The sequence below is a fragment of the Schistocerca gregaria genome, chromosome 1, assembly GCF_023897955.1.
Source record: "Schistocerca gregaria isolate iqSchGreg1 chromosome 1, iqSchGreg1.2, whole genome shotgun sequence".
NCBI lineage: Eukaryota > Metazoa > Arthropoda > Insecta > Orthoptera > Acrididae > Schistocerca > Schistocerca gregaria.
The window spans coordinates 203,843,033-204,419,748 of record NC_064920.1 but is presented as its reverse complement, the minus strand read 5'-3'; the positions used below and the strand labels follow the sequence as shown (position 1 = coordinate 204,419,748).

The window sequence follows — 576,716 nt, the reverse complement described above, 5'->3', positions numbered from 1 at the left end:
ATGTGGATTTCCCTGAACGATTCTTCTAAATATTCGAAATTTCTGTTGCAATATACCGAATGCATTTTCGGATATTCTTCTTGCCCAACTCAAACGATAATTAAATATAGCCTTGTCATTTGTTAAGTTCCTGCCAGGATATGGTCGCATCAAGTATGTTTTGAGGGGAAAAGCTCCATCACCTACAATTAACATTGGAAGTTCAACATCAGTTCCTGATAAAATTTTACTCTTTGGGACGATAAGCGTATTGTTTTCCGATGACTTTTCAAGGTTTGAATTTACTAGAATGCCTCCATCAGAGTTTTTCCGTACACTCCCACGTCTATTGCAATAAAATTATAACATGGGTCAACCAGAGCAAAAAGCACAATGGAATATGTTTTTTTTTTTAATTCATATAGAGACTTCCTGAGTGGTTTGGAGCCTGTATTGTTACATGCTTTCCATCTAAAGATCCAATGCAGTTTGGAAACTGCCATTTTGTCCAAAACTCCTCAGCTATAGCATTCCATTTTTATTCATTCAGCACAGGCATCACCTCTTCTAACAATAAATCGATAACTGCTCTAGAGGTGTCATTTACGATAGCTTCAATTGTGGATTTTCCCAACCTGTAGCTGAAGGAAATAGTTTTAAAGGAACCTCCTATAGCAAGGAACCTGAAAAAAATTGAACTGTATAAGATGAGAAATACTGTATACTCTATAAAATATTTGCAGCATTTTAAACCTGGTAATATAAATCCGCGATTTACGAGGTGCATTCAAGTTCTAAGGCCTCCGATTTTTTTTCCTAATTAACTACTCACCCGAAATCGATGAAACTGGCGTTATTTCTCGACGTAATCGCCCTGCAGACGTACACATTTTTCACAACTCTGACGCCATGATTCCATGGCAGCAGCGAAGGCTTCTTTAGGCGTCTGTTTTGACCACTGGAAAATTGCTGAGGCAATAGCAGCACGGCTGGTGAGTGTGCAGCCACAGGTAAGGATTACGCCCTCGCTGTCCCATAACATGGACACCATCATTTTTTTACCACTGGCGGTTACCCGAAATTTTTTTGGTGGCGGTGAATCTGTGTGCTTCCATTGAGCTGACTGGCGCTTTGTTTCTGGATTGAAACATGGCATCCACGTCTCATCCATTGTCACAACCGACGAAAAGAAAGTCCCATTCATGCTGTCGTTGCGTGTCAACATTGCTTGGCAACATGCCACAAGGGCAGCCATGTGGTCGTCCGTCAGCATTCGTGGCACCCACCTGGATGACACTTTTCGCATTTACAGGTCGTCATGCAGGAATGTGTGCACAGAACCCACAGAAATGCCAACTCTGGAGGCCATCTGTTCAACAGTCATTCGGTGATCCCCCAGAACAATTCTCTCCACTTTCTCGATCATGTCGTCAGACCAGCTTGTGCAAGCCCGAGGTTGTTTCGGTTTGTTGTCACTCGATGTGCTGCCTTCATTAAACTGTCGCACCCAAGAACGCACTTTCGACACATCCATAACTCCATCACCACATGTCTCCTTCAACTGTCGATGAATTTCAATTGGTTTCACACCACGCAAATTCAGACAACGAATGATTGCACGCTGTTCAAGTAAGGAAAACGTCGCCATTTTAAGTATTTAAAACAGTTCTCATTCTCGCCGCTGGCGGTAAAATTCCATCTGCATTCAGTGCTGCCATCTCTGGAACGTATTGACAATGAACGCGACCTCATTTTAAAACAATGCGCATGTTTCTATCTCTTTCCAGTCAGGAGAAAAAAAATCGGAGGCCTTAGAACTTGAATGCACCTCGTAAATTATTTTTGCTTCAGGTGGAATAGAGGAATGCAGAAAATGGGCATTTGTTCGTGACCAACTAAGGAAGACACTGCAGAAAAGGAAAACTGTTTCAGGACAAGCTGCAGTTCCTCAACATAAATATAAGTATGAAGATCTCTTAAAGTTACTGCTATCTTACATGTAGAACGAAAAGCAGTTTCCAATGTTCTATACACGCAAGACAATAATGAGCATAAACAAGAATCAAATACAAATTGCCAAGAGGAGCAGTCTCTTGTTGAAAACGGAAGGATTCTACACAAGAAGACATTGCAGATGAAGAATGGACCATTCAAACCCAGTGTAGTGAAACAGAATTTCATGGAGCGTTCTCGTCATTCCCAGACGTCCTCATTTCATTCGTCCGTCACCTCAAATAAGAACAGGTTTATGAAACCACCACTGAAACCAAAATTTCAGCATGAGGTTAAACCACAAGAATCTGCTTCAAGCCAGCTCATGGCTTACATTTTGGCAGAAAAAATCTGAAAAACAGAGAGGAATACAAAACCCAGTTGATGGTATAACACCAGCCCTAAAATCGTTGCATCCATTACTTTTTCATCAAGCTAAAAGTAGGATTTTTACACTTGTACAAGACTTTGAACTGAAGCAACTCATGAATGATGTATCAGTCCATCAATTCACTCCATCATCCTCCAATTCCTATCTGTTTCAACACCATATCCTTCACCTGTGGAAAACGAGTCAACAGAACCTATGCAGCAGCTTTTGGATCTGAAAAGGGATTCCCACAATTCGTGTATAAATAACCAAAACCATCATCCTCCAAGTTCCCCTGCATCCTCATCAGCTTCAGAAATTAATTCACTGAATAGTCCTCATTTGTTTTTCTTATGGCAGTAGAAATTTAACTGTATTGTTTACTAACTTATGTATTTATCTTTCAATTACTAAAGTAATAAAATAAAAATGCTGTCCTTAAAACTTCTTATTTTTTTGTGTTCCGTGTACTTTGCTTTAACCTACCTTAAAAAAACAGCCAGTCGTTCTTTGGGTGAAACTGATACTCTCGAGAAAGTGTCGTTTTTTCTCAGTCGTGGTTCTAGTTTCTTTAAAAGTTCACAGAATGTGTACTGCGGCATACTAAATTATTCATAAAACTTAGTCTCATCATCTATGAGATGCGAAAATAATGTTCGAAACTCTCCCTGTACTGGTCTTGTTTTCCAGGCACTGTGGATCCATAATTTTCTTTTTCTTGTTTGCCTTCGTTCTTTCTCCTCTTCGTCTAAAGCAAGTGCTATAAGTCCTAATTCACTATTACGAAAATTAGTGAACATGTTTTACAGCTTTCACTAACAGAAACACAGATCACCGTGTCCGTGTCACTACAAGCAACAACAAAGCACGGACATGCTCCAGTTATGTGTGGCCCCTGCAGGAACGTCCGGAGCACGGCCGTCACTCGTTCGACGCTCGGCCCTGACATGGCCCTGATGCGTGTGTGCCGACCTTAACAGTCACACTTAAAGTAGGCAGAAGCAGTAGAAGGTACTGCTCATACTCGAGTCAACAGCGCACTCGCAAGAGCCTGCTAGCAACTCTTCAAACAGCCTTTGACACATTTCGCTGTTGGCAGACGCTTGTGTGTGCTCTGTGTTTCGTTGCTGTAAAGGGCGCATTTCCTTTGCAAGTTGAGTTTTATTTTAATTTTTTTTGTCTCGTTTATGTTTTATGGCAGTAGTATTGTTCTGCATTGGCGAGATACAGCAAAATTCTTTGTCAGAGAATCAGTTCTTACCAGCCAAAATTACAAAAATTTAACTGAAAACTAAAACAATGAAAAATTCGCGGATTTCTAACAAATTCCCAGGTTTTCTCCGGTTTTTTCCCTGATGAAAAAATTCCCGGGTGTTTCCTGGTTGTCCCGTGGCGTACACACCCTGATTCGATAAATTCAAAATAGTACAAATTTGCCTTACACAAAACCAAACCAATTAATATTAAGTGATTCCCTTAGGAAAAACATACAAAACCACATTATCATTTAATAAATTAAACCTGCAAAACCACTTAAAGAAAAGGAACATTAAATTTCGGTAATCTAAATGTAAAACTTGTCATTGCGTTGTCACAATCATTGGTTAAGAACAGTAATATTGTTCTAGCAGGGACACCATCATTTAATTAGGGAACATTTCTCATAGCAGATGATTCATAGAGGATGTTATTCTTCCTGTAGCATTGCAAATACTAATATTACCATTTCTGGTGCTTTCCTGCACAAGGAACATATGCTTTTGACATCACAGTAATTATTACCAAAAAGCAGATACTTCCCTGTAATTACGAAATAAAAATTATTCCCTAGCACAGATGATGAAGGGTATGAAGACCACTATAAATACTGGTAGTCTCTCCATGAGTACCCACCTCTTCACATTATTTCACTATGCCCCACAAAGATGCCCATCCCTTAAAGGGTAAAAGAAAATGGTTCGACAGCTACCATATTAATTAATGTTACAACTCTTCATGAGTCTTCGCATTATATAATCTATTATAATACATTAGAATTGGTTCCATCCCCTAGCAACAACACAAAGGCTGCTTAGACCAGAACATACTTATATTCATACATTGCAGTATACATATATAAAAAGATGAGAAAAAAAGCCAACTTCCATTTCCCTTTCTGCTAGTTAGCCTTCAGATTATGATTAGAAATTTTGTGATGCTTTTCTTTCCTCTAGCAGTCCCCTCTATTAATGGATAAAATAAATGTGGTTGTCCTAGAAACTCTCTAATATCTTTTTAACCATAACTTCGCCAAATGTTTATTCTCCCCAAATGATCAACCTTAGTTTGACCATTGAAATATTTCAATACCTAAAATTTTGAAATTGAGCACATAGTTCACTTGGAAAACATTTCATAATAATCATCACATTCTGTAATATCAGGGTGTATACAGGGACAAGGAAAAAAATAAACAGTGCATCAGAGGATACTCCAAAGAGCATCGGAATTTCGTAAACCATACTAAAATGCATAATTCGGCTTGTAGTGCAAATTGGCTTTTTCCAGATTCACAATGAAGTAGGTCCCATCTGATATTAAGATTTTCAGTATGGTTTTTGGGATGTTGATTTTCTTGGAGTACCAGTACTCAAATATCTCATTTTTGCTTTTTTATTATGGCATAATGCCATATATGGCAGAAGACAATAACATGCACTTGAAATTCAGCGAACAGTTGGAACTAGCCAATACTGTAGAATGAAACACTTCTTTTCAAATAAAATGATTGCCTCGGTGGGAACATTAATAAAACCAAATTTCTTTAGCAAACTTGCAAAAATAACTTCACTGTTCTGCAAGGCGATTAATACTTGACTGCTACTAACTTGGAAATAAAATAAAATCAGAAAACTGAAATTGATAATATATTTTTGCCCTCCATAATTATGTGAATGTATTTTAATTCACTTGATAGCTCCCGGCCACAGAAATCTGTTTTGTTTTCATTTGACGTGGGAGCTGTACACGAAGAGAAGCAGCGAAATCACTTAACGTGAACAGGGGTCATGTAGAGGTTAACCCCCTCCCCACTACAACTTAGACAACTCTGTGCAAGAGTGAATCTGGCAGCTAGTGCACGTGAGAAAAGTTTTTCTCGTTTGCATCTGGCTGCTTGATCATACTATCGATACAGCTAACAGCCAAACTTCAAGTAGCGGTAGAAGGTACTGCTTATACGCGAGTCAAATGCGCATGCGCAACAGACCACTGGCAATTGGTCAAACAAACCTAATGTGAACTGTTGTGGCGTCATGCTCATAGCAAGCAGATTATTGTTACGAAGAATTACAATCTGCACCCTACGGCCTTTGACATATTTTTGCTATTTGCAGACGCTTGTGTGTGAACGGTTTTTTGTTGTTGTAAATTGCACATTTCCTTTGCCACTAAAGTTTTATATTTTTCTCTCTCGTTTGTATTTTACTACTGCAGTATCATTCTCCAGTAGCAGGATACAATAACATTCTTTGCTAGAGAATCAATTCTGCAGACAAAATTACAAAAACTTAACTGAAAGCTAAAACAATGAAAAATTCCCGGAATTCCGAAAAATTCCCGTGTTTTTCCCGGTTTTCTCCCGGATGAAAAGTTCCCGGTTTTCTCCTGGCTGAAAAAGTTCCTGGGTTTTTCCCGGATTTCCCGGTTGTCCCAGGTCGTATACACCCTGAATATGTATTATTAATTTTTTTCACATTCATTAATATTTGTTGTCTGTATGTCTGTGTCACACTCAGTAGTTATTTGTTGTTATTGTTCGTATGTACATTATACAACCAGGGCGTGTGCGCCCCTGGACAAAGAAGCAACCCAGGAATTTTTCATAATTCCGTTTTCGGTTCAATTTGTGTAAATTAGGAAGCGATAGTCGAACAAAGAATATTACTGTATGCCGCTACTGCAGAGTAATATAACAGCAATAAAACAAAAAAAACGAAAATAAAACTTAGGCTGCTAAACTGTACTGGCAGTAGCAGCAAGCAGCCAGACTTGCGCAGAGCTGTCTGAGTCAGTGAGTTTTAATATGGAGGGGGTAGTCTCCAAGTGACCCATGTTTAAGTTTACTGATTTTGCTGTTTCTTCTTCATTTGCACCTCTCACGTTAAATGAAAACAAAACGGATTTCTGTGGCCAGGAGCTATCAAATGAACCGAAACACATTCACTTAATTATGGATGGCTAAAATTTATTTCATTTCATTTCCCCCATTTTAACAGTCGCTTTGCAGAACATTGAATATATTTCGGTTAGTTTGCTAAAGAAATTAGGATTTTATTAATCTTTTCCTCTGGGGCAGTCTATTTATTTAAAATGAAGTGTTTCATTCCACACTATTGGCTAGTTTCAACTGTTCACAGAATTACAAATGCACGTTTTCGTCTTCTGACACGTGTGCCATAATGAAGAACCAAACATGAGATAATAGAGTACTCGTACTGCATGAAAATTTAGATCCCAGATGCCACAATGGAAAGCTTAACATCAGGGAAAGGCCTACTTCATTGTGAATCTGGAGTGCACACTTTAAGCCTAATTATGCATTTTGTATTGTTTACGAAATTCCTATGCTCTTGGAGTCTCCACTGGTGTCTTGTTTCTTTTATGACGTAATCTAAGATCACTTAATGTTTTACATGTACGAACATACACGCTTCCTACGTCATCGTAGCTGCACACATGCAGTAAACATCCTGTTTTTTGGCTCTCTCTGGCAGCTGCTGAAACAAAACTGTTTCTAACAGATCGCGGGATAATGTTGCGAATGGTGATGCGAAAATGGTTGCTTTCAAAGTACATTTCCTCTTATGCGAGATATTACGTGCGATGGATTTCTTAAATCATAGAGATTTACTCTCATTCAAAAATTAATAATTTGAGGACGAACGATTTAAAAGAATTTCGAGCCCAGAAGATCATACATTTATGTCATCATTTAAAATTTTATTGACACTGATGTGTGCTGTATCTTAAAATGTAACAAACTCAAAAAAAGACCAATATTGTATGTTATAGCTTAGCTTCTCTTGCAGTTTATTAATCTTCGAGACCAATATTATAAGTTAAAGTTTTGCTTTTCTTGTAAGTACACTATGTATAATAAATTTAAACGAGTAACTTATCTTACTTATTTGTTCGAGCTACTTAACAATGATGCTATTGGCTGACCTGGGGTGCCGAAAAATATTGGGGAGGCTCCATACTGAGAGTCTAACTCCAGGAAATTTTCTAAATTTTAAATGAAAAATACTGAGTTTTACAATTTTTAAAGCAGTTTAGAGTCATATGATCAACATTAGAACCCCGAAAACTGGACTCTTGATAACTCAACACTTGGGGAAACTCGACAACCCTGACACACTTTTTGGCTTTGAAAAAAGAAACGAAACATAAACATGCATGGTGTTTTCGTAAAGAGCTAATTTAATTTACAGCAATAATCATGCTTACAGACTACTACATAGCAGTGAATATATAGCTCTAAAAAGACAGAAATTATATTTAAATAAATCCTAAACTATCATTAAAAGAATAAAACACAAAATATTGCTGTTACACAGTAATGGCCCTTAATTAATAAGTGAAATAGCTAATTTAAGGTTACTTTGAATAAGGCTCAGGGCGAATTAAATAAAAACAATATCTCAAAGCTAATGCTTTAATACAGATAATAAAGTTAATACAAATGCATAATACTTTCAGTCAAAAAGTACGCAAATAGCGGGTTGCAATTGGGTCTTACACTGTAAAAATATTTAAGTATTTGAAAATAACTAATACAATACTACAGTAATACAGTACTAAACAAGTACTGATATTTCGAAACAAAATTTAGTGTTATATATGTATTTAATTCTCTATTTTACATATGTTTTTAATATTGCTCTAAATGCTACTATTAGGTCTAGAGTATCTTTAGAAAGGTGCAAATGTCGACCGTCTGACAGGATTACTGAATATGAAGTCGTTGATGACTGGTTGGATATCCAATTCATCCAAATCATCTTGGTGGGCATGAAAAAAAGCCAAGTTGTTGAATCGTTTCTGTCCCCTTGTAGATTGGAGATATGACTTCAAATGTCTAAGGGCGCTAAATGACCGTTCTGCTGTTGCTATTGTGATTGGAACTACTTGGAGAAACTTAATGCACTTCACTACCTCACATGGCATTTCTCCAACTGCAGTTTCTTGTGTAATGTACTTTCTTACACAACACATGTTTTTAAGGCCAGTTGTTAGTGATTTCGGCTAACATATTCAAGTGTAAGGGCAGTCTCTCAATTTCTAGGTCATTATTGAAAAAACTCAGTTGATTTTTCCAAATTTGTTTACCCTCTGTTTACTAATAGCAAGCACTCTTGTTCAACTGAAGTGACCTATATGAATCCAGTTGAAGCAAACCGCTCAGTAATGCAAGACTGAACCAATTCACAAACTTCAATGTTACCAGCTTTGTGGTATTCCTTTGGGGTTTTGAAAGTGTGCAGTGAACTGGATTCATTGTTTTCAAGCTTCTTCGAAATACTTCAGTTCCGAGGAAGTGAAGGATGATCAGCTTGTGAAAGTTTTTGTTTTAAACACAATTCCCAGAAGTGTTCAAAGCTATCACGGCTCCCATTCAATATACAAATGAAGCCCTCATATATTTTTTCCAGATCAGCAACACTTAAAGGAAGGCATTGAATTTTTTAATTGACATCATCTATGGGTTCATAGCATGGCAATACAGACATAAAAAGAAATAAGCCTTGAATTGTAACATTGACTCAAGGTAGCCTGCACATTAGTAACCTGCCTCTGTTTTGTCCTCTGCAGGAAATGTTTAAAAAGCTCTAGAAGTTCTTCAAAGTTTTCAATATTCGCAAGATACTAGAAGCTCGCATAGTCCATAGAGTTGAGCAAAGAGGTTGTAGATCAGCTTGGTCGTTGTCACTCTCACAGTGTATGGTTCTGAAAAGTCCCATATTTTGTTGGATTCCCCTATGGTGTTTATTAAGTCCTTGGCTAAAACCATAATATCCCTCATAGACGTAAGATGGTGGAGACTGTCTACAACTGCCAAGTCTAAACTGTGAGCGGTGCAGTGCACATAACATGCTTTTGGTTGTATATCCAAAACTAACTTTTTTAATCCTTTGAACTTACCTCTAATACTCAAGGCACCATCGTACCACTGGCCTTTTATGTTATCCATTGACAAATCATGACAAGCAAAAACATCTTTTAAAATACTAAACAGAGTTTGTGATTCAGTGTTGGGGGTCTCATATAAGCTAATAAAGCCTTCGTTGATGATTAAGGAATCATTGACAGTACAAATACAAAATGACACTTGTTCGTGAATCAAAGAATCACTTGTTTCGTCAACTGAAGCCAGCACAGGCTTTACCAGTAGATCAATGATCTCGTTTTGAATAATGTGGGCTGTCCACGTATACCCCAAACGCCATAACCAAGTTTTAAACTCAGGTATGTCATTCTTGTGGAGTTCCAACAATTGATGAAAAATCGAGTTTACGTCTTTGTGCCCTCTAATTGCTAGTCCTAGTTGCCATAGAAATTGTGCAGTAGTAAAAATTGTCTCAAGAGCTAAACGTCCTTTCTTCATATCACTATCTAATTTTTCATTCAATTGGGAGGCCATACTTCGGGTAGTGATAGAATTTAGTTTCAGAACACCTTCTGTGTGCGTAAACGTATTTTCATGGAGACAGAATTTTTCCAAAGCCATTTTCCAGATAGAAAACCCTGTGGACGTAAATGCATCATATTTTGTTGAAGAAAATTGTAATAGATTTGTAGGATGTGCCTCTTTACAGGTTTTGCAAAAAGCATTTTCGGTAGACGATTCATATTCTAGCCTTGTATATTTGATCAACCAAGACTTCTGAAATGATCTTCCCTTACTGGATTGTTCAAGTTTCAGCTGTGAACAGTTCCCGCCTGAAGATAACAAAGAAATTGACAACACATCAATTGTTGGAGATAGACTTGCAGTATCATCAGCTTACAAGTGCGCCATTTTGGTAACAAATTTATCCATTGCAAACTTAATTCACAAAACACTAAGAGACTAAGGTAAACAAATAAAATATAGTGGCATAAAATAGTCTACTAGACACTAAAACTGGAAGACTAAACACGTCTACAGCATGCACTGAACGAAACTATCTGCACTGAATGACTGCGACAGTAGAGTGGCTTTATATAGCCACGGCATCGTAATGTCTCGAAGCATCTAGGCGACAGGAGGTGTAGTGTTCCAGGCACTTCTGCTCCAGTCCTTTTGATGTCACCACGGCCGCAGCGCTGACACACCGGCGCCAGTCTTTACCAGAAGGTTCGTGCACCGGGACAAATTCTAAGTGTGCTCGCAGCACCATAACACTATTATGATTTACACCACTCGTTTTCAGTTAACCTGCTTACTACTGTAATAATGATTTGTTTTAACTCATTACTGAATATGTTATAAAAGAAAACAATCATCAAACAAGAAAATAAAAAATACCAACATAATTTTATGATTTTACAAAGAATAATATAACTAATAATTTTCTTAAATTATTGGACCCCATGGAGATGGCGCCTGTGTGTCTGACTACATCACGTGTCTTATGCCCTGAATACCTGCTATCATTGGCTGGCTAGATCACATGACATGAGCTATGGCTGGCCTACAAAAGCGCATCGCATTCTTGATTTCAATGTTTCGGAAACTATTAGAATTTATACTTTCATAATACGAAAATATGCAGTGTGCATGTTGCTGCTCATCAAAGATCTTTGAAAAACGTGTTTTTCTTTTTTTTGCTCGGTTTCGTTTTCTTTCCGGGAAGTTCTATGCCAGTGGTGTGTAGAACCATAACCATTCATAGGACTGATGAATTTTACAGTTCCAAGATAAAGTCAGCTCTGGCTCTACAATATTTCCGAACCGGGTCAAATACTTGGTAGTGGCGCCTCTCCTTCCACCCCCTTCCCACTGGTCGTTTGATATAGGACATCAAAAATTTAAACAAAGGGTTTCAAAAACATGTTCATTTTGTAGAGCACATCTTTCTGACGAGTTCGATATACAAAACAAATATGTTCAAGGGAATGTAAGGCATGTCATCTGGTATTAAATGTGCCAAAGTGCAGCACCACACTCACACAGCATTCTTCTAGAGCACGTCACTGAATTGCACTCTGTGGAATTCAGACGTGTATATTTTGTAATGGAATCCATCAAATTTGTATTCGGGGCAGTGGAAATTAAAATATCCTATGGCACCTCTCCCCCACCCCCACCTTAAAAAAGTTCATGATTAATATTGGGTGGGATTAGTTGTGACCCGGAGAATAAGAACTCTTCAAAAAATTGCACTCTTTATTGCATATTAGCTAATAACTTCCTCTTTTGGGTGACATATAATCAAATATAGGAAACATAAAAACAATAAAGACACAAGATAAGCAAGACAGTATACATTTCTTCAATCCTTAGATACTAGCGTGTTTTTTCTCTCTAATCTTATTACAGCTTCACATGGTGTGCATTCCTTTCTGCAAACAAATCTATTACCTCGCGTACCTTACGACATAATCAAGACAGTACATATTTCTTCAATCCTTAGGTACCAGCATTTTTTTCTCTCTAATCTTGCTACAGCTCTACATGACATTCTTTCCCTGCTGTGAAACAATCTTTTATCTCATCAAAGTTCGTCAAATGTTTTGCTACGTGAAAAATCAAAATGTCTTTGTCTAATGCTGAAAAAGCTGTTAATACGAACAGTACCCAAGACTGGTGTGGTTCCTCAATTTGATTACATATATTTTGTCCCTGTCTGTTACATAAAATGAAATAGTGTCATCTAATATTGCAGTAGTTGTAACGTATGCCAAGTAAGCAAGACTAGTTTGCCACAAATGGTCATTTTTATCTACCTCATTTACATAAATAACATGACAAAATATAATTCACATGAGTACCAGTATCAAATACCTATTAGGCCTACTAAAGCAAAACGTTTTATGTTGGGAAATAGATTTGCATGTCATTCATGTGCTCCAATTTCTTAGGCATGAGATCTAAAAGTAGTAGTAGTATGCAATAAGTAAATATAAATTTGGAATCGCTATATTCTTCCATATAATATGTGTGATGTCCTCTTTTCTCCTCCATCCTTGTTCTAACAATTTGGCCACATGGGGTAGCTGCGTGGTCTTGGGCGCCTTGTCACGGTCCACGCTACTACCTCCATCGGAGGTTTGGGTCTTCCCTCAGGCGTGAGTGTGTATGTTGTCCTTAGTGTAAGTTAGTTTAAGTTAGACTAAATAGTGTTTAAGCTTAGGGCCAATGACTTCAGCAATTTGGTCCCATAAGATCTTACCACAATTCTTTTTCTAACAATCTTGTCATTACTATTTCTATAACTTTTCCTGCCATTGTCAAACTTTATTCTCTCGTTAACTCCGCTAACCCCATCGGAATCACCGGTTCAGTTATTCCGCCTGTACTGTCCAGTTACGCGTTATTATGCTTTCGTATAATGCATTTTCCGCGCTATTCCGACAATAGAACTTAAGTGGCTGTTAACAAGGGACTGTGCAACTGGCTATCAGTAGTTTAATGATCTGGCAGATGATCAGCAGAGCCAACTGGACACAGTTCAGCCAACTGGCCATTTTCGAATAACATGACAGCACCCAGGAGTGGGTGGATCACATCACAAAAGTGACCCACCATCCCACTGTTGTCTCCGTCCATTCCAAAGTTCTCTGGCCATATTCAGAGTGCTATTCTGTGATCTAGGTCAGGCGTGCAGTTCTGCGATAGTTTAAGTGCCAACCCGTGGTGGAAAACCACACAGCCTTTAGATTGGAGAGGGCCAAGGCTCAAAACATCATCAAGGAAAGCAATAATAGGTCATGGCAAGCGTTCATGGACTCTGTCAACCTTCCACTTGTTCTACGACAGTATGGGAAGTCAACAGGAGGAATTCTGGTAAAGGCAGTTGGTTAGCTATAGTGATGTCACAGAAACAGGAAGTCTCCGTACAATCCCTGGAGACAATGCACAGGCAATGGAAGAGCATTTTACACTGACTACTGCCACTGGCAGCCAGGATTCAGTGTTTCATGATTACCATGCGACCGTGGAGAGTGTCAAGCTAGATTTCTGATCAATTCGGAGTCCTACAACTGTCCATCTCCATGAGGGAGCTGGATATGGTACTGTATGCCGCTCGTGATGCGCCTGGTTATGACTAAATCCAGTACATTATGCTGCAGCACTTGCAGACGGAGTCTAAGGAAATTCTCTTACAATGTTTTAATTCGATATGGCTAACAGGGTCCTCGTGGTCTCACGGTAGCGTTCTCGCTTCCCGAGCAAAGGTATCCTGGGTTCGATTCCTGGTGGGTCATGGATTTTCTCCTGCCCCGAGATGACTCTGTGTTGCTGTGTCGTCTTTATCATCATCATTCATCCCCATTACGGTCAGAGGAAGGCAACAGCAAACCACCTCCATCAGGAGTTTGACTAGTTCGTCAGTGCGAGTCTCCTGCATTGTTCCCCTATGCTCTGTGAAGAAGCATGGGACTTCATTTTCATTCCATTCCATGGCTAACAGGCCTATTTTCCGATTCTTGGCGAGAGGCAATTTTGATACCTCTCAAAATGTGAAAGGACCGAATGTGTCCCAGCAGTTATCAGAGTGTCGCCTTAACGAGCTGTGTAGGAAAGACCCTAGTGCACGTGGTCAACTGTTGTCTTGTCTCGATATTAGAGACCAGGCAGTTACTTATCTGATCTCATTGTGGATCCAGGAGATGTCAGTCAACTGTCAACAACCTGATTCTGCTAGAGGCGGAAATCTAGCTGGGTTTCCTACGTATAAATTATTGTCTAGGGGTATTTTTTGACTTCAGTAAAGCATATAATTCTACTCTTCCTCCAATATTACAACAGCGAGTCATTAATTGCAACTTACAGTAAAGAAGTTGGAAGTGTGGGCTGCAAAGACAGATTTTATATTTTCTTCAGAGAAGTATTTGTGTGTTCATTTTAATAGCTCTCACTGCATTTTTAATTTATCTCATTACCGTGTGTGGACATCATTCTCCATTTTAAAGACTCAAGGACGTGAAGGCAAGGGCCCAGAAGGTGCTTAACAACTTGGAGTGTATTAGCCACAAGTCCTGTGGACTGGACAGGGCTTTTCTGCTCCAGTTTTATAGGGCTTTCGTACGATCGCTGCTGGATTATGAGTGCACAGTGTGTGGATCAATGAGGTCTTCTTACTTGAAGATCACTGACACTATACACCATGAGGGGAACAGGCTGCCCACAGTTGCTTACAGGACCAGTCCGATACCCAGTCTCTGTGCCAAGATCGGTGAACCACCACTTACTAACCAGTGGCAACTCCTTATCATGCATCAGGTGTTTAAGTTCCTCAATGCTCCCACATCCCCAGCATAGCATACCATTGCTTATTCAGCTATGGAATGCCACTGTGCCAATTGTCTACAGGCAACAAGACCAATTAGGATCCATGAGATGTGTGTCGGGCATCCCTTAGTGATGTGCATGTATATGTCAAATCTGGAGTTTTAACCAACATTCAACCTTGTTACAGCAGAGGTCCAGTGTGGTTTCAAAATTAGTGCAGTACAGGAGTGATTGCACATCTGTTTCTACTTTTAAAAAAGAAGCTCCGCAAACATGCAGCTGTATTCACTGATGGGTCTAAACAGGGAGATTTCGTTGGCTGGTCTCTTGTTTTCTCTGATCATGTCCTCGAGACCTGGTTGCCTCCAGACTTCATTGTCTTCAATACTGAGTTATCCACGACTCGGCGGGCGCTGAAGCAGATGATGTACCATTTCTGCTCACCTGTTGTGACTCCATGAGGCCCTCCAGTCTCCACAATTCTTGTATCCAGCCAGGAAAGTGCTCCAGGATATCCAAGATGCCTTTCTCCATGTACAGTTGCTAGGGAAAGAGGTATCTTTCTGCTATGTACTAGGATGTGTGGGAATTCCAGAGAACAAAAGGACAGATGTAGCAGTAGCAGCCATGGAGGCATATCATAATCCTCAGTCAGTTCAGTGTGCCACCACCTTGCATGCTCTCATCTCACTGTTGAGGTAGTCTTATACTGATGGGACGAAGAGTGGCTGGAAACGACAAACAATAAGCTGCATCTAGTGGACATTGTGACAGTGGCGTACCTCCTTCCAGCCACACAGGCCAGACGAGGTCCTCCTTACTCATCTTTGCATAGGCCACAGCCCTATGAGACATGATTTCTTGTTCCAGCGAGAGAACTGTCCAGCATTCTGTGCTTGTGGCATACAGATCACTTTGCACAACATTTTACTAGACTGTATTTTATTTTCAGACCAGAGAGCAGCAGCAAATTTCTTGACAGATCTGCCTTCTATTGTAAGTGACATTCAAATGAATGTGGTTAGAGTTTTAAGGTTTTGTGATACATCCACCACATTCGCTAATAATTTAGGGAGCTGTTCTTAATGTCTTAATGGGGTTGCCAGTTCTCTCATGTTTTTTGTTGTTGGTCAGCCAGTCACATTTCCTTTTGTTATTTTAGCTCCTCTGTAATTTTCTTTATGCTTTAATCCCACGTACAGCACCTTTCACCCTTTCTTCATTGTCTTATGGCATGTGTGGTAGATTCAATGCGAGTGAAGTGGGGATGAGTCAGTGAGTGCCATTTTTTACGTTTACTCCTCATGGTGTTAAAACAATTTTAGCCCTTTTACCAACATTTATTCCTTATAATATTTGGATTGGCAGTATAGTTGTGTAAAACTAGAAAATGAAAATATAGTTGTAGTTAGTCTGTAAATATCTCCAGATGGAGATGTAGACTTGTTTATTTAAAAATGTGCGTTAATAGTTTAAAAAATCTTGATGAATAAGTCAAGAATTGCTATATGTGGTGATTTCAATATAGAAATGGCAAAGATTTTTCTGAATATACTAAGATCATTGAAGCTATATTGTACAAAAACCTGTACTATACCTAAGAATGCCTACATACACAATATTATAGTGAATCTCCATAGGGAAGACTTCACAGTCATACCTTCTTGCAGGAGATCCTTTACTCCTGACACTATATGAGAGGCAACCAACTAAAACTGAAGAACCTAAAGTGGTACTATTACCAGGGCAAAAGGAAAAGCCATAAGAATGTTTATTGAGATAATAGAGACTGCAATCTGGGACTTTGTACATAATTGTCAATCGAGAAATGCGGAGCTGAAATGGCCTTTGATAACTATTTTAAGAGATATGTAGATTTATGCTATTCTTGTCCTCCAGAAAAAAAGTTGGATCTTCAATTGCACCTAAAAACAAAAGGCTTGACTGGTTTTCTGTTGAACTTGCAGAAATCAGAGAAAACATGCTCATACTGTACCAGATGCAAAAAAAGCATGTCTTTACCCAAAGGACAGAACAGAGAGAGAGAGAGAGCATTTACATCCTAAAAATAAAGAAAGTCTACAAAGCTAAACTGCTAGAAGCGAAAATACAGGCAGTGGAAAACTATAAAAAAAAATCCAGGCAGCTTGGCAAACACTAGAACATGGTGGCACACCAAAATACACACAAACAGATCAGCTAGATCTGGAGGAATTAAATAATTGCTTTTTAAACTCGGTTAAAGAGATAGGAAACAATACCAAAAAGACAACTTCATCAGCAATGGACCTGATTGGTGTCACACTGCTAGGTGTCCAGGTATTTTAACAGAGTATTATCACATCTGCTGATATAAAGTCTGTTTCCAAATTCTTAAATTCTAAAAATATTGGTTGCAATTTGTTGTTGAATTACATAACTAAAAAGATAATACACTCAGTCTCTACAACATTAAGTTTTATTTTTAATAAATGTGTAGAATAGGAATATTTATGGAATCACTCAAGGTATCAAAAGTTATCCCATTGTAAGATAATACTAATAGTGGGGTGGAAACCCATGTCCGACCTACGCATGAGCTCATGTCACGGTGCTACATCCATCTACGTCATACTGACACTTGTTTGCAAGTAGCTGCAATTTCAATACTTTAATCTGCAAACTTTTATTCATATTTAATTATGTAACAAATCCTAATATGAACAACACGGTTTCATTAACCTTAAATGGATTGGTGCCTTAAAGGGCTTGCTCTTATTGCACACGAGCTGTAACTTGGAAATAACTAAATACATAAATTCTTTAACCACCAATATGACGTTTCCCATCATTTTATCACAAGAAATCATACTAATAACGATTCGTTCCCGAGACATTCAACATGTTAGTGCTCACCATATATTCATGAGGTGTAATGTATAACAAAGCCTATCGAATATGCTGAACATGTCGTCTTGGTTAGCAGAAAGTGACGTCACAAAATTCGTAGGGCGCCACGTCAAAGTTAGTTAACTCATCTCGTGTGCCAACGGCTTTACGCTGTACAGTTTGAAGTCAGAGTGGGCGGGGCCCGCTGCCATCTTAAGTAGCCCAGAAGATTAGCAGACAACTGTTTACGATCGCTTTTGTTCATTATTTCGTCGTATGCATGCAACAGCTATTTTAAATACTGTAAGTTACAGTGCTTACATGAATATCATAGTGTCCAGCAGCCAATTTCGAATGTTTTTCTGTTCGTGAATGCGAATATGCTCTGGCAATAGGCAAATTTGGCCTAATTAATGTAACTTGTTTTCTGCTGCTGTATTACAGATAACCAGAGACAGAAGGAAGTGATGTTAAAACTTGCCTTCGTAATCCATTTAATTCCACTTTTACCGTATTTGTATCGATAGCAGATGAAGCTGGAACTCCAAAACAAATGCCTGTTTACTTACTGGTGTTAGTCTACTTCTTACTCGTTACATGTTCAGCTTTTAACTGGCATGCACAACATTTTTACTGTTCACGTTTGCAAAAAATTAACCTATGTGTTCTTTGTGAGCCCATAAACGTGTGCACCGAAGGAAGCAAGGCAAGATATCGATTTTTTTTTAAAGCAACAAAATGACTGATTATTGAAATGTGAAAGAAACAGAACTGCACAGAGGTATATCTCCATGCAGAATATAGTTCTTGTTTTAATAGATTGTCAGTGCAGTACTCTCACTGTGGCTTACCAATCTTCTGCCTCTGAAATCTTACCTATGTTGCGTCACTCAGTGTGTGGACAATAATAGCAACTTATAGGGTGAAAAAAACGATATAATTTTTTAAACCTCTTCCAGAACTGTGGAATGCTATAAATGTGATTAAGAGAATAGTCTTAAATGCATAAGGATCCTTGAAATGGATATTTTGATTTAACGTGTTTGTGAGTAAATTTTTAGTAATTATAGGCAAACCTGTGTAAGCTGTAGGCCTACCTATTCAACAGTAGCCTATTTGCTTCTTCTCCCGGAATATTCCTCGCCAGTAACTCTATAAGTTCTTTAGGAATAACCTAACATAGCACAGTTGTAAGGTACTTCTACTTTGACCATTTTCTTGATTTTACTTTTTGATTTCTTTTTGAGGTTTTCAAACTATGTACGTCTGTACCATGAATTATGATAAACCAATAGTTAGTTTCATGTTCTTTGTATCATTTGTATGATAAATCGTAATTATATGGAACGAGTCATTATACACTCCTGGAAATTGAAATAAGAACACCGTGAATTCATTGTCCCAGGAAGGGGAAACTTTATTGACACATTCCTGGGGTCAGATACATCACATGATCACACTGACAGAACCACAGGCGCATAGACACAGGCAACAGAGCATGCACAATGTCGGCACTAGTACAGTGTATATCCACCTTTCGCAGCAATGCAGGCTGCTATTCTCTCATGGAGACGATCGTAGAGATGCTGGATGTAGTCCTGTGGAACGGCTTGCCATGCCATTTCCACCTGGCGCCTCAGTTGGACCAGCGTTCGTGCTGGCCGTGCAGACCGCGTGAGACGACGCTTCATCCAGTCCCAAACATGCTCAATGGGGGACAGATCCGGAGATCTTGCTGACCAGGGTAGTTGACTTACACCTTCTAGAGCACATTGGGTGGCACGGGATACATGCGGACGTGCATTGTCCTGTTGGAACAGCAAGTTCCCTTGCCGGTCTAGGAATGGTAGAACGATGGGTTCGATGACGGTTTGGATGTACCGTGCACTATTCAGTGTCCCCTCGACGATCACCAGAGGTGTACGGCCAGTGTAGGAGATCGCTCCCCACACCATGATGCCGGGTGTTGGCCCTGTGTGCCTCGGTCGTATGCAGTCCTGATTGTGGCGCTCACCTGCACGGCGCCAAACACGCATACGACCATCATTGGCACCAAGGCAGAAGCGACTCTCATCGCTGAAGACGACACGTCTCCATTCGTCCCTCCATTCACGCCTGTCGCGACACCACTGGAGGCGGGCTGCACGATGTTGGGGCGTGAGCGGAAGACGGCCTAACGGTGTGCGGGACCGTAGCCCAGCTTCATGGAGACGGTTGCGAATGGTCCTCGCCGATACCCCAGGAGCAACAGTGTCCCTAATTTGCTGGGAAGTGGCGGTGCGGTCCCCTACGGCACTGCGTAGGATCCTACGGTCTTGGCGTGCATCCGTGCGTCGCTGCGGTCCGGTCCCAGGTCGACGGGCACGTGCACCTTCCGCCGACCACTGGCGACAACATCGATGTACTGTGGAGACCTCACGCCCCACGTGTTGAGCAATTCTGTGGTACGTCCACTCGGCCTCCCGCATGCCCACTATACGCCCTCGCTCAAAGTCCGTCAACTGCACATACGGTTCACGTCCACGATGTCGCGGCATGCTACCAGTGTTAAAGACTGTGATGGAGCTCCGTATGCCACGGCAAACTGGCTGACACTGACGGCGGCGGTGCACAAATGCTGCGCAGCTAGCGCCATTCGACGGCCAACACCGCGGTTCCTGGTGTGTCCGCTGTGCCGTGCGTGTGATCATTGCTTGTACAGCCCTCTCGCAGTGTCCGCAGCAAGTATCGTGGGTCTGACACACCGGTGTCAATGTGTTCTTTTTTCCATTTCCAGGAGTGTACATTAACACAAACTTTTTTGTAAACATTCCTCTATGCTGGTCATTTATTAGTTTTTACATTTTTAATTACAGATAGACAGATGTTAGACTTTAGAATTCATAGTAATACATAATATTCAGTCGAATAGGATGAGTTTTAGCCGCCTATGGCTGTATGAATCCCATCTGCAACCCTACAGCCACGGCCAACAGGGCATTCAGCAGAGGATGTCCCAACAATGCCACATCTGCTATCGCTTGTTTTGTTTCCAAAAAGGCCACAATCATGTCGTCCGTCCAGGTAATTGTCGAATTGCCTTTAGCATTTGGGCCTACCAGAGCGGCTGTCAGCGGTTTCTGAACTTCAGCTGCATGCGGCAGATGCCGCCAATAAAATTTCAGCATACGTTGGTAGCGTTTTAATGCTTGCATGTCGCTGGCTGGGGCAGCTGGCAGATAGCCTCCATTTTATCCAGCAATGTTAGTGGGCCTGAAGGAGTAATGCAGTGTTCTAAGAAGTCAACTTGTGACTGTCCGAAGATACACTTCGCCACTTTCAGCACAATTCCGTACTCACTTAGTCGTTGAAAAACCTCGATGAGATGCCGGCGCATTCCTTGGTTAAAGTCATAAATTTGCTTTCAAATAAGCCAAATGGCGTAATAATGGCTGTCTTCGGTATATCTTCGTCGGCCACTGGAATCTGCATGTAGACCTAGGCGCAATCTAGTACACTATACACACAAGCGACGCTCAACGCGTAGTTGAAGTCGTGGAACAGAGGTATCGGGTATCTGTGAGGTACAGTGCGGGCGTTCAATGCTCTGTAATCGCCACAAGGCCGCCATGCACCACACTTTTTGGGGACGAAGTGTAACAGTGAAGGCCAGAGCTGTCAGATGGATGCACGGTGCCCTCTATGATCATGTTATCAAACTCGGCCTTGACTATCTTCAAATAGTCTGGCGCCAGTCGTCGTGATCGGGAGGATATAGGTGGGCCATAAGTTGTATTGATATAATGCGCAGTGTTGTGCCTGACTTCCTTTGGTATGCCAAGTGGTTTTGTTAACGCTGGAAAGCCCTTCAATGCAGCAGTGCACTCATCGTCAGTGGCAGTAATCAACCGGGCACATATGGTGCATGTCTGGCGTCAGAAACCCGTGACCGTCAGCCCAGTGGTCTGGTCTACAAGGCAGGTGTTGGTCATATCTGGCAAAAGGTTACAGTGCGCCAAGAAATCCGCTCCTATTATAGGCTCTGTCACATTAGCCACTGTGAAACTCCAAAGAAACGGGCGGCAGAGGCCAAGAACATTTGAAACGCGTCTTGGAGATAAATAAACGTTGACTGGTAACAGTAAACTTGTTGTTTCATTTAGTCCAGCTCTATTCTGTGCAAGCTGTGCGTTGCAATAGGCGAGTTATTAACGGCCGCCAGACAGAACAATGGACACAGTCGGCGCTGATTTCCCATCGTACATAGGGAATACATACGTAAGTTGGACTCAGTATCAAACAAGTACTTACAGCCAGTGTGTTGATTACTGATGAATAGGCACTGTGATGTTGGCTGGCAATCGGACGAAGTGCCTAGGTTCAATTGCCACTGGCATTTGGTGGCATGCCTACCTGACACATAGACGAATATGCACTGGTACCACCGGCGTTTCGGGGAACTTGTGCAACGCTGCACCAAACCGTGCAGTGTACTGATGGTCACAGGTTCCTGGCGCCAGACATCCACCCATTCCGCCCAGCTGATTACCGCAACTGTCGACGAGTACACTGAGTACACTGCTCTATTGACGGACTTTCCAGCGTTAACGAAGCCACCTCACAGATACCCAATACCTCTGCTCCACGACTTCAGCTATACGTTAAGCATCGCTTGTGCCAAAGCCTACACGCAGATACTGGTGGCCGACGGAGATATATCGAGGACAGTCATTGTTACGCTATTTGGGTTATTTGAAAGCAAATTTATGACTTTAACCTCAGATTGCGTCGCAAACGTGGCGAACGTTCATCGCTTTGGTGCTGCGAGGCCTATCATTCTGTTTTGCTTAGCTCGGCGACGTTTGGGTCTTCTCAGCCTCGCCAGAAGAACATCGCCGGCATCTCGCCGAGGTTTTACAACAACTAAGTTTTTACAGAATTGTGCTGAACGTATCGAAGTGTATCTTCAGACAGTCGCCAGTTGACTTCCCAGGCCATCGCATCACTCCTTCAGGCTCACTACCATTGCCAGACAAAATGAAGGCTATCTGCCAGCTGCCCTGGCCGGCCACATGTATGGATTAAGATGGTACATAGGCATGCTGAAATAATATCGGCGGCACCTGCCGCATGCAGCTGAAGTTCAAAAGCCGCTGAAAAGCGCGTTGGCGGGGCTGAAGGCTAAAGGCAATCGACAATTAACTGGACAGACGACATGATCGCGGCATTTGAGATAACAAAACAAGCGATACCGGACGCGGTATTGTTGGCACATCCCCTGCTGAATGCATTGTTGGCTGTTGTAGATGAGAGCCAGACTGCGAGAGGCGGCTAAAGATTTTTTTACGTTAAACTAAACAATGGAACATTAATTTTTTCTGTGCAGTGTTAAAGTGCAGCGCTCTAGTAATGTGCAATAGTCTAGTCGAGGTCAGTAAACTCCTCGTTGCTAGCGTTACTAAACACATATGAAAGGAACAGACACTAGAGAAAGAGAGATAAAAAAACATAGAGTAATTAAGATACAAAATGTAAGAAAAGCAAAGAATAAATGATCTGAACTTCGCGCGAATAAGCCCAGCGCATCTGGCGGCGCGCACGGAACTACTGATGCAGGCGCGAAAATTTGACACTCGCGCACTAAAACACACACACTCAAACACACACACGGTAGGAGACTGCGGGTCGCAAATAGAGTCATCAAAGAGAAGCGTTTTCAGCTTAGTCTCAAATTTTAGTTTGGTGTGTGTCAGGCACTAAACTGGTGATCCCTTGATGCCTCAGAACATGTCCTACCAAACGATCCCTTCCTCTAGTTAAGTTGTGCCACAAACTTCTCTCCAATTCTATTCAGTACCTCCTCATTAGTTATATGATCTACCCATCTAATCTTCAGCATTCTTCTGTAGCACCACATTTCGAAAGCTTCTATTCTCTTCTTGTCTAAACTATTTATTGTCCATATTTCACTTCCATACATGGCTACACTCCATACAAATATTTTCAGAAACGATTTCCTGACATTTAAATCTACAGTCGATGTTAACAAATTTTTCTACTTCAGAAATGCTTTCCGTGCCATTGCCAGTCTACATTTTATATCCTCTCTTTTTCGACCATCGTCAGTTATTTTGCTCCCCAAATAGCAAACCTCCTTTACTAATTTAAGTGTCTCACTTCCTTATCTAATTCCTCAGCATCACCCGACTTAATTCGACTACATTCATTTATCCTCGGTTTGCTTTTCTTGATGTTCATCTTCTACCCTCCTTTCAAGATTCTGTCCATTCCGTTCAATTGCTCTTCCTAGTCCTTTGCTGTCTCTGACAGAATAAATATGTCATTGGCGAACCTCAAGGTTTTTATTTCTTCTCTATGGATTTTAATTACTACTCCAAACTTTTCTTTTGTTTCCTTTTCTGCTTGCTCAATATACAATTAGAATACCATTGGGGATAAACTACAACCCTGGCTCACTCCCTTCCCAACCACTGCTTCCCTTTCATGTCCCCTGACTCTTGTAACTGCCATCTGGTTTCTGTACAAATTGTAAATAGCCTTTCACTCCCTGTATTTTACCCCTGCCACCTTCAGAATTTGAAAGAGAGTATTCCAGGCAACATTGTCAAAAGCTTTCTCTAAGTCTACAAATGCTAGAAACGTAGGTTTGCCTTTCCTTAATCTATCTTCCATGATAAGTCGTAGGGTCAGTATTGCCTCACATGTTCCAACATTTCTATGGAATCCAAACTGATCTTCCCCGAGGTCTGCTTCTACCAGTTTTTCCATTTGTCTGTAATTAATTCCTGTTAGTATTTTGCAGCTGTGGCTTGTTAAACTGCTAGTTCGGTAATTTTCACATCTGTCAACAACTGCTTTCTTTGGGAATGGAATTATTATATTCTTCTTGAAGTCTGAGGGTATTTCGCCTGTCTCATACATCTTGCTCACCAGATGGTAGAGTTTTGTTAGGCTTGGCACTCCCAAGGGTGTCAGTAGTTCTAATGGAATGTTGTCTATTCCCGGGCCCTTGTTTTGCCTTACGTCTTTCAGTGCTCTGTTAAACTCTTCATGCAGTATCATATCACCTATTTCATCATCATCTACATCCTCTTCCATTCCCATAATATTGTCCTCAAGAACATCACCTTTGTATAGACCCTCTATATACTCCTTCCACCTTTCTGCATTCCCTTATTTGCTTAGAACTGGATTTCCATCTGAGTTCTTGATATTCATGCAGGTGGTTCTCTTTTCTCCAAAGGCCTCTTTAATTTTCATGTAGGCAGTATCTGTCTTACCCCTGGTGATATGCGCCTCTACATCCTTACATTTGTCCTCTAGCCATCCCTGCTTAGCCAATTTACACTTCTTGTCGATCTCATTTTTGAGATATTTGTATTCCTTTTTGCCTGCTTCATTTTCAGCATTTCTATATTTTCGTCTTTCATTAATTAAATTCAATATCTCTTCTGTTACCCAAGGATTTCTATTAGCCCTCGTCTTTTTACCTACTTGATCCGCTGCTACCGTCATTTTTTCATCTCTCAAAGCTACCCATTCTTCTTCTACTGTATTTCTTTCCCTCATTCTTGTCATACATTTCACCAATCTCTTCGTCATCTGCTGAGCTAGTTAGCACATAAACTTGTGGGCTTCGTATTTATCTTGGCCACAATAATGCGTTCACTATGCTGTTTGTAGTAGCTTACCCACATTCCTATTTTCCTATTCATTATTAAACCTACTCCTGCATTATCCCTATTTGATTTTGTATCTATAATCCTGTATTCACCTGACCAGAAGTCTTGTTCCTCCTTCCACCGAACTTCACTAATTCTCACTATATCTAATTTTAACCTATCCATTTCCCTTTTTAAATTTTCTAACTCACCATCACTATTAAGTGATCTGACATTCCACACTTTGATCCGTAGAACGCCAGTTTTCTTTCTCCTGATAACAGCATCCTCCTGAGTAGTCCCTGTCTGGAGATCCGAATAGGGGCTATTTTACCTCTGGAATATTTTACCCAAGACGACGCCATCATCATTTAACCATACAGTAAAGCTGCATGCCCTCGGGAAAAATTACGGCTGTAGTTTTCCCTTGCTTTCAGCGATTCGCAGTACCAGCACAGCAAGGCCGTTTTGGTTAGTGTTTCAAGGTCAGATCAGTCAATCATCTAGACTGTTGCCCCTGCAACTACTGAAAAGGCTGCCACCCCTCTTCAGGAACCACACGTTTGTCTGGCCTCTCAACAGATACCCCTCCATTGTGGTTGCACCTACGCTACAGCTATCTGTATCACTGAGGCATGCAATCCACCCCACCAATGGCAAGTTCCATGGATCGTGGGGGAGGGGGGTGTACAAGGATTAAACAAGGGTAGTTCTCCTGTGTTTTCCTTTGTAAAGGAACATTGGAAAGCGGAGTTAAGCGATTCAGATTTCATTTTGCTGCCCTTAATTTCAGTTTCTATCTCATTCGCTAGGGACTGGACACTAACTTTGGTGTCATTAACAGCCTCTACATATGACCAGAATTACTTTGTATGACTATAATATCAATGAAATACTGTGTGCTAGTTCTGTGAAAAACGTTTTAGCTTGTGTGCAAAATGACGACTATTGCTGTATTTTCTTTCTTTGAAAGAGAGAACCAGTCAACTATTTAACAGTTCTTAATGTAGAAGTATGTATTGTAGAAAGTACTTCAGGAGAAGATCCCTCACAATTAAATAAACGTGCTGGTTGTGTGAAGTATGTTGTAAGATGCGCGAAAAATTTTTATTCACTGCCAGAAAAGTGAACGTCTTCCTTTGCTTTTGCAAGTAACTGAAACATGAAGAGAAATATATATGCACCTCTATCAGAATATATTTCGTCTGCATAAGTGCTTCATTTGAATGTGTTTTCTTGTTTTGAAAATAAAACTCCTAAAATAACCAACCTGTAAATTTGCTTTATACTTTACAGACGGCTGACAGTGAGACTAGGTCACGGTTTGATTCTCTCTCACAAGCGGCAGGCTTTTCCAGTTTCTTGTTCTGATGATGAACGGTAGTTCTTTGTACCAGACAAGAAACTTGTTTTCAATATTTATGCACATTTCCATATGTTCATGTTTACTGTGTAAATTATTAACAACAAATCCCGGAAGTCCTCAAGAGCATGAAGGTGAATAATAAAGTTTTTGCAGATGATATCACATGAACCAAAACAATCACATTTACAGTTTGCTCTCTTTGTCCACTACTGATGATATTATCTACTACACTACAGAGACAGACACCAATTGGACACTTTCTCTTGTGTCATAAATTCTGAAACAATGAAACCCCAGTAACTCATTATTTGATATTTAATACCAATAAATTGTATCTTTCGAGAGATTCTCAAGGTGCTAGTGTTTTGGAACACTATTTATTCATAGGACATTAGTTATAATACCGTTATCTTATAAAACACACCAATTCCGTGCTCGATGAAATCCAATATGGCCTAACGCAGGTGCTTCAGCTAAAGTGTATCTTTGAAAGAAGCACAGCCACAGCACCTCTTTAGTTACATATGCAAATAAACGTGCCTTTTCCATAAAATTTCGGGAGTACAGCCGCATAAGTTCAGCTTCTTCTTCTAGTATTTCGGCTGAATACCGTCCAGCCATCTTCATAGTGAGCCGAGGTGACCAACGCTCCAGCACTAGCTCTGTCTTTTTAAACTCGAGGACCAAACCACTGTGTATGTGACCAAAGATGCATAAGGCGCCTGAGGCGTTGATAGAAGGCAAAGGGGTGTAACATATGAATCGAAATTAAATCTGTGGCTGCACGGTCGATCCATAGGCTGATACTGATGTGTCATGGGAGAGCTCCATCGTCATGACGTCTTTGTGATTTAATTACAGAAATTGCCAGATTGCATGATTTGTCCAAGTTGAAGCCGCTGTCTCTATTTAAAATTGGTTGCCAACCGAATTGCAATTGCCTCTTTCACTATTGAATCCCAGAAAGCTTATGTCGAGGCTAATACTTCGACATTATCATACATGGAAAGTTATAAATCCATGGTTTTCTAACCATATGTGGGAAACCTTTCGTCAAGAATAGAATGGATCCTCAGTAAACACAAAGTGAAAGTGATTTTTCGCTCTCCACCAAGGACTGCAGCATTCCTGGTACATTGGACAAACTACACGGTCAGTCAAGGAGAGATGCACAGAGCGGCGCAGGTAAACCTATCTCTTACAATCTAATAAATCTGTGGTAGTGGGGCACTGTATTAACACTGGCTACTCTATGGTGTACGATAATGTCCAAATTTTAGCCTCGACTTCGTCTTTCTGGGACTCAGTCGTGAAAGAAGCAACTGAAATTCGGTTGGCGACGAATTTAATTAACAGAGACAGCGGCTTCATCTTGGACAAATCATAGAATCCGGCAATTTATGTAATTAAATCACAAAGACGCCACGACGGTGCAGCTCTCCATGACATATCAATATCACCATGTTTATTGACTCCCGAGCCATAGATATAATTTCCATCCATATGTTGCACCTCTTTGCCACCTATCAACATTTCTGTTGCCTTGTGTGACTTTGGCCCCATGCACAGTGGTTTGGTCCTTGAGTTTAAAAGGATGGAGCAAGTGCTGGAGCAATAGCCACCACGGCTCACTCTGAATATGCCTGGACGTATTCAGCCGAAATATTAGAAGAACATGCTTAATTTATGCAGCTGCACGCTCGAAATGTTATGGAACAGTCTTCACTCCAGGGAAACATGAAAATACACAAACATGACTTTATTTGCATCATGGACATACATTACTAGACTGTCAAAGATGGATATTTTGCTGAAGCCTGACGTTTGGTGAGGTAAAATAGCAGCGCCAGCAAGTTTGTGCACAGTCAGTACTACGATTTTTCTGAAACCAAATGTCATTGTAACCTTTATTAGGTGGTCTAATCAAGTACTGCAGTTGAGCAAATATTTGGGCACTAGTTGACGTTAACATCAATTTCCATATACACACATTTAAAGCATAGTGCAGTTTACCTAACTACACTCAAGTGAATAAAGACACTTGTTAGCATCGACAAGTAGCATGTTTCACTTGTAGGAGCACTTTCATAACATGTGTACTATTCAAAGAAAAACATAATTGATCAAAACTGGTTAAATCACATTATTAAGCTACATCTTTTAATACTATACTTATGAAACACACTAACATGTACATAAACTATTTAGTCATGGCTGGTATTTCAGATAAGAGAGACTGTAATGCAATTTCAGCACAAAAGAAAAACTGCCTAAGATGTTTCTACTTATTCCTGCAATGTGATGTGTTCACTTCCTTGTATCTTTCGTCTGCTGCGCAAGAAACTGCAACCAAGCATGATGCATATTTTAATAATTTTGTCAAAACTCTAAAGGTAATGTAGCTATATCTGTTTATCCTCATTTCTTACAACTGTTTTATCAGTAAATATACAGCTGTTTGCACGTCCTTTGCGCTTGCCGCCATATTGTTGTACTAATGTGTTGGCTTCAGTGACACCAGTGACACTTTATACAGTATTGCCAGTCTAGTAACGTATGTCTTTGATTTGCATAAACGTTACAGTGGGTACTGTGGCTGCACTCCTTTCAAATATATACTTTGGTTGAAACACCTGTGTGAGGCCATATTGTATTATGTCAAGCTCATATGTGGTGTGTTTTGTATTATAACCATATCATAACTTATGTCCTATAAATAAACGCTGTTCCAGTAACTTGTATATTCAGAATCTCTCGAAAAGGTACAATTGAGTGTTATTAAACGACAGATAATGAATTATTGGCGTTTAAACTTTTCAGTACACATATGACAGAACAAATTTCAGTAATGATGTTGGGCATTGTGGTGTAGTGCGAAACGTGTGCAGCAGTGGAAGAAAAGGCCACCTTCCAACCAAAAAAGTTTTGGTATGAGTCCTGCCATATGTAAAAAATTTATTATTCAGCTTCACAATTCTGAGGGCTGGGACCTGTCATTGTCAATAATTTACAAATTAAGCTTGAAACACGGAAATTCGAGTAAATATTCAACACATGTCGCCTACCTGGTGAAAACAACGATTCTTCGTCAGAACAAAAACTTTTTAAAAGACTGACATGTGAGAAAGAATTAAAAGGTGACTTAGTCTCACTGTCAGTCGCTTTTAAAGTATAATAGACAATTTACAAGCTAATTGTTTACCAGACTTCTTTTTTCAAATATAACACCTTCAAATTGAGCACATATGCAAATAAAACATATTCTGGTACTGCTGCAGGCATACTTTAGCTCGTATTTCAGTTATTTCAAAATCAAAGGGAGAAGTTTCTTACCTGCCAGTGAACTGTAATTTTTGTTTACTTTATAACATACTTCGCACAGCAAGCACATTTATTTAGCTGTGGCGGAGTTTCTCCTTAAGTCATTTTCATAATACATACCACTATGCAAATAAGCAATATGTAGATGACAGGTTCTCATTTTCAAAGAAAGAAAATACAGCAATAGATGTAATTTTTCGCACAAATTAGAACACACTTCAAACAATCAGCACACTTATTCTGGATTGGGGGAGCTTCTTGAGTATAAAGTGGGCATGTTGTCATTTAAGAGAAAGAAAAGGCTGTATTACTTTTAAAAATATTACAATGAATGAACCAGCCGCATATATAAATAGTTTCTGCTTTAATTTGTCTGCTAGAATGTCTGTCGCAGTCAGGATGATACATTGACAACAGAGGCATCTACCGATGCATTCAAGAAAGTCAAAGGATAACTTTGAAAGGAGTTTAAATGGCTCTGAGCACTATGGAACTGAACATCTGATGTCATCAGTCCCTAGACTTAGAACTACTTAAACCTAACGAAACTAAGAACATCACACACATCCATGCCCGAGGCAGGATTCAAGCCACTACGGCTGGTTTTAAAGGAGTGAAGCATCGGTGATGCGGCTAGCAGACCCTGAGGAATCATTATGTCATATCATGACATCGTCTCTCACACCAGCCAATATCACTGTCATTTTTCGAACTGCACCTATTATTTGAAGCTATTCATTCTTTGCTAATACCTTCTGTGTTGTGTGTGTATGTATATGTAATGATGGACTCACATTCCAACCTTGTTTCTCCATTTAATTCACGTACTGGAAAATTGACTCAAGCAATCTATATTGAGTTGACGACAGCTGTGGGCAGGTCTGTATCAAGACTTCGTACAGATGACTGACTCACTTCACTTATGAATGTCAATAGAGCTGCTTACAGGTCTAGTTAGCAGGCAGCATTTTCACACTTTCGGTCTTTCTGATGACGTCATGAAGCAATTCCTCGGGGCCCACGAGAGGCACATCAGCCCCCTTTGAGGTGTGCTGTATACACAAGTAATGGCACATTGTAAAAAACAGCATGTATCTTTGATGTTTAGTCCTACATCGATCTTCAGTAGTTTACTGTGATTACTGGTGGGGTCCCTGCTAGACATATTTTACTCATTGTTGTTACACACATAGTCCTATAGAGGACACCGTGCTTATTCCTATAGGTTAATATTTTTTTCCCAATTTTAAGATTTGTATTATAGTTTGATAAAACTTATTTGTGTTTCCGATATACCTATAATCTGAATGTAAATACTATATGCAAACAATTGTATTTATAATTAATTTAACATGCTCACCAGGTTCTTGGTTGTACTGCTGGATGCAATCGTTGAAAGTCCACGATTTTACGGCGAACAACAGTTCCGCCATTATCAAGTGGTACTGTCCATCATCATCTGTTGATAGACAGATCGATTGTTTGCCGAAATAGTGCGATGTTTTTTAATGTTTTGGGCCAATAGACCAATGTTATAGAAAATAAAAAATTAATCATAACACTTACATTTTTTATTTCCATAAGATTGATCTAATGATCCAGAACATACAAAAACACCCTAATTTCCCTTTTACCTAATAATAATATAATATAATAATAGCTATAATAAAAATTATTTTATATACATCTCCCATAGGGGAATGTAATAAGATAAATAAAATGAATTTGTTAAAAAAGATAAATTATTTTTAAAATTTTTAATTGTGAATGTAAGTAAAAGGTAAGTGACTTTTAAAATTTTAATTTTTAACATAAGTAAATGCATTAGTTAACAAAAGTAAATATTACATGGTGAACTCATGAAATTCATTATTTCTATTTTTAAGTTTCTTTATTCCTTTATATTTCTGTTTCATTTGCCCTTTTCTAATTATTTCAAGTACCCAATGATCAATTAATTTCTAGTACATACTTAGTAAAATAACTATAAAACCATTATGAAGTGTGATACAAATTTTTTCTCCATATCAAGTATTTAAGTATTCAGTCAGTAATATTGTATAAAACGTTTATCTCTAGTTCAGTTATTTTTTAATTGCTTTCGAGACATCATTGAGCTTTTTCATTAGTAATCATTTAAATAGAAAATTTTTTATTAGATATATATATATACACTCCTGGAAATGGAAAAAAGAACACATAGACACCGGTGTGTCACACCCACCATACTTGCTCCGGACACTGCGAGAGGGCTGTACAAGCAATGATCACAAGCACGGCACAGCGGACACACCAGGAACCGCGGTGTTGGCCGTCGAATGGCGCTAGCTGCGCAGCATTTGTGCACCGCCGCCGTCAGTATCAGCCAGTTTGCCGTGGCATACGGAGCTCCATCGCAGTCTTTAACACTGGTAGCATGCCGCGACAGCGTGGACGTGAACCGTATGTGCAGTTGACGGACTTTGAGCGAGGGCGTATAGTGGGCATGCGGGAGGCCGGGTGGACGTACCGCCGAATTGCTCAACACGTGGAGCGTGAGGTCTCCACAGTACATCGATGTTGTCGCCAGTGGTCGGCGGAAGGTGCACGTACACGTCGACCTGGGACCGGACCACAGCGACGCACGGATGCACGCCAAGACCGTAGGATCCTACGCAGTGCCGTAGGGGACCGCACCGCCACTTCCCAGCAAATTAGGGACACTGTTGCTCCTAGGGTATCGGCGAGGACCATTCGCAACCGTCTCCATGAAGCTGGGCTACGGTCCCGCACACCATTAGGCCGTCTTCCGCTCACGCCCCAAGATCGTGCAGCCCGCATCCAGTTGTGTCGCGACAGGCGTGAATGGAGGGACGAATGGAGACGTGTCGTCTTCAGCGATGAGAGTCACTTCTGCCTTGGTGCCAATGATGGTCGTATGCGTGTTTGTCGCCGTGCACGTGAGCCCCACAATCAGGACTGCATACGACCGAGGCACACAGGGCCAACATCATGGTGTGGGGAGCGATGTCCTACACTGGCCGTACACCTCTGGTGATCGTCGAGGGGACACTGAATAGTGCACGGTACATCCAAACCGTCATCGAACCCATCGTTCTACCATTCCTAGACCGGCAAGGGAACTTGCTGTTCCAACAGGACAATGCACATCCGCATGTATCCCGTACCACCCAACGTGCTCTAGAAGGTGTAAGTCAACTACCCTGGCCAGCAAGATCTCCGGATCTGTCCCCCATTGAGCATGTTTGGGACTGGATGAAGTATCGTCTCACGCGGTCTGCACGGCCAGCACGAACGCTGGTCCAACTGAGGCGCCAGGTGGAAATGGCATGGCAAGCCGTTCCACAGGACTACATCCAGCATCTCTACGATCGTCTCCATGGGAGAATAGCAGCCTGCATTGCTGCAAAAGGTGGATATACACTGTACTAGTGCCGACATTGTGCATGCTCTGTTGCCTGTGTTTATGTGCCTGTGGTTCTGTCAGTGTGATCATGTGATGTATCTGACCCCAGGAATGTGTCAATAAAGTTTCCCCTTCATGGGACAATGAATTCACGGTGTTCTTATTTCAATTTCCAGGAGTGTATATATATATATATATATATATATATATATATATATATATAATTATTTATTAGATTTTCAATAATCAGTATGACCATATGGTAATGTATCTATTCTATTTTCTAAAACATATCTTTTATTATCATGAGGACTTAGTGCTTTTGTGTTTACTTGAATTGTATATATTCCGTGTTATTCACTTTTAATTAAATTAAATTTTCTATATTGTTCTATATTGGTAAACAAACAAGACTTTGTAATCTTCTAAACTTATTTTGTTTTTAACATCACATATTTTTAATTCCGTTAGATTTTTACTCTATTTTATCGCCAGCTATATAAGCATACATCTTTGCTCTCAAACCACAAAATTCTATCATTATTTTATCACTATGTGTATCTCTCATCTTACCAACAACTTTCCTGTTTACTTGTGGAATACCATATATATTATCTGTTGGATAATCACTTTATCAAAGTAATCAATCATTGATTTCATATCTTCATAGAAATCCTCAGTTTTAATATTGTAAATATAACTATCAGTATCTTGATAGCATAATTTAATATTTTCTCCATATTTAGGTTTCATAACTCTATAGTGAAAATCATATATCAATTATTTAGATATAGCAAGCATACTCAATCCATATAAATTGGTTTATTAAATATTATTTTAGTTTTATTCATATGGATAGCAGATAGATATTCATGAAATATAGATCTTTGTTTAAAGTTTAGTTTAGCTACAAGTTTATCACATATTTACCTTTTTGAAACTAATTTTACGCCTTGGCTATTTCTTATATTTTCCATTGTTTTACCAAATACAGATTTATTCAATAATTTATAGAAATACTTTTCAATATTATTTGTAGCTTCAGTTCTTAACTTCGTGTTTAGATCTATATACTCCTTTAACGAATAAGATTGTTTAAATTTAAAAGTTTATGTGTTTTTGTAAGTTGAATTCCTAAAGATAAATCTTGTTTAAGATTTCTATAATGTACTACTCAATTACACTTTTTATCTGAAGTAGTTAATAATTTACTTTCATTTGTACCTGGAACAAGTTTTGATTCATAAGCTAATGGTAAATCTTTATGTATCTCACGCAATTCTTGTCAAATTTTTTGGTTCTTCTTCAAATATATATCCATCCTGACAATTGTTCAAAATATAATTTATTTGTGTTCAATCGAAATTATTTGTTTCTTCCCTTTAAAATCCAACATATGGTACATATTGGTTCATAGCATAAGCATATAAACTATTTGTATCTAGACACGTTACATAATTTGATATTTCTTCATTATTTATTTATTTATTTATGCATTTATTTTACCTGGGAAGATTAGGGCCTTCAGGCCCTCTCTTACACCTAACCAGGTACACTCAGATTGAACGAGTTACAGTTTCTACATAACATTAAGGACGTATAGCGTATTATGCAGTATTGATGTTAAAGAAAAAAATAGATATTATAACAGTAGTACAATGATAATTATAACAACAAAAATAATTATAACAATCAAGAATAGTAAGGATAATAATAATAATGACTATGTATATGAAAGTAAACATACTTTTCTTTTGTAAATGTCAGTCCCATTGTTAGTTGGGAATTTTCTCGTTATGTTCTTGCAGCTTGTGATTTATTCTCATCGAGCAGAGACATAAGACGATAGAATTGGGTGAAAGAGATATATAAGAGGTAGGTAGGTTAGAGGAAGAGAAATAGAATGGTAAAATTCGAAGCTGTGATGGAGAGAAGAAGGAAAGAGATGGGAGGGGCACAACAATTGTGGCTATACCGTCCCTAATATGTAAGTTTTGAGTTCCCTCTTGAATGTTGAGTAGTTCTGGATAAAACGCAGATCACAGGGGAGCGCGTTCCATAGTCGTATGGCTGAGATGGAGAATGACACGGAGAAAGATTTTGTGTTATGTAAAAGTACAGCCAAGATGATAGACGTAATCGATCTGGTGTTGTGATTGTGGAATGATGATAGGTGTTTAATGTGAGAAGATAAGTATTGGGGCACCAGTGGCTAAGAAATCGATGAAGTAAGCACATCGTGTGGAAATCGCGTGCCTTATGTGGGCGTATCCAACCTAGCTGGGAGTATGAAGGACTGATATGATCATACAACCGAATATTGCACACGTATCTAACGCAAGCATTCATCACTAGCTCAAGGCATCTAGAATTTTCACTATTTGTGCCGTGTTGAACTACATCGCAGTAGTAAAGATTAGGCAAGACTAGTGTTTAGACTAATTTTTGTTTAACATTGGTTGGAAATATTTTTCTAAATTTTTGAATTGCATGTAGGGAGGAGAGCGATTTCCGGCAAGCTGTGACTATTTGTTCTTCCCAGTTTAGGTGTTCATCCAAGATTATTCCAAGGTCTTTTACTGTATTTTGGTATGGTAGTTGGGTACCATTGAGGAGTATTTTAGGGACTGTTTCGCGAAAGTAGCGGCTGATTAGCTTTGGATGAGATATAAGTATGACCTGGGATTTCTTGGGGTTTAGTTTCAAACCTAGGTTCTGTGCCCATCGAGAAACAGAGCAAAGATCTGCGTTCATACTCGCTACTGCGCCAGCTATGTTTTTGGGGCTTGCACTTATGTACAGTTGGATGTCGTCGGCATAAAGATGGTAGTTGTAGGAGTGAATCACTGAAGAAATATCATTAATGTACAGTGAGAAGGGTAGTGAACCAAGGACGGAGCCTTGGGGAACTCCAGAGCGCACGCTTTTCCATGATGACTTTTCCGACCCACAAATGACTTGCTGAGTTCTGTTTTTGAGGTAGCTGTCGAACCAGTGTATTGCGCTGTTTGAGAAATTCAGCTGTTTCATTTTAATTAGTAATATATCGAAGTCAACTGTGTCAAAAGCCTTGCTAAAGTCAAGCAGTGTTAGGATAGTAGCTTCACGTCTGTCCATAGCATGTTTAATGTCATCAGTTACTTTGATTAATGCAGTTGTTGTACTATGGTGCTTTCGAAAGCCAGACTGATATTTGTCATGGATGTTATGAGTTTTGAGGTAATCCGTCAGCTTTCAAATGTTTATAATTAGCTTTTACATATATTTTAGAATATTGTGAAATTCCACCTCTTATTCCATTTTCAACCATTAGAAGCATATCATAATCAAATAATAATTCAAGTTTTTGATCAGTGATTTTTAACATTGCATCCCAAGATAAACCTGCTGCTGTAAAATACCAAGAAGGATTTAGAAAATATGTCTGTATACATCTTGTTCTAATATTCTCAAAAACATCACTTCACAATAATACATCAGTTTTAAGATACAAATCATGATATTCACCACGATTTTTATAGTGAATTGTTCCCAAACTAATTTTGCATGTACATTATCTTCATCACTTATGTCACAATCATTTAATTAACTATAAAATTTATCTTTTGTTGGTAATTGTGTTTCATCATTTTTTCCAAGAATCCGTGTAATCATATGGATGAAAAACTTTTCTAATTACTAGATTCAATGATTCTGGAGAAAAATACTTTTTAAAATTTTTTAAATCGTTTCCTTATTAAATTTGATGAAAGTCTATCAAGCGAAGAAGCCACAAACCTAAATGTATCAACAAATCTAAATTTTTAAGGTTTTTGTATGCTTACTAAAACTAATATATTTACTTTCATTTTACAAAAGATGTGAATCATAAACAGATAAATTATGTGAATAAATAGGAACAAAATCAGGATGTTTTAGTTTTAAATTACAAGTATTGCGTATTGGAGCAATATATTTTCCAATTAAATGATCATGATAACGAACTTTTTTTATTAATTTACGTATAATGACATAATGGACAATATTTAGAATTATTAGGTATTTTATTTTCTTCATTTGTAAGTGGTTTCATTTCTTCAATTTCTGAATATATTATTCCAATTCTTTTAAATTTCTTGTTTTAAACATTCTATAATTTTTTATGACAATTAGGTCAACTATAAATAACAGGATCGTTATAATTTCCATATATATATATATATATTTAAAATAATAACAAAATCCACTTGGTTCATATTTTTGATATTTCATTGTGTTTCTGGATTTGGTTCACAATTATGCACTTTCAAAATTAAACTTTCAAAATCAGCATAAATAACAAATGGAACTTTTTGTGTAAAATGATAATTTTTAAAATAAACAGATTCTGCTTCATCAACTTCTGATGGTTTATACCCCCTCATGAACCATCAACCTTGCCATTGGTGGGGAGGCTTGCGTGCCTCAGCGATACAGATAGTCGTACTCTAGGTGCAACCACAATGTTGGGGTATCTGTTGAGAGGCCAGACAAACATGTGGTTACTGAAGAGAGGCGGCAACTTTATCAGTAGTTGCAAGGGCAACAGTCTGTATGGGTGACAGATCTGGCCTTGTAACACAAACCAAAACGGCCTTGCTGTGTTCGTACTGCGAACAGCTGAAAGCAAGGGGAAACAACGGCCGTAATTTTTCTCAAGGGCATGCAGCTTTACTGTATGATTAAATGATGATGGCGTCCACTTGGGTAAAATATTCCAGAGGTAAAATAGTCCCCCATTCGGATCTCCAGGTGGGGACTACTCAAGAGGATGTCGTTATCAGGAGAAATAAAACTGGCGTTCTACGGATCGGAGCGTGGAATGTCAGATCACTCAATCGGGCAGGTAGGTTAGAAAATTTAAAAAGGGAAATGGATAGGTTAAAGTTAGATATAGTGGGGATTAGTGAAGTTCGGTGGAAGGAGGAACAAGACTTCTGGTCAGACGACTACAGGGTTATAAACAAAAAATCAAATAGGGGTAATGCAGGAGTAGGTTTAATAACGAATAGGAAAATAGGAATGTGGGTAAGCTACTACAAACAGTATAGTGAACGCATTATTGTGGCCAAGGTAGATACGAAGCCCACGCCTACTACAGTAGTACAAATTTATATGCCAACTAGCTCTGCAGATGACGAAGAAACCGAAGAAATATATGATGAAATAAAAGAAATTATTCAGATACTGAATGGTGACGAAAATTTAATAGTCATGGTTGACTGGAATTCGGTAGTAGGAAAATGGAGAGAAGGAAACGTAGTAGGTGAATATGGATTGGGGTTAAGAAATAAAAGAGGAAGCCGGCTGGTAGAATTTTGCACAGAGGACAACTAAATCATAGCTAACACTTGGTTCAAGAATCATAAAAGAAGGCTGTATACATGGAACAAGCCTGGAGATACTGAGAGGTTTCAGATAGACTATATAATGGTAAGACAGAGATTTAGGAACCAGGTTTTAAATTGTAAGACATTTCTAGGGGCAGATGTGGACTCTGTCCACAATCTATTGGTTATAACCTGTAGATTAAAACTGAAGAAATTGCAAAAATGTGGGAACTTAAGGAGATGGGACCTGGATAAACTGACTAAACCAGAGGTTGTACAGAGTTTCAGGGTGAGCATAAGGGAACATTTGACAGGAATTAGGCAAAGAAATACAGGAGAAGAAGAATGGGTACCTTTGAGGGATAAAGTAGTGAAGGCAGCAGAGGATCAAGTAGGTAAAAAGACGAGGGCTAATAGAAATCCTTGGGTAACAGAAGGAATACTGAATTTAATTGATGAAAGGAGAAAATATAAAAATACAGTAAATGAAGCAGGCAAAAAGGAATACAAACGTCTCAAAAATGAGATCGACAGGCAGTGCAAAATGGCTAACCAGGGATGGCTAGAGGACAAATATAAGGATGTAGAGGCTTCTGCTACTAGGGGTAAGATAGATACTGCCTACAGGAAAATTAAAGAGACCTTTGGAGATAAGGGAACCAATTGTATGAACATCAAGAGCTCAGATGGAAACCCAGTTCTAAGCAAAGAAGGGAAAGCAGAATTGTGGAGGGGGATATCGAGGGTCTATAAAAGGGCGATGTACTTGAGGACAATATTATGGAAATGGAAGAGGATGTAGATACAGATGAAATGGGAGATATGATACTGTGTGAAGAGTCTGACAGAGCACTGAAAGACCTGAGTCGAAACAAGTTCCCAGGAGTAGACAACATTCCATTAGAGCTACTGACAGCTTTGGGAGAGCCAGTCCTGACAAAAATCTACTATCTGGTGAGCAAGATGTATGAGACAGGCGAAATACCCTCAGACTTCAAGAAGAATATAATTATTCCAATCCCAAAGAAAGCAGGTGTTGACAGATGTGAAAATTACCGAACTATCTGTCTAATAAGCCACAGCTGCAAAATATTAAGACAAATTCTTTACAGATGAGTGGAAAAACTAGTAGAAGCCGGCCTCGGGGAAGATCAGTTTGGATTCCGTAGAAATATTGGAACATGTGAGCAATACTGACCCTACGACTTATCTTAGAAGCACGATTAAGGAAAGGCAAACCTACGTTTCTAGTATTTGTAGACTTAGAGAAAGCTTTCGACAATGTTGATTGGAATACTCTCTTTCAAGATGAAATGGGAGATATGATACTGTGTGAAGAGTCTGACAGAGCACTGAAAGACCTGAGTCGAAACAAGGCCCCCAGAGTAGACAAAATTCCATTAGAACTACTGACAGCCTTAGGATAGCCAGTCCTGACAAAACTCTACCATCTGGTGAGCAAGATGTATGAGAGGCGAAATACCCTCAGACTTCAAGAAGAATATAATAAATCCAATCCCAAAGAAAGCAGGTGTTGACATATGTGAGAATTACCGAACTATCAGTTTAATAAGTCACAGCTGTGAAATACTAAGGCGAATTCTTTACAGACGAATGGAAAAGTGGTAGAAGCAGACCTCGGGGAAAATGAGTTTGGATTCCGTAGAAATTGTAAGTAGGCTGTTTAGGTTTATTTTATTGGTAACGCCACGTAGCGCTCTGTATGAAGATCACTGGCTGAGCTGTGTGCAATCTGTGGCTGGTTGGCATTGTTGTAATACTCGCCATTGTAGCTTTGGGCAGCTGGATGTGAACGGCGCATAGCGTTGCGCAGTTGGACGTGAGCCGCCAGCAGCGGTGGATGTGGGGAGAGAGATGGCGGAGTTTTGAAATTTGTAAGAATGGATGTCATGAACTGCTATATATATATATATATATATATATATATATATATATATATATATATATATATATATATATATAATGACTATTAAGGTAAATACATTGTTTGTTCTCTATTAAAATCTTTCATTTGCTAACTATACCTATCATTAGTTAGTGCCTTCTGTAGTTTGAATCTTTTATTTAGCTGGCAGTAGTAGTGCTCGCTCTGTATTGCAGTAGTTCGAGTAACCAGGATTTCTGTGAGGTAAGTGATTTGTGAAACGGATAGGTTAATGTTAGTCAGGGCCATTCTTTTGTAGGGATTTTTGAAAGGCAGATTGCGTTGCACTAAAAATATTGTGTGTCAGTTTAAGCACAGTCTTGCACAATTTTTCTAAGGGGACGTTTCATATGTTGACCCTTAGCCGAGGATACCTCACTGGAATCTTCTAATTTTTTCTTGTAGTTAGTGTAGCCTTTGTTTATTGCTAGCGCGTAATTGTAGAGAGAATTTCCTCTGTAGTTGTACTTTTTCATTGGTGTACAGTAAAACAGTTGTGGCATGCATGTAGGTTTGCACCAAGTATTTCGCAGTTGCGCTTTCAATTAACTAGATATTATTTTCAGTGCTACATTAATGTGTTCTCTTATTTTTGCTCTTCAAATTGTGTTTTTCTGTGTTGTCAGGTGAAATATTGTGACAATAATGGCGTGTGAAAAACGTAATACTAGGCTCCAAAGTAAACTGAGAAATGACAGTGAAGACGAAAGCAGTGTGTTAGCGCCACCATGTAATGAATTAACACAACGCTTGAACAAAATCAGAAACAAATGGGACAAAATCTTCAAAAGTTAGACACAATGGAACAACACCAGAGACAAACACAGGAAAAGCTTCAAAAGTTAGACACAATGGAACAAAAGCTTCAAAAGTTAGACTCAGTGGAACATACGCCTGACAAACACTTGAAGATTTAACTACTGAGTTACATAAAATCGAATCGAAATGTCAAAAAGTCTGTAATGACGTAAAAACACAAATTGTGAGCATTTTCAACCTATTTTTTCGCGGCATGAAAATGCATTACAGAATCACGAAGTAGCCATAAAAGAACTGCAAACTATTGTTCATGAAAATAATGAAACCTTGCAAGATAAAATTGACTGAGTTGCATCTACCAATTCGGTTACCCAACTTGCAAAAACTCAGGGAAACTTTAAGGATACAGTAGATACTCTGAAAATTGGTTCAGAAAGACACATGGAGGAAATCAGTTCATAATCAGAGAAAGTAGTTGAATTTTCGGGTCAGCTAAATAATTTATCTACGAAGGTAGATGATAATCTGAATGACACAAAACAGGAAGTCTTTAATGACACAGAGGAGTTCGGACAAATTAGGAAATTCAAACAAAATCAGAATCAAATTAATACCCAACACCAAAGAGAAATCCGGGAAGTACAAGATCAGCTGACACAGATAATACAAGAGTTATGTATTTTAGAGGACACTCGCTCTCTAATACGGGAAGAGGGACATAGAAATACGGAACAGCTACAAAATAATAACACAAGGGACTTCGAAAATTGTGAAAGAAATTGCAAGGTTCTCCGAATTTTTAGATGCAACCGCCGAAACGATGTAACAATGACCAATATGCGCGTCGCCGACATGATGATTTTGACTATAAGCTGTTCATTACTCCACGTAAATTCAAAACATTTAAGAATTCTGGCAAAGACATTCATCCACAAGCGTGGCTCCATCAATTCTCCCATTGTTTTCCTCCTAACTGGTCATTAGAGCACAGATTAGAATTTATGTGTGGCTACTTAGAGAATGAACCAGCTGTAAGAATGCGATCGGTCATTCACGATTGTCACAGTGAAGGAGAATTTTGTCATGCCTTCCTCTCAGCATATTGGTCTCAAGCTACACAAAACCGAGTAAAACATAGCATCATTGTGATGAAACATTTCGAACAATCTGAATTGTCCAGTGTTGTGAAATTTTTTGAACACGTGTTACATAAGAATCAGTATCTTTCAAACCCATACAGCCCCTCAGAATTCATCCGCATTTGCTTAATCAAATTGCCTGAACATTTACGACATATTATTTTGGCAGGACGTTGCAAAGAGGACATTGAAGCTTTTCAGGGACTTTTACAAGAATTGGAAATTGACACTGACAATCGCGGAACGCAAAAACAGGAACACAACAATTACAGGTCACATCTGTCACAGTTCCGCGATGAAAGAAATAATAACTGGACACGACAAGGCTATTCTCACAATACAAATCATGACCAAAACAGACATCATCCTCATGACAATCGTTGGCAGAATAATAGTTACAGAGAAAGATCGCTTTTCCATAGTAATGAATGTGACAGAGACAACCATAGAATCAGACAATATGGGAACCAAAATAATTATGATCAAGGGAGACAGAATAACTTTAGACGCAACAGTCCAGCGCGCAGTTACGATTCAGGGAGAAATTCTTCACCATGTGACCGACAAGAAAGAAACTTTGGAATCTACCGACATGACGACTGACGATATGATCGTAACAACAGACTTGAATTGCATCAGAACTGGCGAGCTTCAAACAGGGCAGGGCCTTCTCGTCAAGGTGAATTTGTAGAAGTTAGGTCTCCTAATCCCAATAACGACGCGCGCCAACAAAGAGACAGACATTGACTCACACCGCAGGGAGCCACGTGTACCGGCTGGCTCGGCGAAAAATAACATAGACGCTAACCTTGAGAAAAATTCCAGTATTCTCTACCGACGTATACCACATTATAATTGCGTTCAAGTTAACTCTGAGTACTAGGAAGAGTAAAGGTTTACACCACATTTCACATGTAAAGCCGTTTATTGAAAGATAATCTGCTTTGTAACTTTGTCTTTGCTATAAAACTTTTCACTTCACGTTACTAGTACGCGTTGTCACACTTTGAAACTGTTTTCATGCAACAATATTTTGAAGTTAACTATCCAGTCTAGAACCTACGGAACATACAGTAATTACCACTGCATTGTGACAGTGAACAGAGAACACATTGTTACTGTGTGTGTACATTCTTGCTTGATAGTTGCACGATTACTAACGACTATAAGGCTTAAATACTTAGAACATATACTGCTAATGAGATTTTAATGCAACATTTTGGTTTACTTGAAAAGACATTCCTTATTTCAAGTAGTTTTTGTGACATTAAAGATGACTTAGTATTTGGCTTATTTGACAGCTACACGATTTTATCACGACGCTACTAATGAGTGACAATTTACAATGTTGCTTTTGCGGTGTTTCTGTTTTATATCTGCACAGTTTTTCTGAATTTTTCTGGAAAGGAAAACATGTTCTAGTAGTAACTTTTGTGGTGTAGCTACAATGAGATAGACTTTCCCACAGCACAACAATACATTAAATTATAGTACTTTCTTGATCACGATAAGGTACATAATAACTACGATATCTATATGCATAGCATTTCACTTTTGTTTATCATGAGGTAAGTACATTGACTTCTGCAGAAGTTAGCTTTCGGAGGACGATAACTACAACACTTCTACAGAGATTATCTTACAACACGACACACAGTTTAGCGCTACAGTACACGTATTTGAGTGACTAATTTTGTACTTAAAACATTTATTTTTAAAGATATTTGTAGTACAATGATACAAAGGTTTTCCGTGATACATTTCATTCCATTGCTGTAATCTGCAACACCTGAGGATATAATTACATTAATCCTCAGGGGGGCACACGCTTACTTTGTATACCATATGTATGGCAAGCACATGGAGCCCTAGCTAATATGGTATTTGCTTATACAACTTTACACATCGGTACCATATTTCTCTAACACATTAATTACACAGCTATCTGATCATTTAACTGGGAGAGACAAACATTTATTTTACTACATCAGTGACAGATGTTTACGTAATTACACAGTTGGATAACTTTACACTTAGGAAATTGTATCTTGTCTGTACCTTGTGAACGGTTCACATTTTTTCGGAACCATTGTGATACTATGAGAGCTTTGAATGACATATTTGGTATGGGATCATGATTTTTAAAGTACGTTTGAGGGAGATGACACTTTTGACATGAGCAGAGAATTTTTTTAGGTTTTGAAATTATTGCAGAAAGCTATGACGTTTTTGAGATTTGACTGAGGTGTTATGATGTTATTATTACGACGACGATGTGAATTATGCTGCTAAGGTATGTTAATGATCAATAAGCTGATGCTATATGAGGAATTTGATTATGCTACGTATTTATTATGATGAAATATTGAAGAAGTGTCGACGAATATGTATATGTGTAATAAGGTAAGGAATAATGAGTAGTGGTTAGGGACTCTGGTTTGTGAAAAAGTATGTTGGAAACCGAGAATCGTACTTTAAGAGTTATGAAATGTGTGTATATGCGTGAATGTATCACTATGCTGGCGAATATTTTTGAAGGATTTTGTTTCTACAGATTTGTAACGCAAATTCTTGACCTGTGAAATATTTTTATGTGAGACTGTCACTGTAGCAGAAACTGCTGTCGTAAATATTTCGGTAAGAAAGTTAAGTGACCTCCTGCACGTAATGCGTTGTGGGCCCCCAGCTGCGCGACAGACGCCTTGAAAAAAGCCATTAGTGTGTGCCTGTCAGAGGCACAGGTGGAGAAAAAAAGAGACCATTATCCTCGCTATTGACGTTCTTTTGTAGAAAGCATCGTAAATACGACACACTCAAATTTGAAAAATTATGAATACTGTGGAGCTCTTAATTTATGATATTTACTAAAATGCCTAATGAAACGATGAGAAACATATCACTGCTATTGTCTTACTAGTTGAAAAATTGTTTACTGCACTATGAAACGCCATATGGCTCATGAATGACGTTTCACGCCTTGCTTTGTCTATTTTGTTTAATGTCTAGTTTCTAGCTGCACTGCAGCATTGGTTAAAATAAAATTTTATAGATGTACTAATATAAATATTTTCTGTCTGCAGATCCAGTATATAATAATAATGTGATATACTTCCAAAAAATGAGGGAGCACAAAAAGACATTTCCCTTCACAGGAACTGCATACATAATTTTCTTTTCAAGGTCTTGGTAATTTATTTCATAGAATAAGTTTTTGTGGTGCACCACTTTAATTATATAGACATTAAGATGTGAATATACATTTCCCTTATCTGCGTTGTTGTCTTTAGTGTACTATTTTTCCTGCTTGTGGGCTTGTCATGTTTAGGTATAAGTTATTACATTTATTGCTGCTTGCTTTGCTTACTTGCATTTTTTTGTCATTGCTGTTTGTATTAATTGTTTTGTGCTGCTGCATTGCCTCGTCCTGTAGTTAAGCATCTGAGCTCAATAGATTTAAGTTAGCTTAAGAGGGGGTAGACTATATAAGAGAATGAGTAGCGATGATTTGGAAGGAATGCATTGAGAAGCTATAAGAAAATTGTTTGGCCAAAAAAAGTATTTTGAAAGAGGATAGGAACAAAAAAATTAGGGTTTAGGGACAACAGGTTTAGGTAGGATTTTCTTGGAAATAAATGATGAGGTAAGATAATGGAAAATAAATAATGAGGTAAGAAATATGTGAACATATAAATACAAAAAGCATGCTTGGATAGAGTTTTTTTGGTGGAAACAAATGTTGAAATAAAACGAAAGATCTATGGAATGAAGGTTTGGGTTGGACTGCAGTACCAAATGTTACACTGAGAACAAACCCTGTCCTTTCCTTGTGTTATCCCACTATGTGTTTGTGTACCCTTGAATATTTATGTTCTTCTGGTCTTTATATGTTTATCTGATAAGAAATGTTACGGAATTCTTCTAATACTAAGCTACATTCACTATGATGAGGAATACTGTTATCCTCAAATATAATTTGCATTAATAACATGTTATTTACTTCGTAAAGATGTTTACATATTATTTATTCTGTTTTGTTCTAATGCTCATGTGTGAAGTTGATGTTTCAAAAGTTATTCTGATCTTTTATGTATGTACTTATGTCGTAATTTTTGTAACACTGATGTATTTGTTATTTCGATTCTTTTGTAAAGCCTGTATTACTGCAAATGTTATCTGTACTATTATGTTCTTTAATGATATATTTTTTACCTTTGTTATTGTATTCTCATGTTATAAAATTGTAGTTGACACTAGTTCATCAAATTAAGTAACTTGTAAGTTACATTTCACTGCGCACGTTTCTGTTGGTCATAGTATATGGACAATATGTGAGAAGTAGGGACTGATAGTGTTTGCACGTGTGTTAATAATTCAGCAAGGGACTGGATAACAGCATTGCTGGTTCTAAGAACATTGCAATCAAATTCGTTGTGAGTGGACTAGTGGCGGTTTATGGACTTGCTATATTGTCCACAAGACTCTTCGATGGTGATTGTGCACCTGCACAGTCGCAACAGTTGGCTGCTAGCCATCTCTACAAGGACTACAGTGGGTCTACACCTTTGATGACTCACCAATACCATTATTTCTACAAGGGCTGCAGTGGGTCTGCAACTCTGGTGGCCCACCAATACCATAATCTCTACTAGGACTACAGTGGGTATGCTCTGTGATGACCAACCTACCAATATTCTTCAAAACTTCGACTGACTCTGCTGTGGGTTTGCTCTGTTGTGGCCCATTACCAGTCAGCATGTCAAGAGTCAGCACAGTCTTTCCGTTGGAAGGACAACACTACTTCTTCAAGAATGCATGGAAATCCACTACTTCCATGTGCATTTTCTTTTTCTGCTCAGACATTGAGCAAAAACACTGCTATTTTACTGTGATATACGATCAGGACTGTCTCTATGGACTGTGAGAAAATTTTAGCTTTTGACCAACATTGTATCGATAAGTGTGTGCATTTCATTTCTTTGTTATGGTAATTATAAAAATTTTTTTCAAATCTCTATTGCCCACTGCCCAAAACAATTTGTAAAATTTTTTGTGGGGAGTATGGGGGCTATGTAAGTAGGCTGTTTAGGTTTTTTTATTGGTAACGCCACGTATCGCTCTGTATGAAGATAACTGGGTGTGCTGTGTGCAGTCTGTGGCTGGTTGGCATTGTTGTAATACTCGCCATTGTAGTGTTGGGCAGCTGGATGTGAACGGCGCATAGCGTTGCGCAGTTGGACGTGAGCCGCCAGCAGTGGTGGATGTGGGGAGAGAGATGGCGGAGTTTTGAAATTTGTAAGAATGGATGTCATGAACTGATATATATATATATATATATATATATATATATATATATATATATATATATATATATATATATATATATATAATGACTATTAAGGTAAATACATTGTTTGTTCTCTATTAAAATCTTTCATTTGCTAACTATACCTATCAGTAGTTAGTGCCTTCCGTAGATTGAATCTTTTATTTAGTTGGCAGTAGTGGTGCTCGCCGTATTGCAGTAGTTTGAGTAACCAAGATTTTTGTGAGGTAAGTGATTTGTGAAACGTATAGGTTAATGTTAGTCAGGGCCATTCTTTTGTAGGTATTTTTGAAAGTCAGATTGCATTGCGCTAAAAATATCGTGTGTCAGTTTAAGCACAGTCTTGTACAATTTTTCTAAGGGGACGTTTCAAGATGTTGGAACACGTGAGGCAATACTGACCCTACGACTTATCTTAGAAGCTAGATTAAGGAAAGGCAAACCTACGTTTCTAGCATTTGTAGACTTAGAGAAAGCTTTTGACAACATTGACTGGCATACTCTCTATCAAATTCTAAATGTGGCAAGTGTAAAATACAGGGAGCGAAAGGCTATTTACAATTTGTACAGAAACCAGATGGCAGTTATAAGAGTCGAGGGAGATGAAAGGGAGGCAGTGGTCGGGAAGGGAGTCAGACAGTATTGTAGCCTCTCCCCAATGTTATTCAATCTGTATATTGAGCAAGCAGTAAAGGACACAAAAGAAAAAATAGGAGTAGGTGTTAAAATCCATGGAGAAGAAATTAAAACTTTGCAGTTCGCTGATGACATTGTAATTCTGTCAGAGACAGCAAAGGACTTGGAAGAGCAGTTGAACGGAATGGATAGTGTCTTGAAAGGAGGGTATAAGATGAACATCAACAAAAGCAAAACGAGGATAATGGAATGTAGTCGAATTAAGTTGGGTGATGCTGAGGGAATTAGATTAGGAAATGAGACACTTAAAGTAGTAAAGGAGTTTTGCTATTTAGGAAGTAAAATAACTGATGATGGTCGAAGTAGAGAGGATATAAAATGTAGACTGGCAATGGCAAGGAAAGCGTTTCTGAAGAAGAGAAATTTGTTAACATCGAGTATAGATTTAAATGTCAGGAAGTCGTTTCTGAAAGGATTTGAATGGAGTGTAGCCATGTATGGAAGTGAAACATGAACAATAAAAAGTTTGGACAAGAAGAGAATAGAAGCGTTTGAAATGTGGTGCTACAGAAGAATCCTGAAGATTGGATGGGTAGATCACATAACTAATGAGGAAGTATTGGACAGAGTTGGGGAGAAGAGGAGTTTGTGGCACAACGTGACAAGAAGAAGGGACCGTTTGCTAGGACATGTTTTGAGGCAGCAAGGGATCACAAATTTAGTATTGGAGGGCAGCGTGGAGGGTAAAAATCGTAGAGGGAGACCAAGAGATGAATACACTAAGGAGATTCAGAAGGATGTAGGTTGCGGTAGGTACTGGAACATGAAGAGGCTTGCACAGGATTGAGTAGCATGGAGAGCGGCATCAAACCAGTCTCAGGACTGAAGGCCACATCAACAACAAATATTTATTGCTTTTGCTTGATCTTGTTTTATTTGGATTATTTTCAGAATATAATGCTCCTGAATTTTATAATGTACCTTCATATTGTGATAAATGTTCATTAATTTTTTGTTTAAATCATTTATAGTAATTTGTTTTTCAGTTGAATGTTTTCTTAATCCATCTGTACCTTCATTTGTTTTTTCACCAATTTTTAATTTATCACCATTAAATTCTAGAGGTAATTACCAACATATTTAAACTTACCAACAAATATTAAACCACATACTTCATTCTCACTATAATTAATATAATTTAACATTCTTTCACTAACATTGGTTTTTTTAGTTTCATTTATCTTTTTACTTTCTTTTTCTTCTTGCTATTTATTAAATGTCTCTTTAATTTCTGATTCACATAAAGTATAATCATATTTTCCAGTAATATAATCAGTCTAACCTGTTAATTTTTTAATTGGTGATAAATCTCAAAAGCGTATATTTTAATTTTCTTAATTTTCGTTGTAAACAGTATCACCTAAACCTTCAATATCTTGTTTTACTTTTTCAATAGCATCAGTAACAGGTTGATCTTCCTTTTTATAGTTTTCATATTCTGTTGTTGGTTGCTTTTGCCAAAGCTAAAATTGATCATTTAATTCTTCTCCTTTCAATCTATTTTGTTTAGCTTTTTAACAACTTCTACATTGCAAACATTTATTAAGGAAGAATAAATGTTAGTTATGTTTAATGTTTACATTGTTAAAGTTAATGATCATGTTTGTAATTAATGTTTATGTTATTAAGAAATGTTGTATTTTATTTCTAAATTTACCTTCATTTGGTTTCCTAGACTTATCTATTGTGAAAAATTCAAACACCTCATTCCTAAATTATTACAAATTTCTTTAAAATTATCAAACTTGAAATCTCCACCGACAAACTCATGATAAATATATTTAAAAAATCTGAAATATCTCTAACTACTAGCTTTGGTATATTTGAATATGTTTCAGCTAAGTAAAGACAATCTATACCTCCATGCCTACTTCTAGTATAATATTTTCTTACAATATCTTGATATTCTAGATTAAAATCAGCAAACACAAGTACTGAATTTTCTTCACATTAATCTAAAGGAACAATTTCTTCATAATTTTCAATAAAATTAATTATTTGTTTATTAATTTTATCTTCAATTTTTACACATTGTTTTATAAATTCTTGATACTTTGGTTAGTCTTAACTTTTTGAACAAATATATAATTCTTTAATTTCATTCCAGTTTGACCATCCTGGAACTGAAATTTAATTATCAATCATTAACATTGTTTTACCACAACCACTTAGTCCAATTATTGCACATCTAACAGAATTTGGCGAAAATTTACCATGTTCGTTTTAACTTGTTTTGCATTCTTACTTATGGTTCCCAATCTATTTTGTTCATTTATTTAGTAATTTTTTACTGTAGTAAATCAGTAGATTATTTCAACTCAGTGATATATCTTCAATACTTAGAAAGAGATATACAGTTCCAATATATGATAGTTATTCTAATGTTTCATTAGTTGGTTTTTTTTAACTTTTTTGCTCCTAATATTATACAAAAAATAACAAATTTTCTTGTGATGGAGAAACGATATAAATTCCTGTAGGTTAATATAGTAACAAAAATTTTAAAAATTTATACATTCGAAAAAACCTAATGTGCACATTAAAGCAGACGAAATTTAAAATAGAATTATTACGGATAGTGATGTAAAATTGTATATGGATATAGAAGATAGTATTGGAAGTTCACTTGGTTTTAGTAATCAAGTGGTTGAAGCTAATGAAGACACCATAGCTAAAGATGTTCCTAAAAATTCCTTTTGAGTTAATAAATATAAATTTTAGTCTTGCTGATGTAAAACATATTTTCCAGTAATATAATCAGTCCAACCTGTTAATTTTTTAATTGGTGATAAATCTCAAAAGCGTATATTTTAATTTTCTTAATTTTCGTTGTAAACAGTATCACCTAAACCTTCAATACCTTGTTTTACTTTTTCAATAGCATCAGTAACAGGTTGATCTTCCTTTTTATAGTTTTCATATTCTGTTGTTGGTTGCTTTTGCCAAAGCTTAAATTGATCATTTAATTCTTCTCCTTTCAATCTATTTTGTTTAGCTTTTTAACAACTTCTACATTGCAAACATTTATTAAGGAAGAATAAATGTTAGTTATGTTTAATGTTTACATTGTTAAAGTTAATGATCATGTTTGTAATTAATGTTTATGTTATTAAGAAATGTTGTATTTTATTTCTAAATTTACCTTCATTTGGTTTCCTAGACTTATCTATTGTGAAAAATCCAAACACCTCATTCCTAAATTATTACAAATTTCTTTAAAATTATCAAACTTGAAATCTCCACCGACAAACTCATGATAAATATATTTAAAAAATCTGAAATATCTCTAACTACTAGCTTTGGTATATTTGAATATGTTTCAGCTAAGTAAAGACAATCTATACCTCCATGCCTACTTCTAGTATAATATTTTCTTACAATATCTTGATATTCTAGATTAAAATCAGCAAACACAAGTACTGAATTTTCTTCACATTAATCTAAAGGAACAATTTCTTCATAATTTTCAATAAAATTAATTATTTGTTTATTAATTTTATCTTCAATTTTTACACATTGTTTTATAAATTCTTGATACTTTGGTTAGTCTTAACTTTTTGAACAAATATATAATTCTTTAATTTCATTCCAGTTTGACCATCCTGGAACTGAAATTTAATTATCAATCATTAACATTGTTTTACCACAACCACTTAGTCCAATTATTGCACATCTAACAGAATTTGGCGAAAATTTACCATGTTCGTTTTAACTTGTTTTGCATTCTTACTTATGGTTCCCAATCTATTTTGTTCATTTATTTAGTAATTTTTTACTGTAGTAAATCAGTAGATTATTTCAACTCAGTGATATATCTTCAATACTTAGAAAGAGATATACAGTTCCAATATATGATAGTTATTCTAATGTTTCATTAGTTGGTTTTTTTTTAACTTTTTTGCTCCTAATATTATACAAAAAATAACAAATTTTCTTGTGATGGAGAAACGATATAAATTCCTGTAGGTTAATATAGTAACAAAAATTTTAAAAATTTATACATTCGAAAAAACCTAATGTGCACATTAAAGCAGACGAAATTTAAAATAGAATTATTACGGATAGTGATGTAAAATTGTATATGGATATAGAAGATAGTATTGGAAGTTCACTTGGTTTTAGTAATCAAGTGGTTGAAGCTAATGAAGACACCATAGCTAAAGATGTTCCTAAAAATTCCTTTTGAGTTAATAAATATAAATTTTAGTCTTGCTGATGTAAAACATATTTTCCAGTAATATAATCAGTCCAACCTGTTAATTTTTTAATTGGTGATAAATCTCAAAAGCGTATATTTTAATTTTCTTAATTTTCGTTGTAAACAGTATCACCTAAACCTTCAATACCTTGTTTTACTTTTTCAATAGCATCAGTAACAGGTTGATCTTCCTTTTTATAGTTTTCATATTCTGTTGTTGGTTGCTTTTGCCAAAGCTTAAATTGATCATTTAATTCTTCTCCTTTCAATCTATTTTGTTTAGCTTTTTAACAACTTCTACATTGCAAACATTTATTAAGGAAGAATAAATGTTAGTTATGTTTAATGTTTACATTGTTAAAGTTAATGATCATGTTTGTAATTAATGTTTATGTTATTAAGAAATGTTGTATTTTATTTCTAAGTGAAGTGATATCAGGTGTTCCCCAGGGAAGCGTCCTGGGGCCTCTACTGTTCCTGATCTATATAAATGACCTGGGTGACAATCTGAGCAGTTCTCTTAGGTTGTTCGCAGATGATGCTGTAATTTACCGTCTAGTAAGGTCATCCGAAGACCAGTATCAGCTGCAAAGCGATTTAGAAAAGATTGCTGTATGGTGTGTCAGGTGGCAGTTGACGCTAAATAACGAAAAGTGTGAGATGATCCACATGAGTTCCAAAAGAAATCCGTTGGAATTCGATTACTCGATAAATAGTACAATTCTCAAGGCTGTCAATTCAACTAAGTACCTGGGTGTTAAAATTATGAACAACTTCAGTTGGAAGGACCACATAGATAATATTGTCGGGAAGGCGAGCCAAAGGTTGTGTTTCATTGGCAGGACACTTAGAAGATGCAACAAGTCCACTAAAGAGACAGCTTACACTACACTCGTTCGTCCTCTGTTAGAATATTGCTGCGCGGTGTGGGATCCTTACCAGGTGGGATTGACGGAGGACATCGAAAGGGTGCAAAGAAGGGCAGCTCGTTTTGTATTATCACGTTATAGGGGAGAGAGTGTGGCAGATATGATACACGAGTTGGGATGGAAGTCATTACAGCATAGACGTTTTTCGTCGCGGCGCGAGCTTTTTACGAAATTTCAGTCACCAACTTTCTCTTCCGAATGCGAAAATATTTTGTTGAGCCCAACCTACATAGGTAGGAATGATCATCAAAATAAAATAAGAGAAATCAGAGCTCGAACAGAAAGGTTTAGGTGTTCGTTTTTCCCGCTCGCTGTTCGGGAGTGGAATAGTAGAGAGATAGTATGATTGTGGTTCGATGAACCCTCTGCCAAGCACTTAAATGTGAATTGCAGAGTAGTCATGTAGATGTAGATGTAGATGTAGATTATTTTCATATAGAAACTTATATTATTATTTCATTTAAATAAATTGCAGAGGTTGCTGGACCAATAATTTATGAACCAAAATATCCTGTAAATGTTCCTATCTCTAATACAAATCAAGATTTAGAAGTTACTATAACTGATGAAAATGATAATTTAATTGATTTTAATGGTGCTACTGTTACAGTTATTTTAGAAATATCTTAATATGTTAATAAACATTTTCCTTAATATATAAGTAATTGTTATAAGAATAATGATTAAAATTGAAAGTTATCAGTTTGACTCATTGCCTGTGAATGAGAAAACTAGATATAATTTAAATGTCCCTAACAAAAAGTAAAATAAATATTGGTTGATGGTTGGCTGCATCCAAATCATGTACAATTGTACATGAATTTTAATATTATTGGAAATGAAGGAACAGATTATCCAACTTATGATGGAAAATTAAACAAAAAATTAATTGATAATTATGTAGCAAAATTGTTTGTCTTTGTAACAATTAAGAAATTAATAATATTTTATCTAGAACTGATTATCCTTTTATTTCATTAACAGTTTTATTACATTTAGCTTCATCTGTTACTAACAAGATAAGTTTAGAGTGACACATAATTAATACAGGAAGAGTAAAAAATAAAAGAAAAGAAGCACTTTATCGATTATCATAACTTGATGAATTTCTTAAAGATTATAAAGAAATTATATGAGAATGAGGTTTAACTGTAATTTTCACACGTAATTCACCTCCTAGAGAGGTAATTCTTCGTTGGACTGATATAAATGATGCTGGATTCGAAATAAAAGATACTCTTCCTAAAGAAGGTAAAACTGTTATAGTATCTATGGAAGTTCGAGTACCTGTTGTTAAAAATGAACCAAATTACGAACTTGAACAAGAACAGAAGAAGTTGCTGATTTATCTAATAAATTTTGCTGTACTGGGCCACAAATATAAAGTACATTATTTCCCACATAGGTGCCAGTACAGAGAAGGCTATAATTAAATATGCTTCCTGGAATTAAAATTAAAAAAACCAGTTAGCTACCAATATGCACACAGATATAAAAGCCCTAAAGTGTCGACCCCAGGGACCAAAAGAGAACACATTCATATGTTACTCTTGCTCTTGGTGTGCAATAAGACACCAAAGCATTGGATGTAATAGTCTGTCTTAACATCTTTACAGTTTAAAGGATTGTAAGAAGCTGTGTCACAAACGTAATTACGCATGCTACGATTAGACTACAATATGCATGTCAGTTTTGGACATTTTGGTGATCAAAGATGTACCAGTATAGTTTTGCAAGACTATCAGGGGAGTCAGAAAGAAATTTGCTAACTATGACAGATGTCAGGTGGGAATCGACCTACATGTAGCATTACCAAAATAAAATGATGGTTTCAATTACATTTTTATTTTCAAAATTTATAAAACTGTATGCATTAAAGAAGGGTACTAGTAAAAACAATATTGAAAATAATGGTGGAATATTTTCAAAGTACAAAAGGTATCAAAAGCAATACTTTCTGACATTGTTGCGCAATTTATTTCTAATACTTGGAGAAACTTTGTACATGGAGAAAATATGAATTATGTATAGATATTACAAATTACTATAACACTACAGTATTTGATATGCCATATTTTGTTTTTGTTGTATTTCAGACAAATCGTAAAAATAATCAGTTAGTTGATTCATCATTATCTGAACATGTTAAACTACAGAATATTTATTTAAGAAATGGTAGAAAAGATGTTTTTCCTTAAGAAATGTGGAATGATAATCCACCAAATAATTTTCTAAAAGCATATGATGCAGTTTTAGATTTTAATTGAATTACTTTACTAAAATCAGATATTGATGTTAGTCCAATTAGTCTTATAGCTAATTATCCAATTTATGAAATCAATATGACACATAGAAAGAATGTTGTAAGTACACAGTAAACAACTATGAAACTTTGTGCAACTTTTAATGATAAAGTTCCAAATGATACACTTGCTTATGTAATATTTTATGGTAAAAAGGATCTTACATATGATGCACATTATAGATTGTTTATGGCAAATTTTTAATTACTAATATTTGCTTCTATATAAATGAATGAAAAACTATAAAAAAATTATGGAAATTTTGACTTTATGTTTCTACACGTTCCTGAAATGTGTTAAGAGAGATAAAAAAATAAAAAATAAAAATTTTAATATCTTACTTGTTAAAGGATTCCTGGGAATCGACTTTTTTGTTTATTAAGTTATTTTGATGAAATTCGGTACATGGCCTGCTGTAGATTCCATACAAATGTAATTGAAGAAAAAACTCGGTTTTTTGCATTTTATAACAAAAATTGGGTCTGTTGCATTTATATGTTTCCAGCTATCCACTATTGCATTTTATATGTTTCAAGCTGTACTTTCATAGCAGTATAGACATCTATGATTGCTACTGAGAACTAACTAGATATTAACTTCTGTCAACAATGGCAAAGAGGTAAGTTCCATTTACTTTAATGTGGGAACATACTTCACTTTAGATTAATTTTCTCTATTTTTGTTTTTAATTTTGTTGTCCAAAATAACATTCATCAATTGCTCACGTTTGTTCTCCAATTTTAAATGGAATAATGTAAAGAAAATAATGAATTTGAGCCTGAAATAAATTTATGAAGAAGCTGATTTTCAGAAGATACTTTGTCAGTAGAATTCCAACTATATATACTTTCTTCAAGTTAATTTACTTCAGCCCAACTTCACATAATCGTTGGCTAATGAGAGTGCACATATCAAAGGTCATTATAACGTATTTGTGTGAAGAGTGCTACCCATTTGGCTAAAACATCCAGCACACTCAGCTACGTACTTAATAACAGCTCGAATAAAAGAAGTGGTTTTGTTAATTCCGAAATTAGTCTTCGTCTAGCGCTGTGTACATACGGTCAGAGGAGAAAAAAATGTGTGTAGGACTCCCCTGATAGTCTTGCAAAACTATGCTGGTACATCTTTGATCACCACAATGTCCAAAACTGACATGCATATTGTAGTGTAATTGTAACATGGGTAATTGCGTTTGTCACAGAGCTTCTTGCAATTCTTTAAACTGTAAAGATGTTCAGACAGACTATTACTTCCAAAATAATCAGTTAGTTGATTCATCATTATCTGAACATGTTAAACTACAGAATATTTATTTAAGAAATGGTGTCTTATTCAACACCAAAAGCAAGAATAACATATGAATGTGTTCTCTTTCGGTCCAAGGGGTCGAAACTTTAGGGTTCATATATCTGTGTACATATTGGTAGCTAACTGGTTTTTTAATTTTAATTCCAGGAAGCATGTTTAATTATAGCCTTCTCTGTACTGGCACCTATGTGGGAAATAATGTACTTTATATTTGTGGCCCAGTACAGCAAAATTTGCATCAGGAAATAAATATAACGATGGAGACAATTAAACATTTTAATAAATGCATAATCTAAATTAGTTATCTCAATAATATCTTGGCTAGAAGAGCTGTGATTACCAAAAATAGTTGTACCGACCGTAATGGCGGACAACAATAGGGTAAGATAGTAACTAATAAAACTTTTAATAACTGCAGCAAAGGACGCATTTCTTCCATAAATAAAAGAGGGTTACAATAATAACAAATAACGTTTTGTATTCTGAATACGATTTGAGTAAATTAACAATTATTACACTTGTTACAGACCTCTTAATACAGAATGTAGGAAGAGTGTATATTGCTTGTTCAATAATACTGCTCGAAAAGGTACAATGTCTTCTCTTTTATCAGACAAATGAAAATTAACAGAGTATATATTGCCTTGTTTAATCATTGTGTACTTGGATAACAAAGTGTGCTTATTGTCTTTGTCCTTTTCACTCAATGTCCTCCACATGAAAAAAATTCAATGTTTGTCACATATTACAGAAAAAATATTAAGTCATTTTTTTCAAATATTCTTAGAGAGAAAAATATTCCAGGAGACGATACATAGCCCTCTGGACTGTTTAAGACATTTACGTGAAATGTTATGCCTTAACAGACCACCTATGTGAAACTGACATAAGTTTATCTCGTATATTCCGTGTAGTCGCACTAGTTTTTATACACGAATACGCTGAATTGCAGTTGCAGATTTTACATTACTTGAGGTTGCAAGGTTACGTAAATTTTGTATTTCATGTAGTGTAGAACTTGATTAGACCACCTAATAAAGGTTACAATGACATTTGGTATCAGAAAAATCGTAGTACTGACTGTGCACAAACTTGCTGGCGCCGCTATTTTACCTCACCAAACGTCAGGTTTCAGTAAAATATGCATCTTTGGCAGTCTAGTATTGTATCTCTGTGATGCAAATAAAGGTATATTTTTGCATTTTCAAGTTTTTTGTGGCGTAAAGACTGTTCCATAACATTTTGGGCGTGCAGGTACATACATTAAGCACCTTCTTCTAATATTTCGGCTGAATGCTATCCAGCCATCTTCAGAGTGAGCTGTGGTGGCTAACGCTCCAGCACTTGCTCTGTCCTTTTAAACCCGAGGACCAAACCACTGCGTATGCAGCCAAAGATACACAAGGCACCAGAAATGTTGATAGATGGCAAAGAGATGTAACATATGCGTGGAAATTATATCTATGGTTGTGGAGTCAATCCACACGGTCATATTGATGTGTCACAGAGAGCTGCACTGTCGTGGCATTTTCTGTGCGTTTAATTACAGAAATTGCCGGATTCCATTATTTGTCCAAGATGAAGCCACTATCTCAGTTAATTAAATTCGTCGCCAACTGAATTTCAGTTGCTTCTTTCACGACTGAGTCCCAGAAAAATGAAGTCGAGACTAATATTTCGATAATATCGTACACCATAGAGTGGGCAGTGTTAATAGTGTGCTCCACTACCACAGAATTATTAGGTTGTAAGAGACGGGTGTACCTGCTGTGCTCTGTGCATCTCTCCTGGAGTGAACGTGTCGTTTGACCAATGTACAAACAGAAGTCGAAAGCACCAAATCACCTTTAATAAAACCGAGGAATGCTGCAGTCTTTGGCGGAGGGCGAAAAATCACTTTCACTTTATATTTACTGAGGATCCAGTCTATTTTTGACGAAAGGCTTCCCATGTCTTTCAGGAAAAACATGGATTTATAGCTATCCATGTACGATAATGTCGAAGTATTAGCCTCGACGTAAGCTTTCTGGGACTCAATAGTGAACGAAACAATTGCAATTCGGTTGGCAACCAATTTTTAATAGAGACAGTGGCTTCAACTTGGACAAATCATAGATTCTGGCAATTTCTGTAATTAAATCACAAAGACGTCGTGACGATGCAGAGCTCCGTGACACATCAATATCACTGTGTGGATCGACTGTGCAGCCACAGATTTAATTTCCATGCATATGTTTCACCCCTTTGCCTTCTATCAACGCCTCAGGCGCCTTGTGTATCTTTTGCCACATACACAGTGGTTTGGTCCTCGAGTTTAAAAAGACAGAGCTAATGCTGGAGCGTTAGTCACCACGGCTCACTCTGAAGATGGCTGAACGGTATTCAGCCGAAATACTAGAAAAGAAGCTGAAGTTATGCGGCTGTACTCCCGAAATTTTATGGAAAAGGCACGTTTATTTGCATATGCAACTAAAGAGGTGCTGTGGCTGTGCTTCTTTCAAAGACATACTTTAGCTGAAGCACCAGCATTAGGCCATATTGGATTTCGTCAAGCACGGAATTGGTGTTTTTTTTAAGATAATCGTATTATAACTAATGTCGTGGAGAATCTTTCGAAAAGGTACAATTTATTGATATTAAATATCAGATAATGCGTTATTGGGGTTTCATTGTTTCAGAACTTATGACACAAGAGAAAGAGTCCAATTGGTGTCTGTCACTGTAGTGTAGTAGATAATATCATCAGTAGTGGGCAAAGAGAGCAAACTGTAAATGTGATTGTTTTGGTTCATGCGATATCATCTGTAAAAACTTTATTATTCAACTTCATGCTCTTGAGGGCATCTGGGACTTGTTGTTAATAATTTACAAATTAAACATGAACACATGGAAATGTGAGTGAATATTGAAAACAAGTTTCTTGTTTGGTACAAAAAACTACAATTTATCGTCAGAACAAGGAACTGGAAAAGCCTCCTGCTTGTGAGAGAGAATCAAACCGTGACCTCACTGTCAGGCGAATGTAAAGTATAAAAGCAAATTGATAGGTTGGTTATTTTAGGAGATTTCTTTTCAAAACAAGAAAACACATTCAAGTGAAGCAGTTATTCAGACGAAATATATTCTGATAGCTGTGGATATATATTTCTCTTGGTGTTTCAATTACTTGCAAAAGCAAAGGAAGAAGTTCAGTTTTCTGGTAATGAATAAAAAATTTTCACGCAATTTAGAACATACTGCACACTATCGGCACATTTATTTTATTGTGAGGGAGCTTCTCCTGAAGTACTTTCTACAATACATACTACTACGTAAAGAACAGGTATATAGAATGAGATTTTCACTCTGCAGCGGAGTGTGTGCTGATATGCAACTTCCTGGCAGATTAAAACTGTGTGCGGACCAGGAGTCCCGAGTTCGTGTCTCTGTCCGGCACACAATTTTAATCTGCCAGGAAGTTTCAACTGGCATATAGTTGACTGGTTCTCACTTTCAAAGAAAAAAAAATCAGCAATAGTCGTAATTTTATGCACAAGCTAAACTGCTTTTCACATAACCAGTCCACGGTATTTCATTGATATTATAGTCATACAAATAAATTCTGGTCATATGTAAGGGCGGTTAATGACACCAAAGTTCGTGTCCAGTCCCTAGCGAATGAGATAGGAACTGAAATGAAGGGCAGCAAAGAGAAAGCTGAAACGCTTAACTCCGCTTTCCAATGTTCCTTTACATTGGAAAACAGGAGAATTACCCCAGTTTAATCCTTGTACTACTGAAACAATGAATTAAATAAGTTGAGAATCGTTAAAACTGAACAAAGCTCCAGGCCTCGATGGAATCCCTGTCTGATTCTATACTGAAATTGCGGTCGAGTATCCCATCTTTTAACTATAATCTATCGTAGATCCCTTGAAAAAAAACTGTGCCCCGTTCTTGGAAAAAGGCACAGGTCACACCTGTCTACATGAAGGGTAGTAGAAGTGATACACAAAACTACTGTCCAGTATCCTTGACATCGATTTGTTGTACAATCCTAGAATGTGTTCTGAGTTCAAACGTCATGAGGCATCATAAACAGAATGACCTCATCAATGCCAACCAGCATGCATTTCAAAAATATCTATCATATGAAATCCAACTTCCAATTTTCTCACATGACATGCTGAAAGCTTTGGATCAAGGCAGCCAGGTAGATGCTGTGTTTCTTGATTTCTGAAAAGCATTTTACTCAGTACTACACCTACACTTATTGTAAAAATCTGATCATATGAAGTCTCAAGTGTAGTATGTGACTAGATTGAGGATTTTTTAGTAGGGATGATACAGCATGTTATCTTGGATGTAGAGTCATCGTCAGATGTAGAATTAACTTATTCCTGGAACAGCATTCATGTCGAGTAAAGTTGGCAACAACTGAAGAGCACTCTTGGTATTTTCACGTACGTCATTTCATATTTACGTGAGGCCCACAAGGAAGACAGGCCGAGGCACATATGTCACAAAGGTAGTTCTGAGCTCGTTTGCTCACATAACTCAGCAGACAAAATGGGTTTCTAAACCTGTTAACTCGCGACTGGGAGTGTATGTGATAACGAGAATTGCATCTTACACTGGAATCTGGTACTATGAAATCTTACTGATTACTAATTGTACAACAAAATTTAAGATCAATTCTCGACATAAATGGTATAACGGCTTGTTTGTATCATTTAGTTCAAATGGCTCCGAGCACTATGGGACTTAACATCTTAGGTCATCAGTCCCCTAGAACTTAGAACTACTTAAACCTAACTATCCTAAGGACATCACACAACACCCAGCCATCACAAGGCAGAGAAAATCCCTGACCCCGACGGGAATCGAACTCGGGAACTCGGGCGTGGGAAGCGAGAACGCTACCGCACGACCACGAGATGCGGGCGTATCATTTAGTCTCTTCTGCGTAGCAGTCCTCATTTCATACAAAATGTGGTGCCTTATGCAAGTGATGATCATTTTGACAGGATTTTAATTTTACTGTACTCCAGTACAGTTGCAATAAATTATTAGTAGGCCTATGCACTTTCTGTTGTTGTATGACTAATAACAGTAACATTCCATAATAATGGATTCCAGTAGAAGATGCAATTCTCGTTTGCGCATACACACCCAGTTACGAGTTAACAGGTGTAGAAACGCAGTTATCCTGTTGAGTTGAGCGAGGGAGCGAGCGAGCTCGGCCTACCTTCGTCATGTACGAGCCACGGCCGGTCTTTCTCGTAGGCCTCGATATTTTCGTAGTCGTCGTCTGCAGAAATAGCATGTCAAACATGAGAGATAAACGTTCCAGATCGCAAAACGTCTCGCTTGAGGATACCTTGAAGCTGGTATATACTGTGAATGAGTTCAAGAGTTTAGTAGAAAACACAAAAACTGTTGCAGTCTCATTTAGTGGAAATATTAGTGCCATACATTGAACTAAATTGGTAGGGTGCATATATGTATAACTTCCTATCTTGAATTTAATTAAATGATCGGGTATTTGTCATTTGACCAGTAAGAGATCTTTCTAGATTTCCACATACACAATTCGAAAAAAATATGCAACAGTTTCCATTCACAAACAACTTCACATAGATCGAATGAGCAGCAACAATTGATGTATAATTATTATTATCACTATTATTATTTAAAGAAAGAAACACGTAAATATTATGCACAGAAAAGGTAGCAAAGTTTGTAGACTGGCGGCCCCGCATATGTGTAATGTAAGTTCCAAAAATACACAATCTGATAAAATTGTCACAGAAGGACGCCACAGTCAGTTAGATTAAGATGCAACATTTGTATACCATCCATCAAATGCAACTGTAGGGCAGATGGTGAATTGAAAAATTCAATTGTAAGCAGGTACATAAATAGAAGCAACTGTGAAATGCTGTCTGCTTTATGAAATAGTTGATTTTTATAGTTTCTCGAACAAACTGTGACAACATAGACATCATGGAGGTTGATTTGACTGAAAATTCAGAAAGGTGTTACTGGCTAGCTTGCTCTTGTACTTACATCTTAGAATGATTCATTCATTACAACAGCAATGGGTGTTATACAGAAAATTTGTGCATCCACTTCTGCAATTCTTGGGCATGTATAAATCATGTTCCTTTGATGTGATGATTATTAACTGTAGCGATGGTGTATTTATAAAGAATGAGATGCCACCATTTACAATAGACTTCCATTATCTTTTCTATAATCTTTGGGTGGAAATGACCTAAGGCACATACCAAACTGAAGGCTGCTGTTATTATGTCTTACCATAAATGGTTGAGAAACTGTTCCATACATAATTTTGGACTGCACAATTATCTCTAGCACATGTATGTAAACTTGTGGGGGGAAGGGGAAGTAACCAGAGGCTTGGCAGATTTTTTGGTAGGGAAGATACAGCATGTTATCTTGGATGTAAAGTCATCGTCAGATGTAGAATTAACTTCGGGTGTGTTCCAGGGAACTGTTCACTAAAACAGTTATTGTCCCAATGGGATATAAGAGTGAATAATATTTTCTGCTATAGATTTAGCTGAGTGAACTAGGGATATCAGTATGCTATCAAACTTTTTGCTACATTAAACAATCACAATAAGCCATCAATTTCAGAAAAATGGTGCTTCACACAAGTGCAATATAAGATATTTCCGTTTAAGTTACCCCCAACTCGATACAGCTTGACATAATGGAGAACACTGAATATAACTTGTTATTCAAGGAAATTAAAAAATTATTTTCCTTGCACTTTTTCCACCTGCTACGACTATGCAGATAATTAGATTCCTGTTCTGTTCTTATAGCATACAAATACAGCTGTTATTTTATGACGAATATGGTAATCTTATGTGTCTAAGAGTAATAACAAAGAAACAACAGCTATGTCTTATAGCTAGGGACGCATCACTTTTTTAAGGAAAAATCTGCCTTTCCTCTTAATCTTACTGTGTTAAAGTTAGCCTGAGTAAGAACAAATAGTTCACTGTCTTCAGTGAATAATGGTAGGTGGGAGACAATCTCCTTGCTCTGAAGCATTATCAGTCCTGTAATCCTAATGTTTTCAATAAAAGGTGTAAAATTGTTTTGGCACAGCTGCAGCGTTTACAAAAAGTGGGCATTTCTAACAGAAAACAAAGTGGAACAATATATTTTGATATTGATGGTATTGTTTCGTCTAGTCGTTTAGCTATGCGCAAAATCGATGTTTCGTCAACAATAGAAAAAGATGCAAACAGCACACATAATTGGTGTGGGTTTTCGATTTGGTTAAGTCTGTTATGGCACTATCTGCTAAATAAGACGAAATAGTCCTTTTCGCTACCTGCAGCAACTGTAACACAAACCAGATAAACAAGACTGTTCTACGAATCGTCATTTCCTGCTAAATAAGACAATTGTAGCACACACCAGATAAACAAGACTATTTTCTATAAATCGTCATTTTAATGTGCCTGATTTACAAAAATAACATGACAGAATTAACGAAGTTCTGAAATCAAATGCATATTACTATAAACGAATAGTATTATTGAGGAAAACAGATAAATAGTGTCACCTGTCCGTCGAAACCTCGATATAAATTTGAAATCGGCGACATCTCATTTTCTTCTCCTTCCTCGTTCTCACGAACAGTTCTGCCAAAATATTGTCATAGCTGTATGCATCTCTCACTATTCCGCCATCTTGAAAAGTTATTCCCCGATTAAGCTCGCTAACCGGCAAGAAATCGCCGGTTATGTTATCCCGAGTTTATTCTCCTGTTAGGCGTTATTCCTGTTTCTTAAAACGCGTTTCTCGCGCTATTTCCAGAATAGCGCTTAACCGGCTGCTAACTGGAAACTGTACAACCGCACCTAAGGCCACTAAGTTAAGGTCATACCTGCCAGTGAACTATTTGTTCTTACTCTGGATAAGTTTAACACAGTAAGATTAAGAGGAAAGTAAGATTTTTTCCTTACAAAAAAGTGATGCTTCTCCAGGTATAGGAAGTAGCTCTTGTTAAGTCATACCTGGTTTGAGTATTATCTCCTTTGATAACTCGTTTGTTTGTTGAAGATGAGTTGGGACGGACATCCTCTTCTGCCTCAGGTTTTTATTTCGGTCCAGCGTATGTTTTGACGCCAGTCTTGATGTTTGGTGTACTTTCATACTTAAACTAATGAGAGAGCTTCTGTCTCCTGCAGCTCGTGAGAGTGTATTTCAACATGGGGGAAGGGACCTCCTCCCACTCCGAAAGGTCCACTGTCCATGTCTGTTGCACCACCAGCTATCAAATTAATATAAAACTTGTAATCTCGATGAACAAAATAGCTCACACATTAAAAGGAATCCTTTGTTAGGATGGACATCAGACACTACAAAACACACGTGAGCGTGAGCCAGATACCATAAATGGGCTGAAGAAACAAATTTAAACAAAAATTCAAAAAACACATTTTGTTCCTTACTTTCTGATTTCATACACAACATCAGTCTTCGTAGGTCACCGTCACCACACATTTCTCATTCAGTTATCTTTACTTATTCCTGCACAACTTCCACTAGTCACCCCCAAACTTCACGTACAATTTGAGATATAGCTTACTTCGAAATATGAAATAAATATTACGGCTCTGAATTGACACTTCTGTTGCCAGTAAACGAAGAGTAATAGCAAGTCGTTGGTTGACTAGATTGCTTGTCAGGGATTTGTGTCTATTTTTTAAATAAATGGTGCTACCTTATTTGGCAGAATATGAGAATCACTGGTTCACATCGAAGTGAAGTCTTGGAAATCAGTGCTTCATTCCATATTTAACTCCTGCTGCAAGCTATTCCCGCCACTTCTTTTAAAGCATGTTTTTGTTTACCACTGACAACGACTCCTATCTGTTCATTTGCTTGAAACTTCGTATCATTGCGAAGCACTATTCATCAGTTATCGTCCTCGTCACATGACATATAACGTAGCATATGATGAGACTACTATACAAGAAACAGCGTTCATGACGATGCAAATCTACTAATTGATATGTCAGCCGCCAGTGCTGACAGAGTCGCAATAAACTAAGCTGTAAATACATGGCGAAAGTCCGCATGATTGCTATATAAACATGTTTCCAGTGGTAGCGAGTGGGTTGTTAGAAGTATGAAACAATATTTATAGTGTTTGTAGAACATCAGAAATGGTAGGCATTCGTTCATGCAACAAATATGTGCGCGTAACACTCATAGATAGGCGGTTTCGACATAACTAAGGCGTATGTACCTGCGAAACAACTTTCGTAATGTGGTGACGTATGCGTAGCTCGTGGACTAAATGTCTTGCGAATTATGGAACTTATACATGTTTTATTCGCCTTAAGTGTGTGGAACTACGGGTTCCAAGGAATGTTTGGCTGTATTTGTCCATAATATTCCTCTTTGATGCATACTGAGAACTGATATTCTTCCTCTCATTGTCGTCTTATTATTTTATGGAGTATTATTCAGGTCTGATGACTGTAATGACAGGTTTTTGATAGTGTCAGTTTTCAGTGGCGATTATCGATCAGTCAATCAATCAATCTCTTTATTCATCCGTTACCAATACCCATTGGTTTGATGTAGTCAATTACAATATAGTTTCTTATCTTTAACTTGGATAATAAATACAAATATTTTATATCAGTATATATAAATAACATTACTTTTCCATATTCAGATATTTTTCAATGCTACAAAAACTATGTGTTGGTAAAAATTGATTAGGATCTGCCTTGAATTTATGAAACTCTCTGTGAAAATCGTCCCTGTTACTTGTTTCATGGTTATGAACCTGATTGTTTAATGTTGAAAATTCCTGGTGAGTTTTCAGAAAGCAGACACATTCATAGACGTATAAGCATGGAAGAGTCATTATTTTAAATTCTTTAAATATTTCCCCGCATGACACTCTTTAGGGAACCCCTTTCATTGTTCAAATAGCCCTTTTTTGAAGTTTGAAAGCTTGTTTTGCGCTACACCGTATCTAAGCAGACTGTTCATGTAAGCATAACAGGCGCACAACAATGATTCAGTGTTGCAACATTCCCAGAGCATTCTTAGCACATAGCAGTATTTACTTAATCTTTTACTCAAGACTTATAAATGCTTTTCCCATCTCAAGTGCTCATACACTCATACTCCGAGGAATTTTGTGTATGGAGCTTGTGCAATAACATAGTTTCCTAACTCAGCTTTTACTGTTCTTCTGGCTTTACGTTTAATATTACTGAAATTCATCAATACCGCTTAATCCTTATTTATGATCAAAGCATTATCGCTAAACAATTTTCCTTTCTCATTTATTGTCCTAGAGACACTGCTGTAGATTATCCTCACTGTATCGTTTTATAAAAATGCCAGTGTCATCAGTGAACATCACTGTTTATGCAACTGTCAGATGGATGGCAAATCGTTTATGTACACCAAGAACAACAGAGGGCCTAACACGGAACCCTGGGGAAATCCATAGCTTGTTGTTTTGAAATCTGAAAGATACTCTTTGCCTTCAGGACATATTTGTACTTTATGTTGTCTATCAGAGAGATAAGACTTGAACCATTTGAAGGCAAATCCCCGGACCCAATAACATTCTAGTTTCATAAGCAATAAGTCATGGCTGATTAAATCAAACATTTTAGATAAATCTACGAGTATTCTGCAGCTTAATTCGTTCTTGTCCAAGACATTTATAACTATTTTCATGAACTGGAAGACTGCCGTTTTTGTGGTTCTGTTCTTTCGAGACCCATAATGAGCATTAGTCAGTATTTTAGTTTTATTCGGGAAGTCAGTTAGCCTTTCATACATTACTCTTTCAATTACTTTAGAGAAACCTGACAATAATGACACTGGCCTATAATTATTTATTTCAGTTGTGCTATGCTTTTTGTGGAGTGGCTTTATTGTGGAGAGTTTTAGTTTTGATAGGAACATCCCTATCCTGAAAGAAGTATTAATAATGTCAGTTAGGTGAGTATCTAGTAGAACTAAGTTTGATACCTTGTCTGGAATTCTGTCAATACCACTAGACATTTTTTTTAGTTTATTAATATCATTTGTAACTTCACATTCTGTTACTGGGTACAGAAACAGAATTTTAATTAGGTTCGGTGCTATGTTCACATAATGTTCATTGAATATATTGGCAACCTGTTGAGTATCTTCTATCACTTTACCCTCACTTTTAATTTTGAAATTATGAGTCTTGGTTTTACATTTTCCTGTGCTATTGTTTATAACCTTCCAAATCGATTTTGATTTATTGCTTCCCGCATTAATGTATGAATCATTGCTTAGCCTTTTTGCTGCCTGTAAAACTTTCCTATAGACCCTTCTATATTTCCTATAAATGATTTTATTGTTGTATTTATTTTAGTATGTTTGCTTAGGTTTCTAAGGGTGGTAATCTGATTTTTTAATCCCTTGTGTTACCAATGTGTTTTTCTTCTCACTGACTTTAGTTCTTTTTATCGGGAATGCTACATCGTAGCAAATTTATAATCAGTGAGAAAACTGTCATACTTTTTGTCTACATCATCAGTTTTTTCTATGCCCCATTGCACCCTTTTTGGGATACTATTAAATACCCTTATGTTGTTTGCATTAAAAAGTCTTCTTTGTACATATTTTTCAGTGACTGTGTATTTCTTATTGTTCTCATTCCTTATCATTATTTTTAAAGCTATATGGTCAGAAAAGCCTGCATCTGTTACTTCAACATTGTACTCACAGCTTTGTTTGTTGGTAAATATCTGATCAAGTGTTGTTTCAGACCCGTCCCCATATATGGTAATTTCCTGCACTGTACGTTGCATGTGTTAAACAGATTTAATAATTGTACCTTGTTCTTATTACTTTTGTTAAAATTAATGTTAAAGTCACCAAGAACTATTGTGCATTTTGACCTGCCTCTTAATTAATTTAAAAGATCATCTATATAATATAAGAATTGGGTAAAGTCACCAGATGGGGAACTGTACATGCAAGCAATGATAGTTTGACAGTCTGTAAGTACTACATTAAAAACCTTTTTCTGCCCACTACACCTTGCTAAGTTTTACCTCCTTAGATTTAACGTTACTTCTAACATAGATGCATACACCACCACATTTATAAGTTTCCCTGCAAAAGCTACTTATTAAATCAAAGCCTGGTATATTTGCTGCACTGAGTGTCCCGAAACCAGTGCTCACTGATATACAGCACAGAAATCTCCTTAAGATTACAGTTTAAAATAACTTCCAACTCACACATTTTGTTGCCTAGTCCTTGTAAATTCTGATACTAATCCGATTTCATCCGCCATTACCAACTCTCCTTCCCTTCGTAAAAATAATATCGCAACACTAAAACTAATTACAAAATTCTTTGATAAATCCAACCTTATGCTGTAAAACTCCGAAACACCAAGAGCTGGATGTATGGCCTTCAGGCCAATAGTCACAATAAATAAATACAAAGATCACTGAGTGTGCATGTTCTAGTTTGCTTGTACCTGCAAGGTTTATTTACTTACATCTTCATTCGAAGTTGTTTGCGTTGTTGACATTTGTCAGTTGTTTCTCGCAGGGTGTTTGGTTTGGATGCGGTGCTAAAGAATTTGTGATTTTACTGTTTGTGTGAAAATTTGATACAACAGCGACCATGCCGCGAATTATGATAAAGGGTGGTGTGTGGAGGAACACTGAGGTAAATACTATTTTGAATAATAGTTTCCCGTTACCAGCTACGTTGTTTTGGAACCGAGTGATGCGAAAATCTAAATTATGGTACTGACCGTTCATTACACTGCCATACAGCTAAAAAATTTTATTTGTGCCATTCATCACTGCAATCCCCCGATATTGAGAAATGTAATTGGAAAATTGTCATTTTTCTTGTGTGTATGTTTGCTACATTGTATTTATTATTGGGGAGACATCTAGTCAAATATATGTTATTAATCAGATAAATATGATTATTACTCATATATAATGAAGAAAAACAACATCTATGCGCGCATAATCCTTATTTCCTATTATTAAAGCTGCATGGAATTATTTTTTAGACGTGGCGTTAAGTGGACAACTACTTAGGCCATAGGTTGTGCTTGCTTGGGTAATAACAGCAGCAAGCCCCCATTGCATTAAATTTATGTGACGTGTGATCCAATTGATTTGCTAGATCATTGGCCCCACAACCTGCAATGTAATTCTATGCTGGACTACTTGTCGTGAATTTTGTCTATGCCAGTGGCTGGACAGTTTGGTGGCTTTTCCTCACACACATCAACTATCACTCCAAAATGTCTTAATAATCAAGTTGGGGAGTAGTCGAAAATAATAAGTAGGCCTATAGTTGATGATGGAAAAGTTGTCATCTCAGAATCCAAATAACACCAACTCATTAAAATATTTCTTGTATTTAGCCAAAACATAACAAGATATTCCTTATTTAAAAAAATTTTCGACATGGCACTTAGCATCCAAACGACAGTGTCATAAGAAAACGTTGATCAATGAATACAATAAAATTAAAAACCATTCGGTAAACAAAGATACCCAACTTCCGCCCCCCCCCCCACCCCCCCCCACCCCCCGACACACACACAGACACAAAACCACCTCATATACACAGTAACATTTTTTCACAGTAAATACCACTAAAACTTGAATCAGTTTAAAAAAATGGAAACACTTCCTTCAAAATAAACAAAAACTGACAAACATTAATATTTTCATTCCCCCCGAATCCACCCTAAGCTGTCCCCATCCAAGTAGACCCCTGAAAATACTACATCACCATCCCAATCCAGAAATACTAAACTACTTAACCAAACCCATCCCAACAACCCCCATCTCTCAAATTCAACTACTAATCTTTGGTCTGTACATTTTCTTAATAAGTTTTTACACATTATGAAATGCACAGCAACTGTCAGACAAACTCTTCTACCAGTAGTACTTATCTCAACGAATCCACAGGGTAGATGAGTGCATTTTGCCCCTTCTCAAAACAGATTTAACTGCCACCTCCCCCCACCCCTTCCCCTCCTTTCCAGCCCCCTTCTGTTATATTAGTGCAAGTCCCAGTCTTGCAACTTTTAAAGTCTGGTCTATTATTTCCCTTCAAATGTTGTTACACACTTTTCCCCAAATCTATGTAAAGTACAAAAGAATCACAAATAATATTTGACTCTGTCTCATTTCGGCATAGTCCTCCAATCATCCTCATTGTTCTTTTCCTGACTGCCTTAAAAATACTCTGAACTACCTCACTCCCTAGAAAGGATGACATACTGCTGCCAGGTCCCCCAAAAAACTTTCCCATTCATAGCTTTCTCAGATACTGATTCATCAATTTCAGCAACATCTGGACTGTAGTCTAAACTTATACTTAATGAAGTCAGAACACATTTGTATAGAAAATAATTAACAGTCAGTAACAAAGCTCTCACTAATGTCCTCCTCTTGGGCAAAAAAACACAGTGCCAAGTTATGATAAAATCCTCCAAGAGCTGATGATCAATACTGAAATTTCAGGTGGGGAAAGATCTCTTCTAAAGAGAAAATAACTTATTTTAGGTTTTATTATTGAGCTTTAAGGACCCACAGGAATAATTCGTGTCACTTCAGGCAGGGGTGTTACCATCATAGTCTTGGATGTTGTTGAATTTAGCGTATGTTAAGTAAGTAATAAACACGTAATTTTTTTTCCAGAATGAGATTTTCACTCTGCCAGGAAGTTTCGCGTATTTTTTTGGTTTATCCGAAAAAATTCCTGCCTTGAGATACAGGCCTCCAAAGATGACACTGCGAATACAATTTTGAAGATGTGAATTACGAAAAAAAATTAAAATGCTGTATCTCTGGAACAGTTCTAGTTATTTTGTTGTTTTTTTTTATTTGAAAGATAATTGCTTTAATGTTATGAAGAAATCCATCATTTTGACTTATCTGTCAAAGTTTTTTCACTGTAGCGTTCTGAACTTTTTTTTATAATTTACAGAAAAAAAATTGAAAACTGCCAACCACAAAAGTTTTATTTTATTTTATTTTTTCCCCTGTTGATTAGTATCACATAGTTCTACATTCCCTGAAAAGGAGAGATTTCACTTTTAAGTTGGACACATTCTATTTAAAAAAAAAAAAAAAAAAATTAAAAAAGTAACTTGTCTTCATTGGAGTTGTTTCTTACTAATTTCTTTGTTACAATGTTTATTGCTTTTATTGCAGTTATTTCTTTTCACTTTCATTGTCGCAGATATTTCTTACACTTTGTTCTAGTTTCTTGTTAGTTTGTTTGTCGAAATTGTTCATTGCAGGTTTCTGTATTGTAGTTGTTCAGTGATAATTTGTTTACTGAAGAGGCTTCTAAGAAATCTGAGACAATCCAATGAGTTCTGTGTTTTAGTGAGGGTTTTGCCAGTTTACACAGTTGCAGTGTGTTTTGTGAGGACTGTTTGAGATGTCTTCTGACTGGGGCCACAGGAGAGTGAAGTGTGCTAACTATTTGCATATCCATAAAAGAGTGATATATAAGACAAACAAAGAAACAGACTTTGTTCAGGTTGGGAATAAGTGTTCTCATTTGAAGACTGTTTCAAAGTGAAGATGTTTGCAGTGACAACTTTTCGTATAACATCAAGGATAGTATCTAAACAAGGTGAAGCCTCCCATGGTGCAGATAATGCAAATTTTGCATCAATAGAGGAAGAATTAAATAACCTAAATCAGTCAACTACAGAGGCAGATATTAGTCTTGTTAAGGAACTGTGGTCAGTGAAGTCGAGTCATAAGCTCTATGAATCAAGAAAGTGCAGAGAAATTGCTAAAGCTATGGATGAATACACTACAGCAAAACTGATCACACTCTTCAAAATAGAAATTCCATCTTCAGAAGAAAATGGCCAGAAATTTTTCACAAATATCAATTCAGCTGTTGGAATATTGTGCATCGTACTGTGAAAAGGTGCAAGTTTTAACTATTATTCCAGAGACATTTTCAAAGAAACCAATTTTGAACCACATTACATCATATCAAAGTACATGACAGACAAATCAATAAATGTAAGGTCTGTAAAAGGAGTCCCTATTACGGTCATCCTGAAGAAGTATCTGGAGTTGAGATAGCGCAATCATTTTATCTGGAAGATAAATGGGACTGTTCTTGCCAGAGTGCCAACATAAAAGACACTATAACTGGAACAATTGAAGGTCAAAAGTTGTGAAAGCGGAGAGGTAGGTGGCTCGCAGTATTAAAGAAACTTTTGCAATTTATAAGAGCAACTATGCAACTTCTCATATTGGAAGATCAAAATTTTATGGACTATGACCTAAGTGGGTAGTTCCATACCCATCTAGACATGTCTGTTTATGTGTGTGTTGTGCAAATTTTGAACTGTGTGTGGTAACTTTGAAGAACGTATTGGAGCATGTGACATATGACAACTTGGTTGGGCGTGTGAAGTCATTAGTAGTCTGTGACGTAAAGTAAGAGACTTTCCTGTTTCAAGAATGTGGTGACTGCCGTGGAAAGGGAGGACTGTCTTTACAGACCCTTGGCCTGGAAGACATAGCAGATAATTCTCCAGAAATTACATATGCGATATGGGAGGAAAATAAACTAATTAAGAAAAGTGTTGCCTTTGATAGTTTCATTGATGTACTTGGTAAATGGTCAGTGAAAGCAGTAACACACCAGCATCTGAAGAAATCGCAAGAACAGCACATTGCAGAAGTGAAAAAGTGTATACAGGCTGAAGAACTATGTTAAGTGCTACACTATGATTTTGCTGAGAACTAGTGTGTAGCACAAAGGTATCACTGGAGTAATGACCAGGTTTCAATTTTTACAGGAGTGACATATTTTCAAAACAAGATCACAAGTGCTGCTGTTAGAAGTGATGACACAGCATATACTTAGCGCGTGCGTTGCTAGCAATGCACAAAACTCTTCAACTGCGAACAGAGGTGGAGTAGATCACCATTAGTTATGATGGTGCTCCTAGTCATTTTAAAAGTTGTCACCAGCTGTTTGAATTCAGTAAGTCGTTTGTGCCAATTGACTAGGTATAAAGTGCTAGTGGCGGGAAGGGGCATTGTGATGATGTAGGACGCCTGCTGAAACACCATGCTACAAAACAATCTTTCCATACCAAGCACAGCTAGGATTCAGAATGCTGAGGATTTTATGAGAGTCATGAAATCTTACACATCCACAGCATTCTTTTGTCCAAAGAGGAAATAGAAGAATTCCGTGAGCAGAACGAAGAAAAAATGTCCAAACAATCTGCTCCTGTGAAAGGAATTCAGAAGACATATTTTTGGACTCAAAGTGATGGGCGAAATCATATTGCACACACTTTAAAGAGCAAGAAAGAAGAAATTTCATTTGTTTGGCCAATGCCTCAGAAACTGCAGGATAATATTCAGTTTCACAACCTGAGAAGGGGGATGTTTGAGGTGTGTGCATATTGACTGTGAATTTTGGATTCTAGAGATTATAGACACCAGTTATGAGTTAAACGAAATTGTAGTGAATATTATGCTACCACATGGACCAGCTACCGGGCACAAGTTTCCAGCTGAAGGACAGCAACAACACCATCAGTGCTCAGTTCCTGTTCACATTGTTTTGAAGATTGAAAGTGCTCCAGTTCCTATTGGTTCAACGGAAGGGCATCACTCTGTATCAAAGGAAGTTACTGAAGCAGTGGAACACAGGTTTAGTTCATAGACTGGCTAATTTCAATACAAAACAGAGTGCACGGAAGTTGTATGAATTGAAACCTTTTTAAGTCTTTGGACCTTTCACATACATTTTGGAACCATTTAAAATATTTGAAAAATGGGCCTCTTACTCATCTTTCAAAACTAAAATTGTGTTAAAGAAGGCTAGGTTTGGATTTTTATGAACCTGTTATGCGATAATGTGGTGATAAAATGTGACGGTTTGCTTACTTTATTTCTTCATTGATCGTCCTTGGTGTCGACTTACTGCGTTGCTACACTGGCTGGAAAATGGGGTGTGGAAGTACAGAACTGACTACTTTAGATGATGTAGCCGACAGGTGCACATTTGGGGTTAATGGAAACGTCCAATTCTGCCCGTCTGCTTTGACCAGTGACAGTGACGTCACCAATATGGCGGAAACGGCCATTCACAACTACTCCCATATTGCGACCACGACGTCATTACGTAAACATGACAACACAAAAATAAATCGAAAAACCATCAAATTCATATTCCTCCAAAAATATAATGAAACCAACGGGACAGGTGGGGGTTTTTGGGTGGGTACAAACTAAAAATAAACACACGCCACTAAACCAAACGACGAAAGTGATAAAATAAAACGACCACAACCTTCCTAAAATCAACTAAAAACCACATCCGCTGGAATCGAACACTTCCCTTGACCTCTATAGGTCAACAGAAACTACCGATACCAAATCATGAAACTCAAAACTAAAACCATGTCCATAATCATCACTACCTCAAAAAACACAACAAACCAACAAAATTGGAATCTAACACTTCCTTCATTTTAACATATGCTAATTTCAATAATATCCGAGATTATGAAAGTAAGATTTTTTCCTAGCCTGCCTGAATTGATATGGACTATGCTTATATAATAAGCTTAGGAAAAACAGTTCGTTGCAGTAGTGATTGAGTCACAGCAACCAGACTGTGAACTGAGTAGTGTCCCTATACAGTACACAGTAAAAGGGGTTTAACTGACATGTTTCAAAATATGTTGCCAACTCGTGTGCAAACTGACGTCTTTCAAGTCAGCATAGTCCTCAGGCTGCAATGGAGATATGTCTAAAATTTATATTCACATTTGTTGGCGTCATCAACGCACAACCAAATTGTCAGACCTCAGGCTATGCTACTGATAAGTCTGTCAGCACAACTTACTTTCCAAAAATTAATATAGATGCAAAAGAAATACTGTCATTATTCTATTGTCTTCCTCATTTTTCATATATGGCATCACACACCATATTATCATTACATTACAGGATGAAGCCAACATACTGTAGGTTTGCTTGACCTATAAAAGGTGCAGAACCACATGATAAGAAACAGAGAGAGGGAAATTTTATATAGAAAAAGCATCAGCTGGTTACTCATGGTGGTCCTGTGGTTTTTCTTTTACAGAAACAGAACTGGTGCACCAATTTTTTTATCTTTTACAAATTGGTCTGTTGTTTCTATGAAGAGGAAATGAGTAAACGCAAGAGAGCTACTGAAACTGTTAGTGCAGACAGTTATGTGAGAATAGACAGAAAATGAAAATGACAGTGAACGGGATGTAGATAGAAATATTAGTTGTTGACAGAAGAGTATACACTTTTCTCAATAATTTAGTCTGTCCCATATTGACAGGCTAGTTAGTAAAAATTTCTGTGAACATATTGCAGGTTGAAGATGGTAGTTTCCAGAAAGAGAGGCAGGGAGCTGAAATGAGTTATGTAATCTCAAGAGCACGAGGGGATTAAGTGCATGGTGGTGGGTTGTTGTAAGCTGTAATTTATGGGAGAAATTGCCTGATACAAATAAGAAATTTTCAACGTTATTTCCTCTTGTTGATTACTAAACTTATATAATAAGGATAAAGTGTTCTCTGAAGCAAGGGGATCAGTTGTTGGAAATTTGTTGAAGGCAATCAGTACAAAGCTTGGGTGAGAATCATAAGTGAGCCAGCTGTATACTTGTAATGTTGATGGAAGCAGAAAGACAAAACACAGGTATGCCACCAGATGATAACCATTCTCGATTGTGGGGTTGGAAAATAGTTGTCTACACTCCCAGGTATGATGGCGAGAGAGAGAGAGAGAGAGGGAGAGAGAGAGAGAGAGAGAGAGAGAGAGAGAGAGAGAGAGAGAGAGAGAGAGAGAGAGAGTTAGTTATGGTGAAAGGCTATTGTAATGGCCAACAACATATGACACTTGGTTCCAAAACATATTTTTTGTGTTTGTTTGACTAAGTCATCCAGGAAGAAGACATTGGGCTCATATTTGATGGATGTTAGTCAAATCGTCCTCTAGCTACCAAAATTTAAGTTTTCCATTTGTTCCTAAATCTCTTAAGGAAAATGCTAGGGTGGTTTCTTTAAAAAAGGGCACTGCTTATTTACTTCGTCTGTCTCAATTTGTGCTCCGTCTTGAAAGGCTTTAACATCGGTGGGATGTTAAACCTTAATCTTCCTTCGTTCCAGTGCCAAGGAAGAAGGTGAGCGAGAAATGTTTCCTTCTATTGTCAGCATAGTTGCACTTCAAATTTTCAACGAACTCAGCATGTTAATGAACTCAGACAGTGGTAACTTCAGCACCCTGTGGGATACATTCACATTGCTATGAAGTGTGTTCAAATGTGATCAAAGTTAAATTTGTTTTTGTATAAATATGATATTGACAGAATAATAAGTGGAGATAAATTTATAAATGTTAATAAAATAGTAACACGTCAGTGGGTGGACATATCTTTAGGTAATAAGCAGTACACTTGCTGTAACTTTTCACTTTACATGTCTTAGAATGAAAGTTAATGAGTAATGGGTTATAAAAATTACATCTTCTGTAGAGCGACTTTTGAACATAAAACTAGCGATAAAGGAAATATATTGTTAATGTGATCAGTAATTAGGGATAAATCGTTGAAAATTTGATGTGTTGACACATGCAAAACATGCTGTGCGCTGCTTTAGAAAGTGAGCTTGTGATCCTCTAAACCATTGTTGACTACTACTTTTGGAAACTGTGTTGTTTGTAAAGCTGGGTGAGTATGTTTAACTATGTAGTAGATTTTAACTATATTAAATGACAAATTAATATTTGCTAATCTTACATTTTTTCTTGTAGGATGAGATTCTGAAAGCAGCGGTTATGAAGTATGGGAAAAACCAGTGGTCTCGTATTGCATCACTGTTGCACAGAAAATCAGCGAAACAGTGTAAGGCTCGGTGGTATGAGTGGCTTGACCCAAGCATAAAAAAGACTGAATGGAGCCGAGAAGAAGATGAAAAGCTGTTACATTTAGCAAAGCTAATGCCCACTCAGTGGAGAACTATTGCACCAATAATTGGGAGAACAGCAGCACAATGCCTCGAAAGATATGAATATCTCTTGTAAGGAAATCTTACTTTAGTTATATGACAGTGTCAAAAAAGAATCAATTTCTCTTTACACTATTCAGTATTTAGCTGCCTACATCACATTATGATTTTGTCATGTTAAATAGTGACAAAACAGGACACTTGGAATATCACCTGTTAGCTTTGTACCATGAGATCATCAGGATGGCGCATACTCCTGCGTCAGGCTTATGTAATATGGCGCTCATGATGTCAACTATTATGGAAAACCTAACCTTAGCAGTCTACATATAACTAACTCCATCATATTTACAACCACAATCCAAATGTCATAAGACACTGCATTAACACCAGTTCCAGTATACAAGAACACACAGTTATGCACATATGTACATGCACACTCACATACATACGTACCATACACACAACAAATATGGACAGCAACAACGAAAAAATAACAGAAAAATGTTCTTGCAACCAGTCAGCTGACACGCAAGCCTAGCAATCTAGTGATAAGAAAAATAATCTGTCATCAACACAATCTCTCACATGGCTAACCTAGATTTCTCAAAAATGAAACTCTTCTGGATAGAATGCCCTACATTGTACCACAGATAAAACCACATGTTCTGATCCATTATCCGAAATGCAGCAGCTGTGGTCAATGTTATACTTTCTGCACAAATGCAGCACTTCACACACTCAACAATTAAACCAAAGAAGTGTAGGAATTTAGTCATGATCATCATGTTCTCCCCTATTGCAGCGTACCAGGACCTACTCATCAACTTTGTCATTGTATCTGTAACTAACAAAAACCAATATCATTCACATAAACAAAGCTCAATAAATTCAATTAATCACTTACAGTACTCACACTAAATTTAGGAACATAAACATCTCACATAATGAGCACCACCGCATACCCTATCATGCCCTTTGCAAACCTAATCACTTCAAATATGCAGTGCCACCATGATGTCACACATCATAACACAATTATGTCATAGGTTAAAGCAGACAAGTAATTTCATAAATGTAGATTGATCCAAAATAGTTACATAACACCATAAAGATTGGTCAGTAGCTTCTTGGCATTGTCAGAAATTTAAATTAATCATGTTATTAAATGAGATGTTCCCAATAGAGAGCTGGATATTCGTTCCATAAATTAATACAGATTTTTAAAAGTTTATAAAATATGCAAGCTGCTACCTAAGACAATAGCTTGATTTCTGAAGTGTGATTTTGTTTGCTCATTTGCGTTTACATATAAAGAGGAAAAAGAATAACCAATTAATGAAACAGGTAGAGCAAAGTATTGAATTCTAACTTGTGAAAGTTATTGAGAATTATTTTGTTTCCTCGTCTCCATCTTAGCATAAGTGCTCAAATGACAGATAATGGGGTAAATAGTGGAAGTAAATTGAGTGGTTGATAGGCACGTAATCGAAACAGAAAACAATGCTTAACTTTCAAATGATGTCATACTTAGCTAACACACACGCTATTGAACATGTGGCTAGAGTTTTTGGGGTACCTGCATGATTCTATATTGATTGTGTGTGGGAATACACACTGTTTCTATCAGCAATTACTCACATTTCACCAGAACTAAAAAATAATTGGAGAAAGGTCAACTTTCATGAAGGGCCACTAATCAGGAGTGCAAAACTATAGGCTTAGATTGATGACCACATCTCTGTAGAATTATGGAACTAGTTTTATGCTTGCATGTTAGCACTTTTCTTCTCCTTAGACCTCAACATAGATTGTTAACTCAGTGGGACTATGTTTCTTTTCTTCCTTAAGGTGTTTGACATAGTTCTGCTCTGTCACCTAATGAAAAGAATTCAGCCTTATGGAATATCAGAGCAACTGTATGGCTGTGATTGATGACTTGCTACTTGATTTAACCTGAATGATAATGTCAGAAGCTCTAGAAGACTGCTGTTAGTGCTATTGAATATAAGCAGGTTTCAGTGCTAGAAAATTGTAGTGGAGTGTAGGAAGACATGTAGATGTTCAACACTTGATACAGGGCCAAGCAGTTGACATTCAGCACAAAAAAATGTAACATATTGTGTGTAAATAATGAAGATGTTGAGTTGCAGACAGGTACAATAAAAAGACTGCTAAACAAGTAAACTTTCAGCCAAAAGGTTTTCTTCTAAAGTAGGTAAAACACACACACACACACACACACACACACACACACACACACACACACACACACATATATACACTCTTTATGTACTTGATTATCAGTCTTTTTATTGTGCCTGTTTGTGGCTTAGCAACTCCACTATATGGTAAGTAGCAGTCTATCCTTTCCATAATAGAAACAGTAACGGGTATTAAATACTTAGAAGTGTGTATCCATGGCATTTTAAAACGGAATACCCCAGAATGAGATTCATTTGAAGAGTCCAAAGAAAATCTAAGCACTTGTGAAGGAGGTAGGAGGTAGCTTACAAAACTGTCATTTGGAGGATTATAGATGACTGTCTTGTCAGTATTGACCATCACCAGGTGCGATCATTACAGGAGATAGGGACGAGCCTAAAAAGGAGAGCATATTTCTAGCAGTTGATGCATTTTCCAGTACATCTACTACATTATGTGTTATCTAAATTGAAGGTAGAAGTATGAGAGAGCTTCAGAAATGTTTCTCCAACTCTTAGGCTTGTGTGCATGTAAGAAGGCAGTTGTGTGATGCTTTCTGTGCAGAGAGAGATGGGGAACACCCTGTGGCATTGCCGGTGTGCTATATCTCCCTGGTACCTGGCAGTGCTGGGCTAAGAACCACACTGGGTCACTGTATCTGCTACTGAGCTTCCCTAGAAAAATTTATATGCTTAGAAAGCTATCGCTGTCACTTTTTACTGCAATACTTCACGAATTTCCTTTATGCTGCCAATTAACGCTACAGCGGTGAAATACCCTCACCATGCTTAGTGTAACAAAAACCAGCGCTAAATATTCTACAAATGCCATGAAACACATACACAGAAGACATGGGCAGAATACATTATTCTTTGATGCATCATGTGGTACACTTCTTAGTGCACTTTGCATCACCAGCAGCCTTCTCATGTGCATGCGAATGTAGTGGCAGATGCTGCAAGAGACACACAATAGATCACAAAGAGGTTAACCACTAAGGTATTCCAAGAGGAGTCAGACAGCACTTTATTCCTGCTATGCATACCTCATAAAATAACTTACAGTCAAAGTAATGTGAGCTCACATGGCTGTTCACGAAGAGTAATTTTTCTTTTGGACCATTTGAGAGGGAAGTGGATGGGAGGATAGAAGTGGTACAAAAACTACAAGGCTATTTTGACATGTGGATGGCTTAAAATGTATTTAGTTTTTCCAGTGATTATGTTGCTAGCCATCCATAAATGCTGCCTGTGTGAGAAAATCAATCAAAACAAAAAAAACCACACACACACACACATATGTGCGCGCAACTGGCTGCTGAGGACAGATTGCAAGTAGCAGTGCATGGTGGGTGAAGCAAACTAGGTGGTGGGAGTAAAGAGGAGGCTCGGGCGGGGAGGAGTACGGATAGCAGGGTACGGGTGAGGGACGGTAAAATGCTGAATGTGGCAGTGTACAGGGACGAAGTGGGAGAAGGTAGGGCAGCCAGATGCAGTATGAAGTTAGATGGTGGACGGGGGGGGGGGGGGGGGGGCAGGGAGGGGGTCAGTGGAAAAGGAGAGAAGTAAAAAGTCTGTGGGTGCACTGGCGGAATAGGAGGCTGTGTAGTGCTGGAATGGGAACAGGGAAGTGGGTAAAGAACAATGACTAACAAATGTTGAGACCAAGAGGATTACGGAAATATAGGATATATTGTAGGGAGAGTTCATACCTGTGCAATTCAGGAAATCTGGTGTTGTTGAAAAGGTTCCAGATGGCACAGGCTGTGAAGCAGTCATTGAAGTGAAGAATGTTGTGTTGGGCAACGTGCTCAGTAACTGGGTTGTCCAGCTCTTTCTTGATCGCAGTTTGTCGATGACCATTCATGTGGACAGGCAGTGTGTTGGTTGACATGCCCACATAGAATGCAGCACAGTGGTTGCAGCTTAGCTTGTAGGTCACATGTCTAGTTTCACAGGTAGCCCTGCCTTTCGTGGGATAGGTGATCATTGTGACTGGACCGGAGTAGGTGGTGGTGGGAGGATGTATGGGACAGGTCTTGCATCTAGGGCTATTAGAAGGATAGGGACCATGAGGTAAGAGATTGGGAGCTGGAGTTGTGTAGGGATGGACAAGGATGTTGTGTAGGTTCAGTGGGCAGGAGAATATCACTATGGAGGGGTGTTAAGGATAGTGGGTAGGACATTCTTCATTTCAGGGCACACTGAGAGGTAATTGAAACCCAGGCGGCGAATGTAGTTCAGTTGCTTCAATCCTGGGTGGTACTGAGTCATGGGAGAATGCTCCTCTGTGACCAGACAGGGGGACTTGGGAAGATGGTGGGTGTCTGGAGAGATAAGGCATGGGAAATCTGTTCCTGTACAAGGTTGTTAGGGCAATTACGGCGTGTGAAGGCTTCAGTGAGACCCTTGGTATGTTTTGAAAGAGACTGCTCGTCACTACAGATAGAACAGCTATGGGTACTGTTGATATGTTTGGTATGGATGGAGGCACTGATGCATCCATCTTTGAGGTGGAGGTTAACATTGAGGAATTTGGCTTCTTGGGTTGAGGAGAACCAGGTGAAGTGAATAAGGGACAAGGTGTTGAATTCTGGAGGATGTAAATAAAATAGAAAGAAACTTCCACATGGGAAAAATATATTAAGAACAAAGATTCCAAGACTTACCAAGCGGGAAAGCGCCGGTAGACAAGCACAATAAAAACACACACACACAAAATTTCGAGCTTTCGCAACCAGCGGTTGCTTCGTCAGGACGAAGCAACTCGAAATTTTGTGTGTGTGTTTGTGTGGGCCTTCGTCCTGACGAAGCAACCGCCGGTTGTGAAAGTTCGAAATTTTGTGGGTGTGTTTGTGTGTTTTTTTATTGTGCCTGTCTACCGGCGCTTTCCCACTTGGTAAGTCTTGGAATCTTTGCTATATATATATATATATATATATATATATATATATATATATATATATATATATATATATATATATATATATATATATATATATATATATATATATATATATATGTATATATATATGGTGTCTTCGCCCTCGATCCAGATCACGATGTCAACAATGAATCTGAAACAGTTAAGGGTTTTGGGATTATGGGTAGATAGTAAGGATTGCTCTAGATGGACCATGAATAGGTTTGCATAGGATGACACCATATGGTTGCCCATAGTTATACCCTGGATTTGTTTGTAGGTGATGCCTGCAAAGGAGAAGGTATTGTGGGTGAGGATATAGTTGATCAGGGTGTCTCGGAAGCAGGTTGTAGGTTTGGAATCCGTCAGACATTGGGAGAGGTAGTGTTCAGTAGCAGCAAAGCCATGGACAATAGGGATGTTAGTGTAAAGGTAGCTGGCATTAATAGTGACGAGCAGGGCACCACGTGGTAAAGGAACAGGAAATGTGGGGAGTCGGTGGGGGAAGTGGTTGGTATTTTTAAATAGGAGTGTAGGTTGCAGGTTATAGGCTAAAAATGTTAGTTTACACTAGCTGAGGTTCTCTCAGTGCAGGCACATCAATCAGCCATAATGGGGCACCGTGGGTTTCTGCACTTCGGGAAGCATGTGGAAGGAAGGGTTGCGGGGGATGGTAGGGTGAGGAGAGAGATGGATTCATGAAGAGGTTCTGGGATGGACCTTATGATTTAAGGAGAGACTGGATATCCTGATGGATTTCTGGAATGAGGTCACTGTGGCAGGGTTTGTGGGTGGATGACTCTGACAGCTCTCAGATGCTGCATCTGTTCTGAGTAGCAGTCTCTCTCGAAATATACCAAGGCTGAGGCCTTCACAGACTGTAATACCCCCCCTCCCCTTCCCCCAACCTTGTACAAAAATGGTTTTTTCATACTTTATCTCAACAGTCACCTACCACCTCCCAGAGTCTCACCATCCGGGCACAGAGGAGTGCCGGCAGGGGTGGCTGAGTGGTTCTAGGTGCAACAGTCTGGAACCGTGCGACCGCTACGGTCGCAGGTTCGAATCCTGCCTCGGGCATGGATGTGTGTGATGTCCTTATGTCCTTAGGTTAATTAGGAAGGTTAATTAGGTTTAAGTAGTTCTAAGTTCTAGGGGACTGATGACCTCAGAAGTTAAGTCTCATAGTGCTCAGAGCCATTTGAACCACAGAGGAGCATAATTCAGTGCTACCCAGGACTTGAGCAACTGACTCACATTCTCTTCCTTGGTTTCGACTGCCTCTCATTGTGCCATGAGGTACAGAATATCCTACACACTGTCCTTCCCACCCATCCCACAGTGGTATTCTGCCGCCCACCGAACCTACACAATATCCATGTCCATCCCTACACAATCCCTTGCTCCCAACCCTTTGCCTCATGGCCCATATCTCTGTAATAGGCCTACATTCTGTCCCAGATACCCTCCTACCGCCACCTACTCCAGTCCGGTCACAACATCACCTGTCCCATGAAACACAGGGCTACATACGAGACCCATCCGTACGCAATCCCTTGCTCCCAACCCTTTGCCTCATAGCCCATATCTCTGTAATAGTCCTACATGCTGTCCCAGACATCCCCCTACTGCCATCTACTCCAGTCCAGTCACAACATCACCTGTCTCTTGAAACACAGGGCCAGCCATGTGATCTACGACCACATCTGGAACCACTTTGCTGCATTCTATGTGGGCTTAACAACCAATGAGCTGTCTGTACACATGAAAGGCCACCAACAAACTGTGTCCAAGAAACAGCTGGACAATCCAGTTGCTGAGCACGCTGCCCAGAATGATGTTTTTTCAATGACTGCTTCATAGCCTGTGCCATCTGGATCCTTCCTGCCAACACCAGCTTCTCTGAATTGCACAGGTGGGAACCCTCCTTACAATATAATCTACATTTCCATAACCTCTCCAGGTCTTAACCTTTGTTAGTCATTGTCCCGTATCCACCTATCCCCTACCCTGTTTCCATTCCAGCCTAAAGAGACCTCTATTCCACCAACGCACCCACAGTCTTTTTACATCCCTCCTTTTTCACAACCCCCTACTGCATCTAGCTGCGCTACCCTCTCCCCACCTCGTTCCTGCATGCTCCCACAAGCAGTACTGTACTGTCCCCCACCCCTGTCCTCTTATCGCTCCCCTTCCCTGTCCCGGCCTCCTCCTTACCCCCATCACCCAGTTAATTTGTCCTATCGTGCACTGCTGCTTGCAGCCTGGTCTTGGCAGCCAGAGAGTGTGGTCGTGTGTGTGTGTGTGTGTGTGTGTGTGTGTGTGTGTGTGTGTGTTTGTGTGTGTGTGTGTGTGTGTGTTTTTTGTCTAATTCTGATAAAGGCCTGTTTTGCCGAAAGCTTTGTTTGACAGTCTTTTTGTTGTGCCTATCAGCGACTGAGTGTCTTCACTATAAGGTGGGTAGCAACTATCCTTTTCATAACATTTTCATTATTCTGTCCTGGATCTTCCATTGTTTGATTTTACCTTGTGGCTTTTCTTCCAACTTGTAACCCAATGCTGTTTCCGTTTGTAAATATTTTTTAATACATGACTATACTCAGTGTCCGTCCTTTTTTCTCCTACCACCTACCAAACCACACTATACACTCCACTTATGATCCACAGTGTGTCAACCATCTCGGCTATGTGCAACGGATTGCTACAGGACCACTCTTAATGTTGGTGCAGCATCTTGTGTCCTAGACCATCAAATTGATCACTCTTACTGCGACACACTTTCGTATTTTTGTGTATTATTGTCTGTGCCTTCCGGTGGCATATGAAGTTGTATCCCACCCTACCAACCCCACACCCACACTCCTTCTCCTCTCTATTCCAGTTTCCGCACATACTAACTTCATGTAGTCTGGTCACAGGTGCCAACTCTCTTTTTCACACTCATCAACTAACAGACCAGCAACCCACATTACAATCTTTTTATTTATTTTTCTTTAATTCAAGATGTTTTCATATTAATTTCAGTTGGTTTTTGCCGTTCACTGTTGGCTCACTCCTTCAGATTTCATCTGGTTTTCCCATACTTCACCCACTTAACTCTTTTCATAATTTCACCATGTTTTTGGCGTATTTTTGCGAATTTTTTGGACTTATTTCTATTTTATTTACATATTTTTCCCATTTTTATCCTCCACCAGGAAGCCCTACTCCTCCCATCTGCGTCAATACAAAAAGTTTCCCTGGTCCTAGCCAGAACCCAGTCTCACATACTGTTCTTGCATTGTTGGCTGGCTCATGGAATCTCCCCCCCCCCCCCCCCCCCCCCCGTCCCTGCCCAAGATGGTCTTACTATCAAATTACCCATCACCAGCTGCAACCCCTCCTTCCACAGTGAACTCCATCTGTTCAGATTCTGCGAGTCCTTAATCCTCACCAACATCGTCCTGCAAAACCATGTCAGTCAGGGCCAAACTTCCTTGCAGTACCTCATCTCCATCCATGAAATTCTACTGCTATGCAATTCTAAATTCCTGGATCCCATATCACCCAGTGAAACTGTCGCCCTCCCGGAACTAGAGTTACGTGCACAACGCCACATCAAAAAACTCTCCACCATATTCACTTTCTACTCCCACTTTGGACTACTATTATCCATCAGCTCTACAACACCCTCCAAACCTCCCTCACATACCCCATAGCTGACAAACCCTGACTTGCAGACCTACTACATTTGCCCCAACCTCAAAATCTTCCTCCTGCAACAATGCAGAATCCAGAATCTAAAAAGACCTGTAACACAGTTATAGACCTTTCCTCCAAAAGCATCTGTCGCACACAAGTATTAGTCCGTTTCAAAGGCCTCACCTTTTGCCCCGCTCCCAAATTCAGTCATGCAGGACTTGTTAAAGACCTTCTTTCTGTCTCCTAGTCCCTGTAGTGGAAACAGTTTTTCACCACCAACCCTACCATTCTTAACCAAAGACCAATGTTGAACCCTGCCTGCCTTACTTCTGCAGAAAGAACCACAGTCCACCACCTAAAAAGTGATCATGATTTTATAATCACTGTCATTTTCAATGGCTCCGCCAGCTGCAAGATTCATCCACCTACAAACCCTGCCACAGTAACTCCATTCTAGAAATCCAGCAGGATCTCCAGTCTCTCCTCAAAACCTTAGGCCCATCCCAAAACCTCTCCCCAGAGTCTATTTCTCTCCTCACCCCTACCACTCCTTGCACTCCTATATTCTACATGCTTCCTAAAAACCATAGACCCAACCATCCAGATGCCCCATTGTTGCTGGTTACTGTCCCCCCCCCCCCCCCCCCCCCCCCCCCCCCCCGCAATGAGAGAATTTCTGCTCCTGTAGACCAATACTTTCAGCCTATTACCTGTAACTTGCCCCCCTATATAAAAGATATGAACCATTTCCCCCACCAGCTCTCCGCAGTTCCTGTTCCTTTATCATATGGTGGCCTGTTTGTCATTATTAATGCCACCTCCCCTTACACTTACATCCCTAATGCCCATGGCCTTGCTGCTATCGGACACTACTTTTACCAACAGCCAATGGATTCCAAACCTGCAACCTCCTTCCTAATCTGCCAAAGCCAACTATATTGTCACCCTCAATTATTTCTTCTTTGAAGGCATCACTTACAAACTAATCTTGGGTATGACTATGGGCAAGCACCTAATCATGATCTGTTTAGAGGAACCCTTTCTAACCATCCATTATCCCAAAACCCCCGCCTGGTTCTGATTCACTGATGACATCTTTGTGATGTGGATATCCACATTTCTACAGAACCTTAACACTTCCTCCCCCATTCACTTCATCTGGTCCTCCTCAACCCAACAAATCACCTTCCTCAATGTTAATCTCCACCAAAGAGATGGCTAGATCAGTACCTCCATCCATATCAAACATACCAACCACCAACAATTCCTCCATTTTGACAGCAGCCACCCATTCCATACCAAGAAGTACCTACCACACAGCCCAGCCACCTGTGGCCGTCACATCTGTGGTGATGAGCAGTCCTTTTCAAAATATACCAACGGTCTCACTGGGGCCTTCACAGACCATAATTACCCTCCCAGGCTTGTACAAACACAGATCTTCCATGTCTTATCTCACCAGTCACCCAAGTACACCCAAAGTCCTACTGTCTGACCACAGAGGATCATTCCCCTGTGACTCAGTACCGCCCAGGACATATTGTCCCCCAGAGTTTCGAGTACCTTTCATCATGATCTGAAGTGAGGAATGTTCTAATCACTATCCTACCCACCCCTCCCACAGTGGTACTCATCCCCACATCTCCTGCTACCAACACCTTGCGCCTTGACTCAGATCCCTGTAATAGACCTGTCCCATACATTCTCCTGCTGTCACCTTCTCTAGTCCTGTCACAAACATCACCTATCCCATCAAAGGAAGGGCTATCTGTGAAACCAGTCGTGCGATCTACGAGATAAGCTGCAACCACTGTTCTGCTTTCTACATTGGCATTACAGCCAACAAAGCCGTTTGTCCACACGAATGGCCACCGACAAACTGTGTCCGAGAAACATCTGGACAAGCCAGTTGCTGAGCACAGTGTGCAACACTGCTTCATAGCCTGTGCCATCTGAGTCCTTCCTACTACCAACACCAGCTTTCCTGAATTGTGCAGGTGTGAACTCTCCCGACAATATTTGCTACATTCCCATAACCTTCCTGGCCTCCTGTATGCTCCCACAAGCAGTACTTTACTGTCCACCACTCCTATCTCCCTCTCTGCCCCGCCTCATCTGCACCCACACCACCCGATTTGCTTTTCCTCAGCATCTCCACTATGTTGTGTGTGGCAAGTATACTTTCCATAACATTCTCATTATTCCATCCTGGACTTTCCATTGTTAAATGAAAATTGAGCAACTGTAATAAATTCTACTATTAACAGTGGTAAATGGAAATTGGGATTTTGTCATGAAATAATGTGCTAATGAACTGAAAATATTTTATTCTGGAAAAATGGGTAGTTATGGAAATACATGCTCTTTAAAGTGTTATTGTGTTTCCTGTACTGTCATTTGAGTTGACATTTTTCATGTGCACGAGTCATGGCGTATCTTGTGTAGCTGTACTGGAAGCACCCTGAGAGTTCACTATTGCCGATATGTTGCATGTTAGTCCAACGAGAAAAAAAGCAGTTTTTCACACACTATTTTAGATTTTGATGAAACCTTGCTTATTTATTCTCCCTCTGGATATGATTAACAGTCATATCAAATTTGAACATTTCCTCTCTTTCATTTTCTATTTTATGCAACTTCAAAATTTGGTAGCTTTGTTGCTTTTAACATTGTTATGGCACAAAATGACATTTGATGCCTTTTAAAAATAAATTATCTTTTTTTTTATTTATCATCCAAATAAAGTGAAATTTTCAGGTTGTGTACTATACGGTATAAGAAGTGTAGGGAAAAAGCTCATACTTTTAAGTAAAACCACAAAGACTGCAAAAAATTTACACTTTACTTTTGTATTTCATTTTGTAAAAAACACAGTTTACCATTATATCATATATGAAATAAAGAGGAAGGGATATTCCATAAATTTTTTATTTGTGAAATGATTCTCAAATCATTGTCTACTACATGAGAAAAGATAATTAATTTATTTTTGTTATTTTTTGTTTTTATAGCAAATAATTATATTTAATTTTTTTCTTGAGATCACAAGATAAATAATCAAAATTTTCGAGGTTTCTCAGTAATGTACCTTTGACATAATTGAAATTGTAAGTGATTAAACTTATAAAGAAACAGACTCAACCAACAGTATTTAAAGAAAGGCCAAGCTAATTCAGTTTTTAAACAGCGCTCCATACGGTGGACATAATTTATAACAGTAACATGTTTTTTCTAAATAGACCACATATGTTTTTCTGTATCATCAAACACATGATGAATGGGAACAGTGCAGAAGTTGTCATTCGGGCCAATGGAATGATGGTGAAGGTCCTAAGGTCCATAAATTGTATTTTAACGTCACGTTCTGTTTAAAGATTTACAAACTAGTATGGTGATGTTAATATTACAAAACCGAAACAAATCTATGCAGATAATATTTGATTTCCTAGGCATCTAAATAAAATTTCCTTTTGAGCTAATCATTGATCTTCCCATTCTGTGACATCACACTTATTATTATTATTATTATTATTATTATTATTATTATTATTTTGTACCTAAGTGCAAAAATGACCACTCAGCAATGAGATTAAAATTGTTTTTATGAAGACGTAGTTTTCTAAAATTAAATTTATTCTTCTTTATTGACCTGATGTGGCATTTTGACTGTATTCTGAAGAAGTTTGTGTTTGCTAATTTGTGCTTGCTCGGAATGATATTTTACACCAGAGTGTAACCCACATTAATCTTTCCAGTTTTATTATTAAGTATGAATACTTTTCTTTTAATTGCAGATTCATTTAGTTGTAATTTGAATCACAGCAGATTTCTGAAAATTTTCTGCAGAAACTTCAGAGTTTACTCTTTTTCTCAGATGACAAATTTTTGTGACATACTGCAAAACTATTAATATATGCCAAGGATCTCTCTGATACTTTCACAGACTCAAATTACTCTCCCAACCTTGTCGAGAAACAGATCTCCTTTGCCTTGTCTCTCCAGTCCCCAACCACCTCCCACATACCCACCATCCAGCCATCTCAGTACCACCCAGGACTGGAGCAACTCAATCACATTCTTCACCAAGTTTTGACTATCTCTTATTGTGTGCTGAAATGAGGAATATTTTACCCACTATACTTTCCACCTCTCTCACAATGGTATTATACCATCCACCGAACCTATGCAGTATTCTTGTTCTTCCCTGCTCCCAGCCCACTGCCTCATGGCTGATGTCCCTGCTGTAGACCTAGATGAAATACCTGTCCCATACATCCACGCACCACCACCTACTCCAGACCGATCACAATTGTCTCCAGTCCCATGAGAGGCTGGGATACCTGTGAAGGCAGTCAGCCATGTGGTCTGCAAACTAAGCCGCAACCACTGTGATGCTTTCTGCACAGGTGTGGCAAATAACAAGTTGTCTGTCAGCATGAGTGGCCACTGACAAACAATGGTCAAGAGACAACTGGACCACACAGTTGCTGCACATGCTGCACAACTCTGTGATGTGCCTAGGTGAATATTTCACAGTCCATGCCATCTGGATGCTTGCTACCAACACCAGATTTTCTGGATATTGCAGGTGGGAACTCTCTCTGCAACATGCTGTCCCATAACCTCCCTGCCAGCCGGGTTGGCTGAACAGTTCTAGGCGCTACAGTCTGGAACTGCGCGACCGCTACGGTCGCAGGAATCCTGCCTCGGGTGTGGATGTGTGTGATGTCCTTAGGTTAGTTAGGTTTAAGTAGTTGTAAGTTCTATGGGACTGATGACCTCTGAAGTTAAGTCCCATAGTGCTCAGAACCATTTGAACCATAACCTCCCTGGCCTCAACCTTCACCTACTTGTTCCCTTCTCGCACTCCAGCACTTCACTGCCTCCTATTCCATTGACATACCCAGTAGTCTTGTTTCCTCTTCTCTACTTTTCTCTTTTCCCACTTCTTTCCCCCTCCCTTCCGAATCCTAAATCTCTCAACTGCATTTAGGAGCCTTATCCTGTCTCCACCAATCCTTACATGTTCCAGCAAGCAGCACTACACTCTCTCCACCCTTTCCCTGCTATCCTCCTCCCCCCTCCCCTCCTCCCCAGTCTCGCCCTTACACCTACCACCCGTGCCAGATGGCTTCTCCCATCAGGTGACAAGGTGCTGTTGCAGTCTACAGTGTGGCCTCAGTGGCCTGAGACAGCAGAATTGTGTGTGTGTGTGTGAGAGAGAGAAAGAGTGAGTTTTGTGCTTGTGTGAATGTGTGCCTATTTTTTACTTCAGAAGAAGGCCTTCTGACCAGAAACTTAAATGTATAACAATCTTTTCCTTGTGCCTGACTTAAACTCAACATCTCTTCCATATGGAGAGTAGCAGTCTATCTTTTCATGATCTTATTGTTATTGTTTTTTTCCTTTTCAGTATTTCATGTTAGCAAGTGAAACACTCAGTTACAGTTTCTTTCAATAGATAAAATTATTTCAATTTTATAAGATGGAAATCACAGCATGAAATGATGTTACCATGTGATGCATGCGTCCTTTGGGACCTCTACAGTTATTTCTTTTGGCCCAAATGAGAGGATATTACCCAGGACCTTCGAAATTTCAATTGATTATTTTATGTTCTCAAGAAAAAATGAAAAACTATTATCTGTTACAAAACCAACAAGTAACGAAGGAACAAAAAGGCATTAATTTTATTTTCTGTTATAATTATCTATTACAAAACCAATAAATAATGAGGAACAAAAAAACATTAATTTTATTTTCTCAAGTGATAGACTGTGATCTGAGGATCACTTTGCAAGAAAATTGTGGGAATCATCAGTTCCCCTTTATGATATAATCAATGCTGTGGTGAATCATATTTTTTGCAAAATAAAATGCAAAACATGTAAGTCCTTTATACTATAGAGTGCACAACTGCCAATTTCATGTTATAAATAAAAAATTGGCCATGTGCAAGTAGGACTCTAGCTCTGATGGTTTCGTACAAACTTAATTATGTTGTAGACAGTTCATTCAACCTTGGAACTGAGAATCTCTGTGATTATTGCTCTTATCAATACTGATACTGGTAAGATATTGGTCCTGGGGTTTCCAACACTTTCGAGAATGTTTTATTTTTAACTTGGAAGTTCGAGAACAAATGACAAAAGAAATATGTTTTTTGCATGATTTAATAACAAAATAAGAATTTTCTGCTAATTTTTCCTTTATTTGTACTGTGAAACCTTGTTTCTTGCTAAATTTCATGACACTGTGGAACGGGAAGTATTGTATAGGTATTAATGGATGAATTTGCGAGTATGAAAATTTGTTACATAAGTTGCCTTATTCTTTTATTGCATTGACTTAGAAGCTTATACACCTTCAGTGGCCAATACACCTTAGTATGTGCCATATGTTTCAACTTGATACTTCTACCTGTTCTTGAGGAAAAGTTATCTTAACACTCAGACAGTTGGATATGATCAGAGAAAAAAAAATTTCGATTTTTCTTTACTTTCACAGTAAAAGCTTGCTGCTTGCCAAATTTCTTGATTCTATGTCAATGGGAAATACTTCACAGGTTTTGATGAGTGAGTTTGAGAGTAACAAAATATGTGACATAAATAGTTGTATCTTTTGATTGCATTGACATGCAGTTTCCATATTTTTACACTACCAAGTGAGCATAGGCCTCGGTATGTGACATAAATTTCAACATAATACATCCACCTGATACTGAGAAAAAGAGTTTTTAACAGTCGGACAGACAGTTGGAAAGTGACCCTAAATGGTTCCATTTTTACCGAATTAGATACAGAACCTCAAAAGTAACGCTTTATTGTTTGACACTGTCATTCTGTGCCAACGCATTTTGAAATGCCGTAAAATAGAATCAGAGAGATAAAATGGTAAAAATTGTTATGGTTAATCATCTCCAAAGTGAGAAAAAATAACCCAGTTCACCCAATTCTAGGATGGTGTGTGAGCTTGTCTGAATAATATGATGTGGAATGAGCCATATGCCAAACAAAAATACTCCCTTTACAACTTTTCCCCATCTTTTTTAAAGGGACCAGGCACAGAAGAAGGAAGAAGGGGAGGATGCTGCAGATGACCCACGTAAATTAAAGCCAGGAGAGATTGACCCAAACCCTGAAACAAAACCAGCAAGACCTGATCCAAAGGATATGGATGAGGATGGTGGGTTCTAGGTCCACATTTTTGTTTTCTTTCCTTTTTTAATGTGTTGATTCCTGTCTATGTGTGGGCTGCCACACGATACTTGTTTGGCTCATGCTCCTTATTAGCTGTACTAATCAAAAAGAAATGTAATTGTAAGAAAGACATTTAATAGCTGATATAAGAATTATATATAGACGTTCACTTGCTGTTATGCTGGCTGTACTTTCTGTTGAGCTGTAAAGAAAGGGCTAGAATATTCCAGGTGAAGTGATCAGAAAAATCTTAAAACTGTGCTTTTTGTATAATTTGGTGGTTCAATATGCCCTTGAAAGTAACCTCCTCCATTGACTATAAATATAATACTGAAATTGTAGAAACAAATTTATAAGAAAAATTTTGAATTCACCTTTCAGATTAAAGCATGAATTGCATCTTTTAGTGAGTTGACAAATTTCATCTGCAAGAAGTTCTGCCACCTAAAATGCAATTAACTCTTGGCAGCATTTTGAAGCACTTTATTAATTAAGAAGTTTGGAGCCATTTCAGTTTTTCATGTGCATGAAGTGGTGGAAATTATTTGGAACTGAGGTTCAGCTGAGAGGCAGGTCATACCCTTGAACTGATATAACAATTCCTGGTGGTTGAAGAGTAGAGTGTTGCTGAACATTGCCATGCAGAAACATCACACCTTAATTCGAAAACAACATCACTTGTTTTAGACAGCTTTGTTGTTTTCTTGATCTCCCTCAGTGAACTGGTGTTTTGTGCACCCTATCATGTTCCGTAAAATCCACAAACAAAATTCTATTAGCATCCCAAAAATGGTAGCTGTAACTTTTCAGGTTCACTGAATTTAACATGCTTTTTAATTATCATAGTAAGCATATGCCTTGTCATCCACTACTCACAGTTCTGTTCAGGAATCCAACAAGCACAGAGCTTACAATACTGTCTACCACACTTCCATTTAAAACACTCACAGAAATCTGCTGAAAGTTGTCAAACCTTTTGAAAACTCGCATAATGCTTTTTTCGTGATTTTTTTGATCAATTTACTGTATTAGTTTTTGACAGACAGCCACTTTTGTCATCATGTTGATCATCTGTTCTTCACCTCCTAAATAAATGACACCAGTGATGATGCTAAACTACTTCACTTATTGCATTTAGTCTGTATACAGCACAAACGTTGTGATGAATGTCAGCAGCTTTGTAATCTTCCGCCCCTAAAAACCATATTACGTAACAGATTGTATATTTGGCTTTTTTTTTTAATGGCAATTCTGCAACACTAACTGAATGAAAGGCAATGTGGCTTTTTGTTACTGTAGCTGCAAGCACACTAATTTACAGTTTGTGTCATTGTAGTGACTTTCATTACTATCCATGCCACCTGGAAATGGAGCATGGATTCCAGGTAGCACTTATATCTTTGTTCACAATGCTAGAATTTCCACCACTGGTGTAATTTATGTTTTAGAAGTCAGTACAGTTATTTACCATAACAGACTACAATAACAGTCCAACATTTTGAAATATAATTGATGTCCTACACCAAAATTAGCAGTATTTGAAGAGACTGAAACTTATTTAAAGCAAATTTGTAATCCATGTTTCATTTAGAACTTAAGACATTTTGGCATATAGGACTGCAGCTGCATATGTTGGAAGATAAGTCAGTGGATTTTGGCATAGCAAACTTTTGAGTAGCAGGATAAACAATTAACAGAAATGGAAGAACTGTTACAATAAATAAATAAATAAATAAATAAATAAATAAATAAATAAAGATCTGCAGTTAAGATGCTAGTGACAACATTATTAAGAAACTGGTAGATAGTCAAGAAGAGTAGGTAGACCGGTATTCTGTTAGGGATTGTGCACAAAATCAGTCTCTGTTTACAGAAAGTGGAATATGGTAGACAAAGGTTTATAGGAATGGTGATCTTCTGGAAAGGTTGATATGGTAAGATTCCTTGAAAATGCCAACATCCAAAATTAGGTTTCAGTAATTTAAAAGCTGTTATTGACTCAAATTAACTTACAACCATACAAGAAAGAACTTTTAACTTCATTGTAATTGAGTGTGGGTATAAACTGGTGTGAGGATTTGCTCTGTTATCACAGTTTTTTTTTTAAATGTGAGGTAGATCAGTTGCTATACTTAGCTAATATACAAAAACCAAGTAGAGAATCTGGCTTTGTTTTTTCCTATGATCTACTGACAGAAAAATAACCTGGAAAGAGGAATCCATGGAGGAGGAAGCAGGGATTAATGGAAGACTGAAAGTCAGAGAACAGCTTGCCTTGTAATTACTCTTTTCAGATACTGTGTTGCAGATTAAAAAATGAACCTCACAGAATTGAAGTTTTAAGGTTCAGGAAGGGTGAAATGCAAGAACCTGCTTCAAGAATAACTCTCTGAAGTCATTGAAATCTAGTGAGAAGTTGGGTTATAACAGTTTAGACTAGTATTTTAATAGGGTGTAACATGCAAACTACACAAGTGACAATTTCTCTTTCAAGTATTGTTATCAATATCACATTGCTGACTAGCACTTGAGTGATAATGTGTATCTGTATTGAGGCTTCAGTTGCAGAAATATTTATCATTATACTATATAACGAAAAATTTGGCAACAAGTTATTTGGTTTAAAGGCAAGTTAGCAGACAATTGATAAATTACAAGGTTGAAATTATAGTTTTTTGTTTCTGAAATTCCAGATGAACATGACCACACTTTACAAAGGCATTAATTCAGAATCCAAAATTGAATCTTATGTTTGATAATTTTGTTAAAGAACTGCATTCACGATACAGTGAAATGTATTGAAGTTTGTAAATCCGGAGTTCATTGTAATAGGATACCTTAAAAGGATATATATCACAATTTTGGCTGAAATTCATAATTGATACGAGAGATGTTTCAAAAATTGAGAGCAGGAAGGAGTGATATGAGTGTATAAAAAATTTTAAGCAATGAAGAAAAAAGTAGTGTGTATAATAATACAATACCAATATGGAGAGAGATGTCATTGCCACTGGCAAACAAAGAAGCAGCAAGTGATAGAAATAATCAGTTATCTTTTGGTTGTAATGCATATTTCTGAAAGTTCAGCAAGATGCAATATGGATATATGAATTTCTATGTCTGGTTAAAATAATGAATAATAGCAGCCTAGAAATGTTGAAGGTAGCTGTCTACTGATTATGCCGGCAAAAGACCATTTACATGGTCTATCAACCATGAATAATCAGCTTCAATTGCTACATTGGTTCATTACCATTATGAAGCACCATGTGTTTGTCAGTTGTAGTGGCTCATCAATGGCATGTTTAAAACCCGTCTTTTTCTTCATAATACTCTGGTTATTTATTAAGGCATGCGGTGATTCACCTACATGTTTGACAGCAATAAACAAGTGTTCTGAAGTAATAAGTCTTATAAAATACTCTGTATGTAAATCCACTTTTGTTGGTTGGTTGATTTGGAGGAGCAGACCAAACAGTGAGGTCATTTGTCCCATCAGATTAGGGAAGGATGGGAAGGAAGTCATCCATGCCCATTTGAAGGAACCGTCTTGGCACTTCCGTGAAGCAATTTAGGGGAATCACAGAAAACTTAAATTTGGACAGCCACGGACTTGACGGATTTGAACCGTTGTTCTCTCAAATGTGTCCAGTGTGCTAACCACTGTGCCACCTCACTCGGTCTCCACTTTTGTTTTCAGAAAGTGTTTAATAGTTGACTCCACAAACAATATTACGTGTTATGAGTTATCGGTAGCCCACACTGCTGGGAAATTGCATATTACACTACAGCACACAAGAAATCAAAAACATGCAGCTTACAATTCCATGGTGCATCACCTTATATCTGTTCCTTTATCTGAATCAGAATGTCAAACAGTATTTTGAACAATCAAACTGTTCACTTTCAGTAATGGCTATAGATCTGATGTGACTGATAACATATGAATTCATGGTTTTGTGGCAATATATACTGATAACTTTCTCTCGAGCTTCCAGCTGCATCAAGTCATTTAAAATCCATGAGCTTTTGGTTGGTAAAATTTCAGATAACCTTGCAAAAAAAGGAAAATCTTATAAGAATGAACCAACATTTTACATTGACAATAACATTGGAAGGTAGTATTCAATATTAGACACACAATGTAACTTTTGCTACAAACTGCTATACGTGAGATTATGTGCGAGAACTGGAAAGTATGTGTTGGTCAGCCAGACAGAGTTGTGGGAGTTAGGTTGTCATGGCAGGAAAATGACAGGAAAGACTAGGAAACAAAGATGCAATGTTTGCGTAACATGTTTTAACAGACAACCATCCACACAATGTGCATTTAGTTGGTCTTCTATATACCTTTAAAAAGAGCATAAATGTGCCATTACTGGACATACTTGAAACCAATAAAAATATGACACTGAATGCTAGTTTAGTTTTAAATTAACATACACAGTATCCTTTTTCCTCACAGTTCAATAAAATTTTAATTATGTATGTTTCAGAAAAACAGATATCAAATCAAAATAAAATTTACTAATAACTTTAAAATGTAATAATATACTGCTTATTTTCCAAATGTAATGCTTTTCTTTATAAGAAATCTGTATCTGTGTCACCAGTATCTCAGTATGTCGTGCATTATTTTACTGTGGTTGTAACTTTCAGTTACTCCTTGAATCCAAGAACTAGTTTGTGAGTAAATAAGCAACAGTTGCAGAAATCTATTCCTTTTCCCTATTACTCTTCACCAAATTTGTATGAATTTTAGGTGGTAATATTTGTTTCCGCTACGGTCGCAGGTTCGAATCCTGCCTCGGGCATGAATGTGTGTGATGTCCTTAGGTTAGTTAGGTTTAATTAGTTCTAAGTTCTGGGTGACTGATGACCTCCAAAGTTAAGTCGCATAGTGCTCAGAGCCATTTGAACCAATATTTGATTGAAAATAAGAAAAGACATAGAATTTTAATTTATCCATTTGTCTGAAATACATACAAGCCATCTAATAATCTAACACAGCAGAGAGAGAGAGAGAGAGAGAGAGAGAGAGAGAACATAAAGGAATACTTTTCTAAATAATAATCAGTTGTGAGGATGCTTGTGTCCATGCAAATGTGGGCTCTGGACAGTTATGCTAACAAATACATTATGCTGGTGCCTGTTACACTGGAGCTGATGAATAATACATTTTAAGCATTTCTCTAATGATGGGAAAACCTATTTGAGTAGTAGTTAGAGTTACAAATAAATTCTGTGAATTTAGGAAAGTTCATTAACTATGGATTTCCAGTCCAGTCAAGTTTTGCCATTACAAAAAAGACAGCATTTTTAATTGTAGAATGCTCATTTAACTTAACAGTACCAATGAATTATTGGAAATTCTAGAAACATTCATGTGATTTGCGGTAGCAAAGCAACTTTGTTTCTAAGTACGACAAAGAATGGTGGATATTAAAAGCTGTTTGTAGATTTGCGTATTTATTTATGGGTGTCATTGGTATATGTTAGAAGGGCATCCTGAACGAAGATAATCTGTAACTTATGTCTGGCCATTTTTAAACCACGTGCACCATTCCTAACACTGAGTATGGCTTAAGCACTCATCACTGTAGGCTTCCTGCATCATTTGGCATGTCTCTGTAAAGGTTTTCTTGAGTTTCATGCAAAATTTAATGCACACACATTGCTCCTCTAACTCCGGCTTTCAAAATTTGTAAGTTATGCAACACAATGTTCTATTCAATACGGCACTAAACAATAGATAACAAACATACAACATTGAAACTTCTGGCAGTTACGCATTTAACTCAGGTTTGTGCAAGGGTGCCTACCGCATTTCGCTCCAACACACCATTGATATGAAATTATGAACATACATCGTACACAGGCGAAGCTGCTTTTTTTTGGTTATTTTATCTTCACATTATCAATATCAGACTACATGCTCAACTTCAGCAGTCAGATAATTTACTGTTTTACCGTCAAAGAAATGTCAAAGCTCTCTCTCTCTCTCTCTCTCTCTCTCTCTCTCTCTCTCTCTCTCTCTCTCTTTTTGATTGGTTATCAGTACATCCTGATAACAGACTAAGGATGTGCCAAAAAGCAGTAAAAAGTTGAAGTAAAATTTGAAAGAAAAGTATAAAAATCTTCAAGGAAGCAATAGTGAATCATTTGTCATCTGAAGATGGGCATATAGCCATACACCAGTCCAGTGAAAATAAAAATAAATATTAAAATTAGCAGCCTTTTCTGTTATATACATATAATGTTATTCATCAACTTAGACCATTTACAATTATCTTCTTGCGAACAGGGTGTTGAACCCTGGCATCCCTTTTTTTCCTTCCAATGGTCCTTGATAAAACTGTCAAATTGTCCTGGTGAAACAATACATTTATTGCATATTTATTGCAGGTTTTCCCATTTCAGTTCATTACGGAAATTGTCTAGTAAATTTATATAATAAGAGTGAGTCACTGTTTTATTATTTTACAGCCTGTCACTGTCTTATCATTATGTTAATTGTGAGTACCAGTAATGACATTTCCATCACTTTGTTTACAAATTTCTTGCTATATTTTCTATTTCATCAAAATTCTGTTTTGGTGCGAATTTGTGTACAAGGTGTAATGGAGAACCCTTTTTTCCCCCCCATAGCTACGCCAGAATTTCTTCAAAATTTGGTTTCAGCTCTTCCAAACCTGATTTTGCAACATAGTTCCTTGAGTATTTTTTTGCTACTGAGTGGACATACAGCACACTCATTGTCCATTCAGTCTACGTATGTAATACTTCATTCAGGTTATTAAATAAATATTTATATGAGACACTCATCATCTCACAAATATGAATGCAATGATGTACGATGAGAACATGAATTTTATCAACTTTTTCTTGAGAAGCAAGCTTAACAATGCACCCTGAATGTGTCTGACTACGGCTCTCACATTAAATTAATTTATTTAGCAGTACATAGTATTGAGTGCAGGTAAGAGTTCACATGAGTTTCTTGTAATACACTTTATAGTCAGGCAACAGTCTATTTTTCTTGGATGAAAATATTTATTAATGCACAATTCTGGTTCCAGGGAAATGTATAACACCAGTAAATTAAAACAGCCATCATTTGATTTGTTTCAAAGTTTGAACAGAACTGTTACAAAAACCACACTTATCTTCAGTTGTGCCACTTAACAAAATTTCATGGTGCTTCACAGAAATTTATCTTAGTTTTCTATCCAATCTTATATTTTATTTATAAGTTTGTAAGGAAATCAGTATGTGAGGAGGTGATGTGTGTTTAATATGTGTATATGAAGGCCTTAATAAGACCTTCAGGATACTGGGCAAGGGGTTATACGTTACTGCAGATGAGATGTTCATGGGTAATGGCTGCACTGTGAAATTTTTTTGTATGTCTTCCCCTCAAGGGAGATGTACAGGGTGTCTCACGAAAGATGCCCGGGTGGGGTCTGCGGGTCATGCAGCATGTTTGCTGGCTGTTGCCGCTGCATCTGCTGGTTGTCGCTAAGCATAGTTCTCAGACACCATTACTTTGCACGTTCCCTCTGCACTGTCCGAGTCTTTTACTGGTGTTTTCTTTTGAGTTTTTTTTTGTCAATTTTAATTGCTTTAAATATTGTTGCTAGACATCATTATTGCAAGTGTGCCGAGTCTGGGGCTTTCCTTGCCCTTATGTTGCTGGGCCCAGTCGTCGGACAGGAACATCATTGTGAGTGTTGCGTATACAGTGCGACTGAGTGTACAGGTGTTTTGTTTTGAATTTCCTGTCGAGTTTCCATCCAGTATGGTATACACAAAGTGTTTCTTGTGTTGGAACTATGCAAAAACAGAATTGTATGTGGAATTTCAGCTTAAATTCATATGAAAATTTACCGGTGCGCGGGTTCCCAATGATTTGACAACATGCAGGTTAGTGAAGAAATTCCAAGGGGCTGGATCTGTGTTACACAAACTAAGGCCTAGAGAATCTAGTGTTTAACCAAAAATAAGTTAGATGAGATAGGAGAGGCCTCAGAAACAAGCGAGAAAACCTCTGCGCCATTTGGTACTTCAGACCAGTGTGTCAATAGCATGTTCTCAGAGCTGTGCACAAACTGAAATTGAAGCCATACAAAATAAAGGTAGCACATCAACTGAGGAATTCGGATACTGTTGCTCGACGTACTTATTGCAGCTGGCTGTTACAGTCTGTGCACAATGAGAACTTGATCCTGAGATGCTTTTTTCTGGTTAAGCATGCCTGCATTCGTCAGGGTACATAAATTTTCAGAACAATTGACGTTGGAGCTCCAAAAATCTGCATGATGTGAAAATGGGCGTGGTGTGCAATTAGTGCAAGACAAATTAAACAATATGCTCTGACAGGTATGTGAACAATATACTACATCCTTTTTTTTGAGACCTAATGCCTAACAAAATGTATGGTTATTTCATATGTGACAGTGCAAGACCACACATCTCCAATGCTTCTATGACAGCAGTATAAAGTGTTTTTGTTGATAGGATATTTGACTGGCCTTCTCATTCTCCAGATCTAAATCTTGAGGGAATGTTAAAAAGATGAGGTGTATGCAACCAATCACCACATGCTCAAAGAGATGGAAGACAAGGTTCGGCCAGTCATTTCCCAGATTTCGGCAGCCAAAATTTGTTGATTGTTTGCTAATGTGTTCAGGATATGTCAGAGGGACAAATTTTGAGCATCTGCTGTAAATAAATGCAAGTATAAGATAATCAGATGGCAACATTGTTTATGCTTAACTCAGGGAAAGTAAGCATGCAGCTGCATATGGAAGATAAGTGTCAGAGAGCCAGGCGTGGCGGTGGCCTGCAGATGCGGTGGCAGTGACCGGTGGCTGTGCCATGTGACCTGCGGACCCCTGCTGTGCATCTTTTGTGAGACACCATGTAGTTTCGCATAAGGATGTAGTTTATCAGGTGTATAAGTGAGTATTGGTGTGGTGGGTTTGGGATCGGCAGGATGTTCGGAGAGGTAGTATTCTGCAACAGCAAGCCTATGGACACGGGGAATGTTAGTGTGTATTGGGAGATGCCATCACCAGAGACAAGAAGCAATCCTATTGGTAATGGGGATAGTTTCAGAGGCAATAAAGGGAGTGGTTCATGTCTGTGATATAGCAAGCTTGGACTGTGAACAATGGGGAGACATAACTGGTCAACAAGGACCAAGATTATTCAGCGTGAGTGCAATAACCAGCTGCAATGAGGCATCTGGAATGCCCAGGCTTGGATCTAAGAGGGGGAAAACTGCAGTATCAGTCCTGGCCACAATTTCAGGGGGTGCCAAATTCATGCATAAAATCCAGCGCATGTTGGTCTATCGTTTATTCATATGATTTTGAAATGCATCCCTATTGGTTTTGTAACACATTCTAAATTGATTTCTGAGTGAATCGTAAGTTGATTTTGGAATGTATGCATAGTTTACATAATGTCTCTGCCAGGGGAATCCGTGACACATCTAGAAATAAAAAACCTCTCCCGCAGACAAAAGGTGACCAGGCTATACAAGTTCAGCCGAATAAACCCGAACAGGCGAATGCCAGTCGCTGTTTGTTTGTGTGCAAATGACCAGTGTTGTTACAATTATTAGCGAAATCCATAAATTCAGGCTACACAATTAATCGCCAGCTGTACAGTCTCCAGTCAGCAACAGCTCAAGTTCTATTCTCAGAATGACGCAGAAAATGTGTTGTATGAACACTTAAAAATGCTCAAGCAGATAATAAATGTGGGATAACTAAACTGGTGTTTCTGGCAAGAGTTAGTGAAGTTAACTGGAGAATAAGTTTTCACAATGGCAGGAATAGTTACAGAATTAGTGATGACAATATTGTTTGTTAGAAGGAGGAAAGAGGAGAAACAGGAACATCACACAAATTATGTGGAAGAATATGAAGATTCTGAATTTGTATAAAAATTTTGTATTATTACTTTTTGATATCAAGCTTGAGAAACTGGAGTGTATGAATGAAATGTGAAACAATTTCCTAACATAAAACATTTTAATTGTAGTAGGTATAATAGGCATTTGATATTGGTAATTCATGAATTATGTCTTGTCGTGTTACTTATATAATGAGGTAGATAAAAATAACAATTTGTGTCAAAACAGTCTCACTTATTTGATGTCTGCTATAACTCCTGCAATATTAGAAAGACCTGTTGTTTTACCCAGCAGACAGTGACAGAATAGATGTAATCAAATTGAGAAGCCACGCCAGTTGTGGGTATTAGTCATATTAGCAGCTTTTTAGTATTAGATGACGACATTTTGGTTTTTCAGTAGCAAAATGTTTGGTGAACTTTAATGAGGGAATAGATTCTTTCACAGAAAGGAAAGCACTCGTATAAAGCTGTAGGAAGATTAGAGAGAAAAAAATTCCATGACCTAAGGATTGAAGAAATGTGTACCATCTTGCTTGTCTTTTGTCTGTACTGATTTTATGTCTCCTATATTTAATTTTATGTCACACAGAAGAGAAAGCTATTAGCTAATAGGCAAGAAAGATAGCAAATTTTCACATTACATGTGAGTGTTTTTATTTAAGGGATAGGATGTCAGACCAGCCAACTAGGAGCAGGAGAGGCACCGCAGGACATTTTAATTTCCACTGTTGTGAATATAGGTTGGATGGCTTCCATTACAAAATATACACATTTGAATTTCATGGAGCAAAATTTAGTGATGTGTGATAGAAGAATGCTGTGTGAAGAGATGTGGCACTACACTTTGGCACCCATAAGACCAGAAACGTCTTACATTTCCTCGAACATATATGTTTTATATTGCAAGGCGAAAGTCTTTCTTTTCTCGACTCGTGAGCTGCGGGCCAAACTTGGCGGCAACATGATCCATACCAAGATGCTGAGTCAGGATTTCACGGCGTGATCCAACTGAAATGTTATGTTCTTCTGCTATCTCTTGGGCTGTCAGTCTTTGACTGGCACACACAATATCATTGATGTTCCTGACATGAGCACAATAGGTAGGCACCAGAAGGTGGTTGTGTTTAACTTCAGTCTGGCCTTTTTAAACTGTGTGAACCGCTTGTAACACTCGTCACCGTAGGATTCCTGCATCATTTGGTGTGTCTCTGTAAAGGTTTTCTTGAGTTACATGCAAAATTTAATGTAGATGTGTTGGACCTCTTAAGTCTGCCATGTCAAAATCCGCAAACTGTACAACACAACATTCTAGTCAATACAGCACTGAAAAATAGCTAACAAGCATATAACAGTGAAACTTCCAGCAGTTACACATTAAACACAGGCGTGTGCAGATATACCAACTGCATTTCTCTCCAACATGCCATTGGCGCAAAATTACAAATGTTCTGAAGTTTTTTAAACAGACCTGGTATGCTCTGCTGTAACATCTGTGCAGAATTTTGTGTGGACTTAACCACCAATGTGCAGTCCATTGACAAACTGTGGCCAAGAGTGTTACTGACCATCCAGTGATGGGACATGCTGCTGAACACAGCATGCTCAATTTTAGTGGCTGCTTTACAACCTGTGACATCTGTATTCTTTCCCCCAACACCAACCAACCTCTCTTAATTTTATAGATCGGACGTCATAATCCTCTTGATGTCAGTCTCTGCCTCACAGTCACATCCACTCCTGTCTCACGATTCTAACTTCATTCATTGTGCTCTTGCAGCTTCTAGTGCTCAGTCTCCCTCTTCTTCTGTTATCTCTCTGCCTCCCAATCCAGTCCTCTGTGTTATTGTACATTGTGCACTGCTCTTCCTGACTGTGGCCAGAATGAGCTCACCAATGGTACATTTGTATTCTGTGCACTTACTGCTCTTCCTACCCAGTGTTCATGTCTCACCATCACTTCCTTTTGCACTTTCCCACTATACTTGCAGTGCCAGCCCAATGTGGTCTGCCAGGACAATGTAATTGTGCATGTGTATATGTGTGTATTTGTAATCTGTTTTCTGTGAAGAAGAATTTGTGTTAAAGTTTGGTAATGTATGTATTCACATATTGCTGACTCAATGTGTCAACTATACAGTAGTTGCTACCTTTACTCCTCGCCCCCACTCACCCTTTCCCTTTATTTTATCATCTGCTAATTGTGGTTTTTCTTATGTTCTTCTATCCATGTTCATTCAGATGTAACACTTGGTTCAACTTTAAGCCGATGGTCATCAATTAAAGTTGTGAATGCAACTCTGCCCTGTAAATATTGTTTGTAGTTCCTATATCCTGAATATTTTTTCCAATTTTAAGCATCCAGTTGTTTTTAACTTTCATTGGAAGGACAAGGTTGAGAATCCTTTTCACTGGCCTGTTATTGTTCATTCTAACAACTTGCCATAGAATTTAATCTTCTTTTCCTCAAATTGTTCAAGATTTTCTCCAAATTTTGATATAACTCATTATACTTTAGTCAACAATCTGTCTGCCGGCCGGTGTGGCTGAGCGGTTCTAGGCGCTTCAGTCTGGAATCGTGCGACTGCTACGGTCGCAGGTTTGATTCCTGCCTCGGGCATGGATGTGTGTGATGTCCTTAGGTTAATAAAATAGAAAGAAACTTCCACATGGGAAAAATATATTAAAAACAAAGATTCCAAGACTTACCAAGCGGGAAAGCGCCGGCAGACAGGCACATGAACAAAACACACAAACACACACACAGAATTACTAGCTTTCGCAACCGATGGTTGCTTCTTCAGGAAGGAGAGGGAAAGACGAAAGGAAGTGGGTTTTAAGGGAGAGGGTAAGGAGTCATTCCAATCCCGGGAGCGGAAAGACTTCCCTTAGGGGAAAAAATGGACAGGTGTACACTCGCGCACACACACACACACACACACACACACATATCCATCCGCACATACACAGACACAAGCAGACATATTTAAAGGCAAATATGTCTGCTCTGCTTGTGTCTGTGTATGTGCGGATGGATATATGTGTGTGTGTGTGTGTGTGTGTGTGTGTGTGTGTGTGTGTGTGTGTGTGTGTGCGCGCGCGCGCGAGTGTACACCTGTCCATTTTTTCCCCTAAGGGAAGTCTTTCCGCTCCCGGGATTGGAATGACTCCTTACCCTCTCCCTTAAAACCCACATCCTTTCGTCTTTCCCTCTCCTTCCTGAAGAAGCAACCATCGGTTGCGAAAGCTAGTAATTCTGTGTGTGTGTTTGTGTGTTTTGTTCATGTGCCTGTCTGCCGGCACTTTCCCGCTTGGTAAGTATTGGAATCTTTGTTTTTAATATATGTCCTTAGGTTAGTTACATTTAAGTAGTTCAAAGGTCTAGGCTACTGATGACCTCAGATGTTAAGTCCCATAGTGCTCAGAGCCAATCAACAATCTGTCTCCAGTGATTACAGTGTGCAATGCATAGGACACATCAGCTTCCTTAAGAGCCATGAACACTTGTACATCTTCAACACTATGAAACAAATATCTTCTATTACAAGATCTTTGCTCGCTGTACATCTGAGGTGATAGTATGAACCAAAACGATAGTATGAACCAAAACAAGAAGAAATGTCCAGTCAACATATGCTTCAAATTGCATACCTTAAGAGCTGTGAGCACCTGTTCATCTTCACTGCTGTAAAACATATTTCCTCTACTTAGAAAGTGCTCTTAGCTCTTAAGCTATGAATTGTAGAGTCTGTATTTACTAGACCTTTTTGCTTCGAATGGTCATTCCTCTTGTACGCCTGAATATTGACCATTTTTCTGCCCCCACCCCCACCACAAGCTTTTTTTGATTTAATATTTCTCTCCCTGTTTGCTTCAGGTTTTAATCCATAAAGTGGGTGATTTCTTCTAGGTTTTTAAATTTGAATACTTGAGATATTTTGCCAAACTGTGAACATGGGTTGTCCATTTATGTATTGAGAAGAACCTTCCATGTACTGGGACTTTTCATAAGAAATTTTCAATCTACTTTTAGCTGCTATTTCATGCAGTTTTTCAAGGAAATTAAATAGCTTCTTATGTGTTGTCTGAAAAAGATCACCAGATCATAAATACGTTTTAGTTTTATGTAGTCTGCCTATGGTTATTCATTTTACTACTCTTTTCCATGCCCTTATTACTTTTTCTAATACAAGGCTGAACAGTAAATGGGATAATACATCTTCCTGTTCCCCTATGTTTTTGTATCAGAAGATTCAAACAATTTGCCTTGGAATTCAACTTTTGAGCTGGTAGCAGCTAATGTTTGTTTAATCGACTGTCTTGTCTTTCTCCTTCTTTCTGTGAAACTTTAGTGCTTTGAAGTTTACATGTTGCTTTTTCAACTTCTTTTATTGCTGGGAGTTCTGTGTTTAACTCGGGCATTTCAAATGTGAATTCAATTATGGGAGATTCACAGTTTAAAAGAACTTTAAAGTAGCTTGCTAAGAGTATGCAATTCTCTTTATTTTGGCTGTCTAAAACAAAGGCTGGATGCCTAATATGCTGATATTTCTTTTCTAAAAATTCTATGGAAATACTACGATATTTTTCGTGAATTCTTGTTCTGTTTCTGCTAGTCTGGTTTTATCCTAATGGCATTTTGCAGGTTGAATGATATTATAAGTCTGTTTCTGGATTTTAGGGAATTAATGTCATTTTATGTGGTTTTATGGGCATTCCAATCTTTCAAGGCTCTAATTCTGTGCTCTGTGGCCTTGTCACAGATGTAATTCCAGCACTTATGTTTATGTCTCCTTGGGGGTGAAGCAGTACTGATTTGGGAAGCTTGTGAGAGAGTAAGTTTTAACTTATGGCCAACTGAAAGAATCTTGGCTGAAAATGTTTATTTGGAAGATGTTTGAATTTTGTTTATTCTGGATTAATTCTTGGATTTCTACTAATACTTGGTTTGTTACTATTTGGTTTGAATTTAAACTTAATTAACAAGAGTTGGCAATCAGAATTGAAGACTCATTTTTTTTACTTTTATGTTCAAAATTTCTTTTTAATTTCTCTTTGAGTTGACTATATGGTGTATTTGAAATTCTCCAAGATAAAAATTTGAAGATCTCTAAGTTTTCTTCTTCTTCTTCTTCTTCTTCTTCTTCTTCATCTTCTTCTTAAGACATGCCACAAAATGTGTTGACAGCAATTTCAGTTCAAAGGCTTCACATATGTTGATTAGTCTCTCCTTTCTCTATTTAACAAAACATTAGTTTTGCAAGAAATAAATTATTTAATATTCTGATACTGTTTATAAAATAACAGTTGTAATAATAGTTTTATATGTAATGTTTTATATGAAACGTAATTATATGTACTTGTGTGTTTGTCATTGTGAATTGTATCTTATCAAAATAATTCTTGTTGCTATTACTGTGTTGTTTTTTTGCAGAACTGGAAATGTTATCTGAAGCTAGGGCACGTCTTGCAAACACTCAAGGAAAGAAAGCAAAAAGGAAAGCAAGAGAAAAGCAGTTGGAGGAAGCAAGAAGGTTAGCTGCTTTACAGGTAAGATAAATACTATTGTATCCCTCTTTCTCTTCTGTTACTATAGTCTTTGTAATGACTGTGGCATAGGAGTTTTTGTACGTTTTCCATCCATTTCTTCATGTGTAATACATAATTGTTTTGTATTGTACTAGAATTTTTTGATTACTGTGTTGCTTTTGACTTGTGCTTCATTATAACACAGTACTTCATATGTTATTGCCAAAGAAAAGCAAATTTTATCTGGTTCAGGTTTCAGAAAGGGGGGTAACTAGTATTGTCAGACATCCCATATTTTGGCATAATTTTAGGTGTCCCACTGGGACAGGCTCTGTCCCATATTTCAACGTTGTTCGATTATTGTTACAAAAACTTTCATGCTACAGCTGGCAAGTACATGATATCTATGCAGATGTCGCACGAAGAGACGACTAGCTCGGTGGCTATGTCTACGAAAACACCAGACAAGGGCCGTTATTCACTGATTCCCACCCTCTCACGGGCCATGCAATTCTGTGCCCATGTTTCTGTTTATTTTACATTCTTCTATTTGTTAATTATCTGCCTCACTTTCTTTCTACAATATTGTGTTTAACATTTTCATTCATTTGATAACTCGTTTAAAAGCTATGTCAAGGTGTGTTGACAAATACGGGAAAGATATTTTAGTTCCAATCTTGATTGTTATTGCATGTTATTTATTGTTTTTCAAGAACTGCTGAACGTTGAATGTGTTACACTTCTGATTTATTTCTAAAACTATAGACAAAATGAGTGATTTAAGTGACAGTGACACTGATAATTCACCTATAAGTGGTGGAGTACCTTCTAAGAAAGTTAAAAGGCTTCTTCAGTATAATCTGAACTGAGAAAGTAGTCCTGGTTAAGGCAAGTAAAAGAAAACTTGTACTGTCTCCAGTGCAGTATAGATTTCTCGTGTTCTCATGGAGGCTTTGCTGATGTAAAACAACATGCATTTACTAAATCTCACATGTCTGTTGTTAGCAGTACAGCATCAAGTACCTTCTCCAAATATTTCTTGAAGCATGAACCATCTGGCTGGGAGACATATAAGATTAATGCTGGAGAACTCGCATCTGTTTATCACATGATGAAACATTCTCTTGGTTACAATAGTAGGGATTGTTTACACATTCTATACCACATATTTGCATTTATTAAAAAATTGCTCAAAGTGTTAGCTGACGAAAAACGAAAGTAAAAGCCACTGTATGTAAAGTATTGGTTAAAAAATCTGCTAAAAATATTTTACATATCACCCAAGGAAAACATCTATACTTTTGTGTAGTGACTGATGCAAGTAATTAAAAAAAAAAAAAATAAAAAAAGTTACCAATTTGCTTATGATGATTTGAGTATGATACTGGGTTTGTAAACCATCTGCTGGGATTTTTGGAATGTAGCAATGGATGTGCATATCAAGTTGTGAAGTTATTAATAGACATATTGGAGAAGAATGGATTGTATTTAAATAAAGTTCCAGCATTCGCTACTTATGACACTAATGTAAACTTTGGCAGAAACCATTCCATTTATACGCTTTTTTTAGCTGAAAGTGATGGTGCAAAAATACAGTACTAATAAATTGGATGTAGAAAGTTTGATGCTGAAAATATACAGTCACTTCAGTAGAGCTGTGAAACGAAGAGTGGACTTGCAACTTTATTTGAAGTGAATGCGATGCAATGGGAAGAAATAATAAAAGATGTTTGCATGAAATTTTTATCTCTTGGTTCTGCTGTCAAAAGAGTATTAAAATATGGCCTGCACTAAAATCTCATTTTCTGGAATTTTGCAGTGAATGTCCTCATCTATTAGAGAAGATAATCACATGTGAAGCGGAAGAAGAAGAAGAAGAGAAGAGAAGAGAAGAGAAAAAAAACTTTGGCATATTTGTCACTTGTGCATAATGTAATCTATTCAGTAGATACAACAATGAAGAAGATTGAATCAGATTCTCTGTCAGTTGTTGAGATTCATGCTGAAATGCATAGGATTTGCCAAAAGATTGAGCAAAGATGAAAAGACAGTTTTTTTTGGAAGTAAAAGAAGATAAATATTGGATGAATTAAGCACGAAAGCAAAACAATGTATTCAGAATGATTTTCTGCTGTTCTACACCAATTTTGTAGGATATTTGTTACCAAGATATGATTTTTGAGAAGACAACATTCTTTCCAAGATGTTGTTCTAAAACTTAAAATCACATGTAAGATATGACCATTTTCAAAGAGCTGCGGAACTTTTTAAGGATTAGTCTTCTGAATGTGGACTCTTTTTATGAAGAATTTCAAATAATTGAAAGAAACTTTGACACGGCGTGGTCTATTGATGACAAAAATAAAGGTGGTGGTGTTGTGGTCTTCAGTCCTGAGACTGGTTTAATGCAGCTCTCCATGCTACTGTATCCTGTGCAAGCTCCTTCATCTCCCAGTACCTACTGCAGCCTACATCCTTCTGAATCTGCTTAGTGTATCCATCTCTTGGTCTCCCTCTACGATTTTTACCCTCCACGCTGCCCCCCAATGCCAAATTTGTGATCCCTTGATGCCTCAGAACATGTCCTACCAACCGATCCCTTCTTCTAGTCAGGTTGTGCCACAAACTTCTCTTCTCCCCAATCCTATTCAATACCTCCTCATTAGTTACGTGATCTACCCACCTAATCTTCAACATTCTTCTGTAGCACCACATTTCGAAAGCTTCTATTGACTTCTTGTCCAAACTAGTTATCGTCCATGTTTCACTTCCATACTTGGCTACACTCCATACAAATACCTTCAGAAACGACTTCCTGACACTTAAATCTGTATTCGATGTTAACAAATTTCTCTTCTTCAGAAACGCTTTCCTTACCATTGCCAGCCTACATTTTATATCCTCTGTACTTCGACCATCATCAGTTATTTTGATCCCCAAATAGCAGAACTCCTTTACTACTTTAAGTGTCTCATTTCCTAATCTAATTTCCTCAGCATCACCCAACTTAATTAGACTACATTCCATTATCCTCGTTTTGCTTTTGTTAATGTTCATTTTATATCCTCCTTTCAAGACACTGTCCATTCCGTTCAACTGCTCTTCCAAGTCCTTTGCTGTCTCTGGCAGAATTACAATGTCATCGGCGAACCTCAAAGTTTTTATTTCTTTTCCATGGATTTTAATACCTACTCTGAACTTTTCTTTTGTTTCCTTTACTGCTTGCTCAATATACAGATTGAATAACACTGTGGAGAGACTACAACCCTTTCTCACTCCCTTCCCAACAACTGCTTCCCTTTCATGCCCCTTGACTCTTATGACTGCCATCTGGTTTCTGTACAAATTGTAAATAGCCTTTCGCTCCCTGTATTTTTACCCCTGCCACCTTTAAAATTTGAAAGAGAGTATTCCAGTCAACATTGTCAAAAGCTTCCTCTAAGTCTACAAATGCTAGGAACGTAGGTTTGCCTTTCCTTAATCTTTCTTCTAAGATAAGTCATAGGGTGAGTATTGCTTCACGTGTTCCAACATTTCTACGGAATCCAAACTGATCTTCCCTGAGGTCGGCTTCTACAAGGCTTTCCATTCGTCTGTAAATAATTCCTGTTAGTATTTTGCAGCTGTGACTTATTAAACTGATAGTTCGGTAATTTTCACATCTGTCAACACTTGCTTTCTTTGGGATTGGAATTATTATATTCTTCTTGAAGTCTGAGGGTATTTCGCCTGCCTCATACATCTTGCTGCTCACCAAGGCCGTCAGTAGTTCCAATGGAATGTTGTCTACTCCAGGGGCCTTGTTTCGACTCAGGTCTTTCAGTGCTCTGTCAAACTCTTCACGCAGTATCATATCTCCCATTTCATCTTCATCTACATCCTCTTCCATTTCCATAATATTGTCCTCAAGTACATCGCCCTTGTATAGACCCTCAATATACTCCTTCCACCTTTCTGCTTTCCCTTCTTTTCTTAGAACTGGGTTTCCATCTGAGCTCTTGATATTCATACAAGTGGCTCTCTTTTCTCCAAAGGTCTCTCTAATTTTCCTGTAGGCAGTATCTATCTTACCCCTAGTGAGATAAGCCTCTACATCCTTACATTTGTCCTGTAGCCATGCCTGTTTAGCCATTTTGCACTTCCTGTCGATCTCATTTTTGAGACGTTTGTATTCCTTTTTGCCTGCTTCATTTACTGCATTTTTATATTTTCTCCGTTCATCAATTAAATTCAATATTTCTTCTGTTACCCAAGGATTTCTACTAGCCCTCATCTTTTTACCTACTTGATCCTCTGCTGCCTTCACTATTTCATCCCTCAGAGCTACCCATTCTTCTTCTACTGTATTTCTTTGCCCCATTCCTGTCAATTGTTCCCTTATGCTCTCCCTGAAACTCTGTACAACCTCTGGATTAGTCAGTTTATCCAGGTCCCATCTCCTTAAATTCCCACCTTTTTACAGTTTCTTCAGTTTTAGTCTACAGTTCATAACCAATAGATTGTGGTCACAGTCCACATCTGCCCCTGGAAATGTCTTACAATTTAAAACCTGGTTCCTAAATCTCTGTCTTACCATTATATAATCCATCTGATATCTTTTAGTATCTCCAGGATTCTTCCTTGTATACAACCTACTTTTATGATTCTTGAACCAAGTGTTAGCTATGATTGAATTATGCTCTGTGCAAAATTCTACCAGACGGTGTCCTCTTTCATTTCTTTGCCCCAGTCTATATCCACCTACTACGTTTCCTTCTCTCCCTTTTCCTACGCTCGAATTCCAGTCACCCATGACTATTAAATTTTCATCTCCCTTCACTACCTGAATAATTTCTTGTACTTCATCATACATTTCTTCAATTTCTTCATCATCTGCAGAGCTAGTTGGCATATAAACTTGTACTACTGTAGTAGGTGTGGGCTTCGTGTCTATCTTGGCCACAATAATGCGTTCACTATGCTGTTTTTAGTAGCTTAACCGTACTCCTATTTTCTTATTCATTATTAAACCTACTCCAGAATTATCCCTATTTGGTTTTGTATTTATAACCCTGTATTCACCTGACGAAAAGTCTTGTTCCTCCTGCCACCGAACTTCACTAATTCCCACTATATCTAACTTTAACCTATCCATTTCCCTTTTTAAATTTTCTAACCTGCCTGCACGATTAAGGGATATGACATTCCACACTCCGATCCGTAGAACGCCAGTTTTATTTCTCCTGATAACGACGTCCTCTTGAGTAGTCCCCGCCCGGAGATCCAAATGGGGGACTATTTTACCTCCGGAATATTTTACCCAAGAGGACGCCATCATCATTTAACCATACAGTAAAGCTGCATGTCCTCGGGATAAATTACGGCTGTAGTTTCCCCTTGCTTTCAGACGTTCGCAGTTCCAGCACAGCTAGGCCGTTTTGGTTAATGTTGCAAGGCCAGATCAGTCAATCATCCAGACTGTTGCCCCTGCAACTAGTGAAAAGGCTGCTGCCCCTCTTCAGGAACCATATGTTTGTCTTGCCTCTCAACAGATACCCCTCCGTTGTGGTTGCACCTACGGTACAGCTATCTGTATCGCTGAGGCACGGAAGCCTCCCCGCCAGCGGCAAGGTCCATGGTTCATGGAAGGGGGGTGGGGCGGTGGTGGTGGTGGGGGGGGGGGGGGGGGGTGAGGGGTGGTGGGAAATAAAGGTGCGATTAGGAAATGGAAGAAAATCTTGGAAGGATTTTCCAAGAATGAAACCTGTAACATTTTTCACATCTTACCATTTTCTTTAGTATCGATAGATTCATAGAAAGGTATTTTTCACAGATGGCGTTAAAATGGACTGATGTACAAAATAAGTGTACCCTGAATTTGATAAAAAGTGAATTAATGACGTTTTTCAAGTATGATTATAACAGCATTGATTTTTTTAATATGTAAAATCAAACAAAACATATTAAAACTTACACATTCGTCATTAAAATATAATAAAGACAAATAAATTACAAAAAATAATTTTGTTTTTACGGAATACCCTTTTTTTTACCCAATTGAAGATTTGTTGCTTACAGTGTAAAAACAATTTGGTCACACTAGCGATAACACTAAAATTTTGTGCACAAAGTTTCTTAAAACATCTATAACTTAAAAGATATGGCAAGTACCTAACGAACACATTATGTAAGCTATGATCTAGGCAAGAAAATTATCTGCAAACACAGTCACACATCTCAGGTAGTTGAAAACTAATTTTCTGTTTGAAACATTGCTTAATGATAAAGAAACTGGAGTTCTTGGGTAAAATGTTGTCTCACTCACATCAGGAAAGCTTGTCACCAAAGAAAAAAGTGTTACATTTGTATATTTTTGAGTAGGTCATTCTAAATTTTTTATTTTGTGCATTTTATCCTTTATCTATGAGGATGTGCTGAAAAGTAACATCTCTAGATTTTTTTTTATTCTGCTCTTTTTATCGGTTGAGATATTACGTGCAATGCATATTACTCAGGTGACTTTCCTGCTGACACAAGTTGCAACCCTCTGCTGCTAGAGATCTCCGAATTGTAGTATCTAACATGGCAGTGTGTAACATAACTATGTCAGCGCGTGAGAAACAACAAATTGTAAATCGATTGCCTCCAATTGAAATCCACGTATCAATGGAAACTGTAGACAGTGATGACAACAGAAATGTGTGATATTGGGTTGTACACGCTCATTATGAAGAAAACAGTGGTGCTAATCTCAGTGTATGTGACAGAGAGGAAGATCACGTACAGCAGCCCACGAGACTTATCAGACTCTTTTTGATGAAATCATCACAGAAAATCTTCTGATAACACACACACTGGTAAATGTGACATATCGTGAGAGCATGTGCAAGCCATCATTGCAGAACTGCAGTTCAGAAAATGGTATGCATGGTGGGTGTCTTGAATGCTCACTCCTGACATGAAATGAGGAGATTGCACATCTGTCAACAAATTCTTTTGTATTGTGAGTGTGAGTGTGAGGGTGGTGGGGTCCCCTAACATCATGTGACAGATGATGAAAGCTGGGTTCACCATTTTGACCTTGAAAACAACAGAGCATGAATGGAATTCCGCTACAAAGGTCACCAACATGCCAACAGTAAGCAAATTCATGCACACAGTATTCGTGGATGTTCAAGGTTTGGTAGCACTATCAACTCTGCAAGCAGCAAATAATCAGTATAATATTTGTTGGTATTTTCATATTTTATTTTGTTTTTCCTTTTACTAATTTTGGCGTTATATTGTATTGAGTTTTCATGGTATGTTATTTATGTGCAGAAAAGGAGGGAACTGAGAGCAGCAGGCATTGAACTGGCTGCAAGGAAGAAGAAAAAGCGCGGTGTTGATTACAATGCAGAAATACCTTTTGAAAAGCGCCCAGCTCCGGGCTTTTATGACACAAGTAAAGAAGAAATAGATCCAGCAGCTCCAGACTTTTCACGATTACGACAGCAGCACTTGGACGGGGAACTACGAACAGAAAAGGAAGAGGTAAAGATTTATCACATTAAATATCTGGTTTTACTTTTTTGTGGACAATATGACTTGACTTATTTCTTTACGCATTTCCAGAGAGAAAGGCGAAAGGACAAGCAGAAGTTAAAACAGCGTAAAGAGAATGACATACCAGTGGCCATGCTACAAAATCAGGAGCCAGCAAAGAAGAGAAGCAAGCTTGTCTTACCAGAGCCCCAGATATCTGATCAGGTATGTGTGCTTTGATTTTGATTGAATGACCTCTCCAATGAAGATATTTTTGGATCTTTTACCAAATTGGAGACGGTTTTAATTGGCTGCTTGTTGTCAGTCTTTTACTAATTTCATGGCAGTTTAATCCATTTCCTATTTGGTTTCCATTAAGAAAACTGAAACATGCAGCTTGAAAAATATAAAAATATCATACATCAAATTAAAAAGCAAGACAATTTGGTTTCTTCTCATTGTGTGCTGTAACTGTGAACATATTGAATGCAACTTGTATGACTTTTGAATAATACGCACAGTGTTAGTGATTCTCTTGCAGAATATTGTTGGTGTGAGTTTGTGCAGTATGTAAATCAATTGCAAACTGTGGTACTTTGAGGCAGTGGTTCATTAAAATCTGTTTAAAAGTAATTAATTTTTAACAACAATGACTTTCCATTGACTGACCATTTTTAGGCTGATTTGTTGAATTGAAGTGTCATGTAATGTCATTTTGCTGTTTAACAGGGTTACCAACAGGTAATAAGGTATTCATGATACAAATTATCTCGGTAGTGTATAGAATAATAACTGCTTCCAGTCACACACTATAAAGGAACAGTTATGGAGTTCAGCTGCATCTGTTGTGGATAAAATACTTTTAAATTATCTCTGTTTACAGTGCTGGATATAAACTACTTTCTAATGCTGCACAACATTAAGGTAACAGAAAGTGGTGCAAGAATACTATGTCTGCATGTACCAACACATAACCACATATACTATAATAGTCAGATAATAGTTATAGGAAACAAAGAAGAAAAGGACCACTATTTTAAAGGGCTGAAACAGTGTTCAGTTTCTGCACAGAGTCATGTTGAAATTGATCTACTGCCTCATTAAACACCTTTATTGTTGTAGGGTGCAAATAAATTTCCACTTTGCTACTGCTGGTCTCAAGTTAGTGGTATCAGTAGCAAAGTGGAATCTATTAGTGTGTCTTGTAATGTTTCTTCATTCATTTACTTGTATACGCTAACAAAACCAAAGAAGCGGTGAAGTGAGTAAATGTGTTACAAAATAATATACACAGCACATAAGTGAAGGACATTTAAGAAATGCACAGGAAATTGTTCGGGAATTTCATGTGCTCATTGACTAGCAAATTCCAAAACAAAAATGTACACAGAGACAGAATAACTCAGCTCAAATGTAGATTATGAGAATTTATTTAGGAATAGGGAGGTGTATTAGATAAAATTAAACAAGAAGTTCGTGACTTGGATAATGAAGATTACGCCAACATAGATGAAGGGTAATTAATTAACAAAGATGCTTGGACACACTGCGAAAGATACTGCAGTTATGAAGAGGGAAAAATTTTTAATAAATGAAAAGCACCCGTTTGCTTTTGTTCTACAATATTAATCAGTTTTTGGCTTACAAGGCCATCTTCAGACTTTTCTGAGTATTATTTCCAAAGAAGTTACAATGTTTGCAAAACAATGCAACTTCTTTGGTGATAATACTCAGTAAATGTCTGAAGATGACCTAGTAAACCAAAAACTGCTTAACAATAAAAGTAATATTGTAGAACCAAAGCAAACTGGTGCTTTTCATTTATTATAATGTTGTTCTACCAAGAACCTACAGAAGATTCTGTTAATATGGAAAAACGTTTAAAAATGTGAATGGAGCAAGACAACTATTGAAGAGAAAGCGAAAGTTTCAAACCAGTGATAATAGGAACAAAGAGGAAGTAAGAGCTTAGGAAGATGATAATAGCAGTATTATAGAATGAACAGTATACAGAATTAAACAGAGCTGTTCAGAAATGCCATCAGAGAGACAGAAGGGAAAAAAAAATAATGATTAGAGATATAATTAAATGCAGTAAGGGTAACAGAAAAACGAAAGATACTTTCAGAAGATCAAACAGTGGAAAATCCAGGATGGAATGTAACAGGATTATGAAAAGGAAAGTTGCTAGTCACCATATGGTGGAGATACTGAGTCACAGGTAGGCACAAAACAAGACTGTCACAAATAAAGCTTTTGGCCATTAAGGCCTTCATCAACAATAGATGTACACACACACACACACACACACACACACACACACACACACACACACACACACACACACCCCTTTACGCACTTGACTGCAGTCTCAGCCAACTGAAACCACACTGTATTGTGCCTATCTGTGTCTCAGCATCTCTGCTATATGGCGAGCAGCAACTTTCCTTTTCATAATATCGTTATGTTGAGAAGATGATACATTTGAGCTGTTAATAAGATGGCACAGATGTTAACTTTGCATAATGGGACAAGAATTTGAAAACATCTTTAAATATTTGAGTAGGTCAAGGGATGACTCAAAAATAGATTTTATTTAATGAGAAAAAAATAATTATCTTGAAATAATGCCAAGTGAAATGTGTTAGGAATGGAGAAAGGAAAAACACCTGGAGGTAATAATATCCTGATTGAAATGATTAAAGCTAAAAGAAAAAAGATACAGGGGTAACTTTGAAAATTAGTTAACTGATGTCTATGAGAAAAGGAGAATCTCCCAAAACTAAAACACACAAAACTGAACACACAAAATGAATCCTTTCATTATTTTAATGTCTTTTAGTATATTGAAGAAAATATACATTACTGCTACAGCTCTCATTATACTTCGTGTTTGTGAAATTCAGAACAGGAAGGCCTGTCAGGCACAGAGAATCCAAAACTAACCTTTGTAAAAAAACTAATCTCTGTAACTCCAGAGGAAGTTATAAGAACTCTAAGCTGGGAAAGCAAGGAAGGAATACATGTCCACGGAAAAAAATTTGAACCACCTCAATTTTGAGTCATTTCCATGTCCTGCTATCTAGGTGGGAGCTGTAGTTGTTAGTCCTACACTCCCATCTGTTTGCGTGTCATAGGTAATGATCCTCAATGACTGGCCTGACTGCCTCACATTTATTATTTCATAATTATATGGAGGCACCTGAAGATGAGAAGCTTTAAGATTTGAAACCAGCATGGAATAAATTTAGAAAATTACTAGCAGCTGATGTGTGTTTTTGTTCTATAAATTGATTTTACTGTTGACATTGTACTGTTCGTCATAACTGAGGATAAACCTCAACAGCAACTAGAAGAAGTTGATAAAACAACTTTGAAAGTAGACCTGCGAATCAGTTATAATAAAACTAAAATAGTATATAATCAGCAAATTGCAAGAAACAAACAAATATTAAGAATGAAGTATAAGGAAACCAAACAATATGGTGTGCAGTAAGACACTAGACTCAGAAGAGTGGTCTTCAAATCACTGTTTGAACATCCGGATTCAGGTATTATCTGTTGCTGTAAATTGCTTAAGATGACTGCCTAGATGTTTCCTTTGAGCCTCAACAAGCCTTAACCTGAGCTTTCTTCCATAGAAAAAGAGATCAACATGAGATAGAGGATTTTAAAGTTCTGAGAAGTGCAAGTCTCAAGTGCAAGTTCAGATCTACTGGAAAATTCATCTAGACCCTGGAGCTACAAGTTCCACATAAATGGAAACAACTGCAGAAAACATTAAAAAAAATGGCAGACATTACTCACAAGGTGAAATGTGCTTTTGTCCAAGATTGACTAGAACAGATTGAACATATAAAGTAATTGGATGTATAGAAAATGAACTTGTCAAGCACTGGAAGAAGGACACACATACAAAGGCATTGAAATTTGCAATCTTTCAGAGCCATTAGCTGTTTTTTCTGGCAGAAGGGTTGAAGGGGAGGAAAAGACATGAAGGAAAAGAACTGGTGTGATTTAGAAAAGTTGCTCAGAATCCCAGGTCAGGGGAGACTTATTGGATGGGACCAGAAGGAAAGACTGGGAAAGGTTTATCCTAGGCTCCAGTAAGACTTTAAAACGAAATCTCAGTAAGCACATTCCTTGCAGGGGACTGTTCAAGCTGGTGGAGGTTCTGTAATGGTGTGGGGCATGTGCAGTTGGAGTGATATGGTACTCCTGGTTTGTCTAGATATGACTATGGCAGGTTGACACGTAGGTAAGCATCCTGTCTAGTCACCTGCATCCATTTATGTCCATTGTGCATTTCAACAGACTTGGACAATTGCAGCAGAACAGTGCGACACCTGACACATTCAGAATTGCTACAGAGTGGCTCCAATCTAACACTCTCTGGAGTTTAAACATTTCCACTGGTCACCAAACTCCACAGACATGACCATTATTGAGCGACGTGCGTTCAGAAGAGATACCCCCCCCCCACCCCCCCCTCCACCTGTACTCTTTTGGATTTATGGACAACACAACCCTGCAAGATTCATGATGACATTTCCCTTCAGCATGGCTTCAGGTATTTGTTGAGTCCGTGCCACATTGTGTTGCGGCACTTCTGTGAGCTCGCGGGGGCCCTACACAATTTCTTGGCTCTTCAGTGTATAACTGTTGCATCATTGCTAGTGTTATGTTTTCTTTGGATTTGCAACTGTCTTTCCTTCTATGTCATTATTTGCTCACGTAATTAATGAGGCAATCAGAATGAATTTCTAATGATATTTGTTTGAAGCAGTGTGAAATAAATGATGATTCTTGATCACATTGGAAATATTTGTTTAGAATCTACTTTGCTTTCCAGAAAACACTTTCCAGTGTTAGTAATGAACTGCATGTTGTGTTCTTTTCTGTAGGAGCTGCAGCAAGTTGTGAAATTAGGCCGAGCAAGTGAGACGGCACGTGAAGTGGCGACAGAAAGTGGGCAGCAGCCATCTGATGCTCTGCTGGCCGACTACTCACTGACACCTGCAGGTGCAGCTCGGACTCCCCGTACACCGGCACCTGCCACAGACAGAGTCCTGCAGGAGGCACAGAATATGATGGCTCTCACACATGTCGATACACCACTGAAGGGTGGCCTCAACACCCCACTCCACAGTTCTGACTTCAGTGGTATCACTCCCCAGAGGGAAGTTGTTCAGACACCTAACACTGTCCTAGCCACTCCATTTCGTAGCCAGCGTAGTGATGGTAAGGAAACAAATGCCTGTTACTTGTTTGAGAGGTAGCATTGGATCATTTTAGCTTTCATTTTGCAGACAGCTAGTTCATTAAATGCTCATTGAGTTTACTTTGAGAAATATGGAATGCAGTTGTAGTATTTTACATATATATAGTATTTCCCTTCACAGGTCACATATCCATGAATTTCATCTTTATTTTGATTTACAATGAAGCAGAATATCTTAAGCATTATTTGTCATAACTTATTTAGTCTCACCAATTTATAATTTATTATTTGTGGCACTCTTAAAAATTAATGATATCTCAGTGGATAACAGTGTCATTTTTAATTTGAATGTCTTTGAGAGGTAATTGTCTTGTTGGAGTTCATAACTCCTGTTGATGTCTTTTTGTATTTGTGAATTTTAAAAAAAAATCATTGAAAGAAGTTCAATGGTGCCAGATCATTCTTAAGCAGTTAAAGCTCTGTTTTTCGAATGAATCTCATATCCTGCAGAATAGTGTATATTGTTTTGAAACTTACTTATATATTAAAACTGTGTGTTCCTGACACAGGCAATCCTCTTACTCACTGTTACAAGTGAGTGTCCAGGTTTGCATTCACGCTCAGCACAATATTTTAATATGTTACCAAGTTTTGAAGTTTTGCTGCTTTTATGTAGCTGTGATGGAGAGCATTTTTTTTTTTACAAATTGAGGTTTCACTACATATCCACAGCATCAGTTAATGTTTTGTGAGAGTCACAATAGCTTCTGTTCCCCTTTGAATTTGATTTAATCATTGAGATTCTCTGAGTCAGTTGCTGATTTCATTACCACATTACCAGGTATAAAATAAAGAGCTATTGTTATTCACGTAGAACACCTTGAATTCTTTACATTTGTTACTGGTTATAGAGAAGCCAATTTTTTACTGTTTTGATAGCAATTATGGCATCAAGGGTACTTCGGTGAAAGCATGCAGTCAACTTTATACAGTTGATGCTGTATTCTTGATATTCTGTAAGTACTGTTTCTTGTTATGTTTCCCTGTGCGCCACACATCAGTCTGCTATAGGTGACTGGTTACCTTAAACTTATTTATGGAGATGCACTTAGGAACCGAAAACTTGTAATCACAATGAAATCAAAGCTTTAAAAAAAAGTGTTTAAGGCTGATTGAACTTTCTGTCAACAATTGTTAAATGAAAAATAGACAGAGAATTCAACAAAATTCATCATGAATGAAATAATTCTAATGCACCAAATAGTAATGAAAAGAGTGCTAACTGACATCTTTTGCACTGCTTGAAATGTTACTACATTGATATGTACAGTATATTGTATTGGCCCTTGACTCAATATAATGTTCTGCAATCTAATACGTTGCAACATTATTTGAGTCTTTATGACATGCTGTCAATGTTGCGGAGTGGCAGCAGCTGTACCAAAGTCAATAGGGGAAGTGAGGCAGGTTCCTCCAGTGGTGCACTTTCACTCTCAGAATGTCTCAGGAATTCACAATTCAGTTCACTTCTGCAGCCATTGCCAACCATTCCATGCATGTTCTAGACAAGGTTGTTAGGAAGTCATATGAAGTGCCTATTGTCTTCCTGAAGTATGAAATATTGACTGACATGTCAGTGAACAGCTGGAGGATGCTATCAAGGTATTGCTGAGCATGAAGGGTCCTCCAGATAGCTGTTATTCCCATGTGGCACTCCACATGATACTGTTCAAAATGTGACACATATGCCTCAGAGATGGACATATGCAGAATCACATGCCTGAGGTGCACTACTTGACCTCACTATGTACAAAGATCTATCTGCTGATGTTGGACACTAAACAACACCTACACTCATTGGTAAGTTTGCAGTTTGGACAGCAAAATTGCTTACAATTGCCGAAGTAGAGGGGATATAAAATTCAAACTTGCAATAGCAAGAAAAAATTTTCTGAAAGAGAAGAGTATGTTTACATTGAATACAACTGTAAATGTTAAGAAACATTTACTGAAAGTTACTGTGTGGGGTTTGGCAGTATATGAAAGTGAAAGGTAGACAGTGAACAATACTGTACAGACAATATAAGAGCAGGAGTTTTTGGAATGTTGTGATGTGAAAGATTGAGCACCTGTCAAAGAGGTACCAGATAGAATTGGGGACAAGAGAACTTTATAGCACACCTTGATTAAATTAAGTGATAGGTTGGTAGGACACATCTGGAGGCATTGAATAGTAGTTCACATGGTAATGGAGGTGTAAGGGGGTAAAAATTATGGTGGGAGGCCAAAGCTTGACTAAAGTAAGCAGGTTCAAACACATGTAACATTCAATAGTTTTGACAGTAGCAAAAGAATTGCACAAGATAACCAACATAGGGAGCTGCATCAAACCTGTCTTTTGGTTGCTGACTACAGCACCAATAACACGACAATGTAGGACTAAAGATTCCATTTTAACTCTACTGAATCAGTGTTGTCCTTCATGATGCCTCAATTCACCAATTTAGAAATATTGTGTGTCAGTACACCCCAGCAGAGTGCTCTCACGAAATCATTACATAGCTCTATTGCATTGTCTTGGAAGTTCCTCCAAGAAAAATGGAACATTTTGTTACCATAGTCAGCTTCAGAAAGAAAATTGTGCAAATGCTTTGGTCATTTTGCTGATCCAATCAGAAGATACCAACATTTTAGCTGTCTACCTGTTGAGCAACATGTTGTTATTTAAACATTTTAGTAACTAGTTGGGGCATCTTGACTCACTGAATCTGACAAATTGATATTTACCCCTCAGAATTGTGCTAAATACTGTGCTTTCACCAAATCATCTTCTTGTACTTTGGTGTATCACATTATCCATAACACTTCTGGTTTGATCACAGTGTTCACTTACAGGTCTGCAAGGAGTGCAAATGATAACAGTGGCACTCTGTTATCTGTACATAAGCTGTTTGGTGGTGTGAAAGTGTGTGTGTGTGTTTCTGTTTGTTTGGTGCAGAGCCTTGCTTGATGTCTTTTACATTGGTTTATCCCCATAACCTCTTAGCTTTTCTTTGAGGCTTACTTCATTTAGGGAATTACAGATTGTACTGTTTCTCTTTCTTCACTCTTTTTGAATTTTTCACCCTTTATTTACTATCCAGATATTGCAACTATTGCTAAGTCATGGAAGTATATGTGTCACAGGAAGCCTAAAGCGATTTTTTTTTTCAGTTGTCTCTCTAGATTTGTCATGTGAAAATGACATTTTGTTGTAATCAATGCACCATGGACATTTAAAAAGCATTATTCATTTATTGTTTTAAGTTTGGATCTACATTAGCTTCTATTTTCCAGTTCATGCGTTATTGCTTGGCTCATGGAATCCCTCCAAATGGCCTTACCATCAAATAGCTCATCTCCTCAGAATGAGATTTTCACTCTGCAGCGGAGTGTGCGCTGATATGAAACTTCCTGGCAGATTAAAACTGTGTGCCCGACCGAGTCTTGGTCGGGCACACAGTTTTAATCTGCCAGGAAGTTTCAGCTCATCTCCTGCTGCAGCTCCTCCTTCAATAATGAACTCCATCTGTTTAGATTCCGCCAGTCCTTAGCCCTCACAAAACGACAGCTTCGCAGCCTGTGTGATCTGGATCCTGTAAAACTATACAAGTTAGGCTCAAACATCCATATAACATCTCCCCTCTGTAAAATTCTTCTGCACTGCAATCTCAAATTCCTGTATCCTGTCTGCCACACTGAAACACTTGAACAATGTGAACAACACTATATAAAAAAACCAAAAAACTTTCCAACCTGTTCACTTACTCTGTATCTTCTCTACAACAGCCTCCAAATTTCCCCCACATCCCTTCATAGCTTACAAACACTGCCCCACAAATGTACTACATTTACCACACCCTCAAAAACTCACTCCCACGACCATAGAGAATCAAGAATCTGAACAGATCCAAAAAGCAATCATGAAACTTTAGCCCAAAACACTTAGTCCCACAGAAATATCTGTCCTTATCAAAGGCCTAACCATTTGCCCCACTCAGAATTCAGTATGCTCTCCTTATTACACATATTCTCTCCTTCTCGTGGTCCTTACTGTGGAAACACTTTTTCGTCACCAACCCTACCAATCAGACTCAATGCAAAGCCAATTTTGAACCCCGCCAGACTCAGCTCACTCCTCCATACAACTCTGATCCACCCTCACTGCCACCAATTCATCCCTGTTAACTTTCTGGAATTTCTTAACCTTGTAACTTGCCTCACCATCATTCTCCAACTCTCTCAACATGCTCCCACTGAGAGAATCTCTACTCTTGTAGACCAAAGCCTTCAGCTTATTATCTGCAACTTGTCCTCTTATATGAAAAGACACTAAACATTTTCTCCACCAACTCTCTACAGTTCCCATTTCCTTACCACATGGTGCTCTGCTCATAACAGTTGATGCCACCTCCGATTACACTGACATTCCTAATGCCCGTGGCCTTGCCACTGCTGAACACTACTTTTCCCAACGTCCATGGACTCCAAACCTACAACCTCCTTCCTGGTCACCATGACCAACTATATCCTTACCCACAATTACATCACCTTTGAAGGCATCAGCTAAAACAAATCCGTGGTATGGCAGTGGGCACCCACATGGCGCCATCCATGCCAACCTGTTCGTGGGCTATCCTAGAGGAATCCTTCTTAACTGCTCAGAACGCAAATCCCTCACCTGGGTCAGATTCATTAATGACATCTTCATGATCCGTATCAAGGGTAAGGATACCCTATCCATTTTTCTCCAGAACCTCAACACCTTCTCCCTCTCTCACTTCACCTAGTCCTCCTCCAACACAACAAGCCACCTTCTTTGGTGTTGACCTCCACCTCGAAGATGGCTCTGCCACTCATTCCGTACCAAGAAGCCCCTTCCATACAACCTAGTCGCCTGTGTACATTGCATCTGTAGTGGGAGCAGTCCCTGTTGAAATATACTGGGGGCTCACTGAGCTTTTCTAAGACCAGAATTTCCCTCCCAACTCCATACAGAAACAAATCTCCCATGCCTTATCTCTCATCACCCACCACCTCTCAAAGACCCACCATCTGGCCACAGAGGAGTATTCCTCTCGTGACTCTGCACCAACCGGAACTGGAGCAGTTGAATCACATTCTCTGCCAGGGTTTCAACTACGTCTCATTGTTCCCTGAAATGAGGAATGTTCCAAACACTGTCTTTCCAACCTCTTCTACAGTGGTAATCTTTGGCCCTCTGAACCTTCACAATATCCTTGTCCATCTCTACACAAAGCTTGCTCCAAAACACCATAAGTCATTGCTTGTAACCCTGTAATAGACCAAGATGCAATACCTGTCCCATTCATCTCCCACCAACACCTACTCCAATCTGATCACAAGCACCACCTATACCATCAGAGGTAGGGCTACTTGTGAAAGCAGTCATGTGATTTACAAACTAAGCAGCAACCACTGTGCTGCATTTTACATGGGCATGACAAACAACACGGTGTCTATCCACATGAATGGCTACCTGCAAGCTGTGGCCAAGAAACAGCCGACTGCTCAAATGCTGAGCATACTGCCCAACACAGCATTCTTAACTTCAATGACTGATTCACATCCTGCATCATCTGGGTCCTTCCTACTAACACCAGCTTTTCAGAGTTGCACAAGTGGGAACTCTCCTTACAAAATATCCTATGCTCTCATAATGCCCCTGGTCTCAATGTTTGTTAGTCACTATCCTTCATCCAGTTACCTCCCTCCCTGTTCAGACTCCAGCACTACACAGCCTTCTATTCAACCAACATCCCCCCAGCCGTTCTACTTCTTTACTTTTCCACCCCCCCTCCCCACACTCACCCCCTCTCACACTCACTCCCCCACCCCTCACCCCACAGTCACCCTCCCCCCCTTTCCTCTGCCGTCCGTCTAACCTCCTGAGAGCACCTAGCTGTGCTACCCTCTCCCCAGCAATCTATCCTTTTCACAGTATTGTCTTGTCTTTTTCTAGATATTCTAGCTCTGAGTAACTCTCTCATTCTATACTTTTTAGGTGCATGGTGCAAGCTGATCTCTTATGAAATTAATAGTGCAAGTGGTTTCTAGTCTGTTTAAAGTAAAAGAAAAACTTCCAGCTTGAGTCAAATTTTTGTACATCAGTGGACATTGTAGGGGAATTCAAAAAGATGTGGTGTAACACCATTTAGTATGAGCCTTCTCAGGACACAACTATATGCAGAGACACACCTGTGGGCATTCGCAAACAAAGTAAGAGGCGAGTGGGATTTACTTTCACTCAGTCAGGAGACAGGTTCAGGACCATTTGCTAATGAACAACCCTCTGATGTATGCATAATTTTCCTATCAACTTATTTCAAGTTAGTTAAAAATTCAGTTGCGATTTAAATCATTAAAAAAAACTTCGGAGAGAAAAGTAACTTCATGATAATGATTATAACATATTGAGGAATTGAAATATGGAAACGGTTTCTGGCTGCTGTCATTTTGAGAGGACTTAATTAAATGGTAGCAGCTATTAGAAACTTCTCATGTCAGCAGTCATCTTCTTCTTCCTTAACAGTTTCTGGCTGCTGTCATTTTGAGAGGACTTATTCAAATGGTTGCAGCTGTTAGAAACTGCTCATGTTCTCAGCAGTCATCATCTTCTTCTTCTTCATCGAGGGCGTGATACAGTGAAAACACACATTTCAGTGGTTGGGTCTGTGTCAGTGTAGGAAATTTCTACCTGAAAAAGGATATGATCAATTTTTTCTTAAGGCTACCAGACTGTGGTGCCAGTCAGCTCATAAAAGGACTGACTGTTGCCATGTTTGTGTTAATCAATGTGAGTTTTAAGAAGGACGAGTAGCTACAGCCTTGTCACTGTTTGTGACTGTGTCTTGCTGTAGGCACTTACTGCCATGCAATAGGAACCGTTTAGCAGTTCATTACTTTCAACAAAACACAGCAATGTTGTTGGAGTTCACTGACTGATTCAATCACTTGGCAAGCTGGAGGGGCTCGTGCTACAATTGCAAACCTATGGCATCAGCCCAGTGGTAAGATTCTCCGAAATATCTCTTTTGTCACCTTGATCTGCTTCTTGTGGTTCAGCATTTTCTCTGATTTGATTGTCGGCCTGGGTATCTAACTATGGTATGATTCAGTACATCTTCTCTGTGCTGCTTATCATTGCGTAACAGCAGTGAAGGCTGCCCTTGTCTCAATAATGTTCAAGGTGTGTTCAAAAAATTCCAGAACTTTGTCCAACAAATTTTTCTGTGCTAACGTTTACTTATTGTGCATGGTCACCTTCAAAATACTCTCCTCCACAATTGATATTCCGCTCCCAATGCCTTTTCAGTTTTTGGAAGTAGTCTTGGTACGCCTCTTGCCGGATTGTGCGAAACACTGTCTACGAATTTTCTTCTATCCCATCTATCATTGCAAATCTTTATCCTTTCAAAGGGATTTTCGACTTTGGAAATAAATAAAAGTCTGCAGGGACCAGGTCTGGAAAGCATGGAGAGTGAGACAGCACGAGCTCTTCACATATTGCGAGGTGATGGTATTTCTGGTCTTGACTCATGAGCCATGGGACGAACTAGATGGCAACAAGATGCATTCCAAGATGTTGTGTTAGGATTTCATATCATGATCCAACTGAAACATTAGATTCTTTTGCAGTCTCTTGGACAGTCAGTCTTCGATTGGTATGCACAATTTTGTTGACATTCCTGACATGAACCTCATCGGTAGATGTCGCAGGGTGACCTTAATGAGGACCGTCTTTAACTTCCATCTGACCATTCTTAAACTATGTGAACCATTCCTAACACTGAGTGTGGCGTTAGCTTTCATCACTGTAGGCTTTCTGCAACATCTGGTGTGTGTTTGTGTGTGTGTGTGTGTGTGTGTGTGTGTGTGTGTGTGTGTGTGTAAAGATTTCCTTGAGTGTCACGCAAAATTTAATGCAGACGCGTTGCTCCAACGAGCCTACCATCTCAAAATTTGCAAACTGTGTGACACAACATTTTACTCAATACAGCACTCAATAATAAGTAAAAAACATACTACAATGAAACTTATGACAGTTGCATGTTAAACACAGGCATGTGCAGGGATGCCAGCTGTGTTTCTCTCCAACACGCCATTGGCGCAAAATTACGAATGTTCTGAAATTTTTGAACAGGCCTCATATTTTCCTCAATTCAAATTTCAGAATGTATCTTATGTTTTTATTACTCCTCACCTTGTTTCTTAGGCGTGTGTTATCCTCCCACTGTTCCCAGTACCCAAACAAATCAGGAACCCTCCCGCAAGTAGGAACATTGCTGACACTTTTTGTGGTCAGAAACTGGATAGAAAATGAGTTTGAAAGACTGCTGGCCTGTTGACATTAACTGCATCTGCAAATTTGGGTAAGTTTTTTTTCATTTTTGCTGTCTTGGATTGCAAGTGCTTTGGAAGACAGCTAGGTGAGGTAGTGTGATAGTCATGGGGCATCTGCTTTTCCTGTTTGAATGTGAATATCACACTTTTATTGGGAGGAACACATCACTAATTTTTATGAAGTATGAAAAACTATTATTGTTTTTAAACAGATATATCAACACACAAAACTACACACAATGCTGTCATAAGTAATTTTCTCTATAAGTTTTTCCATTCACACATATTAAACACAGATATTTCCAGCAGATAGTAACATTGGAAGAAAATCTATTTTATGGAACTATGTTATTATCTTGACTTTGAGATAAGAAAAACATGGTAAAGGGAAATAAGAGAAGCGACTGAGCATAGCAACATCTGCAGTACCTATTATTACGAGTATTGTAGAGAATCAGGAAACAATTTTCTTGAGTTTGCTTGTTTTATTTCATAAAATATTAATGAGTAATTAATGCATGAAGAAAGAAAAAAAATAACTCCCCCCACCACACACACACACACACACACACACACACACACAATATTTTTATCAAATAATAATTAATAAGCATGCGTGTGTTTAATGTAGAGTATCTTTGTAACAGTTCATACTCCAGGAACTGTAACTGGGGGTTTCAACACACCACGTTCAGAAGTTGCCCTCTTAGGAAGTTCACGAACCAACCCTACACCAGTTCGTGACAAACTCAGTATTAACCCAGAGGATGGTTTGGATGTTGGGGATACGCCACAGGCCTTCCGTGACTATCAAAGACAGGTATGTCAACTGAGAAAGTTCTGTTGCCTGCAGTGTGTGTTACAGTTTGCTCTCGTATGCAAGTATCAACAACTTTGAGAGCGAACTGTAATGCACTATGCTTGCCGGATTGTAAAGTAAAATTACTTTATGTTAAGCTTCTTGAACTTAAGTGAAAATTTTTGTAAGGAGCTGGTGAAATGCCGTGTCTAAAGTTCTTGTGCTTACACTGATAAAATAGTACTCTATGCCGTCATGCGAGGCAGATGTCCTCGAGAAAAAAACAACAGATTACTTCTTTAACCTACAAAGATTTGAGGGATGGATGTATAGGACAAATAAGGAAGGTTGACATTCAGCTAAATGCTAGAATAGAATATTTAAGTACTGTGGTAGTTTGAACATTTATGCAAATAACAGAGATCAGGAATAAGCACCTTACTTGTGAGGCAACTGCTTCAATGCTGTAAAAAATGATAGTCTGACAGTGTTCAAAAAGTATCAAGAATTTTCATTTTTTTTTTGTAATAATTTTATCTGCTCATCTATATCAATGTTATCTCCTTCAAAGCAGTCCCCCTTAGATATTATAGCCCCCACCTCTTTCAGCGATGTGCTTTTAACCTCTTCCAAGCTTGTAAAATGATGGCTCTTTAAGGTTCTCTTTATTTTTGGAAACTGAAGGAATCCATTATCATGACACAAAAGCCATGAATTGTTTCTCACAAATCCTGGAATATTTTTGGATTGCTTACCTCAAACAGCATTAAACCTTCAGGTAGAACTCGTGATTGATTGTCTGACCTTTCAGCAAGAACTCATGATGCATTGTGCTGTTAAAGTCAAAGAAATCATTGAGCAGAACCTTCACATTAAATCACACTTGCTGAACTTTTTTCAGTCTCGATTATCCAGAATGCCTTCACTGGGACGATTGAGGCTTTAATTTTGATGTCATATGCCTACACCCATGTTTTGTCAACCTGTTATGACACATTTCAATAGTTTTGCATCATTGTTGGCTTGATTTCACTAATGAAAAACCAAACCTTGTCTGCTGTTAATATTTCGCCTATAAATAATTTTTCCATCTTCAGAGCAGTTCAGAAACATTGTCATTCCAGCCCACTGTGAAGATGATCAAATGGTTTACAGCGAAAATATTAACACTGGTGAGCAGACTAAAGTTTGGTTATGGCTGATATTGAGCAGTTTTATGGATTGAACACTACAATGTGAGAATGTAAAACATTCATTCTGATATGATGTCTATATATTACGTGTACAGCTTTAAATGAATTGTTTGTATTGAAAACTGTGTGCAAACTAATTCAGCTGTGGACACAGCCCATGGCATCACAATGTGGAAAGGCTTCAAGCTTTTTTAAAGGTTATGGAATAAGTTTCCTTGGGAGCGTATTTACAATACACTTAATAAGGCAACATACTGCTGCAGGTGCCTCAAAACAATACTGGCATTTTTGGGAAGAGACAGAAACCATATAAAACCAGATCTGGGTTTAAGCTGAATATGTAAATGTCTGAATTCAGTACTTTTCTAGAAACATTAATGTTTTTTGTGTGGTACGGCACATTCATATTATGCTACAAGAGCTGATACAGACAATCAATGAGCCACTTTCTTCAGGGTGCTCAGTGTAGCATAATCCTTTGTTAGTTTACAGCTACTGTTCCTACCTTCTTCAAGAGTGATAGTGTATTCATGTGCAGTGAACAGTGTGCACACCTTATTTCCATGTGCTGAGCCTTCTGGGTTAGATAGAAGGGTGTCCAATGCCTTTGAGAACCTTGCGATGAAGGTTCTCAACTTTACTAAATAACTACAGATCGTACCAAAAGTTCACTTAACGCTGTGGTAGGAGATGAAGACATCCTCGATGCTCATTAGATTGTGCAAAGTATATGGTGGAAATTACTCCAGATACTGACGTTTATTCAGTCACTTTGAAAATTTAATAAAGCTCACATGGAAATTCACCTACTTCAGTTGCATGGGTAACAGTGACTGAATGCCTCATAAAGTGCAGTAGTGTAAGTTCTTCCACCACGTCGAATAGTCACACATTGTTGAAACTTGCTAGAATGGAATTGATTGAATACTGTTATTGCATCTCTGTTTTGGAAATGCGCGAACAGATGAGAATCAAGAATTAAAGCCTAAAATCAAGAGTAGTATTGATTGATGGTCATAAAAATTTAATTTGTGGTACAAGGAATTAAAGCCGCATTCAAAAATAAACTGTACAAGAATAGAAGAGGAAAAATTTCCTAGTTTTTTATTACGAATCAATGGGATAGTGTTTGTCTCAGAAATAATTAAAGACCCAGTACCAAAACTACATGTAAATATTGTGGTAGGAGATATATATTTATTATAAGAATTTATGTTTTTGTCGAAGCTTTTCCACTCTGGACTTGTTTCTGTGCATAGTTTAGTAAAAGTTTTGTTTGCATGAGATATGTAAAAGCATCCTGTAGGTGAAATTATACTGCTTGTTCAGCTGAAGGAGCAACTTCGGCAGAGTTTGGGGTCACTCCCTGCACCACGCAATGACTATGAAATTGTTGTGCCTGAAGAAGAGGAGCATGAAGTTGCACCAGAAGCAACAAATTCAATCGAAGATCAGGCAGATGTTGATGCTCGATATGCAGCTGAGTTGCAGGCCAAACGTAAGTTCAGAATTAATTTTTTATCTAAGGATAACTAATGAATATTTCCTGATATTAATGCATTTGCTAATGAAATTAAAGCTAATGCTCGATCTTGTGTGGTAGGTGAGGAAGAAATGCGTGCACGATCTCAGGCTGTACAGAGGGACTTACCTCGTCCTCAAGAAATAAACACAGCGGTGTTAAGACCGCCTCACACTGACCCACCTCTCACAGAGTTACAAAAGGTGAGTGGAACTGTGCTATGTCTCACCAGGTGTGTGTGTGTGTAACAACAGTATGAAAAGGATAACAGCAAGATGGAAAAGTACGTGAAATGAGGGACAGACCACCACTTACCTGTGAAGACTAGTGTGTGATGCAGCAATGCGTAATAGAAAACAGTTAACACTAGCTTTCAAGCTCTTGCTCACACACACACACACACACACACACACACAACACCCAAATGTACGTGCTTGCTTTAGTGATATGAGTCTCTGCTTTTCCCTTATTTTACTTGTGAGAAGAATAGATTGCTACTCACTGTCATGTATCTATCTATAACCTATTAATGTGTTTGTTTTCTTTATTTTATTTTATTTAGTTTGTATTGATATTTTTAATTTGATTTTGGGTTCCACTGCAAAGATATGCGAAGGCACTGATCGTTCTTAGATTTTACTGACACTATAATGCTGTGTGGGTTCCTGAATAATTATTGAAATCATTTAGACAAATCCATGCTCAAAAACAGCTAGTTGTTATAGGCTGTAGACACATACCAAAGAAGTATTTCACCGTTTTCAATGCGTAAGGAAATATGTGTGATTTCATTACATCTTAATGCAGGCCAAGTCTGTGTAACATAAATTGTGTGAATAAATCATTAAGTAGTTTGAAAATGCCAGTTTCCTAAAGATCATAGATGGAATAAATAATATCGCCGATCTCCAGCATCACCTGTGGAATGAACAGGATAATAATTACAATAATTTGAAATTGCCGCTTAATGGCGGCCAGTTGTCGCCGCCTAGCAATGTTCAGCTTGCTACTGGCGCAGTGTCTGAAATTCTTTTAAAAATGATGGAATAAGCAAATGGGATATGTGGTGCAGGTTACAGTTAAAATTAACAACGCTATTTTATACATATATTGGAGCTCACTGCTCAAATAATAAAACATGTACACACCTTATTATGTTGATTGAACACAATGGAATCCTATCCAAACAAGAACAAGCAAGTGTGTGTCGTGCTTCCCCCCCCCCCTCCCACACCAAAAAGAACAAAGACAATAATAATATCTATGTTACAGATAATAGTTTTTCTTTGTAATAGCATTATTCCTTGACTTTCAGTAGAGTTTCTTGTACATGTGACAAATATAATTGCTCAGTATTGTGGAAAAATATTTAAGAATTTATAGTTTGTCTAATCTGGATCATGGGATGTCATATCACCATATAGGTTAGCACTATATACTTGTTCATATTGTTCCAGATTTTCCTCGTGTGTTCCTAAACAAACATGGATGTAACAACATTCTCAGTAGGGATCATATCTTTTTTAATTTTTGTAGCCCCTTAACATTTCATACTGTCAGAATTGTGAGATAAGCAATCCAATTTTAGTATAGAGCAGACAAATTAAATATGATACCTTCAGCATGAATAACAACATGTTATTTGTGTTCCATAAAATTTTGGGCGTGCAGCCACATCAATTCAGCGTCTTCTTCTAATACTTCGGCTGAATACCGTCCAGCCATCTTCAGAGTGAGCCGAAGAAGAAGCTGATTTTATGCGGTTGCACACCGAAATTTTATGGAACAGTCTTTATGCTGCAAAAACATGACGATGCACAACATGTCATTTCTCTGTAATACCTCACCATCATACCTATTGCTCAAGGGCCAACATAGTTTATCATATGATTTCCTATCTTGCCACACCATCTCTGTTTCTTTATTCCATTCATCTCCAAGCACCATAGCATGAGGATCTGCAAGCTTCGGGCTGTTTCATTAGCGAAGTTTTTCTTCTGTAAGTTGTGTTGAAATGTATCTTTAAAATATCTTAAGTTATAGATGATTGTAAATAATGACTGAAAAGGAACTGAAGTTCTTTGCCAAATTCAGGTATGGAACTGCAGCTGCATTTGTTTTCTCCAAAATATGGATGGTTCGGCAGACACTGATTACTTTATGATATCCAAGTATAGGAATTGCTGTGCCATTCCTGCTTTCAGTCTTTCTGTACGGTATCAGATTGAGTTAGAGGTACTTGTTCCAGTGTTTTGTGTGTGTGTGTGTGTGTGTGTGTGTGTATTTGCTTGAACATTAAAAGTAGTCCTTCCTCTACCGAAGCTCATTTATAAACTTCATTATCTATACAAAGAGATAACATTGTGAATGAATTCACATTTCTAAAATCTGTGGGTAATTCACTTAACTTGTTTTCGGCGTGCATTATTTAATTTCTTTTAAAAGAATTATTCAAGTGAAATTTGAATGCATTTCCTGTTTTTACTCAGTATTTAAGACTATTTTTGAAGCAGCATATTCATATCTGGTGATCTTTTATCTTTGTTTTCACATTCAACTGGTGTTTCTGCTCCTAGATTTTCTGGGACATGAGTAAGAACTAAAATTTTTTTCAGGGATTTCAACTGAATACTTAAATTTAACTCCACAGAATTTGACAGTGAATTGATTTATTACATATTCATTTTGATAATTTTGGAAGTTCTTCGCAAGTGTTGCACATTATGGGATTATCAGTTGAATACCTTATTGAATTTTGGAGGGAGACATTAAGTTAAAAAAAAATGGCGTTTCGAGATGGTCTGTTGAGTATTGTCCAAGAAGAAGTTGAACAACAGCAGTGACATGATTTGACTTTGATATACGGTGGCTGCACCGTCTATCTGTCATAGTTTGAGTTGACTGTGGCATGTTTTCTCTTCCAGTGGTGCCCTTTGTACTGATATTCTCATTGAATTTGATTTCAGAGAAGCACGTTATTGTCGCCTATGAAGCAGACAAAGAGATCTTTTTTGATCTGTAATATTTCTGAGGAAGAATGGTTATATCAAAAATTGCCTTTTGTATTTCAGACACATTTTTGAACTTGACACATTCTGGCAGGGGTCATCCCCAGAAATATTTTTAAGTTGTACATTAAATAAACCTATCTGTAGCCATATGTCTCCTGGAGCAAATATCTTTGAGGTCACCAGCAAATGTCAACTTTTTATTATCATACAGTACTTGAAAGTTCTGTGAATTATGAAGTCTCATCACACGTGTGGACTCGGTGTTGTAATAAAATTTGTGGTTATGCATCATCTTTTAGAGTTTTGTGGGGTAAGTTGTTTATCTTAAAATTATTCCTGGTAATAGGCTTGTCACTCATCTGTTGTTATTTCCTATGCAATAATGCAGTTATTTAGTGAGAAACAGGCTGGGTTGTTTTCCTTCCAATGTTCATTCTTTTTATTATGTACTTTCACAATTTTCTGTAAACTTTTGCTCATTGCTTTCTGACTTTCATCTTTTCTTCATCTGTCATAAGCTTTGATCTCTGATCTTTCTATCCTATTTCAGTTTTACTGTTGGTCATAGGTTACGAGAGCAGACTTTCTCTTACACATCACTTAGCTCTTCCATATTAGCTCCTCTTTAAAGGTAACAGGTGCAGTAAGCAAACAGAAGTATTACTATCGCAAGTGACAGTCAGTCTGTCAGACTTAAAAAGTTAAAAGACCGGGTTGTTTGGAATTTGTTGAAGTATGATGTTTCTTTTTGTTTGTGATGATGGCCACTGTTACTAGCAAACCATAAGCTGAACGTGTTTTGCTTACACTGTATTTGATTATCTATTGAGTGTAACTGTAAAAGCATTTATGGTGAGGTTATAACTATGTTGTTTCCAATTCTGGCAGTACACCATGTCTACAGAATTAAAGATTCTGACCTCATCCAAGTGAAAACCTTCCATAAAACCATGTTGTGTCAAATGAGTATCTCCTTGTTAAAAGTGTTTCAGCAATGTGTATGTAATAGTTTAAGGAATCAAGTTTCTTCAAGATGATTGTATAATTGCATAAATTTTCAGGCTGAAGAGCTGATCAAAAGTGAAATGATAACAATGCTTCACTATGATGCTGTCTACTCCCCTGTCGCCAGCCAGCAGGAAGCCAAGAAGAGAGGACAGATTATGACACAGGCACAACATCTTGCATACCTTGAGCAACACCCATATTCAAATTATTCTCAGGACCAAGTAGCACAGGTAGTAATACTTCCTTGATTTATTGAAATGTAAATTTTACAGTTATTCTTGTATCTTTTATCTGAGTTAACTACAGAATGTAGGGCTCAGTCAACAAGTTGGGTGGGGTAATCTTTTGCCTTCTGAAATGTAACGTATAGTATTGGATTTTGTCTCAGAATCAGCTATGTAGAGTTTAATGAAAAGCAACAGCCATACAGAGTCACTGTGATGAACATTATTAGAATCCAGCAATTGTGTTGGTTTGGTGGCCGAGTGCGTAACAGTAAGATGACAAATACAGAAGTTGGGATTCAATCCCCAATCACTCCATGTATTTTTTCTGTAACTTGTAACACCTGCTGTCCTCAGCAGTGATTTGTAAATGAGAAAAATTCCAGAGTGTACCAGATCCTATACTCAACATTTCACTTAAGATCATTCTATAACCGGATAGTTATGTCAGTTCGAGGACAGTATCCATCCTATGTCCAGTAGGACCTTGTGTAGTAAAGCATGACAATGTTCAACCCAATCTTCCAATTGAGATTAGTTTTTCTTATAGTTGTTGCAGGATAACCGTTACTGCCTGCTTTGTCTTTAGTACCCCCCATGCTTCCCTGTACAATTTTGATTGGAACTCTTTTATGGTTATTTAAGATGCCTGACATCAGAAGTATGTCGCATATATGTATATGCCGCAGTTACTGAAATCATCATAGAGATATTCGATATATATCTTTATTTTTGAGAGAAGTAGGTAGATATACTGGTTTGTGTAGTTACAGGTGCATGTGTTATACTACCGTCTAGAAACTGCAAATTAATTAGAACAAAACTGCATGCTTCTAAAGGAATGGTTTCTTTGCATACCTATTAGATGAAAGTGTGTGATTGCATTCAACATATTCTGAACCAAAACAGTTCATCATCGAATAGTTTTGTTAAATGTTAACTACATCTGTCACATTTTCTGGATACGATCCTTACTGTGATAGTATACTGAAGAGCCAAAGAAACTGATACACCTGCCTAATATCGTGTAGAGCAGCTCCCAAGGGCACACAGAAGTGCCGCAACATGACGTGACATGGACTTAAGTAATGTCTGAAGTAGTGCTGGAAGGAATTGAAACCTTGAATCCTGCAGGGCTGTCCATAAATCCCTAAGACTACGAGGGGTGGATATCCTTCTGGACAGCATGTTCCAAGGCATTCCAGATATGTTCAGTAATATTCACATCTGGGTAATTTGGTAGCCAGCAGAAGTATTTAAACTCAGAAGAGTATTCCTAGAGCCACTCTGTAGCAATTCTGGACATGTGGGGTGTCGCATTTTCCTGCTGGTATTGCCCCAGTCCATCGGAATGCACAATGCACACAAATGCATACAGGTGATCAGACAGGATGCTTACAAATATGTCACCTATCAGAGTCGTATCTAGACATATCAGGGGTCCCATATCACTCCAACTACATATGCCCCACATCACTACAGTCTCTACCAGCTTGAACAGAGCCTGCTTACTTGCAATGTCCATGGATTCTTAAGGTTGTCTCCATACCCATACATGTCCATCTGCTCCAAACAATTTGAAACAAGACTCATCCGAGCAGGAAACATGTTTCCAGTCATTAACAGTCCAATGTTGGTGTTGACGGGCCCAGGCAAGGAGTAAAACTTTGCGTCATGCAGTCATCATGGGTAGTGCCTTTGGCTTCAAAAGCCCACATCGAGATGATGTTTCGTTGAATGGTTCACACGCTGACACTTGTTGTTGGACTGACTTGACTGACTGACGTAGTTGCTGTTGTTCCCTCTGCAACATAGGGCCATGACAAAATTCCTCCATCTGGTACGATTTCTAGCAAGTCTCTTCTCTTCACTCTAGGTTTTCCCATCCTCTGCAGCTTCTCTCTTGATTGTCCTTTTCCAGGTCTGTTTGGGATGACCAAATTTTCTAACTCCTTGAGGGTTCCAGTTCAACGTCACCCTTTCAACAACTCCATCTGGTTTTCTCAATGTATGCCCAATCCAGTTCCATTTTCTTTCTTGATTTTTATATTGATTGGTTGCTGATTTGTCTCCCTCCGAACATCTTCATTTGTCATTACATCTGGCCATCTCAAATTTAAAATAAGCTGAAGGCAGCGATTGATAAAAACTTGGAGCTGGTTTTTGATGTTGTCAGTCACCTTCCAAGTTTTGCAATCATACAACAGAACAGCCTTCACATTGTTATGAAAAGCCAGAGTTTGGTCTTCTTTGAGATTTTCCTATTTCTCCAAACATTGTACAATTGTACAAACGCACCATTTGCTTTGCAGATGCGACTATGGGCATTGTCCTCAGTGCCTCCTGTAGTCTTGACTATACTTCTGAGATAGAGGAAATATTGGACCTGCCATTAATGACCAGCTTAATTGTGATGGTCGAATTTATCTGCATTGCTTTGATTTTGCAAACATTTATCTTGTGGCTTGCAACTTCTGCCTCTCTCCGTAACGTGGCCAGTTTCTCTTCGATGTCTGGATATCGTTATGCCATTAAGCAGATGTCGTCTGCGAAATCTAGATCTTTGAGCCTATCCCACATCCCCCATTGTGCACCTTTCTTCCGTCCCCACATCATTCTCTTTGTCACATGGTCCAACATGAAAACCAAATAGTGTTGCCGAAAGAATACACTCTTGTCATACCCCCGAATTAACTTGGAAATGTTCTGTTAGTTCTCCATTATATAGTACTTGGCATTCATAGTCTTCATACATTTCCTTGATGATGTTAATAATATTCGTTAGACTGCTTTACTTTGCAAGTGTATCCCATGTGACTCTTTGTTTGATAGAGTCGAAAGCCTTTTGAAAGTCAATGAATCTATGGTAGAGGGTGTGTTGTCACACTGGCTGAGGGACTGGGTCAGCTTTCAGACAACTCCACATACAAAGTTTGCCAAGGTAATCCCATTCCTGATGTCGAGGCGGAGCTTCAAGGAATCCTCAGAATCTTAGGCCCCCTACAAAACCTTTCACATGACTCCATCAAACTCCTGACCCCACCGACACCTTGCACTCCTACCTTCTACCTACTTCCTAAAATTCATAAACCCAAACATTTCGGCCGCCCCATTGTAGCTGGTTACCAAGCCCCCACAGAATGTATCTCTGCCTACGTAGATCAACACCTTCAACCCATTACATGCGGTCTCCCATCCTTCATCAAAGACACCGACCACTTTCTCGAACGCCTGGAATCCTTACCCAGTCTGTTACCCCCAGAAACCAACCTTGTAACCATTGATGCCACTTCCCTATACACAAATATCCCGCACGTCCAGGGCCTCGCTACAATGGAGCACTTGCTTTCACGCCGATCACCTGCCACCCTACCTAAAACCTCTTTCCTCGTCACCTTAGCCAGCTTCATCCTGACCCACAATTTCTTTACTTTTGAAGGCCAGACATACCAACAATTAAAGGGAACAGCCATGGGTACCAGGATGGCCCCCTCGTATGCCAAACTATTTATGAGTCACTTAGAGGAAGCCTTCTTGGTTACTCAAGCCTGCCAACCCAAAGTTTGGTACAGATTTATTGATGACATCTTCATGATCTGGACCCATAGTGAAGAAGAGCTCCAGAATTTCCTCTCCAACCTCAACTCCTTTGGTTCCATCAGATTCACCTGGTTCTACTCCAAATCCCATGCCACTTTCCTTGACATTTCACTGAAAAAATACGGCAACCAGCCACTTTTTAATGCGTTTTTTTATTTACGCCAATATGCATTTCGGGTTTGCACCCATCTTCAGCTGGCAAATTACATGGATCTTCAGTTACTACAGTAGTACAATCTCGACAGCAGTTTGGATGCTGCAGCAGGCCTGTGCAAAAGCAACGACTCCAATCATTTACTTCAATTTCGCGAGTTTAAAGTCATACACTATCAGTTGTGAACAATGAACAAATGAACAACTGATCGTGTATGACTTTAAACTCGCGAAATTGAAGTAAATGATTGGAGTCGTTGCTTTTGCACAGGCCTGCTGCAGCATCCAAATTACCGTCAAGATTGTACTACTGTAGTAACTGAAGATCCATGTAATTTGCCAGCTGAAGATGGGTGCAAACCCGATATGCATATTAATGGACAAATTGTTACTTTCCTTGACGTTGACCTCCATCTGTCCAATGGCCAGCTTCACACATCCGTCCACATCAAACCCACCAACAAGCAACAGTACCTCCATTATGACAGCTGCCACCCATTCCATATCAAACGGTCCCTTCCCTACAGCCTAGGCCTTCGTGGCAAACGAATCTGCTCCAGTCCTGAATCCCTGAACCATTACACCAACAACCTGAAAACAGCTTTCGCATCCCGCAACTACCCTCCCGACCTGGTACAGAAGCAAATAACCAGAGCCATTTCCTCATCCTCTCAAACCCAAAACCTCTCACAGAAGAACCCCAAAAGTGCCCCACTTGTGACAGGATACTTCCCGGGACTGGATCAGACTCTGAATGTGGCTCTCCAGCAGGGATACGACTTCCTAAAATCCTGCCCCGAAATGAGATCCATCCTTCTTGAAATCCTCCCCACTCCACCAAGAGTGTCTTTCCGCCGTCCACCTAACCTTCGTAACTTCTTGGTTCATCCCTATGAAATCCCCAAACCACCTTCCCTACCCTCTGGCTCCTACCCTTGTAACCGCCCCCGGTGTAAAACCTGTCCTATGCACCCTCCCACCACCACCTACTCCAGTCCTGTAACCCGGAAGGTGTACACGATTGAAGGCAGAGCCACGTGTGAAAGCACCCACGTGATTTACCAACTGACCTGCCTACACTGTGACGCTTTCTATGTGGGAATGACCAGCAACAAACTGTCCATTCACATGAATGGACACAGGCAGACAGTGTTTGTTGGTAATGAGGATCACCCTGTGGCTAAACATGCCTTGGTGCACGACCAGCACATCTTGGCACAGTGTTACACCGTCCGGGTTACCTGGATACTTCCCACCAACACCAACCTATCCGAACTCCGGAGATGGGAACTTGCCCGTCAATATATCCTCTCTTCTCGTTATCCACCAGGACTCAATCTCCGCTAATTTCAAGTTGCCGCCACTCATACCTCACCTGTCATTCAACATCATCTTTGCCTCTGCACTTCCGCCTCGACTGACATCTCTGCCCAAACTCTTTGCCATTAAATATGTCTGCTTGTGTCTGTATATGTATGGATGGATGTGTGTGTGTGTGTGTGTGTGTGTGTGTGCGTGTGTGCGTGTGTGTGCGCGCGCGAGTATATACCTATCCTTTTTTCCCTCTAAGGTAAGTCTTTCCGCTCCTGGGATTGGAATGACTCTTTACCCTCTCCCTTAAAACCCACATCCTTTCATCTTTCCTTCCCCTTCCTACTTTCCTGACGAAGCAACCGCCGGTTGCGAAAGCTCGAAATTTTGTGTGTGTGTGTGTGTGTGTGTGTGTGTGTGTGTGTTTTTTTTATTGTGCCTGTCTACCGGCACTTTCCCGCTTGGTAAGTCTTGGAATCTTTGTTCTTCATTCTCTTTGTCACATGGTCCCACTGACACCAACCTATCAGAACTCCAGAGATGGGAACTTGCCCTTCAATATATCCTCTCTTGCCATTACCCATCTGGCCTCAACCTTCGCTAATTTCAAGTTGCTGCCCCTCATACATCACTTGTCACTCAACAACATCTTTGCCTCTGTACTTCCACCTCAACTTTCATCTCTGCCCAAACTCTTTGCCTTTAAATATGTCTGCTTGTGTCTGTATATGTGTGTGTGTGTGTGTGTGTGTGTGTGTGTGGGGGGGGGGGGCACGCGCGAGTGTACACCTATCCCTTTTTCCCTCTAAGGTAAGTCTTTCTGCTCCCGGGATTGGAATGACTCCTTACCCTCTCCCTTAAAACCCACATCCTTTCGTCTTTCCCTCTCCTTTCCTCTTTCCTGATGAAGCAACTGTGGGTTGCGAAAGCTTGATATTTGTGTGTTTTTGAAACATTCCACATGGGAGAAATATATTAAAAAAAGATGCTGTGACTTACCAAACGGGAAAGCGCTGGTAGATAGACACAATAAAAACACACAAACACACACACAAATATCAAGCTTTTGCAACCCATGGTTGCTTCATCAGGAAAGAGGGAAGGAGAGGGAAAGACGAAAGGATGTGGGTTTTAATGGAGAGGGTAAGGAGTCATTCCAATCCCGGGAGCGAAAGACTTACCTTAGGGGGGAAAAGGGACAGGTACACACTCGCATACACACACATATCCATCCGCACATATACAGACACAAGCAGACATATGTAAAGGCCTTTCTTATATTCCAAAAGACAATTTTCGTTTTCCTTTTCATGCCAAAGGTCATCACCAGTTTATCCACCCGATTTTGTATTCTCGTCTCGGTTTCAGAAATCAGGTTATTTAAGAATGGCGGGTGATAGCGCCACTGCTTCCTTCTTCTTTCTTCTGTGAATCTTTCATGAATTCATAAGACTGGCATGTGTGAAAGGGGACAAGTCATCCCACCCTCTTGAAAGGCAGCATTCGTACGCTTGTATGGGTCAACTGTGGGTAAAATCCCTCAACGATCTGCGTATACACAGCAGTTTTTACTGTTCTTTAAAAAAAATGGAATTTACTATCTGATGTGCTGACACAACACACCACACTCTGATTTTTTCACTGTGAAGAGATTCCTCATTAATCATTGTTTGTTGACCAGTATCTTGTGTCCTGGGAGGTCACAAGTCGTGTCAGGTGGAACCAGGCTTCATCAATCATGAAATACAACAGCAGATCTAACATTCCACTTTGAATTTTTTGACATAGTCACATTTTGCCTTATCTTCCCCCTTCAGTTCTTGGACATCTAGGGCATCATCCCTATATGGTGTAAAACACAGTGAGAAGAACTACGTGAAACATTCACGTGTTGAGACAGTTTACATGTCGACTTCTTTGGACTCTGGTCATTCGTGCTCAGATATCCATAATTATAGCTGGTATACGAACAGACAGGGCTTGATTCTTTTTTCCAAAACTGAATAACTGATGATGGCCGAAGTAGAGAGGATTTAAACTGTAGACTGGCAACGGCAAGGAAAGTGTTTCTGAAGAAGAGAAATTTGTTAACATCGAGTATAGATTTAATGTTAGGAAGTCGTTTCTGAAAGTTTTTGTATGGAGTGTAGCCACGTATGGAAGTGAAACGTGAATGATAAATAGTTTAGACAAGAAGACAATAGAAGCTTTCGAAATATCGTGCTACAGAAGAATGCTGAAGATTAGATGGGTAGATCACATAACTAATGAGGAGGTATTGAATAGAATTGGGGAGAAGAGGAGTTTGTGGCACAACGTGACAAGAAGAAGGGACCGGTTGGTAGGACATGTTCTGAGGCATCAAGGGATCACAAATTTAGCATTGGAGGGCAGCGTGGAGAGTAAAAATCGTAGAGGGAGACCAAGAGATGAATACACTAAGCAGATTCAGAAGGATGTAGGTTGCAGTAGGTACTGGGAGATGAAGAAGCTTGCACAGGATAGAGTAGCATGGAGAGCTGCATCAAACCAGTCTCAGGACTAAAGACAACTCTGTCTTACATAGAATACATCTTACAGAGAGATTTACTTCACACTTCTTGATCAAGTCACATTGGATTTCATATTGACAGTACAAAATGTAGTTGCAACACCTTCAAAACAATAGATGACTATTCACAGATGACTATTCGCGGATGACAATGAGCTGGCTAGTACTCGGGCCCAGTGTTTTGTGTGCCACCTGTGCAACCTACACAATGAATGATGCTGGTCACCCCTGAAAATACAGTGATTATTACTACCATTACACAATACTAGAAAAAGAACACCTTATCGTTAAACCTGATGCTGATTTAGCAGCATTCAAGAAGAGTAAGCAGTTTTGTGAGTAGCAGTATTCAGTAATACTGTTAAGGCTACATCAGAACACTGCATTGCCACCAAACATTCCAAATTAGTAAAAAGATCTAGGAGGTCCACTAGTTTGATAACTTCAACATAGCTTGCTCCAATAACATCATTGTTTTGGAGATACAGTAGTATTTAAGTACTGGCTCATAAGGGAGGTGCAAATATATGAATTGTTTCACGGTGTGTGGCTGGTAGATACTTTCACCAGCCACATTTCGTGCTTCTAAGTTCGCACCTCCGTAGTCTCTCACTACGATTACTACTGAAACAGTCTAATTTGATGCATAATTTACTCTCCTTTGAACAGAGTGATATTAACCTCTCCTTTCTTGAAGAAAAGAAGCACCGTCCACAGCTGTCACCAGGAATGCAGTGGCTGCACAGAATAACATATCCACTGCAGCAAGTGATGACTTCCGTTCACCACTAATGCCCATGGGAGGTGCAACACCTGCATATATTCTTAGCTTTGCAGCTAAGCCTAATGACAATGTTTTGCTCTACTCTAGTTCAGTCAAATAAAATAATAGTCTTTCTTTCCACAGTTTTGTGAGTAGCAGTATTCAGTAATACTGTTAAGGCTATAACATGACTCATTCCACATCTTTGAAGGTTCTCCTTCTTGATGATAGCTACGTAATGTGGTAAAGGACTGAATGATTGAACTGTTTTCCAGTGAATAATAGTCTGCAGCTCGTGGTCATGCGGTAGTGTTCTCGCTTCTCACGCCCGGGTTCCTGGGTTCGATTCCCGGCGGGGTCAGGGATTTTCTTTGCCTCGTGATGACTGGGTGTTGTGTGCTGTCCTTAGGTTAGTTAGGTTTAAGTAGTTCTAAGTTCTAGGGGACTGATGACCATATATGTTAAGTCCCATAGTGCTCAGAGCCATTGTCCAGTGAATAATGAATATTATGTCTTCAGAAATGTTTCAATTTTTATTTAGCTGGCTTTTTTTTTTTAAGTAGTAGTAGTAGTAGTAGTAGTAGTAGTAGGCACTGGAGTTGTCAAGTAAGCCTAGATGAGCTGAAGGTCACAAATACAATTTTGCACGCAGCAAAGATATTTACATCTTTCATTTCCCTAAGAACCAAAGAGTGTACATTGGCACTTGTGAACAAAATGTCATGTTGCAATGAAATGTTTGCTTATGGCACAATCATACTAATCAGGACTCTTTAAAGACCCATATCATACAGCTTTCAAGCAAATAGTAATTATCTGTTTGCTCTAGGTTATGGTCATAAATTAAATAAAACACAGTGTGTAAAATTCATTGGGGTCCAACTGGATATAAACACATGAAACGGAATCAATAAGCCCAGTTCGGCATGTTTTGCATTAAGAAGTATCTCTCATTGCACTAACCTAAAGACGAGAGCATTGCCTCATTATGCATATTTTCACTTAATGTTCAGGGATTGAAAAGTTCTGTTAGTGGTTTCTCGAGTAGTAGTGTTCCTTCTAAAGCTAAATGATAGATAGTAATTAACTGTTAATAGACTCAGTATTTACAGATGCAGGTAAATATTTTCTTTGAAAAATACTTTTGTAGTCATGTAAATATTAAGTGATGATGAATAGCAGATAAGCAGCAGCTGTTTAATATACCTCAGAAGGGATCAACTTTCTTAAAGATTGTAGCTTTCCATCTAATTACTAGATCAGATTAAGCTGTCATGAGAATGAATAGCCTCAGGTGGTACAGTGATAGTTTATTGTTAACACATTATACGGGTTAAGTGTCTGTGACTGTCTTTTAGTAATGTATAACATGACTCATTCCACATCTTTGAAGGTTCTCCTTCTTGATGATAGCTACATAATGTGTTAAAGTACTGAATGATTGAACTGTATTCCAGTGAATAATGAATATTATGTCTTCAGAAATGTTTCACTTTTTATTTAGCTGGCTTTTCCTGTTTTTTGTTAAAATATAGTAGACACTGGAGTTGTCAAGTAAGCCTAGATGAGCTAAAGGTCACAAATACAATTTTGCACATAGCAAATGTCTGACCAGTCTATGAATTTTTTCCCACAAAAATCATGGTATACATGCTGATGTCCGAACAAACATCAAGCTGAAAATGTGGTTGTGTGAAATGAAAGTTGTTTAGCCTTTCTGATATGATGGTAATGTCACAAACAAACATATAATGAACAGCAGTTTTGGACAGATAATTATGCAGTTTTGCTTGGCGTAGTTGTAAGAGATAAACTACTGTAAGGTAGAAGTACCACTGTACAGACCTACTTACCACGCATAACAAACTGTAAGCTACTGATCTGACAGGAAGAATAGAGATGAAGTATGTTATCTCAATTTATGAAAACCAGGAAGGAAAGAGTAGAGTAAAATCTTTGTATTTAATTATAACAGAAACATAATGCAGTAAATTGCAAATTAGCAACGAGATCATCCACATTGCATACCAAAATATTATGAGTTTAAAGGATTGATAAGCAAATAAAATAGAATAATTAAAGGGTTTAAACATAGATTGTTTACATTTATTACAATATCTTTTATACAAATACAAATCTCAGGTCTGATTTGACTGGGCATGGACACGACTCGCTTATTGAGAGGTAGGACATAGTCAGTAGCATGACAGTATGTGTGCTAGATGCAAGGCAGGCAAGATGCGCAGAGCGACTTGTAACAGTGCGGCAGTGAGTTGGCAATCAGTGGCTTTCATCTCCTATGTTTAGCATCTATGTGATGAGGGGTGGTACAGTTCCCACGTTGATTGGCTGTGGTAGTTGTCACAGAAGCAACTTTATCACAGCTTTGGGAGGCAGATGTCAGACAAGGAAATTAAAATGTTCAATTGAATGATCAAGTGTCCCAAGCAGTGGACCACATGGATTCATCCACTCAACATGGAACATGAAAAGAATAAGTTAAAAAATTACAAACAGTTAGATGGGCTTAAGGATTGGAATAAAAGTTAACAGACTGAAAAGGTAATGCGTTGACATGCCTCCATGTCCCCTTGCTTTTCAGGTGTCCAACCCTCTGGGATCTTCACATCTCCTGGCTTTTCTGTTAGCTCACCGCTGCCTGAATTTTTCATCGTCTCATTGTTCTGATTGGCAGATCAAATTTCCATTGACTGACCACCATTTTGTGATTATGGCTCTCAATACAGCATTAAATTTTCTGATCTTTTGTGGGCTGATATGTGATTCGAGGACTTCTCACATGTTCTCTGCCATGGTTGTTCCCAGTGTTTGGCTGTAATCACTCAAGCACATTGTTGATTGTGTTCCAAGTTATTGTGAAAGCAGCCACACAACAACACTCACGTGTTTCTAGCAGCCATGTCTGCTTGAGGCCTGGATAGCCTTATGTCTTTGTTTAATAGTGTGCTGGTGTTCATGATTTTGTAGGACTATTTCTCATTGCCAAACTTTTTTGTGCAGGTCAACAGTCCTCAAGCAATTCCAAAGTTTCACATTCCATCTCTGTGTGTGTTCTGGGGGTTCTTGTGCATATCTCTCATCCCAGTGCCTGCTAGGTCCGTGACAGTGGTGTTATCCTCATTGTCTGCCAGGATTCATGGCAAGGTAGTCTTTCTCAAGAGAGCCAAACTCATTCGCTAGTTGTGCCCTGGCTGGGGTGCAGATGTTCTCATGCCCTTGCAATCTGGCAGCCATAGTCAAATGTCCAAAACTCTCTCCTCTTGGTGCACCTGGGGCAAAGTACTACAGTACATTACTGGAAGTATCATGTTTTAAACAGTTTGGATATGACATTATAGTGTCATTAATAAGGGCATTGAAGTCTGCTTTGAAGTTTATGCCTTGAAAGCAGTCATTATTTTGACCAATGACCTTGTCAGCAGGATAGTAAGTTGTAGGGAGTGAAATGAATTTGGGAATTATTATCAGTTGATAAATATGTGTGAAAGTAAGTGAATTGTAATCAATAAACAAATCATGGCTGTTGCTGAGGTGACGAAGCTTTCTTGCCTCTACAATACAGGTAGCCATACCGTAGCTATCACCACACCGCAGGGATATCTGTGGAGAGGCCAGAAAACACATACGAAAGTGAGACAGCAGCCTTTACTGTAGTTGCAGGGCCATCATGGCCATGCTGTGATGAAAGCAAGGGGAAACTATAAAAATTATTTTTTCCCAAGGGCATACAGCTGTACTGTATGGCTTAATGATGATAATATTTTCATGGGTGAAATATTCTTGTAATAACTTCAAGTTGAACAAATATATTTCATGGAAGACGCAATACATGAAAGTCACAGATCAAGTAAACAGAGTAAGATGTGTACACTTTAACAGTCAAATCATAACTGAGTCCAAGTCTAGCGGCCGCTGGATGGCTGGGCGCTTAGGTGGCACTGCTGCTGCATGGCTGGCAGACAGCGCCACATGTAGAGGACGCGTGTAACTGCGTGGTGGCACTTTGAAAGATCGGCGAGTCACAACAATTCTGGAGGTAAAATAGTCCCCAGATTGTATCTCCAGGCAAGGTCTACTCAAGAGGATGTTATCTTCAGGAGAAACAAAACCTGGTGTTGCATGGGTCAGAGCATGGAGTAATAGATCACTAATTGGGTTAATATGTTAGAAAATTTAAACAAGAAATTGAATAGGATGAAGTTAAACATAATAGGAATTAGTGAAGTGTGGTGGAAGGAATAAGAGGGCCTCTGTTGAGGTCAGCACAGTGTTATCAACATAAAATAAATTAGAGTTAATGCAGGAGTAGGTCTGATAATGATCAAGAAAATGGGAGTATGGTAAACTACTATCAAAAGCATAGTTAACCCACAGCAGTAGCCAAGATAAGACATGAAGCCAACACCCACCATAGTAGTGCAAGTTTTAGCTCTGTAGATGATAAGAAGATTGAAAGAATGGATGAGGAGATAAAAGAAATTGTTCAAGTAGTTAAGTGAAACCGAAATATAATTGTGATAGGGGACTGGAATTCAGTAGCAAAAAAAGTAGAAAACACAGACTAGGGGAGAAGAATGAAAGGGGAAGCTGCATGGTAGAATTTTTGTCTGAGCATATTTTAATCATTGGTAATACCGGTTCAAAAATGGTGAAAGAAGAATTTCTGTGGTAGAGACCTGGAGATTACATAGTAAGACAGAAGGTTTGATAGCGAGTTTTGAACTGTAACACATTTCCAGGGACAGGTGTGGATTTTTATATATATTTGTTATAAATGCACATTAAATCTAAAGAAATTGCTGAAATGTAGGAAGTTAAGGAGATAGGATCTGGATAAGTTGAAAGAATCAGTGGTTGTTTAGAGTGTCGGGCAGAGCATTAGCCAACAATTGATTGATACAGGGGTAAGGAACACAATAGAATATGGGTTGCCCTGAGAGAGGAAAAAATAGAAAGCCAAGTAGGAATCACTAGATAATGCACAAGTTATTAGATCTAATTGATGAAAGACAAAAATGCAGCAAATGGACCATGGGGAAGATTGGAGTGGCTTTTGGAGAAATGTGTGAATGGTCTCAGAAGATAGTGAGGAAAGGCAAACATATGTTTTTAGCTTTTATAGATTTAGAATAAACTTTTGACACTGTTGACAGGAATATATGTTTCGAAATTCTGATAGTAATGGGGGAAAATACGAGAGATAAAATTAAGAAGTCTAAGAAATGAGATTGACAGGAAGTGCATAGTGGGAATAACTAGACAATAAATGATAGGCTGTAGAAGTGTGCATGACTGTGGGGAAGATAGATGCTGAATACAGGAAAATTAAACAGACGTCTGGAGAAAAGAAAAGCAGCTAAAACTTAAAACAATATTAGAGAAAGGGGAGATTTGTAATTAAAGATGAAGTAGGAGATATGATACTCAAAGAATAATTTGAGAAAGCTCTGACACACCTAAGTTGAGACAAGGTGTCTGGAGTGGACAAAGTTTCCAGAGAATTATTGAGTTCTTTTTGAGATCCAGCCATGACAAGACTGTTTCACTTCATGTGCAGGAAAATATTGTCATCTTGTCAGTCAAAATATTGTCATCTTCAAAAAGATGTAATAATTCCAGTTCCAAAGAAGGCTTATGTTTGCAGGTGAGAATATCATTAAACCACCAATTTAATAATTACTTGTTGCAAAGTAGTGGCATGAATTACTTACAGAAGAACGGACAAACTGGCAGAAGCTGACCTCAGGAAAGATCAGTTTGGGTTCTCGAGGAATGTACAACTTGCATAGAGGATATGTTAAAGGTAGGCAGAACTATGTTAGTAGTATTTGTAGATATATAGAGAGAGCTTTTGATAGTTTTGACTGTTATACGTTTTTTGAAATCTTGAAAGTAACAGGGGTAAAATTCAGTGAGTGACAAGTTTTTCTACATTTCATACAGAAACCAGACTGCAGTCATAAGAGTCAGAGAGCAAGAAAGAGAAGCAGAAATTGAGAAGGGTGTGATATAGTGTTGTTATTCAGTCTGTACATTGAGCTGACAGTAAAGAAAACCAAAGAGAAATTTGGAAAAGGAGTAAAAATTCAGGAGGTGAAATAAAATCTTTGTAATTTGTTAGTATCATTGTGAGTCTATCAGGGACAGCAAAGGACCTGCAAAAGCAGTTTAATGTAGTGGATAGTGTCTTGAAAAGAGGTTATAAGATGAATATCCACAAAAGTAAAATGAAGGTAATCGTAAGTAGTCTACTGTAAGTAAAGATAGAGATCATCAGTGAGTTTAACTATTTTGACCCCAAAATAACGACTATGACAGAGGGTGGGAAAAAAAAGGGAGAGAGAGAATTTGTTAACATCTATTATAAATTTAAATGTTAGGTGTTCATTTCTGATGTGTAGCGCGGTACAGAACCGAAATTTGGGATTAGAAGCTTTTGAAATGTGGTGGTACAGAAGAATGTTGTAAATTAGATGGGTAGATTGAGTAATGAGGAGATACTGCATCAAATGTGGAAGAAATTAAGAAGAAATAGGGTGATATGATATTGTGAGAAGAACTTGATAAAGCACTGAAAGTATTTTGCCTGGAATGTCACCTTGTATGGAAGTGAAACGTTGATGAGAAACGGTTCAGGCAAGAAGAAAACAGAAGCTTTTGAAATGCAATGCTACAGACGAACGCTGAAGATTAGGTAGGTAAACCAGATAACTAATGAGGAGGTGCTAAATTGAATTGAAGGAAAAATAAATTTATGGTACATGTCAAGAAAAAGAAGGGATCATCAGTTGATTGGACACATTCTGAGGCATCAAGGAAATGTCAATTTGGAAAGAAACATGTGTCTTGTGTACTATAGACAAATTGTATTTGTGTCCATCAGTGAGGAAGAGGTGGTGAAGTGTATGAAATATTTAGATTCACCTTTGCCCATTTATAGAAGTTAATACTTTTTAATGCTTGTATCAGTGATATTAATATTGCATGATATAGGTGATGGTGCTCATTTATAGTTATTTTTATTTTCAGGCACGTGAGATTCTTAAGAGAGAAATGGAAGTGGTCAAGCAGGGTATGGGCCATGGAGAACTGTCACTAGAATCATATACCCAAGTGTGGGAAGAATGTCTTGCTCAGGTAAATACCAGAAATATTTTCCTAATGGTTTTCAGTGTGACATTCTGTAATAATGAAATGGTTATTTGCAGGTATTATTCTTGCCCACACAAAACAGATATACACGAGCAAATCTTGCAAGTAAAAAAGATCGTCTTGAATCATTGGAAAAGAGACTTGAACAAAATCGAGGTCATATGACAAGAGAAGCAAAGCGAGCTGCCAAAATGGAGAAGAAATTGAAAATACTTACTGGTGGATATCAGGTATTTAACATAGACATGTACTGTCCATTGGTATATCAGAATTCTGATTCCTAATTAACATGGTTGTACGTGTGTTTTGCTGAATGCTTTCATGTAACACTTTTACGTAAATTGAACATCAGTCCATCCCCCTACAAGTTTCAGTGAATTTATGTTTGCCTCAATGTTCCACAATTGCTGTTAATTATTAATTTTACTGCAGAGTGAACAGCTCCTAATTTTGCTACTTTAACGTTCAAATATTCTTTATTATTTTTTTTAGTGTAATGATTATATTGACAAGAAGGCAGTGAGAGGTCATTTTCTTACATGATTATTGTAGGCCTGCACAGTAAATAACACTGTTGCCAACATTCTGGAACAAAGATGACCCTCGCTCTTCTGTGAATTAAGCCAAATTGTGGAATTAAAATGCAACAGCTTCATTCTCATATTTGAAATTAATAGCAAAATTTAACTACCATGAACATCTACTGCTCTCTTTAAGCAATAAAAAAGCATTTATACTGAAAGAAAGATGCATATTGTACAGAAAATTTTGCAAGCAGTTTTAAAATGTAAGAGATGTTACTGCACATGAGAAAACCAGGGAAGTTTTGTTATCCTGTTTGATGAGAGAGGACATTTGAGTAATATATTGCAGAGCCTTGGTAACTGCCTTGTGATCAGTAATGTCACTTTGAGAATTGTGGGGTTAATTGTCAGTACACTGTACATCTGCTTGCAGAGAGAACTTATGAAAGTGTGCAGTTTAGTTAGAATGCTAACACAATACATAAGCATTGTCTTTAATTATTGTATTTCAGTCTCGTGCACAAGCTCTTATAAAGCAGCTGCATGACCTGTACGATCAAATGGAACAGTCGTATCTCGAGCTTTCAACTTTCAAATTCCTGCAGCAGCAAGAAATGGCTGCTATACCACGAAGATTAGAGGTATGTTGAGAGAAGTTTTGCTCCATTTTATTTTGCACTAATTTAATTTTTATTTAAAGAAAGGACCCTCTTGTTTTATTCAGTTAACGTCTACACCTTGATTTACTGTTTCTTCCTTTTATTATTAGGTCTACAACTGTACTTCTGCCATTTTTTCTCATAGATTGAAGTTTTATTGTGAAAAACTTAACAAGAAAGCTTATTATTCAAAGTATTGACTATCGTTGGCCAATATTTCCTCCCACCATTTGGATAGCATACAAATCCCGCAGCAGAAGAACTGAGCATCTTTTGAGGAGATCCAAGAATCAATCCGATTTTGTACTTGTTCATATGACCAGAAGTGCCGGTCAGACAGGCTGTATGCTGTTGATAAAAAAAGGTTGTAGTCAGAGGGAATAATGTTAGAATAATACAGCGGGTGGGGTATGCGAGCTAACGTCCCAAAGATGTTCGGGCTCACTTGTGGTTCCTCTTCGTCGAAATGTCTTGGCTCAAACTTGTCTAGGGTTTGAACTGCACATGTCACATTACACACCCTAAATTAGACATTTGTGACCTTTTGGTTAAATTGTGTGGCTGATGGTAAGTTTGCAAAATTGTATAAACTTACAATGTTAATATAACATATAACAACGGTAATAATAACATCTGGAGCTAAATTAACGACCCATAAATGATGTAGGCCACAGAGTTGTGATTTGGTTAGAATAATGTTTATTCAGAAAGCAAACTAATAACGAAAGTGGTTGTATTTAGAATTACTGTTACACTCAAATGTATATCCATTTGACACTGTTCAATCATTCACAATCTCATCGTGAATTACAGGTCCAATACTCCACCACGTTAACCACGCGAAAAGTTAAGAGTTCACACGAGGCACGTGGCTCCTCAGCACTGAGAGACTTAAGTCCCACAATACCACACAACACGGAATTTTCTAAGTTGTTTCAGTTCCTAGCTACCTAAAGACTGACTGTCCACTTTCCCGTCTTCACCAGCACTGTTCCCTTTGGTGTCTAGATCAGAACTGTCTCTCTGCCCGTCTCAGGCCACATGCCCCGCTTGCCAGACATCTTCGTTCAACTGAAGTGCAGTTCCCTTCCCTGAAGCCATGCAACTGATTGGCTACAGCTTACTCTACATTATTTTACATTTTAACATATTTAAGTAATGAAAGTGTGACCACTTTCACACTCTAAATAAAGTAAAAATAATATCCATTTCATAATAAATGGCAAATTCTTTTCCATAAAATCAATACAATTTCCTTCTCAACTTTGTATGTCACGGCCAGTAGCCGTGCACCATTGCGCTTTCTGATAAATAAATAAAGAATAAAAGTAACTATTATGCACTAAACTTTACAACAAATATTCTATAACCTAGTCTTTCAATAAGGTGTCATGCTCTCATCATTCAACATGTTTTGTGTGGAGGAAATGATGATATGATGCTTAACTGAAAATACTGATAATTTAAATTTACTGTATCTTTTAAGTAAATAAAGTTACAGAGATGATATTTCCAACTTTTGTCATTTTAATGATGCACTTCTATATGAAATGTTGATCGTTAAGATCGACTAAAGCGTTCAGATTTTAGCATTCAGGTCTTTGTTACAAAACTTGTTAATTTCATTTTAACAGTAAATCCTAAACTATTATAGATATGATCAATATTCAAGTTTTATTGGGATCACCATGAAAATTTATGAAAGATGGTAGATTAAAATTACTGTGGCTTCATTCCCTGAATTGGTACAGAATTTAAATAGTTTCATGAATGTTTCCCTTTGTGGATGATCTCAGGTCCACCATCCACCATATTTAACACTGCTATGTCTTGTCTTGAAAGGAGGATATAAGATGAATATCAACAAAAGCAAAACGAGGATAATGGAATGTAGTCGAATTAAGTTGGGTGATGCTGAGGGAATTAGATTAGGAAATGGGACACTTAAAGTAGTAAAGGAGTTTTGCTATTTGGGGAGCAAAATAACTGATGACGGTCAAAGCAGAGAAGATATAAAATGTAGACTGGCAATGGCAAGGAAAGCGTTTCTGAAGAAGTGAAACATGGACGATAAATAGTTTCGACAGGAAGAGAATAGAAGCTTTCGAAATGTGGTGCTACAGAAGAATACTGAAGATTAGATGGGTAGATCACATAGCTAATGAGGAGGTATTGAATAGAATTGGGGAGAAGAGGAGTTTGTGGCACAACTTGACTAGAAGAAGGGACCGGTTGGTAGGACATGTTCTGAGACATCAAGGGATCACAAATGTAGCATTGAAGGGCAGTGTGGAGGGTAAAAATCATAGAGGGAGACCAAGAGATGAATACACTAAGCAGATTCAGAAGGATGTAGGTTGCAGTAGGTACTGGGAGATGAAGAAGCTTGCACAGGATAGAGTAGCATGGGGAGCTGCATCAAACCAGTCTCAGGACTGAAGACCACAACAACAACACCATGTCTCCTTGGCCACAAATGGCTCCTAAGAGGTTTTCCCTGTGATGTAGGTTCTCATCTGTCTCACTAGCACACTACAGCTCTTAGGCCTCATCCAGCACAATAGATGCCTGTGAATTTTCCATCTTGTGGTGGATCTGCGCTCTTTGTGGCACATGGTCCTGGACGACAGGGTTTGTTTCACAATTCCTGAAGGCTGAATCCTTTGGCCACATATTTAAATGAGAGTGAAATGCTCGTTAACTCACAGGTAGGACTATCCAGTTCAACATTTCCAAGTATGTTTTGATGGGTTTTGCAATATGGGGTAGAGCAGTGTCTTGCTGCAGAATCACCTTTTCATGTCTGTTACTGTGTTGTGACCATTTGTCTTTCAGTGCTCGGCTCAGACACATCAGTTGCTTTTGATACTAATCTGTGATTGTTTCCATCAGTGCCAATAGCTTCAAAAATGTCTCTTCTAATGCTGTGCCAATCTTCGACTAAAATCACCATTCTTGAAGCATTGAAGCCATTCTCTGCACATTCTTTCAGTAATTGACGGCTCACCATAGGATTAACCCAGCATTTTATGAGTCTCAGTGGCAGATTTCTTCATGTTAAAGCAGAAATTTAAAACTTCCCACAAATTACGAAACTGGGCTCGGAAGGTGGTATTTTCAATTGAGAATAACTTTATGATGTAATCACAAATTGAATATTGTGTTGATGGCATTCAGTTTAGAAATTCCAAAGCTTATTGTATGACAGTTACGACCTATCACCTGCACAACCACTTGCTGCTACTGCCATCTATTGCAAAATGGCAGAAGCATAGTTGTATATCATATATGATTAACCAGTTCTGTGATTTTCGAACATTAAATGAGGTAAGAAAAATAGAATGGGAAAGTTTTAAAATCATTTTCTGTGAAATAAATAATGAAATATTTAATAACATACTGGAAAAGAAAGATACAATAGGAGGTTAAAAGTTGTTTGTCAGTATTAGCTGTTGAATTTATTTGTTGGCCTTCATAGATGAGAAACGAGTTAATTTTCTCACATGTTAATTATTACAGCAAAAGTGTCTTCATGGACGGAGTTTTGTATTGGTGATAGCAATGTTAAAACAATAATTAGAAGTCGCAACACACTATTCTTCTTTATAAACAAGTGTTCTTGTCTGCAAACATATTGTTATAGTCATTGTCTTTAAATGAATGCAGTTAATATTTGAAGGGGCACTCGAAGCAGCCTATGTGTGGTAATTGAAAGAACTCGTCCTTTTATAGTGTATGAAAATAACTTTAGGAAAGTGAGAGTTTTTCCCTGTTGAAATTGATTGGGTATTTGTTTATACAGTGTTTAGAATTTCTTTATGTTTTCAATTATTTGTAAATATTATATTTTATGATTTTTTTCAGTCTCTAACGGAGGATGTGAACAGGCAAACAGAAAGAGAGAAGGCACTACAAAAAAAGTATGGTGAACTTCAAGAAACTCTTGAACAGCTACGTTCAGCTCAAGGCTAAGTCACTGTATATTTGTATTGAAATTATGATTTTCGTTAAAAGTAGAGTTACTTTTTTATTGCCAGACAATAAGGAAAAATAGGTTCTTCCACAAAGTCATGTATATTAGAAAATCGTTATAATATGCTTATTCTATGACATGATGTTAATTACACAGCTAGAGGTAAAGTGCACAATATATTACTGAAGTATTGGCTTTCAGATCATGTAGAAAAGGGAGAGAGAAATACAGAGGTAAAAAGTCATCAGTTTAATCTCAGCAGTTTGAATAAATCACGGCTTGCAACAGTCAGTAGTTAACTAACAACTTACCTAATCATGTAGTACACTTCCTTTCTAAATTTCCCAAAAAATATTTCTGCCAGATGTACCACATTGTATCTTACATGTAAGAATATTTTCTTAATTCGAATTGTATTTGCACTATCACTGACAATCATGTGTAATGAAATGACATTGATGCGGAAAGCACTGATTTGTTGTAAATATCTTAGTATTCTAGTTTGATTAAATTATGATAAGTAAAAAATAAAAATCTACTATAATTCCTTGTTGTGACTGGACCAGAGAATAAGAACCAGTGAACATTGCCCTTCATCATACATTTCAATGTGAGATGGTGACTTCTTTGTTGGTACACTGAGGTGACAGAAATCATGGGATACTGATACACACATATGTGGATGGCAGTAATATTGCATACCCAAGGTATAACGGAGCAGTGCATTGGCAGAGTTGTCATTTGTACTCAGGTGATGCACGTGAAAAGATTTCTGATGTGATTATAGCCACACGATAGGAATTAACAGACTTCAAACATGGGATTGTAGTTGGAGCTAGATGCATGGGGCATTCCATTTTGGAAATTGTTAGGGAATTCAATATTCTGACAACATTAGAGGTAGCCACACTTCGCGCACAAAATAATCACACCATCTCTTAACCTTCAAGAAATTCCCATGATCTCACAGTGAAGGGTCATTCCCTCCCCCCCTCTGTTTTCTTTTCTCTATACCCTATCATTACAATGAGAGGACTTCAGCATGCAGTGAAGCAAACTCCCTAACACTTCCCTAAGGTTTGATGATATTTACCACATAGGCATTACAACATCTGTTTTGCGTTTTTGGTGAAATATGGATTACAGATTTACTCCCAATGGTATGGATCATGTAAATTACTGTGCCTATACTTGTTATATCCTTGGTAATCAGATATCAGTGTTCACACTGGCGAATGCAGAAACAGAGGACGCTGCCTACAGAATAGTAACCCAAACCAACGGTACGGAGAACGAAATGTAACAGACAGACTACAGACAAGACAACAGATCAGGACAAGGACAAACCACCTTATGACAACAAGGTCCTATGCAAAGCAGTTGCTACAACAATGACAAGATCATGAGCAGCGGAGGGACAAATCCAAGATGCAACTAAAGAGAATAACTGGGTGACTTGCAATGTATTTATCCAACAGGTCTAGTAAAGCAAAGATCGATCCATAGGTATTGAGCACAAACACTAAACTGACTGGCTGTTTTCTGTACAGCTGCCTAAATCCCGTATGGAACGATATTAGCTGGCACACTCGTATGGCGATATGGTGGTGCACTCACCATGTGAGCCCAGTGTGGCCGCAGTATTCTCTATCAGCTATCAAGGTCTATGTCCTCAAACAGGCATTCAACATCTGTGGTACCCAATACTATTCCCTCTACCCCACCTGAAACAGGTGGTGCAGGCAGAAGCACTCCCTCTGGTGATACGGCACCATGGGGGGTAGAAAGAAGGTATTGGTGATGACTAGATCTCGGATTTTTTGATGTTAGAACCTGACTGTATCTAATTTGTAAAAATCCTAAAAATACCTAATTTCATGTTAGAATCTGACTGCATCTAATTTTTTAAAAATCCTGTCATTTAAAATTTGTATGACTAAAACTATTCTTCTGGTCTTCCCGGCTATTTAGAAAACAGTAATTGAATGATAACTGGTTTGTTTGCATGCATGAAAGCCAGTCGTGAGTCAGACGATGACAACAGAAGCCAGGTTGTTGCAGCCTTTCTTGCTCCGCAGAGTGTTGTTGCTTGCTGTGAACCATCTAAGGGACCATCAGGGCATGGAGGTACCTTGTGATCTGCTTACAGTGCCCTGTCTTCATTCAGTCGGTCAGCTTGCTGCTCGGATGAGGTGAAATATTTTGAAGCAACAGTGTATTTGTGGAAAGTCAAAGATGCTGAAAGTAACAAACTCCAAATCATCTCTGATTCATCAGTTGTTACAAGAGTTTCCTCTTTGTGTACAGACAGAAGAGTTTTTCGCTGCAAAGTGTGCAACCAAGCCGGCCGGAGTGGCCTTGCAGTTCTAGGCGCTACAGTCTGGAGTCGAGCGACCGCTACAGTCACAGTTTCGAATCCTGCCTCGGGCATGCTTGTGTGTGATGTCCTTAGGTTAGTTAGGTTTAATTAGTTCTAAGTTCTAGGCGACTGATGACCTCAGAAGTTAAGTCGCATAGTGCTCAGAGCCATTTGAACCGTTTGTCCAACAAATATAGTAAAATGATAACCTTTTATTGGCTACGCCAAACTCAGAGAACTGCCACTGTTTTTCCCAAGTTAACTTGGACCAGACACATGCGGATGCAAAAATATTGTTTCTAAACCCTTAATGCGTAGGTTAATTTTGCTAAGTAGATCTCGAACGTAAATTCTTCCACAAAGTATTTCTCATTTCTTTTTGTTTTTAGGTATATTATGAACAGAGGTTGCATTTAAGTCAGTGTGTTGCAGGGATTAAACACCAGGCAAATTTAAAAAAAAAAATAAATCAAACTTGAAACAAACGTGTAACTAAACCGAATGCAACAAACAAAAACGAATTTCATCTTGACCCGTGTTGAGCCATTGTTGCAACAAACATACCATTCAGTGCAGTTGAAAATAGTCAGTTCAAAAGTTTTCTGGAGAAATACTGTTGCTGCAGCATGCCATCAGAATCCACACTGAGGAAGAACGATTTAGATACTTTATATGAAAATACATTGAGCAGGATAAGGTAAGATAAAGGCGATTCATACACGTTGATCTCTGCCGATGAGACAACTGAAAGACAAGGTTGATATGTGGCTAATGTGATTGTTGTCAAGTTAGATCCTGACACTGACTCTGAAAATCATCTGATCTGCAGCAAGGAGCTGAAAAATACTAACCAGGAAACAATTGCTCACTTTATTAATGAAGCCTTCAAATTACTTTTCCCCAACAGTCTTGATGAAAATAAAGTACTTGTAATCGACACTGATGTAGGCGCAACCATGATTGCTGCTGTTAAATTTTTGAAAGTATATTACCCAGCCTTGCCCCATATCACATGTCTTACCCATGCCATGAAAGGTGTAGTTGAGACTATACGTCTCAAATTTCCACATGTAAATAAGCTAGTTTCAACCATCAAAGAGCACCTACAGGAATCCAGTTATTTCAAGAGGAACTTCCCTGTACCACTTCCACCAAAACCCATACTTACTTTCTTGGCAACGTGGCTAGAGGCCGTGGAATATGACATCGAGCATTTGGAAGACATTAAGAACATTATTCTTAAATTGCGGGGAGAGGCAATGGCATTACTTCAGCTGAAGATCTTCTAAAGGATCCAGCAGTTTCCATTGCCATTGCACACACAAAATCTCATTACGCATTTTTGGTCCCTAGGTGCACAGGGAAACCAGTGTACATGCAACTGCGATTGATAGAAGAGGTGACAGAAAAAATCAACTTGGTCCCAGGCTCTATTGGTATGAAAGTTAGTGAGAAACTGAGGACAGTGCCCCCCCCCCCCCCTTTTTAAAAATATGCTGGCCACCCTCTGCACAGTGGCTGACATCTTATCAGGTAAATCAGCAGAATGTGAGTGTGCGGTTCCATTACACCTAATATCGTCATTTAAATATGCTCCGGTGACATCTGTTGACGCGAAATGCTCATTCTCGGCATATAAGATGCTATTAACAGACTAGAGATGCAGTTTCTCAACGGAAAATCTGGGGAAAGTGTTAGTTATTTACTGTGACTGTAAATATGGACATGGAGATTAATTTAATGTGGATTTTTTTCAATGTATTTATATTTTTAGGCAATGAAATGTCAGATTTTGGTCACCTATTTTCTGATTTTTATAACCTATTTTTGTAAGTGACAGAACTTATTTTAGGTACCTAATTTAAGGTTTTTAGAACCTAAAAATCCAATGTCTAGTAATGATGCAGATCAGTTGACTAATGCATGGGAAAAGGGATGGGGGTTGGTAGCTTCAATCTTGGTGTTGCTGGAGGTGAGGGTGCTGGAGGGTTCCTCTGATTCCCACAGAAGCAGAAGGCAGTGCTGGAGAGTGTGTGGGGAGTTGCCTGCAGACGATAGCGGTGCTGGCCCTGGGGCCTTGTGGTCGCTGGAAGGTGGAGATGAACAGGAAGGGGTGATTCATCTGTTCTTGAGGCCAAGCTGGTTGTGGTGCTTGCCTTCCATGCTTGAATAGCTGTAACTCGACACTCGTGGGTCTCTACTACTGTTGCCGGTGTCCGCGCTGCAAGACTCCTTTAGGAGCAGACCCACACAGCCGCACTAGGTGCATAATCCTGGGACGGCCAAGAACTGGGTACCGAAGTGTCCATCATTGCTGCCCATGATGCAGCTCGATTGTGCTATGACGGCCAGTCAGTGTGGTGTGACAGGTGCGGAAAAATAGGGTGAAGGCTAAAGTAGTGGCAGAAGACTTGACAACCTTTGTCATTCGTTGCATAAAGGACCAAACTAGAAATTCTGCTTCACCATTTGAGGAAGGATGGAACGCAGGGCTGAGAACGTGTTTTATGCCACTGGCCACACAGAACTGCTTGAAAGCAGATGCTGTGAATTTGGGGCTTTTATCAGAAACCGAGGTGTGAGGTGAACCTTTTATGGCCTTACTGTGGGACAAGGCAATGGTCATGATGTGAAAGCCACGTGTACCATATATGTCTATTTGGAGTACGCATTCACAGTGAGCAACCAAATCAACCCCCAAGATGGCCCTCTGAAATTGAGGTGAATGCAGTTCTGAGGAGGGGGGGGGGGGGGGGGGGGTTGTTGGCCATGGTACAAATGACTGTGGGAGTGCTGCTGGGTGCACACTCCGCAGCCACAGACCATTCACTCGACATTACTAATGATACCCATCCAGTACACATGTTGGCGAGCCAAAGCCTGTGTGCGGGACATCCCCCAATGTCACTGGTGGAGCAGGCACAGGACTTGTTGCCACAATTCGGCAGAAATGACAATGCGATGTGTGTCAGTCTCAGTATCCAAGAGAAGATCATCATCGACAACTGAGAGCCTGTGAGAAATTAGTTTTCAGGGTTTGAATTCGGTTGCCACTTGGCGGGTGAGGTAGGTTGGCCATCCATGGGTCACATATCAGAGGACTTGCTGGAGGCTGGGTTTGTGGCACATGGTGGCAGGGACACTTGCAGCCATTATTGGGAAACCATCCAATGTTTGTGATAATGTAATACCAGTATGGAAGCAGAGGACATCCTGTTGGTCAAAATCAGGATCCGGTCCAGCATGTAGACCCAACAAGGTGTGGTGTTAGAATGTGGTGTCATACGCCCCAACTGGATGGTATAATTGTAACATTATAAGCATTCAGGAACAGTGACCAACACTGTAAGCATTGAGCTGTTAACTCTGGAAGGTTTGAACGAGGCCAAAATAAGGTAACTAAGGGATTGTGATCCCTAATGGGAGACAACTTTGCCTCAAAAAGATAGGTGCAAATTTTTTTAACGGCAAACACTATCACCTCCTTTTTGTTATGCGAGTAGTTGCATTGTGCAGGGGTCAGTGTCGTGAATGCATACGCAAGTGGCTATTCAGAGCCATCCTCAGTCCTGCTTACAAGAACAGCTCCAATGCCAGAGGCAGATGTATTGGCTATCACAACTAGCGGATGTCCGGGAGAAAAAGGCACAAGACAAGGGGTGGATTTCAGCATGGTCTTTAATTGGTTAAAAGCCCAGCCAAAGGAGGGGTCCAGTTGTAGGGTACTCTTTCCTTACGCAAATGATTGAGGGGTTGTGAATTGTGGGCTGCCTGATGGAGGATCTTGGAATAATAATTACCGCTGCCCACAAACACCTGCAGTTTGGTTAGGTTCTTTGAGTGGGCAAGAGAATCAATAGTGGCGACATTTCAATAAGTAGGCCCGATTCCATCTTTGAAAAAAATTGATACTTCTTCAAATGACAACTCTGACCTTCATCCTGCAGGGTGACCGAGCGTGTGGAGATTTTACAAATTCTCCTGACGAGAGTGTCCTATAACCATGAGATCATCCAGGTAATTCACACAAGCTGAAATGTGCTGCATCAGTTGTTCCAAATACCTCTGGAAAATTGCTGGGTCTGAGGGAATGCCAAATGGGAGTCCCTTGACGGCAACAGTGTTCTGAGATTCCTCATCTAAAGGCAACTGAAGGTATGGATCAGCCATGTCAATCTTGAGTAGAATTTCCCACGAGCAAGTTTTGTAAAGTGGTCATCTGTCCAGGGTATAAGATAAGTTGATACCAGCAATTGAGCATTTATGGTAGCCGTGAAATCCCCAAATAATCAATAAGAACCATACAGTATACAAAATATGTCATAGTATACCTGGAACGTCACAGTTCTGGTTGAAATCACAAATTTTTTAGGACTAAAGGAGACAACTCACCTAAAGGTAGAAGTGCTGCACCGTCGACAGATACACACACAGAAAAAGTACGGAGTCTTACTTTGTTAGCTTTCAGGATGGAATCCCTTTCTCAAGCTGTAGGAAACACACATACACCCATCCCCCCCACCCCACCCCACCCCCCCCACACACAGAAACACACACACACACACACACACACACACACACACACACACACACACACACACACACATATACATTCACTCACTCACATGCACATGCCTATGGTCATTTGGCTGGTTCCTGACTCACAATGAGGTGAGGTGGGGATGGAGTGTGGTGTGGGGTGAGGGATGGAGAGAGGCAGGGGACAGGTAACAGGCTCGGGAGAAAGCATCTAGCTGCTCGTGGGAGAGTGAGGAGATGTCTGTGGGCTAGCTAGGGGTGCAGATAGAGGGGCCATTTGGCAGATTGCTGAGCACTTGTTTCACAGATTAGGGTGTGAGATGGCAGCATACAGCTAGCTGACACTTATTGGGTGGGGGTAATGGGAAAGTTGTTGTGTACACACACACACACACACACACACACACACACACACACACACACACACATCTTCACTATTTGGTGTGGGTGGGGGGACAGCAAGTTATCTTACGTTTAGGCGGGGAGGTTACGGGAGCAAAGGATGTGCTGTAAGGATAGCTCCCATTGTCCATTCAAATTGCAGATACGTCTTGCAAAAGGTAGGGTAGAAGAGTTTATTTTTTCTACTTGTTCAAATGGTTGGAAAGATTAGAAAACCGAGTTTTGCCACCAAAATTTCGCTTAGGATAACTTTCTGCAGTCAAAAAACTTGGAAAATTTCGGCCTTTTTTCAGTTTTTTCAAAATATCTCAGTTGTTTTTGCTCCTATCACTTTAACATCTATTTTTTTTAAAGAGCACAAAATTCTCTACAAATTTGATTCTTGCCTTTTTTTTTACCCCCAATATCTAAGGCACTACAGCGCCTCAAAAAATGCCAATTTTTCAAATTTTGAGCATAGTGGCAAGATACCTTATTTTTGAACGCTATTTTTTCAGTTTCTGTTTGTGTAGTATAAATACATTATACATTTACCACCTCACTTCAAGGTATTCAATTTCTCTGTATGCAACATGAGGATTGCTGGGCACCCAACTATTGTGATTCTTACATCACTACCTGAAGTTCACTATGGGCCACCTCAGCCCTGGTATTTGTAAAGCTATAAATATAAAAATACATCATTAACAGACACACACACACACACACACACACACACACACACACGCGCGCACGCGCATGCACACAAAATAAACTGTCTCAGGAAACTGAACTATTATTAGCTGCAATAGGCAACCTAATTAGGTAGGTAATTATTCTTGTGTATAAAAGCCACACTGCTGACATTAAATATAAGTAGCTTTATTACAATTAAAATGCATTGTCAGTTACTAAAAAATGTTGACAGTTCTTGGTGTGTAACCGAGCAAGGTGGCGCAGTGGTTAGCACACTGGACTCGCATTCGGGAGGACGCCGGTTCAATCCCGTCTCCAGCCATCCTGATTTAGGTTTTCTGTGACTTCCCTAAATCGTTTCAGGCAAATGCTGGGATGGTTCCTTTGAAAGGGCAGGGCGGACTTCCTTCCCAATACTTCCCTAACCCGAGCTTGCGCTCCGTCTCTAAATGACCTCGTTGTCGATGGGGCGTTAAACACTAACCACCACCACCTGGGTGTGTAATACCTGTAATATCGCACTTCAGCACACTTAAGACAGATACGAGCATCACTTCCAACATTTTGATGGGCCAGGTTCCTCAGTGTCATCAGAAATACCTTGAGTTACGGATTCAGGGTCTGTACATATAGTTGATCCCAGATTGACCTCTTGTTTAAACAGCGAGTCAGCCTCAGCAAGTTTGTTGATTTCGTCAGCGCTTTCCGCAACATCCTCCATAACATCTTCTTCACTGTCTTCATATAAAAATTTTGGCACATTTTCACAGTTGACCCCAATACATTTCTTGCAAATTGAAGAACATTTCAAACCCACTTTTCTGCAGGAGCATGCTCCACCAAAGTTCAGCTTGCATGAGCATGAAACAATGTGAAGAGCAATTATGTCCAAATCTTCATTTTTTATAGCCTTCAGCCCTCCAACTTGTGTTCTGTGGAATGTCTGTATGCCATTTTTTCCGGCTTCACTAACAAGTTGAGCTGGGGGATGATGATTCAACTTTTTAATATTTTTCTGAGTAAGCAATGCATCATGAGGAGTAACACACATTATGCCTCCCATTGCATGAAAAGTACCAGTTCCCTCTAGAGTGTTTACATTGAAATCTGCATTATAAAACACAAATTGGCAAAATGCATCACTTCGTTGTCTTGTGTTGGCAAGCTGAAGGACTGAAGACACTTCCAATAGGGCAGCTTCTGTATAAGATGCTGCAAAGCCAAGGGAAGACAAAACCTGGATGAGGTGTTTTGAGCCAAACTTCTGGTACCAGTATGCACTAATAGCAGTCAAAAGTGATGGAATAAATTAACGTGGCCTCGCAGCACTTATGAGTGTATGAGCAAAAGAAACAGATGTTTTTACCCATTTTCTGGGAGACCGCTTGTGTTTCAAAATTATAGTTTCAAAGAGCAATCTTACAGATTCTGGTATGACAGACTCTACATCACATAAAAAATTATCAGAGGGAGGTTACTGTTTTACATCGTACACTACTGATCTTATATCATCTAACATGATATTTGCAGCTGCTTTGAGGATTCATAGACTTTCTTGCTGAGGATCTGAATTTCTTTTGGTGTAGCAATTTTCACTGAGTAGTTTGTGCCCAACATTCGAGAAACATATCACTGCTGGCTTTGAAGATGTTGCAGCTATCACCACATCATCACCATATTTCTGGAAAAGGCGAGCCTTGACAGTTCAAATATCAGGACGAGGTGATGCGGGTATTTGCTATAACAGATCGTCCATAGAAAACGACATTCTTCTGTATTGGTTTCCAGGTAGGCAAATATAGTCTTCATGCCTTCATTTACTTGTCTTGCAGGTCGGTAACGTCGTTTCTGTCCAGTAGCTGAAACACGGTGAAAGAACTTTCTGTAGCAAAATCTGTGGTACCACCCATCTGCAGCAACCAAATCATTTACATTTTGAATTTGCTGTATCACTTGTTGACCAAATTCATCACCACGTCGTTTAGTCTGTTCTAATACTGTCGATTCACATCCAATTTCATCACTTTGTAAATAAAATTTCATTTGGCGTATTGCAATCTTAACTGCTTGGTTAAAAAGTCATCAGAATTCCCTTTTGCACATAAGAAGCATTTCTCTTTTAAATTGAACTGACCTTTTTCCTGCGACCGACGTAGCACGCCTGTTGGTTCCTTAGGATGTCAAATGCTAGCTGCTATCATTCTCTCATTAATGTTCTTCCTGTAGCATGCTTCATGCACCATCACTTCTCTGAGCATTTTCAAAAAACGGGTGTGAGCAGACTCCCTGTGTTTAGCACTACAATCAATAAGTGTGCTCAGTCCTTTCTTTTTCACATTTCGTCCACCACTCACCATAGTTTTTATGAAACACAAATTCATGTCAGACATACACCTTCTCAGCACCATAACATATACTGAATAGAAGTGATTCCAAACTGTAGGACCCTTATTGTTGTGTGCTAATAGCTGTTAGCGCGCTGTGAACAATCAGCAGAGATAATCGCCTTCCGCCCGCCAAAGAATAAATACGCTTTTGTCCGCTAAAGAACAATTCCTACATACTTTTTCTTATAACTGATCTTTAACGTCAATCAACTGTAGAAAATGTACGGCACCTGCATGCAATCATATTACATATTGTAACACAAATAAACTTCACGCATTCCGACGTGAATGTGTTCATAGTTACTGAATATGATGCTGTTTGTCCTGGCCCTGCAGCAGAGTGAGATGGTAAATTCCAATGAATAACATGATGAGTAATATGTTTATACTACACAAATAGAAACTGAAATAACAAATGGTTCAAATGGCTCTGAGCACTATGGGACATAACAGCTGAGGTCATCAGTCCCCTAGAACTTAGAACTACTTAAACCTAACTAACCTAAGGACATCACACACATCCATGCCCGAGGCAGGATTCGAACCTGCGACCATAGCAGTCGCGAGGTTCCGGACTGAAGTGCCTAGAACCCCAGGGCCACCGCAGCCGGCATGAAATAACAGTGTTCAAAACTTAGGTAATTTGCCACTTTGTCCGAAGTTTGAAAAATTGGTATTTTTTTATGCGCTGTAGCGCATTAGATACTGGGAGTAGAAAAAAAGGGAAACAATCAAATTTGTAGAGAATTTTGTGCTCTTTAAAAAAGAAACTAGATGCCAAAGCGTTAGGAGTAAATAAAACTGAGATATTTTGAAAAACTAAAAAAAAAAAGTCCGAAATTTTTAAAGTTTTTAGACTGCAGAAAGTTTTACCAAGAGAAATTTTGTTGGCAAAACTTGGTTTTCTAATCTTTCCAACAATATGAATGAGTTGAAAAAATAAAAACTTCTACCCCACCTTTTGCAAGGTACAGGCTTTTTTTTTTCTGACAGTTTCACTGGACTACCATCTGCGCAGCTCAGAAAAGCTGGTGATAGTGGGGAGGATCCAGATGGCACAGGTTGTAAAGCAGCCATTGAAATATTGCATGTTGTGCTCTGCTGCATGTCGTGCCATTGGGTATTCAACCTTGTTTTTGGCAATAGTTTGGTAGTGGCCATTCATTCTGTTTGGCAGCTGGTTGGTTGTCATACCAATGTAAGATGCTGTACAGTGGTTGCAGCAGAGTTGTTATATGACATGGCTGCTTTGACAGGTAGCCCGGCCTCTGCTGGGATAGGATAAGGCTGTGATGGGACTGAAGTAGGAGGATAGGGTAGGTCTCGCATTTGGGTCTTCCAGAAGGGTATGATCCCTGTAGCAGGGGATTTGGGTTGGGTGTGCCGTAGCAGTGGACTAAGATGTTGTGGAGGTTGGGTGGGTGGCAGAACATCACTTTGGGAGGGGATGGAAGTAACTTGGGTCAGGTATCCTTCATTTCAGGGCATGAGGATAGATAATCAAGGATTTAGTTCAGTCGTTCCAGTCCCGGATGGCATTGGAGTACGATGTGGGGGGGGAATTCTATGTACTTGGTCCTTTAAATGGATGTGAGGATCAGGTGTGTGTGTGTGTGTGTGTGTGTGTGTGTGTGTGTGTGTGTGTGTGTGTGTGTGTGTGTGTGTGTGTGTGTACCTGTCGGCAGAGGTCTTTGTGAGGGAGTTCTCATCACTGCAGATATGTCTGCCATGGGTGGCCAGGCTGTATGGGAAGGTTTTTTTGGTGTGGAAGGGGGCACAGCTGTCGAAGTGCATGTACCATTGGTGACTGGTGGGTTTGATGTGGATGGAGCCATCTGAGAGGAGAAGATTGGCATGTAGGAAGGTGGCATGATGTATGGAGGAAGACCAAGTGAAGTGGACGGGAGAGAAAGTTTTGAAATTGTGGAGGAATGAGGATAAGGTGTTTTATCATTGGGTCTAGATTATAAACATGTCATCAATAAGCCTGAACCACACCAGGGGTTTGGGGTTTTGGGAATCTAGGAATGTTACTTGTAGGTGGCACATGAAGAGGTTGGCATAGCACAGTGCATGCAAGTGCCCATGGCTGTGTCACGAACTTGTTTGTATACCTGCCCTTCAAAGGTGAAGTAGTTATGGGTTAGGATGTAATTAGTGAGGTGTAAGAGGAATGAAGTGGTGGCTTTGAAAACAACAAGGTGTTGGGAGAGATAGTGTTCATTAATGGCAAGGCCGTGGGCATGAGGGATTCTGTTGCATAACGAGGTTGCGTCTACAGTGGTGAATAGGGACACGAGAGGTAAGGTGTGGGGATGGTAAGAGCTGGTGCGGAAAGTGGTTGGTATCTTCAGTGTGGGAGCCTAGGTTTTGGGCAATTGGTTGCAACTGGTGGTCAACAAGGACCGAGATTCTTTCGGTGGGGACTCTGTAACCAGCCACAGGATTGTTAGATATGTGGATTTTGGGGAGCATGTAGAAGGTGGGCTGTTGTTGCGGTGAGCAGGAAAAATGGATTCAGGGGAGAGATTCTGGGAATGGCCTAAGAATATCTGCAGGGATTGGAGATTATGTTGGACGTCCAGGATGGGTTCACTTTGACAGAGCCTGTAGGTGAAGGAGTTGGGTAGCTGATGGAGCCCTCTGCCAGGTAGTCATTCCATTTCATCGCATCAGTGGTGCAACCTTTGTCTGCCGTGAGAATGAGGTGGTCATGATCCGTTATTAGGTTGTGTGGGCAGTCCTCCTCCTGCTGGAAGGTTGTTATTCTTAGGGAGGGACCTGGAGAAAGTTGGTGAGGCCAGATTGTAAGATAGGAATTCTTGGAAGGTGACTAGGGGGTAGTTAGGTGGGAGTGTGGGAGGATCACTGTTGGATGATGGTACAAATTGGGACAGGGAGGGTTCGATGTTAGGATTGGAGTGGCTTTGGTTGGAGGGGTTGGTGGCAAAGAAGTTATCCCACTGTAGGGAGTGGGAGAAGGAGAGTAGGTCTTTCACATGGTTACACTTGGGAGTAGTGCTGAATGTGAGGCCTTTGGATAGGGCTGAAACTTCATTGGGCTGAGCATTTTGGTGGAGAGGTTAACAACAGTGTTCGGGGATTATTTTGGATTTGGATTTTGTGGTGTGCTGGTAGGTGATTTTAGAGGATATGGTAGGTTGAAAAGATCAGCTAGGCAGGGTCTAGGTTTTATGAGGGGTTGACAAGGAGCAGCACTGGGAGTAAGGTTGGGGTTGGATAGTGGCACCACAAGGCAGGAACAGGATTTCAGCAGGCTGGGTAGCTTGTGGAGATGGTATTTGGAATGTTTTTCTAAATGTTTGAGTGTCAGGATTACAATTAAGGTGATGAGGTGTAGGTAGTGGGGACTGCATAGTAGCAGTATTTTGTGGAGGGAGTGGAGGTGGTTCAGGGATGACTGTGTCATGGAAATATGCAGACATTTTCAACCTACCACATCATCCAAAACTCCCTACCAGCACTCCACGAAATCCAGAACCGAAACAATTCCAGAACACAGTTGTTGACCTCTCTGCCAAACTCCCCAGCCCCACAGAATTTCAGTCCTATTCAAAGGCCTCACATTGAGCCCCTACTCCCAGGTTTAACCATGTTGGACTTTTGAAAGACATACTCTCAATCTCCTGCTCCCTACAGTGGAAACACTTCTTTACTACCAACACCTCCATCCAAAACCAGTCCATTCCTAACACTGAACCCTTCCTGTCCCATTTCATACCACCACCCAACCGTCATGTTCCCACACTCCCTCCTAACCATACCCTAGTCACACCACACACTGTAGATCGTAAAGATTGGCAGCAGTGATAAAGGGCATGAAGCGAAACTGTAGACCTGATCTTTCTTTCATACTTACATTTTACACAATGTACAGAAATTCACTGAGCCGACTGCTAATAAGATTGTAATGTCAATTGGGGAAGTAAACTCATTTTTCATGTGTCTGTTTCTCTAATAAATCCTAAAATAACTCTTTTAATAGTGGTGAGCATATGGAGTGCAGTTCATACAAAGAGCATTAAACAATAACTGCAATAGTGACAAAGTACATCATTAAGGAGATGTCAGCATTTATGTTGATGGTTTAACCACATATCTGCTGTGATGTTTTTGGTTTAATTCAGCGAGTTCACTAGTTTTTGCTTTTTCTGGATGAGCACAGAGGATGATCTCTCAAAAATGTGTGGCTTGAACGTATATTTTGCAGTTGTAGCATGTTGGAAGACAGCTCGATTACCTTGTGCCCAAATACCAATTGAAGACATGCACAGAAAACTGAGCTAACCCTCAAATGTAAAAACTTATAGATAAGTGTTGCCATCTGTTGCTGGGTATGAGAACTATCAAAATTGACATTTGTCTCAGCCCTAAATATTCTAATGTTATATTTCGGGGCGAGACCAATGTTAATTTTGATAGTTCCCATTCTTAGTAACAGATGGCAACAATTATCTCAAACCTTTTACATTTTAGGGTTAGCCTGTTTTTCCGCAAATGTCTCCAATCTAAATTTTTTGATGAGTTTTTCCTTGCTGTTACATATCTGTGATTTTTAAGAACTGATGAAATTTGTTACCACAAATTATTGTACAAACATTGTATTGTACATTTTATTTCCTTCACTTAGACAAATTTTATACAAAGTATTGGAGAGGATTGCAATTTTTAATCATATATGCCAATTAAATGTGATTTTTCCCATATTTTGGGGGCTTTAACATTTTTCTTAGTTCTGCATTTTTTAGGTCACGAAGCCATGCACAAATAAAAAACAGGTTTCACTGCGTACCTCTTCCTCTTGTGATTCTTGAACATAGTCTTCACTATTACTAGTTATTATAGAACTCAATTAGTCTTTCTCCTCTCTCATTCCTAGTATCGAGCTCATATTCTCCTGTAACTGTTTCTTCTGTTCCTTCTGCTACAACCACATTTCAGTCCCCCATGACTATTACGTTTTCATCTCTTTATATTCTGCTTGCAACATCGGCATATATACCTGAACTATTGTTATTGGAGTTGACCATGTTCTCTTTGTGCATGTTCCTTCGTGCACTCTTCTATGATATTCTGTTATAAATAATCTCCACAAGCTGCTAAAAGATATTATTTTTTTTGTTCTGCAACTAGATTTAACATTGATGTCATCTGGCACAGCTTTGTAAAATTTTTCAGGAGAGTTCTGCCTCAAGGTTGAAGCTAGTTGCAAAATAACAGAAATAAACATTTATAGCAGCTTGGTAATTATTTATAACAGAATTTCTTTTAAGAAAGCTGTTGTGCAGAAGCAGTGGAACCTGTATATTAGGAAAGGGTGGAAACAATTGAGTAACAGATATATTATTACATAAAACAGATTTATTAAAAAATTCACAGCTCAGCAAATTATAATTGTGTGTTCCATGGCATGACTGTCTTTTATCATTAAACATCTCAAAAGAACAATTTATTATGATAAAAATAATTATTATTCTAACCAGCAGTACCTCAAGATTATTAAACTCCTCTTAAAACATTTACTAGTTCAACAGCAAAGAAGATGACCAAATTAAATATAAATTGAACTCAAGTGCATCAAGTTGTCTAAATTGATATTACACTATAAACACCAAAATATTTACAAGTCACAATCTTTGGGTAATGTAACTGTACACTGGTAATTGAACAAAGACTGCAATTTTAAAAGAAAAACTCCACCACAAGCAGATTTAACCATCAGGATATTCAGTGGCTTTATTCACAACACCAACCAGCAATGAGCATATTCATATATTGAGAAAATTCTGCCTACTTTATCTGGCAGCCAGGTAAAAATTATAAATTATCATCATCAACAAAAATTATCAGAAACAATTCCTTCCCATTTGCAAGGCTCGTTCAGTTTCCAGGTTCTGTTTATTACATGCAAACACTTGTCTGATCGGTTTCCAAGTTCTTCATACAGTATACAAACTATCTCATATCACTCATGAAACAACACCATATTAGAAAAGGCACTATAATGTTTCACTAATGTATGTGTCCAGGGCAAGCCTAACATAAAGGAGCAGAATCATGTAAATACATTGTACATGTTTTTAATGCAATACTGACAATGGCTACCACTGAATAAATAGGGGGGGGGGGGGGGCAGATGGCATAGTAATGATGGTGAGTCTAATGGCAGATGCACAAATAGTAGTCAACACAGTGTATATCAGCAGCAGTTATGACTAGAGCACAACAAGTAAAAGAATGTGCGTGCAATCATGTCTAATGTATGATGCTAAGTGTAGCAATAGCTTCTAGAACAATTGTGATACTTGACAGCAGGTAGCCAATAAGCTGAGACACAATGATCATTGCACAGTACCAGAAAACACTGAGTCTCCAACACCATTAAGGTAGACAATTTCTACACGCCTTATTCATTCAAGAACTTCAATGCCCATGACGAATATACACAATGACAAAAAACAGTAAGGCAGTGCACACACCTTTTGACTAGAGCCAAGTAAACAAGTACAGTATTGCAGTGCCTGTAACAATATTAGAGAAAGAAAGCCGCTACTCACCATATAGCGGAGATGCTGAGTCGCGATAGGTACAACAAAAAGATTCCCACACTTATAGCTTATAGCCATTCAGACCCTTTCAGCAATATATGTATAATACACACACACACACACACACACACACACACACACACACACACACACACACACACACACACACACACCTTGGACACTCGTCTGCAGTCTCAGACATCTGAAACCACATTGCGAGCAGCAGCACCAGTCCATCACGGGAGTGGCGACTGGGTGGGGGTAAGGAGGTGGCTGGGGCAGGGAGGGGGAGGGATAGTATACTGGGGGTGGCGGACAGTGAAGTGCTGCAGTTTTAGATGGAGGGCAGGAGAGAAAGCGGAGGTGGGGGTGGATCACAGTTGGACAGTGGAGTGAACTGAGGTAGGTAAGGTTCAATATTGGTCTTTGGTTGAGTCAGATTGGTTGGATTGGTGGCAAAAAAGTGTTTCCACAGTAGGGACCAGGTGAAGGAGAGAAGGTCTTTAACAAGTCTTGCATGACTGAATTTGGGAGTGGGGCAAAAGGTGAGGCCTTTGGAAAGGACTGATATTTCTGTGGGACTGAGACTTCTGGAGGAAAGGTTCATGACTGTGTTGCAGGTCTGTTTAGGTTCTTGGTTCTGTGTGTTGGTGGGAGGGAGTTTTGTAGGGTGGTGTAAGTGTAGTAGGTCTGCGAGAGATGTTATGCATGTCACTCAAGTTCCTGCAGGGCAAGAGTTTCAGTGTGTGTTACGGGTTCCAGGAATTTGGGATTACATAGCAGGGGAATTTTGCAGATGAAGAGAAGGTACTGCAAGGTGATTTGGGCTTGGTTGATATGGTTTTGCAGGACTATGATGGTGAGGGCTAAGGATTGGTGGAATCTGAACAGGTGGAGGTCATTGTGGAAGGAGGGGTGGCAATCAGAGATAAGTAATTTGATGGTAAGGCATTAGAGGGGATTTCTTGAGCCAAGAAACAACACAGGAACAGTATGTGGGACTGGGCTCTGGCTAGGGAAAAGGAAACTTTTCTGTATTGAGGCAGATGAAAGGAGCAAGGATCCATGGCAGTACAAAAAATGAGAATAATTACGTAAAAAAGTAGAATTATGTGTGAAAAAAACACCCAAATCTGTGTGAAAAATCATGAAAAGGATGAAGTGCATGCACAACGGGAAAAAACGAGATAAAATCTGAGGAATACGATGATAGCGGAAGGTGAAAACTCCCTAAAATTGGTGAGAAGTCACAAGGATCAAAGTAGAGAACAACTAACAATTAATAAATATATGTATATTCCTGTGGATAGCAGGTTTATGGGCAGATAAGTGTTCAGAAAGGGGACAGCAGATGTGACTGGATGAGGTGGATTTAGTGGGTGTTAACAGGGATACAATGGAGAAATTGTGGGGTGTGGGAGAGGTTCATAGGTAGAGATACCAGATTGTGTGGCACTGGAAAGGTGTGGGAGATAACGCACAAAAATACACCCAAATATGTGTGAGTTGATAGTAAGGCCATTGGGGGGGGGGGGGGGGGGGATTTCATGAACCAGGCAACAATGCAGGAACACACTCAAGATGAGTATGAGTTTTGAGTAGCTCACATTTACACATATCGTGTGTGTGTGTGTGTGTGTGTGTGTGTGTGTGTGTGTGTTGCTGATAAAGACCTTAATGGCCGAAAGTTGTAATTGTGTGAATCTTTTTGTTGTACTTATCTGTGACTCTTCATCTTCTATATGGTGAGTAGCAACTTTCCTTCTCTAATATTGTTACATTCTATCCTGGATTTTCCATTGTTTGATTGCAGTGCCTATCTTATTCCAGTAATTACTATGCAAACTTTCTCTGGACATGCATATCATATTTATCTGCTAGGGATAAGTGGGAAATCCATGTTGAGCTCCCAGTCTGGCACAGATTAACATTGTCGTCAATCCATTGTACACCTGATGGTTGTCCACATTCTCAACTGAAAATACATTTCTTGTAAGTAAACAAGTTGTCTGCACTGACCTTCCATACATCTACATGCACACTTGTTGCTTGCTTGAAATCACTGTCCCGAGTCACTCTCATCCTCCTGCTGCTACACTGGCACAGATAAAGCCTCACTCCAGTAAGAGAGGGCACCTCAGCACCAATAGAGAATATAGGCAATACAACTAAAGTGCCAAACACATCACACTGTGCCATATGGTTTTCAGAAGACCTCTCGATACCTCAGCTGCACACGACAATGAACGGGGTGTGTCAGAACGAATTAAGCAGTTTTGAGGAATTATAAAAAAGGAATTTGAGCAGACAGAGAAAAAAATGTTTTTGTTTTCAAAGTTGCTAGTTCCTACCAGTTTATATTCATTCAGTGGTGAAAATAATGTCCTCAGGATGATGGCTCTTAGAAGCAATACTGATCTGGAGGAAATCCCTGAAGCTTTGAGCAGCTCACATTTACACATATCATGGGGTATGGCATTTGTGCCTCAATAATTTGCACCCTTACCTCTGTTAGGGTATGATAGCAACATTTTAACACCTTTTCTTTCAGATATCCCCAGAGAAATTAGTAACAAATACTCAAATCGGGTTACAGAATGATACACCCCACATCACTCCTCAAAGAGACCAGATGTCTTAGAAACAATTCTCTCAAAACATTAAATTAGTTTCATACCATGTGATTTCTAGCCTATCCTGGTGGAGCACAAGTCCCCTACTCCCTCTTCTTCAACTGTATTTTCCATTCTAGGCTGCACAAGGCTTTGCAACTTATTGAAAGACAACATTTGAAATTCATGTCACAGTCAACATTTTGATCACACCTTCCTCCTCAAGGAAGTATGAGCCTATCATGCCAAATTGTGTTACAGTACACCACACCATTAGTTTTGTGGAATTTAGTGGTATTTTGGGGGTTATTTTAAGTCAGGTAGAGAAAACTTTGTTTGTTTACTATCCCACTGAGGTGAAAATGTGCCTTGTCATTAGTGGAGAAAGCTGCCTACAGACGGATCTGTGCAAGCATAGCCGACACAGGTTTTGGCAGTTGGTGTAGTCTGGTGGCCTCAATTCTTGAACCATAGTTTTTGAAGGAATGGAAATTGAAATGCAGAATCCTCCTCAAACTGTGGTCTGAGATCTCCAATGCAACAGCAAGCCTTTGAGTAGAATGTATTGGTGATTGCTCAACTGCTGCTCTCACCAGCTGCACATTTCCTGGTTACGGTTCTGCAGTGGTCATGTGTATCTCTTCATTGTGTGCTACCAGCTTCCTCCTACTGCCAAACCCAGGATTGAATTGTGTTGGTGTCAGTACTGGCATTGTTGTGCAGAATGTTGAACCACTGCCAAAAAGCTATGTGTTGTGATCACAGATCAGTCGTTTTCAAAATACACGTGCTTGGCAAAGCTCTGAGATGCTCCGGTTGAAATCACATTGGCCACTGAAATGGGGTCACTAATGGAACAGAGGGAGACCATATTTAAAAGTGCTCCTATTGGAGCACAAAAAATGTGAATATATTCCTGTTTATTTAAAAGACTGCGACTGAAAAGTGAGATACCAGCTGCCTCTCCTACCTTTCCCAGGACCTTTAAAAATTTTCCCATGAACTTTGGCAGGCAAACATATTGCACTTTTTTATGCTGAGAGAGAAGACATTGGCAGTGGCAAAGAGAAGGAAAAGTAATAAATACTGGAAGATAGTAGACAATGGTTGTGTTATAGAAAAAGTGAAGGAGACACCACTGCAGGGGGGGGGGGGGGGGGGGGCACTGATATTGAGAGAGAGAGAGTGTATACGACAGTGACAATGGGGAAGTCAGTTACACTGTCTTTAATTTTATGTGGTTTTAATATTAATGTCTTAATGAAGTCTTTTATGTGTAGAGAGCATTATTGCTCTTAAATTTGTTCATCAGATCTACATGTAGTTGTGGATTTTCTGATGACACCCATAATGTGTCGAAACCTGGCAAAGGTAAAAGTTTGCTACAACTGGTTGGCTGTTTTATACCTGTCAGATTCTTGTATTGTTGCTGTTTCATAGTCATGTTTGAAATTGAATTATGAATTTGCTGGATGTGAGGCAACAGATGTTATATTCGATCAATACTAATTGGTACCATCAGTAATAAATTAGTATCATTCAACCACTTTTATGCTAAATGCCTCAACTGAAAGGCAAGTTGTCATCATCTTTCAGTAAAATATCACACACATTGTTTTCTTGCAGGTAAGTGATAACATCATTCTTATAGAAATCTAACAGTTTTGAATCTGCTTTAACAGGAACTTTTTAAATTAACACATTGTTCTTCATTGTACTCACTAAGAGTCAGCCTTCATATATTGGTATTCCAATTTATATCAGAACTTCAATATTCTACCAAACAGTAAAGCACTGTGCATCAAGTCATACTTTCTTGTATGTCAAAATTGCCAGGAAAGTACAGAGCAGGACTGTACTGAAAATCAGAGTAGTAGTTTGCAAGAAAATTGAAAAATGTAGTATAATCAACTTTCTTATGATGCAGGGAATTAAAGATGAGAAGCACTTATATGTTGAGAAAGGGAGTACCTCAACCATCTACATCTACATTAATTTGAATGGCAAGATGAGAATTACAATACTAAATTGTTCTGAATACACATACACACACACACACACACACACACACACACACACGATCAATCGAGAATTTCCATTAAGTATGATGAAATCAAACAACACAGAAAATTCGGTCATAGAAGGAGATTCAAAGAAGAAGATTAAGAGCAATTAACTGAAGGAAAGCACAGATGGGGTAGTGAAGTAGAGTGAAGAAAGGCATAGTTAAAGGGATTAATTAGGAGGCAAAAGGCATCAATGCAGGGAGAATAATAAAAAGGAGATGATATAGTAGAAGTTGCAAAAATTGACAGACAACACAATAGTTCATTTTGTTCATTATTTTACCTGATTTACATTTTAGATACTTAATTATTACTCAGCAACACCTTTTTATTTATGCCTGAGGAACAGGACGGAAGAGGTAGTACCAGCATACATTTCAGGATCCTCACACAATGCTCTACGTAACACAGCAATCAAACGTAGACCAGCACTTTTGTTTGACAATAACCACATTGCTATTATCCGTTATTGAATAGTATGTATGAAACCACATTTCATCTAAATAAACCACTATCTGCTTCAATGCTTATACCTTCTACGTTCTTAATAATCTAATGTAATCTGTCTTTTCTGAAAATGTGTTTTTTCTTGTTCATACATGATAACACAATTATTTTGGCACATTTTAAAAAACAAAATTATGTAATGATGTACAAGTGTGGGGTGTGTTGACTTCTGTGATGGTGTTGGAGGAGCCATTCTTCAGGTTTGCCAGGATGGCATTCTCCCACCTGGGGGTTGTGGTTTTGATGGGTTGGTGAGGGATTACAGAAGTCTGTCAGAGATGAAGAAGGCTGTGCAGCGAGATGGATGGCATTCAGAAAAATTGGTTATTGTTTCAATAAGTTAGATCAGACACAGGAGTGCATCCTTTGTATTAAGGGTGAATCGTGCCCTTGAGCCATGGTGTCTTCCTCTGGTGCAGTGGAGGCAGCACAATTGCTTGGCACTGCTGATGCACTGAGTGTTGAAATGGCAGCCAACAGTCATGACCCTGCACCTAAGCTGTTGCTGGTTGGCATTGTCTGTAGCACTGGACAGCAGCATAAAGGGAGCACAATGCCCCAGACTCCAGACCTCAGAGTACAAGTGTGGGGCTGCTGATAATGATATGTCATGCTTGGGGGTCCAGCAGCATTGCAGCCATCTGGTTACAAAGTCAACTCAAACCTGCTTGATGGGTCAGTCGGAACATACAAATAATGCCTGGGTGTCTTGTTTGTTTGGCTGTCTATGAGAGTCTTGCCGCATGTTGACATAAGATATGGAGCATTTTGTAGACTTGGCTTTTGGGCAGTAATTGCACACAGTGTCCCAAATTCCCTTGGTGCTTACTCACTCTGTTTGTCATAAGAAATACCTCATGTAGACGTTACACTATACATTCTTCCGGATTTGCTAGAATCTCAGTGCATTTCTTTTAACATGGAGCAGAAGCCAATCTGTCTCCAGTACAGTCAAGTATGATGATGTTATGCTTCATGCTGTGCATTACATGTACATCGACTCAGCGATAATATGGGACAACAGCTTTACCGGCGCATTTAACTTGGAAAGCACTGGCCAGCCACCTGGTCCAAATAATGTGATGTGAACAGTTGTAGTAAAGACATAAATGTCATTTAATTTTCGAACAGAAGGAAATAATGGTAAAACTAGGGCAATACACTTGTTAGATGATCTAGGAAAACATGCTCTCCATCTTAGCTAACATAGTACTGTAATTAAAAACTGACTTTAATAAGATTAGTTTTTCTGCAGGAGCTATGTGCAGTGTGAAAGTGCACTGTTGGGATTTTACCACATAGTTAAATATGGAAGCCACTGAAGTATTACAGTCAGTTGTCTGGTAATGTCTGAACTTCTTCCATATCAGACTTCGAGGAAGGCAGTACATTTCAGTAAAGCTACGCTGATAACGATGTGATCAACAACAGGATCCCAAGCCACCAAAAAGTCCACATTTCCTCCTCCTCCTCCTCTTTCATGATGTGCTGTTTGGCAGTGACCGTGTCACTAAGCTTCGTTCGTTAGTTCCAGTGAGTTTGGCAGCTTAAATGTCTTGTCTTGTTATTTCTCACAACAAATCCCTTAATTTGGTTCACACAGCAATGGGGCAGTAACAACTGTAAAAATGCAGCATTTGTACAGTATGCTTCATGCTGTGAAAATTGTTTCCCGTGTTTCTACAACACTAATCTCTCTGCCTTGTGTGAGACCACATCTGTCCTATAAAACAGTGGGCATATTCAAACAAAAGAGTATTTGATTTTTCATTTTTCTCCAAAAAAATTTATTGTGTAATATTATCTTAACTTCAAAATCTGTAACAATCTTTTATAATGCACACATCAAAAAAGTTTTGCATCGCCTCGGTTCCGAGCCTACCGGAACCTGTACAGAAAATCCTAACAGAGATCAACATAAACATCATTTCTGCCCTTTTTGTTGCTCATTAAAACCACACATTGCATGTTGTATCACTCAAACAGTGAGACCTTCAGAGATGGTGTCCAGATTGCTGTACACACCAATAACACATCCTCTTGCATTGATGCATGCCTGTATTTGTCGTGGCATACTATCCACGAGTTCATCAAGGCACTGTTGGTCCAAATTGTCCCACTCCTTGATGGTGATTCAGCATAGATACCGCGGAGTGGTTGATGGGTCACGTCGTCCATAAACAGTCCTTTTCAATCTGTCGCAGGCATGTTCAAAAGGGTTCATGTCTGGAGAACATGCTGGCCACACTAATTGAACTATTTCATTATCCTGAAGGAAGTCATTCACAAGATGTGCATGATGGGGGCGTGAATTGTCATCCATGAAGATGAATGTCTTGTCAATATGCTGCCTATATGGTTGCAGTATCAGTCGGAGGATGGCATTCACGGATTGTACAGCCATTACGGCGCCTTCCATGACCACCAGCGGTGTACGTCGGCCCCACATATTGCCACTCCAAAACAGCAGGGAACCTCCACCTTGCTGCACTCATTGGACACGGTGTATCTAAGGCTTTCATCCCAACTGGGTTGCCTCCAAACATGTCTCCAACGATTATCTGGTTGAAGGCATACGCGACACTCATTGGTGTAGAGAACGTGATGCCAATCCTGAGCATTGGATGTTGTTGGGCCCAGATGGACCTCGCCATGGCTGTTGGGAGTGAAGTTGGGCATCACGCGGCCTATTGCGCACAGTTTGAGTCATAACATGGTGTCCTGTGGCTGCACGAAAAGCATTATTCAACATAGTGACATTGCTGTCAGGGTTCCTTCAAGCCATAATCATCCACTGCAGTAGTAGTCTGAGTGAGGCATAAGCATGTCATTGACAGTTTCTGTCTCCTTCATGTCTGAACAACATCGCTTTGGTTCACTCTGAGATGCCTGGACACTCCCCTTGTTGAGAGCCTCACTGTCTAATAGGCACTGCTCGTGCATGGTTGTTTACATCTTTGGGCGGGTTTAGTGACATCTCTGAACAGTCAAACGGACTGTGATACAATATCCGCAGTCAATGGCTATCTTTAGGAATTCTGGGAATCGGAGTGATGCAAAACTTATTTTTGATGTATGTACGAGGTGCATTCAAGTTCTAAGGCCTCCGATTTTTTTTCTAATTAACTTCTCACCCGAAATCGATGAAACTGGCGTTACTTCTCGATGTAAACGCCCTGCAGACATACACATTTTTCACAATGCTGGCAACGGCGAAGGCTTCTTTAGGAGTCTGTTTTGACCACTGGAAAATTGCTGAAGCAATAGCAGCACGGCTGATGAATGTGCGGCCATGGAGAGTGTCTTTCATTGTTGGAAAAAGCCAAAAGTCACTAGGAGCCAGGTCAGGTGAGTAGGGAGCATGAGGAATCACTTCAAAGTTGTTATCACGAAGAAACTGTTGCGTAACGTTAGCTCGATGTGCGGGTGTGTTATCTTGGTGGAACAGCACACGCGCAGCCCTTCCCGAACGTTTTTGTTGCAGTGCAGGAAGGAATTTGTTCTTCAAAACATTTTCTTAGGATGCACCTGTTACCATAGTGCCCTTTGGAACACTATGGATAAGGATTACGCCTTCGCTGTCCCAGAACATGGACACCATCATTTTTTTCAGCACTGGCGGTTACCCGAAATTTTTTTGGTGGCGGTGAATCTGTGTGCTTCTATTGAGCTGACTGGCGCTTTGTTTCTGGATTGAAAAATGGCATCCACGTCTCATCCATTGTCACAACCGATGAAAAGAAAGTCCCATTCATGCTGTTGTTGCGCGTCAACATTGCTTGGCAACATGCCACACGGGCAGCCATGTGGTCGTCCGTCAGCATTCGTGGCACCCACCTGGATGACACTTTTCGCATTTTCAGGTCGTCATGCAGGATTGTGTGCACAGAACCCACAGAAATGCCAACTCTTGAGGCGATCTGTTCAACAGTCATTCGGCGATCCCCCAAAACAATTCTCTCCACTTTCTCGATCATGTCGTCAGACCGGCTTGTGCGAGCCCGAGGTTGTTTCAGTTTGTTGTCACACGATGTTCTGCTTTCATTAAACTGTCGCACCCACGAACGCACTGTCGACACATCCATAACTACATCACCACATGTCTCCTTCAACTGTCGATGAATTTCAATTGGTTTCACAGCATGCAAATTCAGAAAATTAATGATTGTATGCTGTTCAAGTAAGGAAAAGTCACCATTTTAAGTATTTAAAACAGTTCTCATTCTCGCCACTGGCAGTAAAATTCCATCTTCCGTACGGTGCTGCCATCTCTGGGACGTATTGACAATGAACGCATCATCATTTTAAAACAATGCGCATGTTTCTATCTCTTTCCAGTCCGGAGAAAAAAAATCAGAGGCCTTAGAACTTGAACACACCTAGTATATCGATAATTAAAAATGTGTATTAGCAATGAAAGCCAGAATTCTGCATGTGATATGAAATCAGAAAATCAGAAGACATGCATTTTTCTTGAAAAAATGACTGTAAAGTATAATTTAATTACCACATATTGATATATTTAAATGATTTAGGTATTGAAATGGGAAAAAAATTGTTGCATTTGACGAATTTAGACTCACCGCCCACTTGCATTGCCAATTTTCAAATAACAATGCTACCTAATACACAATTACACTTGCAGTACCTATATTTATATATCATGTCTCTCAACATACGTCAAAGCTCATTTTTCTCTGTAATGCTGTGAAAAACATTGAGAACAGCTTGTTTGTAGCCATTAACGGTGTTTCATGCACTACGAAACAGGAAGCTGTGTCATCCATTTTCGTGGTACATATGAACAGTGAGACAATCACGGCACAAGTAGCGCTTCCAGAGACTGTAACTTTACATGATCTTTGAAATAAAAATTGTGTAGCTAAAGTATGATTAAGAAAAACATTGATGGCTGTTAATAGATCAGAATGTCTTAAACTTTCATTTACAGTCAAATAGTAATAAAATGTTTAATAAATAAGTTGGACCTACTTTCAAGAGTGGAACAACACCAGTGTATGAGAGCTACGTCTGCTGACCAATCATATTGTTTGTGTTTGTTTACATCAGTTGATTCTTGTGATGAATGGAGTATAGCAGTATTCCTGCCATACTGCAACAAAGAGAATATATTTTCTCACAAATAGCATCTATTAAAATAGCGCTGGTCAAACATGAACATGTTCTCTAAACATATTTGGCCTCTGCTTAAGATAGTATTACTACTGTACATGTTCTCTAAACATATTTGACCTCTGCTTGAGACAGTATTACTACTCAGGGCACATATTGGTTGAAAGTACCGATGATAGCTGTTAATCAGTTGAAATCGATTTGCAAAAGTCAATAAATAAAACATGATTTTGCGTCTGGTTGCTGCATATTCAGTAATTTTATGGTTTACTGTCTTTGCACGACTTGGGAACCACATGGAGCCCACCATTCATAAATTCAGAAACACAACATGTCTCATGAAATGGAAATATTCCTTCTCATTCTGTACAATCACCTTCAAATTAATTACCTAGGGAGCAAATGTGAGAATATCACAATTTCTGCCACAGCTGAAATGAATTTTGGAAATCTTTCCTTGTTAGGATGTTTACGATACTCTGGGATTCCACTTGAAACTCCGCCATTGTACGAAATTTTTGCCCCCTTCTATTTGATTTGCCTCCTAAGGAAAAAAGGGATAGTAATTCTGAACTATGTTTGGTGAGTATGGCATTTGTGTGTGTGTGTGTGTGTGTGTGTGTGTGTGTGTGTGTGTGTGGCGGGGGGGGGGGGGGGTGTACAACTTATCACACTAGTCAACAGTTATGAAAAGCATAGATTGCTACTCACCATGAAGATGACATATTGAATTGCAGCCAGGCACCATGAAAAGACTGTTACTCACTGAGCTTTTGGCCAGAGCCTTCTTTGGAAAGGAAACTAAAACACACACACACACACACACACACACACACACACACACACAGACAGACAGACACAGGGATTAGAAGATGCCAGGACAAGGCTGCTTGATGCAACATCTGTGGGCAGAGGAGGGATGTGGAACACGTCACTTTTTTTTTTAAGCTCAAATAACAATACCAATAGTATGAATATATACAATACATCATTTGTTTCTATTAAAAAATTCGTCAATGGAGTAGAAGGAGTTGGCCACTAGTAAGTTTTTCAGGCTCCTTTTAAACTGATCTTTAATTGTAAATAAATTTTTTATGTTTGCTGGCAAATTACTGAAGATGAGTGTTCCTGAGTAGTGGACCACTTTTTGAACTAAAGTAAGTGGTTTTAAGTCCTTGTGCAGATCATTTTTGTTCCTGGTATTGTATGTATGAACTGAGCTGTTTGTTGGAAAAAAAAGGACAAATTTCATTAAGGACTAAATATACTGAGAGGCAGTAGTTAGTATACCCAGTTCTTTGAAGAGGTTTCTACAAGACGTCCGTGAGTTTACTCCACAAATAATACGTATTACACGCTTTTGGACTCTGAAAACTTTTGTTTGACTTGAAGAGTTACCCCAAAATATTGTACCATATGACATTATGGAATGAAAGTAGGCAAAGTATGCAAGCTTTTTCACTTTTATGTCGCCTATGTCTGCTAACACTCGAATTGCAAATACAGATTTGTTAAGGCGTTGCTGCAGTTCTGTGGTGTGCTCCTCCCAACTGAATTTATTATCAAGTTGTAATCCCAGGAATTTAAGACAGTCAACCTCTTCTATCTGCTCTTCTTCGTACTTTATGCATATGCTGGGTTCTGAATTGCATATAGTGAGTCTTTTCGAAGTTTAATGTCAGTGAGTTGGCTTTAAATCATTTATTAATATCCATGAAAATATCATTAGCAGATCTTTCTAGAACTACACTCGACATACTATTTATTGCAATTCTTGTGTCATCTGCAAACAAAATGAACTCTGCTTCTGGCAGTGTAACTGATGAGAGATCATTAATGTAAACAAGAAAAAGCAATGGCCCTAAGTTGGATCCTTGTGGGACACCACATGTAATTTCTTCCCATTCTGATGATGACTGATGACTTAATTCACTAGTCCCTTGCACTGACACCCTTTGTTTCCTGTTAGCGAGGTATGACTTGAACCATTTTGAAGCACTGCCCGTGACACCATAGAATTCTAATTTATTTAAAAGAATGTTGTGGTTTACACAATCGAATGCCCTTGACAAATCACAGAAAATACCTACTGCTTGTAACTTGTTATTTAATGAATTAAGTACATTTTCACTGTAGGTGTAAATAGCCTTTTCGATATCAGAACCCTTCAGAAATCCAAACTGTGTTCTTGATAATATGTTATTTGTGGTCAGATGGTTGAGAACCTGCCTGTACATTACTTTTTCTAAAATTTTTGAGAATGGTGGCAAAAGTGAAATCGGTCTGTAGTTTGATGGCATCTCTTTATCACCTTTCTTGAATAGAGGCTTAACATCTGCATTTTTCAGCCAGTCATGAAATGTTCCAGTTATAAGTGACTGGTTACACAAGTAACTTAGAATTGTACTAAACTCACAAGAACATGCCTTAATTAACTTTGTTGATATTTCATCATAACCACTAGAATGCTTTGTTTTTTAAGATTTTATTATGGAAATTATTTCTTTTGGTGAAGTGAGTGACATATTCATGTACCTGAAGCGTTTTTTAAATGCTAGTTTCAGATATTCAAGGGCATTATTTACTGATCCTGACAATCCCATTCTACCAGTAACGGATATAAAGTACTTGTTAAATATATTTGCCACACTATGCCCATCAGTTACTAATATGTCATCTACCCTTAGTGCTATTTGCTCCTGTTCCTTTCTGGTTCTACCAGTCTCCTCTTTCACTATATCCCATATTGTTTTTATTTTGTTCCCTGACATTGCTATCTTCTTCTCGTAGTGTGTTTGTTTGGATGTCTGAATTACTTTTTTAAATATTTTACAGTATTCCTTGTATTTAGCTAAATCATCAGCATTGAAGCTATTCTTGGTTGACAGGTACATTTTCCTTTTTGTCTTACAGGAAATCTTTATTCCTTGTGTGATCCATGGTTGTATTATAGACTTCTGTTTAATTTGAGTAATTTTTAGAGGAAAACAGTTTTCAAACATGGTACTGACATTGTTCATGAATGTGTTATATTTTTCATTCACGTCATGAGCACTATAAACATCTTTCCAGTTCATATCTTTGAGCAGTTTTCTAAAACACTCAATTTTTGGTTGATTGAATACTCTCCTTTACTCAGATTTAGCAGTCTTGATAATCTGCTTAGAATGTACATCTAAAACAAGCAGCTGCATGTCATGATCTGATAGTCCATTTATTACAGGTTTTATGATATGACTTTGTTCCTTTGATTTGTCTATAAAAATGTTATCAATGGCTGTCCTTGAGGATTTAGTGATCCTAGTTGGAAAGTTTACTGTGTGAGTTAGATTGAAAGACAACATTACTAACTGAAGTAAATGTTAACTGGAAGAATTAATTAGAAAATCTGTATTAAAGTCACCAGCAATCAAAATTTCTTTGTTTCTTACTGTTAAATAACCCAAAAGAGCTTCTAGATGATTTATGAATAGGTTATAATTTCCTGCAGGTGCTCGGTAAATAGTTACATTATATAGGATCTCTTATGGAACTCTACTTCTGTTGCACATGCTTCTAGATGCTGCTCTAAACAGAATTTATTAATGTCAATGTTCTTGAATTTATGGCAGTTTTTAATAAATGTGGCAACTCCTCCTCCATCCATATCTACTCTGCAGAAGTAGGAAGCTAGCTTAAATCCTGAAATGTCTAACATATCTATACCAGTGGTCACTTGATGTTCAGAGAGGCAGATTATGTCAATTTGGTTAGATGAATTCATTTCATCGATACAAATGAGTAGTTCATCAACTTTAATTCTGATTCCCAGAATGTTCTGGTGTAATAAAGATAACTGATACTGCATACTAATGCGATTATAACTGCTTTGGTGAAGATGAACTGGCAGTTTCTGATTACTTTCTGTTAAACATTGTTTAAATGGAGTCTGTATGCTAATATATGACTCCTGTTCATATATTTTCTCAAACTGAGTGTGTCTGCCAATCTCTCTGAACACTTGTTTTCTATCCCCCTTCCCTATCCTAAAAAAGGCAGCCCTCTGACCACTGGTATTTTACCACTTGTGACAGTGTCCCCCCTTAAGTTTTCTGCAATCAAGCCAGACAGTTTTCCCTTCCCTTCCCTATTGAGGTGAAGGCCATGACTAGTGTAGTCCCACCTATCAATAGCATCCACAGGAATCAAACCAATATGGGACCCTATATCCGTTCTAAGCAGCCACTCCAACTCCAAGTTCACCCTCCCTACAGAAGAGTTCAAATGAGGCCGATCATGGCGTCTCAACACAGACACAAATCCCAAACTCGTATGCTTTGTTGCTGATGCTATCTTCACCAGGTCACTCTCTATGGAATATTCAGAGTCTCTGTCAATGCTGTTTCCCGGACCACCCACTATAACCACGGCATCCTCCTTCGTGAAATCCTTGCATAAAGAACCTATATCCTCTGTTACCTGACCCAGATCTGCACTAGGCTTGAAAAAGTTTGTGACCTGGTACTCTGGACTTAGATTTTCCTGCAGTAGCTAGCCAACACCTCCAGCATGGGAACTACCTAACAACAGAACTTTCTTTCTCTTTACAAATTTCCCTACCTTTTTCAAGTCCTTGAAAGCTTGTTGTGCCCTTTATACAGCTTCAGCTACATGAGGCTCATCCAATTCTGACTGATGGGATTTAAAACGAGAAGACCAGAACCGGAAAAAGAGTGGTGGGTGTGTTGGCAGAGAGCGGTACGCAGTGAGGGTGAGGGGATGAGAATTGGGAGGAGGTGATAGGACAGAGGGCATGGAAGCCGTTGAGTGGAGGGTATGGGGACAGTGAGTTATCATACATTGAGGCCAGGATAATATCAGGAGCAGAGATGTGTTGAAAGAACTCCCACCCGTGCAGTTTAGAACAGCTGGTGGTGGAGGGGAGGCTCCAGATGGTGTGCGTTGTGAAGCAGACATTAAAATCAAGCATGTTATGTTCATCTGCATGTTGTGTCACAGGGTGGCCTCCTTTGTTCTTGGCCACAGTTTGGAGTTGGTCACTCATCCTGGTGGAGAGCTGGTGGTAGTCTACCAACAAAAAAAGCTGCGCAATGATTGCAGCAGAGCTGGTTTATGATGTGACTGTTTTGCAGGTGGCCCAGCCTCTGATGGACTAGGGCATGCTTAGTGTGTGGATTGGGCAGGTCTTTCAACTGGGTCTTCTACAGGGATATGACCCCTGTGGCAAGTGACAAGGACTAGGATGTTGTGGAGGTTGGATGGGCAACACAACACCACTTTTCAATGTGCTTCATTTCGCCCTGATGAAGGATGTGGTTCAGTTGTTGCAGTCTGGGATGGTATGGGTGACAAAAGGGCTGCTCCTTTGAAGCTGTTTCTTGGGGGGGGGGGGGGGGGGGGGGAGGATTGGGAGTGTCTGGGGATATGACATGTGAAATCTGGTTGCATACTAGCTCTGGAGGATAGCGCCAGTCTGTGAAGGCCTTTGTGAGTCCTTCAGCATACTGGGCAAGGGAGTTATTGTCACTGCACATAAACCATTCTGGGTGGCCAGGCTGTATGGCAGGAGGTGTGGATGGAGCCATAGCAAAGGAGATGGTCAACATTCAGGAAGGCAGCAAGCTGGTTTTAGGAGGACCAGGTGAAGCTGGTGGGAAGGAAGAAGTGGAGGTAGTGCTGAAATGATGTTAGGGTGTCTTGGCCCTGAGTCCAGATCATGAAGATATCACCAATTAACCTAAACCAGAAATGGGGTTTGGGACACTAGGAAGGTTTGCTCTAGTGGTTATTTAACACTTTACCGTCCACACGTCTTGTACAAATTTATTCGCTTGGTGCCGCCAGTGCTAATTTGGATTACTTGGCTTGTCGTTGGCCACTTGTCACCTTTCTGTTGATGAGAAGTTTCAAACATGTTGACTCTTGCACGCTTTAATTTTCAGAAATCCTCTATTTTGCTGTATCATTCCACAAACTCGAATTTTCTTTTCAAGTAATTTCTCTGCAAGTTCTACATTGTTATAATAATTATCCATGCAGAGGTGATACCAATTTCCATCAGAAGGTCTCAATAGTTCCATCACTGTTTTTGCGAAAGGCTGTTCAGCGTCGGAATATATCTTGAATGAGGAAATGTATCCTGTACTCTAATCACACAGCATCCAAATGAGAATTCTGTATTTCATAATTTTCGGCAGATAATAAACTTTAAAATTTAACCATCCATGCCAATGTATCATTCCTTCATCAACTGAGATGCTTTGACTTAGATTAAATGTCTCTTTAAACTTTTTGGAAAAATAATCAATTATGAATTACACTTTGACAAGCCGGTCAGCATTATCACATTTATTGTTGCTGTCAGAAAAATGTAAAAATGATAATATTTGTCTGAATTGGTTGCGGGATATCGTTTTGCGAAATATCTGTGAGTCTATCAACAGATTTGTTGACCAATAATCATTGATCCTTGCTTTTTTACAATTCCCATAAGGATAGCAAGCCCAAATCATTTTCTAAGTTTGGGTCCCGTAACATTGACAAATTTGGCATTTTTAAAATCTAGTTTCCTTCTATTGCAATTTTGACTGTAGTACTTGTTGGTTTCATTGTTAATATATTCAAATAGATCATTCCCAATATATAATTCTACTATATCCTCGATGTTGTGTGTATCTTTGAGAAATATGTTTGGACCCAGGGATCATTCAAATTTATTATTGGTTCTCAGTAAATCAAAGTTCAACCATTGTGCACTGTCTTCTTTGTCCGATTCAGCCAAATCAGTTGGCAACTGTAGCGTTCGCCGAATTCTTCTTGGACATATTTCACTATCATCCATCAATTCTGCTTCACTTTCATTTTTTGATATCCAATGTCTTCTTCCCAATCGGCCAAGTTTTTCCAGAATGTCAGACAAGACGTCCGCGCATTCATCATAAATAATTCTATTGCCTCTTTCATCTGCCATGATGAAAGCGCACAAGTACTTATAAAAACAAAAAACATATTGACGTGTGTAACTTATTGTCACCTAAACAAAACATACTAAAATGTTGTTTCTGGCCACTGAGCGATTCTACACACGACACCAATGTGGTGTCGCCGGACAGCATAGTGTTAACAGGTTGGCATACGAGGGTGCCCATGGCTGTGCAGCAAATTTGTTTGTATACCTTCTCTTCAAAGGAGAAGTAATCATGTATTAGGATAAAGTTAGTAAGGTGTATGAAGGATATTAGGAGATGTAGTGTTCAATAGCAACAAGACCATGGGCATGGCAGATATTGGCGTACAGGGACGTGGCATCAACAATGACAAGTACTGATCCATCAGGTAAAGGGTGGGGTATGGTAGGGAGTTGCTGAAAGAAGTGGTTGGCATCTTTGACGGGAGGGGGCAGGGGGGTGTCGGTTACAGCGAGGACTCCAAAATTCTTTCAATGGGAGCATACCAACTACAATAGGTATCCAGGATTGTTGGGTTTGTGGATTTTGGTGATCGTAAAGAAGATGGCTGTGTGGAAAGAGAAGGGAAATGGATTCTGGGAAGGGCCTAAATGTTTTAAGCGGGGATTGGAGGTTTTGTTGGACTTCTGGGATAGGATGACTCTGACAGAGGATACAGGCAGCGGAATCAGACAACTCGCAGAGGCCTTCCACCAGGTAGTTACTGTGATTCATAACAAGAGTGGTAGAAACTTTGCTGCAGGTAGGAATGATTGGGTCAGAATCTGTTTTGAGGCTGTCTATGGCTGTCCTTTCATTTGCTGAAAGGTTGTTGTAAGGAATTCCTGGAAGGTGACCAGGGGATCGTTAGGTGTGAGGGAGGAAGGATCACAGTTGTATGGTGGTATGAATTGGGAGAGGCAGTGTTCAGTGTTGGGATTATGTTGGCTTTGGTTGGAGAGACTGGTGCCAAAGAAATGTTTCCATTGCAGGGTTCAGGAGGAGGAGAGTAGGTCCTTGAGAAGTTCGGCTTGGTTAAATTTGTGTGTAGGATTGACGTCTGTGGGGTTGAGGATTTCAGTTGAAAGGTTAACAACAGTGTTCTGGTGTTGTTACAGCTTTGGATTTAGTAAAGTATAGACAGGGGTTTTTGGGTGATGTGGAAAGCTGAAAAGGTCAGCTAGGCAGCAGACACTGGGTGCTGTGAGGCGTAAGTGAAGTGGAACACTGTTGGTACGGATAGGGTTTGGATAGCGTGCTCCAAGGTGGCAGTACGATGTCAGCATGCATTGTCACTGTGGAGTACCCTGTTGTTCTTGTGCTACTACTGTATGTGTTTTCTTCTCATCTCCTCCTAAAATCTCACAAACAATTGTGGTAGAACTCTGCATTGACCAGCTGATCAGGAGGGACACACTTTGAACAATCCTATCTGTATAACTACTCAATGTTACTCTTGACTTGTCAGACTTTTTTTGGCCGAAGTGAAGGACTCATCATTGCAACTACTACTGTCCAGTTTCAGGTTTGTAGCCATAAACACAACCTTTGTTACCACTGACATCCTTTCAAAGATCATTTGGACTGTCCTGAAGTAGCTGTTTAAATTCACTGCAGACTTCCACACAATGTTCCTTCCGATTGTCTTGAAGCAGCTGCAATACAAACTTTGTGACGTACTCCTTCTCGTGTTAGAATTCACCTGACAGAATGTGTTGATATGTACCGTAACTTATTCCTGAGGTGTTATAAATGTCTTAGATGGCCTGCCTACCTTCCTGCAGAATCGTATCCCTCAATTTCTGAACATTTTCTTATCTGGAGCCAGCAGGTGGCTGCCCAAAGTGGATGTTATCAGTCAATGTGAGCCCATTTTTTAAATATATGCCAGTCTGCATTTGATCTAAGATTCTTTCTCCAACAACTTTTTTCTTGGTGATATTCTCAAATTTGAAACAAATTTTATATATACATATTGCTCTTACATGACAGCCACATCAAAATTGCCACCTCAACAAAACAGGACAATGGAAATATGCTCACTACAAACTAACCAAACCACTCAAATCACAACCACCTGTCATGCTGAATCAAGAAAGTTGTTTTGTGAGACACTTAGCAGTATTTTATTATACACTTAACAAATTTTGGGTAAAATTCAAGTCTCAGAAACTTTTCAATACTCTCTAATACACTATAAATCATACAAATTTTAAAGCTAAGCAATATCTAATCACAATTAGTCTAGATAAGCATTTTGAACAAACAAAGTTTGACCTCCATAAAAAAACAAGTAATTTGATGTGTGTATCACTCAAGTAATGGCAATATGGACTTCTTTATTTGTACATTTGTTTTTTAATAAATTAACCAAGATCCTGGACATTCTCTGCTTTCAAACCTTATATGATCTTTGGTGGAGTTGTGAACATAAGTGTAAGTGTTAAGGAAGAAATTAGTAACTGTATCATAAACATGTTTACTAATTTGGCCTGGAACAAATGGCAACCACTCTTACAAAGTGTAACCAAAAATTCAGCATCAGGCTTAGACCACACACTTACAGGTATCAGCAGGGAAAGTTACCATGTCTGTGTACACTCAGATCATAAGAGCCAGATAATAAAGCTGCTGGCAGGCTTGGAAAGCCCTCAAAACTACAGACTTGCAAAAAAAATCTTCTGCAAATCTTAAAACACATACTTTCAAAAGTATGGATGTATCAGACTTGGGAGCAATTGAGGAGCTGGGAACCATAAGGGCCTAAAGTACACAATCATTAATTTTGAGATTTTAGCATGTATGCATGCTTCTGACATCTTTAGATCTTATGAAAAACCAGCTTTGACTATATCTGTAGTTCCACACTGTATATATGAAGATACATAAAAAGCTGTCTCACCAATTTCTCAGATATTCATTTCAATATGGGCCCAAAGCACAAAACATAATTTTGTTGCTCTGTGCTGCTCAACTATTGTCCAACGCCGATGCATACGCGCACACGCACTTGTGGATACACGCATGCGCTTTGGGCCGTTAATGGTTCTCACTGCCTCAGTCATAAACAAAAACCAATATAGATGAAAAATTATCTCTGTTCTATGCATTATCATCTTAGGAGATATTTCTGAAAGGGCCACAATCAGCAACAGTCTGTAAGAGGAAATAAACAGGTAACAACATGTATCAGAAAGTTTTCCAAGATACTTAAACACTCACTCATCATGACGGGATACTGACTCAGATTTTAGGCAGGCAGAGGGGAAGACATGGAGATGTAATAGAAGGGTGGAAACAGGATTATGTTCCTAAATTCACCTTGACAGTGATGAGATGATGAAAGTGTCACACTGTGCTGTACTTCCTATCGAAGTGGATATAGGTGAGATGAAGTTATAATACTTAAATATATCTTAAAGATTTATGGAAAACCGGCTTTGACTATATCTGTAGTCCTATATATGAAGACCATTGAGAGGCTGTTTTTATTTTTATAGTATAATACTGTATATTAAATAAATGTTTACTTTTACTGTTTAACGTAGAATGTGCAATGAATGCAACACTAGGATGTCAGAATCTTTGTTGCAGTGCTGAGCTGGCCATCGCCACAACTTAGGCAACAACCTGTGATTGCAAGAATACCCCCACCCTCTCACTCACTGTTGCAGTCCTCTAACTCTCCTGTAAATGAGAATATTTAATTGTAAAACGTAAAAGAAATTAGAGAATCTGCGTGTCCATAACTTAACTCATCATGATTTAATGTTCACTTTTGTTTCAGCCTTCACAAAGTACATGCATTCTGAAATTAAGTGCTGCATATGTATATTTGAACACTTGATGACAATAAAATACATTTCATGGAGAGTTATTTGCCTGTAATGTTGTTGTTGTTGTTGTTGTTGTCTTCAGTCCTGAGACTGGTTTGATGCAGCTCTCCATGCTACTCTATCCTGTGCAATCTGCTTCATCTCCCAGTACCTACTGCAACCTACATCCTTCTGAATCTGCTTAGTGTATTCATCTCTTGGTCTCCCTCTACGATTTTTACCCTCCACGCTGCCCTCCAATGCTAAATTTGTGATCCCTTGATGCCTCAAAACATGTCCTACCAACCGATCCCTTCTTCTAGTCAAGTTGTGCCACAAACTTCACTTCTCCCCAATCCTATTCAATACCTCCTCATTAGTTACGTGATCTACCCATCTAATCTTCAGCAGTCTTCTGTAGCACCACATTTCGAAAGCTTCTGTTCTCCTCTTGTCCAAACTAGTTATCATCCATGTTTCACTTCCATACATGGCTACACTCCAAACAAATACTTTCATAAACGACTTCCTGATACATAAATATATATTCGATGTTAACAAATTTCTCTTCTTGAGAAACGCTTTCCTTGCCATTGCCAGTCTACATTTTATATCCTCTCTACTTCGACCATCATCAGTTATTTTACTTCCTAAATAGCAAAACTCCTTTACTACTTGAAGTGTCTCATTTCCTAATCTAATTCCCTCAGCATCACCGGATTTAATTTGACTACATTCCATTATCCTCGTTTTGCTTTTGTTGATGTTCATCTTATATCCTCCTTTCAAGACACTGTCCATTCCGTTCAACTGCTCTTCCAAGTCCTTTGCCGTCTCTGACAGAATTACAATGTCATCGGCGAACCTCGAAGTTTTTACTTCGTCTCCATGAATTTTAATACCTAATCCAAATTTTTCTTTTGTTTCCTTTACTGCTTGCTCAATATACAGATTGAATAACATCGGGGAGAGGCTACAATCCTGTCTTACTCCTTTCCCAACCACTGCTTCCCTTTCATGCCCCTCGACTTTTATGACTGCCATCTGGTTTCTGTACAAATTGTAAATAGCCTTTCGCTCCCTGTATATTACCCCTGCCACCTTTAGAATTTGAAAAAGAGTATGCCAGCCAATGTTGTCAAAAGCTTTCTCTAAGTCTACAAATGCTAGAAATGTAGGTTTGCCTTTTCTTAATCTTTCTTCTAAGATAAGTCGTAATGTCAGTATTGCCTCACGTGTTCCAACATTTTGACGGAATCCAAACTGATCCTCCCCGAGGTCCGCATCTACCAGTTTTTACATTCGTCTGTAAAGAATTCGCGTTAGTATTTTGCAGCTGTGACTTATTAAACTGATAGTTCGGTAATTTTCACATCTGTCAGCACCTGCTTTCTTTGGGATTGGAATTATTATATTCTTCTTGAAGTCTGAGGGTATTTCACCTGTCTCATACATCTTACTCACCAGCTGGTAGAGTTTTGTCATGACTGGCTCTCCCAAGGCCGTCAGTAGTTCTAATGGAATTTTGTCTACTCCGGGGGCCTTGTTTCGACTCAGGTCTTTCAGTGCTCTGTCAAACTCTTCACGCAGTATCTTACCTCCCATTTTGTATCATATCTCCCATTTTACCTTCATTTACATCCTCTTCCATTTCCATAATATTGTCCTCAAGTACATCGCCCTTGTATAAACCTTCTATATACTCCTTCCACCTTTCTGCCTTCCCTTCTTTGCTTAGAACTGGATTGCCATCTGAGCTCTTGATATTCATACACGTGGTTCTCTTCTCTCCAAAGGTCTCTTTAATTTTCCTGTAGGCAGTATCTATCTTACCCCTAGTGAGATAAGCTTCTACATCCTTACATTTGTCCTCTAGCCATCCCTGCTTAGCCATTTTGCACTTCCTGTCGATCTCATTTTTGAGATGTTTGTATTCCTTTTTGCCTGCTTCATTTACTGCATTTTTATATTTTCTCCTTTCATCAATTAAATTCAATATTTCTTCTGTTACCCACAGATTTCTAGCAACCCTCGTCTTTTTACCTACTTTATCCTCTGCTGCCTTCACTACTTCATCCCTCAGAGCTACCCATTCTTCTTCAACTGTGTTTCTTTCCCCCATTGCTGCCAATTGTTCCCTTATGCTCTCCTTGAAACTCTATACAACCTTTGGTTCTTTCAGCTTATCCAGATCTCGTGTCCTTAAATTCCCACCTTTTTGCAGTTTCTTCAGTTTTAACCTACAGGTAATAACCAATAGATTGTGGTCAGAGTCCACATCTGCCCCTGGAAATGTCCTACAATTTAAAACCTGATTCCTAAATCTCTGTCTTACCATTATATAATCTGTCTGATACCTTTTAGTATCTCCAGGATTCTTCCATGTATACAACCTTCTTTTATGATTCTTGAACCAAGTGTTAGCTATGATTAAGTTATGCTCTGTGCAAAATTCTACCAGACGGCTTCCTCTTTCATTTCTTAGCCCCAATCCATAATCACCTACTATGTTTCCTTCTCTCCCTTGTCCTACTGACGAATTCCAGTCACCCATGACTATTAAATTTTCGTCTCCCTTCACTACCTGAATAATTTCTTTTATCTCATCATACATTTCATCAATTTCTTCATCATCTGCAGAGCTAGTTGGCATATAAACTTTTACTACTGTCGTAGGCATGGGCTTTGTGTCTATCTTGGCCACAATAATGCGTTCACTATGCTGTTTGTAGTAGCTTACCCGCATTCCTATTTTCCTATTCATTATTAAACCTACTCCTGCATTACCCCTATTTGATTTTGTATTTATAACCCTGTATTCACCTGACGAAAAGTCTTGTTCCTCCTGCCACCGAACTTCACTAATTCCCACTATATCTAACTTTAACCTATCCATTTCCCTTTTTAAATTTTCTATCCTACCTGCCCGATTAAGGGATCTGACATTCCACGCTCCGATCCGTAGAATGCCAGTTTTCTTTCTCCTGATAACGACGTCCTCCTGAGTAGTCCCCGCCCGGAGATCCGAATGGGGGACTATTTCACCTCCGGAATATTTTACCCAAGAGGATGTCATCATCATTTAATCATACAGTAAAGCTGCATGTCCTCGGGATAAATTACGGCTGTAGTTTCCCCTTGCTTTCAGCCGTTCGCAGTACCAGCACAGCTAGGCCGTTTTGGTTAATGTTGCAAGGCCAGATCAGTCAATCATCCAGACTGTTGTCACTGCAACTACTGAAAAGGCTCCTGCCCCTCTTCAGGAACCACATGTTTGTCTGGCCTCTCAACAGATACCCCTCCGTTGTGGTTGCACCTACGGTACGGCCATCTGTATCGCTGAGGCACGCAAGCCTCCCCACCAATGGCAAGGTCCATGGTTCATGGGGGGGCTGTAATGATGATATATATTAAAGAGATATTGTGATTTTACATTGAATCATGTTCCCAAATCACCTATTTAATTGACAAAATATAACAGAAGTATTGAAAAGGAAAGAACATTAATAAACACTTCACAAGTTGCTTGGCAAGCACCAATAACGTCTTTGTAGCATGCAACAAAAATTTATTCTCTGAAGAAAAGAAAGTAAACTAAATAAATGCAACCTGAAAATTAAGAAGTAGGATTTGTACATCATTCTAAGCCAAGGAAATTAATGTAGCTTATGCTCTGGTGGAAGACAATCTGAACATGGTCTAATTAACATGCAAAAATTCTTTGGAACCAGGTCGTAATGCTGCATCTAGTAAACATGACAGGTCATTGTAAAGAAGAAACAAGAGATTCAAGACTAAAGGAAAGTGCATTTACCAGAGCAGTTTTGATATTGGCAGGTGCAGATCTTTACCTCACAACCATGTAAGTCATTTGTACACATCCGAGAACTGAGCTTGTCCAGGCGCTAATGTTGGGGGGACCTGCAAGCAGAATGATATGAGCAGCTGCTGACTATAACACTGATGGGGTGCGACGCTTTCTGTTGGTAGCAACCGAGTCTAGTTGCTATCTGGTGGCGGTGTCTATCCCCTGTACTGGTCAACGAACTACAATAGATTTGCCCAATGAGTTAAGTTCATACTGATAGTGGGGTAGTATGTAGCAGGGTTCTGAGAAACAGTTTGTGAAGTGTTGTGTTTGTGTATATAAATGGTGTGGGAGTTCTGTAGTCGATTTATAGGGAATAGAGATTAAAATTGTTAATAATGATTGAAGAAATTTTTTGAGGTTGGTGCACACGTTTATAGACAAAATTCTTGAATACCATTTCATTTTCATGAATCACAAGCTGAGAAATAGAAAGAGACACGAATACTCATAAGCCTGATAAGAATAATTATGTAAATCAGAACAAAGATGTATTAGCAGTATGAGTTAGTAGGTAAGGATCACCAGATACAACTGGAAAGGCTAAAGAATGGGAAACTGAGCTCAAAACTATTATTTACTTTTCTTGTAATGAAAATATTGGGGTGAATAAGGGAGATCTATCTGAGGGTGTGGAACATGCACAGACCAATTACAGGAAATGTGCAAACTGGTTTCTGAAATCTCCATGCAATATAGCCCACATCTTAGTGATAAGACATTCTGAGAACAAGAGTAGTTAAAATGAAGTGGTGCCATATTTAAAGGAGGAGGAGGAGGAGATTAGTGTTTAACATCCCGTCGACAATGAGGTCATTAGAGACGGAGCGAAAGCTCAGGTGAGGGAAGGATGGGGAAGGAAATCGGCCGCGCCCTTTCAAAGGAACCGTCCCGGCATTTGCCTGAAGCGGTTTAGGGAAATCACGGAAAACCTAAATCAAGATGGTCGGAGACGGGATTGAACAGTCGTCCTCCCGAACGCGAGTCCAGTGTGCTAACCACTGCACCACCTCACTCGGTCCCATATTTAAAGAATGACATGCAGGAAACACTAGGATAATGCTGATAAAACCTGTTGACAGCATTAACACCATTATACCAGAATGGTGCAAATTTATGTAGTGATGGGTGAGTTAATTTCAGTTTCTAAATAACAGTCATTTGGCAAGTCGGTATCAATGTTTCAAACCAGAAGGAAAGACCTAATACCAATTATTATTTTTAAAACCTTTGTACTGGATTTTCCTTCTAAAAGGAAGTGATGTAAAATGAAAAGTAATGCCATGTTTTACATTGATAAAGATGCTATGTATATTATACTGCATACTTGAAAAACTTTAAGAAAAGAAAGAAAAGGAGCAGACTACTGACCTGGAAGCAAACCATGAAAAAGATTCCAAATTTTTGATATTCAGACAGGATAATTTTCTGGGATTTATTTCTGTAGTACTATTTCCCCTGTGGCTTCACTCACATACGTATTTGACACACACAATGGACACATTTCCCTCTTCCCTTCTCTGTGTCCACGTCTTCCTCCCCCACCTCTCTGTCCAACTCATCCTCCCATCTCTAGCTGTCCAAACTCCTCTTCTTCATTCTCTCTGTCTCTCCATCCCATCCTCCACCCTCTTTTTGCTCATCTCGCCCCTCTACCCTCTGTCCACACCCTCCTTCCATCTCTCTGTGGTTTTCCTCCTCCTCTCTTCCTTTTTCATCTGCCCATTCCCTCTCTGCACCTTCCACCTGCCACCTGCATCTTCCTTCCTCCCTCCTCTCTCTGTCCATCTCTTCCATCCTCTCCCCCTGTCCACCTCCTCCTCCCCTCCCTCTCTTCCATACCCTCTTGCCCCTTTCTCTGTCCGTCTCTGCCTTCCCCCAGCCATCCATGCTCATCTGTATGTGTAGCCCTAGCAAAACGAGTCAACAAACCAGACCAACACAACTCCAACACAATATGCCTGTCACGCAGGGTGGCCTACTACATACTGCCCGCTGCTTCACTCATGTAGACTGTACAGTCTACACAAATCTTTGTTTTGTTTTTTGTTTTTCTTTAGCTGAATTTTTCTGTTGTACGAAACTGCAACATATTTCAAACTTTACACACTAAATGATGTCATAGAAGCTTGGTCTTTGCCAAATGTACTTCTGACCAAAAGGTAATTCTAGTAACTTGAGACCAAGATTTTCGTTAATCATGCCTTTTATGTTCTTGCGGTGGTATTTCCATAGAAACCTTTTTCTCTAACACATATTTCTTTATATCTAACCAATAAGTGAAATACCAGTATTCGTAGATTCACCTTTAAACATTTTTTAATATAACAAAATATTTTCTTAAAAATTTTCATCCCCATCTTACCCCATTAGCGGTTGAATTTCCAAACATGTTGAAATATATGTTTTTTTATTTCTGACTGAGAAACACAATACCAATTTTCGTAGTTCTAGCTTAAAAATTGCCTTAATAGCAATTTTTAAAAAAGCCTTTCATCCACTATTTTGGTGCTTAGAAATGAAATTTTGAACAATTCCTTCTTAGACAATGCCTGCAATATAAGATCCATACCCTCTTCAGATTTCAGGTTTCTATCCTAGAGATTTGAACTGGGTGACAATGAGTCACTGAATCAGACTGGCCCTATTCCATCCCCTTAGGGGTTGAATTTTCAAAAAAAGTGGAACAAGTTTTTTTCCATATCTAACTGGGAAGCCAAATACCAACTGCTATGGATAAAGCTTTAAAAATGCTTTCACAATGAAAATGATGCAAAAAAATCCTTTCATCCCTTATTTCACCCCATCTACAGTATATGATCAACATCCTCTGCAAGTTTCTATCCTTAGTGGTTTAGGCTGGGTGGTGATAAGTGTGTGAATCAGTCAGTTGGGACATTGATTGCTGAGAGAGAGAGAGAGAGAGAGAGAGAGAGAGAGAGAGAGAGATATACTGATTAATTGCTATTATGGATTTGCATACTAAAGGATGAGGTATCCAGGGAATGTGCTATTCCCAGAGTAAAGGCAAAACTCCCATGCAGTCATTTAATGATGCACGCAAATGTAATATTTGACAACAAATATGATTGTAATGGAAAGACATCCAATGTGAAAAACCTGTATACAGGCAATGGTAATGTAACAACTGACTATTTTCATTCAAGAAGTATAGGGATATTACAGGGTGAGAAAGGTGTTGAACATCTAATGATAGTCTCTATAATTATTATGCTCATGTCAGAACTATCTAAGAGAAAAAAGACTTAAGACCCTGTTATGAAAATCATTAAGGGATTACGCAGCACTGACCAGGTAACCCAAGCAAACAAACTTTATAGTAGTCAGTAAACTCATTCGAATTTAAGAGAGTCAGGTAAACAACTTTCAGAGGTGGCAGTATGGACTAAAACCAAGAGAAAGTGTTAAGTAAACATTGATCTAAAACGCATACCTTAGTACTATGAACACTTGTTCATCTTCAATAGGGTGAAACACATCTCTGCTATTGCAAGCCTTTTGGTTTTCATATTTTTGAGGAGGTAGTATGGACCAAAATAAGAAAAAAATATCTGGTAAATATGGGCTCTAAAATGCATATCTTAGAGCTCTGGGCACTACTTCATAGAAGAGGTGTGTTTTGCTTAAATGATGATGAACCAGTGACCATAGCTCTTAAGGTATGTGCTTTATTGGACTTTTTTCTGTTTAGATTCACACTATCTCCTCCAAAAAATATGGAAACCTCTCAGATGGCCTAATACATGCATCCTTTCATATCAAGTGAACCAATCACCAACAGTATCTCCACTTTGACAACTGTCATCTAACCCATTCGTCAAAAAATCTTTACCATACAGCCTCACTACCCCTAGATGCTAAATCTGCAGTTGAAAGTAGGAGCTACAAAATATAACTATAACGTTACCAGAGCTTTTATTGGAAGACAAAGGCATTCGATTCCGTAAACCACGCATTGCTTGTTTACAAACTTGAAAAGTATGGCATTGGCGGCAGTGCCCTACAATGGCTTAAATCCTACTTATCCAACAGAAAGCAAAGAGTTAGCATTTCTTCAAATGGCGCATATTATTTTTCTGACTGGAAAAAAATTACTCAGGGTGTTCCACAAGGCTCCATATTAGGCCCAGTCCTATTTCTCTTTTATGTTAATGACTTACCATTAAATATCAGCTCCCCATCAGTTCTGTTCGCAGATGATACTTCTGTCTTAGTTGAAGATCAGGATTCAGAAAAAATTCTCAAATCTGTGATCAGTACCCTCAGTACCTTAGAAACTTGGTTTCAGCTAAATGGGCTGAATCTAAACATATCTAAGACTCACGTGATGCAGTTCAAAACCAAACAGTCAAAATGTGAGCAAATTAAGATTGTACACAACAACCAAGTTATAGAAGAAGTTGACTCAGTCAAATTCTTAGGTCTAAAAGTAGATGAAAATTTGAGGTGGCAGGCACACATTGAATACCTTGCAAACAAATTGAGCAGCTTTGCATTTGCAATGCAAATATTATCAACTGCAACGGACATTGACACGCGGAAAGTAGCATATACAAGCTACTTTGAATCCATTATTAGGTATGGTATTGTTTTTTGGGGTAACTCGACAAACATAGTGCGGATACTAAAAATACAGAAAAAAATCATACGAAATATGTGCACTGCCAATCACAAAGAACCATGTCGACCATTATTTAGGAAACTCAAAATATTAACTCTGCCATCCTTATACATATATGAGATTATTATATTTTTGTACTCCAGACGCGACTTATTTGAGGGAAACCATTTTGTCCATTCACATGATACCAGAAACAAAGAAAATTTTATGCTCCCCACCCACCGCCTCAGACTGTTTGCCCAGGGACCTCAATACATGGGAATGAAAATGTTTAATAAATTAAAAGGGAACAAGTTGATGCAGATGAATTTAGGTTCACTTAAAAGAAAGCTATATGAGGTACTGACAATGAAGTGTTATTACTCAGTGGATGAATTCATGCAGGACAATCTGGAAATTTGAGCTGGGTACAATGTGTTACATGTTCCAAGAAATATCCTTATAGTGTTGTTATTTATTATAGTGCTATCATTAATTAATGTAAAAATCATTGTAATTGTTTTATAAATTTTTGACATGTCTCCTGTACGCAAACCAAATGGATTGCAAATGTACGTCATGAGATGAATAAAACACAATTCACAATTCACAATAGCCTATCCATTTCATCCATAAATATATTTCCCAAGCCCTCTCCTCCTCTGATATAAGAAAACTTGTTAACCAGCCTCTAATCACCCTGACATTGAAAAGCTCAACCACATTCTTCACCAAGGCTTTGCTTACCTCTCATCGCATCCGTAGATGAGGGATATCCTACCCACATCACCCAAAGTAATGTTTCACCACCCACCCAACCAACATAATATCCTTATCCATCCATACTCCAATCCTGAACTTCTTGGTTTATCCCTGGTGGATGACTTGGGTGCAAGACCTCTCCCATACATCCACGAACTACCTCCTACTGCAGTCCAGTTAGAGGCATTTCCTAGCTAATTGAGGGCAGGGCCACATGTAAAAGCACCCATGTTATATATGAGCTATGCTGCAATCACAGCATATCATTCTCTATGCAGGAGTGATGAGTAATCAGCTATCCACCTGCATGAATTGTCTCTCCAGTGTAGTCTGCTCTCGCAATCCCCATGACCTAAACTCCACTAACTTGTTCCTCTCTGCCTCACCTTACCTGTCTAGTCATTTCTGCCCAATTCACATCCACACATTGCCTTCAGCACATATCGCTTCCCACCGGCCACTATAATCAAACCAGCCCATGTACCTGCCAGCCCTCACTCCCACATTCCTAGCTGGCAAACCATCCCCCACCCTCCAAGTTATTAGCACTCACCTCCACTCCCTTTCCCTGCCTTTCACCTTCCTTTCTCTCTAAACATCCCACCTGACACTATCCCCACCACAACCAGTCCATCCGCCGAAAAATAACGTTCGAACTGTTATTCCAGTGGCATAAGAGTGTGTGTGTGTGTGTGTGTGTGTGTGTGTGTGTGTGTGTGTGTGTGTGTGTGTGTATGTAGAACACACACCCTTATCGATTACTCCACGTTGCTTCTTTTTGGTGAGTAGTTGCCTTTAATCCAAAAGTATATAAAGATGATTCCATTGCTATCTTCGTGTTACTAAAATAAGTAATGTTTCTGCTCAAGTTAATAAGACTATACAACATGAACCTGTTGACAGAATCTGTATTCAGGGTACTCACATGGGCTCAAAAAATGAACATTACAGAATATATCTCTGAAGTATGTATCAGCTGCAAATCCAATAATAAAGGATATAGTTTAAAGCTTCATTAAATTGAACTTAGGAATAGTTGATGGGAGAAAATGACCTTGATGAAAGAGTTGCTACAGAAGGGAAACCTAAAGAAAGAAAAAAAGATGGAGACTGAACTAAATTCTACTGAATGTAAGACTTTAAACACAGCACCACTGAGTTGTATCCATATGTCTTTCCATAATGCTCTTTTTGCAATTATGCTTTTCTTCTCTTTTTCCAAATATGTTTTTCATCAGTACATATGGTTCTTTTTCATATATTAGTGTTTACCATGTATGTGTTTTTTTTCAGATCTTCCAAAAAGAATGACAGAGCTTAGTTGTTAATTCCTTAATTTTTCTTAGTATGTCCCTGAAGCATTAATTATTACTGCTTCAAGAAGATCTTTCTTCAACTCTTATTATTTACATTTATTATAAGTCACTGGCAAGTATGAGCATCATCACAAACACGTTAATCACTATAATAATTGTTTTAAAGAATGGATTTGCTTTGGAATCAAGTTTGATCATTCATTACAAGAAAGAAAATCAGTGGAGGCAGTAAATCTATTCACGAATCACATATAGGCCCTTGGGGATGATTTTACTCACATTTATTATTCACTATTCTACAAATTATTGTATCTGAACATTCTTAAGAGGCTCCTAGCTATTTAAATACCATGTTGTTTCAATATGAGGCTGGTTAGGCCAGCAGTTAGAACAATGGAAATTATTCAAACAATGCAGTTACACTGTGTGAATAGTGACAGTTTAGAATTGATAAGGAACCCACTATTACAAACTTTAAGAAAAATTAAACAAAATATGAATATTAAGGAGATATGAGGAGTTTCCTCATTTTATGATGGTGGTGGTGGTTAGTGTTTAACGTCCCGTCGACATCGGGGTCAGTAGGGACGGAGTGCAAGCTCGGGTTAGGGAAGCAAATCGTCGCGTTAGGGAAGCAAATCGGCCGTGCCCTTTCAAAGGAACCATCCCGGCATTTGCCTGAAATGATTTAGGGAAATCACAGAAAACCTAAATCAGGATGGCTGGAGACGGGATTGAACCGTCGTCCTCCCGAATGCGAGTCCGTTGGCTAACCACTGCGCAACCTCGCTCGGTTCACTTTAAGAGTTGGAAAATGAAAAAAGGTGGACTTTCTTGGTGTTGCATGGACTCTGCAATATGTGTGTGTGTGTGTGTGTGTGTGTGTGTGTGTGTGTGTGTGTGTGTGTGTGTGTGTGATGACCAAGAAATAAAAGGAAAGGGTGAGTACAGAACAGAGAAAGCAGAAATAATGGCCAGATAAGCTGTCAGCACAAGGTTCAACTACACTATAGGCCCTTCATCTGTGTGAGACAAACACTAATGGTAGAACAAATCCTTACTCGACTTTTCATAATCATTTTGAGTTTATTCGTCAGTGAAGTTACCGCAGACAGCATGGAGTATAGAATATTTTGCGAGTTGAATTACTGGTTACAAAGAACCCTTCAAACGGAAATGTCTACTACTTGCATCATTATTTCCACGTAGATTCTTTCCTTTGGTATTGCTTTACCAAGAAAAAAAGGAATGATTTTAAACATGCAAATGTTCTGCTTACTGTTCGCATTATTTCCTCTTCTAATTGAGAAAGCTAGATACATCTTAAAACCAACACATTACTTTCACATAAAAAGGCAACCTTGCACAGTGCAGAGGAAGAAACATATCAAAAGATCATCCATTGATATTTTATTAATTTATACTTACGAAATTATTTTTTATACCATGGCTACTTCTTCTGTCTTTATTGTTAAATTCGGTCAGTGGGCTCATAAAACAGAGAGGGTATTTAATAAATGACAGTTCAAAGCTGGAAGTGTCCAAGTGTATTTTAATGGTAGTATTTTAACAAATGACCCAGTTCTGTAAATTCTGCAGTATATAAAAGCAAAACTGTTACAGTCAGACTGAAACTGATAAAGACCTGTGTGTGTTTTATCACACAAATCTATTTTAATACTTTCAACAGTCACAATGTAGATTTCCAAAACAATTACATGAAAGCCAGATGGAAATTCAATTACACCAGCCACAAATCAGCACAATATTTGAAATAACATGAAATAAAGTTTTTATGACTGAGTCGGAACAGGCCTGTTCATTTAGCTGGACATGAACCTTTGAGATCAAGCTGCTGAGTATTTTCAGCTCTTTTTATTATACCTGTGAAAGTGTCAGAAAAGTCTAACATACCTCCACCTGAGCTGAGCATATTTTCACTAAAGGTAAAAAAATTGAAGAATATCTCATCTTTCTAGCAATTCCAGGAACATAACTCTCTTTTTTTCATTCTAACAATTCTTTTCAGTGTATAAACAATTCCTATTCTGTCAGTTTAATAAAACCATTTTCTAATTTATTACAATTATTTCTGTTTGAAATATTAGGACAAGGTTCGTAGAAGCTGTAACACACAGTTCCAAGGGTTAACTGGAAAAATATGCATATTAAACTAGATTCAAATTAAAGACTTAAAACAATTGTGAATTTTTTTTAATAAAAGTTACATTCACAGCCATATTAATACTCATCACTATTTCACAATAGACTAGAGTAGTTGTTTCAGTTTTTATGTAAAGTTTAGAACGAAGTTTCTAAAAACAATGTAACTTTTGTAAAGTTAATATAGTTATCCTAAAACAGCTACAGCATATACAAAAGGCACAAATAAACCATTCAAAATAAAAACAGCCTTTGAAAATAATCTTTACAAACAGCACCTGTTCAAATTAAGTTATTTGTATTGCACAGTTGTGGGTCACTTGCAACCCATTGAATCTTTCTCCTGTTATAACAGTTCACAGAGCCGAGATAAAAGAAATGTTACTGCATACCAGTCCATTCTGCACCCAATACAGATAATACTTTTGTAGCTGGTGGCTGCATTCATCACCATTGTGCACAATATCTCCAGAAGAATGAAGTCTGATGGATCATTCAAATAACTTTACCTCTTTTCTTTTTCAATCTTCGCATGTTCAAGCACCCACAACAAGTCCATCTTCATTTAGGAAACTTGAAAACACTTTTCTTGGTAGATTTGCTTTCAACTGGCTGGAAAAGGAGTGAACTTTAGTATTCTCTGTTACACAAAACATAAAACTAAATAACTAATGAAACTGCATGATATTTGACAAAATGTGATGTTTAACACTGTTATGGAACTATAATGTTTGTAAGTACTGTATATACCATTTTCAGTTCTGCCACTTTCTTTTTCAGTATCTTGGCTACTCATATTCTGATAATAGTAGATCCTATTCATTGACAGTTATCGCAGATTATTACACAAACTAAATTACAGGTGGTTAACAAGCACACTGACATAGAAAACAAATGATGAATGCTCGAACAGTCCACGGGTGTACTGCCGGTCCATAGTGTCCAACGGGCACAATGGACACTAAGGACCGGCAGTACACCCATGGACTGTTCGAGCAAGAAATATGCTGGGAGAAACTGAAGAATCACAAATGCTGAGTGATTTATAATTACTGAGGGAAATACAGGGTTGTTGGAAATTTTAGTGCAAGAGGAACACAAAATAATGGAAAGCACTTGAAAATAACTAAATTTAATAATCAATACACAATACTAATCGATCTATCATAAAAACTGCAAAGGCATTCTCTTTTTCCCTCTTATACAGACATTATTAGTTGTTCCTTACATACATTCTTGTCTGTGGCCAAGCAAGGAGGAAAGAAAAGTAGAAATAGCTTCAGACAATATGTGAAATGCACTTGACTGTTCACAGCACATCATTAATGTATAATACTCTAAAATTCTGAATCATAGTATACTGTACTCCCCATGGCCACTGAAGTGTACATTTGGGTCTCTGCGTGGTTTTGTGTGTGAATGTTTGTAGTTTTACTAGAAAAGAGCAAGAGCACAAAAACTAGTGCAAATATGTTTTTTTGTTTATGTTTCTATGCTCCACACGTCAAGTCTGCTATAAGTGAGTGGTTGCCTTTCCCTTAATTTATGAACATTGTATAATTAGTTTTTTATAAATGTGATAGGGATTCCACAATGCTTCAGCTGCCCACTGGTAATGTTTTAAATGAAAAAGCTGAAAAATATTTACTTTTGGATGAAACTCCTCATCATAATTATTATGTGTGACTTTTCAAGCAAAAGCAATAAGCATAAAGTATGTAGCAGAGTCTAATTTGTATTCATGGACATGTACATAACAAATCACTACTCACATAACAGCAAAAGTTCTGCAAAGCAGACAGATGTACAAAAAGAAACAGGATGATAACAAATATCTGTTAACAATACAACTATCTGGAGTTTGATTACACAGTACAATTTCGATATTTTTAACACAAGGTTGCTTTAGTCCCCCTGTTATGTCTTCCTTAAGGTCATACACATAACAAACTTTGTTTATTGCACATTTAAGAAATGTAACAAGAGCAATATTACCTTATAAAAATGTGTATTTTAAACAATGTTAGCAATTATTTCTCTCATCAGCTGTGAATCAAATAAAAATTTTTATATGACAGAATTACTTACATAAAAAGAATCCCTAGCCACAATTTCTACAGCAGTGTTTACATTGTAAAAACTGACACTGATAAATTTTAATTAAGAAACTTCATCAAAGAATACACAGTGGCACATAAGTGTGTAATTTTCTGGAACAACGAATGTTAAGTAAAGGCAGTAATCAAATCAGGAAAAACAACAAAAAGTCCCTGGTTGAGTGTGAATGGAATTCTGAAGAAATATGTAATGCAAATTCAAACTGTGGAAAATTCAGGATGGAACATAACTATATAATGAAAAGAATAGTTGCTATTCACCATATAGCAGATATATGATATTGCAGTGCCTGCATTATTCTGATGACAATGCAATGAAGTGACCACAGCTTGTTATGAAACATCTCAATTGAATTCGCAATTGTGAATAATGACTACCATCAGCTGTAGAATGGAATGATGACAATGAAAATTTGTGCCAGACCGGGACTCGAACTCTGATTTCCCGCTTATTGTAAGCAGTTGCCTTACTGTTTGGCTATCCATGCATGAATCACGGTCCATGCATGAATCACGGCTAGAACCAAACTTGGTTGATGAAATATGAAAGTTTTCGTCTGAACATGAGTTGTGCAGGGACAGTCAAATGGTAAGGCGACCACTCGCGATAAGTGAGAAATCTGGGTTCGAGTACTGGTCTAGCAAAAATGTTCATTGTTGTCATTCCATTCTACAGCTGATGGTACCCATTATTCACAATTGTGAATTCATTTGACATATAGCAGAGATGCTAAGTCACAGAAAGGCACTGTCCGAAAGTTAGCTTTCAGCCATCAAAGCCTTTGTCACAAAAATATATAGTCCCAGAAAAAAAAAAGTCAAAGGGCGTAATGTCTGGAGAGTGGGGTGGCCAGGGTGTTGGACTGCTCCTTCCAATTCACCGATCTGGAAATGCTTCATTCAGGAAAGCAGGTACTATCAAAGCCCAGTGGAGGGGGTGCTCTATCTTGCTGGAAAATTATCCATGGCTGATATTATTCTAATTGTGGGGCAGTGAACTGTTGCAAAAGTCTAAGTAAATGTTAGCGGCAATGTATTTTTCCAAAAAAAATAAAAAAAAGGTCCAAAAACCTTGTTAATGCATGCAGCTGCACCAAACATTCACTTTTTCGCTGTCTTGCAGTAACTGTACAGTAGCATATGGAGAATCTGAACCCCATATACAGACATTATGCCTATTTACCATTCCACCGACATGAAAGGTGGATTCATTGCTAAATCATATGCGATTTAAGGATCCTACAGGAGAGCAGCAGAACACAAGGCACTAAGGGCACTCAGGGAGGACCAGGACACAGTACACACAGTAGTCTTGGCAGCAGACAAAGGGAATGCGACAGTGCTGCTTAAATTGGAAAACTATTGGCAAAAAATCGACACCCTCCTGCTGGATACTGCCTGCAAACGACAAGGGAAGGACTCCACCACAACAGTGACTCACAAGACCGTTGGGACGCTCAAAAATTCAGGACTAGAGAAGAATATCATCAGGAAGCTGTACCCGATGGTACCAGCACCACCACGTATCTATGGCCTCCCAAAGGCCCACAAAGAAGGCATCCCATTAGAACCTATTTTGAACACTATTAACTCGCTGACATATAGTATTGCTAAGTATTCATCACAAATGCTAAAACCCTTGATGGGTTACGGTCCACACCATGTGAAAAACAGCTGAGTTGCACCAGGCATAGCCGACCTATACATGGAGCACTGCAAAAAGCTAGCACTGAACACTGCTAAACATAAGCCAAAAGCCTTCAACAGGTACATTGATGATACTTCTGTAGTTTGGCCATATGGCAGGGACAAACTGCTAGAGTTCCAGTGACACCTCAATGGTATACATGGAAATATCAAATTTACCATGGAGATAGAAGAGAACTGAAGCTTACCCTTTCTGAATATCCTGATCACAAGAAACATGGACGGCACGCTGGGACACGCAGTGTACAGAAAGAAAACACACATGGACCCCTATCTTAATGCCAACAGGTGCCACCACCCTGCGCAACGCAATTCTGTACTCAACACCTTAGTGCACAGGGCCAGGTCGATCTGTGATAACACGTTTCCCAGGAGAATTTCAAAACCTCATGGACACCTTCAAGAAAAATGGACACAGTGAGACACAAATAAGGAGAGCTCTGAAGACCGACCACAAGAAGAGAGAAGAGAGACTGGATGAAGACGAAGCAATGGGCTGTGCGTTCTTGACATACGCACGTCCTCCAACAGCCAAGATCACGAGATTTCTCAAGAAACATGAAATGAAGACCGTTTTCCATGCAGCGGGAAAAATCAAATACCTTGTCAGTTCAACCAAGGATCCACGAGGTCTGACACACCTGGTGTGTACAAGATCGGTTGTGAATGTGGGATGCAATATATAGGACAGACGCAACGATGCATCTCATAGCGCCATAATGAATACATCAGACATGTATGCTCGGGCCAGATCAACAAATCTGCTGTGGTAGAAAATAGTACTGATGAGAAACTTCAAATTTCACAGAGACAAAGAAAATATGCAGTATAAATGGATTTTGGGACTCAGCAATCAAAGAGTTCCTAGAAATATGGTTACACGACAACCTAATCAACAGTGGCTACCATCTCTACACAGCCTGGGAGCCTGCAATCAGGAAAATCAGAGAAGAACGTTCCATTCCACCAAGGGCCACGGCTGGAACAGAGACGGATGCCGGGACACGAAACACGCAACCCCCCATCCCCCCATCCCCCCCTGCCCCGGTCCCCTCTCTCCACCACCACTGGCCGCCTCAAGGCGTATCGGGCGATTCCACGGGCGCGTGATTGGCTGGCGGTAGGAAGCCGAGAGTGGTCCAGCAGAGATATCAGCCCGTGACCGACGATATCCCGACACTTCGCTTGAAGATGATGGAGACTCATTCCATCGAAATCTTGCTACGAGAAGACGACGCTACTCGGCTCACAACCCGTGAAGACATCATATAAGCATCCCCTCATGGCTCACTACCACCCAGGGCTGAAACAACTGAATTACATTCTCTATCAGAGTTTCGACTACATCTCGCTGTGCCCTGAAACAGGAAATGTTCTACCCATTATCCTTCCCATCCCTCCCACAGTGGTATTCCACCACCTACTGAACCTACACAAAACTGTCATCCATCTCTACACAAACCCTTGCTCCCAACTGCTTGCCTCATGGCTCGCATCCCCGTAACAGACCTAGATGCAAGCACTGTCACATACATCCTCCTGCCACCACCCACTGTAGTCCTGTCACAAACATCACCTACCCCATCAAAGGCAGGGTTATCTGTGAAAATAGTCATGTGGTCTACAAGATAAGTTGCAACCGCTGTGCTGCATTCTGTGTGGAAAGGACAGCCTACAAGCTGTCTGTCTGCAAGAATGGCTACAGACAAACTGTGGCGGAGCGCACCACCTAACACGACGTCCTCCTTTTCAATTACTGCCTCACAGCCGGTGCCATCTTGATCCTTTCCACCAACACCAGCTTTTCTGAGTTGTGCATTTGGGAACTCTCACTGCTATATATCCTATGTTCCTGTAACCCTCCTGGCCTCAGCCTTCATTAGTCGTCATCCTAACCCATGTAGCCTCCCCCTCTGTTCCCATTCCACCAATGCACTCACCTCCCAACAGCATCTAGCTGCCATACTCTCTACCTTGTATCTGCATGCTGCCAGCAGCACTTTACCATCACCCACCCCTAACCTGCTATCCCCCCCCCCCCCCCTCCCAAAAAAAATCCCGTAATGCGCTACTGCTTGCAGTCTGGCTCCAGCTGCCAGAGACAGTAGTTCTTTGTGTGTGTGTGTGTGTGTGTGTGTGTGTGTGTGTGTATGTGTGTGTGTGTGTGTGTGCGCGCGCGCGCTTGCGCACTTGCATGTGTTGTCTATATTTTGACACTTTCCAATAGTCTTTTTATTGTGCCTTTCAGCGATTCAGCATCTCTGCTATATTGTGAGTAGCAACTATCCTTTCCATTATATTGTAATTTTACACCTGCCTTGTATTTAGACATAATTACTTTCCTATTCTGCATATAGTATTTTAAGCATGGTATCATCTTCACTAGACAACGAAACAAGTGTAACACAAGTATCTTAGAATGCTGATTACAATAAGAGCAGTCAACTTATAAAAATTGTATAAAATGTAAATGGTATTCCACATAGACAGTTACCATCACTCTTGATCCAAACAGTATTCTTGCTTTGTCTTCCTCTTGTGGGGACACCCCTTCGTCTGTAGCCACCCTGTTCATTTTAATTTGTAATTTTTGCTTGATTGCCTGCATAAAAAGAAAGAAAATGTTAGTGCTTTAAAAGTATCTGTAACACTGACAAGTATACAAAATTATTGTAGTAATAGTAGTAGTAGTAGTAGCAGTAGTAGGAGCAGCAGCAGCAGAAATTTTATTTATCTTCAGATAAATTTTACAAGGATATTGGAGATCTCATATTACAATTTAAGAAGAAACAAACATAATTTATAACAAAGGTATTTAAATACTTAAATGTCTTGTTTATCAAGAATGCTGGGATTTTGTAAGCTTTAATGAACACCTTATTCGGAGTTCCTGTGTCCAAAAATAAATAAAAAACATGGGCTACATGCGACATTAAATAATGGTTACACTATTTAAGAAAGTGGGGAAATCGTTGAAGTTACAGTATAGACCTGGATCATTCCATTTTTAAATTTAAGACTGTACTGTGTGCTACATGAGACATGAATGGGAACTGAGAAGAACAAGGAATTTATACAGAGAGAGCAAGTAGCTTCAACAGCTAAACCAATAAAGAAATGGAGGAAAATAATACAGAATGGGACTTAAAACACTAAGGTTGGCAATCACTAAACAGCTACCAAAGACCTATATATAAAGAAGAACTGTAGATGGGAACATGTTTGGAATTTAAAAGAAAATAGAAGGGCTATAAAAGCAAAGAATATGAACTACTGAAAATTCCTTAATAACTTTGCAGCAGACAACAGGCACTTATTAGGATGAAAAAGAACATAGCAAAGAGCATACTAAAAAATAATATAAAAATCCTAATACAGGTTCATTTCAAATGCTGAAAATGAAAGGCAGTTCTCTCAGAAGGCTCTAAAAACGTAATGCAATCAAAGAGGTACTGTAAAGATGAATACGACTAATGAGACCTGAAAATTACAGCAGGCAAATCTAATGTATGGAGATTTACATTAGAGAAAGAAAGTTTCAAAGCTGACATTCAAGAAATAGTTCAGGGTACACTTTTACAAGTTCATTGCCAAGTGCAGACTTTTACCCTCTAATTCTGGTTGCCTGTTCTGTGTCAATATGCTAACTTTTTGTATAATTGTCTTCACTGTAGCAGTGAAAGGTGTGGAAGAGGTACAAGACTGTTATGTCTTATGGCCTTTTTTGCTTAAATACAGGGTGATTATAATTAAAGTTAAACTTTCAAAACTTTGTAGAAATAACACCACTGGTCAGAATGACATCAAATTGCAACAGAATATTATCGGAGGAGGATAATAACGCATGGCAGAAGAAAAAAAAAAATATTGTGAAAATTGATCAATAGATGGTGTTGTATGGGTCAGAATACGTAAATGAAAACCCCTCTGCACAACCCACTGAACTTGGTATAAACACTCCGGGTACACAGCTTTCCTCCTTTCATGTCTGCGACATTCGCCAAGATTGTCTCAATGCAGGATTGTGCTCTGCTTGTAAAGCTGTATTCCAAGAATGATTGTGCACATGTTGCTCTGCAGAAAATGATTCAGAAATTCGAAAAGACGGGTTCTTTTGGTGTGCAACCTGGTAGAGGGAGTAAACGAATTGATTCCACATCAGTGGAAGCAGTGGCCACAGCTATGCAGGAGGAGAAGAGTGGTGGTGTGCAAACATGTAGTGCACAAAGAATTGCTCGAACATTGGACATACCGATTAGCACGGTGCGTAAAATCCTACAAAACATCATTCTCTGCTATTCATTGAAAATTACCCATGGACACGAGTTGCTTCCTGTTGACCTGCCAGCAAGAGAGACCTTTGCTTTAGAATTTCTTGCTCACATGGACGTGGACAATGATTGGATACAGAAGATTTTGTGGATACGAAGCCCATTTCCATCTGACAGGATATGTCAATACACAGAATTGTCGAATATGGGCAATGGAAAATTCACACGCAAATCAACCAGTACATCTTCACCCTGAAAAAGTCACTTTGTGGTGTGAGTTTATGGCATCATTTATCATAGGGTCATATTTTTTTTTTGAAGAGACAGGTGCTTCCGGTCCTGTTACTTGTACTGTCACTGATAAGCGCTACGAGTGTCTTTTGTGCAATCACATCATACCAGCTCTCCAACAGCGTGGGGATGGCTGCACACTACAAATCCAGTTCAGCAGCTACTGAAACGCCATTTCAGAAATGCTAGAATTATCTGCTGCCATGTTCTGCAGCCTGGCGCCCCGGTCACCTGATCTTAATCTGTGTGACTTCTGGCTGTGAGGCTACCTGAAAGATGCTGTGTTCAGTGTTCCGATTACAAACTTAGCTGCATTGAAGGCATGCATTGTGAAACACATTCTGAACATGACCCTGGAAACACTTTGATCAGTTGTGGAACATGCTGTTTCTCAGTTTCAACTTGTTGCAGAAAATGGTGGAGAGCATACTGAACACATTCTGCGCCAGTCACACAGAAATTAATAGTCCAATTTGATTTTCACTGATGCTTTTTATGCAGTTTTTGGCATCAGGTCAATTAAAAACCAATTTTTTCTATTCAATGTGATCCATGGTGGATGGGATTACATAACTAAGAGTATCACACCTGTACACCCATGCACATCGAGTAGTACAGTTTGTTTGATGTCAAACGTACACCTTAGGCATTGCTGTATGGTTCATTTGTCATTTGTAGTCGACCACTATTAAATTGTGATGCTTACAGTGCCATCTATTGCTACATTTTGAAACTATTTATTTTTCTTCTGCCATACTTTTTCCCCCTTCTCCGATAATATTCCGTTGCAATTTGACATTCTGACCAGTGGTGTTATTTCTACAGTGGTTTGAAAGTTTAATTTTAATTATAAGCACCCTGTATACTGTACTGGCTTAGTCACTTTAATTTTGTGAATCATCATCCACTCCATGGAAAAAAAGACATTTCCAACTCCAATAGGGGTGTGCTGCCCTTTATATCACATATCATCAACAGATACGAAGAAAGTAAATTGGATAAAGAAAATATTACACGGTAAGCACCCGTATCATCTAACACAGCCACACATCGATCAAGACTCATCCAACACATGGCTAAGAAAAGGCAATATATACAGTGAGACAGAAGGATTCATGATTGCAATACAGGATCAAACAATAAACACCAGATTTTACAGAAAGCATATTATTAAAGATCCCAATACCACAACAGATAAATGCAGACTTTGCAAACAACAAATAGAAACAGTGGATCACATCACAAGCGGGTGTACAATATTAGCAAATGCAGAACACCCCAACTTGCCATACAACATAAACTAATAAAACAACACGTTTCCACATACAAGTATGCACCACAAAATGTACTGGAGAATGATGAATACAAATTATACTGGAACAGAACCATTATAACAGATAAAACAACACCACATAACAAACCTGACATCATACTCACCAATAAAAAGAAGAAATTAACACAACTAAGCGAAATATCCATACCAAATACAACAAATACACAGAAAAACCAACAGGAGAAAAAATTGAAAAATATATCCAACTGGCTGAGGAAGTGAAGGACATGTGGCATCAGGATAATGTTGACATTATACCAATTTTGCTATCAACTACAGGAGTCATACCACACAATATCCACCAGTACATCAATGCAATACAGCTACATCCAAACATATATATACAACTACAGAAATCTGTAATTATTGATACATGTTCAATTACCCGAAAGTTCCTAAATGCAATGTACCATATACTGTACAGTTAAAAGGAAGTCACGCTTGATCAAGGTCCGTGTCACTTTCATTTTTAACCATTTTAACCAGACATAACGTCTGAGAAAGGAAAGAAATAATAATAGAAATGAGGAGGAGAGGGCAAAGAAAGATGATATACTCAGAAAATAGAAAATGTGCAGCACAAACAGTGAGTTGGAATTTACAGCACAAAGAGCACATTTTGTGTGTGTGTAGCAGCACTGGAATTTTGCTCCTGAAGAGGAGTATTAGCTGCTTACTTTTTCTATTTGTAAATAAATAAAATAATTTTAATTTTTATAGCAATTTACAACTTATCATCCATACCTGAGAAAGAATTACTCTCCTACTATCACTTTTCATAGCCAGCAATAAATCCAGCCATGTCCAAGTCACATTATGATATTCCAGAGTTGGAATGACCAAACTGAAATCTCTAATGTCTTCCAAATTTTTATCCTTATTGCCTTTATAGCTCACCCTTACTGGCACTTCTGGTATCTTTATGTAAATAAATAATTTATTTTTCTCAGCTCGCTCCTGTAAAAATAAATGTCATCTTTATTGGAGTAACTATGTGTGAGAGGGAACAGAGATTCTCAAATGTTTGCAGTCACAACCCAACACGAGATAACCGTTTTTGTAGAAACAGAGATTCTGAGCACTACAGCTTAGTTCTGCGTAGAACACAAATAATGCAAGGCATAGAGGTAGTCACCTACCATTCAGCTTATTACTGAGCTTTCAGACAACTCTCTCTCTCTCTCTCTCTCTCTCTCTCTCTCTCTCTCTCTCTCTCTCTCTCTCTCCTGACCCAGATGTGCACATTAGTGTGTGTGTGTGTGTGTGTGTGTGTGTGTGTGTGTGTGTGTGTGAGGGGGGGTGGAGGAGGGGGATCTCAATTTTTGCTCTGTTGTAGTATACTGTCCAAAATCTCAGCAAGTTTTCAGTCTTACATATGAGCCTGCTGTCCACTCCACACTTCAGCTACATAGTAAGTGGTTATCTTTACTGTCTCCATTATTAACATCTGTAATGGGATAGACCTTGTCATGAAACTGCACCCATTTAAGCCATATAAATAAGCACTACTGTTCACTGATATTTATATATGAAATTTTTATTATCAAACTTCTCCTAGAAAGCAGATAGCAAGAGCTGTTGCTGCTGTAGTCATCAGTCCAAACACTGGTTTGATGTAACTCTTCACACTTACAGATCTTGTGCAAATATTTTCACTCATGTATATCTGCTACCAGGTACACTCACTTGAATCTGCTTACTTCAGTCAAGCCTTTGTGTACCTCTAAAAATTTTATGTTGAACCCTTCCCTCCATTATCAAATTAAATACTCCTTGATGTATTCTATAAACGCCTCAATGTATCCTTTCAGTTAATAAAGTTATGCCACAAAGTTTTTCCCTCTCATTCAATTCAGTACAGATTCATTTGTTACTCAATCTATGTAACCATCAGCATTCTTCTGTAGCACCATATTTTGGGAGCTTCTGTTCTCATCTTGTGTACAATGTTTACTGCTTATATTTCACTTCAATGTAAAGTAGAGCCATGCATGTTCAAACTTGTTTGTCAGTTTTGCTCTTTTCTACTTGGGATTGTTAACAAGCCTGTACAAGTACCTACAAAGTTGGTCAATTTAACCTCACTTTTGAAGCAGATGCTGTTCATGTCCTGAACTATTTTGAAGAAAGTTAGAATGGCTACCAATGCAGACAAAGTGGTTCTCCCATTGACTTTAACACTGTGTATAAAGAAGATAAAGACAACAAAACACTGGCCTGGGGAATAGTTAAAATTGAAAGAGAAATGTACCCATGAAAATCACTTAGGGGAATTTACTCAGAACCTGATGGTTACATCTACTTTTTCTGAATGGACAGTCAATCTTTTAGTAACCGAGTTACTCTGCTCTCACACTGAAAAAGAAAACACAAGTATGTGGAAATTTATTCTCTTCTATGTTTATTCTCTTCTACTTGTTTATTTAATGACAGTTCATTACTACAAGGAAGAACAGGAGAGCTTCAGTTTTTATTTTTATTTTAGTGCACTCTTGCTTGTATGTTGTGCATATAAGATTGATTTACTTTTTAATCTCTTCCTGGGTAATATATGGTTGGGAAAGACAACACACCTCTACTCTTTTGGTAATTGCCAGCCCCATTTTGTTTTATCCCTGAAAGCAGTTTCCATAGTTGTGATACAGGGAGATAAACAGAAATAATACTATTTTTCACTAAAGATGCACAGTGAAACACTGACACAAACATCTGTCACTTTGTAAAACCTGCCGTCAATCAAACTTTCAATCAACTGTGCCACACACATTCTTTGTCTGACAAATGTTGTAGTAAAGTCTGACAAATTGTTTGATCGTGTACAGGGTGCTTAAGGTCACAGGCGCCGACTCCGTGGGGCCTGAGGGGGCCCGAGCCCCCTCAAAAATTCGTTTGGTGTGGGAGGGGGGAGGGGGGGAGGGGGGGGGGGAGGGCAGAGCCCCCCATTAAGAAAATTGTTAGTTGTATTATGCTTTGTAAAATCACAAAATTATGTTGGAAATTATTATTTTTCTTGTTTGACAATAGTTACCTTTTACAATACATTCAGTAATGTGTTAAAACAAATAATTATTACAGTAGTAAGCAGGTTAACTGAAAACGAGTGGTATGAATCGCGACAGTGTTACGGTGCTGAGGGCACACTTAGAATTTGTCCCGGTACACGAACCTTCGAGTAAAGTCTGGTACCTGTGGGCCAGTGCTGTGGCCGTAGCTACATCAAAACGACTGGAGCAGAAGCACATGGAACAGTCCACCTTGCGTCACCTTTGACGCTTTGAGACATTATATATATATATATATATATATATATATATATATATATATATATATATATATATATATATTTGCAGTCATTCAGTGTGGATCTTTTCGTTCAGTGGATGCTGCAGACATGTTAAGTGTTCCGACTTTAGTGCCTAGTGGACTATTTTATATGACTACATTTTACTCATTTTCTTTAGTCTCTTAGTGTGTCGTGAATTAAGTTTGCAACGGATAAATTTGTTACCAAAAAGGTGCACTTGGAAGCTGATGATACTGCAAGTCAACCTCCAACAATTATTGTGTCATCAATTGCTTCGTTGTCTTCAGGCGAGAACCATTCACAGCCAAAACCTGGACAATCTGGTACGTGAAGATCATTTCAGAATTCTTGGTCAATCAAATATACATAGCTATAATATGAAGCATCTACCGAAAAAGTTTTTTGCAAAACCTATAAAGAGGCAGATGCTAAAAATCTATTACAATTTTCTTCAAAAAAAGAAGATGCATTTACTTTCATAGGGTTTTCTAATTGGAAAAATTCTCTCTTCATGAAAATATATTTACGCATAAAGAAGGTGTTCTGAAAGTAAATTGTATCACTAATCGAAGTGTGGTCTCCCAATTGAATGAACAGATAGATAGTGATATGAAGAAAGACCATTTAGCTCTTGAGACAATTTTCACTACCATGCAATTTCTATGCCAACAAGGACTAGCAATTAGAGGGCACGAAGATGTAAACTTAAATTTTTTTCTAGTGTTGGAACTCCGAAAAAATGACATACCTGAGTTTAAAGATTGGTTAGGGCATTCGGGGTATAAGTGTACATCCCATGATATTCAAAACGAGATCACTGATCTGTTTTGAGAAAGGTATTGGCTTCAATCAAGAAGACTAAACATTTTTCTATTATGGTTGACGAAACAAGTGAATCTTCTATTCACGAACAAGTGTGATTTTGTATTCGTACTGTCTATGATTCCTTAATCATCAACGAAGACTTTATTGGCTTATATGAGACCCCAACACTGAATCACAAACTCTGTTTAGTATTTCAAAAGACCATTTTGCTCATCTTGATTTGTCAATGGATAACTTTAAGAAGACAGTGCTATGATGGTGCCTCGAGTATGAGAGGTAAGTTCAAAGGACTAAAAAAAGTTAGTTTTGGATATACAACCAAAAGCATGTTATGTGCACTGCACTTGTCACAGTTTAGACTTGGCAGTTGTAGACAGTCTGTAGCATCTTACATCTATGAGGGATATTATGGCTTTAGCCAAGAACTTAATAAACACCATAAGGGAATCGAACAAAAGGATGGGACTTTTCAGAAGCATACGTTGTGAGAGTGCCAACGACCACATTGGTCTAGGACCCCTTTGCCCAACTCGATGGACTATGCGAGCTTCTAGAGTCATGAGAATAATGAAAAGTTTGAAGAACTTCTAGAGTTTTTTGAAACATTTTCTGCAGAGGACATAACAGAGGCAGGTTACTAATGTGCAGTACATTGAGTCAATGTTACAGTTCAAGACATTTCTCTTTACATCTTTATTGTCATGCAATGAACCCAGTAGATGATGTCAATGAAAAAAATTCAATGCCTTCATTTAAGTGTTGCTGATCTGGAAAAAATATATGAGGGCTTGATTAGTATACTGAATGGAAAGTGTGATAATTTTGAACACTTTTGGGGATTGTGTTTAAAAGAAAAACCTTCACAAGTTGATGATCCTTCACTTCCTCGGAATTGAAGTATACCGAAGAAGCTTGAAAACAACAAAGCCAACTCACTGCACTTTCAAAACTCCAAAGGAATACTACAAACTTATTTACACTGAAGTTTGTGAATTGGTGCAATCTTGCATTACTGAGCGGTTTGCTTCAACTGGACTCACACAGGTCATTGCAGTTGAACAAGAGTGCTTGCTTTTAGTAAGCAGAGATGAAACAAATTTGGAAAAATCAACTGAGTTTTTCAAAAACGATCTCGACACTGAGAGACTGCTCTTACACTTGAATATGTTAGCCGATATTGCTAATAAAAAACAACTGGTCTTAAAAAACATGCGAGATGTAAGAGAGTACATTACACAAGAGCCTGTAGTTGGAAAAATGTTATGTGAAGTGCATTAAGCTTCTCCAAGTAGTCCCAATCACGACAGCAACAGCAGAATGGTCATTTAGCATCCTTAGACGTCTGAAGTCATATCTCTGATCAAAAATGGAACAGAAGAAATTGAACAACTTGGCTGTTCCTCATACCCACTGAGATGTTTTTGATGAATTGGATATCCGAGCAGACATCAACAACTTCATATTCAGTAATCCAGTAAGACAGTCAACATTTACACCTTTCTAAAGACACTTTAGCCCTAATAATGGCATTTAGAGCAATATTAAAAATATTTATAAAACAGAGAATTAAATTACATACATAATGTTAAATTTCCAGTTTTGAAATATTAGTACTAGTTCAGTACTGTATTAGTTATTTTTAAATAATTAAATATTTTTAGGGTCTAAGACCCAATTAAATCCCCCATTTACATACTTTTTGACTGAATGTATTAGGCATACCGTATTAACTTTGTTAACTGTATTAAAGCACTAACTTTGAGATATTGTTTTTATTTAATGAACCCTGAGCCGTATTTAAAGTAAGCTTAAATTAGCTATTTCACTTATTAATCATAGTGCTATTACTGTGCAACAGCAATATTTTATGTTTTGTTCTTTTAATGACAGTTTAGGATTTCTTTAAATATAATTTCAGTCTTTCAGAGCTATATATTCACTGTTCTGTAATAGTGTATAAGCATGATTATTGCTGTAAATTAAATTATCTTTTTATGAAATACTGTGCATGTTTATGTTGTGTTTCTTTTTTCAAAGCCAAAAAATTGTCAGGCATGTCGAGTGCCCAGGAGTATTGAGAGCCCAGTTTTCGAGGTTCTAACGTTGATCATATTACTCTAAAATGCTTAAAAAACTTTAAAACTCACTATTTTTCATCTAAAATGTAGAAAATTTCCCAGGGAAAGACTCCCAGTATGCCCTCCCCCCCCCCCCCCCCCCCCCCAATATTTTTTATAAGTCGGCAACCCTGCTTAAGGCAACATTCCAGACAAACATTTTCAGAAAATACTTCCCACCACTTAAATTTATGAAACTTCCTGGCAGATAATAACTGTATGCTAGACCAGGATTAAAAATCTGGAACAGTGCCTTTCTGGGGCAATACCTCATGATCCATCCTCACAGCTTCACTTCTTTATAAATTTCACCCAAGTTCTCCCGAATACCTAATGGGACTAGCACTACTTGAAGATAGGATATCTCAGTGAAATGGCTTAGCCAAAGGTCAAGGGATTATTTTCCAGAATGAATATTTTACTCTGAAGTGGAACGTGTACTGTTCTGCAATTTCCTTGCACACTGAAATGAGAGCGGGACTGCCACTTGAACATGGAACGTCATCTTTTGTGGGAAATGCTTTTATTGACTTAACTGTCTAGGCATGACTCATGATCTGCCCTCATGTCTTCTTCAGTATATCTCTCTTACTTGTCTGAAGGCAAGGTTTTAGGTTGGAATCATTATCCAACATGCAGTTTTAATTTGCCTCAAAGTTTCAAAACAGCACATTCCACTGCACAGCAGATGATTCTTTGTGGAAACTACAATCTATATTCAATGTTAATATGATTCCTTTTTTTCAGGAAATATTTGCTTGCTATAGTCAGTGAATAAACAGTGAAAATGTCCACCTTAACCTTGCTCTGACTTGTTTACACAGAGTTCATTGAGCGAAAAACATGGTTCAAATGGCTGTGAGCACTATGGGACTAAACATCTGAGGTTATCAGTCCCCTAGACTTAGAACTACATAAAGCTAAGGACATCACACACACCCATGCTTGAGGCAGGATTCGAACCTGCAACCGTAGCAGCTGCATAGTTCCGGACTGAAGCGCCTAGAACTGCTCGGACACCGTGGCCGGCTCATTGAGCGAGTCAGTGCCAGAAGGCATCAGTGCAGCGTGTAGCTTTTGTGCTGTATCTCGGTCATGCTACTTCCAGTGTCAAACAGTTATTGTGCAAAAAGTACATAATGATGAAATGTTGTCTTTTGTGACCAATGGACTTTCTGCCATGGTAACTCCAATTCCCGTCAGATCACTGAAGTTACGCGCTGTTGTAGCACTTGAGCGCTGCTGGCAAGTGAGGTGCACTCAGCGCATATGAGGCAAACTGAGGAGATATTTGACTGAGAAGCAGTGGCTCCAGTCTCGTAAAATGACATAAGGCTGGGAGAGTGGTGGGCTGACCATCACATTCAGAGAGTTGACATTCAACTACATATTTACACTTTACTATGAAACAGGGAGCATTTTACACATTGCACCAATGTTTTCCTCTATCACTGTTCACTCAGTCATTCTTAAACACCACGAACTAAAAAGAATAGTCTATTTTCCTGTCTTATGCTGTTGTATCATGACTGCAGATACAATACGTATGTACCGTGTTGTAGTTGACATCATGTTCCTGCAATCTCTCCTTGTTAGTCTATGGAATCTGTCAATCACATTGAGGTGTGGAAGAGGTCACTGATGAAAGAAAATGAGAACAATTTTTGGACATCAGGAAGTTGAAAGTGAGCCAGGAATGGAATTTGCACAAAGGTCACTTTAGGACTTAAATGCTAGTACATTTATAATGGCTACAACAAAATCACTGGGAAATTTTACAGCACAGTGTTGTAAAAAAAGCAAAAAGCTTTATAAGAAAATGACAAAGGCCATAAAATAGATAACTACTTTCTTCTTGCATTTGTTACTTATTCAAATTATGTTTCTTCTACATATAAGTTAAAGACACAATTAGTGAATGAAAATTTTATTTATACCACCTGAATGGTATATGTAAGAATGTCATTCACTAATTGAGTCTTTTCCTTATATGTAGAAAAAGCATAATATGAAAAATATCTCACAATATGAATTTGAACTGATCATCATCGTGCATACTTTAAAAGCTTATAATGATACGTACCACATATTCATTACTATAAAATATCTACTATATACACTGAAGTGCCAAAGAAACTGATACAGGTATGTGTATTCAAATACAGAGGTATGTAAACAGGCAGAGTATGGCACTGTGCCAGAATGAGATTTTCACTCTGCAGCGGAGTGTGCGCTAATATGAAACTTCCTGGCAGATTAAAACTGTGTGCAGGACTGAGACTCGAACTCGGGACCTTTGCCTTTCACGGGCAACTGCTCTACCAACTGAGCTACCCCAAGCGCAGAACCAGCACTCCTGAAAGAAAGGAAGCACTTGCTCACGAAAGGCAAAGGTCCTGAGTTCGAGTCTCGGTCCTGTGCACAGTTTTAATCTGCCAGGAAGTTTCTTATGGCACTGTGGTCGGTAATGCCTATATATGTAAGACAACAAATCTGGCGCAGTTGTTAGATCAGTTACTGCTGCTACAATGGCAAGTTATCAAGATTTAAGTGAGTTTGAACGTGGTGTGATAGTCTGCTCGTGAGCGATGGGACACAGCATTTCTGAGGTAGCAATGAGGTGGGGATTTTCCTGTGCAACCATTTCATGAGTGCACCGTGAATATCAGGAATCTGGTAAAACATCAAATCTCTGACATCGTTGCTGCAAGAATGGGACCAATGACGACTGAAGAGAATCGTTCAATGTGACAAAAAAGCAACCCTTCCACAAACTGCTGTAGATTTCAATGCTTGGTCATCAACAACTGTCACCATCCGAACCATTCAACTACGTCATTGATATGGGCTTTTGGATCTGAAGGCACTCTCGTGGCACCCTACACAGCAAGCCATGATGGCTGCATGACACACAGCTTTACACCTCGCCCAGACCTGTCAACACCAACTTTGGACTGTTCGTGACTGGAGACATGTTGCTTGGTCAAATGAGTCTCATTTCAAATTGCATCAAGCGGATGGATGTTACTGGTATGGAGACAACCTCACGAATCCATGTACTCTGCATGTCAGCAGGGGACTGTTCGAGCTGGCAGAGGCTCTCTAATGGTGTATAACATGTGCAGTTGGAGTGATCCGAGATCCCCGATACGTTTAGATATGACTGACAGATGATACATATGTAAGCATCCTACCTGATGACCTGCATCCATTCATGTCCACTGTGCAATCTGATGGACTTGGGCAATTCCAGCAGGACAATATGACACCCAATATGACCAGAATTGATACAGAGTGGCTCCAGGAACACTCTTCTCAGTTTAAACACTTCCAATGGCCACCGATCTCCCCAGACATGAACATTATTGAGCATATCTGGGATGCCTTGCAACATACTGTTCAGAAGAGATCTCCAACCCTCATACTATTATGGATTTATGGACAGCCCTGCAGGATACATGGTGTCAGTTTCCTACAGCACTACTTCAGACATTAGTTGAGTCCATGCCATGTCATGCTGCAACACTTCTGTGTGCTTGCAAGATCTCTACATGATATTAGACTGGTATACTAGTTTCTTTGGCTCTTTAGTGCATAGACATGATGTGGCATGGACTCGACTAATGTTCTGAAGTAGTGCTGGAGGAAACAGACACCATGAATCCTGCAGGGCTCCGTATGAGTACGAGGGGTGAAGATCTCTTCTGAAAAGCACATTGCAAGGCATCCCAAATATGCTCAATAATGTTTATATCTGGGAGTTTTGTGGGCAGTGGAAGTGTTTAAACTCAGAAGAATGTTCCTGGATCCACTCTGTAGTAATTATGGACGTGAGGGCCGTCACATTGTCCTGCTGGAATTGTCCAAGTTTGTCAGAATGCACAATGGACATGAATGGATGCAGGTGATTGGACAGGATGCTTACGTAGGTGTCACCTGTCAGAGTTGAATCTAGACATATCAGGGGTCCCATATCACTCCAACTGCACACACTCCACACCATACCAGAACCTCCATCAACTTGAACAGTCCCTTGCTGACAGGCAGGGTCCAGGATGTTGTCTCCATACCCATGCACGTCCATCTGCTCGATACAATTTGAAATGAGACTTGTTGTACTGTCCCTTAGGAGATTTTTATGAACAGTGCATGTACAATGAATATAAAAATAGTGAATAACATACAACAGACAAGACTTAAAAGGCATTTGTGAAGAACTATATTAGTAATATTTATGAAAACCTGTAATGTAAATACTCTGATGCGTAAAGGACTTCATCGCTGATAATTGATATTGTAGTGAAAAATATATTGAAATCAAATATTGGTATCTTTGTGCAATTATATATATGATGAACACAACATACCTTCTTCACTTTTTCTTTTGTTCATTAGAAATTGTGGGCAGTGCTTAACGCTATCAGATGTTAGTATTATTTTCTCTCCTAGACAGTGTTAAGGTGTGTGTGTAAAGTATTGCTTAACATATATGTGTAAAAAAAATAGCTCGTGTTATTATTTCAATGTAATACAAGCACCTCATCTCAATGTTTCATTTGCAGAGAAATATTAATTAGTATTTTTCGGCTGCTACGACACCCAAAAGCCATTATATTGCTGACAGGCAACAATTGGCCTCCATTACAAGATTCACATATTAAGTTATTTTGCAGATTTGATTTATAGCAGTGGCTACAAAATCATTTTAAATCATTATTTACTTTGAGTTTGAGGATCTCAGTAATTCGTATTTACAAGAACTCAGATATTTTCAGCGATATCAGTTAAGGCAGATCAGTGAACTCTGGCCTGGACTTCATTTCATGAAATTATTAACTTGTAGAGAGCCTGGTGCTCATCTAAAATAAAATCAAGCATTTATTTGGCCTCCTACGAAGTATTCAACTTATATTGGCCTTGCCTACATAATGTTAAAGTCTCATCTTGCGTAGTTTAAAGTAAGGAGCCAATATATTGTCTGACCAGCCAACATGTTCACAGTCATCAACAGTCCAATGTTGGTGTTGACAGGCCCAGACGAGGCATAAACCTTTGTGTCATGCAGTGATCGAGGATACATGAGTGCGCCTTCGGCTCTGAAATCTCACATCGATGTTGTTTTGTTGAATGGTTCGCACGTTGATACTGGCTGATGACTCAGCATTGATATCTGCTGTAATTTGTAGAAGGGTTGCACTTGTGTCATCTTGAATGATTCAACTTACTCTAGCTATTGTCCGATGTGAGAATGCGTCTCTACCCGGACTCGAATCATTCGCCGACCGAGATGTCATCGCTTATAAAACGTGGCATTGTGGAATAGATGCTAAGTCCCAGTCTAGACCTAGTTATGTATATACGAATATGCCTTTTACATTGTATATTTGCTCTTGTCGTAAAGTTAGTTGTTGTTGTGGTCTTCAGTCCTGAGACTGGTTTGATGTAGCTCTCCATGCTACTCTATCCTGTGCAAGCTGCTTCATCTCCCAGTACTTACCGCAACCTACATCCTTCTGAATCTGCTTAGTGTATTCATCTCTTGGTCTCCCTCTATGAATTTTACCCTCCACGCTGCCCTCCAATGCTAAATTTGTGATCCCTTGATGCCTCAAAACATGTCCTACCAACCGGTCCCTTCTTTTTGTCAAGTTGTGCCACAAACTCCTCTTCTCCCCAATTTTATTCAATACCTCCCCATTAGTTACGTGATCTACCCATCTAATCTTCAGCATTCTTCTGTAGCACCACATTTCGAAAGCTTCTGTTCTCCTCTTGTCCAAACTTTTTATTGTCCACTTTTCAGTTACATACATGGCTACACTCCATACAAATACTTTCTGAAACGACTTACTGACACTTAAATCTATACTCGATGTTAACAAATTTCTCTTCTTCAGAAACGATTTACTTGCCATTGCCAGTCTACATTTTATATCCTCTCTACTTCGACCATCATCAGTTATTTTGCTGCCCAAATAGCAAAACTCCTTTACTACTTTAAGTGTTTCGTTTCCTAATCTAATTGCCTCAGCATCACCCGATTTAATTTGACTACATTCCATTATCCTTATTTTGCTTTTGTTGATGTTCATCTTATATCCTCCTTTCAAGACACTGTCCATTCTGTTCAACTGCTCTTCCAAGTCCTTTGCTGTCTCTGACAGAATTACAATATCATCGGCGAACCTCAAAGTTTTTATTTCTTCTCCATGAATTTTAATAACTACTCCGAATTTTTCTTTTGTTTCCTTTGCTGCTTGCTCAATATACAGATTGAAGAACATCAGGGAGAGGTTACAACCCTGTCTCACTCCCTTCTCAACCTCTGCTTCCCTTTCATGTCCCTCGACTCTTATAACTGCCATCTGGTTTCTGTACAAATCGTAAAGTTAGTAATGATGAAAAAATACATGTATGGATGAAAGGACTTGGTGTACTTGCTGAAAATGTAACTCTAACTGGTGTAATTGGTCCTGTTCATTTTATTCCGGCTGCAGTGATGTTGCAGATTTGATGTTTTACCAGATTCCTGATACTCACAATACACTCATGAAAAGGTCATATGGGGAAATCCCCACTTTATCGCTACTTCGGAGATGCTTTGTCGCATTGCTTGTGAGCTGACTATAATACTATGTTGAAACTCAATTAAGTCTTAATAACCTGTCTTTGTAGCAGCAGTGACCAATTTAACAACTGCGCCAGAACTTGTTGTTTTATATAGGTATTGCCACCATCGTATTCTGCCTGTTTACATATCTTTGTAATTGAATATGATGGAAAATCTAGGATGAAATGTAACAATATATGAGAAGGAAAGTTGCTACTCATCATATAGCGGAGATGCTGAGTTGCAGATATGCACAACAAAAGCACTCTCACAATTAAAGCTTTCGACCATTAAGGCCCTCATCAACAATAGACAAACATGCATGCATGCGCGCGCGCTCCCACCCACCCACCACACACACACACACACACACACACACACACACACACACACACACACACACAAATGCAATTCACACATACAACTGCAGTCTTAGGATACAGAAACCACAGTTGCCTGAGACTGCAGTCGTGCGTATGTGTGTGCGTGTGTGGTGAAACGAAATTCGGGCACTCGAGCTTTGCAGTGTGGCTGCTCACATGCCAGTGATAAAAAAGTTTCTCACACAATTTTGTCCAGTAAGTACATCTAGCAGAAAAAGGACGTTAAACAGTGGCAATCTGGAAACCCTCTAATCACATATATGGTAACTACCTCTGTCAGCACATATTAGTTGTGCTGCATAGTTGGGACGGTGGATAGAGTTTTGGGTTAGTATGCAGGAGGTGGAGTGTTCGGTCATGGGCTGGGGCGCACATTTTTCATTTCCTAATTTCTTTCTCTTATTTCATACTATAATGAACAACATTTCTTAGGCCACATGTATCCTAAATTTGCAACATTTTGTAATGCTAAACATATCATCTAAATGGTTAGACAAATAAGAAATAGACAGTTGAAACAAGTGACTTGTCATCAGACAAAATAACTACAAAAAGAATATAAATTTCAAGATGTTAAAGATGATAGCACAGTACAATAACACAACATCTACTTGTGATTTATACTAAATTTAATAGGAGTGCTCAGATGTTGCACATTAGCAACTAGTGACAACAATAATGTCTATATTAATGACTGTATGACCTTCACAAAAGAATACGTAGTCCTCAGAACAACAGATGCTCAAAGCAACCTCCCTGCACGTCCAAACATTGCACACAACTTGCCGACTTGTACGGCTCGGGACCCTTTGTAGCAAAGTTGCATCCACAGTAACAAGAGCAGCCTGAACACATGCTACCCTATTCTTCCACATTCATCGGCTGAGTAGAGTACACGTGCTCCTTCAGGTGTCCCCACAGGAAGAAATCCAGGGGATTTAGGTCAGTTGAACCTGGTAGCCAAACAAAATTCCAGAATGTGGAGGTGCACCATCATGATGGAACCATATCCTCTGTCAAACATGTAGTGGAAAATCTTTCAGCGCATCGACCACATAGTTTGAGAGGAATGCACAGTATCTTCACGCAGTCAACAGTCAGGCAACATGTAGGGGCCTAAACACCTGTCACCCAATATTCTGGCCCAGACGTTGATGTCAAACCGAACTTTTTATCCATGGTTGTGGATGAAGTGCGGCTTATCTCACACCAATGGTGAGCATTGTGCATACTGAAGACACCCTCATGAGTGAATGCTGCTTCATCTGAACACATTATGGTGTTCATGAAGTCATTGTTGGTGTCCTGTAGTTGGAACCATTCAGAGATTGCAATCCGCTGATGGCAATCTGCAGGACGCAAGTGATGCGTGAAAGCAGTCCCTGTTTGGTGGACAGCGCATACAGTAGACATGCGCTGCCAGTCCTGCGCACTGTTCCACCTAATGTCCATTATTCTCTGACTGATATTTTTCTGCATGATTCATTCCGACACCACTAATTGTGAAATGTTCAGTTTCGAATTACACCGTTTCCCTTCATGGTAACAAATGGGATGTTTCCACGATCCCATCCATAGAAAATAATAATAAAAAGCAAGTTGCTGGTCCTACTGGTAACATAAGGCCCTAACAAAATGTAATGGACCTGAATGAAGCAAGAATAATAGTTGGTACTAATGGAGAAGGGTACAAAGAAACAGGTTTTGCAGGTAGTAGATGAAGTGGTGCAAATAAATTCATACCCACAACGTGGGAGGGGCTTCTTTCAAATTTGATCAATCTTCCATTTCAACAATTGAAGTATGTAAGTACAAATGTTTTCAAGAGGACCCACCACAATCACTGTTGACAAAAAAGATACCATATACTGTACCACTTGGACTACAATTACCAAATAAAAAACATATGCCTCTACCCAGGATCGAACCATCGACCTCCTGAATGCTAACCCAAAACTCTATCCACTGCACCAAATGTACAGCACAACTAATATGTTCTGACAGAGGTAGTTACCATACATGTGATTACAGTGTTTCCAGATTGCCACCCTTTAACATCCTTTTTTTGCCAGATGTACTCGCCAGACAAAATTTTGTGACAGACACTGGCATGTGAGGAATCACGCTCAGTGTGAAGCCCGAGTCTGTGAATTTCACTTCTCTCTCTCTCTCTCTCTCTCTCTCTCTCTCTCTCTCTCTCTCTCTCTCTCTCATATATGACTGGTGTATTACAAAATATCATAATACTCCAATGCTATACAGGAGGTGTGCTGAACAACTTAAAGAAGAGTGTATAATTAGTAAAGTTAAGCCATAACCTTCATCTTTTCAACATCATCTTTCTGTTCAATGGGAACATAAAAACTTGCTTCCTTGCTTTTCTTTCCTTTTATCTTCTTTCCTTTGTTTTCTGCTTCCATTTCATCAGTGCCATCCCTCTCAATTGTGTCAGGGTCTCTTTCCGGAAAGCAGAATTTCAGCATAGTGTTGAAAAACTTTTTTGTCAAACCTAGTAAAACAATATTGTTGAATGCATTTTATAAACTTTCTAATTAGGTTATAAAATAAATTTCAGTAAACATGATGATACTGACATAAAAATATGTTTGACTTACCTATTGTTATTGGAACAACGTTAATCTCAAAGTGTTCTTTAACTGATATACCTCCAACAGGTGCTTTCTCGCGGCAAAAAACTCTGATGGCTCTCTGGAAAGAGACATTATATCACTGTACAACAGTTTTTCTAGAATGCCACAGAATGAGTGCACATACAAATATCTATGATGAAGGAAGAAAGAAAGTGATTGAGGAGTATAAAAGTCCCCTGCCAGGTGGGACTACTGCTGTAATCAATCCCATCAACGCTCAGTTCGAGTCAGAGGACTCTGCGTGAAGGTGGAAGTGTGCAGCAGCTTGTTGACAGTTACCCTTTCTCACCTGCCATCGGCATGGAGTTTTCTATGGTTGAGGAACAGCGCATCAACATCAAGTTTCTTGCAAAGCTAGGCAAGAATGGCCGTGAGATTTTTGAGTGTTTGAAATAGGTTTTCGGAGACAATTTTCTGAAGGAACCAACCGTGAACAAGTGGTTAAAATGGTTCCAGGATGGCCGAGAAGTGAACGATGACCCTCGCCCAGGACGCCCGACCTCATTGAGTTCTGATGCAAATGTTGAATGAATTCGGGCTTGTGCTCTTAAAGACCGTAGATTGACAGTCAAAATGATTGCTGACGAGCTGTCAATCCCCAAAATAATCGTTCACGAAATCCTGACACAAAAACTTGAAATGAAGAAATTGTGTGCAAAAATCATACCGAAGCTCTTGAAAACAGAAAACGAAGAGGATTGAGTGCTGTGAGGATTGGTTGGAAGCAGAGGAACGAGGGGACTTTCTCAACCGAGTCATCACTGGAGACGAGTCCTTGTTTTACAAATTCGATGTGAAGCTCAAATCTCAAAGCAAGGAATGGAAACTAGCAGGAGAACCGAGAACAAAAAAGTCGCGAATATCAAGGTCCAATGTGAAGACAATGTTGATTGTTATCTTTGATTCTAGAGGCATTGTTCACAAGGAATATGTCCGTCCTGGCCAGAGAGTGAACAGAAAATTTTACATTGAAGTTCTGGCATGTCTCAGACCTCATGTGACCCGAGTACGACCGGAGTTCGCAAAAGGGGGCAGGTGGATCATTCATCGTGACAATGCGCCCGTTCACACGTCACTCGTTGTGCGCGAGTTTTTGGCCTGAAGCTCAATCACCGTGACAGACCACCTGCCTTATTCACCCGATTTAGCCTCGTGTGACTTCTTCATGTTCCCGAAATGCAAAATGGTGCTACGGGAGCGGCACTTGGGAAATGTGGAAGCCATCAAGTCGGAAACAACACAGCAACTGAACAACATCACAACAGAAGACTTTCGGCAATGTTATCAACAGTGGAAACAGCGTTGGGAGAAGTGTATCGTTCTCAGGGCGAGTACTTTGAAGGAGACCATAACTTTTATACGTATTTTCTGGACAAACCTCGTACATCAAGAGGAGTCAATAAAGGCGCATAATGAAGAAGGAACAGCAGTGGGGGTGCAAGAGTAATGAATAGACATGATCAGTTTAACAGAATGTGTGTTAATCTTATGTTCTGAGTGCTTGCCAAAAGGACATTTCAACTTCCAGTTTTTTGTTATCCAAGAAGACTGCTGAGAATACTGCTGTTCGAAGATATTGATTAATTTTAATTTATTTGAAACTACTATTAAAGAATGGAAAATCCAGGATGGAATGGAACAATATTATGAGAAGGAAAGCTGGTACTCACCATATAGCGGAGATGCTGAGTCACAGATAGGCACAACAAAGACTCTCACAATTAAAGCTTTTGGCCATTAAGTCCTTGTCAACAATACACACTCACACACACACACACACACACACACACACACACACACACAAACACAAACACAAACACACACACAGATATATACTCAAACAAGCAATCTCATCTCATGCACACATGACCACTATCTCCAGCCACTCCAGCCAGATTGCATCTACATAGAGTCAAGCAGAAACTGCAATCTGGAATGGGACAGGAAAGGAGGAAGGTAAAGGTGACGGGGAGAGGAGTCAGTGCTGCCTGGCAGGACGTGCAGGGCTAGGCGGTGGGAGAGACAGGGCCGCCAGGTGCTGTGTCAGGAGGCTGTGAGGGAGGGGAGAGGTGAGGTGTTGGGGTAGTGGTAATGGAGAGGAGCAAAGAAGGGGAAAACACTGGTGGGTGCATTGGCAGAGTGTGTTGCACAATGAGGGTGAGGGGACATGAACTGAGAGGAAGTCTTATGACAAAAAGGGTGAAAACTGTTGGGTGGAGGGGTATGGGGACAGCAAGTTACTGGGATGATTTCAGGAGCAAGAATGTGTTGTAAGGATAACTCCCATCTGCACAGTTCAGAAAAGCTGTTAATGGAAGGGAGGATCCAGTTGATCCGAGTTGTGAAGCAGCCACTGAAATCAATTATGTTATGCTCAGCTGTATGTTGTGCCACATGATAGTCCACTTTGTTCTTAGCCACAGTTTAGTGGTGGCTGTCTATCCTGGTGGATAGCTGGTGAGTAGTCATACCAATATAAAAGGCTGTGCAATGATTACAGCAGAGCTGGTATATGATATGGCCACACCCACATATAGCCAGGCCTCTGATGGGGTAGGACGTGCCTGTGAGAAGACTAGATTATGAAGTGCTAGGTGGTTGGATTGGGCAGGTCTCTCAGCTGGGTCTGCCACAGCAATGTGATACTTGTGGCACTGGCACAAGGATGGACTTTGATGTTGTGGAGGTTTGGTGGTGGTGGTGGTGGTGGGGGGGGGGGGGGGGGGGATGGAAGACCACTTTAGGAGGGGTGGGAAGCATCTTGAGTAGGATGTACCTCATTTCACGGCATAGCAGTAGGTAATCAAAACCCTGGTGAAGGGTGTGGTTCAGTTGTTCCAGTCCAGGATGGTAATGGGCGACAAATGGGGTAATTCTTTGTGGCTGGTTTTTAGGGGTGGTCGGAGGATGGGGCAGGGAATCTGATTGCTAACTAGATATGGGGATAGTGCCTCTCTGCGAAGGTCTCTGAGATCTTCAGCAAACTGGGCAATGGAATTTCATGACTGCAGATATGCCATCCCTAGGTGGCCAGTCTGTATGGGAAGTATTTTTTGATTTATAAGTGATGGCAGCTGTAGGAATGCACATACTGTTGGTGGTTAGTGGGTTTAAAGTAAGGTGTGGGTGAAGCCATCAGAGAGGAGAAAGTCAACAGCCAGGAAGTTGATATGCTGTGTTGAGGAGGACCAGGTGAAGTGGTTGGGAAAGAAGGTGATCAGGTAGTGAAGGAAAAAGTACAGGGTGTCTTGGCCCTGAGTCCAGATCGTGAAGATGTCATCAATGATTCTGAACCAAACCAAGAGTTTGGGATTTTGTGAGACTAGGAAAGTTTTCTCTAGATGGTCCATCTACAGTTTGGCATAGGAGTGTGCCATGTGGTTGCCCATGGCTGTGCTGCTGATTTGTTGGTATACATTCCCTTCAAAGAGTGAGTACTTTTGTGTTAGGATTGCATTTATAAGGTGTATGAGGTAGTGGGTTTGCAGTCTGAAGAATGTTGGGAAAGGTAGTGTTCAATAGCAGCAAGACTATGGGTGTGGTGAATGTTAGTGTCAACAGTCACAAGTAGGGATCCAGGAGATTAAGAAGTGTGGATGGTGTAAAGTCAATGAATGAAGTGGTTGGCACCCTTGGTGTGAAAGGCTAGGTACTGGACAATTAGTTGTAGATATTGGTCAATGAAGGCCAAAATTTTTTCAGTGCGAGCACAATAACCAGCTGCAATGAGATGTCCAGGATTGATGGTTTGTGAATTTTAGGTAATGTATAATGACAGTGTGTGGTACATCATATAGATGAGGAGTCATTCCTGGCATTTTATTTTCACATAGCTTACCTTTCTATCCACTGGCATATTGCTCTGTATTTCAGTGGGTGACAATACTTCCTTGTACACTTGATTTGGTAGCAGATTAGTCATCCGAATATAGCCAAGTTCCAACAGGTGCTCACCAGAATTATCACTCTTGGAATTTTTTGTGTACCTAAAAAGTGATCACATACTGATTAGTAAATAAATATATTCTGATAGAAACAGAATGTTATGAATGAATGTGGAGAAACATACAACTAATTAAATTTCACATTCCCTGATGCTTACTGGAATCATACTAACAAGCTCCATGTTCTATTCGTTGATGTACTTGGATAAAATGCCATGCACTAAATAATTATAATCTGAATTATGAAGTTTCAATAAACACCTCACATTATTTCCTTTTCTACAATTCAAAGCATATTCTTTAATACTCTCTCACAGCCATCTTCATACAGGGTGTCCAGCAAAGGAGCCTCCAATTTCAAAATTAAATATCTTGAAAACTAAGATTGATAGATGAGTACAACACAAGGCGCATTTACTGTGAAAGCTGTACGAATTTTATACAGAAGTTCCACATAAGTTTCAAAGTAGTTCTAAAAGCTACTCTGGGCAGCTCATACAATATCTGCATGCATAATTAAACTCATTCTCTGCAAGCAGTCTTTGTAATCACATCACCACCTTTCTGAAATGCCCACCACTCACAGTATGTGGTGTAAATGGACATTAAAATTTTCCATCACACTCTGCAGTGTCTCAATGTAAATGGAGTCAAATGCCATACAGATTGCAGTTTCAAGCTCATCCAGCATGGTATGATGGATCCAGTAAACATTATCTTTCACCATGCCCCTCAAAAAGTAGTCACAAGGAGTCAGACTGGGTGAATGTGGAGGGCAAGTCCATCCCTCCTCTAGCGAGTTTGCAATAATCCAATGCAAAGAAACTGGAACACTTGTTTGGTGCAATGTGTCTGGTCCAATCTTGTATGAACACTCAGTGGCTGGTCGATCCTCCAACACTAGCTGTGTAGTGACAAACTACTCCAAATTGCCATGCAACATTCACTAGTGATTGTTTCTCACAGAAAAACAGGAAATAATCCCTCTGCTGCATTCCACAGCCCGAACAGTAGCTTCGGACTGCTGCCTTCAGTATGCTAATCTCATTTCTTGTTTCAAAGGTGGAACTCATCATTCTGAGCTGTGGCTCATTATTTACAGGCATTGCATACTGCAATACAGCACCACCTGTTAGCAGATTTTTGAACTATTTTGAAACTTCTATATAAATTATTACCAATTTCACAATACATATACTGTTTGTTACACTCATCTATTGATTTTAGTCTTCAAGAGATTTAATTTTGAAATTGGGGACTCCTTTGCTGGACAGCCAATACTTTACTACATGACAGATCCACAAGCAAACACTGTATTTGCACTTTAAATGATCCAATGGGCAGGATTAGCAGCAATTTGTGACTATTTGCTGATGATGCTGTGGTGTAATAATAATAATAATAATAATAATAATAATTATTATTATTATTATTATTCAACATCGAATAATCAAATACAATCCCTAGAAATAATACAGTTTCAGGACATCATACAGATTATTCTTCTGAATACGTCAGTTTACACGAAGGTGTCATCGTTAAGTGACTCTAGGATGCTACAAGATGCCTTGGACAGAATTTTTATTTGGTGTGGTGAATTGCAGCTTGCTCTAAATCTAGAAAAAATGTTTTGTTAGTGCAGATGAATAAAAAAAACAATCCAGTAATGTCTGAATACACCATCAGTAGAATGCTGCTCGATAAATCATGTAGTTTAAATATTGAGGCATAATACTGCAAAGCCATATTAAATGGAACAAGCACACAAGGAGGAGAGTAGGGAAGGCAAATCCTCAACTTCACTTTAGTGACAGAATTTTGGGAGAGTGCAGCTGATATATAAAGGAAATAACTTAAAGAACACTAGTGCAACCCATTCTTGATTACTGCTTGAGTCTGTAGGATCCCCACCAGGAAGACATTGAAGCAATTAAGAAGCAGACTGCTAGATTTGTTACTGGTAGATTTGATGAGCATGCAAGAATTATGGAAATTCTTCATAAACTCAAATGGGAATCCCTGGAGGGAAGATGACGATCTTTTCACAAATCACTGTTGAGATAGTTCAAACAACTGGCGTTTGAGGCTGCCTGCAGAATGATTCTAGTGCTGCTAACATTCATTTCATGTAGCAACCACAAAGACAAGGGAAATTAAGGCTCATATGGCACAGACAGCTGTTTTCCCATTGCTCCATTTGTGAATGAAACAGGAAAAGAAATGGCTAATAGTGGTGAAAGGTACTTTCCACCGTCCACCATACTGTGGCATGCAGAGTGTTAATGCAGATGTACACAAAGATGAAAAACTAGCATCTATCGGATGTGCCACCCTCCCACCATACATCCAAAGTATCTATGAAAAATTATAAATTGTAATGTTAATTTACTACAGAAATGCATGTCACATCACCAGTCTTCACTTATACAAATTCCATAGCCCTGACAAACAAGGAAATTTTGGTGTTTTTTTTAGTTTCTATCAAAATGGATAAATTAGCTCAAAATCAATAGAGAGATGATGTTCATATTACACAACCTCACAAAGACTACATTGCACCAGCTATAGACTTTAGCAGAGACCTCTGTAACCATATAACTGCCATTACCACATCATTCAAATTAGGTTTTTGTAGCCCTCTCACATCATCCTGTTCGAATTATATGTTTCCCACAGACCCATATATGAAAAACCCTACTTCAGTATGTTCCCTGATAAAAAATTCTTTTCCAGAGGCGAAAACATTAGCTACATAGTAGCTAATATGGAACCACTGTGCAACTTTCAATACTGGCAAGACAACCACAAAGCTTGGTCAGTTTATGTCGTCATATGTCATAGTGTCAGAGACTGTATTGATATCTGTGATGCTAGTGACACTTGTTGCAATGTAAATAATTTGGGAAATTTCCCCATAGTCTCTCAAAGTCAATTGCTTGCTTCCATGTACCACTGAGATTGAAGTATCTGTCACAGTTAAAGTTAATGTTATACTTTCTGATTTTTATGGCTTCTTTGATGACAGAGTCCCAGTAGGGTAATTTGTGGGACAAGATTTTTGTATCACCAAACATATGTTTATATTTATTCACAAGACTGTTCTCAGCAAATACTAATATTTAATGTGCCACTGATGTTCTGCACGGTCTTTGGGAACTGTACAGATAAATGGCTGATATAATTCCTTTTGCACTGACAAGAGGCAGTGCAAATGCCAGGGACCCTGAGACCAAACTGTCACTAGCTGGGCAGAACATCTTAACTATCTTTTTTGGGTAATCAGAAAATAGATCTTATGCTTTGTCTGCCTAGGAAAGGAAGGAATGCAATACAAAGATGTAGTGATTATTGAACATCTTTGTGTTGTGCTCCTGTTTCTCTGATAGAACTACCTTAGTACCTTGATTCTACAACCATACATTTTGAACACATATTTCAGACTTTTTATACAAAACAAAGTGGTTTATGATATGAAAAGCTGTAGTTCTGGGATGATGGTAGAATCTCCATGCACAGAAATAAGTCAGTGTGCATTGGCTTGTGGCCTACAGAGATACTGGGTTGCCCATTTCGTTCATGTTCTATTACAAACATCTAAAAATAAAATTTTCATTTGGCCTCTATCGCAACAGTGTTCTGGATGTTAGGATGCATGCTATTCATATGCTCAAGAAACTACTGATGCACTTTTAAACTTTGTGGCAAGATAAATGGATTATGATGTTAGTGCTGCCACTGCTACTACTGATGACAATGTGGGATTTACAGCACTCAATGGCATAGTAGTTACGAGTCCTTTCTGAATATGAATATATGAGTTTGTGCAACAAGTGTCTTACGTGATAAAAATATTACTGTGATGGTATATTGTGGAACTATTTTTAGCAGATTGCTTGAGAATGTGTTACAACATCAGAGTTTCGGAGGGCTGAAGGACTACACTTCTGAGCCATATCTGTGGGAGAGTTTTCATCTCCCCCCCCTCCCCCCTTTTCCCCACCACTGCTAACCCCACCAATGCCAAAACAACATCTGACTCAACACAATACCAGGGTGGAAACTGTATGGGCAAGTGCAGAACACACAAAAAAATGCTTAAAAATATTCTAATTACTTTTAAAAATCTTGTTAAAACAAAGAATAAAGGCATGTGTGATTATGCTTATGTACTGACACATGCCTAAGTTAAATACACAAAAAATTACTTCATGAAATAAAGATAGTCTGGATAAAAGGCACTAAAAAACATTTCCTTAGATACAGATAGCTGGATGATCAACAATATGAGAAACAGGAAGGAGCCAGTTGTTCACAAATTTAAAAGTGCTCCATGATTACTTTTGAGGTGGGGTGAGGGCTGATTACCCACAATATTTGAAAATCCACACTACAATCATCCAATGACCATTTAAAATAGAGGTTGTGTCTCCAGTCAAACCACTTAATGATGTCTTATAACCATACATGCAACATTCAGTTAAAATAGCGCACACTGTTACAATGATGGAATATGCACTGTATCCTGGAGGCACATCACGACAAAGGAGTTAGTCGTAGGTAAAGCGGTAAAGTCCAATAGAGAGGAGAACTAGGATTATTTCATTCTGTCTGATTGGATAGTTGTAAGTTTATTTTCACTTTTATACAGTTACTCTTTTCCCCACACTCCCATGACCGTCTTCAGAGACATAGTTGACGACGGGGGGACTGCATTCTCATCATAAGCCTGTTTGGCTTTTGTTTCTGCATCTTTTATCACTGTGAATTATGGCATGTTCTGATACTCAACAAAATGACACATCTTTACCCCACTTTTGTAGAGTCATTGGGATGCTTCTGCAGAGTAAAAGGGGCAGCTTGGATAATCTTGACAAGTTTCACTGATTGGTACCATCTCTGGACACAATGCAGTGTGGGAGTCAGAGCAGATGAAGAAAGTCTTTGTGCACAAACATCTCATCTGCTTGAGAGCTGCCATCACGTGCATATAACTCAGCACTGCAACACTCATTGTTTTGGTAGATGAATTCTTAGGACATTATCCCAGAAAACAACAGAACAGCCAACTGAGTCCCCTTTCCTGAAGCAATCAGTGCAGACCACCAAGTACAGTTTTGTCTATGAAGGAAAGTTTCCTATATAGCCACCTACAAGAGTCACATTATTTAGTGTACAATGCTGTCTACTCAATCCACATGGGAATTAGCTGATGAGTTTCTTTCTCAGTAATACTCTTATCAAATGGTCATTTACTAGCAGTCACAAGCATTTCCTATGCAGCTAATGACAACTACACATTGGTAACTACTTATGAAGGTACTATTCAGCTATTATTATGCCGGAAGAGTCAGTTTTATCTGATGGTTTTTGAATTTACAGTAGACATGACATTTTATGATATAGCAGTTTTCATTTTGTATGCTAATCTTGACAAAAAAAATCATTTGTGAAAGATAATGTCCTTTAAGGGCTGGTCTTCTTTTTCAGCACACCTGTCGACCCTCTACACATAATTTCTCAACCTGAAATAGAACCATAGTATGTGGCTTATTGATGTAAACTTTGTTCTCGAGGGAGCTGCACAAGAGAAAGTCATGTGGACTAAGATCAGCAGAGCAGCACGGCCAGCCACCTCCTCTGTCGGATATCACTTTCCCCGGAAACAACTTCCTTACTTTAGCCATATATACATTCAAAATGAGTGCTGTCACACCATTTTGCTGAAATCAAACATTTTGATGATTTATGCATGGGCGATGAATTTATGGAACAAGAAATTCATGCAACATGGCCAAATAATGCCCAGAGTTTACAGTGATGGTTCTCCTGTTCTCTTTGGAGAAATAAGGTCCTATGACACCAAATTTCCCTAGTATGGTTCACACCATAACTATATCACAATGCAGTGGGCACTGGTGCAGTTGGTGAGGGTTGTTTGGGAATCTCTAAAGACAGTTTTGTTCATTAACAAATGGTAATGTGTTAATGTGGAAATGATTTATGCTGGTAAAATATTAGTTCAAATTTTGGAGGGAGGGAGGGAGGGAGGGAGAGAGGGAGGGAGGGAGGGAGGGGAGGGGAGGGGAGGGGAGGGGAGGGGAGGGATGGGGAGGGAGGGGAGGGAGGGAGGGAGGGGAGGGAGGGGAGGGAGGGGAGGGAGGGGAGGGAGGGGAGGGAGGGAGGGGAGGGGAGGGGAGGGGAGGGGAGGGAGGGAGGGAGGGAGGGGAGGGGAGGGGAGGGGAGGGGAGGGAGGGAGGGAGGGAGGGAGGGAGGGAGGGAGGGAGGGGAGGGAGGGAGGGAGGGGAGGGAGAGTTTTTGGAGTAAAGCATTCATCTCAAGGTAAGTAAGTACCTTGCCTGGAGGTAAATAGATGCTACACTTGCACTGTTATCCGTGGTATGAAGGAACATCCACTCACCAACACCTGTATGAACCAACGTTCAGAGTCCTCCAAATGCTTTCTTGGGGCCAGTACAGTCCTGAGAAAATGCTTGGTAACCTCAAAGGTTTGGAGAATGATCATCAGTAAAATGTGTTCCTTGGAGAGTAACGCACATTGCAGCTCACAGGTAAATTAGTTATTTTAGTTCTGGCAAGTTACAGTAATGTGCATTGCAGTTGCATTGGGTCATATGTTGAGTATGCTTCAGTTAGATGTTAAGAGCCAGAATGATATATCATGTCCCATGATCACCAACTGTTACTGTTTGAGTTGAACCACAACAACATATATTGTTTTGGAGTTCAACAGCATGGGGGCCATCTGGTACCTACAAGGTCACTAAGGTAGAGATTTCTTCCTTTTCTCTTTCACAGCTTCTAGCAGATAAGAGCTTTGTGAGGGCTTATCCACTGTGGGTGCAGGAGCAGAAGAAGAGTGGGCAGCCAGCCCTGGAATCTACAGTCCACAATTGATTCAGCCACAGGCCAGTGTCAGGTTTTATATATGGATTTTCAATATTTCCCACTTTTTCAATTACAAACTAGGAACTGAGTTGTTTAGTTTTGTTTTCCACCTGTGATGCAGCCAAGGAGGCAAGTTCCTATCATCATAACAATCTGCACTGAACGGCTGTCTGTCTGAAGGGCCTGCTGGAGCTTTGTGGCCACCGTTGATAACTTCAGTTGTTTTGTGATCCAAATACCTGTCATGATGCTGCCTACTCTGAACTAGTTTTCTCCTCATGGATGCCACCCACGTAGGGCAAAGGCCAACTGGCATAATGACCAGTGCTTAGAGTCCTGGTGCGCACAAATGAACAGGCACCTACACATTGGTATGTGTGGTGAGGAAGCAGGTTGTGCAGCAGTTGTGTGATCCCTGCACTGTTAGGGGACTATGACCATGCAGGTACCTCACAACCACCACATGGTCTGGCTACCTGGGAGCCCTTGTTCAGCACGCATGTACTAACAAAGGAGTTATGGGTCCCTATGGGTAGTCTAGATATAGTTTCTGTGGCCATGTATAGTTAAAAAGATCATAGAGGATTTTCATTTATTTTTTACACACCTCACAAAACATACTATACATATGTACAATCATACATCAAAGAAAGAAAATATCAACTGAAGACATCACAAAATTATTTAAAAAAACGTCATCACAGCTGCAGATCCATTAACTATACAAAGTAGACATGCAACAGCATCTGGTCCTGGAGCTGTCTTCTTAGTAGCAGACAAGATGTTTTCCAGTTCCACTATAGAGAAGTGACTGTTATATTCCTCTTGGTTACATCTTCTGCATATTCTTTCTAGTCTAAGAACATGATACATTCGTTGCCATCATATGATATATTATGGAAACAATTAGATAACGCCTGTGCTGTCAGTTGGAGAAGTTAAAACAATCCTGTCCATTATGGCAGAAGCAGATGTCGACCTGTGTTTACCATAGAACTTCCTGATTGACTCCCATCCTCTTGTGCCTGGTGTGGAATGATTAATGGAATTCAGAAATTACTGCCATGGCCTTTTTCTGCCCTTGGTAATTGTTCATTGTGGTTTTGCCATAAAAATCCAAAAAGCTGCTAGGTCCCCTTTTTATGGCTGGCCTCATACATATGCAGTGCCGCTCGTCTGTTCCTGATTATTTTGAGGTATTTGTTGTTTCATCAGAGGATAGGTTTTCTCTTACAGTGCCCTTAGGCCTTTGGTAAGGATGTCTCACTTGCATGGTGGTTCACACTTTTAATGCTACACCCAATCCAGTTTGGACTGATGAGCATCCGCTTTGCAGGCCTCTTTATGGTTTTTCTGCTGTACCCATATTGGGAAGTGGTTGACTGTGTGAAAATCAGTGTCCATCTTCCACTCTGCAATACCTATGCTCGCAAGCAAACATATGCTGCTCCTACGCAAACGGGATGCTTATAATGTAAGAGGAGTCTGTAACAAATGGTTTCAGCTGTATCTCTCAAACAGAGGGTAGCTGGTAGCAATAACAAGACTTGATGGAAGAACAAGCTATTCAGATATAATACTACTTGCATCGATAGTTCCTCACAGGTCAACCTTATGCCCCCTCCTCTTTCTCTTCCCTATTAATGACCTCCCATCAACAATTCCTGTACTATTTACTGATGACACAAACCTCCTATCTTGGAACATTTCTTCATAGCAGATGAGAGCTGACTTATCTTACAGCTACGTAAAGCTCGTATACTGGCTCTATGAAAACATCATCTTACTTAATACGAAAAGAAAACAACTGTGATGTGCTGATCAGCAACGATACATACAGCACATATAGAATCATTAGTCACAGACAAGAAAGTTATTGAACAGGTCAACGAGACTAAATTCTTCGGGCTCTAGAAAGACAACACACTACTGTGGGATACCCACAGAGAAAAACTACTGTATATACTGAGTAGCCTCTGCTATACCTTTAGAGTTCCCAATCAAAGGTGTGACTTGACTGCCATTGAAACTGTGTACTGTATGCTAGTTAACTCAGTCATCCATATGCCATCCTTTCTGCGGGTCAATGCATAAGAAAATATTTGTTATGCAAGAAAACACACATTATTGCTTCTGTTTCATTTGTAAATAAGAATCTCCATCTCCTTAAAACAAGTAATGAAATTACAATGTTCAAGATCATCACACCTGTGGTGATGGTTATATTCATCTAACAAATCAGAGACTAAGTAAAAGCCATAACAGTGTGAGGCACATAGGCCACACACACTATAATAATTTACCTTGCTCAGTCAAAAATAATAAAAACTCTTTCAGGAGGAATGTTATCAACATAATGCTCCGGAATTTTTTTTTTATTCTGTTGCTGAATTTGTGGAGATGAACTTATGTCACCTGTGACTTAAATTCTGTCAAAAATGTACTAATCATGAATGTGAATGTTTGCTAATAATAATTCTTATGTTGAATTTGTATTTTTAAAAAAGAGATTGCTGCTTAAAAGCTATTGTAATGTAAATGTATGTATATTCTGTCCTTTAAAGTGTGTGTATATTTAGAGATCTATTAACAAAAAGGTTTATGCTCCTTCAGCTATATATTGCTGTAACTTGTATCCAATATAATGAACACAATTTTGTAGATAAACAAATAAATAAAGTGTCCACTTAAGTGACAAGCTGCGTGGGGCACCAGAGGCAGCTAAGGGCAAAATTTATATACAGGGGTATCTTATGACTAGTGAAAACTAACATAGGTGAAAGTTTACAATAATATAAGCAAAAACATTCCAGTAAACAAAGGTCTACAAATGAGCCACTTGTGAGTCACCTCCAATAAAATGAAAACCAAAAGAGTTGGACCCAGGATTCAGATCCCAATATGTAAAGAAAGAAAGCCAGATAAGGAACTGGAAATGAACTGACGAATTTTTGTGGCAGTTTGGCAACAGCAAACAGTTTGGGCATGACGGTGAGCGCTCTTGTTGGAGAATGCCAGCTCCAACACATGAAGTGTAAACTACCAAGTAATTTTAATAAGATGATAGGCAAAGTGCTTGATAATCAAAATCGGATACTCAGTCTGAACGAGACTGAACATTGCTATGAGGTATTAAAAAGGTTGCTTTGTGTAACATCACTCCTGGGGCACAGGGGTTGGCGAATCAATTAACAACAGATATTTTCTTTAAAGAAAAGTATGCAAATTCTTTGAAACTAATAGAAGGCTGGAGTAAAAGAGCATTTGCAAAGAGTGAGGTATTATGAAACCAATGTTCATCATCTTAGTAAAGTAAGACAAAATGAAATGGCAACATATATTCAAGAGCACATTTTAAATGAAAGCAATATGTTACTAAGTTATTTTAAATTGTGCTCCCCCACAGCACAGATGTCAACTGTCATTCATTTTTTTAGATATGGCCCAAAGAAGAAATAATTAGAATCATTACCTATGCATTATTCCAGTTACCAACACAACAGGTGAATATCTAACAAATGCTGTATTAAATAACTTGATAAAATAGCACACTGCTTTGGAAAATATATGAGACCAAGAGAAGTATATCTTCACTCTTTAGATTAGATTACACATTAGATTAATACTTGTTCCATAGATCATGAATACGACACTTCGTAATGATGTGGAACGTGTCAGGTTAATGAAAGATGTCTGTACAAGATATTACATTACACAAAATATTGCATGACACTAATGCTTAAGTTAGTTTTTTTCCCTCCCTTAATTTATATCTAAAAATTCAGCCAATGAGTAGAAGGAGTAGTCATCTAGAAATTCTTTTAATTTATTTTTAAATGTTGGTTAACTATCTGTCAGGCTTTTGATGCTGTTTGGTAGGTGACCAAAGACTTTTGTGGCAGCATAATTTACCCCCTTCTGTGCCAAAGTCAGATTTAACCCTGCATAGTGAAGATCATTCTTTCTCCTGGTGTTATAGCTATGCACACTGCTATTACTTTTGAACTGGGCTGGATTATTAACAACAAATTTCATAAGTGAATATATATATACTGTGAGGTTACTGTGAGGATCCCTAGATCCTTAAATAGATGTCTGCAAGATGACCGTGGGTGGGCTCCAGCAATTATTCTGATTACACGTTTTTGAGCAATGAATACTTTTCTACTCAACGATGAATTACCCCAGAATATGATACCATACGAAAGCAGTGAATGAAAGTAGGCATAGTAAGCTAATTTACTGAGATTCTTATCACCAAAATTTGCAATAACCCTAATAGCATACGTAGCCGAACTCAGACGTTTCAGCAGACCATCAATGTGTTGCTTCCAGTTTAACCTCTCATCAATGGACACACCTAAAAATTTTGAAAATTCTACCTTAGCTACAGACTTCTGTTCAAAGTCTATATTTATTACTGGAGTTGTGCCATTTACTGTACGGAACTGTATATACTGTGTTTTATCAAAATTTAAAGAGCGTCCGTTTGCTGAGAACCACTTAATAATTTTGTGAAAAACATCATTTACAATTACATCACTCAGTTCTTGGTTTTTGGATGTTATTACTATGCTTGTATCATCAGCAAAAAGAACTAACTTTGCATCTTCATCAATATGGAAAGGTAAGTCATTTATGTATATCAAGAACAGTAAAGGACCTAAGACCGAACCCTGTGGGACCCCGTGCTTGATTAGCCCCCAGTTTGAGGAATCAGCTGTTGTATTAACATTACATGAACCACTTATTTCAACTTTCTGCATTCTTCCAGTTAAGTATGAATTAAACCATTTGTGCACTGCCCCCCCTCAAACCATAATGATTTAGCTTATCTAAAAGAATTCCATGATTTACACAGTCAAAGGCCTTTGAGAGATCACAAAAAATACCAATTTAATATTTGATCAGTGAAAGCGTATATAGCATTTTCTGTTGAAAAGCCTTTCTGAAAACCAAACTGACATTTTGTTAGTACTTTATTTTTACATATATGGGAGGCTACTCTTGAATACATTACTTTCTCAAGAATTTTTGATAGAGCTGTCAGAAGAGAGATTTAAACCTTGTCATGAGCTTCGCAACACTATCATGTCTTATTCCCACCAAATTTGTCACACGACTTATTTCCACCAAATTTGTCACTACATTCTAAGATGTTTTCTACTACTTTTTTGCATTCATTTACAGATGGAGTATTTTGAAGAAGCATTTAACTAATATGAATCTGAAACAGATTAGTGGTACCCATTGGAAAAGCCAAACAGATGGCTTCAAGAATTGTGCATACTATATTGAAGTAAATGCATAATGCTGTTTATGAAGCCAATGTTGACATGAAGAAAAATGGAAGAAAATTGTGATGTGGACTGCAAGGAAGCTAAAAGAATACATGTTTTTAGTTGTATAGATGTTTGGCATGAAATTATGTTTAGGGTCCACCAGGTCAACAAAGCTGTACACATAATTGCTCCAAATTTAGAGTATTGTGCATAAAATTTAAAATCTTTGTTTTTTTTTTTTTTTTTTTTTTTTTTTTTTTTTTTTTTTTTTTTTTTTTTTTTTTTTTTAGAGATGAGATTTGAAGGAGCTATAATAGTGGGTAACAGATGACAAACTGCTTCCTGGAAAGATGGATCTCACTCAGACTTTTAAAAAGAAAAGAAAAATGTCCTTAGGAAAGTGAAGAAGCAATTGAAGAATAGGAATCACAACACTCCTGTAAGTAACTTTTTTCTACATTATTGTTGAAACTGTCATCTGCTCACTAAAATATAGATTGGGCTTACAGACAGTCATATTATGAACTTCAGCTTTCTATACAATTTTCATGATGCTGGTTAATGAGATATAATTGGGAAAAATTAAATGATGTAGTTTTGATCTTAGCATCTATCTTTCTTTTGAAAGTTCTCCACATGGCTATTATATTGGATTACAAAATCAGTTTTATTGACTTTTCACCAATAAGCTTATGGTCCTCCAGAATTTACCTGCAGATAATGAAGAGACAAGTTCTGAAAACTCAAGTGGATAAACTAATTTCTTAGATCAACTCTTTTTCAAGAATGATTGTGTGGACTGTCAACTTTATCCACTGAAAGCAGGGGCTGGAACTCGATGGAGTCATATTCTATTTTGAAAGATTCTGCTATGTTAAAGGCTTGAAACATTTCAATATTGTGTTTTTAATCCAGTGAAAAAACTGTCAGTGTATAGAGGGTGCTCAGAAAGAGCCTGAAAATCTTGTAAGTTTGGTTAGAACTAGTCTCAGAACATTGTAAGGGTGTTGCAGTATAAGCTGTGCTGAGAAATAGTTGTCAAGAAAAAAAAAATCTATGTTGCAACATTTTGTAGTTAATTAGCACTGAAGTTGTCCAATCAGGTCATTTTGCATGTAAATTCAAGTGACCCACCAGAAATGGTGTCACCAAATGTGCAGTCTCATGTGTTATCGTCTACACTATGAGAAGGAATGTAACTAATTGTTTTCTGGTCACCCACTTGAATCTGCACACACTGTAGCTTGATTGCCTAACTTCACTTTTAATTAACCTGGAAACAGCACAATTTATTGAATTTTTTTCTTAAGAATTATTTTGTAGTACAACCTATCTTGCGACACCTTATAAGCTTTTTTATAAGCTTTTCTGTTTCTGATAACCATGTTTACTGGGCAGTAGTAGAGATTATACATGCTTTTGTTAGTGGAATATTTCTCTTTCACATCACACAAAAAATTCTATTGTTCTTATTGAAAAAAATTAAAACTTTTGCCCATGTTTATCATTTATCAACCAAGTTAATGCCAATTTCTCTGAAATTTTGCTACGTACTGGGGAGTTTTCTTTACATGTAATGAATAACCACCAGAAGGAGGAGCCACTGGCTCCGAAAGCTTGTGAAAGTCAAATTATTGTGTGTGTGTGTGTGTGTGTGTGTGTGTGTGTGTGTGTGTGTGTGTGTGTTTTCCCCTGCCGCCGCTTGATGAGAAGATTTTTTTATATGTCCTTTTACATTATATTATCAATAATTAATTATTTTTGTTGTTAAATAACTTAAGTAGTTAAACACAGTAATGGCTTATGTTTCACATATCAGTACAAAAATTAGATGACTTTTTTCTTTTATTTCTACCACACTTTTTCTGATGGAATAATAAATAACTTATGGAATTAAAAAGGTCATTGTACACTTTCATCCTTTCCACTCAGTTCATTTTAGCTAGAACAGTGCAATAGGTCTAGTTCTTCCCACTTTCACTGATCGCTTTTAAAGATCTCAGGGTTACCTTAAATGGAACTGGACGGTTTCTTCTTTTAGTATTTATCACTAGAATAAGATGCCCAAATTTAATTTTGTTACAGAAGAATATTTATGCAATTCTTAATTAATGAGCAGTAGATTTATATTTGTTTTTAAAGGACTTATCAAGAGCCCAAAGAATAGCAGCTAATGTCTAACAGTGGGGGAAAGGGGGCAGGCAGATTTCAAATAATATGTCATTTGTGTGTAAAAATGTTCTTGAATGGTCCTGGACTATGGGGTCATTAATTAGTCATATATCTGGCTAGTCTTAAAGTAGCAGAATCACCAACTCTCAAGAAACCTTAATGGATTTTAGACAAGATGCATAACCTAGGAGATCTAGGCATTCAGGTTCTAAGATATGGCAGAATTCTTCAACAGCTCTTCAGTCCGTTTTTCTGGTATAGGACATAATGTAGGGTGTTTCACAATGTTTTCCAAATTTGAATAATGCATGCTAAAAACAAAATACAATGATGGTGGTGTTGTGTATTAGTAGTGTGAAGTATCAAGTTTCACAACATTGCAAGTCAGTAGTAATCACATCATACTGTTCTAATCAACATTGTGCATTTGCAATGTACTGCCATTTCCACTACAGTGAATCTATTGTGTGTGGGCAACGTGTCTTTCATAAGCATTTCAAGGGTGAGCTGCATTAGTCAAACCCAGTTTGTGGAACAATGTTGAAGTGGGTGTGAAAGCTACCAGTGCATTGAACCAAAGTCAACTGGCTCTCAGAAAACCATCCAAACTCCATGCCAGACTTTTACCTACAGGGCTATTTAAAGACCAGAGTGTACTCCAAGAACAGCCTGCAATGGATAAAAGTTCGAATCCATGATGGAATTTCCAGATTTCATCTAGCAGTTAAAAAAGATGTGTTCAAAAACTTGGTGAAATGTCTCAAGTATTATATAGCCATGAAGGGTTGTCATGTTTCCGATGTAGTATTCCATAAGTGAACTTTTAGTTTGTGTGCTATTCAAATCTGAAATCATCGAAACATCGTGAAACACACTGTAAAATCATTATTTAGATGCTTGTCCTCCAACAACAATGACTCTCTGCTGCTTTGCAGTGTAAAGTAGCATTTTCCTTGTCAAACAGCAGCCCCTCCTCTCTCTGCTCTGCTCTGCTGATCTTGGAATTCAGAGGCTTGGCTGCAAAATGAGCTGTGACTCTTGTCATCAAAAAAAGCATTAGTGACCAGAATGTGCAACAACAGACTGCCAGGATAGCATTCAAAATTCTACTGCTGTACAGAAACAGCCTCTCAATTCTGACTGATTACACAGGCATTATCTGAACTTTCCGCATTCCAACAGGTGCCATTAGCATCAAACACATTAACACAAAATCTAGCAGCACATAAAGATGATGTATGTTAACCTACCATGGGTTGATAATAAGACCTTCACAGGAAAAACTATGACAGTCAGTTAGTTTTGATGTAGGCAAGGGAGGTCATTACTAAAAGCTCAGGTTTTTTATTCTAATTTGGTGTGACAAGAAAATAGAGAATACTTTATACGAGGATGTCATAACAAGAAACTTTGTTCCCATGTTAAAAATCATTCCATAAGTTGTAAAAGCAGTAGTGATAGAACATAATAATAAGATTAAATTTAACTAGAATTTTCTATTAATATAAGGCAAGATATAAACACTCACAAAAAATTGCTTAAAACAACATCTGCTATTCCCAGCTGTCCATCAGCTTCTGTTAACCTCCATTTTGCATGTTTGAAGCATATTTCATTTGCTCGCACAACTCTCACAGGCTTATCCCCGCGCATTATGGCCAGTTTTTGATTGGCTGATAACTGAGTTTCTTTGTAACAAGACAGCATCATATGTAATTCCTCACTTTGTGAATTTAGCTGTTCTTTGCATTCATAAACCTAAAGAGATAGGGCAACAGAATTAGGAAAGTGGTAAATATTGATTTACAAGAAACCTACAAAATGCAGAGTCATTGCATATCCCTGTAATTACCTGTCTCTCAAGCTCCTCCATTTCCTGCTGATATAGTTCATTATTGGCAGGATCTTCCATTTCTGCTATATTCCGCTGCAGAATGTAAGTTTCTTTCTCCAGTCGGCGTAATTTTGAGACTAATGATCTAAATGTGAAATTCATTGCATATCATCAGCAATTAATCTATGGTGCTTTGTATGTATCTCAATAAATATTTTTCAATGACTTAAAGCTAATCACGACATCTACAATAAATGAAACAACCAACACACACACACACACTATTTGCATTTGAAAATATCTGTTTCAGTTTCCCACTGGGAATTTCCATATTTATGGTATGTTACATTTAACAACATAATTCCAGTCAAGAAAGACTGAACAGTGGTTTGCATGCCTTTTCTTTTAAATGAAGGCACTATATTCTATGTTCATTTCTGGAGACATACTTTCGTAGCTATTTTTTTTGTAAAAAAGAAAGCAATGTTAGTCTGTTTAAAAGATTATAAATTTTATAATATTTTTTATAAAATATACAGAAAACTAGCAAAGCAAAATATTAATCTGAAGAGGGAGAGGCAAACTTTTGAGTATCATTTGAAACAAGTGTAGAAGACAATATTTTCAAAATCTGTGGTAGTTGGAATTTATCATTGGTTCCACCTGAGAAAGCAATAAATGCTGTCTTTTTCTTAGTCTTGGATTTTCAGTCATCTGCAACAAAAACAACATGGTGTATGTTGATTACAGTGTTGTCCCCCCCCCCCCTCCACCCACCCACACACCCACACACACACACACACACACACACACACACACACACACATTGGTAGAATGCCAGTATACTGATAGACATGGTTGAGAGTACCTGAGAAACCATAAGCTATGAAAGAATGTTTCAGTTGTATCACTGTTACATATTAAATGAGTGTGCTCACAGATGCAAAGTTGTACCTAGCCACCTGCTACTGGTAACAGAATGATTCCATCACTACTACATTTTAATACACAGAAATATCTAAGATTTGAGATACAAATTTATATTAATGTTTCTATAAACTAGCTGTACATCAAAACTTAACATATCTCACTGGGGTGCACCATACGCGATAACATGCAGTACAGATCCTCCCAACCAAAATATGATAACTATAGATGTGGCACTTTCTCTTCTTTATAAGCTTATTATGTTTATCACTAAAGAATCATTTCTCCGCTCTAAAAAAAGTACCACAAAATATATCAGACATTATCCAAATTGTAAAATTAATATTTAGGTTTATACCTGACTTGGTTTTGTAACTGTTGTATGGGCTTTCTCTGGTCCTCAACACTGTGCAGCTGCAACTGAAATCTCATTCTCTGCAGTCGTTCATATGCCTCTTTTCTTTGAGGCTCAACATAAAGCAGTAAATTGTTTACAATGTCCAGGATCATGGCATACTGTTTAAGGAGCAAGAAGTCCATTAATAACCAAATTTAATGCAGAAGACACAAATGAGTCCATTGCAATATTCCCACCTGCAATGAATTAGTGCAAACATCAAGATCATAATGCATTAATGTAAATGCATCTATAGCACGTTCTCGCTTTTCCCACGGGCCTCCATCTTCATTAGGTGGTGGCGGAACTTCGTCAAGTGTGCTTGGATCAATACTGCTGTCACCATAAGCTGCATAGAAGAATTCACATTTGCAGCGAGACACGATGCGTTGCAACTGCAAAGAGTAGAATGATAAATCATGGTAATATAACTGAATCCTTAAACTTAGCAATATTATTAACAAGATGACCACAAAGTAAAGTTACCTGTATTGGGGGATTTTCTCCCACATTGCTGGCTCCAACAGTTTCACTGACAACACCACCAACAGACTGCCCGCTGCCCACTAGGTGTGGCAGGTCAGGTACATCAGATATCACTGTTGAATCCTTTTCTTGAATATTGTCCACAGTAAGCCACATTATATTTTCTGTTTAGAAAAAGATACAGCATCTAAACATTTGTATTTAGTTGAAGACGCAGGATTCGCTGATATACGCAGCCAAAATCTACACATCCGTTTACTGATTTTCATCACTATTTCATTTTGTTTCATAATTAAAGCAATTAATTAATATGTAGCTAGCATTGCACTGTATATATTTTGGTAGCTTTGAAGTACCTCTGGCCAATGTCCAGAACATCTGTGACAGCATAGTATGACTTACAAAATATTGTGATGCTGAAATGTGTAATGGCACACACATGAGATATGCTACAGCAGTATGCAGCACCTGTGAAGTAAATACGTCTTCCACCATTTATTGTTGTTGAAAGAAATTATATTGCATAAATGACTTTTGTAGCTATCCAGATTTTAGTGATTTGGCATACTTGACACTCAAACTTTTGGTACCAAAGGAAAAATGTATTTCCTGTTCTTTACAGTGAAATTGAAGCTGAAAGAGTACCACATAAGTCAAATAAGGTAAAAAAGGTGTAAATTCAGATTAACAGCAAAACTGGAAGATTCCTGAGGCTATTCTCATATAGTATTTTTATCTTCAGGGAAGTCACAATGCCACAAAACTGTAGCAAAACACTGAAAAACATGCACAGAATGAACAGTTAGTGCAGTGACTGTCAGCTGGCAATCACACTCAAAAACAAATTTCCACTTTCATATACTACTTTTTAATGAACAATGATCTCTTTCTTGATGAAAAGATGAAGGAAAGGGACCGTATGGTAAGTCTCCCGTGACCCACGGTTATGGGTGACTTTCCCTAAATCTACCTCTTTTCCTAGATCTCTCCAGTCCTTTACCTTCACGTTTCTTCCTTCCCCTTCAACTCTTCTGACTGAAGAAGAAGCCACTGGCTCTGAAAGCTTGCCAGTTACAACTGTCCTTTATGTGTGTATTCTGCTGCCACTTGTGTGTAGATTTTTTTATCTACACAATTAAATAATTTTGTCTCTAATTGATTGTTTTCATTGTTATATAAAGTATTTTCTATGATATAAAGATGATGATGATGGATGTGATGGATGACACGTTCTTTAAAATGATGCATAGTGGAGTTGCAAACAAAATTGAGTGAAGCAAAAAAAAGTTATGTTTTTCGTTTACGTTATCTAACCAGTTGCAGCTCTTCACAAATAACCCATTATGGGTTAAGTGTATTTTTATATAAGCAACAAATACGAGAAATGTAGATCAATTTTTCTGAAATGTAACCAACACCAATAAATTCAATGAAGTAGGTAGATACTGACATGAAGAGCTGAAAGATACATTCTTATCACCTGTGATGGAATAGGAGCTAATGTGTCACATATACTAAATTTAAACATAAAATCATCAGCCTTCTGAAATGAGCCTCTTCCATCACATGCATGCAAAAATTATATTTTTCTGAGAAATATTAAAGGACTACTAATATTGGTGTCAGTTGTCAGTTAATTAATTGTTATTTTTGCAACACTTTTTAACAGAAATATGAAAACCATTATAAACCGAAAGCACTAATTTTTAATGGATAGGTAGCTATGAGGTACAATGAAAAGTTCCTGGAATACACCAATAAATGAATTTATACTTTACCTGGATCTTATTTACCACCACCACCACCACCACCACCACTACAACCACAATCACCACCTTCAAAATAGTTTCCTGGGAGTACATACACCATTTCTAGTAGTTTTTCAATGAACTAAAAGCTCCCTCGAATACATTTTTTCGTGAGAGAGTTTAGTACCACTTGTGATTCTGCTTTAATCTCCTCAACCTCATCAAATCTTCGGCCTTTTAACTTGAGTTTCACTCTGGAGGAATAAAAACAAGTTGTGCTCAGTGCCATGTTGGGTGAATACTGGGATGAGGAAAAATGTAATTTTGTTTTGCAGCAGAAACTCAAGAATGATCAATGGAGTGTGTCACCTCACATTGTCATGATTAATCACTAATCAGCCATGTGCCACTTTTTTGGACATTTTCTTCTTATGTTCTCCTTCAACTGCCTCTGGACATAACAGTAGAACATTGCACTGGCAGACTGACAAGGACGGACAGATTATGGAAATTCTCTCCACGTCAAAGAAAAAGATGAGCACAGATTTCACATTACTCTTCAACTGCCGGGCTTTCTCAAGAAATGTTAATAATGGACTCCCACTTTGACAACTGCTGCTTGGTTTCAGGAATGCATCCGTAAACTGTGCTTTCATCATCAATAATAATCTTATAAAGAGAGCCTGGTTCACTTTTAAGCCTTTTTTAAAAATTCTCTGCAGACTTGCACACAATGCTGTTTCAGCTTTCACTGAAAATTTAGAGCACAAACTTTGTGGCAATTTGTCACAAGTGCAGTTGATCCAACTAAATCATGTCCCATAAGACATCCCCAAGATATTGCATTTGTTTTGAGTGGTCTGAATATGACCTTCCAACACTGTTTTCTGAACAGCAGCGTTTCCTAGAACACTGGTTGACAACCATCCACAATCTGGATCATTGTCAAATGATGTTCCGCCACCTTCAAAATATTTAAAACAAGTCCAGGTTGGATTACCAAGGATTATGGAAATGATAGATCAGTACTTACCGTAAAGACATGTTTAGTTGCAGACAGGCACAATGAAAAGGCTTTTGGCCAAGCATTCCCCAGAAAAGAAATAAAATCCACACATTCACCCAAGAAGGCATACCTCATGAACATTATGTCCAGTCACACGGCTAAAATGGCCAGAGATAGTGCTCAAGTGTGCATCATGAGGTGTGCTTGTTTGTGTAAATGTACGTGTGTTTTCTTCCTTTTCTGAACAAGGATTCTGCCAAAAGCTTAGTGTGTAACAGTCTTTTCACTGTGGCTGTCTGCAACTTAGCACTTCACCTTTACAGTGAGTAGCAATCTATCCTTTCCATAATTGCCGATAAACCATTCATAAATTTGACTGTGATCTAAGGCATGCTCCCCAAGTCTTGCTTTAAGATGATGTGTGTTTCTGAAGAGGTTTTTTTGAGCCTGAAACCAAAGTTTGAGAACATAAATTGCTCCCCGATGCTTGCCACCATCAGTTTCACAAGGCATACAACACAAAATAATGTGAAAAATGAATAGGAACTAAATGTGATGCACAAAAGCTGCTCGAGGCATTAACTCACAAAGGACATATGAGGTACCACTTACCAGAGCTACACTGTACAAGCTACATATACATACTGGGAACTTTTGGGTAGCATCTTGTATAAAGTGAGGACATTTGCTGCTAAGTTATTGGACTCTCATTCTTCTTCAGAATGATGAAGAGACACACTCTCTCTCTCTCTCTCTCTCTCTCTCTCTCTCTCTCTCTCTCTCTCTCTCTCTCTCTCTCTCTGGTCAATGTTGCACCACTAGCAACCTCTTGTGTCATGGGATAAACAATGTTGTATGGGTGGTAGAGAGATTCATGTTTATGCTGCCATCCTTTCCACATCAAATGCTCCTTTCCTAACAGTCTATGCACCTTTCGTATGCTGGTCCATCAGCAGTTATTCACTATCTATACCAACAACTTCCTCCAGGGTATCCTCCCCTCCAACTACCCCACAAATTTGTTCACAAACAATTCCCGTTGCAATCTTGTGCATTTATTTAATGAACAGTTCCCTATTTTGCAAGTAAACTTACTTAAATGTTGATTGCAAGTGCTAATTTAAAAGTAGTCAATCACATTTGTTAGCAGACATGACAGTTGAAAAAAGAACCAAAAGATGTTTCTGTCAAACAGGCAAAAATATTTTTTAAACAATATTTAATGACAATTTGTTTTCGTTCTCAGACCAGTATTCCTGCCCCTACCCCTGCAATTGTTCCCACCGTAAACCTTGTCCATGCCCCATGCATTACCACTTACACACAGCACATGTAATGTGCAGGAACTTTAACATGCAGCCTGTATTTTTGGCAAAATTAGCTTCCATGTTTGGGGAACAAGTGTTTTCTTTTATGATTAGACACGTACATTTAAATTTTTTGCCATGATATGTACCTTAAGATGAAACTGATCACAAAAAATTGAAATAAAGATAAAAAACAATGATTGGATATAAAGTAGTAATAAAAGAGGAAAAATAGTTGTTTTCTGTATTATAAGAGCTTTTGTTGAGGTGCAGCAGCATTTTCTCACCAACAAGCAGAATGCTTTGACAATTTAAAATTTTTCTGGACATTATCTTCCCTTAATAAGAAAATATTCAATAGCACTGGTTTTGAATCTGCAGCATATAAGTTCCAATTAGCACATTGCAGGGCACCTTGGTGGACCTGTGACCATACTTGACAATGCTAGACACAGAACTGGCAACATAGTTGATGTAGACGTAGAAATGAAAATAACTATTTGTATTTTACAGAAGGACCCTGGGTGTGGTCATAACACATTGACTAGTTAAATTTTCTGAGGCTATGGTGTGGAAACTACAAAAAGTACAACATGGCAGGCAGCCACAAGTTAAACAAATGACAACTCTGAGTAAGTGTTCCAGTATGTGGAGTGGTGTGGGGGAGAAAAGCTGTGCCTCCCTCTCACACAGCAGCCTGTTTGCATCCATGTCATGTATTTCTGTGCAAGCAAAAGTGACATATGGTCAATGGCTTTAGCAATCCCTTCTGGTGTTGTGAGAGTCATACTCGAACCCTGTAATGAGAGCAAGATTTGGGCTCTTCACTCATCGCAAAATAAGAAAACGCAAAAACGAGCTAAGCACATCTCAACAACACAAAGCAAAGCAAAACAGACTGCAAACAGCATTTGGTAATGCCTACCACACAATATCTTGCTGATATTGGTAGCATTGTAAATGAGGTACTTCTCGCACAACCTCTACCAGTATCTCATACAACTGCAAATCAAAACATCTCTCACCTAAAACTGTCACATTATGATGCCTGCAATTTCACATAATTTAAATTTTAGCAATGAGACAAACAAACTTTTCTTTGTTCTAAGATGATAGACCACATGGCTGATTCCTACATTGCCATAAACAGCATGTTTCCTACAGAGAACATTCAACCACCCGTTGTTTGACATTTCACTTTTTTTTTTTTTTTCCAAACACATTCTTACACACATTATCTTTCCAAACTCAACTTCACCAGATGTTGTGATATACTAGTAACTGAAAACTGGTTACTATTTCAGTGCTTGTATCCAAAAAATAAAACTATTTCAAACTACCTGCAATAAAAATAATTGATATGTATTTTCACATTCTGAGGTAGAATTTCTATCTGTATTTGCATTTACCACAAATATGATTTTTTAATGTCACTAATAATGTGTAAAATTATATAACTGGATAGATAAAAAAATCTACTAACCACATGGCGGCAAAACACACTCATAAAAGACTGTTGTAATTAGTAAGCTTTGGGAGACAGTGGCTCCTTCTTCAGGCAGAAGGGTTGAAAGGAAAGGAAGATGGGTGAACGAAAATGACTGGAGAGGTCTGGGAAAAGGGGTAGATTTTGGGAAGAGTTGAAAAGTAGATTTCCCGGGCCATCACATCCAATTCTAGTACTGCTGATCCCTTCACAAAACTGCCCCAGAGCACACCATTAGTGACTCAGTATTATCCTGGTCTAGAATGTGTTAATCAGCTACTTCAACAGGGCCATGACTTCCAAAAATAATGCCCTGAAATTTTGCTCACCACATCTACAATAGCTTTCAGTCACCCTCCAAATCTCCGCAACATTCTTGTCAGACCCTATGCTTCTTCTGTACCCATCTCCCTACACTGTGGCTCCTACCCCTATGACTGTCCCTGCTGCAAGACTTGCCCTGTGCACCATCCTTACACTGCCTAACTGACAGCCCTGTAACTGGCAAAATGTATACTATCAAAGGAAGAACCACTGGTGAAATGACATGTCATATACCAGCTATCATGTAAACACTGTTCAGCCTTCTACATTGTCATGACTACCACCAAATTATCAATTAGGATAATAAGGCACATGCAGATGGTGTATACTAGCAACTCGCAGTATCCTGTTGCAGAGCATTCTCTACAACATGACATTCGTGACCTCAGTGCCTGTTTCACCAGACATGCCATCTGGATTTTTCCCCCAGACACCAGTTTCTCACAACTCAGCAGGTGGGAACTAGCAATATAACATGTCCTTACTGCTCGGCACCCACCTGGCCTTAATTTATGTTAAGTTCTTCTGTCTCAGCATTTCTTCACTGTGACTACTCTTTGCTTCACACTGTCTTTCACTGTCTTTCCCATCTATTTTTCATGCCCCCCCCCCCCCTCCCGTTTCTGTTACATACAATGTACTTAGCTTTTCATTCTTATTAACCCATGCATGGTGTTTTAGTAGTAATCTCTGTCTTGTGTATTATCCTGTCTTTAACCTTTAAGCTCTCAGGTTTTCAAATCTCGTCCTATGCAGTCCCCAACCATCAGTCTTTCCTTCCCATCCCGTACGGTAAGTCTTCCTTGACCCGCAGTTCTGGGTGACTTTCGCAAAAGCAACCCCTTTTCCTAGACCTCTCCAGTCCTTTTCCTTCACCCTCCTTCCTTACCCTTCAAGCCTTTTGCCTGAAGAAGGAGCCACTGGCTCTGAAAGCTTGCCAATTATAACAGTCTTATGTGTGTGTTCTGCCGCCACTTGGTGAGTAGATTTTTTATCTATCCAATTACATAATTTTGTCAATAATTGATTGTTTTCATTATTATATTAGCCCATGTGGACATCATACCTTATCATTTAACCCTCTTGTCAGTCTTTGTTGTCGTTTGTCTTATTCAAACTGTCTCTGTTTCCTAACTTATGTGGCAATCCATTCATTTATTTATCTGTATCACCAAGAGTAATCAACACTATGCCCCTACTTTTTTTTTCTAATACTGATTTCCGTGCTCATTTACAGGTCCATTTTTATTTGCATATAACAATTCCATTGTTATTTACGAATTTGGATAAAACCATTTATGGTTCATTACACTGCATGGCCTTCTCCCAATCATCTTTCGCCAATTTATTTGGAAATTTAACAGGCTCTTTTCTTTTCCACTATTCACTTATCTTGGTTACACATAATTCTTTCACATTTTTTTGCGTTTGTTTTTCGGCAAAAAACTCTGATCAGTTTTTATTGCCGTCTCTTTAATTGTCAAGCTAAGGAGTTTACATTTTTTCCAATGACTTTCACTTTCTGTTTACCCAGTTTCTAAAATTTATTCTACTTTCACAACTTTCCTGGTCAATTTTTTCCTTTTATCATACAGATTATCCACTCACTACCTCTTATTTTTTACCACTCTCATGACTCTCCAAATTATCCTCTCTTGCTATGATGAATCCCATCTCATATTACGTCCGTTCTTTCCAAAAACATGCCTTTGCCACTATCAAAACTAAGATCCCTCAATCTGTTTCTTGAAACCTGTGGAGTTACTCCAAAAGGCCTGAAATTGGAAGTCTCTGTTTCTGGATGCCACCCCACCCTACACCAGGCTCTTTAACAATTTGAAATACAGCAGTCTCTTGCTCTTACCCGGCTAACTGAAATGTTGCTTTTTGAATAATTAATAGAATATGTTTCAATTGTTCAATCAAGGCTAAAAACATTAAGGAAAATTTTCTCTGTGTAAATAAATCTGTAAAGTTGAAAAGATGATGATTTAATGTACGGAATGTTTTTTTTTTTTTTTTTTTTTTTTTGCTGTCCTGATAAAGAATGTTCCAGAGAAATGTTTATATATCGAAACTGTAAAGCAAGTTGAAGGCTATCACCTTAATTTGTTTTTGATGGCTGTTTCATAAAATGAAAGTGTCACTGTCGTATCAGTAACTTTTGGCTGAATAATTACCCTAGTTTAATTACAGTACCTGTGTTTGGATTAAGAACCTACTTTCCTATTCCATTAATGCCAATTTCAATTTATGTTACATTTTAGAACTTTTTCAGGCTGCAGTGAAGGAGAGTTTCTGACGAATTGTTTGGTGTCTACAGCCGAACGCCACTAGTTTTTACTTTATCAAACTTTTATTTCTGTGCTCCTGAGATCTCTTATAGCAATCTTTTCTGTCTGTACCCGGGCAAGAAAATTACATGAACTGCGTGATTTTGAGATTGGTCACTGGCCTCTAAACAATGCAATCTGTCAACCTTCTCAATGGTCTAATAGGAACCTGATGCTGGTTGGTGGAATATACTTTCATTACCAATTTTTCTATGCACCATTCTATCATTTCAGAAGCTTTGGCAAAAGCAATAAATATTATATTGCATTCTTTTTTTTAATACCAGTAATATGATATAATCAGTGACTATATGCCTCATCAGCAAACTCCCACTCTACCAGACTTCCCTCCTCCTACAAAATCCTGCAGTTATCTGCCCCTCAAGTTTTGTTGAATGGTATCTTCCACCAAGCCACCTTCAAACTGAAACAACATGCCAGACATCACCTCAAAAAACTATTCCGACTTCTCCTAAACTACCTGAACAGCGGTATTTCCCTTCTTGTTCCTCTGCAGCTCCCTAAACAGACACACCATCAACTACTACTTCTCTCCCACAAACCAAGCTTTGCTAACCTCCTTAATGTGCCACAGCCTTCACTTTTGCCTCCCAGATCAAGAATAACCCAAAATCCCAAGAACCAATGATGACAGTACAGTATCCTTAGCCTCTCATCTAAAGCACTCTCCCCTCCTGAATTATCTGTATTATCTTACGACCTCACTTTCACTCCTCAACCTACTTTCCTTCACATGTAATATCCATTGAAAATATCACTTTGCAACCACATCCCAAAACGTTTCCTACAGAAAACCTGACAGTGAACCCTGCTTTGAACAATTCAGGCCATGATCCTCAAAATCCCCCTTCCAAGAATTCCTCACATCCAGCATTGCTTCACAACCCTTTCTCAGGTCCCTACAACATGACCATAACCTGTCCTCTGCAGAACTCCAGGCTCCATGGTCCCTAAAACCTGATGACTCCATTATTACCCTCCCAGCAGACAAAGGACCTACCCCTGTAGTACTTTACTGAAAGGAGTATGTTAGTGAAAGTCTACACTAGCTGTCTGTCACTACATACAGTGTCTGCCACAAAAATCCCATCCCTGCAATTCAAATTGACTTGCAGTCCCTCCTTAAAACCTCAGGCTGCTCACAAGGACTAACACCTCAATAGATGGAACTTCTCACTCCACCCAAACCATGTACCCCCAATTTTTACCTTCTTCTTAAGATCCACAAACTCAATCATCCTGGCTGTCCTATAGTTACTGGCTTTAAAGCACCTGTCGAACATATATCTGCCTTAGTTGATCAACACCTGCAACCCATAGTACAAAGACTCCCTTCCTACATCATAGATACCAACCAAATCCTAGATCATCTGAAATTATGTCCCATCCCACTCCAACAGTACGCTTGTCACCATTGATACCACCTCCCTCTATACCAACATCCCCCAAGTACATGGTCTGTCTGCTGCTGAACATTTCCTCAGTCAGCCCCAACTGATACAAAACCTGTGGCATCCTTCCTACTCACCTAAATCAATTTTATACTTACCAACAACTACTTCACTTTTGAGGGGTAGGCATACAAATAAATCAGGGGTACGGCCATGGGAATCAAGATGGCTCCTTCCTATCCAACCTTTTCGTAGTTCACTTGGAGGGGGCTTTCCTGGGATCCATAAGTCTTCAACCCCTGGTTTGGTTTAAATACATTGATGACATATTTACCATATGGACTCATGGTGAGGCTGAGCTGCTAAAATTCCTGGAATCTTTGAATACCTTCTCCCAATTAAATGTCACACAGTTTTATTGAATATAGCATAAAGGTTTTTAGCATATGGCTATTGAATGCATGCTTTTGTGACCCCAAAGCAGTTGCACTAATCATTATCTACCTATTACAATGGGGAGAAAACCCGCCAGTAACTCAGTTGTTTACCACCGTCTGACATTTTCTAGCTGCCTTCTACATCAGATAACTATGACAAAGGCCACCTCCTCCCCACCCCAACATCACTTGTCTGCTCAGGCGAGTGTGACCTTTTAAATTAACCTTACCAGTCTTGAATTTTTTACCAAAATTTCTGAGCATGGTGCTTTTGCATACTTCCATAATATTACAACTGTAACCATGTTGTGCATGTAAGTAATGTAGAACCAACAGCAATGCAAGGAGAATTGAGCTTGTTTCTTGAACATCTAAGCTCCATTCATGAAAACACCAAAATTACAATGGAATGGGAAGTTAATGGCTGTCTAGCATTTCTGGATATATTAGTTTGACGAAAGGAAGATTGACTTTTAAGACATTTCATTTCTTGTTAGTCCACCCATACCAATTTGTACTTGCAGGTCACTAGCTGCCACCATGTATTGCATGCTATGAATGCACTTAACACTGTAGTACACAGGGCTTATGCAGTGTCTGATATTGAAAGCCTACAGAACGAACCTTTCTACAATATGTGGGAAACATTTCTTCAGAAGTTGCAAGAATAATGAAGAAGAATAAAATGGATGTGATGTTCCTTCTACTGGCCAGCTCTTCTGTGATCCGTGAAGTATGATCTGCTTTTACAAAAGGTGGATATATAATAAATTCCTTGTGAATGTGGTAAAAGGTACATAGGACAAACAATACACACTGTAAAAGAACGTTGCATTGAACACCAGTGATACATTCGCCTACTACAGATCAACGTACGTACAGTACCTGAACATTGTATTTCCACTGACAATTCCAAAGGATTACGGGAAAGTTACGACACTGGCCACATCTTCATCCCACTAGGATTCAGTGGTGAAGGAGGCTATGGAAATACAACTAGTAGACTACATGCTCACGTGAGACGAGGATTTACATCTCGTTAATCATAGAACCCCTCATTTCATGTCAGCACTCTTAAAGGAATAATTGATCTAGGTCTTAACTGTTTGGCATTCCAACATATGCCATTTGTTACTTTTGTTAGCGCTGTGGATTCACCGACTTTGGATTTTTTCCCCCTTTTTTTCTTTCTTTTTTTTTCCCTCTTAGAGGCATAGAGTTTTATCTGTGACTGACATGCATGTTACCAACAGTGTTATCTTTGGTGCATATGAGTTTACCCCATAGGGTAAAGTGCCTTAAGAATCTTGCAAGGGCTCACCTTGAGAATGGATGAAACGTTCTTGGCTGAAATATTGGTGCAAGAGTTAATAATATCCTAGACGTACTCCTAAAAAAATGATGGAAAATCGCTCCCTTTGTTCAAATTGGTCATGTTGTTGTTTTAATATGAAACAGTATTCTTTCAGTATCCCTGTCTGTCACTCAGGGCTTCGTCCGAATGGTGAGAAAAAATCTATTGTGTGTCATTTTTGATTTTACAGTTTTTTAAATTAACCTTTACCAAAATAAATTACCTCTGAAAATGCTAGATCTTTTTTCTCTAAAAAATTGTCCATACATACATCTTACACATTATTAGAACAAAAACAAATTATTGAAAAAATTACATAATTCCAAGACTTACCAAGTGGGAAAGCGCCGGTAGACAGGCACAATAAAATAACACACAAACACACACACAAAATTTCGAACTTTCACAACCGGCGGTTGCTTCGTCAGGACGAAGGCCCACACAAACACACACACAAAATTTCGAGTTGCTTCGTCCTGACGAAGCAACCGCTGGTTGCGAAAGCTCGAAATTTTGTGTGTGTGTGTTTTTATTGTGCTTGTCTACCGGCGCTTTCCCGCTTGGTAAGTCTTGGAATCTTTGTTCTTAATATATTTTTCCCATGTGGAAGTTTCTTTCTATTTTATTTACATCCTCCAGAATTCAACACCTTGTCCCTTATTCACTTCACCTGGTTCTCCTCAACCCAAGAAGCCAAATTCCTCAATGTTAACCTCCACCTCAAAGATGGATGCATCAGTGCCTCCATCCATACCAAACATATCAACAGTACCCATAGCTGTTCTATCTGTAGTGACGAGCAGTCTCTTTCAAAACATACCAAGGGTCTCACTGAAGCCTTCACACGCCGTAATTGCCCTAACAACCTTGTACAGGAACAGATTTCCCATGCCTTATCTCTCCAGACACCCAGTCATTCCAATCCCGGGAGCGGAAAGACTTACCTTAGGGGGAAAAAAGGATAGGTATATACAAACGCGCGCGTGCGCGCCCACACACACACACACACACACACACACACGCACACACACACACACATATCCATCCATTATCCATCCATACATGTACAGACACAAGCAGACATATTTAAAGGCCTTTAAATATGTCTGCTTGTGTCTGTATATGTATGTATGGATGGATATGTGTGTGTGTGTGTGTGTGTGTGTGTGTGTGTGTGTGTGCGTGCGTGCGTGCGTGCGTGCGTGCGTGTGCGTGCGCGTGCGAGTATATACCTATCATTTTTTCCCCCCTAAGGTAAGTCTTTCTGCTACCGGGATTGGAATGACTCCTTACCCTCTCCCTTAAAACCCACATCCTTTCGTCTTTCTCTCTCCTTCCCTCTTTCCTGAAGAAGCAAACCGTTGGTTGCGAAAGCTAGAAATTTTGTTTGTGTGTTATTTTATTGTGCCTGTCTACCGGCACTTTCCCGCTTGGTAAGTCTTGGAATCTTTGTTTTTAATATATTTTTCCCATGTGGAAGTTTCTTTCTATTTTATTAAATTATATAATTCGATAGACTGTTGTAATTGGAAAGCTTACGGAACTAGTGGCTCCTTCTTCAGGCAGAAGGCTTGAAGGGGGAAGGAAGAAGGGGGCAGGAAGAAGGGGGTGGAAGAAGGGGGAAAGAAGAAGGGGAAGTGAAAGGACTGGTCTAGGAAAAGGTGTAGACTTTGGTAAAGTTACCCAGAACTGTGGATCAAGGGAAACTTACTGTACAGGATGAGAAGGAATGACTGATTGTTGGTGACTGCATCAGATGAGATTTGAAAACTTGAGAGCTTAAAGGTGGAAGACAGTATAATATGCAAGACAGAGATTACTACTAAAACATCATGCATGAGTTAATAAGAATGAAAAGCTAAGTGCACTGTACATAACAGAGTTGGGAGGGGTTAGTGGAAAATGGATGGGAAAGATAAAGAAAGATGGAGTGAAGCAAAGAGTATTCACAGTGAAGAAATGCTAAGATGGAAGAAATTAATGTAAATTAAGGCCAGGTGGATGGTGAGAACCAAGGACATGTTGTATTGCTAGTTCCCACCTGTGGATTTCTGAGAAACTGGTGTCTGGGGGAAGGATCCAGATTGCTTGTCTGGTGAAACAGGCACTAAGGTCACAAATGTCATGTTGTAGATCATGGTCTGCAACAGGATACTGCAAGTTGCCAGTATACACACACTGCCTATGCCCAATTATTCTGATTGGTAATTTGGTGGTAGTCATGCCAATGTAGAAGGCTGTATAGTGTTTCCATGATCACTGGTATTTCGACTAGTGTCATTTTGCAGGTGGCCCTCTCTTTGATAATATATTTTTTGCTAGTTACAGGACTATTAAAGATGGTGGAAGGAGGGTGCATAGGGCAAGTCTTGCACTGGGCACGGTCACAGGGGTAGGAGCCCTAGGGTAGAGAGATGTGTGCAGAAGGAGCATAGGGTCTGATAAGAATATTGCGGAGATTGGAAGGGTGACAGAAAGCTATTGTAGGTGTGGTGGCCAAAATTTCAGACAGAATGGACCTCATTTCAGGGCATGATTTTAGGAAGCCATGGCCCTGTCAAAGTAGCTGATCAACACATTCTAGCAGGATAATACTGAGTCCTCAATGGTGTGTTCCGAAGCAGTTTTATGGAGGGGTCAGCAGTACCACGATTGGATGTGATGGCCCGAGAAATTTGGTTTTTAATTAGGCTGGTGGGGTAATTACATGCAGTGAATGCTGAGGTGATAATGTGGTGTTTTGCTGTGAAGAGTCTGCACCTGGACAAATACATTTGCCTTGGATGCAAAGGCTGTATGTGAGGGAATATTTGACATGGAAAGGATGGCAAGAGTCAAAATGTAAGTACTGTTGTTTTTAGCAGGTTTAATGTGGATGGAAGTGTGTAGCTGGCCTCCAGTGAAGACAAGGTTAACATCCTGAACCTGGGGCACCGTTGAATTTTAAGGTAATATAGTTCAGTTAGGTAAACTGCAATTTTTATCATAAATGACTTATATAAAACAATCAAATGAATGCTGTCAGCAGATAACACATTTAAAGGTGATGCTACAACACACTCCACTTGCATTGGTAGCATAATTTACAGATCGTTTTTCACTGCAAAATTAAGGTAAGTGCTACTAAAACTGATTGAATTTTATTCAAATGCATTAGAATTACCATATTTATGAATACTATCTACTGATAAAGTGTATCAATAAGCACAAACTGATACATAATTATATGTTAACCACATGTTTAATACAATTTGAATGGTGGGCATTATTAAAAAGCTTCTTTGTACAAGCAGGGAATGAACAGATAAGAGGGCCAGTACCCGAATCACATACTGGAACTTACATGATTTGCATTACATTGGAGCACTGCTCAATTAGTGAAAGTCGAGATATAGTCAGTAGCAGGATATATTGGTGTAGAGAAAAGCACAGTTTGTGACAGCCCCTCATTAATTTATATTTGGTGGAATAAACCATTACAAATTTATTTACCTCATTCCAGTGTTTTATTTAAATATTACTGTACTTTGGTATGAACTTCCTGTTAAACACCATGGCATGATACTACGTGTTTTCCCAACAGCTGGGTAGTAATTTGCCAAGTCTATTCACTACGCCCCTCACCCCTTCCCACTCCAGACACAAAATAACAAGGCCAAATAACATTTTCATCAGGGGTGTCCATAGGCTGCAACAAATGTGCAATTCTGTATTGAATGAGATTTCAAATATCCCTTTGACATGCAGTTCTGAGTTAGCTTTATCATGGTGTATACGTGGACAAGGAAAAAATATTCTCGGACTTTTCCTGGTTAAAGATACACTTTCTCCCAGGTGAAAATACACTTTTACCGTGATAAGTGACAGTATACTTTTCCTGAGAACTGTAAAACTTATCAATCCTTTGGATGGTTACGGTTTTATACACCACCATAAGATTTCCTGGAACTTAAGAAAACGAAACTCAGGAAAAAAAAAACACGTTTTGGAAAGATTTTTAACATGCAGCAAATTGTACACTGCATATTTTTTTATTACAAAAGTATGGATTCGAATTCCAGCAAACACCACATGTTACTATGTTACTTTCTGTAGCACTGAAATCAAGACTGCGATGTGCTTTTGGAAGCCAGTCATAGCTTATTTGATGTGATCTCGCCAGCCGATGAGAGCGGATATTCAGACCGTAGGACATGTGATGTAGTCAGTCAATAGCAACATCGCCGTTAAGTAGCACGAACATACAAATAGGAAAAGTTAATGGTTTAAATTAATGCTACAAGAAAAGCAAAGCTTTCATATATAATATTGGTCTGAAATATTAATAAGGTACAAGAGAAGCTAAGCTTTCACATATAATTTTGATCTTTTTTGTGTACATAGCACTTTAAGATACAGCACAAAAACCTGCCAGTAAAATTTTTAATAACGACATAAATGTCTGATCATCTGGGCTCTAAATTCAATCAGTATCTGGGTATATGGCTTTGGTCTGTTTTACTGATTTAATGTAATCAAAACTGCTTAGGACTTTATGTCAGACTGATGGGTAGAATTTAACTTTAGAGTTCATTGAACAGTTAATGCAAAGCTCTCCTTGGTGCACTCTTCATTTACACAGTAGGTTACTAATGTGATGGTCTTTCCCAGCCCTCAGAACTAGGTTTGACATGTAACTGTCTAAGGCTTAATTTGCAACGCTACTCAAAATTTACATCCAAAGAAGGTTGTACACATGGAAGAATCCTGGAGATACTAAAAGGTATCAGATAGATTATACAATGGTAAGACAGAGATTTAGGAATCAGATTTTAAATTGTAGGACATTTCCAGGGGCGGCTGTGGACTCTGTCCACAATCTATTGGTTATGAACTGTAGATTAAAACTGAAGAAACTGCAAAAGGTGGGAATTTAAGGACATGGGATCTGGATAAGCTGAAAGAACCAGAGGTTGTACAGAGTTTCAAGGAGAGCATAAGGGAACAATTGACAGGAATGGGGGAAAGAAACACAGTACAAGAGGAATGGGTAGCTCTGAGGGATGAAGTAGTGAAGGCAGCAGAGGATAAAGTAGGTAAGAAGACGAGGGCTGCTAGAAATCCTTGGGTAACAGAAGAAATATTGAATTTAATTGATGTAAGGAGAAAATATAAAAAAGCACTAAATGAAGCAGGTAGAAAGGAATACAAACGTCTCAAAAATGAGATCGACAGGAAGCGCAAAATGGCTAAGCAGGGATGGCTAGAGGACACATGTAAGGATGTAGAAGCTTATCTCTCTAGGGGTAAAATAGATACTGCCTACAGGAAAATTAAAGAGAGCTTTGGAGAGAAGAGAACCACGTGTATGAATATCAAGAGCTCAGATGGCAACCCAGTTCTAAGCAAAGAATGGAAGGCAGAAAGGTGGAAGGAGTATATAGAGGGTTTATACAAGGGCGATGTACTTGAGGACAATATTATGGAAATGGAAGAGGATGTAGATGAAGACGAAATGGGAGATACGATACTGCGTGAAGAGTTTGACAGAGCACTGAAAGACCTGAGTTGAAACAAGGCCCCGGGAGTAGACAACATTCCATTAGAACTACTGACGGCCTTGGGAAAGCCAGTCATGACAAAACCCTACCAGTTGGTGAGCAAGATGTATGAGACAGGCGAAATACCCTCAGACTTCAAGAAGAATATAATAATTCCAATCCCAAAGAAAGCAGGTGCTGACAGATGTGAAAATTACCGAACAATCGGTTTAATAAGTCACAGCTGCAAAATACTAACGCGAATTCTTTACAGACGAATGGAAAAACTGGTAGATGCGGACTTTGGGGAGGATCAGTTTGGATTCCGTAGAAATGTTGGAACACGTGAGGCAATACTGACATTACGACTTATCTTAGAAGAAAGATTAAGAAAAGGCAAACCTACGTTTCTAGCATTTGTAGACTTGGAGAAAGCTTTTGACAATGTTGACTGGAATACTCTCTTTCCAATTCTGAAGGTGGCAGGGGTAAAATACAGGGAGCGAAAGGCTATTTACAATTTGTACAGAAACCAGATGGCAGTCATAAGAGTCAAGGGGCATGAAAGGGAAGCAGTGGTTGGGAAAGGAGTGAGACAGGGTTGTAGCCTCTCCCCGATGTTATTCAATCTGTATATTGAGCAAGCAGTAAAGGAAACAAAAGAAAAATTCGGAGTAGGTATTAAAATTCATGGAGAAGAAATAAAAACTTTGAGGTTCGCCGATGACATTGTAATTCTGCCAGAGACAGCAAAGGACTTGGAAGAGCAGTTAAACGGAATGGACAGTGTCTTGAAAGGAGGATATAACATCAACAAAAGCAAAACGAGGATAATGGAATGTAGTCAAATTAAATCGGGTGATGCTGAGGGAATTAGATTAGGAAATGAGACACTTAAAGTAGTAAAGGAGTTCTGCTATTTAGGAAGTAAAATAACTGATGATGGTCGAAGTAGAGAGGATATAAAATGTAGATTGGTAATGGCAAGGAAAGCATTTCTGAAGAAGAGAAATTTGTTAACATCGAGTATAGATTTACGTATCAGGAAGTCGTTTCTAAAAGTATTTGTATGGAGTGTAGCCATGTATGGAAGTGAAACATGGACGATAAATAGTTTGGATAAGAAGAGAATACAAGCTTTCGAAATGTGGTGCTACAGAAGAATGCTGAAGATAAGGTGGATAGATCACATAACTAATGAGGAGGTATTGAATAGGATTGGGGAGAAGAGAAGTTTGTGGCACAACTTGACTAGAAGAAGGGATCGGTTGGTAGGACATGTTTTGAGGCATCAAGTGATCACAAATTTAGCATTGGAGGGCATCGTGGAGGGTAAAAATCATAGAGGGAGACCAAGAGATGAATACACTAAGCAGATTCAGAAGGATGTAGGTTGCAGTAGGTACTGGGAGATGAAGAAGCTTGCACAGGATAGAGTAGCATGGAGAGCTGCATCAAACCAGTCTCAGGACTGAAGACCACAACAACAACAACAACAACAACAACAACAACAACATTTCCAGTCACAGAGATGGACGTTTTATGTTGACTATTCAGGTAATTTGAAAATTTGAACTGGTCATGATTACTAAGCAGAAATATCTTCCTGCCTATCGTTGCTACTGACACATATAGTAAATAATACTATAGAAACCTTTGAATCACTGATTACTGCTCTTTTCAGTCAAAAAGTTTGGGCCAGTTGGGAAGCAGAAGTCAACATTGTTATCCTTAGGGATCAGCTTTATATCTAACTTATAACAGAAATTTTTGAATATGACATTTGGAACAGTATCACACAAATCTCTGTCCCTAACACTCAATCTAATCACTCCAATTTCCCAGTCTCTATCTGGTAAGTTTAACACTCTACTTAATACTATAACATGACATGAAAATTACACGCAACCTTCTCCAAGTTTACCCTGAACTGTTCCAGCACTATAGCTCCTGAGGCACAGAGTCTATAAAAACACCCAACTGCCACATTCAATATCCTTTTCACACTTATCTTAACCAAAATTATTTCACATTCGAAATCAGTTCTACACCACCAGATATTATTATAATATTCATAGCTATAAACAGACCTCCACCATTGATTCCAGCCTATTTTGAGATACACATTCTTGTCAGTTTTTAAAATGTAACTGCAGTTATCTCCTGGCTTCATACAGGTTTTTGCTTCTTGCTGTATTGAGGCATTATTGTCTATTGTAATGGAGATAATTTCTGGAACCTTTCCACAGGTGCTAAAGTTGTTAATGAATACTATACTAAAATTTTCTTTCTCCATCCAACATGTTGAGTACTACTGTTTAAGGTTAATATGGCCAATATTTTTCGCCTTCAAAAAGCACAATGTAATTTATAGAGATTGTCTAGTGTAAAAGACCCACATATGCACAGAACACGTACTCTGTTACCATAGCAGAGTCTAGTGAATGGTTGACCTATAAAGGAGACCAGACAACTCTCCATCCAGTAGCAGTCAGAGAGAAAATGGCATTCAATAATCATCTGTGATTCTGATTTAAGCTTTCCACTTGGCTTCAAACTACAGGACTGTGACTGCTTCTGGGAACAACAATGCAAAACTCTGGCTTGGCTTCCACTCAATGTGCAAGGCTAACTGTATTCACAAATACAGAACCAAGGATGGCCTCGAAACACAGACAACAGGTATCATTCCTGCCGACATGAGCCACGTACTCAACAGCTGGCATCAATAGCTCTTCCACATCTTTGTTGACACCCTCTGGTAAACATACTGAGTGGATAGTGGCCACTTTTTCGAACCTGCCTGCTATTTCTCTAATGTGTTCCATTACCTATCCAGAGCTTTCACAGAGATCAGCACCAGCCTCAATGAACGAGGCATCCTGTGGTAACTAAGATAGACTTTATGCAATGGGAAAGACCTCTTGCCCATTTTTAATGCATTATGGGACAGCCGTGTGACCGTTATACAGTTTCTCTTTCCACTCAGAGATTCACTGTCCCACCACTGTTCACTTTTCACAGTCAAATGACTGTGAACCAACCAGGACATACTCATCAGATGGTACTGAGACATCAGTGATCTAAGGTGACTGTAAAGGCACCAGAGGTGTTGCAGCTTTCACTACAGATACCTCGACGACTATAGCCGTAAGCAGTGTTATGGAGCCTCTCAACCACAGCCAATGTGGCTTTCATTTGTTTCCAAACAGTATCTAATTACCCCTGCATCTATACCCAGCAAGCAACTACATTCGCTACATAAGCAGTTTCCAGATAATGTAAGTACTTAGGATGACTAATAGCTATATCTATGCTCCATGTCCACACTCGCAACACTAATGCTTAAAAATCACACCAATATTTAGGAGGAAAAAAATAATAAACACTACTCAAAATAGATAAACACACATAAGCTATTCACTTTTCACAGAAGCACATAAGATAAAGACAAAGTAAACACTGTGTTCAAACTAAGTAACTGTCACTAGCAGCTGCTCTCAATCAGCAACTGGAGCCCTACTTAGTAACATTAAAAACTAGAAAACCAATATGAAACTGATTTACCATCCAACAGGTCATTTTCTCCAGCACTAACTGTTGCGTAGTATTGCATGCACTCTAGTGAACCAACCCATGTTGTCTTAGGAACAAGAGTTCTGTCTTTCCAAACTGGACGATGAATTCTTTGCAATATTTCTGCTTTTGCAGCACTCAGAATTACATAACCCTTAGTTTCACAACCTTTCAGAAGCACTTGGCTATTGACGAGAACAACTGTAATGAAAAAAAAAAATATTTAGAAATTAATATTCAGTCACACATAATTGAAATTAAACTAATAGCCACCAGTAACAATAATTTATGACTTACACAAAACTAATGGTACACATTGTATGGCACCATGTTCCCAATGATTTACAGAAAGATTAGACAGGATAAGATGACATACCAAGTCCAGGAATAAAGACACAATGTGCAAATATTAAATGAAGGGATGGCATGCAAGTTTGATTGTCTGTTTGTGTGTGTGTGTGTGTGTGTGTGTGTGTGTGTGTGTGTGTGTGTGTGAGAGAGAGAGAGAGAGAGAGAGAGAGAGAGGCACGAGGATGCATACAGGGAGTTTTTGATGAAACAAGGGAACATCGCACCGGGAGTTGGTACAATCAGCAGATCTGGAGGGTAAACATCATACAGAATATGATCTATAAGCAATGGTATCCTATACACAATACTTTGACACTCTCACAACTGGGAGTGGTGAAGGTGACAGTAAATTAATCATTACCTGTAGGGTAATAGTGCTCAGAGCCATTTGAACTATTGTGAGTGCACAAGACAAACAAGCAAGAGTCACGCCCAAAGGTACAAACGACGTACTATCCTCTTATGTACTGTCCTGTCCTGTGTCATGCCTGGTGGTCTAATCACAAATCATGTGCCTGGAAACTGAAAGGTCATGGGATCAAATCCTGGTCAGACGAAAGATTCTTCAGTCTGCTGCAATGATATGGAGATTCTCCAGAAACACATGTGCATCAATTCCACATTAAACGTTTGGTCCACATTCCCTGGTTGGATAATTGTCATAGGCTAGGACATGCAAGGCATCACAAGAGTGCCCAATTAAAAGACTTGCACCAGGCCATTGAGTCCTATGAAATTATTATTCGCACCTGTGGATACTGTCACTTTGCCAGGAAATAGGGAACATATTGCTGCTTGAGTGAGTGCTGAGTCAGTGGAAGGTAGAGGAAACAGGAGCCAGGGAGAATTCAGGCTATTATACCCATTCCCCTTGCCAACAAGTTTGAGCTGCTGTCTCCTGAAGAAATGCCAATTGAGCAAAAATGACACACTTCATGTGAAGGGAAGTCTGCTGTGTCAAGACAAAGTAAATACAAAAGGGAAGTGGTCTTTTAATCATTAGCATTCCAAATGTACGGGGAATAATAGTACCCCCTAGGGTAATGGCAACACAGGATGGGAAGGATCAATTCGTGCACTCAATATGTATGCCTGGGGATCTCGTTAAAGATGATTTAGTGGCTGTTCCAGCAGTGAGTGAGAGAGCAAAGAGCAACGAGCTGCAGATTGTGAAGCATGTTAAAATAAACTATGCTTGTTGTCGCGCACTGAGGTCACACTTTCATCATTCCAGAAACTGACGAAGAAGATTGAGAAGAGTGATCTTGGTCACAAAATTTCAGTAAATCCCATGATCAACAGCATTATTTTCAGGATTAATTGTTACCACCTGGTTCTGACTTGAATGGAAGACTTAAACCAGAGATTTGGAATGTTCTGCAAATTTCTTGACTTGTGCTATAAAGTTGTGAACTGTGGTGTCCCTCTAAATAACACTGCGTTGCACTACACTAGCAGTCAACTGTGTGCCTGTTCACACAAGAGTTCTTTTTTTTAGATTCTGAGACTCACCTACCAAACTAGATAATGATAACTGTATCAGATGCAAAAGTGTCACAATACGATGCAAAGCAATGTCCCTTACAGATCAAACTATTAAAATTCTACCTATTAACTGCCAAAGCATTTACAATGGAGTTCCAAAGTTTAAGGTGTGTGTTGTGTTGTGGTCTTCAGTCCTGAGACTGGTTTGATGCAGCTCTCCATGCTACTCTATCCTGTGCAAGCTTCATCATCTCCCAGTAACTACTGCAACCTACATCCTTCTGAATCTGCTTAGTGTATTCATCTCTTGGTCTCCCTCTATGATTTTTACCCTTCACGCTGCCCTCCAATACTAAATTGGTCATCTCTCGATGCCTCAGAACATGTCCTACCAACCGATCCCTTCTTCTATTCAAGTTGTGCCACAAGCTCCTCTTCTCCCCAATTCTATTCAATACCTCCTCATTAGTTATGTGATCTACCCATCTAATCTTCAGCATTCTTCTGTAGCACCACATTTCGAAAGCTTCTATTCTCTTCTTGTCTAAAGTATTTATCGTCCACGTTTCACTTCCATACATGGCTACACCCCCTACAAATACTTCGAGAAATGACTTCCTGACATTTAAATCTATACTAGACGTTAACAAATTCTTCTTCTTCAAAAACTCTTTCCTTGCCATTGCCAGTCTACATTTTATATCCTCTCTACTTCGACCATCATCAGTTATTTTGCTCCCCAAATAGCAAAACTCCTTTACTACTTTAAGTGTCTCATTTCCTAATCTAATACACTCAGCATCTCCCGACTTAATTCGACTACATTCCATTATCCTCGTTTTGCTTTTGTTGATGTTCATCTTATACCCTCCTGTCCATTCTGTTCAGCTGCTCTTCCAAGTCCTTTAAGGTAGTCCTAAAAAACAAGTGACCATCAAAATACTAGGTGCAGAAATCTGGCTAAAATCAGAAATTGATAAGAGAAATATTTTAGGGGTGAATCTAAGTGTACTTCAAATGGATAGACTAATGGGGGATGGTGTTTTTGGAGGGAGTCCACACTGAGCAAAACACAGCTTGATCTCTTCTTGTATTTCTTAGACATGTTTCCCTGAAGTTTCACCATCATAAGTTGGTTTTTATTTTCTTTCTAATAAACTGTAAAAATGCTCTTTACTAGTTGCACATACACTCCTGGAAATTGAAATAAGAACACCGTGAATTCATTGTCCCAGGAAGGGGAAACTTTATTGACACATTCTTGGGGTCAGATACATCACATGATCACACTGACAGAACCACAGGCACATAGACACAGGCAACAGAGCATGCACAATGTTGGCACTAGTACAGTGTATATCCACCTTTCGCAGCAATGCAGGCTGCTATTCTCCCATGGAGACGATCGTAGAGATGCTGGATGTAGTCCTGTGGAACGGCTTGCCATGCCATTTCCACCTGGCGCCTCAGTTGGACCAGCGTTAGTGCTGGACGTGCAGACCGCGTGAGACGACGCTTCATCCAGTCCCAAACATGCTCAATGGGGGACAGATCCGGAGATCTTGCTGGCCAGGGTAGTTGACTTACACCTTCTAGAGCACGTTGGGTGGCACGGGATACATGCAGATGTGCATTGTCCTGTTGGATGGGTTCGATGATGGTTTGGATGTACCGTGCACTATTCAGTGTCCCCTCGACGATCACCAGAGGTGTACGGCCAGTGTAGGAGATCGCTCCCCACACCATGATGCCGGGTGTTGGCCCTGTGTGCCTCGGTCGTATGCAGTCCTGATTGTGGCACTCACCTGCACGGCGCCAAACACGCATACGACCATCATTGGCACCAAGGCAGAAGTGACTCTCATCGCTGAAGACGACACGTCTCCATTCGTCCCTCCATTCATGCCTGTCGCGACACCACTGGAGGCGGGCTGCACGATGTTGGGGCGTGAGCGGAAGACGGCCTAACGGTGTGCGGGACTGCAGCCCAGCTTCGTGGAGACGGTTGCGAATGGTCTTCGCCGATACCCCTAGGAGCAACAGTGTCCCTAATTTGCTGGGAAGTGGCGGTGCGGTCCCCTACGGCACTGCGTAGGATCCTACGGTCTTGGCGTGCATCCGTGCGTCGCTGCGGCCCGGTCCCAGGTCGACGGGCACATGCACCTTCCGCCGACCACTGGCGACAACAGCGATGTACTGTGGAGACCTCACGCCCCACGTGTTGAGCAATTCGGCGGTACGTCCACCCGGCCTCCCGCATGCCCACTATACGCCCTCGCTCAAAGTCCGTCAACTGCACATACGGTTCACGTCCACGCTGTCGCGGCATGCTACCAGTGTTAAAGACTGCGATGGAGCTCCGTATGACACGGCAAACTGGCTGACACTGACGGCGGCGGTGCACAAATGATGTGCAGCTAGCGCCATTCGACGGCCAACACAACGGTTCCTGGTGTGTCTGCTGTGCCGTGCATGTGATCATTGCTTGTACAGCCCTCTCGCAGTGTCCGGAGCAAGTATGGTGGGTCTGACACACCGGTGTCAATGTGTTCTTTTTTCCATTTCCAGGAGTGTATATTAAGTGATAGCATATGAACAAGGAATTCAAAGCCACTGAGATAGAAATTGAAGCTGCATGCAAGACTGTTTGGGCAAGACCCATTGGCAAAGATGTGCACAAAATTATTATTGAGTTCTTCTACTTATCAGATGATTCATTCTCAAATGTAACAACAAGCTGTAGAGAAACCTTAGTTTGCTAATATGCACATTCCCCAATCATACTGTCAACATTGGAGGAGACTTTAATCATCTAACAATAATTTTTTTTCATTTTTAAGTGGTGCTTTTCCTGAAAAATACTTATAACTGACAGTTCAGAGATTCTCTTATGACAGAAATTGATTAAATCTAATGGCGACGAATAGATCAGACCTCTGTGAGGATATCCATACTCAAACAGGTATCAATGACCATGATGCAGCTGCAGTGACAATGTTTACCAAAGGATAATGGACAGCTAAACCAAGAAGATAGATTTGTATATTTAATACAGACCTCATAAAGACAGCAGAAAGAATTTAAAAAATTAGCTTTGGGCATGAGGGTGAAGGGGAACTATAAATGTAGTAAGGTGGAACAGGACCTCACAAAAATACTACTTTCTTCATTTCTTCTTTCTTTTACGTGCATGGTAAATATATATTTATCCATAAAAAATCAATTTTTTTTTAAGTTGTCTCTTTTGAAAGTGTATTCTTCAGACTATAACTTACATGTTTTTTATGGTAACTGTATAGATATATTCAATAGAAACATTTTATTTCAGGAAATACTGGGAATTTAAGACTCATGGAAACCACTTATACTTAAATATCTGAGCCACTAATAGCTGTTTTAGGACCACGATACCTCATCTGAAAGCCCTGATCCTTTTCTAAGTAAAGAATATCCTGTCTTCTTTCTTTTAATTTAGAAAATATTACTATTCAAAAATGTTGCACAAACAGTCATTCAAATTTTGGAATGGATATATTTAAGAAACTCATTGTTATTATCATGCAGCCCTAATTTTTCTGTTTTCAAAAATGTACACATTTAATAGAATAGCATGTTAGTTAACGAAATAGCTCAAATTTAAAATATATGTTTCTAGAGAAATCTTGGTTTTTGCCATAAATTGGGGAGATAAGTGCACAACTAAAAACCCACTCAATAAAATAAAACATATTAATGTCTTTTTAAGAACGTACTCTCAATAATTGAATGAAACAACTTCACTGCCACATGTGAAAAAAAATAACATATAATTCTTCTTTTTTATGTCTTTATTTTAGTGTTCTGTAAAACTTACACCAGTCTTTAAATAAGCACAGTGGACAGTGCTACAGTCGGTCTTCACTGAGCAGTTGAAAAATAAAATTTCCTCAGTCAGCAGCAAGCCACAGTTATGTAAGGACAATAGTATAAAGTCTCCCTTTAGCTCTCAGTAAATAATGTTGTAAAGTCAGTCCTAGTTGCACCTTCATTGAGTAATGTTCACACAGTCACTTCTAGTTGCCATTGATGTGTCCATAAGTAAGTTCCATAAGGTCAGTTGCATGTATACATATCACCAAAATAGGTATATATATAGCCACTCGTGAATTTAGGTTAGATATTTGGAAGTCTCTGTTGATTGCTGTCTATGTCGTACTAATAATAATGGAACTTCTTACCAGAAAGCTGATCATCATGAAAGGCTTCTATGGCAATAAACATACATTAATAGAAATCTGACTTTGACAGTGTTGTCTCAATCATTTAAAATTGTTCTAAACATGTGTTATTACTGCCATTGCCCAAGAAAAGAAAATTCCAAACAAGGGAACTTGTGTGCCTGATTGAGGAGTAAGGTTTCATATTTACTGTATAAGGGAACTAGTGAGAAAATTAAAGAGACTGTTAAAAATAGTGAGTGGCAAATTATGCATGAAGTAACTAATGACATGTAGGAATGAAGAAGCAGCCACAATATGGACAGTTACAGTAGCAGAATGAATGCGGTGTTGGTGTCTTGCAGAAAACCAATACAACCAATGGAAAGCATTAAATTCATCTGCCATGCCTAGAGCAGAATGAGAAGCCAGCCTAAAGTAAACAGACTGGCATGGAGAATGGAGGAACAAAGTACTTAAGAAAGTACAAACCATCTACAAGAGCACAAATATTTATTTTATTTTTGTTCAGAGTTAATAACTTTTTGAAAATGAGTGATAAAGAAGTTAAGGGAATACTTTTGCAGTAAAGAGCAAGTACTAGATAATAACCAAACAAAAGTCATAGTAAAAAGAGACCTTTGGGATGACAGTGGTATAAAATCTGACAGAATGACTGGCCAAGAGTGTCGACAGTGATTGGCTGCACAACAACAGATGGTCACCATGAGAGAAAGACAGACAAGTAAGGTGGCACAGCAAAATATAAAGTCCACAGAGCAAACCAAGATTGAATACTAAGGTGCAGCGAATTCAGAACCAAGAGGACAATGTGCAGCTAGATATATACGACAATTCAAAGAAATCACCAAGCGTGAAGCGGCCACGCTGCTGGGTTTAAAGGGTGGCTGCAGGCCTACATAGGCTGGCTGGACAGGCGTTGCTTATGGCACCACTTACATCCACGATCACAATGCTCACAAATTTAACAGTGTTGCCTAGCAGCTATTATCTATGTCCATACCATATGCTTCAACCCAGGCTGCGATACCAGAATAATCTTATCAAAAGACTTCTCACAGAACTCAAAAAGTTCTGATCAATTATTATGGTAGTCATAGGCACCATAGGTATTGCCCACACACTCATTGATGGTACATAAGCTGAAACAGAAGGTAGCATAGCAAAAGTAGAAACAATGGAATCCATTTTCAAACGTTCTCTTACAAAGGAAACTCCAGCAGTACTGTCCCACTTTAATTCTCATATGACAGCAAAGATATTAGTGGCATTGAGAAATAACTGCAAATGCTAAAACTGAAGAAGACCCTGGGCCCTATGGAATCCTGGTAGGGTTCTATACACAATTTGTCACTAAGTTAGCCCTTTGCTCAACCACAACATACTGTGTCACTAACACTTCAAACTACTGTTCCCAGTGGCTGGAAGAAAGGAAAGGCCTTATACTAGTGCAACACAGGTAACAGATGTAATCCACAAAGTTACCACCCAATATCATTGACACCTATATTTGTAGAATCCTAGGGCATGTTCTAAGCTCAAACATAAGGAGGTATTTTGAACAGAATTACCTTCTCCATGCCAGTCTACAGGGAGTCTGAAACACAACAGTCATGTGAAACTCGACTCATGCTTTTCTCATAAGACATCCTGAAAACAAACAACTATCCAACAAAAACCTACTTACAAACTTTAGAGAAGCAGTATTAAGCAAGGAACCTAGGAATGTACTACAGTCTCCTATGTATTACTCCTTTAGGGACAGTATATGATAAGGAAAGTTCTGATAGAATATAAATAAGTTAGAACTAGAGACAGCTCACTGGACAGTAGAACTGTTGAGGCTTCAACAGGCACACAACGAGAATGAAAGCTTTGCAAGCTATTAGATACATATCTTTTTACGAGCTAAAGAATACACCCCCTCCCCCCACCACCCTTACACACACACACACACACACACACACACACACACACACACACACACACACACACACACACAGAGAGAGAGAGAGAGAGAGAGAGAGAGAGACAAAATACCCCCCTTGTCAATACAGCCTATAGACACAATTACACTCATTAAATGCATGCAAGGGTCTTTAAGCAGTCATTTGTCTGGTACTCCGTATGTGAATGGAATGAGAAGAATCCTTAATATCTGATACAATGGAAAGTGCCTTCTGTCATTCAGTTGACACTGATTTGCATACTATTTCAGGGTGTATATGCAGAGTAGAATAAAAAAATTTCTCAGATTTTTCCTGGCTTTCCTGGTTAACAATACACTTTCTCTCTGGTGAATGTACATTTTTTTTCTACATTAAGTGATAATACACTTTCCTTTAGAAGATTGGCGAACATCTACCAAGGTTTTAAAATAGCATCAACGTCCAAAAGATGGAGAGGACCATTATCCGAAGAGCAAAAACAGGCACTTTTTGGTGGGCTCACAAGATACTGGCAAGAAGTCGAAGCTGGAACAAGAACAAGACCTAATCACTAAAATGAAATTGGTCGTTACCTCGTGAGGATCTACAAATTCCAGCAAATAAGCATGATAGACATTGCTGAGTGAGGACTCAGATCAAACTCAAGAAGAATTGGCACGATTAGTGAGAGTGACACAGAAAGTCATTTCAAAACATCTGAAGGCTATAGGCATGATTCAGAAAGAATGAACTTGGGTCCCTTGTGAGCTGAAACCAAGAGATGTTGAATGGCATTTGTGTGTTTCGGAACAGTTGCTTCAGAGGCAAAAACAGAAGGGATTTCTGCATTGCATTATGACGGGGGACCAAAAATGGGTTCATTATGATAACACCAAATGCAAAAAATCATGGGGATATCCAGGCCATGCTTCCATGTCGACAGCCAAACCGAATATTCATGGGTCCAAGATCATGTTCTGCATTTGGTGGGACCAGCTCAGTGTTATGTACAATGAGGTACTAAAACCAAGTGAAACAATCACAGGTGCTCATTATTGAATGCAATTAATGCATTTGCAGAGAGCATTAAAACGCAAATGGCTGCAATACAACTAGAGGCACAATAAAGTGATTTTGCAGTATGACAATGCCTGACCCCATGTTGCAAAAGAGGTCGAAACGCACTTGGAAATGTTAAAATGGGAAGTCCTACCCCACCTGCCGTATTCTCCAGACATTTCCCCCTCTGACTATCACCTGTTAAGATCGATGGTGCATGGTCTTGCTGACCAACACTTCTGATCTCATGAGGAAGTCACAAATTGGATCAATTCATGGATCATTACAAAAGGTGAATAACTTTTTCAACGTGGGATTCATACACTGCCTGAAAGATGGTAGAAAGTTGTGGCCAGTGATGGAAAATATTTTGAATGATACATGTATAACCAATTTTGTTTCATTAAACCCTCAAATGTTGGGGAAAAATGGCAGAAGCGAAGTTGTACACTTTGTAAATAGCAAAAATTATTGATTTAACTTAATATATACAGTGTGGTCTACTGATCGTGACTGGGCCAAATATCTCGAGAAATAAGCGTCAAATGAAAAAACTACAAAGAACGAAACTTGTCTAGCTTGAAGGGGGAAACAAGATGGTGCTATGGTTGGCCTGCTAGATGGCGCTGCCATAGCTCAAACGGATATAAAGTGTGTTTTTTTTTTATAAATATGAACACCCATTTTTTTATACATATTTCTGTAGTATATAAAGAAATATGAATGTTTTAGTTGGTCCTCTTTTTTCACTATGTGATAGATGGCGCTGTAATAGCTGAGCCGCAGACTATACGTACCTGGCAAGACAACATCCAAGGGCTTCTCCTCGTTCATTTACAGTGTGGTTCTCCTCTTGCTACCTGCAACGGTGGCAGTTATAAGAGTTGAGGGGCATGGAAGGGAAGCAGTGGTTGGGAAGGGAGTGAAACAGGGTTGTAGCCTATCCCCGAAGTTATTCAATCTGTATATTGAGCAAGCAGTAAAGGAAACAAAAGAAAAATTCAGAGTAGGTATTAAAATCCATTGAGGTTTGCCGATGACATTGTAATTCTGTCAGAGACAGAAAAGGACCTGGAAGAGCAGTTGAATGGAATGGACAGTGTCTTGAAAGGAGGATATAAGATGAACATCAACAAAAGCAAAATGAGGATAATGGAATGCAGTCAAATTAAATCGGGTAATGCTGTGGGTATTAGATTAGGAAATGAGACACTTTAAGTAGTAAAGGAGTTTTTCTATTTGTGGAGCAAAATAACTGATGATGGTCTAAGTAGAGAGGATATAAAATATAGACTGGCAATGGCAAGAAAAGCGTTTCTGAAGAAGAGAAATTTGTTAACATCGAGTATAGATTTAAGTGTCAGAAAGTCATTTCTGAAAGTATTTGTATGGAGTGTAGCCTTGTATGGAAGTGAAACATGGACAGCAAATAGTTTGGACAAGAAGAGAATAGAAGCTTTCGAAATGTGGTGCTACAGAAGATCACATAACTAATGAGGAGGTATTGAATAGGCTTGGGGAGAAGAGAAGTTTGTGGCACAACTTGACTAGAATAAGGGATCGGTTGGTAGGACATGTCCTGAGGCATCAAGGAATCACACATTTAGCATTGTAGGGCAGCGTGGAGGGTGAAAATCGTAGAGGGAGACCAAGAGATGAATATGCTAAACAGATTCAGAAGGATGTAGGTTGCAGTAGGTACTGGGAGATGAAGAAGCTTGCACAGGATAGAGTAGCATGGAGAGTTGCATCAAACCAGTCTCAGGACTGAAGACGACAACAACAGCAACAACAACATTGCATACTGAAAACACCATTGTTTAGACATGCTCAACTGTGTTACAGAGGACACAGTTAGCCATTAGGAACTGAAAATGGCTAAAATAGATGTTAGTAACCCATCACCCAACAAGTAAATGATGCATGAAAGGAGGTTGTTGTTTGTCAGTAGGTGATTCCTAGCTTTGGAAGAAGTTATAGTTAACGCAAAATGTGCTACATAGTGCAACACTGTTTTCAGTGTTTACTGATAACTGCATACAGATTTTTATGACCGCTTGCAAAATGGATGTATCGCACGAAATCAATTACATTTACTAATTGAGTGCTGATTACTAGTGAAACTTTAACAGCAGCTGTAATCTATGTGATCAACCAGTTGACTCGTATTCCTGACTACCAGTACTTTGTATGTTAATATCCAGTTTTGCAGGTGCTACTGAAGAATGCTGAAGATTAGATGGGTGGATCACATAACTAATGAGGAGGTATTGACAAGAATTGGAGAGAAGAGAAATTTGTGGCACAACTTGACTAGAAGAAGGGATCAGTTGGTAGGACATGTTCTGAGGCATCAAGGGATGACCATTTTAGTATTGGAGGGCAGCATGGAGGGTAAAAATCATAGAGGGAGACCAAGAGATGAATATACTAAGCAGATTCAGAAGGATGTAGGTTGCAGTAGGTACTGGGAGATGAAGAAGCTTGCACAGGATGGAGTAGCATGGAGAGCTGCATCTAACCAGTCTCTGGACTGAAGACCACAACAACAACAATCTCAATCTATGGATTTTGCTAGTAATTATAGTGATGATCATTCACAAACCCAGTCAACCACATAAACAAACAGCGACTGGCATTAATCTATTCAGCTTTATTCCCCTCAACTCATGTAGCTCTGCCTCCTTTTTTTCTGCAGGAAAGTTTATTTCTAGATGCAATGAGGATTCACCTGGCAAAGACATCACGTACACTATGCATGCATTCAAAAATCAACTTATGATTCATTCAGAAATCAACTTAGAATGTGTTCAAAAACCAACAGGGATGCATTTCAAAATCATACGTATAACTGATAGACCACCATGTGCTCGATGCTAGACCCTCTGTGAAACAAGGTTTTTTTTCGTCAAGAATATAAATTTGGTGGCCAACAGCAAAGTAGACCACTCTGAGGCACAATATGCAGCTGAGCATAACATACTTGGTTTGAATAGCTGCTTTACTACCGAGCCATCTGGACCCTTCCCTCCATCATCAGCTGTTACGAACTGCATATCCTTACAACACGTTATCTGCTCCCGTAATCATCCCAGCCTCAACCTACAACATATTGTCCTCACACCCTCCTCCCAACAGTTTCCAACCCCTCTGTTCTATCATGCCCTCCCATTCTCTTCTCCCATCTTGTTTATTTGCCACCCTCTACCAATGCAACTGCCCATCTTTCCCCACTCCTCTCCTTTTTCTTTCCTAATTTCCCCACCTTTCTGTGTCACAACCACCTGACACTGTGGTGCTTGTTGGTATTCTGGTTTCTGCACACTCCATCAGATGGCATTCATCTCTCTCCCCACCAGTACAAAACTATCCCTTCCCCTTCCCTGTCCCCACCAGATTGCTGCTTGCATCCTGCATGATAGTTGCACTTTGGCCTGAGATGCTGGATTTGGTGATCATATGTGCATGAGGTGTGCTTGCCTGTATGTATGAATGGTGTGTTTCTTTTTGGCTGATGAAGGCTGTGGCTGAAAGCTTTGTGCAAGTGTCTTGATTGTGCCTGTCTGCAACTTAAAGTGTCTTCTTTATGGTAAGTAGCAATCTGCCTTTTCCTACATTGTTAATAACTGGTACAGTGGGAGGTACCCTCTGCCACGCACTTGCAAGTGGTTTGTAGAGTTTATATGTAGATGCAGATATTTCAAACAGCTATATATCAAACTACTGAGAAGATAGAAAAGGAGTCTAGAATTGGGAGAGTAATGAAGCTTTATAATTAGCTGGTAACAGATGTGGACATACTTAGCCAATTTTTGTGTAGAGCATCATCTTCCTGACAGGCAGCCAAGCCCTGAAGGTGTTGCTCTCTTGTCTGCACTGAGAGGTCATCACTGAAAACTACTGCCTTGTTATCTGCTTCAGCTATCAGCTGCTGCAGCATAGTCACTGCATGGCCAGACTGTAGTTTTGTCATAGGTGAAGGAGTAGCTTGCACAGCTGCTGGTGCCTGGAATCACAGGTTAGCAACATGTTCAATATAATCTTGTTTTACATTTTAATTTGAATACTGACTTTGTTATTAATACACTAATTAAATATATCTGTATCTTAACATTAAAAAAGAGTAATAAATATGAATTCAGAAATGAATAAGTTTTAACTTAGACATTTTGGAGAAGAAGAAGAACTAGATTAAAGATGACAGGACAAAACACTGAATCCTACAATTTTTAAAAATTTCCCTACTAAAAGAAATGGATTCGGTGTTGTTTTGGTTTCTCTATTCCTGTCACTTGCCAGTCTCATGTAAAAGCACATTTCAAACAACTCTTTATTTCATTTCATTTGAGTTCTGTCTTCTCCAATGTCCATATTTGGCATCCAAATGGAGCCGAGCTGCAAACATAACTGTTCATAAATTTTTTCTTGCATCACAGTTTATATTTTCGGGTGTTGGCAGCTCTTTCTTGCATCTACTTTCTTATTTACACCACTTCCTAGATAGCAAAGTTAATTCACATTTTCAAAGGTTTCTAGTTTAAATTTAACATTTGGCAACCCAGCACATTCACATACAGCACATATCACCACCTTATTCCTCCTCCTATATGTAGACAGGTAACAATGGTCTATTTCATTAAGCATACCACTTAATTCCTATTCATTTTCTGTGATAACTGCTATATTGTCAGTGGAGCACATTATGCTAATTTTCTCATTTCACAAATCACTTTCACATTGTGATACTCAATTATTCACTCCACAGTTTATTCAATACATAAGTTATATTTTACATGCCTGCAGCTTTACTGTATGGTTAAATGATGATTGGGTCCTCTTGGGTAAAATATTCCAGAGGTAAAATAGTCACCCATTCGGATCTCTGGGCAGGGACTACTCAAGAGGACGTTGTTATCAGGAGAAAGAAAACTGGCGTTCTATGGATCGGAGCGTGGAATGTCAGATCCCTTAATCGGGCAGGTAGGTTAGAAAATTTAAAAAGGGAAATGGATAGGTTAAATTCAGATACAGTGGGAATTAGTGAAGTTCGGTGGCAGGAGGAACAAGACTATTGGCCAGGTGAAAACAGGGTTATAAATACAAAATCAAATAGGGGTAATGCAGGAGTAGGTTTAATAATGAATAAAAAAGCAACAGGAGTGCAAGTAAGCTACTACAAACAGCATAGTGAACGCATTATTCTAGCCAAGATAGACATGAAGCCTATGCCTACTACAGTAGTACAAGTTTATGTGCCAACTAGCTCTGCAGATGATGAAGAAATTGAAGAAATGTATGATGAGATACAAAAAATTATTCAGATAGTGAAGGGAGATGAAAATTTAATAGTCATGGGTGACTGGAATTCGGAAGTAGGAAAAGAGAGAGAAGGAGACGTAGTAGGTGATTACGGATTGGGGGGAAGAAATGAAAGAGGAAGATGCCTGGTAGAATTTTGCGCAGAGCACAACTTAATCATAGCTAACACTTGGTTCAAGAATCATGAAAGAAGGTTGTATACATGGAAGAACCCTGGAGATACTAAAAGGTATCAGATGGATTACGTAATGGTAAGACAGAGATTTAGGAACCAGGTTTTAAATTGTAAGACATTTCCAGGGGCAGATGTGGACTCTGATCACAATTTATTGGTTATGAACTGTAGATTAAAACTGAAGAAACTGCAAAAAGCTCGGAATTTAAGGAGATGGGACCTGGATAAACTGACTAAACCAGAGGTTGTACAGAGTTTCAGGGAGAGCATAAGGGAGCAATTGACAGGAATGGGGGAAAGAAATACAGTAGAAGAAGAATGGGTAGCTTTGAGTGATGAAGTAGTGAAGGCAGCAGAGGATATAGCAGGTAAAACGACGAGAGCTACTAGAAATCCTTGGGTAGCAGAAGAAATATTGAACTTAATTGATGAAAGGAAAAAATATAAAAAATGCAGTAAATGAAGCAGGCAAAAAGGAATACAAACGTCTCAAAAATGAGATTGACAGGAAGTGCAAAATGGCTGAGCAGGAAGGGCTAGAGGACAAATGTAAGGATGTAGAGACATATCTCACCAGCGGTAAGATAGATACTGCCTACAGGAAAATTAGAGAGACCTTTGGAGAAAAGAGAACCACTTGTATGAATATCAAGAGCTCAGATGGAAACCCAGTTATAAGCAAAGAAGGGAAAGCAGAAAGGTGGAAGGAGTATATAGAGGGTCTATACAAGGGCGATGTATTTGAGGGCAATATTATGGAAGTGGAAGAGGATGTAGATGAAGATGAAATTGGAGTATGATACTGTGTGAAGAGTTTGACAAAGCACTGAAAGACCTGAGCTGAAACAAGGCCCCAGGAGTAGACAACATTCCATTAGAACTACTGACAGCCTTGGGAGAGCCAGTCCTGACAAAACTCTATCATCTGGTGAGCAAGATGCATGAGACAGGCGAAATACCCTCAGACTTCAAGAAGAATATAATAATTCAAATCCCAAAGAAAGCAGCTGTTGACAGATGTGAAAATTACTGAACTATCAGTTTAATAAGTTACAGCTGCAAAATATAAATGCGAATTCTTTACAGATGAATGGAAAAACTGGTAGAAGCCAACCTCGGGGAGGATCAGTTTGGATTCCGTAGAAATAGTGGAACACGTGAGGCAATACTAACCCTATGACTTATCTTAGAAGCTAGATTAAGAAAAGGCAAACCTACGTTTCTAGCATTTGTAGACATAAAGAAAGCTTTTGACATCATTGACTGGCATACTCTCTTTCAAATTCCGAAGGTGGCAGGGGTAAAATACAGGGAGCGTAAGGCTATTTACAATTTGAACAGAAACCAGATGGCAGTTGTAAGAGTCGAGGGACACGAAAGGGAAGCAGTGGTTGGGAAGGGAGTGAGACAGGGTTGTAGCCTATCCCCGATGTTATTCAATCTGTATATTGAGCAAGCAGTGAAGGAAAGAAAAATTTGGAGTAGGTTTTAAAATCCATGGAGAAGAAATAACAACTTTGAGGTTCGCCGATGACATTGTAATTCTGTCAGAGACAGCAAAGGACTTGGAAGAGCAGTTGAATGGAATGGACAGTGTCTTGAAACTAGGGTATAAGATGAACATCAATAAAAGCAAAACAAGGATAATGGAATTAAGTCGGGTGATGCTGAGGGAATTAGATTAGGAAATGAGACACTTAAGGTAATAAAGGAGTTTGTTATTTGGGGAGCAAAATAACTGATGATGGTCGAAGTAGAGAGGATATAAAATGTAGACTGGCAATGGCAAGAAAAGCATTTCTGAAGAAGAGAAATTTGTTAACATCGAGTATAGATTTAAGTGTCAGGAAGTCGTTTCTGAAAGTATTTGTATAGAGAGTAGCCATGTATGGTAGTGAAATACGGACGATAAATAGTTTAGACAAGAAGAGAATAGAAGCTTTCAAAATGCGGTGCTACAGAAGAATGCTGAAGATTAGATGGGTAGATCACATAACTAATGAGGAGGTATTGAATAGAATTGGGGAGAAGAGGAGTTTGTGGCACAACGTGACAAGAAGAAGGGACCAGTTGGTAGGACATGTTCTGAGGCATCAAGGGATCACAAATTTAGCATTGGAGGGCAGCGTGGAGAGTAAAAATCGTAGAGGGAGACCAAGAGATGAATACACTAAGCAGATTCAGAAGGATGTAGGTTGCAGTAGGTACTGGGAGATGAAGAAGCTTGCACAGGATAGAGTAGCATGGAGAGCTGCATCAAACCAGTCTTAGGACTGAAGACCACAACAACAACAACAACAACAACAACAACAACACTATAGTGGCAATGCATTGTATCGTTAATTTATCAGTGTTGAGTGCACCTGTCTCCATTGCAAACAGATAGTGGATAACTTTTCTATCCTTGGAGTTCATATCACATTGCTTGATACCCGAGCTGCCTGGCATTTACCTATTTCGATGTGGGAAACTGCTTAAAAACAACATCTGGGCTGGGAAAGTGCTCACAAGTTTCTTCAGGTATGTCAGATTTAACAGCCATACATTGATAAGTCGATGCCATAGAGCTACCAAACTGTGGGGACAGTGATTAATTCACTGGCTCATTAGCCTCCATCATTAATTGGCAAGGTGGAGTCCTAATGGAGCGTGTTTGCCAAGCTAAATCTCAAAAGAGGCTCATAATGTCGAGGCAGGTACCTCCTATCTCTTAGTCAGTACTCTCTCTTAATAACTAGTTGCAGTTTATGTGTGGCTACTGGTACATTGGAAGAAGACTAGAAACCAAACAATCATCTATAAATAATGAACACTGAATGGGGATAGTTACAATGTTTGTCATACTATTTACAGCTACTAAAAAAATGGGGTCACACATAAAATGTTACCCTAACAGCCATCTTTCTATCATTTAAAGCAATCTGGCAGATAATTACAGATTCAGTATCTAAAATAAAATGTGGAATTGGAGGATCACAGAAAGTCAAGAGATATCCCCAACCTGTCCATAGATGACACGATTCCAAGTAGTATTGTGGGCCAATCAGTGTCAAAGAAAGTACCTATCAACCGTATCTGCTCCATTAAGTCAGTTGTCTAGTCCTTTCCAGCAGGATGAAGTGAAATCTCCTGAATCTACACTGCAAATGATTAACAGATTGTCTGAAAATTAATATATGAAGTTCAAGAGTGCAGGTAACATCTCAACAAGCAATAGGAGTGTTGTGTCGTCAATAGGCACGCAAACAAGACAGAAAACTTTCTCTCTCTCTCTCTCTCTCTCTCTCTCTCTCACACGCACACAACACACACAACACACACACAGAGAGAGAGAGAGAGAGAGAGAGTGTGCAGTACATAGACGTCAACACTGATGAGTTGTGCAGCACATGGTGAGAATGATGTGGAGGAGTGGATTGAGATGGGGTGACAGAACAGAGGAAGGGGAAATCATTGGGAAGAGGATAGGTGCAGACACAGGAGGTTAGAGGAGATTGACACCAGGAGTATTACAGGAACAAATCATATGTTGCAAGGATATCTCCCATCTACGTAATTCAAAAAAGCTGGTGCTTGGAAGAAGTATCCAGATGGCGCAAGTTGTCAAGCAGCCACTCAAATCAAGCATACTGTACTTAGCAGCGTGTTACCCCACAGGTTAGTCAAGTTTCGTTTTGCCCAAAATCTGTCAGTGGGTGGATCTACGATGGCTCTGTCTACATATAATGCTGTGCATAAATTGCAGCAGAGTTAATATATAACATGGTAGCTTTCACAGGTGGCCTCGCCTCTGATGGAATAGGATAGGCCCGTGACAGGACAGGAGTAAGATATGCTAGGTGGATTATTGGACCAGTAATGGTGGTGGTGGTGGTGGTGGTGGTTAGTGTTTAACGTCCCGTCGACAACGAGGTCATTAGAGACTGAGCGCAAGCTTGGGTTAGGGAAGGATTGGGAAGGAAATCGGCCGTGCCCTTTCAGTGGAACCATCCCGGCATTTGCCTGAAACGATTTAGGGAAATCACGGAAAACCTAAATCAGGATGGCTGGAGATGGGATTGAACCGTCGTCCTCCCGAATGCGAATCCAGTGTGCTAACCACTGCGCCACCTCGCTCGGTGAGCAGTAATGTGTCTGTGTTTTCCAGAGGGATATGCCACCTGTGGAAAGAGGTTGGGAGTAGGCATAGCATAGGGATGTATCAGGATATTGTGTTGGTTGGGTGGTCAGTGGAATACCACTTTAGGAGATTTGTAAGATGCCCTTTATTTCTGGGCATGATGATAGATAGTCAATCCCTGGACTGGACCAACTGAACAATATCCTCCATCAATAAATATGAAACGCGCATCCACAACACATATGCATATTGTGGATGTAGTTTTTATTTTTACGCACGCTGCTTGCTTCTGTTGTGGTTAACACATGGCTCATGCTGAAATGGTGTGTGTGTAAGAGGGAATACTTATACCACTGTATGTATTTGGATTCAGGCCACTTGAAACAACCTTTCAGGATAGCATGATTTAATGTTGCAGAGCAGTCCTTAATATTTGCTATGTTTGAAAATAACAAATTGCAATTTTATCAAATATTTTTAACAGCCATATGTGGTGTAATGGTTCAGTGAGAACCCTCTGTTACTATGTGGGGGGAATTTTCTTAGGTCAGTCACGGTAGCATAGTTGCTCTGTCACCCAGGTGCAGTGTGTTCGATGGATTGGTGACAGAAACAGGAGTCAATTAGATGGGAGGATGGCAACAACAAGATAGTTGAAGTTAAGAAAACTTTTATAATGTATCAGGCGAGATTAGATACAAGTGTACATCCTTATCTCCTGGACACAACTTGGCATTGATCCATGGTGTCTTCATATTTGAGTAGTGGAAGCGGATGTTTCCGAAGCCCACCAACGCTGCTGGGAGGCTGCCTGGTTGCTTGATGGTGCAGATGCACTTGGTGTTGAGACTGTGGCCAGTAGTCATGGTCCTCATGGCCTGGCTGTAGCAATTGGAGTCACCCTTAACACTGGGCACTAACATGAAGGTGGGGAGCTATGGGGACCCAAAGTCTAGACATCAGTGTTGAAGTGGTAGAATGATATGACAGATCATCTGACCATTTCGAATACTCCAAAATGGAGGGAATAGTAATTGGTCTACCTGGGGTAGAAAACTGGGATCCCAAGTCACTTTTACAAAGCGTACTTTATGGCACTGGCCCCTTACTTAGCTTGAATTTATTCTTACTCTCTCCACTAGTGCAGACTTCCAAGCAAATGGAATAAAGGTCAGGTGATTATTGCATATTAAACTGTATAAAAAAACTGACCCACTAAAATTACAGACCAATATCCTAAACATTGGTTTGCTGCAGAATTCTTCAACATTTCCTCAATTTGAACATTAAAAAGTTCTTTGAGATCGAAAATCTCCTGTCCACAAGTCAATATGGTTTTAGAAAGCATTGCACATGCAGAACTCAGCTTGCCCTCTTCTCACATATTGTCCTGCAAACTATGGATCAATGGCAACAGGCAGATTCCCTATTCCTAAATTTCCGAAAAGCATCTGATACAGTGCCTCATTGCTGACTGTGAATTAAGTTTTGGGAATACAGAATAGCTTCCCAGGTATGTAAGGGGGCTTGAAGACTTCTTAAGTAATAGGATCCAGTATGTTGTCCTTAATGGTGAGTGTTCATCAGAGACAAGCATCATCAAGAGTTCCCGAGGGAAGTGTGATAGAACTGGTTATTTTCTGTAAACATAAATGATCTGGCAGACAAAGTGAGCAGCAGTCTGTATCTGTTTACTTATGATTCCGTGCTTTATGGGAAAGTGCCATCATTGAGTGACTGCAGGAGGATATAAGATGATTTAGACAACATTTCTAGTTGGTACTGGGTGTTCAGAAAGTAACTATGCAGCGCCATGCTGTGGGTTGCTAATGGCTGATATGATTGTCATTTATTAATGCAACATTTTATTCCATTGTTTAACATACCCAACAGCATTCTTACCTTGTCGTGGTGGTGGGGCTTGTATGGTCAAATGATCCTGAGAGCTATGCCAGTGGTAGCTTAGCTAGCGGTAAGGCCTCACAAGCCGAACAGGTTGAAAGTGAGGTTCCAGACTAAATGGGATACCCTGGTCCTCCAGGTTGGGTGTTGGGTGTGGATCTTACAACCCCCCTTGCAAAATTGACCATGTTACGAAAGCTAGAGAGAGGCATTGGATACAGAACAAAGACCCAATACAACAAACTAAACATAAAAAGGACTGCAATTTTGAACATAGAATGTACAGTCTGTGTACAAACCTGGGCGGCAATAACTTTAGTCAGAGATTTGTAGAGAAAATGTCGATGGTAGCCCTGCAGGAAGCTCAGTGGGAAGGTACAGGGACAACAGACATAGAAAATTACACAATATTTTATGGGGAAGCAGTCAAGAAAAGTTTTGGAACTGGTTTTTGTGTTAAAGACATTGTACATCCGTGAAAAACCACCAACTTACCTTTGTGAACTGTCATGCACCAACAAAGGAAACCAAAGATCAAGTAAAGGACATATTCTATGCAGAGCTGGAAGCTGTTATGAATTTCATACCTAAAAACAGCTGCAGAATTCTCATCGGCGATTTTAATGCCAAGATTGGAAAGGAGACCAGCTTCACTCCCACAATAGGCCTTCATAGTCTGCATGAAAATAGCAATGACAATGGAATAAGGCAATTAGCTTTGCTACATCCAAGTGCATGTACCCACATAGACAGGCGCACAAAGCAACATGGGTATCCCAAGATGGAAAAACAGTCAATCGAACAGACCACATAGCAATCAATGCACAAACCAGGAACTGGACTATGGATGTAAGAAATTTCTATGGGGCTGAGTGTGGTTCCGACCATTTCTTAGTTAAAAGTCAACTCAGAGTCACCCTGAAACCACACCAAAGAAGTAAACTAAAGAAAGTGGCATGTTTAGAAATAGAAATAGCTCAGGAAGAAACCAGAAATGAACTTCAAGCTCAGATGAAGAATTGTTTTACAGTACTGGTGGAAACAGAGGACTCAGACGTAAATCAGCAGTGGGAAGAAATTAGAAATGTGATTACAAAGGCTGCCAGGAGCAGTCAATGAAAAAGAGTGGCAAGAAAGAAGAAATGGTTCAATGAGGTCTGTGAAGAGGCAGTCAGCAGGTGAAAAGAAGGCCGTGACAAGTAGTTACAGTCAGTAACTGATCAGAGCAGTAAAGCAGAATTTTACAGAGTCTATAGAGAAACACAAGTGATATTATGGAGAGAAAAGAGGAAGTTCGTGAGTGGGGTTATTACAGAAGCAGAAGATTTCCAGGGAAGGAGGATGAAGAACATGTACAGAAAGGTCAACTATCTGAGGAAAACCTATAAACTCACATAGAAATTCATAAAAAATGCCAAAGGAGAGATGCTGACAAATGAATCTCAAACTGAAAAGAGATGGGAAGAATATTTCAGTGACTTGTAAAATTGTGAAGACCCAACGACGCTCTTTAACTTCCCCAGACCACAGACAGCAGACCCTGAATACCTACCGGCAACTGTAGAAGAGATCATGAAGCAGATAAAACGGCTTAAAAAGGACAGAAGCCCAGGAGAAGATGCCATCCATGCTGAAATAATTAAGGAAGGGGGGTGAATACCTTGTCACAAGGATTCACAAATTAAGAGAGACCATTTGGAACACTGAAAACATTCCAGAAGACTGAAGGAATGCACTAATATGTCCCATCCACAAGAAGAATGACCGAATGACTTGTGAAAACTACTGTGGTATCACTCTGCTCAGTATTTGTTTTAAGGTCTTCTCAAACTGTCTTCTAGATCAAATCCAACTGTTGGTGGACACCATTATTGGAGAATATCAAGGAGGATTTAATCACGGGAGATCTACTATCGACCAAATCTTTGTCCTACGCCAGATCATAGAAAAAAAATTTGGGAGTTTGATCAAGTACAACACATGCTGTTTGTTGACTTCAGAAAAGCATATGACTGTATTCATCAAGAAAGTATTCTGAGGTGTCTGGAAGAGAGCAGTTTTGACAAGAAACTAATAAGCCTCATGAAGGCCTGTGTGATGGATACTACATCAAAGGTGTTGTTGTTGTTGTGGTCTTCAGTCCTGAGACTGGTTTGATGCAGCTCTCCATGCTACTCTATCCTGTGCAAGCTTCTTCATCTCCCAGTACCTACTGCAACCTACATCCTTCTGAATCTGCTTAGTGTATTCATCTCTTGGTCTCCCTCTATGATTTTTACCCTCCACGATGCCCTCCAATGCTAAATTTGTGATCACTTGATGCCTCAAAACATGTCCTACCAACCGATCCCTTCTTCTAGTCAAGTTGTGCCACAAACTTCTCTTCTCCCCAATCCTATTCAATACCTCCTCATTAGTTACGTGATCTATCCACCTTATCTTCAGTATTCTTCTGTAGCACCACATTTCGAAAGCTTCTATTCTCTTCTTGTCCAAACTAGTTATCGTCCATGTTTCACTTCCATACATGGCTACACTCCAAACAAATATTTTCAGAAATGACTTCCTGACACTTAAATCTATATTCGATGTTAACAAATTTCTCTTCTTCAGAAACGCTTTCCTTGCCATTGCCAGTCTACATTTTATATCCTCTCTACTTCGACCATCATCAGTTATTTTACTTCCTAAATAGCAAAACTCCTTTACTACTTTAAGTGTCTCATTTCCTAATCTAATTCCCTCAGCATCACCCGATTTAATTGGACTACATTCCATTATCCTCGTTTTGCTTTTGTTGATGTTCATCTTATATCCTCCTTTCTAGACACTGTCCATTCCGTTCAACTGCTCTTCCAAGTCCTTTGCCGTCTCTGACAGAATTACAATGTCATCGGCGAACCTCAAAGTTTTTACTTCGTCTCCATGAATTTTAATACCTACTCCAAATTTTTCTTTTGTTTCCTTTACTGCTTGCTCAATATACAGATTGAATAACATCGGGGAGAGGCTACAACCCTGTCTCACTCCTTTCCCAACCACTGCTTCCCTTTCATGCCCCTCGACTCTTATGATTGCCATCTGGTTTCTGTACAAATTGTAAATAGCCTTTCGCTCCCTGTATTTTACCCCTGCCACCTTTAGAATCTGAAAAAGAGTATTCCAGTCAACATTGTCAAAAGCTTTCTCTAAGTCTACAAATGCTAGAAACGTTGGTTTGCCTTTTCTTAATCTTTCTTCTAAGATAAGTCGTAAGGTCAGTATTGCCTCACGTGTTCCAACATTTCGACGGAATCCAAACTGATCCTCCCCGAGGTCCGCATCTACCAGTTTTTCCATTCGTCTGTAAAGAATTCGCGTTAGTATTTTGCATCAAAGGTAAAAATTGGAAATAAGGTGACTGAAACATTCAAAATAAAAACTGGGCTACGACAGGGAGATGGACTGCAACCTGTTCTTTTCAATCTCATATTAGAAAAGGTAATGTGAGAGATGTCATCTAATGCACTCAGAGGAGAAGACCGGGGATGTGAGCATCAAGTACCTTCGATATGCCGATGAATAGTGTTACTATCTGGGTCGCAAGAGGAATCAGGTGAAATGGCTGACATTCTGGAAACAATAGCAAGGAAAATTGGACAATCATGACAAGATGAAATACATGGTTCTACACCACAGACATAATGAAACTCAAGAACCACTTCCACCCTTACAGACAACTAAAGTTTCGTATCATCAAGTTAGGGAGTTCAAATATCTGGGCGCAGTATTCAGAGATGAACCATCCAGTAAAATGGAAATACAGGCAAGACTAAAGGCAGGTAATCACTTTTACCACGGCATCAATGCTCTGCTCACAACCAGAAGTCTGTCAAGACATTTCAAAATACACATCTACAAAACACTCTTACAGCCAGTAGTACTATATGGATGTGCCACCTGGAGTACAACCAAGCAACATCTGAACAGACTGATGATATTTGAAAGGAAAGTCCTTCAGAAGATTTTTGGACCAGTTTATGATAATGAGAGTGAAAAATGGAGAATTTGGCACAATGCAGAGTTGTATGTATGATATTTACAAAGAGCTGAACATTGTGGATATAATGAACACATGACGACTCCAGTGGGCAGGGCACGTTGCTCAAATTCAGGACAACCGATGGCCAAAAACTGTACTCAGCAGCCAACCAGCAGAAGGCCTGTAGGAAGACCTAGAACTTGATGGAGTGACTGTGTATCCAAAGACCTTCAGGGAGTGGGACTGCTGGAAGCATGGAAGAAAGGAGCTGAAGACAGGTTGAAGTGGATGCAATCTCTCAAAGCAGCGTGTGATCTTTTGGGTCTGATTGCCTAAAGTAAGTAGTAAGGAACACATTTGAACCATATTTGACCAGGTATTTGTATTTGTTCACAGGTCCAGTTAGACTGAAGACCAATGTCTTGTGTGACATCATTAAGATCTAGGTCATCATGACGACGACTGAACAGAGAGAAGTTCTTGTGGAGCATGTGTCCCACAATGGAGTCCAGTTTACCTCAGAAGTAGAAGCTGCATTTGCAGCAAAGTTCCCAGAAGTGAAGATGCCTAACCGCAGTGTTGTATGGAACCTCATCACTAAGTTTTGAAGGACCAGAAGCATTCATACTGCTCAAAAATCAGGCACGCCATCCACATCCACATTTGAAGCGAAGGTGGCGGAAGTGCAAGACATGATGCTGCAAAGTCCAATAAAATCGGTTAGGCAACTAGCTCAGCAGGCCCACATGTCCATGGGATCCACTCACAAGATTCTCCATAAGTTACTGTCAATGAATCCGTACAGAATGTCAGTTATGCATGAACTGAGAGACACCGATCACCCAGCAAATGTGAATTTTTGCAACTGGTTTCTGTTCTTCCTGCAAGGCAAAGGTGAGGGGATTCTTGACGTAACATTTTTCACCTCTCTGGTTACGTGAATAGCCAGAGTAGTTGTGTGTGTGTGTGTGGACTACAGAGAATCCACATGAATTTAAGGTGTCCCTACTGTATGATCAAAATGTTTGTGTTTGATTTTGCGTGTGACTCTTAAGTGCATCATTGGGCCGATCTTCTTCCATGACACCATAAATACAGAATGGTACTGCACTCGCATTCTGGAGCCCTTCCTATGTGAACTGAATGAGAACAAAATTGAAAATTCCTGGTTCCAACTTGATGGGGCGACTGCACATACCAATCACAAGGCGGTGAACTTCATAAAGGACGTCTTTGGTGACCACATCATCTCTCAAGGACTCTGGCCTCCCCTTTCACCTGACTTGGCTCCACTGGATTACTTTCTATGGGGTTCATTGAAGAGAAAGGACTGTGAAGGCAATCTGCACACCATACAAGAACTTCAAGCTGCACTGACATGTCACATTCGGAACATCACTCCTGATGTTCTGTGCAACATCTTCAGGAAAATGCAGAAACGTGTGCAACTGTGTCTTCAAGTTCAAGGGGATCACTTCCAGCATCTCTTATAACTTCCAGGACTTTAATATGGCAAGTTATGAACTGCATAGTTATTTATTGAACACCCTGTATGATTAATGGCAGCTAGCTCTAAACATGAAAAAATTTAAGTTATTGCAGATGAGCAGGAAAAAGAAACCCTTAATGTTCAAATATAGCATTATTAGTGTTGTTCTGAACACAGTCACTTTGTTTAAATATTTGAACATAACGTTGCAAAGTGACACGAAACGGAAAGAGCGAGTGAGGATTGTGGTACAGAAGACAAATGGTTGACTTTTGTTTATTGGGACAACTTTGGGAAAGTATTGGTTATATGGAAAAGAGACCGCATACAAGATGCTAGTGCCACATATTCTTGAATACTGTTGAATTTTGGGATCAACACCAGGTCAGATTAAAGAAATAAATCAAAGCAATTCAGAGGTGGGCTGCTGGATTTGTTACTGGTGGGTTAGGCAGCATGCAAATATGGGTACGCTTCAGGAACTCAAATTGGAATTCCTGGGGGAAGGTAAAGTTCTTTTTGAGGAATACTACTGAGAGAATTTAGAGAAATGGTATTTGAAGCTAACTGGAAAATGACTCTACTGCTGCCAACATACATCTATGTAAGGATCATGAAGGTAAGATATGAGAAATTAGAGTTCATATGGAGACAATCTTTTTTCACTCATTTTATTTGTGAGTGAAACAGCAAAGGAAATGACTAGTAGTGGTACAATGTATGATCCGCCACATGCCATATGGTGGGTTGCGGAATGTGTGTGTGGATGTATATGGTTTACAACGCATCTACTGGAGGAATTATGCCTTTGCTTTCCATACAGTTGATAGCACCCACTTGTAAGAGGAGTTATAGTTGAACATGAATTCAGATTCAAGGATTAACCTTGAATTATTTGCATATACAAGAGGGAAATAAACAATAAGTGACCAAAAAACCCTGGAATTGATTGGGTATTGAACCTTGAGCCTATAGATTTCATCTGACATTATTATTATTATTATTATTATTATTATTAATGTCTGCGCTGAAGGCTTTCAGACAATGTACTTTACCTGTATGCTGGTATTTGGTGGGGGAGTGACAGGACCTTCAGAATTCCTTGGACGTGATTTCATAGGTGTAGAGGAATTGTCACCACGGAAACCTTTGAGAGCTTCTGTTGAAATATTCTTCTTCAATTGCTGTGTGAGGAAAACATTTAATAAGAAAAATATGTTCCAATTAAGTACTGTAGATCTAATGGTGTTTTACAACTGTATGTCAGATTAACAGTCTGTCAGTCCTGTTATGTTGTAAGTACATAACAAATTTGTTGGACACACGTTATGAATGACTACATAGCAGTATAATACACATGTTCCAAAATATATGGGTCTCAAGGTCCGGAAAAGATTTTGAACATGATAACTGTTGACAATGCATTTCTGCCAAAACATGTTCAGTGCATGAGCCATTCAGCAGTTTTGCAACATGCAAGTCTGGTAGCTAATTCAGTTCAGCCATCCACTAATAATGTTTCATAAGTTGTGGCTTTACTGCTATTAGAAATTAGATGAAGCAAATGTTTATCTCCACAGAGTATCACTTCAAACTATGAAGGTACTCATTTTGTTATAAAGTACCTCTCTGTTTTGCACAACACTAAATAACACACATTAAAAAGTGTAAAGAAGCAACTTGTATGGTTGTTTGTCTTCTCATGCAAGTCACTGAAAATAGGTGTCACAAACAAAGACTAGTATCAAATTCTACATGAGAGCAAACATTCTATTGTATTAATGACAAATATAAGGCTACATGAAAGTCATCACAAGCATTAAAGTATTTATGATCAAACAAGAGTGAGAGAATTATGTGCCAAAGCTAAAAAATGGGCAAGCAACAAGGAAAGTGATAACAAAATTAGCGGCTTGACTTCTGCTAGTAACAATTACATTAACAAAATTAAGACTAAACTGTGAATTTACAAGATGATCTGAGTAATTTACTCCAATCTTTTACACTTTTCTAAAACAAGTTCATCATTGAAAATGTTGAAGTCATATTGTAAAACACTATTTTTTAGAACAACATGAAATGCAATGGATGGGGTCGGCTTTGTTATTTCCAAAAGAATTAACTAAACTTTTAGACAAAAATACCATCAGGAATGAGAGTGTAAACAGATACTTACAATCAATGGCTATATGGCGAAAGAGATGCAGTTCTTTTATTTTTGCAGAGTATATTGTGTGCTGATGGTTTATGAGATGTTAAAACTGTGTGTTGTACTGAGAAACTGTATTGTTATACCGCTCTTCCAGTTGATCATCTAAACATTCTTTACAGCATGATTCTGAGCTTTAGCTTAGCTCCTCTCCATTTCTACTACATTTTGAGAGTGTCTCTAGGAAGTGCTGGCAGGCAGTTAACATTATGTTGCCATAGTGCAGAGATAAATTAAAGCTTCTGTGTTGTGATTAACATCCCAATAATGAAAAGTAAGTGCAAAAATTTAATGTTTTTATTTAACAACATTGGCATCTAAAGTAATTCTGAATGCTTTAGTGTAAGGAAATGGCAAATTATTATTGAATTTTGAGACTCATTTAAAATACGTTAATTACCTGGGTTTTCATGAATGTATCAAATAATGCAAAAGCAACATCTCTGTTGCTCTTTGTCCAAGCACCTTTCAGATCATACACAACAAGTCGATGTGTGGGGGTGTCTCTGCTCCCCAGAGCACGTTCACTTGTATTGTGCATGTCACCCCTACTGGACACTATTGTTTCACGACCATATGAGACTTTGGCAACACTTAAGCAGTAGCATTTCTCAACAGGTTGTTGTAATGAAACATGCTGCAAAAAGACAGATATGAAACAAAGTAATTTCCCACTACTATCAACTAGATATGTTGACTATTGTCTCTTCAGAGAATAGTTTTATCTCAAATCAACATTAAAAGTAACATCATCATTAAGCTGAAATTAAAGTTCATATCTCACAATAGTGCAAAAACCTGTATAATAATGTAAAAATCTTTTTAAAAATAAGGATAGCAGCTATCCTTTGGTACACAAAGGAAACATTAACACTGCATGCTGAAAGCCCATTTCTGTTGTTTATCAGCTGTGAAATCCAAATCTGTTATTATCTGTTGTTATCTGTCATCAATGGTGGCTGCATTCATCTTTGGCATGACATTGTAAACATCCACTTGCCAGTCTCACGATGCGTCTTTAGTGGAAACGTTTTTGCAAGCACTTGTAGCAAATTGCTGAAATGAACCCGCCCAGGAAACTTACAGAAAAAAACTTGCACAAGTATCTTTTCTAATGTAAAGACCTCAGCAAGTGCTTGAAGAAGTTACTTGCCAAAGTTACTTGCTGGTGTAAAAGCCCCTTAATAATCCTCTGACATCAAAATTTTGATTTTATAATATGCTAAAAGTGCAGCTTCTTTACAGGAAGTTGTTTTTCAGTAGAGATACTACTTTCAACAAGGTATTTTCTATTTTATTGGATTCATCACTAATTTTGAGATGTAGCGAGGTGGTATATCTCCACTTTTCCTCTTTTCTTTCAGGGCATGCAATGCCAGGGTTGCAGTTTGACAGGTGGACTGGGTGTGGAGTAGTGTGGAGTTGTGTCAGGTAGGATGGGTAGATGGAGAAAGAGGCAGAAAGCACGAGGAGAGGTTGGGGATGGATAGCTAGCAGCTTGGAGGGAGGTAGTAAGTGTTTAAGATAGGAAAGCAGGAGGCACGGGTCGCAGCTGCACAGGATGGGCAAATGAGGCACGGGTACCAGAATCAATGAGGTGCATTGCACAATGAAGATGATACAAAGATGTGAATTGGGAAAGAGTGCTAAGACATAAGCGGAGGAAACTGTTAGAGAATGTGGCAACATTCAGTTAGTGGAAGGTGATAGCAGAAGGGCTGTTGGAGCGAACAATATATTTTGAGGATAACTTCCATCTACGTAATTCAGAAAACCTGGTGTCGGAAGGAAAGAATCAGACGGGGTAGACAGAGAAACAGCCTGTGAAACTGAGCATGTTGTGCACAGCGGCTTGTTATGCCACTGGATGGTTTACTTTGTTCTTCTTACAAGTTTGGTAGTGGCCATTATTCTGGTGGACAGCTGGTTGTGGTCAAACCCCACATAAAATGCTGTGTAGTGATTGTGGATTGGGTAGGTCTTGCACCTGGATCTTTCATAAGGATAGGACCCCTGTGGCTAAGGATTGGGCATGGGGATGGCATACAGATGGACGAGAAAGCTGTGTAATTGGGTGTATGATGATATCACTGTAAATGTCATATTCCTTCTGCAGCAACATCCTTCAAGTCCATGAACCTTGTCACTATCAAACACTACCTCTACCAATGTCCTCAAACTCCTATTCCACCATGTCATCCCTCATACACCTTAGTAACTACAAAATGGCTCTGAGCACTATGGGACTTAACATCTATGGTCATCAGTCCCCTAGAACTTAGAACTACTTAAACCTAACTAACCTAAGGACATCACACAACACCCAGTCATCACGAGGCAGAGAATAGTAACTACAGCTGCACACACAACTACTTCTCCTTTCATGACAAGTTACATAAAAGAGTCCATAGAACAATCATAGACATCCACAGGGCAACCTTCTACACAACTTCAAAACACCATCCTCTCCTATCCGCTTCCTTCGTCTTCCACAATCCAATATGCCACCCTCCTGGTCACTGACCTTCACCACTCCAATGGCTCCATCCACACTTTTGTCCCCAGTAAACCAACTAACCAGCAACAGTATTACCATTTTGACAGATGTCACCCCTTCTACACCAAAAAAATGCTCCCACACAGCCTGGCCACCAGTGGATAGCATATCTACAATCACAATAATTCCCTTGGCCATGCTGAAGGTCTTACTAAAACCTTCACAGATAGACACTACTGTCTTGAAACAGGGTCTGCATAAAGGTTTCCCATGCCATATATTCACATATCCCTAATCTGCCCACACCCTTAATAACCAGTAGCAAAAGAATTCCGTCCTTGTCACCCAATATCACCCCAGACTGGGGCATCTGAACCTTATCTTTCATCAGGGCTATGGACCTTCGTGCCTATAAATGAGAAACTTCTTGCCCAGTTCTTACAACTCCTCTCATGGTATGTCTTCACCCACCAAATTACACAATATCATGGTCCATCCCTATTCCATAGATCCTCTCAACCCATTGCCACGAGTCCTACTCCTGTGGAAGATCCAGATGCAAGATCCATGCAGTTCACTCACCCAGCATCCTTCTCCAGTCCTGTCACAGACTTATCCGACCCTATCAGAGGCAGGGCTTCCTGTGAAAGCAGCTATGCCATATACTAGGTCTGGTGCAACTTATGCACAGCATATTGTGTGGCACCACCAGGGCTTTGATCATCTACCATCATGCCCAGAAATGAGGGACATCCTACCTAAGATCCTTCCTACTCATCCTAATTCTGTCATCCAGTCAACTTACATAGCACCCTGCTCCATCCCCTGTCCACCCGGCACATTCACCTCCACTCCTGTTGCAGGGTTATCATATGTCATCTGTGAAAGCAACTATGTTACGCACCAGCTGTGCTGCCATGGCTGCACAGCCTTTTATTCAACCACTAGATGCACCCTGCAGTGCTACCCACTGTTAAACAGTTACTTTTAAAAAATGCCCAGGTATGTATTTGCTCAAATCTTCTTTTAGTCCCATCCCCCCTCCCCCCACCCCCCATCCGCTCTGCACATCCCCTCCACCTACTCACCAACTCTTTCCGTCCACCTCCGCCAACTCCCACTCTCTCACTAGCCCTCCATCTCCTCTGGTCCTTCTCTCGATCCATCCCTTCCTCCTCCCCCTTCTTCCTGTTCATCTCCTCCTGTCCCCTCTTGCTGTTCATCTCCTCCTCCCCTCTTTCATTTCGCTGTCCATCTCCTCCTTCCCATGTCTCTGTCCATCTCTTCCTTTTCCCACTCTGTTTGCATATCTTTCCCCATCCCCCTTCTCTCTCCATGTTGCAACTCCAACAGGATGGTGGTGGTTCTTACCCCAACAGTATTTCTTTCCAAATCATAACTAAAATATGTACCAAATTTGGTTGAAACTGTTACAGGGGTTTAGGCTGAGCTCTTTACCAGTGACTTTGCCCATGTATACATATGTAACACTTATCTATACACATATTTCAGCTTTATCTATAGGGAATTTTGCCCAGCAGTTTCATTTTTATGCTGCTTAATGTTAATGACATTGCACCTCCTAATCTCGGTGCTGTACAATTACATCATTTTACTGGTATGTGTACTGTCTACAAATCAAGTTAGTATTCAAGAAGTAATAAATTAAAACATCATGCGCGATGCAGCAGTTTTTCCCACATTTCACTGTTTATGATGTCATACCTCCTGAACTACAAGTCATAAAATGATATATTTTTCTATGTACATTCTGCAGCATATGTGAATGCTGTCAGCAAAATGTGTTGGGAACAGACTTAGTAGAACATCCTGCTCCATGTGGCAGTTTTACTGCATGAACAGGGAAAATGCAGTAAGCAATAAACTTTTTTGCTTTCATAATTTTGTATGGGATGTCAGTGAGAAAAGTTTCATAAAGGTTTGAAATTATGTGTAAAATTTGTTGCAAACCAGTAAGTGCTCTCATTCTCAAATATTGGAAGAATGAAGTATTGATATTTGCATATTGTAGGCTACATTTCTTTTTCACCTGCAACCCCATCTCTTTGATATGTAGGTATAAGTAAGGTAGACATCATGTTAAATCAGGGTTTAAGCTATCTCCATGCCAAATGTCATCCAAATCTGTCCAGCCATTTATGCCTGAAAGAATAACAAACATAGTTACACACACATTAACTTACACATTTGTAATATATACAAGAAGACCACCAACCAGTTGTTCATCAGAATGGTGGCCACTGCCAAAGTGTGGCCGACAACAAAATTAATCATCCAGTCGCACAACATGTTCCATTTCAATGGCTGCTTCTCAACCCATGCGATCTGTATCCTCCCCTCTAACACCAGCTTTTCTGAAATACACATATGGGAGTTACGTTTGCCACATTCCTTCACTTCTGCAATCCTCCTGGTCTCAACTTCTCCTAACCCACTGTTCCAACATCTTCTACCCAACACTGTCCTGTCACCCCTTTCCAATTCATGTCACCTTCATTGTGCACTGCACTTCACTGGATCCATTACCCATGCACTTGCCACCTCTCCCTTCTTCATTCCTATTTTGCACACCTGCAGCCTCCATCTAAGACACTAGTTACCCATCCCAAACCCCAACCCCTCTGCTTCCCAGCTCTTTTTCCCACTGCAACCTGAAATGTGTTGTATTCATCTCATAATATACACAATTTCAGAACATATGTCTTGATGCACAGGACACATGTCAAGGTTACAATTAGCTTATTTGAAATTTTGTCACACTAACAATAATACTTTGTGGAGAATTTACTTATTTAAAATTTATCAAATTTACAGTATTTACATCTACTATAGCTATCATAAATTTTTATTCCATTTTAGGGATCCAGCTCAAAGTATCACTTCATGTTTCATGAAATCTTCCATAGAGTAATAGTATCATTCAATTAGAAAATCATGTAACTAGCTTTTTAAAATATTTATCTTCATAAACATTGTGTCACACCCTTTTATTGTGTTGTGAATTTTCATGGCTATATACTGAGGAATCAGAGCACGCAGTTTTGAGCGATGAGAGGTAAGCATAAAGTTTTTTTTATGTTTTGTGTCATGTGAGTGTTCAAAATGATTTTTTTTTTTTTTTTTTTTTTTTTTTTTTTTTTTTTTTTTTTTTAAATAGATCCACTCTGAATAGATCAGCTCTGCTGCGTAGGAAAGGAACCACCTCAAAGATGTATAAGGAGGGGACAGTTAATATTTTTAGACATTTAAATAATGGTCGACACAATGCCCTTTGCTGTGCAGAGCACATGTTACAAATGATTCTTTTTTGCAACTTTAAAATTCGTGAACATTTCCTGAGTTTCCCCAGAAAATTATGCCATATCGAATAACAGATTCAAAGTAGCTGTAGTATGTTATTTTCCTGTTGGCCATATCAGTGGCACAGGCTAAAATTTCCATTGCAAATGCAGGGCTGTTTAATTTACTTGCTTGATATTCTATATGAGAATTCCAACTCAAAGTTCTGTCTCAGTTTATTCCTAGGAACCTGACTGAGTCAAGTTCTTCAATTTTTGTTTGTTGTGAGAGATACAGATTTCTTCAGTTTTTGAATGTTTGGTTTTAAAACTTATTATGTGGGTTCTTGAAACATTTAGCCTTAAGCCATTTTGACTGAACCATGTCTCCAAGTTAGTTAACATATTCATGAAACTCTGCCGTATACTGTCAGAATTTTTGTTGTCAATTAGGGCAGAAGTATCATCTTCAAACAAAGTTAAATGAGTATTTATATTGAGAGGCAAGTCATTTACAGAGAACAGGAATAAAATTGGTCCAAGGATTGAGCCTTGAGGAACAACTTGTGATACAGTTTTCCACTCTGAGAAGTAATCTGCTCCATTTGATATGATTACTACCCTTTGTTTTCCCTCCAAGAGATATGATTCAAACCATTTCAAAGCAATATTCTGTATTCCATACCTGTTGAGTCTGAAAACCATCAGGGCATGGTTTACTGAGTTGAATGCTTTTGTAAGATCACAGAATATTCCTGCGACCTTAGCTTTCCTAACTAGTGATGAAGTAAGTTTCTCAATAAACTCATTTATCTCATCTACTGTGTTTTAGACTTGCTGTAAGGGTAGGACGAAAATATCAAATCTGTGAAATTCTCAATAATCTAAATGAAGTGTGGTTAGGTGTGTGTGTGTGTGTGTGTGTGTGTGTGTGTGTGTGTGTGTGTGTGTGTGTGTGTGTGTGTGGTGTACGGAGTACGATGGGTGTATATGTTAACAAAACTAACATTCAAAGTATACTCATATACTCACTGTACAATGGAACGTGAAGTTCAACAAATGTGATTGATGTTGTGTTGTAAGGAGTGTTCCGTATAGAACATACCTTTCGAAATGACCACCATTTGTCACAGTGAAAACTTCTTACAAATCTGGTGAACACCAAGTAGAAACTGTTAAAAAACTCAGTGAAATGTTTGTTCACTATGGCACACTAAATAAATCAATTGTTATAAGACTGAATGATGAATTTGAGATACATGTTTGTTTCTGGATATTTAACCTCCGGGTCATCCTCAAGTTAGTCATTCTACAGAAAACATCATGAGTTGCAATGGTGCTGAAATTCCAGTGAAATCTATTCACTGACATTCATAACAATGGGATATTCCCAGAACCAACATGCAACGAACTCTGAAAGATGATCTCCACTTCGGGCCTAAAAAACCCAAGTGACACAAAAACTGAAACCACACAGCTACAAAAAGTATCAATCATTTGCCTGTTGGTTGCTTGTGAAATGGAGAATGGACAACAGTTTCATCAAGAAAATAATGCTTACCGATAAGATAAACTTTCTGTTGAATGGCTTCATGAACAAGCATAACTGCAATATTTGAGTACAAAAAACCCTTGAATAATTACGGAGAGGCTATCACACCCAAAATGAATGGCCTGAGGGCATAATTGGACTTGACTACTGGCGCCAGAAATGCATTAACAGTGTACGGCAAATGTTACTATAATACATTAAGAAACTTTTTGTGGTCTAAAATGTATTGTGTGAATGCTGAAGAGGTTTGGTTTCAACAAGGCAGCACAACCCGTCACACATTGATTGCAATAATGAACTTGACGTACCAAGATGGGATACGCCAACCTACTGCTGTTGTACTCCTTAAATACACTCCTGGAAATTGAAATAAGAACACCGTGAATTCATTGTCCCAGGAAGGGGAAACTTTATTGACACATTCCTGGGGTCAGATACATCACATGATCACGCTGACAGAACCACAGGCACATAGACACAGGCAACAGAGCATGCACAATGTTGGCACTAGTACAGTGTATATCCACCTTTCGCAGCAATGCAGGCTGCTATTCTCCCATGGAGACGATCGTAGAGATGCTGGATGTAGTCCTGTGGAACGGCTTGCCATGCCATTTCCACCTGGCGCCTCAGTTGGGCCAGCGTTCGTGGTGGACGTGCAGACCGCGTGAGACGACGCTTGATCCAGTCCCAAACATGCTCAATGGGGGACAGATCCGGAGATCTTGCTGGCCAGGGTAGTTGACTTACACCTTCTAGAGCACGTTGGGTGGCACGGGATACATGCGGACGTGCATTGTCCTGTTGGAACAGCAAGTTCCCTTGCCGGTCTAGGAATGGTAAAACTATGGGTTCGATGACGGTTTGGATGTACCATGCACTATTCAGTGTCCCCTCGACGAACACCAGAGGTGTACGGCCAGTGTAGGAGATCGCTCCCCACACCATGATGCCGGATGTTGGCCCTGTGTGCCTCGGTCGTATGCAGTCCTGATTGTGGCGCTCACCTGCACGGCGCCAAACACGCATGCCACCATCATTGGCACCAAGGCAGAAGCGACTCTCATCGCTGAAGACGACACGTCTCCATTCGTCCCTCCATTCAAGCCTGTCGCGACACCACTGGAGGCGGGCTGCACGATGTTGGGGCGTGAGCGGAAGACGGCCTAACGGTGTGCGGAACCGTAGCCCAGATTCATGGAGACGGTTGCGAATGGTCCTTGCCGATACCCCAGGAGCAACAGTGTCTGTAATTTGCTGGTAAGTGGCGGTGCAGTCCCCTACGGCACTGCGTAGGATCCTACGGTCTTGGTGTGCATCCGTGCGACGCTGCGGTCCGGTCCCACGTCGACGGGCACGTGCACCTTCCGCCGGCCACTGGCGACAACATCGATGTACTGTGGAGTCCTCACGCCCCACGTGTTGAGCAATTCGGCGGTACGTCCACCCGGCCTCCCGCATGCCCACTATACGCCCTCTCTCAAAGTCCGTCAACTGCACATACGGTTCACGTCCACGCTGTCGCGGCATGCTACCAGTGTTAAAGACTGCGATGGAGCTCCGTATGTCACGGCAAACTGGCTGACACTGACGGCGGCGGTGCACAAATGCTGCGCAGCTAGCGCCATTCGACGGCCAACACCGCGGTTCCTGGTGTGTCCGCTGTGCCGTGCGTGTGATCATTGATTGTACAGACCTCTCGCAGTGTCCGGAGCAAGTATGGTGGGTCTGACACACCGGTGTCAATGTGTTCTTTTTTCCATTTCCAGGAGTGTATATTTTCCCCCCCTTGTTTTTCAATTATACACATAATGCATATATAGGGGATATGCAAAACAATGTGAACAGTGGAAACCGTAGAATGGCTGTGTCTGACGGTCAACAATGCAGGTAAGGCACATGTGGTGCTGGTATGTGCATGTTCAGTAAGGACTAGGCATCAGTGCAGGTTGTTTACAAGTAATGAACACTTTGTATTTGCATTCAGAGGTTGAGGAAGACATGCAATGAAAGAACTAATTTATTTCCAAAAAGGACAGATTATGGGAGCCTGATTAACTGGAGCATCAGTAACCAAGACAGCCAACTTATTAAATGTTTCAACAGTCATCCTCGAGAACCCGTATCAATCGGCACTGTCTGCCATGAACACTGTAAAGCGAATATTCATGGACAAACTGCTACAACGAAACCATCAGTGATGACAACCAACACAAAGAAGTGGAAAACATGGTGCCAGGAGCATAAATACTGGGCGGCTAATCAGTGGAAACATGTCATATGGCCCAACGAGTCAAAGTTTTTCTTATTTCCAACATCGGGATGGGTTTACATATGGAAAATGCCAAAAGAAGCCTACAAACCTGACTGCTTGATTCCAATGATTAAGCATGGAAGTGGAAGTATGGTGGTGTGGGCAGCCACATCATGGTATTCTGCTGGTTCCATCACTACTCTCAAAGGCCATGTTACAGTAAACGATTATATGAATATTTTAGGTGATCAGGTGCACCCCATGATGCAAATGTTGTTCGCCAAGAATTATACCATATTTCAGGATGATAATGCACCCATTCACACAACCAGGACATTACAATTGTCGTACAAGAAGCAATGCAGCTGAAATGAGAGTCTTCCCTGGCCAGCACAGTTCCTATACTTGAACATTAGCGACCCTTATGGGCGGTATTGGAGTGCAGACTCCAGAGTTGATTTCTGCCTCCCTTGTCAGTACTGGAGATAGAAGAGGTTCTGATCAAAATAGTGGCATAACATTCCACTGGAGACTATACAATCATCATATGCTAGTACTCCAAGAACAATAGCAGCTGCATTAAGGGCAAATGGGGTTCAACTCCCTATTGATAAACCATTCCCAAGTAAATACAGGTGTTCACATTATTCTGCCTATCACTGTACTATAATTACATAAAATGACTAAATTGTTATCCATGTGAGGTTTAATTAAGATCCATTATTCACAGTGTAATTTACCATTACTGATGACAGTAGGATGTTTAGTTTGTCTAACAATATTTTATTTAGAGAAAGATTCAATTTACAATACCTATAGACTACGTGAATGTAAAAATTCAGTGATGCTAAAGACCGTTTGTTCAACACTGACTTAGCTTATTTAAAAGTCTTCATGTTTCACTTTTCAACAAATGTTTTACTTTTCCAAAAAACTTTTGAAATACAAAGTTATTTGTATAAAATTTTTTTGTGTTCTACAGTATTCCAATCTCAAAATGTAATCCTTTCCAATATCCAGTGTTACATTTTAGTAGCCTTGAATTTTTTATTTCTGAAACGGTGTATTTTCACTGAAATAAAATGCTGGATTGTTAATTTTCAAATTAAATAATTTCATTACCTGAAAAATCCTTAGCAAATTTTGAGAATCCCATGCACATTAAAACTTCACTCTCCTAAAATTGTACCTATTATTTTGTAATGTTTTAATTATACAACTTATTAGCAAACAAACTTACTTATGTACCAATTGCATCTTTTTTCCTTTCAGTTCTCTCATCTTTTATGTATTTTTATCGATTTATAATTTCTTTAAAATGAGTGTCTATAAACAGGTTTTGCATACATAGCCTTAGTCAGAAGCCATCTCTGAACTCCAACTGAGCTGTATTTCAGGCAGACTGCACTTTGGATTCAAACAGTACAGTAACTATATTATTAGTCACTCAATGCTTTGTAGCTAAAATTTAAAGTTAGTATGCTCCACTTGAAAAATTCTGTTAGAGCCCTCGAAAATTATGTTAAGTGCTGACCTGTGATATATCAACTGTCAAAGGCATTGAAATATAATTAATGCCAATAAATATGAGGAGATGAAAAATTAGTTTCTGAAGCATTGTGTTTGTTAATTAGCAATTTTTCTCCAAATCTAATAATACAGGATGAGGGTTCAAGAACAAGAACAAATTCGCAGTAAAACCAAGGTAGTAACACTTCAACTTGTGGTTACTATTTGAAAATTATACTTACAAACCTGAAACGATAATGTATGGATGACATAATTAACAAAAATAACATAACACACAGTAAAAAAAATCAGTATCAACAAGTCTAAGAAAAATTTGTGTATTCAGACTATCCATTGTCATTCCTTGCCTACTTGCAATAAAAAAATTAAAAAAAAAAAAAAAACACTTCATGTTCTGCCTTACGGCAGGTCTTGTTATAGGGGAGGCCTCATCAGAGAGGTCCACCGCATGAGCATCTAGGGAAGTGAGTCCAACGGCGGTTTCCCGTTGCCTTCCACTGGTGGTGATGAAATGAAAATGAGGACAACACAACACCCAGTCGCTGAGTGGAGATAATCTCCGACCCAGCTGGAATTCGAACCTGGGCCCCTTGGTGTGACAGACTGCCGCGCTGACCACTCAGCTATCGGGGCAGACACTTGCATTATAAAAATGACTGGAGTAAAATTTTGTCCAGTGTATATTATGGTAGTAAATGTATGTCAAAGAATACTAATTTGGCAACACTGTAATCCTATGTATGATATATATTTTCATCCAATACAGTATGGAAGTGCATAGAGTGTTATGTTCAAATATCCGAGGTGGAGATTCCGGGTACATATTTATTTACTTTTCTTTACTAATTTTGTCCTGGCAATAATACAGCAGTACACATTGTTCCTGAAAACATAAATATCCTACAATTACAGTATTTCTTAACAGTGCACATAACAATCATTCCCCAAAACTCTCTGCCAACATCCAACAAGACCCATAACATAAACTACTGTCAATTCATCCACCTAGAACCTCAATCATACAGAAATATCCATCCCATTCAATGGCTTCACCTTCACCTTCACATCCACAAGCATGTCCAATCATGCTGGGCTCTCAACCCTAAGAGTGGAAACACTTTCTCCCTGTTTTGCTATCAATCCCTTCAAGCAAAGCCAACCTAATCACAACAATGCATGCTGTCTCTTCCAGTTCATACCACTATCCAACTTTGACACTCTTCCTCTCCTACCTCACCACTCCCTGGTTACCTTCAAGGAATTCATAACTTCAACTTGGCCTCACAGTCATTCCCATACTCCCTTCCCATGAGCACAAATCCCTCAATTGTAGAAAAAACAACCACATTCAACCTCAAGACAGGCCACGATCTGATCACCATCCCTACACACAAAGGCTCCATGACTTTTTTTATGAATCACATCAATTACCTTTCAGAAGGCATCTGCCAACACTCTGATTACTCCAACTGAACTATGCCATAGTGATCCTGTCCCTAAAGCCCATCCACACACCTTTCCCCTGAATCCATCTCCCATCTCATGCCAATGAACTCGCATACACATTTTCTATATGCTTCCCAAAGCCCATGAACCCTACAATTTTGGTTGCCCATTGCAATGGATTGCTGCACTCCCACTGAAAAATTCTCTTAACTTGTTGACCAGCACCTCAAACCAATTGTCCACAGCTTAGCCAATCACATTAAAGTTGTGAACAATGTCTTCTCATGTCTCAATCTCCATCCCATTAACCATCTTGATACCTATTCATCACTGTTTATACCATGTGCCTATAAATCAGCATCCCCCTTGCCCACAGCATTTCTGCGATCAAGTACTACTTCTCACAACATCCTTTCAACTCCAAACCCAAAAACTCATTACTCATACCTGTAATTAATAACATCCACACACATAACTATTTCTCTTTTGAGTGGGGGAGACATAAATCTGTGGAACAGCCATTGGCACCCAAACGACACATCTCCAATGCCAATCTGTTTCAGAGCCATCTAGAGTAAACATTCCTAGCTGCCCAAAATGCCAATCCTTCACTGATGATGTGCTCATGATTTGGACCCAGGGCAAAGACATTCTAACCTTATTCCTCAACAGCCTCAACATCATCTCTCCCATTCACTTCACCTGTTCTTCATCAGCCCAATATGCTGCCTTACTAGACATTGCCCTCAGTCTCTCTGATGACTCCATCCATATTTATCTCCCTATCAAGTTCACTAATGATCAACAGTACTTGCAATTTTGATAGGTGTCATTACTTCCACTCCAAAGGATGGCAATCTGAAGTGACAAGAACTCCCTTGCCTATTACATTGAAGTTCTCACTAACTTCTTAACACACAGGTACTATCCTCCAAACCTATTCAGCAGATTTCCCCTGCCATATCCTCACACGCACACCTAATCCACCCACCACACCCAAGAACTAGCTGCAAAACAGCACCCCCATAGTCAATACCATCCCAGACTGGGACAACTGAACCATATAATTCACCAACGCTATGGATCATAGTGTCTATAAATGAGAAATATGTTACCCTGTCCTTCCAACTCCTCCTCTCATGGTAGTCAATCACTCGCCACTCTCCAAGCTACACAATATCCTGGTCATCCATATGACATGCACATGCACATTCCCATTCATTAGCACATGGGTCATATACCAGTGGAAGGTCCAGGTGCAAGATCTGTCCAATTCACCCAACCAACATTCTACTCAACTCCTGTCACAGGCTTATCCTACCATACCAGAAGCAGGGTCATATGTGAAAGCAGCCATGCCAAATACCAAGTCTGATGCAATTTATGAAAAGCATCCTCAACAGGCATGACCACCAATGACTTGTAGACCCAAATGAATGATCACTGCCAAACAGTGGCCAAGGGCAGAGTTAATAGTGGAACAGGCTGCTGAGCACAACATGCTAGATATCAATGGCTGCTTCGTAATCAGTGTGATCAGGATCCTTCATCTCATCACTAGTTCTTCTGAACTACGTACATGGGAGTTGTCCTCGCACAATCTTCCTGGCTTCAGTATTTGCTGACCCCTGTCCCAAACCCATCTCCATGCTGTTCAAATATCCCAACTCCACTCATTTTGTGCCCACATCCTCTTCCCACCATCTCCCTTTCCGTTTTCTCACTCTTTCCCAATCAACTTCTCGTCATTATTGTAATCAAGTGCTGCACATACTCATAAGTGCTACTGTCTGTACATTGCATTTCTATCCTGTACAGCTCCTGCCTCCCTCCAACTCCCCCCCACCCCACCAAATATGTTCAGCCAACTCAGTGTAGCTGTACAGGTGTGTGTGTGTGTGTGTGTGTGTGTGTGTGTGTGTGTGTGTGTGTGTGTAAATGATTCAACATCTCTACTGTTGGGTGAATTGTTACATTTACACTAAATAATTTTCATTGCCAGAACCTTCAATATTATGAGATATTATTAGTCAGATACATTCATGAAGGGTAATAATCAGTTAAATTAAAATTACCCCAAAAATATCAGTGTTGAGATGTTAAAAATTCAGACTACATTCAGTATGAGTGGCCAGATGTAATACATCACCAATGTGCTTAAAATTTTATAAACACACTTCCAAAGCAACATATGTTGCCTTCTAACATATGGTCAAAGTGACCTGCATTTCCAAACATTAAGCAAATCAGTGGACCATTCTTATCTGAGCCCATAATGCAGTTGTGTCCACAGTTACAAGAGCAGCATGGACACACACACTACCAGTTCTTTGGCATTCATCAGCAGAGCAGTATAAACATGCTCCTCCCCAGAGGAAGAAATCCAGGGCATTGAGCTCAGGTGAACATCGTATGCAGGTGCCTCATAATGTTGAAGCCACAACCTCTACAAACATTATTTCTGTCAATGATAATGTTAATATAGTATAGAACTTGATCCTCCTCCTCTCTTTTAATGTATACCTTGTCTTTTTTCATATCATTTGCAGTTCATTATGGAGCTAAGAACTATGATGTATGAATGGCTGGCTGACTCTGTCATTCAGTTAATGATAGCAACAAGAAACGATTTACAGGAATACAAGAAAACTGATACAGTAGCTGTATGGGGAAGGACAAGTGGCATAAAATGGTGGAAGGAGACACCATCGCGGAATGAAAGAGTCAAAGAGGTAGTGGAAAGGAAGAAGACGACCTCCAGACTGTGGTTCCACGAAAGGACCGAATTAGCGAGAAAGGATTAAAAGAAAAAGAACGAATCACTTAAGACAGTGGCTGAGGAGAGAAGAAAGTGGATAGAAGAATGGACAAAGATGATGGAGGAAGATAGCACAGAGTACAAAGTACTATTTGGAATGGTCAAAAATAAGAGGAAAGCTTTGAGGAAAGATGCAATAATGATAGATAAAAGTGGGAAAGAGATTAATAACAAAGAGACAATGGAGACAGTGTGGAAGGAGTACTTTGAGCACTTGCTATATCTGAATGGACTTTGAGATGAGGATAATAGACTAAAGTAGGCAGAAGTAAACTCTAGTGGGGGGCAGCACGGGGGTGGGGGCTGACATGAAAAGAAATGGAAATCACACTGGGCAGGATGAACAGCAATAAGTGGGGACAAAGTAAGTGTCAAAATGGTAAAGGGAGAGGGGAGGTTGGGAAACAGCAGCTATATCTTGTGGTGAAGTGGTGTGGAATGAGAAGGACGCTCCAAAAGATTTGAAGAGGGCACTAATTGTCCCTATATTCAAGAAAGGGAGTAGGGAGGATTGTAGAAACGTCACACTGATACCACACTGTGCCAAGGTATATCTAAAGATCCTGGAGAGCAAAATCTGAACAAGGATTGATAACAAATTGAGGGGGGAATAGCATGGCTTCAGATCTGCAAGATCAACTGTGTGCAGTGAGGAGCTACAGGAGCACCACTATGAATTAGGGGAAGACCTTACGATGGCTTTTCTCAATACAGAAAAGGTATTTGATAGTGTCTGTAAAAGAAAGGTCTAGGAAGCAGTAAAAAGAAGAGAGTGGTAAAAGAGTCAACAAAAGGAGTGGAGAAGATGTACTGTGGAAGCCTGAGGGGTGTAAAAGTGGGAAATGAAAGGATGGATTGGTTCCAGAAAAAAAACTGGTGTGAAACAGGCAGTGCATTGTCATCTCTCCTCTTCATTTTGGTCTTGGGTGAGATACCAATTAAGATGGCAGAAAAAACAAGATTAAAGCAATGGTGTTTGTGGATGACTTGATGATCTGAGGAAATAGTGAAGATGACATTTAGTAACACCTAGATGCTTGAGAAGAAACTGCGGGGCACTTTGGAATGAATTTTGATGTACACATATGTGAGATACTATTTACAGTAGAAAGAAAGATAGATCAACTAGTTGAATAAGGATTAAAACTGAACAGTTGAAGAAGGTGGAAAGTGTCAAGTACTTGGAAAACAAGATAGGAGGAAAATGGAAAAAATGTGAGAGAGATCAGTGAACATCTAAAACAGGCAGAAGTATTTCTATGAAGTTTTAGGGGCTTGGTTTGCGACAAGGACATCACATAAAAAATAAAGTAATAATATGTAGAAGTTACTACATCACAGTACTGATTTATGTTTCTGAAACATGGGTAATGAAGAAAGGCAGATGAAATGAAATTCCTCAATAATAGGATAGAAGTAACAAGGAGAGGCTGGACAAGAAATGAAAAGATAATGGAAATATTGAAAGAGGAAGCCTCACAGAGCAAAACAGAAACATCAATGCTAAGATCGTATGGGAACTTAAAGAGAGGAAAACAAGAGGTTCCTAAGAAAGTACATCAAATGGAGATGTGAAGGAAATGACCAAGACGAAGGCAAAGGGATAGATGACTGAAAGGCATGGAGGAGTATGTTGAAAAAAAGAGGCAAGGACTAGACATGAGTTAGCACAGTAAGATGATGGGAAAACAGGACTAGATGGCAAGGCTTATGTTGCAAGTAGACCCAGCCTAGGGCTGGAAACTGTACAAGGTTATTGATGATGATCATTATAATGATGGTGATGACAGGAAAGCTGGATCCAAACATTATAACAGTATGATTTTGAAAGATCATTATAACATAGTAGTTGACAATGCAATGGCATAAATTACTTATTCTTACCTCTTTCCCTGGTTCTGACTGCAGTGCACTTTTCAGCCATATTTCTGCATCATTAACCTCACAATTCATGTACATAATGGACCATTCTGCTCTTGGCCGATGTTTCAATCCATCATCTATTGGTACAAGGTTTAGTATGTGTTCTGTAATTGGCAAGAAATAATTTTTAAAGATGTATTTGAAATCACATTTCCCTAGGTGCAAGTGAAAAAAAGACTTATGTCCAGTACAATTGTAGTGGAGCATTTTATTTCAGAGATAAAGTAATGAGCAATTAATTCATTCATTGGTTTTGAACTGAATACTTCCATCTGGAGATGCAAAACAAGGGCAAATAATAGTGTCTTTTGCTATGGATCAAGAGTGTGTATGTGTGGCTCTTTTCTTACATCAAATTAATTTTTCATATTTTTGTTGAACTCCAAAAGTGTTAACCTCCTCACAATTACAGTACAGTTTGGAAGCTTAGTGCTGCCAAAGACAGTATAGGCACTTTTGTGGGAGAATTGCTCGGGGACTTACCAATAATTTCTCCCTTCATGTTTCACAATACAGTTCGTGTCTTTGGACTTGTATAATAAGATGTTAACTAACTGCAACACATAACAGGGCAATGCATAAAATTAAATAGATGCTTTTTTGCACATATATTATTTCGTACGTTTTATTTGCTAATACTAATTACAACCAGGCTCCTTCCCACAGTGAAACAAGTCATAAAAAAGCACACCTGAACTTGAAGCTATGCGGCCTCCTAATAGCTCGAAACCTCTCTGCATGGCAAATGACATCCAGTATGAGACTTGGAACTTGTGAAGTCCAAGAAGAAGATGGACTTTTCGATAATGACGACTCAGAGGAATTTTTCTTGGCCTCAAGTTCTTAAACACTGCTCCTCGTCTTGTAGGTCTTGTAACTCCTGACAGAATTAGCTTCAGATTTTCAAACCACCTGTAACACAGAACATTTACATGGAGTCCAAGGTACAACAAAAATATTGCAGTGGAGTTTTGTGCTTAAAATTTCTCATAATCAACATGGATATTAAAAGCTACTAATATTTACATCCCAAAAAGGAAGTAGAACCAATATAAAACTTTCAAAGGCAGATCTGTTTATATGATTCACTGCTTCAAGTTTATGCACTTCTTTCATTGTAGAATCTGGTCAGGTTTCAGTACAATTATTATTGCAATTCATTTAGACTGCAATAAATCTATCATTCTTCAAGAATTTTATGACTCCCCTTAATGTGTGATTTTATTCCAGCATTTGAAGTCATTTACTATCATATAACCTCATCTACCACCACCATTTTATTACAAACGTTTACTGTTAAAAATTAGTGAAACAACAATACAATACGACAATAGTATTCTGACAAACAAAATAGGTGTTGAACATCTACAGTCCCCTCCTGAATTTCAAATGTTAAATTTTTGCCAGACCTACACATGAAACATGACCTTGATTCGAACTACAATGAATACACAAGACACGGTATCAAAATAACGAATGTGACAAGTAACCATGTTAATCATGCTCTTTATTACTTTACTAATGCACAAATGTAGGAAGTATGGTCTGGATAAATTGAAAGAAGTAGACATTGAGAGATCCTATTAGAAAAAGTGGTGGTGATGGCCTGGTTCATGAAGCAGCCACTGAAATCAAAAATGTTATGTCCAGCTGCGTGTTGGCCCACTGGGTGGTCCACTTTGCTCCTGGACACAGTTTGGCAGTGACCATTCATCCTAGTTGACAGGTGGTGTTGGTACTCATAAAGCTGTCCAGCAATAGCAGCAGGGCTGGTATATGACATGGCTGCTTTCACTGAGGGTCTGAGCTCTAATGGGGTAAGATAAACCTGTGACAGGACTGGAAGTGTTGGGTGGGTGGATTAGGTAGGTTGGGGATATGATCTTTGTGGAAAGGGGCTGAAATTGGGAGCAGCATTTGGACAATACAGTGCAGACTGGGTGGGCAATGGAACACACTTATCCCAACACACACATATACCTCATGTGTTTCATCCTTTTTCCCCACATTTTTGTGCTTTTTTACATATCTGTGCATATTTTTAGATATTTGTGGGTACTTGTGCAAAATTTGGCGTATTTGTATATATTTTTGCATGTCTATGTACTTCTATGGGACTTTTTCTGTTATCCATCTCCCTCACAACCATTGAACACTTTCATTTGCCCATTCCCTATGTCATTTTCCCAAAGCCACCTGTGCCACAATGGACCCTAACACATCTTTCTGCGCCAGTTCAGTAAAGTATCTCTTTCAATGGCTAGAACCCAGTCAAATATTCTGCTCCTAAAATGCTGCCTAAACCACAGAACAGCCCCCACACCCTCACCCTCCCAATACAGGCTAACCACAAATATTCCTATCTCTGTATCCCCCCACCTCCACACACACACACACACACACACACACACACACACACACACACACGTTTCACACTGACCATCACCTTTTCAGATTCTGCCAGTCCATGGCCCTCACAAACCAGGTACTGCAAAAATATATCTCCATGGCTCAGGCATCCCAGAAACCCCTTGCTCATTCTGCGAGATACTGTTACTGTGCAGTCCTTACATCATACATCACATCTCTGAAATTGAATCCCTTGCCTTCCAACATCTGAAAGAGCATTCCACACAATACATCCTTAAGTTACCCAACCTGATGATATCCCACTGCCACTTTGGGACTCCCCTATCCAACCTCTATCCCACCCAGAGTGTTTCTCCTTGTCAACCACTCATATCACCTGGATCCTGCCTAGCTGACCTTTTCAACTTGCAACATTCCCCAAAACATCCTACCAACACACCACTAAATCCAGAGCCATTACAGTATTCTTAACTTTTCCGCCAAAATCCTAAGCCCCACAGAAACTTCAGTCCTATCGAAGGACCTCACCTTCAGCCCTACACCCAAATTTAACCATGCTGGACTTGCCAGAGATTTACCCTTCTTCTCCCAGTTCTGCAATGGAAACACTTCCCACCAAAGCCAACCTAATCCCACTAATCCCTAATCCCAACACCGAAACCTCCCTTTCCTAATTCACACCACCATCCAACTGCGATCCTCCCCCCCCCCCCCACCCCCCCTCTTACCATTCTCTAGTCACCTTCCAGGAATTCTTTACCTCCAACTTGCCCTCAGCATCCTTCCCCAGATTCCTTCCTCAGAACTTCAACCTCCCTGTAGAATAAAAGACAGCCATAGATAGCCTGAAACAGATCATCGGCAGACAAAAGTTCCACCACTGCCATGATGAACTGCAGTGACTATAGGGTGGAAAGCATCTGCCAATTGTTTTGACTCCTCCACATATAAACTCTGCCGGAGTGGTCCTATACCAGAAGTCTGACATAACCTCCAATCTCTGCTTAAAGCTTTAGATGCTTCCCAGAACCTCTGTGCTGAATCCATTCACCTTCTCATCCTTATGACAACTTACACACCCATTTCCTACATGCTAGCCAAAATCCTCAAACCCTAAAATCCAGGACAACCCATTGTAGTTGGTTATTGTGCCCCACTGAAAAAATTTTGGCGATTGTTGACCAACACTTCCAGCCAGCTACCAAAATCAAGCCTCCCACATCACAGACACCAATTACTTACTTCAGTGGCTCTCCACCACTCCCACCCCTTTATTTCCTGGATTCCTATTCATTCCCTCATCCATTATACACCTTACTAACTTTATGTTAACACACAATGACTACTGCTTTCTAGGGAAGGTACACAAACAAATTCACTCTCCTAACTGTTTATGGACCATATAAAGAAAACCTTCCTAGGGTCTCCATGCCCCCACCCTGGTTCATGATAATTGATGATATTTATGATACCAGCTCAAGGGCAAGACACACTATCTTCATTCCTTCAGGACCAAACACCTTCTCTCTCACCTGATTCACCTAATCCTCCTCAACCCACTGTGCCACCTTCCTAGACATTGACTTCCTCCTCTCTGATGGCTCCATCAACACCTCTGTCCAAATTAAACCCACCAACCACCAGCAGTACCTCCATTTCAACAGCTGTCACCCTTTCCACACTCCCACCCTCTCATACAGCCTGGCCACCTGGGGACAGTGTATTTGCAGTGACAAGAATTCACTTTCATGTTACGCTGAAGGTCTCACAAAGGCCTTCACAGACAGGCACTATCATTTAGACATTGTTCTTAAACATATCTCCCATCTCCCATGCTATATATCTCCCCCCCCTCCCCCCCCCCCCCCCCCCGCTCCACACACACACACACACACACACACACACACACACAATCCTCCCACGACTCTCAAAAACCATGTACAAAGAAGCACACATTTTGTCAGCAAATACCACCTCAAACTGGAAGAACAGAACCCCATCCTTCGTCAGGGCTTTGGTTATCTATCACTATTTTCAGAAATGAGGGAGATCCTACCAAAGATCCTTCCCACCTCTCCTAATGTGGTGTTGCATCACTCACCCAATCTCCTCAATATCTTAGTCCATCCCTATGCCACTTCCAATCTCAAACCCTTGCCACAGGCATCATATTCCCATGGAACACCCAGGTGCAAAAACTGCTCAATCCATCTATTCAGCATTTCCTATTCCAGTCCTTTTTTTACATGCGTATCCTACCCCAACAGTGGCCAGTTATATCATATACTAGCTCTGCTGCAATCACAATGCATAGCTTTCTACATTGGTATGACTACCAACCAGCTGTCCACCAGCATGGATGGTCATCGCCAAACAGTGGCCATGACGAAAGTGGACCACCCTGTGGCACAACCCTCAACTGAACACAACACACACTATTTCAATGAATGCTTCACAACCCAGGCCATCTGGGTTCTCCCTTTCCACCATTGCCTTTTGTAAACTGTGCAGATGTGAGTTGTCTTTACAACACATTCGCTACTTCTGAAATAATTTTGGCTTCAACCTACAGCAACCTCTTGTCCTCAGACCCTCCACACTGTAGTTTCTGGCATGTCTGTCCTCACCACCTCCCAATTCACATATCCTCAACCTCATTTTGTACTGCTCCCTACCAACACACCCACCTGTCTTTCACACTTCTCTGCTCCTCTTCTTTTCCCCTCCCCAATCCCCTCCACCACAACCCCATGACGCTTATCCCACCACCATCTACATCCTGCACACAATGGTGAGTTCTCTCCTGACCACCTGTACCCTCCTACTGCTGCCCTTTCCCCACCACACTCTGGATTGCTGCTTTCATTTGACACGTCAGTTGCATTCTGTCAGAGTGGCTGAAAACTATGGTCACAAGTGCATGAGGTGTGCTTGCTTGTGTGTGTGTGTGTGTGTGTGTGTGTGTGTGTGTGTGTTTCTTTTTCTGTACAAGGATTTAGCCCAAGCTCAGTGTGTAACAGCCCTTTTGTTGCTCTCAGCTGCAACTCGACATGTGATCTTTGTGGTGAGGAGCCACCTATTCTTTTCAAAACACTGTTGATAATTTATGATATGATTTTCTACTGCTCAACTGCATGCAGTCTTTTTCTTTTTTTTTTTTTACATTAAAGCATATCACTGATTAATCAATTTTTCAGAATTATTAATGAAAGTAAAATAGCTCCATAATCATTAACTCAGACTGGCATGGAAAAGTACTGACCAAATGTAAGATAGCAAAACAATGGAGATTAGAAATATTATAAAAAGAATTCTAAAAGATGACTGATGTAGATGTCTAAAATAATATTCCAACATTTCAGTTCATACCTTAGGGTGCTTCCATACAGTACAACTATAGGACAGTCGATCTCAGAACTCCTGTTCACAACTGGTTTAGTTTCCAGGGCAATGCTTATATTTAAATTTTGTGATCGGAAAGCTCTGAATGAATCGTGTTCCTGAAACATGCAAATCAATAATCACATACCTGAAAAAACAGAGGTTGATAAAATATTTGTTTCTGATACCATATTAAAATAATAATTTTAAACAATGGAAAATCCAGGTAGGAATATTCACAATGTAGGAAAAGACAGATTGCCACTTACCATAAGGAAGACATGTTAAGTTGAAGATAGGGATTATTAAAAGAACTAAGATACAGCTTTTGGTCACAGCTTTCTTCAACGAAAGAGAAACACACATCATTCATATACACAAGCAAGCACATCACACGTGCACATGATCAGAAACTCCTCCATCTCGTGCTGGATTTCAACTATAACTTGGGATGAAAACAGCAATCTGGAGGGGGGTGAGGAAGGGGAAGGGACAGTAGCGTACAGGTGGGTGGAGAGATGAATGCTGTCTGGTGGAGTGTGCAGAGACTAGAATGCCAACAGGCACAACATAAGGAGGTTGTGGGGCAGGGTGGTGGGGAAAAAATGAGCGAAGGAGAGGAGTGAGGAAAGATGGGTGCATGCATTGGAAGAGGACGGCAAATAAACAGGGTGGGAGACAAGAATGGGAAGGAGATGATTGGAAAGAGGAGGTGGAAGTTGTTGGGTGAAGAGAGTGAGGACAGTATATTACCGTAGGTTGATGCCAGGATACTTACAAAAGGAGAGAATGATTTGTATGGGTAGCTCCCACTTGCACAGTTCAGAAAAGCTGGTGGAGGAAGGAAGAATCCGGATAGCTCAAGTAGTGAATCAGCCATTGAAATCAAGCAGGTTATGTTCAGCTGCATGTTGTGCCACAGGGTGGTCTACTTTGCTCTCGGCCACAGTTTGGCAGTGGCCGTTCATCCTGGTGGACAGCTGGTTGCTAGTCACACCAGTATAAAAAGCTGTGCAATAATTGTGGCAGAGATAGTAAATGACAGCATTCACAGGTGGAGTGCAATAAACCTGTGGCAGGACTGGAATAGGATGTGCTAGGTGGGTGGATTGGGTCCGTCTTGCACCTGGGTCTTACAGGGATATGATCCTTTTGGCAAGGGGTTGGGAACAGGAGTGGCCTAGGGATAGACTAGGATGTTGTGGAGGTTGGGTGGGTAACAGAACACTACTTCAGGAGGAGTGGGAAGTATCTCAGGTAGGATGTCCTTCATTTCAAGGTATGATGATAGGTAATCAGAGCCTTTGCAAAGGAAGTGTTTCAGTTGTTTCAGTCCAGGGTGGTACTGGGTGACAAAGGTGCCAAGCCTGGTTTTTGGGAATGGTGGAATAATTGAGGATGTGAGGGGAAACAGCATGTAAGATCTGTTTGTGGACTAGATGTGGGGATAGAGTGTGCCTGTGAAGGCTTTGCTGAGACAATCAACATAGAGACCACAGTAGTTCTTGTCACAGCAGATACGCCATTCTCAGATAGCAAGACTGTATGGAAGGATTGGTACGGAAGGGATGACAGCTGCCGAAATGCAGGTACTCTTGGTGGTTGGAAGGTTTAATGTGGGCAGAGGTGCAGATGAAGCCATCACAGAGGGCAAGGTCAACATCTAAGAAGTTGGCATGCTGAGTAGAGAAGGGCTATGTGATGCAGATGGGAGAGGAGGTATTGAGACTGTGAAAGAACAAAGATAAGATGTCTTGGCCTCAAGTCCAGATCATGAAGGTCTCATTAATGAAACTGAATCACATTAGGGATTGGTGCTCGGGAGACTAGGAAGGTCTCCTCTAGATGGCCAATAAAATGGTTTGTATAGGAAAATGCCATGCAGGTGCCCATGGCTGTGCACCGGATTTGTCTGTGTATCTTCCCTTCAAAATAGAAGCAGTTGTTTGTTAGAATAAAGCTAGTGATGTGTATGAAGAATAAGCTGGTGGGTTTGGAGTCTGTAGACTTCAATAGTGGTAACACCATGGGCAAGAGGGATGTTGGTGTATAGGGAGGTGGCCATCAACAGTGACAAGTAGGGATCCAGGAGGTTAAGGGGTGGGGATGTCTTTGACATGGGAGGCTAGATTATGGGCAATTGGTTGGAGGCATTTTTCAATGAGTGCTGAAATTCTTTCAGAGGGGGCACAATAACCAGCCACAATGGGGGCTCCAGGATTGTTGGGTTTGTGGATTTTGAGGAACATATACAAGAGGGTGTGCTGAGTGTCACAGGGTGAGGGTGGAAATACACTCCTGGAAATTGAAATAAGAACACTGTGAATTCATTGTCCCAGGAAGGGGAAACTTTATTGACACATTCCTGGGGTCAGATACATCACATGATCACACTGACAGAACCACAGGCACATAGACACAGGCAACAGAGCATGCACAATGTTGGCACTAGTACAGTGTATATCCACCTTTCGCAGCAATGCAGGCTGCTATTCTCCCATGGAGACGATCGTAGAGATTCTGGATGTAGTCCTGTGGAACGGCTTGCCATGCCATTTCCACCTGGCGCCTCAGTTGGACCAGCGTTCGTGCTGGACGTGCAGACCGCGTGAGACGACGCTTGATCCAGTCCCAAACAAGCTCAATGGGGGACAGATCCGGAGATCTTGCTGGCCAGGGTAGTTGACTTACACCTTCTAGAGCACGGTGGGTGGCACGGGATACATGCAGACGTGCATTGTCCTGTTGGAACAGCAAGTTCCCTTGACGGTCTAGGAATGGTAGAACTATGGGTTCGATGACGGTTTGGATGTATCGTGCACTATTCAGTGTCCCCTCGACGATCACCAGAGGTGTACGGCCAGTGTAGGAGATCGCTCCCCGCACCATGATGCCGGGTGTTGGCCCTGTGTGCCTCGGTCGTATGCAGTTCTGATTGTGGCGCTCACCTGCACGGCGCCAAACACGCATACGACCATCATTAGCACCAAGGCAGAAGCGACTCTCATCGCTGAAGACGACACGTCTCCATTCGTCCCTCCATTCGCGCCTGTCGCGACACCACTGGAGGCGGGCTGCACGATGTTGGGGCGTGAGCGGAAGACGGCCTAACGATGTGCGGGACCATAGCCCAGATTCATGGAGACGGTTGCGAATGGTCCTCGCCGATACCCCAGGAGCAACAGTGTCCCTAATTTGCTGGGAAGTGGCGGTGCGGTCCCCTACGGCACTGCATAGGATCCTACGGTCTTGGCGTGCATCCGTGCGTCGCTGCGGTCCGGTCCCAGGTCGACGGGCACGTGCACCTTCCGCCGGCCACTGGCGACAACATCGATGTACTGTGGAGTCCTCACGCCCCACGTGTTGAGCAATTCGGCGGTACGTCCACCCGGCCTCCCGCATGCCCACTATACGCCCTCTCTCAAAGTCCGTCAACTGCACATACGGTTCACGTCCACGCTGTCGCGGCATGCTACCAGTGTTAAAGACTGCGATGGAGCTCTGTATGCCACGGCAAACTGGCTGACACTGACGGCGGCGGTGCACAAATGCTGCGTAGCTAGCGCCATTCGACGGCCAACACCGCGGTTCCTGGTGTGTCCGCTGTGCCGTGCGTGTGATCATTGATTGTACAGACCTCTCGCAGTGTCCGGAGCAAGTATGGTGGGTCTGACAAACCGGTGTCAATGTGTTCTTTTTTCCATTTCCAGGAGAGTAGATTGAAGGAAGAGGTTCTGGAAAAGACCTCAGGCTTTCAGCAGGGAGTGGAAGTTGTGTTGTACTTCTGGGATGGGATCAGTCTGGCAGAATTTATAGGTGGAAGAGTTGGATAATTGGTGGAGACCTTCTGCCAGGTAGTCACTGCAATTCCTAACAACATTAACATTGGTGGAACTGTTGTCTGCAGGTAGGATGATTAGGTCAGGACTTGATTTGAGGTTGGGTGTTGCTATTTTTTCTTTTGATGAAAGACTGGTGTTACAAAGAAGGGATCTGGGAAAGGATAGCAAAGCTAAGTTGGAGGTAACGAATTCCTGTGGGTGGGTGGAGAGTGTGTGTGTGTGTGTGTGTGTGTGTGTGTGTGTGTGTGTGTGTGTAAGAGGGGGGGGGGGGGGTATCACAGGTAGATGGTGGTATGAACTGAGAGAGGCCAGGGTTAAATGTTGGCATTAGGTTGGAGGGGCTGATGGCAAAGAAGTGCTGAGGGTCTCCTCGAGGCCTTCACAGGCAGACACTAACCCCCCAGATGGAAGGGGCAACTAGTCGAGGAGCACAATAAGCTGGAACATAATTTCTCAACCAATCAGATCACAACACTGGAACACAAGTAACTGAATAGATTTTGTGATCACATAGCAGTGGAGGCAGAGACTATAGTATAAAATTTATGTCAATGTTGAAAGCTACACTCAAAGCACATCCATAACTGCAGGTATTCACATGAGTTTTCTTGTATCCAGCTGTAGTTTTGCATCTTTGATAATGTACATTTGGTAATGAAGCATCAGTAATTACTTGTAGATTATATAAGAATAATGTAAATATTCAGAATGAAGAATCCCTTGGGAGTGGAACATTGGAGATTTTAATAACAAACACAAAAATGCCCATAAGTAAAGAATGGGTTTTCTGGAAACAGTATTGACATACAAAGCCATTCTCCATTTTTGTTGACCACCAAGAACGAAATTCTCTGAACAAGTCACAGCTCTGTGGTATAATGAAAAATTTGTACCAAACCTGAAGCTTATCCACCTAGAACCCATAATGGATTTAAGCGATAATTTGAGAAGTATACAATGACGTAACAGAAGATTTCACTGTAGGTAATGATGTCTAAGGTTTTCGAAACATACAAAGTTTGAAATTGAGTATACTTCCTGTATAAAATGTATTTAAAGTTCTTTGAGAATGGTAAATACTACATAGCATATGCAACAATGTAGGAAAAGGTAGATTGCTACTGAGAGTAAAGACGACATGGCAAGTTGAAGATAGGCAAAGTAAAATGACGCTTCCACATAGATTTCAGCCACAGCCTTCATCACTAGAGAGAGAGAGAGAGAGAGAGAGAGAGAGAGAGAGAGAGAGAGGGGGGGGGGGAGGATGGACACACACACACACACACACACACACACACACACACACACAAGCAAGCACATACAACCGCCAACTTGAGCACCTCGGGTTGGAATGCAATTATCACGTGGAATGCAGGCAGCAATCTGGAGGGGCTGAGATACAGGCAGATACTCCTGTTTGCTGCCCCTCTCCCTCCCCCTCCCCCCTAAAAGATCAAGGCCTGGTTGAGGAAGGGGAAGGGATAGTACTAAACGGGTGTGGACAAAAATGAACGCTGTTTGGTGGAGCCTGAGATGCTGGAATTGGCAGTCATGTGTGCACGAGATGCATTTGTTTGGTATGTGAATGGTGTGGGTCTCTCTTTTACTGACAAAGACTGTAGCCGAAAGCTGTATGTAAGTATCCTTTAATTCTGCCTGTATCCAATTTGACATGTCTTCTTTAAGACAAGTAGCAATCTGTCATTTCCTACATTGTTGATATTCCTACATGGAGTTTCCATCATTTGATTTTTACAGAGCATATACAAGTTGCTAAAATGAAAATAAATTAACTGTTCAAGTCTGTTTTGCAGAATGCATGTAATGAGTTAACCACTGCACAGCATGGAGCCAAGTCTAAAAAAAAAATTCAATTTTCGCTATCATTATGAAGCTTCAAGGTTTGTATTACTATCAAAAATTTGATTTATAATGAATCTATATGGAATTTAAATTATTTATGAGGTTTTATTTGTATTCAACTTTAACTGGTGAGGCATCTCATAATTAGTGGTGGAAATTGTTACAACCAGCTTTCATGTGAGTGACAATGTATCATATGCTAAATTTTAACAAACATTAGGGTTATACATTCACAAAGAATTGTGAACAGGTATCATCAATTATTATTGGCTGCTATTATAAACTATAACTAGCCAACTGCCAACATTAAACCCTCGTCACTAGTGACACAGACAGACAGCAAGACAATGCCACATAACAATTTTTCAATAAAAAGAAAATTACAAAAATAAAGTGTTACAACAAAATGATCCAACCCTCCTCATGATGTTACAAACATTAGGAACTATGTGACCTGCTTTGAACTATGGATCATATTGTCAACAGGGATGAGGGATGGTGGAAGAAGGTAAGTACAGCCAGAAGTTACTGAGAGATTCTAGAAATGTTCTTAAGATTTGGTTTTAATATCCAGTTGACAAGACCATTAAAGATGACACAGAATCTTGGATGGGGAGGAATTCTATAATGTCCAGTTACAAGTCATTGTCCTTGCATTTATCTTAAGCAATTAAAAAAAAACCACATAAAACATTAATCTGGATGGCCTAACAAGGATTTCAACCACACTCTTTCAAAACGCGAGTCCAGTGTTTTAACTGTTATGCCACTTTATTTGGGCAACGAAGATCAAAAGGGGCCGGAGGTGAAGAGGATCCATATGTGAGAAAGACAGATACTGCCCCACACAATCAGCATACATGTGTTCCACAGTAACGTAAACATACTTTTCTGCAAAACTGGATATTAACATACAAAGTACTGGTAGTCAGGAATACGAGTCAACTGGTTGATCACATAGATTACAGCTGCTGTTAAAGTTTCACTAGTAATCAGCACTCAATTAGTAAATGTAATTGATTTCGTGCGATACATCCATTTTGCAAGCGGTCATAAAAATCTGTATGCAGTTATCAGTAAACACTGAAAACAGTGTTGCACTATGTAGCACATTTTGCGTTAACTATAACTTCTTCCAAAGCTAGGAATCACCTACTGACAAACAACAACCTCCTTTCATGCATCATTTACTTGTTGGGTGATGGGTTACTAACATCTATTTTAGCCATTTTCAGTTCCTAATGGCTAACTGTGTCCTCTGTAACACAGTTGAGCATGTCTAAACAATGGTGTTTTCAGTATGCAATGTTGTTGTTGCTGTTGTTGTCGTCTTCAGTCCTGAGACTGGTTTGATGCAACTCTCCATGCTACTCTATCCTGTGCAAGCTTCTTCATCTCCCAGTACCTACTGCAACCTACATCCTTCTGAATCTGTTTAGCATATTCATCTCTTGGTCTCCCTCTACGATTTTCACCCTCCACGCTGCCCTACAATGCTAAATGTGTGATTCCTTGATGCCTCAGGACATGTCCTACCAACCGATCCCTTATTCTAGTCAAGTTGTGCCACAAACTTCTCTTCTCCCCAAGCCTATTCAATACCTCCTCATTAGTTATGTGATCTTCTGTAGCACCACATTTCGAAAGCTTCTATTCTCTTCTTGTCCAAACTATTTGCTGTCCATGTTTCACTTCCATACAAGGCTACACTCCATACAAATACTTTCAGAAATGACTTTCTGACACTTAAATCTATACTCGATGTTAACAAATTTCTCTTCTTCAGAAACGCTTTTCTTGCCATTGCCAGTGTACATTTTATATCCTCTCTAGTTCGACCATCATCAGTTAGTTTGCTCCCCAAATAGCAAAACTCCTTTACTACTTTAAGTGTCTCAGTTCCTAATCTAATTCCCTCAGCATCACCCAACTTAATTCGATTACATTCTATTATCCTTGTTTTGCTTTTATTGATGTTCATCTTATACCCTAGTTTCAAGACACTGTCCATTCCATTCAACTGCTCTTCCAAGTCCTTTGCTGTCTCTGACAGAATTACAATGTCATCGGCGAACCTCAAAGTTTTTATTTCTTCTCCATGGATTTTAATACCTACTGCAAATTTTTCTATCCTTCACTGCTTGCTAATATACAGATTGAATAACATCGGGGATAGGCTACAACCCTATCTCACTCCCTTCCCAACCACTGCTTCCCTTTCGTGTCCCTCGACTCTTATAACTACCATCTGGTTTCTGCACAAATTGTAAATAGCCTTTCAGTCCCTGTATTTAACCCCGGCCGCCTTCAGAATTTGAAAGAGAGTATGCCAGCCAATGTTGTCAAAAGCTTTTTCTATGTCTACAAATGCTAGAAACGTAGGTTTGCCTTTCCTTAATCTTTCTTCTAAGATAAGTCGTAAGGTCAGTATTGCCTCACATGTTCCAGTATTTCTACGGAATCCAAACTGATCTTCCCTGAGGTCGACTTCTACTAGTTTTTCCATTCGTCTGTAAAGAACTTGCGTTAGTATTTTGCAGCTATGGCTTATTAAACTGATTGTTTGGTAATTTTCACATCTGTCAACACCTGCTTTCTTTGGGATTGGAATTATTATATTCTTCTTGAAGTCTGAGGGTATTTCACCTGTTTCATACATCTTGCTCACCAGATGGTAGAGTTTTGTCAGGACTGGCTCTCCCAAGGCTGTCAGTAGTTCCAATGGAATGTTGTCTACTCCGGGGGCCTTGTTTCGACTCAGGTCTTTCAGTGCTCTGTCAAACTCTTCACGCAGTATCGTATCTCCCATTTCATCTTCATCTACATCCTCTTCCATTTTCATAATATTGTCCTCAAGTACATCGCCCTTGTATAGACCCTCTATATACTCCCTCCACCTTTCTGCTTTCCCTTCTTTGCTTAGAACTGGGTTTCCATCTGAACTCTTGATATTCATACAAGTGGTTCTCTTTTCTCCAAAGGTCTCTTTAATTTTCCTGTAGGCAGTATCTATCTTACCGCTGGTGAGATATGTCTCTACATCCTTACATTTGTCCTCTAGCCATCCCTGCTTAGCCATTTTGCACTTCATGGCGATCTCGTTTTTGAGACATTTGTATTCCTTTTTGCCTGCTTCAATTACTGCATTTTTATATTTTCTCCTTTCATCAATTAAATTCAGTATTTTTCTGTTACCCAAGTATTTCTACTAGCCCTCGTCTTTTTACCTAACAGGTCATCTTCTGCCTTCACTACTTCATCTTTCAAAGCTACCCATTCTTCTTCTACTGTGTTTCTTTCCCCCATTCCTGTCAATTGTTCCCTTATGCTCTCCCTGAAACTCTGTACAACCTCTGGTTTAGTCAGTTTATCCAGGTCCCAGCTCCTTAAATTCCCACCTTTTTGCAGTTTCTTCAGTTTTAATCTACAGTTCATAACCAATAAATTGTGATCAGAGTCCACATCTGCCCCTGGAAATGTCTTACAATTTAAAACCTGGTTCCTAAATCTCCGTCTTACCATTATGTAAACTGTCTGATACCTTTTAGTATCTCCAGGCTTCTTCGATGTATACAACCTTCTTTTATGATTCTTGAACCAAGTGTTAGCTATGATTAAGTTGTGCTCTGTGAAAATTCTACCAGGCGGCTTCCTGTTTCATTTCTTAGCCCCAATCTATAGTCACCTGCTACGTTTCCCTCTCTCCCTTTTCCTACTACTGAATTTCAGTCACCCATGACTTAAATTTTCGTTTCCCTTCACTATTTGAATAATTTATTTTATTTCATCATACATTTCTTCGTCATCTGCAGGGCTAGTTGGAATATATACTTGTACTACTGTAGTAGGCATAGGCTTCACGTCTCTCTTGGCCACAATAATGCGTTCGCTATGCGGTTTGTAGTAGCTTACCCACACTCCTGTTGCTTTTTTATTCATTATTAAACCGACTCCTGCATTAACCCTATTTGATTTTGTATTTATAACCCTGTATTCACCTGACCAGAAGTCTTGTTCTTCCTGCCACCGAACTTCACTAATTCCCACTATATCTAACTTTAACCTATCCATTTCTCTTTTTAAATTTTCTAACCTACCTGCCCGATTAAGGGATCTGACATTCCACCCCCCGACCCGTAGAGTGCCAGTTTTCTTTCCCCTGATAACGACGTCCTCCTGAGTAGTCCCTGCCTGGAGATGTGAATGGGGGACTATTTTACCTCCGGAGTATTTTACCCAAGAGTACGTCATCATCATTTAATCATACAGTAAAGTTGCATGCCCTCGGGAAAAATTACGGGCGTAGTTTCCCCTTGCTTTCAGCCATTCGCAGTACCAGCACAGCAAGGCTGCTTTGGTTAGTGTTACAAGGCCAGATCAGTCAATCATCCAGACTGTTGCCCCTGCAACTACTGAAAAGGCTGCTGGCCCTCTTCAGGAACAACACGTTTGTCTGGCCTCTCAACAGATACCCCTCTGTTGTGGTTGCACCTACGGTACAGCTATCTGTATCGCTGAGGCACGCAAGCCTCCCCACCAACGGCAAGGTCCATGGTTTTTTGGGGGTTTTTATGCAATAATGATGCAAAATCTACAGTAATGAACTTACTATGCAATCCTCCTTTAATATTAATGCCTTAATATTTGATTTTTTTCTGAACTCTGCAAATTTCTTTTGATATCTTAATCTATGTGGGGCACATTATGCCACAGTGACAGAGCACTATTAATAACAAGGCTTTGGAAGCTACTTGCTAAGCCACTCTGCATTTAGTGAAATGTTATTAGCTACAGATATACGGACAAGTCACACTAATGTGACCATCTGTCAAAAGCCTGAATAACCACATTTTGCAGTGTGGATGTGCAAGAAAAGAGTGACTGAGGCTCTGGAAGGTACTGACAGGATCCCATGCTCATTCTAGTGCTGTTGCCAGCTGCGCTAGGTTTCTTGGTTGAGGTTCCGTGAAGGGAGCAGCATTGAGATAGTCCCACAGATACTTGACTATGTTTAAATCCGGGTATTATGGTGCACTCATCCTGGTGCTCTTGAAACTGTGCATGTACACTGTGAGCTGTGCAAGGGACTGATGACCATAGATGTTAAGTCCCATAGCGCTCAGAGCCATTTTTTTGAGCTGTGCAAAACATTGAATTGTCCTGCTGGTAAATGTCATTGTGCGGAGGAGAAAACAAATTTGCATTTGATGGTGGACATGGTTCCCAAGGATAAATGCATAACTGTATTGATCTACAGTGCCTTACAAAATGATGATATCATCCAGAAATGCCATGAAAACATTCCCTGGACAACAATGCTACCTCCTCTGGCCTGGACCCTTCTGGCAAATGTTGCAGGGCCATACATGCCAACGGCCATCTATTCGATGGAGCATAATGTGTGATTCATCTGAAAAGGCTACCTGTTCCCACCCAGTGGATGTCCATTTGTGGTATTGGTATGTAAATTCCTACATTCATCACTGATGCAACTGCTGTGGAGACCCATATTCAGGAATGGGTGCTGAATGGTTGTTGAGGAGGCACTGTTGATAGCTCCTTGGTTCTTATGGGCAATCAGTTGCTCAACAGCTGCACAACTATTTGCCTGTACACATCATTGCAGCCATCATTCATCACTATCATGCACAGACCAAAATGAGGTATTTTGGAAATGCTTCCACCCTTGATCCAAAAGCCAATGATCTCACCTCTTTGTACACCAAAAAAATCACTTTCACATTAGTCAATGACTGCACTATTTTCCATATCCCCTCAACATACTTGAAATATATCCACTGTTAGTGCTACCACCTGCCATCTGTGAACAGTTACAGCATGTTGTCGGCAAACAAAGGTAGTAGTCACATTAGTGTGACTGGACCGTGTAATGCCAAAAGCGAGTTTCACTTGGCCAGCTTTTTTCATCACAGCTGCTTCACTTACCTACTTAATCTCACATGTATATCTTATCTGTGTGTAATATCAAACCTTATTTTGTTCAGCCATTCCCTTGGAACATGTCACTGAAGTTTATTGTTTAATTTATTTTCTTCTCAGAAAAATTGTAGTTTGTTATGTAGTTCATTATTTAAGTGTCACATATATTATCTAAGTTCAACAGTTTTATATTATATTTTCACTGAAATAATTCCGCCTATTTCAGTCCTATTCAAACATTAACAATTGTCATCTTTGGAAACCAGCTGAGATACTCTGTAGATATACTAGTTCAAAATCTTTGACCTTACAAAACTTTCACAGCTGCACATATTTTTCTTTGTACTTGATGACACAGTAGCCAGAGCCCATTTTGAACATAAAATCATAAACATTGTAGTATACTATACCAGTGTCATGTGTGTTTTCTTTCATAATGTATAAAATATTTCTATATTTCATGAAGCCTATGACAAAAGTATTGACACAAAGAGCATATATTAACGAAACAGAATTCCTGACAAGAAAGGAGAGAGAATCTTACATTATAGAAGCAATATCTTAATAATGAGACATTTAAATAAAAGCAGCAACTGTTGGATAAAGGCTTCACCTAGACATTTCCATGGAGGAAGATATTCAGTTATATGCACCCATACAGCTTCTGCAAGTTATCTAATGTCATCTACCCTTTGCCTGGACCTTATGGTCAAGTGATTAATATTGCTGTGTCTAGATCGCAGGGACCTGGTTGGAGATTAACTTCACTCAGAAACTGGGAATCGGTGTTGTTTTAATCATTTCATTTCATCTTCATCGATACTTCACCAATCCGGTGTCAGATAGGAAGATTTGCACCAGGCGACTGAACAATCCTGGATGGTGGGGTCTCTCAGCCAGTAATGACATACAATCATTTCATCTACACATTTCCCATTAGCTTGCCATCTTAGTATTTTCCTAATCGGTTGTGATCCAGCAAAGTACTATCTTTCTTCTGTCCATTTAACTGTGTGTATGTCAGACACACACATCCATTTCATTTTCACTAAAACCATAACGCCTTCCAGTCCAGTCTGTTCCTGGAACCATTCGTTTGATTTCCAGTCTCTGCTAGTAACTGCCAACACGTGTCTCTCCATTGCTCATTGATGCACTCTCAATTTATCAACTGTTTTGCATTAAAAGTCCTTGCATCAGAAATGCTAATACTACTGATTGTAAGCTTCCCTATTCAGATACATCAGAAGATTGACACTGAAAACCCTACTTAATTTACTAAAATCACTCCACACCATTTAAAATCTTCTGTTTATTCTGCTGTCAATGTAATATACTGTTAAGTTGTCATATTATACACAATATTTCTAAGTTTAAATTTTAACTATGGCTAAGTTCACAGTCTTTATGTAATTATTGAACGTAGTCATTGCACTGATCACTAATGAATTTTAAACAGCCATAAGCAAATGCAAGCCAACTGAGGAGCTACTTGACTGAGAAGTAGTGGCACCAGTCATGAAAATTGACAATGTCTGGGTGAGTGGTGTGCTGACCACATGCCCTCCATATCCACATCAGGTGACATGCAATGGCTGAGGGTGACATTGGGCTTTAATGGCCTGTTCTGACTCTTTTTTTTAAATCTTAAATCTGTATGTAGAGTGTGTATTTGGTAATTATGAGTTATGAGAAATAAAGAAGCTAACAATCCAACAACTTAAATAGATGAAAAACAACAGATGAAAGCTAAAGGTTACCTGGTTGCTGGAATATTCTGGTAACTTGTCTGGAGCACAGGGCATGACTGAGTGGTGATCATTTGGGTCAGATAAACAAACCCAGTTTAGTTTAGCACTGAGTTTCAGATTAGGTAGATGAAGTAATCTGCAGTCATCATATTTGGAAGCTGTTCTTACATACACATTAAGCTCACCTTTGAAGACAACTTTAGCTGTAAAAAATTGTGAATAAAAATGTGTTACTTTTGTTCACATTTTTCATCTGGAAATTAAGCATTCAAATTTGCCTGAACATGATAAAATAATGATAGAAGTACTAATGACGATACATAAATACTAAATATCTGAAACAAACATAATTGTACTCTGAAATAATTTTACTCTCACCATTTGTCCAGTCAATAGCTACATCACTCCAGGTCAGCTCCATTTCTTCAGTTGTGTTATATGGATCTAATGATGCATGTAACAACACTGTCAGTTGTCGTATGCACATTGTAAGACGACCATGAAATAAAAGTCTCATCTTATCCCAGAATGGCAGGGGTGGACTTGGATCTCGAGAAGGAGGAAATATTTTCTCGAGACCTTTGCAAGAGAAAATAATACGCAAAATAATTGTTACAAATATAATTAGCCACACAACAATTACAATCAATAATCATGATCATATAACAAGAAACAACCATTAAAGAGTCCTTACTTAAGTTACACTGAGCTATAACAGGTTCCCAGCATGGTCCAAATGCATAACTGAAATGTTCCACTTCGCAGTTGAAGTCATGGTAGAACTTGAGAGATGTCATGCTCCTCTGTACAGTTGTCTCTCCCCAAGGATCACCAAGCCGTATGACAACATCACGTTTTGCTGGAAAGTTTTATCCCATTAAAAAAAAAATTATTTACAGCAAGCGGCCATATATTTCAATCTATAAAGCAAATCAAAATGTACATAAACATAATTACAGACCACTGACGATGCTTTACCTCAATAAAGCAAAACGCGTCTGGTGAAAAAAGTCACACATTTTGTAATAGCAACAGCGGATCAAAAATATCTCATGAAAAATTAAAAAAATCTTTACAGATTAGTTTACCTCGTCTTGTAGCTTCCTGTTCAGCCCCAACCAGTTGTCCCCAAATGTGGAAGTCTCTGATATCCAACCATGGCTGTGGAAAGTCACGCAACTGGAACTTCCATTCTTTACAGCTGGCACAAATTGATCGACACCACAGAGTTGTAAATTCAATTCCCTCTTCTGGCCACGGACTGAAAATTCAAAAATAAACTGGATAAATAACATAGTAACAGAGAAAACATACAGTAATGTGTGTAAACAAAGGACCGTGAACTTCATTAGCTTTACACAGAAAAAAACAAGAATGGAACAATGTATATTAAAACAGTTTTTCTATTAAACTGAGGTCCTTTAGTCAACTCACGAAAAAACATTATGTAAATTGGTGCACTTATTATCATGACTGTGTTACATGAAGTCAATTCACACTACTTGAGTGTGCAAGTAATTTAAGGCACATGACACCCAGTGACCATATTGTCATGACCATTGATATAAGGGCAATAACTGGAAACTGTTGAATAATGAACACAGTAGAAATTGAAAGGGTGGTATTTTAAAAGATCAAACTGAAATGGACATGTTGCAGAAATAGCTTCTACCAAGCTTTCCATGTTAAAGTTTCAGGACACTTTTAGAGAGAAGCTGCAATGCTTGAAAACTGTACTAAAACACAGGAAGAGTCGTGGAGGATCAACACTTGGTATGATATTGGCAGTTGACAAATGTAATGTAGTTCATATAAATGAGTACAAAGACCCATTACTGTATTGCATCATTACAAGGTTGTAGAACACTCAATGGAAGCAGTCAAATCCATAAAAAATCTAGGAGAATACATAAGGATGATGACATAAACCTGACAGCACATAAGGCGGGCTGAGATTCATTGGAAGAATCCTCAGAAAGTGTAGTCCACCTGCAAAAGAGGTACCTTAGTGATCTCTCATATGACCAGTACTTTAATATTGCTAGTCAGTCTGGGACCATTACCAGGCAGGTCTGACCGGAGAAATACAGAAGATCCAAAGAAGAGTAGCCCATTTCATTACAGGTTCATTTAGCAAGTGCTAAAGCATCATGGTGATGCTCAGCCAACTCGAGTGGCTGAAGCTGCAAGAAAGGCATTCTGCACCACAGTGAGGTTTACTGTTAAAATTCCAATAGTGTATGTGCCTCCTACAAATATAGCACAGAAGCATACAGATACAAAATTAGAGAAATTCTGCAAACCATTCGCATTTGGAACACTAAGTTGGAGGGAGAGGGAGGAGGAGGTGGGAGGTGGGGGAGGTAGCACTGGAACACAAAGTACTCTGCACCATGCATCGTGAAGATAGATTGCAGAGTAAAGATGCAGATTCAGATGGAGAGCACTGGCCTGAATATATAGAACTCATGGTGCATGCCCTTACTGAGCACATTTAGTGGATGCAAAAAAATAACAGCGAAAGAGGCATTACAGGATCATACATAAGACACCTGAATTTCAAAATAAAGAAGGCTAAATGTATACCAGCATCATAAAGAAAGATAATTATAGAACAAAGCTTTGAGAAACTAAGAAGGAACACTGGAAACATTTTCGGTATGAGCAATTAAAATGATTTATTGGCATCAGCCATACAAACTACTACTGCTTTCCCACCATTCTGTCTATTCTTCACAAGATCAATGGCTGGAGACTCATCCAAATATTTACTAAACACTTTCCTAACAACACCTCAAACATGTATAATAACTGTGAATCACTACTCCATAACCAGATAAGTTCGATGTCTTACTGCCATTAGATCTGGATGAAATAATTGAGGAAACTGCACTAAAATGTGGCAGACACTGGGACCAGATAGTATCTGTGTGGATGTGATAAAAAAGATAGCATCAATCATACTACCATTCCTATCATATCTGTTTAACCCTTGAGTGGGAGCACCAATTTTCATAACACGATCGGATGTGCACAGCATTTAATACACATGTAAAGAATAGCTGCCTTTGCTTTACCAAAGTAAACATGCATGAGGCAAATCACAGGTTAATCTTAGCTTAATTAAATTATAATAAAATAAATTTACATTTAATGAGGTAAATCAATCTTTAATTAAACAATAATAAAATAAACCTTCAAGCATCTCACTCAGCTGCCATGTACAAATATTAACCAACAGTAATGACCCACACAAAGCATTTAACAGCACAGTTGCATCAGACCCCTGCCAACCACTTATTTGATTACTAATTATCTCACCTAGACAACTGCCTCAATGTGGGCCTGTGTTGGTATCTCTGAGTCTGTGTCTTTTCTTAAACTGATTATAAAAAATTTTCTCAACTAGAATACTCTTTATATTACTTTACTGCTACCAATTTCAATATAAGACAACACAACTTATTAGTGTAACAGTATTATGAAAAGGATTGTTGCTGCTCACCATAAAGCAGAGACGCTGAGCTACAGATACAAATAACAAAGACTGTCAGAAAGTGAGTTTTCGGACATCAAGACCTTCGTCAGAAATAGACAATACATGCACTCACATGCGCGCGCAGTGTGACCTCAGCAGCCAGACTCGAGTCTCTCTCTCTCTCTCTCTCTCTGTCCGTGTGTGTGTGTGTGTGTGTGTGTGTGTGTGTGTGTGTGTGTGTCCAATGAAGACCTTGTTGGCCAAAAGCTCACTTTCTGACAATCTTTTTGTTGTGCCCAGCTGCGACTCAGCGTCTCAGCGTTGTTGCATGCACTGCTCCACAGATTTACCCTGCATGACATTGGGAGGCAAGAACAGCTGACACAGCTTTGTGAAGATGTGGAGTACAATGAGTACAATTTTTTCTCAAAATGACAATTGTCTAATGACAAGAGCATTGAAACTGCTTGCAATAATTATCATTTATTGCTATTTGAACTGTATTAGATGCAAAAATTTAATACACAGCAAAATTAACTTCAAGCACAAACCAAAATCATTATATTTGCTTGCCAACTGCTTCTACTCAATGGAATTTTAAAAAATGTGTATAAGGTGTGTGTGTTGATGTGTTTGTAGTTAAGCGTAATCACTGTGCATAAAAAATATATAGTGGTAGAAATGACAAATGAAAAGACTACCATAAAAAAGGTCGGTAAGTCATAATTTTTTGCAGTTCATGGATATCACGAGTGTGGACTAACTCATCTGCGAGTAACTCCACGTAATGATGACTGATCACATCAAAAACGACCGATATCTCGACAAGTAACATTTGCAGTCAATTTAGGACCTTATTCAATTCATGCTTTGAAAATGGCAGGGGTTTAAATGTGGAAATATTAGACTTTTTATGAATTTATCCAGCTGCATTGTCACATGTTATCAGAGCATACAACATGGTAGGAGAAGCACATAACTTCTCCTTGGGCAATATGTTGAACATTATAGCCTGCATAATTCAAAGGATACAAAGTCCCAATCAAAACAGCTAGGAAGTTCTCATTATCATGTACGCAACTGATATGTTGACAAACACATTTTTTAAAACACTAGTCTTTAAAACTAAAAAGTATAATTAATTTGTTCCAAAGTCCGAACAACCTGATTGTAAATTTACAATGACAGGTTCAGGGCTGTATCCCTCATCACTTCAGTGTCAAATTTTCCTTTCTAAAGCTTTTCAGCACGCAGCACAGACTGTGTCCATGCTACAAGTGGATGGTTTTATCAACAATGTTTTAAAGTGCTACATGTGAATGATTAATGCTTGATATAACAAAAATGTATTACAGTAATGCAGGCGAAAATTAACTTCGATGGTAAGTACTTTGTCAACACAAAGACTTTTAAAAGGCGTTGGTTCCTGATGTGTTAAGAAGAGAATTTTTAGTTCAAAGAAGTGACAAGGGTGCAGCATGAACTACATCCCATATAAAGCTTGATGATGATATAAGAGAAGGAGGTAGTTCAACAAAGTGTTACCTTGATGAAACATGGGTCAGTTAGAATCATTCCAGGAAGATGTGGAGAATGAGTGATGGTACTGGCAGTTTTACAGTTTTCATAGGAATAGGTTCTCAGATAATTATTCAGCATGCTGACTCTTCATCTTGTTTTGTTTCTGAGAGTAAACTTGTATTTACATGTATAAAAAACAGCAGTGACTACCATTTGGAAATGAATGCTGTAATTTTCATGACATGATTCACAATTTTTGTCTCAGATAATTATTCAGCATGCTGACTCTTCATCTTGTTTTGTTTCTGAGAGTAAACTTGTATTTACATGTACAAAAAACAGCAGTGACTACCATTTGGAAATGAATGCTGTAATTTTCATGACATGATTCACAATTTTTGTCATAACTTGTTTGAAGTCGGCCATTGCCAGTTATAATCCAACTGTTACAGAGAAAACACCAAGTACAAACACCAGAAAAGTGGATATTTTTCCCCGTCTTACACATAAAAATATCAGCACAGTATAAACCAGACTCAAGCCGATCTCCTATAGCTCATTAATTCATACAAGTCACATGACAGAATGTACAAATTTGACTTCCTTGCACACGAATGGGATCATACAATTTTATGTTTACCCACATATGACTGTCAACATAGCCCTATGGAATTAATTTGGGCAAAGGATAAGGCTATGTGGGAGAGAGAAAAAAAAAGTTCAAGATAACATTCATTGAATCGCTTATGCACGAGGCAATAGACAACAGTGATTTTGATGCTTTCCAGGCAAGACGAAACCAACTGTTTCTACGGTCCCTACAGCTCTGACACTTTCGTTTAAAACACTCTTTACAGTTTCCTTGCCGACATCACATGGTTCTGGAGTCTGTGCTTGTATCTTCAAATGTAAACAGTAGGACACCAGCTTTCAAATTAATGTTTGAAAAATGCGATAAATAATCCCCCTCTCCAGCTTGTGAAGCACTGCACATTTATTGCTATCACCTGACTCTTTTTTTTAAAATCACACTTAAACATTTACTGATATACAGTCACACCTATTCTGCTACAAGAAAAATTATAATTTAAAAAAAGTGACAGTTGGATGAATAATTCGACTGTCGCAAAGTGTGTCAACAGAGCAGCATGTGGGGGCAAGGTTCTCGAAGTCTAGCTGTAACTCGCTGCTACCTGCTCACAAACAGAATGAATATTGTTGTCTGCCAGTGGCTAGCGATAGGGGGTGGGTAGAAAGGCTGAAAATTGGGCCATCTTCCAACATGACACAGACTTAAGCTGAAGTAATAAAGGAGGTATAGGTATTGGCTTTCAATTGTGAAACAATAGTGGACTGTTACTAAACAATGTTATTTGGTACAGGTGCAGTTTGTACACAGTTGCACCCACTTGAGGGCTAATAAAGCTCTGAGACAAGGCCGTGTACCAAATTCTGAATTCCAGACATATAATATCACAAAAAAGGTCATGATAAAAATCCAGCAGAGCTATGGACCTATATGTTTAATATTAATAAACAACTTGGTAACTATTCTAGAGTTGCTACTGTAAAAGCATCTTCAAGAACACATATAGCTCTTACAGATTAGCTAAGCTTGAATGAGTTGGTTTCAGCAAAGGTAAACTAATTGATTATATTGCCAATAGGGCTTTCTAATATGTAGACAGAGCAGACAATAACTGTTACACAGAAATTATGATCCAAAGTTCCCAACACATTAAAACTGTGTGCTGGATCGGGAATCAGTCCTAGAACCTTGGCTTTTGGGGACAATGTTCTTACTGCCTGAGCTGCCCAGGCACAACTGATGGCCCACCCTCACACCTTACTCCTACTAGTACTAGTACCTCTCTCCTAGTACACCTCTGATTACACCAATCCCCTAGGTTGTGATTGAGACACCTCTCTAAAACAGCATTTCTTAAACAGTGTCCTGTTGAACATTGTTGTTCTGTGGAGATTGTGAGGAAATATAACACAAGCTTTTAGACAGACAGCCACTCTGTCCATCATCAGTGTTGCGTGCTTCAGGTGATGCCATAGCCCATTTTTGACTTATTTTCAAGTTTCTACAGAAAGATTTTGCAGTAATTATGTTGTCAATACATAGAGCATACTCAGAAATTATTATAAATGAAAGTGTTCCCAGACTTTATTTACACCCTGTATTGTTAGCCAATTGACAGACTGTAATAACAGTTAACAATTGTATTTTTTTGCAGTCATCCACTTTTTTTGGATGGAACAATGCCTGTTGACATTAACAGACTAAAAGTAGAATAAATTAGAATGTCAGTGGTGTTTGTTGCAGGATTATAGTGTGGCCTGTTTACAAAATATGTTATTTTGAAGAGTTCCTGTGGTGACTCTCGTACAATGTGTGTGTTAGCACAAGAACTAAACATTGCACAGATGTCATACATATTGCATTTTGAAGAGAAACTCTGAAAGTTTTTTTTTTTTTTTTTTTTTACCACCATTCGATATTCGAACCATGACTGACCAGGCATATGTCAATATGGTAATCAAATTTTTGCCGTACCCGTCCCAGCGTGGCATTGTCGACGGTGGCAGTCACTTTCCGTATTCTCTCCCAGAGCTCTGCAACATCACATGGTACAGGCAGTACATATACCAGACCTTTAATGTGTCCCCACAGAAAAAAGTCCCACGGAATGAGATCTGGTGATCCAGGAGGCCATTTCATGAAACAGCTGTCCCCATCTGTAGCATGGCCAATCTATCGATGCGGCAGATCCGTGTCAGGTACCCATGAACTTCACGATGAAAATGGGGTGGTGCCCCATCGGGCTGAAAGATCAACAGAGAGTCCGACTGCATTTGAGGCATTTGCCATTGCTGCAACATGTCCAAGTAGGAATATCCAGTGACAATGCTCTCAGCGAAGGAGAATGACCCATACAGTTTTCGATGTGACAAGGCATAAAAAAAATTTACCTTTGGTGAATCGCACTCAAATTGAATGCATTCATGTGGATGCTTCGTACCCTAGATTTGACAATTATGCCTGTTCACTTTCCCATTAACGTGATAAGTGGCTTCATCGATAAAAATTAAGTGATCAACAATGCCATCCCCATCCTCATTCAATTGTTGCAACTGCGAACAAAACTCGAAACACTTGTCCTTGTTGTAATCATTGAGCTTCTGCACTAGCGCCAATTTGAATGGTTTCATAGACAGCTTCTGTTGCAGGACTTCCACACTGTCCCTGGAACCATTTTGAGTCCACGGGATGCACGACACACTGATTTCTTTGGACTCATTATGAATGTCTTTCACACGTGCTCCACATTCACTTCACTCACACTGGGATGTCCAGTTCTCTTTGCTGGGCACAAGCAACCCATTGTAACGAATTAGTTGTGCCTTGTGCCAGTGGTAAATGGCCTTCCTTGTTGGTAGCTTCTTACCATACTTGGTTCTAAACATCAACTGAACAGCCGTAGCACACTTGTTTTTGTTGAACTTCAACACACAGAAAGTTGCACCGCACCTGAACTCGCCATGTTTGTGACTAGCACTGACTATCGGCAAATTACCGAACTACACTGTGGCGGTACACACGTAAAAAAAACTTTCAGGGTTTCTCTTCAAAATGACATATGTATGATATCTGTACAATGTTTGATTCTTGTGTAATAGATAATTGGAAGTCTTCCTGGACTTTATGTACACCCTGTATGAGTCCCAGACTACCAATCCATTCTGTGAAAAGCGCACATCAGTAACACTTTCCATTCCACCACATGTGTGGTAGAAGTTCTAGGTGATTCACCCTGCACACTGTGAAATGATGTTCTATGGATGCTAAGAGCCTTTAGTACAGCACCAGCTGATGCTCTTCTGGGAATATTTACCACTGACATGACACTTCACAAAACAGAAAAACTTAGTATTCTATGAGTATAACGAGTCACTCATACAAATATTTTGGTGTAATACTTTTCAGGGATATGAAAAGCGGTTAGCACATAGGCTCAGTCGTGGGTACAACAGGCAGCAGACTTTGGTTTATTGGTAGAATACTGGGGAAAAAGCAATCAGTTTTCAAAGGAGACTGTTTACAAATCACTTATGTGACACATCCTAGGGTACTGCTTAAGTGTGTTGGACCCATACCTGATAGGACTAACACGGGATATTGAACACACACAGAGAAGAGCAGCACAAATGGTCACAGGTTTGTTTACTTCATGAGAAAATGTGTCACAGAGATGCTGAAGAAACTGAACTGGCAGACTCTTGGCATCAGACAAAAACTATCCTGATAAAGCCTACTTAAAAAGTTTCAAGAATCGGCTTATGACTACAACCCCCTATGTATCACTCCCACAGGGATCATGAGGATAATAATAGGTTAATTACAGTTCCCACAGTGGCATTTAAACTATCATTCTTCCCATGCTCCACATGTGAATGGAACAGAGGAAAACACCCTAATAACTGATACAATGGGATGTACCCTCTGAAATGCACTTCACATCTGTTTGCAAAATATAGATGTAGATGTAAGGTGCCTTGCTGCAGCATATTGGATACTTAGATAAAGTGCAAAAAAACTGTAGACTTCAGAATGAGTAGTAAGTCAGATCTTAGAAACGAGCCACTAGGTAGAATGGTCACGGGATTGGGACAGTGTTGATAGAGGATGCTATAAGCAATGCACCTCGTGTGGTGAAGTGCTGTTATTAATTAGGAACACAGCCACATTCGAGTTACTGAACCCTATTACAAATACCATATTTACACATGAGCTAAGCAAGTTCAGACCACACACTAACAATAGACAGAAACACAGACCTGCGAGATGTTAACAGTTGAGAGGTGTGTGTGTGTGTGTGTGTGTGTGTGTGTGTGTGTGTGTGTGTGTGTTTGTGTGTGTGTGTACACCATTTCCACTTCCAGTAGTCTTGGTATGCCTGTTGCTGCATCGTACAAAGCACTGTCTGAGAATTTTCTTTTATCTCAGCTATCATTGCAAATCTTTGTCCATTCACTGGGGTTTTCAAGTATGGAAAAAAAGTCTGCAGGGATCAGGACTGGAGAGTACACAGGATGAGGCAGCACAGTGATTTTGTTTCTTGTGCAACAGTTGCGCACCAACAGGGATGAATGTAAGGTGCATTATTGTGATGCAAGAACTATGAATTGTCTTATCACATTTCAGGTCATTTCCTCCTCACATTTTCTTGCAGGCATTGCAACACATCCTGATCGTATCATTGATTAACAGTTTGACCCAGCAGAATGAATTCATGATGAACTAATCCTTCAAAGTCAGAGAAAACTGTTAGCATGGCTTTGACATTTGATCTGACCTGACAAGCTTTTTTTGGTCTTTGAGAACCTTTCCTAACTAATTGTCAAGATTGAATCTTGGTCTTAACATCATAACTGTAGACCCGTGTCATATCAGCAGTTAAAATTCTCTTAAGGAACATCTCGTTCTCACCTTTAAACTATACAGCCAAAGATTCTGATTCATTTATTTTACGATGATTCCTGGTACTAACAACAAATGGCATGGCATTGTAGATGTAAAATATGACTGACTCATGTCCCAGTTCACTTGAAATGTGTAATGAGCAATCACATCTCTACCATTAGAACTCGCTAGATCTGCAACGGCTTTCACTGGGTCACCAGAAAACCGCACAATTGCAGCAGTGATCTAATCATTAGCATGATAAGCTGTATCAGTCTTTGTAACTGTAAAGTTCAGGACAAACCCACAAAACATGGATGGGCCCTGCTGAACCATTTGCACTCTGTCTTTACTACTCATAACAACTTCTGTATCATCAATGGCCTTACACACTGTCAACCGAGAAAGCCTGAATCTTCTCGTGTAACGTGGCACCTCCGTTTACCATCCAATGCTGTTGCACGTGCAGCTGCACAACGACCAACGCTGTGTTTCCAGATTCATTACTTGCATAGCCCAGCGTCAGCCTTCAGCTTCTAGATAATCAGTCTTTGATTGGTATGCACAATTTCATTGATGTTCCTGACACGAGCATCATTGATAGACATCGAAGTGTGCCTTGAACGAAAGTCATCTTTAACTTCTGTCTGGCTATTTTTAAAAAAACCATGTGAACCATTTGTAGCACTAAGTATGGCTTAAGCACAGATCACCAAAGGCTTCCTGCATTATTTGGTATGTGTCTTAAAAGTTTTTCTTGAGTTCCATGCAAAATTTAATGCACATGCATTGCTCCTCTCTGCCGTCTCAAAATTTGCAAACTGTGTGACACAATGTTCTATTCAATACAGCACTGAACAATAACTAACAGAGATGCAACAATGAAGCTTCTGGCAATTACACATTAAATACAGGTATGTGCAAGGATGCAAGCTGCATTCCACTCCAGTACAAAACTGGGATGAAATTATGAATTTTCTGAACCTTTTTTAAACAGACCTTCCAAATATGTTAGTAACTAGTAAATGGATAGTAGTTTTATCTGCAAAGAACTATGACAATGGATGTTTTCTGGGCCATTCAATAACCAGACATTAATTATAATTTCAATAGTCTATGTTATTCAGATATTGATATTACTACTACTACTACTACTACTACTACTATTCACATTTACTTGATTGTTTCTCTTGCCATTTTGCAGTTTACAGGCTTTTGTTCTGTGGTTGCTGCTTCTGCATCATTCACAACATTTTTACCCTGTTTTGACTAACTTACAGCCAGCCCTCTCTTATCTCCTACTTTGTAGGTTTTCAAAGTTTGTTTGTTGCTCGTATTTGATTGTTCATTTCCTTTGCCCAAGATCCTGAGTGACATTTTCCTCAAATTCTCTTTTGTCACTCCTGAAGTGAACAAATCAATTTTATCCTTGGTGATATACCTTCAGTCATTAACAAAAATTTTATTTAAAGATCAATGCATTTAGAACCCTCACAGCTGATCTCCAGCTACTTAAAATGTTAGTTTGTTGCTGTTTGTTTGTGGCTATTCTCACTGCTCCTACAAATGAATACTAGCATTTATTTATTTAATATGACCAGTGGAAGCTGAAATGTAGAAACAATAACAAAGTTACATATTAAGTAACTGAAGATGAGCCTTCAGAGCTCAATATGCACTGTACCTTACAAGAAACGTCTTCTGAAAACTAGTGTTACACCACATTATATTTGAGCCTACGTCTGGCTGTTGATCAATTAAGGTAAAGGAAAATTTGGTAGGAGCACCGCCCATTGAAGGCACATATTTGAGTTTGAGGCCTAGTCTGATGTGAAACTTTAATCTGTCTGGAAGTTTTAAGATCTCAGTCAACTGATATATTGTGAAACATCATTCAAATAAAATAATGGTAAGCATTAGTACACTACGACCCCTCTCCATCCTACAACATATATTTTAAGGCCATATTATGAATTAATAAAAATCGTCTTTGAGGATGTTATTCGAAAATAATATCTACACAAGAAAACATTAGTAAATTTACAATAATGTGCACTGCAAATGTTTTTAAAGACACAGATCCAATTTTAGTAATTCACGTATTATACTTATCTGTTAAGTGTACAGCATTTTATTGTAAATTACGCAAAATGAAGTATGGGTGAGGATTTAGTTAGGTAACAAATCTATGCTTCTGGTTACATTTAAGAAAGGTAAGTAATATTGCCAGGACAAATGAACTAAAATGTATAATCTTAAGTTGTTATTACGCTCCATGGCGGAGAGAGAACATAAGGAAATAAATAACTTTCTAGCAACGGAGCATACACAGTAAGAGCAAATTTTCAATCATTAATTAACATCCTAATTCTCTGTGCAATACTAGAAACATAGGTGTGGAAAGTATAAAACTGTTATTCTAAGTGGAATGAATTTCTTCTAATGCTGCATATTTGATTCATTCATGTTAAGTCAACAAAATTATCAACAAACAATAAATATTACTTCTGGATTACTTGTTCTAGCAAATTTGAATGCACTACAATAGCTGAAAAGAATAATTACAGCCTGTAGTGTTTCGAGAATTTCTGTGTAAATTCTAGAACCACTAAGCCTTCTACTGTCTCCAACACATGATATTTTAGATGTAAGTTTGGGATGGTTGAACCTTGCCTACTGCACATCACGTGTTTGTGTGTGCAGGTTTGAAATTCAGTCGCAAGAAGAATGTGGACACAGCCTTCGAATGGCAACAACAGGTACCTGTCGGGCAATCCATGGAAGTTTTAGAGGAAGTGTATGGAAGAACCATTGAGCTTCTATGTTATTCTGTGCTAATTGTGTGAGTGACCACAGTTGTAATAACGAGAACAGTTGAGAAGATATCCTCGAGAAAAACTCTCATCTTAGTCTTGTTGAAGGGAAGACGCGCTTTGATCTATGTTGAAAATGGACATGGTCTTTAAGCCAACTTTCTCGTATATGTAAATTAGTTTGTTCCTGATGTTTGGAGACACGAGGGACTTACTAAACAGTATGTATTTATGTGAAGAGTGGGATTTGTAACATGTCTGAAGTTTAAATATACATTGATAATTGAAGCAAATGAAAGCTGGTATGTCTACTTATTTTTATAAGTAGAAAGAGTCTTAAGATATTCCTGTACATTGCAGCTTACTTCAGAGAAGAAGAAAGAGAGAGTGTGGGCTAACTAGCACAGAAGGTCGCCCCAGCATCTCAAGTAAGTCATCTCGTAAAAGAAGTGGAAGTTTGTGTATCCCACCCCCTTCTGATTCTTGCCTGCCATTTCCCTTAAAAAATTAACCAATAATTTGATTAGTGTGTGTAGGAGGTATCATCAATATGTGTCTAAACAATTACTGATTTTTGAATTAAAACCCGTACAAAACACCAGTTATCTGCAAGCAGTCCAAAATGATATTTTTGTCATCATTCACCTGTCATCTACTGGTCATCTACCAGTACTTATGAATCATTTGGCCTGTAATACTTGGGTTAACGTCTACCTGAGGGATGTTTTAGTGCTGGAGTGACAGATTCCAAAATATAAGTGAAACATATATTGTGAATTTATTACAACAGTTGAACCTTTAATAATAATAATAATAATAATAATAATAATAATAAAGTCTGTTTCTCATGGCTAAGTGCAATCAGTAAACAGCCACCTCACTTTAGACTTCCACTGTGGCTGTCTTAGTGCATCTAGCAATAAAAACAAGTATATATATTAAAGGCTTAATGGAAATTATAATACAATCACAGTAACATTTTCACTTATTCACCAATTTCTGAGCATCCTGCTAGGACACTACAATAATGTAACTTAATGGATACCACACCAGACGTTTTAGACCGAAAGTACTTGTAGGTTAGGAATTAAATATTAACAAAATTACTTGTGATTTCTTTGCCTAGTTAACCATGTTATTTTCTCAATGATTTTAATCTCTCTTCGTTCCCCTCTCAATTGGTGATTAATCCCAATCTGACCTTACAATCAACAGTATTAAAAAAGACTTTTGAGAGAGATATCTCATTTGCTTCTAAATTACAAGGGGGATACAACGACAGGCTAGTACTTAGGGGAAAAAGCTATACACAGCCTTCAGAGTTGTTAGTTCTCAAAGCTGATTACAGTTTTTCTTCTACTTTTAAGTGCATTTGCTCACAGTACTTGGAGTTTTGTCCCCTGAAGGTAAGTACATGTCAGCCTCTCTGACTTCTCGTAAGTGTAACCTTTTCTTAGATGAATTTTCCTTCTGATATATTACTTGTTGCTCTCTATTAATACATCTAGTTAATTTGTAAATTTTCCAAATTGCTTCTTCATGTATAATAATACTACTAATGTTCAAAAGGAGTCTGTCAAGTTGGGATTTCAATTTATATCTAAGCATACAGTACCTTTTAAATCGAAATAAGTGCCTTAAAAGCTAACCTCACTAAAATTACCTGTCATGGTCAATTTCCTTCATAACCCTAACCACATTCTCAGTTCCATGGATGGACGGATCTGCTAGTGCCAGAATCTCAACATTATTCATAATCCATGCAAATAATCTGGTACGTGGTGGCCCAGCTCGTGCCATCTGCTTTGAGCGTTGTACGTATATCTCGGCATTCCTCTTGTTTAGACTGGCATACAGCTCTTCTATTTTACCAGCTGGCAACAGTAACAGGCTTTTGTACAGTTCTTCCACTTTTGCATCAAGCATCTTTTGGCGCCTGAGACTTTCTTTGTACTCATCTTCTAATAATTCATAATTATCTCTAAGCCGTACTTCAAATGGATCATCACCCATCTCAAATGTGAATTCATTTACCTGTAAGATTTAAGGTGAGAGTATGTGAAAAGGAATCGAAAGTAGTTCACAATACAGATTCTATAATTACAAGCAGATATAAATTCATGTGCACTAGTTTTTACACTTATAACAACAAATATATCTGAAAATGTACACTGAAATATTCTGGCTGTGCTTGTCTATAATGTGCCGACTGATACACACACACACACACACACACACACCAATAACGAGGTTATTATAAACGGGTCACAACTTACATTTGGGCAAAGATATGAGAGGGAGCTGGCAATGTCTGTCTCAAAGGAATCATCCAATCATTCACTTTAAGCAATTTAGGTCACCATAAAAACCTAAATCAAAATGAACTGAAAGATATTAAAATGCTGCTCTTCTTGGATGGGACTCTAGAGTCATAATGATGGCACCACTTTCTGGATGAGAAAAATGGAGTTAATGAGGGTAAAAAGTTATATGTGTACTGTACTAACTGAGGCTTTATTTCTTACAGTACAAAGCCGGATAGGTACTCTCAGGATGCAGGTATCAGATTATTTACTAATGTTGCTAATGAGATATTATTTCAATTTGTTTTTGACTTTATTTCGACTGTCAGTTTCATATCTTCAATTCGTTAAAGATTTTGGAAGCAGGGAAGTTATACCAGCACTTGAAACTTAATGGGAATATATCACAAAATTTTAACTCCGTATCTGTATAAAATTATTTTTGCATCAAGGCACTCTTTAAATACTCAGAAATTAATTTAGTTACGAATTAATTAGCACCTTGTTGTTGTTATTGTTGTGGTCTTGAGCCCTGAGACCAGTTTGATGCAGCTCTCCATGCTACCCTATCCTGTGCAAGCTTCTTCATCTACCAGTACCTACTGCAGCCTACATCCTTCTGAATCTGCTTAGTGTATCCATCTCTTGGTCTCCCTCTATGATTTTTACCCTTCACACTGCCCTCCAGTACTAAATTGGTGATCCCTTGATGCCTCAGAACATGTCCTACCAACCGATCCCTTCTTCTAGTCAAGTTGTGCCACAAACTCATCTTCTCCCCAATTCTATTCAATACCTCCTCATTAGTTATGTGATCCACCCATCTAATCTTCAGCATTCTTCAGTAGCACCACATTTCGAAAGCTTCTATTCTCTTTTTGTCCAAACTATTTGTTGTCCATGTTTCACTTCCATACATGGCTACACTCCATACAAATACTATCAGAAATGACTTCCTGACACTTAAATCAATACTCGATGTTAACAAATTTCTCTTCTTCAGAAACGCTTTCCTTGCCATTGGCAGTATACATTTTATATCCTAGCACCTTCTTATATAGTACTAACAAGTTATTGTTTTAGTCATGAATCGTGAGAATGGTACGATGCAGCTCACCATGGCAGTTTACCTTTGTGCAAGTCTTTTCATATAGACTAACTGCTGTCTCCTATATAAGTTGTATCCCATCAGCCTAACCCTTCTCTTATTCTTTTAATCAAAATAACTTTGTCATTGGCTTTTCAGCATGTAGAGTGGCATAGATCAGCCATAAGCAAACAAAGTTCTTCTCTAGCACAAATTGCTCACTATGTTGCCTGTTTGGTAGGTACCAGTAGAGCCGTGTCAAATGTGATGGCTATTCCCCACCACTGTCAATCAGAAAGTACTTTTAATTGAGGTTTAGTCAAATTGTGACATAAAGCTCTTTCATTCACTACTCAACTCAGTAAATCTTTATTACTTACTTCATCTACCCTTCCAATCTTGAGCATTCTTCTATAGAACATTAATTCAAAAGTTTCTACTCTCTTCTTGTCTGTACTGTTGATTTGATTTGTCCATCTGCACTGCTTATAACCCACATATCACTTTCATATAAGACTACTCTTGAAGCAATTACTTTCAGGAAATAATTTCTAACACCTACTTTCATATTTGATAATGATATATTTCTCTTTTTTAGGAACACTTTCATAGCTACTAAATTTCATAAGCTCTCTACTTCAGCAACCGTCAGTTACTTGGCAGCCTGAATCAAATTTCCTCAGCATCATCTGATTTAATTTGACGGAGATTGTCAATTCAGTTTTACTTTGGTTCATGTTCATATTATAATCTCTTCCCAAGACACTGTCAATTCCATATAATGACCTTCGAGGTCCGTTGCTGTTTTTGGCAGAACTACAATGCCATTAGCAAATTATAAAGTTTTTATTTCTTCTCCCTGAACTTCAATTCCCTTACAAAATTTATCCTTGATTTCCTTTACTGCTTGCTCACTATACAGATTGAATACGATGAGGGGTACGTTACAGCTTCTCAATTAACAAGTAACAAATAGTAACATGAAACTATTATGAAAATTTTCTTTCGAGAATGAATTACCACAATTACTAGTGGTTTAGGTCATACATTAGCAACAGCACTACAAATGCACATGTATAACAGAAATGCTTCATTATGATGGCAACAGACATGCTTCATTGTGATGGAACAGAGTAAAGCCCCCTTTTTGCTGAGCAATACCATGGTTATAAATTAAATTTCTGTCTTGTTATGTTGATATATGTTTCATAATAACATAAATCAAGAGTCAACTGCATCTATGAAATACTTTCTTTTATAAACATTTTTAAACCAATCACACTGAATGTATATTTTTCAGAATAGAATAAATTGTAATACTGTGCCAACAGAAAATTCCATTTTTTCTATGATTTAGCATATATGCAGAAATTCATCTAATGTTGGTGGAGATTTATGAAGCTGCTGCTTCATTTTTAACTATTATGGAAGTATTGTAGATGATCCACATGAAGAGCATCCCAAATCCACAAACAATGATGTAACCAGACCATTGGTAATGACAGATGTATGAAGTACATCACGACAAAGGTTAGTCAGAACACAGGCTATAGGGCATTTCATATTAGCAATTAAGCAAGAGAGAGCTTTGTGGAAAGTGAGTACTGCATTTATTGAATGTCAGCCAACAGCAGACTAAAAGAAAAAGGTAAAAACAATCTCTGAGGAGCAATCAAATCAAAACAGAAGAACCACCACAAGAGGACCATGGAAAGTATCATTCTAAATTAATCTTCACAGACATTTAGACATTTATTCCACTTGGAGATGAGACCATCAATTCCAGTTTTGTAGAATGTGGTCAGCTGCTGATGGATCCACAACCACATTAACTCTTGGAGTTCCTTGTCTGATTGAGACTGATGTTCATGCATGTTTTTCTCCAGTTTGCCAAAGATGTAAAAATCACTTTGCGAAAATCCGGGCTATACAGAGGTTCTTACAGTGTTTCTCAACCAAATCACTGAAGCATAACTTTTTCCAATAGGCAGTGGGGGTGGGGGAGGTGGCTGAGGGGGGGGGGGGGGGGGGGGTATGTTTACATCTGCCAGCATTCCAACATCCCCAGGGTAAATGGCGAAGCCAACTGTGGAAACATTGCACACCTGCCCAGCCAATGACATCCACAGCTGTTCAAAGTTCTGGTAGTGTCATGATGACTTTCTTCTTCAACTTCATGAGCCCTTTGCTTGCAGAGTTCCTGGAGTGTGGAACCAAAATCAATGTGCAGCACTACACAGACACTTTGATAAACTGCGATGCGCCATAAACTCAAAACACCCAGGAATGCAGTTGAACAGAATCATTCAATTGCACAATGATGTCCTCTCCCCATTGCCAATCAGACAAAGGCAGTGATTTGGCTGGTACACACAGCGACATCCTGTGTACAGATTGATCTTTCACCATGTCATTTTCACATCTTTGGCGATCTGAAGAAAGACATAGATGTTTCAGTCAGAGGGGAAGTGCGAGAGTGGGTGTGTTTTGGATCTAACAGCCACCGAAGCGTTCTACGTAACATGAACTGATCCAGGAACTGTCATCTCATCTTGCATGAATAAAGGTCTTAATACATATGACAAATGCTTTTGAATGGAGCCATTCCATGGTCCCATCATGACAGGTGTTCAGTTTCCATCTGACAGCCCCTTAAAATCTAATGAATTTGTTACTGAGGCTGAGAGAAAAAACAAAGATGCCAGCAATTAAATCAATGGGGGGAGAGAGGACAGAGTCCAGCATCTAAAAGTGACGTAGATTTCATGCGCCAGAGATATTTTGATTAGTCTATTTTGATTAGTCTATTTTGGAATGTAAAAGGGGTTTTCATTACTTATGTCACAAAAGAAATGCAGCAACAAGCAAATTCTACAAAGGTTTTCTAGTTTGTCAGGACAATGTACCTGCCAACTATGGGTGCTCTGATAATACAAACCTGAGGGGTCTAAAATATGAGCTGTACTCTCATACACCCTACTCATCGGAATTGTTCCTGCCTGGCATTCAGTTTTTCTCACATCTGAAGAAATTTGTGGTAAGAAACATTTATTTAGAGTTCAATAAAGAACCACAGACCGTGTTGATGTGAAGTGGCTTGTGTTCCTCAATGATACAGATAGCTGTACTGCAGGTGCGACCATAATGAAGGGATATCTGTGGAGAGGCAGGACAAATGGCCTTTTTTTTAGTAATTGCAGGGGAAACTGTCTGAATGATTAACTGATCTGGCAATTTAACATCAGCGATCATGGCCCTAATAGCTGGCACTGTGAATGGCTGAAACGAAGGTGTAACTATAATCATTAATTTCCCCTGAGGGCATGTAGCTCTACGGTGGGGTTAAATGTTGGTAGCATCATCTTTGGTAAAAAATTCTGGAGGTAAAACAGTTCCCCACTTGGTTCTTTAGGTGGAAACTAATGAAGAGTATGTGATCATTGTGTCAATCCATACCAAGTAGTCCAAGAAAAAAATAATTGGTTGCTTAACCATCACAGAAAAAAATTATATTTTCTCGGTGAATTCCCCAAAGTTTAGTAGTTACAAAAATATTAAAAAAAAATTATCATTTATTATTTTGAAATGGTGGCCATATTTGTTCCAGGCCACATGAATTTTTTCGTATTTGCGAGCATCTACATTTTTTACAATTATTCAGTAGTGGATTGTCCTAAGCCTTTCAGATAAAATGCATTTAGTTCAGCACACACTGGGCTACAAATTAACATCTATGATTACTTACTTTGTTATTGAAAACAAGCCTACTAATTTCATTATATTGTTCTCTTGTTATTTGTTTTTAGTACATCGCTCACTGAACATTTGAGAAATTTGTTCACTCAGTTTGGGTGTTAGATTAGAAGTTTGCCCAGTCACATTTTTAAATTCCATGGGAGACAGCTTCCTTTGTACATTTTTAAGTGGCATCCAAACTTGATCCTTCTCAATTTTTTTTACAAGATGTTCTTGGTCCTGGAGGGTGATACAATACAACATGTACATCTTGGTTCTGAGAGTCAATATTATTAACTTCGCCAATCCACAAATGTTCATCGTAAACACAAGCCACTATGTCTTTATTTTGAAGAACCAGTTGTACAAGTTTTCCACACTGATAAAGTACACTATCAAGCGAAGTTGATGTGATCATACACTTTAGTAAGTTGTGTGAAACGGGTACAAAACAATGAAAAGATTGAGTGCCTTCAATCTTCTGTCAAATGCTGTACCTTTCCTTCAATACACTATCATAGACTTCTTGTATTTCCTCACATTGTACAAAAACATAGGTAATTACTTTGATATGTTTTTTACAGAATTCAAACTTTTCTTGAGGAGTTATGATTGTCATCGGTCCGCTGCAGACTTGCTTTTGTGACAGCTCACTACTTCTGACACCATCACAAGCATTCTTCCCCTGGCATGAAGCGAAAAAGTGCCATTCTACAATAAACCCAAAATCTTCTTTATGAAAGCAGATGTTAATAATTTTTCCTTGTTTTTATACTGACTTGCTGCTCCATCCAAAAAGTAAATCAGTTTTTTTATGGAAGGGTGGTGCTGTTTAATGTAGTTTGTTAATTTTAGTTGAAAAATGTGCACTTCTGTAGTGTTGTGTTCAAGGTAGTCACTTATTACACAAAATGTGTGGCTCATTAGTTTATCTTCATCTTTATAATAGAATACAAATGGATGAACTGTGGCCTGTTTGTTTCCCCAGTGATGCCCTAGTACTTCATCTTGAACAACAAAGGAATAACTTTCCGAAAAGTCATCAAGAACTAAGCATTGATCAGATGAAAAAGTTTGCTTTTTGTCTTTCAAAAATTTACTTTGAGCTTTTACAAATGACGCAAATTCAGATTTTCAGGGTTAGCCAACAACACTTAAAAAACTGTTCTCGTGATTTTATGACTGTCAACATTTCAGTTCGATCTTGTGTCACTCATTGTTTGTATTTTATAATGTCAGGCAGCAAATCATCTTCTTTGGATTCTTCAAACATGTCAAGTAAGGGTTTGTTTGCCTGGATAATCTTCACATTTTCCCTTGATCATACAATTGTAACGGTCAATACTGCATACCATAACTTCCAAAAGGTCTTTTATAGTCAACTCTAAAATTGGCCCCATCTATCATCAACTTTACATTCTGATGACACACACACACACACACACACACACACACACACACACACACACACACACACACACACACACACACAAGCATTATGGGTGCCAGATGCCCCTGCAACAATACACCATCTTGATCTCAACTCTCTAAACTTTGATCTTCCAATTTTAATGTCAAGATTTTCTTTTTTAAATTCAGTGAATAGTTCGTTTCAATTACACAATATTAATCTCTTTTGTTTTTGACTCTTAGAACCATTTTCTTTCACAGAAACAAAGTCTTTTTTGCCAGACATCAAACGGATGCTCTTGTTATAATACTTATATAACTTTATTGATTGTGTTTTCATCTACCAAATTAGATGTACTTTTCTTTTGTAATGCTGGTAAAATTCTCTGTTCTTTTACTAATTGCCTTGTTAACTTAACAAGATGTTCTGACACATTAAATTCATCACTAACTTTTGCTCAACTCCAAGAACTTGGCAGTAAACTGGTAATACTTATTTCATCCTCTTTGTTTGAAGTACTGCATTTAGTTTTTAGTTTTTCTATCAAATCATCATATTCTGTTGGTGAAGTTTTAGAACTTCCATCTGTTTTAGTACAAATTGTATTTTGAAATGAAACTTACAAATTCTTTTTGACTGTAGCTGCCACTTTCTCAATTTCTGTATTCAAGGCACTTGGTCTTTTTTCTTGACTTAAGTTTTCTAATTTTACTAGCAAGCGATATACTTGGGATTTCACAATTTGTATCTAATTTTTTAATGGTTGCTATAAGTCGCAAAATTCTGTATCTGACGTTTCACTATCCTCTCTCCTGTGAATTACAAATATCTTAGAATACCATGTTGGACACAATGATTTTCCTGGTACGAGACTGACAAAAGGGCTTTTATTTTTAGAATAATGATCAAATGTTATTTCTCGCAGCCATTTTGTTATTGGTTTCTTATGTTTCTCAAAAGGGTCCATGCAAGACTGACCAAAAAGGTGATGAAATTTTTTTAGTAGTTCATTTCATGGTACCTGCATGTTGATTTGACCTCTGGGCCGACTCTTAAGTAAAACAACACTTTTTCTTCTTCACTGTAATCTTCGATTAAAGTAATGTCTTTAGGATATACTCCATACATGCTTTTATGACATGCTTCATTAATAATAACACCAACAGAACAATGAGACACCATTTTTCAACTGCACACTTCAAGAAATTCTAGCTAAATAAGTGTGAGTAGACAATTGTTGGTGTAAGGGGGAAGACAACAATCAGACTTGTATAGGCTTGCAGATGCAACTGTTACCCTGCTGAAACAATTACCACAGCATTGTTTCGACAAATAACCATTAGCTAGTGTAATGTGGTGTGTTACATTATGCAATGGGTATACTTTATTTGATTAGCCTACCAGATATCACAGATGTTAAAAAATGTATTTTTGACTTGTGTTTGTAATCTTTTTCCATAACTTCCAATTGAATCTCATAGTTGCAATTTATAATGAAATTTGATATCATAAAAGTCTATTAACTGTAAAATTTTCAGATTTTTATCTGGTCCCCTAACAAAGATATTGCAGGCCACAAAATGGAAAAATTTTAAAAAGCCTTTTTTAAAATAGTGTATTTTTTAAGCGTAAGCTGCTCACCATTGATTCTCTACAAAAAAGTAACTATACTATACAGTGTAATAGCAGAAAAAACATTAAAGCCGAGAAATTAATCTCTCTCATGGTGTGGGTTCCTGTAGTCATGTCCTAGTTCATGAACCACAGGCAACGTATGAGTGGCCGAGAAAGTGGTCCCGACAGTCGGGATACCAGTTACTTTGGAATAAGGCTGGGCATCTCGGACATATTCTGAGCGTGGTCACCTTTGTGCTCATACGGCAAAGACTACCAAATCCACCGGTTAGTCCCTCAACCGTTAGGGGTAAAACCCAATGGGACTCAAGGCAAGTAAGGCTAGCAACCTGCTTCCCTGGTACTTTAAATATGATGCTGGCTACAATCAGAGCAAAATGCCTCGGACCTTTGGAGGTGACGGAGTCCCACCTCTAACTGACAAACCAGGGATTCCTAAGATACGACTTGGCAAACAAATGGTAATGAGATGGGTAGCTATCAATAACAATGGCGGCTACTCTGGGAAGAAGGTAGAGCTGGCAGAGGCTCCAAGTAAGATGGGGCTGGACGTTTTAGCTGTTAGTGACATTCAGGTAAGGGGTGAGAAAGAAGAGGAAGTGGGAGAATACAAGGTCTACCTGTCAGGAGTCAAAGCAGGAATAGCACAATGGGGTGTAGGCCGTTACATCAAGAAAGAAATGGAACCCAGCATAGTTGCAATAAGGTATCTAAACGAATGACTGAAGTGGATAGATTTGACAGTGTCTAGCAAGAAAATTAGGATTGTGTCAGTATATTCGCATTGTGAAGGGACAGATCAAGATAAGAAGGATAGTTTTTATGAGGCACTCAGTGATGTAGTTGTTAGAGTAAAGGAGAAGGACTGTGTTCTGCTCATGGGTAATTTTAATGCCAGGATAGGGAATTGAACAGAAGGGTATGAAAAGGTTATTGGTAAATTTGGAGAGGATATGGAGGCCAACAGGAATGGGAAGCAACTCTTGGATTTCTGTGCCAGTATTGGCTTAGTAATCACAAACTCCTTTTTTAAACATAAGAACATTCGCCGGTATACTTGGGAAGGCAGGGGAACCAGATCTGTCATTGACTATATAACAACAGATCAAGAATTCAGGAAGGCTGTGAGGGACACACGTGTATTCAGGGGATTCTTTGATGACACTGATCATTATTTAATCTGCAGTTAAATTGGGATTGTGAGGCCGAAAGTGCAGGAGGTCAGGATAAGAGTGGAGAAACTTCAGGATAAGGAAATCAGGCACAAGTACATAACAGCGATCTCAGAAAGGTACCAGTTAGTTGAATGTAGTCAATTACAGTCATTAGAAAATGAATGGACAAGGTACAGGAACACAGTACTAGAAGTGGCCAAAGAATGTCTTGGAACAGTAGTGTGTAAAAGTAGGATGAAGCAAACAGCTTAGTGGAATGACACAGTCAAGGCAGCCTGTAAAAGGAAAAAGAAGGCGTATCAAAAATGGCTACATACTAGAACTCAGGTAGACAGAGAAAGTTATGTTGAAGAAAGAAACAAAGCCAAACAGATAATTGCAGCATCCGAGAAGAAATCTTGGGAAGACTTTGGAAACAGGTTGGAGTCTATGGTTCAAGCTGCTGGAAAACCATTCTGGAGTGTAATTAGCAGTCTTCGAAAGGGAGGTAAGAAGGAAATGACAAGTATTTTGGACAGGTCAGGAAAACTGTTGGTGAATCCTGTGGATGCCTTGGGCAGATGGAGGGAATATTTTAAAGAGTTGCTCATTGTAGGTGAAAATACGATCAGTAATGTTTCGTATTTCAAGGTAGAATGGGATAGGAATGATGATGGAAATAGGATCACATTTGAGGAAGTGGAGAAAATGGTCAATAGATTGCAGTGCAATAAAGCAGCTGGGGTGGATGAAATTAAGTCGGAACTCATCAAATACAGTGGAATGTCAGGTCTTAAATGGCTACACAAGATAATTCAAATGGCCTGTGAGTTGGGACAGGTTCCGTCAGACTGGACAAAAGCAGTAATCACACCAATCTTTAAACATGGAAACAGAAAAGATTGTAACAACTCCATAGGTATCTCTTATCAGCGTGTGGGGAAAATCTTCTCAGGCATTGTTGAAAGGAAAGTGCGAGTATTAGTCGAAGACCAATTGGATGAAAAGCAGTGTGGGTTTAGGCCTCTTAGAGGATGTCAGGACCAGATCTTTAGCTTACGACAAATAATGGAGAAGTGTTATGAGTGGAACAGGGAATTGTATCTATGCTTTATAGATCTAGAAAAGGCATATGACGAGGTTCCTAGGTGGAAGTTATTATCTGTTCTATGAGATTATGGAATAGGAGGCAAACTTTTGCAAGCAATTAAAGGTCTTTACAGGGATAGTCAGGCAGCAGTTAGAGTTGACGGTAAATTGAGTTCATGGTTCAGAGTAGCTTCAGGGGTAAGACAAGGCTGCAACCTGTCTCCACTGTTGTTCATATTATTTATGGATCATATGTTGAAAACAATAGACTGGCTGGGAGAGATTAAGATATGTGAACACAAAATAAGCAGTCTTGCATATGCAGATGACTTAGTTGTGATGGCAGATTCGACAGAAAATTTGCAAAGTAATATTTCAGAGCTAGATCAGAAATGTAAGGACTATGGTATGAAGATTAGCATCCCCAAAACGAAAGTAATGTCAGTGGGAAAGAAATATAAACGGATTGAGTGCCAAATAAGAGGTACAAAGTTAGAACAGGTGGACGGTTTCAAGTACTTAGGATGCACATTCTCACAGGATGGCAACATAGTGAAAGAACTGGAAGCGAGGTGTAGCAAAGCTAATGCAGTGAGCACTCAGCTACGATCTACTCTCTTCTGCAAGAAGGAAGTAAGTACCAAGACTAAGTTATCTGTGCACCGTTCAATCTTTTGACCAATTTTGTTGTATGGGAGCGAAAGCTGGGTGGGTTCAGGTTACCTTATCCACAATGTTGAGGTCACGGATATGAAAGTAGCTAGGATGATTGCAGGTACTAGTAGATGGGAACAATGGCAGGAGGGTGTCCACAATGAGGAAATCAAAGAAAAACTGGGAATGAACTCTATAGATGTAGCAGACAGGGCGAACAGGCTCAGATGGTGGGGTCATGTTACACGCATGGGAGAAGCAAGGTTACCCAGGAGACTCATGGGTTCAGCAGTAGAGGGTAGGAGGAGTCGGGACAGACCAAGGAGAAGGTACCTGGATTCGGTTAAGAATGATTTTGAAGTAATAGGTTTGACATCAGAAGAGGCACGAATGTTAGCACTGAATAGGGGATCATGGAGGAATTTTATAAGGGGGCTATGCTCCAGACTGAACGCTGAAAGGTATAATCAGTCTTAAATGAAGATGATGATGATGATGATGGAAAACTACTGTTCAAATATTGAGTTTTTTTAATTTGTGGCTGATAACTTTGAACTATTAAAAATCCAGTGAAATTTTTTTAAGTGATTTATATGAAACGTACCTTGAGCAGTTAAACAGAGAACCAACTCGTGGCGATAACATATTAGACCTTCTGGTGACAGACAGACTTGAACTATTTGAAACAGTTAACGCAGAACAGGGAATCAGCGATCATAAAGCGGTTACTGAATCGATGATTTCAGCCGTAAATAGCAATATTAAAAAAGGTAGGAAGATTTTTCTGTTTAGCAAAAGTGACAAAAAGCAGATTTCAGAGTACCTGATGGCTCAACACAAAAGTTTTGTCTCAAGTACAGATAGTGTTGAGGATCAGTGGACAAAGTTAAAAACCATCGTACAATATATGTTAGATGAGTATGTGCCAAGCAAGATCGTAAGAGACAGAAGAGAGCCACCATGGTACAACAACCGAGTTAGAAAACTGCTGTGGAAGCAAAGGGAACTTCACAGCAAACATAAACATAGCCATAGCCAAAGCCTTGCAGACAAACAAAAATGACGTGAAGCGAAATGTAGTGTGAAGAGTACTATGTGAGAGGCGTTCAATGAATTCGAAAGTAAAGTTCTCTGTACTGACTTTGCAGAAAATTCTAAGAAATTTTGGTCTTATGTCAAAGCGGTAGGTGGATCGAAACAAAATATCCAGACACTCTGTGACCAAAATGGTACTGAAACAGAGGATGACAGACTAAAGGCCGAAATACTAAATGTCTTTTTCCAAAGTTGTTTCACAGAGGAAGACTGCACTGTAGTTCCTTCTCTAGATTGTCGCACAGATGACAAAATGGTAGATATCGAAATAGACGACAGAGGGATAGAGAAACAATTAAAATCGCTCAAAAGAGGAAAGGCCGCTGAATCTGATGGGATAGCAGTACGATTTTACACAGAGTACGCGAAGGAACTTGCCCCCCTTCTTGCAGTGGTGTACCGTAGGTCTCTAGAAGAGCGTAGCATTCCAAAGGATTGGAAAAGGGAATAGGTCATCCCCGTTTTCAAGAAGGGACGACGTCGAACAGATGTGCAGAACTGTAGACCTATATCTCTAACGTCGATCAGTTATAGAACTTTGAAACACGTATTATGTTCGAGTATAATGACTTTTCTGGAGACTAGAAATCTACTCTGTAGGAATCAGCATGGGTTTTAAAAAAGACGATCGTGTGAAACCCAGCTCACGCTATTCGTCCACGAGACTCAGAGGGCCATAGACACGGGTTCCCAGGTAGATGCTATGTTTCTTGACTTCCGCAAGGCGTTCGATACAGTTCCCCACAATCGTTTAATGAACAAAGTAAGAGCATATGGACTATAAGACCAATTGTGTGATTGGATTGAAGAGTTCCTAGATAACAGAACGCAGCATGTCATTCTCAATGGAGAGAAGTCTTCCGAAGTGAGAGTGATTTCAGGTGCGCCGCAGGGGAGTGTCATTGGACCGTTGCTATTCACAATATACATAAATGACGTTGTGGATGAAATTGGAAGTTCACTGAGGCTTTTTGCGGATGATGCTGTGGTAACAATGGAAAATTGAACTGAAATGCAGGAGGATATGCAGCGAATTGACGCATGGTGCAGGGAATGGCAATTGATTCTCAATGTAGACAAGTGTAATGAGCTGTGAATACATAGAAAGAAAGATCCCTTATCATTTAGCTACAATATAGCAGGTCAGCAACTGGAAGCAGCTCATTCCATAAATTATCTGGGAGTACGCATTAGGAGTGATTTAAAATGCCAGACTGAGATTCATTGGAAGAATCCTAAGGAAATGCAATCCAAAAACAAAGGAAGTAGGTTACAGTACACTTGTTCGCCCACTGCTTGAATACTGCTCCGCAGTGTGGGCTCCATACCAGATAGGGTTGATAGAAGAAAGAGAGAAGATCCAATGGAGAGCAGCACGCTTCGTTACAGGATCATTTAGTAATCGCGAAAGTGTTACGGAGATGATAGATAAACTCCAGTGGAAGACCCTGCAGGAGAGAGACTCAGTAGCTCGGTACGGGCTTTTGTTGAAGTTTCGAGGACACACCTTCTCTGCAGAGTCAAGCAGTATATCGCTCCCTCCTACGTATATCTTGCGGAGAGACCATGAGGATAAAATCAGAGAGATTAGAGCCCACACAGAGGCATACCGACAATCCTTCTTTCCACGAACAACACGAGACTGGAATAGAAGGGAGAACCGATAGAGGTACTCAAGATACCCTCCGTCACACACCGTCAGGTGGCTTGAGGAGTATGGATGTAGATTAAAGAATACATTCAGCTAAGTGATAATGATGTTAATTTGTAGCCCAGAGTGAGCTGAACTACATGCATTTTATCTGAAAGGCTTAGGACAATCCACTACTGAATAATTGTAAAAAATGTAGATGCTTGCAAATACAAAAAAATGCATGCGGCCTGGAACACATATGGCTACCATTTCAAAATAATAAACAATAATTTTAAAAAATATTTTTCTGACTAATAAACATTGGGGAATTTACCCAGCAAATATGAAATTTTTCTGAGATGGTCAAGCAACCAGTGCTGGACCACTTAGTATGGATTGACCCCATTAGGAAAAACAAAGCTTGTTTCCTAAAAGTCAGAGCATGGAATCTTAGATCTCTTAATCGAGTAGATAGGCCAAAGAATTTAAAATGGGAAAGGGATAAACTAGATATAGTGATCATTATTGAAGTGCAGTGGCAAGAAGAATAGATTTCTCGTCAGATGAGTACATGTTTATAAGTACAGAATCAAGTAGGGGTAATGCAGGAGTAGGTCTAATAAAGAATAAGGAAATAAAAACCCATGTGAGCTTCTATGAACAGCTTAGTGAAAGCTTAATTGTAGCTAAGACAGACATAAAACCAACATGCACCACAGTAGCACAAGTTAAAAAGGCAAGTAGCACTGCAGATGATGAAACAATTTAAAGAATCTTTGTGCTATGTGGGGAAAATAAAAGTGGTCCAGAAAATATTTCCAGGGTATGAGGTATTGACTCTTGTTAATGAACAGGAGAACTGCCTACAATAGAAAATGCTGGAAACTGAATGTGGGATGCATAAATTGGCTGCTGTCATATATCTGCACATGCACATCCCATATGCTCTGTCCTAAGTACTTTACTGTGTTGTTATGTTTGAATGATTGATGGGAACACTTATGTTCAGTGATCTATTAAATGTGACACAAAATGATGCTCATGATAAAACTGCTTTGTTCATTGCTGAATATTGTGCAAATCACAAATGATGGAACTGTTTGTGCAAGAGTTTAAGATGAAGTGTTATAGCAGCCTGTTGGATGGCTGATTCCAATTGGAGTAAATGGTCAGTCGAAGAACGTCCTGCCCGGAAGCCACACTGATATGGGGACAAAAAGCCCCGAGATTCAAATACCCAACATAATCTGAAACTGACCATGCTCCTGAGCAGTTTACAAAGTACATTTGTTAAGTTAATTGGGCGGTAGCTGTCGAGAGACGTTGGCTTCTTCCTGGGATTAAGAATGGGGATAAATGTATTGTCTCGCCATTGTGACAGAAAAGCACCTGCGAGCCAAATGCAGTTGAAGACACTGGGAGATGTTGCCTCTGGGGAAATTCCAAGTGTTGGATGAACTGGTTGTGGATGGAAACTAGGCCTGGGGCCATCTCTCAGGAAGATGCAAGAGCCTGAACAACTCTCATTCAGTGAAGATTGCATTATAGGGCTCTGTGTGGTGCAGAATGAAACAGAAGGGGAGTCTGTTCAACTCTGCGTTTCTGCCAGAGAAAGGTAGTAGGATACGAAGAGAATGCCGAATTTGTTCACAAAGTGTGTCATGGGGGGTTCCACAGGGACCAATGGATCAGTGCACAGAGCATTGGATGTTTAGACCCTGGACAGCTGACTGTCACTGGCGGCCCAGAAGGCTATGGAGCTTGGACCAAATCTGCAATGAAGAGGCATACATCCCCAGGGAGGAAACATAGAGCTCCCAGTGTTCCTTTTTACTCCACTTAATAAGGAAATGAGCTTTAGCATGGAGACAAATGTGAGGAGGTTGGTCTGTGAAGGTTGTCACTTAAATCACTGCAGCACCCTTCAGTGGTCCTGGACAGTGATGGTGACATCCTTGGTCAACCATGATACCGGTCGACAACAAGGGGGGCCTGTGACATGGAGACAGCAGTACCACCAGCATGAAGAATAGTGGACGAGATGCCTTGCACAACTACATCAATGGAATTCGAGAGGGAGGTGTTGAAGTGTCCAGATGTACATAAAGGCCAACTAGCCCTGCAGAATGCCCAAGGTGGGTGCCTGTGTCTGGTGGCAGCAGGGGAACAATAGAATCAGCGGAAAGTGGTCACTGTCACAAAGTATCATGGGGTGACTAACGTAGCGAAGCCACGAGGCCAGGGGAAGAGATCATGAGATTGATAGCAGAGAAGATGCCATGAGCAGTACTGAAATGAGTAGGAGAACCATCACTGACGAGACACAAATCGAGGTCCGTGATAAGTTGGTCAATTAGGGTACCCCTACCCATTAAAGTGATACTTCCCCACAGTGGATGGTGAGCTCTGAAGTCCCCAAGGAGGAGAAATGGGGTCGGGAGACAGTTCAGCATATAGAAGTGGCCTATCTGCAGGGAGGTAGACACTGCAAATGGTGATTGCCAGCGTCGTTTGCACTCTAACTATTATTGGTTCCAAGTTGGTACATAGGGGGATCCAGCCACTAATGACATCAGGGCAAACCGCACTGCAGGCTGCACAAGATGCTACCCTGGGGCTGGCACAGTTCTGACAGAATGCCAGGTAACCAAGAAATGTTGGAGAGCGATCATTACGTACATGCGTTTCTTGAAGAACAAGACAGAATGCAGAATAAGATGAGACAAGTGTGGTAGGTGATGATAGTATCCATTGCAATTCTATTGGATGATAATGTGGTGAGAGTCCAAGTTAGACATAAAGAAGCTGAGAGGAGGTTATATGTCACTTGGTCAGTAGTCGTCACCAACAAGGATGGGGTGACATCTAAAAATAAAATTTCAGATTGCAAGGGGAGGGGGGGGGGGGGGGGGGGGGGAAATGGCACCTCTGGTGGCACTGGTGGTGCCTTGTCTTGGGATTTATGTTTCTTCTTCTTCCCTTTTAGAGGTGGAGCATGGCAGGGTACAGAGGGAGAACAGGTGTCTGCAAGATCTAGAACCAAAACAGATCAAGCAACCTTGGAACACACAGACAACGCACCATGTGGCTGAGTGGCGCTAGGAGTCTTCTGGTCTGAGAGATGCCGCAGAGAGGGGTCCCGGGAGGGAGCCCGATTACTGTCAGATGCCGAAGAAGGGGGCCACTTTTTTAGCTGGGGAGGGGGAGCAGCTCCCAGACGGGGGTCATGGGAACTGCATGGGAGGGGGAGGGGAGAGGAGGACGGGGCTGGGTTAAGGAAGAGGAAGGAGCAGGAAGTCAAATAGCAGAGGCAAAAGTTTCATTCAATGACACTGGATGGAGTCTCTCATACTTTTGTCAAGCTCCAGCATAAGACAAGCAATCTGTGGATTTAAATTCTTGGATGTTATTGTTTTCTCTTGTAAGCTGGGCAATTCGAGGGGAGTGGCAGCCAGCACAATTGACCCACACAGGTGGCGGAACACAGGGGATTTCCTCATGGAGACAGTGTCCACAGTTGTGTAGTTTTCGAGGGAGCATTAGACAATGACTGACTGAAATAGTGGACTGAAGTACAATGGAAGACAAATGGTTATGTTTGAGAGATGAAACTGAGAATGTAGCACAGGATCACAAAGGTAAAAAGACAAAGCCAATTAAATATCACTAGATACCATGGCAGATATTGAATCTACATGATAGGAGGAGAAGTTACAAAAATGCAGTAAACAAAGCAGGGTGAAAGGGAATACAGATGTCTAAGGGATGAGGTGACAAAGTGCAAAATGGTTTTGTAGAAATAGTTAGAAAACAAATGCAAAATTGTAGTTGCATGCACAATTATGGACTGTGCCTATAAAATTAGAAATAGCTTTGGAGAGAAAAAAAAAACAGCTATATGAGTATCAGGAACTCAGTTGACAGGCCACTATTATGCAAGAAAGGCAGTAAGTTGGGAGCAATATATGGAAGGCTACACAAGAGATATGAACTTGAAGGTAAATATGAAACAGAAAAAGTTGAGATGGGGGGAGGGAGGGGGGGTACAATACTGCGAGGGAGAAGAATCTGACTGAACTTTAAAGACCTAAGTCATAACTAGTCCCCTGGAGTGGACAACATTCCCTCATAATTTATGGGTCCTGGGGAGACATGCCATGAGGAAACTATTCTATCTGGTGAGTGAGATGTAAGAGTGAGGCAGTGAACTTTTTGTTGTGGTAAGCTGTTACAAAAGAAGAAAACGCCTTTTTTATTGTGAAATTACTTTATATATAATGTAGCTGAATAATCTCCTTTTTTGAGGAATTCGTTGAATTCAAGTTCAATATCAGCTGCCTGATTTTCCATTGATAAAAGGGCTAAGTTTGTAAGCCGTTCTTGAGTTTGCAAACTATGTACATAGTTCTTTATCCTTTTTAGAACTAAAAGACCCTTCAGATGAGCCAGTGGTTGCATGAACTATGGAAATAAGTTCACAGAGTTTTGCAATTCCACAGTATGTTGTTAGGAGTCCATGTGATTTAACAAACATCAACAAACCATTGTCACTTTTATTTTGCATTTATTCTGAAATATACAGAACTAGCTGTGATCTTAAGCAGGAAAAATCAAAAAGTGAACCACAGCAGCTTTTAAGTAATTGCAATGCAAATCAGTGAATCACTGGTAATACTGATCAAAATTATTGCATTTAAAAGCTGCAACAATAACAGAGTGTCCAAGTTACTGACTAACTTTAATTGTTTCCAAATTGACTGCATCATCACATCTAGAACAATTAGTTACTGGTTCGTCCATATGTTGATCATGAATACCTCTTTCTTTCTTTTTTTCCAAGTCTGTCACATTTTGTTTTCAACACTTCTTTGACTTCATTAATTCTTGTAACAAAGTAGCCAATGTCTTATGCTTTTGCATATTAGGACATCCTATGCACCACTTATTGCTTCTATGAAGCCGTGACTCAAACTGCTGTATGCAGGATTTCATGTTAATTGTGATGCATAATTCAAATAACAGTCTTCCCTTTTCCATTATGTTCCTCTTGCCTTGGAAAAAGCAGGTGGCAAAATTGTGCAGCAGAATCTCTCAGACTGCACAGTCACACTGCCGATGGCCTGCTTTAGTTCTCATGCTTTCTCTGCTCGGGATTACAAATGAAGCAAGTGCGGTTGCTTACCTCCCTGCTACCTATGCTATGGTTGTTATAAAACTATGGAAAGTCCAGGTTGGAATATCAACAATTATATTAGAAAAAGGACACGCTGCTTCTCGCCATAAAGATGGCACATTGCGTGGCAAAGAGGCATAATGAAAAGACTGCATACATTTAGCTTCTGGTCAATGCCTGCTTCAGAAAAGAAAAGCCACACATACACATTCACACAAGCAAGCACACCTCATGCATACATGACTGCTACCACTGGCAGCTCGGACCAGAATGCCATCATTCTGGTCTGAGCTTCCGGATACGGTGGGCATAAGGTATGCTTGCTTGTGTGAATAGGTGTGTGCGCGCGCGTATGTGTACACACACTTTTCTGGCTAAAAGGTAAGTGTGTGACAATATTTTTGTTGTGTGTATCTGCAACTCAATGTGTCATTTTTATGGTGAGTAGCAATTTATCCTTTTCTTACTACTATGGTCATTACAAACTGTTACGGGTGTTTAAGGAGTTCAGATAACGTGAAACTATATACCATGTGTGTAATTAGTCATTTAACATAACCATGAACATATTTCCTGTAGCAACAGAAAGGAAAACATAACTTTCAGTCCTTATAAACTTACAGCAAGGCTCTGGTGACTGTGTGTAACAGCCAGCCAGCCGTGCATCTCAGAGCTCTAGTGGTGTTTGTACAGACCAATCAGAAAACATCAGTAGTCACTTGAAACATAACACATAGTGAGCACAAAGTTAGAGAAATAAGCAGTGCTAATGCGAATATACTGCACAAATCTCATTTGTTAATGCAAATAAAGAATGCTTCTAAACATTAATGTTTCCATTAATTTTGTCGTTGTTCCAGTTTATGTTTGGTAGCAGTGATTACCTTGCATCCACTGAATCAAACCACCAGAGACAGGTAAAATATGCCCAGGGATCAAGAAGAACATAACAATTCCATTCCAAAAAAGGAAAGTCAAAGACAGGTGTGAATACATCATCATCAAACATCAATTTATAGATATATTTGCAAAAAACTGACAGAAGAATGGAAAAACTGGCAGCAGCTGACTTACGAGAAGATTAGATTGGTTTCTGGAGAGATGTGGGAACACACGTCGCAATACTGAGCCTACAACTTATCTTAGAAGGTAAGTTAGAGATAGGGAAACCAATGCTTTTAGCACTTAATAGATTTAGAGGAAGCTTTAAACAGAGCTGACTGGAATAATGTCCCAAAAATTCAGAAGGTAACAGGAATAAAATACTAGGAGTGTTTTGTTATTTACAACTTGTATGAAATCCAGACAGTAGTTATGGGTTGAAGGACCAGAAAGGGAAAATAGTGGCTGAGTAAGAAGTGAGACAAAAGTGTAGCCAATTACCCATGTTATTTAAGCTGTATGCTGATAAAGCACTAAAATAAAATGAAGGAGCATTCGGAGGGGGGAATTAAAAATTGTGTGTTTTGCTGATGACATTGTAATTTTGTCAGAGACAGCAAAGGCCTTAGGAGATCACTTAATTGGGGTGAGTAGTGTCTTGAAAAGAGGTAAGTAGACCAGTAGAAACATAAGCAAAACCAGGGTAATGGAACACAGTCAAATTGAATCAAACAATACTAAAGGAAATAAGTTAGGAAATGAGACACTAAAAGCGGTAGACGAGGTTTGCTCTTTGGGCACCATTGTACCTGATGGGCAAAGTATGAAGAATATAAAATGCAGACCTCATCTTTTACTGACTTCAGTTCAGTTGCTTTCTTCCCTCTGCTACAATTCACTTCAACAGACCCTGTATTTTTTAATTTCATAATCATTTTCTACAGACCCTTGGCACACATCAGATCAATGACTTTTTTTTTTTTTTTCAACCCTGGAGTGTCCAGAACTTCTGCATAATACTGGTCCACAGCCACCACTCTTGTAAAAGTGTTTTATCAGCAGTCTGATCCAGCATTGAGAGAGTCATGCCAAGCACCTCAGATGCAAAATGAGGAGCAGCTATATACCTCACATATTGTTTTTTTTTGTTTTGTTTTGTTTCCATAATGTCCCTCCTTCTTCCATTCAAATTTGACATTCTCTGCAGTGGTTAATTTTTTTACAGCATTTTGAAACTGGAAGTTTAAATGTACTATGGAAAGTCCAGGATGGAATAGTAACAAGATTTATGAAAAGAACAGATTGTTACTCACTGTAAAGATGGTATGCTGAGTCAACCTCTGACAGAAAAATGGGCGCACTTGCGTGCGCACGCTCGCACACACACACACACACACACACACACACACACACACACACACACACACACTGTTCCTGCACACATGACCGCTATCTCTGGCCTCTGACCAGAATGCAACTGTCATGTTGAATGAAAACAGCAATCCAGAGTGGGGTGGCGAAGGGAGAGGGATAGCAGGGTACGGGTGAGGGGAGTGAAGTCAAGTGCTACTTGGGGACAGGAACTAGATGGTAGCAAGACAAAGCTGCCCCACACAGCCTCAGGAGGCAGTGGGACAACATTGGGGGGGGGGGGGGGGGGGGGACGTGGGAGGAGATGAAGAGGACAGAAAAAAAGGGAGAAGCAGTGAAGGGGGTCAAGATTGGTGGGTGCATCAGCAGAGAGCAGCACATATTGAGGGTGAGAGGATGTAAATTGGGAGGAGGTGATGAGATAGAAGGACAGTAACTGTTGGTTGGAGGGTGTTGGGACAGTATGTTACTGTAGATTGAGGTCAGTGTACTAGGATAAAACTATAGGAGAACCTGAAGAAGAAATCAAAGCCGAGAGCTATAAAGAAAGCATGGCCAGGCAGCAGGTGCTGGTCATTGAACTGCACGATCAGCTCATGTGTTATCAGACTATGAGGACCAGAACCAGGCCACAACACAACGCCACATAATCGACGCAGCTTGGCCAACCTACTGTCAGTTATGCAATAGCTTCCAGGCATATACTCCAGATCCTTCAGAAGCAATGCTGTTAACGTGGAGCAGGAGAAGTCATATTTAACCAAGGCCACACCAGTTATTCATTGGTTCACCAGCTGGGCAGTATGTGATGCCTTGTCTGTGTCAATTGTAACCATCACTATAACTCTGCTGCAACCCAGTTATAGACCAGAAACCGGCACCTGTCTCCCCAGGCCAGACAGCCAACAACGGATCAGCAGCCTGCCTCTGCTCTCCAGTCGTCTGTCGATGGGCCAACTTCACCCAGTACCATAGCCATACCACTGGGACGTCGCGGCTTGCTACTACCAAGACAGAAGATGCTGCTGGCTGGCCTTTCTCCACACTGCAACTGAATGAAATCCTATGCAACGCCCCCCCCCCTCCCCCCTCTTGCCAAATCAGTGCAATAGGTCGACACTCCACTGGGTAATCAGCTAACCTCTCTGCACCTGCACCACTGGCTGCAACTACATCTGCTGCTCAGTGTGAAGCAAGAAATTCACTTTTCTAGCCAGTTGGATTAGTTGAAGACTTGTTCATGTTCATGGAGAAATCAAGTTGAATGACTGAGTAGAGGATTGGGTATCTGTCCAATGCTGGCCTGTCTGCCACTTCCTTACATGCCTCCTTTGTCTTCCAAACCATCTATGGACCTTACCATGCTGACAGGAAGAATTGAACCCATCCTGACAAGCAAGAACTGCTCATGTTTCACTCTGGTTCCTCTGCAATCATTCCACACCTGTTACATTTTGCCTCCCGATGTGCTGATGTGGAATGAAGGCCTTGTATATTTGGCATCAGAATTGAGATTGGTTTGGAGACTGATGGATCAACAACACTCAAGAACATACACAACATGCTGATGCCAGAAAACTGCAAGTGGTTATTCAATAGGGACAGCAAAATATGTAAGTAGCAGCATACACCTTTGTATTTACACTCAGGGGTTTCCATACATCCTTTGGTTACAGCTTCCCTATTTATTTTTTAAGTTATCCCGTGGTTAGATATTGTTGTAGTGTTCTATAAGAGACTGAGGTTGAACTGTTAACTCCAGAAACATGCACCCAGAGCAGTTTACTGGGGCACTCTACCCCATGCTCTGAGTCACATCCCATAGTGTGTTGGGTTTGTCGTAAAGTAGAACATTACACCAGCTGGTACAGAGAGAGTGCCTGGCTCAAGCATAGAAAACCTCAGGTACCCCAAAAATATCAGTAATTTCATAATGATAAGCCAGAAGAGGCATAAGGATTTTTTGCTGAAAATAAGGAATGGTATACAGTAAATGTTAAAGGATGATAAGAGTAATATATGAATTAGTAATTAAAGATAAGCATCATCTAGGATTTAAGGTCATAACTAAGTAAGGTATATTAAGAGATGTACCTGGGGAAATGTGATGACAAGGCAGAAAAAATCTGATACTACTTAGATCATTATGATAGGTTTAAGCTGTAGTACACTGCTGTTAGTGTGAACTAGACTAACAGTATTGCTGAGTTTGGATTATTGTCTTCGGGTCATGCAGCATTGCCTCAAAGCAGGCAAAACATTAAGATACCACATGGATGCAGGACATGTCATTGGCTGAAATGTCATCAATTAAACTGCTCCAGGTCCTTGAGAAGCAATATTTGCGATAGTGGTAGATCCACTGGCAATAGCCAATTAAATGAAAGAAGTATTATCATAGGAAAATCTATCAGATGTTGGAAGAGATGTAGAAGTAAATGAATTAAAAGGCTTTTTTATTGTGTGACACAGGTGGAGCTGTTACAGTGGCTGAGATCATGGCAGAATTACATACAATACAGGTGGAGTTGATATAACACATGTTACATTATGAAGCAGGACCACTGGATAAATCTCTCAGAGTGAATGGAACTACTTAAGGAATAGAGTTCAGTTAGATTCCCAAGTCATCATATCTTGAAACCATTACGTAAAATTACCGTAGATCTCCTACTGATGCAAATAAACTTTTCCCAATTGCTAAGCTATCAAAATATGGTGCAAAAGAACAATGCACAACCTGCGGAGTTTACATAGACCAGCATCATTCAGAGCATTACATGAATCATTGTTTGCAAAGATTAGTTATGTTCCACCTAGGTTAATGTAGAACTTAGCTCACAATACACATATTCGCCTTGTTAGTCAATAATGATAAGTTGTAAAATATCAGTGTAAACTAGTAGATAGATTTCATTAATTGCGAGACCACAGTGCTAAAGTAAACAGGTAGTATGTGCACAGATTTATCAAAAAAGAACTGTGCAGGTCAAGAAGTGCCTGCTTGTTTTTACTGTTAGTGCTGGATATTGTACATATTGTTTGTGTACGTGAGGGGTAACACTTAACAGTATTATGAAAACAATAGTTGCTACTCACCATACAGTGGAGATGACACACACACACACACACACACACACACACACACACACACACACACACACAAAATCGCCCCCCCCCCCCCCACACACACACACAACCACACACACACACACAACCACAGTCTCTGGCAGCTGAAGCCAGACTATGAGCAGCAGCAGCAGTGCATAACGGGAGAGGCAAGTGGGTGGTGGTAAAGAGGCTTGTATGGGGATGGGGAGGAATAGCAGGGTATGGGTGAGGGATGGTGAAGTGCTGCAGGGGAGTATGCAGGGATGAGATGGAGACAGGGTAGAGCAGTGACGTACTGTTGGGAGGTTAGAGGGATGGTGGGGGAGAGAGGGGGGTTGGGGGTAGCAGAAAAGGAGATATGTAAAAAGACTGGGTGCATTGGTGGAATAGAGGACTATATAGTTCTGGAATAAGAACAGGGAAGGGGCTAGCTGAGTGTGGTCAATGACTAACGAAGGTTGAAGCCAGAAGGGTTACAGTGATCTACAATATATTGCAGGGAGAGTTCCCACCTGTGCAATTCAGAAAAGGTGGTGTTGCTGGGAAGGATCCATATGGTACAGGCTGTGAAGCAGTCACTAAAATCGAGAATGTTGTGTTGGGTGGCATGCTCAGCAACAGGGTGGTCCAGTTGTTTCTTGGTCACAGTTTGTCAGTGGCCATTCATGTGGACATACAGGTTGTTGGCTGTCATGGCCACATGGAATGCACCACAGTGATTGTAGCTTAGCTCACCAATCACATGATTGGTTTCACAGGTAGCCCTCCCATTAATAGGGTAGGTGATTTTTGTGACCTGACTGGAGTAGGTGGTAGTGGGAGGATGTATGGGACAGGTACTGCATCAGGAATATGAGCCATGAGGTAAGGGGTTGGGGGACAGGGGTTGTATAAGTTTGGATGAGTATATTGTGTAGGTTCGTTGGATGACAGAATACCACTGTGGGAAGGACACTGGGCAGGACACTTCTCATTCTGGGGAACAATGAGAGGTAGTCAAAACCCTGGCAGAGAATGTAATTCAGTTGCTCCAGTCCTGGGTGGTACTGAGTTATGAGGGGCATGTTCCTCTATGGCCAGATGGTAAGAGTTTGGGAGGTGGTGGGTGGCTGGGAAGGTAAGGCATGGGTGATTTGTTTTGTACAAGGTTGGGAGGATAATTACAATCTGTAAAGGCTGCACTGAGACCCTCGATATATTTTGAGAGGGAATACTCGTCATTGCAGATGTGAAGGCCATGGGTGTCTAAACTGTGTGGGAACGACCTCTTGGTATGGAATGGGTGGCAGCTGTCAAAGTGGAGACATTGTTGGTGGTTGGTAGGTTTGATATGGTCAGAGGTACTCATGTAGCCATCTTTGAGGTGGAGGTTAAGAGCTAGGAAACATCTAGGAAGGTGGCTTGTTGGGTTGAGTGGGACCAGGTGAAGCGAATGGTAGAGAAGGCGTTGAGGTTCAGCAGGAATGTGGATAGGGTGTCCTCACCTTCAATCTATATCCCAACATTTGACAGATTCCAAACAAACCACCTCCTTCCTAGTCACCATGACTAATTATATCCTCACCCAAAATTACTTCTACTTTGAAGGCATTACCTATAAACAAATCCAGGGAATGGCTATGAGCACCCACAAGGCACCATCCTATGTCAACCCATTCATGGTCATGTAGAGGAATCCTTCCCAAACACCGAGAATCCTAAACCCCACACCTGATTCAGATTCACTGACAACATCTTTGTGATCAGGATCAAAGGTGAGGACACCCTATCCATATTCCTCCAGAACCTCAACACCTCCACCATTTGCTTCATCTGGTCTTACTCACCCATCAAGTCACCTTCCTCGATGTTTACCTCCACCTACAGTGTGGCTATTAGTACCTCTGTCCATATCAAACCTACCAACCACCAACAATACCTCCATTGCAGGAGCTGCCGCCAGTTCCATACCAAGAGGTCCCTTCCATACAGCCTAGACACCCATGGCCATCATATCTTCAGTGACGAGTGGCCCCACTCAAAATATACCGAGGGTGTCACAGAGGCCTTCATAGACCATAGTCATCCTCCCAACCTGTACAAAAACAAATCACCTGTGCCTTATCTTTCCAGTCACCAACGACCATTCAAAGCCTTACCGTCCAGCCACAGAGCAGCATACCTCTTGTAACTCTGTACCACCCAGGGCCAGAGAAACTGAATTACATTCTCTGCCAGGGTTTTGACTACCTCTTGTTGTGCCCAGAAATGAGAAATATACTGCCCAGTATGCTTCCCGTTCCCCCCATAGTGGTACTGCACCGTCCACGCAACCTACTCAATAAACTCATCCATCCCTACACGACCACTGCTCCCAACCCTGTATGTCATGGCTCATATCCCTGTAACAGGTCTTGATGCAAGACCTGTCACATACATCCTCCCACCACCACCTACTCCAGTCCAGTCACAAACATCACCTATCCTATCAAAGGCAAGGCTACCTACGAAACCAGTCATGTGATCTAAAAACTAAGCTGCAATACTTGTGCTGCATTCTATGTGGACATGACAACCAACGAGTTGTCTGCCGCATGAATGGCCACCACAAACTGTGATCAAAAAATAAGTGGACCATCCTGTTGCCTAGAACACTGCCAAATATAACATCCTTCACTTCAATGACTGCTTCACAGCATATGCCATATGGGCCCTTCCCGCCAACACCAGCTTTTCTGAATACTACATTCCTGTAACTCTCCTGGCCCCAGTTTTCATTAGTCATTGTTCTCAGCCATCTAGCCCCTTTCCTATTCCCATTCCAGCACTACACAGCCCACTACTCCACCAATGCATCCAGTCTTTCTTTTTCTCCCCTTTTCTGCCACTCCCTCTCTCCCCCGCCCTCTGTCTAACCTCCCAACTTCACCTAGCTGCCCTAACATCTCTCCATATAATCTCTGCATGCTCCTGAGCAGCACTTCACAGTCCCCAACCCCTACCCTGCTATCCTTGGCCCTCCCTGCAACAGCCTCCTCCTTGCCCCCACCGACTTGCCTCTCTCGTCATGCACTACCACTGCTGCTCGTAGTCTGGCTTCAGCTACCAGATACTGTGGTGTGTGTGTGTGTGTGTGTGTGTGTGTGTGTGTGTGTGTGTGTGTCAGCATGTTTGCTGTATAGTGAGTAGCAACTATTGCTTTTGTAATATTGTTCCATTCCATCCTGGATTTTTCAGAGGTAATACTTAGTGTTATATTTGAGACTCCTATTCAAGTGGTTAGAGGAACGTGATGTAAGACATTGAAAATGTGGGAGATGTGAATTTTATTAAATAGGTATTAAGCTGGAAGACCAGCAGATACAATGTCTTAGTGACTTATCTTGCCCATGGTGTGAAACAGTATAGCTGTTAAGTAGATAAAATGCAATTAATGTACAAAAATAAGCAAGTGAGAACATATGACTCAGTGGTCATTAGAAAATGTAGGTAAGTGCTAACAAAGTCAGATGAATAATGTACAACGTGATACTGTGAGTGGAGGAGCAAATAAATGTTGTAACTAACTGTAAATAAACTACCGTCTATGTCCCAGCAAATTACAAAGATGAATATTCTTTGCAGAAGGGAGGAGATTGTAATAGAATAAAACCATAGGAAAACCTGAAGCACAAGTCAGAGCCCAGAACTGTAGTAAGAGCACAGTAAGGCAGCAGATACTGTGCTGGTAACTGAACTGCATGGTCAACTCCTGTGTCATCAGACCACAAGCACCAGAACCAGACCACTGCCCGAAGTCATGCAATCGACACAGCCTGGCCGCCTTACTTGTGTGAAGGTGTTTGTTTTTTTCTGATGGAGGGTTTCCCCAAAAGGTCAATGTGTAACAGTCTTTTTTTGTGCCAGTTTGTACCTCAATGTGGCATCTTTTAGGTGAGTAGCAATCTATCCTTTTGATAATATTATTGAACTTTAATTATTACCATCCTGTATTTAGCACACTTGTCTTTTCTCTTTTTTTGTACATAATATCATTTTTTCCTGCTCATTTCATCCTCATTTTCAAACAGGCGTCATGAAAACTGGTATTCTGTCAGCCCTCCAAATGCATGGCCTTGGCATGGAATGCAGTAAGCAAGTGTGTGTGTGTGTGTGTGTGTGTGTGAGAGAGAGAGAGAGGGAGAGGGAGAGAGAGAGAGAGAGAGAGAGAGAGAGAGAGAGAGGGAGAGAGAGAGAGGGAGAGAGAGGGAGGGAGGGAGGGAGGGAGGGAGGGAGGGAGGGAGGGAGGGAGAGAATACTCACCTTTCTTATTAAGTTTCTGTGTCTTACACTAAAAAGTATTTTTTTGTGCATAGTTACCTTTATGATTAAATCAGGAGGTAATGGACTATCGACAGTAAATGGTTTTTTCTGCTTTTTATGCACTAGCTTCAACCACTTGAAATGACTAATAAATTCATTCTGTACTGTCTCAGCAAAAGAATGATCATACGGGAAAATTGCTTTAAATGATACTATTGTGACACACCTGAAAGAATAAAAGTAGTTTGTTAACAATGACTTAAGAATGTCCTTGCCTACATTCAATGTAAGACATGAAAATGGTAAGTTAAAAATACAACATAAGTACAGGGAAAAATTGTTAATTGAATATACAAGCTGGTGAATTTTGTGAGCACGATCACAAATATGAGTACTGCTTCTCAAATGCCTATAGAGGTAATTACAGTTCACGAAATAAGTAGAAAAGTTGCACAGCCAAGGAAATTTCTTCAAAACAATGACTTCAGAGTGAACAAAGTAGCAAATAAAAAGAGAAAAAGCAAACACTTATCACAATACAGTTCTTTAACTTGTCTCTCCTCTGAGTCAGAATTCTTGCGTAATACTGACACTTCACTTTCTTTTGTTTGTTTATTAATGTAGAATGTAGATGAACCTCTGCATCATTTAGTTTTTAGTATCGACAGATGTTAAATGTGCAATATCAGCTTTGATTTAATTCTTAACTTCGTTGGAGGTGTCATTCTCTATAATTTTATATACATTAAAAAAAGCCACAACTATGCCATAATCAAGAAATAAATGCATTGTTGTTTGTGAAAACTATAATCATTATTCATATTAGGCCCCTTTTGGAAAAAAAAGTTACGCAATACTCATGTTGTTGTTGTTGTTGTTGTTGTTGTTGTTGTTGTTGTTGTGGTCTTCAGTCCCGAGACTGGTTTGATGCAGTTCTCCATGCTACTCTATCCTGTGCAAGCTTCTTCATCTCCGAGTAGCTACTGCAACCTACATCCTTCTGAATCTGCTTAGTTTATTCATCTCTTGGTCACCCTCTACGATTTTTACTCTCCACGCTGCCCTCCAATGCTAAATTTGTGATCCCTTGATGCCTCAGAACATGTCCTACCAACCGGTCCCTTCTTCTGGTCAAGTTGTGGCACAAACTCCTCTTCTCCCCAATTCTATTCAATACTTCCTCATTAGTTATGTGATCTACCCATCTAATCTTCAGCATTCTTCTATAGCACCACATTTTGAAAGATTCTATTCTCTTCTTGTCGAAACTATTTATCGTCCATGTTTCACTTGCATACATGGCTACACTCCATACAAATACTTTCAGAGAAGACTTCTTGACACTTAAACCTATACTCGATGTTAACAAATTTCTCTTCTTCAGAAACGCTTTCCTTGCCATTGCCAGTCTACATTTTATATCCTCTCTACTTCGACCATCATCAGTTAGTTTGCTCCCCAAATAGCAAAACTCCTTTACTACTTTAAGTGTCTCATTTCCTATCTAATTCCCTCAGCATCACCCGACTTAATTCGACTACATTCCATTATCCTCGTTTTGCTTTTGTTGATGTTCATCTTATATACCCCTTTCAAGACACTGTTCATTCCATTCAACTGCTCTTCCAAGTCCGTTGCTGTCTCTGATAGAATTGCAATGTCATCAGCGAACCTCAAAGTTTTTATTTCTTCTCCATGGATTTTAATATCTACTCCTATTTTTTCTTTTGTTTCCTTTACTGCTTGATCAATATACAGATTGAATAACATCGGGGAGAGGCTACAACCCTGTCTCACTCCCTTCCCAACCACTGCTTCCCTTTCGTGTCCCTCGACTCTTATAACTGCCATCTGGATTCTGCACAAATTGTAAATAGCCTTTCGGTCCCTGTATTTAACCCCTGCCACCTTTATAATTTGAAAGAGAGTATTCCAGTCAACATTGTCAAAAGCTTTCTCTAAGTCTACAAATGCTAGAAACGTAGGTCTGCCTTTCCTTAATCTTTCTTCTAAGATAAGTCGTAAGGTCAGTATTGCCTCACATGTTCCAGTATTTCTACGGAATCTAAAATGATATTCCCTGAGGTCGGCTTCTACTAGTTTTTCCATTCGTCTGTAAAGAACTTGCGTTAGTATTTTGCAGCTATGGCTTATTAAACTGATAGTTCGGTAATTTTCACATCTGTCAACACCTGCTTTCTTTGGGATTGGAATTATTATACCCTTCTTGAAGTCTGAGGGTATTTCACCTGTTTCATACATCTTGCTCACCAGATGGTAGAGTTTTGTCAGGACTGGCTCTCCTAAGGCTGTCAGTAGTTCCAATGGAATGTTGTCTACTCCGGGGGCCTTGTTTCGACTCAGGTCTTTCAGTGCTCTGTCAAACTCTTCACGCAGTATCGTATCTCCCGTTTCATCTTCATCTACATTCTCTTCCATTTCCATAATATTGTCCTCAAGTACATCGCACTTGTATTGATCCTCTATATACTCCTTCCACCTTTCTGCTTTCCCTTCTTTGGTTAGAACTGGGTTTCCATGTGAGCTCTTAATATTCATACAAGTGGTCCTCTTTTCTCCAAAGGTCTCTTTAATTTTCCTGTAGGCAGTATCTATCTTACCCCTAGTGAGATAAGCCTCTACATCCTTACATTTGTCCTCTAGCCATCCCTGCTTAGCCATTTTGCACTTTCTGTCGATCTCAGTTTTGAGACGTTTGTATTCCTTTTTGCCTGCTTCATTTATTGCATTTTTATATTGTCCCCTTTCATCAATTAAATTCAATATTTCTTCTGTTATCCAAGGATTTCTACTAGCCCTCATATTTTTACCTACTTGATCCTCTGCTTCCTTCACTACTTCATCTCTCAAAGCTACCCATTCTTCTTCTACCGTATTTCTTACCCCCATTCCTGTCAATTGCTCCCTTATGCTCTCCCTGAAACTCTGCACAACCTCTGGTTCTTTCAGTTTATCCAGGTCCCATCTCCTTAAGTTCCCACCTTTTTGCAGTTTCTTCAGTTTTAATCTACAGGTTCCTAAATCTCTGTCTTACCATTATATAATATATCTGATACCTTTTAGTATCTCCAGGGTTCTTCCATGTATATAACCTTCTTTCATGATTCTTGAACCTAGTGTTAGCTATGATTAAGTCGTGCTCCGTGCAAAATTCTACCAGGCGGCTTCCTCTTTCATTTCTTAGCCCCAATCCATATCCACCTACTACGTTTCCTTCTCTCCCTTTTCCTAGACTCGAATTCCAGTCACCCATGACTATTAAATTTTCATCTCCCTTCACTATCTGAATAATTTCTTTTATTTCATCATACATTTCTTCAATGTCTTTGTCATCTGCAGAGCTAGTTGGCATATAAACTTGTACTACTGTAGTAGGTGTGGGCTTTGTATCTATCTTGGCCACAATAATGCGTTCACTATACTGTTTGTAGTAGCTTACCCGCATTCCTATTTTCCTATTCATTATTAAACCTACTCCTGCATTAGCCCTATTTCATTGTGTGTTTATAACCCTGTTATCACCTGACCAGAGGTCTTGTTCTTCCTGCCACCGAACTTCACTAATTCCCACTATATCTAACTTTCACCTATCCATTTCCCTTTTTAAATTTTCTAACCTACCTGCCCGATTAAGGGAACTGGCATTCCACGCTCCGATCCGTAAAACGCCAGTTTTCTTTCTCCTGATAACAACATCCTCTTGAGTAGTCCCCGCCTGGAGATCCGAATGGGGGACTATTTTACCTCCAGAATATTTTACCCAAGAGGACGCCATCATCATTTAATCATACAGTAAAGCTGCATGCCCTCAGGAAAAATTACGGCCGTAGTTTCCCCTTGCTTTCAGCCGTTCGCAGTACCAGCACAGCAAGGCCATATTGGTTATTGTTACAAGGCCAGATCAGTCAATCATCGAGACTGTTGCCCTTGCAACTACTGAAAAGGCTGCTGGCCCTCTTCAGGAACCACACATTTGTCTGGCCTCTCAACAGATACCCCTCCGTTGTGGTTGTACCTACGGTACGGCTATCTGTATCGCTGAGGCAAGCAAGCCTCCCCACCAACGGCAAGGTCCATGGTTCATGGGGGGGACAATACTCATAACAAGAATATATTTTAGAATGCAGGCTTCCATGGCCAATATTTGTGTTATTGTTGCTATTTGTTTTGTGGGCATAAGGCTGTGGTCCAAGATATAACGTTTTGTATTCCAATGTTGGCAACATCATCAGAGGCTTTACAGACTCAGAATGCAGTTACAGTCTAAGGGAAGTTCAGCAAGCTGAACTTAGGGCTAAATAAAACAAATAGCACCAACTCTTCCCCACTTCAAGCTCCATAACATATGCCAGCGTGATGCTGTGATCTTAAGCAGCAGTCTGATGATGTCACAAGCCAACCGTTGAGTGGATGCGTGTAAACAGTTCGTATGTGTGCGAGACTGTAATACTTTTCTGAGTTGTTAAAGCCTCTGATCAAGTCCCTAGCAATGAAAGATGATATATTAGGCAGAGAATTATATCTGGGACTGCAGCCTAACTCCCATAAAACAAGCACTAGCAAGAATATATATATCACATTTTATAGCTGCCTGTAAACAGGAAGCATAGGGGGCCATTACTAACAATTTTGCATGGCACAGAGTCAGTCCTAAGGTATGTACAAAATTTATTGGTAGTGAATATACTTGGTAACTACTTAAGTTTTTCACATTTTTACACAAACATAATGTGGAAGATGATGTCGCCTCCAGTCCATAGACTGGTTTGATGCAGCTCTCCACATTAACCTATCCTGTAGAAACTCTTGTTCATTCATTCATTCATATCCTGTAGATCTCACCAGTAACAAGAAATTTCAGTGATGTCTAATGAATCAATGTATATCTTAACAAATGAAAAGCAAGCCATAAAAACTTAATCTGTATACAGTATTAACAACAAACTACAAATATATTGCTTGATACTATTTGTGCTAATGCCAGTCAAATGTAAGACAGCAAATTACAAACAAAATTGCTTAATGTAGTCAAACCTTACATCTCTTCTACAATATTTACTCCTCACAATTACCAAATCAACTATTTCTCCATGCCCCAGAAAGTGCCCTATCAGCCCACCCTCTCTTTTTTTTTTTTACTCAGGTTGTGCCATACAGACACAACCTGATTCAGTGTCTCTTACTTTCTTAAGTGATCTACTCATCTGATCTGCACCACACTTCTTCAGAACATCTCAAACTCTTTTCCTTTCTTCTCTGGACTGTTTATGTCTCTGTTTCACTTCCAAAAGGCTTCACTCCAAACAAATACTATAAGAAAATATTTCCTAATCCTTAAATTTATATTCAAAGTTATCATATTTGTATTGTTCAGAAAAGCTTATTTTATTATTACCTGTCCTCTTTACTTCTGCTATCATCAGTTATGTTACTGCCAAATATTTTTCAGTTCCCACAGCATCATCTGACTCAAATTCACTACACTCCAACACCCTTGTTACTTCTTTGTTGATGTTCATCTTACAACCTAAGACTCTGCTATCTGTCTTTGACTTACTTTAAGGACTTTCCATCCTTTAAATGGCACCATAACCAGTTGTTTAACATTGTTGGTAACAGGTGTGGTTGAGGCTTACTGATATGGACTGATGATCAGGAAGCTGTAAGATCTGTCTCAGTGGCTCTGACGCCGTACCAAATGGATCCCAACACTGGGAAGATTACCATCTGTCATCTCTGTGATTACTTGCAGGTTGCAAGCCCAGTGATATGAGCTAGTTTTGCCAGTCATTTAAACAACGCCCAACATTACCTAATAAATGATCATTTACCATACACCAATCAAGAAGGAATTTTTACAAAGCTTTTCAAAACAACAATAGTTAATTACTGTATGAGTCTGTATTTCCTACTATAAATAATTTCAAAGATATTTGACATTATCTAAAAACATAAATTTAATAATTTCCCACTGACGTGTTAATATGCTTTCGTAAATGCAACAAAGGATGATTTAAGACAAACAGTTTATTAAAAACTGTTTGGTTCACAACAGTGTAAGTTAATCAATGATTCGATTTTCAAACTGTAGTTATTTTCAATGTTTGATGATATTATTTTCACATGTTACGCCGTCAGAGGGAGTGGGATGGAGAATAACACATAAGTGATGTATGGACCTTAAAATTAGTATATAATTAATGGAAAAAGAGTATGTAACTCGAGCAGTGAAATCAAGCAATGAGTCACATGTGTGGTATGACACACTTAATGTAAAATAATCAATTTAAGGATCCTAGAAGCATAATCTTTGCTTCTGTCCTTATGGACTGAAAACCTAAGACTTTTTTCAGTTTATTTACTTTTTGGAAAATACTTATCCTGGATATAGGTTAAAGTTAACTCATAATCGGATACTAGTCATGGAAGGAAATTACCATATTGTGTGTGAAAAACTCTGAAGCTGATTGGCTAAAGTATGTTCCAATCAATTCAAACAGAGAAGAAGACAGATTTTTGTGCACAGTAGTCTCAAGAAGTTATAATTCAGGTCTCAATGAGTCTGGAATTATTTAGTTGTTACTGTGATTTATTTTTGTTAAGAAGAAGAGTGTTTTGGAAAAATATTGTGATCTGGTGTAATAAACATTTTTGGAAGTTTTGAGAATATTTTTGACATTCTTCCTGATAGATGGAAAGAAAAGAAAAAGAAAGAAGAAAAAAGTATTCACGTCAGCACGGTGTTCCACGCAGACTTAGCTCCAAACATCAGGTTACTGAATACAGTGTAGTATTGAGTAAGCACACCAAAAGTAGCAGCTCCTCAAGTTGCAGAGTACTTGTGGCGTGCACATGGGTTTTTTTTAGGCTAGGCAGTAGTGTGAGGTGTCCTGATGAACACTCATCAGTCAACGTGCAGGCAGGGAAATCAGGACGCCCTCAGTGTAAAGACACTTCAGCTATCAAGATATTAGCAGCAAATTTTCAGTGTGTTCAGAATAAAGTTCCTGAATTTACTGCCCTCCAGGAAGCGAGTGGCGCGCAAATTATTCTCGGAACTGAGACCTGGCTGAACCCTGAAATGGGAAGTTCTGAAATATTTAGTGAGGGTTGGAGTGTGTATCGGAAAGACAGATTAGACACTGTAGGAGGTAGTGTCTTCATTCCAGTTGACAAAAATATTGTGTCTAGTAGGTTGAAGTAGAGTGTGATAGTGAAGTTATCTGGACACGTTTAACAGGACTAGGAGAAATAAAGTTAATTGTTGGGTGTTATTACCGGCCACCAGGTTCCACCGTGACAGTGATAGAATCATTCAAAGGGAGTCTACACTCTGCATCACAGCAGTACCCGGATCATGCTATATTAGTCGGAGGTGACTTCAACCTACGTAGTATAGACTGGGATGTCTATGGATTCATTACAGGTTGTACAGACAAGTCGTCGTGTGAATTAGTTTTGAACACATTATCTGAAAACTGTCTTGAGCAGCTAAATCAACAGCCAATGCACAATGGAAATGTTTTAGATCTGGTAGCCACGAACAGACCAGACCTCATTGACGGTGTCAGTGTTGAGACAGGGATTAGTGATCATGATGTTGTCCTTATGACTAGGAGAGTATTACTAGAAAGAGCACATAAGCAGTTGTTAGCATCCCACATAGTAAATGAATCAACTTCATTTACTTCCGGTACGATGGACGTGGAAGAATTATGGACAAATTTAAAACACATTGTAAATCACGCATTGGAGAAGTATGTGCCGAAAAAGTGGGTTACGGATGGAAAAGACCCACCATGGTTTAACAGCGTAATTCGGAGAATGCTCAGGAAGCAAAGGCAGGTGCACTCGCGGTACAATAAAGATCGGGAGAATGAGGACAGGCAAAAGTTAGTAGAGATTCATGCTGCTGCAAAAAGAGCAATGCACGAAGCATACAACCACTACCACCGTCATACCTTAGCAAGAGATCTTGCTGAAAACACAAGGAAATTCTGGTCTTACGTAAAATCAGTAAGCGGGTCGAAGGCTTCCATCCAGTCACTCACTGATCAGTCTGGCCTGGGAACGGAAGATAGCAAAACGAAAGCTGAAAATTTAAATTTAGCATTTGAGAAATCTATCACGCAGGAGGATCATACAAACATACTGCTGTTTGAGTGTCATACAGATTCCCGTACGGAGGACATAGTGATAGACATCCCTGGGGTTGTGAAGCAGCTGAATGGGTTGAAAATAAATAAATCGCCAGGTCCTGATGGGATTACAATTCAGTTTTACAGAGAGTACTCTACTGCACTGGCTCCTTACTTAGCTTGCATTTATCGCGAATCTCTTGACCAACGTAAAGCCCCGAGTGACTGGAAAAAAGCGCAGGTGACGCCTGTATATAAGAAGGGTAGAAGGACGGATCCTCAAAATTACAGACCAATATCCCTAACATTGGTTTGTTGCAGGATTCTTGAACATATTCTCATTTCGAATATAATGAATTTCCTTGAGACAGAGAAGTTGCTGTCCATGCTTCAGCACGGCTTTGGAAAGCATCGCTCCTGTGAAATGTAACTTGCCCTTTTTTCTCATATCTTGCGAACCGTGGATGAAGGGTATCAGACGGATGCCATATTTCTTGTCTTCTGGAAAGCCTTTGACTCAGTGCCCCACTGCAAGCTCCTAACTAAGGGACAAGCATATGGGATTGGTTCCCAAATATGTGAGTGGCTCGAAGACTTCTTAAGTAATAGAACCCAGTACGTTGTCCTCGAAGGTGAGTGTTCATCGGAGGTGAGGGTATCGTCTGAAGTGCCCCAGGGAAGTGTGGTAGGTCCGCTGTTGTTTTCTATCTACATAAATGATCTTTTGGATAGCAATGTGCAGCTGTTTGCTGATGATTCTGTGGTGTACGGGCAGGTGTCATCGTTGAGTGACTGTAGGAGGATACAAAATGACTTGGACAGGATTTGTGATTGGTGTAAAGAATGGCAGCTAACTCTACATATAGACAAATGTAAATTAGTGCAGATGAATAGGAAAAAGAACCATACAATGTTTGAATACTCCATTAGTAGTGTAGTGCTTGACACAGTCACATCGATTAAATATTTGAGCGTAACATTGCAGAGCGATATGAAGTGGGACAAGTATGTAATGGCAGTTGTGGGGAAGGTGGATAGTCACCTTCAGTTCATTGGTAGAATTTTGAGAAGATGTGGTTCATCTGTAAAGGAGACCTCTTATAAAACACTAATACAACCTATTCTTGAGTACTGCTCGAGTGTTTGGAATCCCTATCAGGTCGGATTGAAGGAGGACATGGAAGCAATTCAGAGGCGGGCTTCTAGATTTGTTACTGGAAGGTTTGATCATCACGCGAGTGTTACGGAAATGCTTCAGGAACTCGGGTAGGAATCTCTAGAGGAAAGGAGGCGTTCTTTTCGTGAATCGCTACTAAGGGAATTTAGAGAACCAGCATTTGAGGCTGACTGCAATACAATTTTACTGCCGCCAACATACATTTCCCAGAAAGACCACAAAGATAAGATAAGAGATATTAGGGCTCGTACAGAGGCATACAGGCAGTCATTTTTCCCTTGTTCTTTTTGGGAGTGGAACAGGGAGAGAAGATGCTAGTTGTGGTATGAGGCACCCTCTGCCACGCACCATATGGTGAATTGCGGAGTATGTATGTAGTGTTGATGTAGAAACTGATGTCCAATGTTGGACTTAACCCCTTACATGGAACATCTGCCTGAGAGGGTGCATGGATCAGGAATGAAAGCAAGCTTTCCAGGGTAAATTGACACAAAGAGGCTTGTGACCTTCACTGCACTAAGACAGAATACCAAATAAAGCTCTCAAAGCCAGCTAGAACCACAGGGCAATTTTCAACCCCTCTAGTGGAACAAACATACCTGCCTCTCAGATGGGTGTTCCATTCTAAGGGTTAAAAATCATTTCTTGACACTCAAAAGTTGTGGTTCTTTAAACAGCAGGTTGTAAATTCTGTGCTTATGCTGACATTCAAAGGAACATGATAGTACAAATTAGGAGTAAGTAGATGTTTCTACTTCAAAAATTGTGTGTTAGAATGGAGTTGATGGCAGCTTGTAGACTGTTAAAATGACAATATAGGACAAACATTTTAGACAGGAACTTATTTTATTTAACAGCCTCAATTAGACCTATAATAAAGAACCCTGTGTGCAGTAGGTAGCAGAACATATTATACACCCTGCTGATACGTACAGTGCAGTCTAACTTTTAAATGGCTTTTCCATGCTGTACCATACGACATCACTTCATGGCAGCCCATTGTTCAAAGAAAACTCGTGGAAGTAAGGAAGTTACTTACAACAGACAGAGAGAACCTGTGCCATCACATGGTGTATTTGATATGACAAAGCAATCATTATTACCAAAATATTAATTAACATATTACATTAAATAATACACTTAAAATAATGTACAGTTAACACAGTAAAAACAAAACAGTAAAAATTAACAATGAACCAATAGAATTTTTTTTATTTAGGTCAACTGAGCACAATAACAGAGAAGCAATTAAAGGAGACAAATAGAAAAGTGAAATTATCCAGGAGTACTTTTGTTTAACTATGTGGTATTTTGTAGTATTTGCAGAATTTGGTTTCAATTTTTCTAAAGTATACAGTACCTGTATATTACCACTTTTTATCTTTAACAGTAATGTGTTGACTTTCAAAAGCATTCAAAAATTGATGGATGGTCAATGAGCAATAGAGTGAGGCACACTGAAAATTATTGTAGGGAAAAAAAAGAACATATGAATCAGTGAACAGGTTGGAGGGGAAGGCATTACAACTTGATGAAAATTAAAAGGTGGTGTGCAGTACACGTGACAAAGTGTATAGATGAAAGGTAGAATAACAAATTCCTTCAAAGGGATAAGAAAAGACCAGGGCAATGACCTAACAAAAAGAAAGTAGGTGGCACCAGAAAACATGCAGAACCTGTGGGGATGTCTATCACTAGAACCACTATGCATGGATGAGTATAAGGTCTGTTCAAAAAATTCCGGAACATTAATAATTTTGTGCCAATGGTGTGTTGCAGCAAAGTGCAGTTTGCATTCCTGCATATGCCTGTGTAACTGCTAGAAGTCTCATTGTTGTAGGTCTGTTAGTTATTGTTCATTGCTGTATTGAGTAGAACGTTGTCTCCCACAGTTTGTGAATTTTAAGATGGCAGAATCAGAGGAGCAACGCATATGCATTAGATTTTGTGTGAAATCAAGAAAACCTTTGCAGAGACACTCCAAATGATACAGGAAGGCCACAATGATTTGTGATTAAGCTGTACTTGTTGTTATAAATGGTTCACATGGTTTAAACATGGCCAAATAGAAGTTAAAAATGACTCTTGTTCAGGACGCCCTTCGACATCTGCCGATAATGCTTGTGTCAGAAATTCCAACAAAACTGTGCACACTAATCGAAAACTGACTGTCCAGACTGTCAGAGATGCAGAAGAATGTAACATTTCAGATTGATCATGTCATGAAATCCTGACACAGCATCTTCGAATGCATCATGTTGCCATCAAGTTGCCCATGACTCACAAATAAACTTCAGAAAGACCTTTCCCTGCAATCTGTGAAGAGCTTTTGGATCATGCAAATGAGAATGCGATGTTCCTTAAGAGAATCATAACTGGTGATGAGAGAAGAATCTACATTCATGACGTTCAGACCACAGTTCAATCTTCACAATGAGTCGGGAAACATTCTCAAAAAAAAAAGCTCATCAGGTCATGTCATACATCAAGGCCATGCAGATAATTTCATATGACTTTGGAGTATTAGTTCATCATGAATTTGTGCCATGGAGACAAACTGTTAATCGATGGTACCATCGGAGCGTATTGCGATGCCTATGAGAAAATGTGTGAAGGAAATGGCCTGATATGTGGTGAGACAATCCATAGCTCTTGCTTCATTATAACACATCCACACATTCATCCCTATTGGTGCGTAACTATTGTGCAAAAAATGAAATCACTATGCTGCCTTGTCCTCAGACCTAGCCCCTGCAGACTTTTTTTATTTCCAACACTGAAAACCCCACTGAATGGGAAGATTTGCAATGATACAAAAGATAAAAGAAAATCTGCAGACAGTGCTTCACCACAATACAGCAGAGGTGTACCAAGCTTGCTTCCGGAAGTGGAAATGATGTTGGGAGAGGTGTATCAATTGTGGAGGAGAGTATTTTGAAGCAGAGCATGAACTATATAAGCAAAAAGATAAGCATAGAAAAATATTGTGTACAAAGTCTCAATATTTTCTGAACAGACCTCGTACAGAGGAGGCATTTATTATCTAATGAATGGTAAATGGTTGAAGATAGTAATGACAGTGGATACAGAGTGGCACAGCATCAGCATTCATTGGTGATAAGTCAGCAGGGTGGGAAATTGCGTATCTAGGTTTCTGTTGACTTTTATACTTTACTGCTTCAGGACCGGTGGGGGTTTCTGCCGCTTTCAGGCAGCTGCTTCAGGGTGTAGCGTTGGCGGAGAGTCTGATGAATCGTATGGCATGACTCAAGCATTCCACGTTTTGCCTATGGGCTCTGTTGTGAGGCAACCTCTAGTGTGTCAAACATGGTGGATCTGCCCTCACAGCAGGGTGAGGGGTGGGTGGTTACACATTTTTATCACTCCAGGTGGTGGGCCAATGAGGAGACAGGTTGGCTGGTCTCCCTTATGTGCCCTGAAAGTGAGCAGATGCCCGTTCCTTCAGCAGGGTCCAAGCAGGCACACATGGGCAGAAGTTTGCTAGTTATTGGGAGCTCCCACATTAGGCACATTATAGAGCCCTTTGGCCAGACAGATAGCCAATGTGCATTCAGGATGTCTGCCAGAGGGCCTCATCTGACATGTGGAGGAGATCTTGCCTGCAGCTACTGAGCATGCAGGTTGCTGTCGTCTGCAACTTGTGACTCATGTCAGCATGAGTCGAGAAGGCTAAGAGAAAGTTTCCGCTAGAACGAGCAGATAAATAATAGTTAGAATCTCACTTAGACAATCAACTGACATTGCTTGTTCCAGTGTGATGGACAGGAAGGAAGGAAGGAAGGAAGGAAGGAAGGAAGGAAGACTAAGTTTAACATCCTGTTGACATCGTGGTCATTAGAGATGGAACACGAGCTCTGATTGTGTCAAGGATGGGGGACGGAAACAGGCCGTGCCCTTTCAGAGGAACTATCCTGGCATTTGCCTAGAGAAATTTAGCGAAATCATGGAAAATCTAAATCTGGATGGTTGGATGCGATTTGAACCGTAATTTTCCCAAATGCAGGTCCAATTTGCTAACTGTTTCGACACCTCGCCTGGTCTAGTATAATGGAGACACACAAATTATGTGCAAAGTTTAAACGGATTGTAAATTGTGCTCTGGAGAAGTATGTGCTTACTGAGTGGATTAAGAACAGGAAAGATACACCGTGGTTTAACAGCAGAATTCGGAAAATGCTGACAAAGCAAAGGCTGCTGCATTCTTGGGTCAAAAGAGGAAATGCAGATGATGACAGGCAAGTGTTCACTGAGATTTGTGCATCTGTAAAAAGATCTATGAGTGAAGCATACAACTACCACCATCATACTTTAGCAAAAGATATGGCCAGTAAAACGAAAAATTCTGGTCCTTTGTAACTCACTAACAGCATCTAAGGCTTCTATTCAGTCTGGTGTGGTGATGAAGACAACAAAAGGGAAGCTGAAGTTTTAAATTTTGCATTTAAGAAACTATTCATACAAGAGAATCATAAAAATGTACCATCATTTTAACATTACACAGACTCAAGAATTGACGACATGTGATAGGCAACCCTGGTGTAGAGAAACAACTGAAAGAGTTGAAAACAAATATGTTGCGATGTCCGGGTGGAATCCCAGCATAATGTATGCTCACTTGCGTGAATGAATCTCTTTTTCTGATCAAAGTCGTGGCTGAAAGCTTTGTCTAAGTGTCTTAATTGAGGCTGTCTGCAATTTAATGCATTATCTTTATGGTAAATAGCAATGCATCTTTTCCTACATTGTTGATAAATTTCCTTAAGACAGTAAAGCTCTTGTCCACAAATCAGCACCGTTTTATAAAGCATGGCTCTTGTGAAATTCAGCTTGTCCCTTTTCTCACATGATACACTGTGAACTATGGCTGAAGAACAGACAAATTCCATATTTCTTGATTTCTGAAAAGCAGTTGACACAGTGCCCCACTCCAGACTGTTGACGAAGGTATGAACATACAGAATAGCTTTCCGGATATGTGAGGGGCTCGAAGACTTCTCAAGTAATAGAAACCAGTACAGTATTCTCAATGGCGAGTGTTCAACAGAGACAAGGGTATCATCAGGAGTGCCCCAGAGAAGTGGGATAGGTCAGCTATTATTTTGTATATACATGAATGATGTGATGGACAGGATGGGCAGAAATCTGCAGCTGTTTGCTGGTGATGCTGTGGTAATGTCAGCTAGCTCTAAATGAAGAAAAATGCACGTTAATGCATTTGAGTAGGAAAAATAGAGCCATGATGCTCAAATACAGCATTAGTAGTGTGCTGCTTGATACATCACATAATTTAAATATCAGGGCATAACACTGCAAAGCGATATGAAATTGGATGAGCATGTAAGAATTACAGTAGGGAAGGCAAATGGTCAACTTCGGTTTGTTGGGAGAATTTTAGGAAAGTGTGATTCATCTCTAAAGGAGATCACTTATAGGACACTACTGTGGCCTATTCTTGAGTTCTGCTAAAGTGTTTGGGATCCACACCATGTCAGATAAAAAGAAGACATTGAAACAGTTTAAATATGTTCTGTGAGATTTGTTACCATTAAGTACAAACAACATGCAAGTATTATGGAGATGCTTTTGGAACTGAAATGAAAAACCCTGAAATTCTTTAAGAGGGATGCTGCTGAGAAAATATGAAGAACTGGCATCCGAAGCTGACTGCACAACGGCTCTACTGCTGAAAACACACATTTTGTGTAAGGGGCATGAAGATAAGAGAGATTAGGGCTCACTCTGTTTGTGAGTGGAGCAGGAGAGGGAATGATTAGTAATGGCAAGGGGGTGCCCTCCACCATGTACCATATGGTAACTTGCGAAGTATGACAAGTGCACATTGTAAAAGTATTGTGTAAGGAACTGACCATGGTCTTGACGAAAAACTAGCCTGGATTTTGTGGAAGTGATTCAATGAAATAACCAAAAACATTAACCAATGTGAACAGGTGAGCATTATTATATAAGGAATTGAGTCCACTGCACTTTCTTGCTGAATTTATCTGACAATAAAAACCACTCATCAGTACAAACAGTAACAAATTCATGGTTTACCAGTGATGTGCAAATTCTATAAATTATTTCTATATACAATGAAAAAAACATAACACAATACCAATTTCAAATAAATTATTTCTCCAATGACTTGTCAGCATTCATGGAAAAACAAATCAATGCAATATTTTAGAGTAAAATAACCGAAAAAAAGAGTTTTAGAATTAGGTATATGTTCCAACAATGTCAAACTGGTGTGTCATTTCAAACATCTGACATCTATGACTTTAGATAGAAATAACAGATGGACGGCTTGTATTATTAACCTCGAATTAGTGAAACAATTACTAACAAAGAGATAGAGGGGCTGGCCAGTACTTACCTCAGCTCAGTACAGCCGATAGAGACACAAAAAACAACCGAAAATTTAAGCTCCTAGCTTTCGGAATAAATGTTCCTTCATCAGGGAGGAGAGAGGGGAAAGAAAGGGAAGAAGGGAAAGTGGATTTAGTTACTCACAACCCAGGTTATGAAGCAACAGGGAAAGGAAAACAGGGAAGGTAGCAAGGATGGAGGCATGGTTGTCAGAGGGAAGCCAAAGATATTCTACTGCAGGTACTGTGCCAGCTTCAAACCAAAGAGGATGCATACAGAAGTAAAGAGGTGTATAGTATAAAGATGTAGGATGGAAAGATGCATGAATGGCTAAAGAGGAAAGGGAAAGAGGAGAAGACTGAAAAGTAAATGGGAGTGAGGTTGTTTAACGTAGGTTTAGTCCAGGGGTATGGCGGGATGAAAGGATGTGCTGGAGTGCAAGTTCCCATCTCCGCAGTTCAGAGGGACTGGTGTTGGGTGGGAGAAGCCAAATGGCACGTACAGTGTAGCAGGTTCCTAGGTCCCTAGAATTATGCTGGAGGGCATGCTCCGCTACTGGGTATTGGACATCTCCTAGGCGGACAGTTCGTCTGTGTCCGTTCATGCGCTCAGCCAGTTTAGTTGTTGTCATACCGATGTAAAAGGCTGTGCAGTGCAGGCATGTCAGCTGATAAATGACATGTGTAGTCTCACACGTGGCCCTTCCTTGAATTGTGTATGTTTTCCTAGTAGCGGGGCTGGAGTAGGTGGTTGTGGGGGGATGCATGGGGCAGGTTTTGCAGCGGGGTCGGTTACAGGGGTAGGAACCGCTGGGTAGAGAAGGTAGTCTGGGAATATTGCAGGGTTTAACAAGGATGTTACGGAGGTTAGGGGGACGACGAAAGGCAACTCTGGGTGGTGTGGGGAGAATTTTGTCAAGGGATGATCTCATTTCAGGGGTTGACTTGAGAAAGTCATATCCCTGGCGGAGTAATTTATTGATGTATTCGAGGCCAGGATAATATTGGGTGACAAGGGGGATGCTTCTGTGTGGTCTGAGGCTAGGAATATTGTTGTTGGACGGGGAGGAATGTATTGCTCGGGAGATCTGTTTGTGGACAAGGTCTGCAGGATAGTTGCGGGAGAGGAAAGCACTGGTCAGGTTATTGGTGTAATTGTTGAGGGATTCGTCACTGGAGCAGATACGTTTGCCACGAATACCTAGGCTGTAGGGAAGGGAGCGTTTGATGTGGAATGGATGGCAGCTATCAAAGTGAAGGTACTGTTGTTTGTTGGTGGGTTTGATATGGACAGAGGTGTGGATGTGAGCTTCAACAAGATGAAGGTCAACATCCAGGAAGGTGGCTTTGGTTTTGGAGAAGGACCAGGTGAAATTCAGATTCGAAAAGGAGTTGAGGTTATGGAGAAAATTAAGGAGTGTTTCTTCACCATGAGTCCAGACCACAAAGATGTCATCTATAAACCTATACCAGGCCAGGGGAAGCAGCTGTTGGGTCTTCAGGAAAGCCTCCTCCATGCAGCCCATGAAGAGGTTGGCATAGGATGGAGCCATCCTGGTTCCCATGGCAGTTCCCCTGATTTGTTTGTAGGTCTGGCCTTCAAAAGTGAAGTAATTATGGGTGAGGATGAAGTTGGTAAGTGTGATAAGGAACGAGGTTTTTGGAAGATCTTCGGGTGGGCGTTGGGAGAGGTAGTGCTCAAGGGCAGAGAGACCATGGGTGTGTGGGATGTTTGTGTAAAGGGATGTAGCATCTATGGTGACAAGAAAGGTTTCAGGTGGGAGAGGAGTGGGAATGGATTTGAGGCGTTCTAGGAAGTGGTTTGTGTCCTTGATGTAGGATGGGAGCCTGCAGGTGATAGGTTGGAGGTGTTGGTCTACCAGAGCTGAGATACGTTCTGTTGGGGCTTTGAAGCCTGCCACAATGGGACGGCCAGGATGGTTCTCTTTGTGGATTTTGGGTAATAGGTAGAAGGTAGGGGTACGTGGCTCAGGTGGAGTGAGTAAGTCTATGGAAGCCATTGTGAGGCCTTGTGAGGGACCTTGGATTTTTAGGATTTTCTGCAGCTCAGTCTGAATGGAGGGAATGGGATCCAGGGTAACAGCTTTGTAGGTTGAGGTGTCGGAGAGTTGACGCAGTCCTTCTGCCACATACTCCACACGGTCAAGTACCACAGTTGTGGAGCCTTTATCCGCCGGAAGGATTACAATAGAGCGGTCTGTTTTCAGCTGTTTAATGGCACGGGATTCAGCTGGGGTGATGTTGGGGGTTGTCGGAATGTTCTTCAAGAAGGACTGGGAGGCAACACTGGATGTGAGGAATTCCTGAAACGTCTGCAAGGGATGGTTTTGGGGGAGGGGAGGAGGATCCCTTTGAGAAGGCGGTCGGAACTGTTCTAAACAAGGTTCAACACTGGGTCTAGTATTTGGGGGCTGTGTTTGGGTGGTGAAGTGATATTTCCAGTTGAGGTTCCGGGTGAAAGAGAGGAGATCTTTAACCAGGGCAGTGTGGTTGAATTTAGGTGTGGGGCTAAAGGTTAAGCCTTTTGATAGAACAGATGTCTCTTGAGGAGAGAGGGATCTGGATGAGAGGTTTAGAACTGAATTGGAGTTGGTGATATGTGGCATTTGACTGTGGTTATAGTTGAGATTTGGTCTGTGTGGGGTATGTGCTGGGATGGGGAGATTGAGTAGGGTGGCTAGGCTAGGTTTGTTGGCTATGAGGGGGGTTTGTTGACGGTTCTGTTGTGGTTGGTGTTTGTGAGGGATAGGGAGAGGGACCCCACTTCTTAGGTGTTGCACTAGCACTGTGGATAGTTTTTTCAGGTGGTGTGTGGCATGGGACTCAAGTTTGCGGCTGGCTTCTAGGATGATGTTCCTGAGTGTGTTCTCCAAGCAAGGGTTTGAGAGGTGGAGGACTTTGAAGAGAGATAGGAGCTGTTGGGAGTGGTGGTTACATGAAGTAGTGTAGAGGTTCAGTACAAGTTGGGTAAGGGCTAAGGATTGAAGGTTCTGGAAGTCCAGGAGAGATTGGTGGAAGGAGGAATTGCACCCAGAGATGGGAACTTTTAAGGTAAGTCCTTTAGGGGTAATTCCAAAGGTTAAGCAGGAACGGAGGAAAAGTATGTGGGATTGCAGTTTGGCTACGGTAAATGCATGTTTCCGGAATGAATGTAAATAATGTGGTATAGGATTAGGGTACATAGTGGGTAACTGGTGGGTAGGGAAATTAAATAACTAAAGTTAGAATAGTAATCATAAGAAGGAATAAAACACGGAAGGAAGGGCGAGAAAGAAAGAAATTGTGTTGGTAACGTTAAATACCAAAGAAAGACCACCGAATAAGAAAAATACGGAAAAGTTGACCAGACCAAGCAAGTATGTCCAGATCAGGGGAAAAAGAACACACGCTGCTCAAAAACAGAGATAGCGAGTAGCGAAAAAAAGATCGCGCGTGACGCAAAAAAAGATCGCGCGTGACGCAAAAAAAGATCGCGCGTGACGCAAAAAAAGATCGCGCGTGACGCAAAAAAGATCGCGCGTGACGCAAAAAAGATCGCGCGTGACGCAAAAAGGTTCGCGGGTGGCGCAGAAATGTTCCAAAAAATGTTTCCTGTGGCAGAGAAAGATAGGCAATGGCACGAAAATATCACCAGCAACACGAAATCGACGGAATTGGATGATACTGATAGGTGTGGAAGAGATTGTTGGCAGTGATTGTTGGCTGGAAAACAGCGAATAACGAACGTTAAAACTATGGAATGTTAAATAATGGAATGTTAAATAAATAAATCAATAAATAGAAAAAGAGAAGTGGATTATAAACCGAACAAGACAATAGGAGGCAAATGAAACTAGCACAGTTGGTGACGAAAATAAAACACTGAAGAAGAGTAAGTGTTTAGATGACAGATGTAAGTGATAGCTAACAAAAGGGACAAAACAATGAAGAATGTGGACCATATAGGTGATCTAACTAATTAATGGAAAATCTCATATAAAGATGTGAAACAATTACTAACAAAGAGATAGAGGGGCTGGCCAGTACTTACCTCAGCTCAGTACAGCCGATAGAGACACAAAAAACAACCGAAAATTTAAGCTCCTAGCTTTCGGAATAAATGTTCCTTCATCAGGGAGGAGAGAGGGGAAAGAAAGGGAAGAAGGGAAAGTGGATTTAGTTACTCACAACCCAGGTTATGAAGCAACAGGGAAAGGAAAACAGGGAAGGTAGCAAGGATGGAGGCATGGTTGTCAGAGGGAAGCCAAAGATATTCTACTGCAGGTACTGTGCCAGCTTCAAACCAAAGAGGATGCATACAGAAGTAAAGAGGTGTATAGTATAAAGATGTAGGATGGAAAGATGCATGAATGGCTAAAGAGGAAAGGGAAAGAGGAGAAGACTGAAAAGTAAATGGGAGTGAGGTTGTTTAACGTAGGTTTAGTCCAGGGGTATGGCGGGATGAAAGGATGTGCTGGAGTGCAAGTTCCCATCTCCGCAGTTCAGAGGGACTGGTGTTGGGTGGGAGAAGCCAAATGGCACGTACAGTGTAGCAGGTTCCTAGGTCCCTAGAATTATGCTGGAGGGCATGCTCCGCTACTGGGTATTGGACATCTCCTAGGCGGACAGTTCGTCTGTGTCCGTTCATGCGCTCAGCCAGTTTAGTTGTTGTCATACCGATGTAAAAGGCTGTGCAGTGCAGGCATGTCAGCTGATAAATGACATGTGTAGTCTCACACGTGGCCCTTCCTTGAATTGTGTATGTTTTCCTAGTAGCGGGGCTGGAGTAGGTGGTTGTGGGGGGATGCATGGGGCAGGTTTTGCAGCGGGGTCGGTTACAGGGGTAGGAACCGCTGGGTAGAGAAGGTAGTCTGGGAATATTGCAGGGTTTAACAAGGATGTTACGGAGGTTAGGGGGACGACGAAAGGCAACTCTGGGTGGTGTGGGGAGAATTTTGTCAAGGGATGATCTCATTTCAGGGGTTGACTTGAGAAAGTCATATCCCTGGCGGAGTAATTTATTGATGTATTCGAGGCCAGGATAATATTGGGTGACAAGGGGGATGCTTCTGTGTGGTCTGAGGCTAGGAATATTGTTGTTGGACGGGGAGGAATGTATTGCTCGGGAGATCTGTTTGTGGACAAGGTCTGCAGGATAGTTGCGGGAGAGGAAAGCACTGGTCAGGTTATTGGTGTAATTGTTGAGGGATTCGTCACTGGAGCAGATTCGTTTGCCACGAATACCTAGGCTGTAGGGAAGGGAGCGTTTGATGTGGAATGGATGGCAGCTATCAAAGTGAAGGTACTGTTGTTTGTTGGTGGGTTTGATATGGACAGAGGTGTGGATGTGAGCTTCAACAAGATGAAGGTCAACATCCAGGAAGGTGGCTTTGGTTTTGGAGAAGGACCAGGTGAAATTCAGATTCGAAAAGGAGTTGAGGTTATGGAGAAAATTAAGGAGTGTTTCTTCACCATGAGTCCAGACCACAAAGATGTCATCTATAAACCTATACCAGGCCAGGGGAAGCAGCTGTTGGGTCTTCAGGAAAGCCTCCTCCATGCAGCCCATGAAGAGGTTGGCATAGGATGGAGCCATCCTGGTTCCCATGGCAGTTCCCCTGATTTGTTTGTAGGTCTGGCCTTCAAAAGTGAAGTAATTATGGGTGAGGATGAAGTTGGTAAGTGTGATAAGGAACGAGGTTTTTGGAAGATCTTCGGGTGGGCGTTGGGAGAGGTAGTGCTCAAGGGCAGAGAGACCATGGGTGTGTGGGATGTTTGTGTAAAGGGATGTAGCATCTATGGTGACAAGAAAGGTTTCAGGTGGGAGAGGAGTGGGAATGGATTTGAGGCGTTCTAGGAAGTGGTTTGTGTCCTTGATGTAGGATGGGAGCCTGCAGGTGATAGGTTGGAGGTGTTGGTCTGGCATAACCTCGAATTAGCATTGCCTATAGAAAATAATAATTGTACGTTACAAAATTACAATTTATTGCAATGCAACTGCTCAACTTAAAATTCTGCTTTAGTCTTTGACCACTTCTTGGAAAATTAGTCACATAATTAGACACTAAACTATATTTCTTCTTCCAGCACTTTCAGTAACAATAACAAATAATCAGCAGCAAAGTTACTGGCATATATCTAACAGGCAACTTACCAAGTTCTGTTCCACGGTAAGACAAAACCCTCTGTGTTTTTTCTTTCTAACATAATTTCTTTATTTTCTTTGATATTTGAAATATTCAAGCCATCAATTAAGAATATGTCATTTCCATTCACAGAGATCCCTAATGATCCGGTCTGGAAGCTGTAGTTATTGTCTTTAAGACTTGCAATGATTTCTTCTATAAAAAAAGAGAAGAACAGCAGTTTTAAACTAATGAAGCTAAAAAAGTAGCTAAGTTCACAAATAAAACATTGGACATGAGAGAAGGAAAAGAAAGCATTAAATAACTGAAAAATACACTGAAGCACCAAAGAAACAGGTGTAGACATGCGTATTCAAATACAGAGAGATGTAAACAGGCAGAATACGGCACTGCAATCGGCAACACCTATATAAGATGACAAGTGTCTGGTGCAGTTGTTAGGTCAGTCAGTACTGCTACAATAGCAGGTTATCAAGATTTGAATGGGTTTGAACGTGGTGTTATAGTCAGCACACGAGTGATGGGGCAGAGCATCTCTGAGATAGCAATGAAGTGGGGATTTTCCCACATGAGCATTTCAATAACTTAACATGAATATCAAGACTCTGATATCGCTGCAGCTAGAAAAAGATCCTACAAGAACAGGACCAATGACGACTGAAGAGAATCATTCAACGTGACAGAAGTGCTACCCTTTCTCAAATTGCTGCAGATTTCAATACTGGGCCATCAACAAGTGTCAGTGTGTGAAAAATTCAAGGAAACATCTTTGATATGGTCTTTTGGAGCAGAAGTCCCACTCATTTACCCTTGATGACAGGACGACACAAAGCTTTATGCCTTGCCTGGACCCGTCAACGCCGACATTGGACTGTTGATGATTGGAAACATGCTGCCTGGTCAGATGAGTCTTGTATCAAATTGTATCGAGTGAATGGGCATGTATGGGTATGGAGACAACCTCATGAATCCATGGATCCTGCATGTCAGCAGTGGACTGTTCAAGTTGATGGCGGCACTGTAAAGGTGTTGTGTGTGTGCAGCTGTTTTTGTGATATGGGACCCCAGATACATCTAGATTCAGGCAAGTGAAACATACGTAAGCATCCTGTCTGATCACCTACACCCATTCATGTCTATTGTGCATTCCAATGGCCAATTCCAACAGGACAATGTGACACCCCACATGTCCAGAATTGCTTCAGGAACACACTTCTGAGTTTAAACACTTCCTCTGGCCACCAAACTCCCTAGATATGAACATTATTGAGCATATCTCGGATGCCTTGCAACATCCTCTCATACCCTTACACATTTATGGACATCCCTGCATGGTTCATGGTGTCAATTCCCTCCAGTACTACTTCAGACATACCACACGTCATATTGTGACACTTCTGCATGCTCACGGGTGTCCTACATGATATTCGGCAGGTGTACCAATTTCTTTGGCTCTTCAGAGTAAGATGAGTTGTTAGGATTCAGAATGGGAAACACATTAACTTTCAGTATGAAAAAGTGCATTAGGCCAACAAGAAAAAAGGATAGATGTAAAAAAGACCTTTAAGGGTAGAATTTCTGAGAACCTAAGACAAACAAAAGACATAAAAATGAAAAAAGACAAATGATACAATTCTGAAAGAGCATGAGATAATTCTAGAAATGTTAAATAAACGTTACAAACTGCATCATGTAATATGAGTACACACAGCTACAGTTATTTTTATTTTGACAATATATTTAGGCCAAAATCTCACCATACTCATACCATAATGTGTGTTTTTGACTGTGCATTTTGCAGTGGGAATAATTAATCAACCGCTTGAAATACTCCATATTGATATAACTTGTTATACAGGGTGTATCAAAAAGAATCATCCAATTTGGCATGTCTATGTTTCTGAAACTAATAAACATATACAATGAAGTTTGTTTTTCAATGAACGAGAAACTGAACATGATTTTAACACCTTTTCATAAATGTTTAATATGCCCCCCTTGATATGTCAAATTTTTCCTATACTGCAGTGAACATGTCTCAGTTCATTCATTGTTGTTGGTACAGAGGCACATAAGAAGAGTCCTTTATAAGCCACCACAAGAAATAATGGGGGGGGAGGGGGGGAGGGGAGACCAGAAATGTAACGCTGAATCATTTGGTCCAGTGTGACCAATCCACTGTTCAGTAATACTTAGGTTTAAAAATTCCTGCACTTCTAGATGCCAGTGTGGCAGAGCCCCATCCTGTTGGTAAATGAAGTTGTTCAAATCAGTTTCCAACTGTGAGAAAAGAAAGTTCTCAAGCATATCGAGATATGCGCTTCCTGTAATGTTGGATGCGATCAACGTCTGTATCAGAGACTCAACGCTATTGGGTATACACAAACAACTTATTTCTCAGAATTCTTCATGCCATTATCTAATGCTCTGTGCTGTAGGATGATTCACACCATACCTAGTACAAAAGGCACACTGAACATTTATTACTGGCCCACACTGCGCAAAACACAGAACACAAAACGCTTTCTATTGTCCCAACACCATTTTTTCTCTGACTGAGGTGGGCGCACACTGCTGCTACCTAGTGGGGACCATGTAACACTCAAGAGTTTGCTCTTTCCAACAGTACGTTGTTAACGCATATATCTCAAATAACATATTTACGATTTTTTTTTGAATTGGATGATTTGTTTTGATACACTGTGTGTAACTAATTATATACTTCTGCCTTCCAGTGTACACTGTCAATATATTTGGAACATCCCTCATGTTGGTTTACTGCCACAACTGCCAAAATTAAATAGGTAAAACGGACATGAGTGCACTAAATCCAAAGCAGTTCGTAAAGACAGACATTCCATGAACTACAATGTTTCACTATAGTTACAGACATCGTCTTCATTAGTTTTGTGTATGATATTGCACCAGGAAGAATGCTGTGAGGAATTATAATAAATGGATGTTAATCAATTTTTAACTCTAAATGACTGTGCGCACACTGATCATTGAAAATAATAGATTACATTGAAGAGCGACAAAATGTTTATTAGTCTTACCATGTATCTTCCAGTTTGCATCTAGTAATTATGGTCCCCCTTCATTCACATTACTTTGTCAAGCAACTGACTTAAAACAAGAATCTTCAGAACTCACCTGATGTTAAAACTACATGGTGGTGCTGTGAAAGGTGGATCCCGAAATGGAACTGGCCCTTCACTCTTAAGGTCATTCCTCTACCACCTTGGAAGCGATCCTTATGCAAATTATGTTGCTCTGCTGTTCTGGTGGTTTGAGCTACAGTAGTAAAGTAAAGAAAAAAGTTTTCATATGTTAAAATGCTGAAGGATTTGATCTCATATGGAAGGTTTCTCATTAAGCAATAACTACACAAATTGTGTCTTTAGAAGAGAGAGTACTAGCATAGTTTGCTGGCAACAGCACTCAAAAAAAGTTAACTGTACTGTTGTGTGCTCTTAGGTCTTGTCTCTACAAAATTTTATTCAGCTGATAACAATATCTCACCTGTAATATTTGAACAGAATGAGTGTATTTCTTCTACCAATGTAAGAAGTTTAAGGTGCAGGTTTGTACTCCATGTTGAATGGAATTCTTCTAGAAGATGTATACTTATATCATGTGTACTATATTTGCATCCAATACGAGCTAGTTTTGCATAACTTGCAAAAGACTGAAAGAAAGAATGTGGTTGTATTACCAAATTACAATAAATAAATGATGTGTAGCTTTTTCAGAACAAATATTTAGCACTTTTCATAAATATAGATAATAATAATAATAATAATAATAATAATAATAATAATAATAATCAGTGATTACCGACTGAACAAAAAAATTAATATTTATATTCATGAGCTTTATTATTTCTAGGCATTAAATAATGTATTTATACTATCTTAATTCTGTACTAGCCTTTATTTCTTCAGACTTGAGGCAAATATACTGACTCTTTGTGGGTAGAATTGAGGCCACTTTTGCTCCTTCAAGGATCACACAAAGCTTTGAACTGGTACTGTCTGTCTGCATTGAATCCAATCTGACCATTATGCAAACTGCATAATAATAAAAGGAACACATTTGAGTATTTAAATGTTCACAGGAAAGGTGGCATTGTAATTTCTTTTATTTATAATACAGACATCTCTTCCATATAGATCTTGTTCATAGTAAAATGCCACATAAAATAGTTACCATTTTTATCTGCGAAGAAAAATCCATTGACATGGGACAGTGAAATGTTGACAACAGAAGAACTGATGAACTTCTGAATACTGGTCTGATTCTTATTCCCAGAAAAACTGTGCATTACCTTTTGGTTATTTTGCACATTTGAGCCTTTTGGAGCAGGTCTGTATTCCTGTATGCACCTGAAAATTTTATAAAAGGAAAACTATATACATATACATTTAAAGAATCCTTTCAAGTTGTAGTCATTCTTTATTTCCAAGGTATGTATGTACAAAAAAATATACACTGGTTAAAATACAACATTGACACAAAAAGAGACAGAAAAATCTACTCAATAAGCATCAGTGAATGGAAACACAGAGAAAAACTGTAAGGACGCAGTGGATCTGAAAGCTGTGTATGATATGCCGTTCTGTTTGTTTCCATGTGTTGCCATATGGTGAGTAGATTTTCATTTACTCAATAATAACTTTCATAAAATACAGAAAATGAACTAATTAGACAAACAAGTGTAATCTGAGTTCATGAAAACAGTGCATGATATACACTCACTGACAAAAAAATCATTCAGTTTAGTTATAAATGAGGAATACCCTGCATAAATATTGATAACACTACTAATGGTGCTTGGCTATGACTTGGGGACATCAATATCACACTGCTTTTCACAGAAAAGGCAGGTCAGTAAGAATGCATGATGCCATCTCTAGAATTTAGCACTATGTTCCACACTGCACCAGTCATATTCAATGAGTTTCAAAGCTGGGGGCTTGCAGGACAGTTCATGTGTGTGACTACTTTTGACTTTTTTTCTTAAAGCTGACAGTTGGTGTCACTACATCCCTTTAACCAGGATATGAGGGTGATTCAATAAATAAGTTGTAAGTGCCAGAATACTGCTCAACATTTTAAATTTTGCACCTGAGTGTAGCATATATCAGGTAGTAGGCAGCCAATACACAGTATTCAGCTGTTAATGAATTGTTACCAGCACAAGATGGCAGGTCTGCTACAAGAGTGTATATGCCAGAATAGTACATGGTTATACGATTTTTTGTATACCAAGGCACTACTTACAGAGGACATTCATCGTGAAACAGGTCCTGTGTAGAAGGACTGTTTTTCATTTAAAGTTGTATTCAACTGTATACAGGAATGCAACAAGGATGTTAGAGAATCAAAAACAAGGAGTGTCCTGGTCATGATGTGGAGTTTTCCAGTTATGCCACATTGTGAAGTGTAGAATAGATGATCCCCAAAGCTCATCATGTAACAATTTAGAAGATGGCATGTGTCCTAGATTTGACAAAGGAAAAAGCACCACAAATCTGAATCCCGCAACTCAACACTGAAGGCCTACACCAAGACAAAAGAGAACAGCTGAGCACAAGCTGAACACCTACATGATGAAAGGCATATGAAATAATTTAAAAATATATGAAGAGGGGGCTTTTGGGCAGAATTGGCAATTTTGGCTCCTTATAAAATATGAAAGGGATTATTTTAGTTACATTTTCATGGCAAAGGAGAAAAAAGAAACTTACATATGGAGGATGTGAATGTTTAACATTTACTGTCCTATGTTGTAATGTAAAAGTGAATAGTGCAAACCAGGTGATGATTAATAACTACACACAAATATTGTGATGGCTATCCAGAAAGTAGCCTCCTGTTTCAAGTAGCACGGGAAGTAGGGCACAGAATGATAAAATCACTCCAACCACCCACGCAGTCAGTCAATGTGATTACACTGGGAGAGTAAGAAAGCAATATTTCTTCAGGTTTGGATACAATAGCCATTCGATATGAATGTTGCAATTGAAAATCCAGTGAAATGTGAAATTTGTTCTGCAACACAGCGTTTAGTAGCAAAAAATCTCCTAGCTCTTCATGTTCATTATGGAATTTGTGTTGTATACGAATCAAATGTGATGCTTGCTTCAGAGTAAAGAATGAATGTTTATGATGGTGTGAGATCATACTGCCTTGCCCATCAAATCAAAGCAAGCACATCAAAATTTATCAGCAAAAAAGATTATGGCTACTATGTTTCAGAATGCTGAGGGAATTAGGTTTGTAGATATTATGCAATGTGGAACTGCTTCCAGTTCTGAAACTTACTGTGAGACATTAAGACAACTAAAAAGAGCTATTAAAAACAACCAACACGGTCTCTTCACAGCTGCTATTACAGTCTTACAAGATACCACATGATCATATTTTGCTGGAAACTTCAAGAATTCTTTGATCAATTCAAATGTAACTTTTTGTATGTCTGCTCTACAGTGTAGGCTGGACTCTACATGATTTTCAACATTCTGCATGCCCCCCTCCACACACACACACACACACACACACACACACACACACACACACACACAAAATCATGCTAACAAAATACAAGTTTCATACACAGCCCTGCAAACTTCCGCACATGGTGCAATTCAGCATCACATATACAGTTATTATAATCACAGAGATAAGCTCACATTAGATAAGCCTGAAACTGAATTTTTGAAGGTTGCAATTCATTGTTGTGAGTGGGTCTCCAGAATTGTAAAAATAATAACTCATCACAGTGTACTGGAGTAGGACAATGGTTAGTATATAAACATGTTGTGTAGAAGGTCACAGGCTTTAATCTCATCAGAAGCAACAATTTTCTGTCATTTCTACATCTAATCAAAATATTGATTATTACTTTTATTCAACAGATTCTTTTAAATGTAGTTTTTTAATTTCTAATACTTTGCTGCAACATTTTAATCATCGTATTGAGTTTTTTATTTGTCTTATTTTTCTTCCTACCATATTTTTTTCATTTGGAATCTGCCTGTGTCACCTATAAACTGCCACAAGGTAACAACCAGGACTACTGCTCGGTTGGTAAAGCGCCAGCTCATGTAGTCAGGGTGAGGATAGTCTCAGGTAATCAATGATAGCAAGAATGCTTTTAGTGTGGAAACTGAATTTTTTTGTGTCTCCTGGAGGTTAGTTTTATCTACCGTGAACAAAGCAATTGTGATTACAGTTCTGTCACAGATTGTTGACCGCTGTTTTCTCAGATACATTACACATCACAAAGTTGTGGTTATATTAGGACATGAGTTTAACTGCTACAAAATGTTTTGTTTGCTGCAGTTCAGTCATTGGTCACTTAAAATCAGCTGCAAAAAAGAGCACCTCACATTTCTGTCATACCTAGCAGTGACCACTTCCAACATTGCTCCACATTACACATTAACAACATTTGTTGAGTGACATGCCATGTTTGTGTGTCACATATAACCAAGTGATCATGGAAGCCGATACGGTAACACTGTAGCGGCAAGTATCAGACATAAACTGTTCAGCAATTTTGATCGGGCTATAGGTATTTGTCAACTAATTAAGACAGACAGTGAATGGCTAAACCTGAATGGCAATTATGTAGAGATGTAATAGATAGATGTATTTATAATATTTTTCTAAGAATATTTTTTGCTGTTACACTATTTTATTTACAGCTTAATGGTGGTTGCTTTTTGGATAGTCCTATCTGGTGGTAGTGGTGGTGGTGGTGGTGGTGGTGGTGGTGGTGGTCGCCATGGAGGCGGTGATGATGATGATGATGATGATGATGATGATGATGACAACAAAAAGGCTAATATTCATACTCTGGGCTCTTTATGACAAACAGTTCCAACCTATCAGAAAAATTAATCCAACACGCAACTTGCTATGAAAGCAAAGTTTCACTTTGTACAAATATATCTGCAAGTCACAATTTTGAACTGTTAATTTAATACAGATTGAAATGCAAACAATTTCTACCGTACAAAATGAGTACATAGCCACCTGACAGCAAAAGAAAGCAACAATTTGTAATACTAACTGTACAGATGTAATAGCAGAGATAAATGAAACATATCTTCATTCAGTGAGATTGCAATTCATTATAAAAGTGACAAAAATTGTGCATTATAGATTAATCTTAAGGCCTACCTGAGAGCTTGGATAAGGAGCTGTGCAAGTGGTGGACTCCATTCCACACGTAAGATATCTAGCATTGCATTCACTTTCATTTGAACTGAATCTTGATTCTGGACATTCATCAGAAAAACACCTAAGAACAGTGGAGTTCCCCAAGTATGGCACTTCTTTAGAATATGTGGATCCACTTCAACCACTGAATCACCAAGACAACACCATAGTGACTCCATAAGTATTTCACTATTCCATCGGCACTGTTCTAGCAGTTCTTTCGGTCTGCCGCCATACTGTAGATCTATGGACACAAAGATTCACATTCCTGCAGAATTCTTGGGTCAAGTTACGGTCGTAATCATAGAGTAGTTACATTTTAACTTAATTATGAATTAATATGTATACAAAAGTAGAGCCCTGTAATAAAAGAAGACCTACAACTCATTTCAAGCTAGAAGCATCCAGTTACCTGGAGTAGAGAGCAATTATTAAAGGAAAATAAATATAAACAGGCAATCAACTATCTCCTCTCTCTTGGAATATAAAGTGCTGAACAGATAAAAATAAAGAGAAAGAGTCACAGACAGCCTTGTGAAAGAGTTTATCAATTATTTACATATAGTTTGCAAAAACAACAAAAATGTCATGTATGAAAGTCTATCTAACCTTATGTAGAAAGTTCCTACAATATTTGACAATGAAAGCATTGATGATCCACAATACTGTATTCAGTCACTGCAGGTTGTGCATTCAACAAAAAAATTTAGATGATTTTTCTTACAATTTTGTAGGAGTTTTAATTGACAATCACTGCCTTGAGTGACTTCACATGATATTTGGAGATCTTAACTTTCTGTGAGAATGGTGTTATAAAGGTTCACCAAAGTTAGACATGAACAAATTCTCTTGAAGATGTACTCAACAGCTGATGCCCAAGAAAGTGTGTATGTTTAAAGAGTTCGAAAGAGATGTATACTGTTCTTAAAAAGTGCACGAGGTGTACGGGGGCAGTTTGAAAAGTTCTCAGAATGGAGTAGAAAAAAAAGTATTTAGATAACTGAAACTTTTTTCTTTTCAATCTTGTCTCCATGTAGATTAATGCACTTGTTTCAACGATGTTCCAGTGCCTTGATCTCATCTCGAAAACGAGTTTCCTCTAGCCTGTAAAATAGTTTTCAACTCTGGCTGTTTGAAGTGAATCTTCGTCCACCAACAAAAAATTTCAGTTTTGGAAAGAGATGGATGTCTGTCAGAGCCAGATTGGGTGAATAAGGTGGGTGTGGCAACACTTCACATCTTAGTTCATGTAATTTTGCCATGACGATGGCATATGTGTGGAGGTGCGCATTATGTTGAAGGAAGATGACTCCCTTCCTGGCCTTTTGTTGCAATTTGTCCAGGAGGTTAGCAATGTATTCTCCAGTAATTAGTTGTCCAGTGGGGAGGTAATCCACAAACAGAATCCCCTTCACTTTCCAGAACACTCATGCCATGACCTTTCCTGCTGAAGGAGTTTTCTTTGCTTTCTTTGGTGGTGAAGAATCAGCATGTTTCCACTGCTTTAACTGTTGTTTTGTCTCAGGGAGTATAGTAGTACACTCAAGTTTCATCTACGGTCACAGACCAACACAAAAAGTCTTATTCGTGCCTCCAGAAATGAGCTAAACATTGTTCTGATACGTCCATTCTCAAACATTTTTGATCCAGCGTCCAGAGTTGTGGCACTCGTCTTGCAGATATTTTTTTTAATTTCTAATTCTTCAATTAAAAGGTGATATACCCTTTCAGATGACATCTGGCAAGTGTGAGCAATTTCACGCACTAGCAATCGGCGACTCTCCATGACCATTTTGTGCACTTTTGCAATGATTTTCGGAGTAGTGACACATCTTGGTGGACCACTGCACAAATCACCAGCTCTCCCGACCAAATTTAAATTCATTTCTCCACTTGGCAACAGTTGAATATGAAGGAGCCGAGTCCCCCAGTGTATTCTGGAAATCAGCTTGAAAGTCCTTTGTTCTCATACAAAGTATTTAATCACTGCTCGAATCTCGATTTTTTTCCCGTCTCCACAAATCACTGCATGGGAACAACAATAGAGCCACATCACCGACACAGCTCACTTCCATGAGCACCAACATGGCATGTATTTACAGGCAACACACCAATGAATATCATGTGAAAAACTCATTGCACTAGCACTGACCTCTCATGGTGATTCCAAGAACTTTTCAAACCACACTCATAGTTTTTGGATTGGATTAGCAGCTTTTCTGAGGTCTCAGATTATATTCTTCTTCTTTTTTCCATCTCGGTTTCCAAAGAATGGATGGATACTGAGTCATATACCCAAGCAACTACAGATTCTGTGTTTGTAGTTCTGTCAAAAAATATTTAACAAGCTCAATTTTGTGTTGTAAAAAATGATATTCACAGTTACAACTGGTGGCTTATGTGACTGTACCGATTGACTCCATGACAGTATGACCATTGTGCACCTGCATCTATCTCCAATGACACTTGTTACACTTTGACACAGACAGGAACCCCACCCAAACGTGGTACACTAACAGATCTGGATCATATTTACACATACCCCTAATTTTTGTGCCTGTCAACTGCTCAACACCGAAACTATACAGTGAGTGCTTACCTTTTAGTCCTTCCACTATTTGCCATCGATGTGTCTGAAGAAGGCAACTACAGACTGGTTTATTCGATAATGGTATTCAAAGTGTTCTGAAAGAACCTTCGAGAAGTGTCCACTTTTTAAAAAAATCCTGACACCAGACACTTTCACAGCCACTTGATAGTTTGATATTGTTCCAAATGATGTTTAGTCCTTCCCAAACATTAAACATCTCCTTCAATAAAAATTTTCTGTGTTTGTGACCGCATTGTCAATATATATAAAACTACCGATGTTTTGGTCCCTGTTGCAAGTGACCTCCTTCAGAGTGTTTTTGTTTAGTCACAACAGGGACTGAAATATCAGTAGTTTTATATACAGGGTGTTACAAAAAGGTATGACCAAACTTTCAGGAAACATTCCTCACACACAAATAAAGAAAAGATGCTATGTGGACATGTGTCCAGAAATGCTTAATTTCCATGTTAGAGCTCATTTTAGTTTCGTTAGTATGTACTGTACTTCCTCGATTCACCGCCATGATTTCATATGGGATACTCTACCTGTGCTGCTAGAACATGTGCCTTTACAAGTACGACATAACATGTGGTTCATACACGATGGAGCTCCTGCACATTTCAGTCGAAGTGTTTGTACGCTTCTCAACAACAGGTTCGGTGACCGATGGATTGGTAGAGGCAGACCAATTCCATGGCCTCCACACTCTCCTGTCCACAACCCTCTTGAATTTCATTTATGGGGGCATTTGAAAGCTCTTGTCTACGCAACCCCAATACCAAATGTAGAGACTCTTCGTGCTCGTATTGTGGATGGCTGTGATACAATACGCCATTCTCCAGGGCTGCATCAGCGCATCAGGGATTCCATGCGACGGAGGGTGGATGCATGTATCCTCGCTAACGGAGGACATTTTGAACATTTCCTGTAACAAAGTGTTTTAAGTCACACTGGTACACTCTGTTGCTGTGTGTTTCCATTCCGTAATTAATGTGATTTGAAGAACAGTAATAAAATGAGCTCTAACATGGAAAGTAAGCGTTTCCGGACACACGTCCACATGACATCTTTTCTTTATTTGTGTGTGAGGAATGTTTCCTGAAAGTTTGGTCGTACCTTTTTGTAACACCCTGTATATTGACAATGTGGTCACAAATGCAGAAAAATTTTATTGAATGTGACAATAGCCACAAGAAGCCTATGTTTATAATTAAATATCCACAATAATTTTGTTCCCATGAGCTTTCAGACATACCTACAAACTGTTTCTGAATAATAGGAGGAAAACTATAGTACATTCACTAAATGGATTCAAATAGTACCCAATCGCAAATATTTAAAGTAAACTATACTGAGATGATACAAAGGTAAGTTTCGGGACCACAGAAATTTGGATTACTCCCACAAAGTCTTCGAAGTTAATCTTCTGAAGCAATGGGACAGTGCACTGTAATCAACGTATTAATGAAAATTGAAACAACAACAAAAGAAGCAATTAGAGGGATAATCAAGAAACATCAGTAGTTCAGAAGGGCTGCAAGTGCAATATGTACAGAGTCTCTATATAAAGTATCAGGAACAATTTTTTCCTGATATCACTATATGTTACACTGCACTCACACTGTGCCTGCTCAGTGCTCAGTGGTGGGGGAGGGGGGGAGTGACCTTCAACTCATGCGAAGTGTCCAGACACCTATGAGAATTCGTTCAGGCATGATCATGTTTTTAGTGGAACCCTGTCGAGTGACTCGGTAAAAGCACAAAATGCGGCGAACTATTGAATAGTCATATGCAACAAAATTTTGTTTTGGACTGGGGAAATTGTGTATAGAAACATTTTACATGATTCACCAAAATATCAAAGATGAAAAATGTCAGAAATCACATTTATTAAATGCTACAAGCTCATCAGAGATGGCTAAAAGAGGATGATTAGTCCTGCTCAGTATGGCCTTTGACATCACAAACCAGTGACTACGTGCATTTGTGTGTGAAGTGCTCAATTCATACCGTTGGTTAAGTGTGCATATGGACACAGGTGCAACTGGAACCGATAAGATGGCAGTGCACACCATAATCACTGAAGATACAAAAGATCTGCACTAAGCTGCAAAATGGTCTTGTGTGGCTCCGTAAACTTTCCTGGCATAATAATTGGTTGTATTGGTATCAGATATCCAGCCAGAACATCTCGTCATCTGCACACAATATTTTGATGGTCTACTTGGCTGCCAACATTAGGTGAGTAGGCACTCACACTATTTCGCTAGTACTGAAATCGAACATGCCAAGGCGGGTGCTTTATACGCCAACCATGGGTGCAACATAACTACCCTCTACTGACACTGGTTGCAAGCTCACAGAAACGATAAATCGATATCAAACACTACTGACAGTTTTTGAAGACCGTGGGTTTACCCATAAGGACCGATATATTCAAGCATCAATTTTTCATCCATCTTACCAATGCAATGGGGTCCTGCATACATTGCTAAAAGAGCTTATGCTGCCTCAGATGCAGATAGTTTGACACAAGAACTGGACCATCTAAACGCTGTGTTCAAGCAGAATGGTTATACTGGCAATCAGATCCATTGTGCTTTACAGATTGCACCTTTGTGGGAACCAACAGAAGGTACAAGCATATTGGTGGCATTCCTACCTTTTGCCAGGAGCATATCTTCATAAATTTGTAGAATTTTAAGGAAATTTAGTATTAAAAGTGTATTACATCCGCCAGCTAAGACCAGAGCCCTGTTGGGCTCAGTGAAGGATGATTTGGATTTGAAAAAGCCCAGAACCTACAAGACTACCTGCCATTGCGGGAAAGGCAGGGAAGGTCTATATTGGACAAATGATTTATACGGTCCAGGATCGTTGCACGGAGCATCATCACCATACACATTTATTTCAGACAGAAAAATATACAATGGCAGAACATCGTCTAACTGAAGGACATAAAATGTTGTACTATGAGACACAAATGATTGCCCCTGCATCGTTGCATTGGAACTGTGTAGTGAAAGAAGTCATTGAAATCCAGCTATCTGACAATATTAGAAACAAAGATAAGGGGTATCCTTTAAGTAAGAGTTTGAACCATGTCCTGAAATTAAGAAACCATGGTCCATGTCTGGGTTTTCTAAAACTGTCAGGTGTTTGGTATTGATTAATCGTTTCCACAAACTTTGACCACTGGTGTGCTGTTGTGACTATTGCTAGAGGGCAGTTATGTTCAAGCACATGTAGTGGACCCACGGTCGGTGTATAAATGAGCTGCTGTGGCATGTTTGATTACAGTTCTGGCAAGATAGTGCAATGGCCTACTCACCTGAAGGTCGTGACCAGGTGTACCACTGAAATATTGTGCCCAGATGATGAAATGTTCCAACTGGAGATCCAATAGATACATCAAAAAGGTCTTGATAGACAACCAAAAGTAGAGACGAGAGTTTGCTTGCAAAGACCTTTCTGCAATGAGTTTTTGGACAACATAATCATGGAGATACAACTTAGATATTTCAATATGACCCAAAAACAAAGTGTCCAAGTTCTGAATGACACACTGTAGCACCACCTCATCCAAAAAAGGCTTGAATGAGCAAATCCAAAGTTGCTCAACATTTTCTACGACACCATGGAGGTAGTCCACTATGAATTTGTAACTGAGGGGCAGACAGTAAATGGCAATTTTTTTACCTATATGTGATAAGAAGACAGAAGAGAAGGATCAATCCGTGAGGACAGCCATCACCGGAATGACGATTCCCCAACCCTGTTACAGTCTCGACTTGGCAACTGACAGACTACTACTTCTCAAAAGTGAAATCCTCACTCAAAGGACACCACCACAGAATCTTAAGTTCTGTCAAAGAAGCTGGATACATATCCTTAAGGACCCTCTGGAATCCAACTACCAGGGAGCCTTTGAATCTTGAAAAGGTCACTGCTAAATGGGTTAATGCTGAAGGGGTGTACTTTGAAGAGTTCTGAGGCATTTTAGAAATATATCAAATCTATTTTTTCTCAAACTTTTCCCAATACTTTTTATACAAACCCACTGCCATAAGGATTCCTCTATGATATGGAAGAAACAAGAGGAAACAACTTTGCTTTGTATTTGAAAACACTTTCACTGTCTATCAGATATTTTATCACTAGTGGCAGTATATAAAATAGTTTCATGGTTGTGTATTTCACTCATTTTTGTGCCCAAATTACAGTTACTAAATGTAACTGAAGATATTTTTTTTCTGTCTAAAAATGTAGAGTAAATAAATTTTGGAAATACATTTATCTTGGTAACGTATTTAAATAATTAACATTGCAAGATCAGAGGTTAATGTAAGTGTGAGATAAGCCACTGCAAATATGAAATGCTGGTGCATTAATAACCAGTGTAGCCACCAGAACTTTGAATATAAGCATGGAAATGTGAGTGCATTTAGTTGTACAGGGGCTGGATGTCAATTTGTGGGATGGAGTTCCATACTAATTGCACTTGGTCAGTCAATAGAGGGTTGGTTAATGCTGTTTGTGGATGATGCTGGAGTTGTCATCTATGTCCGATATGTGCTCGACTGGAAACAGATCTGGTAATTAAGCAGGCCAAGGCAACATGTTGATACTTGGTAGAGCATGTTGGATTACAACAGTGGTATGTAGGTGAGTGTTATCCTCTTAGAACACTACTTGGAAAGCTGTTCACGAATGGCAGCACAAAACACTGAATCACCACACCAATGTACAAATCGCACGTTCGCAGAAGAGCTTCTGTAAAGTTTGGAAGGTAGGAGACGGATACTGGCAGAAGTAAAGCTGTGAGTACCGGACGTGAGTTGTGCTTCGGTAGCTCGGTTGGTAGAGCACTTGCCCGCGAAAGGCAAAGGTCCCGAGTTCGAGTCTCGGTCGGGCACACAGTTTTAATCTGCCAGGAAGTTTCATATCAGCACACACTCCGCTGCAGAGTGAAAATCTCATTCTGGAAACATCCCCCAGGCTGTGGCTAAGCCATGTCTCCGCAGTATCCTTTCTTTCAGGAGTGCTAGTTCTGCTAGGTTCGCAGAAGAGCTTCTGTAAAGTTTGGAAGGTAGGAGACGGATACTGGCAGAAGTAAAGCTGTGAGTACCGTACGTGAGTCATGCTTTGGTAGCTCAGTTGGTAGAGCACTTGCCTGCGAAAGGCAAAGGTCCCAAGTTCGAGTCTTGGTCGGGCACACAGTTTTAAGCTGCCAGGAAGTTTCATATCAGTGCACACTCCGCTGCAGAGTGAAAATCTCATTCTGGATACAAATCTACAGTCAACGTGTGTGGAATAACCATGATAATGTTCCTGCTGCCATACGAAGTCACATTCCAGAGCATAACTTCAAGTGTATGTCCGCTGTATCTAGCACACTGACAGGTTTGGTGCAGGCATTCAACTGGCATATTTCTAACCAACATTTGGCCATCACTGGCACTGAGGCATTACCAACTTTCATCAGGAAACACAAACAACCTCACCCTGCCCTCCAATGAGCTCTTGCTCGACACCACTGAAGTCTTAAATGATGGTGGTTTAGGTTCAGTGGAATCCATGCTGGAGGGCATCTGGTTTGGCGGTGTCCTTGAAATAAAAGATTTGTAATAGTTCACTGTGGTGCCAATTGTGGTCAAATTGCTGCTGCAGATGCAACAGAGCCATACACTGAACACGATGGGCTTCCAACTCGGTAGAGCCACATGACAGTCAGAGCCTGGTCTTCTTGAGGTCATACGTTCTCATGACCACCACAGTCAGCAGTCATGTACTTTCCTCCAAGTCCGTCTTTAATTTTGCAGAGGAAACATCCAGCTTCTCATGTGCCTAACACATGACCTCATACGAACTCAGTGGGGGTGTTGATAACAGTGTCTTTGTGCCTTACAGGCGTTCTTGACTAATATCAACTCACAATGTCCTCTCTCAAAGGTAAGTACTGCTGACAAAGTTTACATCATGTATGTAAAGTGAAAATGTTCAGCATCCTCATAGTGGCACTATTACTGTCATTCTTGTGAGACTGGTGTGAAATTGAAAGAGACATCATTTTTCAGATATAGAAAGATGCATATAACTTTCTTTTATGTCACACGACTCCTTGGTGTTGCGATTTTTTTCCATCGGCGTACTTGTGTCTAAAGAGATCACTGCTGAACAATTTATAGTCTTCACTCTACCTAAGCTCTACTGACTGCCAGATTCCACCTCATCTCATTTAGGATATGCCCCCATACAAAACATGCAAGTCAGCCTCACTTTCTGACTACTATTGGCTAAAGTGCCCTTACTTAGGGATATTAAAACTGCCATGTGGTGTTGTGTATCTCTTCTGAGCAGTTGCATGTGGTGAATTGTAGCTTATATGCAATTCAATGACAACTCTCTATCTGTGCAACAAACTCAGTATGGGACAAAGAAAAGCTCATTACCATGGGGTAGTCACAAAAACTAATTCCTTCAAGAGTTAAGAAAAAATTAAGCTTGTGATACGTAATAGTATCACCAGGCCATAAGTCAACTATAAGTAAGGACTTTTATCTACAAGCAGAACAAAAATAAAAACTACAACAGATCTGCAATTGTGTCACACAACTATATAACTGCACTGAAACAAGAAAAGTAAAACAGGACGTTAAAGTTCATCTTTTCCTGCTGACAGTACAATGTCTCTGTTGTGAAATGATGCAAAAAAGAAGTCATGACAATTATGAGTCTCAGCTTTCAACAATAGCGAAAGTAAGATTTCTGTGCAAAAAAGAATAATTTGGCAGGAATCATACTGGATGAATAAAACAGCATTTAGATTTGCAAGAAGATCCTTTAAAGACTGTTATGCCATTTACAAGTGAAGCATTAACAATCATTAAGTGCAGTGGTGGCTCGTAGATATAAATTCTGGGTGTTCACAAATTTTTAAATTCAGATAAATACGAGAGTGCAAAATTAATAGCATCTGCTGTATAAAAGTTATGCTCATCAATGTATTTATACAACTTCAACCACTGACAATAATAATAATAATAATAATAATAATAATAATAATAACCTGACATCATACTCACCAACAGAAAGAAGAAATTAACACAACTAATCGAAATATCCATACCCAATACAACAAACAGATGATAACAGGAGAAAAAATTGAAAAATACATCCAACTGGCTGAGGAAGTCAAGGACATGTGGCATCAGGATATACTATCAACTACAGGAGTCATACCATACAATATCCACCAGTACATCAACGCAATACAGCTACATCCAAACGTATATATACAACTACAGAAATCTGTAATTATTGATACATGTTCAATTACCCAAAAGTTCCTAAATGCAATGTAACATATACCGTACAGTTAAAAGGAAGTCACACTTGATCAAGGTCCATATCACTTTCCATTTTTAACCAGACATCACGTCTGAGAAAGGAAAGAAATAATAATAATAATAATAATAATAATATGCTTAACTTGTCTGAAAAAAAAGTAAGAATTGTTTTTGTGGAATTTTGTTCTTTTGTACATAATTAAGTACAGTTTATGGCAAGAATGAAATAATGTTCTAGCTTTTGCTACTCTCCATTCCACATTTTCATGTAAGTGGGAGTTTTCATGCTCTTATTTTTTTCGGACAAACGTACATTATCACTAATTCATGTATTAGTTATTGCATTAATTTCTTGACTGAAAATTGGCCATTCTTACATTGCACCCACATAACAACTTACGCTTATTATAAACTTCTTTGTTAAATGTTTGCTTGTAGTTACACTTATTTGATTTCATCATTTTCTCAGACAACGAGTCTGGTTTGCAATATGGCTAACTTTTCCTGCTAATTTTCTTTTCTGTTAGCACTTAATACAGGTGCAACAGGCTTCATTATGACACGTCGAAAAAAAGTCGATTCCTGCACAGTAGACAACCAACTCCAAATGTAAACTGCCATTTGCGGAAATGATTAAATTCAAATAGTAATACCTACAATCTAGGTCACTTGACTAGAATACAAATGAGGCACTGAGAGCCATAAGGGTCAAAAGCACACTGTCTTTGACCCCCCCCCTATTTAAGTGAATATCATAAAAACCATGGAGACAGCTGTTCATGAATGTTCAAATATACGAGGATTCTTCAATAAGTAATACCCCACTTTTTTTTTTCAAAAATGTCATTAATATACATAAACATCCTTGCTGGTGCTTCACATTTGATGTTTGTTTTGTGTGCCGGTGAACTTTCAAACCGTTCTGGCAGATTGCAGTGCCATAGTACAGCATTAAAATGGTGTCTGCATTACAAGCAGTGAACTGTGATTGAATTCATATGTGCAGAAAAAGAAACTGTGGTGATCATCCATAAATGTCTGTGTGCAGTGTATGGCGATGCTACAGTTCATAGAACTACAGTTGGACAATGGGTAAAGAAAGTTACAGCCTCAGGAAATGCAGAAACTGAGCTCCATGATCAGCCACGCTCGGGACGTCCTGTCAGAGCCACTGCTCTAGACATGCTGAATTGTGTGGATGCCATTATTCATGCCAAAAATTGGCTCTACAGTTGTCAGTCAGCATTGGAAGTGAGTCTGCATTGGTCAAGACTCTCAGATATTCAAAGAGGTCCTCATGATGGGTTCCACAAATACTCACAGTGGACCACAAGATTCAGAGAAAGGCCACTTCATCTGAATTGTTGGAGCATTTTTATACTGATGCCGAGGCATTTCTGTCACAGATCGTTATGGGTGACAAAAGCTGGGTGCACCACTTTGCGCCGGAAACAAAAAGGCAGTCCATGGAGTGGCATCATCTTCATTCATCACAAAAGAAGAAATTCAAGACAATGCCCTCTGCCGGAAAGTCATGGTGACAATCTTCTGGCATTGTGATGGCATCATTCTCATGGATGTGATGTAAAGAGCGCCAACCATCAATTTGGAGGCATACATGAAGACTCTGAATAAACTCAAGAACTGATTCCGATGTGTTCGATTGGACAAGAATTCAGCAGAAATCTTGCTCCAAAACGATAATGTACACCCACACACAAGTCTGAGAACATGGGAACACATCGTCAACTTTGGTTGGACATCACTGCCTCAACCATCCGACAGTCCAGATTTGGCACCCTAAGACTTCCTTCTCTTTGGGCTGCTTAAAGATTCTCTACAGGGAACACACTTTGAAGATGAAGAGTGTGTCAGTCCTGCAGTGAAAACATGGCTACGTCTACAGGACAAGAGCTTTTACCAGCAGGGAATACATGCTCTTCCACAACAGTGCGGTATGGCCATAGAAAAATAGGACATGGACAAAACATGTTGATGTATAGTGTCACCAAACTGTTATTCTTAACAACCCTCGTATGTACAATATGAGACTACAGTACATATAAACCATAACATTAACATATGTCAGAAGCACAAATAAATGCTACATCTCACAATTGATGATGACATGCTTTATGGTTCTCAGCACCTTAAATGGATTAATCTCTATGATAACACCCAAAACTTTACATACCACATCTCATTCAGAATCCCACAAAGTTGGTTTTTCTCTCAGTATAACTATAACATATACTGATGTCTGATCTAAATTTAGTATACAGTGTGTAAATTTGCATATTCTCGAGTGTGCTATGTCACACCAGTTGCATATGCGCAGAAACTCCTTGAAATATGCACAAGTGGAGGTGTGCTCATGACCCTGATGCCAAGTTTCACTGAGTGTAGTGGAGCAATATGTAGCACAGCGCAGTACATTTATTGCAGTGTATTTCATATTACCACATCTACACTACGTTTAACAGCATTAAAAGAAAAATAACCAATAAATCCACAAGGTATCAAAGGTTAGCGTGTTCATGTGATCTTTTTCTCTTACATAGCAGCCACAGCAAAAAGTAAGCTTTCTGTGCAAAAAAGAATAATTTGGCAGGAATCATACTGGATGAATAAAACAGCATTTAGATTTACAAGAAGTCTTTTAAAGACTATTATGCTATTTACATACAAAGCATTAACAACCATTATGAAAAACTGCAGTTAAATCAAGTTAAAAATTTTCTTGCAGCTAAAGACAAAATACACGATTATGGCCATTCGCTTACAGAGAAGTCAGAACACTATTCAACCAGTTCCACAGAAAATAATAAATGGTGATAAATTTACTATCAATGGGATGAAAGGTATGAGACTCCTGTTGCCATTTCTGACATAATTACATGAGAGAAAGACAAATACACAAAGTCTACCCCAACTGAACAAAGTGTATGAGGCAGTAGAACTTATGTTGGTCCACAGAGGACTGAAATTCATTCTATTCACAATAAGCTACTCAACATACTCTCTTTAACAAGTAAAATCACAAACATAAATCTGTACCATATAATTCGATCTGTATAACAATAGAACAGTGTTCTCCACAGAGACCACTGTGGCTAAAGCAAATCTGATAAAAAGTAAAAGATGGGAAAAGTTTTGTAACTTGAGATACCTTTGAATTCTGACTGCTGGTTTAAGCTGACCTTGCAATGGCTGAAACCAGTCAATGCACAATGTTGCCGGTCAGGAACACGAAGTAGAGCAGAAGCATTCCAAAATTCAGCACAGCATTTCAGTTGGTAGTACTTGAGAATATTTCTCAGCCACAAGTTATCATCTTTGGATGAAATCAAAATGTCTTCCTTTCCACTGGATACACACACAGCCTATGAAACACAATTATGTTCAACACTGTAACAGTCCTCATAAAACATTTATGGAGTTTGACTGGGAGATATAAAACACCATAGAAACAATAAACTACTGAACACACAATGGAAGTCTAAACAAATTAATGCATTTATCAAACAGATCAATCTCACAATTACCAATTAAGGTACAGTGTGGGTGTTTGCGTAGAATTAAATAAGAAGGTATTGTACACAGCAGACATCTGTACTGGCAAAAATGAAACATCCTAATGGAGATAGCAATAAATAACTACAATATTTTTCTCAGTAGATAAATTTCTTACATATAATGGAGTCCACTGATCAATGATTAAATAGATCATATACTGTATTTACATCCTACTTCATAATTGTGCCCTTCAATACAGAACTTTTTTCCCATTGAACCTATATTACCAAATGGTTCACTCGCTTTCATTCGTTTATTTATTGATCTTGTTCTGTAGATCTTATCACCAACATTAACCTTCAGAGATGCGGAATGGCTCAAAATTTATATTAACAATAGGGAAGCAACTCTCTGAAACAATCTATACACTATATTGAGAATAAATTATCACTATATGGAGTGCTATTCTGCTTATGAAAATGAAATATAACCCATTAAATGAGCATGAAACTCTCTTAAAAAAATCTGCTACTTTCTTAGTTATATTTAATACCTATTGAATCTCTCCTGTTGCTACCTTTATATTTACTTGACTACAATGTCATTTTTTAAGGAAATAGTTTCCTGTATCTGTAAGGAAATATGCTTGTTTGCAACACACTATGACTTGTTACAATGAACACTGCTGGCTGTTTAGTAGCTAACAGGAATTTTCAATCTACGAGTCTAGCTAATCAGATGTAAGTATGGATTGAACATACACTAGCCTTTCTTTGAAATGTGCCCTGTTGGATGCGTGCTATGTTCCAGCTTCTATACTCACATGAGGACAGATATTTGAATGGAAGTGCTGACCTTGGGGCGACAACTTATCCCCCGAGTTCAGTAGCTGCTGTGATGACAAGCGAAGCTTGCATCTGCTGTTGTACAATGCATCATGATAAAGTATCTCAAGAATGAGAAAGTTAATGCTGCTGAAACCCATCGCCACTTACTTCCACATATTGGAGGAATAATCCTTTCTTGGTTCCTAGTAAAGCATTGGTATAAGGAGTTCAAGAAAGGTTGAAAATTTATTGACAAAATGCACTACCTGCATCAGCCTCATATCAGCAATATAAAGCCAAATGATGAGCAGGACACTGCTGAAGCTGCAATTTCTCTAACACTTCTCATGAGGTAGAAGGAAGAAAGTTACACTTCACTTCTAAGAATCAGCATATGTAATGTGACCCAAGGCAATCATTACACTCATAAACTGAAGAAAGCCCATAAGAATGGGACACCTCTGAAAGCTGAGAGATGGTTTTTTGCTGCTAAGATTTTGGCCACTGTGTTCTGGGAGCGTAAAAGTATTCTGCTGGTCAGTTTCCTATAGGAACTCTTGTATCATTCATGCTGCTTATCACTGTGATGTGAACTGCCTGCTCGAGATGAAGTGTAGCAATCCGATCATAAGTTTGTTGCTACTCTATGATAATTCACATACAGTAATAGTAATTCAACAAATATTGGCCAATATGCATTGGGCTGCCCTTGAAAATCCAGCATATAGCCCAGACTGGTCACTGTGTCACTTCCACATGTTGGAGCTGCTCAGCAATGCCCCTAATAGGATGCACTTTGCAACTAACACACACGTTGAACACTTTGTGAACAATTTGCTTCAGTCATCCACTAATTCCCTCTTTGAAAATATTATTACAAATTGGTTCACCAATGACAAAAATGTATCAATAAGATGGATTATCATGTAGAAAAATAGTGAATATTAAATATGATAATTTTAATAATACATTTTTATTATAAATGGTACACTGACCAACTGGTTAGATATGCAGCTCTCTCTCTCTCTCTCTCTCTCTCTCTCTCTCTCTCTCTCTCTCTCTCTCTCTCTCTCTCTGTGTGTGTGTGTGTGTGTGTGTGTGTGTGTGTGTGTGTGTGTGTGTATGTGTGTGTGTGTGCGTGCGCACACGCATACATTTGAATTTGTGTGCATGTGTGTGTGTACATGATGTTAGAAAAACACTTTTACAATCTTTAGGGACAGACTCCTTACACCAAAACAAGTTCATATAAAAACACATGCGAAAATTCTTCGTTTCTGTGTTATTAACAAAAATTAATGTCCAGCGACTTTCTAGGCAGAGCCCAACATCTTCACTTATCTAGGCACCTTTTTGACCCACCTTAACATAAGTGGCCTAGTGTTGCGATGTAGACTTGTATACATTTGTCATTCATCATTCAGAGTGCCGTTTCTATTTCTGAAAGTGTGACACCTCTTGCTGGACCGTGCAAAGCACCATCGAATTTTCTTTTATCTCGTCTATCACTGCAAATCTTTGTCCTTTCAATGGGGATTTTGACTTTAAAAATAAACATAAATCCACAAGGACCAGGGCTGGAGAATATGGAGGATGATGCAGCACAGTGATTTCGTTTTTTGTCAATAGTCATGCACCAACAGGGACGAATGTAAGGGTGTGTTATCGTGATACAAGAGCAGTGAATTGTCTCATCATATTTCAGGACATTTCCTTCTCACATTTTCTTGCAGTTGTCAGAACATGTCCTGATAGTACAATTGATTAACAGTTTGTCCCTGTGGCACTAATTCATGCTGAACTAACCCATCAAAGTCAAAGAAAACTGTCAGTATGGCTTTGACATTTGACATGACCTGGCAAGATTTTTTTTGGTCTTCGAGAAAATTTTCTGACCCACTGTGGAGATTGAACCTGGGTCTCAACATCAAGTTTCCATAACTATACACCCATGTCTCATCACCACTTATGATTCTCTTCAGGAAGATCTCATTCTCATTTGCAAGATCCAAACATTCTTCACAGATTGCAAGGCAAAGTTCTTTCTGGTCTTGACTCTTAAGTTGTGGGATGAAGTTGGTGGCAACACAATGCATTCCAATATGCTGCGTCAGGATTTCATGAAATGATTCAACTGAAATGTAACATTCTTCCGCAATCTCTTGAACAGTCAGTCTTAAATTGGCGCATACAATTTCATTGATGTTCCTGACATGAGTACTGTTGGTAGCATTGAAGGGTGTTCTGAAAGAGGGTCAACTTTAATTTCTGTACAGCCATTTTTAAACCATCTGAATTATTTGTAACACCAAGTATGGCTTAAGCACTCATCACTGCTGGCAGCTGCATCATATGGTGTGTCTCTGTGAAGGTTTGCTTGAGTTTCACACAAAATTTAATGCAGACAAGTTGCTCCTCTAACTCTGCCATTTTGAAATTCACAAACTGTGACACAATGTTCTAGTCAATACAGCACTGAACAATAACTAACAGACAAACAACAATAAGACTTCTGGCAGTTACACATTACACACAGGTGTGTGCAAAGATGCCAACTGCATTTCACTCCAACACAACATTGGCGCAAAATTACGAATGTTCCAGAGTTTTTTGAACAGACCTTGTACTACAGGTGGTGAGTTAACTGAAAGAGCTCTGTTTAACTGTGACAGCATACTCATTTTGTCAGCAAGCATAAATGATTTAATGTATGTCTGTGCAACTGGCAATGGGTACATGGAGGCACAGCTGTGTCAGACAGCGTTTTCAGAGCAAAGACAGTTGCGTCATCCAACCTTTCTTGCTGTGTATTGTTGAGTTGTCGAGACAGGATCCATAGCAGTACAGACTATAAAGTTAGGAAGAGACTGAGGAAGACCAAGTGTTGCTCATACGTGTTACCAGGAAGAGGACATTCTACATCTCCAAGTTCAGCACAAAAGATATGTCATGAGCAATTCAAGTATCATTACAATCTTCAACATGTGCAGGGCATTTTGCCTGCCAATCACCCACCAAGGGAGAACTTTTGCCAATAGACAGTTGTGCAAATTACCAATCCATTCTTTCTCTCTTCAGTTTATCTACAAACAAGGCAGCATTTGGAAGAAATAGTGCAATACATTTCCACAAACAAATACATATAGGCTGATTGCAATCATTATGCTGCAGTGCAGGCTAGAGACCATCATCAGTTTACGATTAATGCATTTGTAGGTGACTGAAATTGTAGGTGATTGTCTGGTACGGCTATACAACCTCCCAGCATGTCTTACAGGTGGTGCCTGCTGGGACTTTATTCAGAACATACTCCCATACCAACTAGAAGATGTGCTCCTGCAAATAAGAAGAAACATGTGGTTTATGCATGATGGAGATCAAGCACACTTCAGTCTCAGTGTCCGAGATGCAATGGCTGGTATCTACCGTAACAGCTGGATAGGTACAAGAAGAGCATGTACCCAACCTCAATCCTTTGTATTATTATCTACGAGGTCACCTTAAACAACTGGTCTATGCAGCAGACAACCTGGATGCAGAAACTGTTCATTAATGTGTCATGGAAGCCTGGGAAACTATTCAAACCCATCAGGGAGTATTGAAAGGGTGTGACAGCCCATGATTTAATGAGTGCATGTTTGTTTAGAAGCATGAGAAGGACATTTTGAGCATTTATTATTAATTCCTGTGTTGAATTCCAAGCACCTAAATTGTAAACACTCATTATTAACTCTAAAATGAAGGATTTTTTTGTACACACATTCACGTGAACTATTTTCTACTTTTTGTATAAGGAAACTGTCTCCAAAGTTTGTAAAATCATTTGTGAAATGTTTCAAAGACTCCTGTAAAATACAACCACTTTCTTTCATTGGATGAACTTTGTGTGTCTTCCTCTAAATGGAGCAAGTCTGAAATTGTATAAGATGCATTACTTAATTTTATTACAATGCCCTCCACAGTCTCACCAAACACAGCTTTATTAGAGGCCATCTGATGCTGCGAGTTAGTCATTTTCGCTCAGTCAGTGCTACACTACGACAACAACATTGTGGCCCCAACTTCCATGGTGCCTCACAGCTTTACATTCATGTGACACAGCAAATGGGTCAACAAGTAGAAAAATGAGTCATGCCCCATAGTCCTCAGACTTGTCATTCTTGCGGAACTACAACAATTTGGAAGGAAGCCAGTAGTGCAATGACGTAACAACGGCACCTTGATTTCTAATATATGCAACCCTAATCACTGGATCTGTATTCGCTCCATTTCTGATTTCTAATGGGAACTTGACATAGTTCTTTTCAATAACACATTAAAAAACAATACCATTGTGTCATATATTAATGAGATTTGATTGCCGGAAAAGCTTCCTCAATAATAGGAGAATCTGTTTGACACTTTTGCACCATAATAATTAACCCCACTCTGATCTCAAGCAATGAGGCAATGCCTACATAAAAATTACTCTGTGCAATGTAATTTTTATAATCAGGAACAGAAAATATTAAGGACTAAATTTACTGGGAACTGAGTCCAACAATTCCTATATCCCTAAGAGGCCTCTGTAAGATGTGCAGCTATCTGCTTTATGAAACATTCTAACTGCTGATTTCTGCTGAATAAACAGTTTATTTCCTTTATGTATAGTGCCAAAGAAGATAATTCTTCATGACAATGATGTGAAAATATGCTAAGCAAATCATCACTACTGTCAAAGTCAGAGTAAAAGATTCTAATAGTAAATCTGTGCCGACTGTATTTTGTTTTTCAGCAGGATCCCAAGCAATTTTGCACAGAGTATTTGATTTAGTGTATGAGTACTGATGCTACTTCTGTAGCTTTGATGTATTTTGCACTTGTTTGAAACAGAGTAATATGAATTTTTGTAAGATTAAGATGTGAACAATTTTTTGTGAACCAGCTGAAGGCTGGTGCTCTTATCAAATAAGCTATGTCTGGTATGGTTGATTACAGACTCTTGAGCAGTTTGCTTCTCTCATCAGCAAAGATTACAACTTTTACTCTTATTCCAAGTCACTGATGATCATCCACAAAACACTGGAAAATATAGCATGGAATAATGACAATATTATGAAAAAAAAAAGGTTGATACTTATCATATAGAGGAGATACTGAGTCAAAGATAGATGCCATACTTGTTGAGCTTTCAGATAATAGGCCTTTTTGTGAAGCAGATAACACATTCATGCAAGCACAACTCACACATGCCCACAAGCCCACAAGCCCCCCCCCCCCCCCTCCACACACACACACACACACACACACACACACACACACACACACACACACACACACACACACACAACTGTCTTCAGCCGCTAAGGCTCACTGTGAGCAACTGTGCCTGTGTGCCTGATGTGAGAAACTATCTGGGTAGTAGGAGCAAATTGGAGGCTGGGACTGGGAGGGGGAGGGAGCCTCCAAACCTACCCCACATCCAATCACAGCTACCAGAACTTGCACTGCAGACCTACTACATTTACCTCACCCTCAGAAATTCTCTCCCGTGGGCATACAAAATCCAGAAGCTAAACAGATGACAAACAGTGTTATGAACATTTCCTCCAAAACCCTTAGTACCACAGAACTATCATCCTTTTCAAAGACATTAACTTCTGCTTCACTCCCAAATTCAATCATGCTGGACTTGTTAAAGACTTTCTCTTCTTCTCCCAGTCCCTACAGTGGAAACACTTTTTCACCACTAACCCTACCACTCAGACTCAAAGCCAATGTTGAACCTTACCTGACTTGGTTCATTCCTCCATCCAATCGTGATTCCACCCCCTCACCCCCCCCCCCCCCCCCCCCTCAACCTTATCATCCCATTATCTTTCCACAATTCCTTAGCCTAAAACATTGCCTCATCATAATTTCCCAAATCCCCCAACACGGGAATCTCCAAAAAGAAATGCAGTCAACCACCTAAAAACTGATCCTGACCTTATAGTCCTGCCTGCCGAAAAAGATCCACCACAGTCTTTTTGAGCAGCAGGGATTGACTAGTGGAAAATTCAACATGATCTCCAGTCTCTGCTCGAATCATAAGGCCCATCTCAAAACCTCTCCTCTGAGTCTACCTCTGCCCTCGCTTCTACCACTCCCCGTGTTCCTATCTTCTACATGCTTCATAAATTCCATAAATCCAACCACTATGGATGCCCCATTACGGCCAGTTACTGTGCTTCCACTGAGGGATACTCTATTCCCATAGACCAACACCCACAGCATGTCACCAATAACCTACCCTCCCATAAGAAAGATACCAACCGGTTCCTCTAGACACTCCAAAGTTCTTGTTCCTTTACCACATGGCATCATGCTTGTCACTTCTAATGCCACCTCTCTCTACACTAACATCCCTAATGTCCTCAGTGATATTGAACACTACCTTTACCAACACCTGACTGATTCCAAACCTATAACCTCCTTTCTAGTCACCATAACCAACTTCACCCACAATTACATCACCTTTGAAGGAATCATCTACAAACAAATCCATGGGACAGCAATGTATGACAAAACAGTTTTGGGCCCCACTATCCTACTTTGGTTTTATACTCCTGATTACAATAGCTAGGATCTGTACAAGGATTTTTTTATTTTCTTGCTGCTATTCTGCATAAAAATTTTTTATGATAGAATCTGTTATCTGCATATACATTACATGAATTTACAAGGTGTAAATTAGTGTCCTCTACGAAACCTATTTATTCAGATTATGTGATTCACCATTCTGAATGTTTTGTATTAATTAGTTTTGCTGAAAATGATTTATTTCACAAGTTATTGTATTTTAAGTTTTTTGATCTAAAATGCATCCATAAAAATCTAGTGAGCTAGTAAATAGATTCAGAAAAGTAGATTTTCTCTTTTTCTAAACTATAGAGCAATTTTCCCTCATTTCAAAGCCATGTTTATTTTAGGTCAAACCTAATCAATTTGGGAGATATAAGTAATTAATTAAAGATTTCAACCAGCCCATACTATCAGGTCATATTGTGACCAAATCACTATAAATTTCTGGAATGTGTTAACCTACTACTGATGGGCGACATTTTCTGATTCCAATGACACCAGCAACAAATATGTAATCATCATAATTATGAACTGTATAATTTTTAATACCCAAATTTTAATAATCAGTATTGATGCCATGCTTAAAAGTTATGAATTCTCATAATTTAAGCATAGCTTGTTTCTGAATATTTTAATAGCTATTGCTCATATTGTAATTTGATAAACAAAGTCTGATGGTAATTATTACATCTACTTAAAAAGGAATAATTTGATGTAGGGAAATAATAATCAAATAACCAAAATCACATAATTTTCTTGAATGCATCTATATAGGGATGAAACATGCACATTATTGTCATTAGGCTTCTAGTTTTTCTTGGATTTAAGTCTCGGTCAGTCTGAACCTTACTCTGGAATTTCAGTATTCTCTACAGTGTGTGCTTTTGTGTTCTTGTTTGACCTAGCCTCTGGATCATTTGAGGATATGAGCAGTGACTATTAGAACAAGACATAGACTTAACAAGGAACATCCGTAAACATGCCGCTGTACTTTTACAAGCTATTATCATCATTTCATGTGCCTTATAGACAATTTGTTGATCTACTATAGGGAAAACTATTTTGTGTGCCAATTACCTCATGATTCTCATCCTTTTGGAGGAATAAAATTTAAAGTTGTCCATCAAATGTGAGCACAAGGAGACCTGTATAAATATTTTTGATCTGTAATGAAGTTTAGTCTTTAGTGATTATAATTAAAATCCACAAACAAATATGCTAGGTGATGTTGTGTGAACATATGAAAGGAACAACTCGACTTCTCTTTTCATTTATTAAGCAATACAATCCTAACACAAACATTTTTAGCTCAAGGACCTATCGCACAGCTACCGAAAGGTAACATTAGTGACAGGTATGTCCCCGATGTATTCTTACATATGGTACCCCATTTGAGGAACAATATCAGACTTTATATAGTATTTTTTTGCGGACTTGCGAGTTCTAAGAACAGTGTGGAGAAGTGGCACTAGTGCTGTTTATTTATGATTCTTTAGATGAGTGAGGAGCAATACAAAAACTCATATAATGTTAATGAACAAGCAAGTGCTGAGAATATAACATAACAAAGTGACTTTTAGTAGAATATTAGTGGAAGTTGACTTATAATGTAGAGAAAATTTTGCTAAGGTGCTTTGGATGAGAACTTATAAAACATTCAAGTGACTGTGAGTGGAATGTACATTCACGTGTAGAACAATAACAAGTTGAAACTGGCTGCAGTTAAACCAGTACACAAAAAGGGGGAAATAAAGCATATTCTAAACTATAGAACCATTGCCCTACTCTCAACTTTCAGCAAATTGATAGGGAAAATCATGTTTAAAAAATTCTGGAACATTACAAAAATGCTGAAATATTAGGTGATTAAAAGCACGGTTTTAAAAGAGTTGGAAGTGCCTTGTAAACAGTAGTAAAATTTGTCCGTCATGTACATGTCTCTGGGCCTCTCAACGGCTTTTGATAGAGTACAGCATGACGTGCTCGTATCAAAAATTGAATAGAGTGGTGTCACTAGAAAACTCATCCAATTGCTAGAAACACATTTAAAGGGTTAAACAGCACAGCACAGTGATTATATACCCTAATGGAGAAATACTGGAAAGGAGAAGGTCAAGTGTAAGAAATATATATTTTGTTGTTTTTCAGGGCTCCATTTTAGGTCCAGTCCTATTCATACGCTATGTAAATAATTTCCCACGTTCTGTTGATAATAAGCAACTGATCACTATGTATGTGGACAATACATCTGGTGTCTGCTGTGCAGACAGTGATGGAAATCCTATTTGAAGAGAGACACAACTTTATTGAAAAGGCAAGAGCTCACTTTGAAAGAGAGAACCTAAAAGTAAACAGAGAAAAAACTAATATTATTCATTTGAAACCAAGTGCTCCAAACATAACAAAACACTGCGATTGATGACATTCTTCCAAAAACCTGTACAGATTGTAAATTCTTGGGTTTATGCATAGGTGATCGACAGTCATGAAAACGGCAAGCTGATTATGTCAGTAAAAAAAATAGTCTATATGTACTAAGAAGATTATCACCATATCTTAATCCTGAAAGGAATGTATATTACGTATTAGTGTACCCTTTCTTGACTTATGGAATAGTACTGTGGGGTGCCAAATTAACATGAAAGGGGTTTTCATACAGCAGAAGCAAGACTTTACGATCAAAGCAAAAGTAAAACTACGAACTTCTCGCAAACCCCTATTCATTAGACACAATATTTTCACAGTTAATGCCATCTACATACTACAAACTATAAAGATAGCAAAAGAAGGCACTAAGATCACAAAAAGAAACATGGATATTCACAATTAAGAAACAATGCATAGAAAAAATTTTCATGTGGTTAACATAAGATTGACGGCAAAAAGTCCCTGTGTCAAAGAAGCTGTTTTTAATAACTTGTTACCAAACAAAGTTAAGATATTGTCAGGGGATACTCTTAAAAAGTGAGTCAAAGAGTGGCTTATCCAAAAATGTCTTTACAACTTGAATTTATCATGAATTATAATGTAATAAGAAACAATGTAAACAAAAAAAAATTGTAATTGTAAAAACTTTATACTTAGCTGAAAATGTGCACACATGTATAATTATGTGTTACAAGCAATAAATTGAAATTGAAAAACTGAAACATGACTAATTAAAATGTACAGCTGGCAAAACATTTTTGGAAGAAAGTGGCTGTTTTGGGAGATAACTGGAGGTGGGTTACAAGATGCAACAACAGAAGAAGACCATGGGATTACGGATAACCAGATCGGTCTATAAGAGAACGAACACTGAATACTGGAGCAGCCAAGAATGCAACCATCTTGAAAAAAGGACCAATCCTGTGTCTGGCAACACTGTAACAGGTAGTGTAGCAGACAGTAAAAGACAGTACCAAATAGATATGGGGACGACATCACTAAACTTGTCAGGTAGATGTATTTAAAAATTATTTCATTAACTTCTTTAATTCAGTGTTCCAATTTAATTCTATAAATGGGGTGATAAAGAAGAAAGTGTCAGTTATAAGAAGATTGTTGTTGTTGATAAAAAATTGGGACAATAGCATAGTGTTTGTATTTAATTTTCTCATTAAGACAGAAATTTTAAATGATACTGGGGTAGATATAGAAAGAAGTTCCGACGATAGTCAAAATAATTGTCCAATTTTTGAAGAAATGAGAAGGACTTCAACTGTTAATGGTAAAAATGTAAGTAATGTTGGAAGTAGCTATGAACTGGTACAACCCTGTAATATTCAAGGAACAACCTGTCAGTGACCACTTGTGTGGAAAAGCTAAAACAGAACAAAATGATGGTAATATCATGGCAAATGTAACAGCTATGGTTGGTAATTTAAATACAAATATGAATGAACTACTAGGAGAAATGAATTCAAACATAGGTGAAATAAAAGGGAATATTAGCAATATAAAGAAAGAGTTGGGGTTGGAAATGAAAATTTAAAAACAAATTATCAAATTGCTGAAGTAGAAAGTAATTATGAGAACTGGTTGAGTGAGGCTCATACAGAAACAGATTTCAAATTGGAGGAAGTACCCAATCACTATAAAGCCAGCAAGGCTAATGTTTTAAAAGTATGTATGGATGTGTTGGAATCAGTAAATGGTAATGGCCTGGGAGTTCATGAGGATAGCAATACATAATGTGCCAAAAATAAAAATGATTTGAAAACACAGAACAGACAAAAGAAACAATGAATAGCTCAATTCGATATCTGGAGAGTAAAGTAGAAAATAAATGTATTTCTATAATTAAGGACAGTATGTTGGGAGTTAATGAAATCATTAATGAAAATTTAGTGAAATTAATAATATGGTGAGTCAAAGTGTTGGTGGAAGTGATCACTCTATCAGGTGCTTCATCTTTTATTAGTTATGAAAAATTTAATAAATTTGAACCTAGTGGCAATGTACACCCAACGGATATTATTATGCAATTTGCTGATTTACCTAAGAGATGAAGTGAAAGAGGGAAAATGTCTTTTGTAAGAGGTTGTATGAAAGGGGATGCTTATGACTGGGCAGCAGAAGTAACAATTAAATGTGCTTCTTGGGAAGAATTCAGAAAGGCCTTCCTAGAAGAATATTAGTCCAAAGTAGAATAACAGAACATCTTGAGTGAGTTTTGGGGTGGAGAAAAATATGGCAATAAGAGAAGCACAATAAAAGGGTTTTGTAGTATTTGATACACACACTCAAATACCGTGATCATGATTTGGGTGGTGAAACAATTATCTTGGGGTTAGAAAACAAATTGCTCATAGAGTGAAAGAATTATTGTTATATGCCCCCATAGAATATTTAAATAATTTTTTAACTTATGTGAGAAGAGTAGAAAAAATTAAACCTAATTCTGTGGGACACTAATCCACTTCAGCAAGGGAAAATGGAAGTAGAAACAATTATCAAATGAATAGGGCCAGTAGATCTGATAACCAAAATAATCACAGGGGTAACTGGAGGTATAATAGTAACAGAAGAAGTATGGATGAAGATAGTGGCTCAGGTACTGGAATGGAAGAAGAAATGGTCATAAAAATCATTATCAAGGAAACTAAGATTTGCACCGGCTTGGGCTCTAACTTGGGTAAAGCACCAGAAAGTAGTGGTATTGAATATCTTTATAAAGATAAGGGCAATATACACCCTCAAAATTATAGTTATGGTAAGAAAGCAGCTTGTATACAAGAAAGGTAATGATAGGAAGGAAATGAAAATACTTTCCACTATTACAAAATGAAAACATTGGAATCAAGAGGAAATACCAGAAGGTAAGTCCATACATAGAGCATCAATTTTGAAGTGTATGGCTTTGTAGTCTGATAATAATGAGGAAATGGAACAAATGGTTAACCAAATGTTGAATGATAATTATAGTGATACCAGTTCTAGTTCAGAAGATGAGATGAATGATGATTTGGCAAGAGTGTTGATAAGGTACAAGTATTTGAATTAATTCTGAAAAATGGGGTTATTAATGAAAAGAGGACTATAGAAGAAGTAAGAAGTGAGAAGGACACTGCTGTGTGTTAGTTGATTGTAGCGGAAAACAGTTTTTGGTGATCAAGGAGGCAGTTTTTCTAGAAGATAAATAAATAAAGACCTCTTCATCTAAATCTACATGGATACTCTGCAAATCACATTTAAGTGCCTGGCAGAGGGTTCACTGAACCACCTTCACAATTGTCTATTATTCCAATAATGTGCAAACCAAACATTTCAGAGAATAATGATGAAATATATAATCATGTGATTATGTCTAACATACAAGTAGTAGTAGTAATTAAGTGCCTTCTGGACAGTGTGAGTGAATTAAATGGGGTATCTCAAGCTTTTTTTGAGTCTAAAGCAAAGAAGGCGTAGTTGCCATGTGGGTGTCTGGAATTTGTATTTTTGGTGCTACTGGAAAAATATCAAAAAGCATTAAAGAAAAGGTAATGTTAACCACAGAATTGGCCAAGCACAGGATGGATTGTAAATGTTTAGTTTTTCGCAGTCTCAATAACGATGTACTTTTCAGATTGAGTTTTTGTGTAGATGGAACTTCAAAACTGATTTTGCTGCTAGAACATTTTCTTTTGATTATAATGGTAATATAAGCAAAGTAAATTTTCTTGGTAAACTGGATAGTGTGAATCATCTGAATGGAGATTTTCCTCTAAGCTATCTTGCTGTGGATGATGGAAATAAAGAGGAGGAGGAGGAAACAACTATTCAACTCACCAGAGAAAAAGAAGAACATATTGCTGCTTTAACTGTAGAAAAAAAGGTTGATTTAGCTAAAATACTAATGCAAAATAACAAATTATTCTCTGAAAAACCTGAAGTAGTTAAAAGGTTTGAGAGCAAATTAAAATTGCATCTCAAAGATGGCTATATCAGTAACTCCATCCATATCAAACCAACCAACCACGAGCAATACCTCCACTTCAACAGCTGCCAGCTTTCCATGTTAGGAAATCTCGTCCATACAGCCAACCATGGTTGTCGCATCTGTAATGGCGAGCAGTCACTCTACAGCTATACTGAGGATCTCATGGAGGCCTTTACAGACTGAAATTATGCTCCCAACGTTGTACAGAAACACATCTCCTGTGCTTTTCTCTCCCATCGTCTACCACCTCCCAGAGCACCACTGTCTGGACACAAAGTAGCACTCCTCCCATGACTCGGTAACACCCAGGATTAAAGCAACTGAATCACATTCTCCACCACAATTTTGACTACCTCTCATCATGCCCTGTAATGAGGAATATCCTACCCATTACCATTCCCATGCCTCCCACACAATATCCTCATCCATCCCTACTCTGTCCTTGATCCCAACACCTTGTCTCATGGTTCATATCCTTACCTTAGATATAGGTACAAGACCTGTCACATACACCCTCAAACCACCATCTAGTCCAGTCCAGTCCCAAGCATTACCTATCCCATCAAAGTCAGAGCAACCTGTAAAATCAGTCAGGTGATAAACCATAACGGTGTCCATCCACATGAATGTCAACCAAAAAACTGTGGCAAGGACTCTTCAGTAGCTGAGCATGCTGCCCAACACAACATTCGTTACTTCAATGACTGCTTCACAGCCTGTGGTATCTCGATCCTACCTACCAACACTAGCTTTTCTGAATTGTGCCGGTGGGAACTCTCCCTGCAGTATATCTTACATTTCCGTAACCTCCTGACCTCAACCTTCATTAGTCGCCGTCCTTCACCCACCTGTCCGCTTCCCTGCTCCTGCTCCAACACTACAAATGCACCCATAGTCTCTTTTGTTCTCTGCTTTTCTTCTCCACCCCCCCCCCCTTCCCCCTCCCATCCCCCTATCTAATCTTCCGACTGCACCTAGCAGCCCTAACCTGTCCCTAACAAGTCCTGTATGGTTCCACAAACAGCACTATAACTTCCCCCCATCCCTACCTATTATCACCTCCCCCCCACCCCCTTCTCAGCCACCTCTTTACCCCAATCAGCCAGATTGCTACTCTCATCACGCACAGTTGCTCATAGTCTGATGTCAGTAGCCAGAGACTGTGATCATGAGCGCACATGTACACATTTGCATGTGCATGTGCATTTTGTCTGCTTCAGAAAAAGGCTTTTTAGCCAAAATATCAACATGTATAGCTGGCTTCTTGTTGTGGCTGTCTGTGATTCAATGCCTCCTCTATAAGGTGGTTAGCAATCTTTCTTTTTCATATTACTGGTGGCCTGTATTCCATTCTGAAGTTAGTTGAATGTCTCCAAAAAAGTCTGTCAATATGAATCTGCTTTATGTTATGAAGATAAGACCCGATTCAATCAAGAGGGTGTGCTGTTAGTGGCAGAGCATTTTAATTTAACAAGTAGCATTTTGTGGTAAATATAATCATTTGCTTTGGTAAGGTCACGGAAGATACCAACTGGATAATTTTTCTTTTTGTCTTTTCCAAGACTTCAATTGTGAGGGGCGGTATAGCTCTCTCTGTGGATGATACTTCATGGAAGTAAAATGGACCATGAGGTCTAACGTTTTCAAACTTTTTGAAAATATTGGAATGAATTAGATGGTTCTGTCATTAGAGCTGGTTTTCTTATCTGCAGTACATTTAAGACTATTAAATATGCCCTGTGTATCAGTCCCTGAGGGAAAAGCTAAGCAGTTCTGAAAGCTAGGAAAAGGTTTTCTAATTTTACTTGTTCTTTTCTACTTTTTGAAATTTATGTAGTTATACAGATCCCACATGGAGGACATAGAAACTGGAATCTGTGGCACAGAGAAATAAGTGAAAGAGTTGAGTACACTTATGTTACCAGATCCAGATAGAATCCCAATTTCGTGTTACATGGAGTTTGGTGAGGCATTGGCCCCTTACGTAGCCTGCATTCATAATGAATCTGTCACCCAGCAAAAAGTCCTAAGCGAATGGAAGGAAGTGCAGGCGACTCCTGTATATAAGAAAGTTAAAAGAGCTCACCCGCATAATTACGGTGGTGGTGGTGGTTAGAGTTTAATGTCCCGTCGACAACGAGGTCATTAGAGACGGAGCGAAAGCTCGGGTTAGGGAAGGATTGGGAAGGAAATCGGCCGTGCCCTTTCAAAGGAACCATCCCGGCATGTGCCTGAAGCGATTTAGGGAAATCACGGAAAACCTAAATCAGGATGGCCGGAGACGGGATTGAACCGTCGTCCTCCCGAATGCGAGTCCAGTGTGCTAACCGCTGCGCCACCTCGCTCGGTCATAATTACGGGTTGACATCCTTAACGACAGTTTACTGCAGAATTCTTGAACACATTCCGAGTTCGAATATACTAAATTTCCAAGATAGAAAATCTTCTGTCTGCAAATCAAACAGATTAAGAAAACATTGCTTGCACAAAACTCAGCTTGCCCTTTTCTCACAACATATCCTAAACACCTTGGATGGAGGGCAACAGACAGATTCCACATTTCTAGACTGACATGGTGCCCTGCTGCAGATGGTTGTTGCAGGTTCCCACATATATGAGTGAGTCAAAGACTTATTACACAGTAGAACCCAGTGAGAGATCCTCAATGATGAATGTTCATTTGAGACAGGGTATGATCAGGAATGCCCCAAGGAAGTGTGGTAGGGCTACTTTTATTATCTGTGTACATGAATTACCTGACACACAGGTTGAGCAGCAACTTACAGCTGTTTCCTAATGATGCTGTGGCATACTGGAAGGTGTCATCATTGAGTGGCTGTGGGAATATACAAATGACTTAAACAAAATTTCTAGTCATTGTGATAAATGGGAGCTTGCTCTAAATGTAGATGAGTAGGAATACAGTATTCATAGGCAGCGGCTTCACACATTCACTTTGATTACATATCTAGGTGTAATATTTCAAAGCAGTATGACATAGAATGAGCACTCAGGTTGGTAGTAGTGAAGGCAAATTCTCGACTTCACTTTATTGGGGGAATTTTGGAAAAGTGAATAAATGAGATGGCATACAGAATGCAAATGTGATTCATTTTTGAACAGTGTTTGAGTTTGTGGGATCCTCACCAGTTTGGATTAAAGGAAGACATCGAAGAAATTTAGAGGTGGGCTGTTAGATCTTTTATCAGTAGGTTTGAAAGCACACAACTATTATGGGGTTGCTTCATGAACCGAAATGGAATTCCTGGAAAGAAGATGATGCACTTTCTGTGAGGCACTGTTGCAAAATTTAGAGAACTGGCATTTGAGGTCAGATGCAGAACCATTCGACTGCCACCAATGTACATTTTGTGTAAGGAAAATGAACATATGATGTGAGAAATTGGGACTCTTAGTAAGGCTTTTTGACAGTTGCTTTTCCCTTGCCCTATTTGTGAGTGGAACAGGAGAGTAAATGACTAGTAGTACAAGGTACCCCACACCATGTAGTGTAAGGTGGTTTGCACAGAGTGTGGTGTATGCATACATATACATGGAGATGTATCAGCAGTATTCAGGATTTTGTCTTCTGAATGCATTTACTGGCCAGTTATTCTGTTGCCTGCTAAGTGTGATAGATTTCTTAATTGAATTTTGCTTAACATACATGGTTATTATAATTACACTTTCACTATATGAGACAGTGTAGGTGGAAGACTATTTACCATATGGGTAACCAACTTTATAAGAATGATGTTCAATCTTTGTACTACAAGATTATCATTATCAGCAGTGTTAGTGTCATGACTTGCCATTACGTGCCGGTACTGGTATGGTGGCATAAGGTTGAAGCACAAGTATCAGTGTGTTTTAAAATTGCAGACATAGATCTGGACAAGGAGAGAAGGGCTTTATTCTTAAAGCTGTCTCATGAAAACAATAGCAATAACGCTGCAGCTCTTCGTGATTATTGACACACAATACAGAAAGGTCCTCTTTCCACAAAAGGGTTGGAGAACATCATTCAGAAGTTAAAATTAACTGGTTACTTGGAATTTGCTCCTGGGAGAGGTAGATGGAACTTGCACCAAAAATTGGTGAAGTTACTGTTGCCATGGCTGAGAAAGCCAGACACAATGTGCAATCTTCAAGCAGTTTATGAGCTGTATCATGACAGCTGAACTTTCCATGGTTCACCATTCAGAAAGTCCTGCAAACAATTGTGAAATATCTCTAGTGCAGTTCCAGGCCACTGTGGATGCAGGTGGTCATCATATTGAGCAACATTTGTAACCTACAATGTAAACATGGTACACAGTTAACAAATGTTGCTCTCTCATGTGGAAATTAAAATGTGGGTCTTTTAAAGGTTTATTAATTCTCTCTTCCTCATGTCATTACAAATGTTTTCACAAAGTTTCATAGCCTTACATTCCCCTGTTTTTCATGGTGCACCCTCTCAAGCAGTGAAAGTTTAATTAAAACCACCCTGTAACTGTCGGAATATTTTACCCAAGAGACCTCTGAATCTTTGTACATCCATCTTATGAAGAACTATGGAATGAAAAGTAGTACTGTATCTTCATTTAGTACAGATGACACCTTCGGCACCATATAATGATCTTATTTTATTTGCAATCAGTTTCAGTATTACGTTACACCATCTTCAGATCTCTGTGTGGTAGCAGGTGTTCATGTAGAAACCATGTCATCACCATGCCTATGACATGCTGTCATGTAACAGACTGAGAAACTTTGATTGTACTATATGGTGCATCTGACCAATAAAGCACATGACAGACTGCGTTTTGTGGTATATATTATTATGTGAGTATATTTCACAGTTATTTTCCATTATTTGATATTGTATTAAGGAATTATGAATCTTGTGCACACAATGATACATTTAATGTGTTATTTTCAAAATCAAAAAAATTAATATTTTGTAATAGTGTAACTACAAGTTTGTGGTTGGCTGAAGGAAAGTTGTAAAATTTCACTTCTTGTGATACAAATGTTTTCATGTAAAATTAATCAATAAAAAGTTCTAGAAAAAAAACATTTGGTAATGATGAGTCTGATATTTGGCGTTGAAGACAGTTCTGTAGACAATGATACTTAATATGGTTCATGAAATAATTAAATGCAGCAAATAATGTGACTATAGCATTGAAGCTTGTGTAAATGGTAGCAGTTACAATAATAAGCTCCTTAGCAGAAATTGGTATAGTAACTGTTTGAGAGAGAAATTTTATGGAGTTTTTGGTTATAAAATCATATCTTTTTAAACTTTGATTCATGTTGAACTCTTTTCTTCCTTTTGTAAAGCATAATGTTATACTTGAATATTTATGAACACATACTATTTTCACTCTAAGATAAATGCAGTAACTGTTTTAATGATACACTTGTACTCCTGTATTGCTACATCTTTATTTTTACAAAGGTGGTTGGATCTACACAGAATGAGGGAATTATAGTTAGTTAATGGTTGTTGAAATGAAACAGGCATGAAAACATTATTAGATCAAGGAGAAAAATAAATTAAAAGACAATGATGGATGCAGGTCGGCAGCTGGTTGTGTATGATGAAGAGGGACAGCAGATATGACTATGACTGGATTAGGTGAGGTTAGTGTGTGCATGTGGAATAAGAGAGGATAAAGAGTGGGGGTGGGGTGGTAGGACAAGGTACAGCAAGTTTGTGTGGCACAAGAAAGTATGGAAAATAATACAAAAATACCTGAGAGAGAGACAAGAACAGTGATCAGTTTGAAAGTTTACAATTTTTTATATTGGCAGTAATAATGTGAAACATGAGATGCTGCACAAACAATCAATGTGATCATGTAGCCATGTGTTATGCACTTACGAGACAACTGACACAATGTGACTTGTAAGTCAGTGTGTGTGGTGTAGTTTGTAAGGTGACAGGTAAAATACAGGAAAGAAGAGTTTGTTAGAGAATAGTAACAAAGGGAAATAGCAATGGGTTGTGGGATGTAAGAAAAGCTGTAAGGCAAAATAAAAAAAAATGGAAAATCCAAGATGGAATAATGACAATATTATGAAAAGCATAGACTGCTACTCGTGCTATAGAGGGATGTTGTGTCACACATAGGCACAACAAAAAGACTGCTAAACTGTTATGTTTGCAAGTGTGTGTGTGTGTGTGTGTGTGTGTGTGTGTGTGTGTGTGTGTGTTAATGAAGGGCAATGGCCAAAAACTTTCATTCTGAGAGTCTTTTTGTTGTGCCTATCTGCAACTCAGCATCTCCACTGTATGGTGAGTGGCAACTTTCCTTCTCTAATTTTTAAACTTATTTCTCTATCACTTTTGTCTGGCTTCCCTAAAACAAACTAGGATCATATTAAAAAGAAGGTGACAGGGAATGGACAAAATATGGGGTTAAATAATCTTGTGCCATAGAAGAAAACATATATGTAATGCAGAGGAAAAACATTGTAACAAAGTGTTAATACTTCAGTGTCAAGATTATTGTACCATCCTCCATTCTATTATGAAAAAAGCTAACACGTGTACTGCAAAGAACAGATAAAACACTAATGTAATAATGCAATTTTGTTTTAGTTAAACTTATCTTGAGTATTCACATAATTTTAATTAATTTATTGTTGATTATTTTAAAAATTTGTAACAGATTCTCACTTTTTTAACATCATCGCCAATGATTCTCCTTAATGTAAAATCCATTAAACATGATGAATGAATGAATATTTTACAAGTGCTACTTATTTTTCTGTGTCACTATTAATATAAACAGTTGGAAACGCACTTCATTAAATATTTCCATTGAATCACATTCTCAGCATCAGGTTTTCCAAAATAACATTATTGTTATCATTCCCTGCAGAAGCAACTACATTTAAAAATTGTATCACTACAAAGACTAATTGTAACTGATCAAAATCATTTCAGTGATGTAAGTCGTCAAAAGACACAATGAGGTTATAGAAACTTGCTGTTATTGAAGAAAAGCAACATAAAAAGTGCCATCAGATCCTGTGGGATAGATAGTGATGAGCTTCCTTGTACTGTAGACCTCACCCTTAAGAATAATCTGTTTTACTCATACTTGAAACAGCATCAATTTTACTATGATAGTTCGAAAGAAACGATGTTATAAAAACTGGTTAATCTTATTTCTTAGGAATCAACACCCTGTGCCAATGTTCCTTAATTTACTAAACATATTTTCATGAATATTTCTTTGAAATATTTATCAGCACTATATTTGCTAATTATAATATTAATGAGCTTAACAAAAATAAAGTCATAACAAAAATGGAATTTACGCTTAAGGTTTGACTTATTGTTTAAGGTAACTATTATGAGAAGCATTAATAGTCTGAAAAATAGAAAAAAGGAGAGAGCATTCACAATGTTTATAGCAATGGACAAATAATATAACTGTACATTCTGAAGAAAGATCCTTAATAACAAACATTCTTATTACCTTTGTATTGGCTGTATCCAAAAAATTATGGTCAACCCAACGATGAAGGTCTCTATGATTATACACAGCATGTAACGTATTCAGAAGCATATGCACATTAAAAATACTCTCTTCAATCTGTAACAGAGTGAATGAACATGAATATCTTACTCTTTTAATTATAAAATGAGAAACTCTTAACACATTTAAATGTTCCACTTACATTGCCTTTAACTTCAAATTTGCGCATCATAAGAACTGTTTCTCTGACACATTTCACACTAAATTCATCCACTTGCAAGCAAATGCTGAGGTCTGGCAAAACTGCTGGTTGGTCCAGTATAGAAACATCTACAATAGAAATAAACAGAATAAAACAAGTGGGCCAGAATAGCAGATACACTAAGAACTATGACAAATCCTGGGTTCAGGGTACTGTGTGTCTGCAAATGATACATACATTATTGTGAGCCTGCGAAATCACAACATGACAACATTGCCTCTGTCATAAGTAATGTGATTAGCAATTATAGTAGATTAACAGTAACTTTGTAATGTTGTGATTCTAATGTGAAATGTATGCCTGGAGGAGACGGAGTGTTTACAGCAAGTTCTGATAGGGATCATAATCGTGTTATCACGAACTATCTTCAGCACAAGAAGACACCATCAGTGGACGGACAAGTTTATAGATAAGGTAAGTATCTTAAAAATCAAGTGAAGTGTTAAACCTTCATTTGTAGATGAAGGGCATAAGGTGCTCACAAGAAGTGTAGCATAGTCAGTCTGTATCCTCATTCAAACTCGGGATGTTGCACAAGTGACATAGCACTAAGAACTTTTAAAAATTGTGTGTTTATACATGTTACAGACACAATTACTGCAAAAGCTCCACCCAAAATATAAGCCACACCTGTAGCATTAGACTGACGTAACAATTTTTGAACTCATAATTAGAACTTCAACAATCTCATCACAATTTAACAAAAAACATTCAGTCCTGATTGCATATGATGTTCATTTTTATGGTGTGGTGACCAGTTTTGGTCAAACATAGACCGACTTCAGACCGGTATTGTCTCCACTGTTGATGCGTTAAGACGATGCACAGTCATTGTAAATGCAAGAATCACCTGTTGTCATCTGTTTGACAGGTGCTTCTTGCACTCACAACAGCTCTGTGCATCATGAATGAAGAAATTAGTGGTCTGAAGTTGGTCTATGTGTGACCAAAACCAATTACCACACCACAAAAATAAACGGCATTTGCTACCAGGACTGACATATTTTTCACAGTATAGAATCAGAGGAGGAGCATCTGATTTACTTGGCCATTTTATTTCCTGAGATTTAATTGATGTGTTGTTATATTTGACAGTTGTTCAAAGATGTTGTCTTCAAGACACAAGGAGAAAAATTGTATTCTTGAAAGACTTGCTATTACTCACTGCAGAGTAAAAAAAAATCAGTGACAAAGAATGCTAAAACTTTCCACTGCTAAACAATTTTGATAATATTAACCTCTTTTCAACATGTTTTCATTAGGTTGCTTTCTTGTCTGTTTGGTACAAATTTTTCAGTTGATTTTAAAGTGACTTCCTGACAACCTAGTGACTTCAAACTTTCAACATAGCTCACAACTGGATGACAATGCAATATTAACTCACTTTCTTGTCTGGTGTGTAGCAGAGGGTACTTTGTGTGCCAATGCTACTTCCCCCTTTTCCTATTCTATTCTCAAACGCTTCACAGTAAGAACAATTGCTGAAAGCCTCCATATGAGCTCAATTCTCCTTAATTGTTATCTTCACAGCTTTTTTGTAAGGTATATGCAGGAGGAAGCAATATATTGATTGACTCAGGTGAAACACTGAAATAAACTCAGAATTTACCCAAAGTCTCTAATGTAATCTCATCAAAATGTTTGACAAAGAGTGAAAAATTGGACACACACACACACACACACACACACACACACACACACACACACACACACACATCTAAAAATCAGAAAATAATTATTTAAATAAAATACTTTTAATAAATGGCATTTCAAAACTGGACCAAAATTGCTCCTAGTGCCATCCATACAGATAGTCCTGAAAATTTGTTATTGTGAATTTTTAATAGCTATGGCAATATTTGTCAAACTTAAAACGAAAAGCAAGGGAAGCATGCAATAAATGGCAGTAAGGAGTGTATAGAGTAGCTACTGTTAAGAAAAATCAAACAACAGTTCATGCTATTTGCAGTGTAATAAAACTGGCAGTGCCTTACGTGAACAATTTGTGCATCAATTATGTAAGAGGGTTGAATGAAAAGTACTACTCTCACTTTCCGCTATCCCCCCCACCCTCCGTCTAACCTCCCGACTGCACCTTGTTGCCCTATCCTCTCTCCATCTCATCCCTGCATGCTCCCCAGCAGCACTTCACAGCCCCCAACCCTACCCTGCTATCCCTCGCCCTTCCTGCACCAGCCTCCTTCCTACCCCCACCCAGTTGCCTCTCCCATCATGCACTACTGCTACTGCTGCTGCTGCTCGCAGTCTGGCTTCAGCTGCCAGAGACTGTGGTCTTGGTCGAACGCTTATTTTGTGACAGTATTTTTGTTGTACCTATCTGCCACTCAGTATCTCGGCTATATGGATGATCATGTAATATAGTATTAATATCAACAGGCCATTGAGAGATCAACAATATTAAACAGCCTGAAGGTTGTTTAAATGGTCCTGATGATCCACTATGGTGACAATTATATCATTAAGGTGCTTTGCAGATTGTGGCATATTGTGACTGAGCTCTGCGTGGTTGAGGTAGCCAAGGTAAACAGTATCCTCTTGTATCATGAAAAACTGATGACAGAGAATATGCTTTGCAGAATATTTACAAGAAACACATATAGATGATATATCATTTTAAAAATTGCAACATGCAGAACACTATCATACCATATTAGTGACAGTGCTGAGTAAATTAATTGAGATTCATTAGGATGAAGAAAAAGGTAACACACAAATTGTGTAAAATCGTAACAATAAAGTAATGATCATGGTGTCCGATTAAAGGACTTGATGAGGCAAATCAGCTGAAGTACCTACTTTTGTTGGGAACATAATGTTTTGCCAATAACAGACATGTTTATATACATTTGATCAAAACTCCATTTAGTTAATCAAACAGGCAGATATACATAAAAACAATGTGGCAATACATGTGTGGATAAGTTGATAATTTGGGTCTGACAAGACGTGTGCAAAGGTAGTTCGTGCAGTTGGGATGACCACTGTGTCCAGGTAGTGTAGTGGTTGTAGTGGTCAGTGCATCAGCCTAGTAAGCAGGAGACCCGGGTTCAAGTCCCAATCTGGCATAAATTGTCAACTTCTCCCATTGATTTAAATCAATGTCCACTGGTATTCAATATCTTGAATTGTCTTGAATGTGGTATATGCTAGAATGCTGTCACAAACCACATACTATTTTTATGAGCTAGGTTGATTATCAGCTATCGGACCAAGTTGTCAATGAAATGTAGACACACACACACACACACACACACACACACACACACACAAACAAACACTTGTGTGCACGCTCACACACGTGCAAGCATGCAACCACTGTAATCTCCGGGTGATAAGGCCCGAAAGTGACTGCTGTTAGCAGCAATCGCCACTGGAGAGATTAGTGGGGATAGTGAAGAGCCAAGGGATTAGGAGGGGGAGGGATAGCAAGGTATGGTTAGGGGAAGGGGATATGCTGTAGTCCTGCCTTTGGGAGTGTGCAGGGATGTGATGAAGACAGGATGGTGAACTTCTAGATGCAGCAGTACGAGGCTGTGCTGCGGGGGGCAAAAAGGGAAAGAAGAAAAACAGAGGAATGGAAAAGATTATGCAGGTGTAGTGCGGAGATAGAAGTGTGTATGTGGCTGCAGTGGGAGCAGGTAAGAGGATGGAGGGAGATGGAGGACAGTTAATAGCGAAGGATGAGGTCACAGGAGCTACAGGAGTGAAGGATATGTTGCAGGGAGATTCCCCACCTGTACGATTGTAAAAGACGGCATTAGTGAGAAGAATTGCACCTGCACGATTGTAAAAGACGGCATTAGTGGGAAGAATTCAGATGGCAGAGCTGTGAAGCAGTCACTCAAGTCAAGCACACTATGCTGCGTGGCACATTTGACAATTGAATGGTCCAGCTGTCTCTTGGCCACAGTTCGGCAGTGGCCATCCTTGTGGACAGGCAGCTCATTAGGGATTTAGCCCAGGGAGACTGCCACACTGTGGTTGCAGCTAAGCTGTTAGGTCACATGGTTACTTTCAATGATGCCCCTGGCTTTGATGGGGTAGGAGTTCTCTACAACAGTACTGGAGTAGGTGTTAGTGGAAGGATATATGGGACAGCTCTTGCATCTACGTCTATTACAATTTCTGATGAAGTCTACCACTGGCTCTGAACATGTATTTTTGCCAACTTATCAAGGTAGGCAGGCCTAAAATCAGTTATCATCAAACAGCGAAAATGTGTAAAATAAACCTATTTGCAGATAGTCAAGGACAGAACATAGCAGACGAATTTCAGTCTAGCAGCAACCACAGAAACAACTATAACTGTATGAATGGGGTACTTATTTGAGATGATAGTGTAATAACAGGGCAGCAAACGTGAAAGTTAGACATGTTTCTCAGTGGAAAAAAAAAAGAGTTAATTAAGCCATTAAAAAGAAGGCTTGTACAAACTGTAAAGATGAAATCACGTAGTTAAAGGAACATGTGTCGAGCTTACAATTTATAATCAGCACTCTGGAAGCAAATTTTTCAAATTTTCAACTTTGAAAAAGTGACCTGAATACTCAAGTTCCGAAAAGTATCGTGCATGCTAGCGAAAAGAGGACTAGAGTCACTTACCAAAACAGCACGCAAGAACTGCAAAAATCACATAAATGGTGAATGTACCAATGACACAATCTTTGTGCGCAAAACCCTTTTGAAGTGCTTTGTAGGCTGTGGTATCTTTACGAGCTGTGTTGAACCACAGGGGAAGAAAAAGGACTTCAGAAACAAAAAATGACAGAGTTGCTTTCAACCACAGAAAAAAATTAATTTATTTCAACTGTGAGTGTAGTTGCTAACAGTGAATCAAAATCAAGTGTCCCTCAAGATGGATTATAAAACAAAGTGTCACCACACAACACCAAACTACCAGCAGGCCTAAAAACAGTTATCATAAAACAGCGAAAATGTGTAAAATAAACCTATTTGCAGATAGTCAAGGACAGAACATAGCAGACGAATTTCAGTCTAGCAGCAATCACAAGATAACTAGCATAGTGAAACCAGGTGCAAAATTTCAGGCAGTGCCATCCATGAACCATGACATGAAAACTGCAACAACAAATAATGACTTTTGTGTGTTCTTAGAGGGAATAAAGGATGTAGCAAGAAACAAAACAAAAGACCTAGTGAGCTCACTCAAAGAAGGCTACATGGGCTGAGAAGCTCAAATGTGCTCATCACTGTTCAACATCGACATGACTTGCCAATATTGTCGTGTGTAAATAAACAAGTGCAAAGCACAAATAAACAGATCCTAAATATATGCACAAGATTCAAAAATGTTACATTTGTGACATAACCTGCATAGGAAGAAGATTCTACACATCCCATGACTTACATCTCAACAGACTAGGGAAGGACTTAGTTATAACAAGGATAAAAGAAGTATTAAACAACAATCTGAATGTGCAGTATTGTGCATCAGAGGCCATATCTCTTAAGAACAAAAACAACAAATACTTGGGAGAATCAACCACAAAATGTCAGGTCAGCGAAACAATACTTTTTAGGATAATAAAACTTTCCACCAGTGCAACAATAGATGATGCAAGTGTATGTATTTCGTACACACCTCAAACAGTCTTGAGTCCATGCGAGAATAACTTACCATTTTTGCATTATAATGTACAGGGTTTAGGAAACAAAATAAATGCTTTTGAATCGTTTATAACAGGACTATCACCACATGTGGTAATAGTTACAGAACAAAAAAAAAAACAGTGGACAAAATTCAATATTGCAAATTAGAAGGCTACAACCTAGCTATGCTCTACTATAGAGCACAATAAGGGTGATGGTGTTGCCATCTACTCAAGAAAATGTAAGTTCATAACCACCAGAAAAAAGTGCTATGAGGGAACAATGTTTTACAGACTGTATCCTGTCTTGTGGGGCTATGGACCTTCTTGGACTAGTACCCAGCAGAATCGCTAACACACACAGTACCTTATTTGATCATGTTATCACAAATTATGACCACATCATCTCAACAGACGTCATAAATGGTCACCTCTCAGATCACTGAGGCCAAACATTTGTGCTAAAATGTAATACCTAATTCAAAACAAGAAAAATGTACGAGCACACTATCTGTAAACTACACTAAGACATAGTTTAAGCTATGAATCATGCCAATGAGTTATTATTACCATTGGGGTCAACAATAAATAGAACATGTTCACAGAAATTCTGACTGAGCACTTAAATAGAGCCATGCCATTAAAAAAAGTGAGTATCCAGAAAAATCAGTCTTTACAATCAAAACCTCTGCCATTAGATTTTAAAGCAAAAGATTTGAAAGAAAAAATGGGAAACATGTATAGCTTACACAGACTAACTCAGAGTTACATACACAACTCTACAAGCAGTACAAATATAAGTACTGCAAAGAAGTCATGACATTAAAAGCAGAAAGAATCAGCTGAGAGATACAAAGTTCAGGTAATGTTTCAGATATTGCTGGTCAATTGTAAATGAAATCAGAAACAATGAAACAGAAAATAAAAATAATAATGTACAATTAACTGTGAATAATACTATCTCTGTTCCCCTTGTACTTAGCAATATTTATAATAATTACCCCATAATACTCTCAAAAATGATGTCTCTATGAAACAGGATAAACAGCAAACCTTTGAATCCAGTAACAAACAGAACTACAGTACACTATCCTCAGTAAGCACATGTGACATTCCACAGCTTACTGACAGCCTCAGAAACAAAAAATCAGCAGGATTAAATGAAAATTCTCCATATCTATAGAATAAATGCAAACATGAACTAATGAAACCTCTAGTTCACCTAATAAAGTGTGTTCTCAAAGATGGTGTGTTCCCAAACAAGTTGAAACTGGCTGTAGTTAAACCAATACTCTAAAAGGGAGAAATAAAGCATGTTCAAAACTACAGACCCATTTCCCTAATCTCAACTTTCAGCAAACTGATGGAGAAAATAACATTTTAAAGAAGGTCATGGACCATTATAACAATGCTGATATAGTAGGTGATTTCCAGCAAGGGTTCAGAAGAGGACGAAGTACCACGTCAGCAGCAGTACAATATATCCACCACTTACTTGAAAAAATAAATGAAAAATCCCAAGCAACAGGAGTATTCTTGGGCTTTTCAAGGGCTTTTGATAGAGTACATCATGACATGCTCTTATCAAAAATTTTGAGGAGTAGTGTCACTGGAAAACTCCTGTAATTGCCAAAAACATATTTGAAGGGTAGAAAGCAGTCAATGGAGATTATATACTCTAATGGAGAAATATTGGAGAGGAGAAGGTCAAATATAAGAAATATACATTTTGGTGTTTTTCAGGGCTCTATTTCAGGCCCAGTCCTATTCATATGCTATGTAAATGATTTCCTAAGTTCTCTTGATAATAGCTAAACAATTCAGCACTATGGATGCAGACAATACATCTGGTGTCTGCTGTACAGACAGTAAGCCCAGACTAGTTGAAGAGATAAATAACTTTATTGAAAATGCAAGAGCTCACTTTGACAGAGACAACCTAAAAGTAAACACTGAAAAAAAAATAATAATATTCATTTTAAACCAAGTAGTCCAAACAGACAAAAACTGTTACTATGAAATTCTAACAAAAACCTGTACAGATTGTAATTTCTTGAGTTTATGCATAGATGATCGACTTTCATGGAAACAGCAAAGCTGATTATGTCTGTAACAGAATAACACCCAAGAAGATTATCACTGTATCTTGATTCTGAAAGGATTGTATATTATGTATTAGTGTACCCTTCCTTGTCTTATGGAATAGTATTGTGGGGTGGGACATGCCAAACTAACATGAAAAGGGTTTTCATACAGCAGGAGAGAGCTTAGAGGATCAAAGTAAAAATAAAACCAGGAATTTCTTGCGAAGTTTTATTCATTAGACACAATACCCTATGTGCCATGTATATACCACAAACTCTAATATCTTAACTTTGTTTGGTAACAAGTTATTAAAAACAGTTCCTTTGGCATAGGGGCTTTTTTGCTTTTAAAGTTAATCTTAGGGTCTTCTTTCACTAACATTAACAGGGGTTACTTTTAAAAAGTGAGTCAAGCAGTGGCTTATCCAAAAATGTCCTTATAACTTGAATTTATCGTGAGTTATAATGTAATAAGAAATAATGTAAACTAAAAAATTGTAATTGTGAAAACTTTATACCTAGTTGAAAATGCACATACATGTAAAATAACATGTTACGAGCAATAAATTGAAATTGAAATATTCAAGTTTTCTTTGAATCTTTCAGTAACTGTATTGTGGGCGTAGGGAGTCATTCAGCAACTGTATTGTGGGCGTAGGGAGTCACTAAAAGGTACCAATTATTAATTTATTCTAGTTAAGTATAACCTCTTCTCACAGTATCATGCAGCAACTATCTACTTCAATTTCACTACAAGATAAATTATAAAGGGCAGTCATACAAAAATGAGAAATATTATATATATATATATATATATATATATATATATATATATATATATATATATATATATATATATATATATAAGTAAACTCTATTATTTCGAAAGTAATCATCATAATAATTAGAATATTTATCTCATTGTGGGACAAGGTGGTCAGTACATTCATGGAAACTCTTTGTGGTTGCCTACTGGAACGTTACTGCTGGTACTCACTGCTGGAGAGTAATTACCCAGGGTAACAATTCTATGAATGTGACCTGTCAATTGCATGTTCATAATTACCTTTACTTTTAAATCTTCTCTTTATGCACTCTCGTCGTGCCTTGAAGTTGTGGTCCTGCTATGTAGTGGCACTTGTACCTATATTGAACTTCTTCACCATTTGCAGGAAAGCACTGTGATAATGGAAAATTACGTTTCCTACCCACACGCTACAAAACCATGTAACCACTTTTTAAAAAAAATCCTTCAGTCTTGAACAAGTCCCATAATAATTCCAAAAACTAGTTATGTAAATAAAATAGAAAGAAACTTCCACATGGGAAAAATTAGTTAAACATTCACATTTGAGCTCTTAATAACCAAACTCGGTGATGGAGGAGGAAGAGGAGGAGGAGGAGGAGGAGGAGGAGGAGATTAGAGTTTAATATCCCGTCGACAACGAGGTCATTAGAGATGGAGCAGCAACTCACTTTAGGGAAAGATAGGGTAAGGTAGGAAATAGGCCATACCATGTCAAAGGAACCACCCCAGCATTTGCCTGAAGTGATTTAAGGAAATCATGGAAAACCTAAATCAGGATCGGCAGACTCAAGTTTGAACGATCGTCCTCCCAAAGGCAAGTCCAGTGTGCTAACCACTCACCACCTCACTCGGTCCGTTAACAGACAGATCATTAGTATCCCAAACTCAAAAAGTACAAAAGTAGTTCATTAAGCAATTCTGTACAATCTTCTTTTGTTTTATCTTTTGGAACAACAGCCATTGTCATTCCAATTTCATCTTCTTTGGCAACCAAGGCATCCCCCGGTCATGACATCAGAGCATAAACACATTGTTACCACAGTAAAACATTTACCCTCCATCACACCTTGTAGCTGCACTGTTCGTATATTTACGTATCATGTCTGTGCAAAAAATTATGTGCGTGCACAGTATGTGGTCTCTCCTCTACTACTGTAATTTAAGGTTTGTACACAACTATCTTTCATCAACACAGTAGAGAGAAACTGGGACATGCTGCTACCTTGAATAGTAACATGTACCACCCCATTACGGAACCATGACTGCACCCAGGTATGCACCTCTTCAACTGAGGCAAGTTGATGGCTGTGAATGTCTTTCTTCAGGGCTCCAAAAATATGGAAATCACATGGGGAGAGATTGGGGCTGTATGGAGGATGTGTAAGAGCTTCCCTATACAACTTCTCCAGTATACTCAAAACAACATTGGTAATGTGGGCAGGCATTATACTGCAACAGAATGATGCTGTTCATCAACATTCCTGGGTGTTTGAACGTGATGGTTCGCAAGAGTTTTTGCAAAGTATCCATTTGCCCATGTTCATTACTTGTGGCACCATGTTTCAGAAAGTCAATGAGCAGCAAGCCCTTGCAGTCAAAGAGGAAAGTCATCATAACTTCCCTGGAGCTGGTGTGCCTGTTGTTTAAACTACACTGTAGAAGTTTCTCTGGGAAGCCCTTATACATCCTTCGTACAGTCCTGATCTCTCGCCATTGTATTTCCATATTCTTGGAACCCTGAAAAGACACATTTGTGGCTGTCAATTTGCTTCAGACAAAGAGTTGAATGCCTGGGTACAATCATGGTTCCATAGGCAGCCTCAAACATTTTTCCATCAAGGTGCTGACAGTCTTGTCTCTTAGTGGGATACATGTATTAACAGTTATCGTGATTACTTTGAAATAATAAGCAGTTTACTTACTGTTCTTTCCATCTGTCTCATTTTCACTTTACTGCACCTTATAATTCTAAGCAGCAACCACACCACCACCAACAACAACTGTATTTAATCTATTCTTTCTTAACACCAATTGGTCCTTTGTAAAAGATGTTGGGTGAACTCATTTCCAATTTTACCCAGCTTTCAGTACCTATAATGGTTTGAGCTTCAGTGCTTTCTATTATCACTTGGAGCCCTTATTCTTTCCCAACACCACTACAGCAATTAACATCTATTATACCTATGGTTCCTAGGTCTACCTTTCTCCTGTGTTTGAACTGCACCCTTTAGGACTGAAGTCCTCTTCAAGGGTGAAGCATAAATTTTGTTATTCACTGTTTATATTACAATCAAACTGGGAACAGGACATGCACCCATTAATGTTGACTGTATCCTTTATCACATTTTCCCAGAAAGTTGATACCGATATCACCATGCTGGTATCTTTAGGTTTCATTTTCTGTTCTCGTGTGAGGCAGTGTTTGGTGACAGCTGACTTAGCTCACTGCTTGATTCAACAGTTCTTACAGTCCATCCAACACAACATGAGCCACGTCAACATGGCAGGCAGTGTACACTGGATTTTCAGAGCCCTATATTATATTTCATAATGCATAGAAAACATTTTTTCATAGGATGGAAACCATATTTTCAAAATCTTTTCCCAGTATTTGCAAAACTGCATCAGTAGAGTACAGATTTTTCATCTAGCTTATTCTTCTTTGGTATTAGTTCCTTCTCAAGGCAATGTTTATTTGTGTGTAGGACACACCTGATCTGTTTAAGTACCTGTTCCACTCTAAACATTCTCTCAAGTGTTGTAAATCTTCAGCAAGGGTTTGTTTATCTGAAAGCACACAGGGTATGTGGGACAATGTTCTAACCATTTACTCCGGTGATTGGTGATGGTGGCTCAAGGCATGCAGGTTCTTTGAGGAAGCCTTGCAAATTCCACACCCTTGACAGGACCCAATGGTCTCCTGAAACTACTAACTTGACACATGTGCACAGTTCTAATCAAGAATACAGGCTGCCAGGTTACTGTCACCAATATAATATCAAACACATGTAGTCCACACTGGATAAAAATACTGAAATAGCAGTCGTAGATAAACACTGCATTTTGTCATTCAACATACCAGAAAAAGACATTTGGTTGCCCTCTTCAATCTGTCTCCATTTCTGAATGGGAGAAGGTAACTCAGCAAGTGCACCACCACTTTGGCTGTCAGCTGACTATTAAACTGTCAACACAGATAGAGTCACACCATTTGCAGTGCTCTAACAGTGAGCCAGGAATGGTGATGAAATTGTGAAAGGTCAGAGCATAACAAATCCACCTACCATAAACAGATTGTTCTGTCCCATTTTAACTCATTCACTTGCTGACAGCCGGCCGCGGTGGTCTCGCGGTTCTAGGCGCGCAGTCCGGAACGGTGCGACTGCTACGGTCGCAGGTTCGAATCCTGCCTCGGGCATGGATGTGTGTGACGTCCTTGGGTTAGTTAGGTTTAAGTAGTTCTAAATTCTAGGGTACTAATGACCACAGCAGTTGAGTCTCATAGTGCTCAGAGCCATTTGAACCACATGCTGACATTGGGCCATTTGATGTCTGAGAAAAATTCTAGCATTTCATTTAATGTTTCTGTTTACTCTGATAAACTGTTCATTGGTGAGTTAAGCTTAACAATGGCTTTTACAACCACAAAAAACGTGCCACTGAGACTACATGAATGACATATATCCGCAATGTTAGTTACATTTTGTTTTACACAGATTTTAACATCTCTCAAGTTGAGGTTTATTTAAGCCATTCTTGCCAGGGTGTTGCAGTTTTCACTAATATTACCGTAAATGCCAGCTAAGCTAGAAGTAGAAAGTCTAGGCACTGCCAGCAGGGAATGCTGTGACCATTGTAATCAATAGAAACATAAACCACGACAAACTGTGTATTATATGATTTATTGGACTAGTTTCAGTCAACAGATATGAGTATCTTCACATAAATTTATTGCCTTGGTGGCAACACATCAGAAGTTTAAATCACTGCTAGGCAGCATCATAAGCAGGATGTGTTTATGTTGGTGGTCAGTGATGTTTTAAATCTTTGTGTTGCCAAGACAGCAATTAATACTCGAGAAGGCCTACTTCTGATGAGCAACCAGTCACATAAATCAAATGATATGTGATCTGAGGTGGCTTGTCTACACAGAAAGATAGCAGTATTTATACTGGCTAGTCCAAAACATAAATCTCCAGCACTAAAATAAGTTTTACAGCTTTACCTGCAGCTCGAGGTGAAGGCGTTTTCACAAATAATTTTGAATGTAGCTGAAAAGATTGAAGTGCTGAGATGAAATCTGCTCTGTCATCTCTCATTCCAGTTAGAAGAGAATCCTCAATCTTAAGATGGAAATCCTAAAAGTGAAATAAGAAAAATGGCAATTTTGGTAAAAAAAATTGCACAAGTAGGTACTCTGTAACATTCATTTAGTGTTTTAAAACCCAATGATTCAAATAAATAAAGCACTGAAATTGTTTGCCATATTCCTTGCGTTATTTCATTATTTACAGGCATATGAAAGAGAAGATTAAGCAGGTGACAGCTACCAACATCAGGCAAGGTAGAAACATTAAAGAGTTAGATCCAAATTAAAAAGTGAAATTGAAAAAAACATGCATTTAGAGAACAGGAAATAAAACAGAGAGATAGTGGAGAGAATAGTTAACTATGTAACTCTGGATAGTGAGAAAGTGGATGTTGCACACATCTTCTGCCACAAGAACAACAAAAGGACACAGAGAACACAATAGAAAGGTAAGTGGAGGCAGTTAACATACTGAACTGTGGAAATGTGAATGTATTTTGAGATTTCATCCAGGAGAAGGAGAATAAGTAAAATATTTAACATCTATTAATGTAGCTGCACACACTTCACTATGTATAGTTTATGTTTTGTATCAGCTGCACTCTATGATTATACACCAAATATTTTCGGGTTCCATACCACAATTGATAAAAACGGAACTCTTATACGATCACTTTGTTGTCCATCTGTCTGTCTGCCTGACTGTTAAAAACCATTTTTCTCAGGAAGGAGTAGACACGAAACTTGAAAAGTATGTCACTTACGAAGTTCTACAACCCACTGGCAGTGTAAGAAAGTGGAGCTTCTAAGTCAACTCAATAAAAAGATATGGCAATTTATGACACATATGCTGATTTTTGCAAAGTCATGCATTAAAACCTATTGGGTACTGCCCATTCATGTAGAATCATGAAATTCAGCAAGCTGCTAGGTTTCACAGAATAAGTACAGAAAAAAAATTAATAACATCACACAAAAAACATACTTCTTTTGTCATTTGCTGATCAACTTCACACTTGAAATTAAAACATTCTCTATAGTCTTGGAATCCCTGCACTCAATATCCTGCAAGTATCAATGTTGATAACAACCAAAAACAAAACTGTCACGATTCTTGATTTCTGTAATGGATGGACAGCAGAATACCACTACAGGAGGGGTGGGAAGGATAGTGGGTAGAACATTTCTCATTTAAGGGCATGATGAAAGGTAGTCAAAACCCTGGCGGAGAGTGTAATTCAGTTGCTCCGTTCCTGGGTGGTATTGAGTAACGACAAGAATGTTCCTTTCTGGCCGGCCCAATGTTCCACTGTCTGGCCACAAAGAAGCATTCCCTTTTTAACTCAGTACCATCCAGGACTGGAGCAACCGAATTACATTATTCACCAGGGTTTCAACTACCTTTCGCATTCCCTGAAATGAGAAATGTCCTGCCCACTATCCTTCTCACCCCTCACACAATGGTATTCTGCAATCCACCAAACCTACACAATATACTCGTCTATTCCTACACTACCCCTGCTCCCAACCCCTTAATTCATGGCTCATATCCCTGTAATAGACCTAGATGCAAGACCTAGATGCAAGACCTGTCCCATACATCCTGCCACCACCACCTGTTCCAGTCTGGTCACAAACATCACCTGTCCCATCATAGGCAGGGCTATCTGTGAAACCAGTCGTGTGATCTACAAGCTAAGCTGTAACCCTGTGCTGCATTCTATGTGGGCATGACAACCAACAAGCTGTTTGTCTGCATGAATGGCTACCGACAAACTGTGGCCAAGAAACAATTAGACCATCCTGTTGCTGAACACACTGCCAAACATGACATCCTTCATTTCAATGACTGCTTCACAGCCTGTGCAATATGGATCCTTCCCACCAACACCAGCTTTTCTGAATTCCACAGGTGGGAACACCCCGTGCAATACATCCTACATTGCTGTAACCCTCCTGGTCTTAAACTTCATTAGTCATTGTCTTCACCGATTCAACCCCTTCCCTGTTCCCATTCCAGCACAACGTAGCCATCATTCCACTATCACAATCAGTCTTTTTACTTCTCTCATTTTCCACTACTCCCCCCCTCCCCTCCCCCCTTATCCTCCATCTAACCTACATCACTCCACGATCTGCCACCCCCACCATACTATCCCTCCCCCCCCCCCCCCAAGTCTCCTCCTTACCCCCACCCAGTAGCCACTCCCATCATGCACTGGTGCTGCTCCACGCAGTGTGGTTTCAGTTGCCTGAGACTGTGGCATGTGTGTGTGTGTGTGTGTGTGTGTGTGTGTGTGTGTGTGTGTGTGTGTGTGTGTGTGTGTGTTCATGAAGGCCTTAACAGCCAAAAGGTTTATTTATCTGTGGCGATTTTTTTGTTGTGCCTATCTGCAACTCAGCATCTCTGCTATATGTGAGTGGCAACTTTCCTTTTCATACTATTGAAACATGTCTAATTAGTCATTCTTACAACAAATTACCTGAATATCTAGATTCGATGGTTGGAAAGTTCTATTAGCTAAATGCAAGTAGCAGTGTTCATTAAAAATCTGGATGACATGTAATACTGTACTGTAAACAAGGCTACGTATTTAGTGAAGTACAGAACTATTTTCTTTGAAAAATAAAAATATAATCAGGCAAATATTATGTTACCAAAAGGAGACAAACTGCAGCTAATTTGCATAACTGAGGTGGTAACAGCATTTTTCATTGTTGCAGCTATTTCTAATTTACCAGATTAAATTTAGCTGTCATAAGCACGAATAGCATTAAGCTGTATAGTATTAGTTTATTGTAAATAAAATATACAGATTAAGTTTCTACGACTTCCTAATCCTATGTTATTGTATACTTTGATTTCTTTCAAAAATACAAAGCTCTTCCTTCTTGATGGGATCTATGTAACATGGACGAATGAACAAGACATTTAACAGGAATACATGAAAGCTGTTTAGACAACTGACAAACACAAGAAATTAAAATATAACTGACAAGAAGTAATATTAACTATGCATTTCCTGATAATAATAATAATAATAATAATAATAAACTGTGTAAACATCATAAGAAAGATTGTATAGCACTTGGAACTTTGGAAACATTTATTTGTTAAAGTGTTGGTGGATAGTAAGAGCTGGCTGCTAGGTATTCAGGAGAGAAACATTATTAGGAGATAAATGAAAGAAATTGCACTTTCTGAAGAGTCAACTAGCAGCTAATGTACAATTTATTAACAGACGGCATTTCCTCATCATTTCAATTGTGCATCTCAACACAAGATTCAAAGAATTGGAACATTCTTACAGCAAGTCAAGAAAAAATGGTGATTTTATTTTTGATAAAAATACAAATGGTCATTATATTTTTGGCCACCCAATCATTGTAATATGTCACCTAGCTTCTCCAACACAAGGGCAATTAAAGTGATTTTAACAGACGTATCATGAAGACCAGTGACCAAAATATTATCAGCTGCCGTGAAGTTAGCAACACAAAAAAAATGTTTTTGTGTCTCTATGACTTAGTTATATTCCACTGCAGATTCAAATGGCTTGCATCATCACATGCACATGGAGAAGTATTGAAATTAGGGTCTTTCATTCCTTTTGTAGTTTTGCTTTATCACCTTCTACAACACTTTACATGGGTAAAGGTAACCACTCGGTGAATAGGAGATGTGATGAGTCATCCAACACTAGCAAGTTTTCAGTATTGATAATGTACCTGTTGATGACTCACTGCCTCTGCTATTATATTTAATCCCAAATTATTTACATTCTACAAGAATTCTTCACTACTCTATCAGTCTAACATGAATCTAACGTGGCTACTGAGCATGTGATATATAATCCACAATGCTAGCCGGCTTCATAAGTGAATATTTAAATGTTGTAGCTAGCATGAAATTATGCCAGTAGATGGTTAGGAATATACTGTAGTTTAAACTTCATTTATATGCACCAGCAGGAGACAACAGTCCTTAGTGACTGAATTAAAATTCTTTTCAGTAATAACCTTAAGATACAAATGTTGAGCAGTTCAACATTTGACAATGATGAGAAAAACAGTGCAGAGCATTTATCAAATTAATACAGCCATTTTCAAGCTTATTCTAACCTACTATTAACCACAGAAAAAGTTGCTAGTAAATTGGGTAGAAACAAGAATTATTCATGTGTTTATTAGAAACTGTCTTATTTCCTAAAACGACACATATTTTGTCTAAATGCTTAGACATCATAATTTTTCAATAATTGAAGATAATGTCCAAAATGATAAAGAAAACACTTACACACCTTTGGTAAGATAGGTGACAGTCTGCGAACAACTTCGTGCAAATCCTCTTGTTTCTTTTTGGGTTTGATTTCTTTGTCACTTGCTTTAAATTCAGAATTGACCTGCCGCTCTTGAGCAAAGCTATAGAAACCTTCATTTATTACTGCTTTTGTGTTGTCCATTCCAATGAAAAGCCTCTTTGAAATGAAAATTAAATTATAAAGCATGTTGTCACTCATTTACAAGAATTAAAGATTTTTCACTTTAAATCATTAGGAATAATACTAGATGACCTAGCTTACTTATCTATTTATTCATAATTTTTGGGTACACATATCAGAGCAATTCTTATATAATGACACATATAATATTTTACAATAAATGTACTTGAACACAATATAGTATGTAAAAGTTTTTCAGCTCTTTCTTAAAAAAAAGTTATTTGTGATATACAGTATACTCCCAATTACTCGAGGTAATGTGAGGGAGGAGATACATGAATAATCGAAAAACATGAATAACTAAGATATTTTCAAACATGTATTCTTTTTTGAAAATTTATCCAAGTTCTATGCATAGGTACTGCAGGTCTGTTATTTCTTAAAACAGTATATGATGGTCTACTTCTGAGACCAGTTGACATTTTTCACATGGCATTTCAAATTTCTCTTGCAGTAATAATGTCACTGTACTGAAGAGTATCAACACTTTACATTGTGGCACAATGACTGACAAGGTCATTGTCTTCATCCCCTCTCTGACATTCTCTGCCCTCGCCTTTGGTTTTTTTTTATGAAGGCAGCTGTCACAGTTTCTGCATCTCTCATGGCTGAAAGCCAGAGATACATATGTTGAACTTCAGCCAAATATTGAAGTTTTTGACATTTTCAAAACAATTTAAACCTATTGCCAGATTCATTATTCTTACTTCTTCATCACTTGAACCTCAAAAATCATTTTCTTTTTACCTGGAAGAATTTTCCTCCATGATCACTGATGGCTGTACAGATCTGAAACTTGGACTGAGCATCTGGAAGCAAACAGCAACACGTTGCCAGATCACTTGCAGTGTAGTCAGTCTCATTACTTTTCTCAAATACTTCACAGTTTTGCAGAAATTTCCCCTTCTCAAATCTTTCAATTAATTCCTATTTTTGTTTTAATGTCAACATGTTTCTTTTGTTTCTCTGTCACTTCTGTTACTAATTTCTTTTATCTTGCTTTGTTAACACTTACACACCAATTAACATCAGAAAACTGTGTTGGTTTTTCATTTACATGGAACAGGCTGTTCGATAACAATGGCAATGGTACTCTGTTGTCATGCAGCAGCTGTCTGAACAATGAAAATGGTCATACAGTATATTGTTTATTGCTGTTTGCTAGAGGAAAATATTGCGCATCTCTCTCCTTTCTTCTCTCTGCATAAATAACCCACACACAAATAACTGGGAGCACAATGTATCTTGATTTATATACTCAGCCCTAAATGAACCATCTGAAGGCACTTCTAATAACTAGTATTGTTTTATTTACACAATTTTCATTCCACTCTTTCCAAATGGAGGTCTACTGCTATAACATTCATCCATCTGGTATGGTACTATGAAGAAGGCAAATGACACAATACTGATGTTTCTAGGCCTTATAGCGACAAAACAACAAAATGACATTTGCCCATGAAGTTCATATAAAACAACTGCAGCTAACCATTTACAGTCATGTTCAGTCTGACATCACTGATGCAAGTGGTACTTGACAGCCAAGCCGCGAGTATTGGAGAGAGAGAGAGAGAGAGAGAGAGAGAGAGAGAGAGAGAGAGAGAGAGAGAGAGAGAGAGAAGGTGGCCATGAGATGATGTATCAGCAGCTGTGATGACTTCTAAAAATTGTGCAAAAATTGGCCTAAATGAAAGAAAAGAAAATAATTTATTAACCTTGATACTTCAGCCACCCAGAAAAGATTTCTCGTATTTTCCGGAATGAATAAAATCTATATTAAGCTAAGGTCCACCATTACTACAGCTATTTTGTCTCCAAACAAGAGCTTTCTACAATGTAAGCTGTAGCTGCAATGACATGTGCAAGTGAGGCACAACATACCATATGAATAGAAATTTGACACTGTAGACAAGTAGTATATGGTGAGTTATGATTGTAATATGCACAACATAAGTTTCTGATAATATAATAACCAAATTGAGCAATATCCCTCTCACTATGACTTATAGAAGACTGTAAACAAAGTAAAAGAGTATTTCTATTCTAAGAGAGGTAATACTTTCAAGTCGCCTGCAGTCTAGAATCTGGCCTTAAGACACACCATTAGTCATTCATAAAAGCAGCTTATTTATCAAAGATATAAAAAAAAAGTTATGTGCATACGTTGTTTGTTATTCACATGACACTGAATGCCAGTTCTCACCATCATAATCAAAATAACAAGTTTCTTGTGGAGGCCATTTTCACATCAGCAGTATATAAATTGAAGTAGTTTAAAAGTAAAATGCCTTCTGCATGCTGCAAGTTAAGGTTTTCTTTTCTTTTTTTAACAGCTCATTGAAGTTGTTATAATAGATAGGAAGTTACTTACAGATCAGTGTTTAAATTATTATTTTTAAATTAGACAGCTTTCTCTCATGTGGCAAACTGTTTGAAAGCTTACCGCTTACTTTGTGGCCACTGTTTATCAAAATATAGCGCTATTTTTCATTGTTTTCTTTCTCTTTTTCATTTATAGACTTAGGAGAGAAATGGCACTTGTGATCATATACTGGGATTTTTTGTGTTATGTGCTCAATCGGTGTACACAGTGAATAGTTAGTCATGTTCGGTAGTCATTTATTAGTAGCTTCATTTCAGCTTTTACTTTGCATATGTGATAATTTACTCGTAAGGTTAGGAGGCATCTTTTATTATATATTCTAACTATTTTCTTGTCTTTCTCTCTGATAGTAGATTTGTGATTACATTTTCTTAAAGGTTCTGCATAATTCTTCTATGGATGACTCCTGCAAAGGCTGCTACAAATATAACAGGTATATAACTAGGGCCACATAAGTTTATAATGCTGAATAATTGGATATCCCAACAGTGTTGTCCTACAAGGATGATAAAGCAATCAATGAGCTGAGTTTGTACACCACTTTATTAAAAGCTTTCTTTATACACTCTGATAAAAGTCCCATTTTGAAACACAGTTTTAACCTCCCAATAATTTTCACAACAATATCCTCTCTGCTGTCTAGTGAAAGATCATTCTGAAAATAAACCACACACTGTGGTGAAGCCACTGTCAGTACTATTATTTCTCTTGACGAATGCTTGGCCAGCAAAGTATGCACGATAGCTATAGATAAATTTGGAAAGTAGTAGAGAGGTATTCGTAGGTTTAATGATAGGTAGGTAAGCGTGCATGTCTAGATTGCTCAGTTGGTATGAAAAGTAACTTTAAAGACGAAGTTCCAGGTGCAAGTCCCAGTCAAACAAACAGCTTTAATTTATCAGAAAGTTTCATAATATGTGCATTCCATTGACAAAATAAGATTTAGTCTACACGATTTTCATCATTTTCTACGTTTTCAGTGCTCTGACACAATGACGGACTGCCAGAATGAAAATACATAGTTATCAGGAATAAATAGGAGAAGAAAAGCCAATCAGTCTTGCAACGTCCAAAACTATGTGAAGATGTGTGTTTCTTATGAAGTTTCCCATACCAACTTGTTTATGTTTTATTTATCTCATCAGTCTTTACATGTCCTATCACAAAACCTCAGTGAAAATCTGTACTACTTTCTATGTAACAGGCTTGGCCTTACCACAAGGATTCACCTATGTTCTAAGTACAATATACCACTAAAGTCTCCAAAGAAATGAATGAAATTTAATAAATGTATCACTTATCAATTTATTTCCTTGTGAGCAGCAGAAAAAGGAACAATGAAATAAAAATACCTCAACAGAAAATGCTCCTTGGGCTACGAATGTTGCCTCCATTGTTATTCCAAAGGAAACTTCTCCAAGGCATGCCTGACATGTTTCATCTTTTTGTACTGCATGTCTTAATATTTTGGCAGTTGCTGATGTGATTGATACATTAGCTATCAGGCTGCGAGCATTATGCACAACGCTTCCGTCCAGATGAACCTCTCCAGCTGTTGCATGAATCAACCATTCGGGAGACTCAGCACGCAGAAGTATTGTGTTTACATTGTATATATGGACAGCCATAAACTGTTAAAAGAATGAGAACACATTTAAAAAAAACACACAATAAGTGTTCACACAATTAAACAACACATTTTACATGTGAAAGCTGAAGTGAGTATATGACAACTTATGTAAAATATTGAGGTGACTATCACCAAAATTATTATTATTCTCATCATCATCATCATCATAATCATGATTATCATTATTATTTCATATAATCTCCAGCTGCTGAGATTTAATTTCTTGGCATTTGGCTGTTAATGGATGCCTTTGGGAATATAATTTTATAACACCGTTTGAAGAGAGTGACCCGCAGCACAAATGCTGCAGTGGATGCTGCAGATGGTTTCTCCTCTCAATGATTCTTCAGTTTCTAGGGAAAAAAATCGTAGAAATAGAGATTTACAGCAGGCTGAGTAAGGAAGGTGCTATAGTGCCTCTCAGGCCTACTTCTATAGTATGTCATCCAAATATCTGAAAAATGGCGTCTGGAACTGTCACAGTGAACTATTGACAGCAATTTTTGCCAATTTTAATAAGTTTGCTTTTACTTTAGCAAACAGCAGACTGTAGATGGTACTGCAGGTATTCAGCACACAAGACAGCATTTCCTTTTGTTTCTTGAGCACTTTTCTCCTATTGCCTTTTCATTTCAGTGTGAAGCATGTAGCAAAAGTTTAGGTAAATACAACAGTAATCTGATCAAACAATTGAAACTAAAGGTAGGAATGTCAAAAATGTAGGGAAAGTAGCAATCCACTTTTTCCAACAATAACAATCCAAATATTGGTTCACTTTCTTTACACAATAAGATTTAAAAAACAGTCACAGGTCATTTTACATGTTTGTGTTATTTAACACTTACTAAATGTATTCTTGATGTAACTGATCCTTTATGTAAATAAATTGCAGTTACAGAATCAAACGTTATATTTTTTTAAAGATATTTGGCATCCAATTTGTGAACGTCCTGAGTTTCTTGCAGATGATTTTGAGCATACTAAAGATAATTTAAATTTCAATGTATTGGCTTTTAAGTTTTATGGTAATCTTATTTCAGATTAGGCGACTAAACACAAATTTGTTGCATACTGGAGTGACAATGACTAGAGATATTGGCACTGTTGAACAGATTTGTGTATTGGCGTGCAGTTGTTGAAAGAGAAGCAAACCATCTATTATTTCTATTGTTAAGGTATTACCACCTGCACAAGAATAAGTGGCTAACCCTCTGCCACAACCTTTCCATTTTTCCCACTTTTGGACTAGGTGATTTTAATAGGTGTTTGAGAGTCTGAAATTCTCTCGTTGCTGTAGCAGTGGAGCAGTGTTGTAGATGTGTCTCTCTTGTGACATCAGTGTATTTATATATATTCTGAGTATTCCATAATCCTGATGTATAACAATTTTTGAGCAGTCACTCAAATCTACCACAAATTCAATAAGGTATACAGAATACAATATTTTTATCATTTGCCACTGTTATTATTCTTAAGTGTTTCTTAATAGCAAGGCCACTTCAAAAAGCATGATTTCTATATATTGGTAGAAAGTAAAAAATTAGTAACTTAACAATGAAATAAGTGAAAAATAGTTTGTTGAAATTATAGCTGCCAAATTTCAAGAGGCTACTAATATGTGGAGATATCACCCAAGTCCAACCTTATTCTGATAACTTTATATACACTTGAAAATGCACAGTGTCTGAAATTAGTAGTGCAAATAAAGTAATTGAAAATACAGCCTGGTGGAATCATGTCTTTTCAAATTTATTGTCCCCTCTTACCCCAAAAGAAGATGAGGTAGCAGAATTGTTGCTACAATACTCTTAGATGGTACTCAGTAATGCTGGTGAAGAACTAAAAACACTTTTAATTGATTTGCTTGGAGACAAAATTAATTTAAAACAAATTTAATGATGTATGATATACCCAGATTTATCATTTATGGAAATAGTGATCCAACAATTACAAGTATCATTCACATATTTTCATAGAATAATGTATTGAATTAAGAGTTCATCAACTGTACTAAAATCTAAACTATAAATATTCAATGAATTATCTTAACAAAGACAAATTCTGTGAAACTGACTACAAATTACTGTTATTTTGCTACAAATAATATGGCCTAATTACTATGAATTTTAATTTAAAAATACTGCCTTAACTAAAGTGCATTATGTGTTTATTGTAACTGCAGATCATTACAAATATTAAAATCAAGTATTAAAAAGGCATGGGTGGAAAAAAACTTGATGTATGACATTTATCTTTTTCCCCACCATTTAGACCTTTCCCTAGGCAAAGTCTGGCTTCTGACTGCAGCTTATTTGACAGACATTTTGTTAAAAAATCAACAGTTTAAATTTATTATTTCAGGGACCATACAAAATACTGTGCAACATGCAAGATTGAATTGAATCATTCATTAAAAGCCTTGCTGTTTGGGAAATCTGTCTAAATTTAAAAAAAACAAATTAGGTGCTGCAATAATCTTCAAAATTTCTTACTTGAAATTCATTTTAATTTGGATGAAAATGTCAAGAATAAAATTATGCACCATTTGAAGGAATTTTGAAAAATTTCAATGACTATTTCCCTGCTCTATCTAGTAATAACAAATGGATACACAATCACTTGGAATAGACAATAAATTTGGATTCAACATGAAATGTAAATTGAAATGAGCAGCTACTCAAAACTTCCAGTGACTAAATTACAGAAAATAAATCTTTGTGACCAATGAGTTTCTGCTTAAGCTTAGAGATGAAGTTTCCAATGCTATCAAATAAAGCGGTAACAAGTTTATTTCTTGTCTTGTCCACATATCTGTGAGAAAAAGCGTCTCCTACTTACATGTATATAAAAAATAAATCCAGAAACAAGCTTTACAGTGAAAGTAATTCGAGACTGTCTTTACCTTCTGTTGTTCCTCGTTTCAAAATTATGTCACATGCAAAGCTGATGGATCCTCCTCAAAGAATTCCAAGGAAGGGCTGAGCGAGTTAATTCCATAACAAAAACTTGTAGATTGACAGGAAAGTGTAAAATACATTAATATTGCATACTATACCTACCTAATATCCAAAAGCTTCATCAGCACTTTTGATGTGGTTACAGGTGAAATGTAAAGCACTACAAAAGCATTAGGCTATTAAATCATTTCTGCTGAATTCAATCACTTCCATGTTACAATCAATACATTTCTGTGTAACAAACATTGTTTTACATTATGCATTATTTTTCTTTGTAAAGGATGAAGAACACACTGTTCCTAGTATCTCAAACCTTCACAATTCTCAAAGAAATGCAGACGATTCAGGAAGCAGTTTTGCACATGTGTGGCCAGCCATTCCTGCCTTCCCTGCACTGTCTCTTTCCTTACTGCATCGGGCCCTGTTGACACTAGGGCTTAGCCAGGTACCCGAATGACCAATGCGCCTCGACGGCACATTGTCGCCAATGCACTCTGTTGCTGGTACAGTTCAGCTCAGCTACCTGCAGTGTGGGCAACCACACGGATCAGCTGGCCACAGCCAGGCTTGGCCAGGTAAATGTGGTACAACGCATGGCTCTGCACCTCACCTCCTAGGTAATTATTCTTTCTGGGAAGGCATTTTTGTGATGTTCAGAATTCAAGAACCCCTAATTATTGTTCCCTCTATCTGTCCAGAATCCTTTCCATATCTGTTAGTGTATTCCATCCTTATCATTAATAACTAATGCCTCATTTCTTTGAATGGTCCTCATTTGTTTCACCATCAGACACATTTTTCTGCTCTCAAATATTGCATTTGGCCTCTCTACTTCATTAGTCATATTTGTCAAGAATTTTTTTTTCTCTATCCTCAGAATGCTGTTTGTTTCTCTTTATATGTTCTACACTGTTTCTTGCTCTTCGGCACAATTTCAATTCTAGCATGAGAGTTTGTCTTGCTCTCTTCCTGGTTTTTTCAGCATGTTCACATGTATAATTGAACCAATTCTTACTGGTTATTGGCATTAGGCTTACAGTTCTCTTTAAATGTTCCCATTGACCATTAACATTTCCTTCATTACTGCATTCTGATGCCAGGACTTCAAATTTGTTACGCACTCTGATATTATACTGGTGACACAACTCAGGATCCATAAGCTTCTCAGCATCAAACTGTCTATTGGCTATCTTTTTCCTCTTTCTTTTATAATATAGCTGTACCTGGTAGTTTGCTGATAGCTAGTTAATGGTCTGTCTCTGCATTAGCCCCTCTGTAACGTGTCATATATTTCTTGTACGTCTCATCTGTAAGACTATGACCAATCTCATTCACGGTATTATCTTCTGGGGAAATACAGGTCACTTTGTGTATCCATTTGTGGGGGGGAAAGTCATTGAGCTTACTCCAAGTTTCCAGCTGAGCATATCTTTAATAAAGCTTTATAACAATCAAACACAATCACTTGAAATTCATGCAGTTATATCCATTCCTACAATACTGTTTGTAAACTCTGTAGATCTTTCTTTAAGCTTTTAAAAATAATTACTTTTGTTTTCTGTATCTTTTAGACATCTGATAATGGTTGAATGGCCAAAACTGTTGGTAACAACAAATAAAAAGATGTTATAAAATTAGCTACCTGTTTGGTAATGAAACTTTTGACATGCTACCCACTCTTCACTTCAAGAAATATTAACTCGACTTGTGAAGAGTGGGCAACAATCTCTCCTGTCTTGGCTATTTTGTTTGAACAGTGGCATAAGTAACAGAACTGTATTTATAAGCTACTTGTGCCCTTAATCTACACAAAATCCTTCTTTTATTTACATATACAACAATTTAACGTAGTTATAAACAAATAACATTAATATAGTGAAAGGAGGCTTGCCTGCAGAGGAAGCTGTGATGGTTGAAATGAAGTTTTGCAGAGCAGCCACAACACCCACTCACTCTTTTGATAGGTTTCACTCTACATTACAAGGGCATCATCAGAATCTCTGAATTTTAGAGTTTAAAGTACGTTTTGGGCACCACAAATAAGTTGGCTGTATCATTGCACAGCCGACTTAATAAATGGTGCTGTCAATGTAATCAGCCAAACACTGTATTTTAAATTGTAAATTCCAGAGATTCTGATGGTGCTGTTATACTACAACACAGTGTAACTGGTTAATAAAACCTACTGAATGCAACCATAGCTGTCCTGAACACCTTAATTTAGACAACATTAATTTAATATTGCAACTCTTCATATTGACCATCATCAGAGGAGCTCCAATTTAAAAGAAAAGATGGGAAGAAGGAAGAAAGGAAGGATGTAATGGAACATTTTTATCACAGCTGCAGTATTATTCACTAGAGATGTTTATGCTAGGGGTCAGCATTTCTCATCACAAAGGTGGGAAACATTGCTGATAAATTAGGAGCACACACAGGATATAATACTAAATTCAATGTTTAGTGCAACCATTTATGAAGGACAAGCTGATGGACTGAATTCATTGCAATGTAAAATAATTTGTAACACTTGACAAAAAGAGGTGCAGCATCCAGAAAGGAAGAATGAAATGAGATGAGATTTTGCAGGTTGATAAGGTATGTGATGATGTTTCAGTGAGTACAAAATCATCAAGTCCAGTTTACAAATAACTTGATGGTACCAGCTGACTTATCAGTATGGCACTGTACCCTCCATGGCCTTGATGCATGCACCACTTCATTTGGGATTGGTGTTATAAAACCATGTCCTTTTCTGAGGCAAGCAGGTCCACAAATCTAACTGGCCCTTTGATACTCTGAGTATTGTCACAGGGACAGAGTTGACGTATGGGTCTGTCCCACAGATATTCTATAGGGGACAGATCTGAGGATCTTGCTGGTCACAGGACTACTCCAGTGTCAAGCAGTTTGTAGGGATACATATCAAGTGTGGGCAAGCACTGTCTTGTCGAAAAATGGCACACAGATACTGTCTTAGGAGAAGTAAAGCATGAGGGTGCAGGATGTCTGTGACTTACCATTTTTCCACCTGATTTCCCTCAATCACTACCAGACTTGACCTAAAGTAACACCGAATGGCTCCTCACACCATGACGTCATGAGTTAACACTGTTATTCCTCTCCAAAATGTTGAAAGAATTAGACCTATTCTTCAGGTCGCCACCACATTTACTGATGACAGTAATCCAGAGTTGTGTAGAACCACAATTCATTGCTGAACACAATGCGACGCCATTCATCAGGACTCCATACTTACGTGTCACAGCAGCATTCAAACAAAGTCATTTATGTTGTAGCACTAATGGATACCCAGATATGGGATAGTAATTCCATATTCCTCCTACTGCTATACTCTGTCCAATGGAGCGCGATGACATAGAAAGCTGCAGTGAGTTCTCAGATAATGGGCACAGATGTAACGGTATTAAGATGCGCTTGGTGCACAATATGGCAATCATTCCTTGTGGTGGTCAATATGATTGGCCGGAACCTGGACACCAAGTATGTCTGTCCTTAGATTGCCAATCAGTCCAGTATCAGGCCACAGTCACATACAATGCCCTACAAATCTGGATATTGTTCAATTTCACCAGCTGTCCAAACGGAGACCCACAATGAGGCCCCTTGCAAGCTCTGTCATGTGCTTGCTGTCTGACACAAGGCACAGCGTCTCTGTATCTTTCACAGTGATCACTCAATATCTGATGCCGTTCACACCCGTTATTCTAGTTGGGTTCTTTGGGGAAGAAGACCAGACATCGAGGTCATCGGTCTCATCGGATTAGGAAAGGACAGGGAAGGAAGTCGGCCGTGCCCTTTCAAAGGAACCATCCCGGCATTTGCCTGGAGCGATTTAGGGAAATCATGGAAAACATAAATCAGGATGGCCGGATGCGGTATTGAACTGTTGTCCACCCGAATGCGAGTTCAGTGTCTAACCACTGTGCCACCTCGCTCGGTCGTTATTCTAGTAACAACACTAAACATAAACAATGCCAATGAATTTTGGTGGTCATTCTATCCATCTCACACACACACACACACACACACACACACACACACACACACAGAGAGAGAGAGAGAGAGAGAGAGAGAGAGAGAGAGAGAGAGAGAGAGAGAGACCAGACCACACTGCATCATTTTTTGATCACAAAGATTAATCTGTGACAACTGTCATTTGAATGTTTTCTTTCATGTGAAATACTGCTTCATATTCCTTGCTGCCTTTTTTATATGATTTTATTTGTTTTGTGTTTGTCAAAACAAGAAATTCTTTAGAGCTTCCTATACTTCCTACATCACTTTGCTATGCCTATTCCAGGCTGTTTATTTTTTTCATGTTTTTGAAAGAACATACAGTATTCAAATGTTAAAAATTTGATTGGTTCTGATCCAACTTGCCTGTGGTCCCTACTTTTACTATGATATGAACAATATTATGAAAAGGATAGATTGCAACTCAGCATAAAAATGAGACACTGAGTTGCAGACAACCACAACAAAAGGCTGTTACACACAGAGCTTCTGGCCATGGGTTTCTTCAGAAAGGAAGAGAAAAAACATACAATGATATAAGGAGGCACACCAAACTCATACATGACCACTCTCTCTGGCTGCTGGGGCAAGAATGCAATGGTGTGTCGTCAAGAGCAAACAGCAATCTCTAGTGGGGCGGGGAAAAGGGGAGGGGGATATTAAGATATCATCCCATTCTCAACCTAGAGTAACCTACTGTCCCCACATCCTAAAGCCAACAATAGTTTCCACCCTCTCTGTCCTACCACTTCCTCCTGATTCACATCCCCCCCCCCCCTCCCTCATTGTGCTCTGCTCTCTGTCAATGCCACTCATCATTTCCCCTCACTGCTTCTCTCCTTTTCTGTTCCCCACCCTCCCAACACCGTGCCAGGCAGCCTCGTCTGGCCAACATCAAGTCCCTGCACACTCAGTCCACTTGTGTAGAAGTGTGCACATATCCTCCCCCCCCCCCCCCCCCCCCCACTCCCCCCCCCCCCCCCCCCGAAGATAGCTTTGCGAAAAGCTCTGTTTGTAACAGTCTTTATTGTTGTGGCCGGCTACAACTCAGTGTGTTGTCTTTACATTGAGAAGTAATCTATCCTTATCATAATAATATTGATATTTCAACCTGGTATTTCCACTGTTTGACAATGTTTCCTTATCAAGTTTTTTTATTTTATTTATTTATATATACATCATAATTACACATATGGAATGTTGTACAATGAAATTATGGGAACAAAGTACACTGATTGTACCTGTGCAAATGTAATTATCACTGGAGGGATCTTCTTATTGCAGAAGTTGGGGCTTTCACTCTCCCCTTTAGAAAGATGAGCTATATTTACTTTATCACCTTTAACATCACTACCAAACACATCTTTATTTATGCGTACATCTTTTATTACTACAGAAATGAGTTTGGTAACTTCACTGCTGAAGAAACTGCTGCGGAAACCAACTTCATCGATGTGCTGGAAAAAGAAAAAGACAGATCAAAAATGCAGACAGGCAAGTAGCAATCTATTTGATATTCATAAATGTTACACAAGAGATTAATATTATCCACAGTAAACATATTTCTAGCTAAATCTGAATCACTAATATATGCAATCAGAAAACAAAGGAAGTAGGTTACAGTACGCTTGTTTGCCCACTGCTTGAATACTGCTCAATAGTGTGGGATCCGTACCAGATAGGGTTGATAGAAGAGATAGAGAAGATCCAACGGACAGCAGCGCGCTTCATTACAGGATCATTTAGTAATCGAGAAAGTGTTACGGAGATGATACATAAACTCCAGTGGAAGACTCTGCAGGAGAGATGCTCAGTAGCTCGGTACGGGCTTTTGTTAAAGTTTCGAGAACATACGTTCACCAAAGAGTCAAGCAGTATATTGCTCCATCCTACATATATCTTGCGAAGAGACCACGAGGATAAAATCAGAGAGATTAGAGCCCACACAGAAGCATACCGACAATCCTTCTTTCCACGAACAATACGAGACTGGAATAGAAGGGAGAACCGATAGAGGTACTCAGGGTACCCTCCGCCACACACCGTCAGGTGGCTTGCGGAGTATGGATGTAGATGTAGATGTAGATGTAGATATGCATAAAACCTTTCTCCAGAAGGAAACTGAAATTTTATTATACTATGTTCTACTGAAAGATTCACAGAAAAGGTATACTTTTCCTGTTGAAGACAAAATGAGCAGCTGTGAGGCTGTGCTACAGGGGCTCACAAATGTTGAGTACCAGTAAGGATGCAAGGAAAGAAAAACCACATTAACATTTGCTATTTATTGTGTAAGATAGGAAAAAACGATAAAATATAAAACTTTAGGGGAGGAAAACTTTTTAAAGAAACAGCAACTCAGACAAACCTGCAATACTAATATGTGTTAAAAAGATTGACTTAGGTGAACTGAACACTTAGTGATGTTCAAATTGCTGTACATGGATGAGAAGGACATTAATGACCAAGTGGTTATTTGATTAACAAATGAGAAGGTAAAATAGCAAAGTGTTCAGTTGTGGACAGTGCTAAATCACATTGCAATGCCACTCTAATGAATGTGAAATTTGTCTTTTTGCTTTCAAACACTACTTCACACTGCCCAGCCCTTGAATTGGGAAACTATTCATAATTGTAAAGTTTTTTGTTCACATAAAGTGCCACCATATATGCCTATGAACAGTACAATCTACCAGTGTATTGACCATGCTCTGTGGATATCCTCTGCAGTTAGACAAGTCTCTCTGACTACGACTGTTGCCATGTTTATATTAGTAAATGATGTTTTGATATATGTTGACAAGAAAACACTGTTAATGGTGTATTCTGTGATTTTGCATTGCTCACTATACTATCAAAGGACAGGTGGGTGACTGGCTAAAATCTTACCTACAGGTCAGGCAGCAAAAAATAGTTTTAGATTTAAAAATGGGAAGAGGAAACAGTGTCTGGGAACAGCATTTGTGGAGTGCTACAGGAATTTGTTCTTAGTCCCCTACAATTTCTAACATACTGTAATTATCTACCCTTTCTCTCCACCAGTGCTAGCAACTTTACAATGATTTCTGATGAAATAAGCATCGTGATTGACAACAAAATATCTGGCACCCTAAAGAATGCCCTTCAATTGCAGATATTCTGAAACGATTCGCAGTAAATTCACAAGTAATAAACACCAGCAATATTCTATTCGTTCCTCAGCAGAAGAGCCAACATGAGATTGTTACTGCTCACAAAAGTCAGCAGAAAAGTGAATACATTGTTCAGAATTCTTAAGTGTGCCAACTTCCTCTCAATCTTGTGAAGACTGTGCCTAACAACACTTGCCATATTGGAGATATCACAGTCTCAAAACTTGCCTGTTTTGTTTATTTACACTCAAGTGTTACAGAAACATGTTCTGGATATGGCCGCACCAAGGACCTGGCAAGATAGGCTCCTGCCAAGGGCACAGGCATGGACTGGGTGCAAAACCTGACCATGTGGCCAGTTTAAAAAAAAAATGTGGTCTAAGAATTAAAGTAGAGAAGTATACGAATTTTCCTATCCCTCGTGTTCCTGTCATTTCTTCCAATGAGAAGCTCTTCCTCAACCTGCGACAGAAAATGCATGCTGTTGTCACCGCATCATTTCGATAAGGGAGTCTGATCAAGAAAATTACTATTACCAAACATATGTGTATCTCTAATGGGGTTTCTATGGCAACAGTACATTTGGTTCACACAGGTGCCACTTACACAACTATTTCATGCTCAACAATGAAGCTCTTATTGCAACTTTGCTACAATATTGTGGGATCTCATTTGTCGATGAGAAGGTGTTGAAGCAATACATTCCACATATTGCTACTTGACTGAAGGCATCTGATTATTGCGGACTGAAGACTAAAGCAAGACTCTTTGAGCTAAAGTGTTTTTAAAGTATTTAACAGAATAATAAGTGAATACAAAATAAATCTCAGATATACCAAAAAATTTTATCTGACTGTGTCTTATGCTCGAAGATGTGTATTGTGATGCCAAATATAGCAGAGCTATAGTAGCTAGTTAAAGTAATAGCTACTTTCAAGTTCTATGTGAAAGAGCAGATAAAGTGCACTGACAACTTCCCATATGAATATTTCAAAGGTTTCTTCAAAATATGGGTTAAGATATGCTTATGTGACTGCAGTATCATGGGTGAAAACAGACTAACATCTTGCCCACATGATGCAACACAGCTTGTAAACTTGACCCCAGTCACATAATCAATGAGTTTTCTTCAGTCAAAATAAATAAATACAAAATAAAATTACAATATAGCTAATAATAAAGCCGTGAAATCATTGTATCAGTCTGTTCATATATATGAACATGCTAACCTCCAAAACTTCTAGAGGAATTTTCATGGGGTTTTCGCAGGTAATTTGAGCGTAGCTTGGTGGAATGTACAGTCTATTTCTTTAATCATGGAAGAAAAAGGATATCATATTTAAAGTTTTATCTAAAATCATCATACCTGTCTGTCTGAACACGCTACTCTCCAAAATTACTAGATGAATTTTCATAGGGTTTTGACGTGTAACTTTAGCATAGCTTGGGACAATATACAGGTTTTATTCAATTAAAATTGAATCTAAAAAAAGATATCTTACTTTAACATTTTGTCAAAGTATCATGCCAACTTGAACATGCTAATCTCCAAAACTACTAGATGAATTTTCATGGGGATTCTAAAGGTAACGTAAACATACATTGGGGCAGGATATAGGCTTTACATTACATTAATCCTTTTTCCATAGATCATGAATACGATATTTTGTAATGATGTTGAGCGTGTCACTTTAACATAAGTTCTCTTTACACAAATTAATTAATTAATTTTTTTCAGTTACTACTTCATATCTAAAAATTCATCTATTGAGTAGAAAGAGTTGTCATTCAGAATTCTTTTAATTTGCTTTTAAATGACCAAATGACCAAAGATTTATGTGGCAGCATACTTCACCTCATTCTGTGCCAAAGTGAGAGTTAATCAAGAATAGTGAATATCAGCCTTTCTTCTAGTGTTGTAGCTACGCACTTCGCTATTATTTTTTAATTGGGATGGGTTATTAAAGACAAATTTCATAAGTGAATGATTACAAGTGTTTTCTATTTCTGATTTCTTGTTAACAAACTTTTCATTGCGTTTGTTAGAAATAAAGTCTTCCTATACTCTCAGTTGCCGTTTCCCTTTTCACAATATTCCAAATTGTTTTAATTTTATTATCAGATGTGCTAATCTCAAACATAATGCACATACTTCTGAATTTTTTTAATAACTTTTCTTAATACAGTGCAATAGTTTTTATAATGTTTCATTGTTTCGGGATCATTACTCCTCCTAGCTATAAGATACATTTCCCTTTTCTGTTTACAAGATTTTTTTTTGTCCCTTTAGTAAGCCATGGCTTTTTACATGGTTTCTTACAACTATATTTCACTGTCTTCTTTGGGAAACTGTTTTCAAATATACTCACAAAGGTATCATGAAACAGGTTAAATTTTAAATTAGCATCATGTTCCCTGTACACCTCATCCCAGTCTAACTGTTGCAAGCTTTCCCTAAAATTTTGAAGTGTTAAATCATTAATGAAAGTCACTATTTTGGAGGACTGTTTTGCATTACCGTATGGAGCTATATCATATACTGTAGCTAGCTGTGCATTATGAGCAGACAGAACATTCTTAACATGAAAAGTTTTTATTTGATTGACTTTATCTTGGTCTATGAAAACATTATCTATCACTGTGTTGCTTTCCTGTGCCACCCAAGAAGGAAACTCAATAACTGATGTCAAATTTTAACATATATGGCAACTCCTCTCTCCATAGTGTTTCTACTTACATGTGCTGAAAGCTTATATCCACCTACATGTACCATTTCCATACCTGTGACTATATGATGTTCTGACAGGCATAGTACATCTATTCCATCCTCAGTTTCTAAATCTTCTATACAAACAAGAAGCTCATCTACTTTGTTTCTTAATCCCCTGATAGCCTGATGCAATATATTAACATTATTTTTTACTGTGCTTTTATGTGAATCTTGTGACATATTAACATTATTTTTCATTGTACTGTTATGAGAATCTTGTGATATCTTCACATCACTAGTACCTGCCTGTCTGAACTTTTCATTAGGCATAATTTCAATCAATGTAGGATGATTGGATACTGATCTTAGCCTAAAAAAGTACTCCCTTGAGTTTCAGTGCCCCCCCCCCCCCCCCCCCCCTTAAGATCTTGCTATCAACCCAGCCAGTTTACCCTTCCATTTCCTATTGAGATGCAGGCCATGTCTTGTGAAGTTCCACTTCCACCTACCAACCACCATCAACAGAACCAAACCTATGCCTGACAAAGTAGCCACCTGAAGCAGCTGATCTAGCTCCATATTGATCCTCCTGACAGAGGTGTTCAACTGGGGTTGGTCATACAACATGAAAGCAGGAACCATGTCAACATTTGTATGGTTCGTTGCAGATGCTATTTTTACCAGGTCACACTCAATATTGTAGCCCTGGTCCCTATCAATACTGTTTCATGTTGCCCCCACTACCACAACATGATCCTGCTTTGTAAAACCTTTGCAGAATGATCCTGCATCTTCTATCACTTGGCTAAGCCATATGACCTGGTACCTTGTCACCTAATTTTTCCTGCAAAATCTGGACCATACCTCATCCATGGCTACTACCCAACAACAGAGCTTTCCTCCTACTTTCTTTCTTTCTTTCTTTCTTTCCTTTTCTTTTCTTTTAACAGTTGGTTTCCTAGCGAAAGTCTGTTGAGTGCTGACTACACTTACATCTATTTGAGCCTCTTAGCTGACTGAATAGCAAGGCAAATCTATTGTTTGTGCCAATGATGGAACTGTCTGATACTGTTCTCTTTCTGTGGCCCCTGTTCCTTGCTACCACTTTCCACCTGTCTTCACCCTCCTCCCCCCTTAACCTCATCAGTTCCTCCCTAGCACTATCCAGTTCAGCCTGAAGGGCTCTAATCTTCCCTTCCTGTTCCACTATTTTCTTATCCTTTGAACATAATCTGCAATACCATGGAAGAGGCCCACTTACTTCCACAATTCCTATGCCTCTACATTCACCCCAATGTAACCATCTGCCACAACAGCTGCACAGAACCCCAGAACTGACTTTCCTACAGCAACTCAAACACTTCTCGCTCATGGTTGTTTACAATATTTTTTACAAAATTTATCTAGGCAATAACAGTAATATTCTATTAACTACAGATCACAAAAGCCTCTAAAGTTATGTGGAACACTAATATATGTGTATACTATTAATATAGTAACATAATGCAGTTAAACTAACATTAAAAATCAAAACTTGTATACCCAAAAAATTAGGCCTAATATCGTGTATGTGCAAAATGTACTTTAAGCATTTTGAAAGGAAATAAAAGATAGAACTTAAAACCTTTACTTCCCCAAGTAGATACGGTACTACTATATATACGTGTAATGAAAACAACCTAAATTCTTCACTTAATACTTAAAGAAATGTCTTAAATTTGTATGTAATTTAATCAAAGTCAGATCCTGGAAAAAACTGTTTTTTTAAATTTTATACGTGTCTGCTCAACTTAGTAGTTTGGCTGTTTACCTAAGTGACAGCATTGTACAGCAAAGAACCTATACATGACACCATTAGTTTTGTAGTCACCAAAGAGTCAACAGATAGTGCTTTTAGTTTTTTACTCCAGTGATAGACATATTTTGGAAGTTTATCTCAGTGACAGAATTAAGTGCTTCTATCTTTTCATTACTCATTCACTAACAGTGAATTTACTTAGATGGGGTATATAGATTTACAGATTTCACTTTGTGGATTAAAAAGTTACCAAAATTGCTTTACTTCTTTTGACGGGTTTTATTTGTATTTCATTTCTTGACTAGGAAAAATTAATTTTTGGGAAACGTTATCCTATATGTGTTCCACTTCCACTGGCTGAGGTACAGAACCCTAAAAAGTGATGGTATGTCCTATGTGTTCTAAATCTTTACATTTAAAATCATATATTACCACCAGGAGAAAGACAGATGCCACCTAAAGAAAAATTAAATAGAGCTTGGGAGAAAAGAGAACTAAGAGCTGAGACAGAAAACCAGTCCTATGCAAAGAAGGGAAAGCTGAAAGGTGGAAGAAGTATACAGACACTCTATACAAGGGAGATATACTTGAGGACAATATTATTGAAATAGAAGAGGACGTAGATGAAGAGGAGATGGGAGATATGATACTGTATGAAGAATCTGACAGAGCACTGAAAGACCTAAGTCAAAACAAGACCCCAGGAGTAGGCAACATTCCATTCGAACTACTGATAGTCTTGGGAGAGCCAGCCATGACAAAACTCTTCTATCTGGTGAAGAAGATGTATGAGACAAGCAAACTACCCTTAAACTTATGGAAGAATATAATAATTCCAATTCCAAAGAAAGCAAGTGTTACAGCAGTGAAAATTACCAAACTATCAGTTTAACAAGTCACCATTGAGTAAGTGCCAACAAGAATTCTTTACAGAAAAATGGAAAAACTGTTACAAGCCAACCTTGGAGAAGATCATTGTGGATTCTGGAGAAATGTAGGAACAAGTGAGGCAATACTGAACCTACAATTTCTCAAAGAAGACCTTTTTTTTTAAAAAAAAAAAAAGGCAAACATATGTTTACAGTATTTGTAAACTTACAGAAAGCTTTCGACTTTGTTGGCTGGAATACTCTCTTTCAAATTCCAAAGACAGCAGAGGTAAAACACAGGAAGCAAAAGACTATTTACAGTTTGTACAGAAAGCAAATGGCAGAGTTGAGGGGCATGAAAGGGAAGCAATGGTGGAGAAAGGAGTAAGACAGGGTTATAGCCTATCTCCAATGTCATTTAGTCTGTATACTGAGCAAGCAGTAAAGGAAACAACAAAAAAAATTGGGGCTGGAATTAACAAAATAAAAACTTTGAGGTTTGCCAAAGACATTGTAATTCTGTCAGAGAGAGCAAAGGACTTAGAAGAGGAGTTTAATGGAATGGACAGTTCTTGAAAGTGGGATATGAGATGAACATCAACAAAAGCAAATGAGAATAATGGAATGCTGTTGAATAAAATCAGGTGATGCTGAAGGAATTAGTTTATGAAATGAGACACTTAAAGTAGCAGATAAGTTTTGCTATTTGGGTAGCAAAATAACTAATGAATATCGAAGTACAAAGGATATATAATGTAAACTGGCAATGGAAAGAAAAGTGTTTCTGAAGAAGAGAAATTTGTTAACATCAAGTATAGACTGAAGTATCAGGAAGTCTTTTCTCAAAGTATTTGTATGGAGTGTAGCCATGTATGTGAAACTTGGATGATAAACGGCTTATATACAGGGTGTTTCAAAAATGACCTGTATATTTGAAACGGCAATACAAACTAAACGAGCAGCGATAGAAATACACCGTTTGTTGCAATATGCTTGGGACAACAGTACATTTTCAGGTAGACAACTTTTGAAATTACAGTAGTTACAATTGTCAACAACAGATGGCGCTGCGGTCTGGGAAACTCTATAGTACGATATTTTCCACATATCCACCATGCGTAGCAATAATATGGCGTAGTCTCTGAATGAAATTACCCGAAACCTTTGACAACGTGTCTGGCGGAATGGCTTCACATGCAGATGAGATGTACTGCTTCAGCTGTTCAATTGTTTCTGGATTCTGGCGGTACACCTGGTCTTTCACGTATCCCCACAGAAAGAAGTCACAGGGGTTCATGTCTGGCGAATAGGGAGGCCAATCCACACCGCCTCCTGTATGTTTCGGATAGCCCAAAGCAATCACACGATCATCGAAATATTCATTCAGGAAATTAAAGACGTCAGCCGTGCGATGTGGCCGGGCACCATCTTGCATAACCCACGAGGTGTTCGCAGTGTCGTCTAAGGCAGTTTGTACTGCCACAGATTCACAAAGAATGTCCAGATAGCGAGATGCAGTAATAGTTTCGGATCTGAAAAATGGGCCAATGATTCCTTTGGAAGAAATGGCGGGCCAGACCAGTACTTTTTGAGGATGCAGGGACGATGGGACTGCAACATGGGGCTTTTTGGTTCCCCATATGCGCCAGTTCTGTTTATTGACGAAGCCGTCCAGGTAAAAATAAGCTTCGTCAGTTAACCAAATGCTGCCCACATGCATATCGCCATCATCAATCCTGTGCACTATATCGTTAGCGAATGTCTCTCGTGCAGCAATGGTAGCGGCGCTGAGGGGTTGCCGCGTTTGAATTTTGTATGGGTAGAGGTGTAAACTCTGGCGCATGAGACGATACGTGGACGTTGGCGTCATTTGGACCGCACCTGCAACACGGGAAACGGAAACCCAAGGCCACTGTTGGATCACCTGCTGCACTAGCTGCGCACTGCCCTCTGTGGTTGCCGTACGCGGTCGCCCTACCTTGCCAGCACGTTCATCCGTCACGTTCCCAGTCCGTTGAAATTTTTCAAACAGATCCTTTATTGTATTGCTGTTCGATCCTTTGGCTACATTAAACCTCCGTTGAAAACTTCGTCTTGTTGCAACAACACTGTGTTCTAGGCGGTGGAATTCCAACACCAGAAAAATCCTCCGTTCTAAGGAATAAACCATGTTGTCCACAGCACACTTGCACGTTGTGAACAGCACACGCTTACAGCAGAAAGACGACGTACAGAATGGCGCACCCACAGACTGCGTTGTCTTCTATATCTTTCACATCACTTGCAGCGCCATCTGTTGTTGAAAATTGTAACTACTGTAATTTCGAAAGTTTGTCCGCCTGAAAATGTACTGTTGTCCCAAGCATATTGCAACAAACGGTGTATTTCTATCGCTGCTCGTTATTTTTTAATGCCGTTTCAAATATACTGGTCATTTTTGAAACACCCTGTAAGAAGAGAACAGAAGCTTTTGAAATGAGGTGATCCACAAGAAGCTGAAGGTTAGCTCAATAGATAATGTAACTAATGAGAGGATACTGAATGGAATCAGGGAGGAAACAAATTTGTGCCATGACCTGATTAGAAGAAGGGATTGGTTGGACGAATACATTCTGAGATATCAAGAGATCACCAATTTAGTACTGGAGAGAAGTGTGGGGGGATTTAAAATTGTAGAGGGAGACCAAGAAATGAATACAGTAAACAGGCTCAATAGGCTGTAGGTTACAGTATTTACTCAGAGACGAAGCTTGCACAGGATAGAGAAGCATGGACAGAATCAAACCAATCTTCAAAATGAAGACGACAATGACGACAACCACCGCTGCCGCCGCTACTGTCAACAACAACTGCTACAGGTAGGCCATGCGCCTATCCAGCCTCCAACCCAAACTACATCCCAGTTACGCTGGGATGTAATTTGGGTAGTTTTCAGCCTGCTTCCTTGCAGAAGATATTTGGGAGTTGCCGTAGCACACTCAACCACCCAATGGTGACCAAAGTGTCAGCAGAAGTTGCTGGCAGCACAAACATCTTTCTTGTGCCAGCCACATGGTATGAAGCAAGACTGAATGTATCCTGGCATTGAGGGATGTCTTTAGGGTGGCACATGGATTCTGGGCAGCGAGTTCCAGCCAAGTACCGAGTGAGCTTACTTGTTATGGTACAATTACCGTCCAAAGCCAGCCAGCCACCTCACCCTGGATCCTGCAGTGCAGCCTCTCTACAGAACAAGCAGTCCTTACAGGAAGACTGTTTCTTGACGCCATATTCTTCCTATGACTGCCTGTCATTTGGCCTCGCTGGACATAGACCATTCTTCCTTGAAACTTCGTCTCTAACTGTTCCTTAGCGGACTGTGTTGTCAGATTTAGAATTTCTATCAGACTGTCACTATCCTGAATGTGTTCTGAACTTGGAACAGACTTAGTTATTTTTCTATGTTGCTCAAAAACATTACTCCAACAGAGTTTATCTGAAATTTGTTAAGAACTTATGATCAGACTTATTTTACCATTTTAGTATAGTGTTTTTCTCTGTTGTTTTACAGCAGTTCATCATGTATCGATTCTCTGTTTTTTCTCAACCAAAAATTTACCTTGGTTCTTTCTTTTGTTGTTTCCCAGATAACTTTTCCCTTGAAAATTAAAATTTCACTTGCCTACAGAGTTTCAGGACTGATCATTGTAACGGCTAACGGTTGTATGTGTGTACACACACTTTTTTTCTATAGATGTCATGTGTTTTCCTGTAGTTACTTGAGTTTTTGTAATCAAGTCTCTTAGCTTCCTTCTCTAGCCCCATTTTTTTTCTATAACCTCATTGAGATACTTGAAGTGTTTGGCCTTTTTTTTCTGCTGTATTCATGTTTAATTTATGAATGTTAAATTTAGTACAGATGTTTCACACATAAATGCAATTTATTTGTTCAACATAACATAAACAATTAACTACAACTGCAAGAAGCTTCTATGTCTTATTAGTTTGTAGCTCAGATTGAGCACAAAGAATGAGATACTGTACATTGATAGCATAAAATGTATCAGATGATTCACTGTGTACTGGGCATTAAGAAGTGCTACAAAGTCAAGGTCCTTTGAGATAGTGTCATTATTGGTGTGGTGATGCCTTAACTGGGTTCTGACAGAAAATAGACACAGGTAGCTGATGGTTTGCGAGAAGTGTAAAGTGGTACCTTGAAGCACAAGCCAAAACTTTTTGGTTGAGGCATATGGTTCTTACAGCACATGGTCATACAATGACAAATTTAGTTGTGTAGGTGCAAATTTTTTTGCTGAAGAAAGCTAGATGTTTCCTGTGGTGTATCTCTTGGTGTTAAAACACAGCTCAAATCACAGTCGATGACACATCCACCATAGCTGCGAGAGGTGTGTCAACAAGAAGATGGGCTAAAAATACAGACTTTACAATAGCAGCATTTACTTTCACTAAGGATGCTTTCTTTTCAGCAGTCCACTTTAGTGTATCTCCAGATTTATGCCAACCTTTTAGCATTTCACAGGGAGGTGTTGCCAATAAAGTATGATTGTGCACAAAAGTCTATAAAAATGTAGATTGCAGTAAGCTGGGGAAACTGAGAAATAACGTTCATTCTCTCTTGAAGAAGCAGCAGGATTCCTTGTGTATTGATAATGTACCCAAATAATTTTTCTTTCAACACTCTGAAGGCACATTTTTGTAGATTAATCTCCAAACCATGTTCTTATAGACAAGCGAACAGTTGCTGGAGGTGTGCTAGATGTTATGCCTCATTAGACTTTACTAGTAGTGCAGTAGCCACCAGAAAGATTGCAGGAAGCGCACATCGGCATGGCGCGTCACGGACGGTAGTTGCAGCAAGTAGAGTCCCGTCCACCAGAGGGCAGGCGAGAATTCGGCCGTGACCTCTGCTGGCAGAACAACAACAACAACAACAACAACTCAGGCAGCACAGGCCGTGCCCAGTGAGCTCACATCGGGCATTCCTACGAGACAGTTCCCGTTCTATGCTATGTGAAGGGCGAACAATTGGCAACGAGGATGGGTCGTTCTTTCGCGTGTGGCGTCATCGTTCTGGTATCGCAGTTTATCCATGGCATGGAGGATTTAGTTCGGGTTTTGGTTGAGCAGCAGATGGAGCTCAAGGCCACCATGAAACAAGTGCTTCCGGCATTGCTCTCCATGACGTCCGCTCCAGCGCCGTTCCCTCCTCCCCTTTCCACCATATGACGAAACAGCGGAGGATTGGGACGCATATGAACATCGCCTTCGGCAGCATTTCCAGGTATTTCATGTTGCCGATGCAGAGGTATGTCATGCTTTTTTCTTGTCCTGGGTATCTCCCTCATTGTATCAAGTATCCTGCTGTTGCAGGAACTCTTGTCCTTGTCTTTTGACGCATTGTGTTCATTGATGTCTTCATATTATCGCCACCGCACGCACGTTGTGGTAGCTAGGGTCGAGTTCTATCAATGCAAGAAGCAGCCCCATCAGTCTTACCGGGCGTGGGCCGCTACCCTGCACGGTCTTAGTCACCAGTGTCATTTTGTCACGGAGCAGTCGCGAGAGTCGCATGCCCACGTTATGGTGCGTGATGTCATTGTTCGTTCAGCCCCTGATCGGGAGGTCCGGCAATGAGGTCTGTAGTTAGAAGACCCTTCCCTTGAGGAAGTCCTGTCCATTGCTCAATCGTATGAAGTGTCTCACACCGCAGGTCAACAGTTAGAAGCGTGGTGCGACGTCGCGGTGGTTCAGGGCGGCGCGGTCGCGTCCATTGCATCCGGGGTGTACGACGTGCGAGCGGTACAATCTGGCCGTTACGACTGCTCCCTACACGGCGCATAAACAGAGTTCTGGCCGCCGGCCCCTGTTACCGTCCTGTGCGTCGTGCTATATACATCACGATCGGTCTGAGTGCCCCCAGCATTGGGCCATTTGTCGCAAATGTAATAAAAAAGGACACATTGCTAAAGTTTGCCACTCAGTCTCAAAAGAATCGAAGGAAGCAGGTACAGAGGACATGGACATTGACATTCAAGAAGTTTCATCGGGCTAGGCTCCTGACGCATCGGCACACAAACTCTTTATCGAGGTGTCAGTTCGGTCGCACCGATTACAACTGCAAGTAGATACGGGCGCGGCAGTTTCTTTGTTGAATGCACACACTTACTCCGACCTTGGGTCGCCCCCGTTGGCGCCAGTTTACCGGCGTCTATGCGGTTATGGTAAACAGTTCATTCCCCTACTGGGTCAATGCACTACCAACATGACTTACAAATCAGTCACTTGGCCTATTACTTTTATTGTTGCCAGTGATGCGAGCTCCGCTAACTTTTTTGGCTTGGATGCCTTTCAAGCTTTCGGGTTTTCTATCGCTGACACTATACAGTTGGTCTCCACCGACGTTCCCTATCAATCATTTCAATCTTTGATCTCTGACTTTCCGGATATCTTTGAGGAAGACCTGGAGTGTGTTTCAGACTTTGAAGCTCACTTAACATTGAAGGAGTCGGCTTGCCCGCATTTTCTATGCGTGAGGCAAATTCCCTTGGCTCTCTGCCCTCAGGTGAAAGAGGAACTAGACCGGCTGACAGCCTTAGTGGTCGTTCTTCCCATTTCTCCTAGTGAGTGGGCTTCGCCCCTCATTGTCCAGGAACCCTCGGGCAAATTATGTCTTTGTGGCAATTTCAAGGCCACCATTAATTTCCAATTGGTGGTGGACACCTATCCTTTGCCTCGTACTGATGAATTGTTCTCCGCCGTGGTGGGAGACCAATATTTTTCGAAAATCAATCTTTCGGAGGCTTATCATAAGATACCACTTGATGAGGACTCCAAACGGCTGGCGGTCGTCATCACCCTGTTTGGCCTTTACCAATACCAGCAGTTGGCCCTTGGCATATCCAGTGCCCCGGCGATATTCCAGCATTATCTTGAGCACTTCATGTCAACAATCCCTCATTCTATTAATTACCTGGATGACACAATTGTTATAGGGAGCAGCACAAAGGAACACTTGCACAACCTTCGCACACTCTTTCTCAAATTCAGGTCCATGGGCTTGCGTTGCAACCTGCGTATGTCAAACTTCTTCCAACCGTCCATCGAGTATGTGGGATACACCATCTCTCGGCACGGCGTCCAGCCACTAGGAAGTTTGGTCCAAGGTATCATTGACCTTCCGCGGCCCGCTTTGCTGAAGGAGTTACAAGCCTTTTTAGGGAAGATTGCCTATTACCACCGGTTCATTCCCAGGGCTTCCACCATAGCCCGTCCCCTGTACTGCCTTCTGTGCAAGGGTGTTCCTTTTGATTGGTCACTTGCATCTGAGCAAGCGTTCACCTCGAAGGGCCTCGTCACGTCAGTGCCTTGTTTGGCTACTTTTGACTCCCATAAGCCATTGGTCCTGGCTAGAGATGCTTCGCAGTATGGGGTGGAGGAGGTCCTAGGCCATCGCAACGCGGATGGTTCCGAGCAGCCACTGGCGTTTGCGTCTAAAACTCTTAGTACCGCGCAGGCTCATTACTCCCAGGTGGAAAAAGAGACTTTGGTCATTATCTATGCTGTTACCAAGTTTCACCCTATCTTGTGTGGCACGAAGTTTCAGTTAATCACTGACCATAAGCAGTTAATATCGTTGTTTGGTCCCGCCTCTCAGATTCCGGATAGGGCAGCCCACAGACTACAGCGCTGGGCCTTGTTCCTCCTTAAGTACCATAATGACATTCATTTTCACCCTATCGGACAGCATGCCAACGCAGATGCTCATTCCTGTCTTCCGGTGGGCCCAGATCCTAAGTTCGATCGACATGAGATTATGTGTTTTCATTTGGATGTGACGTCCCGCCAAGCGGTTGATGGTTTCCCAATCACTGGTTCTAGAGTAGACAGGGAAATGGAAGCTGACCCGGTTCTCCAGCAAGTAGTTCACCTCATTCAGCAGGGGTGGTCATCCTGACCTCCAGGTCGGGCCTCGGACCCTCTTTGTAATTATCTCGTTCCATGAGACCACCTCTGGCTAACGATGATACAGCTGCTTGCGTGGTTGTTCCTGCAAGTTCGTGAAGGGAAGTCCTCACGTTATTACATGAGGGGCACTGGGGTATTTCCCGTACTAAAACCTTGGCTCGCAGACATGTGTACTGGCCCGGTATTGATAGGGAAATTGAGCACTTTGTTGCTGCTTGTTCCCAGTGTGTGAGCCAACAGGCATCTCCCAGGTCAATGTTCTCTTCATGGCCACCTGCAACCCAGGCATGGGAACGTGTTCACATCGATTTTGCGGGCCCGTTTCTCAATGGCTTTTGGCTCATTGTCATTGATGCTTATTCCCGATTCCCATATGTGGTTCGCTGCTCCTCAACCACTTCAGAAGTTGCAACCCAGGCACTAGCAAAAATCTTTTCTGTGGAAGGTCTGCCAGTCACCCTGGTCTTGGACAATGGACCTCAGTTTATTTCGCAGACCTTCCAGGATTTTTGTAGGCGCTTCGGTATTCCGCACATTTGTTCTCCCCCCTTCCATCTACAATTGAATGGGGAAGCCGAGCACATGGTGCGCACATTTAAGACGCAGATGAAAAAGTATGTGCACGAATTTCCTGCGGAGGAGGCATTGACGTTTTTCCTGGTGGCATACTGGACCACACCAATGGGAGAATGCAGCCCTGCAGAGCTCCTCCATAGGCGCCAACCTAGGACTCTGCTGCACCTCCTCCGGCCTGGTCCTCGCCAGTCTTCACAAAACCGAGTACCCGGCTTTCCACCGGGGATGTCGGTCTCGGCACGTGGGTTTGGTCGCAATCCACGTTGGATACCGGCAGTGGTTCTGCACCAAAATGGCCGCCGGCTCTATACCTTGCAGGTGGGGGACCGGGAGGTACGTCGTCACCAAAATCAGCTACGTCCACATTTGGGCACCCACCCTCCAACCCCTTGGGCACCGGCTCCCCCAGTGACGGCACCCGTGTTGGTTTTTCAGGCAACACTACCGCACCTCCCCTTTGCCTCCGCTGCACTGTGATGGTTGGCAGCCTTGGCAGCCTCAAGTAGCTCCAGCACCGGCATCGCCATCGTTAGAGATGCCCCAGAGAGAGAGCCGGGCCCCCTCGCAGGCCCGGTTTCTCAGGAGGCTGGTTCACCTGTGGTCGCCCCTTCCCCATCGTCCCCGTATTCGAAGGATCCGGCTCAAGGGTTGGCAGATCCCCTCAACTCCAGCCTTCCGATGGACATGGTGGTCATCGCTCCTACACGACGCTCCACCTTCCGATGCAGTGGATCACAGTGGGTTTACCCCCCGCCCCCCGAAAGAGGAGGAGTGCAGTAGCCATCAGAAAGATTGCGGGAGGCGGAAATTGGCATGATGCGTCACGGACAGTAGTTGCCGCAAGTAGAGTCCCATCCATCAGAGGGCAGGCGAGAATTCGGCCGTGACCTCTGCAGGCGGAACAACAACAACAACAACAACAACAACTCAGCCAGCACGGGCCATGCCCAGTGAGCTCACATCGGGCATGCCTACGAGATAGTTCCCATTCTATGCTATGTGAAGGGCGACGGAAAACGTGAACCGTGTTACTTCAAGTAGGTCTTCAGTGTAGACATAACAGAACTCCACATGTCCAGTTACTTCATCCATGTAACATTGGGAAGTATGGGTGGCACTGCACAGTCCAAATGGCATTCGCACAAATGTGTAAAGGTGAAATGGAAGGCAAACAGCAGTTTTGGGAATATCTCCTAGTGCAATTGGTATATTATAAAACTCACAGACAATGTCAGCTGTGGAGAAAAGAGTCTTATCAGGAAAGTGCATAGCAAAGTCTTCAATATGTGTTGTGGGATAATGATTAGCTATTATTCTTGCATTGAGCTGAAGACAATCACGACAAGGGTGCCACCCATTACTTTTCTTAGAGACAATGTGGAGTGGAGAGGCACAGTTACTATTTGAAGGGCGACAGATCCTTGTGCTGAAACAAAAGAGAAATCTTGGTTTTCAATCTTTAGTTTCTATGGCTGCATGCAACGAGACTGTGCATTCACTGCCAGTCCTGGTATGGTGACTATGTGATATACCATTAAGTTTATTGCTAGTACTGGAGTAGGCGATGGACAGATGATTTCAGGGAACTGATGAAATGTGTTGTTGTATGGTGAATGACCTGCAATCACTTTGATGCCAGTACAGTTGGTATAGCTTAGGTATCCATGGCTAGATAACTATGTTTTAGAGTCAAGCAAACATCAACTGCAAACATATCTGGCAAGAGGCTGTAAAACGATAAGAAATCTGCTGCAAAAATCAAGTACAGCACATCAGCAACAACAAACCTCCATAGGAATTGATGTCAAAGACTGAAGTTTAGAAGTAAGTTGATGTAGCTGTAAATCTTAATGGAAGATCAATTCACAGTATACAGGTAACTGCCACTGATATTCCGATGCGGAAGATGAGAAGAAGGGTAAACTGAGAGACCAGTATCAATGAGAAATTTTAGTATGGTAGAGTGCTCTATTAAGGATAGTCTACGTCTGTCTTGCTTGAAATCAGTAGGTGGCACTCCTGGTTCCTGAAATGTTTCCTTTGTCACGGAGTAGTCGACATTAGCAAGCTACAACACCAAATGTTTTGAGATATCAACAGATATTCTCATCAGTTGATAATACTTCTTTCTGATGAAAGAGAGTAGCTGTTGCAACTCATCTTTGGGGTGTTATATTTTTGGAACCACAAATCATATACACAGTCCAGCTCCTTGTGTTAACAGCACTTTCAGAGAAATTTCTATTCTGGTGGAGATGGTTGCCATGCCGATATACAAAGGGTGTTTGAAAAGTCTGTGCAAAAATAAAAACTTCTTACATGTTTGGGTTAAACCTTTTTTTTTTATGAAATAGTCTCCTTTTAGACTTATACACTTCGTCCAACACTGTTCTAAGTGTTTATCCCTTCAAAATCATAGGAATTGTCCAAGTCTGCAAAACAGCTATCAGTTTCTGCACTCACCTCCTCATTTGAATAAATTCTTTGTCCCGCAAGCCATTTCTTCAAATTGGGGAACAAATAGTAATCCGAGGGGGCCAAGTCTGGAGAATAGCGGAGATGCGGCAAGTTGGAATCCTATTTCCATTAATGTGGTGAACACAACTGCTGAGGTGTGTGCTGGTGTATTGTCATGATGGAAAAGGACTTTTTTGGTCCAATCGCCCGCATTTTTCTTGCAGCTCGGTTTTCAAATGGTCCAATAACGATGAAAAACTACAGCCACAATGTTTCCCGAGGGCATGCAGCTTTACTGTATGGTTAAATGATGATGGTATCCTCTTGGGTAAAATATTCTGGAGGTAAAATAGTACCCCATTTGGATCTCCGGGTGGGGACTACTCAAGAGGACATCGTTATCAGGAGAAAGAAAACTGGCATTCTATGGATCGGAGTGTGGAATGTCAGATCACTTAATCGGGCAGGTAGGTTAGAAAATTTAAAAAGTGGATTGGATAGGTTAAAGTTAGATATAGTGGGAATTAGTGGCAGAAGGAACAAGACTTCTGGTCAGGTGAATACAGGGTTATAAATACAAAATCAAATAGGGGTAATGCAGGAGTAGGTTTAATAATGAATAAAAAAAAATAGGAGTGCAGGTAAGCTATTACAAACAGCATAGTGAACGTATTATAGTGGCCAAGATAGACACAAAGCCCATGCCTACTACAGTAGTACAAGTTTATATGCCAACTAGCTCTGCAGATGATGATGAAATTGAAGAAATGTCTGATGAGATAAAAGAAATTATTCAGGTGGTGAAGGGAGACGAAACTTTAATAGTCATGGGTGACTGGAATTCGACAGTAGGAAAAGGAAGAGAAGGAAACATAGTAGGTGAATATGGATTGGGGCTAAGAAATGAAAGATGAAGCCATCTGGTAGAATTTTGCACAGAGCATAACTTAATCATAGCTAAAACTTGGTTCCAGAATCATAAAAGAAGGTTGTATACATGGAAGAATCCTGGAGATACTAGAAGGTATCAGATAGATTATATAATGGTAAGACAGAGATTTAGGAAGCAGATTTTAAATTGTAGGACATTTCCAGGGGCAGATGTGAACTCTGACCACAATCTATTGGTTATGAACTGTAGATTAAAACTGAAGAAACTGCAAAAAGGTGGGAATTTAAGGAGATGGAACCTGGATAAACTGAAAGAACCAGAGGTTGTACAGAGTTTCAAGGAGAGCATAAGGGAGCAATTGACAGGAATGGGGGAAAGAAGTACAGTAGAAGAAGAATGGGTAGCTCTGAGGGATGAAATAGTGAGGGCAGCAGAGGATCAAGTAGGTAAAAAGACGAGGGCTAGTAGAACTCCTTGGGTAACAGAAGAAAAAGGAATACAGGCGTCTGAAAAATGAGATTGACAGGAAGTGCAAAATGGCTAAGCACGGATGGCTAGAGGACAAATGTAAGGATGTAGAGGCTTATCTCACGAGAGGTAAGACAGATACTGCCTACAGGAAAAGGCAACCAGATGGAAACCCAGTTCTAAGCAAAGAAGGGAAAGCAGATAGGTGGAAGGAGTATATAGAGGGTCTATACAAAGGCGATGTACTTGTGGACAATATTATGGAAATGAAAGAGGATGTAGATGAATATGAAATGTGAGATACAATACTGCATGAAGAGTTTGACAGAGCACTGAAAGACCTGAGTTGAAACAAGGCCCCCGGGAGTAGACAACATTCCATTAGAACTACTGACAGCCTTGGGAGAGCCAGTCCTGACAAAACTCTATCATCTGGTGAGCAAGATGCATGAGACAGGCGAAATACCCTCAGACTTCAAGAAGAATATAATAATTCCAATCCCAAAGAAAGCAGGTGTTGACAGATGTGAAAATTACCGAACTATCAGTTTAATAAGTCACAGATGTAAAATACTAATGCGAATTCTTTACAGACAAATGGAAAAACTGATAGAAGCTGACCTCGGGGAAGATCAGTTTGGATTCCGTAGAAATATTGGAACACGTGAGACAATACTGACCTTACGACTTATCTTACAAGTTGTAGACTTAGAGAAAGCTTTTGACAATGTTGTCTGGAATACTCTTTCAAAGTCTAAAGGTGGCAGGGATAAAATACAGGGAGGGAAAGGCTATTTACAATTTGTACAGAAACAAGATGACAGTTATAAGAGTCGAGGGGGCATGAAAGGGAAGCAGTGGTTGGGAAGGGAGAGAGGCAGGATTGTAGCCTCTCCCCGATGTTATTCAATCTGTATATTGAGCAAGCAGTAAAAGAAACAAAAGAAAAATTCGGAGTAGGTATTAAAATCCATTGAGAAGAAATAAAAACTTTGAGGTTCGCCGATGACATTGTAATTCTATGAGAGAAGCAAAGGACTTGGAAGAGCAGTTGAATGGAATGGATAGTGTCTTGAAAGGAGGATATAAGATGAACATCAACAACAGCAAAACTAGGATAATGGAATGTAGTCAAATTAAGTCGAGTGAAGCTGAGGGAATTAGATTAGGAAATGAGACACTTAAAGTAGTAAATGAGTTTTGCTATTTGGGGAGCAAAATAACTGATGATGGTCGAAGTAGAGAAGATATAAAATGTAGACTGGCAATGGCAAGGAAAGCGTTTCTGAAGAAGAGAAATTTGTTAACATCGAGTATAGATTTAAGTGTCAGGAAGTCTTTTCTGAAAGTATTTGTATGCAGTGTAGCCATGTATGGAAGTGAAACATGGACGATAAATAGTTTAGACAAGAAGAGAATAGAAGCTTTCACAATGTGGTGCTACAGAAGAATGCTGGAGATTAGATGGATAGATCACATAACTAATGAGGAGGTATTGAATAGAATTGTGGAGGAGTATGTGGTACAATTTGAAAAAAAGAAGGGACCGGTTAGTAGGACATGTTCTGAGGCATCAAGGGATCCCAAATTTAGTATTTGAGGGCAGCGTGGAGGGTAAAAATCGTAGAGGGAGATCAAGAGATGAATACACTAAGCATATTCAGAAGGATGTGGGTTGCAGTAAGTACTGGGAGATGAAGAAGATTGCTCAGGATAGGGTAGCATGGAGAGCTGCATCAAACCAGTCTCAGGACTGAAGACCACAACAACAACAATGAATAATATGTACCTGTAATAGTTTTACCCTTTTCCAGTACGCGATGAGGATTATCCCTTGTGAATCCCGAAGACAGTCATGATAAACTTTCCAGCTGAAGGAATGGTCTTCGCCTTTTTTGGTGCATATTCTCCCTTGGTAACCCATCGTTTAGATCGTTGTTTCGTCTCAGGAGTATAGTAATGTATATATGTTTCATTCAGAGTGATGAAACGACGCTTAAAGTACTGCGGGTTCTTCCTGAACAGCTGCAAAACATCCTTGCAACACTTCACATGATCCCTTTTTTGGTCAAGTGTGATCAAGCGCGGTACCCATCTTGCAGATAGCTTTCTTATGTCCAAATGTTTATGCAAAATATTATGTACCCATTCACTCAAGATTCCCACAGAACCAGCAATCTAATGCACCTTAATTCTTCTGTCATCCATCACCATATCATGGATTTTATCAATGCTTTCTGGAGTCGTAACCACAATAGGGTGTCTAGAACGTTCAGCATCACTTGTGCCCATATGGCCACTCCGAAAATTTTGAAACCACTCAAACTGTTCTAATTGATGGTGTAGAGTCACCGCAATGTTTATCAAGCTTCTCTTTATTCTCCTGAGGCATTTTGCCTTTCATAAAGTAATGTTTAATCACCACACGAAACTCTTTTTCGTCTATTTTTTGACAATCATTCGACTTCCTTGATTCACACAAATGCCAAACACAAAGAAATAGAGCAATATGGATGAAACTTGGTGTGCATTCTTTTCAAAGATGCTACTAACTAAACATGACCTCGATACACACCAGTGGACTTTGGACTTTGCATGGACTTTTCAAATGCCCCTCGCATGGCTACATCTGAGCTATTCGGTCAGCCGTTTGAGTGAGGGTGTTGAGGTCACCAGAACAAATCACAGTATTTTCTGTGATTCCACAGGCAAGTGCAACAGTCATATACTCTGCAAAATACTGTCATTAACTGAATTAACTGTGAGTGTGCAAAGATAACAAAGTAGTTGATTTGGTGGGCAGCTGCTGAGTTCTTAAGTGCAGGGCAGTTTTCAACTCTTATAGCTTCTGACTGTGGCAAGCACATGCTTGATACAGGTGTATTTTCCAGTGCTTGGTGGCAAAGCTATGATGTATTGTACTTCTGTAGGGTTCTGCTTATTAAGTGCAGCTATTACATGACTACATTTAGTTTCTTGTCTGAGGCCAAGACAAATTGCTTCTCAAGTTGGGCAAACCACAATACTAGATTATCTGACCGCAAGGGTGGTGATGTCAATGCAATCAGAACAAGGATCACATTTGCCACCGGTAAGTCACAACTTGCACAATTATATATGTACGTCACAATAGGCATTGATTACACGGCAGTGTTGTTCACAAGTGGTTCTGTGGGGCACAGCTGATGCAAACATGTATGCAAGAGGCATTTTATTGTACTGGCATGAGATCTGCTTTTCTAATGTGCAACTGTGATCATTCCAACACGTGGTTCAGGAACTCGAGATCGGAAAATGTTGTACATGTATACGATTTATTTGTTCAACACAGCATTAGCGACTCATTATAACACCAAACAATATGATTGCAAATGGATCTATATCTCCTTTGTTTGTAGTTCAGAGGCCATGTGTAGAATAGGAGTTTACAATGCATACACAAAATGTATGAGTTGATTCACTGTCCACAGATGAACTCAAATTTCAAGTTATTTGTAAGCCAGGTTTTTCATGCATTCTTTTAGGACTTCTGACTGATTCCTTTGATTTCATTGTCTGCTAGTATCGCTAAATTGTCTGTGCAGGTTATGCAAAAGATATTAATGTCATCTTCTGTTTGTGCAAGGTGGCTAGGTTCCCAGAAAATTTGGTTTCTTAATTCTTTTCAATGTTCCCTAAGATGAAATTGAAGAAGACAGTCCATTTTCTCGGTGAATGCATTTTAATTTCACAAGGTTATAATATTTTCAACATAAACTTTATTTACAACTTAGTGTTAATGAGTGTTTAGTTGATGAGTCTGTGTGTCTAGTTCCGTCCTTCATATCAAAAAGATACTGCTGATCAACCGATTTATGCCTTCTTGAAGCTGATGAAACTGCAGATAATTGGGTTGTTTCACCTGGTCTATGCATGAGCACTCTGGTAGAAAGCTCAGTTGGTATTCACCAATCTTCTGTTCAAGCTATGCTTATATAGGGTGTACATAAAGTCCGGGAACACTTTCAATTATTTATTGCACAAGAACTAAACATTGTACAGATGTCATACACATTTCATTTTGAAGAGAAACTCTGAAAGCTTTTTTTTACAAACATTTGATATGCAAACTATGAGCCACCCGGCAGGTGTTAATATGGTAATCGAATTCTTGGCATGCCCGTCCCAGCATGGCATCGTCGACTGTGGCAGTCACTTCCCATATTCTCTCCCGGAGCTCTGCTACATCACATGGTGAGGGCAGTACATGCACCAGATCTTTAATGTGTCCCAATGGAAAAAAGTCACACAGAGTGAGATCTGGTGATTAGGGAGGCCATTTCATGATACAGCTGTCCCCTTCTGTAGCACAGTCAACCCATCAATGTGGCAGTTCCGGGTCCAGGTACCCACGAACTTCACGAAGAAAATGGAGTGGAACCCCATTGTGCTGAAAGATGAACAGAGAGTCCGACTGCATTTGAGGCATCTGCCATTGCTGCAACACGTCCAAGTAGGAATATACAGTGACAATGCTCTCGGCAAAGAAAAATGGCCTGAACAGTTTTCGAAATGACAAGGCACAAAAAACATTTCCCTTTGGGGAATCATATTAAAATTCCATGCATTCATGTGGATGCTTTGTACCTCAGATTCAACAATTATGCCTGTTCATTTTGCCATGAGTGTGAAAAGTGGCTTCATCACTAAAAATTAAGTGATCAGTAATGCCATCCCCATCCTCATTCAGTTGTTGCAACTGCAAACAAAACTCAAAACACTTGTCTTTGTCGCCGTCATTGAGCTTTTGCACTAGCTCCAGTTTGAATGGTTTCATAGACAGCTTCTGTCGCAGGACGTTGCTCACTATCACTGGAGCCGTTTCGAGTTCATGGGATGCATGACACATTGATTTCTTTGGACTCCTTATGACTGTCTCTTGTATGCACTCCACATTCACTTCACTCACAGTGGGACTTCCGCTACTCTTTGCTGGGCACAAACAACCTGTCATAATGAATTTGTTGTGCCAGTGGTAAATGGTCTTCCTTGTTGATGGCTTCTTACTGTACTTGCTGTAGCACACTTGTTTTTGTCGAACTCTGACACACAGAAAGCTCTCTCTGCACCTGAACTTGCCATGTTTTTGACTAGCGCTGACTATCAGCAAATTACCAAATTATGCTGTGGCGGTATACAGGAAAAAACCAATTAGGTTTTCTCTTCAAAATTACGAATGTATGATATCTGTACAGTGTTTGGTTCTTGTACAATAAATAATTGAAAGTGTTGCCGGACTATATGTACACCCTGTATTGTTTGAAGTAAAAGTGCTGAGAGTATCTTGTATGTGGTTTTAAGGACAGCGATCCCTCTGCAGTACTTACATCTGCTCATTGCCTTTCTCGTCGAGGGGGTAGATGAGTGTGCACTACCATTCTTCTGGTACTTTTTCTGTGTGTCATGAATCCAAGATGATTTTTGTAAGTTCTCCAAGTGTTTGTGTGCTTACATGCTTCATAACTCTGTGATATCATCTTCACCCGATATTCTGCTGTTTTTCAGCGTAAGAATGTGATTGCAGGTTTCATCTTTAGTGGGTGGCTGAGAGTGTTGTGTGTACAAGTTTACCCAGAAAATACTTAATGTGGTGCTGAACGGTTGTTTGTCTCAGAGAAACATCATGCTAGTTCCCTAAAGTTGTGATTTGTCAGAGCAAGTTTACCATCCAGCTTTATAAAGCAGAGATACTGTGATGTGTATCCACTAATCTTCCATTGAATGTCCTCTAAAAGTCACACATGTTGATTTCCATATTTATATTAATATTTCAATTATTTTCAATTATTCAATACTGTTCTTTCACTGTCTACTCATTGTCTGTCTAATTTTGTCACCCGCTTTCTGATCTCGAAAAAATGTTTAGTTTCTGTTTATTTTTTACTGACACATTTCTGTTTCATTCTTCCAAAATGTCTTCATGTACTGAGTCCCACCTGGGTTTTCTCAGTTCTTCAGGTTAGCTACTGGCTTACTGTATAATCATAGTTTGGAACTGTTCCTCTTTCATGTTAGTTTCTTGATTCCTTTGTGTGTCAAATTCCTGGTGGCGCGTACTCTTGACATGTGTTCTTTTGGAGAAAATTTAACACTTGTGTGCACAAGAAAGTGATCCGAGTCAATGTTTACTTCTCTGCAGACTTCTTTATCATGAACTTCTTTTTGTGAATATGTGATGGCAATATAATTGATTTGATCCTTATCAGGCAATTGAATGGAATATCTGCAGCTCTTTTGCTTTGGAAAATGTTTCCTCAGATATGTCAACAGGAATTTAAAATCCTGTTGTTGACACAGTGCACTGAATCTGGGTTTATTCTTGTTGGTGAACTTATGTGCTGGGGAAATGGCAGCACCAAGTTGTGCAATGAAACAGACTAATCAGATTCTTTATTATACGAGCGGCATTTGAAAAATCCGTGCAAAAACAAAAACTACTTACGTGTTTGGGATAATCCTTTTAGACTTATACACTTTGTCCAATACTGTTCTAAATTGTTGACCCTTTGCGAAACATACGAATTGTCCAAGTCTGCAAAACAGCAATTAGTTGCTGCACTCACCTCCTAGTTGGAATAAAATCTTTGTCCCGCCAGCCATTTCTTCAAATTGGGGAACATATAGTAGTCCGAGGGAGCCAAGTCTGGAGAATAGGGGGGATGCGAAACAAGTTGGAATCCTATTTCCATTAACTTTGGGAACACAATTGCTGAGGTGTGTGCTGGTGCATTGTCGGGATGGAAAAGGACGTTTTTGGGTCCAATCACCTGTTTTTTTTTTCTGGTAGCCCATTTTTCAAATGGTCCAATAATGTTGAATAATATGCACCTGTAATAGTTTTACCCTTTTCCAGGTAGTTGATGAGGAATATCCCTTGCAAATCCCAAAAGACAGTCATCATAAACTTTCCGGCTGAATGAATGGTCTTCGCCTTTTTTGGTGCATATTCTCCCTTGGTAACCCATCGTTTAGATTGTTGTTTCATCTCAGGAGTATAGTAATGTATCCATGTTTCATCCACAGTGACGAAGTGATGCGTAACGTACTGCAGATTCTTCCTGAACAGTTGCAAATCACCCTTGCAACACTTCACACGATCCCGTTTTTGGTCAAGCGTGAGCAACTGCAGGACCCATCTTGCAGAGAGCTTTCTTATGTCCAAATGTTTATGCAAAATATTATGTAACTGTTCATTCGAGATTCCCACAGAACTAGCAATCTCACGCCCTCTTCTGTCATCCATCACCATATCATGGATTTTATCAATGATTTCTGGAGTCGTAACCTCCACAGGGTGTCCAGAACGTTCAGCATCACGTGTGCCCATAAGGCCACTCCGAAAATTTTGAAACCACTCATAAACTGTTCTAATCAAAGGTGCAACTGTCAGAAGCAGTAAGAATTCATATTTCCTTTTGATATGAATTCAGACAGAAAGACATGCAGTTAATACATGTATAATCAAACAACACTAAGTCCAGGATGGAATAACAACAATATTATGAAAAGGTTAAATTGCTACTCACCATACGAGGGAGACACCAAGTTGCAGACGGGCACAACAAAAAGACTGCTACACATTTAAGCTTTCAGCCAAAAGGCTTTCTTCTGAAGTAGAACACTAACACACACACACACACACACACACACACACACACACACACACACACACACACACACCTGCATCTGTGCAAGATAGAAGAATCAATTTAGGTGGCGGCATTGTGTGGGGAGTGGAAAGGATAGCAGGCTAGAGGTGGGGTGAGGCATAGTGCTGCTTGTGAAAGCATGCAAGGATGTGATGGGGCCAGGGTAAGGCTGATACGAGCAGTAGGGAGGATTGGTGAGAGGGGGGAGGGAGGAGGGAAGGGAATTGCCAAAGGAGAGAAGTAGAGATGCGGAAAAAGATTAGTGTATGCTTTGGCAGAATAGATGGCTTTGTAGTGCTCAAGTAGTACCAAGGAGAGGAAAAATAGATGGAGGACAGGGAGTAGTGAAGGCTGGGGTCCAAGCAGTTATGGGAATGTACTATGAATTGCAGGGATAGTTTCCACCTGCACAATTCAGAAATAATGGTATTGGTAGGAAGAATCCAGACTTTGTGAGCTGTTAATCAGCCAGTGACGAGAAGCACATTGTGTGGGGGCAGCATATTCAGCAACTGGTGATCCAGCTGAGTCTTGGTGTCACAGTTTATTGGTTGCCGTTCGTGTGGATAGGCAGCTTGTTAGTTGTTGTGCCCACGTAGAAAACAGCACAGTGGTTGCACCTTAGCTCATAAACCACACAACTGCTTTCACAGATAGCCCTGCCTCTGATGGGATAGAAGAGTCCTGTGACAGGATTTGAGTATCTGATGGTGGGAGGATGTATGCCATAGGTTTGGCATCTATGTTGCTTGTAGGGTTATGGGCCATGAAGGAAAGTGGTGGGAGAAGAGATGAAGTACAGATGGGCAAGGATGCTGTGTAGGTCTGGTGGGTGACAGAATACCTCTGTGGAACAGATGGAAAGGTTAATGGGTACGATGCCCCTCATATCAGGGTATGACATGAGGTAGTCAAAATCCTGGCAGAGAATGTGATTCAGCCAACTCCAGTCCTGGGTGATACAGATACATGAAGGGAGTGTTCCTTTGTGACTGGACAGTGGATATGTTGGATGTGACAAGCAAAATGAGAGACGAGGCCCACGAGACTGTTTCTGTACAAAATTGAGAAGGTAATTTTGATCTGTGAAGATGTCAGTGAGACCCTTAATGTACCTGGACAGGGACTGCTTTTTACTACAGATGTGATGACCACAGGTGGCTAGGCTGTATGGAAGGCACTTGATATCCAATGGGTGGCAGCTGTTGAAGTGGAAGTATTGCTGATGTCGGATGGTAGGTTTGGTATGGTTTGAGGTAATGATGTCACCATCCTTGATGCAGAGGTCGATAATGAGGAAGGTGATGCATTGCGTCGAGGAGCACCATGTGAAGTGAATGGAGGAGAAGGTGTCCTGACCTGCAGTCCAGATTGTGAAGATACTGAATTGGATTTATGGGATTAAAGGCACCACACTACAAGGTCATCTGTCCCTCCATTCGATATGCAAAAAGCCAGGGAAAGTCCTGAGAGGAAAAATATGGACAACAAATCCTGATGAACCAACTGCAACCAAGAACCAATAAAACCAGGAGATAGAAACAAGTAGAAGTAAGTGCAAAGTAAAAGGATGAAAGTGAGTGAATAGCTCTGCCCAGAAAGCAGCTGGAGGCCCCCAGGTCATGTTATGCGATGGGAGATGTATGCTCCACATTTGACCAGTGTTTCTTAACTGTCCCATTACCACAAGAAAACAAGCAACATGGCAAGTTGGATGGACAAAGGATGTGGGCATGGGTCAGCCAAGTGTGGCCAATGTGAAGCACAAAGGGAAGACTACCAAATGGTGGTTGTTTTCTTTACAGCTTGCAGTTTGTCCAGAGAAACCAGGATACAACAACCTTTGTAACAAGCCTCGAACAACTGATGGTACAGAGTTGATTGAAAGTCTGGTTACAGTATCCCCACCTCCAAAACTGGCTTCCTGGTAGCCAACCACTCAGCATATTTGGTCCCTGGGATCCCAATGTGACCTGGGGGTCCAGACAGAGACAACCAATTGTCCAGCTTGATGGAGTTCAGAAAGTAGATCCTGGATAGTCTCAACAAATGGATGTTGAGGGTAGCACTAATCAATAGCCTGAAGAGTACTCTGTGAGTCCCTACCAATTAAGAATGTCATGCCGGCACAGTGAAGAATATCACTGAGGTCTTGAGCAATGGAAATCAACTCTGCAATGAATACACTGCACCCATTCAGTACAGAGCCTTGTTCACTGACCTTACATGTGTGTAGGCAAAACTTATTTATCTGCTGACCATACAGCCTTCAGTGTATAATGCTTCCAAACTGAGAAATGCATCAAAGATGGGCAGGAATGGCAACAAAAAATCATGGGGTCATCAGAGTCTTTCAATTCAAAGGACAGGCTGTGACAGATCTGAGGATGGGTACACATCATAGGAGCATATGCGACTGCTCCGTAATGGCAGACCATAGTGGGAGAAACGGGAATTCAGAAAAGAAGCACTTAATGCAAACTGCAATGATGACTACAGTCCTGGGATGCTGTTGTGTGAGATGCACCACTCTACAAGGAAAAAGGACAAGATAATTCAGACGCTCAGGCTGGCAGAGAACGTGTCTTGCATAGGTGAGCAGCAGTTGTTGGCACCAGATCTGTGGTGGAGAGATAACAGCCTATGCAAGTGGGCTGTTCTCAGGGCTGGTTTGAAAGGCACTTGTTACAAATTGGACCATAAAATGGAATCAGGTACAGCATTCACAATGTTGCAGGTGGTGATGTGCCATATGCCACACTCTTGTAATCAAGCTGTGACAGGGTCAGACCTTTATAAAGCCACATAGTGTAGAATGGCCTAGTTTTACAGTGGCAGCGAAGAGTGTTAAGGTGTGACTGGCACATTTGTTTAAGTTGACAAAGACAGGGAAGTCAAATCAACCAGGAATCGAAAACCACTCCCGGAAAGTGATGAGACTCCACCACACTGAGGGATTAGTCACTGAGGTAGAGATCTGGTTGCAGATGGACAGTACAAAGGTGACAAGTGCATGAAGCTTGTCACAGAGGCTGAAAACCTGAAGCCATATGTGAAACCCCAGGACTATGTCTTTCGTGTGCCACCCTGCAGCCAGGATTCAGCAACACTCACAATGGAGGAGCAATAGTAAATACAAAAATCATCAGAATACAGGAAGAGCAAAATTGCAGACACCACAGCTTCAGCTGGCGTAAGCCATATCACTTCAGGCAGGGGTGGAGGGTTACCTTCATAGTCTCTGATGTTATTGACTTTAGCATATGTTAAAATTCAGGAGTAAGTAAGAAACATTTATTTTCTTGTTTTCTCCAAAAAAATTCCTGCCTCGAGATACAGTCCTCCAAAGATGACACTGTGAACACCATTTTGAAGGACTGTTTGAAATGTCTTCTGACAGTTGCCACAGGAGAGTGAAGTATGCTGATTATTTGTATATCCATAAAAGACTGATATATAAGACAAATAATAATGCAAACTTTGTTGAGGTTGGGAATAAGTGTTCTCATGTAAAGACTATGTTTCCAAGTGAAAATGTTCCCAGTGATGACTTTTTGTGTTCTGAATGTTTTGACAGAATAACAACAATGATAGTATCTTAACAAGGCGAAGCCTCCCATGGTGCAGACGATGTAGATTTTGCCTCAATAGAGGAAGAATTAAATGCTCTGAATCAGTCAACTACAGAGGTAGGTGATAATCTGGCTACGAAACCGTGGTCAGTGAAGTCAAGTCATAAGCTTCATGCATCAAGAAAGTGCAGAGAAATTACTAAAGCTATGAATGAATACACTACAGCAAAACTGACCACACTCTTCAAAGTCGAAATTCCATCTTCAGAGGACCTGATGGGATACCAGTTCGATTTTACACAGAGTATGCGAAGGAACTTGCCCCCCTTCTTGCAGCAGAGTACCGTAGGTCTCTAGAAGAGCATAGCGTTCCAAAAGATTGGAAAAGGGCACAGGTCATCTCTGTTTTCAAGAAGGGACGTCAAACAGATGTGCAGAACTATAGACCTACATATCTAACGTCGATCAGTTGTAGAATCTTGGAACATGTATTATGTTCGAGTGATTTCAGGTGTGCCGTAGGGGAGTGTCGTAGGACCGTTGCTATTCACAATATGTATAAATGACCTTGTGGATAACATCCGAAATTCGCATCCTCAAAATAGTGTTCACAGTGTCATCTTTGGAGGCCTGTATCTTGAGGCAGCAATTTTTTTTGGAGAAAACAAGAAAATAAGTGTTTCTTACTTCATCCTGAATTTTAACACATGCTAAATTCAGTAACATCAGAGACTATGAAGGTAACCTCCTGCCTGAAGTGATATGGATTATGCCTATAGCAAATGTCATCTTGAGACCATTGTATTTCTTCTTGGTCTTCTGACACATGAGTCAGTCAAGACTGCTGTATCATTTGATTTTCTTTTCTCTTTGGAAGACGTTTCAGTCTGGTGAACAGGAGGAATAGTGTTCCCACATCTGACACTAATTGTGGGCGGTTGCAGGGGGGGGGGGGAGGCGTGTGCAATTGACATCCACAATTCCTGCAGATGTGGCTGGCATTACAATGCATGGAGATGTGCCTGAATCTCATGGATTTGAAGCATGGTTTTGCATCACATGGATACCTCATCATCTTGACATTTCAGACAAGTTGTCTTCAAGTGCCAAAATGAAGACCCCCGTATCAATCCTATCGTCCTTTGGTTCCCACTGGACACGACGTATGGAATGCATGTCCTGTCACTCAAAATTAGCATGTAACACATTATCAGTCTGCAAAAGGAGATCATGGTGGAAGATGATACTGTGCACGATAATGAGACTGTTATGGGGGTTGACAATAACAAGAATGTCATTCAGCTTGTCACAGACAAGCAGCACCCCGACTGAACAGGGGAGGCTGTTTTAATCAGAACTGAACCACTTTTCATTGTCAAAATTGGTGCTACTTCCTCAAACCTGTCCTCAAGGTGTTCAATAAAGAATAATGACTTCACTTGTCTCTTATCCATATGTTTCTCCCACAGTTTAGCCACAGAATGAAACTTTACAGGGGCATATCTCTCCACATTATAGTCATCCTAGCTGGGACAGTATGGCTGCAAGAAGAAAGAAGATTAAGCCACTTCATCTGTGAGTCATCCACTTTGGTGCCACTCACTCCGATCAGGACTCTCCCTATGGGTGTCACCCAGCCACCGAAATGGCTACTTGGCTGGTTAATCGTTGTCCAGAGTCCCTGTGCGTCAATAACAATGGGCAAATAAGTAGGGTATTTACAGGGCAGACACCAATAGTGAGATCCCAGAGCAGTCAGGAGGCTGCTGCAGTGCAGGTAGTTGATGACACCTTTTAACACAGGATGTTTACCATGTTCGGTTTGGGTGTAATATCCTTGCACCATGTTGCGCAACCTTCCCCGTATGATCCATTCTCGTGTAAAATTTGGAACAGGAATGGTACGTAAAATTCAACACTGGGGACCATGTAGTGAAGGATGAAAAGTTGAATTAAGTGCCAGAAGAGGGGGGGGGGGGGGGGAGTGCCCAAAATCATAAACCAAATCAAGGCACCAAGAAGACCAGTGAATGCAAATGAAGAAGAAAAAGAATAATAGAAAGATGGATTTGCACCACGGAAAGGTAAGTAGTGCTGCAAGTGTTGGGAGTCCCATGTTAACACAGCAATTACTCACAAAAGAAATGTGAGACCGCCTGGGGGTTCACAAAGATGTAATCAATGAATCTAAGACAAGCCAAGGGTTTGGGATTCTGGGCGGTTAGGAAGTGGATTGTCCATGGCTAGGCTGGCATAGGACAGTACCAATCATTTGTCTCATGGCACATATCTCCGCAACATACCTAGATGAAACACCAGTCCAATACATCCTTCCAACAATACCTCTTCCAGTCCAGTCACAGGCATCTCCTATCCCATCAAAGGAAGAGCTACACAAACTGTGGCAAAGAGACAACTGGTCCACCCAGCTGCTAGACATGCTGCTCAATACAATGACTGTCACTGGATCATTCCTACCAGCACAATATTTTCTGAATTGCATAGGTGGGAACACTCTCTGCACTGTACCATGCATTTCCATAAACTCTATGGCCTCAGTGTTCAATTAGTCCCTGTTGTCCACCTACCCATCCCCTTCCCTACTCCCACTCCAACACTACACAGCCATATGTTCTGCAGTTCTCTCCCTTTTCTACTCCCCTTTCTACCCCACCCCTTTCCAACCACCCAACTGCTCCTAGCGGCCCTACCTAATCTCAACCACATCCCCACACACTCCCACAAGCACCACTACACCTCCTCTCACCTCATCCTGCTACCTCTCCCTCCCCGCCCCATGCCTCCTCTTCATCCCACCGCCCACACCCGATAGCTTCTCCTATCAGACACAGCTGCAGTCCAGCCACAGCAGCTGGAGACAGTGGTCATTGTGAGTAAGTGACTGAAAGTCAGTGTGTGTGTGTGTGTGTGTGTGTGTGTGTGTGTTTTCTACTTTAGAAGAAGTCCTTTTGGCTAAAAATCTTCAATGTACAGCAGTCTCTTTGTTGTGCAACTCAGTGTCCTCAATGTCTCCTCTATTGGTGAATAGGAATCTATGTTGATAAATCAAAGTCTTTTGTTGTTGTATTTGAATTAAATGTACTGTATCTGATGAATCATTCATGGTAAAAAATCCATTTTATAAATGTATTTCAGTTAAGTTCACAGATTTGGGAACTCTGCAAATGGCATGGGATCACATTGGTATGGCTCTGGTTCTGCAGCAAATCAGCAGCATCAGAACAAATATTTACCACTAATGCATTTTGTTCCCTGAATGGTTATTTTAAAAAGCTCTACAATATGTTATGTTCGTAAAGTATTACTGTATGCTGATCTTACTGTGTAACAGTTTACACTTTTTTCTTCGCCATAGGATGCTTAGAACAGACAATTGCTTTTGCTCCAAGGCTGTATGTTATTCAGGAACTTCACTGTATGATGGAAATTTGTTAAGAAACATGGCTGATACCAATACAGATATGATGAAAACAAGATACAACCTTACATACGATGAATATAAATTCCCACTAGGTCAGACACCATTACAACTAACAATAGACAGAAAATTATACAAGCATTCAAAGAGTGAGTCTAGAGCACCCGCTGGTGAAGTATTAGTGCAGCAGCAATGCAGTAGCGAGTTGCATATTTAGCTTTCATATTTGTTTTGTAGTTTGATTCTTAATTTCTTTCGGAGTGTTTGTGCACTTGCATATTTAATTACATAAAATCCTTGCATATTCTCGGATTTGCGGAGTAATATTGCTTATTGATAGCCGTAGAGTATAAGTTCGCGGAGTCGTCAGATATTAGCAGTCTGCTGCCTAGAGGTGCAGCAACGGCGGAGGGTCTGGCACGTCGATTGAGACATCTCAGGTGTCGCTTGCTGCACTCGCTGACTCAGCTGCCGAAGCACCTACTAGTGTACCCGGCGCGTTGGGGCCGCCCTCACCTCAGGGTGAGTGGCGAATTGCAATATGTTCGCGTTGCTCGAGGCGGAGGGCAAATGTGGAAGCTGGCCGGCTGGCCTGGTCCGTTCATCCTGTCAGTGCGCAGGTGGCCACTCCTCCTGCAGGGCCCAAGCAGGCACACGGGGGCAAAGACTTGCTGGTTATTGGGAGCTCCAACGTTAGGCGGGTGATGGAGCCCCTTAGGGAAATAGCGTACAGGGCTGGAAAAAAATCCAATGTGCACTCAGTTTGTCTGCCGGGGGGCCTCGTCCAAGATGTGGAGGCAGCCTTGCCTCCAGCTATCGGGCATACAGGGTGCAGTCGTCTGCAAGTAGTTGCTCACGTCGGCACCAATGATGCCTGTCGCTTGGGTTCTGAGGCGATCCTCAGTTCGTACAGGCAGCTGGCAGATTTGGTGAAGACCACTGGCCTCGCACGCGGGGTGCAAGCAGAGCTCTCTATTCGCAGCACCGTTTCTAGAGTGGATTGGGGTCCTTCGGTTTGGAGCCGAGTTGAGGGTCTCAACCAGAGGCTTCATCGACTCTGTGACAGTCTTGGCTGCAGATTTCTAGACTTGCGCTATTGGGTGGAGAATTGTAGGACGGTTCTAGATAGGTCAGGGGTGCACTACACAAATGAAACGTCTACTCGAGTAGCAGAGTAATTGTGGCGTGCACATGTGTTTTTTTTAGGCTAGTTAGTAGTGGGAGGTGTCCTGATGAACACTCACCAGTTGAAGTGCAGGCAGGGAAATCAGGACGTGTTCAGTGTAAAGACACTTCAGCTATCAAGATATTGGCAGTTAATTTTCAGAGTGTTCGGAATAAATTTCCTGAATTTACAGCCCTCCAGGAAGCATGTGGCGCGCAAATTATTCTCGGGACTGAGACCTGGCTGAACCGTGAGATAGGAAGTTCTGAAATATTTAGTGAGGGTTGGAACGTGTATCGGAAAGACAGATTAGACACTGTAGGAGGTAGTGTCTTCATTGGAGTTGACAAAAGTATTGTGTCTACTAAGGTCGAAGTAGAGTGTGATACTGAAGTTATCTGGACACGTTTAACAGGGCTAGGGGAAATAAAGTTAATTGTGGGCTGTTATTACCGGCCACCAGGTTCCACTATGACAGTTCTAGAATCATTCAAAGGGAGTCTACATTCTATATCACAGAAGTACCCAGATCATGCTATATTAGTCAGAGGCAACTTCAACCTACCTAGTATAGAATGTGATGTCTATGGATTCATTACAGGTGGTACAGACAAGCTGTCGTGTGAATTACTTTTGAACACATTATCCAAAAACCGTCTTGAGCAGCTAAATCGACAGCCAATGCGTAATGGAAATATTTTAGATCTGGTAGCCACAAACAGACCAGACCTCATCGACAGTGTCAGTGTTGAGACAGGGATTAGTGATCATGATGATGTCATTACGACTATGGTTACAAAAGTTAAAAAGTCAATCAAGAAGGCTAGGAGAGTACTCTTACTAGAAAGAGCAGATAAGCAGTTGTTACCTCCCACTTAGTAAATGACTCTACTTCATTTACTTCCTGTATGATGGACGTGGAAGAATTATCGACAAATTTTAAACACATTGTAAATCACGCATTGGACAAGTATGTGCCGTAAAAGTGGGTCACGGACGGAAAAGACCCATTGTGGTTTAACAGCGCAATTTGGAGAACGCTCAGGAAGCAAAGGCAGGTGCACTCGTGGTACAAGAAAGATCGGGAGAATGAGGACAGGCAAAAGTTAGTAGAGATTCATGCTACTGTAAAAAGAGCAATGCATGAAGCATTCAACCACTACCTCCATCATATCTTAGCAAAAGATCTTGCTGAAAACACAAGGAAATTCTGGTCCTACATAAAATCGGTAAGCGGGTCGAAGGCTTCCATCCAGTCACTCACTGATCAGTCTGGCCTGGCAACGGAAGACAGCAAAATGAAAACGGAAATTTTAAATTTAGCATTTGAGAAACCTTTCACGCAAGAGGATCGTACAAACATACCACCATTTGAGTCTTATACAGATTCCTGTATGGAGGACATAGTGATAGACATCTCTGGGGTTGTGAAGCAGGTGAATGGGTTGAAAATCAATAAACCGCCAGGTCCAATTCGGTTTTATAGAGTACTGCATTGACTCCTTACTTAGCTTGCATTTATCGCGTATCTCTTGCCCAACATAAAGTCCCAAGTGACTGGAAAAAAGCGCAGGTGACGCCTGTATATAAGAAGGGTAGAAGGACGGATCCTCAAAATTACAGACCAATATCCCTAACATTGGTTTGTTGCAGGATACTTGAACATATTCTCATTTCGAATATAATGAATTTCCTTGAGACAGAGAAGTTGCTGTCCATGCTTCAGCACGGCTTTGGAAAGCATCGCTCCTGTGAAATGTAACTTGCCCTTTTTTCTCATATCTTGCGAACCGTGGATGAAGGGTATCAGACGGATGCCATATTTCTTGTCTTCTGGAAAGCCTTTGACTCGGTGCCCCACTGCAGGCTCCTAACTAAGGGACAAGCGTATAGGATTGGTTCCCAAATATGTGAGTGGCTCGAAGACTTCTTAAGTAATAGAACCCAGTACGTTGTCCTCGATGGTGAGTGTTCATCGGAGGTGAGGGTATCGTCTGGAGTGCCCCAGGGAAGTGTGGTAGGTCCGCTGTTGTTTTCTATCTACATAAATGATCTTTTGGATAGCAATGTGCTGCTGATGATGCTGTGGTGTACGGGCAGGTGTCATCGTTGAGTGACTGTAGGAGGATACAAGATGACTTGGGAAGGATTTGTGATTGGTGTAAAGAATGACAGCTAACTCTAAATATAGATAAATGTAAATTAATGGAGATGAATAGGAAAAGAATCCTACAATGTTTGAATACTCCATTAGTAGTCAAGCACTTGACACAGTCATGTCGATATGAAGTGGGACAAGCATGTAATGGCAGTTGTGGGGAAGGGGGATGGTCATCTTCGGTTCATTGGTAGAATTTTGGGAAGATGTGGTTCATCTGTAAAGGAGACCGCTTATAGAAAGCTGGTGCGACCTACTCTTGAGTACTGCTCAAGCGTTTGGGATCCCTATCAGGTCGGATTGAGGGAGGACATGGAAGCAATTCAGAGGTGGGCTGCTAGATTTGTTACTGGTAGGTTTGATCATCAAGCGAGTGTTACGGAAATGCTTCAGGAATTTGGGTGGGAGTCTCTAGAGGAAAGGAGGCGTTCTTTTCGTGAATCACTACTGAGGAAATTTAGAGAACCAGCATTTGAGGCTGACTGCAGTACAATTTTACTGCCACCAACTTACATTTGGCGGAAAGACCACAAAGATAAGAGAAATTAGGGCTCGTACAGAGGCATATAGGCAGTCACTTTGCCCTCGTTCTGTTTGGGAGTGGAACAGGGAGAGAAGATGCTAGTTGTGGTACGAGGTACCCTCCGCCATGGACCGTATGGTGGATTGCGGAGCATGTATGTAGATGTAGAAAGATATGTTTAAATGTTTGTTTTGTAGGCCTACAAAGAACAATTCAGAAACACACACTTAACCAAGGAACTTTTGATGTGGAAGTTGAATTTTAAAACTTCCTGAACACACAATAGCTACTAGTGAGGTATGAACCTTGGGAAAATCTCTGTCATTTCTAGAGCATTGCTGCTTGTAGCCTACTGACGAAGTTTGTTCCTTAGTTAGTTAGTTTGTTTCATGTTCCATGCATCATTTGCACAATAACATATTATTCTCACAGCACGTTTTTGAGCCATGAAGTCTTTATTTCTTAAAGATGAATTATGCCAGAAGATTATTCCACATAACATTATTGAACAAAAATATAAAAAAATGCTAACTTACTGATTTCTCTCCCCCCTAGATTTGCACTGATTCGAACAGTAAGTGCAAATGTGGCTGGAACTAAGCAGATTCAAAATGTGCTTTTTCTAGATCAAATTCTCATGAAAAAGGACACCTACGAATTTTGAAGTTTCCACCCTATTTAGTATTTCTCACCATATGTTACATTTATCATCGGAGTAGTACCATTAGATGTGCAGAAATGAGTGTCGCGTCTTTTTAAAATTAAGGGTGAGACCATTCCCAGAAAACCTGTCAATTATATTTTAAGAACACTGTTTACCATGTCTCTGGTTCTTGCATGTTTACTTGGATTGATTACAATACTAGTTTCATTTGCAAAAAGAACTAATTCTGCTTGCTGTATATTAGCTGGATAGTCGTTTACATATACGAGGAATAGTAGACCTAAGATTTAGTCTTGGGGAACCCCATACATGGTTCTCCACTGTCAGAATAATGTCCCCAGACTACATTAGTTGCATCATGAAGTACAATTTTGTGCATTCTTTTGATTAGATATGACATCAGTATCTATCTGCTACAGCTATGAGACTCTTATACACTGAGCCAAAGGAAATGTACTATCAAGCATATTATCAAGATTATTTACAGAAAGTTTGTGAAGAAATACAACTGCCCAAAAGTGAAATAACGCTGCAAGTTATCTACTTCTCAAGGATGGAGACAAAACATTCTTAAAAACTACAGACCTACCAGCTCCCTCTCCATAATGGCTAAGATATTTACTAAATTTATCCTTAAGCATAGAGTGAAAAATTGGGTTTTAACCAAGAAGAACAAGCTGATTCCTGAAGTGAAAATACCACAATGGAAAAGTTGCAAGTCATGAATGAAATTACTCATTTGTGGGAGTAAAAGTTTAATACGTGTTTCAAATGTAGTGTGTTGTCTTTGGTTGACATAGTGGATCATAACTGGTTCAATCCGCTACCACTACCTGTTAAAACTGCAGATATATCAAGTGACAAAAATGACATAAATTCACAGCTAAAAATTGTGCATGAAGTATGTACAGTCACACAATCCTAAGATGACGTCACCACTGCAGAAACCTCCATTGTTAAAAAGTAATACCAACTACCAATTTTGGAGCAAACTCTAGACTTTCCAACAAAGCCTGGACACCCGCAAAAAGCAGATTACCAAGAATTTAAAGAAGTCCTCACATGTTATGTTAACGACTGATGCTGTCCGCTCACCACTACAGCCTCCGTCCTTTGGCCCCTATCAAATCTGAAGCATAAAAAATACTAAGTAAATGTACACAATGGCAAACCTATGACAGTGTCACTTGAAAGGATCAAGCCACCATATCTGTGGCCCATCACCAACCTACCGTCATGACACCTCTGTCTGCTGATACAAGATGTGACGAGCTACAACAATGAACCACCCATTTCAGTGATGCCTCACCATAGCTGTATGTACCAAGAGTCTTTCACCTAGCAAGAGTCTTAGTAAAAATGTAAGAGCAATAATATTTACTTTGCAGGAATAAGAAATTATTTTTGACTGCTCAAACATTAAAGTGATGCTTACTTTCAAATCACTTTTGTGACACATTAACCCATCATGCATTTGTTTCTTTTATGACCTTTAAGTGGCTGCTCTGGGAGAAGTGGGCTGAGTTTGTCCCAGCAATCAATGTGCAACAAGCTGATCACAAGCTTTTGCTCCCAGTATCCTCAACATAGGTGCCAAGTTGTTTGCAATTAGTAGTACATGTCACAGTGGTGAGGGGCGGCTGGTGGTGGTGGTGGTGGTGGTGGTGGTGGTGGTGGTGGTGGTGGTGGTGGTGTGTGAGTTGACAATGGGAACAAATATGATGCCATGAGAGTTTCTGTACACTTCTTATGGCACATTTCTCACAAATATCTGATTGCAATTAATGGTTTATGTCTGTTATTTTGATGACCTCATGGTGTCAAAGCAGATAGAGGGTATTGGTGGGGCCTACAGACATTAGTTCTATATAACAATGGATGACAATAGTAGTGTCTCCAGTTCCTGGATGCTACAAACAATCGCTCACCCAAAAAAGATGAAACTGTATAAAAACTCATATGGTACCACTCAGAATTCTGTTAGCAAGTAAATTGAGAAGAATGGATAATGTTGTGGAGGTGCTCAACTGTATAGCAATGACTGTGAGATGTTTGTTCAGTGCGTATGGCACAATAACAGAAATCTGATTAATGCCTACAACTGGACATATTTTCTACTCTGAAACCTGCACTACAAATTCTAGTGTTTTGGTTTGCATGTAGACTTTTCAGTTGCTATTGGTTTATTTATTGATCGTTACTTTTTATTTGTAGTTAACTATTGCTATTTGAGTTTACATATTGTCATTTTATCATTAGGAGATAGTAAGTGGAGCTCTGGACACTAGGGAAAGAAGTGCCAAGTGGGGGTCAACGGAAGTGTCCGATTCCACCCATTGGCTTTGACCAGTGACGTAAGGCTGTTGTAGTGTGTGACATCACGATGGCACAGAATTTAGTTTGTGGGAGTGGCGTGTTTGTAGGTGTCGTGTTGATGTGATTGATGGTGTTCTCTGGTGGTGTGTTTCATGTGTTGTGTGTTAGGTCATGTTTTTGGTTTCGTTTGTGTGTGTGTGTGTGTAGCATGTTTATAGATGGCGCATTGTTTTGGTCGGTGGTTCTCTCTGGTGATGTGTTATTGGTAGCGTGTTATGTGGCATATGGGGTTTATTTACGTGGCTGCGTTGCACATGTGTGGTATTGGTGGTGACTGTGCTTTCAGCAAAATATTTTTCAGTGAGTTAACAATTTTGGTTTTGTTATGTCGACGTTATTATAGTTTCTTTCTGTTCGCCGTGTGTGAATTTTGGTAAATTTCTTTGTTTATGTCTTTGGTAAGTATGGATATGACTGACAATGTCAACAGTTTTTGGTTGTCGGTGATCATGTGGGACAGTGTGTTGTCTCTAATAAAATTTCTGCAACTGTTCGGGTTTTTGAATGAAGCCGTGAAGTGTTCAGTATGTGGTGAAAAAATGAGGCTTACTAAAGTTCTGGCATCTCGGACGAGGGACGGGTATATGTGGAGACGTCGTAAGGATAACAGGTCAAGGGAAGTGTTAGATTCCAATTTTGATTTGCTAGGTGCTTTTTTTTGTGGTAGTACTAAGTGTGGCAGTGGTGAAAGTTTTGAGACTTACAGTGTGGTATCGATAGTTGCTGTTGACCTATATAGGTCAAGGGAAGTTTTCAATTCCAATTTTGTTGTGTTTTTTGAGGTAGTGATGATTGTGGACAAGGTTGTAGTTTTTTGTTTTATGATTTGGTATCAGTAGTTTCTGTTGACCTATATAGGTCAAGGGAAGTGTTCGATTCCAGTGGATATTGTTTTTAGTTGATTTTGGGAAGGTCGTTTTTGTTGTTTGGTTTAGTGGCGTGTGTTTATTTATTTATTTTTGTTTGTCCCCACCCAAAAAAACACAATTTGGTTTTTCAATCTACTTTTGTGTTTGTTGTAATGTTCATGTAATGATGTCATAGTCGCGATATGGGAATAGTTGTGAATGGTCGTTTCTGCCATATTTGTGACGTCATTGATCAGAGCAGATGGGTGGAATCTGACGTTTGTGTTAACCCCCAAGTGGAGAAATCAGAACATGTGACATATTCATCTGTTTGAGTTCAGTGAGGAGTGACAATAGTGGAGGCAGGCAGAAACATTTCTGACGTGTACAAGGATAATATCACTTGACAGAGCACAGCAAGAAAATGATTTTATCATTCTAAGGAGAATCATTTTGATGCTAGTGACCCTCCACATTCAGGATGACATTCAGGATTTGATAAAGATCATTTAAATGCATTAATGCACAATGATCCACATCAATGTACCCTAGAATCGGCAGATGTGATGAACTGTGATCATTCCACCTCTGTATGACATTCGCATGGAATGGGGAAGTTTCAAAAATTGGGTGTATGGGTACCACATGGTCTATGCCAAAGACATAAAACTCGGCATGTGGTCATATGTGTATCTCTGCTTGCTCGTTATCAACTGGCTTATGAATAACACTGACCATTCTTAGTCTGTATAATTACTGGCGAAGGGAAATTGTGCTTTACGCTAACATTAGGAAAAGAAACGAATGGTTGAGCCAAAACAAAGCAATAAATCCCCCTATAAAGACCTGCCCACATCCACAAGAGATAGTGTTATGCATCTGGTGGAATAGTGATGGTTTGGTGTACTATGAATTGCTTTCCTGAGGTGTAACCATCACTGCTGACATTTATTGTCAACAGCTGAGATGTCTTGCACTAGACTGGCAAAAAACTTTAAACAGGAGTGGGGCTGGGAAGTCATTCCACACACATCTTATTCACCTGATTTGGCACCCACAGATTTTCATCTTTTCCATTCTCTATCCAACAACTTTCAAGTTTCCTTTCCAGATGAAAAAGCACACCAAACATGAACTGATGAGTTCTTCATCTCAAAAACACATGATTTCTAGTAGCAGAATTAAAAAGTTATTCCAGTGTTGGCAGAAAGTTGTAAATGGTGAAAAAGAATATATTATTGAAGACTTAAGTCTGTGCTATGTGTGTCTGTTTGTTTATTGGACTTATGGCAAGATAGTACAAATCTATACAACTACCCAATATTTTCAGCTTATTAAAGTAGTTTCAATTAATATATTCCAATGACACATTTGCGTTCTTGAGAGGAAGCTGAAAGTCAACTGCATGTCTATAAATGACCAACATATAGCTCAATGCTATCTCAAGAAAGTCTACTTATGAAGTTTCAAGAATGAGTTTTAAATGGTGGTTCTAAGAATATACTACAACCTCCTACATATCACTCCCATAAGGATTGTAGGGCAAGATTAAATAATATACAGCGTGCATGGACACACTCCATACGTGAATTACAAATGCATTGTTGTGTGTCATAGCACTGATTATGAACATGAGATATGGAATATTTTATTTGTCAGTTAAATATCCTGATACTATGTACAAACTATAAATAACTTTGAATACATTCACATGTGAAACATTATTTAAATTCTACATTATAACATTACATTAACTTACTTGCTTCTTGGAGACTTAGTTGTTCAGGTAATTTTACATTAGATAAAATTCTTGTACTGACGACGCGCAATATTTCATATGTTAGATACATATATAACTAATATATAATAAACAAGCTGACAATATGGTACAGCTGGTCTATTATTAAACTTACCACAGAAACACCATGGCGTGACAGAAACACATCTTTGAGGGTAAGGTAAGGAATGCCAATACGTCCAATTCTCACGTCTATACTGAATTTCCTCTTTAGCAACCATGCCAGAACTTTTGGCAAGAGCCTGGGGAAAATTTGACATGTTTAGACTTAAATCAATTGACACCCACACTAAGATTTCCCTAAACCAATGGCATTTGCATGACTCATCTAGATGGGGCTTACTAGTGTACAAGCAGTTATGCTTGGAAATATAAGAAAAGCAAGTAGGAAATAATTTATATAATTTATTTTTGATCAAATTGTTTGTGAACACCTTGCAAATGTACTAACAAATAGGAAAAGTAAACTAACTATACTTTTAGCACTACAAAACGTATTGACAAACACGAGAAACTACAGGCTGTGTATAGTCACTATGTAGATAATTTCAAGACAGGCACGTTCAGTCAGATTTTACACGGGTATTTTATATGTATACATACCATGACACACTGCAGAATAACAGAGTACAAATTATTAGAAAGATAACAAATCCATCCATAGCTTCAGAAGTGGGTTATCATAGCAACTTTGTCCTAAACTTAGAAAAACACTGCATCATTTTCACCGCTAAAAGGGTGTCGACGGATAAACCTTCGCTCATACTTTCCTCCGTCAAGCAGTCACTCTCATTCTCGCAATAGATCGAACTATTGTGGCGTCAATATCGATACAAAGTTGACGTTTATCTGTGTTCTTTCAGAGATGTTTGCTTGGTTAGTTAAACCGCTCAGTTCTAAACAGAAAGAGGAGTCGTATTTGGGTGGATAATGTGATAAATAGTTCCTGGTATTAGTGAGTGTCTGGTTTCGCTTGACGACACTTAGAATGTATAGTACAAATCAATGTGTTGCTTGTGGAAGCAAGCCAGGACAACACAACGTGAGCTTGTTTCGATTCCCGCGAAATGCAGGAAGGTAACTCGTCATAAACTTGCTAATTCTTGTCTATGGCAGTACTATCTTGCTCATTTCGTTGCATTTTGCATGTATAATTGAAGTGTATAACGGCAGAAATATTCTTTCAGTTATACAAAAGCTCTTGCATTTGGTTGGCGATTAGGTTAATTGAAGAGTCTGTAAAGAGTTTCATAAATTTTTACATTTCAGGTGCAGGCTATGGCTTGAAAGAACTGGACTGTTTCAACTTCAGGGCATACCTGCAACGGCCATTTATGAAAAATACCGCCTATGTTCGGTGCATTTTGATTCGGCTCAGTTCAGACCACCTCAGTTTGTTGGCGATCAGAGAAAGAAATTAATTCGTAATGCACTTCCAACTCTTTTCAATGGTTCCAACAATAGGAGTCGTCAGAGGCCGAGATTCAGAGGTATATATCAAATTTAAATTTCATATTGAAGTCTGTAAACAGAAGTTTAAGAAGTATCTAGGAATACTTGTTTTCCCTTCATTCAAGTGGAAGTAAATCAAATATATCGCACCGCGGCTAGAAAAGTGAAAAGTCAAACTGCCGTTTGTAGTTTTAGTGAATAATACGTGTGAGGTGTCCCCCAATGAGCTCCAAAAAAACATAATGGAAATTACTGTCAACAATACTTCTTGAAATGTAAAGGAAGCTTGTGCTATTCCAATATAATTTTTTTGGATGTATTCAGTAAAATGCGAATCCTCAAGTATTACGTTTTTTAAGCTGTCGCTGTTTTTGCCAGGGTGTATATGCTGTCAACATTACGGCATTGCTCTACAGTATCATGTGCATGTGCTATATATACTGTTTTGGAAATCTGCATCACTACAAGTAATATGTGAATAATGCTTATCAGAGAGAGAGAGAGAGAGAGTATTTAAAAATTTGGGAGATAAGATACTTACTGTAATGTTGATTCCTCCCCCCGCCCTCTCCAACACCCCTCTTTGTGTGAATCTGAAAATCGAGCTAGAAACTATTTCTTATGTATATTGTGACATTTTTGTATCATACATTTTGTGAAGGGCTCCTTAAAAGTAACCATCAAAATTGTATCACAAACCCTTTTCCAAGGCAAAGTTTTAATTAACCTATGGTTATGAGTTTTATTCTTTAATTCTAGCCTGCAGTGATGAAATTTCTTTACCTATGTTCCCTTTTTCTGGTTAGTGTTGGCCTTTTAACACAATGTACAGTGTGTTAACTTTTATTTGACATACCACTCCCTAGCCCAAAATAAGTAAAAGCTGAATTGAATCGGCTAGGCTAATAATGATTGGTTTTTTGGCTGTGACCATTATTAGGAACTGTGGAGGTAGACGATGTGTGCTGTATTTCTTTATTGCAGTTCACTGTATTTACCACTGTTCCACTTGCAAGAAGAATTTGTATGAATTTTTACTTTTATGCGTGACTGTATTCAGCACTGTTCCGTGAGCAAGCAGCATTTAAACAGAATTTTTATTTCTGAGCGTGTTGTGGCAGCATGAAGTGTAGTTAATGGTGGCAGCACTGCAAGGGCCAGGCATTGCCCCCTCCAAATCATCCTCCCCTCCCCAGTGAACATATCATCACGCCTTGGCCGTCTGTGTGCAGGCTAGGCTTGCGTCTTGCACTCCGTTGCCCCCTTCAGAAATTTGTCAGCTTACAATTAACTCATTGTATTGTCAGTGCTACATTGTCATTCAGTAACCTTAATTTAAACAACAATCCTATGAACTGTTATTTACCTAGCGTACTTAATTGCATCTTATGCACTTCGGCACCTTATCATGCTATTTGTTAGCATTGCGTGCATGTCTTCCTCAAAATAATATGAAACTAAACAAAAAAGTGAATCTATATGTACAGCTATTGTCGTCTCTGAGATCCTGTGATTCACTTTGTATTGAAATAATAGGAAGCAGTGGATCATGTTAGGTGGAACATGGTTAATATTATACTGAATAGGCCTGGCCTGCTGCAGGGTTCAGTTCTGTGATGTATCTTGTTCTTGCTATAAATGAATGATCTATTCTGCACGTACGGTAGCATCTATTAATGAACCTGGGATTGTTAATTTCAAGCCTTGCCTCTCCACCATTAGTCAGATCTGAGCAGTAAATGCTGTTTTTCCTTCCTTCCAGCAGCATACATTCTTTGTATTTTATTTTCTTGGGTGAAAGTAGTTTTAAGCCCTTAAAGTTTGAGATATAATGTCTTTAGTATTTTGTTGGTATGTGATTTCTGTTTTGGAAACAATCATATATTTATTGTTTTTTCAGTTATATCAGAATAACAAACTTAACTCACCAAACTAGTTCCATTGATTCTCATAGACAGTTTTAACAACTGCCCGCTCACACCAAATTTGTCACTAACATTTCAGTGCAGCTAAGACATTCTTACATTCGGACAATACATATCATCAAATTTGTTTTCATCATCACCACCAGTGCATAAGAGAGGTTTCATTTCTTTTTAGACATTCCTACCATTTAATATTTCAGTATAAATACAGCAAATTGATTCATTTCATAGCACATGTATCAACTCTTGTGCTGTACAGAAAGTGGTCACATTTTCTAAATATACTTTAGCAGCAGATTGTGAGTATGACTGAAGTCTTTTAGGAATTTACTTTTCAAATGCATCACACACCACTGTTTGTGTTACATGCAACACTTATATTTCCAATTTAGTATACCAACTGATTGTAGAATGTACTACGTTAACTGAATAATAAACATGGGGATACTGTGACTATTAGTGGCCCTTCACTGTGGAGAATATTCCAAAAGGTAATATTTTGCTGCTCCCATCACCAAATCATCCTAATTTTACTCAATTGGAAAACTATTGGGTGGCCTCCCAAAAGACTTGAATTTGGAAAACAGTATACTTGTAAATGAGTTCTGCTCAAAAGTGTTGTTCTCTTTCCCTTCTCTACCATTTCCTGTTATTTTCTAAAAGAAATATATGGGTATGTTATAAAACGCCTGAACTAAAAAAAATGCAGAATTTCCTCAAAAAATTAAGATAAATATGTTGTCATTAATAATGTAACTTGTAACTCAAAGAATGGAAACTCCAGTTAGGAATATCAACAATGTAGGGGGGAAAATAGACTGTAAAGATGCCACATTAAGTTGCAGACAGGTACAATTAAGACACTACACAAAGCTTGTAGCCACAGTCATGATCTCTCTCTCTCTCTCTCTCTCTCTCTCTCTCTCTCTCTCTCTCTCACACACACACACACACACACACACACACACCATGTTGCTGATTCGTTGCTGATTCCACCCCATGTGATGGTTGCATTCTGGCCGTACTTTTCAGTCGTATATGTAAGTTGTGCTTGCTTTTGTATATGACGGCTGTGGTGGAAGGCTTTGTGTAGTGTCTTGTAATTGTGCCAGTCTGCAGCTTAACGTCCATCTTCGCAGTATGTAGCAATCCATCCTATCCTTTCCTATAATGTAACTTCTATCAGATACATTTTTGTTGACAACGCCTTTTGAATCAGACCATGTTGTCTAATTGTGCACTTCACAAAAAGATATCCCAACACACAGAGATACCTGGATGTAGTACTTCATAGGGACATGAAATGGGATTATCACATACGCTCAGTTGTGGGTAAGCAGGTTGTAGATTTCAGTTTATTGGTAGATTACATCCCATTGTGCCAGTTATTAGGGTTTCTTCATGATCCATTCATGTATGAAGTGGGGGAAGAATCAGTGATTGAATGCCTCTGTGTCAGCAGTAATTATTCTAATACTATTCTCGGGATAGTTTATGTCTGTCTTCAAGAGTCTTCCACTTCGTTTCTTCAGAGTCTCTGTGACTCTCTCCCAAGGGTTAAACAAGTCCTTGGCGATTACTGCTGCCCTTCTCTGTATACATTCAATATCCCCTTTTAGTCCTATCTGGCCTGGGTCCCACAAATGTGAACAATATTCTAAAACTAGTCACCCAAGTCATTTATAAGCGATGTCTTTTGTAGAGCGATTGCGCTGCCCCATATTCTACCAATAAACTGAAGTCTATCGCCAGCTTTACCCACAGTGAACCTATGTGGTAATTCAATTTCATATTCGTACAAAATATTACACCCAGGTAATTGTAGGAGTTAGACGATTCCAGCAGTGACTCAGCAGACTGCTTGTGTCTGTGTATGTGCGGATGGATATGTGTGTGTGTGTGTGTGTGTGTGTGTGTGTGTGTGTGTGTACACCTGTCCTTTTTTTCCCCTAAGGGAAGTCTTTCCGCTCCCGGGATTGGAATGACTCCTTACCCTCTCCCTTAAAACCCACATCCTTTCGTCTTTCCCTCTCCTTCCTGAAGAAGCAACCATCGGTTGCGAAAGCTAGTAATTCTGTGTGTGTGTGTTTGTGTGTTTTGTTCATGTGCCTGTCTGCCGGTGCTTTCCCGCTTGGTAAGTCTTGGAATCTTTGTTTTTAATATATTTTTCCCATGTGGAAGTTTCTTTCTATTTTATTTACATGGGCCTACAGCACAGATTATCCTGACTCACCCTAAAATTAACAGATTTCAGTAGCATGAATAAATGCCACACTGTCAGAAAGACAACGATGTGCGTTATGGTTCTCGTGCCTCAAATGGATTACTGTATGATAAAAGTCAAAACTTAATTTACAACAACTCTTTCAGAAATCCACAAAATACGTTTTTCTGTCAGTATAACTATAACATATACTGGCATCCAATCTAGTTTTAATATATTGTGAGCGAATTGGCATATCTGAAGAATGTGCTGCTGTCTAGTGGCATTTATGCCAAGCGAATGGGAATAAAAGTCTGCTGCAGTGTGCTACCATCTGGTGGCATTGATGTAAACTTGTAATTGAGTGGTAAGGGGTAGCTGTGCATGCTGTGAACTGTGCATGTTGTGAACAACGCATGTTGTTTATCAAACCCGTATTTATTTGGCCCGTGAGGCAATTATATCATGCCAGTTGTGCATGTGCAGCTCCTTAAAATGTGCACAACTTAAGTTATGCTCATGACCCTGATGCCAAGTTTCACAAAGTCTAGAAGAGTAGCAATTTAGCATAGTGCAATAGATTTAGTGTGGTGTATTTCAGATTACTGCATCTATGTTATGATTAACAGTATTCAAAGAAAAATAACCAAATATCCGCAAGGTGTCAAAAGTTTGTGCTCTTATGCAGCAGCCACCACTGGTATTAATGACTCCTAAATGTGCTCGCTAAAGAAGTTTTAGTTAATGATCACAATCTCACCTCTCATCAGAATGATAGTGAGAGAAGAGATACAGCATTTTATGACAGCCAAAACTGTCATACTGAGTAAACTTGAAGTAACAGCCATAAATGCAAACCCACGTCAGGAGGCAATAGAGAATGTTGAGGAAGAGTTGTATCAGCTTTTTAGCACAAATATGTCAGAAAGAAAGGACTCTGCCAATGTGAACTTAACGCAACATCTGTCAAACCACAACCCAGTATTTAACTGACACAGGTACAATCAATTCCTCCATCGAGGGTAACTCCCTGACAGAGAAACACACATTTGGAGACAGAGGACAACACACATCCACTGTGGATGCCCTGGACATGTTGTATGTTACTGCAGAGAAAGAACAACAACTTAGACTACTATGCTGCCAGACATCAACCATTAAATAGTTAAATTCATGTTGGCTAGCTGTAGATGATTATAATTAACTGCGGATGATTATAGTATACAGCCGTTGCTGTGCCGTACTGAAGGTCACTCCCTAGGATGCCATATCCATTACTCAGCATCGTACAGGAGTTCCACCTCCTCGCCCAACCACCCAATTCAGGAAGATGTAAGTGAGGTGATCATCTGTGGAGGTGAGGCTGACACGGATGAAAATACTCCATGGAGAACAGTCACCAAGACTTCAAGAAATCTCACTTCACCTCAGCTCACTTAGTCTTGTTGGTAAAGAAAAACTATAATTTATTAAGACATACTGTTCTGTATAAAAGTCTTTCGTCCTTGAAAATCTCAGAGCTTGTGTATCATTACCAGATGTGTAGCTTACCTTACCTTTTCTTATTTCCTCTTTCCAGTAGAAAACACTTAAAGAAGGGACAGTATACATTACTTTACTGGAACTTCCAGCAGTAAATATTTATTTTATTGTACGTTGTTTGAGAATACTGAGTTATGTATCTGATTATTTATGTTAAAACTTTAATTTTTTGAATACTAAGGAAACTGATCGTTTGACCAGTGTGATAGTCATTCTTTTATTTTTTAGTGAAAGCAGAAAGTACTGGCCATGAGAGGTTTTCAGATGATTTTAATTCCGGAATTGCTGACTGGTCAGAAACAACCGAGGAGCTGCAAATTTTAGCACCTCATCTCTGTCGACTGTGTGCCAATGTATCCGAAGATCTGGTAGAAGTTTTTGGAGAAGAAGGGAAGAAATTGGATCTTTGCAATAAAATACATACACATCTACCAATAATGGTGTGTATCTTTGTCTTTTCAGAAAACATTGAAATCTCTTAACATTATTAGTCTTTTGTCTGTAGTGTATTAATCAGCTTAAATTTTCCAGGTGACAGAACAAGATGCCCTACCAACTAGATGTTGTTGTTCTTGCATATCAAAGCTGGAAATGTGCCATAAATTTGTTGTATCGTGTTTAGATGCTAATTCTAAGCTGTGCACAATTCTTCGTTTGCCACGGACATCTGATGATGAGGTAAGAGCTTTACAGTATCAACTGCAAGAAACTGTTGTTAACACTGATGAGCTGTTAGCCTATGGCTATGGACATTTGAATATAAAGATTTAGTGTAGATGGTGTGTCATAAATCATTTATATATGCAGTTGTTTCATTTTTTATATTTTCATGTTATTATTATTGATTTACAAGTAGGGTAAGCTTTGCTGTCCTGTTTAGTGGCAGAACATAAAACAAAGATTTCAAAACTTCACACACTATTTTTGCTCAGATATGTAAATGGTTTGAAGATTTAATTTATCTTCTCAAGTTTTGTATGAAATTATGTTTACAGAACACTGGCACTTCACTGATGTTGGGAGAACACATTGGACCATTTGAGACTGTCGTTATCGAGAAAGAGAGTAGTTTGGCTGACAGATTTAATGAAGAGGTGGATGTACATCCCAATATAAGTGAGTCCAGTCTGTTAAAAAATGGAACTGACATGTGCAAAAATCAGACTAATTTTGTTTCAAGCAGAGTGCTGAATGATAATAAAAATGACAATATCAGAGGAAGTAATGTAATGAAAGTAGCTTCTCCATATGAAGAACATACGTTTCTTATAGAAGGAAAACAGGAAATGAATAAACAGTTGGTGATTGCCAATGTGTGTTCTTACATTAACTCTGGCAAAAATAAAATAAATAAGAAGAGAAATCTTCAAAGAAAGGTAATTTTGATGGTAAATGGTAGTGTATGGAAATTTGTTCTTAAGCTACAATACTTTTTGAAATTTGCTTGCATTTACACTATCTGATAAAGAGTATGTAGACACTTACTAATGGACATTAATGATGGGGTGTGTCCACCCTTCACCTTTATGGTGGTTTGAACTGTGCCGGGGACACTTGCAATGAGTTTTTTGAATGTCGGTGAAGGAATGGCAGCTCAATGTCGGTGAAGGAATGGCAGCTCATTTTTAAAGAGCCAAAAGGAGAGAAAATACTGATGCTGATGTTGAACACTGGAATCTGGAGTGAAGTAGATGTTCTAACTTATACCAAAGGTGTTCCACGTCTTTCAACATTCCTGAAAGATTGTTTGAAAGACTGTTATTACTATTATTATTATTATTATTATTATTGTCCACAAACCATTGCCTCAGAGACATACCCCATACTTTATAACTCCCAATGGGCAGTCATTGTGCCAGCTGGACTGCTAGTAGAACTTTGGAACTGTAAATGATACATGTTGTGATTTTATTACAACCACCTTGTGCAATCCTTGACAGCCACTGTCTATCAGTACATGTATTCTGTTGGGTCTTCATTTAACTAGGGTTGTTCTTTAGGGTTTCCACTTCACTCGCCAACATTTGGCTTGGGCAGCTTTAGAAGAGTCAAAATGTCTCCAATGGATTTGGTGCCATGCAGTGACTAGCCTACGTCGGAAGACACTTGGGATCTCATGACACATGTTCCATTACAGCTTCTTTACTGAAAAAACAGTACTTCCTGCCAACTGTTCCCACTTCTTGTAATGTCTCGAGACCATTTCCGCATTACATAGTGGTCTCTGGATACTTTGGATCAGATAGTGTAGCGTTTCTCCATAACGTTTGAGAGATGATTATTATTTCTGTTTTCTAATGGTGATATATAAAAACATTTCTCAGACAAATTATCCAGATTTAAAATAAATAAATAAATAAATAAATAAATGTATGAGCTGCAAGAATAACTGTTTGTCCTGTGTAATGAGTATATCTTATTAACCACTACCATATATTAGTTTTTCTTCAAATAATAATCGTGTCATGTTGAAAGCCGAAAAATTAACTACAAATTTTTGAAGCATAATAAATTTGAGTTATAGGTTTTCTGTAGCCTCCTTGAGCTTTTGGTTTGGTACTTTTTATGTTACAATATGGAAATCGTTTTTTTTTACATATTTTTGGAAGATTAGTTAGAAGCTATTGTCATTCTGGTGTGCATACATTCTCTGAAACTTGTGTTTAATATCTTTTGAGTATAGCGCATGTTTGAAACACAACGTCTGGAATGTAAGATTGTTGTTTTTACGCCATATTAATGAAATGTGAAGTTACTTGAGAGTGTGAACTTTGCTTGCAAACAACCTTTATTGTTGATCACTGGTTTTGGTGATGTTTACTATCTTCAGATCTCACTAAAAGCTTATTACATGTATCCTATAGCAGCAGTACAAGTACGCTTTCTAAAACATTGCCAGGTATGTGTGGGACAAGCTGAACAATGCATCAGAAGTAGACATTAAAATTCACAGTCTACAGAGTAATTCACTAAATGTACGTGTCCCATACCATGCCCCCCCCCCCCCCCCCCCCCCCGCCCTCCCCAAACTCCCTTGTGGTTCCACTGGTAAGAGTAGGCCTGAGGTATTCCTGCCTGTCATAAGAGGCGACTAAAAGGAGTTTCACACATTTCAGCCTTTATGTGATGGTCCCCTGTAGGGTTTGACATCAATTTGTCAAAATTTTTCCGAAGTGCGAGCCAGTTGGGGAACGGTGCCTTACGTGGTGCATTGTATCCATTGTGCAATGAGATCTTTGGCCCACTTTTTCGTTGTCGTCGCATTGCATTCCCACCCATTCTCCATCCCTTGGATGAGGACACCTTGCTGGGTGTGTTTTCCACCATGCACTGTGTGGTGTCGCTTTCTGCGTTGAGGATGACCGTGGACTTCTTTGCAGCTCATATCCAGTACGGGAGCCAGTCCGTTCTGGTGGGGCCGCCATGTACCCAGTTGGTTGTAGCCCCCTGGCCACACAGGGATCGCTCTGCTTTGCCTGCGCTGTTAACTCCCCACGTATTCCGAGGGGCATCATGACTCCCAGCAATGGCCATCATGCCAGGACACCTTTGCTGTGGCTGGGTGGTGCCTGTGGGAAGGGCCACTGGTCAGAGTGGGTGGCATCAAGGCAGATGACACGCGATGAAGTGTAGTCCATCATCTCTTGCTGGGGGTGAAACACCAGTAGTCTCTTAAGCGTTCACAAGCTCAATTCAATGCATAGAGTACGGCCCCAAATTGTTCACCTCCCTGGCCACACCATGGGAGGAACGTCAGGCTAAGGATGGCAGCGGATCTTATTCGCCCCAGTACCTTGTATTTTCGAGAGCTGATGGGGAGTCTTTCACGCCGATGAAGCCTCAGTTTTTTGTTGAGCATTTAGAGGACAAGTTTGGGGAGGTGGAGGGCTTGTCCAAAATAAGATCTGGGTCAGATTTGATCAAAACAACATTCTCTGCCCAGTCACAAGCATTACTCGCTTGTGACAAGCTGGGGTATGTTTATGTAACCATCACACCCCATAAGAGCTTAAATATGGTCCAGGGTATCATATGTCACAGAGTCCTTTTTTTGCTGTCTGACAATGAGCTGCGCGCCAATTTAGAGTGGTGATGTGTACATTTGGTCTGACGTGTCTGCCAGGGGCCGAGGGATAATCAGGTTGCCACCGGTGCCTTCATCTTGGCCTTTGAGGGAGATACATTGCCCCAGAAGGTCAAGGTGATGGGCTATTGCTGTGCTGTCAAGCCCTATATCCTTCCCTCGATGCGGTGCTTTAAGTGCTGGAAGTTAAGCCATATGTCTTCCTGCTGTACTTCCAGTGTCACATGTCGCGATTGCGGATGCCCATCACATCCCAATACTCCATGTGCCCCGCCTCCCATCTGTGTGAACTGCGAGATCACCATTCGCCTTCTTCTCCAGAATACAGGATTCTCCAGACACAATGGAAAATCGTGGAGTAAAAGACCCTGGACCGGCTGACCTACACTGAGGCTAAGAGAAAATTTGAATGCCTACATCTTGTCTGTATGGCATCATCTTACGCCGCTGCTCCAACAGTTCTGGCACCATCAGCTCCTCCAACCCCAGTCAAATCTCAAAGCCAGAAGACTACACCTGCCCCCTTGATGGTGCGGACCTTTCCCTCCCTGTTGCTCCTGCACCACCTACTTCGGGAGCAACACCCCCCCCCCCCCCCCCCCTAACCATCAGGGACGTCTGTCCCCACTTGTAAGCTGGAGAAGTGTGAGTCTTCTTTGGCTTGTCTCGCTGCAAAAGGGGAAACCCCTAAGACCAAGAAAATAGCGGTGGCACCCTAAGACCAAGAAAATAGCGGTGGCACCCACACCACCGCTACCTACAAGCTCTGCGTCTGAGGATGGGGTGGAGATTTTGTCATCCACTAAGGACCTAGATCTCGCCAGACCCTCAGGCACAATAGATATAGACTGCTCGGCAATAAGTCGGTGGCAGCGGGTGATTCTGAGGCATAAACTACTTCATTGAATGTTCCATGCCTTCCCAGTCTAATGATGACTTTATCCTCCAGAGGAATTGCGGCAGTTATTTCCACCACCTGGCTGAGCTACGGCAAGTATTAAGCTTTACACCTGCTATCTGCGTTGCCCTCCAGGAAACCTGGTTCCCGTCAATTCGGACCCCTGCCCTCCATGGCTATAAGAAATATTACAGAAACCATAACAACTATAATATTGTGTCAGGTGGAGTTTGCATTTATGTCCTAAACTCAGTCTGTAGTGACCCCTCTTGAAGCTGTGGTTGTCAGAATGACAATGCAGGAAATACCTGTCTGCAATGCATATCTTCCTCCAGATGGTGCAGTGCCCCTGAATGTATAGCTGCACTGATTTATCTACTCCCTAAACCTTTCCTACTTCTGGGAGATTTTAATGCCCATAACCCTTTGTGGGGTGGCACTGTACTTACTGGCTGAGGCAGAGATGTCTCAGTTTGACCTCTGCCTCTTAAATACTGGGGATGTCACACTTTTCAGTGTGGCTCATGGTAGTTACTCGGCCATTGATTTATCAATTTGCAGCCCAGGACTTCTTCCATCTATCCACTGGGGAGCATATGATGACCTGTTCGGTTGTGACCATTTCCCCATCTTCCTGTCAGGGCCGGGTGTCAGGGCCACGGATGCCTGCCCATATGGGCTTTAAACAAGGCAGTCTGGGAAACTTTCACCTCTGCTGTCACCGTTGACTCTCCCCCACACGGTAACATTGATGCAATGGTTGAGCAGGTGACTACGACAAATGTTTCCGCAGAAAATGCAATCCCTCGCTCTTACTGATACCCCCAGTGTATGGCAGTCCCTTGGTGGTCCTGGAAGTCACTGATGCAACTTAAGAGCATTGGCGAGCTCTACAGCAGCATAAGCAGCACCTTATCCTGGAGCACCTCATAGCCTTTAAATGGCTCCAACCTATGAAACGATGGAAGCAGGAGTGTTGGGAGAGATTAATCTCGACCATTGAGTGCCATATGTAACCTTCCCAAGTCTGGGCAAAGATCAAAAGTGTTTTGAGATACCAGACCTCAACAGGTGTTCCCAGTGTTACCATAAATGGCGTGTTATCTACCGACGCAACTGCAATTGCTGAGCACGCTCCTTGAGCCTCTGCATCCAAGAATTACCCCCCAACCTTTCGCACTTTCAGATGGCGGCTGGAAGGGCATGTCCTCTCATTCACTAATGCCACAGTGAATCCTGTAACGCCCCATTTACAGATTGGGAGCTCCTCAGTGCCCTTGCACATTGCTCCGACACAACTCCTGGGCCTGATCAGATCAACAGCCTGATAAACGTCTGTCATGTGACTACAAGTGACATCTGCTTGTCATCTTCAACCGGATATGGTGCAGTGGCGTCTTTCCATTACAATGGCGGAAGAGCACCATCATTCCGGTGCTCAAACCCAGTAAAAACCCACTTGATGTGGATAACTATCGGCCCATCAGCCTCACCAACGTTCTTTGTAAGCTGCTGGAACGTATGGTATGTTGGCAGTTGGGTTGGGTCCCGGAGTCATGTGGCCTACTGGCTTCATGTCGGAGCGTTTTCTCCAGGGTCTTCTCTACTACAGATAAACTTATGTCCCTCGAGTCTGCCATCCGAACAGCCTTTTCCAGATGGTAACATATGGTTGCTGTCTTTTTTGACTTACGTAAAGCATATGACATGACCTGGCAACATCATATCCTTGCCACATTGTACGAGTGTGGTCACCGAGGCCCGCTCCAGATTTATATCCAAAACTTATTGTCACTTCGTACTTTTCGTGTCCTAGTTGGTGCCTTCCACAGTTCCATCCATATCAAGGAGAATGGAGTCCCACAGGGCTCTGTATTGAGTGTCTCTATTTTTAGTGGTCACTAACGGTCTAACAGCAGCTGCCGGGCCCTCCGTCTGACCGTCTCTGTATACAGGCGGATTCTGCATTTTGTACTGGTGCTCCAGTACTGGTGTTGCTGAGTGTCACCTACAGGGGGCCATCCACAAGGTGCAGTCATTGGCTCTAGCACATGGCCTCCAGTTTTCAGCTGCAAAGTCATGTCATGCACTTCTGTCGGCGTTATACCATTCATCTCGACCTAGAACTTTACCTTCATGATGATTCACTCACTGTAGTGGAGTCATATAGATTCTTAGGACTGGTTTTTGATGCTTGTTTGACTTGACTTCCTCTCCTTCGTGAGCTGAGCAGAAGTGCTGGCATCACCTCAATGACCGCCGTTGCCTGAGCAACACCACTTGGGGTGCAGATTGCTCTACGCTGCTGGGGCTCTACAGAGCCCTTGTCCAATCCCGAATTGACTATGGGAGTGTGGTTTATGGTTCATCAGTGCCCTCAGCATTGCATTTACTCACCCCAGTGCACCACTGCAGTATTAGACTAGCCACAGGAGCTTTTAAGATGAGTCCAGTCACCAGTGCACTGGTGGAGGCTGGGGTCCCTCCGTTGCAGATCAGACGTACACAACTGCTCTCCAGTTACGCAGCATGCATTCATAGTTCTCCTGAGCATCTGAATTACTGTCTCCTTTTCCCACCTGCGGCAGTCCATCTCCCGCATCGGCGGCCCAGGTCTGGGCTAACGATTGCGGTTTGCTTTCGGTCCCTTCTCTCTAAACTGGAGTCCTTCCTTTTACTACCTCTACTTGCGGTCCGTTCACGTATGCATCCATGGTTTACACCTCGGCCGCAGTTACGTCTGGACCTGTCATGTGGCCCTAAGGAATCCGTTAACCCTGCGGGTCTCTGATGTCACTTCCTCTAGATTCTTAACGTGTTCTGGGGCTCTGAAGTGGTTTACACCAATAGCTCGATGGCTGATGGTCACGTAAGCTTTGCCTATGTTCACAGCGACCATATTGAACAGCATTCCTTACCCGATGGCTGCAGTGTATTCACTGCAGAGCTGGTGGCCATTTCTCATTCATTTCAGTATCTCCGTTCATGCCCTGGGGAGTCTTTTCTTTTATGTACTGACTCCTTGAGCAGCCTGAAACTATCGATCAGTGCTACTTTAGTAGCGTCCACCCAGGACTCCATCTATACCCTGGAACGGTCCATTTGTTCAGTGGTGTTCATCTGGATTCCTGGTCACGTCAGAATCGCAGGAATGAACTTGCTGACAGGCTGGCCAAATAGGCTACACAGAAACCACTTCTGGAGATGGGCATGCCTGCAAGTGACCTGCATTTGTTATATGCTGCAAGGTTTTTCAGCTTTGGGAGACGAAATGGCAAAATAACAGTACGCACAACAAACTAAGAGCCATTAAGGGGACCACGAATGTGTGGAAGTCCTCGATGACGGCCTCTCGCAGGGACTCCATGGTTCTCTGCCAGTTCTGCATTAACCCTAGCATTACCAACGTATTTTTTGTTACATGTAATACCAACGGGGGGGCCTCAAAGGCCCATAAAGAAGACCACAATTTATTTTATCATAAATCAAGTTTATTTACTTCTGATACCTCTAATAACAATTCAAAATGCTTAGACATTGTTTTTGTATACTGGATAATAAAAGATGTTATTATAATAGGAATAAAATGAACAAATCACGAGATTCAGTTTATATATTGTTTGGGGTAGTGTTTCAAAATAGTGTATTCTTATAAAAACTACTTTTTTAATTTGATACACTACATGAAGCAAACAAAATTTACTGTCTCATTCTGCAACGCATTTTTCACACAACACTGTCTTCCTGCAGTGTTTCCCACAGATGTGTTTGTGGCACTGAGAGCAGGTAACAGTTGACTTTCCCAGCTTGTTGTACTTGATCTTTTTAGATGCAGCTTCTTGGCAGCATAGGTGGCACCGTCCACGTGTTCCTGGTTCTGCTGTTGAGGATGATGGTTCTACAGAGCAGCTGAGCTTCCGTTGTGTGATGCTTTCCATTGCCATTATTACTGGCTTCTGAAGTCCATACAAATTTTGTGCCCGTTTATCTACTTGAGATCTTATTAGTTCGAGACCTAAGTTAGTGATAAAAACCCTTCTGCGGCTTAGCAAATTCTTTTTCCAATTCGAAAAGTTGAGGAGGAAGAGTGAATATGCATTTATTGCTGCTATGTCAATGAGTGTGTAGAAGAGGGACAAATGCCATCTTCTTGTTCCTCTCTTTGTGCTGTAGTGTCTTGCCATCTGGTCTATGGTGTCCACACCTCCCTTTGTAGAATTATAAAAAAGACTTATGTTAGTCTTTTTTGAGTCTTCATTCAACACCCCTTCTGAGTGATAAGTTGAAAGCATCAACAGCAGTCGCTTTGGCTTCTCGCGGACTAGCGTTGATGCAAGAGTAACTGGTGGCCTCTGTGTCTGAGGGTCAGTATAAGCAAAGGTGGAAGAGTGTAAACTGCGGCCAGTTGTAGTCTTCAGCTCTTCAGGTATGTGTCGTCTGTTAGACTGTAGGGTGCCAACAAGTGTGAGGTGAAAATCATTCCATAGAGTCTCAGCAAGCTCCACTGAAGTATAGTACCGATCTGTGGTAACATTACGGCCTGATTTTTCAATAGGTTTTATTAGTCTCTTTACAATTTCCATCGGTCCATTTGAATGCTTTGTATTTCCTGACTTGCCTGTATAGATGTCTATGCTGATCACATATCTAGTCTCAGAATCAGACAGCATTCGAATTAGAATGCGGTATTTTCCAGGTTTTTCTTTTAGAAACACCTTGAATGGACAGCGACCACGGAACAAAGACAACATCTCATCCACTGTTGTATGTAGACCAGGAATGAAATACAATGGAAGTGAAGAATTGAAGCTTTCAAAAATTTCCCTCATTGGAGCAAACTTGTCAGTCTGGCGACGAATTTCTCTTGTGTTCTTATCATAAAACCTCAATATTTTTTTCAATTCGAAAAATCGGGTCCGACTCATTGATCCATAGCACACTTGTTGGCCCTGAAGCAAAGACCATAAATCTTGGACAGGTATCTTATTGTCATGACTTGAACCCATGATTAGCAAGAGTCCTATATAACAAAATAACTCATCTTCATCTGTGTGCTGAATACCTAGTTGAGAAGCCTCTTCATTTGAGTGTAGTTTTATTAGATTCATAATTTGAGGTGTAAAAAAAGAGCTCTATAGCCTCTTTCGGAGACGCAATTCTTCCTTGTTGTCCTAGCCCCATTCTTTCTCGCACTATATTTTGTACAGAACACCAATATTGTCGAGATGGCTTCGTAATATACTCTCGTCCACTTTTTGCAATGAATTTATCACATTCCGTATCATTATCATCTGGTGGATTGGCTTCAACCTCATCTTCATTCTCAGACGATGAATCAGTTCTAATTTCTTCCACATCATCATCCACTTCACTTTCCTCTAAATCTGATTCGTTCAAAACTTCTTCTAGCACTCTTTCAATGGAACTATCATGTAAACGTTGTCTACTCATGTTGCTGGTTCAACAACAGCAGAAACACTGAAAATAACAATGGTCCGCTTCATAATAATATGTCTGAAGGCAACAATGCCAAAATTCGTGTCATGGTAAGAATTTGAAACGAAAGACTCAACCTCGTAAATCTTTCCTTGCTATTACCAACGGGTGGGCTTCTAAGGCCCACAGAGAATTAAATCAAGTAAATGAATTTTAATTACATTTTTATTCCGAAATTCTGTAATGACTCAATAGTACATTCAATAACAAACAATTACCTTTGCTTTCAAGTTTATATATCAAAGGGTGTGGATACAACATAGAAAAACTGAGTCAGTGGCCCTACGAGGCCCCCCCCCCCCCCCCCCCCGTTGGTAATTTGGTAATGCTAGGGTTAACCGTGCCTGGGCAACTCTCGGCTACCCTCTACGCCGTGAAGTATCGATGTGGCACCTGGCACCCGGTTGACAGTTGCCCGTCTTCTTCTTCTCTGTCCTTTTTTGACTGCCCTGTGACGTCATCTTCGGTTGCCGGACTCGTTATCATTGATTTTAGCAGACATCTCATTGGCTGATTTGGTTTTACATTTCATCCGTGAAGATGTGTTTTATTATTTGATCAGAGTTTCAGCACATGTCCTTTGTCCCTCTTGTGCTTTTAGGGTGGAGGTTTTAATGTGTTGCACAGTGGTTAGATTTTCCTTTTTATTTACGTGGTTGGTCAGCCACTGTAATCTGCTTCCTTATTTTACTCTCTTCTAACTGTTTCTTGCATCTCTCTGTTTTCTTGTCCAATTTTGTTCCGTTCAGTGTTTGCTGCCTTTCCTTTGTTCTTGTGGTCTTTCCTTTCTGTCCGTTTTGTGTTATATGTCTCGTCTGTTTTATTCTCACACTTGTGGCATTGTTTTATTAGGAACAAGGGACCGATGACCTTGTAGTTTCCTCCCTTCCTCATCTTTTAAACCAACCAACCAACTCGTACCACACAATATTGTGCATGTCATTGCAGCCATGTCACAGCTAGACTTAAGATGAGTAAACTAATAGAAATGTGAAGTGTTTAATTGTTACAAAAATATGTGCCAATAAGCACCTCCACAATTTCAAACATTTCAGATGTATTACAATGCAGATGCCAATGTGTGTGCAGATGCAGATTTCTGTAGTAACAAATGCAAATCCATATTTGTACTCAGATCTACATACATACTTTGTAAGATACTGCATTGTGCATGGAAGACTGTGCCTTATATAATATATAGGAGTTCTGTATTCTTCCATTCACGTATTGAATGAAAAATAAATGACTTATCTGTATATCCATATACACACCCAAATTTCTGTAATCTTGTTCTCATGATCTTTATGCAAGATCTACATTGGTGTCAGCAGAACAATCACAGAGTCTTTCTTGAATACAGCTTCTCAGAATTTACCCAACAGAAATTTGTGAGAACATCTGGTCTCATTCAAAGATTTCTGGGGTGTCTCTTACATATTTGTACTGTAAGCCATGCATTTGAAACTGCTGCAGCTAACTTACACAACTTCTTAATATTATCTTAGTTCATGAATCACCCTCCACACAACATAACACGAAAAAACAAGTGCTGTACAATTGAAGTGGAAAGATAGCTTCCTCCGTGAAAAAAGTATTCTTCTACATTGTGCCAACATCAAAACCTTTCTCTGTTTTCCACTTCTTCAGATATTGTCTGTCTCCTATTGAGTAATAAAATCACTCTGTTTTGACTCCCTCTCCTTGTCTCTTCCTTTATGCATTCATCCATCTTCAGTCTGAATACTTGGTGCTTTTTATTTCTGTTAAATTTTCAGTGTTTGCTTATTTATTGCCTTATACCTCAGAGCAGCTTCTTAAAGTTACTTGCATCAGAATATAACAAAATCTCTGCACTATTGGCAAGAAAATCAAAATTATTCTTGTTTTTGTATCACAACTTTGTAATCCTATTTCATTTCAAATTGATTTTTATTATTATGTAAATAAAACAGAAAGAAACTTCCACATGGGAAAAATATATTAAAAACAAAGATTGCAAGACTTACCAAGCGGGAAAGCGCCGGTAGACAGGCACAATAAATAAAACACACACACAGAATTTCTAGCTTTCGCAACCAACGGTTGCTTCTTCAGGAAAGAGGGAAGGAGAGGGAAAGACGAAAGGATGTGGGTTTTAAGGGAGAGGATAAGGAGTCATTCCAATCCCAGGAGCGGAAAGACTTACCTTGGGAAAAAAGGACAGGTGTACGCTCGCTCGCGCACACACACACACACACACACACACACACACACGCACACACACAAGCAGACATTTGTAAAGGTTTTTAATATATGATTTTTATTATTAGCTATAATTAATATTGAAGAGTAAGGGTACCTTAAAGTTACTGTAAGAATGTTAAAATTTGTAAATAGGTTTTTGCAAGGAGTGCAATTATTTATTTTACTCATTATTCTTACTACTCGACTTTTGGATAGTCATTGTTTAGGTTTTAACTCACTTATCAGTTCAGTGAGAGATATATTAATTCAAACTATACCTTACACAGTTACATTTAAATTGTTACCGAATAACTAATTTAATTTTTATATATACATAACATAACTATGGTCTTTTTGTTTCAGAAATACAAGAAATCAAAATTTGAAGTTGCATTGATGAAGTTAAAAAAGGTATATAGCTCATCACTTGCAGTTTCTCCATCTAAGGGACAGAGGCTGGATGCAAAAGATGTATTTTATTGGAATCGGTAAGGCATTGATATAGTTTCACAGCATCCTTTTAGCCATAAACTAGTTAATTGTGGTTCAGTGTGTGTGTCTATATAGAAAGAAACATTCCATATGGGAAAAATATATTAAAAAAGATGCTGCGACTTACCAAACGAGAAAGTGCTGGTAGATAGACACAATAAAACACACACACACACACACACACACACACACACACACACACACACACACACACACACTTCAAGCTTTCGCAACCCACGGTTGCTTCTTTCCTGATGAAGCAACCGTGGTTTGCAAAGGCTTGATATTTGTGTGTGTGTTTTTTATTGTGTCTATCTACCAGCCCTTTCCCGTCTGCTTGTGCGGATGGATGGATGGATGGATGTGTGTGTGTGTGTGTGTGTGTGTGTGTGTGTGTGTGTGTGTGTGTGTGCGCGCGTGCGCGTCTGCGTGTGCGAGCGCAAGTGTATACCAGTCCGTTTTCCCCCTTAAGGTAAGTCTTTCCGCTCCCGAGATTGGAATGACTCCTTACCCTCTCCCTTAAAACCCACATCCTTTCGTCTTTTCCTTTCCTTCCCTCTTTCCTGAAGAAGCGACCATTGGTTGCGAAAGCTTGAATTTTGTGTGTATGTATATCTATCGACCTGCCAGCGCTTTTGTTTGGTACGTCACATCAACTTTGTTTTTAGATATATTTTCCCACGTGGCACTACAGTACTCCTGATAGGGGAAAGATATATTTTTTGCTCTGAAACACTTCAAGCCAGATGTCATAAAATCTTATCTAACTACGAAGTTGTTTCAATTTCCACATCTAGATACCTTAATCACTTTTTGACTGCACAGTACTGTCTGTGTGAACATAGTTTTCCTTTTAGTACAATATTCCAATTGCCAGTGTCCTGCCTAACCACAATATTGTTTCTTAAGTCACAATGTAGATACTTTAATTATTGCCATGCCATTAACTATTTCTGACATAGAGCTGTTTAGGTTTTTTCCCCCCCTCCCATCAATCTAAATCTATATCGATATCTACATCTACATTTATACTATGCAAACCACAGTGATGTGCATGCCCGTACACCAACTGTTATTTTCTATTGCCTGTGGAAGGTGGGAAGATTAAGGTTAATGTTTGTTGGCTACAAGGCGATTTAACCCTTTTAGTGCCAGACGTTTTCTCAAAAGATCGTGTTAAAAGTGCCATGCGATTTTACAGTAAAAAGCAGACCTCTGCCATACTTGCAATAAAATCTAAACTAATGCATAAAGGAATGTAATTTTTTTTTAATTTTTTAGGGAATGCTGCTGGTTACAGTAATATGTGCAATACACATTGTCAAAGAACATATTTTCAAAGAAAAAAATTATTTTCATTATGGTATTTATCAAAAAAATTAAAACTTTGATTTCAGTTTACTCTGAGACCCATCAAATGATGATATACTCAAAATTTTCAGGTATATATAGAATCTCTGTAGTTTCCTTAACAAAAACACCATGAAGGAATACAACATTTTTTTTTTTATTTCACTAAGAAAAAATCAGAAAGAACATAACATTTCAAAAAAAAAAAAAAAATTTTGCTCTGAACGTGTTCTCAGTTCTTCAGTCATAAATCACTGACAAATGTGAGGTTGCAGTTATGACAACCACTTGCACAAATACTGACCAACACATGAAGGATGCAGTCCTTTCTTGCAACAAACACATACGGTTTGTGAACACCGCTTCTTATCCTTCGTAGAACAAACACTACAGTAGCGTTCCTTTCTCCCTGGAAGAGTCTCTACACCATATACTGTTGGAGCACGTACATTTATATCTATTTCTTTTGTGGTTGCAGTCCTTGCCTGAAACCACTGTTTAGAAAGCTTGCAAATGACTATGCTGTTAAACTTCAGCTGTGTCAGTGGTTTGTCGCTGGGGTTTAGGCTTTCCTTATACAAAACATATGCATTCAGTAGCATCCTGGCAATTATGCTGAACACTACCTTCTTCCACATCTTGACAGTCATCCTCTCATCTAAATAGCAGTATGCCATCTTATCAGATGAGTCAATGTCACCCATATACTTATTATGTTCAAGAATAACATCTGGTTTCTTGACCGACTGTCTATTGCGAATTGTCTTTTCTGATGATGTAGCAGAGGATGATGTACTCACAAGGAGGACTGGATTTTTCTGTGATTTCTTCTATCTGAAGCCACAGAGAAGTATAAAAGATTTCTTGAAAAACTTTAGCTGACCTACAGCATAATTCGACCACATGGCAGGAATTTTCTGTTTCTTCTTATTGTTCCCGTTAGATAAGTGCCAACTGAATACAGCTTTTCTGCCAGAGGAATAGATGTAAAAAAGTTATCGCAAAACACATGGTAACCTTTTTGCATGTACCTCCCAAGAGCTAGTAGTTTCATGACGACTACATATCCCAGGCCATTCTCTTTTATTTCGTTTTTGTCATCATCACTTTTTGCACCACAGTATGCATAAAACCCTAGGCAGTAAGTTACGACTGAATCACACAGCATCCAAAATTTGACTCCCCATCTGTGATGATGTTTATTGGGAAGGTACTGGATTATCTGTGAGTGCGCCTTTGTCCCAACAAGACTTTCGTCAACACTCAGTTGCTGGTGTGGAGCGTAGTAGCGACGGAAAACATTGTTGGCAATATCCACCAACACTTGAAATATGGCTGTTGGATCATACAATGGGTGACCAGGAGGGTGAAGTTTCGAATTGTCTACAAAATGGAAAAACCACAGCAATAACTGAAACCTGTTGTGTGAAAACATTTGCGAAAACCACGGTGTCAACAGGTTTGCATCAGTTGACCAATAACTAAAAATCGTCGGTTTTTTTATCAGTCCCATATTCAAAATTACTGCTATAAAAGCCCTCATTTCTGCTACAGTTGTTGGTTGACACTGTTTGATTCTCGAATTTGGCGATAAATGCGTTGACTGAATCATCTGGCGAACGTATCTGTTAAGTCTCTGTCACCATAATCGTAAAAAGCTGCGGCGAGAAGAACAAATTGAAAAAATCAATTGGTGTGGCGTTTGCTGGTATATGTTTAGGGCCTGGTACTTGTGCATACACAAAGCTTGGAGGAGGTGGATTATCTGATGCCTCATCCATTACTTCAACAAAAATATTTGCACTGCAATTTAGCTGTGTTTCGTCGTTGTCATTTGCTGACGCACAATTGTGAAGAAGAAAACGACAAGTCCTCTTCTCCACCGGACATCTCATCCGATTCACTTTCTGCAAATTCGTCTTCACTTCCACTACTTATCAGCCGCGAAATAGTCGGTAAATAAACACCACCAGAGAAGTTTATTTTACTTGAAATATCGCACTGACAATCGAAAAGAAGATCGATATGCTGTGCCTTCGACCTTCCTTCTGCATTTTGGCTAGGAAATACTATCAACTTTGCCTTCAAGGGCGGAAAAAATGAATGAGAAGGGCATCACGATCAGATCGTATTTGGCACTAAAAGGGTTAATAAGAAGCACTAGCTAAATCAGGTTTTGAAAGGAGCAGTCCCTGTTTTTGTCTTCATTGGGTTAGGAAAATTGGAACAAACTTAAATCTAGATGGCTGGGTGGGGATTTGAACTGACTGCACACAACTACAGGATTGCTTTAGCTGTAAAAGTACCCTTGGTAGTGCTGCACAGTTTCTGCACTCTGTAATATTTTCTCGAGTTCTTACCCTTACTCACAGATTACATACTTTTTATGACTTCTTAAATAATTATAGTTAATGGTTTGTGCTCCCTTTGTATCTGTATATCTGGAATTCTGAGATAAAAACAATTATTTTAAAGATATACTCTCTAAATTTGGATTCAGAAACATCCACATTCAAGAGAGTAGGGTTCAGAGTCCAATCATTGATACTCAGATTTCCTATTGTTGTTAAATGTGCTATTTCAGCTTGGGTACCCAACGCAATAGCTGTGGCCGGCAAATGATTTTGACATGCGATATTAGATGTTAAAGTTTGACCAATGCAAAACTACAAGCTTTTCATTAACTTTGTGAAATGTATCCTTTTGTACTATTAAAAAATGACAAAATATTTGCTATCAGAGCATATTATATTCCAAAATGCTAAACGAGAAGAATGACACAGTTGACCATTTCTGCAGTCTTTCCAGGGCTTTAGACCATGTTGATTATAAAATTCTACTAGGAAAATCAAAACACTATGGTGTTAAGAACTTTCATGTTGTGTAGTGGAAAATAGAAATTAGAGGGCCATATTCAAAAATGATATGACACTCTAAAATTTAATTTGATATAGGGAAACATTAATGATGATGATCCTCATATTTCAGTATTTGACAAAATCCTGCTCATTTTACATCAATAATTTATCAAAGACACTGGAGGACAAGTATACTGACCAGGGGCCCAAACACCATGACACCAAACAGAACCAGAAATATAATATACCACACTCTCAATGGTCAAAACAAGGAAGTTGTCGTAACCTTTCTATAGAAACTCAGGAGCCACTTCTGGGACTGCTGAATTATTAAACTTGTGTGACAATATATTTGCTCAGTAATGGTATTTATGGTAGTTAATAAGAGTGATAGACTGAAATTTACAACCACAGTAACAGAAGTTAAAATAATTCCACATAAACTATGAATATGTGTCTAGGGTCTAGAAGGGAGTTTCCCATCAGATTTAAATTCTTGAGAACAAAAAACTTCAAAACTTTTAATGTTTCTAGTATACAGGCAGTGTGCAGTGCTTTCTGAAATTATTGAAATTATATAAGCTGCTTTTCTTGTAAAATTCACACAGAGTGATTCCATGAAGTTACAAACTTTCAGGGAAGACTGAGGAGAATGGATGTTTCAGTTTAACCGTTTAACTGCTCCGAACGTGGTAATGCACGCGCCTTTGTACCTGTCCCTGTGTGCTCTGAACGTGTTTACATGTGCCACCAGTCCTTCTACCTGGTACTCTGAACATGTCTACACGTAGACATGTTCACAGTAGGACTGGTGGCGCACATAAACATGTTCAGAGCACACAGGGACAGGTACAGAGGCACGCGCATTAACACGTCCAGAGCAGTTAAAGGGTTAAGGTAAGAGTCCCTAGTCGAAAAATGACAGAGTCCAAAGTTATAAGCGAAAATTGTTCCGTTACCTCTGACTGTGGAATACATGTACTGATATTGTTGCTAAGATTGTAGGGAAGGCTTTCAGAGGAAGTATTATAAACCAAACCAAGAAAAAATTGTAATAAAAATGGGCTCTAAGAGCCATAAGCACTTCTTCCATAGAAGATATGTTATCACAATACCGAAGAAGAATGAGGCCCCTAGCACCTAAGGTATGCTTTTTAAAACTTATATTTACTGTACTATTTTTTGTTTTGATCAATGCTACCTCCTCCAAAAATAAGGAAACCAAAGAGCTTGCAATAGAAAAAAGTTATTGTGGTATCGAAGATGAAAAGTTGCTCATAGCTCTTAGGTGTGCATTTTAGAGCTCACATGTTTTTTCCTTGTTTTGGTCCATACTACCACCCTGTACATGTATTCCACTATCAAATCTAACAGAATTTTTTTTTTCTATTTAGATTCTGTCGTTTCTGCCGCAGGATCTATCATCTCAGATTGATAAATGTACCAGAATCTGTCACCATTGAACATTTGTAGCATCATGGAATCGCCCTATATGTCAAGTAAATCTCATAATTGTCAGTATGAATAGATTAGCATCATGTGTTATTGGTTGTTAATATATTTAACAGAAGTATCCTTTAATAAATGCCTCTGTCTGTTAATGAATGACATTACTTGTTCCACATCCCTCAAGGCCCTCCTTCATTACGCTTTGTGATTGCGTGAATGAATTTGCACTAGTCAGACAGAACTGTGTTTTCAACAAAATGAAGATTATTTAGATACAGCTGTTTAACAGCTGTTTTTCTTCATTTTTTCAGTTTAAGGATCTGAAAACTACCTCTAGAGCTACTGAGAGCAGTTTTAGATATATCATTTCTCCATGACTGACTCATAAATTCTAAATTTCTCACTACCCTGGTGATTTCCAATGGAGGTTGTAACACGGACTTAGTTTCTTCTGTATACTAGCAGTGTAGATTTCGTTGTATTGTCCTGTTTTATACTCTTGTTTCTTTGTACTCCATCCACTTCTTAACACCAGCGTGTTCCTTTGTCTTCTCAAAATGTAATATTCCCCCTTTGATGTTGGTGTGAATCATCTCCCCCCCACTGCCCTTGTGAAGTAGAATCATACAACATTGTCAAAATTTTGGCAAAGTGTCATATTCTCTAAATATTAAAAAAAAATTGTCAGTTGTGTTAGTAATACATTTCCTCAAACATTAATAATTGTTTCCAACACTTTCCCTTCCTCCGAACTTTAAATGGATTTATACACCACATCTGCTGTTACTTCCAGAATGTAATTATTTTTGTTATTAACTAGTTGTCCTTTATTTAACTATGAAAAAATTTAAGAATCATGGAATGCTTGAACAGTTTTTGTCTGTTATTAATTACTGTGCATCTAAACTGATGAAATATCTTCACAGTGGAAGTTCTGTCCTGTCCTGTCCTGTCCTGTCCTGTCCTGTCATGCTTTCTTCACATTGTTACTATTTTTCAGCAGTTTCTTACCAATTTACAGTGTATCTTCTCATATCTGCTGCCACATTTCTAAATAGTTTTGTTTAATTCAGCATATTATATCATTTGCTTCTGTTTTATAGAAGCCTCATTACATTTCCTTTCCTCTGCATTCTTCATATTTGCATGTTCTGATGTTGGCACAAGTACATCTGTTAAGTAATGATTGCTTTTGTCTCTCTGTATAATCTTCAGTTTCTAAGGCGGTGACCTATGCACTTAATTCAGTCTGGTGCACTTCTTTATTCTTAAATAATTTCTCATGGTCTAAATTTCTCACATCCTGCTTGATGAGTATTTTTCTGTCTAACTTTACAGTAAAACCCCGCTGTTACACTTTTCAAGGGACTTCAGAAAAGTGGTGTAAAATGTGGGAAATAATGTTTCAAACTGTAAAAGCTAGGCACAGGATACCCCCTTGCACTTTATGTATGATATATGTGCATAAAACATCAAAAGATTTGTCAGGGACTTGTTTATTATCTGATGAGGGTTTATTATCTAATAAAAATTGTTGATGTAACTGGAACTGATAACTCTTTGGGAAGTAGAAACGTTTGACTCAATGTCATGTCACAATCCATGTTTTTGAAAACCTGCAGCTTCACTATAAAATGAAATACTGCACTAGTTACATATTTTTTCATGCTTAACATGATGCGTTCCGAGAATTCTTTCTCATTGTCAAGTAGAAGTGTGTACATAAGTATTTTTGTGTAGTGTTTGAATATGTGTTGTTGTGTGTCGCTTGCACTGTAGTCGTCTTTTTGAGGTTATCACGTACTGTGCCTCATCAGTTATGTAGAAAACCACACACCACACACACACACTCATTCACATCGTCTGTTTGTGTAACATTACAAAAAATACATATGTAAATAATGCACTTGACAATGAGAATAAATTCTCAAAACATGTTTTGCTCAACATGAATAAAATACATAACTGGTGCTGTGTTTAAACTAAAAACATTTGAGCAACGCAAAGTGAATGGCAGTGCAACTAGCGCTCCAAGAGGCCATATGCTGAAACGTGCTTAAATATGTTTCAACGAAGGTGTCATGATCACAACAATTACGAAACTGCGTTTGTGCAGTAGAGACAGCTTGGAAGTGGTTGTGGTTGGTCAGGGTATCTTCATTCAAATGAATCTAATTACTCCCATCAGCCACCATGCAAAGTGGAGTTTGGCAGTGACAGGAGATATGGCACGAATTGTTCCAAATTTTACATCTGTACCAGTTCAAATCCACTGAGTAGTCCCCTGGTGTCAAGAAACTTAACCACACAATATTTGTAAACATGCTGGATGGCCAACATCATGCCAGCATCATTTTTTTCTCCACAAACATTATTTGCATAACGCATAAATTGCGGGAAAATTATGACGCAAAAGCAGGTGCAAATTAACATTGTGGACATAGGAAATTTGATGGGACCGATAAAAAAAAATGTCGTAAACAGCAGGAAAATGTTAATTCCAGGAATGTAAAAGCGGCACTATTTTTGATATATATCTTTGCCCTAAACTGCTAGAGCTTACAACCCTTAAAATTCAAAAGTGATTAAGGCCATCATCACTTCCAGTATAATTTCTAATTTCTTTGTTATTTGATGAAATATCAGTCTCTCTCTCTCTCTCTCTCTCTCTCTCTCTCTCTCTCTCTCTCTCTCTCTCTCTCTCTCTCTTCCCCCCCCCCCCCCCCCTCTCCCTCTCCCTCCCCCCCTGCCCTTTCCAAGTCCATTTTGTGTTTCTTTTCTTGTGGAAGAGTGTTCTGCCAACATACGAGCTCTTTCAGTTCTGGTATTATGACCAAAGTTTACAACTAAATAATCATCTTTTAATTTTTATCCTACTTTAGCATTAAAAAGCTCCATTATCAGTTTGTTGTGAGATATACATCTATACCATACCAACTGTCATGAGGTGCATGGCAGAGGGTACCTCCCATTGCACCAGTTATTAGGGTTTCTTCCTGTTCCATTCACGTATGGAGTGCGGGAAGAATGACAGGCTGAATGCTTCTGCTCCTCCAATAATTATTCTCATCTTATCTTAAAGATAATTAAATGAGTGATGTATAGGGGGTTGTAGTATATTGTTAGAGTAATCCTGTAAGCTGGTTTTTGAAACTTTCTTAATACACTTTCTCAGTATAGTTTACCTCTGTCTTGGAGTCTTCCAGTTCATTTCCTTCAGTATCTGTGTGACTCTCTCCCACTAATTAAACAAACCTATGAGTATTCATGCTGTCCTACTCTGTGTATGTTCAATATCCCCTGTTAGTCCTATCTGGTAAGGGTCCCACACACTTGAACAATATTCTAGAACCGGTCGCACAAGTGATTTGTAAGCAATCTCCTTTGTAGACTGATTGCACTTACCCAGTATTCTACCAACAAACTGAAGTCTACCACCTGCTTTACTCATTCCATTTTATATACCTACAAAATGTTACAACCAGATATTTGTACAAGTTGGTCCACTCCAGCATTGACTCTTTTTGTTTTGTGAAGTGCAAAATTTAAATTTCTGAACATTTGGCGCAAGTTGCCAATCTCTGCAACGAGGCATGACTGAATATTTATGCAGCTTCTTTCAGATAGTACTGAATTACAGAGAACTGCATCATCCACAAAAGCCTGATTTTACTATTAATATTGTCTGAAAGATCATTAATATACAATATGAACAGCAAGAGTCTCAATATACTGGGTGACACAGAGCAACGGGAATGTTTGAAATGAGTAGTGGCAGCCATGGGCAGCTGGCAGTTAGTGAGTAAATAGTGCGCCATTTCGGTAATCATGGATCAGTGAAACGGACAACAGCATGCGTTAGCCATAAACATTGATAGTTTGATAGGGGCACAGAGGGAGTTTCGATGTTTCTATAATTTAGGACCTCATGACATCGTTCCGTCAAAATGTGTGATAAAATGTTCTATTAATAACATGGAAGAGGCTGGATGTGTCCTCAAGAAGAAACTAACAGGACGACCAAGAAGTGTGCGTTCTCCAGTGAACATTGATGATGTATGCGAGTCTGTCTTACAGAGCTCATGGCGTTCAATTCGTAAGCAAGCAGCAGTGGTTGGAATGTCCTGGAAGGGTGCCCACAAAGTTCTTCATCGTAATTTGAAATTTCATCTGTACAAACTACAGATGGTGCAACAATTGAAGGACGAAATTACCAGTTACGATTGGGTTTCTGTCAACAAATGATAACAAAAATAAACAATGATGATGAATTTCTAAACATGTGGATGTCAGATTATGCACATTTTCATCTCACAGGTTATGTGAATAAACAGAACTACCGTTGCCGAACAAACAGAAATCCTAATGATGATGATCATGAGTGCCCTTTACATGCTAGTAAAGTGACAGTATGGTGTGGTGTTTCATCACATGGGATTATTGGACCATATTTTTTCGCAAATGAACGGGGAAACACAATAACTGTCAGTGCCGATCGTTACATGGAGGTGTTACGAACTTTCGTTACACCTGCATTGAACAACTTCCCAAACATTCAAAAAGCCTTGTTTCAACAGGACTGAGCGACATCACACACTGCACGGCCATCAATGGCATATGTGCTAGAATTGTTTGGCAACTGTGTGATCTCATGATTTGGTAACATTCCCTGGCGCCTTAGACCATCAGATTTATCCATTTGTGATTCCCCCCCCCCCTTCTCCCTGTTTTGTGGGCTACCTCAAGAGCAAAGTCTACATTTCCCGACAAAGAACCCTGGATGAGTTTAAACAGAAAATTTGGGATGCAATTCACAGTATTCCAGCTGAGATGTTGCAGCGGTCAATGAGGAATCTCATCAGCAGATTTCACGAATTTGTATAGGATGAAGTCAACTAAAGGACTAATTTAAAAAAAATGGTAAATGACATCAGTGTTTCGTAAATGGCAAAGTTGAAGATTTCAGTTACTATGAATGCAATTTCTTTCCTTCATAACTTCTAGTTTTACTGGATTGCGGAAATGTTCCTGTTTTTCTGTCACCCTGTACTTCCTTGGGGCACACCCAAAGTTACTTCTACATCTAACAATGAGATTTGCTGGCGTTCATTACTTTTTGTATCCGTCATCAGAATGTGAGCATGTTTTCAACAATTTCTTTAATATCATTTCTTTATTTTTAAAATAATTCTTCCTCTTTCCTGGAGCACAGTTTTTAATTTTAAATTTTACCATAAAGCAGTTGGGTTTCTGAGGTCCACATTGATGGCTGTTTAGCCAAACTGTGTGTAACATGGACTGGGTGCAGAAATAATTTGGTATGCCACAAGACCAATTAGTCCCAAAATTCTTTAACTTTAACTAGAACACCAATGCCCAACAAATTGTGAGTGTCAGGGCTTCAGACAACCCTACCCATGATACTGTAGCCCTCCAGAGTTTGGCAGGATATGTAAATATTGTTGACAATTAACAAAGATGGACAGCTGTTTTGGCAAAGTCCTGAGTGCTTAAGAATCTTGGCACTTAGCAGCGACATGGCCATTTCACAAGCTGATAAAGGGCCATCAACAGGTATCACTCTTTGTGATTCCCCTTACCTATAAAATGACCCATCAAGTTTGTTACCTTATGGAAAGAAACTTCCATAGAAACACTGACTACTACATGATGTGTACAGAATGATGCTAAAGGGCTAGAGATTATTGTTACATAATGTCAGAAGGTTAATGGATGAAGCCTTACATAGCTACATTATTCCAAAGAAAGGCTGTTGGTGACGCAAAAGTCCTGTACCTTCTGACTAATGCTCAGTTTAATTCTTACACCATTGCAAACAAGTGTGATACAGGTATTAATGTCAGTTGAATTTGCCTAAAATTGAACAAGGTTCTGTAGTCCAATGGAATCCCTGTCAGATTCCCTATATAGAATTTGCAGCCGAGTCAACCCATTTTTCAACCAAAATATACCGTAGAGCCTCTGGCCACAAAATTGTGCCCTGTAGTTGAAAGTACAGGTACTACCAGTTTACAAGAAGGGTTACACAGGTAATCCACAAAACTATCGTCCATTATCATCGTCATGATCCTTCAATGGTATGGTCTTTACAACAAAATAATGAGGTATTTGTTTTGTAAATAAAAATTGCATTTTCTTGTTGCACTGGAGTTTTTTCCTCTCAGATGCCTTTTTTATCCATCTTGAGTGGAAGATGCCATTGAGTAAAAAATAAAATAAAATTTTAAAAAAGGCAAATTGCACCTGGGAGAAATAAATTATAGTGCAGCAAGAAAAGACAGTTTTTATTTACAAAACAAACATTTATGTGCTTGCTGCAGAGGATGGCCACACAAACACACTTGTTATAATGAGATATTTTGATCTCCAAACCAACCATAATCGATTTCGAAATTTTGGGGCATGCAAACAATACAAAACATGTGCTTTGCTGTATAGTAATGACTCGGCTGTCAGCAATAATAGTAACAATAGACTTTTGCAGAACAATCTGTTCTGTACAATAAAGTAGTATCTGAAAAAAGTTTAACAAATGTGCAGGATGGTCCATTAATCCCATAACCGGGCCACGAAAAAACTACAAATAATGAAACTTGTCTAGCTTGAAGGAGGAAATCAGATGGTGCTGCCATAGGTCAAACTGATATCAATTGCGTTTGTTTTTATTTTTTTCTTTTTATGAATAGGAACCCCCATTTTTTATTACTTTTTTTGCCTTGTGGTAGATGGCGCTGTAATAGTCACAAACATATAAGTACGTTGTATCATGTAACATTCTGCCAGTGCTAGCGAAATAAGTGGTCCAACTAAACATTCATATTTCTTTACGTACTACATGAATATGTAATAAAAAATGTGGATCCTATTTAAAAAATCACAGTTGATATCCGTTTGACCTATAGCAGCGACATCTAGCAGGCCAACCATAGCGCCATCTGCTTTCCCCCTTAAAGCTGGACCAATTTCGTTCTTTGTAGTTTGATGCTTATTTGGTGAGAGATTTTGCCCGGTCACTATCAATGGGCCACCCTGTATAGGCAGATCTTGGCAAGTTTTGAAAGTGGCGCAGTGGTTGACAACTTATTTCAAATGTTCAGAAACGCAAAGTTGCGCATTTCGTGCAAGGCAAAAAATGCAATATTCCGTGTCTAAAATACACTGTAGGTGCTAAAAAGCTTTAACTTTTGTGATCTGATTGTGCAGTAGACACTCGAAGTATGGAATTTAGCATGATATGCTATTGTGTAAATAAATACTACTATTATCCAATCTGTGTCTCGTACATTCTTGAATTACCACACAATTAACTTCTCATAATAAACTTTTTTTTATTTATTTTATGAGAACATTACAATAACTGCTTAACCCAGAATCTCCAAATAAACATAACCTTGAACACATCCCAAAAAATGCATTTGCTTTCTCCAGTCTTATTTCAATGTTTCAGTGCAGCTCTAGCTCCAGAGCCAAGATTACTCTGACCTAGGATGATGATACATGGAGCTGGTATTTCCTTTCACGAAGTTATTGTGATTACCATCCCACCTGAACGATCTGCGCCATCCCTTGAGGTTGTGCTCACCTGTTTATTAAATAATTGTACCAATTCATGTGTTCATGAGCACCCTTTATCAGAAAGGTCAATGAAGGATTAAACATCACTCTTCCAGTTGGATATGTAATAACACATTTAGCAAAAAGTTCTTGTATTAACCATTGTAGAATATTGCTGATGTGGTTGGGACTCGTATCAGATAGATCAAATGAAGGATATTGAAAATATAAAAAGGCCAACATGAATAGTGACAAGTTTGTATGACTTGCAGGATGCATAACCGAAATTCTGAAGAACTTTAAGAAAAGACATAAGCAATTTTATGAAATTGTATTTTGTTTAAAGATCCATTATGGGCGAAGGTAAATACTACAGTCCCCTACATAATGCACTCACATTGACTGTGTAGACAAGGTCAACTAATTACAGCAGCACATCCACATTTAAGCAGTCTTTTTCATACGTTCATTACACGAATGAGATGGGGAGAAACCCAGTTATATGGTGCAATGGGAAGCCATGCACTTCAGAATGGTTTGCAGAATGGATGTAGATGCACACTATGAACATCCAAATCAAGCACTGTGATCTACCATTGCTGCTTCCCTTAATGTTTAGCAAAGTGTAGTTAAAGGCCTTCCTCCCACTTCTTAGTAGCAACCTTTTGCATTGTACATTTTGTTATTATTTACTTCATTAGCTTTATCTTATTATTGATAAATAATGAAGTTTAAATTTGTTTGATCTTATAACAGGTACAATCAGAAGTTTGATTCTGTATATTTCATTATTAATATTGGTTTTGTGAACACATTTTTATAATTTCAATACACTGGAGATTTTATTTTCTTAATGCATTTTTTTAATATTTACCTTTGCTTTCAGCAGTTTGCAGAAACGACAATGGACAAGTAACAGCATCAGGTGTGATGGGTGTAACCTGCTGTTTATGAATTTGAACAGGCTACGTTCACACAGAGCAGTAGTTCATAGTCGTTTGCATTTTAAGTGTCAGATGTGTAGCAAACTCTTTGGGCAACAAAACAGTTTGAAGCAGCACATTGCAATTCACAGAAAAAGATATACTTGCAAACTATGTTTTGAGTCATTGCCAACATACCAGCTAATGCTTTCACATCGGAGATCTCATATCAAGACGGGACCTAACTCAAGTGAGATACCTGATGATAAAGATCTGAATACTGTGCCTTGTATACCTGAAAACGGAGACTCCAATGTTTGTATTACTCCTGAAACCACAAAAACAGAAGAGTCACCTGCACAAGTGAAAATTGAGTCAGAGACTTCCATTGAAACTGTATTAGGCAGTGAAGTTTTAAACACAAGCAAAGATGAACAATCACTGCCCGAAACTGGAGCTGAAACTACAATCTATGAATTCTCAGATGAAAGGCTCAGTGTTGCAACAGACCCTAAAGTTAAGTTTGTGGAGTCTTCTGACTTAACTAATAATAGAGATGAAGCTGAACAGAAATTTCATCCTTTAACAGAGGTTGAAGCTCCATTATTAAATATTATCACTCCTTTATCTGGTGGCATTGACAGAAGAGGACAAATATTTCAGGAACCTGAAATTGTGGAAGCTGTTAATTCCATTAAAGAAGACAGCTTACAGTATGAGCATCAAATATGTCAAGTTGAATATGACTCAACTTTTGTTGACCATTCTACTGTGCATGAGATTGTTACATTTGTTGACAGTGAGGCATCAAATAATAGTACTGAACTCTATCACTGTTCGTCCTGTAATAAAATATTTACTACCGAATTGGCTTACAGGAATCATGTATCAAAACATTCTATGGAGAAAAAATTTGTTTGTGGTACTTGTAAGAGACCATTTGCACATCAGTGGGCTCTTGACAGTCATTTAAGAATACACTCTGATGAGAAACCATTTTCTTGCAATTACTGTGGTGAAAAATTTTTGTTCAAGCGATCATTAGTTGTACATGAGCGTATACATACTGAAAACAAATCTTTTAAATGCAATGTATGTGATAAATGTTTTAACTCTGTAACAAGACTGAAGCAGCATATCATTACACATTCAGATGACTGGCCATTTCGATGTACATTTTGTTCCAAAGAATTTAGACGTAGAGAAGCTTTGAAAAATCATGTAGCAAAACACACAGATGAATGTAAATTATGTAATCACAAACCTGATGTAAAAGGAAGAAAAGAAGGTAGTGGCATACTAGAAGAAGTTGCTGATAGTAAAATGGAGGAACCAGGTTCTTCCTCAGATAACACAATTATCTTTGGTGAATTTGGTTCATCAGATATTGTTATTGAAAGCCATGCAGATTCCACACCTTTGATAAATGACAGTAATGTTGCTTGTGAATATGTCATTTGATAAGAATTTGAAGGAAACTTTGTCTCTCAAGATCAATACAGAATTGTACCGTAAAATTGTATGACAGAGTTAGACATCCATTGTATTAATTTGCCTGCTTCAGTTCAGAAGCCAAACCCATTTTGCCTGTAATAGAACTGTAAATTTTATTGTAATTATCTTTTCTATGTGTTACTTGTGTATAATATATTTTGTAATGAAATCTTGAGCTTCATTGTATGACTTATTTCTACCATCGCAACTCGGTAAAGTTCTGTAAATTTTGACACAAATGAGAACTGTGATACTGTTTCGCCAAAGCAAAACGATTTTGTATACATTATTTGTTCAGTATTCTTTTCGGATACATGTGTCTTGTTATTCATGAATTTGTCAACAGTGTTTCTGAACTGTCCTTATCATGATGTGTGTTAATTATTGGGGATAACTGGAATCAATTTTTAGACACTCATTATATGTAGACCTGCAGAAATGTAATGCCTCCAAATTTCCGAATTTATTTGGGAACTGTTCAAAGCTTTTTAAGTAAAATGAATGTTGTTAACTTTGTACATCTGTATTCTTTCCCAACAAGAGACCAGTTTATTAATTCTGCCACTGCAGAATGTTTGACTTCGTTGACAGAGCCAAATCTCGTCTCTGCTTGCACCACTTCATCACTATTAAAGTGAAGTCCTCGAAATGGATGAAAATGTGATGGAGTCCAGTCAGAACTGTACGGAGAACAATTGATAACAGTGAGCCCAATGCATCTGGCACTTGTGTGTGATTTGATGGTTTGCTATTGTCGTGCCAAAGGAGAGGATGCTTTGTGTGTGGAAAAAATTTTCAAATTTGAAATCAGTCATATGTGCTGTTCCTCATGCACCAGCAGTTACTTTACACACTACCATGTTATGTGCTACAATTCAGAGCCCTTGTATCAGCTGTGGGCTGCAAATATGTAGTTATGAAGAATACAGATGTAGAATGCTTATAATGTTTGTTTTTTATTTTAACAGCTTTATGAATTTTCACAAAAAATTCAAAGGCATTGCTTTTCAGCATAAATGAAAAATAAACAGTCTTGTTCTTATAGTAGCATGCTGTGTGAAAATTGGTTTAATGTTGGTCAGAGAGTATTATCGTAGACAGGATGTTTTGCAGTGGCTGACTGAGGGTTGGTACTGAGCTCAGTTATAAATATAGATGCTTTGTTATATTTTGCAAGCTATATCACAGTTAAAATCAGAAATTTAATATGCCGTACCATTAACTTCATTATATTTTTATCAGTGTGAGAAAATAGTTTCTAAACAGTAAGGGAAAAGTAAAATCTACAGACTGTAATTATACAGAAAATTGCCATGTTTAATAAAAGGACCAGTTGTAATTAAAAACACACCATTGTGAAAATGAAAACAATTTGTATATAATTGTTTGACAATGGGATATTGCAGATTTGGGAAGGGAAGAGAAACAGAGCAGTGTTGCAAAAACTGTGAGCCAGTTGCTCAGAATTATGGACTGAAAAATCTGTAGAATTGTCTGCATTGTTCCACGTGTCTGTTGCTTTTTCAGTTACCACACAGACAGATGGAATGTGTTATTTGTGATATTAGCTGAAGAGGCCCACTGCTAGATTCTGCTGTAAGCAAAGAAAGTGGTTTATTGTGGCCCCTGTTTAAAACAAACAAAAAGGCATCTTTTTAGTTATAAAGACTCGTACAGAATAGTTACACAATGCATCCTTGAGTATCGGTGAAGCATGTTAAATTTTAACAGAAATTTGTTCACAGGGACTTTTGAACAGACGATAGATATTATTTAAGTAATACACAGCAAAGTGAAGTGAAGACTTGGCGACCGGCTGCTGCATGTTTACACCCAGAAGTGAAAAGGGGGGGAGGTAGTAAATAGTGCAGACTTAAGTATTCTAACACATGGAATGCTGTCTTATGGATTTCAATGCACACTTTTGCATAACTAGATTGTACTACTTGCACACTATCACTGTGACAGTTACTCAAAATATAAAATGTATAAATGCATCTTTTTTTCTGACTAAATCACTCTCTGCTTTCATTCTGGTGCTTCATACTTACAAAAAATCTAGTGTTGTATCCCATTTTTGAGATTCACATCACCTGCACATGGGGACTCATTTATTCTGGCATCTTTTGAAACCATATCCTGTGACAAAGCTTTTTCTCTGTTTCCTTGCTAACCATGAAGGTCCAGTTCTGAGAGATTAAAGCATTAATAATCATCTTGTGGTGTTGCAGTTCTTCTTGTTATGTCCATGCTTGTTACGAAATGGGTAGAAGAGGTCCGCCTTATGCGAGACACCTTTTCTGTTTTGTTTCACCCAGGCATTTTTCAGCACATTGGGTTCTTTTGTTTTCTATTTTTTAGTTTGCACAATACTAGTGGACCTTTTTTTTTCTTTTTTTTTTTTAAAAAAAAAAGCTATTCTGCTACGCAATGTAAAACTTATCACGCGTTTTATTGTGGTGCTTTCTCAGATGTTGTTGGGGAAGTGAATAGGCAGATGTTGTGACTTATGGTCGCTTGACACTGCACTTTCTCCGATTTTTCAAAACATAGGCAGAGTTTTTGCCGCCATTAAGTGTTGTTGTTGTAACTTCGCCAACAGCATATGAAAACGCACCACAATATCAAAACCATGAGAACTTGTACATTGTATAGGATAATAGCTACCAAAATAAATGTCCAATAGTATCGTGTAAGTTAAAAAATAAAAAAAAAAAGAACCCACTGAAGGTAGCATAAAATGTGCTGAAACATGTCTGGGTGAAATAAAACAGAAAAAAGTGTCGTGCATAAGGTGGAATTCCTCTTCCCATCCCTAAATCATTAATCTTTTCGCAAATTTTGTATTTCATTTTATTGTTCATATCACAGAAATTTGTGCCTAATACAATATTTATCCATATTGTCAGTGGTATAGAACTTTACCGTGGCTGTGTCTAGTCAAGAGACCTAGTTAGTTTTCGCAACAGTTGTGTCTATGGGTCACTTTGTTGGGTAATAATTGTTTGTTCTGTTGATATCCTTTTTATTCCCAAAAAATGCCGCTTTGCTAGTTTTTATATACAGGTATTGAATATTTTATAGGAAAATCAGCAATGGGATTTCAAGAAATAGTTTTGTCTGGTTTATTGCTATCATTCTTAAAAATGCAAGGATATGAGATTCATAACCTTACTTCCACTCTCCTTGGCAGGGGAAGGACATCACACTTTTCATTGTTTGGCATTGGAAAGCCTAACTAGATTTTTATATGTGTACTAAAAGTATATTAGACATACTGGGTGCCAATTCCAGTTTTATTGCCTAAAATGTCTTTTATTGTGTCGAGGAATCAACAGAGATTACAAATCAAAGATTGTCAAAATCTAATTGTATAGAAAAACATTCACATAATCCTTTCATCATTAGTGTCTCATTCAGGCAGTATTTAATGCATGGTTACATCACTTAGCAAAATGTTGTAATATTCATATTATTCCCTTGGAACTTGTCTGTTTCACACACATTGTCACCAAATCTTTAGTATCTGCTACTGCAGCCAGAAGTTTTTGTATATGGCATGGGCACAGATAGGTGTGCCGAAGGATGTTTCCTATCTTGTCCATACTGCTTCAATAAAGACTCAGTCAAACTCTTTCTTATAAAACACTGAAAGAGGACTACAGTGGAATTGATGGATAAAAGCTCTACTCGCCAAGTGGTGGCTGGAGTGCACACATGTGAAGGTATTGAGATTTGCAAGCTTTTGGTGCCAGTGTCTCCTTCTGGTAGTAGAGTTGAAGGGGAAGGAAGAAGTGTGAAAGAAAAGGGCTAGTGAGGTTTAGGTAATAGGGAGAGTTTGGAAAAGTTGCCTAGAACCCCCGGACAGGAGAGACTTACTGGACAGGAAAGACTGAAAGAGGTGATTCCCCACTGCTCACCCACCCATTGTGATTTGGAATTTTGGGAATGTTATTTAGGTCAGTTTGGAAGTCAAGGTATCTGGCATACAGCACAGAGCCGACTATGAAAAGATGTAGAGACCTCATGCAGCCGCATACAGTTTGGGCCTTCAGAGAAGTACACCAGATCATCCTTGCTTCTCTTCCCTATCTCATAATCATGTAGTGAGTATAGTTGCACTCAGTTCCTGTGTAATGTGTTAGAAAAGTGTGTGTTGGATAAAGTGCAAGTTTGGATTGTTCTTGCACAGGTTGATACAGAAATACTCAGAATTCTTCTTTTGGCCTCCATCCCTTCTACTCAGGATCCATTCGACATTGTCATTTTAAGATTCCCGGTAGTGCCACAGAATAGTCAGACACATGCAGTGATTTCATTTGACTCATTTACTGTCATTCTTGTTCCTCGGTTTCCCAGGTTGTATATAGTCAGTTTACATGCTCCAGAATGAATTTTCACACTACAGCAGTGTGCCCACAGATCTGAAAATTCCTGTCAGGTTAAAATAATTTCACTTATCCCACACCTGTGAAAGATGAAGGTCCCAGATTCAAGTCATGGTCCAGTACACGGTTTTAATCTGCTCAGATGTCTGTTTGTACACTGTCTAGTTCTCTCAGGTAGAATTTTTGAGGTTTTTAGACACTGCTTTAGGTAGATATTTAGAACCACAATACATGATTTGCTATGTGCTACCCTTTTTGTGAGCCAGATTTTCTCACTCATATTCATTGCAATATTCAGGCTTGATTAAAATTTCCACAATGGTGACTTGACTTGTGTCTACAGTCGTGTGATTCTACAGAAGGATAACACAAGATTTGATGCCTTATACTATTTATAGTTTTTGTGGCCAATATCTCTCTTTCTCGACAACAGTCACAGCATTTTGGAAGAACAATACCAAACCATAGCTTCTGCCACATTTACAGTAGACAGGAAAAAATTGCAGAATACACTTCTTTCTTGCCCTTGTCTTAAGGGTATGAGGGGGTGAAATAGCTTTGGTTCTTTTGTATATTCCTTGTTAGTCAATCTCTCAGTGTCTTCAAATATGAATTACAGTAAACTGGCATTGTTGGTGTGACCTTTCCATGTTCCAGCAGGCATATCTTAGCACTATGGTTCACATCATTTAGCATAAAACATTGTTGTGTACTTTTATTCAAACAGAGAGCAGTTGTGCAGTTATTGATGTGATGTATAGTTCTCCCTTCTGTTTCAACCTCTTTCATTACCTCAGTTTCTTACCAATTCTAATGTATGGTAGTTGAGACCCGATCATTTCGTGCAAAAAAACGTTCCAAAACCAAGGATTGATCCGAAAGAAATGGAGAGGAAGATGTTGAGAATTATTACAACAGAAGCTATCAGGTTTTCAAATATGGCACGATAAGTCTCCCTGAACCTGGCTGTGCCTGACTCTTCTGAACTGTTCACAATGTCACACCTTGCTAGTCCTTTTCCTCCACCTCTCTTCCTTCTCTGTCAACTCTTCTGTCATGAGGAGGAGCTTGCAGATTTCATTATTTTTATATGTGTGCGCTCCTGCCACCACTTGATGAGTAATTTTTTTATCCATCCAGTTACATTATATATTCAAAAATTATTTTCAGTTTCCCTGATATGTTATCAATTGAAGACATAAAGTCTGACAGTGAGTCCGTGATCGTATTTTTGGCACTTTATTTTATAGGTTCGTCTTGATCACACAAATTTTTACCCTTCACTATTACTGATTTCGGCTACTGCCATCTTCAGGTCATAAAATATTCTGATGTCAAACTAAACATGTAGGTACATAGTAGGTGCTCAAATTATATTGATATATATTAAAAACAGAATAGGACCAAATACACTACCTGAGGAACAAGTGTTTGTGTGTTTATTGTTGGACACATCTTGTACTAAAAATTTATTACCAGCAGATGTGTAAGCTCCATATCTCTACACTTGCATCCTGTTTTCCAGTATGATTGTGACCACTCATTTGGTATTCTTCTTACACCTACTGCTTCTAGCTGGTTTAGTAGTATTTTATGGTAGTAAACAGTCAAAGGCCTCGGGCAAGTCAAAGTATGTGTGTTGTACGTAGTCGTCCTTGTCAAGGACCACTTTAATAAATGCTGTAATGGCCGATATTGTACTTCTCCTATTTAGGAAATGAAGCTGTGCTTTGTTAAAATGCTTGTATTTATTCATGTAACTCAGTAGTGTATCTTTCATGATTGATCTGATTATCTTTTAGAATGCAGACAGTAGTTACATTGGCCTCCAGTTCTCAGTACTATCCAGTTTAACTTTGAGTAGTAAGGGAGCAACTTGTGCGTGCTTAAAGTACTGTGGAAAAATAACTGAACTCATTTGTCTTTTGTCAATGTCGCTTGCATGATGTATATGTACACCTTCAGAATGGAGACTGGAATCTCATCTGTGCGTGACTTGTATTTTAATTTTTGGATTGGCTTCCTGTCTTTGAGCACAGGGGACACATTGTATTTGCTGTGGAATTCATAGCAGGTGCTACATGTGTTTTAGGAACATTTTGTTGGAGCGTCTCCATAATACCATAGAAATAGTCATTTGCAAATTCTTGGGGATGTACTATTAATTAAGCCCCAACTCTGATTAGTATGATGATACACTTGTCTGCTTTTTACATTTTATTGTTTTATGACGTCCTTCACAACTTTCCTTTTATTTTCTGCGATATATATTATTTTGTCGTTGAATGTTTTTTTTATTTTTTTCTGTATATTGTTTTATATCTGTGACATTAATCTAGTAGCTGTGGATTAGTATAGGTGTTGCTTTTGTAAAGAGAATGGAGAAATTTAAGTTTATGGATGGACTTATAAACATCTGCAGTTACCCATCTATTTTCTTTACCTGCTACTTTCAAAGTGGCTAATTTTGGGAATGTCTCCTCAAAAATTAATTTAAACAGTATGCAGAATTTAGGGAAATTAGCATCTACATTAATGATAATAATCAATTTTTGAACATAAGATATAATGTGATGGAAAAAAATTACTTGCCAAGCAGCAGGAGCAACAACATATAAAGGTTAAAGAAATGTGCAAGCTTTAAGCCAGTGGCTCCCTTTTCTGGCAAAAGGATTGAAGGGAAAGGAAGGGGGTGAAGGAAAATTACTTGCAAGGTTCCTTCTCTTTCAAACCTTCTGCCAGGAGCAGGAGACACTGGCTCCAAAATCTTGCACATTTCCTTAACTATTGTTCCCTCTCCTGCTGCCACTTAGAGAATAGATTTCTTTGACTCCAATTGTATTAGCATCTACATTGTTTTTAAGATATTTCAACCCAGCTTTGATTTGACAGTGTCCACCAAAAAGTCTGTTTTTTAGTTTCTGAGACGATCTGTTTCTAGACCTGCATTTTCTTACAGTATCTGTCTTTAGTGTTATTAGCTGACAGTAATAATCACAAAGACACATACTTGTAGCTGTTTAACACTATTCGCGTGCCAAAAGTGTTTATAAAGTTGTTATTAATTTCACCCTCAACACCTGTTTAAATATTTATGCCCCCCCCCCCCCCCCCCCTCATGGACCTTGCCGTTGGTGGGGAGGCTTGTGTGCCTCAGCGATAAAGATAGCCGTACGGTAGGTGCAACCACAACAGAGAAGTATCTGTTGAGAGGCCAGACAAACGTGTGGTTCCTGAAGAGGGGCAGCAGCCTTTTCAGTAGTTGCAAGGGCAACAGTCTGGATGATTGATCTGGCCTTGTAACAGCAACCAAAACGGCCTTGCTGTGCTGGTACTGCAAACGGCTGAAAGCAAGGGGAAACTACGGCCGTAATTTTTCTCGAGGGCATGCAGCTTTACTGTATGATTAAATGAAGATGGCGTCCTCTTGGGTAAAATATTTCGGAGGTAAAATAGTCCCCCCATTTGGATGTCCGGGCGGGGGCTACTCGAGAGGATGTCGTTATCAGGAGAAAGAAAACTGGTGTTCTACGGATCGGAGCGTGGAATGTCAGATCCCTTAATCGGGCAGGTAGGTTGGAGAATTTAAAAAGGGAAATGGATAGGTTAAAGTTAGATATAGTGGGAATTAGTGAAGTTGGGTGGCAGGAGGAACAAGACTTCTGGTCAGGTGACTACAAGGTTATAAACACAAAATCAAGTAGGGGAATGCAGGAGTAGGTTTAATAATGAATAGGAAAATAAGAATGTGGGTAAGCTACTACAAACAGCATAGTGAACGCATTATGGCGGCCAAGATAGATACGAAGCCCACACCTACTGCAATACTACAAGTTTATATGCCAACTAGCCCTGCAGATGACGAAGAAATTGAAGAAATGTATGACGAAATAAAAGAAATTATTCAAATAGTGAAGGGAGATGAAAATTTAATAGTCATGGGTGACTGGAATTCGGTAGTAGGAAAAGGGAGAGAAGGAAACATAGTAGGTGAATATGGATTGGGGCTAAGAAATGAAAGAGGAAGCCGCGTGGTAGAATTTTGCACAGAGCATAACTTAATCATAGCTAACATTTGGTTTTAAAAGAAGGTTGTATATATGGAAGAACCCTGGAGATACTAAAAGGTATCAGATTATATAATGGTAAGACAGAGATTTCGGAACCAGGTTTTAAAGTGTAAGACATTTCCAGGGGTAGATGTGGACTCTGAGCACAATCTAATGATTATGAACTGTAGATTAAAACTGAAGAAACTGCAAAAAGGTGGGAATTTAAGGAGATGTGACCTGGATAAACTGAAAGAACCAGAGGTTGTACAGAGTTTCAGGGAGAGCATAAGGCAACAATTGACAGGAATGGGGGAAAGAAATACAGTAGAAGAAGAATGGGTAGCTTTGAGAGATGAAGTAGTGAAGGCAGCAGAGGATCAAGTAGGTAAAAAGATGAGGGCTAGTAGAAATGCTTGGGTAACAGAAGAAATATTGAATTTAATTGATGAAAAGAGGAAATATAAAAATGCAGTAAATCAAGCAGGCAAAAAGGAATACAAACGTCTCAAAAATGAGATTGACAGGAAGTGCAAAATGGCTGAGCAGGGAGGGCTAGAGGACAAATGTAAGGATGTAGAGACATATCTCACCAGCGGTAAGATAGATACTGCCTACAGGAAAATTAGAGAGACCTTTGGAGAAAAGGGAACCACTTGTATGAACATCAAGACCTCAGATGGAAACCCAGTTCTAAGCAAAGAAGGGAAAGCAGAAAGGTGGAAGGAGTATATAGAGCGTTTATACAAGGGCGATGTACTTGAGGAAATATTACGGAAATGGAAGAGGATGTAGATGAAGATGAAATGCAGAGCACTGAAAGACCTGAGTCGAAACAAGGCCCCCGGAGTAGACAACATTCCATTGGAACTACTGACGGCCTTGGGAGAGCCAGTCCTTACAAAACTCTACCATCTGGTGAACAAGATGTATGAAACAGGCGAAATACCCTCAGACTCCAAGAAGAATATAATAATTCCAATCCCAAAGAAAGCAGATGTTGACAGATGTGAAAATTACCGAACTATCAGTTTAATAAGCCACAGGTGCAAAATACTAACAGGAATTCTTTACAGATGAATGGATAAACTAGCAGAAGCCGAGCTCAGGGAAGATCAGTTTGGATTCCGTGGAAATACTGGAACACGTGAGGTAATACTGACCTTACGACTTATCTTACAAGAAAGATTAAGGAAAGGCAAACCTACGTTCCTAGCATTTGTAGACTTAGAGAAAGCTTTTGACAATGTTAACTGGAATACTCTCTTTCAAATTCTAAAGGTGGCAGGGGCAAAATACAGGGAGCGAAAGACTATTTACAATTTGTACAGAAACCAGGTGGCAGTTATAGTAGTCGAGGGACATGAAAGGGAAGCAGTGGTTGGGAAGGGAGTAAGACAGGGTTGTAGCCTCTCCCCAATATTATTCAATATGTATATTGAGCAAGCAGTAAAGGAAACAAAAGAAAAGTTCGGAGTAGGTATTAAAATCCATGGAGAAGAAATAAAAACTTTGAGGTTCGCCGATGTCATTGTAATTCTGTCAGAGACAGCAAAGGACTTGGAAGAGCAGTTGAATGGATGGACAGTGTCTTGAAAGGAGGATATAAGATGAACATCAACAAAAGCAAAACGAGGGTAATGGAATGTAGTCGAATAAAGTCGGGTGATGCTGAGGGAATTAGATTAGGAAATGAGACACTTAAAGTAGTAAAGGAGTTTTGTTATTTGGGGAGCAAAATAACTGATGATGGTCGATGTAGAGAGGATATAAAATGTAGACTGGCAATGGCAAGAAAAGTGTTTCTGAAGAAGAGAAATTTGTTAACATCGAGTATAGATTTAAGTGTCAGGAAGTCATTTCTGAAAGTATTTGTATGGAGTGTAGCCTTGTATGGAAGTGAAACGTGGACAATAAATAGTTTGGACAAGAAGAGAATAGGAGCTTTCAAAATGTGGTGCTACAGAAGAGTGTTGAAGATTAAATGGGTAGATCGCATAACTAATGAAGTATTGAATGGGATTAGGGAGAAAAGAAGTTTGTGGCACAACTTGACCAGAAGAAGGGATCGGTTGGTAGGACATGTTCTGAGGCATCAAGGGATCACCAATTTAGTATTGGAGGACAGCGTGGAGGGTAAAAATCGTAGAGGGAGACCAAGAGATGAATACATTAAGCAGATTCAGAAGGATGTAGGTTGCAGTAGGTACTGGGAGATGAAGAAGCTTGCACAGGATAGAGTAGCATGGAGAGCTGCATCAAACCAGTCTCAGGACTGAAGACCACAACAACAACATATTAGTTTTGGGGGCTGAGACACTTTCCAAGACTTAAGTTAATTTGTGTTGAAAGTGTCCACACTACAATAAGACAAAGTGAGTAGTCAGTCACCTGAGGGGGCTTCTGAAATTTGAGATATATTGTTCCTGTTTGGTTTTTTTAAAATGTTTGTTTTTGCACAGTTGTTATTGGTGTCAAGTTTCCTCATAACATCTGATTCTGGTTTTGTGCCACATTCTAATTTTGCCGTGTTAACAAAATTGCAGGATGGGGAAAGTGCTAATTTTGTAGTTACAGTCTTGATAAGGCAGATACTGTAGTTTGAAAAGTGAAGTCTCAGTTTCAGGCTGTTTTTTAACCATTCAATTTCATCAAAACATAATTGTGAATCTGAAATTAAATGTGCACCCCAACAGTTACATTTATAATTTTCAGATCAGACGCATTTATAGAGTTCAGTACGTGTGACAGCAACATGAGCGGTAAATTCAAAGGACAATTCTACCACCACTGAATTAATTTGTACAATGAAATCAGTAAATCCAATTATTGTATTACATAGCCAAATTTTATCCATAGATTTTTATGGTAATCATCCCTGATGATGTTCCTGAGAATTTTTCACTTTCATCTAAGAAAATTAGATACATAATAAATGATGGCTTAGCACTATATTTCTGAGAGCATATAGTAGAAGAACACACATCATATTACAAAGTAATATTCGATGAAACTAGCACTGCTAAAGATTTTTTTTAATAAGTGTTGCATATCAATGGATTACCTAAGAAATTTGTGTTGGCAAAGCAGATGGTGAAATGTTGCATCAGAAATTATGTGAAGCATTTTCTAACGCCAGCATGACCTAAATTAATACCTTATGATGGGGATGACTTGGACCTAATGTCAAGAAAAGTGTTTCAGCTTTCACTTAGTGATGTCCAGGAGACCCAAGGCAGACAACTTATAAACATTGGAACTTGGAACACTCGTACAAGGCATAATGACTATGTAAAAGGTGAAGAAGCATCTGATTTTCTGGTCAGTATTTAACATTATTGCCCCGTTCACTGGAAAGAAAGCAATCTAAGTTTAACATTCCACACCACAAGTTTTTGAGGTTTACAACCACAAGGTGGATTACTTTAGGACCTTCAGCCAACATGATTTTGAAACATAGAGATTGTATCCTATGTTAGTTTCTTAAGCATATATCTCCAAAAAAGTATTCTGTCACTCTTCAGTCCAAATCATATAATGCTATTGAGGGGGTGCTTGAAGAAAAATAATGAAAGCAGAACTTTATTTCAGAATTTCATCTATGGAGCTATTCAGTAAGTTCACCTGTTTTTGAAACCATACACCTGAGATTCGCAAGTTTCACACAAAAGTAGAAAATATACTTCAAACCATTTTGGCTTGTGTTTTGAAGTTTTCTGCTTTGAGAAAAAATGGAGAGTATTTCTGAAGTGTTTCATGATGAACTCCTTACATTGGATAATCTGCTTCCTCTTGAAAAACTATTTGTTATCGGACAAGTAACCAAAGACCAAACTGGAAGAATGTGGTAAGTTGTGGTTTCTAAAGAATGCCCAAAAAGATTATTTTGCAGCTGGCAAACATGATGTAAAAAGACGTGCTTATCAAGTGCACCATTGAAAAGTTTTAGGTTCTTAGACCCCAAGAAAGAAGAAAGTGCAGAACTACAGTGGCATGTTAAAGGTTGCGAAAATGATTCCATTTGATGTCTAACAATATTACTTATTAGATAAGTGGAAGGTTCTACAGTTTGAAAAAAGGCTACCCTGCTTTAGGTAACAAAGGTAGTGGCAGTTACTGGCAGCGACACAGTTTCCAAAAAATCATTTTAAGACTTCTCTTACATTTGGCCTGTGAAAGTGCAGACGTAGAGAAAAGATATTCCATTTCAAAACACACAAAGGAAAAGACAAGGCAGTGATGACTGGAAGATTTGTAAACAGCATTTTGACTGTGGGGGATCCCTTGGGAAAGTACTCTCATTTACTTTCTGTGCACATTAGTTCTTATTTAGTGAGAACTTGACTAATGAGAACAGTTCCAACGTGTGGCACAATTAAAACTGTCTTTTTCTCTTGAAAATAATTATAAAGGTAAGAAGTTAATAGCTTCTGTGTTAAGAATGTTGCAAGTTATCATATATCATTGTTAACAAACAACATTTCTTTTTGTTATATATGCACAGGACCACAGTGAATGAAAAATTCATAAGAAATTTGTATATTATGGGCAAATTGGAAACACTGTGCAGCACCAGTTGCAGTTTTATGTTCTTAAACCATGACAATTTCCAGCCATCATTGCCTTTTCAAATGGTTGTGTGTTTAGTCATGGAGGTACACTTATGCAGACACAAGAATCCTAGTTTTATAATGACTTTAAAAAGGGGTTTGGTGACTGAAACCAGTCATAGTGTTAGAAAATTAAATTGCAGCACAGTGCTGCTGTAATTTGTTTCCAGTTTACCATTATTATTGTTATTATTATTATTGATTATTTCTATTTAAAGAGTGTTTGAACTTGAATTCTTTTATGATGATTGATTGTTTTTTCTCTGAGCCCAAATTTTCTACATGTGTTCACTGTGTTGTTTCTTTCGCTCACCTGTCCATTTGCATCCTGGTCTCTTCTGTGTTGTGGTGTCAAATTTATGTTTTTTGTTGTTCCTGAATTCAGTTCTATTATCTGCATCGTTTACTGCTCTGTGTACTTGTCTGAGGTCCTCTTCAACTTCTTTTATCCATTTTGTTTTTCCCCTGCCTGAGTTGATGACTTTAAGAATTCGCTTTGAAATTCTGTTTTCATTCATCCTGTGGATATGTCCGTAGAACTGCATTCTTTTTTTCCTTATTGTATCTGTAATCATGTCTGTGTATTTTATAATTCTGATGTTGGTCTCTTCTTCCAGATCCTTTGCTCTTGTATCGGGCCCAAAATTTTCCTGAGAATTTTCCTTTCTTGTTTCTCTATTTCTTTGATTTTAGTTTGCCCACTTATTTGTGGTGTTTCAGATGCATACAGTGCCTCCGGAAGTACGACAGTGTTGTAGTGCCTCAATTTTACGTTAATGGATATGGACTTTCTGTTATAATAGTCCCACGTGAGTTTATATGCTTTCTGTAGTTTTTTATTCTTTCCTCATTGGCCTTTAGGTTGATCCCTGATGGCTGGATGATTTCTCCCAGGTACTTAAAATGTGGTACTTGTACTATTTTCTCATATGAAATTTGCAGGCCAGTTCTTTGTGCAATTTTGTGTAACTTCTCTATGGCATTATTGGATTCTTTTCTATTATTTGTGAGGATAGCAAGGTCATCTGCAAAATACAGTTAAATATTTGGAAGACTTGTCAACACACTAGGTCATTGTCAAAAATTAAAGATGCAGGCAATGCTTTGAGAATGAAAACAGGCGTTTCGAACCAGTTACCATTGAAGACTATGTGTGGCTGTGACAAGAGAACTAAATAAATAAGTTGCTGTTGTCATTTCAGTCTGAAGACAGGTTTGATACAATTCTCTGTGCTAATCTTTCTGTGCATGCCTCTTTACCTCTGTATAAACAAGACAACCTACATTCATTGGAACCTGGTTGCTGTATTTAGCCCTTGGTCTTCCTCTAAGAGTTTTCATCCCCCTCCGTTACCAAATTGATGGTTCCTTAATGCCTCAAATTTCTTTGTTCTCGTATGTTTTATTACCTACTCAATCTATGTATCTAATCTTCGGCATACTTGAGCAGCATCATGTCTTGAAGTCTTCTATACTCTTCTTGTCTGAATTACTTATCATCCATGTTCCACGTCTGTATAAGGCTGTGGTCCAAATACTTCCAGAAAAGCATTCCTAACACACAAATTTAATGCTTATCTCACTATAGCCTGTCAGCATTTTATATCATCCTGCTTTGGCTGTCATCAGTTATTCACTGCTCAGATAGGGAAACTGATCTTTTAGTTCTATTATTGTGTTTCCTAGTCTGATTTCCTCAACATCGCATGATTTAATTTGGCTGCATTCCATTACTCTCGTTTTACTTGTGTTGATGTTCGTCTGATAACTTTCGTTAAAGACACTCTCTATTCTGTTCCAATGTTAAAGTTTGTTAATTCTTGCCCTTGAACTTTAATCCTCTTCCCAAGTTTCTCCTTGATTTTCTTTACTTTTTGTAGATTGAAGCAATGGAGAATACTGTGAATATGATTGCATGGTCATACAAGCTTTATTTTAATGTCATCAGCCATCATATCAGTTCGTTATGACAAACTTATTTGTCCAAACACTTTTTTTGTTTTGTTTTGGAGAGAGAGAGAGAGAGAGAGAGAGAGAGAGAGAGAGAGAGAGAGAGAGAGAGAGAGAGAGAATGGCATACTACATCTGCAATGTCTCAGAGGCACTCCTTCACGAATTTGCCCTCAGGAAAAGGCTTTAATAACTTGCAATGTTTCTGTTCTGTATAAAACTATCTG

At 39.3% G+C, this 576,716-nt stretch overlaps 3 protein-coding genes across 4 annotated transcripts; 2 read left to right on the top strand and 1 right to left on the bottom strand.

The window, feature by feature from the left end:
* The first annotated feature begins 69,806 nt into the window (after positions 1-69,806).
* Positions 69,807-159,986, top strand: LOC126336896 (cell division cycle 5-like protein). Its single transcript, XM_050001022.1, has 15 exons — positions 69,807-70,115; positions 78,278-78,543; positions 94,334-94,464; positions 109,834-109,949; positions 117,228-117,440; positions 117,522-117,656; positions 122,336-122,672; positions 131,703-131,875; positions 134,377-134,545; positions 134,651-134,772; positions 138,642-138,818; positions 154,241-154,348; positions 154,420-154,593; positions 155,400-155,528; positions 159,411-159,986. Exons 1-15 carry the CDS (start codon positions 70,071-70,073, stop codon positions 159,516-159,518), a joined length of 2,403 nt encoding a protein of 800 aa, XP_049856979.1. The 5' UTR covers positions 69,807-70,070; the 3' UTR covers positions 159,519-159,986.
* A 49,643-nt stretch (positions 159,987-209,629) lies between these two features.
* Positions 209,630-526,299, bottom strand: LOC126336877 (protein KIAA0100). Its single transcript, XM_050000988.1, has 39 exons — positions 526,132-526,299; positions 525,644-525,770; positions 481,670-481,885; positions 473,156-473,434; positions 469,220-469,396; positions 464,835-464,967; positions 452,028-452,155; positions 451,826-451,942; positions 430,168-430,381; positions 417,018-417,300; positions 413,037-413,212; positions 412,758-412,897; positions 412,350-412,515; positions 411,981-412,121; positions 408,836-409,022; positions 387,014-387,182; positions 358,006-358,376; positions 344,149-344,321; positions 343,755-343,919; positions 343,439-343,639; positions 343,070-343,263; positions 329,653-329,783; positions 324,605-324,825; positions 323,875-324,017; positions 306,995-307,231; positions 305,441-305,569; positions 291,161-291,365; positions 278,311-278,520; positions 257,818-257,981; positions 257,529-257,726; positions 257,293-257,450; positions 256,026-256,152; positions 255,702-255,931; positions 239,708-239,855; positions 235,834-235,927; positions 235,537-235,727; positions 220,724-220,936; positions 216,579-216,686; positions 209,630-210,872 (listed from the first exon to the last, which is right to left on the bottom strand). The coding sequence occupies exons 1-39, from the start codon at positions 526,188-526,190 to the stop codon at positions 210,822-210,824; spliced, it is 6,774 nt and encodes a 2,257-aa protein (XP_049856945.1). The 5' UTR covers positions 526,191-526,299; the 3' UTR covers positions 209,630-210,821.
* Positions 526,300-526,363: 64 nt separating this feature from the next.
* Positions 526,364-562,420, top strand: LOC126336885 (zinc finger protein 425-like). 2 transcript variants are annotated; one of them, XM_050001009.1, is made up of 7 exons: positions 526,364-526,605; positions 526,798-527,018; positions 532,879-533,090; positions 533,182-533,328; positions 533,646-534,026; positions 545,715-545,839; positions 559,965-562,420. In XM_050001009.1, exons 1-7 carry the CDS (start codon positions 526,517-526,519, stop codon positions 561,457-561,459), a joined length of 2,670 nt encoding a protein of 889 aa, XP_049856966.1. In that variant the 5' UTR covers positions 526,364-526,516; the 3' UTR covers positions 561,460-562,420. The 2 variants fall into 2 exon arrangements, with proteins under 2 accessions (XP_049856966.1, XP_049856957.1); XM_050001000.1 differs by having other exon boundaries at positions 526,405-526,605; positions 559,962-562,420.
* Positions 562,421-576,716: the final 14,296 nt, after the last annotated feature.

Excerpts from the sequence above, each read along its gene's own strand:
- LOC126336877 (XM_050000988.1), bottom strand. The coding sequence starts at position 526,190 with ATGGATGGATTTGTTATCTTTCTAATAATTTGTACTCTGTTATTCTGC. Across the intron at positions 525,771-526,131 it reads TTATTCTGCAGTGTGTCATG|GCTCTTGCCAAAAGTTCTGG; the intron begins GTATGTATACAT and ends AATTTTCCCCAG. Across the intron at positions 255,932-256,025 it reads TGGAGGAGCTTGAGAGACAG|GTTTATGAATGCAAAGAACA; the intron begins GTAATTACAGGG and ends CTATCTCTTTAG.
- LOC126336885 (XM_050001000.1), top strand. The coding sequence starts at position 526,517 with ATGTATAGTACAAATCAATGTGTTGCTTGTGGAAGCAAGCCAGGACAA. Across the intron at positions 527,019-532,878 it reads TCAGAGGCCGAGATTCAGAG|TGAAAGCAGAAAGTACTGGC; the intron begins GTATATATCAAA and ends TTTATTTTTTAG. Across the intron at positions 533,329-533,645 it reads CACGGACATCTGATGATGAG|AACACTGGCACTTCACTGAT; the intron begins GTAAGAGCTTTA and ends TTATGTTTACAG.
- LOC126336896 (XM_050001022.1), top strand. The coding sequence starts at position 70,071 with ATGCCGCGAATTATGATAAAGGGTGGTGTGTGGAGGAACACTGAG. Across the intron at positions 78,544-94,333 it reads GAAAGATATGAATATCTCTT|GGACCAGGCACAGAAGAAGG; the intron begins GTAAGGAAATCT and ends TCTTTTTTAAAG. Across the intron at positions 117,657-122,335 it reads AGCCCCAGATATCTGATCAG|GAGCTGCAGCAAGTTGTGAA; the intron begins GTATGTGTGCTT and ends TCTTTTCTGTAG.